The sequence below is a fragment of the Phyllostomus discolor genome, chromosome 9 (assembly GCF_004126475.2).
Source record: "Phyllostomus discolor isolate MPI-MPIP mPhyDis1 chromosome 9, mPhyDis1.pri.v3, whole genome shotgun sequence".
NCBI lineage: Eukaryota > Metazoa > Chordata > Mammalia > Chiroptera > Phyllostomidae > Phyllostomus > Phyllostomus discolor.
The window spans coordinates 18221093-18796618 of NC_040911.2; the positions used below are offsets into that span (position 1 = coordinate 18221093).

At 48.8% G+C, this 575526-nt stretch overlaps 3 protein-coding genes across 4 annotated transcripts; 2 read left to right on the forward strand and 1 right to left on the reverse strand.

Annotated features, from left to right (window-relative positions):
• The first annotated feature begins 63638 nt into the window (after nt 1–63638).
• Nucleotides 63639–361992, forward strand: ZBTB7C (zinc finger and BTB domain containing 7C). Of its 2 annotated transcripts, XM_036010240.1 has the most exons (5): nt 63639–63820; nt 134251–134478; nt 234596–234657; nt 349512–350738; nt 359493–361992. In XM_036010240.1, exons 4-5 carry the CDS (start codon nt 349528–349530, stop codon nt 360142–360144), a joined length of 1863 nt encoding a protein of 620 aa, XP_035866133.1. In that variant the 5' UTR covers nt 63639–63820; nt 134251–134478; nt 234596–234657; nt 349512–349527; the 3' UTR covers nt 360145–361992. The 2 variants fall into 2 exon arrangements, with proteins under 2 accessions (XP_035866133.1, XP_028379324.1); XM_028523523.2 differs by lacking the exons at nt 63639–63820; nt 134251–134478; nt 234596–234657 and adding an exon at nt 275071–275549.
• Nucleotides 361993–432740: 70748 nt separating this feature from the next.
• On the forward strand, nt 432741–511489 carry SMAD2 (SMAD family member 2). Its single transcript, XM_036010241.1, is given in 13 exon segments — nt 432741–432877; nt 433211–433294; nt 460372–460660; nt 490191–490280; nt 491289–491479; nt 492550–492628; nt 492630–492682; nt 495451–495525; nt 500773–500826; nt 502019–502231; nt 504981–505118; nt 505315–505459; nt 509586–511489. Coding segments are annotated over 11 exon segments (1398 nt in total). The 5' UTR covers nt 432741–432877; nt 433211–433294; nt 460372–460424; the 3' UTR covers nt 509710–511489.
• LOC114505970 (PEST proteolytic signal-containing nuclear protein-like) lies at nt 444274–444675 on the reverse strand. The gene has a single exon (XM_036010131.1). The coding sequence runs from the start codon at nt 444673–444675 to the stop codon at nt 444274–444276; it is 402 nt and encodes a 133-aa protein (XP_035866024.1).
• Nucleotides 511490–575526: the final 64037 nt, after the last annotated feature.

Below are 575526 nucleotides of genomic sequence, written 5' to 3' on the forward strand. Positions count from 1 at the left end.
CCCTGTGTGTGGAAACTTTATTGTACCCTAAAAGTGATTCTCGAGAACATGTGCCTCACGATCTGTGGGATGTTCCCGAAGCGCCATTCCCAACGTGCGCTTAGTCATACTTGATAGCGGCATAGTACTCAAGGCGAGTGCTCCCAGCAAGGATACTAATTCGAATATTCAAGTTCTACTGGTTCTGTACAGCCTCATTACTGTGTGATTACAGGAAAACTAAAACATATGGTCCCCTAGATCGTGGCAAAGTTAATTAACTTCTCCAAGCCTCAGTTTGCTCATCTGTCAAATGGGGACAGTCCTAATTCCCACGCCATAGGATGAGAGTGAGTACATAAAGAACTGAGCGCAATTTAATAACAAGTGCTGAACAAATGTCATGTTGTTGTGTTTTTAAATATTATTATGTTCCATGCCAGTGAGGTGACTCCAGTTTCTGGCGGTCCTACGGACGAGCGATGTCCACACCGTGCTGTCCCCGCCAGCCCTGCTCAGCCCCTATAGGCCCACTTGGCTTCTCCTACGGAGTCAGCCCACCTCATGCTTGGCTTTCCTCATTTCCTTCTGTTTTTCCCAGTGGTTCTCTCTTTTCCAAAGAACCCTGCCTTGTCACTATGTGCCTGAAGTAGGACAGCTTAGGTTTTGTCATTTTGGCCTAGGGTGACGATTTGGGCTTCATGCGCTCTAAAACCCACTTGCTCGTTCTTCTGACAGTGCGGGGTATCCGGGGAGCTTTCCTCCAACACAGTCATTCAGACGAACCAAGTTTTTTCCTGCCAGACTCCTTCAATGCCCAGCTTTTGCATCTGTGCCCAGTGTTGGGAATGCGAGGGCACGGATGGTCTTAGCCTTGGTCTCCGAGGACACACCTTTGCTCTTGGTGATCTTCCTAACTCTTCCACCACTGCCCTTCAGAGTCTCAGCCTTCTCTCGATTTCTTATTATTATGTCACTAAAAAAGATAAGTTTTTATCCTTTTGCTTGAGAAGAATGACCATATTATTATATTGCCCTTGTGAAATCACTAATAACATCCCCTTTCCCTTTCAAAAGTGTCCTGGTTTGGACGGGAAATTATGTGTCACTCAACCAAAGTCTGGTAGCAAGTAAGCCGGCGTAGCAAGGATTTGAACCCTGGCCACTCTGCATCAGAACTGTGGGAATCACAAGGTTAAAAGGGAGAAGACTCTCCAGGGCAGAAGCCAGGGATTCTCTTTTCTCTCCAGCTTCTGCACGGGCTTTGTTCTGGGCTGTTCCCCAGACCAGGAATAAAGCACCCAGTATATTCTGTGTGCAGAAGGGCTCCCTCTCTTCTTATCCACTTCCTGTCCTCTTCTTTCTTGTTCTCCTTGCACTTTCTGGTCTGAATGGTTCTCATTTTGGTCCTTTCACGAAATTCTTACTTAGGATTTCACGATTAGCATTTAAAGGCAATTTTGCTTCGCTTCAAAGAGGTTCCCCTTTTTAACATAAAACAATACTTGAGACCTGGCTCGTGCGTTTTCACCAGACACGTTGGATCGATGTCGGGACTCTAGGGACCGAGGGAGGGGTTTCTCTGGGGAGGGGAGGTGGGTGAGAAAAGGCAGGCAGTCGACGTCTCCTGAGTGGCTTCCTCAGCGTCCTCTCCCCCTGTCTTGGTAACAAACGGGGACCTTCCTCTTTGGGGGACACCTCTCCCTCCTCTGTCAGCATGGAGCTGTGACTCAGACCCGATCAGTCAGTGACCTCCAGGACCTGTGAGATGAGTCTGGGGACACCGCCTGAGCCGGCGGGCATCATCCCAGCACTTCCTTTAAGGTGCTGGAGTAGAGACATCACCTTTCAGCCTGGGGGCCGAGTGGGCGAGAGTGGGAACCTGGAGCTGCTTGTGGTCCTTTCTGCCACCTCCCAGGGATGTGAGAGAAGGAAGCCATCCTTCCAGATTACTATAATCATCCAGATTGCTATCATCTAGAGGAAATGATAGCCAAAGATGGAGAAAGAGTCCTGATGACTTTCCTCTCTGCTCCCCCTGTAGCTGGAAGAGTCCAGAGTATTGTAAGACTTTTCTAGGATACGCAGTAATGGTAAAGTAATTACTCAGGCTTCTCTGGTGAACATTGTCCAAAAATATCCAGTGGTAACACGGCCTGCTGACCACTGAACGCCCCTTGTGATGGACTGATCGCTCTGTGCACCTCCCTGTGTCTCACCCTCTCGGTGTGCCTTTTGCAGCACCTCCTAAGAGGAGGTGGGTCCTGTTTCCCTACTTCTTGAATCTGGGCTGGTTTATGACTTGCTTGGAACAGAAGAATGGGGTACAAGCAACAGGGTACCAGTCCCAAGTCCAGGTCGCTGTCATGGGAGAGAGCTCAGGCCGGCCTCCCGGAGGATGAGAGACCACGTGGAGGCCAGCTGTGCTTCTCCACGCCACGGCCAGTCCACTTATGTCAGCAGAGCCACTGAGCCACCTGCCCCTGGCTGTAGGTGCCTGAGGCAGCCCAGCAAAATGCAGAGCCACCCAAGTGAGCCGAACTTGTTTCTGGCCTGCAGAATGGTGGGCTAAATAAACGGTGGTTGTCTTAAGCCATTACATTTTGGGGCGACCTGATTTCCCAGCAGTTAGATAACTGATGCTGTTATTATGACTGAGGTGCTTCTATAAGCATTAGTCAAGCACACTAGCTTTGGAGACAGACAAATCCGAGTTTGAGTCCTGGCTCTATAACCTACTTGCTAGCTGTATGACCTTGGGGAAGTTTTTTTTTTAGACTGTCTCTGTTTGAATTTCTCATCTGTAAAATGGGTACAATAATAGTACTTACAGAGTTCTGATACGATAAATGGGATGATGTTTGAGAAGTACTCAGGACAGTGCCTGAGGCACATGATATACCCTTACACGCATGGCCTGTCTTAGGAGGTAGCAGCCATTGTATCCATTTATACACCAGGACTGAAGCTCAGAGGGCTAACTTCATCATAAGAGCTACCAGATATGGAGGGCACACTATGTTCTGAAATGTTCCTAAGCTACCAAATTGAAGGTACAATCCAGGTGAGTCCAGGTGAGCCCAGGTGAGCAGAGGCCTGGCTAGGGCCAGGGTGGGGAGAAAAGTCTGACTTCTCACCTCTTGGGGAGAGCATGGCAACTGGACCTGCAGAGTCTCCAGGCCGATGTTCGTCTCAGGGAGGAGCTGAGCCTGAGAACAGGAGAGCGAGAAAGGCCTGTAAGATTCCAGGGAGGTGCCATGTCTTCCTCCTCTCTGCTCCTACCCAGTGCTGAGAGGGAAGGGGTTCCGACTGGTGCGTTTCCCCTGTTACTTTCTCATTTGGCTTCCCACAGTCGGGTCATTTGCCACTGAGCCCCACGGGGCACCTTGTCTAGACTGTCTCCCTGCCCAGTGCAGGCAAAGCCAGAACAATGAATCATATAATAAATAATAGGTCTTGGACTCTGGGTTCTTTTAAGAGTCAGAGCAATTCCATCCCAATTCTTACCTCCAAATTATACTTCTGCATGGATACTCGCACGGTGCTTCCAGCCCCAAGCCCTGGCTCCCCGTCCCCCCACCCCATCAGCACATACACACACATGCACAGGCAGTATCTTTCACCACAGCAGTATTTAGACTTCAGGTTTCCATAGTACATTTTATTACTTTCTCTACATTATTATTTATCACCACCTGACATATTTTCTGTCTATTTGCTTCTTATTTACCCTCTCCCACTAAACTACAAATTGCAAGAGTGTCATCATGTTCCTGAGGCAGCCCAGTGCCTAGATCAGTGCCTAGCACACAGCCAGCACTAACAAAAATTTGTGGAATGCTTGAGTGAACGGATGAATGTGTGTGTGGGGTGTGTGTGTGTGTGTGTGTGTGTGTGAGTAAGTGTGTCTGTGTGTGTGTGTCAGAGTGGGAGTCACAGTTTGGAGGCCGAATGGGTGAGGAGCAGACAATCAGCAATATCCCATGTTCTTAAAGCACCCTGAACTTGGGCAAGCACCCTGCGGATGGCACTCTCGGGGATGCTCGTGACCACTCAGGAAGTAAGCAGGCCTGCGATACCATGAAGAAATTGAGGCCCAGGCCGGCTGAGTGTCGGGGGCTCCGGGACCTGTCCGGGGAAAGCTGAGACCAGCTCCCGTGCTCCCCTGCGGTGGAAGAAAACCGGCAGTCCGAGCACACAGAGGGAAAGCGACGTTGAAAACCAGAGTGGTTGACAGGTGTGTCACTACGTGGGTTTCATTGGTCCTTTTTGTCCTGCCCCCTCTCCGCTCACAGGCAGATGCTCACCGCCATACTCGCCTGCTCAGGCACCAAGGTAGGCCGCACTGTCACAGACAGCTTTTGTGCAGAAGACCTAGAAGGGGTCCCCTGCATCCGCACTGTCAAACAATTCAGGTGATGGGCCCACCTTCCCAAAGACCCTTGAGGATGAGGACAGCAGGGGCGTCCTAGTGCCTTTTCGTATCTGAGCACCTTTGAGTGAGGCGGCTTGACTGGAGCTGTTGTTAGAACCACTAAGGAGAAAGCTCTTTCCTCCTTGACCCCCTTTGTTGTTGAACTAGCCTTCCCCTTCCTCCTTCTTCTCTCCTCTGTCTTCTCTGAAAGTGTTAGTTTCGGTCTCCACCAAATGTTTAGGGGAGCGTCAGCTGGGAGCGGGGAGCAGTGTTCCACAAACGTGGGGCCAGAGCGCCCAGCTACGCGGGACCCGGGCCTGAGACCTTTCGGGGGAGCACGGGGACTGAGTTTCTGCGTCTCCTTTGGTCGGCGGTATGCTGGCGCTTGGGGGTAATTTAGGGACTGGGATACGAGAGTTTCTCCTGTGACCCTGAGTGACATCTCCTATCCACCTCTTTGATCCAAGGTTCAATCGCCTGCCTGGAGCACTGTGAGACTTATACCAATTCTCGTATGATTTCAGTTCAATTCAATTCCTGTTTACTGAGCAAATTGTAAAGGAACATTCTAATTTGGCCAAGCAGTAAGTTAATGAAAACAATTAAGCAACAAAACAATATGGTGTAGACCCCTCTTGTCCTCAGTCCTGATCCCCAATACTTACCATATTCCCTGAGCCACATGAGGGCCTCGATGAATGTTTGTTAATGAATGAGTGTGCTAGATGCTCCAGGGGGCAATGCCTCCGTTCGGGCCTTCTCAGTGTCTCCCGGGATCACCGCAGCACCTTCCCAACGGTCCCCCCACCTCCAGGCCTCTCCCACCCTAATCCGCTCCCCACCGACTGCCGCTGTAATCTTTATCCACGAACACATGCTCGTGTCGAGCCCAAGTCTAAAGCAAGACTTGTAACAAGTGTAAAACACTTTAACGTTCCTTACGGCTCCCTAGTGCCCTCAAGACCAAGTTTATTATGTCAGTCATTGACTCGCTGAACTGAAGGCCTCCCTAGGCGGTTTTCTGAGCTGTGCTTGAACACCTCTAGTAGCAGGGATCGCACTATGTGTTTGCATCGCCTGTTTAGGCCAGTCTGGTTATTAAAAAGTGAATGAAAGAACCAGGACTGCGCGCCAGAACTCCCGTGTGTTGGGGTTCTCCAGAGAAATGGAACTGATTACAGGAGATCATCCCTCGCTTTCTTTCTCTCTGTCCGGAGATTTATTACAGGAGCCGGTTCACACTGTTAGGGAGGCCAAGAAGTCCCAGAATTTATCATCTGCAAGCGCGAGAACCGGGAAATGCAGTGATGAAATTCGGCCTGAGGTCAAAGGCCTGAGAACCAGGAGCACCGGTGTCCAGGGTCAGGAGAAGATGGATGTCCCAGCTCCAGCAGAGAGAATGAATTCACCCTCTTTTCACCTTTCTGTTCTGTCTGGGCCCTCCGTGGATTAGCGGACGCACACTCCCATCGGAGAGGGCCATCTGCTTTGCTCACCAATGCAAATGCTGATCTCCTCCAGAAACACCCTCATGCACAAACCTGGAATAATGTTTCCGCAGCTTTCTGAGCATCCCCTTAGCACAGCTGAGCTGACACATCAAACCAGCCATCACACCCCGGCTCTCCTTCCAGAGCTGTATTCATTCTCTCAGGTGCTGCTCACTTCTTTCGAGGAGCCCTCAGGAGCTAGGAGTGAAGGAGACCTCTCTGCTTTCCTGGGAAAGAGGCTGGGACGGGTCAGAAGGAGCAGAGGGAAGGTCAGGCTCAGGGGGGAGCCTCCCTGTGGTCTCTGATTCAGGTGGGGCGTGGGTTTCCTGAAGGAGGAGAGAGACAGGGGAAGAGGGACAGAGAGTGGAAACTCCCTCTGAATCATTCCTTCACTAACGTGGCCTTAGGATGGAAGGGGCACACTGTCCCAGCACTCACTTGGTGTGGTCCTTCTGGACTAGGCCAAGAGACAATGTGCCGTCCGAGGTCCCCAGGAGGGAACATGACAGCCTTTCCCCCTACGGTGGCGGAAAGAAACAAACGACCAAATGCACGTTCATGGAGTGTCCAGGGGGCCCAGACTCCGTCCTCCATTCTCTCAGTGCGTCTCGCTCCTCGCAGTAACTTGTGATGTGGGGGCCGTGACTCCTTCTTCGCAGATGGAGGACCCAAGACTCTGGACCTACGTGCTGTGCTGAGTTTCCACAGTAAGTGATGCGGGAAGGCGCCAAGGGGCAGGTTAGGGCAGTTGAGTTTCCACGAGATGCAGGCTCCTTAGGACGTGGCCTCAGATGCTTCAGAATGTCACATCCGCCTCACTCTACTGGCCTAGTGAGTTACTGCCATTGGCCCAGGTTCAAGGTCAGGAAAATGAGAGTTCACCTTCAGATGTGAGAAACACGCATGCACCGGAAGGCTGTACTTTGGGGGACCATGAATGGAGACTTTTTTCTTTCCTTCCAGTAAAGCTCCAGTTTTCCCCAAGTCCTGGCTCCGTGAAAACTCCCACTGAGGCATTACTGGCTGACCACTGGCTTCGTGTGCCTTGCGGATGTACCAGGCGGGGGCAGGGGGGGCCTGGAGTGTACCGCCCCACAGAGGTGTTCTCACGCACACCACATGTGCCCCGGGTTGATGTCCCCACCCTGGGACCCAGCCTGATGGAGCTGACTCTGAGTAGGTGCTGCTGGTCACGGCGACGGAGGGAAGGAGAGAGTGTGCAGGACTGTGCACCGGCTGGCGGAGCTCCCGGCTGGAAGTGACTCACGCTCTGCCTACTCACGTTTTCTCATCCACTGCGAGTCACGCAGCCACACATACCTCCACGGGGGCAGCGTGTGCCGTCCTGCCGGGTGGACAACTAGGACTATTCGGTGAGTGGCAATAAAACGACCACAGGTGGGTTTGTATTTTAACTGAGGCCGGTGCCCTAAGCCAGATAAATGCGTGTCTGCAGGGGGAGTGTAGGCAGCTGGTAAAAGCTGGGTGAAGGGAGAAATTACGAGGCTTTCTGTAGATCCCCTCAGATCCCACCTTGGAGCAACCCCTGCTGGCGCTGACCCGGAACCCACCCATGGAAGGCAGGCATCCCTCAGCCTCCTGAGCTGGGGTGGGACGTATTCCCCTCTGTAGACTGTGGTGGGGAGGTGGAGGGCAGGTAAGATGAGAGACTGTTGCTCCTCTATTCTTTTGAAGCAATGCCTGAAACCATTCGGAACAGCTCAACCCCGTCTATAGTGAAGGCTGGGCTGGCCAGTCTTTTCTGGGGTCCGCAAGCCTGTGTCCATGACCACTCGGGGCCGAGGACGCAGGGTCCTCCCTGCGAACTAGTGTTCTCTCTCTCTCAGGAAAGGGGCCGAATCTTACATTTTGCTCTGAGTCGAGCAGACCTAGATTTGAATTCTGCTGCTGTCACCGTCTAGTTGTGCAATTTGAGCCTCTTAAATTTTCTGAGCCTGATTTCCTCACCTACAAAATACAAACGCTGACATCTATGTGACAGGATTGCCTCGTGGATGAAATGATCCAAATGACCACTCACGAGCTGTGTGATCTCGGGGAAGTTACTTAACTTCTCTGTGCTTCTGTACTTATCTCCTGGATGGTAGTGCGGCCTAAATGAGTTAATATTTGTAAAGAGCTTACAACAGTGCTTTGCACATACCAAGTTTTATGTAAGCGTTGGCTACTATTAATACTAAGGTATGCAAACTGGCTGGCCTGCAGAGGCCTCCAATTAATGTGAGTTCTCTTCCACTCTCCTTCTCATGCCTGTACTTCAACCGCAGAAGCCCGATTTCTTTGCAGACCACAGGATTCCAGGCAGCCCGTTTAACTGGCATCAAGTAGTTGTGCAGGGCTTTGGTTTCCCTTCAGATACCAGAAAAATAAAGTAACGGAGACATCTAGTGGGATCTGGAGGCAAATGCTGAGGCAAGTCTGAGTGCCTGTGACCAAAGACAGACAGGTGGGGGACCTGGTGGGCGGCACAGCTATGGCCCATATCCCCACCCTGGGGGCCACATCAGCACAGCCTGCACTCATGGGAAGCCCTGATCATCCACACTGCAGCTGGCCTGGTCACGATGCTCGGTCCCATCAGAACAGCATCCCTGGGGTGAAGTTGGTCACTGCATCCATCCACTGGCACTGGCGGGTCTAGACTCAGGTCGTGGGAGGCACAGGAGAGACCTCTGAGGAGCTGGCAGAAAATGAATGGCCTTGGCATTTTTCGTGTGTGATTTTGAGGGAATCATTTAGCATCTCTGAGCTCCAGTTTCCTGGTTTACAAAACAGAGTTAGTAACGCCTAACTCTCAGGGTTGCTGTGAGGTGGTTTTAAAACAATGGTTGCAATCTTGATCTGTGTGGTTCAACTGTGGTTAGTGAGTCATCTCAGTAAACCAAAAGGTTGTGGGTTCGGTTCCCAACTGGGACACATACCTAGGTTTTGGGTTTAGTCCCCAGGTTGGGGCGCGTACGGGAGGCAACCAACTGATGTCTCTCTCACGTCGATATTTCTTTCTTTCTCTCTCATTCCCTTCCTCTTTCTCTGGAATCAATAAAGATATCCTTGGGTGAGGATGAAAAAAATTGTTTACAGAAAATTAAGGACTAGACTGGCTAACACACAGAATCCAAGAAGTTGTAGATACTGTCATTGTTGTTATTATTCTATGGTAGATAAGTATACGTGAAATAATTAGGGAGTAAATCTATGCAATATTGGGCCAGGTGGAAGCCACCATAGTGTACAGATATGGAATTAGAAGCTCATCTGAGAGCCACAGTGGTTGGGCAGGGCCTCAGGGTGGAGACCCAATCCCTTGGGAGCCTTTGGTGGGTAACAAAAGATCGTACTTCTAAGCCCTGGCTGGCATAGCTCAGTGGATTGAGCGCGGCCTGCGAACCAAAGCATCGCAGGTTCGATTCCCAGTCAGGGCACATGCCTGGATTGTAGGCCACGGCCTCCAGCAGCCGCACATTGATGTTTCTCTCTCTCTCTCTCTCTCTCTCTCTCTCTTTCTTTCTCTCTCTCTCTAAAAATAAATAAATAAAATCTTAAAAAAAAGAAGATTGTACTTCTGCTGGCTGAACAGAGTGCAAGGCTGTATTGGCTCACATAACTTAGAAGCCTGAATCCAGGAGTGTGACCCAGGATCCAGTCTTTTTATTAAAAAAATTATTGTGATGTATATAAAACATGCAAAAAGATTTAGAAAACAACATGACATTCATCTTAGGCAGTAAAGATAACAAAAATAGTTGAAGCTTTCTGACCTTTCCTTAATTGCATTTTTCTTCACACTCTACCCCACAAATGAAACTGCTATCCTAAATTTAGTATTTATCCTCTCAATGCACACATTTACACCATTATTATGTACATATGTATTCTGAAACAACATATGGTAGAACTGCATATTTAAAAACTTTATGTAAATATATCATAGAATATGTATGTATCTTTCTGAAACTAATGCTTTTCTCACTTAATATTAACTTTTCAAGGTGTTCTTGCTGATATGTGTAGGCTTAGTTCCTTTTCACTGTTGTGTAATATTCCATTGTGTGAACATTACTCTGACAGATAATGGAATGTATGCTTACATATTCTTGTGTTTTCTAGAAATTTTTAAGTAGTAGGATTAAAGTGTAAATATTGTTTTATCATAGATTAACTCAGTTTATTTTTAGGACTTCTATTACTACCTTCCTTTGTTTATACCTGCTATAATTTTCGTAACTTCATTATTGTGTAACACATCATTATTTTGAAGTCCCAAAGTTTTCTTTGGATCTATATCGAAATACAAGAAGTATGTACTCTATCGTCTTGTTTTTTATTTAACTGCAGTTTTTAAAGAAGATTTTATTTATTTTCAGACAGAGGGGAAGGGAAGGAGAAAGAGAGGGAGAGAAATATCAATGTGTGGTTGCCTCTTGCACACCCCCTCCTGGGGACCTGGCTCTCAACCCTAGCATGTGAACTGGTGACCCTTCCGTTCACGGGGCGGCACTCAATCCACGGAGCCGCACCAGCCAGGACTATTGTCTTGTCTTGTAATAATATTTTAAAACATTTTGGAAATCTTTTCTAAATTTTTAAATGTTATCTGAAGTATTTATAATTTTATCATTTAATTATATTTTATTCTGAAATACAAAAAAATGTGGAGAGCATACCTGCCGGCTGGCAGGCTACCCGAGCCCTGTGGCGTTGACCTTCCCGAATGCCTGCAGTGAAGGAAACCATGGCGACGTTATTTCCCAACGGCACAGTAACTCATCGAATCGAAGATGCAACTGTCAGCAGGAAGTCTGAGTTAATACCTTGTTTGCAGTTCCAAGTGGGAACCAGAGCAAGACTAACTCCTTCAGCAAGTCCAGGCTGTAGAGCAAGCGGCTGGGTCACGTGGGCCTATGACCCAGCAGACATAACGATATCCACAGTGTGTGTGGCTAACAGGGACGCTCTCTGGAGTCTCTGGAAAATACAACAGGACAATTACAGCACAGACCGCTAGGGTTTCTGAGCAAGTCTATGCATGTCTGCAGATTCTTAGTTTGAGAAAGTGTCTGGCTTACTAGTTGGCCTTTGTAGAGACAGAAAGCTTATGCACGAGACGGAAAATGACCCTAAGACGGCAACTTACCTTCTGAATCACAAAGCCGTTGAGTTGGGTGCTCACAGCAGCAACCTAGTATCCAACAGAAATGACGCTCAGTTGGCTCTTGAACAGTGTGGTTGTGGGGCAGGGCATTTAGGGGCACTCGCCACCCTCTACCCTCCCACACAGTAGAAAATCTAAGTATAACTTTTGACTCCCCAAACACTTAACTACACTTGACCCTTCACATCCGGGAATTCAACCAAACACATATCAAAAAGAGTATTTTTAATCTGCAGTTGGGAATCTGCATTTGGGAATGCAAAATTAACATTTCTGTCAGCAATTGGTTGAATCTGCGGATCCGAAACCCCTGGATAAGAAGGACCGGCTCTATTTACTGAAAAAAAAAAAAAAAAAAAAGCCGAGTATGTGGGGCCCCGGGCCGTTCAAACCTGCGTGGTTCAAGGGCTCACTCAGGGCCAGAAGATACTCCTAAGGTGCATGAGCAGATAGTTCAGCTTTCTCTAATCATATTGCATTGCTTATTCTCCCTCAATATATGCCTCCAACCTCACGGGGGGTTCCTTATGGTCAGCTGAAGAGGAAGAAAAAAATTGGCCCCCGTTTACAGACGGGCCCATGTGCATTATAGCGCTACCCATAAGTCACTCCGAAGGACAGCCACTTGCCTGCACTGGCGTGCTCTTACCCTGAGCGAGAGGGCTCCCGGGGTCCTTTGTTTCATTTTCATCTTTGGAAGAGGAAGCTGGCGTGGGGCTCGGCTGTACTTCTCTTTTCCCTCGTGTGTAAAGCAGAAGGCTTTGCCAGGCTTGTGGGAGGAGCTTCCAGCTGGGAGTGGGAAGGAGTTTGGGAAGAGATGGGCCAGCGCAGTTTTCCCAGCTCCAGGCTCAAGGTCACCTCTTCTGTTGGCGGAGTCATATTTAATGACTTAAAATAAGGCCTGTCTCCACAGCCACTTCTTTGTCCCTGAATTAGAGGTCTGGTCCCAGCCCCAGAGCTCTGCAGGCCCAACCTTCTGGCACACGCTGTCTGTTCCACGGTTGCATTATGGTATTTTCTGAGACCTTCCTCCACTGGGCCCCTCCCCTGTGACTGCCCAAGCTTCCCTTGCACTCACGCATAGTGTCCCTGCCCTGCTCACTTTGGCTCCTGTTCCAGGTCAGTTTCCCTCAATGTGGGGCTCTTTCCTTCTAGAATGCACTGATGGCCAAATCTGTCTGAGATTTCCAAGGACTTAAACTGATCCCTGGCTTGTTCTGCCCATGTCTACACACGGTTATTTCCACTGTCCCCACAGCTTGCAGCTGGTGGGACTTTCCTTCTCCACACAGAACACGCTCGGATGGTTGGCCCAGTTTCTGCCCAGGCTGTCACTTTTTCCTTTTTCGGGGAGCATTTGGGAGTGACTTTTTCATTTTGTTGCCAAGCCCTGTTGTGGCTGGTCTGATGCATTTGTGCATCTCCCAGGCTTTGATGGGTTTCCTGTCACCTAGTTTGGTTGAACAGATTCTATATGTTTTTGTTGTTATTGATTTCTTTTGTTTTTGGAGGGGGTATCTTATCTGGTCTGCTTGCTTGTCAAGAGGGGTTAAAGGGAGACTAAAAAACTAAACTGTCATCCTGACTGGGTGGCTCAGGTACTTGGAGCATCATCCCATACACCAACGTGTTGCAGGTTCGATCCCTGGTCAGGGTGTGTACAGGAGGCAGCCAAACTCACATTCTCTCTCTGCTTTCCTCTCTCTTTAAAAATCAGTAAGCATATCCTCGAGTGAGGATAAAAAAATAAAAAACTGAACTGCCACCTCGACCACATTGCCTTTGAGTTACATTCTTAGTTAAATGATTCTCTTTCTAATTTTCTAATACTTGTGGATTTAAAGTTATGAATTTCTCTGTATATTCTGCCTTTGCTGTAGCCCACAGCTTTGATGTGTAAGACTCTCATGTCATTTATCTTGAAGGATTGAGTAATTTCAGTTTTGGATTCTCTGTTTTTGACCCATAAGACTTGTTTGCCCTGCCGGCTCTCAGTGGAGATTGCAGCTGCCTGGTGCACCATACCACTGAGAGCCCGCCGCGGAGCCTCTGCGGAGGCTGCTGCTCAGTCTCGTAGGTTCATAAGCAACTGAGTGGCAGAAAGGGGGTTGTTTGAGGAAGATCATATGATAACACTGTGGACCGAGCAGGAGGGGTGAACTGGGAGACAGGAAAGGAGGAGGCTGTGGTGCTGACCTGGGGAGAGGCAGCTTCAGCTGCAGGGCCTTCTGTCCTGGACTCGGTTCCTCAGAGCCAATCTGGGGCAGTCCCTGCTTCCCCCAAGTGTGTCTGGGAAGTGTCCGGTGTAGTCACATCCATTTCCTTTCATTGTGCCCAAGGGCAGAATGGTCTGGTCCAAAAAGTTCCCCTTAGTCTCATGACCTAGCCCCATTCTGCAGCTAGCAGCCACCCACACTGGTAAGTCTTACTTCGGGCTGTTCTTCTCGAATCCTAGTTCGTGCACTTGTACAACTGTATATGCCTGGAATTGTCCATTCAGATCAAATATTCTAGAGGTTTGCAACTAGTTCTAGCAAATACACTCTTTTATTCAAATGAAATCTTGGTAAATCTTCAATATAAAATAGACTAAAAAAGGTGAACAGATTCTCTTTCTTTTTTTTTAAGATTTTATTATTGGAAGAGAAGGAGAAAGAGAGGGACAGAAACATTGATGTGCAAGAGATACATTGACCGGCTGTCTCTTGAATGCACCCTGAGTGGGGACCTGGCCCCAAACCCAGGCATGTGCCCTGACTGGGAATCAAACCGGCGACCTTTCGGTTTGCAGGCCAGTGCTGAATCCACTGTGCCACACCAACCAAGCCTCATTTTCTTACTTTGTGGAAATTATACCTTCATGAAGCCCTGAGTTTCCCTGGAATAGTTTAGAAACCACAGATCTCTCCAAACTTCTCACTTTCCAGACAAGGAAATGGATCCCACCCAAAATGATGGGCACTGACCAAAAGCACACACAGAATGGGAGGTCTGAGGGGCAACTCTGGCATCTTGGCACCTCCTTCTATTACAAGGACCTGCCCTCTGCTGGCCAGGACCTTAATAGGAATGAGCTTACTAGTTGTTTAAGGAAGTGCTTCTCAGGTGGGTTCTGGAGAACATCTTTCGAGATGCCTTTTGAAGAGTAGGTTACAGTGTTCATACAACATTTGGAATGCTGTCCTAGAATCCACTACAGCTGCCTTTCATAGCCCATTAGTGTACGAGCATGTTTAAAGCGCTGGTGAGTCCTGCGCCCTAGAAAGCTGTTTATCTTTGCTTAATCCCGTTTTCCCTTTTTTGAAGATCTAGATCTACTTGCACTCTACTCTGAAGCCCAGAAAAAGCTCTTCTCAAGGAGTGAATCTCTGGGTGGAGGGGAGGACTCAGACATTATAGGAGTGTGTGCCGGGTTTCAGATGTTGTCACCTCCACCACTTCTGTCCCGGGACTTAGTTGGCCCACCTCTGTGGCCGGGGCAGGGGTGAGAGATGCAGGAGACAGAGGAGGGGACAGCAGCCTGGTGGAGGAGGACGGTGCCGACTTCAAACTGCCCAGCAGGCCTGTGTCCTGTCTGTATCTTTGAGGGGAAAAGTTGCCTGGATGTAGCCGGTGGTCTGGAATCAGGACAGAGTCCCTAGACTCGTCTTTCATTGTTTTGCCTCTTTTCTCTCATTCGAGTTTACTTCCAAATCCTGCGTTTTTCCCCATTGAAAGTCTTGCTCTTTTCCATCCCTGCCAACCCCCTTCTGGTAGATGGGTCCTCATCGCCGCTGTCATCTGCCTCCAGGCAGAGCACCCTGACGCCTCTGCCATTGGGCTACACATGCCCCAGCCTGGCCTTCCTTCAAGAGTCTGTGTGTGTGGATGTGATTGCCTAGATCTTCCACAAGGGTGAGGTTCCCATGCTCTAGCATGAGCATTGCTCCTATTGCTCCCAAGTCTGGGAAAGACAGATTAAATTCATCACCACGAGAGGGCGCAGCTATTAAGGAAGTTGAAAGAGACGGGAAAAACTTACTCCTGAAATGCCTTTCTTTTTCCCGTGTGTAGACGGCCCGCACAGTCTTGGAAACAGGCAAAGTTTGACTCTCAAGAGTGCAGAGTGACTACTGCAGCTTGGGCCACCATCTGTGACCTCCCCATCACCTGTATTCCAAATACAGTGGAATTCTGTGAAAACAAAACTCGGGGTCACACCACTTCAGTTAAGCTTGTGCCTAACCCCAGTGCTTTAATATGCACGGGCAAAGAGTGTTTGGGAGAGGATTTTGGTCTTGTTCTCAGAAATGCGAATTCTAATGGGGGTTTCTTTAAAATAGCAAGGTGGCCATGGGCTGCAGCACTAGGCAGGGCTGGGGAAACCAGGGTGGGCAGGACGGCCGTGCTGGGCTCCGCTTCCGGAAGTGGGTGCTGCCCTTGGCTCTGCTCTGGCTCCATTTCTGTTTATATCAATGCAATAGCGCTCAGACTGGTTGTCCATCTGTCCCCCTCCTAAAGACACCATACTCTATTCATCACTGTCATTGGTCCCTGTGGCTCAAGGAACCCCGCCTGCCACTCCAACTTGCTGCCTGTTGAGTGATTTTACATTCATCGTGCCTGTGAAAGCCACTACTGCACTTCAGCAAGATGCTGACATCTTCCTCACCAGCGCCTTTTCACCGCCTTAGGGAAGAGTGTGACCTCTGAGCGCTAGGTTCTCGGGCCATCCGTGGTAGGTCCATGCTTAATGTCCCCACTTCCCGAGGCCTTCTGCTCTCTTCTTTAATTCCATGCCAAGGCAATTCTGGCCTTTCCACTTCGTTTACTGTAGCTCTTTGTGGAGCCAGGCATCAGGCAGCCCCCCCAGCAAACTGTTCAGGTGTTCTTAACGCAAATTAAAGCATCTCATAAAGGAATTACCCATGTCAATGAACTCTCTTCTATCTCACCCCCCTCTTGGGCTGGCACCTTCAATATTCACTTCCATTTATGTTCCCAAGTTCTTGCTAGGTTTCGTAATCTCTTTCCTATCCAGACCACTCCTTCCTGAGTGTGACTTTGCTTCTGCATCTGAGCTTGCTGAGGCTTGACTTTGGCTATCAGTCGGGAGGCCATGAGGGTTGGGGTAGGTTAGCTTGTCTTTAGGAGGACAAAAGTCGTCTTGTAAAGAAACCACTTTGGGTGAGATCACTGCACATTCTCCAGGCAAGGAGAGATGCTAGCTCCCTCTGGCCAAGGGGAAGGCGCTGCTCCTTTGGGACTTGAGAGTTTCATAGTGCTCGGGTTCATTCATTGAAATGTCTCCATCCCAGGACCCAGGGTCCCATGCTTCCTGATCGGGGCCCTGACTTGACATAGACTATGTGCCAAGGCTCTGCATTTCATCTTCACGGCAGCTCTGCAACCCTTAGGATCAGACCCCTGCCTGGGTTTTCAGCACAGTCTTCCCGTAGGTTGCAGGAAATAAAGACTTCCTTGGGTACTGCCCTGGAGGTTATCTGGATTTTAGACCATGCCTTAAACTGACTTCCCTGAGCCTGTTATTTATTTAAGTGTCTTTATTGCTGTCACACGATCCATCCTACCCCACAGACCTTGTAATTCACATTATTTCTGTATTGTTGAGTGTTTGGCCACGTGCTCTCCCAATGCCTTGGCCTCCTTCCACCTGCGTTTTATCCCAATTAGCTACAGTGGAAGTTGAGGAAATCATGAGTACACCAAATACCAAGAGATTATTCCCATTCTATCTTCCACCAGCAATGCAGCACCTATTACTTTCAGGCAGGTGGGCCATTGTACTCCCTAATTCCACCTTGAGAATCGTTTCCTAGAACCAGCCTTGCACAGTTGGTTTAGCCCGTGCCTTCTAGAAAGCAGAGCATTAAGTGAGGATTAGAGTGCTGATGTTATATTGCAAAGTGTAAGACCAGGGAGATGAGGGTGAAGGAAAATGGGCAGTGAGTCCATGAGACGTGAAACTAGGCAGCACGTTACTGTTCCGGCCACTGCTTCGCAACAAGCCATGAAAAGGCATACGACTCAATTGGCCTGCACGTTCGCGCTGCACATCGGCTTTTCTCCACAAGAATTTCAGGGACAATCTAGTCCTCAGAGCAGTCCACGGAAGGGAGCAACGAGGAGGAATTGTGATGCAGCTCCCTTCCATCTTCCACACCCGAGTGGGTACCAACTTTTCTATGTTGCATTGTCTGGCGCCACTGTAGCTGCTGAGAAAGGAAGGGGCCATGCTCTGAGTGTGGCACTGGAGCCCCATCTTGGGGTGGAGGACACCTAGCATGGCCTGTGGTACCTGTTGGCTGTGTGGCCGGGGCCTGGCCTGGATTCCTGCCAGCGTTGAGGGGCTGTCACAAGCAGGGCAGTACTGCAGTGCAGGAGACCGCAGAGCCGTGGGACGGACGCCAGGGATGGGAACCGAAGGGGGCACCAGGTCTGCTTCCGACCCGTCACGCTTCAGGATGGCAGGGACAAATTAGGCTTATTTTGCTCAGCAATTCTTACCTTGGAGATGATTCAGCCAGGTTCAGTTTGTTCCTTTCAAGGGCTCTTCATATTATAAACGAAGACATGAGTGAGCTCTCAAGGTCCATAAAAATACCCAGGTGTACCTCATTTTCTGCAATCACTCTGTTCCTGAAAAGAAAGGAAGAGCCCCGTGTTTCAAGGAGCCTGGTGCATAAGTCTGTAAAGGGTAGATTTGTTTAATTTTGTTAATTTGAACGGATGATCTTATAGCAAGGAGGAGAGTTCAGTTTCAAAAGGACAGGCTTTTGCAATGGGCCACATTGTCCAATGCTGTGTCATATCTCAAAAATATGCTTTATTTTTTTTTCCAGGTCAGATCAAATTTTTACACATTAAGGATAAAGCCAATGGCTTCTATATGTTGTACTTTTTAAATTCTTTTTTAAAAAAGATTTATTTATTTATTTATTTATTTATTTTCGAGAGGGAAGGGAGGGAGAAAGAGGGAGAGAGAGAAGCATCAAAGTGCGGTTGCTGGGGGCATGGCCTGCAACCCAGGCATGTACCCTGACTGGGAATCAAACCTGAGACACTTTGGTTCGCAGCCTGTGCTCACTCCACTGAGCTACGCCAGCCAGGGCATACTTTTTTAATTCTTTAAAAAATAAAAAAATTTTATTGACTTTATTGGGATCATGTTGGTTAATAAATGTATATAGGTTTCACCCTGGCCTGGTAGCTCAGTTGGTTAGAGCGTCAAACCAGTATGCCAAGGCTGTGGGTTTGATGCCCGGTCAGTGCACATACAAGAATAAACCAATGAATGCACAAATACGTGGAACAACAAATCGATGTTTCTATCTCTTTCTCTCAAATCAATGAATAAAAAAATAAGAAAATTATATAATTTTCAAGTGTAATAATCTATGATGCTGATTGAATTCTTTGTGTGTGTGTGTGTGTGTATGTTCGTAAGTGAAGTTGAAGGGCATGCGTTTCTCTCATGAGAGGTTCCTAGCTTGCAGCTGTGGGCTGGGTTTTGTGGAGCCGGGGCAGGGACAGACATCAGTGAAAGAAAACTGGAGCGAAGGCTGAACCAATTCCTGATGGCCTCAGGACGTGCCGATGACAAGAAAAGGGTGAGTTAAAGTGATAGAGCTCCGAGGTGCCGACCTCTCAGGGTTTAATGGAGAAGATAATCACTGTGGTGACGGCTTCACATTTCCACAGCACTCTCCTCTGCGCAGACATTGAGATGCTTTCTCTCTCACCCAGAGATTCATTCCTTCTCCGAGGGAGCTGTACCGTGAGGTTAGATGGGGAACCGTGGGTGAAAGGTATTGATGTTAGCATTAAGTCCTCGGAGAGCCGTGTTTACTTCAGTAAACTGCTAGCATCATCTGCAACTCTCTTAGCGGTCACCAGCAGCAGATCAAAGTCATTTCAAACTGGAAGACCGATTCTGTCTCTACACTGAAAGGATGCAGGGGGCCCTGTTTTCCTTCCTGGCTGAGCCAGCTAAGCAGGTTTTCCGTCTTCCTTATGTTGACTCTTTGCCTGGACCGGTGTGGTGTCCTTACTCACTCCTGCTGGAATGACCCCTAGACCTGGGAATCTGTCCCAATGGCTCTCAAACTCAACTGTGTATCAGAATCATCCCAGAAGCTTGAGAGATACAGCTGCCGAGGACTCACACCACATTCACTGAGTCAGAATCTCTAGAGACAGAGCTTGAGGGTCATCTGTAATTCTGAAAACACCTGCTGAAATTTTAATGTTGCAGTCCCATCATTAGGCAATTGTTAGTAAAACCCGTTTTCACCTGTGTGGATCCCTTGGGCTACTTTCTGGGTCTAATTTTTGAGGCCACCTCTGGATGCTTCATTGGTGCATGAAGGATCCTCATGGGCTTAATAGAGAAAGGGCCATTTATCCATACATTCAACTATGTATGTATGTATGCATGTATGTTCATATATGTATGTATCCATCCTTCTATCTGTCTAGTGAACAAGTATTTAGTTTTTGATGCCGAATACAGGGATCACTATAAGTAGAAACCGATAGGATTTCTTGAGTCTTAACTATGTGGAACTCTATCAGTTACAGTGTCTGCTAGTTACTGATTTTTCTTGGAGGTAGAGACCAAGTCCTTCTACATGGTTGTGTCTTTAGTAACTATTAGTGTCACAATGATGGAAAATGCTCAGCGTTTTTAATAATTGAAATAGAACAAAAAATACAGTTACAAACTCCTGTTCCCTGTCTCACCATACAAATGACAGAGTGTTGGAGGGCCTTCCAGAGGCCCATTGCTTATGGGGTGGCTGTCGAATAAGCCTTCACTTGTTAACTTAAAGTCTGAAAGCCAGGGTAGGTCATAAAGGGTTCTTGGGAGACACTAGAATGGTAGATGTGGACAGAAGGAACACTTTAGAGTGAAAACCTTACTGAGGCAGACTAGGATATATTTTACTCTAGAAGAATAGCCTTCTCCCCTTTTATAATAGGCATGCTCTGTCTTAATGTTGCAGAATATCTCTCATGAACATAGATGCAAATATTAGCATGTCAAATCCAACAATCTATATAACAATGATAAACCCAGTGGGATTTCTTTTCTTTCATGCACAGTGTACGTTTCACAATCCATGAAAAAAACTATTGATAAGCTGGACTTTATTAACATTACAAACCTCTATTCTGTGAAAGATACTGTCAAGAGAATAAAAAGACAAGCCACAGACTGGGAGAAAAAAAATTGCTAAAACATATCTGATAAAGGACTTCTATCCAAAATATATCAAACTTAAAACTCAACAATAAGAAACACAAATTAATTAACTGGAACCCAATTAAGAAATAGGCAAAAGACCTGAACAGACACTTCACCAAAGATGATAAGCAGATGGCAAATAGCCTTATGAAAAGATATTCCACATCATAAGTCATCAGGGAAATGCAAAGTAAAAAGCAATGAGATACCTGTGACATATTAGAATGGCCACAACCCAGAACCCTGACAACACTAAGTGCTGACAAGGATGTGGGGCAATGGGAGCTCTCATTCTGCGATGGTGGGAAGGCAAAATGGTACGGCCGCTTAGGAAGACAGTGCGGCAGTTTCTCACAAAACTAAACACAGTCTTACCGCATGATCCAGCTCTCCTTGTCTTCACCCAAAGGAGTTGAAAAGTTATGTCCATGTGAAACATGCACATGAATTTTTATAGCAGCTTTATTCATAGTTGCCAAAACTTGGAAGCAACCAAGATGGCCTTCAGCAGGTGAATGGATACGTAAACTGTGGTAGATTCAGACCGTGGAATATTGCCCAGTGCTAAAAGGAAATGAGCTGTCGAGCCATGAAAAGATATAGAGGAAACTTAAATGCACATTACTAAGTGAAAGAAGTGAATCTGAGATGATGGCTATGTAGTATGATTTCAATTATACGACAGTTTGGAAAATCTAAAACTATGGAAACAGTGAAAAGATCAGTGGTTGCCAGGGGTTAAGGGGGAGAGAGGGATACATAGGCAGAGCACAGGGGACTTGGGGGGCAGTAGAACTATTCTGTATGATACTATAAGAGTAGGTACATGTCATTGTACATTTGTCAAAACCCAAAGAACGCACAGCACCGAGAGTGAACCCCAACGTAAAGTGTAATTCTGGGTGACAGTGGTGTGTCAGTGTAAGTCTATCAGTTGTTCCCCTGGCTGGGGGTGCTGATACTGGGGGAGGCCGTGCGTGTGTAGGAGCAGGGTGTGTGTGTGGAAACTCTCTGCTCCCTGATCAGGGTTGCTGTGTACCTAAAATTGCTCCAAAAATAAAGTATTTAAAAGGAAAAGAAGAGGATCTGGATTTCCACAGAAAGTTTCCGCACGTCCACCCAGGCCTCAGCAACTGCTAAGAAAGCAATGGCTCCTGCTTCCTGCTTGGACTCCGGACTGCCAGGCCTCTGTGAGCCCCGGCTGAGTGGTGCTTTAACACATGCTAATTGCTGTTTTATTGCTCGGATTTGGGTACATTTTAAAATCTTTGGAGTCAATTCCGTCTCCAGATGTTCTCTAAACGTTCCGTCCCTGAGGCATCGAAGTAGAACGCGTCTCTGATTCTCCGCTTTCCTTCAATGTTCTTCCTGCTCTTTGTTCCCCGAACTTATCACACATAGTAGGAGAAAGAAACAGCAGCAATAAAAGAATAAAATTTAATCAGCTGCAGCTCAAGACATTGAGATGTGAAATAGAACCTTCTTGTGTGAAAGTTTGCCTCTCAACCTCCCCTACGACCAGCTCTCCCTCTCACTGGTGCTCCCCTGAAATCGTAACCATCACTGGGACGTTGCACTGGACAGACTGAAACGCTTCTGTGTGGGGGCCCAGATCTGAGACGAGTCAGACAGGGCCGCCTGGGGCTGGAGAGCTCCGTAAGCCATGCTGCTGTGACAAGATCCTGAGGACAGAACGAGGGGCAACAGATAGTGGGGGTAACGCAGCCCTGGGAGCCACCCCCCGCCCACCAACAGCTCACTCTGCGGAACCTCGCTCAGCCCGGGACCGGGTGCTGTTTCCCGCGTCCTGAGAAGGGCGGGTGTTTACTGCAGTATCCGGGCACCAGACATCAGGTTTGAGCATTCAGTGCACTACGGATTACCTCTGTCACACAAGCATATTTACTCTCTTCTTCCCCGAAAAACAGATCTTTAGCCAGTGTAGCTCCTTTGGCACGTGGAGGTCCCAGAAAATATGCAGTGTGACTCTCCTCAGGGGTGGCAGGCAGCAAGTGACATGGCAATGATGCTATTTCAACAAGACTTTGAGGATATTTCTGAACTCAGACTTTCCTAGCTCATGATTTTCATTCATACTTTCACCGATTCATGACATTTTTGAGTCTATCAAGTACCAGACATGGAGGAATGATGTCTGGACCCTTCCTCCAGCCTTGTCCAGTCTATGAATCTGAACTTGGCCACTTACTAATCTGAATGACCTTGAGAAAGTTCCTTCATCTCTGTAGGTCTCGGGTGAGGTTTTTGGTCTTATTTTGTAGAGTTAATAAGGAAATATATGTAAAGTGCTCATCAGGATGCTCAGTATACATTATATTATCAACATCACTTCCCAGCCTCAGTTTCCCTATCAGTAAACTCAGGTGTGGGTCTGGCTGGTCACAGAGATTTCCCAGCGAACATCCCCCCTGTGCCAGGCCCTGTGGTCTGTGCTGTATGAGCAGAGCCCCTTTGAGTTCCAACAGTAACCACTCCGGGGGTATTTTTATTGATATTTCAGAGCATGTACGTGACAGGCTCCAAATCTTGGGTCTTTGAGACTCTAAAGTTCTCTTTCCACCAATTGTGCTGCTTTGTGGGATCTCCCGTGGTCCCCAAGGTCCCTGCTGGCCTTAACAGGCTCTGTGATCTTCGTGGGGCTGCTGGGGTGGAGTGGGAGTCAGGGGCAGGGGCACGCAGGACAGGAGGCTCCCACAGCACCTGGCACAGCTGAGAGGAAATCCAGCAGCTGTGTGTTGGGATTCAGTCCCGCGACCTGCGTTGTGGATGAGGCGGGAGCCACCCTAATTGGATTGATGGTGGCTCTGGGATTATTCTTCTGTGGCCGTTTTAAACGTTTTTCAGCAACAACAAGTGAAAGCCCATGTGGTTTCCAAAACCTACAAAATAACAGCTAACCAGAAAATTTCAACCCCTGGTCACTGTTATCAGAGCAGAGGTTTGCTTCAAAGGCTGCTTCGTATGGTAGGGGTCTGACGCCTCGAGCTCGTCATCTGTGCCAGAGCCCAGTCCTCGCCTCTCGGGGCGGGGAGCAGGTGGGCCTGACTCCTGGTGGGTCCTACGGGTCAAGAAACAGGGCACTGGCCTACTTGGGGCATGGATGGCTTCGTGTGTGTGTGTGTGTGTGTGTGTGTGTTGGGGGTGGGGGTGGGGCTGAAGGAAGGGAAGGGCTGCAGGGGCCTGGGCCTTGGAATCTCACATTTGGCTTTGTTCTAAGCATCCTCACGCTCCCAAAATGAGCCAGAATATCGTCAGTAGCACAGATGCCAGAGCTCACTGCTGGGACTCACAATCCAGTCGGGGGGTGACCTCTCTGTGCCCCGGTTTCCTTATAAAACAGCAATAGCCATAGGACCTACGTCATAACCTTGTGAGGATTAAATGAGTTGGTGGCCTTCAGAGCGATGCCCATCAGATAAGTGCCGTATAAACTTGAAGGGGCTGAGCCCAAGAAGTAGGAAGAAAGACGGCAGCATAGAGTCTTACATAAAAATTGGAGCTGTAAGGTCCACGCTCCGAGCCAGTGTTAGTGACCCCTGTATCCTCATCTCAGGTGTTTCCCACGGGACGTTTTATTCTCTGACCCCTGGTCTGGGTCTCCCACGGCACACGCGCCCTCTGAAACTGCCCTCGTTCGGCATCGCCCCTGGCAGATGCCTGTCAGTGGGGAGGAGCTCCTGCATGAGTTGTGCAGGTGCCAGCTTTCCAGGTAGACCAGAAGCCTGTGCCCAGGGGCGGGGTTCTACAGGTGAGTAGAGATGCCCACCCCCTTGCTGCCTGCTCGTACCCCTGGGCAGGGCACCCTCAATCGACTCTTTGTACCCAGGACTCTCCCCGGCCCAACCCAGTCTTTAACTGTCCCACAATCTGGGCTCAGGGCTTTACTTAAACCACCAAGCCCTTGCATCCAACCACAAGAAGAAAACCACATGTCTTTTGATTTGGGCTGCTTTGTTTTGCTTTCCCCCCCTGCCTTTCTTCTTTTCTTGCTCTCCCACCTCAGCACACACACACACCCTGTTTTTCCAGAGCAGTTTCCCAACAGGAAGTTGTTGCATGAGACAAGGCTGCCTGAGGGTTTGGTCCAGGGACATGTAAACAAAGGGGTGCCCACAACCTTTAGGGCACCCAGGGGACCGCTAGCCCCTCTCTTGGACCAGGAGGCCTCACCTCAGCTGCTGTTGGCATGGACTGAAAGCATGGGGATGGGAGCTCCCTTAGGTTTGCAGTTTCTTGGGCCAAATGGCAGTGAACCGGCCTTGAGCCCATAGGCCTTAGTCAGTGCCAGGCCTTGCGGACCCTGGGTCCCGTGAAGACTGCAGGATTAGCGCTGACAGCCTGGCTCCCCTTTGAGCTGCCCACGCTCAGGGAACGAGGGACATGAGCCAGCCTGTCTGGAGCTGCCTAGTCCTTTGTAAGGCAGGCAGGGAGAGACAAAGCGAGTGGATTAGGGGAAGGGTGAGAGTCGTATCAGATTGCCTGGCTGCTGGGTCTGAATTGTCGCTGCAGGTGAGACAGCCCCAAAGTACCTCTTGAGGGAAAGGAGGTGGAGTACCTTCAAAGCAGAAGGTTCTGGAGGCACCAAACCTGAAGTCACAGTGGCAAGTGAGGTGGGCTTCACCAGAGGTCACAGATTCCAGTGCTTTCTGGGGCCAGCCAGGCCATTCACATGGAAAAAGCCTCCCAGATATAAGGCATAGTGTACATGGCAGGCCAGACAGCTAATGTAAGTATTTTATTAAAAACTGCTTCTAGCTAATACGTTTCCCGATTAGATACGCCTCCAAGGCCGTGAGTTTCCAACCCTCTTCTGCACACACAGTTCTGCTATTCTGACTTAGAAGGGGTTGTAAGGAAAAGTATCAGAGTCCCTTGAGAGATTCTTAAAACACGGCACTGGGTTGGGTGTTGGTAGAACCGTGTTCAAAAACACAGGCTTTGGCACCCAGCTCTGATGGGCATCCCTCCCTTGCTTCATTTTAGCTGTGTGACTGTTGGACAGGTTACTAGCCTTGCGAAGTCTCGGTTTCCTCACCTGGAAAATGGGGATCGTGGGAGAATCTATCTCATGGTATGATGAGCCCTCACAGGGTGAAGGTAGTTCGATAAACGATCTGAGGGACACACTGCACCCCCTTCTGCTAATCCCATGCGAGGAGTTGAATGCCTTTTGCTGAAGAGCAATGGTCTGGTGGACTGAGGGTTAATGTCTTCTGTGGTTCTCTCTGTGGGAGAGGGGTGAGAGTCAGAGCCAAGGTCAGATCTGCACAGGCCATACCCCTGTGAACACAGAACACATACTCTCTTTGCAGCTGGGCCGTTCATTTTAAATTCAGCGAAGGGAGGTTGGTTGGGGCAGTTTTGCCCTGGGGTCCTGGAATTTCTCACCAGACCTCTCGTGCTCACTGCCAGCTGCTGGTTAGTAGAGGCCGCCTTAGTAAGTAATGCCCCGTTTGCCCTTGATCTCTGCAGAAGAAGCTGGTCTGCTCAACACCCTGGGCTCTGGGGGTGAAAGATCCCATCCTTAGCAGTGCCTTATAGATATTTGAAAGCGGGCTACGTTAGGCTTCCTGACGTGCATTGGCCTTCCTCCCCCACAGGACCTATGTACTTGAACTTGTTACTGGCAAATTTCTTGAAGGTGGAGACTGCCAGATCTCTCTGGATTGCCCCGGCTCCTAGCACAGCATTCTGGATAAAGGATGTGCTTAACACATGCTGAAATAACAGCATGAAACTAGGACTTTAAAGCAGGAAAATGAGGACAGATTCTTCACTTTTATTTAGTGAAAAAAGATTTTATTTATTCATTTTTAGACAGGGGGAAGAGAAGGAGAAAGAGTTGGAGAGAAAGATCAATGTGTGTTTGCATCTTGTGTGCCCCCTACTGGGGACCTGGCCCGCAACCCAGGCATGTGCCCTGACTGGGAATCGAACTGGTGACCCTTTTGGTTTGCAGCCTGAGCTCAATCCACGGAGCTATACCTGTCAGTCAGGGCAGATTTTTCACTTTTTATAAAAGAATTTTTCATTTTACAAAAACATTCTTTCACTAGAGCCCTTTAAATAGAAACTTCTTTGGCTATTTAAAATGAGATTTTAATTTGAGTAGCTCAAACCTAAAATGATGGGCTATATCTATCTGTATCACCCTCCTGCACCTTCCCTTTTCCCACAGTCTTTGTAAGTTCAAATCCCACCCATCCTCAATAATAGCGCATGGCAACTGAGACACGCATTGCAGCAGACACACCGACACTGCTTCCTGCTGTGTGTGTGATCACATTGCATCATCATGGCCACTTCACGGCCAGGTATGTTCTTTCCCCCGTTTTACAGATGAGAAATGCATGCTGGGAGGGTTCAGTTGCCCGCTTATAGGAGTCGCCCAGTCAAGGCTCACAGCCCAGCCTGAGGGCTGCCCCAGGGCTCCGTGCTGACTCTTCAGGCATGCCAGCTCCTCCACACAGGCCTCACGGACCCCACACAGGAGGAAAAGCCCCAGCGCCCCAGCTCCTGGTGCTGTCCTGGTCAACCTCACATGCCCCTCTGGGGGGCAGCCACCTCCCTGCCACCCTTCTCCCCCAGCATTCACACTGGGCAGGAATCACCTGCTCTCCTTTACCTTCCCAACTGTGCCAGGCTTCCTGCCGGCCTCCAGGGTGCTTTCCCTACGTAATTCAGTTCAGTTCGAATATCTCCTGTCCCTAAAGAGGGTGCTGATGCTCTCCAAGGAGAAGTCTAGTGGTGACAGGCCTCTGAGAACCGGGGATCCCTGGGGGAACGTGAGCTGCTCTGGTCTAGCCTGGGCAGCATTGTGAGCTGTCCTCTAGGGCTGATCTGTCCCCAGGACCAGACCTGGGGACAAGCTGGGAGGCTTTTCCAAGTGGCCTTGTGGTCTCACGACCTGCTCGGCCCACCTGCCTAGGTCTCTGAAAGGCCCTAGTCACCCTTGTGGTACAGCCCTGAGTTCAGGCCACTCCCCTCTCTTCGCTGGTTGTACCAGCTCTGTTCTGTGGACCCATGCCCACTCCCTGGGGCCCTGCTTGCAGACCTGCTGAAAGAGGATGCACGGTCCGAGCTGGGCCTCACCCTAATGGCTTGGGCCTGTCTGTGCACATGATGCCCTTCTCCACTTTTTCATCAGTGGAGCAGGGGTAATAATAATAATTAACCTGCTGGTTCATCCCAGACCTCACACCCAATGTTTGCCTGGATTATGTTCGCTGTCCCAGGCAGTGGGAGGAGGCCATTGTAATCGTTCCTGCTGTTTACCCAAAGGAGTAGAGGCTCAAGTCATTCAGGAGAGAAGCAGGGGCACAGCCTGGGGCCACCCATCAGGGAGAGGGGCCTTGTGGGCTGGGGAGAGCTGACCTGGGCTGAGAGCTTGTTGTGTTCTGTCCCTGGGCCGGTAGGCTCAGGCTGTTCAGCAAATCTTAGAAGCCACTGGAGAACCCCTGGAAGGGGTGAAGTCAGGACTGGGATGACGGTGGCCTCGCCTGATGGCCCACCCTGAATTCTGCCCAGGGACTCCATACTCACCTGGGAGCATAGGAGGTAAAGGCTGCCTCACGGCTGCTCTCTGGGCTGGATGAACTTGGCAGCCAGCTTCCAGGAGGGGTACCCTGCCAGCGGCACTTCATCAGCAAGTAGGCTTCATCTGGTAAACCAAAAGGGGCTTTCCTGCAGTGCAGACTGGGAGACGGGGAGACGAAAATCTGATTGCTGTCTTCTCTGTCTGTCTTTCTACTATTTTACTGGGGGAAAAGCTGTGGATAAGAAGAATGGGTAACATTACGTCTCCCTTTGCAGTCACTACCCTGCCTTTGGAATATTTTAGCTCAAACTGCCCATGGCTCAGATTCTCTGGGAGAAAGGAAATCATACAGTTCTGGGAACCAGGGTGACCCACCACTCACCAAGATGGATAAGCCTGGTGAGGCCCTCAGACACCTCCTTCCGCGCTCTGAACTGTGTGCCTCTCTCTCTTTCTCACGGCCTCGTCTCCCACCTAGGTGCCGCTCTGCCCGCCCGTCCTCATGTGGGTTTATGTCAGCCACGAGGGGCTGAGCTGGACTCCTCGCCACGCAGCTGCGAGGTGCAGCTCTCACCCCTGGGGCTGGAGTAGGACAGGCCTGCAGAACAAATGTGGCACAGCTCGTGTTTGACAAGGCTCGGTGCCCACTGAGACTTAGAACCCTTTCCCTTCTGCAGAACCTCAGGCTGTGGAATCTGGCCCAAGCAGTTGAGGGCATTTTTGCTCCAGTTTCTGCCTCTGCACACTTTTCCCCTCAACCTAGTTGTGGATGTTCCGGTGCTGTGGACAGCAAGATACTGAATAACAGGTCGGAGATACTTGATTCCACTCCACACGTACTTACGAGGAGCTGACCACGTGCAAGGCGCCGTGCTGGGCTCTGGGGACATGGAGACTAGACTCCTGAGTGTGCTGACGTGCAGGCTGGGAATTTTGACAGCAGGCCTACTGTGTCTCTTATGCCTCTGGGCGGATTTTCCCATTGCTAATCAGGCCTAATGCAAGAGGCCCCGTCAGGGGAGTTAGCTTACAATAAGAGGCTAATAAAATCTTAACCACAGTCATTCTTCCTGGAACTTTCTGGATTGCCTCATCCTGAAGGCCCAGTTCAAGTCCCATCTCTGTTGTGAAGTCTTCCATTAATTAATTAGTTAATTGATTAATTCACTCATTCATTATTCAAGCCAGCAAGTAGTCACAGAGCACCAACTGTGTAAGTGCTGTGTAGGCACAGGTCCGAGCACAGAGTAGAGATGGTGGCCCTGTGCCGCTAGGGTGCTGTGTTCTGGAAGGGGGGACTACCTCACTCAGCAAATGCTGATTGAGGGCCTGCCATGGTCTGGGCCCCTCACTGTGCTGGGGGCATATGGCAATGAACTAGACCGATGGGCATGAGGCCTGGAGAGGAACACAGACGAGTAACCAGCAGATCCTCCTACATTGTGCCTCGTGGCACAGTGGAGGCAAAGTTGGGGAGCAGTGGAGCAGAGACTGGCTTCCCCAACCCCGGGGCCAGAGCTGATTTCCCTGGGGGGTGATCCACCAGGTGCCTGAATAATCACAAGAGAAGGTGGTGACAGCTCAGGGCCCTGCCAGGGGGCAGACTGGGCTCGGTGCGTGAGGAGCTGCAGGTGAGGTCTCCTCCAGCTGCGGGGACAGCTTCCTGGAAGGACTGAGCTTTGAGCCTGAAAGCTTCCGGAATGACGCCATCCCACCGGTATCTTCTCTCCAGAAGCAGGCTCAGCCCGTCTCATAAAGCTAACACAATGGTTCCTGCAGTGATCACACGATCCTTCCCTGTCTTGCTTTGTTCTGTTTCATGTGTATGCATGCCCTCTCCACCCCCTTTCCCTCCCCAGAAGCCTCGGGGGGCATGGCTTCTCTTGGGCTCTCCCAGACCAGCTTGGCCTGGACAAAGGGCACACGTCTAGAAACCTAGATGGATGGGCAGGTGCTCCTCACTGTCCCTCCCCAGGACTCACTGTGCCCTAGGGGAGGCGGCGCAGTGCCTTGGGCCGGGACTTCAAAGTCTGCTCAGGAAAAGCTGAGCTTAGGCTCTACCCGGGAAGGGCCTTTAAATAGAGCACAGGAGCACCGTCAGCACAGCCTGCGAGAGAAACTGCTTACGCTTTAGATTATTCATTTATATCAGGAACATTAACTGAATTAAGCTTTGAATAAAAATGACTCTATTTTCAGAACAGTCGTGAGGACAACTAAAGGGCGGCGGTTCCCCCCAGAGATCCGCCATCCAACCACGAGGCTGCATTTCGGAAGCCACCAAGTGTCCCAGGAACGCGGTGCAAAAGTAAGAAGTCAAAAGGCGCGTTCTGCCCACAGTGGCCAAGCCCAGGCGGCCACCAGCCACTCGTGGCTCCCCAGTGCCCCGAGGTCCAGTGGGGGGCAGGGTGAGCGTGGTGGTCTGGGTGCTGTCTCCTCGGTGGAGGCCCTCCAGGCAGGACCAGCTTGCAGGCCTCAGTCCTTGGGGCTCGGGGCTTCGACCTGCGGGGAGATGGGGGCTGAGCTGAGTGGTTTTCTCAGGTCTCCCGCTCCTCGTGCCACTCCTCATGCTCACAGGTGCTGGGCATTGTGCTCAAGTCCTGGTCTGAGGACCCGGGCAAGGGACGTTCCCACTGCTCCTAAAACATCTCCCCCACCCAGCTGTCTCCATGCCTGACATCACCTGTGAAATCGGTTCCTTCTTTTAGGCTAAGATACGCCTTGATCGGGAGTTTCTTACAAAAACACAACTTTCTCTAGTAGGCAAGCAGCATCCTTCTTTATTCAATGCAGTCCCTGAACACCTGGGATGTGCCCAGCGTGGCTGGGAGGGCTGGGGACACAGCGGGGAGCCAAACGAAGTCCCTACTCTCTTGGGCCACTCCGTGGAGGGGAGACAGACCATAAATAAATGTATCGTCGATTAGGGACGGCAGGCTTGTTCCTAAACGCAAAGCAGGGTGGGGGGGTAGAGTGGTGCACAGGCAGGGTGTCAGGAAAGGCCTCTCTCAGAGTTTGAAGCTTCCAGGCGACTCCGGCCCACCCTGACCTTGCTCTTTCTGCGGCAGTGGAAGTGCTCCGGGCTGTCTGAGGAAGTTAACTCAGCTGATTCTGCCGCGGTGATGTCCTTACTCTCCATCTTTCTGTGTTCTGTCTCATGTGTGTCCCTGGCCCACCCCTTACATCATAACCCCTCGACTTTGCTACTTATTATTTATCATAGAGTCTCTGGATTCTTGAACAGAGACCTGAAAAAGGTGTGCCCGAGCCAAGCAGCTTTCTGGGAGGAAGGTTCAGGCAGAGGAAACAGCAGGTGTAAAGGCCCCACGGCGGGAAAGGGTGGCTCCTCCTGGGGGAGGCCAGGGAGCTGTGTGCGGGCGTGGAGAGGGAGAGTGGCAGGAGCTGAGGTCAGGCTGTGGGGCCCGGCAGGCTGTGCAAAGGGCCTGGGGTTTTACTGTGAGTGTTGGGAGAGGCCATGGGAAGCCTCTGAGCGGAGGAGGGACAGGATAAGCTGATGCTTCCTAAGATCACTTACCAGCCAAGAGACGGGCAGGGGCTGGAGATGCCAATGGCACTACAGGCCAAGCAAGGGAACCAGGACTTTATCATGAGGCCAGTGGGGATCCATGGGGGTTTTAGAGTTGGAGGGCTAGTCCCACCCCTCGTGTGGAAACAGAGTGCCCTAGACACAGAAAAGTGAGGTCCCCTACCTCAGAGCACACGGCCGGATGAAGGTGGGCCTGGAATGAACTCTAAGCTTTTAGATTCCCATTCCAGTGTAGTGTGAGGTCTCTCCCGAATAGGGAGAGGAAACATTTATTGAGCCAATTTTAAATGCCGCACACTGCTCAGGTACCAAACCATTTAATTTTCAAAATAATCCTAAGATATAGACCCTGTTATTATTTGCATCTTACAAACAAAAAAGCAAAGCACAGAGGGATTAACATACCTGAGGTTGCATGACTAGTAAGTGGTAGAGCTGGGATTTGAACCCAGGTGGCCTAGATCAGGGGTCCATGCAGTTGTCCAGTGTGCTATAGGGCCTTGCTAAGTTTCCTGGACATGTGGAGAGGTGGACATACAGAGAAGTGGGGTGGGAGAGGACCAGTTATCACAGTGTTTGCAGGGCCCTACCAGCTCTGGACTTGTCTGGACTCAGGCCCTTGTGCTTTCCCTATAAACCCATTATTAGTTATAGGATGGCCCAGCTACTAAACACGGTGCTGGCTGCAGCTCCATCAGCCCAGATCTGGATGAGTTTTTATAAAAAGACTGCCTTGTTAATTTCTTCAGCCCTTGCTGTCTGTCTGTGCCTTTTTCTCCGTTCCAGATGGCTTTCCGCACGCGTTTCCTGAGTCCAGGGCTGGCTTCAGGTGCAGGCAAAGAGTAGTAGGCAGTGCTGGGGTCTGTGTTCAGGGCCTGCCCCTCCCCTCCCCCACCCAAACCGCTGACTTGTGCTGGATGGGGGTTCCTTGAACAGCTTAGACTGACTTTGTGGGAACTACCTAGAGTTTATAGCAAGTCCTGATGGCTGCCTGTCACCAAATTAATCCGTCTCTCTGGGGTTTGCCCCCGGCAGCAAAGGGGACTTTAAAAAGCTTCCTGGGTGATTCTAATGTGCAGTCAAGTTGAAGACCAAGTTGAGGACCTAGGTCAATCACCTTATTGTATATCCAGTGGCTTGTCCAAAGTCATGTGGCCACCAGGGGGAGGACTGAAATGAAAATCCAGTGCTGTTGATTCCTAGAACATTTTGTCCTTTTCCACCAGCAGCCACAATTGGTAAAGGCACCGGAACATTAGGGCACCTGGATTTTTGGGTGCATATGAGAGTGGAAGGGCGGGTCCGGGGGAGGGATATCAAGGCGCGGGCCTTGGAAAGAGGCAGGAGGCCCGGAGCAAAGGTGAATGTCACCAGCAGTGCAGCTCAGTCACGGACGGGCCCTGCCAGGGCCGCAGACGCCGTCAGTGTGGCTTAAAGGAAGAGGCCAGAACCCTGCCCGCCTTCTGAGAAAGAACACACGTGGATGGCCTCCGTGGAGGGCGAAGAGCGAGCAGCCTCCCGCTGGAACAAGTTCTGCATCACAACACGCACACGCACCGGAAGCGGGTCTCCTTGGTGCATCGAACACAGAGGGGAAGACTGTCCGTTCCCATCGAGACCCCAGCTGTGGGGGACGTTGAAGGAACAGAGTTGGAGGGCAGTGACCCAGTGATGGGGGGTGGATGCAAAGGAGAAATGGCCCCCCCCCACTAGGAAAATTTGCAGCTGCCTTTTGATCCATTGGGCCCGGTGCCTTAGAAGCTCACCCCTGTGCCCTCTCAGCCATAAACAGTCCGGATCGCCAAGTTTTGGGGTGGGTTGTTGGTATGAATCCCTCAGACTGAAAGAACGGGGGTATGGGATCAGGAATGAAAATGATTGCCTCAGCCAGCTCCAGGTGCGTGCTGAAGTTCCCAGGGGAGCCCCGAGTTTGTGTCTGTGCAAGCCGAGCCTGGTAGCAGTCTCCAGGACCGAGTGTCACGCCTTCCCCTCTTCCTGCCTGCTTTCAGGCCTCAGGCTTTCCAGCCAACCGGCCACCAGGGGGCACCCATAGACAGGGCCTGGGAGGGCACCCGGGAGACTCCTAGGTTGACGTCCTGGCCCTGGAAGAGAGAAAAGCCTGCACGCTGGCTGAAGTGCACAGAGCAGCCCAGGAACGAGAATGTGGCATCATGGCCACACCCAGCCCCTGGCCTTTCCCATACAATGGCTGTGACCTGCCCCCCTTCCGGGTCGATACCCCTGTGGCTTGTGCACCAAAACAATACCTGCAGGGTCTGGCTCGATGACAAACTGGGGCTATACTTGTCCTTGCTTCCAAGATGAATTTGAAAAGGTCAAGTCCGCTGTAGATGTGCAAACACCATAGCTGGAAAGGACTACAGATCCCACTTTGTTAGTTCACCATGAGGGCCAACTGACCCAGCCCCTGTTAGTCATCGGAATCTTGGTGACAATGGCTGGTGACGGTATTATGCCAAACCTACATTTAATGTACCTGCATCTTTCCTGAACTTACCACCGAGAACAAGAATTATCTGCTTACTTACATGTCTCCAGCTGGGCCCCTTAAGAGCAGGAACAATATTCCAAGTCTCTTTTGCAGCTGAAGTCCTACTCGTCTCAAACCTATGTAGACACATTTGGATATGTTTCTCTGGGAAGACCCAAAGACCCAGCAATGTGCTGTCTGATGGGATCTCAAATGAAGCACACCTTTGTGCCCGTGGCCTGGAATTATTCCCAAGCAGGCTGGTCCATGACTCTCGGGTAGGTCAGCAAACTACAGTGCCCAGGCCAACCTGGGCCATCATCTGTTTTTGTAAATAAAGTTTTATTGGAACACAGCCCTGCCCATTCATCTAGGTATTGCCTGTGGCTGCTTTTGTGCTGCTCAGCAGGGTTACGTAGCTGTAAAAGAGATCATGCTGCCCACGAGGCCTAAAATATTTACTGTTTGCCCCTTAGAGTAAAAGCCTGCCCACCTGGGTTCTGGGCACATTGGGATCTGGCTGGTATCAGGGCTCCCCCCTCTGCACCTGTGGCACGTGAGGGAGGCGGTCCCCTGGGGACCCCCAGGGCTGCTCACCTGCCCTGTGCATGGCAGATGTGTGCTTATAGGACAGACAGCTTTGCTGGGGGCTGAGAGTCGTTCCTGGGTCCTTCCAGTTTCAGGTGTTGCGCTGCGGCACCAGAGCCTCCTGGCACAGCCTGGGAGGGGCTGGTCACTCAGAGAGACTCCTTTCTCTAAAAAATTTTTAAGCAGTTTTCTTGAGATATAATTCACACACTGCACGATTTGCCAATTTAAAGTGTACAATTCAGTCCATTGTCTCTTAATGTCCGTGTCTTGTGACTTTTTTCATCCCCACTTCCTGAAGCTACACCTGTCCAAACTTGTTCTCTGTCAAGATTTCAGTGAATTCCTTCACACTCAAGTGTAAGTGATAACAGTGTGATCACCTCAGATCTCAGAGGGACCGCCCCGTGTCGTATCCTGTCTCAGGCAGGGTTTTCTAGAAGCAGAGGCTGAGGTGGAGTTTGAGGGGCAAAGAAAGATGCTAGATCAGGGGCATCAAACTCATTTTCACTGGGGGCCACGTCAGCCTTACGGTTGCCTTCACTGGGCCAAATGTAATTTTAGGACTGTGTAAATGTAGCTATTCCTTTAACTGTTAAGGAGTTGAAATGACGTTCAGTGCTTTGAAGGCAACTGTGAGGCTGACGAGTTTGACACCCCTGTGCTAGATGTTGATGCAGACTCAGTAGCGGCTGGGTCTGCCTGGTTCTGGAGTGAGTACTGCCCACCAGGGTGCCCAGTAGCCGGCCCAGAGGTCCAAGTCTTTCTACCCTTGCCCCTCCCAGTCACCAGTGCGAGCCCCAGGGGAGGAGGCTCCCCGTGGCTGAGGCCCACCCTGAAGAGCTGAAACGTGGCTGTGTACTGACCGTGGCCCTTGCAGTAGGGCAGCAAGTTCCCCTTTTGAGGGGACCCAGGACCCACATCTCCGCACGCACCTCCCCGCTCACAGGACGCCATCACCCTGGGGTCAGCGGACTCCCACCTCCACTCTCCCAGGGCCAGCTCTCATTTCTTCCAGAGGCCACCCGTCTCCGTTTCACAAGGTTCTAGGCTCCCCTCTGCTGAGCCCAAACCAAAGCAGGTGAGCTCATCCCTGTGACGACTGGGAGTGGCCCCCTCCCTGTCCCCACTCTGGTTTCTCTGCCTATTCTGCCTGGGAAACATCCATGATCCCTGTCCAGATTGTGGCCGGTGAGTCCAGGTCCCTCTGAGGGGTGGCCCTGGCTCTAAATGCAGCTCTTAGGGGGTTCCTGTCTGGTGCTGAGACCTGCGGACCACGTCCTTCTTGTTCTGGAGGACAAAACTGAGTCCCAGTGTGGACTCGATGGAAGTTCACCAACATCCTCAGCTGTTCTCACCAGCTACTGCTAATCCCAGCAGCCCCAGACTGTGCTGCTGTGACTGGCTTCTGGGGCCCAAGTCTAAAATCTCGTCCCTGCCTCCATTTCGTCCAACTCTCAGATGCTCCCCAAGGGAATTTTCATTTTAGCAGGAGAGGTCGAATATCCCATGAGGGATTTCTGCTTGGGTCCGAAATGAACGCTCAGCCCTGAAGCCTCGCTGTCCTTGCAAACGCCTGTCGGCAGGCAGCACGGGCACCCTCCTGGAGGGTCACGTTACTCTCAGATTTGGGGGTGAAATTTTCTATTTTAAACAAGTCAATAATTTCTGAGGGAAATTAGAGACTTAAGAGTCATTTCACACCTCCTCTGGGCAGCCCACCCAGGCCCCCCGGGGCAGGGCAGGGAGCCCCTCCCCAGGTGGGGTTACCTGACACAGGTAACTATATGGCCCACCCCAGGCAACCATGGCCACCAGGACCAAGACACAGACCAGAAACCCAACCAAACGAGAACCAAACCACACCCCACCTGCCATTCTAGGCCACTCGATTTTTGGAGTGAGGGGGTTGCTCAGAGACTGGCTAGTCAACTCCTTTGTCTGACAGATGCACACAGTGAGACCCAGAGAAGGGAGGGCACTTGCTCAGGGTCTCGGATGGGACCAGATTCCTCGTGGTCCCATTCTGAGTCCCCCTCGTGGCACTTGATGTGGGTGGCGCCAGGGAGGTGCCATTTGGGGGTGCTGTGGGGTTGGACTGGGAGGGTGGGGGAGGAGCTTCTTGGGTCTGTTCCTGGAGATCAACGGGGCAATGGACACAGATGGAAGTTTCCAGAAGGGGAGCTGCTGGGAAATGCTCAAGTTTGGTGTGCTGGGTATTTCCCTGTGGGTTGCCTCAGCCTGGGTCAGCTGACCAGGGGCCTCCCCAGATCTCTTCTCTGTGTGTGAAGCTGCTGGCACAGCCGCCTCCCGTGACAGGGGGTCAGGGGGAGCCACACTTCTTTGTCCACAGTCATTTCAGACATTGATCCCCCCATACCCCATTTGTTCTCATGGAAAATAAGACAGTCCCCCCCCCCCAAGTCCCAAATGACTGTTCTCTTTGATCCTGCCCCTGGGGCTGTGTTCATGACCCTGTCATTTGGCAAACAATGAGGAAACCCAGTGGGATTAGGTTTCCAAAATCTAGGGCATAGTCCCTGTGCGTGAGAAGCGGCTAGTCCTGTAGCTGAGTGAAGACCAGCAGGAGTCTGAGAACAGCAAAGGAGGAGGGTGTGGCTCAGGCTGTGTTTGGGAGAGGACTTCTTAGATGTGAAGGGTGATGGGGCTAAGCCATTAGGGGACACTTTTAGAGTAGCATCGCTTGTGCTGGATATTGAGGTACCAGTATAAGAGGACCAGATCTGGAGCTTGGGGTGCATGTTTAAATTTGGGGTTGTTCAAGTTAATTTTGCAAAAGGACCCACCCCCAGTTCCTCTACCCTCCACATTACTCACCCTGGTGTGCTTAGCGCCTAAGGGTCGTATACCTCCCTAAAGTCAGAAAGAGTCTGTCCGCCCCATCACTGAGCACTTTCTCCGACTGGCCCGGCTTTGCTGCCTTTCCTGGCTCTTTCCCCATCGTTGTGAGTCTCTGTAGCTCCCCTTAGCCTCCCTTTCCCTACATACAGAGTGGACAAGAGGTTTGCTCCCCTGGTCTTTTCCAAGAAGGCTGGGAAGATGAGTGGTTTCACAAGCCTGACCAGTTTGGCATGCAGCCTGTGAAATATAACAGAGAAAAACTTCATTCAAACTATTCTCTGTCTGTCCAGCATCGCCATGAAGATTGCAAATTTCAGACAGTGGCAGCAGACTATTTTTTCATTCATTCCACAAAAACAAACATTTTCCGAGTTCCAAAGGACAAAGGAAGGACAGCACCAGGCAAATATACAAGTGGGCTCCCTGTCACCTTTCTTGAGTGTCTTTGGGCTGGAGCAGCCGGTGGAGGACGTGGCACCCGGAGCCAGCTTGGCTGCTGGGGCAGACCACAGCCAAACCAGAAAGTGCTTTTCCAGACGCTGCAAACCAGCCTTTCCGGGCTGGAGAGTGCAAGGGGAGCTGGCAGGGAGCCTACAGTTTCCAGTGCTCGAACCTGTGTCAGGGATCATCTGAAGAGTGATCTCCCCTTTCCAGAGAGGAGGCCAGGACACTTCCAGGATGAGAGCCCAGGAGGAGCCTGGCCTCGGAGAACTTGGCAGGAGGTCTGCCTTCTGCCCCGGGCCCTGGATCTGAGCGTGGTCCCAGAGTCTTGGCAGGAGGCCGTGTTTCGATTGGCACTCTCTCCGGTGGAGGAGGAAGCAGACCAGGGCCGGACATCCTGTGCCAGTTTAAGAGGGCTGGGAGCGCCTTTCAGAGGAGCCCCGAACCCCCCGAGAACACAATCCCACCGCTTTCATTCGGCATGAAAGTGAATGCATTCAGCTCCAGATGTGACTGTAAAAATGCATAAAAGGAACACAGGGTTTCAACAAACGGAATCCTGCCCACTTTAGGCTTTAAAGGAGTGGTCGTCACAGGCCGTCCCATGCAGGCTTTAATTCATGTAAACCACCTTCCTGGTAGCTGGGTCCTAGTGCAGAGAAGTCAGGCGTGGGCCTGAGCATCTCCTGCTGGAGCTGGATTTGCAGGGGACGCATCCTCAGTGTCGTTGTGCAGTGACTGATGCCTACTTCCCTGAGTTTAGACATGGGGGTACAGGTTGCGGCAAGGTGCCTGCAATCGGGAGTCAAGGGTTCCGGAGTGGAGTCATTTCCCAGCGACTAAATAGCCCATGGCTGCAGGCAACCAACTCCTTCCCTAGCAGGTTCTTAGGTTCCTTTAACTTCCAAATTCTAAACAGGAATTTTTCCAGTGCAAGTGAAGATTGGACTTTTCATACGAGCAGAAGTTGTTGGCAATCTTCAATACAGGGAAGGATTTTCTTGAGACCGTAGACATTTGATTTCCCTTAAAACTGTTATCTGTCTAACAGATTTGGTTCTAACTGGAGGTGGGGAGGCAGAAGGACAGAAATCCACGCAACCCCGTTCAAGAGAAAAGGAGGTTTGTCAGACCCTCTGTGAGCTGGGGTCAGGGCAGGGCTCGCAGGGGCTGGAGCAGGGACCTGGGAAGTTCCCAGGGATGCAGACCGCCTCCATGGTCCTCTCATTCTCTTTCATAAATGTCTCCCCCTCATAAGTGCCACATGGTTCTGGCTCGGGGCTCTGTCACATGGCTTTGGCGAGTCATTGTGCTGTTGACTTCCCCTCCCTCTCTTTTCCCTGGAAACCTCGGCACTGGTGGACAGACACAGCCCGAGGTCAGGTGTCCATCTGTGATCCGTCAGCCTCTGTCGGGAAGGAGAGTAGTATGGTGTCTGGACTGTGGACAGGGGAGTTTCTGTCGAAAGAGCTGAGATGGAGCTGGCGGAAAACCTCTCCAGGATGGGAGCACCTTGGCCGCGTGGCCCCACTCCACTCTAGATGCCGTCTCTGCAATTGGCTCCCGGAACGCACAGAGGTGCTCCTCCCCTTTCTCCGAGGGCTGCTTGGGCAGCTCCTCTGATGGTCTCCCTTTGCTGGAGGTCCCATAGGTCTCGGTGTTTCCCAAGGTTCTGTCCTTGATCATCTTCCCTTTGCTAGGTCCTCCATAAAAGACCTAGTAGGTGCCAGACCCTATGGTTATACCACAGAATAAGCCACAGTTTCCCTCTTCCCAGGTTTACAGCCCAGTGAGGAAACAAGAAGCAGTTGCTGCTGATTATGACAAGTCTGTGATGGGACAGGAGGCGGGGGACAGAGGCACACGATGGGGACTGAATTCCATCTTCCCAGGACTCTCCAAACTCCAAATGTGTTCCCAGCTCCAATTCTCTCTTGAACTGCAGACCCGTATTCACTACAGCTCACTGGAATCTCCATCTACAAGAAGCCTGAGATTCAGCATCTCCGCAATGGAAATAATCGTATCCTAACCAGAGCTGTTGTTCCTCCAGGCAGACTTCCTAGCTATTGGTACTGGCTCATGCTTCCTGTCTCCTGGGTTTGGTACCTGGGGTCCATCGACTTTTCTTTTCTCTGATCACCAAAATCCAGTCAGTCCCTAGGTCTCATCAAGTCTCCCTTAGACGTGCATGCTGGACAAGCCACGGTCATGTGACACGGGACAGATGTCTCTTTCTCCAAGGCCACCATTTTTAATGTAAATCCACATCATCTCTTCCCCTCACTATTGCAATGACTTTCAGTTGGTCTCCTTGGCTGAAGCTCCCCCTTCCACCCGCCAGTGTACCAACCACACAGCACCCGAGTGAAATGATGTTTGCTTTTCTGTTTTTACCTAGCTCTTAGCTTATAGAATCTGGAATCTCAACGTTTTGCTATATGTTTCAGCTTCCTCCCTGCCTCCCAAAATTGCATTTAATGTTAATTTCCCCCCATCATCACCAATCATCTCCACCCCATTTATTTGGAGTGTATGCTTTCCTCTGTGTTCGTCACATTTTAGGGTCCCGCATGTTTATTCTCTGGGCCCTCTCTTTGGTTCGATTGGTGTATTTCTTTCTTCTGTGCCAATACCGTACTTAATTATACAGTGTTTTGCAAAATCTTAATATCTGGTAAAGTGAGTCCCCTGCCAGTTTGTTATTCAATTGTTTCAGCTATTCTTAGCTCTTTGTGTGTGTGTGTATGTGTGTGTGTGTGTGTGTGTGTGCATGCGTGTGGCATGACTGTTTCCTTGGTTTTGGAACAAGTTATGCTAAATAAGCACAAACAAATTGGAAGATTGAGCATATATGACAGAGCCGTGACATTTAGAAATATCAACCAGATTATAAATACTGACCTGCGCGATGGTTCCTGTGCCTCATTAGCTGTGAAATACCTCTTCTTTGGATGCACTTTACAGTTTTTCAAACCTGACAGAATGGTGAGAGCTGCTATTATTTCCACCATTTTATTTTTTTAATTTTATTTTTAAAGTTCATATTTTAATCCAACTTTTACAGAGTAGAGTCCGTTTGTTTTTACAAGGTTTTAAATGAGAAGTAGCAGTCTCCTATCCTCCCCTCCACTTCTCCCTCCCTAGGGGCAACCGTTTTCAGCCCTGATTATTTGGGTATTTATTTTAAAACTATGTGCCTACACTTGTATTTCTATCTCATATTTTTACCCCCAATCTTAATCACTAAGCGTTAAACAGTCTGCTGAGAATTTCTCTGCTCTGCCCACACACATGCACCCCTCTCTTCCCCAGCCCCTCGCTGTGGCGGTGTCGTGATTTTTGGTTGGGTCAATATTTGGGATCAACACTAATCCAACTGTGTGAAACTATGTAGTAAGCCACAAGGACTTTTCCACTCAACTTTTTGTTTCTCCTGGAGGTAAACATTGTCTTGCTTTTTTTGTTTGTTTGGCTTTCTACTTACACATACCTGATTTAATCACAAAGGCTTCGACAGCTCGTCTGCCTCTTCCCTTCACAACCACCAGATATTTCATCAGTTTCAGCTTCTGGGAAGCCTTTCCTGGAGGGTTCCGATATGCTCCGAGGCGGACTGGAAGTCTCTGCGCCTGGCGAACAGCCTCATCCGGGGCCCTCCCTTCGCCCGCAGGTCTCTCGTGCTGTGTCTCCTGTGTCTCGTTCCTTCCTTACCAACCGTTTGTCTCCTGGCTCTGGACTCCTGGAAGGGAAGGATGGGAGGTAAACACCATGAGACCTCCCACGTCTGCCAATGTCTTTATGCCCCTTCCTCACTGATGGGTACTTCGGGTGGCTGTGAAAGCCTAGGTTTGTCGGGCTCTGCCTTCAGGATGTGGAGGGCATTCACCATGATCTCCCAGCTTCCGGCAGTGCTATTAAAAAATCCAAAGCTTTTCTGGTCTTTGAATACTTACTGAATTTTTTCTTGGTAGAGAATTCTAATATTTCCTAATATGTTTCATCCATTGTTCTAGGCACTTGGTAGATCCTTTAAATTTCTAAACCCAAGTCCTTCATTTCTTGGAGATTTCCTTCTCTTTCCTCCTCTCTCTTCCCTCCTCTCTACTCTCTTTCCCTCCCTCCCTCCCTTTCTCCTTCCCTTCCTCCATCTCTTTCTTCTTTCTATGATTCCTCTCCTCTTTTTCTCTGATGTTTGTCACTGGAGCTGCTATGGGTTACACATGGTAACTCCTGGGCTAGGCCTCTAATTTTCTTTGCTTTTCTATTTTCTACCCCTTCTTCAGTTTCCTCTTTCTTCAGCTTTGCCTTCTACTGAATTTTTCATTTCTACTGCAATGCTCTTAACTCTCAAGAGCCCTTGTTTTATTCTCTGAATGTTCTTTTCCTTAACCACCTCTCCTTCTCCTATGGCTGTGATATCTTCTCTTGTATCTCTGAGGACTAACAGCAGCACTTCTTGAGTTTTCTCAAATCAACTTCACTTCTTCTATGTTGCTTTTCTCCATTTGTTCACCTGGGTCTGTATCATTCATATCGTGCTTTTCTCACATGTCTGGAGACCATTCTTTGTATCCTCAAGGGGACAAACAAGAACAACTAATTGGGAGCTTGGACCATGTGAGTAGAAATTGTCCAGAGATGATCAATGTCGGTATCTTCATGTTTTTGTTCTTGGGCTGGCCAAATCGTTTCCTGCCTTGTGGGCCAGTGCCTGGCCCCAGGGGTCCTGGAGAGAGCTTGGAGTCTCAGTCTCCAGTGCACACAGACTCATTGATGTTCTGGCTTCCAGCAGGAGACGCCCACCCTCAGCCCCCTGGTGCTCCCCAGTTGAGGACCTCCTGTTTGAGCCTGTCCGGGGAATAAACTTGCAGTCTTCCTCCACAACGGGCAGGCAGTGGTCTGGCTGTGCAGAGCGGGGAGGGAGTCTGAGAATCTAAATGTGTCTTGTGCAGAGTTTCAGCCATTTATTTTAGCCCCATTTCCCCCTTTATTTCCAAAGATAACTGACTGGTTCCACCCTTTCCTGAGCCTTTGGAGAGTTCTATCATTTCATCACATTGCTTCTGGTTTTTTCCCACTGTTGGCCTAGAACTGAGTTTTCTCAGTCCTTACACCACAGGGCAAAGAGGACCAGACACAGTCCCCAACTTTACGGAACATGTCCTCCCACTGGGAGGCAGATCTTGGCTCACATCATGACAGTACAGGGTGGAGTTAAAACTGTGTTACCTGGAAGGAGCTAATTAGCATTAACATGATAAGGGAGGACAGTTGGCTGGTGGATCAGGGGATGTGGGTGGGAGATGAGGGTCCACGGGGCAGGGAGCAGAGAAAGGCTCATGTCCTGGCTTCCCTCTGGGGCAGACAGGTGGTCCCCCAGGAAGAAGAGTAGGACATATCAGGGAAGAGTGCCAGAGTTGGATGCTGTGCGTGTGTGCCTTGGGAAGAAGTGTGTTGGAGAAAATGATGAAATGGAGAGAGTGACAACAGTGAAAACAATTTTCCTACTGCACAGCTTTGCCCAGGGCCAGCCCCAGGCCTGTGAGCCATCGGGCAGGACCTGCAATTTCACTCACATGAAATTGTCTACTTTCCCTTCCCTTCCCTTCCCTTCCCTCTACTCCCTTACTACCTACCACCCATGGGTGTGTGCGTGATGGCACAGTGCAATTTACAAAATTAGCACATTCCTACTGACCCCACCCCATGCCGTCTTCCTGGTGGCCCTGTGATTTCACAGGTGACATGTTTGGCAGGCTCCTAAAAACCCACACACTGCTGAGAGATGGCAGAGCCCTTAGGGCTGGAAACCCACAAAGGTTATAAATACCCTTCCTCCTCCCTCCCCAAGCTCAAGGCATCTCAGCAGGCATTGTCTTGAGCATCGAGTGTGTTCCAGGTACTAGCCAGGTGCCGGAAGGTAGCGTGGGAGAAGAGCACATGTATTGAAGGATAACCCAGATCGGACCCCCATGCTCAGAGCTTTCCAGGCCCTTCTTATCCTCCAAGAGTCACATGTGCTCATGTGTGTAGGGCAATTCCCAGTTTGCAAAGCACTTCCCTTTTGAACCTCACCATGTCCCTCTAAGAGAAGCTGGGGAGGGGAGGAAACCAAGCCATGTAGCCGAGATCATGTTGCTGGTAAGCAGGAGACTCAGGAAGGAATCCTGAATCATTCTAGTTCAAAACGGAGGATTATGACGTCTCAGAAAGGAGGCCATGTTCAGACCCCAGTCTGAATGGAGGTCCATGGCCCACCATGCCAGCTTTCCAGAAAACTTTGAGTACTTCTTTCACCTCGCAGTTGGCTTATGGTATCTCTTAGAGAGAGGAATTGAACAGGTCAGGAAACAAGAGACACAAATAAGGGGTTGTGAGCACTAGGAAAATAACTATGTGCCCTCCCCTTCTGACTTTGTACCTCTCAACATTTTCCCACACGCAGTATTTCATGTGAGTCCCCCAACCTGGGAAGTAATGGCCCCCATTTGCTGGGCTCTGATTCTGTGGGGGGGACTGGTCTGCACACCTGCACCCATGTTACCTCACTTCATCCTCAACAACCCCGTGAGGCAGGCGCCGCCTTATCTCCATGTTACAGTTGGGGAAACAGAGATGTTGAGCCATTTGTCAAGGTCTCACGGCTGGTAAGTCGGGGAATCAGAATTTGATATGCAGGTGGTCTGCCCATAGGCCCCGGGCTTGCCACGCCATGGGGTGACCGGCAAGGGAGAGGGCACTTGAGTGTGGGGAGGCGAAAGGACTTGCTCGAGACCCCATAGCAGGTTCTAGAACTGGGGTTTCTCTGGTCTTCGTGTGCTTCGCCTCTTCCCTGTTCTGCCCACCACACCACGTCCAGGAGAAGAGTCTCCTGCAGTGCGTCTGCAGGAGACAGGTTCCAACTTCGCACAGTGGGGCAGGGCTGCAGGGTGTCGTACTGGGAGCACCCAGAGAGGCTTCCCTGATTAAAAAATGCCTGTTCTCCCACTCCCTATCCCAAGTGCCCCCAGATGCACACGAAGTCCATCCCAATGTATGTAGCCAACAGAACTGTGTACGTGTGCACGTGTGAGAGTGTGCATGGCAGCGTTTCTGTAACAGCCCTGAGTGGCTATTCGCGGCACAGCGGATAAGTGCATTGTGGTGTAGCCAGGCAATAGAGAATGATGCAGCACACATTGTGAACTGTAGCCCCGTGCAGCATCATGGATGGGTCTCACGCACATGATGTGGATGAAGTGAGACCCCAAAGAATAGCTGTTGAATGAAGTTCAAGGCCAGTGGAGTTATCTGTGGTGTTAGAAGTCAGGATAGAGGCTAGGAAAGGGGGCTGTGTAGGGAAGGGGAGAGCAAGGGAGGGGCTTCTGGACACTGGCAGCATTTTTATTTCTTGAGTTGGGTGGTGGACATGCAGGTGCTCACTTTGTGATAATTATTGACCTGTATATGCATAAACTGTGCATTTTAGATGTATTATAATCCACAATTTCAGAAAGGCAGTTTGTCAAAGAAAGGAATAATGTAATTGTCTTAGTTTGAGTTTTGCCAGAAGCAGATGCTGAGATGAAGCTTTCTGTGCAGCATCTCGCTGGGAGATGTTCCCAGGCAGCACTGCGAGGGGAGATGGGCAGAGGAGGAAGCCAGCAGAGGATGTGTTATGGGGCAGGTGGCCCCTGGTGGCAAACGAGGTTCATTCTCACCAGGGAACTGTGCCAGACACAATCAGCATGCCTACGTCCCCACCCCAGCACTCCGAGGCTGGAATAAACTGGAGTACTTACCCTCCAATGCCTGGCCACCAGCACTACTCCTGGGATACTACCTCCTTGGCACTCAGGCTAAGAGAAAGCCCGCAGAAAGTCAAGGTGCTGGCCGGGACATTCCATGGATGGGGAGTGGAATGCTGAGTGTCTGGGGCATGCGGGTGGCTCACTGACAGCTTCTGCTGCAGGAATCTAAGACTAACGTGTCTCAGGCAAATGAGGCATCATAAGTGGAGTAATCTGTTTGGATTTTAAAATCAGAGAGACTGAAAGGCAACTCTTTGGTTTATTACCAGAATCCCCAGGTGATCAAGTGTCTGGTTGGCTGACCTTGAGCACTTAGAATGAGTTAATAAATAAAAATAAAAACTGTCACAAAACTAGCACAGTCCTTAGAGTTCGGGGTATCTGAGCTTTAAAGATGCCGCAGTGTGGCAGGAACTGTCACCCTAGGTTGGGCCACACTGTCCTCTGTTTACACTTTACTTGTGCAGCAAACATTCACTGAGACCTGGAATGTGGCGGGCCCGTGCTAAGTGTGCGGGATTCAGAGGAGGATGAAGCAGCATCTACCCTGATGCAGTTTACGTCTAGAAAGGGGGGAGGAAAAAAGAGGCCTCCAGAACCCACCAAGGCATGCTTTCATTCCACAGGTGTGTGTCACGCTTACCGTGCATCACATGCCATTCGGGACACTTGACATTCATCGGCGAACTAAATAGAGGGAGAAAACCTGTGCTGTGGCTTTCACTCCAGTGGGGGAGACAGACCATACAAATAAACGTCATCAAAGAGCAATTTACAGAGCACATTAGCAGCTGATGAATCCTCTGAGGATCAAGCGGGGTCGTAGGCGGGACCAGGAGCAGATTGAACTTGTAAATGGAGAGATCAGATCAGGCCTCATAGACACGTCACCTCCCAGCGAAGCCACCTGCAGTTGAATCCTTCTTTGGAGGTGTGACTGGGGAGGAAGCCAACTTAAAATGTCTAACACAGTTTCATTCACAGAAAAGCTTCCAGGTGGAAGCTTTGGAGGACCACGAGCTGGCTTTTGGGCACAATGTGTTTGAGATGCTTGTGGGCCTTCGAGTGTAATATCCGGAGGCATCTGGGTGCCCAGGTCCAGAAAGCAGTGTGGGCAGGAGAGGCAGATGGGGGGTGGGGCGGGTGTGGGGGCACGTGTCTCCCTGCACTTGTCTTCCTGATCATGTTGCTCAGGGAGAGTGTTCAGTGTGAGAAAGCCTCAGGAAGAAAGCCTCGGGAAGCACCAAGAAACACATTCAAGGTCATGCACGTGGACTGGGATGTGCAGAAGGGAGGGGGCCTGAGGACAACCCCAGAGGGAGGGGCCAGAGAGGGAGGGAAGTGCGTGGAGTCCTGGAAGAGGACGGACAGAGGGGCTCGAGGAGGAGGGAGAGGTCAGAGCACCAAACCCACCCGGGGCTGGGCAGGCTGGGGAGCCTGGCCTCCCGGTGTGGGTCTCAGAGGTCTCCGGTGCCATCCCTGGGAACGGTCTCCATGGAGCAGTGAGGCAGGGCCAGATGGCAGCCAGCTGAGAAGTGACTGGGAGGTGAGGAAGGAGTCGGCAAGTGGAGAGAAGCACTTTGGGAAACTTGGCTGTGACCTTGAAGGGGTGGGAGGTGCAGAAGAGAAGATTGGAGGGTGAGAAAGATTCCTATATATTCCTATCCTGAGTGAAAAAAGCCACCGTGGGTGGGGGAGTGAAGAATATTCAAAAGTGAGAATGAATGATGATGGGGAATGTTTTTAAGGAGGAAGGCACGGAAATAGTGTAGAATGGGGTGGGGTGGCAGGAGGAGACACATCACAGCCTTGTGACTCTCCAGGTCCCTTTGCACGCAGTGAGGACCATCACATGCCACCACGACAATGCCACGAGGTGAGCAGGACTAGGGTCCCTGTCTTCCAGAAGGGGAACTGGAGCACGCCTCTGTGCCTGGCCCACAGGCTCCCAAGGGGGCGCTGCCCGCCAGATCCCCCATCCTTGGATTTCCTTTGTGCGCTTTCCCAACTGCACCTGGGACCAGGCAGATGCTGACCAGCCTCCATGGTGCCCCAGAAAGGAACACTTGAGGCAGCGAGTGACTTCAGGAGGAGGCACCCGCATTTATCCAGATCGACAGTCTCAGCCTGAGGACCATGGGGGGTGAGCTGGTGGGGCGAGGAGACCTGACTTCTGTGGTTTTCAATGGCAAGAAGGCTTTGCCCGTAGCTGGGACACTTCACCAGAAGTCACTCATGCAACGAGATCTATTGAGTGCCCCCTTCCGTGCCAGGCACTTCCCCTGGATCGAACTGCGGGGGAGGGGAGAAAAGAGCTGTGGGCTCTAGGGAGCCTGGAGACCCAAGAGGGAGACCGGGTGCATGAGTTCTGGGTGCCGATTCAGTACCAAACAAGCTCACACTGGATGGAACGCCCTTGCCGGCCAGGAGGGCGGAACTGCTGAGCCAAGAGCAAGGTCCTGGGCTGGGAGTCTGGAGACCGGGGCTCAGTCCGGGCACTGCTGGTGACCTCTGGGCCAAGGCCACCCCCTCAGACCTGCTCTAGGGCAGGGCCGTCCCACAGAACATCCTGTGAAGGCGGCGCTGTCCTGTCCTGCGTGGTCCATCCAGAGTGGTGCCCACTAGCCACACGTGGCTACTGAGAACATCCAATGTGACTCTTGGGACTAAGGAGCTGAATTTTAAATTTTATTTTAACTTTAATTTTAATAGCCACATGTGGCTAGTGGCTATCGTATTGGACAGTGCAGCTCTAAGGTACTTGACGACTTTCTAGTGACCAAATTCAAAGCCCCAGTTTCTGTCTGAATCCCACTTTCTGTCCCTGGAGCACCCTTGTCCCTCTTCCAACCAACTTAGCTGGTCCTGGTGGTTCTCTCTCACTCCTGTGACGTCAGATGCCTTCCATATATATGCCTGCAGCTCACAAATCTATTTCTTTCCCTCAGACTTCTTTCCTGGGTTCCTGACCTGATTTCCCAGTGCTTTCTGGATGTCTCCACAATAACCTCAAAATAAATATGCCCCAAAGTAAATGGATTATTTCTCCCCATTTTTCCATACCTACTTCAAACAAAGTAATCCTCCTCTCTTTCTGGGCTAAGAAATGGGAGAGGGGTGTCCTCTTTAAATCCTCCTCCAACTTCCGTGTGCAATCAATCACTACAACCTATGGTGTCCACGCCAGACCATTTCCCGAAGGCAGCCCCTTCTTCCTCCACTGCCAACCCTATTACCCAGGCAGAACCGGGTCCGGTGCACAACGCCGGGCCCCAGGTGGGGGTGGGATGGAATCAGTCTTCCTTCCCATGGGCCTCCAGCCCAGCCTCAGGTGCACGGGCAGCCCCTGGGGACTGTCACTAAAGAAGCTGGGTACTTGCATGGGGGTGGGCAAGAGGCTGCTGATTCACCCCCAATGTGCCATGGTGCTGCCAACCCAAGATAGTGATGGCCACTGCCCTGCCTTGTCCCTGAGACACTAAGGGGCATAGTTCAACCCTGGCCCTCCCCGAGCTCGCCTTGGCCTCTCCTGGGGGTGGAGGGCAGTGGAGGATATGACACCCAACCAATGTGATGGGGACAAGTGATGGGGGAGAGAGGTGGAAAGTGGGAGGAGCCTGGAGTGCTAGGGGCACAGGGGGTGTGGCTGAGGATGCAGCCTGGGGAGGCAGTGGGCAGCGGGCCTGCGCCAGGGCAGAGGCTCCAAGCCCTCCCACCTGCTTTATTGTCCCAGACTAAACTCACAAAATACAAATCCAAAGACAAAAGGATTGAAACCTTCAAAATGGTGCCCTCAGAGCATTAAACACTGCTCGTGGGGCTCTTCTGAGTGTGAGACCCTAGGGGCTGCTCTGGTCACTTGCCCCTGAAAGCCCCCTGCACACATGTCCTGGTCCCTTGCTCCCCTTACCTTCACTGCCACAGTCGCAGTCATAGTTCACTTAGTTCCTTGTCCTTGCTGAACTGCTCGGAGGACCTCGGCCACCAGAAGGGAACCAGGAGCCGTACCACCCCCTGGGTGGCACCTGAAGATGTGTGAGGTGTGTGACATTGTCACAACCACTGGAGGAATGCTTATGGAATTCAACGGGCAGAGGCAGGAGATGCTAAATATCCCATTATGTCTACAGCTGTCCTGAACCAGATGACAACAGTGTCCCCACCAGAAGCACTGCCTTGATGCCGCCGTGTCCTACAGCACACCCTGTTCCAGGGCACCTGTTCCAGGCTCCCTGCCTCACGTGACTCCTTGCCTGTGTATCCCAAAGCCTTATCTGGCCCAGTCCCTGGAAGCAGAGCCCCCGGCTCCTCTGTGTCCACCTCCCTTGGGGTCTCTGTTTCACTGCGCTGTGGTCACTGACTCCCACTGTCTCCTTCACAGCTGCAACCTCTCGGGGAGCTTCAGCCTGGCTCCTGTACTGTCCCTGCCACCCGTGAGCTATAAGGACTGGGGGTCATTTCTCCTCTTAGCCTTCCCCTGTGAAGTTCTATTCCCCCAGTTCTGCCATCATCGGGAAGCCCTCAAGTGCTTCTCTGAAAACAACCCTTCAGCTGGCACCGTAACCTTGATGGATGCTGCCACAGGCTGGCCTTCCTTTCCTCTGTCTTCCGTCCTGGGCAGCCTTGAACTGCAGATGTAAATCACCGTCCCCTTTCCCCAGAGCACCTCTAGGAGGAGGAGGAAAGCGGAACAGTCACTCTTCATTCTCCCCTCCCCTCCGCCCCTGGAAACCATCATTCTACTTTCTCTCTGTGTGAATTTTCTGTCTAGGAATCTTACATAAGGAGAACCATACCGTATTTATCCTTTTGTGCCTGACTTATTTCGCTTATCATAATGTCCTCAAGGTCTATCCACATTGTAGCCTGTGTCCGAATCTCCTTCCGTCTAAAGGCTGAATAGTCCATTGTATGTACAGACCACATTTTATTTATCCATTCCTCTATTGATGGACGCTTGGCTATCCTCCTGTTCTTTTTAAAGAAAAATGTCTCTGGACGTCCTATTGAATCCTGGGGAGTTGAGAGAAGAATAAGCATCTGATCTCCAAGTGGATGGGATCTCAAGGGAGCTTTCCACCTTAGGAGTGACAGAAGCCAGAAGGGCTGGTTTGTGGGGTCTCCCAGACAAAGAGTCACGGCCTCGGCCTCGGGATGCATGAGGAAAAGGGGGTGGGCTCAGATGGGGGCAGTGGAATGAGCCCAGAGCAAGAAAGAATGCTGTGGGCCCAGCTCTCAGCTGAAGGAGGCAGGGTGAGAAAGGAGGTGATATTTGTCAGGGACAGTAAGTGGAGAGAGGGGACAGTGACTCTCTTGCTCTTGATTAAGAAAAGGAAGAGCAGGAGGGAAGGAGAACAAGAAAGGAAGAGAAGCGAGAGGCGAAGGAGCGGACATGTATCGCGAGCGGTGAGCATGGGCGCAGCAGCAGGACCAGGCCCAGGACTGAGAGGGCGGGTGGGAGGTGAGGGTGGGGCCCGCACACAGCCTGCAGGGCCCAGTGGAGAAGGAAAACGCAGGGAAAGGTACTGAAGTGCAAAGCCTTTCCTCTCCTCTGCAACCTCTCTCAATGTATTTTTTAAAATTGCTGTTCAATGTCATTATAAGTAATCATTTAAACTTATAACTTATTAGGATGAATTTTGTCATTCATCCTTCTATTGTGCCAGTTATGCACTTATTGTTTTTTATTGTGGTAAAATATGTAGAACATAAAATTTACCATATTAGCCCTTTTTAAAAGTACACTTTAGTGGCATTCAGTATATTCGCATTGCTCTACAACCATCACCACCATCCACCATGAACTCTTTTTCTGTATCCTCACCCGAGGATGTTTATTGATTTTAGAGAGTGAGGAAGGGAGAGAGACAGAGAGAAACATCAATGTGAGAAAGAAACTTGGATCAGTTGCCTGCCATACATGTCCTGACTGGGGATCGAACCCATAACCCTTTGTTGTACAAAATTACACTCCAACCAACTAAGCCACCTGGTCAGGTGAACTCTTTTCATCCTGCAGAAATAAAGTTCTGTGCCCACTAGAAGGGCAGCCGTCACTCTACTTCCTGTCTCTCTGCGTTTGCCAACTCTAGGGGCCTCATCCACCCACCAGTAGACACCTATGTCATTTCTACCTTTTGGCTATTGTGAATAGGCAAGGTCAGTTTTAAATGCAAATGTAAAAGTAATGAACTCATGCAAATCGCCAAAATTATATCATTCATATTTCCTAGCTTATACATGCATGTGTCTTTCACTCTCACCACGACAGAGGAAACCCTGGATAAAACCAACTCAATTATCATTACTTCCCCGGACACACACACCTACCTCCCCCTTCAGTTCGCTGACAGGTAACTGAGGAAGGACTTAAAAGGCAGTTGGGTTGCCCTTCCTTTTCCTTTCTTTTTATGTCATCATTTTTGGCATAAGTGATCGGCTAATACAGGGAAGTAACATGAGTAAAAAAATATATGCCAGGGTTCCTTGGTCATTTGTGTTTCTTAGTAGTGCCATTGCCATCTTTTTGTATTCAGAACAAGTTCAGGCTTGAATGGACAGAGTAGCCCCTGGGGCTGACAGGGTCCGCTCACGCAGTCGTAGCTGTGTGGGCATGGGGCAGGAGCACAGGGTCCCTGCAGCCTGCGACGCGTGGGAGGTCAGCCAGACGCAGAGGCAGGACAGGTGAGGGGGTCGTGGAGCCACAGAGAACACAGCCCACGCTACATGCGGATGGGGCAGCAAAGGGCAGAACAAGCCTATGTCACAGGTACTCAGCCTACATCCTCTCTTGTGCCCACCAGGTTGTAGCGGGAAGGGAGGCAGAAGTACTGTCACAATTACACAGAAGAACTGAAAATCCATGGCACTGAGGCCCATTCAGGGGGAAAGAGCCCCACAGACCTCTAGGAACCCTGAATCGATTAGGGTTTTGTACCCGAGCCCAAGAATGCTCAGGAAGCGGCCAAGACATCCTTAGGAGGGGGTGGAGTTATGGTGAACATTTTCTGTTTTAAAAGAGTATATGTAATATGTTTTAGAAAGTTTTCTTTCTAATGTGTGTAATAATATGTATGCATTTGAAGTTCTGATGGCTGGAGGGCTAAGCTTTACATTTCTAGGAAACCTGCTCTGTGGCATACCACATAAATAATGTGCTACTGTAGCTTTGATGGCCTATAGAAAATGTTTAAGCTCTAGATAATTGCAGAGATAAGTACTTGGAGAGCATGGGCTGTGTCTCTCATTTCTTTTGCACAACTGGTAATGCCTGGTTAAGATACATATTAGGTGGTAGGTACAGTCTTATAGGAGGGCTGTGTATGGCTTGGGGAGGAATTTGCAATACAATGAACCGGGTAGGTGGCCTCACTAATCCTACCTACATTATGAATTGGTTTTCTCTAAAAGCTCACAAAACGTAAACTAGATATCAAACCTTTAAGAAGTATGGTTTGCTCTGTGTTCTTCCAAAGTTATCTGAAATACATTTTTATGACATGGTAACTCTTAAGAAATTGTGGAGTGAATGAATGACAAAGGTGGGGAGAGACTGGAACTCCATCTACAATTAGGGTTTCCATTTCCTCACCTTTAGCGTCAGTGTTTTAACCTGTGTGCTGCATTCCGCATGAAAGCGTTATGATTCGGTTAATATTTATGAGTTCAATTAAGATGGTCACTGCTTGATAAGAGGAAATTAAGTATATTTATGTAACATGGCAATGCATTTATTCCTAGGCATTAAACCAACGGTGTTGACAGAACAGGAGAGTAAAGGGCAGGTGGAGAGTTAAATTCATTCACTCAACCAAGAATTACCAAATGCCTATGTGTGCCAAAGTGCTAGGTACCGTGTGGGTTAAAGCAGAAGTTACTACCCCTAATGTCAAGCTATTAATGTGGAGACAAGTTAGAGACACGTGGATAAAACTATGAAAAGGCACCATCAGACACGTGGCATCAAGAATAAGATGACGGGGGAGACCTTGAATGCGTGGAGGAGAAGTGGTCCCCCTGTGGGCCACAGCGAGTTGACGTCGCACAGTGCCCGCTTGTCTTCAGCCAGGGTGGGGACCCCTGCTTCTGCACTCTATGGTAAAGTTTATGGCGTCTTTCACCCAATCACTCATTCAGCAAAATATCTTTTGAGCACCAACTAAGTGTCAGGCACTGTGCAAAGTACTGGAAATACAAAGATGAGCCGATGGAGTCCTGTCCCCAAGTTGCTCACAGGGTGAAGGGGCACTCAAGGTGATGGATGACAGTGCAGTGCGGCAGTCTGGGTTGGCAGGGACCCACTGTCGCCGCCCTTCCTGACTGGTGGTGGCAAGCTTCCCACTGTGTCCCAACATGGACTCGGCATCCTTCTAGACTCAGCAACCAGGCAATCGCTACCCATCAATCAGACCTGGCACAAAAGATGGAACCTATTTGCTTCCCAGGCAACAAGGGCTATAATAATACTGCACCCATGTGCTGTGGAAGCACAGGGAAGCGGTTGGTTGGCACTTTCTGGTGGAATTTGATGAAGAAGTCACGGAGTGGATACAAGTCAAATGGACCTCAGAGGATAAGCAGGTTAGAAACTCCCAGCTTCCCGTTCACTTTCTGCACTGTTGTGGCTCATTAGCAACTTGGAGAAAAGATAATGGTCCTTGGGAAACAGGACATTTTTGGTAATTGTGGACCCTGTTTAGGGTCCCTCAGATCAGGACCCAGGTGGGAGTAGCCGAGTCCTGGCAGGGATGGAGCCTTGAGGTGGGTAGTGAGGCTGAGCCAACCTATTGAAGGAAGTCCAGGTCACTGGCCCAGCTCCGGGTTTTCTTTGGCAGAATGTCCGACCTCTTTATGTAGCTGGTGCCAAGCAGGCCAGGGGCAGTGAGCTCATGGCCTTCCCTGGGTCCTGGAGCTGGAGGCTAAGGGTGGAAGGGAGTGGAGGGCTGAAGATAGCTCTAATGGCCTCAGGCTTGCAGCAGGCAGGGCACCAGACCAATGGAGACAGGAAACCTTCTGGGCTTTCAGACGTTGTGTCATATGATTGTTTATTTGGGAAGAGGAAGCCATGCAGGGAGCAATGGTGCCCCATCGCCACCTTCTGAGAGAGAAATCCAGCTGGTGCACGTGCTACCCTCCCCACCCACGTGCTGGTGGAGCACACGCACACAAAGGCTCACACCCTTCATCGCCAACTCCCCTGCCCCCCACTCCGCGCATGCAGGTGAGGTGAGATTGTCAAGTTCAAAGAGAAAAGACACAGAGCCCCACCATCTACATTTGTACTTAGCTTTTGCTGCAAGGGACCCAGTTCTCCTGTCTTCGGGCAGGTTATAGCTTGCTGAACCTCAGTGTCCCTGTCTGTAAAATGAAGGAAGGAAAACTTCTTCAACCTGCTACTTGAGAAAATAGACAGAGAAAAGCTATGAAAGAACAGAACAGCTCTGTCCGTATAATGAGTAATTTTTGTGCTTACCGTAACCACACAGGCTCGGAGTTACGGAGGCACCACAGACCCCGTCCTGGAGGCTCTGCATGAGGGTCTGTTCCACGTTTCTCTCCTGGCTTCTGCGGCACCCGCAGCCCTCGGTGTTCCCTGACTTACAGATGAATCACCCCAATCTCCGCCTCTGTCTTCACAGGGCATTATCTTCTTGTGTCTCAAGTGCCTCCAAATTTCCCTCTTTTATAAGGTCATCACTCACTAGATTTAGGGCCCGCCCTAATGTAGTATGACCTTAGCTAACTTTAATTACATCTATAAAATTCCCATTTCCAAGTAAGGCCACATTCACAGGTTTCAGATGAACATGGACTTAAGGGGACACTATTCATCCGAGTATACAGGGATTTGGTCAACACTGAAAGAGGTCACATTCTAGGAACGCAGTGATGGCAGTCTAAACAGTGTAAGAGAGGACATGGGTGGCCCAGCATTGTTTTATGTTTATGCTGTAGCATGCCACATGGTAAATTTAGCATGATCTGAAAAATGAAAGATTGTGCACCTTTTCCTGCGTACTCTGGGGAGGACTGGATTTGAGGACCCGGTCAACAAAGCACAGTGGCAACTTTTGAGAGGCATTGCTCACGAACTATGGGATGGGTGATGCAATGTCATGAGTCAGTGGTATTAAGGGACTTCAGAGGTAACAAGAGCTGTATTGTTTCAATACAAACAGGTGCTGAAGAGCCAGGACATTGGGACTGATCAGGTAATAAATAGGTCTCCATACACAGTTCCTGGCTTACTGATCTCCTGACCCTTGGAATTTCCTAAGGGTTGACAGAATGAAGGTGTCTTTTTGTTATGTTAATAGAGTGACCTTTGGACTGCACCCCAAGGGTAGGGGCTGGCTGCCAGGAACAGGTACCCTGTGACTAGAGGTTTGGGACTTTCAGTCTCAAGCCTCCGCCTCCAGGGAGAAGAAAGGGGCCAAAGGCTGAGTCTCATGGCCGATGGCCAATGACTCCGTCAATCGTGACTACACGGTGAAGCCTCCATGAAAACTCAGGAGGACTGCCTGTCGGTCACTTTTCAGAGAGTGTGCACGTCAGAGAACCAGAGTACTTCTGGGTGCACTGGGCAGAACCCCAAGGTCCACTAGGACAAAAGGACATCTCCTTACGTATCTCCCTATCTGGCTGTTGACTCATATCTTTTTATGTGTCTTGTAATAAATCCGTAGTCCAGTGAGTAAATGGGTGTTCTTGAATTGTTCTAGCAAATTAATCAAACCTGGAGAGGGGGTCGTGGGAACCTCTGATTTATAGCCAGTTGGTCAGAAGCACAGGTTACAGCCTGGGCTTGTGATTAGCATGTGAATTAGGGGGTTGTCTTGTAGGACTAAACCCTTAACCTGTGGCCTCTGGTGCTGTCTCCAGGTAAATAGTGTCAGACTTGAGTTAAATTCTCGGACCCCGCTCTGGAGTCCAAGACCTGCTTGTTGGTGTGGGGAAGCCTCTACCCACATGTTGAAACTGGGTTCGAGAACCGTCTTCCCTGTGGTGTTATGAGTAATAACGGTGTTGCTACCTTTTCTCAAGGTGGGAGATTTAACTAAAAACAGTGCATTCGACAGTAGTGAATGAGAAAGAAAAGGAAAACATGGTTTTTGGACTTGAACAGAAAGAGATGGTGCCTGGATACTATAAAGAATCTTTATGTGCACAGATGAAACAATAAATAAACATGTAAATACCTCTTCTCTACTCACTATTCTATATCTTCATCATTAAGTCACTGTACTTCATGTGGGCCATGGAGTTCGTGATGCATTTTAAAATGAAACTGCTTTTGTAGGTGGGCATTCCAGGGCAGATGTTAGCTTGGTGCCCTGCCCGTTCTGAGTGAAAGCAGCCCTCTCCTTCCAGACAGACGCTGAGGGAGGTGAGGGCCCTCACTTGAGCCACACCCTCCGGTGAGTGCACAGCTCTGACCTGGCATTTGGCTAACTAAGGGCCCCGAGGGGGCCCTGGCTCAGCGATAGGTCACTCCCGAATTCTCATGGGAGGGGCAGCAAATGGAGCAGGGAGACGATATAAACTCAAGGAGAGGGAGAATGAAAGGAAGTAATACTATGGCATTATGCGAAGTCTGAGGTGACTTGAAACTGTTTTTCTGATCCTCACAGATTTGGACTGAATCATCTTTGAGAATTGTCCTGGGAAGTTGTGCGGGAGACGTGTGCACGTGTGCACACTTGACACAACAACTACTGTACTCTCTCAACATTGGAAGAGCACATAGGCCCAGTGGCAACTCCCAGTGCTGGGAAGACCTTGAAGGAGGCTGGACTGACCTGGGGGCCTCACCTGCCCTGGCTGGCTCAGCTGTTCAGCCATGCTTGGGCCAATGGCCGTCAGTGAGCAGCCCGGTTGCTGACCGCTCAACTAACCCAGAGTATTGCTTTCTATGGCTTGACTAACAGAGGCTTGGGAAACATATGTTTGGAGGAGGACAGGGGTTAGGGGCTGGTTCTCCTGTGGAGAGTTGCATCAAAGGGTAGGTGGACAAAGTGTGGGGCAAGGGCTCCAGAAAGCCAGGAGGGTGCAGGTTAGAAATGGGGTGTGCCGGCAAAGGACCCCCTGCTGAGGGTTGACACCACCCCCCCCCCCGTGGCTCTCCGCCAGAATGGGGGAAGTCCTATCTTGCGCATACCTTCGAGCTGTGCAGTCTTACCTTTCCATTCCCTTGAGTTACCCCAGCCCTTTATTAAATCTGTTACCCTCTTGCAGGCCCTGCTGTGGCAAACGAACCACAGGTAGGTTGAGTGGCGTGGCCTGCCCCCACCAGCTTCTTCTTGGGGGCTGTTGGGGCACCTAGCATCCTCCAAAGAGGGGTGGTAACTGGAGTTTAAAGGGGAATGTGGACTGTGGCCCAGCTGGGAGCAGCAGGAGGTGTACTGGCCACTGAGGAGGAACCTCCGGCGGAACTGAAAGGTAGAACCTCCACATCCTCAATATCTTCTGGGGCAAACTGGCCCCTGAAAGGTGGTGTATGCTTGGATTATACAGGCACATTAAAAAAAAGCAGGAATTCATGCTGGTAATATCTGGTGGGTGATTATAGATGTTTTTTAATTCTTTGTTTTCTTTGGCCCCTTTAAAGAAAAGGTTATGCTGACACTTGCCGAAATGGTAAGATAGACTTTGTTTAAAGGGGTTTGGCCATAGAGGAGAGAGATCCACCAGGAGAAGGGAGGATTCATAGCCCAGGAAGGACGGGGGTCAGTGGATGGAAATTACTAAAGAGGAGACATCAGGGGTGGTTGGATTCTCACCAAACTGCCCGAACAGGATTCCTGCTAAAGGCAGGCCTTGATCAGTTATCAAGGGTGGGGGATGAGGAATTTGATCAGATACTGGAGGGAGGGGGGGTTTCAAGAAACTGACTTCGTAGGATTCCCGCTACACCTGGATGAGGCAGGAGAAGACAGGGCCGAAGGTCCAGGCCGAGCTGAAGGGAGGGCTCTGGGAAGCCTGTCGGAAGTTTGGTCAAGGAGAGAGTCTTCGTTACCCCACAGGGCCGTAACTGTGTAGAGGTTTAAAATAAGAAATGAAAACCGATAAAAAATTGTTTTCAATAATAAAAATGCCCTCCCAAGAGATACGACAGGTAAATGCAATGTGTAACCCTGGTTTGGGCCTTGAGCAGAATTTATTTTTCATTCTTGCCATTCGTGAGGCAATCGGAAAAATCTAAATGTGGTTTAAATGATATAATAGCATTGATGACAATCTCCCGATTTTGATTACTGTGTAAGAGAATGTCCTCGTTAGAAAACACTGAGAACTCTTTGGTGAAGGAGCATCTTGTCCTAAGTTACTCTCAAATGGTTTAGGGAAAGAATATTGTCTGTACAGAGAGACGGCAGGGTAAAGCAAAGTGGGAAATGTTTGCATTTGTGGAATCTGTGTGAAGCTTTACGGGAATTCTTTATACTATCTTTGTAACTTTTCTGAAAATCTGCAATTACTTCAAAAGAAACTTTTCTTTAAAAAAGAGAAAAAACTCATTTAAATATGAAGGACAGAGTCCAACGCCACCTTTTGCAGTAAGTTCCTTTCAGCCAAGGTTGTACCTCACCAGCCTGCCTCGTGGTGACACGGGTCCTTGTTTTCCTGAAATTCTCTGCAGCCTCGATCCCCTCGAAGCCTCTTCCGTTTTCCTTCTCCAGAGGTACCACCACCGGATGGGGGGGCCGGTGAGTCCCCACATTCAAGCCCTGGGTCCCCACGTGGCTGCTGCTCTTCCCAGCTGTGGGGACCCTGGTCATTCCACTGCTGTTGGCGTCGGATTTCTCACCTACAGAATGGTCTTGACAAACTGTGTCGCACCCAGGTGTCCCGAGGAACACAGACCGATGTGCGCCGTGAGTTCTGATTCCAGGAGGAGACGTGCCCGAGTTAACTCCCTTCTTTCCCCTTTTCTTGAATCAGCCTCTCACCACCCTTGGGATCTCGGTGAATATTTGAATCCCATTCTCTAATAACTTCTGTAAAATTTATTTCAATAACTAATTTTATGGTTTATAATATTTACATATTAACCCCTTAATGAATATAACACTTGCCTACACCTTTTCTCATCTGGTTTTCCCAGAATCTTACGGAGCGGAAAAGGTCCCATTATTATCTCTTTTTCATAGGTTTGGAAAAAGAGCCACTGAGGAGGTGAATGACATGCTTTTCTGGGTTACGTGGCTGGTAAGTAGTAGAGTCTGGGAAGAGCCAGAAAAATCCCATTATCTGTGACAAAAAACTTTTTACAGATGCTCCTCAATTTACAATGGGCTTATCTTCTGATACATTCGTTGTATGTTGAAAAGGCATTGGCTCTGCCTAACACACTGACCAGCAGAGCTTGACCTAGCCCACCCTAAACACTCTCAGGGACACTCACGTTGGGCCTCAGCTGGGCAAAGCCATCTCTCTGCGGCTGTTCAGCATCATAAGGGAGTATCGTACCGCATCTCACTGGCCTGGAAAAAGATCAAAATTCAAAGTATGATACCTACTGAATGTTTATCACTTTCATGACATTTTAAAACTTTAAAAAAATTTCCTTTTCCTGCCGTCTTGGAGCTGTGGAGGCTGCTGGGAACAGGACTTCTGCAACAACAGATCTGTGTGGAAGGCGGTGGTCCAAGGCCATTTTTGCAGCGATAAGCAGGGTCTCCAGAACCAGAGGGAGCGCACAGCTCTTCTTCAGACTACAGGTGCTTATGCTCGAGATGCAGCTGATTCTGTCTAGGCAAGAGATCTGCTGATGCGCACACAACGCCAAGAACAACACAGGGACTGCTGGTGGGAAACCGGGCACAACCAGAGCAATCTGGGGAAAGGTGACTCGTGCCCATGGAAACAGCGGCATGGTTCATGCTAAACTCTGAAGCAACCTTCCTGCTAAGATCCTTGGACACAGAATCCACGTCATGCTGTATCCCTCAAGGATTTAAACTCATTGAAAGGTGAATAAGCAGCCCTGGCCGATGTGGCTCAGTTGTTGGGGGGTCTTCTGGCGAAGCGAAGGATTGCCGGTTGGAACCCAGGGCTTGGGTTGCAGGTTGGCCCCTGGTCGGGATGCAAAGGGAGCCAACTGATGAGCATCTCTCACTGTCTCTTTCTCTCTCCCTTCCCTCTCTGAAATAAGTAAGTAGATAAAACCTCTTTTGAAATGTAAAAAATAAAATAAAAAATTTTAAGTTGAACCCTTGTAAGTCGGGAACCATCTGTAGTTGCACCTACAGACAAACAAGCAAATTGCAAATGAGTCTTACAAAATTCACTAGATCTCGGTCCCTGTGTGTTACCACACTTACTCCACTTCTAAAATGACTTTTTCGTTCATTCAGTTTGTTAATCTTTTAATGAACACCTGTTAGGTGCCGAGTGTATGTTAGGCACTGAGAACCCCGAGATGGGTAAGGAGCTTGAAGTCTCATGCGGGGAAAAAGAAAGAACTGAACAAAAATGATAAACACAGTAAAATAGCTGCTGTCATTAAAATATTAACAATGCAGACCATTCTCATCCTGACTGCTATTACATTTATAAAAGTTTTGCCTGTGGTGATTAGGTTCCGTTGCCCTGGTTCCGTTGCCCTGAAGCCCACTGCCTGCAACGTGGAACACGCCTGCTATAGCTCAGGGCAGGGGAAGACATTCGGTGATGTACAGCTGCATAACATCTGCTCTGAGCCTGACTGTACCTAGAGAAGGAAGGAGGGCCTTCCTGATTCAGAGGCATTTCTAATTTAGTGCCCACATCCCTCCTTTTTTACCCCACCCCCACCCCCAGAGCTGCATTCCTCCTGTCTGCAGTGTCTTGCTATTCCAGGGCTGGGATCCTCCCAGGACTCCCTACACGCAATGCACCCCCACACTCTGGCTGAGAAAGCCTGACCGTGTCAGCTGGGTCAGCAGTATTCCAAATGATGGAAGACCCTTTAATGAAAGGAAACTAGACAACCTAATTTAGCAGGGAGACAACCTAATTTGGAGGGCGGTGGCTTCCAGGGCTGCTTAGAGCAAGGATATTATTTTGCCACTGGAAGCTCTAGCAACTTGGCAGACGGACACCCTGAATCTGAAAATCTCTTGGTTTCCAGGACAGGCTTCTCTCGCCTGATAGGCTTTTTTGCACGGGTCAGATAGGCGGTTGTTCAAACTGTTGAATAAATGACATTTGCATGCTAGAAAAAGCCAGGCCTCTCTGGCAAATGAAACACGACTTACACAAGCTGTGTTCCAGACCTCTCTTTTGCGTGTGTGCCTAGCTTTGTGTTGTTACGTCTGATTCCCAAGCATTTTTCTCTGCCTTCACCACTCCCAAAGAGCGGTGCCTTATAATGGTGCAATTATTACATGAATGGATAAAATGATTTTTTAAAAAGTCCCTATGAGTAACACTGGGAAGAAGTGACAAACAAAAGGTCTACAAATTTTTTTTTGTGTGTGAATTTTGTGAAGGAGGCCATCGACCATCTTCAATATTAAAAGACACCACTTAGCAGCAGCCCCACTGAATTTTTATTCGTCGATGGCCCGGATGGGGACAGGAGGGAGGGATTCGTTTTCTCGCCTGTCCCGCGAGCCCCGCTGCTCAGGTAAGCGCAGCCCCTGTAGGAGTTTGAGGACGGCAAACTCTCCTGTGTCTGACTGAGAGAGGAGGCCCCGAGAGGACTCCCTGGTAGTGAGGGTACGGTCGCAGGTCCTGCCAAGGCGGGCAAAAGTTCCCCTGTCTGCCGGGAGCGCGGAGGAGAGAGTGGCACAAAGGTAGAGGGATGAAGTAACTCCTGTGGGCCCTCGCCTGCTGGTGGCCAGACCGCCTGCCCGAGTGTTGTCTTGCCCGTGACCACTCCCGTCGTCCCTCCCACGCGGAGACGCCTCCCCTCGTCCCCCGCCCCTTCTTCCTTGGAAAAGGCCCTTTTTGCCGTCGGTCACTGCACCGCGCAGTGCATTCCAAGGATACTCTGGAGCCCTTGATGTGTCCGTGGGGGCGGGGCCTTGCTGCTATGGGGCGGAGCCAAGCCCTGCTAGGGCCCGCCCCTTGGCTGCGTAGCTGGGCTCTGGGTGCTTGGGAACGCTGCCTTCCAGGCTGTCCTGGAGTGAGACCCGTGGCCCGGGGCGGGTCCCTGGCGCACAGGGTGAGGGTTGCCGGGTACTCCCGCCGGTGAAGTTAGGCCCGTGCCCGAGCGGCCTCTAAGGCTGGTTGCCCGCAGGGATTCGGGGACCCTGGAGTGCTGCAAGCTTGTGGTTTCTCGTGTCGGAGAGGTGTCTTTCTGAGTTCTCGGGAATTCCGAGAGTATTTGGGAAACTTCTAGCCCCCACTTCTCGCTCCCTACTTTCGGGTGGGAAAGCAGTTGCTGAGTTGTTTTATTTCCTCCCCCAATTGGACTTTTAAAAATAGCCGTGCTCCGGGGCGACCGAGCCAAGCTCGGCCGCCCCGCTGCCCCGGGCCGGGTGTGAACCTAAAAATACTCGGCGGTCTGGAGCCCGTGCTCCGGGTGCAGGCGGGTCCGGCCGGGCCGCAGAGGGCGTCTGGAGACCGGAGAAACGGCGGCCACCTGGCCCCTCGCCTCGGCCGGGGCTGTCCCTTTAAATCCTGGAGGAGGCAAAGAGAAAAAAGGAAAGAAAGAAAAAAAGATGCGGAGCCCCGAGCGACTGATGGCTCTGCCCGGCCCCCCGAATCCGCCCCCGCGACAAGTCCTGCTTGCTCTCCGCCACCTCCGCGGGTCCTGGGCGCCCCCCGCAGCACCACCTACCAGCACAGTTCCTGTCAAAATAGAAATTAAGCGGAGCCGAGGAGGAGGTTGAGCCGCACCAAGTGCATGTGTAGCAGGGCGAGGAAGGGGGTGCAAGGGGAGGGGGCGGGCGCGAGGCAGAGGCGACCATAGACATCCGGGCCCTTCAGACCAGTGCGCCCCCCGAGCGGGTGGCGCGGACAGCGAGGACGCCCCGCTCGAGGCGCGGGGCTGACAGCCGCTGCGCGGGAGGCGGGGCGCCAGGAGGGCGGGGGCGCGGCGCGGGGAGGGCGGAGCTGCCCGCGCGCCCGCCGCCGCTCGGCTCCACACCCGCCGGCGCAGCCTGGCCACGAGACTCTGACAGCCGCGCAGCCCGCGCTGTTCGGGCGCACCGGGACGGACGGACTGCGAAAGCGGCGGCGAAGGTGGACGCGAGGACCGCGGCCCAGCGCCAAGTGCGGGAGGCGCGCGGGTGGGTCCGGTGGTGCGCAGAGGTGAGTTGGCTTCGCGCGCAGAGCTCGGGCACCGGCTGTGAGGGTCGCGGTCTCCCTCGCACCTTAGCGGCGGTGGAGGGTCGCGGGGTCGCGGGGTTCCCGGAGGGTAGCTGTGCGTCGACAGCGCCGGAAAGCGATGTCGGGGGGCTGTTGTTAGGAGGCGGGCGGTCCGTGCGCCCCGGGGCGCCGGCGGGGGCAGGGGCGCCCAGAGCGGCGGGCAGGAGGCGGGGGGCTGAGATGGCTATTCAGGGGCTCCGTGCGGCAGCCATGCAACGGGAGGAGGCGGGAGGAGGGAGTGAGGGAGGAGGGGAGAGCCAGCGGAGAGCGAGCCAGAGAGCGGGCGCCGCGCCTCCTGGCTGGCACCGCGGCCCGGAGCGAAGTGGCGCGCGGGGCTAGAAGGGAACTTCTGCGGGCTCGTGCGGCCCCGGGCTCGGCGGCGCCTCCCGGCGAGGGCAGGACAGGCCCGTCGGCAGCCACAGGTGGTTTCTGCCAAAAGTTTTAGTACACATCTGTCCGGAAGGCGCGAGAGCATTTTGGAGAGCGACTTTGGCATCCGCACCTCACATTGTCTTATCTTGAAGATTAGAAAAGGGGCTGGGAATCTGGGATCCCGCATCTCTCGATGTGGCTCGAGGGCTTCCTGGAGGTCCCTCCCCGAGGTGGCGCCCTTGCGGGACCCTGAGACCTGTGCTGCTGTCCAGTTGAGAAGTTGCGGGAAATGGGCGCACGCCCACGGTTCTTCCGTGCCTCGGGAAAGTTAAGCCGAGGCCAACCTGTCCTCTGCCCGGGGCAGTGTGGGTTCTCTTCCTGGGAACCGCGCGCGTCTTTGCTCAAGGTGTGAGCATCTCTTGCTCTTCTGAAAGCGAATTGTCTCTAGACGCTGTGCCGCTTTGTTATTTAGGCTGCTTGTCTGATTGTGTTAGGCAGAGGGCGGCGGGGGGCGGGCAGAGGAAATCGGAGCGGCAGCAACTCTTGTTTCTTTTGAAGCCAGCAGCATAGGATGGTGCCCAAGCCTAGGCGGCGAGGGTCCAGGGCCGAGGGGAGCCGTGAGTCAGTCGGTGGTGTGCGCTGCTGGCCGGCGGAGCTTCACCAGGCTATTCACAAGGCCGGGGCTCGGTTTTCTGGGGCACCTGGGACAGAAGGAGGGAGGAGGACGGGAAGGGAAGACCCCCAGAAGAGGCAGACTTGCTGTGGTCAGCTCCGAGAGAGAGGTTCAGAGAAGTTCTGCGGTTTGGCCCCGTTTCTCTTTGGCCAGGTTGACGAATCCAGGGCAGCGATGTTAGAACCACCCCGGTAGGTCCGTCCTGGGCTGAAAGAAATCATTTTCTCCGAAGCGGGGCTGATACCCAGTTGTTGCAGTCGGCACAGAGCTCGGGGGAGGTGGAAACATTCAGCCCTTCGTTCTGGCTGGTCCTGCGCCCTCAGACTATTTCCGCTCCCCAGCAAGTGCCTGAGCAGAACTGTCTCCTTTCTTTAAAGAAGGTCACAGGATGTGGAAGCTGAAAGAGCCCCTCGATGTCAGGAGTGCTCATTTTACAGGTGAGCCAACTCCAGGCCCAAGGAGGGAGAGTGACCTGTCACAGTGCTGGAGGCCTAGGGAGACTAGAAGGGACATCAGCCTCCTAGGCCAGGGTGGAGGGGGCTCCCTCAGCTGGGCTTGGAAGGACCTGAGGTCTGAAATGCCACCCCACACCCAAGCCCACCGAGGGCTCCTCGTCTGGTACTTTCTCTGTCCGTGCGTGCCAGCAAATGTGGCGCATTCCCAGTCCTCTGCCCTTGGCTCAGAAAATCAGGGCTGTCACTGCAGATTCCAGGCTGACACTGTCCCAACTTTTCCTACTCCCTGCTCCCCGCAAAGTCCTCACACTCCTTTTGTAACATAATGTGGCTTGATTAGCCAAGATGAGTTTGCAGCTTGTCTCACTCTGAAGCACCCACTTTCCGTAGGATGCCAGAACTCTGTTTTCCTGGTAATTAGGTTTTACAGATATTTTTGAAAGGGAGCCCAATTCTGGATCAATTACACTTGGACACAAATGCTGTGCTGTTGTGGATACCAAATGAGAAAGATGAGCAATTATCTGGGAGTGCTGGGATAAATGTTGTTATGAGTGTTTGACACAGCTATTAAGGCATCAATGAGTGGGTTTTCAGTAAATGTTTTTTTATGCCGTATTTCATTGAGTAAACAAAGTGTCTTAATTAAAAAGACCTGGGAGTTGGCCACTTAGATTTTATCCACTTGTTTCTTACCAGTGTGCATGGGAGAGAGAGATTTGAATAATGGACAGAATGATTGTTGCGAGAACTTTTTCCTCCCCAGTCCTTCAGTCTATAGAGTCATGTACAGTCCAGCGGAATCATGTTACACAAAAATAGATCAGGGTGCGGTGTGTGTGTCGATCTGTGTTAGTCAGGAATGACTTGTAAGGGAGGATATTTTGTAAGTTTTACCGCCTTCGAGGGCGTGCAGTGTCAAGAACGCAAGGCTAATGCCATGGCACTGAGTATAATTCTGCTGTCATGAACAGATATGCGTCAATGTCCCCATAGCTGAGCTAGGGACTCCCATAGGAGAAACCAAGATCTGGTATCATGAAGATGTACAATGTTGCATTTTGATAGCACCTTTCACTTTCATTTCATGCTAATTTCCTCTGCATTCCTAAGTGATTCACAGTTCTGTTGTTTGTCCAGCTTACAGATGGGGAGACTGAGGCAGAGAGAGGGGAGAGTGTTGTTTGTATAACGTCATTCAGTGCAGCTTGGGGCTTCCGGGTTGACCAGGGAATAAAAGGCCTCCTAAAAATATTGCACCTCACCCCTCTCCAGCACCGCAGTTCCAAAGGGGCGTAGAGGTGTGGCGGGCTTACAGTTAGACTTCATGGGAGGCCAGTCACTCGGATGGGGCCCTGAAGGACTTTGCCCCCCCATCCCCCACTGTGGGTGAGCAGCTTTCCTCCCTCTCATAGCAGGCTGTGGGAACTTGGGCTGGGAGGGACCAGCTGGCTGAGGCTGGGCGGGGGTGTGGGATCTGTGCCTGTGGAGGGCTGGAGGAGTCCAGGCTATTTATAACCCCTCCTCCCTTCCTGGGAAGGAGAGACTCAAGGGTCTGGAACCATCCTTGGTGCTGACTTCTACCTAGGGTGGCTGTGCCCCACTGGAAAAACCCTGCCACCCAAGTGCACCGCGGCTATGGGAGTGACAGGTGCGCAGGGTCCTGCAGGGCTCCTGGAGCTCCGGCTGCGCCAGTGGATTTAGGGTCCGAGGACTTCCTTGAGCCAGTCTGTGTCCTTTTCTCAGGCACCAACTCCCCCGTTAGCACAAAACGAGGGACACCTCAGAAATCCCACAGAGCAGGACTTAAGAACCTGTGGAAGTGGGGCTAACTGGTTTTTCTGAATCACAGCAATGATTTTTATGCGGGGGGAGATTCTGAAAGAGACAAGTTAGATGTGGTTCCTCTGGGTCTGTCTGCGCTCTGGCGTATGCGCGGTGCTGCTGGAGGGGGTTTGAGGCATGCACTCAGCGCTCCTGCCCTCCTTCTCCACGCCCCCCCCGCCCCGCCCCAGACCAGTCCCTGCCAGTCCCCCTTACCCTCCTGCTCTTCAGACCAACACCAAAGTCCTCCTTTGTCTTTGAACAGATAGCACCTGCCGCCCCAAGCCCCACCGGTTACAACTTCATTCCTGGGGCTGGGCATAGCTTCTCCCTGAGCTGGTGGAGGGAGGAGGGAGGGAAGGGGGCAGAAAAAGCAGCAAAGGCACTGAGCTTGTCTCTCTGTTTAGCTCCTTGGAGCGAATTAATCCACCGATCAGAACCATCTCAGAAGCTCACAGCTGGTTTGACCAGGGAGAGAAGCGGGCAGCCGTATGTGGAGAGGTGGGCGCTGGGCAGCTCCTAGTGGGCCTGGCTCGGGCTTTGCAGGCTGGAGCTTTTGAGGGCAGGGCTTACGTGTCGCTCATTTTTACGTCCTCAGCACCCAGCACGAGGCCTAGGCATGGAAAATGTTCATGGAATGGATGCGGGGGCCTGGGAACAGGTGGGTGGGTGGGTGGCCGTCAGGTTTGTTTCTTCATTGCCATCAGTGGTGCTCCTTGCACTGTGAGAGGGGTGTCTGGAGGGCAAGGACGTAGAGGCGGAGTGTAGATGAGAAGGGGTGGGGTTCCACAGGCATTTTGAGAGCCCTGGGACGAGCTGATTGGCCACTCCCCCCAATGAGAGATGCTGGGAGCTCCCTGCCATGGATTCGCCAGGCAGTGATGTCCTTCTCTGGGGGCTCTCACAGGGCAGCCCAGCCCCATGGAGCAGGCAGAGTGAGTTTCCTTTAGTACGGCAAACAGGCCGCTCCTTTGCTCACCCTCCTGTGGACCCTCCGGGGCTGGCCCCTGCCTGCCTCTCTGACCATCTTCCACTCCCTGTCCTCCACACTCCTGAGTCCTTTTGTCCTTTGAACACACCCACCTCATGTACACACCCACCTCTTGTATTTCCCTTGGCCGTCCTCCTTGAGCGGAGTGCCCTTCCCTCAGCTCTTCCCCTAGTGGCTGCTCCTTGCCATCTGGGTCTTAAATGGAACAGCGCCCAACTCCATGTGGGACAAAGTCTTGATTCTCTTCTTTGTCATTACTTGTGTCTTCCACTAGAGTGTAAGCTCCATGAGCATGTCCTGGACCTCAGGACGGTGCCTGGCACACAGCAGTGCCCGAGGGAGTAGTTGGCTGGTGGCTATGCTGCTGAGTGCTAGGGCTGTGTGAAAGCGAGCCAGCCAGGGGCTCTGTTCTCAGGGTCTCTTCAGCCTAGAGGCAGGGATCCAGCTTGTTCATGCGCACTCCGATACACAGCAGGAAGGAAGGTGGCATTCGAGGTACAGCCCAGGAGAGCCATGGACCCGCGGTGTCAGCCCTGATTCCACAAGGCTGTTGGCTCAGGCAGAGGGGTCTTCTTTCAGATGTGGTATTAGAAGTTGGGAGCTCTGGCAGCTGACCTACCTCCAGGGCTGAAGTTCCTCTAATCTGCTTGGCCTTCTCTCTCTCTCTCTCTCTCCCTCTCTCTCTCCTCTCTCTCTGTTTATTTACTTCTTTGGTGAGCAGGGGTTCCAAGCAGAATGCCATCCTTGGAGAGTCAGGAATGTTGTGTTTTTCCACCGGCTCCATTCATTCGCAGCCTCCCCGGCACAGCTGCGGACAGCTGGCTGCCAGCGTGGATGCAGGGGGGGTTCTCTGCGGGGCCACGGGGCACACTCAGCCCTGCAGGGATGGGGAATTTCATTTGTGTTTCACACCCTGCTGATTTCCAACCCCCACTGAAATGGTGCCCGTAAAAGCAGATTCATGAGGAAATTAAAAAACTATTAGCATTCAGTTTACTGCTTAGTTTTTTGATAGTGGAAGCAATCAGAGTCATGATAGAAAATTTGAAAAATATGGAAAGGTACAAAATTAAAACAAAAACCCGCTATGACATCCTAATTTTGGTGTATTTCCTTTCAGTCTTTTTTTCCTGTGCCGACCAGCACATATGTACCCATGCGTACACACACACGTACACGTGTGCACACATGTGAAATATAATTAGGGTTAGCCATTATTTTCTAGAACTTCTTAAGCCTGTGCTGCCTTTTAGTAAACAAAAAGGTTTTGTTTTTCCTCTTGGGAATCTGAGACACTCTTACTATGAATCATTGGTATTTGGAAGAAAGTGTACTCGCCATGTCTCGTCTCCAGCCGAGATTCAGCCACCTTTGCCTTCTGCAGTTTGAATTAGGAAGACGGGCCCCACCTGCCCCATTCCGCCCCCAACACATCAGGATGCACTTAGAATTGTGCTCCTCACTCCTCACCTGTCTTCATCACCGGTGTAAGGTGTCCCAAGCTGTCCTCTCCCTGAGCACATTCCGTCACACTTACCAGTGCCATGATGTTCCTTAGAAACACATTTTAATGGTATATGGTGCTCCTTCAAGTAATGTGTCACACTTCATTTAATTATTACCAAAACCAAAACCACAAAAACCCAGGGCCCATTAACCAATTATTCCTTGACCTAAAAATAAGAACATCAGGAGAATCTCCAGAAAAATGGATGAGTTTTTAGGACACCGCCGTTTGGGGACAACCCTAGCTCCTTTAGGAGACCAAGGACTTTGTGGCTGTCATTTCAGTGTCCCGGGTTCAGAAGAATGTCTGGTGCACAGCAGGTGCTCAGGAAATATTTTGCTGAATGAGTGAAATGCAGAACCCTTCCTGTGGGAGGTGAGACCCTGATTTAACCCTCTGACCTTTAGGCCTCTGTGGGGAGTGCGTTGGCTGGGGAGGGGCCGTGGGGCTCTGCGGGTGAAGGGGGGGGAGGATCATCTTGTTGTGGGACCCAGAGCAGGAACAGGGCAGCATAGAGGGCAGTAGTTTAATAGTTTAACGGGGTTTTGGAGGAGTCTCAATATAGGGGCGAGAGCACAGGTGGCAAACACAAAGCCCTCGGGTGGAATCCGGCCCTCCACCTTGTTTTATCCAGTCCAGCACCTTGTTTCTACCTGGAGGCAGTGCTAAGCTCGAGCTTCTCCTCCGAGTTAAGGAGTAGTTACATTTATACAGCCCTAAAATTATATTTGGCCCTTTGAAGGCAACCTCGAGGCTGATGTGGCCCCCAGGGAACATGACTTTGATGCTCCTGGACTAGAAGCACTTAGTGCCCTGAGTCAGGACTAGAGCGCACGCAGGTAGGAGGAGCGGGCCGTGCAGAGCGTTGGAGTTACGAGAGTGGAAACAGGTTGGCCAGCCCAGGAGGAGGGAGTGTAGCTCCGCCAGGGAATGGCAGTACATGGAGACCCTTCACACTGGTGGCTTCTCGGGATTCCAGAACCTAGTCCCAAGGGAGGATGGCTCCTTGGGGATCCTGGGGCCCCACTGTGCCTCCAGGTAGGTATCCCGCCCAGACTGCAGATCGGGAAACTGAGGCCTGCAGAAGTTAAGGGACAGTGAGGAGCCCGAGTTTGGGAGCAGATCAGACCTGATTCCTATGGTGCGGCCACTTTTGGGGGTCACTTTGGGCACGTAGTCAGCCTTGCTAAGCTTCGGTTTCCTCGTCTAGAAAATGGTGAGCACCAGCTTCTCTGGGCAGTTGGGAAAACGAGAGAGGTATTATTACACCGAGCACCCAGCACAGATCCTGACAGGGGACGAGGGGTCCGCACCTGGCAGCCACTGTCATGTGTGTGTTTTGTGAATTTCTATTCCTACCCTGAAGAGAGGGGTAAGAGGACACCAGGGATTAGTGCTGAAGACACCCAAGACTTTGTTTCCTTTCTCTTCCTCCTTCCCAAGCTGCTGCCGCACTTACTGCGGGGGCTGAAATCTCAGCCTACAAGAAAGATGACTGTCGGGGTACACTGCTCACAGGTGTGTAGAATCACTGTCACTCGAGGGGGGCCAGTGCGTTTCTCTCCTTTGCCGTCTTCCTAAAGTCACCCCGAGGCTTCAGAAGCTAGTCTGGAAGGCCCTGGTGGGGGCACATTGTTCACGCAACGCCGGGCGTGGGTGGTCTTTCAAATAGACGGAGTCTGGCCATGTGGAGAATGAATGGGACACGGGACGAGTCGGTGTGGCTGACCTGAATGATTAGAAACTGAACAGGTAACAGCACGTGACCTGGAGGAGTGCCACCTAGTGAAAATGTAATGTGAGCTCTCCGTGTGATTTAACATTTCCTAGTAGCCGCATTAAAAAAAAAAAACCTAAAAAAAAGAAGTAAAATGAATTTTAGTAAGATAGTTTATTTAACTCACTATATCCAAAATATTGTGATTTCAACCTGTGACATTAGTCACATTTCAGATGCTCGTTAGCCCCCTGGGACAGTTGCACTGAGCCGGGGGCACAGGGGGGAAGGGCCAGTCTGGGGGTGGGGGGCTGGCGCTGCTTGGGGGCTCCGCATGGTGCGGGAAGGCAGCTGGGCCTCTGGGAGGCGATGTTTCAAAATCAAGCAAATTGGGGAAGAAGAAAAGGGTCATAGGGACCTCACTCCTGTCCTGGCCCAGTGATAGGTGAACTGTGTATTTCTGAGAAAGCCATGCCACTCTTATGGGCCTCAGTTTCCCCACCTGCAAAGTGAGGCTGGGTCACTTCTAAGAGCTACTCTGGCTCTGGTGCTCTCTGATTCCCGAGTTAATGACATGGAAAGCAAATTTGGCCACTCTTCTAAGCTGGAAGAGAGTGGAGAGAAAGTTTGGGCAACGGAGGACTGCCGGGCCCCACGTGTGAAAGCTTCTCTTTAGGAAGTTCTGTCGGGATGGCTTCCAGAGCCCTGCAAACCTCTCGAAGAATGTACCCAGTCGCCACCGTCACGCTGCCTCCATTGGAAAGTGTGTTTGGGGGATGAGGGGGGCAGGCATTAACTATGATTTTTAGAAAGTGACATGTTTTCATTGTTCTTAAATCCCGGAGCTTCCTCTTGTTCCCGGGCTACCCCAGATGGCCGTGAATGGCAGCCGTAATAGAGGGGAGGGGCCCTCAGGAAATATTAGAACAAAAACGGAAATATTCCAGCTCTGTCATCAGTGGGCACTTGGCCTGTCCAGGGAGGATGTGGGGAGAGGGAGGGAGGGAGGGGAAAAGCAGCAGGTGTGTTTGGAGGGAAGGGCGTGTCCGTGAATGTATTTTAAGCTCCTGAAGTCAGAGGCTCTAGTTTTATTGCACTCTGGTGAGGAGGGATTTGACGCTTTTCTCTCCTTGCGGTAGATTTCTGGAGAGGGGGGGACTCTCTATCTCTCTTCCAAGGAGAGTCTCTTCCTTTTTAATCAGACGGTCACTGAGTAACTAGCTGTGTCTACCTGAGGACTGCCGCCCGCCCCCATGCAGGAAAGGGCTGATGAGCTGTGAAGCTGGTCCAAACACCCCCCTTCATGAATGAGGAAGCGGAGGGTCAGAGAGGCCCCGCCACGCTCTGAGGCCCCCCAGGACAGCAGCCGGGCGCCCAGGGCGCCGCTCCAGCGTCCTTTCTGCCGCCCAGCGCCGCGGGCCTGCCCAGGGTTTGCCTCCTCCCCAGTTCACGGATGACTCAGCCAGGCTGCCTCGGACCATTTTAAAATGAGGATTTCTTTTTTATGTTTTCTGAAACTAGGTTTTTATTACTTTTCCACACAATGTTTGCTTTGAATTTTTAATGTAATTTTTTTTTCTGAATAGGTCAATACTTACATGGTTTAAAATTCAAAAGGTACAAAAGGGTATTCACAGTGAAACATCTTTCTCTCACCCTATCTCTTAGCCCCCTTACCCCGAGGCCACTACTGTTCCTGGTCCTTCGGTTTAAACATATCTGATGCCCGTGCAGGAACATATGCATATGTGTGTGTGTGCATGCACACACATGTATATTGTCCATTGTTTTTACCCAAATGGAAGCATATCAGACATATTGCATTTCTCTTTACATTTTCTTCCAAATAAGATGACTCGGAGGTATCTATCTGGCAATAAAGCATATAATTTCTGTTTGTTTGTTTGTTTGTTTGTTTGTTTTGGCCACCTGGATTCCACTGTGTGACGATGTCTTGACTTGTCTAAGCAGTCCCTTATACAGGGGTATTTTGATTGTTTCCAGCCTTTTGCTTGTACAATACCCTTGTTTTTTACCCAGTGACTTTTTTTGTGAAAGCGACCCTTGAGTTTTCTGCATACAGGCAAATCGAGAGCATTCTAAACTTGCTGATTTATTGTTTGCAAGATGCTTCAAAGAATAAAATTGCTAAATTGTTTAAGGATTAAGAGGAGAATAAACAACCTTTGCATTGGACTTCCTGGGAAACGAGTCATGTCGTCGACATGCATTTATGAACCAGCGTTTCTTGAGTTGCTGCTCTGCGCTGGGCTGGGGGGTGGGAGTTGGGGAGAGAAAGGGCACGTGGGATGGTGCTCACATCCTGGGCACGGGGTGCGGGTGGGTGGGGGGTGGCTGTAGGAGAAGAGAACAGTTACGGCAGCACTGGGGGCAGCCTTGATGAAGGAACATAGAGAGAGGGTTGGGGCCTTTGGCCTGGAGGTGCGGTGCAGGGTGTCAGGGAGGGGGCTGTCGTCTGACAGTGTGTGCGTGTAGCAAGGTTCCTTGACTGCATCTTGCCTTGGTCCCTCCCGGCTCCCTCTCCCGGTCATTGCCTATCTGCAGGGCCCTCCAAAGGGCAGGGCCCGGGATCCCGACTCAGGCAGACAGATTCTGCTTGTCCTTGGTGTGTTTCTTCTGACCTTGAGGGCCTTGAAAGTCCTCTTTTCCCCAGAGAGATGTGGCCGACTTTTGTTTGGAAAACAGGGCTCGCTCTCAGGCCAGTCTCTTCTCAGCGCATGGGCAGTGATGGCAGAGCAGCCCTGTGCACAGAGGGCCTGTGGGCCGTGGAGAGAATTCAAGCCCACGATGTTGAAAGAAGTGCCCTAGAGCTGCCTGAGCGGGAGTTTCCTGGGCTGCCCCTGCGTGTACATCTCCACGTTCCCCTCCTGAATCGAGCAGCGGCACCTTCCCGGGAATGCTGGCCCCAGCTCTGGCAGCCAGCCCTCCTGGAGGTCCAGAATGCTGTCCCGAGGCATCCCTGCAGGCTGAGTGTGGACCTTCCTCAGGGGGCTCAGGCTCGAAGGCGACAAACTACAGTTGCTGAAGAGTTGCAGCTGGGTCCTAGAAACTACCCGTCACGAGGAACCTGTGCTGCTTCCGTGTGTGCGCAAGGAGGGGATCTGGGAGAGGACAGAAGGTGCACTGGAGCTCCCACTGTGTTTTCAGCCCTGAGCCACGTGCTGCGGGAGGTCAGAGGAAGCCTAAGACATGGTGTTGACCTCAAGGATCGAAAGATCTGGTTGGGAAGATGATGATGTTTGTAAGACATACACCAGGCTTATGCTGAAGGCCTAACTGATGTGATATAGCTGGTAATGGCTGTAAAGAAAAGGAGGGTTGTGTGCCTGGAGTCGGCATGATGTGAGACTTCAGACGAACCTCAGGAAGGCGGCATGGCAGGAGAACTGACCTCAGTTCAGTAACTGCGACCTGGCAGGCCCTACTCAGTGTGATGCTGCCACTAGTTCTCATGGCGGCTTTCAAGGAGATGTTTTTATTCCCATTTAACAGATGAAGAACTGAGCTTGGAATGTTTAGGTCAACTTGCTTAAGGTGACACGGCTGCCAGGAGGCGGCAGAGCTCAGGTCCCAGAGCCCACAGTCTGTCCACTGCTCCGAACTTGACACCGAGGTTCCTGGAGGCTATTTGGGGAGGAAGGACTCTCCTTGCAAAGATATGGTAGTGGGACCAGCCGCCACCCTGGGTCATGCTCAGGAAGCCGTGGTCCCCGAGGAGCAGAGGGGCACACGTGGGAGGCAAGAGGGAACACGCTGGGTCAGGGGGCATTGATTGGAGAATTAACTGCAGCAAATCTTAACTCTCAGGCTGTTGATGCCCTCTGTCCAGTTCACTTCTGGTTTGTTTGCCTGGTTTTGCTCAATGCTGGTACGCCCCAGAGAGTGTCACCATGTTGATCTTAGCATTGAACAACAAGAATTTAGAAAGAGATAAACCACTGGATACCACTGATGAAAACGATGCACTTTAGGCCAGAACCAAACTGGCGTGATTTTTATTCAGTGCCTCATCTCTGTCCCGTGGTATTTTAGGAAATTGCTCTCGGAGCCACCAAAAGCGCTGTGGTAGAAAGGCAACCGCTGGCACGCAGGGGTGTCAGGACACTGGAACCAGGTGTCAGGGTATCCCCGAGGCGTGCATTTATTATTGTTTTACAATTCTGTAGATGGATGGTTCTTTTTAAAAGATTAAGTGTACCGGGATAACTTTGATTAACAACAGTATCTAAATTTCAGGTGCACGACTTTACCATACAGCATCTGTAGCCTCTATTTTGTCTAGTCTCCTTCCATCACCATATATTTGACCCCCTTTACCTTCTCCATCCTCCCCCCAAATCCGCTTCTGGATGGTTCTGTATTTCAACTTCCATGAGAGCCATGTGACTTGCCAATGACCTCATGGTTCATGGTCAAGGAAGAGAATTCCTCTCTAACCATACTCGCTCTCTGTGTGGTGTGGGTGCAGCCATGTGAGTGGCTGGGGGTGGCGAATGGGCAGGAACAGAGCAGAGGGGTGCAGGGTTAGTGTGTCCTGTGTATGGCTGGGCTGGGAGGTGTGCTGAACAGATCCAGGGACCATACTCCAAGCCTACGTTTGCATAAGTGGGTTTATATCCATCTTTGTAATCTCAGAGTTTCTCTGTTTAGGTGCTACCTTCCAAATAAACACAAGCCACCTGAAAAGAAAAAGCCCACCTGTTGTTTTTCTGTCTGTAGCCTCTGGGAATCGGTGCCTAAATAACATACTGGTAGATTCGAATTTCACCTGATGGGGTTATATCCATCTCGGGCTTCTTGCAGAATATAGAATGCACCCCGAGGGCAAGGAAAATGCCTCCTATTTCTGGTTTAGCTCCGATGTTAGATGTGCTTGTGCCCATTTTGCAAATCACCTGCTAACTTAGATTTCACCTAGCTTCCAGGAGCTCAGAAATTGTGCTCACAAGATGGGTGGTGCAGATGAGAAAGCAGAGGGCACAATTCCAGTCGCTCTCCTTGGCAGCTATTGGAAAATACGTGAGCGTGTGCTTGCTTGTGTCTACCTGGAGCCCTGGGTGTTTTCTCCTAAACCGCTCTGTGAGGGGGTGGGGGTTGAGAGGAGCGTGAAAGGTTGCAGAAGTGAATTATCCGATAAAATAGTATTTCTGCTTACATTATGGAAAATGCAATCACGCTATGTTCTGTCTTTGTTGTTTTGCCAGAGATTCCTCATGACAGATTCTGATGCACCAGATCGAGCCACCTTGCTGAGCATCACCTATTTGCAGAAGTCATTAAAAGCCATTGTTTAACTAAAGGCTTTTCTTTTCTTTCCTTACAATTTTCAAGACCCTGCATTTGTACAGACCTGACTCAGCAACATTCTATTTTCGGAATTTCGTTACTTCTTCTCAGATTCTGGACTACCGTGCTCTTATTTCTGTGCTCTTTATTCGGGGATGTCTGTTACCTAGGTTTGAGCTGTGGGTCTGAGGTAGTCTTACCACAAAAAGATACATCTTTGTACCAGGACTCTACCCCAGCCACTGGGCACCTGGGTGACCCAATTCCCCTCCCTGCCTGCCTTGTGGACAAACTAACATTTTCACCACAGCCTGCATTGTATGCCCTGGGAAAGTAGCCATTTGTCAGAGAGGTAAAGCATTTGAATAGAACACACACACACACACACACACACACACACACACACCCCCTTTCTCTCTTCCCCTCCTTAAATGGGATCACGGGTGGAAAGCACCCAGCATAGCAGCTGTCACAGAGCCCAGAACTCAATATTATTGACTCCCACTAATATTATAATTATCCTGTTCAAGAGGGAACTATAGCCCCGATCCCTTTGTGGTCATGCTCAAGAATCGGAAAGCTCTCTTAGCCTAGTGACCCATTCTGTCGTCGTCGTTGGCTTTTTTTATACTGTATCCTTCATACACACACAGCACATTAAGAGTCTGTTCATTCTTCGGATGCGTGCGAAATTCCAATTCCTTTCAGGAGAATTTATGTGTGGTTTTAGAGGGGATAATCGACCAGTTAGTATGTGCACGCGGATTTTATACACATATGCGGCGCCGTTCACAGCACACATTACAACACCTTCAGTCTCTGCCAAGAATGTGTATTTCTTAGCCCCATGCATTTGCATATTATAGGTTCATAATTTCAAATAGCTGTAAAGATCTCGGCAGAAAAATGTAGTCACTGTACTTGGATGTTCTAAATCTCGTCGTAGTAGCAGAACCTGGCTAATTTTTGCCCCTGCTAATGTACCGGCCCTATAATTTTCTCTCTCTCTCTCTCTCTCTCTCTCACACACACACACACACACACACACACACACAACTCTGACTTTACCCTACTCCTAGGCAGAGATTTAACACTCGGAGCTGAGTTACGCTGCCTATTACCCAGATGTCATTACCTTTTCAAAATGTATCATACACACGGCACCATGTACTATGGTCTCATTACAGATGATTAAAAAGAAAAGATTTGTCAAAATAAATGAACCCACTGCCTCTGATCTTTCCCTGGTTTGGGTCCCTTACTTCCCACTCCTCACCCCCACCTCCAGCATTAGTCATCTGCCTCTGGGTCAGCTGAGCCCTGACAAGGCAGAGAGCTCTTCGGAAACGGCTCTTGCAAGCTGATGTCACCAGATGACCCGTCCACCCACACCTCCCTCTAGTCAGCCCTTAGAGGGCTTGCCATTGGCTGTGCTCGATTCGACCCAACAAAATGGAGCAGCAGGACGAAAAGAAACTTAGATGTTTTTAAGGTCTTGCAGGTAGAAGGCACCTGAATTTTAAAACCAGTCATGTGGAGGTTTTCTTTTTGAAGTTCAGAAGAAAAGGATGCCAAGTTGATGTCTATTCTACCCTGTTTCAGTGTAGGGAGAATGAAATAGCTGAGTGATAGAAGCCTTCAAATGGGATGGACGCAGGGAAACACTGCAGAAACGCACCGTTGCGTGGCTAACCGGGGGGTCACCGTGCCGAGGAACCCGCCGGGCTGGGAAGGGGTTCCAGTGGCTTCTTTGTGTGCTCTGCCTTGCTCCTTTGTGGTCCAATCAGAAAGCAAATGCAAAGAGGACCCTGAAGCTTGGGAACCATATTCCTTGTTGGGTATGGGGGAGGGTCCTGGCTTCCCGAAGGCAAAGGAACAGCATTTCCCAGCTGCTGAAGTGGCAGCTCCAGGACTCAGGTGCCTGAGGTTGCTGACCTCAGGATGCTTATGATTGCCTTGTGCTTCTCAGCTTCTTTTTATTGAGGGGCATTAGGTTCAGTTGTGTGTGTGTGTGATATCTCAAAGGTGTCCTGACCAAAACTTCCTTTAATTTTGATTTAGAGCTTAATTGCAGAAGCAGCAAATACAATCTTTATATTCACACAATTCTTTCTTTAAAAACATTTTAAACAACTTTATAGAGGTATGATTTAGATTTATAATTCAATGGATAACTTTTAAACAACCTATATATTAAATTAAGTACTGTCTATTACGTAGGGGACAGTGAGGCCGAGACTGTGGAGGATGGTGAGGGGAAGGGAAAGGAACCCTTCTGTTGCAAGCCCATGTAGGTGCATTCTCTCCTTTCACCTTCCCTGTGGAGGGGAGCCCTGGGGGCAGGAGGTGTGGGGGTCACAGCAGGCCCATGGGGCTGGGGAGACATCCTCCAATCAGGGTCCCTCCTGATTCACCTGGGTCCCACTCTGGCAGGTGGGGCTGTTCGGTGCTTGGACAGTAACAGTTCCTCCCTCATCACTAACAGTTTTCAGATACCAAGGTACTGTCCCATCGAAAGCGTATTCATTAGCACATCTGGCCGGAACCCTTGCCCGTCCTCACTAACAGACTGTGCCAAAGCAGGTTTCCGAGGGCCACTTCTGTAGATGCACAACACAAAATATCTTCCCTGGGGCAAGATATCCAGGAACACTCACTGGTCATCCACAGAACTGAGGCCAGGTCCTGGTCTCCTAACTGTCCAGTCCAGGGGGTGGCCTTCTCACCACACTGCCCTGTTGGAATAGGGCGGTGTGGGTGTGGGAGGAGGCGGGCAGAATGGCGATGTGGAGATCACCGAAAACCCATCGTCCCTTGACGGGGTTCTTGTGTACCACTTCAGAGCTGGCTTCTGCTGTTTTAAAGCACCCTCAGTGAGGCTGTTGCACTATCCCAGCCTGACTGGAGGTCAAGTGCAGAGTTCCCTAACTTAGACCAACCCTTCGATGATACCTGACAACTCCAAGCAAGACATTGGGCCAAACAGAACAGCACAGCCATAGCTTACATTTGGACTCTGCACAAACCTCTATTGTAAATCCCGGTTGCTTTCTGTTGGTGTACATGTGTGTGTGCATGTGTCTATTAAAAGGAAGTTCTGAAAAAAACCCCTATGTTTTGGGACAAAAAAGAGCATCTCATTCTGAAGAATTCAAAGCTTTAGAAAAAAGTTAGTGAAGACACCTATTGCATGTAGATGCAGGTCCTTACTAGACACCAGCGTGCGGTGAAGAGGGAAGACCTTGTGCTTTGAAAGGGGAGCAGTCCTTCCCTCTGACTGAAGGGCCCATCACAGGGAGTCCGCCCTGCTGGGAGGCTGACTTGGCCTTTCCTTTCAGCCTCCGCCAGCTGGTGTGGAGCCGAGCGCCAACTAATGGGGCAGAAAGCCAAGCTCTTCTTGTGCTCAGCGCCAGACAGGGAGAAGTAGGTAGACAGAGACCCGGCACAGAGGAGCAAGGTCGTGACAGTGAAACAGTGGCAGTTACTGCTGGGACGGTTGAATGCTTGAGCCTGTAGCAACTAGATGAGCCAAGAAGACTGGAGTGCTTCTCTGAATGGGGTCTCTGGACAAGGCCAGCGTCTAACTGGGAACTCGGGAGAAATGCAAATTACGGGGCCTGGCTCCACGGAGACCACCTAAACCAGAAACTCTGGGGGTGGGCCCAGTGACTGCAGTTTTAGGAGCCTCCCTGGAGGCTCTGGGGAGCTCTCAAGCTGGAGAAGGACAGCTGTAGGAAGAACGAAGGTTGTGTTGAGCCCTGACGACCCACAACAGCTGGGGGTCGGCGTGCTGACTCGGTGTTGTTTGGGGGAAGACGGTAATTTGTTAAGTCATGTCTGCTCGGTTAATTTAGCAAAGAGTTGTAAGATCGTGTAGAATGTATAGTTGACGGGATTGCATATCAAAAACCTGATAAGTTGGACAGTACACTTTGCATGGTAACATTTTCAGCCAAAAAGCTATTCATGCATTTCTAATACCACTTAATTACAGGTGCTTCACAAAACAAAACAAACCCCCCAATTCAGAGGGTTTGCAAGTCGGTCTCGTTTGGAGATTGGTGTGTGGATGGCAGAACTGGGCCCACATGAGACGGTGGAGGGCAGGTCTTATCAGTGGGGAAGTGGAGTCTCCAAAGGGGCACGGGTGGGGTGGGCGTGGCGTTCCCTCTGAGTGTGCAGCTTCTAGGAGGTTTTAAGCAGGTGGGTGATACGCTCTCAGTATAAGTTTTAAAAATCAAAGTATAGTCGACATATCATATATTAGTTTCAGGTATATGACACAGCGATTCCATGTTTATATACTTTACAATGTGATCACCAAGCCTAGTAACCATCTGCCATTGTACAAAGGTATTATTATACTATTGGCTGCACTCCCTGTGCTGTGCATTACACCCCCATTACTTATTTTATAACTGGAAGTTTGTGCCTGCTATTCCCCTTCGTGCTTCTCACCCGTGCCCCCCACGCCTCTCCCCTCTGGCAACCAGCAGTCTGCTGTTCGTGGTGATACCTGAGTCTGTTTCTGTGTTGTTCACTTGTTGGTTTGGTTTTGTTTTTTACATTCCACATATAAGTGAAAGTGTACAATATTTGTTTTTCTCTGCCTGACGCATTTCACTTAGAATAATACCCTCTAGGTCTATCCATGTCGCAAATGGCAAGAATTCATTCTTTTTTGTTGCTGTGTAATATTCCAGTGGGTATGTGTGTGCATATACCGTATCAAATATATGATATAATACATACAGCATATCTTGACTATTGTCAACAATGCTGTAATGAATGCAGGGGCATATATATACACATGTTTATATCTTTTCAAATTAGTGTGTGGTTATAATTGTTAAACAATCATCAGCAGGAATTAAAAACTGGCCTCTAAGCGTTGCCTCCTGAGGCTATGAGTGGGTGTGACAGTGGGAGGGGCCTTTACTTTGCATTTTACTTATTGCTGTTTGTTAGTGTTTGAATTTTTGACCACGTCTCACTTTTATTGTGTGTGTGTTAAAAAAAACTAATTAAAAATGAAGCTCTTTTCCAGATTAAGAAAAAAATTCTGTAGAGAATGTGTAATACTTTGGAAAAAGTGATCAACATAAATTGCTAAACAAAAAGGGGCACTGTTTTTTGGTATGGTTCCATTTTGATAAAAGTGTATTTCTGTGTGAAAATAATCTGGAATAATGAATATGAAAATACCATTAAAATTAAATTTTTCTTGTTTTAGCCTATCTGTGTTTTCTGATTTTTCTAGTTTAAACTGACATTACTTCTGTAATGTTTCTGTTAGAAACATTATTGACTTTAATTGAGACAGAAGAGAGCCCTGGCATCTTTGGACAACCCAGCAGACTTGCCAGTAAAGGGGACTCAAGTCCAGCCCTTATGCCTTCCTGTGGGTGTCCTTAGTTTCATCTGTTATCAGTGATGGGATCTTTAAATAAACTACAACTGTTTTTCTGTTGGACATCGTCCGACTCCAGCCCGCTCAGCATGGAGCATTTCCTGACATGGAGACGGGATTCTAGAGAAACCTGCAGACAGATGAATAGATAATTCGTAGTCGTCGATTCACAAATCTGTGCTAGGTGCCCCCTGAGTGTCCGGCGCCATGCTGGGCCCTGCAGATTTAAGAGTGTGCTAAGGAGCATGGTTGCCTCTGGGCTCTCTCCTTTTCAGCATCGATCAAGTGCTTCAGTTTTTATCAGGAGAGAACCTCACTGCAGGTGCACACAGTTCCAGCAGGCCCCTTCAGGCTGGGACTGGGACCTGGGGTGGCCTGGCTGGGGGTGAGGCTGGGAGCCAGCTCAGGGGAGTCCCCGGGGGGCAGCCCTGGCCCTCACAACTATTTACTGATGTTCTCCCTGAGCCAGGCACTGTGCGAAGTGCTCGTGCACACTTCCAGTCTTTACAAAACCCCGTTGGAGACAAGAAAACCAAGCATTGGAAGGAAAGGGCCTGGCTCAGTATCACACAGCTATGAGCTATAGAATTAAGAGCTGAACCCACCTCTTTTCATCCGCCTCCAAGGCCCGCTGTGTCCACCCTGCTCTTCTACCACCCAGTCTACAGGGCACAGACCCTCACAGGCTCATAAGGCCCACAGGCAGGTCTGCCCCCCCCCCCCACACACACACACGCAGTAGAAGGGCACACTGAACGTCATTCCAGGAATAAATGACAAAATGTGATTTAGCAGCACGCAAAGTTAAGCTGCTACTCCCAGCCTGAGGCCTCCACATTAATTCAGCCCGCGGGGCAATTATTTAGACAGTGTGATGACTCAGACAGGGTTGGGCTGAAGTGTTACTCAGTCCAAATAAAGACTGGAAGCAGGAGGAGGCCAAATAAATCTTGTAAACAAGATGAGAGCACAGTCTTTGAACTCTAGGAGAACATAGATTTCAAGTGCCGACGGGCCCTTCTAAACAACGCTTTCGTTCCCAGTGGCCGTAGATCAGTGACACCAGCTGCTCCCACGTGAGGTGAACTAGATCGCCCAAATGCCTCTCTCTTCCAGCTCCACCTTCTACGATATTAGTACTTGTCAGTCTAAATGAAATAAGATATTTTTACATCAGTTTGCTGGAGCCAGCTTCTCTCGTTGATCTCCCAGTATAGAAAAGAAAGCGGTACGCGCACTGCTATATTTTACAAACACTTAAAAAAGTCAGTTACTCGGCAACAGCGTTCCCCCTTCTATCTATGTGCCAACACACTACTAGGTGCTGTGGGAAAGGCCATGTGGCAACATAAGACACAATACCTGACCTTAAAGAATACGTTCCCTCATTGGGAAGAAGACACGAATGTCTATTAAAACAAGACGAGAAAGATACAAGACAGCCTCGGAATTGGGTGGCACACCGTTTGGTACCACGGGTGTCCCGGGGAGGGACAGCAGGGAGAGTGGGAGAATGGGGGCGGCTTTGTGGCAGAGGTGGGCTTTGAAATGTGCTTGGGCTTTCGATGGGAAGGAGGAAACAGTCTTATGAAACAAACCCGCATGGCTCATCAGACCAGTGTTCAGGGTGAAGACCATGCTCTCTTTCCCACTTTGCCAAGGGGTACTAGTTATGATCCCATGCCCTTGGCTGCTTTGCTACTCCGGACCAAGTTTCTTCCTCGTTTCTATCCAGGTCATAGAGGACCAGGCCCTCCCTCTCCTGCCCGTCTCACTGCTCGTTTCTCTGGCTGGGGGTAGAGATAGAGGTGGAGACATGAAGGTCAGACTCACCTGTTTTGCAACTTAGAAAATGGGGAAGAGATTCTCTGGAGGAGACAGCCGGCCACAAGTGATGGTGCAGTCGGACCTGAGTGTTATCTGTGGATTTCAGAAGACCCAGTTTTCCAGTCATCTCCATTCCACTTGCTTATTGGAAAGAAACCCCCTTTTATTTTGAGCATTGGTTAAAATGGAGGCTGGCTGGTGGGGAGATGCAATAGATTCTTTACTGGCCTTCCTCTCTAATTCTCCCTGTGGGTGTCCGGAATGCTGCTCGGCACACCTTTCCCACCAAAAAAACCCTCCAAGGAGTCCAGGTTTCTGACCTCTAAATCCCCTCTTGACCAGACTCTTCAGGCTTTCCTCGTTGCATCTTTGCATACAGTGGCCCTACCTATTTGCTGTCCTAAAAATGACAAGACCTTTCGCACCCCTTCCAGGTTTGGTGCATTATATCCCTTCTGTAAAGAATGTTCTTTACGTCGCTATTAAAACCCAACTCATCTTTTAAAGTTCACCCTATGTGCCTCCCTCTCCAAGCAGTCTTCCTGGATCACTCCGCTGAAACGAATTGCTCCCACGGCATTGTGGGCTGGCACAAGAGCTGGAGAACGGAGAAGCTGCACACTGGGCATTCAGGAAGTTTTAGAAGATGTGGCCAAGGAGAGGCTCCAGAGAGGTGTAGGGGGCTGGGGAGGGGAGAAAGGGCACCTTGAGATGGGTTTCTATGGGTTATCACATGGTGTCTGATGACATTCTTTGAGATGAGGAAGACAAGACTGGAATCTTTTTTCAATTGTTTTGCTCGCTGGACTCTGCATCTTTGGCGAGGCAGTCCTCGAGAAGACTGGGCATCATGGACACATTCCGGCCCCCAGTCGCATTCCTTCGGCACATCTGTACACAGACCGAATCCCACTGCCCTGCTCTCAAGGCTCTTTCGTACATTTCCAGCTATATGGTGACCTCGATTTTCCAGAACAGTTCTGATCTGTGGTCTAGAAAACATGGTGACTGTGGATACACCCAGCCCTTGTAGCTTCGACTCCATCCCCTTTTTGGGGGAGGCATCAGTGCCTCTGCTCTCACCCTCCGTACTGGTGAGCTTCAGTGCTTGTTAAAGGGGTGGCAGGAATGGGCTCTGTGTCCAAGTTCACCTGGATGTTGGGTTCATGTATATTCTTCCCCTGTGGACTATCAGCATTTGCTCTGTGCTCTTCCCTCCGTCTCTTCTTTCTACCTTTCAACATCTTGCCTAGAAGATTCTTGCTGTTGTTGGTGGTGAGGGGCAGGGTTTCCTGACCCAGCACACCAGCACTGGTTGTCCCTTAGAGTAGATGGAGAAGCGTCCTCAATCAGGGTTCAGCCTATGGTGTGTTAATCAGGAGACCTCCCCTCCCCTTCCTAATTGCCTGAAATGGGAGAAAGAATGGTGGGGGGAGGAGTCAGAAGGAAGTGGAGGTTAGGTCTCTCAGGTCCTTGCCTCCTGATTCAAGCATCATATGATGCTGTGACTCAACCACAAGGGGTTAAAAAAAAGCATGTATTTGCAGGGGCTGAGAGGGGGAGAGAACCTCTTGGTCATGGAATCAGGGCAGCTGAAAAGCCACTGTGAGGGAGCTTTGTAGAGACACATGGGCCGTGTGTCTGCCACATGGGCTGCCTGCAGCATAACTGTGTGGGCTGGTGAGGAGCGAGGAGCAGGCAGCGCTGTGCATGTTTCAAACCACAAATCCTGACTGCAAATATCGAGGATTTCCTGTGCATTTTTGAACTGCTAGCTGGAAAGGTTAAAGGGCCTTTTTGTATGCTTCAGATGCTTCTGTAAGTCTGTCCATCTCTGTCCGCCCTTTTACCTTCCACTCCAAGTGGTGAGTGCTTTCTGGGTGGGTCTGCCTCTGTAGGTCATGTTACCCCCTTAAACAGTGCATGCTTTTGAAATTGTAATGGGGGTGACTTTATATGGGGACATCCGCCATCTCTGGGGCCATCCGCCGTACCCCAAGATGAGATCTGTGATTGCTGGGCTCTGCAAAACCAGTTGGCCAGGAGAGGAACTGCAACCCTGACCATAGTTGCTCAGTCATGGTGCTCTAATTCAGTGACTCCCATCGGCTGCAGCAGAGGTCATCAGTGGCTTCCTAACTGCCACATACCGCAAGGTATTGTGGGTACCACTAAGGCCTACAATACGAATGTCTCCAAGGCCTACAAAAATATTTGATACCTGAAAAGGAAAATATTGACTACGAATTGAAAAGTGGTAAACATTGAATAAAATGTCTACAAAATATAACATTAGGTTCCCTGAAACTTACCTCAACTTTGTGATCTTGTGACGATCCCATTCAGTGTAGGTTGTGGGTGTATTTGATATGGTGGCTAGGATGTGAGGTTGCATCTAGCAAGCACCATGATTTTCCCAGCTTCCTGACCACCCCTTCCACTCTCCAACAGCTTCTGTTCCAAAGGGTGTGGTGGCAGGAACCGGGGCAAACCTCACTCATGGTGTTTTCAAACCCCGCTTCCCCCGGTTCCAGCGTGGTGGGAGCTCCAGAGGCAGTCTAACTGGTGCCAGTGCAGGCAATTTGTCTTAAGGCTGAGCTGGCCAAGCATGCTTCACCAGAGTGAGGTAATGAGAAGATGCCTTCTATTAGGTCAGAGGCTCTGGGTGGACTTGTCCTGGGGTGGGGCTGAACCCCAAGCTAACCCTGATCAAGGCTTGTTTCCTAGTCTATCCTTCTTCCCGTCACCTCCCTCTTTAAAGCAGTTCCCGAATCGTGTTGGTTCTACCACCTCAGTATCTTTTGATTTCATCCCATTGGGTCCACTTCCATTCTACTGCTCTCGTTCAGACTCTTGTGATTTAAAATGCAGCAAGGGCTGGAGACAGCGACCGATCCCTCCTCCCCGCTAGTTCTGACCTCTAAGACTATCCAGCCCCCAGGATTACCTTTCTAATCTCAACACTTGAAGTCCAGCCCCTTTATCACAGCATGAGGTCTTTAAAGCCTGGCTCCCAGAACTGCCAGCCTCACCAGACACCACAGCCCTGGCGGTGCTCAGCTGGCTGGCCTTCTTACAACATGCTAAGCTCTTGTATGCCTTTCTTACCCCCAACCCCTTTTTGGTGCTTACAAAATATGTATACGTCTATATATATACAATTCTTAGGCAATTCAACATCAAAAAATATAAAAAGAAATGCAATAAAGGATTCTTATTTTTAAGCCCTATACGTTTTAAAAAGATTGCAATTGAATTAGTTTTCTATAAAAGTTTTGGTATTGGAATTATTAATGAAGGTAAATTCTATATTGACCCATAGCCTAGTGAGTAAGAGGACCGACAGGCAGACCACTGACTCCTGGTCTTTCGTTATGGTCTGGAAGTCAGTTGTGATGTAATACCTATAAATGAATGTTCACATCTGACCTAGCTAGGGACACACTGGGCCAAATTTGAGTTCCTATGAAACAGCGATCACAGTTATTTACCTTGGCTCCCGCTTTTACATCTTTGAAGATGCAGGATATGCCTTGAGAATTTAGAGGGGGGGCGGGAAAGAATGCTAATTCCTGGGCTGTTGCTTATGCTTTATCATGCTAGGCAAATTTTTATTTCCAAGCTCTGTTATTCTTAGGGCCTTTAGTATAAGTTCTCCTATAACCTAATCCATGTTTAGGCAAAATAAATAAATAGACAAACAAACAAACAAACAAATATATGTTAGCTGGAGTTATGCATACTTAATAAGGTAAATCTCCTGTACAGAAGTAACATGGATGCGTTCTCAAATCATTTGTGTGACTTCTGAATTATATTCGGTTACGGGTTTCTGTGTTATTATCCTCCTTCTGTGGCTTGGATAATACATAGCTGCCTGAGAGAAAGTGAAGGATATGTAGGAAGGAGTGTCATCCCTGAGGATACCTGACACTAGGTGGTGGGTTTGGAAGGGGTGTTAATACAATGGTAGCTGTCAACAATTTCAGTTTCTTTATGTGCAAGTAAAGAGATTTATGTACTCCCTTACTATCAAAAACAGAGTGAAAAGTAACCATAGCACAGTGATGTTTAGCAATTAAGAGCTTCTTGACTTATTTGTCATCTTTTATTTTTATTAAATGGCTTTACAAATTTATTATAAAAATAATAGTCCCTGCTCCCCTCTCCCATTTCCCCCATTTCCTCCTCTCCAGAGGCACCTATTTTTAGTTCTTTCTCCTGAATTATTATACTCGAGTCCATGTTTCTAAATAGCATGCAGAAATAGCTACTTCTTGATTTTTCAGTTTTAGGCATTCTCTATTGGCTTCCTACCAGTAGAGGATGAAAATTTAACTCTCTTTTGCTGTACCTACCCTCTACTCAGCACTACAATACACATATGAGATCTACCAGGAAAAAGTCCAGCAATTGTTAATCTAACGACAACAGTTTGTGCAACATCGATGTCACCTGGCAGCCAAGGAGAGTGGACTGGAATGCACATGTGTGAACAGTGATGGTTCACTATACTAGTCAGTGGGGACAGTAGACACTGTTTAGTAGGTATGTGCACTGTGTGGCCATCACATTCAAAATGACTGAGCAAGTAGAGCAATGAATCTGCATCTAATTTTGCATTAAGCTTGAACATTCCTCCATGGAAACTATTCAGATGATTTAGAAGGCCACAGCTATGAGCAACTGGTGGTTGGCAGCTTTATCACGACAATGCACCCACACATGCATCATATTTTGTGCAGAGTTTTTTGGTAAAACATCAAATCATCCAGATGACTCAGCTCCCCTACAGTCCAGATTTGGCCCTGTGACTTCTGGCTTTTCCCAAAACTAAAATCACCTTTGAAAGGGGAGAAATTTCAGACCATTGATGAGATTCAGGAAAATATGATGGGGTACCGATGGCGATTGGGAGATCTGTGTGAGGTCCCTAGGTGCCTACCTTGAGGGAGACTGAAGTGTCATTGTCCTATGTACAATGTTTATTGTATCTTCTTCAATAAATGCCTCAATTTTTCATATTGCATGGATGGATTCTTTCTGGACAGACTCCATCTATTCATCAATTGTATTATTGTTTTCAGTTAATTCACTGCTTTTCTGTAAATGGATAGTGTGCTAGTTTACACGATCATGTGACGAGCATCCTAATGGGAGGAATAATATAATTGGCATTGAGCTTAGCCATGTGATTACCTTGGTTAATGGAATGTGAGTGGGAGTCATGTACGCCACTCTTGATCAGAAGTTTTAGAGCCATTGCATGTCTGGGTGAGTTACTCTTCTTCCTCTGCTGGGAAATGGACATGTCCCAAAGGAGGTCTGATCCGTTAGCCTAGATCCTATAATGAAGGAGACGTGTTGTACAGCCAAAGCTGACCCGCAATGGTGCTGCAGTGTTACATGAGCGAGAACACTTGTTCTTGTGAGCCACTGAGCTTTCTTTTGTTACTGCAGTACAAACTAACACAATTTGACTGACATATCATCTCCCTTCAAACTCCCAAATTATTTGTATCGTCATTTTTGTTAGAAAAATGTTGGGTGTTTACCTTGTTGTGACTGGGCACATGCTCTTCCCAGGTGAACCATCTAGCATCTCCATGATGTTGTTCCTTTTTGAATCACTCTTTGTTTTCTCAAGCACTGATCATTGTGTTGTTTTTCATTTGCTTATGATTCCATTTTCTTATCCCTAATTCAATACCCAAATTCCTACCAATTGTCTGTATCTTCTCTCAAAATGTTCAGGTTTCCTTCCATCCAGAAATCTCTTTTTGTATCTCCGATGTGCTTCTCATCTGGACTGATTGACCTCTGTGCCCAGTGCTTACCCCCTGTCGTCTTGGAGTCACCTTTCACCAGCATCCTGGAAATTCGCTTCGACTCTCTGCTGTGTTGGATCTTTTGTTTTGCATATTCCATGGCTTCCTGTTTCCTGGTTTACACCCCAGTATTGGTGGGTCACATCCTCTAGTAGCTTCCTAAAGAGGGGGTCGCATGGGGCATAAATGATTTGAAACTTTGAATATTTGCAAGTATATTTATTCTACAATCACACTGCACTGACTGTTTGACTGGGTATAGAATTCTAATTTGGAAATCATTTTCCTTTAGAATTTTGAAGGCATTCTCTCATTATTATTTATATTTTGCTGTTATTTTTGAGAAGTCTGAAAGTATTCTGACACCTGATTCTCTATATGCCCTGCTTTTTTTCCTCTCTGGAAACTTGTAGGGATTTTTGAAAATAAACTTTAAATTTTAGAACAGATTTAGATTTGTAGTATTATTGTGAAGATAGTACAGAGAGTTCTGATATACCCCACACCTAGTTGTCCCCATTTTGAAGTTTTTGTGTTACTATGTTACATTTGTCACAATACATTAACCAATGTGGATATATTATTATTTAGCAAATTCCATTCTCTACTCAGATTTCCTTAGTTTTCCTCTGATGTCCCCTTCTGTTTCAAGATGCCATACACAATACCACATTACATTTAGTAGTCATATCTCTGTTGATTCCTCCTGTGACAGTTTCTCAGACTTTTGTTGTTTTTGCTGACCTTGATGGTTTTGGGGGACACTGGTGGTGTGTTTTGTAGAATGTGCCTTAGTTGGGATATATCTGATGTTTTTCTCATGATTAGATGGGCTATGCATTTTGGGGAAGAGGGCCACAGAGGTAAAGTGCCATTGTCATCACATCCTACCAAGGGTACGTACTGTCAATATGACTTGTCATTATTGGTGTTGCCTTCGGTCATCTTACTTGACATAGTGTTTGTTAGATTTTTCCACTTTAAAGTTACTCTCTTCTTTCTCCCTTTCCATAATTCTTTCTTTGAAAGAAAGTCATAAAGCACAGACCACACTTAAGCTATGTTCACCTCCTTGGGGACAGAGTATCTACATAAATTATTTGGAATTCTTCCACCTAGGAGATGTGTCAACTATTTTCTCCGATTTATTTACTTATTCGACCATTTATTTGTATTACTGTAGTCTCATCTTATACTTTTGGTTATAATCTGGTTTTACTTTATTTTATTGCTTAAACTGTTTCAGCCTTTGCCATGGTGAGCTCTTTCCATTGGCTCCTATAATCCTCTGCCATACCCCCTCGGTGTGTGTCTTAGCAGTTTTTTGCGCTCTGGCTCTACAGGGTGCTCTAGGCTCATTTTGTTTATATCCTGCCTCAGTTCTAGAACCAGCCATTTCTCCAAGGCCTTCTATTGGAGAATGGTGTTAGAAACCAAGATCTGGTCACTAGGTGTCCTCATTGCTACTGGAGTATCATTGCTTCTAGGTTTTCTCAGGTGACAGAGCAAGGCTATATATGTGTGTATACTAACTCAATTATATACAGGCATACCTTGGAGATATTGCAGGTGCAGTTCTAGACCATTACAATACCTCAAATATTGCAATAAAATGAGTCATAATATTTTTTGTTTCCTAGTGCATATAAAAGTTATGTTTACCCTATGCGGTAGCATATTGAGTGTGCAATAGCAGTACTTATAAAATATACATACCTTAATTAAAATGTACTCGATTGCTAAAAAAAATGCTCAGTGTCATCTGAGCCTTCATCAAGTCATAATCTTTTTGCTGGTGGAGGATCTTGTAGAAAATACAATATCTGAGGAGTGTCATGAATCAAAGTGCAGTCAAATGAGGTATGCCTATATACGTATCGGTGCATATTTCTTTATTAAGGTAAACATGAGTTCATATGTCTCTAGTACTAATCCATCACCACATGGATTATTCTGGCCTTTGCTTCTTCGTAACTGCCCACTCCGAGTGAGAAATTACTGCTACCATTTGCCCTCTGTTTATGTAATACTCAGTTCCAGTATCATGTGCAACAATTTCAGACTGTTAACCTATACTCTTGTGGGAAACAAATTTATCAACTTGAGTAGAATGCTTATGTACAGCCTCTCTTGCCTTTATTTTAGGGACTCTACTTATATCCACGGTTATGTAGGCCTGCACCTTATTCCCCACCCTTTTCACTGAACTTGCTTCACACATATAACACATTGAGATTACATTGTCACATTCTGTATTCCATCCTGGGGTATCTCTACCTCCTAAATGATTAAACAATGTTTTTTATACATTATGTTTTACTCTTCATGCTGGAAAGTTCTATGGGCTTTGACAAGTGCTTAATGAATTGTATTCACCACTACAGTGCCATGCAGAATAGTTTCACCATCCTAAATGTCCCCTGTGCTCCACCTGTTTCCCTCTCCCTTCCCCTGAAGCCTTGCTAACCACTGATCTGTTTACCATCTCTATAGTTTTGCCTTTTCCAGGATATCATGTAATTGGAATCATACAGTATGGAACTTTTTCAAATTGGCTTGTTTTACTTAGAAATATATATTAAAGATTTATCCATATCTTCTTGTGGCTTGGTAGCTCATTAAAAATATGTATATATTTTATTGATTATTGAATATATATATATTTTATTGATTATAGTTATTACTGTTATAATTGTCCCAACATTTTCCCCTTTCCCCCACTCTGCCAGGCATTCCCCATTCTCTCTAGAAATCCCCCCTTAGTTCATGTCCATGGGTCATGCATGTAAGTTCTTTTACTCCATTACCTGTACTGTTCTTAACATCTCCCTGTCTATTTTGTACCTACCAATTTATGCTTCTTTATTCCTGCACTTTCCCCCCATACTCCCCCCCCCCCAGCTTATAACTCTCCAAATAATCTCCATATCTATGATTTTGTTCCTGTTCTGGTTGTTTGCTTAGTTTATTTTTTAGATTCGGTTGTTGATAGTTGTGAATTTGTTGCCATTTTAATGTTCATAGTTTTGATCTTATTTTTCTTAAATAAGTCCCTTTAACACTTCGTATAATAATGGCTTGCTGATGATGAACTTCTTTAGCTTTACCTTGTGTGGAAGCACTTTGTCTGCCCTTCAATTCTAAGTGATAGCTTTTCTGGATGGAGTAATCTAGGTTGTAGGTCCTTGCTTTTCTTCACTTTGAATACTTCTTTCCCATCTCTTCTTGCATGCAAACTTTCTGGAGAGGAATCAGCTGACAGTCTTATGGGAACTCCTTTGTAAGGTAACTCTCTGCTTTTCTCTTGCTTCTTTTAAGATTCTCCCTTTATCTTTAACCTTTGGCATTTTAATGATAATGTGTCTAGGTGTGGTTCTCTTTTGGTCCAACTTGTTTGGGACTCTCTGTGCTTCCTGGACTTGTATGTCTATATCCTTCACCAGATTTAGGAAGTTTCCTTTCATTATTTTTTCAAATAAGTTCAATTTTTTGCTCTTCCTCTTTTCCTTCTGGCATCCCTCTCATTCGGATGTCACTATGCTTGGAGATGTCTCAGAGGCTCCTTAGTCTATCCTCACTTTTTTGAATTGTTTTTCTTCCTGATGTTCTGATTGATTGCTTTTCTCCTTCCTTACGTTCCAAATTATTTATTTGATTCTTGACTTCATCCCCTCCACTGTTGGTTCCCTGTAGATTTTTTTTTTACTTCACTAAATGTAACTTTCATTTCTGCCTGGGTCTTTTTTATGCTGTTGCCATACTCAATGAGTTCTTTGAGTATCCTGATCACCAGTGTTTTGAATTCTGAATCTGATAGGTTGGTTATCTCTGTTTCATTTAATTATTTTTCTGGAGGTTTGTTCTGTTCTTTCATTTGTGCCATATTTCTTTGTTTCCTCAATTTAGCAGCTTCCCTGTGTTTATTTTTGTGTATTAGGTAGAGCTACTTTGACTCCCACTGTTTGTAGTGTGGCCTGTTATAGAAGAGTGTACCTGTAAAGTATGTGTGGCAGAGCCTTAGGTGATTGCCAGGGCAGGGCAACCTATTTCATTGCTTTGTGGCTTTCTGTGGAGGAGGGCTCAGAGAGGGGAGAGTGCCACTGCCTGGCTTCTGGAGTTTTGCCTGGGAGGAAGCTATCTCTGGCACTTGCCCTGTCTTCAGTTATCCCCCTTTCTCCCCATGTGCCACTTGTGCCCTTCCAGCTGTTGTCCTGGTGCTGAATCCCAGAAAGGTTAGGTCTGTGTAAGTCCTAAGTCTGTGTGGACCCTTTAAGAGGAGTCTCCTGATAACCTGGCAGTTTTTTCCACTGCCCCAGTACCCACTGGTTTTTATAGCCAATAGTTATGGGGATTTATCTTCCTGGCTTGGGAACCATGGGATACTGGGCGGTCTGATTTGGGGCTGGGATCCCTTACTCCTGAGGTTTCTCTCCTGATTTTTATCTACCACACATAAATGTGGGATCACCTGTTCTGCCGCCTCTCCACACCACTCCATAGCTCCATGCCTCTCCATGCTTTTCCACCTCTCTCTATGTCTCTGCTCCTCCTACCCATTTAGATGAAAGTGGCTTCTTTAAATCCTTGGTTGTCAGACTTCCATATAGCTCAATTTTCTGACAGTTCTGGGTGATATTTGTTTTGTAGGCTAGTTGTAATTTTTTCTGTAGTTGTGTGAGGAGGCAAAGTGTGTTTACCTATGCCGCCATCTTGACAGGAAGTCATAGGTCATTTCTTATTGTTGCTGAATAATATTATATCCTGTGAATGTACTACAGCGTATCATTTACCTCTTAAAAGACATCTTGGTTGCTTCCAATTTTTAGCACTTATGAATAAAGCTGCTATAGACATTCACATACAGGTTTTTACATGGACTAAGGTTTTCAAATAAGTTGAGTATATATCTAGGTGCATGATTTTTTGTTTATGTAGTGAGACTGTTTCGTTTTGAAAAAAATTGCCAAAATGTCTTCCAAATTGGTTGAGCCATATTTTGTCCTCTTAAGGATGAACAAGAGTCCTTCTTACTCCATATCCTTGACAGCTATTGGTATTATCAGTTTTGGGGTTTTAGCCATTCTGATGGCTATACAAGGATATTTCATTGTTGCTTAAATTTTCAGTTTCCTAATGACAAGTGACGTTGAGCTCATTTTCATACACTATTTGCCATCTATGCATCTCCTTTAGTGAGGGTTCTTTTTAGATCTGTTGCCCATTTCTTAACTAGCATGTTTGTTTTCTTATGGTTGAGTTTTAAGTGTTGTTTGCATATTTTGGATACAAGTCCTTTCTCAGATATGTGTTTTGCAAATACATTTTTTCCCAGTCTAGGGCTTGTCTTTCATGGATTACATGTTTTTAATTTAAATAAAATCTAACTTAGCAATTTTTTCTTTCAAATATCTGTGCTTTTCCATACCTTTGTTATTGGGGTTATATTTTAAAACTCATTAGCAAACCCAAGTTCATGAAGATTTTTTACTATGTTTTCATCAAAAAGTTTTATGATGTCACACTCTACATTTAAGTCTACACACACTCCATTTTGATTTTTTGTGTAAGGTGTAAAGTCTGTGTCTAGCTGGATTTTTAAAATATATATATGTATAAAATATATATATATGTCCAATCATGGCAGCATCATTTGTCCACAAGACTGTGTCAAAGATCAGTTGATGACATCTGTGTAGGCATATTTCTGGACTCTCTATTTTTTTATATTGACCTATGTGTCTGTATTTACATTAATGCCATCCTGTCTTGATTACTGCAGCCTTGTATTAAGTTTGGAAATTGGATAGTGTGATTCCTTCAGCTTTGTTCTTCTGAATTGTGTTGGGTTACTCCAGGTCTTTTGCTTTTTTATAGAGACTTTAGAATCAGGTTGTCAGTATCTACAAAACAGCTTTCTGGAATTTTGACTGAGATTGTGTTGCATCTATGCATAAAGTTGGAAAGAACTGACATTTTAATATTGAGTCTTCCGATCCAGGAACATATTTTGTTCTTGTTTTTGTTTTTTATCCCAGTATTCTGAGATGTTGTAATGATGTGCTTTGCCTTGAGTGGATCTATTTTTATCAGTGGCACTCATATTTTTATCTAAGGACCCACTTGGCAGGCTTTTTCCATCTGTGAACTCTGGGTCTTCAGTTCCATGACATTTTCTTGGTTTGGTAGAGAATTTACTTTTCTCATTTGTGTTCTTTCCCCTGTTCCCTCTTTCTAAGACTCTTATTTGACTAGTAGACCTTCTGGACTGATTCTCTAGTTTTCTCCTCTGTTCTCTTTTCCATTTCTTTGTCTTTTTGCTTAACTTTCTGGGGGATTTCCTCAACTACACCTTCCAACCCTCTATTGAGATTTCATTTGTTATTTTTTAATTTATAAGAATTCTCTTTTGTTCTCTAAATATCCCCTTTGATAACATCCTGTTTTATGATTGTAATATTGTCTCTTTGAAGAAATGAATGATATATGTTTGTCAACCTTTCTTCTTCCCACACAGTGTCTATTTCTTCCAAGTTGTTTGTTTAGGTGTTTGTCATTCAATTTTGAAGCTTTCTTCAGTTGTCTGGTTATTCTTGTGCATCTACACATACTTAAGAATCTCAGTGCAGGTGGGGTTTGATGACTGTGGGCTTTGCTGGAGGATGAGCTGGCTGGCTGGGCCTTTTTTTTGCAGAATCTCAAATGTCATGGAGTCTTTTTAAATCATGAAACCTTTCTCCTTAGTTAGGTTGGGGTCCTGTCTTCTACTGGAGGGTATGGTCTCGAGGGCTGATGCTCTGAGTGCCCAGTGGAGCCTCTGTAACCAGAATGCAAATGAATGTTCTTTAATTCCTGTCTTCAGCATGGTAGGTCTGTTCTCTGTCATGCCTGGTGTCTTTGAATCTGGAAAGCCTCTGTTTATTTCACAGAATAAACCTCCATCTTCTGCTGGGCTGGGCAAGGGGTAGTCACTAGATAGGGAAAGAACCTGGGGATGTAACTGCTTCCTAAACATGTTGCCAACCAACCTTTCTTATTTTATCCCTCTCCTCTTTTTTCTTGCTTTCAGGAGGGGTTGGTACCATCAATTTCTGAGCTGCTAAGAGGGTTTTGCAGTACAAATTGGATCAGTTCTCACTTCCCCAACTGCTGGCTTAGAATTCAGTGTTTTTTTTTTTTTTTTTTTGCAGGGGTGGAGGGGGGTGGGGAGGATGCCCAAGCCATATGCCAATTGTCCATTTGATTTCCAGCTTCTAAAATTCTGTTACTTTTGTCTCCTCTCCAGTTCTTCCCATCCTTGTATATTTATATTTAATTTTTAAGAACTACCATTCTGGTAGGGCTTGGTGAGGAAGCACAAGTAGATGAATATGTCTAACTGACCATACTTACCTGGTGAGGCTGATGGCCAGCCCAACACCTGTTCTGATTGGGCCAGACTTGACCCTCAGCAGTGGTTAATGATTTTGAGTTATTAGACATGCTTTCTTCTATTCATCCCTTAGGACCAGTTCAAATGTCACCTTTCTGTGCTGCTTTATCTTGTCCTTTCAAACACTCTGTCATGCCTTCCCCCACAAGATGCATTAGCCGTCTTCTGCTGAGCACATGGATGGACTTTCCACTCATTTCCCTCACTCCGTTCATGTTCATTGATGGTAATCTGTACAGCTGTCTTGCCCTCTTAGACCAGGAGCTTTGGGGGAGCCACCTCTTACTCATCTTGAGATCTCCCCCACTTGCCCTAATACTCAGCCTTCAATGGACTTACTAAATATTTTCAGTGTGAACAGGAACAAAGCTTGGTGCTTTGTGGGATGATGCTCTGGTGGGAGGGGTCTTGCCTACAGGTATCCTTCCCCCACCCGCTGTGATGTGTATGTTGGGCCAGAGTGAGGGGGCACAGGCTGGGCCCCTGAGGGCTTGATCTCGGTCCTGCTTTCATTCCATTCATTCTTCCTGGGAACCATTAACCTTTTCCTGAAGACGATGTCCACATGCTTGAGTTTGCAGTTAGAAAAATTGATGGAGAACACAGTGGGGAGAGGAGGTATTGCTATGTAAGGATCTCTGTCCTCTTCATGTTCCTGTGCGTCAAAGGCAGGGCCATGCTGGTGGGGGACTGGCTCGAAGTCACAGTCACAGGGGACGGTGTCATTGTTCTGTAATTGATACACAGGGCAGCCCTCTTCCTTGAGGTAGGCCCAGAGCATTAGCAGAGTGACCCCAGCATTTATAGAGCCAGCCACCTGGCTGGGCAGGTCTTACTGTGACACAAAGGCAGGGAGTGAAGCTGAGAGGGGTTCTACACCCCAGTCTTTAGATGTGCAGAGTGACAGCCTCTGGGGCTGCAGGCTCTTGGCTCTGTCACCCTCCTTAGGCAGCGGGCTACTATATGACAGGGGTGGGGGCACCCAGAGTGTCACGACTGACTGATGGCCCCCATCAGCAATGGGGCCTGGCCTTGGGCTGATTTTAGGCAACCAGGGGCCTTTCCTCAGCCTCAGATGTCATGCTCTAGATGGTAACTAACCAAGTAACCAAGTGCAGCTGAGTCACCTGGTGTGCTAGAGTTCTGCAAACAATCTGCCTTTTAGGTCACCCTTGAGTACTATGACTGGAGAGGCCTGGAAGGCTCTTCCCTCCACATCTGCTCTGTCACAGACACTAGGGCTCTTTTAATACCCAAGGTAGAAGCAGATGGTTTCTTGGGGTCAAGACATTATTCCATTTAAAATGCAAGTAGCCTTAAGAAGAATGCATTAAACAAGTCACTAACAACTTAATGTGGTTTAGTTTAACATACTTGTCAAACTGTTAGAACTGGAAAGAGTTCTTAGACTGCCTCTACTTCGAAGCTTCTCAAAAGGTGGTCCAGGGACCAGCAGAATCTGCATAACCTGGGAACTCATTGGAAATGCAAATTCTCCAGTCGCACCTGGGACTGGCACAGGAAACTCTGGGGTGGGGCCCAGCCACCTGTGTTTCCTGAGTCCCACAGGTGACTGCTGCACTGGAGTCCTCTTCCAGATCAGGAGACTTTAAGAAAGCCCAAGAGGGTAAGGGACTTGCCTGAGGTTACAAAGCTAGTTGATGGCAGAACTGTCATTTTCAAGTGACAGCTGGGTTGCCAGGATCTGGGGAGGAATGAACATTTATGGACGGCCTTCTCCATACCGTCCCACAGTAAGAGTGTCATCCCATTTCATCTTCACCACAGTCCTGCAAGTTGTCCCCAGTCTGTAGAGGAAGATGAGGCTCAGTGTGGTTAAATAGCACACCCAGGTAGGGACAGGATTTCAACCCTGATCTCTCTCTTTTTTTTTTTCACTTCTGCACTTTCCTATATGTGCTCTGTGTGCACATGTGCACACATGTAGAGCATGCTCAGCAGGGCTGGGGCATGCTGGAGGACATGTTAGCATTTGGAGGGCACACCTCTCTTGGGGAAGCAGGGAACTTGGAAGTCCTCTCCCACTTACCACCTTCTCAGTTTTGCTTCCGGTTGGGTCCTGACTCCAGTCTAGAGGGAGAGACCCACCCAGCCTTTCTTCCCTCTTTGTTTCCAGCTCGTCCTGGGAACTGGATTTCCTGGTTGATCTCATGCTTCTAAGTGTCCTTGCTGTTCCGGGAAGGGCCAGAGCCTTTACCAAATGTGGCCAGCACATCAGTCAGGGCAGACTCGGGTGGGTGAGGGGCTTCCCACACATCTGGGTCGGGAAGCAGAACTCCTTTGGAGTCAGAGCTCAAAGGCAGATGGCGCGCACGCGAAGCCAAACAGAGGAGGAAATTAAAGAGAGGCTTGAGTCTCCCTCCAGCTTCCTTTACTGCATTTTTGGCAGGGATCACCAAAGCTGGCCTGTAACTTTCCAGTCTGTTTGCTCATTGTCTTGCCCAGAAATACCAGATAAAAGAAACCATGGAATGAGGAGTGAGGAGCTTGGGTCCCACCCTCAGGATATTCCACCAGCATTAGCTCTCTTCCAGGCCAGGACTCTCCCTGTCTCTTGCTGGGATCCAGCCATTTTAATAGCTCTTGCCTCTGCCATGTGATGGGTGGGTTGAGAGGGGGCTGCAGGGAAGGCTTGTCTCTAAAGACCCTCTCACCACTGGCCAGATGTCTATCCCACTGCCTGTCCGAGGCCTGAAATCCCTCGTGAGCACGCTCCCATTGAGACTTCAGTGGTCTCCTATTAGAGTAGAATGTCCGAGGAGGGGTCATACCTTGCTGGTGAACACCTGGTCAGATTTTAGTAAACAGGAAAGGGGCTCTGTGGAAATAGGCCAAGGACTCTGAGTGGAGGCTACTGGGAAAGAGAGGGACCAACCAGAAAAAGAGCAGGTAGCATGGCAGAGACAGCTTTGTCATGCTGAGGGTCACGTAACTCGGTGCTGGGAGGGGCCCAGAGATGACCGAGAAGGGACTGCCTCGTTCGGTGACACTGAGCTGACAGGGAGCTGAGCCAGGCTGAGCCAGCCTGCCGGTTTCCTGAACAGAGCTCTTTCTAGAGCCCAGTGTAGCGGTGGGTTGCTCTGGTCCTTCTTCCACGCTTCCTCTTTTTGTGAAGTGTTCCTGAAACCTGGTTGAATTTTTCCTTCAAGAAGAGGTGACCTTCTCCAGGAAGACTTTAAAGTGGTCTCTGTGTGTGCAGTCTTTAAACATCTGAAGACACCCTAGGAAGTGAATGTCAAGGAAGGACCTGGGAGATAAAGGTGAGGAAAACACTCTCCTTGCTCCAGGGGTTTACAGTCCACTGGGCAACACAAAAAATTAGACAAAGATGCTGAGATGCAGTGTGAGCAAGGGCTCTCTGGAAGCTGTAGACGGGGTCAGGAAGAAGTTGCCCCAGGTTTATCTGGGGAAAGTTGGGCATGTGTGAGCAGGGAATTGAAAAATGAGTGAGAGTTTGCTAAGCAGATAGAGGAGGTGGGAGTGGGGAGAAGTAAGGGCATTCCAGGTAGAGGGAACATCTCCTGTGGGAGGGGGCATGACCCTTCCAGAACCTGCAAATATGGTTGAATCGTGGTTATTGACTGGCTGTGTTCAGGGGAGGTCGGAGGGTCAGGATGGAGAGGAGGGCTGGGCCAGGCCATAAAAGGCATTGAACATGGCTACACAGAGGGGTTTATACTTTATATCCTGAGGGTAATGGGGAGCCACTGAAAAGTTTTATTAGTCAATCAATGCTAACTGTCCAATAAGCAACTCCTAACATCTTAGTGGCTTAACCCCAATAAAGTTTAATTCTACTCCTATGAAGTCCGAGGAGACCTCCAGAGTCACAGTGGGAGAGAAGAGAAAGGTGGAGAGAGCACACCAGCTCCTAGCTCCTCAGCCTGGAAACAACGCGTATGGTTTCAGTCACAGTCCACTGGTCCGAACCAGTCACATGACCCCAGCCTAAGTGCAAAGGAGGCTGGGAAATGTCTGGAGACACATGCGTATTCGGAGTGCACTAACAAGGCATTGCCACAGATCTTAGGAAAACGATGTGGTCTGATGTGTGACTTAGGATGTTCACTCTGGCAGCAGAGTGAAGAATGGATTAAAGGGCTTCAAATGTGGAGACAGGGGGGCCAGGCAGAAGGCTCTTCCAGTTGTCCCATGAGAGGGATCACCCTGCTCTAGACCTCCCTCCAGACTGCAGCCTGCCGGCATTCAGACTTTGAAAGAAGAGAGGTGGAGACAGCCTTGAGGGAGGCGGACAGCTCTGGGGGCATTGGGAGGTTGGTGAAGGGCTTGGGGATGGGTGTGATGGGCAATCACATGTAGGGCTACAGGGATTGGGGCGGGGGGACCTGAGCTGGGGTAAGTGTTACTGGTGCTTTTAGAGTTTAGGTCCTCACTAGCATGAGCTCTGCCAAGGCAAGGCAGGGCTCAGATCTCCTTACCTACATGTCCTGGGGACTCCTGAGGTCCTCAGCTATTATGGAGTGAGTGAGCAGTTGGAAAATGAATTATGGGTGTGAATGAAGCAGCTCAGAGGAAGAGGGGGGACAGGGGTGGCAACAGCCCTGGGAAACAGTGGCATTTAATGGCTTGTCTTCCAAAGTAATAAAACCTCTCTAGTGTTCCTAAACCTTCATTGCCACCTATTTGTATCTCCCAGGAACAATTGAGAGCTGCCACATCAGAAGGACTGTTGGGTATTTTCAGACAGAACTTTGCTCATTAACTTCTGCATATCTGCGCTCATTTTAATTCAGTGACTGGCTCTGTTCCCATTGCCATCTTCTCCCGGTAATAATGTGGGGATGACGGTGCTTCTGCCCAGTGTCAGGCTCTTACGCCAAACTAAGAAACAAATGTCTCGAAGCTGGCGGGGTGAGGAAGAGACCTGGGTTCTGGTGTAAACTTGGCTCTTGTCTAGATGATCTTGGAAATCATCCTGTATCTCTGGGTCTTAGTTTCCTCTTCTGTTGGGTGGGCCTGGGGGTTTTAAATGAGATAATCGCCAAGCTCCAAAGTTTGCAGCTCCACAGGATGGAAACTGAGTATCCCAAGGGTCCAGTTTCAGAATAGTGCTTTTTCAACAAGGGGCAGAAATAGCAGGAGGCTTATTGGGGGGGGTCACCAGAAGGTGGCCTGCAACTCTGGAGAGCTCACCAGTTGTTCCTGGAACTGCGGAAACTGGGGGTCGTGGCAGCCAGCGTGGGCCTCTTCCTTCTGTGCCTCTTTGGGAAACAAACTTCTTTGAGAAATGGGTGACAGCTATAGACTGTGTCTCCAGAAAAACATGTGGCATGCATGGAACCATGTACCAGACACCCACCCCCCCTAAATTTCACATTTAATCTCAGGGGCTCTTTGCCCCTCCAAGATGCAGCTCGTATCAGCTCCTGCTACCTGCTGCCTTTTTCTCCCTAGTGGGTGTGGGGTTTCTCCCCCAGGTTTGGTGCTTGCTCCCATGCCAAGCTGCGGAAGAGCCTCGGGAGGCCAAAAGAGACGGTTTCTCTGACCTCAGGTGAGCCTGGGTGAAATCTTTCCAAAGAGAGGCAGAAAGTCACGTCAGACTTAAAAATCAGTGCAAATGTATATGGCCATGGCCGGAGGCGCTTGCTGGGGGGTGGGGCGGTGTGTGTCTGCCAAGGGCTTTGCTCTGTTACCTTGATGACATCTTCTGGGAGGGATTTTCTAGTTTTTTTTCTTAATTAAACTTTTTATTTTGAGATAATTGGAGATTTTCATACAGTTGTAAAAAATAATACAGAAGAATTTCTTGTGCCCTTAACCTAGTTTTCCCCACTGGCAATATCTTGCAAAATTACATAGCACAGTATCATCACCGTATCAGAGCCAGGGTGTGGATGTCCATACAGTTAAGATGCAGAGTTTCCATCACCACACGGGTCCCTCCTGCTGCCCTTTGCACCCATCCCTGCTGCCCTCCTGCCCTCCTTCTCTGGTTAACCCCTGACACCCACTCATCTGTCCTTCATTTCTGTGGTTTTATCACTTCAAGAATGTTATGTAAATTTAAAGAATTAGCTTTTTAGAAAAAGGAAAAAAAAAGAATGATATGTAAATTGAATCATACAGTATGTATGTAACCTTTTGGGGCTGGATTTGTGAATTCAGCATAATTCTCTGAAGATTCATCTAGGTTGATATATGTATCAATAGTTTATTCCTTTCTATTGCTGAGTAGTAGCATTCCACAGTGTGGATTAACCACAGTTTATTTAACTATTCAGCCGTTGAAGGACATCTGGATCCATCTTTGACTCGTGGATTATTTAGAAGTACGTGGATTTGTTTCCAGGTGTTTAGAGGTTTTCCTGTTATCTTGCTGTTATTGATTTCCAGTTTGATTCCATTGAGGTCGGGGAGCATACTCTGTATAATTTCTTCTCAATTTATTGAGGTTTGTTTTACAGCCCAGAAATGTTTATGTTCTGTGGGCGCTTAAAAAGGATGCACGTGGTGTTGTAGCAGGGAGTGTTCTATAAATGTTGATTAGATTCTGTTGGCGGATGGTACTCTTGAGTTTTCTATATCCTCACTGATGGCCTAGTTGTTTTATTAATTGTTGAGAGAGCAGTGAAGTCTGCAGATATAATGGTGGGTCTCCATTTCTCTTTAGTACTATCATTTTTTGCTGCACATGATTGTAATCTCTGTTGTTTGGTGCATGCACACTTAGCATTGCTATGTTTCTTGGTGCATTGACCCTTTATCGTTGTATAATTCCCTCTGTCGCTGGTAATTTCTTTGCTCTGAAGTCTACTTTATCTCATATTGATATAACCACTCCTGCTTTCTTTTGACTGGAATTTGCATGATATATTTTTGTCATCCTTTTACTTTCAACTATATCATTGCCTATATCATTGCACTCAAAGTAAGTTTCTTGTAGACAACATATAGTGGGTCGTGCTTTTAATTGTCTTTAGATTATTTACATTTAATGTTATTATTTATGTTAGGGCTTAAGTATGCAATTTCATTTTTATGTTTTTTGTTTATTCTCTCTTTCATTTCTGTTTTCTTTTTCCTGACTTCCTGTGGGCTACTTAAACATTTTTGTCATATATGTGTATGTATATGTATACACACATGTATTATATTTATCTAATATATATAAGCTTTGCTTGCTTGTTGATTTGTTTAATATATAGTTATATAGAATATATAGATATACAGAATATGTATAGATATATATAGAACACATATAGAATATATATATTCTACATATTAAACTGTGCACATAACATATCACAATTCACTGGTGCCATTTTACCAATTTGTGTGAAATGTAGAAAACTTACCTCTTTTTATGACTTTACCCTCCTTCTGTTTAATAATGTGGTTATCTTAAACTTATCCTCTGATACATTTAAAACCACATCAAACAGTATTACAATTTTTGCTGTCAGATTTAATGTAGAAATTCAAGAGGAGACATAGTAGTTGTATTTACCTATACTTTTCCTTAGCAGGTTTCTTCCTTTGTAATGAATGTTCCAGGGTTCCTTCTTTTATTGTTTCTGTTTGGTTTAAAGAACCTGCTTTAGCCAGTCTTTTGGGAGTAGGTCTGCTGGCAACAAATTTCCTTCCTTTCTCTTCATCTCAGAGTACCTTGATTTCGCCTTCATTGCTGAAGAATATTTTCACTGGACACAGGATTCTGGGTTGATAGTTCCTTCCATGCATGAAAATGTTGTGCTCCTTCTTTTTGGCCTCCATGGTGTCTGATGGGAAAGCTGCTGTCATTTTAATTGTTTTTCCCTGTATAAGTAGGAGTCATTTCTCTCTGCCTGATTTTAAGATTTTTCCCTTGTCTTTGGTTTTCAGAAGTTTGACTGCAATGTGTCTTGATGGGGATTTCTTTGAGTTTATTTTGTGTGGGGTTCTTTCACTTCTGTGAGTCTATAGGTGTCTGTCTTTTTCCAAAGCTGGGAGGTTTTTGGCCACTGGGCCCTTTTTCAGCTCACCTTCTTTCTCCTGTCCTGGGGCTCCAGGGACAGGAGTGTTAGATTTTTGCTATAGTACCACAAGTCCCTGACGCTTTGCTTGCTTGTTGACTTGTTTTCCTTTTTAGTCTATTTTCTACTTCTTAGTTTGGGCAATTTTTAAAAATTTTTACTTTTGTATTTTTCGGTTGTAGTTTACATTCAATATTATATTAACTTCAGGTGTACAATGTAGTGGTTAGACATTATGTAACTTATGAAGTGATTCCCTGATAAGTCTAGTACTCACACCTGGTACCATACATAATTATTACAATCTAGTTTGAATAATTTTAGTGTTCTGTCTTCCAGTTCACTCTTTCCTCTGTCCTCTCCATTCTGCCATTGAGCTCATTTATGGAATTTGGTATATCAGTTCTAAAAATTTCATTGGTTCTTCTTTATAGCTTATATTTCTTTGCTAGACTTTTTCCCTGTTGGTTTCAAACATTCTCATATTTCTTTGCTAGAATTTTTCTTCATTGGTTTCAAACATTTTCATAGTTGCTTGCTGAAGCGTTTTTCTAATGGTTGCTTTGATATCTTTGTCAGCTAATTTTAACATCTCTGTCATCTTGGAGTTGGCATCCATTGATTGTCTATTCATTCAGTTGAGATCTTTCTGGTTCTTGATATGATAAGTGATTTTTGATTGAAACCTGGGCATTTTTTGAGAATGTGGATTTCACTTAAACTTTCTGCTTCCACTGGCTTTTTAAAAAAATATGTTCCAGTGGGAAGATTGGGAGTTCTGCCTCATTATTGCCAGGTGGGGTTTGAAGTTCAGGTTTCCTACTTGGCCTCCATAAATACTCTCCTGGCTGGGAAGGGTTGGAATGCCCAGTTACCCCTCCCCATGTGACTCCCACTGATGCCATGTGGGTTGAGGATGGTCCCATTACTACTGACAGTGATAAAAATCTGGACCTCACATTAGGCCTCCTCTGACACACCAGCAGGGAGGATGAGGCTACCTCATTGCTGTTGGGTGGGAGTGGGAGCCACGGCTACACACTTGGCCTTTGCTAGCATGGATTAGGGTGGAGCCACAGTGTTTTGGTGTGTGCGTGTTTGGCAGGGTTAGCGTAGTTATTGTCTAGAAGTTTTTGTTTCTAGGCTGCCCCTTTCCCAGCCTTTTGGCTAGAAAGGGCAGACTTTGTTTGTTTGTTTGTTTGTTTTGTCTGTACCCATTGATATTTCTAAGTTGCCAGCTTCTTCAGCCCCAAATCTGGGCTATATGAGATGGAAAGAAACCCTAGGAATCTCACCATCCTGTTATTCTTCAGTCTTCGGGGTCCCCAACCAATTGCTTCTCTTTACTTCTCAGATTCTTATGTTTGTTTTATGTATAATGTTCAGAGCTTTTAGTTGTATTTAGGGGAAGGCACAGGGAAAAGTACATCTAGTCCAACTCTCAGATGTAGAAGTTCTCTCCACTTCTTTTTCTTTATTACTTTTTAGAATTTTTGAGAATGAAGTTCACATACTGGCGAAAGTCACATACTGGTAAACAGTACAAAAGGGATACAGTGAAGTCTTCTTTCCACTCCTGTGCTCTGGCAGCTGTCCATGGTTCCTCAACCAGAGGCAGTTACCAGTGCTTGTGGGGGTTGGGGAGAGGGAGAGAGAGAGACTGTGTGTGTGTGTGTTCTCTTTCCATACATGGTAGTGCACCGATTTAAATTCCCACCAACCATGGATGAGAATGGCTATACACACTGGTTCAGCAGCACTGTGTGTATTAAAACATATTCACCTCCCTGATATATGAAAACTGGATCTCATGATAGTTTTAATTTGCCTTTCCTGCATTGTGTGAGGCTGAGCATCATTCCAAGTGTTTAAAATACATTTGTGTTTCCTGCTTTGTGGACTGACAATTTAATTTCTTCTTTATTGTACCTTCCTCTGTTGGGTTGCTGGCATTTCTTACAGACTTGCCCATGCACATTGTTTATGCAGGAGGGAAATCAGCCCTATGTTTGCTGTGTATGTTGAAAATATTTTTCCTTATTTTTCATTATTATTTGACTTTATTTTCTAGTGTTAGATATTTAAAAATTTTTGAACACAGATGTAGCCTTTTATATAAAATGCCACTTGAATTTGGGTCATGCTCTAAAAGTCCTTCCTGGTTCAAGATTATTACAAAAATTCTTCCACATTTTTCTTCTAACTCTTTTCACAGTTTCATTCTTTTGTTTAGGTCCTTGATACATGTGACCTAATTTTTTTTTTCAGATTCCTGAATTGTCACAACACAATTTATTGAAAAGTCTGTTTTGTCCCTGGTGGTTTGAAATGCCATCTTGATTTATTGTGGGTCTTCTCTGTGTGGGTGCTTACCTGCCCTGTCAGCAAATTGCAGGTGGCAGCTGGTGGCCTGGGGAGGCTGTGCTGAGGTCACCTCAGAGCCATCTGCAAGGGCAGGGACACTTCCAGAATGGGATAAGGAGCAAGGGGGTCTGCTCCTTCCCACCAGGGACTGCTCTGTGGTGTGATCTCATGGAAATGGGCTGAGCTCCTTTCAGGGGTGTCCTCCAATTACCTTGCCCCCTGAGGGCAGGAGGCCCCTCTGTCTGCTCCTCTCATCAACCCACAGCTCCTGCTCTTTCCTGAAATAGCTCTGACATCCACCCTTCCTCCCTAGTTCCCTGTTGTATCCTTGACACCTGTTCACCTCGGGCTTTCAGTTTTATGGTCTGCTCTCTGAACACCCTCCTAAATGTGTGTATTAGCTACCCCTTACTGCCAAAAATATCCCCAGAAACTTAGTTCCTTAAAACGACACACGTTCATTATCTCACAGAACTCTTATTTCCGAGGGCTGCGAGTCCCAGCACAGTTTAGCCAGGGCCCGGCCTTCGGGGCCTCTCATGAGGCTGCAGTCACGGTGTCACCCAGGTGGGGGCTCTCGTTTGGAGATCCCGCAGTGGAAGGACTCCCTCCCTTCTCACGTGGCTGTTGGCGGCGTTCAGTGGGATCCATGGCAGTGTGCTTCTTCATCCAGGAAGGGAGAAAGGGCCTTACGTGCCAGTCTACTAGCAAGACAGAGCCTGATATAATGCAACGTGATCCGAGGAGTGACATTCTATCATTACCTCTGCCCTACTGCACCAGTTAGCAGTCTCAGGTCCCACCCATACTCGAAGGAAGGGACAAAGGCATGAGTGCCAGGAGGCAGGGCTCATGGGGTGCCCCGAGAGCCTGTCTACCACACCAGGTGATTTCCCCCAGGCTCCTTCCACTATGGTCCATGCTTTGCCATGGAGCCAAATTTGTTTTCCTAAAGTGTATCTCTGACCACCAGTCTTCTGCTTAAAAGCCTGCATCAGTTACAATTCAAAATTCCTTGTATATTAGCATTCAAGGCTCCCTCTGAGAGCTGCCTGGCTGTATCTGTCAGAGCTGTCAATGCCCAAATCCTTTGGCCCAGACTTTATCCCAGAACTCAACTTGCACATGAGTGGGATAACGGATGCACACCTGCATCGCACAAGTGGTTGAAGTACCAAAAGACCGGAAACAACCTAAATGGAGGGGAATGCTTAGCTACACCACCACGTATCCAAATGATGGAATACTACACAGACATGAACGTGAATGAGGCAGTTCTTTATACACTTGTAGTCCACACAAGTGGCCCTCATAGCGTGGTCCCTGGAGCAGCATCACCAGCATCACCTGGGAACTTGTTGGAAATGTACATCTTCAGGCCCCGCCCCAGACCCACGGGGTCAGAGACTGGAGGGGGCCCAGCAGGCTGTGTTTTAGCAAGCTGGCCATGTAGTTCTGATGCACGCTCCGTTTTGAGAATTGCTGGTTTACTATGTAAAATTAAATGGAAAAGGTAGGGCAGTGTATCTAGTATGCTAGCACTTGGACATGAAAGGTAACAGAGGTATATATTTACTTGGATGTGCATAAATACTTCCATAAGGATACATAAGAGGCACGGCTAACTTCGGCTACCTTTGAGATGGGACACAGGATAGCTAGGGGAGGGATGGGAAGGTGATTTTTTACTGTGTATCCTTTCGTACCTTTTGTATTTGAACCACTTAATATATTATTCATTTAAAATATTTAACCACAAAGCCCCCATCCATCTGACCTCAGCCTTCCTCATTAGCATCCTCTCTCACCTCTGACATGGCCTCTTCGTGCCAAACTTGCCTCTTCACTGTCCCTTGCGTTGGGGTCACATTTCCTGGCCATGGGCCTTTGCTTAATTCCTTGCCCCGCCTGGAATTCCCTCATTCCTCTCTGCGTAGTCAAAGCCAGTGCACCCTTAAAGGCCAGGCCCAGGTGCTGCTCCCTTTGGGCAGGTTTGCCTGGCCTCTCCCCGCTGTACGGATTAACAGCCCTTCCTGGCTGCCCTGTCCTGTGCCTCCCCGAGGCTCACCGCACGCTTGTCTTCTTTATTCCACACGGACAGCTCTCTGCGGGCAGGGACTTGTGTGCCCAGCACCCAGCCCAGCCTGGGTCCCACAGCAAGTGGACAGCTAAGGATCTTTTAGTAAATAACTGAGCGAACCGTGGGGGCCCAGGATAGCTTGAACAGCGAGTGGTAATTGCCTGGGGAGGAGAAGACGAATCTGGGCAGGAAGGATAGGGAGAGGCTGCTGGCAGCAGCTGCTGGGCTTCATACAGGGTTCGGGGAGGGAACCCTTCACCTGGGAGGCCATGGGGTTTCATTTTATCAGGGGTGGGGGCAGTGGGGGAGGAGTTCTTTTAAAAAGACAGCTGTGCTTTGGGGGGAAGTGGGTAACTGAGGGGCAGAATGTGTGTCTTAGAAAGACCCCACACGGACTGGCAGAAGGGCAAGCTGCCCTACTAGGGTTCTTTTTCTGATGGAAACCAAGTCAAGAACAAAGCTACTTTTTTTAATATTAAAAAGAATGTGTCCCTAATGACCACGCCGTCCCCGCCTCCTCCCATCTCGAGGAAGCATCTGACATTTCCTGCACATTTTAATTCTCTAACCAAATAATGAAATAATCATATTGGCTGCTCAGTCACAGGATTCATTTTCTCTCATTCCTGGGCTTCAAAATTCATCTCACATTTTAATCTGTTTTGAGCTCTTCTCAATTGCCTTGGAGATGGAGCCAAAGGTGCCCTGAACTCCTGTTGCCTAGAGCTGTTGGGCTTGGGTTCCTGCGGGGTGTTTCCCTGAATGATGAGGTCTGTCTGGCAGCAGTGGCGGCAGGAGTTCTAGGGGGGTCGGGTGGGGGTGGGCCTCACGCCTCATGGTTCCCTGACGGTAAATCAAAGTCCAGATTCTGACTCTGGGGAGCCTCATGTTCTGTCTTCCCCCTTCCGGTGGAAATTCTCTCCCTGCTGCTCCAGGCCACAGGATGCCCCCCTCCCTGAGCATCCGGGACACAGAGCGTGCACACAGCATCAGCACCGACCAGCCTTTTGGAGCCCGAATTCCTTTCAGTCTGGTCCTGAACACTGCATGTGGATTAGCGCACTCAATCTCACACTCTCCTCTGAGGTCCTATCTGTAATCGTGCCCCCACTATTTTGACGAGGAGATCGTGGTAAAGAGAGATGAAATAATTTGTCCGATAGCTGTTTTCCCATTTCAGGTGTGTATGTCTTGGCTTCTGGACCCCGCAGTGGGCCCTCTGGGTGGGTGCCACAGCCCTCCAGGCGCTGTGCCGGGTGGCACAGAGGTGTCGGTGTTGGTGCCGAGGTACTGTGGAGCTCGGGTCTCACGAGAGACCATGGAGAGGCACTGGTTCAGAGCAGGAGGCGTGGAGTCTTCTGCACCCTCCTCAGAGCCATGGGGCTGATTTGCGGAGGGGCGGGAGTGGGTGGAGGTGCCCAAGAACTTACCTAGGCTTCTGGCTGTGGGTAGAGAGTGTCAAGGTGGTATGGTGATGCAGGGGACAGCGGTTGTCCTGTGGGGTGTGAAATGTGCAGGTTGTAACATTGTTGGGGAGAGCTCACTGGAGAGGGTCCCCCTTTTGAAGATGAGGGGGGCCCATAGATGGGAAGGCCTGGGCAATGGGGCAGGGTTAGGGTAGGCTCTGTCCCAGGGTTTTCTCTGTGGTGGGGTTCTCGTCCTGCAGTTGGGCTGCCTTTGCCCCATAAACATAACCAGCCTCGGGGCAGGCGGTTCCCATCTTCCAGCCTCAGTTACCTCATTTGCATAAAGGGGAGAGACACCCAAACCTGCCTTTGCTGTGGCAGAGCGTTGGGAAGGTGAAACGGGATTGTGCCCATTGGAGTTACAGGCTGGGAGGCAATGTCCCCCTGGTTTTCTTCTGACTGACAGGTGGTGGGCTTGTGTGTTTGACCACACTTGCTGAATCTGCAGCTTCAGCCCTCCCTCTCTCTCTCTGCTGTCCCATGAGCCCCCCTGGGGGTGTCTTTTCCCCCACAGCAGGGTTCTGAGCCCTCCCCGTGTGGCCTCCCTGGATGCCTCTGATGCCCCCACCCTTGGGGGTTCTGATCCTGTGGTCCTGGGTGCAGCCTGGGCTTGGTATTTCCTTAAATCCCCATGGGACTCCAGTGTGCCCTGGGTTGAGACCCGCAGTCCACGGCATGGGACCGGGCTTGAGGAGAGAGAAGGGGAGAGGAAGTCTGTCAGACTCTCAAGGGCAGCACATGGACCTACAGCAAAAATTTCAAGGCACGTTTATTAGATGCTATGCTATGTTTTAAGCCCAATACTGGGTATATTTTGCCAGGTTACATAAAACAAAAGGAGCGGTTTGGGTTTTATGCTTATTGGAAGAATGTGCAGGTAAGGTAACACAGGTCTCCCCTGGAATCTGAGAACTGAGACCTGGGAACGGGGAGTTTGGGCCCAGCAGACTCCGGGAAGCCGGGTGCTGAGGCTGGCTCACTCCGTGAGTCTGGGGAAGCTCCCTGGCTTCTCTGAACTCAGCCTCCTCGTTTGTCACATGGGGACAATAGCGCCTGTCTCACAGAGTCGTTGTGAGGGATGAGTGGCATTATTCATGAAAACATTTTGAGAAACCGAGACTTCTGTACAAATGAAAATATTGCATAAAAACAGTATGTTTTGTATTCCGTCAAGAGTGACTGTCTGGACACCATCCTTCAGGAGCTGTGCCTGACACAGGGACACCAGATGTCCCGAGTTTCTGGGCTCTGGCCCAGGTTTATGCCATCACGTGCATTCCAGACCTCACCCACTCCGGGCACCACTGGCCCGGCACCTCCACCCCCATCACTGACCTTCCAGTTCCAGTGCTCCCCACTGGCTCCTTCCCCACAGGATGGACACGTGCCGGCCCCTCCCACAGTAAAAAGAAAACACACCCTGGACCCTAGAGCCTTCTCTATCTTCCATCCTCCCACCTTAGCCTTATAGTCAGGTTTCGGGGATATATAACTGAGGTGGAGACCTCCCTTGTCCTCACCCTGTCCACCTCTACCCTAGCAGAGGCCACCAGTGACCCATGGCCACCAGCTGCTCCGAACTCATCTGCCTGGGTCTCTGCAGTGTGCCCCGTGGACCACACTCTTCATGACACACTGTCCTTCCTCAGGTTTCTTCACATCCTCCCTTCCCTTCTCATCCTCTCCTCCACCTTCGGCTGATCACCTGGTCTGGGGCTTCACTTAGTAAATGTTCCTCAAACCTGCAGCATCCGCTCAGTGCCTACCTCTCACCCCCATCGGTTCAGGCCCCCATCTCTCACCTGGGCCATTGGTTGGGCCTGTTAAGGTGGCCTGACCTCCTTCTCCTGGCTCTCTCTGCCCTCCAGGGTCAAGTTCTGTGTGCTCTGACCCTTCCTGCTTCTCCAAGTTCATCTCTTCCAACGCTCCGTCTCCTGTGTGCATTCATCCCTCAAATGTCGTGGCGTGCCATGGCTCTGATTTCCCACACTTTGTAACATCCGCCTAAGACCTTCCCCGCTCATCATACCGCACACTGGAGAGATGTTCATTGTATTAACCCCAGCTCAACTGCCAGGTCCCTCCAGGAGCCTCCCCTGGCTCCTCTGCTCCCTCCCCAGTGGGGTCCATCTCCCCTTGCCTTGCTCTGGGCTGCCGCTGCTCACAGACTCGCAGCTTTCGTAGCTCACCTCAGGCTGCGTTATGCGCACACCATTCGCTCCCCCAGAGCCTGGGAGCTCATTGAGAGAAGGGCTCGTCGCTGGCGCTCTCTCTATCAAGCTCTTGCTCCCATATTTGCAGAGCCCAGGGCGGAGGTGGTGCTCAAGAAATGTTTATAGAATCAAATCGAACCGATTGAGAGCTCATGGGGCACAGGACCACTGGAAGCATCCTGACATGACTCCTGGATGTGCCTTCATGCTGTTCATGTCTCCCAGTGCTTGGAAAGTGTCGGGCTGGCCAAAAAGTTTGATTGGTTTTTCTCCATGAGATGGCTCTGGGAGTGCCTAGTCATCTTTAACTTCATTCAAAATGGTTTTGTTGGATTGTATTGTGACAGCCGTCATATCAGTGTACATTTTTAAAAAACATGCAAATTGGCAAATTTTTGTGTAGCCATTTTTTTAAAGATTTCATTCATCCATTTTTAGAGAGGGAAGGGAGGGAGAAAGAGAGAGAGAGAGAGAAATGTCAACGTGCAGTTGCTGGGGGCCATGGCCTGCAACCCAGGCATGTGCCCTAACTGGGAATCGAACCTGCGACACTTTGGTTCGCAGCTTGCGCTCAATCCACTGAGCTACGCCAGCCAGGGCTTTGTGTAGCCATTTTAATATTGAAGATGGAAGAAAGTACATTTTTGGCATATTATATTTGACTATTTCAAGAAAGGTAAAAATGCAACTTAAACACAATAAAAGATTTGTGCAGTGTATGGAGAAGGTGCTGTGACTGATTGAACATGCCAGAAGTGGTTTGTGAAGTTTCCTGCTGGAGATTTCTGGCTGGATGATGCTCCACGGTTGGGTAGACCAGTTGCAGTTGCTAATGATGAAATTGAGACATTAATTGAGAACAACGAATGTTCTACCATGTGGGAAATAGCCGACATACTCAAAATATCCAAATCAATCAAGTTATTGGTGAAAATGAAAAATGTGTCTTTTATTTTACGGAAAAAACCATACAGACTTTTTGGCCAATCTAATAGTTATCTTCACACGGGATCTACTGCTCACTCACAGTTGGCAGGAGCCTGGACCTTCCCAGACTCTGACATGTTCTGATCTCAGTGGACAGCTGGGAGCTACCTCCATGAAAGCCCCATTCATGACAAATTCTGGGTATGTGCACATCCTAGGATTCTGTGGCTGGGCCTGTTGGAAGCAGCCAGAATGCTACAGCTCAGAGCCAGGGAGAAACTACACTGCCCTGTCTGCTTTTCTGGATTCTTTTCCCAGGTTTCAATCCCCCTCAGTGTAAGCTCCCGCCCCCCCCCCCCCCCCCCCAAAAGGCAGTGGGCTCTGGTCTCTGGCCTCTCCTTGCCCTTGCTCTGCGGAGGAGTCCTTTGCCCCGGACTCCCCTTGACCTCAGTGCAGATGATTTCTTGCTCCTGTTTCGCACCGCCCACAGCTTCCTTTCCAAGCCCTCTCCCACCCTTCTGTCTTTGAGCGAAAGGGTAGGGATGGTTTGTTGAAGTCAGAAAGTGTCGTCCCAGTGTGGATGCCACCAGCTTTTGGTGGGGTTTCAAGGGACCGGACTTGCAGAGCAGCCTTTTCTGGCCTCCCAGCATATCCTCGCTCTGTCAGAAGGTCCAACTGTTGTTAAACTCGTTCTTGGAATTTGCTTTTGTGCATTCACACCTCATGCTCACAGTGGCGTCTGCTGTCTGTTATGTTGCCTTCACTATAAGGCTTTTACTTTTCATTTCCTGGTATACATAATGAAATACACCTGTAATGCAGTTGACCCTTGAACCAGGGGCCAGGGGCACTGACTCGAAAATTTGAGTGTAACTTTTGACTCCCCCAAAACTTAACTATGACCGGCCAACTCTTGACCGGGAGCCTTACTGATAACACAAACAGCCTGGTAACACGTATTTGTATTGTACACTATATTCCTACACTAAAGTAAGCTAGAGAAAAGAAAATGTGAACAAGAAAATCATAAGGTTCATCTGCAAGTTTTTTTTTTCAAATTTTGCAAATCTCCAAAAAGTTTTCCAATACATTTGCTGAAAGAAATATTGGGTATAAGTGGACCCATGTAGTTCCAGCCCACACTGAATGTTGTAATACCGTCTCCCGCTACTGTCTTTGAAACTCATGTTTAGACTGTCTTCATGGTTTCCTTTTTCTAAGCCTGCTCTGAAAGCTTTCCTTCCTCCTGGGGGAACAGGACACATAGGAGAAAGTTGGGTTCTCACAGGGGAGGGAAGGGGGTGAAGCTCTGATAGGGGAATGTCGGGCACCACCAGCTCTGGTGTCTGTGTGTCTGTGGGTGCTGTGGTCATCATCTCCGTCTGCTGGCCCTTGGCAGGATTGCCCTTCCCGTACACACCCTCGCTGTGGGGTGGGGCTCCAAGTCCAGGTCTGGTCAGTAGGAAGTGAGTGGCAGCTGGGTTTCACTTCCAGTGGGAGCATTTCATCACCAGCGGGTGGGGCGGGGGGAGGCCTCTGCAGCTGCACGCCAGGCGGCAACACTGGAGACGGCGGCTGCCCCCGAGGCCTGAAACCCTGAGTGACGGCAGCAGGACAGTCCAAGGGGTTGGTTGTTACTGCAGCCTAACCTGGCCTGTCCTGACTGGCGTAGAGATTGTGCTGTGTGAAAAAATGTCAACCCTGTGGCGTTAGTGTAAGGCAAACATGAAAGCGAAGAGGCGGGAGTACTGATGGATCTGTACTGTGAGCACGGAAGACACTTCTGCTGCCTTAGGCCACGAGATTTCTGAGAGGTTTGTCACGACTAGCCAATCCAACTGGCATGGGAGGCGGGGAGGGCCCAATCAGGGCTCGGCAGGGCAAAATTTGAAGGCCAGTGAGAACACCCTCGAGTTCCTCAGCTGGGCAGTCGCCTTCCGTGCCCCTGGAGAAGGCCAGTCCTGGGTCCGGTCCTGCCCTGCCCAGCGCACCCTGTGAGGATTCCCTGGACCCCGTGACCCAGACGCTGAGCAGGCTTGTTTTCTCCCTGGAGCTTTTCTTTGTCTCGGTTTCATTGTCACCTTTCCTGGGTGTCAGCATCAGGACTCTTGAGAGGCAGAGGTGAGAAAGTGCCAGCTCCCTGTCCCATTTCCCGGCCGTGTTTCTCCAGGGCTGGGTCCGGGCAGAATTAACAAGGAGGCAAAGTGTGTCCTTCTGATGCTCCCCGCCCTCCACCCAGCTTCCTCCTCCCACTGCTCTGGCCTCCCCTCCTGGCCTTCCCTACCTGTTCTGCAGGTGGCTGTTTGCTTCCATCGGAGTGTATGCGTTTCCTCACCCTTCTGGGACAGGTCTTCCAGTGTGTTTCAAAGTGACAGTCTCGTAGGTCAGTCTCAGTGCTTATGCTAAGGAACAGTGTGGGTGGGGGTAGGGGGTGTGGAGGCTCCCCTGTGCCCAGAACTGAGCACAGTACCGTGGCGAGGATGGGGCAGGGCTCCTGACCAAGGCCTGGCCCTGCCTCTTGCAGATCCCTGGGGCAGGAGCAGAGTTGAACAGGAGGAATATTCAGGAGTATGGCGTAGGGTGGCGTGCATGAGGAACTGTGGGTGGGATCCAGGCTGTGAGAGCTGAGGGGGCTGAGAGGGTGGAGAGATTGCTGCATGCTCTGGGTTGGTCGGGGAATGCTGAGTCCCTGTCCAGGGCCTCCGTTTCCCCATCTGTTAGACCAGGGAGGGTGGGCCCAGGGAGGGTGGGCCCACTGGTTGTTTTTTGATTACCTGATGATGAGCACGACCCTGGAGACTTGTGCAACATCAGGACTGCTGGGCCCTCCTAAAGAGTCTGATTCTGTGAGTTTGGAGTTGGGCTTGGCGCTGGGCTCTTTACTTCTTGTCCAGCCTCCCCTCTCCGCCCCAGTTTTGCCCAGGAGCTGGGATGTTGGGGTTGGCCAGAGCAGGCTGTGAAAGGTGTGGGGGGGGGGTTGGAGGAGGACCCAAGAGATGCCCAGCTCTGTCAGAAAAGCACCTACTACGGCGGGAGCAGGTCACTTGAAAGGGAGACAGGGACATGTTAAATGCTAATTGGTTGCTGACTAATTTACCCACCCGGTTCGCAGGACCAGGGGAAGGTTGTTGGACAAGCGTGCCCTTTGGAGGAGGGCTGCAGGCAGGCTGGCTGCCTGGAGTTTTATGGTCGGCCCCGGCACGGTACAGCGGTCCGGCCGCTGGCAAGGCACTTTGCGATGTGTTAGCACAAGCATGGGAGTTGGGTCCTCACGACAGACAATGAGGTGGGCAGCCTCGGCTGGGCCAGCTCCTCTCCTAGCTGGAAACGCCCGCTGATCAATCCAGCAGACCCAGCAAAGCAGGATCCTATACCTTTGGGGGGAGGGTTCTCAAGCTTCCTCTCCTTGCTAAAAAGGGTGCTGGGTCCACCTCCAGAGTATCTGATTCCAAGGGTCTGGGGAGGGAGGGCAAGCATTTGTGTTTCTGACAGATGGCAGGGTGCTGCGCTGCTGCTGGCGCCAGGACCACACTTAGAAAACCGGTCATTGCCCCCAGGGCACCCTTACTCTAATTGGGACCTACTTCCACCCACCAGATCAAGAGAATTATGAGGCAGTAAGTGTCAAAATCCTGAGCTGAGCTGAAGGTGTGAGGCACCAAGGAAGTAGGGGAGAGAGAGAGGAAGTAGGGGAGGGGGAGAGGAAGTGGGGGAGAGGGAGAGGAAGGAGGGGAGAGGGAGCTGGGGGCTTCTGAAGCAGAGAGGCTGTGAGCAGAGGGGCTGTGAGGGTGGGCAGATCTGGATTACTGTGCCATCCACTGCAGGCACATGGCCTACAGTGGAAGTGGCGCCCCCTGGAGTTGTGCAGTCTCTGGTGAGTGAAAAGACCGTCGGGTCTGGGCCTGAGCGCAGGAACACAGACCAGAAAGCCCAGAGTAGGCCTGGGATTTGGCATGGAAGCCAGTGCCCAGTGGAGTTCCAAGCAGGGGCAGGAAGGGCAGAAGGCTTTATGGGGTGTGGCTTGTCGAAGGCCTGAAATGCCCAGGTGAGGAGTTCAGACTTTAGTCCCTAGAGAACTGGGAACACACCAGCACAGCTGGGCTCCCCCAGGCAGACACCTGGAAATGGGCTCCTTTGAGTTTTGAAGAACAGGTTTTCAGTAGTAGCTCAGCCTGTGTGTCTGACATGACTTCAAGGTTTCATGAGACTTCCCTGTTGTTCCCCCTCCCTGCCCACCCCTCAGTGTCTCCCCCTGAAGTCCTTGAAATTTCACGACGAGAGATGATCTCCTTTTGTTCTAAACATTACCCTCTCCACGAGGCTTGTGCTGTGAGCCAGGGACGCCCAAGAAGAAAAGTCGGTAACCTTAGCGTGCAGTGTGTGCCAGGCCCCCTTAGCGGAGGTTTATGCGTCAGTCTCCTTCTCCAAGGACCAGTGGGCAGGGGACCTGGGACAGGTAAACTCTCTGATGAACCCGGAGGCAGAGGGGGAAAGGCCAGGTGTGGCAGAGGTGGAGTGCCACTGTCACCTGTCAGAGAAGCAGCACCGGACGGAGTGGGTGCAGGGAAGCCCTCTGAGACCTGGACGACAGGTTGTTCTCGGGGTGGTTGAGGCCGGGGGTGCTGGATGCCATGTCATAGGGGGGCTTCAGTGGGATTGGTGGGCTCACAGTAGCTCGGCCCACGCCCCATCTTCCTTCCTTTCTTCAGAATATTGAGGGGAGTGAACCGCCGAGTCTCAGGCCTGGCCCAAACACACCGGCCTTCTCCTCTCCTGCCTAACAGGCCGGACGGACTGGGGTCGGTGCTGGACCCTCCGTCAGGAAGCAGGAGTAGCCGTCTCTCCAGTCGTGTTTTCAAGTCCATTAGATACAGACGCTGCGAAAACGGAGGAGGAAGAGACACTCTGTTCTGATTTTATTTGGAGACGATGTGTTGACAAGGAGATCTCAGTGAGTCCTTTTGCCAGGTGATCAATCACCTCTTTATTTTCCTGCTTCAAAGTCACGTTTTTTCCATATCAGATGGTCTGTAAGTGGGAGCCGTGTACACAGGACCCGTAAAGTTCCGACAGGAAGCGGGAATGGACAAAGTCATTAATCGTGTTCACGTCGAGGTCGGTGTGGGCAGCCTGGGCCACCCGTTCACGCGGGTCTCGTGCAAGGACGGGGTTTTGCCCGCAGGTGTGGGTTTCCTCGGCGTTTCCGCGCCATCTCACCCTCGGACGCCGCTGTTGCAGAACGGCGGTACCTGGGAAACTGGAGGCTGATTTCTGCTCCCACCTGAGTGGCTTTGATTCCACACGATTTGCTGAAGGAAGAAAACTTTGGGAGGCCCAGGAGTGGCCTGGAGTGGAGGCAGAGCCTCTGCGGGGGGCAGGAGGGGTGAGGCCCGGCGCTGCCTCCGTCTCAGCTCTCCGCCCACCCGGGTGCTGCCCCGGACAGTGCAGGGCCTGCCCTTTGGGCCCGACATCCCCCAGGCTGTCTGACGGCTGTGGGCGCATGCCGCGGCCATCCCACTCCTCCTGTGCACCAGTAGTGGCCTGATGTCCTTCTCAGATAGCTGAGCACACATGCACGCAGTGACGGGAACCTAATAGGTGGCCTCTCGGGAAGGCCAGCTCTGCCCTGCTCTCCGAGTTGTCACAAAGCTCCAAGGCCCTTTGAGAAATGCCCTGAGTACATTTCCCTGAAAGCGCCTCGATTAGGGTCATTAAGTGGTTTTAACATCAAAGATACGTAAAATTAGAGGAAATTGGGAGACAGGGGCTGTCTCCAAGCCCCACAGGGGTCAGAGGCTGATTCCAGCCTGCAGCTGGATAGCTGGGTGAAGATGCTTTGCTGGCCTACTCCACTCCACCCCTACCCGCCCCCCCCCCCCCCCCCCCCCCCGCCCCCAACACTGCTGGTTCCCAAGAGCCTAGGAAAGCTCATTCGTCCATCAACAGATCTGGGGAAAGTGACAGGATCGAAGGAGGAAGAGGGTTTCCGGCAAGCTAGAGGCTGTGGTTTTGGGCCCTGCGGGGTGCATCTTGGTGTGGCCCACAGAACACTCTCTTTGGAGTTAGAGGATCCGGACATTGCTATCAGCTCAGCTGCTTGTTATCTGTGTGATTTGGGGCTACCTGAACCTCAGTTTTTACATCCGTGAATTGGGTATGACTATCGTTACCTTTTCCCCAGCATTGCTTTGAGGATAAGTAGGTACTGGATAGGAAGCTCTGTGCAGATGGCAGGACATGGCAAAAACAACAAAAAAAGTTACTATAACCATTTCTGTTCCTGTATTGACTTCCAGAGAAATTTCTTAGCTTTTACTTAATGCACAGCAGTTGATGCTAGGACTCTCACATACAGATGCCTACGGCTGATGGATGGCTTGCCTGAGGCCCCGCTGAGCTCGAGGGGTGAGGGAAGCCTGGGCCCAGGCTCCAGACCCAAGGACAGCTTCCCAGCCACCTCTGAGCTTGACCTCCCTTTGCTCCCCTGCTTGTTCATCACCTCTGCCTTCAACTTGGTTCACTTCTGTTCTTCCCCAAAGATCAGCTCTTAACTCTGAGATACATTTTCATCTCCTGGCGCCCGGTGCCCCTGGGGCTGCCCGCTGCAGTGCCCGCCCCCAGCCCCTGGCAGCATCCTAGCCCTAGATTCAAGCTTCTCTCTCCTGTACCCCACCCCTGGCTGGCCGAGGAGCCAAAGAGGACCACCGAGTGACAGTGTGACTTCTGCTGGGGACAGGGACTTCCTGGAGGTGAAGTTTCCACTAAAAAGAGGGGCTCACACTGTAGGCCTTTGGGGCCACAGCAGCATTTTCGAACAAGAAGCCCTGTTGGAACCCTTGGATGCCCCCAGGGCCTGACACGGTGGTTGGCGCCCAGCAGGGCTGTGAGCATTGGATGGATCGGTGGGTGACACCGTCAGGGCAGGTAGCTCTTCTCGCTGCTTCTGGGGCTCAGTTTCATTCCCTCGTCAAGTGTTTCTGAGCACCTGGTGGGGTCGAGCGTGGTACTGGGTGCTGCCCTTGGAGCGCTCACGGTCCGGTTGAAGCCAAATTAGGTGGACCGACAAGGTTGCATTTTAGGGTGAGAGGTGCTCTGGGAACACGCTGTGGAAGCACCCACTGGATCCCAGCCTGTGGCTTCTTGGGAGAGGGGACCCTTGAGCTGAACCTAGAAGGTCAAATAGAGTGAGAAAGGGGACTGGTCAGGGGCATGGCACCCCCAGTCTCTGGCCTTCTGCCTGCCAGGGCCCCTGAGGCTCACTTTCAGGGACTTAGCAGTCTGGTCTCTCCACCCAGCCTCCTCCATGCTCTGCCAGAGAGAACTCTCCCAGTGGCCAGGGTTCTGGGTCCTGTGCCGAGCCGAAGTTTGCTCTGTGGCCGAGGTGGGGCTGGGCCACACCGGGGGGCGGGCAGGGAATGGGCACTTTTTGGGCTCCCCAGGCCACGCAACTGCTGCTGGGAAACCTTAATCCATCACTCCAATCAAAGGTTTCACGTCTTCCAGAATAAGTGATTTAACTTATCTTTTAGATTGCAGTTGACTTCAGCACATAAAAGGTTCATTCAGTTTGAAGCAACATCTCCGCCAGGAATGGATTAAGAGCAAGAAAACAGTTCTTTCTTAACACGGGTGCAGCTGGGACTTTGAAAACCCAAAGTCACTTGTAATCTCCTTCTGGGGCTCGTCAATGCTGAGAGGCCCTCCTTCAGTCGGCGGTAATACGGTCTCCCCTCTGGGGAAACCCACTGGCTCCCAACCCGGCGGGGCGTCCATGCGGGAGGAGAAGGTTAGCTGGTTGAGATGCACAAAGCCACTGTTCTTTTAAAGCCTTTGAACTTGGAGGACCCCTCCTTGCTGGCTGCTGGCTGCTGGCTGCATCCTCCTTTTCAGTCCCTGCCCCCATCACCCACAAGAGTCCAGGGAACTGTGAGCAGTGGTGAGCCCCCAGGGCTTCCTGAGTCGGTCTCTGGAAGGAGCACCACGAGGGACACACAGGAAATACAAGCCATGGCTTCCCTGCCAAAGCGAGTCTACACGTCACTCCCATCCATGGTCGGAGGAGGGCATGTGTGTGTGTGAACGGATTCAACTCCATGGAGGGCAATTCAACAGTGGCCGTGAAGTTTCAATGCTCAAATCCTTTGATCCAGGGGTTTCACCTCCATGCATTTATCCTGCAGATCCAGGCACATATAGGACAGGATGTATGTATAAGGTTGTTCATTGCAGTAATGTCTGTAAGAGCAAAAGGCTAGAAACAATAAGTGTTTATCAGCAGGAGAGTAGACTAACCAGATATAGTGCAACCACACAGTGGAATAGTATGCAGCCATGGAAAAGAGCAAGGATGCTTTTATAACACCGGCCTGGGATGAGCTCAGAGGTATTGTGATAAAAGCAGTATGTCACAGTGTTACGGTGTGGTACCACCTGTGTACAAAAGGTAAGAAGAATACACGTCACTCTTTATTCACACAGGTGTAGAGTCTTGTGGAATAGAAACACCAGGAACTATCAGCAGGGAAGGAAGCTGGGCAGTGGGTGGCAGGGATAGGGGACAGGTCTGGGAGCGAAATCCTTGATTCAATAGCCTGTTGTGCCATTTGAATTTTGAACAGTGTGACTGTATTTCCTATCTGTGGTAGGCAGAATAATGCCCCCCCCAAATGCCCATGCCCTAACCCCCAGGATCTATAAATATGTTGTTTCACTTGGCACAAGGGGCTTTGCAGGTGTGGTTAAGGTTATAGCCCCCTTGAGGTGGGGAGAGGACCCTGGATTGGCCAGGTGGGCCCTAGTCGAACCACAGGAGTCCTCAAAAGCAGAGAACCTTTCCTGGCTGTGGTCAGACGGGGAGACATGACCAGGGAAGAACAGTCAGAGAGGTGCTATGTCGGTGGCTTGGGAAGTGGAGGAAAGGACCCACGAGCCAGCCACAAGGCTTGAAAAAGCGAGGGATTCTCCCTGACCCCAGGAAGGAACCCGGTCTGGCCGGCACCTGTGTGAGACTTAAAAACGACCTCCAGAACTGTAAGAAAATAAACCGGTGTTGTTTAAGCCACTAACTTTGTGCTGATTTGTTACCGCGGTCACAGGGAACTAACGTGCCGAACAACAACTAAAGAAAACAGTTTTTGAAAGAAGCCCACAGTTCAGTTAGAGGGGCGCCCACAGCACGTGCCTGGAGGAAACAGACCCTGAATTTCACTGCAGTGCTGTGCGGGGCAGACTCCATGCGGGGAACCCCGCTGACTTCTTGAAGGACTTTCGGGGTGCCCAGTATGGCCAGGCACTGTGCCGTGTGTGGAGACCGCACACACAACCTAGTCCCCATGCCAGGGGGGGCTTCATGGCAAGTTTTGCAGTGTCTCTCCTTGCCCTTTAAAACTGGCCCCTGGAATGTGGGCGCCGTGTCCTCCCACCCCCACCCATGGCCTGTTGTGTGTGGCATTTCTAGGTCCTTTGCCCACTTGGGCCTGCTGGTCTGGACTTCCCCTCATTCCCCTGCTTGTGGCCCATCAGCCTTAAACCCCTTCATGGCCAGAGAGCCCACCACCTCTTGGGAAGCTTGGATCTGCTCTGAACTTTCCCCCTGATGCACTTAGCGAGGGCACCCCTCCTTCCAGCACCACTCAAGGACAGGATGCCTCGGGTTCCTGGCAGGAGGTGTGTGTCCCACCTCCTGTCCCCATGAGATCGCCCGCTCCCGTGCAGGGGTCTGCTGTAGTGTTTGCTGTCTGCTCATCCTCTCGACAGGCCCTGACGCAGAACAGAACCTCACTAAAGCCTGTCAAGTGGGAGCACGTATACAGCCCCCGTAGATTGCTTTGGGTGGTGCCAAGTGGGCATTAGGAAGGATGCAAGAAGCAACAAAGATAGAGCCTCACGATAAGGAGAACATTTCCCTTTGTCCTCCTCCACCAGTGCCTTTCTCTGTGGCCGTTCTGTAGAGGAAATGAAGGGGGAAAGTGATTTCCTCCTTCAGTCCCTGCTCCCCTACGGTGTATTGCCTGGGTGCTGGGACTCTTTGATTAGAGGGAGCCACCAAGCTGCTAAGAGGTGCTTCTCAAGTCCTGCCAGCCGCCCAGGGCTGCACTGGAAGCCCCCAGCCCCAGCTGCCCTCTCCTGCTTCCTGTCTCCGCCCCCCACCCCTCCACCCTGCTTCCAGTGTCCTCTGGTCCAACTTGCAAGGCTCCCTCTCTTGGCCAGATGCACTGTGTGTGTCGAGCAGAGGTGGCAGCGTGCACAGCCAGGTGACATGTGTACATGCTGTAACTCTTGGAAACTGGCCCTGCCTGAGGGAGTGATCCTGCCGGCACCGTCTCTGCCTCTGCAGGAGATTGGGAGCAAGTGTTTTCATGCAGGGACACAGCAGGGCCCCTGGAACAAAGCAGCCAGCAGCCACTGTCCTTGCCCGGGTGAGGAAGAGTCGGTCCGCAGTGAAGTGTGGTGCCCAAGGGGCATTCTTAGGAGTCAGGTGGCTGAGGGTTTGAATCCAGGCTCCTCATTTGGGAGCTGGGTGACCTGGGCTGCTTACCCTTCCTAAGCTTCACTTCACTCATCTATAAAAGTGGGGGCTGGACTCAGACCTGGGGTGTCACCAGGGTGTGTAGAGCTGGGTCTGGCCCTTGTGGTAGCGTCAGCCCCGACAGTGTAAAAGCCCCTGCTCCTGGAAGATGGGGCAGCAAAGCAGAAATAGGTGCCGGTCCCGGGCTGGGGCAGCCGTGCTGACTGGCTTGACTTATCCCTGGGAAACGCTGGGCTCTTGGCGGTTGTTACTGTTTTGCAAGGTTCATGCTATTTTACTGTCTTGGCTCATTTCATTGCTGCCAGACCCAGCAGGGATGTGGGGTGCAGAGGCCCCTTCCTGACAGCCCTCTGGGTGGAAGCCTGGGCCCAGGTGGTCTGTCAAGCAGGATGGGTGAGCCCACCAGCACACTCACATGCCCTCCCGGCCCCTGCAGCTGCCTTCCTCACCCTCACCCATCACTCACCTTCTCTCCTCAGAGGCCTCCCACATGTGCCTCCCAGGCCTCCTGTGCCCCCATTCCCTGCCCTTTTTCTTGCTGACCCAAGCATTTTGCAAACCGTCTCTCACCTTGGTCTCAAAGTGCCTTCACTCTTTCATCCCTGGAAGCTTCCCCCTCCCAGAGTGGGCAGCCTGGCCTTTTCATAAAGATCTCCTTTCAGAACTGCCCCCCTCCCAGCCTGAAAGCTCTGAAATTCTCGTCTCTGACCACAACCTCCAGGCCCTCCGCTGGCATCCTGCAGAGCATTAGTGATGTGGTGGGCTCTGGACTGCACGGAGCAGGAAGTTCACGCATTCCCGGGGACACGGAGGTTTGGCGATAGAGCAGAGTGACTGCATCAGGTAGCAGAAGAGGCCACCAGAAGCTGGGGACGAAGGGTGCAGTAAGAGCTTGTTGGCGGAAGCTGGCTCTGACCTGGGATGGAGGAGCAAAGGCAGAGGCGTCGAGGCTTCAGGCTGCCAGAGGCGGGGAGGGGATATGCATTGCTTTTCCGGATGTTTCTGGTCCAGGGATGAGCCTGCATCAGGCCTAGTGCCTCTGGGTGGCTTCTAGGGAAAACAGGACAAAGAATGCCTAATTTAGGAATGGTAACATCTCTTAGAGGAAGAAGCCAGGCAAGGACATATTGAACTAGGGGATCAGTTTGCAGAACATTCCTTCCTGACACCAGGAATGTATAGAGTTGGGGTTAAATTCTAAACCTGAGCTTACCTTCCAGTCTGGCCCAGGTGGTAAGGCCAGCAACTCCAACAGTCTCTAAACCCAGCTCTGGGAAAACCAGCCGGTGGAGCAGGAGTCAGCGCCACTTCAGGTGAGGGCTCCAGACACAGGGACTGCACTTGTCCAGAGGGCCGCCTGCTACCACCTCTCCTACCCAGAACACAGCTGCCAAGGAGACTGAGAAGAGCCTCCGATCAGGGCTGAAACCATAGCCCCTTATTCCTAAGGACACCCCTTCCCCTCGACCTTGCTCAGAGTCCTGGGGTTGGCTGACCTAGGAGGATTCCAAGTTGCACACTAGAAGCAGGGGAAGCTTCTGCAGGGGAAGCTTCTGCAGGGGAAGCTTCCGACCTCTGGGCACCTCACTGCGGGAGGGCGCAGGCAGAAGAGCAGAGAAGCCAGAGCAGCAGGACCGGTCGCCGGGTACAGCAGAGAGCCTCGGAGAGTTATCAGGGGCCGGCCACACAAGGCTTCGTTAGCTTTAGCACTTCAGCCACGGCCAGGAACAAAGCTGGAACAGGTTTTTTTTTTTTTTTTTTTTTTTTAAACAGTTTGTGTGTGTGCATAACAAAAATGGGGAGAGGCGTACACGAACAAATTTTAGGTTTTATATTCTTTGTCCCAAGAGGAAGAGAAGTATGTAAACATTAAGCAAATGCATTGTGGCCCTGACCAGTGTGGCTCTGTGAGTTGGGCGTGTTCCACAAGGCGAAGGGTTGCCTCTTTGATTCCCAGCCAGGGCACCTGCCTAGGTTACGGGTTCAGTTCCTGGTTGGGGCATGTGCCAGAGGCAACTGATTGATGTTTCTCTCCCTCTTAAAAAAATATACACACACACACACACACACACATACATATATACACACACATATATGTACATATACAAACACATACATGCATGGTCCAGTAGGGTTGAAACAAAACACATTTTGGTGCTTGAAGGGCAATGTTAGTTGTCTGGGAAGCCCTTGTCTGGGAAATACCTCCTCTGTGTGGCTAGATAAATGCTTATTCCCAATGGCATCATAGGGTGTTCAGACTCCAAGAGACCATGAGATTCCACAAACGCACTGAAAAATGTTTACAGGTGGTGCAGCTGAGGTTCAGAGTTGCGAAGTGAGTTGCCCAAGGTCGTGCAGCCAGATGGTGGCGGAATGGGGCCTCGGACTGGAATCAGGGGCTGGGGAGCAGGCCTGGGGGCAGACACCGTACCTCAGGCAGGAGCAGCCAGACCGGCGCTGGAACCCTCTCCAGCCTCCCGGAGATGCGATCCTAACCTTGGTGGGGGGAGATGGGGGCCTAAAACCTCTGCCCGAGGACATGCAGAAGAGACCCTGCACAGAGCGGGGTGGGGCCCAGGGAATGGGTGGGTGGCGCTGGGAAGTCAGAAGAGCTGATCAGAGGTGCACGGGGAACCTGGGACTGGAGCTGGGAGGGTGTGGCGGTGCCCACCAAGTCAGCCGGCCACAGGCATCCCCTGGCCAGCAGGTGTGACGCTGCTCTGGAACAGCCCGCCCTCAGGCATGTCAGGAACTGGGTTGAAAGGCAGCTTACAGCCCCGAAATGGAAAACAAAGAAGAAAATGACAAGCACTCCTTGTACTCTTGCAGGAGCCAGCTCCTGGAGTCGCATTTTTGCTTTCTGTTTCTTTCAAGAGAGACGGGGAGGGCCTCCAAGCCCGGCCCGTCCGGTGCAAACCTGTGGCAGCTTCTTGCTGAACATCTACCCACAGACTTCCTATTTCAGCTCTTAATAATCACAAGCTCGGGGTTACCAGGGTCTCCTTGTTGCTATAGTGACAGGTGATAGCGCCAGACTTCCAAAGCACTGGACCCTTGACTCAGAGGAAAAACAGAATGTGGGTTGCTTTATTTTGGGGTTTGAGAAGATTTAATGCGCCATTTCCCAGCCCTCGCAGCCGTGGCAGTGTGTGCTCGAAATGTATGAGACCTCAGCATCACAGGGCAACTGACAGTTTTGGGGGAGCGGGCCTCTGAGGATCCACAGGAGATAAATTTTAGATGACAAAATGATAAAACTGCATTAAACCCATCTAGACAATGACAAATAAATAATTGTACGTGCGGTTCCCTCACCGTAACGTGGCCTTTGTGGTCCGGAGCTGCAGCCCTTCCGTCTGTTTTCTTAAATGCGAGTTTGGTTGGGGGGGGGGGCGGGGGCGGTTGGGGGGCAATGGGTGTGTGTGTCACGGGTGGTCTGCTTTTCCAGTTACCGTGTCCTGAGTGCCTTTTGGGGTGGCTGTGTGACCTTGATGCACTTTATTTTTATGGGCTGGGTAACGTCACATCTTTTTTGTAAAACATTCTGCTACTTTGCCTCTTCAGTGTCTCTTGAACCCACACGTGGTCTCCATCATGCCATCGCTGTCAAAATTCTTATCTTTCTGATTTGGACAACTGGCCAGCCTTGTCCTGGCCCCCTCCCCCACCCCCCACCCAACACACACGCCAGGATTTCCCTGCTCTACAGCCCTGCTGATCAAAGGGGGGTCCCAGACCAGTGTGGTCTGGGCACCCCCAGGAGTGTGTTAGAAATGCAGCATCTTAGACCCCCTCCGGCACCTACTGAATCAGAGTCTGCGTCTGTATTTGGCCAAGACCCCAGGTTCCCAAGATTCCTAAGCACATTACAGCCTGAGAAGCACTGACCTGAAACACGCCTTCCCCACGGCTCCGGGACTGAGTGGACACCCCTGGCCAGGGGTACAGCCTGCTGAGCAGGCACCAAGTGGTGAGGGGGCAGGAGTGGCCAGGGAAGGGCCAGGCCAGCGGGACGACCACAGTTGTCACGACTGTGGGTGGCTGTGGGCCAGGAAGCTTAGAGAGGTTTCGGGGATGAGGGGAGGCCTGCGAAGGAAGTTCCACAAGTCAGACTGATGGAAAATGCAAGATTGAAAACTGAGGGCCCCGCTGGCAGGCAGGGGCAGGAGTGTGGGCGGGGCCAGCACAACCACCAGCCCCCGCTCACTCCCGCTTTATCGATGAAGAAGCTCAGGCATGGAGTTGCGACGATGCCCGCCCAAGGTCACAAGTAACTAGGTGGTGGGGTTGGGATACAAACCCGATTCCAGAGCCCACACACTTAACCACCCTGCAGCGTAGCGCAGGGTAACAGTGGGAGGAAGAAAAGAATAACAGGATGTTAAGATCCTCGAGGAGCTGGGTACTTTTTTACTTCATTACATAGACTATTCACAACAGCCTTTGGATGTGGGCATTTGAACTCCATTTATAGTTGAGGAGGTTGATTGGCACTGGGGATCAGCTGTTGCTTGAGGTCTCATAGTTACAAAGAGCTGGAGTCAGGACTTGGACCCAGGACACTTTGGCTACCAAAGCGATGCTCTTTCTACCTTGCAGACCCCATCAGCAAGGAATGGAGTTGATCGCTGCTCTCAGAACAGCTTCTCTTCTCCTGCCTACCTCCTGCTTGAAAGCCCCACCTCTGCCCAGGGACACATTCCCCTCGTCCTTTGAGGACAAACACAGGACAAATCTTAGGTGTTTTCTCTCAGTCCTTACCCTTGTGAAATAAATGCGAGGGCATCCAAAGCTGCCTGGCTTAGCGTTTAATCCAACTGCCTCACTTTACAGGTGCAGAAGCTGCAGCTCAGGGAGCTCAGTGACTTGTCTGAGGTCACGCAACCAGCTGGTTACAGATCCGAGGCTCTGCATCCAGTGCTCCTGTCCTGACCCTGACCCTGGGCTGTACTGGCATCTGGTGCCCGGGTGCTGAGGGTTCAGTGCCCGTCAGGCCAGCCAGCACTGGGCCCTTGGTTGCTAGTCAGTGCAAGTTCAGGTTTAAGTTTAGGCTAGAGGATGCAGTGGGCAAACCCCCATTTTACAAAACAAACTAATAAAAATAATGCCTGCTTGTTGTGAAAACTCCAAGCAGCAAGAAGTGTGTCCAGAAACACTTGCAAGCCCCGCCTCAACCCTCCCCAGCCCACTCCCCAGGGGTGACCACTTAGTGTTGTCTCCAATGTCCCCTTCATTTTCCTGCCAGCCGTTGGGTTTTGTAGGATCCATGCCACAGCAAGGCTATTTTTAACAAGCATCCCAGGCTTCGGGGGGTTGAGGAGAGGGGAAGAAAAATATTCCATTTGTATATTTTAAATCCATGCACATTTGAGGAGGCAGCGGCTTTCCTATCCACCCTGCCAAGGGTTTCAGGCAATTGATTAGGCTTTTGGGGTGCAGAGCAATCCTTTCTCTTCCCTAATGAGGCTGGAAGGCCAGTGGGGGGGTTCAGGTGATGTTTCCGGGGCTGGTGGCTGTCTCAGCTGGCTGCCTCCTGATCCTGCCTGCCCACAGCCCTCAGCCTCCCGGCAGCCTCGGAGATTCTGGCTGGGTCTCCCAGGGCAGAGGAGGCCTGGGAACCTGACTCTTTGTGCCAGACTCATATTTAGAAATGTCTCCAGCCAGAGGTTGGCGTCTGTCCCTCTTGGGCTCTGGGCAGGGGGTGCAGTCACATGTGCTGCCTTCAAGTGGGCAGATTCCGAGTGGGCAGCAGCCCACTTTGAATATAAACACACTCCTTTTATACCGGGGAGCTGGCATCTGAGCCTGTGCTCCTGGGTGCTGGGTGAGGCCCAGTGCTGGTAGCCAGAAGCGGGGGAGGGGGGAGGGAGATGTCACATGGCTTGAACTAGGCCAAAGTGGTGGTGGGGGAGGGGTCCCGGCTCCCTGCCCCCGCCTCAGTCCTGATCTGTTCCAGTTCCCCAGGTTCCCCGAGTGCCGTCCCTGCCTAAGGAGGGCTCCTGCAGCCCCCCGGACAGTGCCCCGTTCTGGACTTTCCTGTCCTTTCTGCCCTGTATGCCCCCCAGTCTGTTCAGGGGTGATCCTGGGAGGCGGAGTGGAGTGCGACAGGGTGAGACCTGGATGTGGGGCCCCTAAGTGGCAGCTTCTTATTCCAACTCTCCCTGTCTGCGAGTGGCCTGCCCTTGAACCTCTCCAAATCATACCTGCAAAATGTGGCCCCGGGTGACATCATCGCTGCAGGCTCTGACAGCGAAGGTTCTACAATTTCCTACTCACCCTGTCTTCTTCTCCGTGACAGTGCGTGATGACGGATGAATGAGACCAACTGATCCCAGCCTTAAATAGTAGACTCCTGGGGAACAAACATCATGCCTTAGTCCCTTCTGTAGAGCAGTCCCTTTAACTAGGGCATCTGGCTCCTCCGCTCATGCCTCCCTATGTAATGAGGGCCTGCAGACGGCAGGCCCTCCGCTGCCACTAGCCCCAAAGCGGCTGTTAGGGGCTTTCAGATCTCCTTGTATCCCACCTCTCCACCCCTCCGCAGGCCTGCCCCGGGGACCGGAGTGGCTTGCTCATCCAATTCAGCTCTCTGGAGAAGAGGCTGCCTTCCTACAGCCGAGTCTTCAGGGAGAATGAAATGCAGCAACAGGACTTCCCTCCTACAGCCTGATGCCAAGCAAGTGCCAAGTGCTCAAGCAGCTGGCAGCCCCCTCCCTGCCCCCACCTCCCCCCTCTGCCCGTATCTCAGAGGAAGGAAGCTCCAAGGAGTGGTCATGAAGGTTGAATAGATATTTTTCTTTGTATCCACTGGAAGAAACATGGTCAATATCCAATAACGGAAGGAAGGAAAGGAAGGAGGGAGCAAGGGAGGGAGGAAGGGAAATTCAGCCTCTGCTCCAAAGGAACTTAAAATTCAGAGGAAAAGAACTGGGCTTGTATAGATAGAATGGGGGCACAGTGGGACTCCAGGGGACCCCAGGAATCCAGAGGTGGGGCTCACACCCTCCTTTTATGGGAAAGGAGATGCAGGCCCCGAGGCAGGAGGGGCTGCGGTGCGATGCCCGTGGCAGACCTGGGAGGTCAGAGGACGGCGAAATCGCCCAGGGCCAGTGAGAGCTGGAGCCCGGCCTGAGGCTGCCCTACTTTCCCCTCTGCCGCTGCCCTAAGTGTCCCTCGTCCTTGGAAAAAAATTGCCTCTTATTATGGTTGGGAGTGGACGGTGCAATTTTTCTTGGAGGGTTAATTGTTTTGCTGACAGCACAGATAATTAGGAACGGGAACCCCGGAGTGAGGGCGACAGCACCATCTGCTGTGGATGTGCTTCAGCCCCGCCTTGCAGGAGGCCTTGGGACGGCTCCTGGCCCCACCTTCCCCACCCCTGGCCAAAACGGATGTGCTCGAGGGGTTTGCCTGGGAACTGGAGCCACCGGGTGACCCGTGCAGCCAGTGGGATTGGCCGGTGATCGGCTTCCAAGGGGTGCGCCGTGCTCTCCCTCCTGCATGGCACCCAGTGCACATAGTAGGGCTCACTAAAAGCTGTAAGGCTGAACGCAGACCCATCAGGCTACCTGGGACACAGAGTGCTAACACCGAGGGGAGGCCTTTCTGTTCTCCCTGCGACCTCATGCTCTGAGGTCTGGTCCTCTGTGGACAGGAGGTGAGCGTGTGGGTCAGCCCTGCCTTCCGTTGCCAGGTAGGGATTTCCTAGGCTGTGACTTCCCCTGTGTCAGGAGAAGCCGAGCAGCTTTGAAATCAAGCGGAGAATCTCACTGACAGGAGCAGCTGAGATCTTTCTTCCTATGAGTACAATTGCATGTTTTTTTAAAATTTTCATTATTTAGAAATAACTCATATATACAAAAGAGCATCGGCATGTATATATGCTTTTTGAAGGTAATAACAGTAATTTCTTTGTTCTTTCAAAGGGACTTCTAGCCCCCAGTACTGCCTTGCCCAGAACTGCCTTAGAAGCCAGAGCCATGGGGAGCCAGGTCACCCAGGAGGCTCAAGGTCAGCCCAGCCCCTGAAGCTGTGGCTATTTATCACAGCCAATTTCCTCTCTGACCACCGCTCCTGGTAGCTGGGAGCCCCCACAGCTCTGTCTTCCCTATTTATCACTCTGATCTCTCTGTGCTTTCTCCTCCTAGACCCCCGCTATGGGGAGCAACTGAAGGCCTGATGGTTCTCCTTTTCTCCCCATCCCCCACAGCTGGCCAAGCCTGCCTCCGTTTCCCTCCTCCTCCCCACACAGACTGACCGGCCACACCCCAGAGGAGACTGGAAATCACCCTAGCACCAGGGATCTTGCTGGAAAGGACGATCACTGGGGGTCAAAGATTCCAGTCTTGACTCTTTCTCTAGCTCACCCCTCTGTGCCTCTGTTTCTTCCTCTTTAAATACCCCTTTACATCTCTACTAGGAGTCAAATGGGTCCGATGATGCACAACAGCTTGAGGGGTACAAACCATTGTAGGGTGGTAAGGCACTGTCATTGTCGTGACTACGAAATTCATGGGGCTTCACGTCCCCACCTTCCTTTGCCTCCCCCATACCTGCTCAGGGTGCTTCCTCCAGCCTGCAGCGCTGGGTGCCCTGGTAGAGCTGTCCACCTGCTCAGCCGCTTCTCAGCAGGGGGTCCACGGACGCCTGGAGGAGCCGGAGACTTGGGCTCAAGGTCACAGCCATCCAGGCCACAGGAGCCCTCCCCCTCCACCCTAGCTGCTGGGGCCCAAGCCTGGTCAGAGGTACAGGCTGAGCGGATCTCCACGCTGGAACAGGGCTGCTTCTCGCTGGAGCCCTTAACCCCCCCTCCACCCCCATCCCAGAGTGTGAGCCTGTGGTCTTGGCTACGGAATATGGTCACTCAAAGGATCCCGTGTCTGTGCCCCTCACCCAGTGGGGTCTGCATCTCCACCCTTGTCTGTTGCTCTGAGTGAAGGTCTGTGAAAGCAGCCTCAGCCACAGATGGGTGGCCTTTCTGGAGCCCCCAGACTACACGCGTGCCTTATCCCTGGGACCTAGGCTACCAGAGTTGAGGACTGACCCCAGTCGACTTGTCCTTGTTTTTCGAGGTCTCGATGGTGGAGGGAGAGCAGCCGGGTCCTTGCTCTTCCCTGCAGCAAGGTTCGGTTGCTGGGTGTGAGCCACGCTCGGAATGGCGGTTCGGACGAGTGACTGAAGGCAGGTCTTTCCGGAAGATAAACTGAAATACTCGGGGCGAGAAGACAGGAATAAGATGTGCGTGTGCCCACGTGCACGCAGAGACCTGGCGGTAGCGTTGGTAGGCGGGGCGTGGGCAGTGAAGAAAGACTGCGGCTGATGCAGATTCGTAGAGTCACCAGGAACCGCAAGACCTAATAGTAAAGAACAATGAGAGGATGGCTGGAAAGTCCTAGAACAGTTACAACTTGGACATGGGTCTTTGGCCCTGGTCACAGAGGCCTCTGTTCTTCTTGTAGGTCCCCTTGGAAGCAGCCTCGAGCTCAGCAGGCCTCACCACCCCTGGAGAGTGGGCCGGCCAGGAAAGCAGTGAGGGATGGCGAGGAGCCCTCCCGGGGCCTGAGAAGTGTGCGTCATCCGCAGCTCGCTGGACCTGGAGCCTCTGAGTCAGGAGGCTGCACCAGCTGGGAGACTCAAGAAGAATCGATGCTTCGGCCCCCGGCGACATGTACACAGTGTAATGACAGGTAATGAACCTGAGGCCCCTCTATTCTTTCTGAATGATATGACAGGTAGGAGAATACATCAGCCTGCAGGAGACATAAAATGTCAACTCTTGGGAAGATAACTATGCAAACAAACCTAGTAAGGCCTGATAAGGTGATAGATGGATGCTTTCCAGTTATTAGTTTTCGGCCCCGTGCACCTGTGGGAGCCAGGCTCCGGAAGATTTAGCATCAGGTGGGTTCACTTCCTATGTCTAATGGGAAGGCCTGATGCCATTACCGATGTGACACCTCTTGTTTGAAGAACTCAGAGTAACAAATCAGGAAGTCATCATTCCCATCAGCTCCCCTGGGAGTCAGGGAGGTGGTGGCAGGGGGAAACAGAGACAGCAGGAGGCACAGCAGCTCTTTTGTGGGTTGGTGAGAAGTAATAGGTCAGTATTTCTTGTAAAAAAAAAAAACAAAAAGGGAAGGGGGACTTCGTGGCTCCCTCTATCCCTGCAAGAATGCCAGGGCAAGGAACAGATGATAAGTGGTGGCTGGGGGAGGTCATGGTCTGCAGAGCCCAGGAGGGGCTGGCAGACACGGTGGGGTGGCCAGCCAAGGCAGGAGGCATCACACAGGTCCCCAGAGCCTAGAAGGCAGGACCTGAGGTTGGAAGGATCAGGGTGGGGGGCAGTGGGACTGGATACCCCAAAGCCGAGTTCTGTTTCATTGGCCCTGTGGTCTTCATTGTGCGTGTTTTGCAGTATACCACTCTGGCAACTTCCACTGGGAAACCGGGAAATGGCAGGCTAGGGTGCGAGCAAAAATAGCCTGGGGCCTTGGGAAACTGACCAGGGGCGGGGGTGGGGGAGAGCCAATGGCTTGGGGCAGGAGGCCTAAGGGGGTGTGGCAAATTCCATTCCAGTGCAGCCAGTGTCAGGGTCCACAGGTCAAGCCAAGGGGTGGGGAGGGCAGAGTAGTGAGACTTCTGGGTGGCCTCATTCTAAATCAGGCAGAAAGAATAAAATGAAGAAAAAACCCCAGAAATCAGAGCCTAGCTCCAGGAAATGGATCAGCTGCAGGCACCAGGCAGGCTCAGGACTTGGCTCCTGTCTGTACGAGGAAGTGAAAGGGTAATCGAATTCCAGGGGCCCCAGCAAGGACAGTTGGGGGCTTGTTCTGCCTAGAGGGGCTTAGTTGCGGAACTGGCAGCTCCACAGCTGCCCGGGGCCAGCTGCGTCCCTGGGGACCCCAGAGCACAATGTGCTGCTGGCCCTGGGCTATTCCCAGAGCCCGCCTCTCGGTGGGGCAGGCGGTCTGTGCATCTTAGCCCTGACTGGGGACCTGAGCAGGCCTGACCCTGTGGGGCCTCGGGGTGGGAGGTGAAAGAGGGTAGGAGGAGGCAGGACAGGTCCAGCCTGCAGGTGGGTAGGTGAGGACTTCCATCACGCACAAAGCCTGCACAGAAGAGCATAGGATTTGGTCTATCAGAAGGTTCTTAAACCTCACCGATATTTACCTCTGGGCCCCATGCTAGGCACCAAAATGCAAGAATGACTGGTGGGGGTCTGCTCCCAGGGAGGGAGTGGTATGGGAAGATGTGTGAGAGTGAAGGCAGATCCGAGACTCTGAGGGCCTCAGGCTCCTGCCTTCGAAATGGGACAATACTTACTCACAGGCTGGGTGGGAGAATTAAATAAAATAAAACATGCAAAATACTTTTGGCACAGCGGCTGGCAGCCTAAAAAGTGATCGATACATTTAGTTTAACTCCATTGTTCTGCTTATGCAGGAGCTCACAGTCTGGTGGGGGTGGGAGCAAAGGAGGCTGGGAAAAACACAGCCTAATTCCCGGGGCTGCCCATTGCTCCCAGGGTTGGAGACTTGGCCATTGAAAGCCTGGTTATCACACCCCCTCTGGCCATGGATAAGGTGGTTTAAGGTGGATCAGAGGACTCAGAACTAGTGCCTACAACACACGTGAGTGCTTTGGCAGTTGTGGGCCTGGGGATTCTTTATGGGCACTGGGTATGGCTGAAACAGGTGGGTCCAGGAATTCCCGGAAGTGTTCAGAGGAGAGGACCTTCTCGGAATGCTCGAGACGCTTCCTGTTGTTGGGAGTGGGCAGGGGAGGGTGGGTACAGAACCCCGGCAAGACTGGGCACCTGGAACAGGGCTGCGCAGGAGATGCTGAGCACGAGCCACGCATGTTATTTTTAATTTTCTCGTAGCCACCTTAAAAAAGGTAAATATAGAAAGTGAAATGATTTGTAACGTGTTTCATGTCACTCGACATGGTCAAAGTACTACCCTTGCAACATGCAACCAATATAAACATTAGTGAGATAGTTTACATTCATCTTTGAAGTCCAGGGTATATTTGACACTGACCATACATCTCAGCTTGGCCTAGCTACATTTCTCATGCTCAGTAGCTACCTGTGGCTAACGGCTCCTGTATTGGACAGCTCGGGTCTAGAACATGAACTCGAATCTAGAACATCTTGCCAAGGCATACCCAGAGACTAGGTGACTCCTGAGCTAAATAGCAGGATTTACTATTATGTCCTCTTCTTGTGACACATCTGGAACGGTCCCCGGGCAAACTGGCTTGAATGACCAGAGACTGGTCACGGGGGTGTCCAGCCCTCGGCCCGCAGGCTGCACGCAGCCCTCGATGGCTATGAATGCGGCCCAACACAAAATCGTAAATTCACTTAAAATCTTTTTGTTTTGCTCATCAGTTTTCATTAGAGTTTCTGTATTTAATATGTGGCCCAGGGATGCCAAAAGGTTGGACACTGCTCTGGAGCATTACATGTGTTCTCTGGCACCAGCCCCGGCCGTGCGTCCCACCAGCTGGGCTCAGAACACGGCCACCTGCTCGGGGTCTGGGGCTGACCTCAGGCGGTTCCTGAAGCGCCCTGAGTCTCAGAAGCTTCATTAAAAGTGAAACTAATAATTTCTATCTTGTTGGGTAACTATCAGGACTAAATCAACTAATGAATAATTGCTCTGCGACATTTGATGTCCAGAAACAATCCTTTTTATTTTCCTCAATCAAATGAAAACCTATTTGAGTTCCCCTCCTGGCTAAGTTTGCTGAAATTTCCCAGCAGGCATTTCTGTTGTTCTGTTTCTGTCCTTCTGCTGGAGGAGAACTGGGGGGCTTCTCGGGTCAGGACAGGCGGGGAGGCGGTGAGGCTTAGACTTGGCCCCGGGTGGTGGCAGCTGCCTGTGGCCCCTCCTCATCTAGACCTGGTCATCTGGAGGAGCCAAGCGCTGCAGGCAGTCTGTGCCCCTCTGTCAGCTCTGCCACGGGGAGCGCTGGAACCCGCGGGCTCCCATCTCCGAGGCATGGGCACTGCCAGGGCACTGTGCTTCTGTGGAGTGAGGACTGCCTGCCCCCAGACTTGTTACCTAGGCCATCCCAGCTACCTTGGGATCCAACCCAGGATCCTGCTCTGAAAGCTGCATGACCTTCAACCCTCTTTTTTCTGTCTCCCAGCCTCAGCCTTTGTCGTAAACGTCCATCCCCACCTTACCTGACGTCTTTCTTTCCTTAGTCATAAAAATGCAGGTAACTCCCCTGAGGGCCAGGGAGCCCATGGTCACAGCACATGGCTATTCTCTCTGGGGCTTGGGGAGTGCATTCTTTATTATTCTGTAAATGGCGGCTGCTCCAGTAGCGGGCCCCCAACCGCAGCAGAAAACAGTAATTGCCATGCACAGGTACTCACATAGCACCCCGACACCTGCAGCCGGTTTGGGGCCGGCACTCAGCAAAATCAAGCTCTCCTATGCCCAGCCTGCTCTGAAGGATGAACTACATAATGTTTGCCTGCTGGGGTTTTTCTGAAAATCGAATGAGACAGGGTATGTGACAATCCTTTGTAAAGTTACAAGATATTATTGAGACTCTTAATTCCCTGCCTGGGTGCGTTTTCTGGTCTGGGGACTGGGGTGAGTCTCACGGCACCTGTCCACTCAGCAGCCCGTGGCGGGTTGGTGCCCCCAGCATGGTCCCCTCACCAGCGGACTCAGCCATGTGCTCCCTCCCCTAGGCGCTCCTCTCCACGGGCCCAGCGCCTCTGGGTCAGCTACTCACCTCCTGTTCTCCTCCGGGAGAGGGTGTCAGCGGTGGCAGCAGTGTGCCCTCCTGTCATCTGAGTCTGGAGTCTGCCCGGATCACCGTGAAAGTCCGTAACTTGTCCTTCTGGGCCCAAGGGGCGTGACACAGCCGTGTAAGGAAGTCCCACAGGTCCTTCTCTCCCACCTGGCTTGGGTTTAGTGAGGACTCCGTGATGGGGAAGGAGGCTTGAAGGCCGTGTGTACAGGGTCCGGTGTGGAAAGAGCAGGGCAAGGGGGTAGAGGCTGGCAACGCAAAGCGGACTTGGGTGTCGGCTCTGCTGGAATCAGTACGAAGTCTACAGAATGAATGGAAGCGCTTCAGGCTCGGGCACTGGTGTGTGGCTGGGTCAGCGGTCCGTGGACATGTACCGTCGCGGTCTGTGGACCCCTGTGCTGCTGCCCATCTGGACGGAGGGTCCTTCCCATTGGAGGAGCTGGCTCCCGACTCCTGTTGCCTCTCCTGAGTCTGGAACGCTCAAGGTTGTCACGGACCCTACAAGGGCCCTCCAAACCAGTGTCATTATGACAACACCTACTTTAAAAAGTAATCTATGGCACATTTGGGGGACAATGAGGAGAGGGCTTTACAAAACCAGGCACGTTTAGACAGAGATTTAATCCTGGCTGTTTCCAAGCTTGCTGTGTGACCCTGTACAGATCTCTCACCTTCCCCAGGCCTTCACGGTCTTGCCTCTTAAATGGGCACGAGAAACCATTGCAATGGCAGAACCCTGTTGCCGGGTCTGCGTGCATTCATTCGGAAAGCAGGAGGTGTTATGAAGGTTGCTCTCCAGAGATCTGAGAGTATGATGTGGTGATCTCTTTGCTGGCCCGGTCTGCCTGCGTGATTCTGTTCTTAGTCTCTTTATTGCTTCCTGGGGGCCCACGGGGCACAGCTGCTGATATATCACCTTAAAATTTTGCAGCAGGGAGAGGCAGCAAGCCACATTGCCCTTGACTGACAACCTTCATATGAGTGTTTAACAATTTTAATTTTTCATGATTTCGCTGATAAAAATAGTACCCGACTACAAACAAATACATTTGTATTTTCCATCTCCTTAATTCGTTTCTAATTTGGGGGTTCTTATTAGCTTAAAATCATCTTGCTGAAATGGTCCTGGGATGATAAAAAAAATGTGAAAACCACAATCAATTCTGGAGCGACCGTACTATTTAATTATGCTGATTGGAGCGCTAGAGACCCCTGGCAAAATGAACCTCTCAGAATAAGCTTGATTTGTGTAATTTGGTTTTTAAACATTTTGGATGCATATTTATCACGTTGAACTATGTGTTCTTGTTCTCCTTGAGACTGCTACTCGTGTCCTAAGAGACGGGTGGAGAGATCCACAGGCGGAGACCCCGGGACTCCGGCTACGCCCATGGGGTCACTGGCAGGCCCCGACCCGAAAGGAGCACCATGTCCCCAGCTAGTCTATCCATCTTCAAATATCTTTTCTTTAAATAAAAAAAGAAAGGGTGAAAGATCACTTAGAGACAGCCTAGGAAAGGACAGGCTGGTAGAATTTTGGAGCTCAATGATAGGAGAGAGTCTTCCATGAAATCACAGAAAACAGGCAAATCTTGGGTTGGAGATGGATCTGGAACCGAATTCTAGAGTGTGATAGGACTGTGGAGACATGAGGAGGACCAAGTTGGTCACGAAGACGTGTGCCCCACCATCCAAACCCGCAGACCAACATTAGCTTTGCTAGCTGCAGCTGGACAACTGGATGCAACATAATAGGAAGGACACAGCACCACCTGCGATGTTCTCTTGCCTTGACGCTGAACCCAGATCTGGTCAAGGCTGTAGACCCAACTGCCGCTTTATGCAGGGACTACGGGAACACGTGAAACACCCCGGCAGGGGAGGCCGTCCCCAAATCCAGACCAAGAGAAGCTCCAAGTTTCCTCCCCAGGATGGCACAGGACATGATGGGGAGGTGCAGGGGAAGTTGTTATAGATGAACAGAGTCTTAAGAGACACACCAACCGAAGGCCCCCTGTGGGGCTGGTGTGAGCCCTGGCTCCAGCCTGCCGGCTGCGGAAGGACATAGTTGAGAGAGTTAAGGGGGTTAGATGCAGGCTGGGTGTTCGATATTCAGGAATTATTGTTAACTTTTTTAGGGTGCATAGATTCGTGGCAGCGTTCCATACTGAAGGACTTACAGATGATAGGATGTGATATCTGGGATTTTCTTTAAAGCGCTTCAGAAAAAAGAGGGTAGAAGCAAACACAGAATGTTGCCTGTTGCTGAAGCTAGTTTGGCGATTGGTGACAGGCCCCGTGAGGATTTACGGTGCTCTTTTATTTTCGTATATTTGAAAAGTTCAATAATAAAAAGTAAAAAAAAAATAGTAATAAGAAATGTTCTTACTAGCTGTCTGAGCCCTGAAATTTCACCATCAGAGCTTTATTCAGCTGGCTGAAGCCTTTCTTAGTCTTTATATACAGCTCCTCCTGGAAGCGTGGTCTACCATTCAGGAGAGTTGCACTGGGGGAGTGGAAATTCCCCGTGCAAAATGTCCCATGCGCAGGAGGGTTCCAGCTGAGGACAGTTCGGAGACGTTTGCACTGAACCGAGCCCGGTGGGCTTCTTCAGAGCCTCGGTTATGCTGTGCACCTTGGCCGGGGGTGGGCTGTAGCAGTGCAGTGTTCCCTAAAACCGTGTGTCATGTGCTTCAGGACACAGAAACCTCCAGCCTCGCCCAAGAACATCTGAGCGACGGCAGAAAGCTGAGTTCCCGGGCTATGGTTCGTGTGTTAACTGTCACTGGGCCATCACTAAACCTTGTGAGCTTCAGTTTTCTTACCTGTAAAGTGAGCTGAGTACCACCTGCCACCTACCTTATAAGACTATGAAAGGGCTTCATACATTGGAAAGCCCAAGAGCTCAGGTTAAGTGGTGTGATTATTACTTGGTGTTGCTTTCTGAAATGCAGTTGGCAATGTTTAAGGGAAGCTTGTGGGTCCCGGTGCAGGTGTAGTCTGACATCATCCCACGTATGAACTGCTGTGGGTGTCACATGTGCAAAAGATCCAAAAATGATAAAAAAACAAAACAAAACACAGAACAACTTTTCTGCCTCTGGGAGCTCGCAACAGAATCAGGGAGGCAAGAAGCATCAGTGATGGGGACTAGCGACACCATCAGCCCCAGGGGTGAATGAAAGGTTCGGGCTCAGAGGAAGGGGGATAGCTCTGAGCTGGGGTGGTCCTCGACGGCCACCGGGAGGAGGAGGTACTTGACCTGGACCTTGACACCTGGGGGGGACGTGGACAGGCCATCTCTTTTCCTTGGTTGTGGATCACTCAGTTGGAATATTTTACGGCCTCCCGCCTCCACTCTCTCCCATGCTGCAGCTGAGCACATAAACCTTGTTTGGATTACAGTCTTCTCTGACTTGGGAGCCCCAGTCCTCCCCATCCGGAACTGGGGTCGATGTTCCCCCTGCCCAGCCCTCCCAGCCTCTCCCCTCTCTGGGTCCACCCCTTGTCTCCGTCTGGCCACCAGAGCTGAGAGAGGCCGAGATTACTTAGCCTGTCCACACTTACTCACTCCTGCCCTCTCTTTTAAGTTTGTAGCATATATACATGAGCCACAGAAACAAAGCAATACCTTTAGACTCAGCGACACCTAAGCCTTCGTGCAGAAATGTGTATCATCACCATCACATCATTCCTTAGGGCAGTGAGAGAAGACAACCCGGGTGGAAATCTTGGAAAAGGTGGGCAGCAGTTGCTTAAGTTAAGGTGAAGGGATTTGAGATGCTCCTGGGTACATCTGACTTGGTTTTGGGTGTGGAGAGCTGGTTGGGCAGCTCTGACTTCCCCTGCACGGTGTGCACGGAGTTGTTCAGGATGCAGATAGCAGTCCGGGACGCTTGTTACATAACAGCCCGCACTGCCCTTTAATGTGCACAGCAGGAGTGGACAGAAAGGGCCCAGGAAAGGGCTGGGCTGTGGTGGGGCACTTCACGTCAACGAGGAGGCGCGGCTCTGTGCCACGCGAAGATCCGAAGACGAGCTGGACATAATGCCTTGTCCCCAAGAGTCCAGCCTGGACAGATCTCCACCCACTCCTGGTGCATTTGAAGGCGCAGAAAGCTATTGATAGTGTTGAGATGTTGGGAAAGGACTTACCCGGTGCCTGGCACCAAGGGGGCCCCACCGTGGACCCTCAGAGCATCCACACACCTCGGGTTCGGGCTCACAGAGCCCTGTGCTGCCTTCCGGCTCTGACACTTGGGGCAGGTGGCTTCTACTCTCTGAGCCTCAGCGCCCTCAAGTGTAAGACACGGTAACAACCCCTCCCTCCCAGGGTGGTTGGGAGGATGAAATGAAATGACGTAGAGAAAGCTCTTGGCCTCCACGGGCCCTTGACGACGTTCAGTTTTCGTCTCTTCGAAGCCCATCTGCCACTGAGGAGGAACAAGGCGTGGGACAAGTAGCACCGAATCTCAGTTTCCCTACCATCAAATGGAAATAATGAGATTACTTGTCCTACTGACGTCGTTTAACTATGGAGGGAGTTTAATGGGCGATTATGTAAAAACACTCCAACAAGCATAAAGAGTTGAACGTTAAAAAGATGCACACAGTATGTGTTCATACACGCAAGCCCACACATACCAACCATACTCAGAAGACAAAATCTGAGGGACCGAGCGTGTCCACATCATGGTGCAGGTGGCTGGGAGGGAGAGGCATGGCGCCTGACTCGAGGCTGGTTTGCACTGTGGTTTTGGCTATTTCACTTTCCCAGAGACCGTCAGTCCGCCCGCCTGGGCCTGCAGCCCCCGGCAGAGGGGCGTGTGGGAGAAGCACATGGCCTGGCCCGGAAGATCCAGCCTCTAGCTCTGCCTTCGAAATGCCCTTTGTGACCCTGAGCCAGCCCTGCAGCCACTTCCTCAGACACACAAATGGAAGTTAAAGACTGCCGGCCATAGGACATAGGGAGGACCCAACAGGAAGATGAGCTAAAGCCATTCTGAGTTGTAAAGCAGGGGCCAAATGGAAGAGGTCACCATCCTTAGAGCTGTCGGTCGGGCCTTCTGAACCCGGTGGAACCAAAGACTGAGTAGTGTCTGTTAATTGATTAATATGCATTCTGCCATTTCCGCTGCCTGTTGGGGAGACAGTGGCGGTTATTTTTATATCAGAGAGACACTCCTTAAAGAAGCTTCCCCTGACCCTGGCCTCTGTTGCTTTTCGGAGCCAGACCTCCCCCGGCCTGGCGGGGGCAGTCAGGCGAGCGCTGGGGCTGAGACCAGCCACCCGTTTCCTCACTGAGCCTAATTTGCTGTATAACTCAGCACCGCTCTGGGGCTTTGATTTACAGTTAATGCTCATCTTTAAATGAACACTTGTCTGGAATCTGCCATCAGTCAATGGTGGTGGTACTGACGTGGCAGCCAGGTTCTGGAGTAGCAAGTCTATTTTTTTTGGAGGGGGTGCAGGGAGGACAATATTTCCCCTACCAGCCACATGAAGAACCCCCCACAAATACACACTTATTTTAGTTCAGGCCACAGGGCATAGTGGAAAGAGCACAGGGCTGAGCTGGGAGATATGTACTGTCAGCCCAGCTTCGCCGTGAACTCACGATGTGACACCAAGCAAGAAAGTTGCTCGACCCCTCTGGGCTCCAGGCTCCCATCTGCTGGAGGTCATGGGGTTGAGCGTGGAGTTTCCCTGAATCTCTGGTTTGCCACGCCAGTGCAACCTGGCGTGCCGTGGGCGGGGCAGATTGTGTTCTGATCACTGAAATAATAACCGCTCTGTGTAGGGGAAAAGTTAAAACAGGGTGGAACTGTTTGACTGAGAAAGCAAAGGGAATTGTGATGCTCTCCCTCCCTCGTCAGAGATCACCCCTGTCAACAGTTCGGGGAACTGTGACGTCCTTATCACTGTCTGCATCTATACTGTCACCATGGATCTGGAAAGACGTATCCCTATCACACAGAAATGGGACCGAGCTACGTATTAGGTTCTGTAGCTTATCGTTTTTTTTTTTTTAAATCTTTTTAAAAACTATGCCTCACTCTACTTTTTTTATACTATGGATAAAGTTTATTAATAGGCCAGAATTAATGTCACCTCTGTGATGGACATCTGGTGCTCGCTGCCCATTTCCATCGGTGGGGTTCCCTGTGCCCCATGGGTGGGATGCTTGGCCGCCCCTCCTGCTCCAGGAGCATGGTTTGTTTCCACGTGGGGCTGCCATCCTTTGCTGAGGGTGCTGCCCTCTCGCCTCTCCAGATTCTTCCTCAGCCAGTATTATGGCTGCGCAATGCTGGGGCACAGGGAACTAGCCCCCAGAACCAGGGTCACCAGGGCCAAGCTGGGAACAGGGGGAGGAAGGCCGGGGCGGGGAGACTGGAGCCGTGGGTCAGAGTGTGCTGGGCAGGCAGGAGCCTGAGAACCGAGTGTCGGGCTTTGTGCACTTTGGCTGCTCTGGAACCACAGACTGCCAGGAGTTGGGGTCACGGTGCTTCAGGCCAGAGGCAGGAGGCAGACGTGGGCACAGGGGCAGGCCTTGAGTGGTGCTGGCCTGACCCCGGCCTGCCCTTCCACCCTCTCAGTTCCCTCTGGAGTGAGGAGGCAGGGAGGCCAGGCCGCCGAGGCCAGCCTGTGCCGCCTGCCCATCTGCACTCATTTCCAGCCTCTTCCCGGCCAGAGGCTGGCGACGCGCCCTCCGCTTCCGGGCCAGGCCCAGCACGGTAAGCATCCATATTTCAGAGAGGGCAAAAGGGAGGCATTTTTGGCTCTTGCGCCTGGAATTATTTTCCATTTCCTCTCCCCTCTTGTGTTTAATTGAATTATACTTTTTTGAGTAGGTTAAGAAAATTTCCACACAAAGGTTCACACTCCAACTTCTCACTCTCACCTTTCCCTTCTATCCCAGCCCCGGCCCCTGTTACCCACCATAGGCACCATTTATATTACTTTTTGGTTTATTCTTCCCATGTTTCTTTATGCTAAAACACAGAAATTGGAATACATATTCTTAGTGTACTACTTTACCATAAACAGAATAGCTTAGTGTTTATTCTGCACCTTGCTTTTTTATTTTCTTAAATTTATAAACTTGAAATATCTCCATATTAGTACATAGAACACCGCTTGTTTTTAGTAGCTGTGTAGTATTCCGCCGTGTGCACTGACAGGGTTGTTTTTTAAACCAGTCTCCCAGAGAAACACAGGTCTCGTTTAAAAACAGGTCTGCAACCTGATGTCAGTCCGAGCCGTTTTGCGGGGTGTGTGTGTGTTTCCGGTGATAAACTGCCCCGCCCCTCTTCCAGAAGCAGTCCCAGTGTGCATGATCTGTACATAGATGAGTGAATAAGACCTGACCCCAGATTCCTGTGCCCTGTCCCCCTGTCCTCCAGGTGACTGTCCCCCAGCCCCTTAGCGTCCCATAGTTACCAAGACACCTGCCAGGATGCAACAATGTCCATTGTCTGCCCGGATGGTTGGACACAGTCTCTCCCCCCATTTCCTCCTCTGGTTTCAGTGAAGACTCAGGAAGCGGGGTCCTAGAGATGTAGGATGTCCAGAAAGGGTTGCCGGGGCCCTGAATGCAGGGGTGGGAGCAGCGTGGCCTGGGCTACTGAGACCTGCACCGAGAAGCTGGTGACCCTGCTCTGGTCCCTGTCCTCACCTGTCACACAGGTGAGCTGAGTGGCCTGAGGTCCTTTCCCATCCTGACATTCAGTGGTTCTAGGCGCAACCGCGTGGTGTGAAATCCACTTTTAAAATCCGCAGGCCCTGGGTTGCAGTCAAGTGTCAGGGAGGCGCCTCATGCTGGTGTTTCTGCACCTCCCAGGTGGCTGGAGTGCTTTCTTAACGGGAACTCAGGGCTTCGGTGCAGCTGGCTTGGGCATGGTGCTACAGTGATGCCTGTGTGCAAACTCCAGTTACTCATATGCACTTTCATTTGGCTACAGATTTGTGAAGTCCTTTTATTGCTAGTGCATGAAAAAGGAATATTTCACACATGTTTCCCATTAGCACTGTGATTTAGCTTCTGAGTGAATAAGAATCAACGCAACAGCCAACTGCCATCCAAAAGCCCATTTATATTGTATTGTAGGCTGAGGCAGCCCCACCATTGACTGCAATCTTGTCAGAGCCCATAAGGTAATAGTACTAACAACCTACATTGTCATTATGTGGATTCCTCCCCCAGGGTGTGGCCGCCTGCACATTTGCCTTCTCTGGTCTGTCTGTTCCTGGGCAGGGTGTGTTCTAAGTCAGTGGTGTGGGGGCTCATGGTGCGCCCCCTCCTAGGAACGAGGTCTTGGCATCCCTTCTCAGTGAATCAGTTAGTATGTTGTCCCACACTGCGCCCCTCTAACACAAGGTGCCCACAAGTGACTCCTGACCTTGGCCCCACACCTGGACCCTTCCTCCTGTGAATAGCACCACCGTGCACTCTGTCCACCAGGCCTCCAGCTTCAGCCTTACCTGCTCCCCTCTGCTCTGTGTGTTAAATGTCACTTCTCCAGCCCCCGTCACCATGCAGCCCCGATGACCCTCCCCTGGGCCAGCCAGCAGCCCAGCAGGCCCCCCTGCGTGTTCTCCTGTCCCCTCCCCTTGTCTTCACCCCACACGCCGGAGCTGCGCTGGTCAATATGCTCACCCGGTCATGTCGCTCCTTATTTAAATCCGCCAGTGGCCTCTTGTTGCTTCTGGCCATTCTTGCCGCGGCCCACCGGTCCTGTGCACCTCTCCAGACTCCTCCTCCTGCACCACCTTCCCTGGGGTTCTAGAACCAGCAGCGCTCTTCCCCACCCCAGGCTGTGTGTGCCCTGCTGTCCCTTGACACGCAGGCTTCTCTTACCTTCCAGTGGGGGAGGGGCGGTGTCAACCCCTGTGCATCTGTCATGGAGCAGGAGGCTGTCCCTTCTCTGACCCTCTGGGCTGGGTCAGGCCCCCTGATGGCTCTTATCCTGGTTGTAAAGAAAATCCAACAGGCTGTGGAATATCTGCCTCCTCACTGGAGGGTAAACGCCGTGTCTCATTGGCCGCTGGGCCCTGGCACAGTGCTCGGGTCGTAGTAGGAGCATATGGAATGGGGGACCGTGTGTGCAAGTGGCGTCCTGGAGGGAGGGGCTGGCGGACACAAGGGGTGCAGGGTGCCCAGTGGACACTCTTTTATGGCAACAGCATCAAATGAATGGCAGAGCCATGCAACTGCAAAGGACTTTGGAGGCGGTCTAGGCCCCAGCCCCTGTTTTAGGTCAGGGTACAGAACTGTAGGTAAGACTGTGGGCTCAAGGTCACACTGCCTGTCTTCTTGTATGTTCTTGAGCAAGTTGCCTGATCTCTCTGAGCCTCCGTTTCCCCCTTAGAAAATAGGGACAGTATTTTTTTTAGAAAAACGTGAAGATTAAATGAGAAAATCTGTAGATGGTGCTTAGTCCAGTGGCAGCCCTAAGCATGAATCGGCTGTCATTGTTATTACAGAGGATGGCATTGAGGCCCAGACAGGCGCAGCCTGTCCGGGCGTGGCCTCCTGAACCAGGCCACGCAGTCACCAGTGCACAGTGCATTTTCTGCCCTGGCCGCCGGACAGCACCGTGTCTCAGGAGCACTGGCTGGCCCAGTCCTCCCCCTCCAGAGGTTCCCAGTGATGTTGCTACAGCACAGTGGTTCCCAACGGGGGTGATTCCCTTACCCCATTCTCCAGGGGACAGCTGGTGATGTCTGCAAACATGTTTTAATGTGACAGACTGGGGAGGTGGGACTCCGAGCATTTAGTGGGTAGAAGTAGGGATGCCACTAGACATCCTACAATGCACAGGGCAGCTGTCCCTCCCTCCCCCGCCCCTGCACCGGCCAACAAAGAAGCCCCAAATGTCAGCAGTGCCTAGGCTGAGAAAGCCTGCTAAGCCCACCAGAAACTGCTCTGGTGAAGGGCACCTTCTCTAAAGGGCAGGAGGAAGTACCTAGTGAGCCTCTGTCCAGGGGAAGTGGCCTTTCTTATTCCGGGCTGAGCAGGGAAGGAAGCCTGGAGAAGGAACTTAGGGGCAGATGAGAGTCAAAGCAGCCTTTTGGAGCACAGAGAAAACGTAATAGGGGCAGCCTAATCCGTTCGTACGGGGCTTGGGAAATGCAGGTAGTTTCTCTGAGTGGCGTCTTTGTCAGAATCTTACAGACACTGTCACCCACTCAGATTCCCCTAGTCATTTTTCCAAAGGGCTTTGCGCTCGTTTGGGATTTGGGGGCATTTATGCAGGGATGGGGCTCCTGGCTGGCGGGGTGCTGCCTGTGCCCGGCTACCCACCTGCCAGCCACTGTATGGATAGGCTGCCCAGTTCAGGCTGCCTTGGGAGGTGTGAGGACTCAGGGTAAGTGTAAATCACACTCCATCCGGTTTCCCCACCCCCCAGCCCAGCAGCGTTTTCACCTAGGAAGAGCCTAATAAAAATGCATTCCTGGAGGAGGAAGGGTGGGAGGCGCTGGGGAGGGGAGCCAGTCCAGTCTTGATTAAATGCATCTGAGCCGCAGGGCTTTTCTGGCCTCGGGGCCCCTGGAAGCGGGTGGTCCTGCTGTCCGCTCCCCTCTCCAGGCCTGTGGTGCTGCCCCGCAGAAAGCCCCAGAGTCCCAGCCTGCAATGGGCATTGGGCGGGCATTCTCTGCCCTGCCTAGCCCCCACCTACGTGGGCACACTCAGCTCAGCTCAGGACTGGCCAGGTCCGGCCAAGGGCGTCACCTCAGGGGAGGATACAGCAGCCAGGACTCCGCCTGGGAGGGCGAGTGGCAGGAGAGAGGCGGGTGACACGGCGCACCCTCAAGGGATCGGAGTGGGGAAGCCAGACCAGGCCCCATGAGTGTGAGCAGTGGCTCTCAGCCCTGACTGCACATTAGAATCGCCTGGAAGCGCTGAGAAAATTCCAGTGCCCAGGCTGCACCCCAGACCTCTTTACGGCAGTCTCGGGGGTGGGATGCAGGCACTGGTCACTTTTCAGTTTCTTAGGGGATTTCCAGCCAAGACTGAGAACCGAAGATGGAAGCTTCCCTGGGCTCTCCGGTGGCTGAGCAACACTGAGGCTTGTAATGAGGGCGCCGGGGACCCTGATGGGCTTCAGGGGAGGGCCCAGTCACGGGGCTGGCAAACCCTGGATGGGGAAGGAAGGGTGCCTGCCTGACCGCACAGGTGACCAGGGTCTCCAGTCAGGTGGCTGCCAGAGGGTCGAGGGAGGAGCTCGAGGACCCGGGGTGGAGGCTGCCCGGAGCCAGGGTCTGCGGTGCCAGCACACGCCCTGTGCCTGGCCGGGTGCTCTGGTGACAAGGGAGTGGACCCTCCGTGTAAACTGCCGTAGGGTTTACTGTAGATTTCATTTCATGGTTATTTGGACACATGTCTGGTCTTGCTGCCCGATTTGGGCACTTGTCACCTTGTTGCTGTTATCGCTCTGGTGCTAGCAGCCTCTTCTCTCACCTGGATTATGGCAGCAGCCTTGTGATGGAGGTCCCAGGCTCCACCTCTGCCCCAACAGCAGACTTTACAACGCGCTAGGTGGTTTCCTGCTTTGCTCAGAACCTTCCAGTGGCTCCCCACGTCACGCCAAGTCAAAGCCAAAGTCCTCAGTGTGGTCTGCAAGTCCCCTGTCGTCCCTCCTGACCCATCTGGCCCCTTCCTGGCCCGCTGCTCTGCAGCCGCACTGGCCTCCTCCCTGTTCTCGGGGCCTTGGCTGGGGTTCCCTCTGCCGAGAAGCTCGGCCCCCAGAGCTCTACAAGCCCCTCCTCCCTCTTCTTCAGGCCTTTGTTGGAATGTCGCTTTTTCGGAGAGGCCTTCCCGGACCACCTGCTTGCTGTCCCCAGTTCTTCCCTTCTCTCCACAGCACTCACGCCGACACTGTGTGCCTTGTTTTATGTCTGTCTTCCACGGTAGAACGTGAGCTCCCGGGGGTGGGGTTTATTCTATTACAATCCCTGGCGTAAACCCAGCGCTGGACAGCGTGGGGCCTGCAGTGGGTGCCCAGTGTGTTCGTTTCTGTTTCCCGGCCCTGTCTTCCCAGGACTGTAGATGCTTCGAACTGGTTGACGCACAGTCTTTGACATTCTCTCCACTGGTCCCTGCACAGTCTGCTTTCATTTAATTATGTAAGTGTGCAGTTATTTGTATTAATGTGATAAGCACCCAAGAGCTCATCACCCGCAACAAACCCAGGATCTGACAAAACCTACACCCAAACAGAAGTTCCTGCCTCAGCCCCTCCCCCACGCCTGCCCACCGGGGGTGATCATCTTCCTCGAGCCCCTCCTCATCACTCTCCTGTGCTCCCTTTACCTAGTTGCATTGCAGCCACATGTACTCCTAAAAAGGGGGGGGTGTTGTAGTTATTTTTAGCCTTGTACAAAGTCTACCATGCTGTATGCGATCTTCAGAGTGCTTTTCACTGAACGTTGTTTTGTTAAGATCTACCTACATTGTCTCATGTGCTGTGGCTCATTGCTTTTGATGACAAAAAATAATGGTGGAACCTTATGCTCCCCACCACCCCGCCAGGTTCATAGTAACAGCCAACACCTATTACCTGCTTCCTCTGTGCAAGGTGCTCTGCTGAGCCCCACCGAACAGATGGGAAAACTGACATGCAGGAGGTGACCAACTAGCCTAAAGTCGCACCCAAATGGCCGTGGGGATGGAAGCGGGATCTGCATTCACATGGTGTGCCTGCAGAGGCCTTGCCCCTGCCCCAGCCACACTGTCTCTCTGGATGAGTGACCGACTGGCTGACTGAATGAGCTCACACACAGACTCACCAACACCGCCAGCCCTTTAGGGACCCACTGAATGGCTCTTGGTTACAGGTCAAGGTTCATCTCACATACACACACAGTAGCATTTTGGAATCACTCACAAATGCTTGATAATGGACAGAAAATTTATAGTAGGAAAAACGTACCTTACCTTCCAATGCTTGCCAAAATATGTCTGTCTGACCCTGTTTTCCTTTGTCCATCTTCTCTCTGTTAAAAAGTCAGCTGGGCCTTGTACTCACAGAGGCCGGAGCTCAGAAACCTACACCCACAGTCTGTGCTTTGGGCTTGGCGCCTGGGAGGGGAGGAGACGGGAGCTCACGCCCTTGACCTGTGGAAGGAAGAGTCCTGCTCAGGGCAGAGTTCATCTCCCTCACCACCAGGCCCAGGCTGACCGCAGGGCCTCACTCCGCAAAGCTGGGCATGTGGTGACCAGAGTGGGCAAGGGCTGACCCTTTCAGGGGCCCCTGGCCACCGGGAACATCTACTCAGGGGTGAGACTCTTTTTACGCCAGGAACAAACAGAAGTGATGGGAAACAGGAGGGCTGGGCCTGGGATTGAGCAAACAATAGATGATGTTCCCAGAACAATGGCCCCTGCCCCAGGGGTATGCACAGCTGGGCCCAGGTCAGGTGAGTAAATGAACTTGGCGGTAGTGGCTCTGATCCCGAGCCCAGCACTGAACTCCAGTGAGCCGGGTCTGACCACAGGGAGGGTGGGGCCACGGAATTTACCATTCCGGTGTGCAGAATGGCGTGACCACCATGCCAGCATTTGCCCAGGCCGGGAGCAGAGCTGGTCTGGAAGGAGCTGATTGGGAGTCTTCTCACCGATCACCAGGGGAAGCAAGAGGAGCCTCTCTAGGAAGCCAGACACCAGAGAACAGAGAGGGTGGAGGAGGAGAGAAGCATCATCTGGACAGGGGTAAGGGCGCCACCGATGTATGAAGCAGGTAGTTCTAGACCAACCTAGAAAGCCGTGACATGTTCAGCTGGCTAGTACCAATAGGGGGCGGCAGAGAGCAAAAGACAAACAGCAGCGCCCACACTGGTATTGTTTACCTGGCCTCAGTTTCCCCTAAGCACCTGTGAGCCTAGAAGCCTTCAAGCTGGGTATGTGTGGCATCGTGGAAGGGGGCAGGGCCTACTGCTAGTGTGTACACATTTCAGTGAGGCCATGTGGGGGTGGGGGCGAGGTATAAGGAGAGGAGGCAGAGAACCCTCCAGCAGAGGGGGAAGGACTGAGCTCAGGGTGAACTTTCTCAGCCCGGCTGCAAACTGGAGTTGCCCCAGGGAACTTCTGAAAAAGTTGAGGCCCCCAGCCCACCCAGACTAATGGAATCAGAAGGTGAGCAGTGGGGACCCAGGAATCGGTCTGTTTTAAAGCCTCCGCAGGCAATGCGTCTCTCCAGCCAGGATCGAGAACCCCTGGGACAGACGCTGCTGTGTGAGCACTGGCTTCCCTCATGGCTCTAGGACCTGGGGCGCTGACTGTCGTCTGCCTGTGGTGACGGAAATGAGTCTCAGGTCAGAGATGATGATGATGGTGCCTGCTTCCCCAAGGGCCTTAGCCTTGGCCAGACATCTAGCTGGGGGCAGTATTCTAGCCAAAACTGCTGGAAGGGCAACATTTGCGGGTTGTCTTCTATGTTCTAGACACGTTCACGCCTATTAATGCACACAACAATCGTTTGTAATGGGCACACATATCCCCATTTTACAGAGGGAGTAACCGAGGCCTGGCGAGATCTGGCAGCTCGCTCAAGGTCACACCAGAGAACCAGACCTGGCTTTTTGCCATACCGCAGTCGCCTCCTTGCAGCTATGACCCGTGGCTTCCTCCGTGGGCTGGGGGCAGGGTCTGGGCGCCTCAGGCACCCGCGCCCCAGCTTCAGGCAGCGCCTATTCCTAAATCCACACGTGGAAAAATCATTCTTTTCAAAGTCTCCTCCCCCCACTCCTCCCTTTCAACATCCTCTGTTTATTTTCCATGAAGATTTTCAGTAACATTCTTTGAAAATTAGAATTCTACCCCTCTGTGAGGAAGTGGGAAAATGAGTAACGAGTGCTCTGTCCCAGCCCAGTGCAGGTGCTGGGTGTCCTGGGTGGCGGGTGGTGGCAGTTGGGGGGTCTGGGCGGGAGAACTGGGGGGTCCTGTTGCTGGCCTTCAGGGCTGGGCAGTGGCGGATGTGACTCTGCAGCGGCAAGAGGAGTGGGGACGAGGAGAGCTGCTGGTCCTCCCTGAGCGGAGCGGGGCTGCGGGCTGCCAGGGGCTTCAGTGGTCAGGAAATCTACCCTCCACCCGTAGGACCTGCCTTCAGGCGCTGTTTAGGGGTCTCTCCATTTGCCACACTTTGGTGGGGGAGGGCCATGAAGCTAATTGCGCCCCCTGCAGTCAGAGCCTGGAGATTCTCTGGCCGGTGGATTGAGTGGGAGGCAGGGTCAAATGCAATAGCTCTGCTGGAGAGGCCGATCTATTTGTTCCCATTAGAAGTTTCCGTTCCTACTGGGAGTGTGAGATTTGGGGCTGAACACGGGTTCCAGTCTACCTGCTTTTCTCTCACTTCGTCTAAAATAAAAAAAAACTGAGGCCTGAAACAGGAGGCAGGTTCTTTGGGGTCCCAAGGTGGTTAAGAGGCAAAGCTCAGGGCTCCTGAGTACCAGGCCTGTGCTCTTTGCACTCAAACAGGGTGGGAGTGGAGGAGAGGAAGAGGAGGAAATGGGATGACCCTGGACATTATGAGTCCTTGTGGGGAGGACCTTCACTCCATTGTGAGTCCCAGCCCACTGCCCCTGGGTTTGCCTTCCTCACCAGGTCACAGAGAACCTCCAGCCATTTGCCAGTAGCCTGCTAGGGTTTTGAACTTTCAAAAATCCTTAAGTTCTGTGAGCCTAATGCAGTACTGGTGTGCCAGTTTACCCTCAAACTTCCAGCTGTTGACAGGTGCCGGGTGCGTCTCTCCAGGCCAACCCCTCAGGTATCTGCTTTATGCAGAAGTCGCAGTGTTCCCAGTGTCTGAAGGCAACCAACCAGCTTCTGCAAACACACACGTTATGCCCCAACTCTAATTGGTGCTCTTGAAAGCATTCCCCAGGCAGATGATAATACGGGCTTTGACAGCCCGAAAAAGGACAGGAGAGGGTGCCATGCCCACAGTCACCATGCCCTCCTTGGAGGGCTCCTTCCATCCCAAGAGGCTGTGCAGACCCTAGGCGAAGAGGGGCACTGAGGGGAAACCATAGCCATTGATAGTCCTGCGCCGGTCTCTTCTGCTGCCTGCCAATAACGTCTGCCTGCCTGCCTGCTTGTGAAGTCCCAGGAGAATGGCTCATTAAAGATGAAAGCCAGGGTCAGGGCCAGCACCTCGGGAGGCCTGCATCCTGAACCCTTCTCCCAGCTCTCAGGGTCTCTGGAGGGGTGGGCTGGCCCTGTGAGTTCTTCCTCCTCTGCTCTCCAAGGTAGCTCAGCTGGAGACATCTTCCTGAAAGAGCTTTCTGGAAAGACTGGGTCTCACACATGACGGGGACCAGTGCAGCCCATACCTGCCACCACCCATAATCCCCTGCACTAGCCCCAGCATCCCTCAGTTGGCCATTGTTTGCACTTGGCCATTGTTTGCAGTGACCCACCCTCTTGTCTCTTCTCTCCCCCTTTTCTAGGCTCTACTAGGTAGGGCTGTTGGATGAAACTCAGGATGCCCAATTAAACCTGAATTTTGGATAAGCAAGGAAAAAAATTATATATATATATATATATATATATATATATCCCAAATAATGCACAGGACATACTTATACTAAAAAAGTAATTTGTCATTTATTTGAAATTCAGAAGTTGGCATTTTATGTTTTTATTTGCTAAATCTGGCTACCTGACCCACAGAGAAGTCTCCCTACACAGGACCAGACCTAAGAGAGGGTGACGTCTGTGTTCTGTGGCTTCTGTCCTCTGCAGCATTGGCTCCATTTACACGGCCCTGGAGACGGCAACAGATGCAGGGTATGATTCAGCAGGTCTGGGGTAGGCCTGAGACTCTGCATTTCTAACAAGTTTCCCAGCCAGTACTTCAGGTAGCAGGGGAATAGAGCAGCAACTGCAGGCTGACCTCAGGTGCACTGGGATGTGCTCGGGGCACGGGTGATGAAAGGGACTTGAAAACCCTCCTGCCTGGGCTCACCCCACAGTTCCGAGTTCCTTTGTCCAGGGCGGGGCCCAAGCCAGGGACTTTTATTTTATTACATTTTGATTGTGGCAAAACCATGTAACAGAACTTGACATCTTAACCATTTGAAGTGTATGGTTTGTAGTGTTAAGTGTATTCACAGTATTGTGAAACAGATCTCCAGCACTTTTCACCTTGCAAATCCGAAACTCTGCAGCCATTAAACAACTCCCCTTCCCCCTTCCCCAGCCCCTGGTAACCACCATTCCACTTTCTGTTTCAAGGAATTTGAGTACTTTAGATAACTCATATTTAATCATACGGCATTTGTCTTTCTGTGTCTGGCGCATTTCACCTAGTATTATGTCCTCCAGGTCCGCCCATGCGGTAGCATGTGATAAAATTTCCTTCTGTTTTAAAGCCAAATACTATTCCATTGCATGGAAGGACCGTATTTTGCTTATCCACTCACCTGTTGATGGGCACTTGGGCTGCTTCCACCTTTTGGCTACTGTGAATAATGCTACCGCGAATATGGATGTGCAAGTGTCTTTTGGAGTCCCTACTTTCAACGTTTGGGGGTATTACTCAGAAATACGGTTGCTGGACCATGAGGTAGTATTATTTGAAACCCCTACTGTTTTCTTCAGTGGTTGCCCCATTTCACAATCCCACCAGCATGCCCGAGAGTTCCGGTGTTGCCGCGTCCCCTCCGCAGGTGGTTCTAATTCCCAGCCAGGCTTGAGAACTCCTGCTCTAGGCTATTTCTTGGCAATTTTTTTCTACTCTTGTTGGCTTGAGGCTTCTGGATTTTGCTAGGTACAGGGTGGGTCGATTCCACAATTTCAGCGGATCCTGTATATGAATGGTGCCCCCCGGAGCTGGGGACAACTGGCCTGGGAAGGAGAAAGCCTAGCATTAAATTCACAGATTAAGTACTGTGTGATCTTTGGCAAGTCACTTAACCTCTCTGAGCCTCAGGTCCAGCCTTATAAAGGGATGGGGGTGTAGTATTAACTGCAGCAAAAGGAGGATCAGATGACCCATGTATGTAAAAGCTTCTTGGATCTATAAACAGCTTAGGAATGTCAGGTGAGGAGATGACAGTAGAGACTGAGAGAAGAACCTACAGGAAGTACCAGCATCTGCAGTTGAGAAGGTTCAAATGGACTCAGTTAATACTGAGGACCCCTGCCCCATGGCATCGTGGAGGAGCTGGTCTGCTCACCACCGGCCAGCATCAACCCTATACAGGGGTTATGCTGGACACGTGCCCGAGCCAGTGGTTAACTGAGACATTGTCCCAGGAGCTGGGGACAGGTGAGCTCCCAGGGACAGGCACATGACGTGACCAGAGCTGACTCTTAGAGAGCAGTCACTGCGTGCCAGCTGCTTGGGTTAGCTCTTCATTTGTTTGGTCCTCCCAGCACTGCTGTGAGGCCAGCGCTGTTACTGTCTCTGCCCGTCAGATGAGGCACGGAGAAGTCAAGTAGCTGGCCTGAAGTTCCATGGCTAGAAAGCAGCAGAGCTGGAATTTGAACCCAGACAGTCTGCCTCCAGCATCCAGGCTAGTAAACACGGTCCTTATAAATAAAGAGCCACGTGGCTATTAAACCGTGATAAACAAGTCATCACTAGGATACTTGTTAGATGCATAGAAAAGAGCCAAAGCACAGAGGGCGACATGACTCATTGTGATGGTATGGGGTGGCCAGGCATTAAATTTGTGGCATTAGTTTCGCAGCATTAAATTTAGGCCAGGAGGGGGACGGCACCAAGGTTCTGAGGCAGGGCCAGAGTTGGGCGGGGGGAGATGATCGTGTGTGCCGCTGCCTGGACTGCCCCCAGGAGATCCCATGGGCTGGGACAGGGAGTCTGGGTCCAGGCAGGGAAGGGGGCCAGCTGGTGGCAAGCCTCAGAAAAGGACCGGGACTCTGGGATGTGGCCGAAGCCCTGACATGTGAGCTGGAATGTCCCAATGCCCCTTTTGTGCCTCCTGACGAGCCTCTTTCGTACCCCCTGATGAGGCTTGGAGTTGGCTCCCTTTTGGGGGGATCAAACCTGGCCCCACAGCGGAAGAAACCCTCATGCTGTCCTTGAGAGAGGGTTGGAAACTGGACATGGAAATGGGGGCATCAGGGTGTCCTAAGCAGGCAGGTGAGCATCAGCCAACAAACAAGATTCTTGCCCTAATCTGAAAAAGTAGCTCATTGGGGAAATTCAGGAAGCAAAAAGCAGGCTTTTTGGGAAGAAATATTTGAGCTAAGCTGCCTGCCTTTTCTACCTGTGCTTATTTTACCAATGAAGAAAGATCAGAATGAAGGCAGGTTTAAATGGAATTAAACCATTACCGTGAGTGCCTTTGGGATCCCTCCTGTTCCCCGCCCCCCCACGCGGTAACCCCGCCCATTTGCTGTCATGCATATTTGAGTGTGAGTCCCTTCCAGCCACTGAGCGGCAGCTTTATCTCTCCGAACTCACTTTTCTCAGCTGTTGTGCGGAGGTTGTCCTGGGCGTGTAGGATGTTTGGCGCCATCCCAACCCCTCTCTCTTAGGTGCCGGTAGCCCCCTCGCAGCTCCTGAGTTGGTGACAACCAAATATGTCTCCAGAGATTGCCAGATGTCCCCTGGGAGGCAAATTTACCCATAAATGAGAACTGCCGTAATAGATCATGGCTGCCTTTTAGGCAGAAAAGGCTACATTTCATTCATACATGGTTTTATTCATGGGTTTGGCAGATATTTACTGTGCGGCTGCTATGTGCTGGGCACAGGGAGGCTCACTGGTGAGCCAGACAGGTCAATGCCCTCAGCACCTCCCACTGCAGGGAGACCATGGGGTGAGAAAGAGCAGGCGCCCATGCACCCCACCTTGGGGTGTGCTATGCTGGGCCAGCTCATGGTGCTGTGGGAACACACAGAGAGATGCTTAATCCTGGATTTCTCACTGGAGGAGGCAGGGGTGGAGCTGGGAGGTAGGCAAAGGTACCACAGGGTATCAGCCTACAGGTGCCAGCAATGCCCCCTCCCTATGGTTGATTAAATGAATCTGGGACCAGTTGTTCAAGGCTGCAAATAACATAATTTACTGCCCAAATCAGCTGAAAAGATGTGCACAGATGTGTCACGCAGAATTTGTGTTGACATTCGGAGCCAGGCCCCTGCTGATGTGTCTCCTAGGGAGACCAACAATGCAGGGGACGGGTGGGTTTAGTAGGTCACCCCAAAGAAGAATACCGGCGCTACCCTGCCAAGTGGGGTGTTCCCCACCTCAGACTCGCTCGAGACCTAGCCGAAGCAGGAGAGGGAGGAGAAACCCACGGGCTCGGAGGCAGAAGTGCAGAGAAACGTGTCTGAAAAGAAACCTCAGAAAAGCAGTTTGGCCGCCCAAGCCAGAGGGCTGGGGTCAGAGCACCTTCCCCGGCGTTCTGAAACAGGGCTGCTCGCCATCCTTTGGAGAGAGGAAAAGGAAAGTCTTTTTCGCTCTTGCTTTTGTAAGCACTACAACAGAAAGAGAGGCTCTGTCCCCATGCTAGCCTTTCTTTGGAGGTCTTGCACATAGCTCTTTTTTCCACTTGAATCCCAGTCTTACATTTCTGGTTTTAAAACCCAGACCTCCCTGAACAGTCTGGAAAACAGCAAGTGGAAGGAATGGCTTTCACTTGCTCAGAAGAAGTGGCAAGAAATGAAAGTTTCCTGAAACCTAATAATAATGAAACAAAGGCGATTTTTAAAAGACAGTGGTCACGACAAATCGCAACCAATTTCTGAGCGCCTGGTGTGTACCAGGCGCTTTCGTTGGCAACTCTCACCAGCTCCATCTCGTCAGCAGGCACCCGAAGTCTGACGTTGCCAGGATAGCATGTGGCGGAGCCGGGATTCAGATTTGTTCTGGGAAGAAATAAGGAAGATAAACATAATGGAGTGAGTTTTTCACGAGGCTAAATTTAACCTCTCTTATAAGGGCTGCCCTTTATCCTGAGACTCACATTCCTTCAATATTTTTGATAGTCAGGTAAACTGGCTTCTACGATACTGTGGGCACAGATGTTAGCAACATGAAAATTTGGTGCTCTGCCCCCTAGGAGATTTAGTTTATAGGTCTGTGAAATTCCTAAATTTGGCCATCTCTTCATGAATGGGATGCACAGATCACACAGCCCCACCAAGAACAACCTGGCTGCCATGCTCTACTATGAGTAGCCACTGTGTCTACCTCTGTGTGTCTCTACCTGTTTTCCACTTTTGCTTAGGGTTGTGGATTTGTCAGAGAGGGAGGGTGAGGAGGAGAAAGCAGGAAAAATGATAAGTGACAACCCTTAGGGCAGCAGTGGTTTTCTAAGAAAAGATCGTAATTCTGTTGAAAATTGCTGGAGAAGGGAGTGCAGTTCAAGTAGGCATATGCAAATCACATGCAAATTATGCATCGCCCTCCTATTTCATAACCTGGATGTAGCCCTTGGGAAAATGCTAATGGAGACTAGTGGTCTCCCACAAGCCTCCCTTGGTGATCTCCAGGAGTCTGGCCCTAATTAAAGAGTATTTTCCAGGCAGTGTGTGGCTCCAATGATCTTTATTTTAATAACTTTTTTCTTCCTTCCTCATCTCCACAGGCCTGTGGCCCAGGCTAAGAGGGCTCTTCTAATTCCGTGGCAAATGGGATAAGGAAAGTGGCCAGAGACCTGCCTGGAAAGTTCTAGAATCCTCAGGTAGACTTGACCCCTGCAGGGGTCCTGGGGCCCCAGCCAAGCTGACTCTCAGGGAAGGGGCTGCTTAAAGCTTTGGTTCCCAGACTTGAGCAGGCACCAGAGTCACGTGGGAGGTTTGCTCAGACACAGCCTTCTGGGCCCCAGCCCGGAGTTACAGATTCTCAGGGCCCCAGGTGGGCTCGGGAACTGGCATTTCTGCTGAGTTCCCAAGTGATGCAGAGGCTGCTGGTACAGAAGCTGTAACTGGAGAACCACCGGCCTGGAATGTTCAAAGAGTGGTCCATTGGTTACTGTTGCCAGTCTGCGATAGAAATGAAGTACAGAAGTTAGGAATGAACGCTGGAAAACTTTTACTGAAGTTTGACTTTACCACAGCATCCAAGCACATGATTAGCGTTCTTTTTGCTTTTAATTGTTGTGATTACTTTTCTTTAATTCATTTGTATTGTCTTTCCAAACAGTGTTAGTCTATGATGGTTCGGTAGTTTAAAAAACAGCATCTTTTGTCACAGATAGCAATTGGGTGACTCGGGCTGAGAGGGCCCAGCCTCATGGCCGGGGTTCTCGGCCGCCCCAGGCTGGCAGGAAGATTGGAGTGTCCACTAAGAAGCAGAGGGAAGGGCTCTGGGCAGGCTGGGCATGCAGTGGGCTGGCCCCAGAAGGTGGTTGGAAACATGTGGGGGGAAGGGGAGGAAGTTGTTTGTCACATGGCTGCTGGGGTTGGGGAGAAAGCTGGCATTTAATGGCTGAGCGCTGGGCACAGGCACTGCAAAAAATTGTCCTGCCCTAAATGCCAGTGGAACCTCTCTCAAGGAACAGTAGCTGGGGGAGGACGGAGCCAAGAAGCTGGCCTTACTCCAGACCCCCTGCCTTTTCTTGGAGGTGGGGATACTGGGGGGACAGGGGGTGGAGTGGGGCACACTGGTCAGAAGTGGCTTAACCAGAGTGCCCTTGTTTGTACATGGTGATCTTCTGAGTGTGTCTTTGTGTGTGTGTGTGTGTGTGTGTGTGTGAGACGTGGCATGGTGACATGGGTATGGTTCCTAATGAGTACCTCCTGCTTTCTACAAAACCAGTACACAAAAGCTCCCAGGTAGCAAAGGGAAGGATTGGCAGGGGCGATGGGGAGAATTCCTTTTAAACGGATTAATTGTAGGCAGCCCCACTATGATAAAAAAAAAGTACCAAAAACAGTTTAGGCATGAGTTTCTAGGACAGCTATTTGCACACATAAAGATACTTGTTCTACCAAAGAAGGTGGCAGTCTTTAAAGGTGGGGCGATTTTAGATGGCGTTATAAATTGTTTCGAGGGTCTAATGGCGATAAACATCATGATAAGCGGTTCCAGGTGGAAGGGAGCCGCCTGAGCCTGGGACTTGGCAGCCCGTCTTGTCCCTGGCCCTCACGAGCCCCGGCCCGGGCAGCTCTTTTTTAGCTAGGAAAGGAAGTTCTGTGATCCTGACCTGCCATCTTTGCAGACAGCGTTCTGACATTTTATGGTGACAGTGTGAGAAATAATTAGTCGCCTTGTGCCTCTGGGCCTATGGGGAGGCCACTGGCTCTTCAAGCGCAGCACCAGAGAACTCGGAACCCGGAAAGGGGCTTCGCATTGATCGACCTCTCATCGCGTAGGGTGGAAACTGAGACCCTGGAGGCCTCAAACCGGCCCCAAGTCGAGCTTGTGTTAGCCTATTGTCGGAGGCTTACCGTGCAATTACCAGGATTTGGAGCAAGCACAGGGACAGTAAAGCCCCTCATTTGTTTCTTGGGCCAGGCAGGAGATTCCTCAGGAGGGTGGAGTGGAAGGGCGGCGGGGAGGTGGTACGAAGGTGGCAGATAGTTGGCAAATCACCTCCTGCCGGGCCTGCTCCCGCTCACATTTTTTACGTGTGCACTTCAGAGATCCTGGTGCAGCCGTGCGGATCTGTCCGAGGTGCCCCACCTGTTTGTTCTCTCTGGGGCTAATGCCTGTTGGTTTCTAATACCAGGCTCTGAAGAGCCCGCTTTTCCGCTTTCTTTTTCAGTGAACACTGACTAGGACACCACAAGAGCCGGCATCGTTCTGGGGAGGGGTGTGCCCGCCCCGCTCTGGGCTGGGGACAGCTGCCGAGCTCGAGCTGACCAGCTACAGATGGGGAGAGGAGAGGAGAGCTGGTGTGTGATAGGGAGACCAACGAGTGGAGTTTTTGCAGCTACACTGGACTCTGTGTCAGAGCCAGATAACTGCCAGGCACCCGAATCCGGGACCGTTCATTAGTTCAGCAAATATTTATTGAGCCCCTGTGACTTCCCGGCCACTGTGCCACCTGGAAACAGGAGGCAGTGATGATTGCACAGGGATGGGAACGTACTCAATGCCACCAAACTCCATACTGAAATACGGTTACATGGTAGATTTTATGTCGTGTGTACAGCGTGGGGCAAAAGTAGGTTTGCAGTTGTTCGTATGGAAAATAATGCAATAACTAATAATTAATACAAGGATAAACTCTATTTCCCATACTCACAACTATAAATCTACTTTTTGCCCCACCCTTTATTTTACTGAGAGGGGGGTGGGAGGGAGGGAGACACAGAGAGAGACAGAGAGACAGAGAAAAGAGGGAGAGACAGAATAAGGTCCCTGCTTCTAGGAAGTAGCTGATATTCTGGAACCACTCCCCCCATATCCAAACGTGGCCTGAACAAGGGGGGGGTTAAAGGCCCCCAGGGTGGGGATTGTCAGGAGCAGCCAGGGCAGGCCGGGGCAGGGGGTTCCCGCAGGTGCTGCCTGTCTGCACCCCCACTGAAGGAGACGTCTGCGCATCAGAGGGCGCTGACTGTCTGCAGACAATTTCGCACTAAAACGTGATTTTTGAGACTTCGCCGGCATAGGGGCGGTGCTCAAGTCTGAATTTCTGTGTGGAGCTGCTGTTTGTTCACAGAAACTTTAAGGGGCAGAAACCTCGGGCTGCAAGCAGCGTGAGCCCCAGAGCTCAGGCTCTGGCTTTCTTCTGTCCGGAATGAGAGTGCTTCTGTGCTTCTGAGAGTTTCTCTTTCAAAAATGCCGGCGAGCTGGGTGGGGCTGCATAGCTTGAGGCTCGGCTCTCCTCACACTTCCCGTGGGTCAGTCATTCATGCTCGTGCCACCGGTGGGACTGAGGGGAGCCTGGGCCAGTGACGTCAGCTTTCTGAGCCTCAGTTTCTCCATCTGTGCCAAGCCCTGAGTTTCTGAGCGCATGGGATGGAGGGGCGTGGAAAGCATTTAACTGCTGGCTGGCCTGCCACAACTCTCGGAACTGCCAGCTCTGAGCATTGCCATGCATTGGGCACCAGTGTGGCCCATCTTAACAGCAAACGCTGTAGTGGCATTTAACAGTTTCCCTGCATCGATATTCTCTCCGTTCGGGTGACTTAACACACAGGAGGGGCACCACCTCTTCCTGTGCCCACCGTATCTCTCACAGTGTTGGGCACGTAGCAAGTCAGGTACCGACATTGGTCAGCTGGATAGTCTGTTCCTAAAGCCACAGTCTGGGTGGTGTTTCCAGGGGTAGCCCCTTTACTTTCCCCGTAGCTTACTCCAGGCCTCCGCGCTGGGATGTTCCGGGTGGGTCAATCCTGAGTGAGTCTCTGGCTGGTCCCCGCCAGCTCCTTAACAGCCTTATTTTGGAACCGTAGCCCTGGCCTCTTCAGATGGGCTCAGGCAATGATGGCCGGGTCAACCAGCAACAGCCACTCAGAAAATTACACGGGTTTCAAATTGTTCACCACTTTACGCCCTCAAAGCAATTTCAGAATCAATTTGAGGTTTGACAGGGAGCTGGTGGAGGTCTCGCGGGCCTGGAACGGCGTGCTGGGCCTGCTTAGCGCTTGTTATAATTCCGGTGGCAAGCCCCGTGCACCTGGGGAGCAGGGGCGCTGTCCTCTGTTGCAACCCAGGGAAGAAAATCAATCAGTCAATCAATGAGTGCACACCTAATTAAAGGTAACAAAGGCTCTGGGCACGCATCCCTCCCCGCAGTGTCAGGCCCGTAGAGCGCTAGAAGGAAGACCAGCCCTGTCTCAAACGGCATTAAAATTAAGTCCCTGTGTGCCGGAAATCAAATCCAGCAAGGCTGTCTTTTTAACAACAGGTGCCTAGGCCCCCGGAGTGGTGCAATCCCTTCCCAGGTGTGGCCTTAAAGTGGGGCCAGACAGTTGCTCTGCTCTCGGGAGAAGAAGGATGCAAGGCTGTCCCCTATATGCAGCCGAGGGCACAGCTCACCCCTTGTGGGCAAGTGAGAGCTTTGGGAAGGGGCAGCCTGGCCCAGGCTCTGTGCTCACAGGCCCTGCACCCGCAGGGGCCACACAGTGCGGTAGGTCAAGGTGTGGGCTCTGGAGCCAGACCGCCTGGGTGCATTCCTGCCACTCACCTACCAGCTGCCCCCAGCTGGTTGCCCCAAGATCTTCATCTGCAAAACAGCGTTGGTCCCAGCTCGCACCTCTGGACTCTTGGACGGCTCCCGTGAGTTATTGCCCCTGAAGGGCTGGGGACAGCGCCTGGCACAGCAGCCTCACCAACCTTATGATCACAGAACCGTTTCCCCCACAGGGAACTTGTTCCTCTACTCTGCAAGGAACGAGATGAGTTCAGTTTTGGTTTCACCTCGCGGAAAGGATACGGAGGCCCTGAGGGGTGAGTAACCCCAGTTCATGGAGCAAAGCGAAACTGGAGCTGATCCTGGCATCAAGGCCCTCGCCACCGTCTGGACTCGTGGCCTCGTCACCCCCTCCTGCCAGGCGCCGTGGACTCTGTTTCTGATCTTCTTCAGAGCCTTGCTCTGAGTTCTTTCACGCTCCTCTGTCTCATGGCTGAGATAAACTCAAAGCATCGCCCCTTGCTGCATGAGTTGTACTTTATCAGGGTCGACGCTGCTGCTGCGGGAATGAACTTGCAGAATGCCGGGAACCTGCTCCCAGGCTGGCGGGGTGTTCGGGGAGGCGGAGAACACCCCTGAGCCCCTGCTGTCGTGCCTCGTGCCGTTTTGACTACTCAGTCTTTCCTTTCCACTGACCCTGCCTATGGATCCTTAGGGTTGAAAGGAGCATCCAAGGTCTTGTCAAAGGCAGGGCCGGGAGACTTTGGTGACAGTGAACTCACCACCTGATTTGCTCTGGGCCTTTTATCTGGCAACTTTAGATGCAGGCTGTTAGGACTGGCCTAGTTCCCCCGCTCCTCCAGTCTGATGAAAGTGCAGACAAAGAGGCAAAACAGAAACAATGATAACACTGAGTATTAAGGTGCACAGAAGTCGAGCAATTGAAAGATATCTTCTCCACAGTGCTGCAATGGGTCCTGTTGCACAGGTACACGTGCAAGCACCCCCATGATGGAAAAGGCGAGGGAGAGGGAGCTGGGAGCTGCGGCAACCTGACCTGTGCACCTAGACCACTGTCTTGGGGCTGCCATCCTTCTCCCCTTCCTGGCACTGTTCCTCGTGCCCGCAAACACCAAAAGGACTAGAACCTGTACAAACCAGACACTGTGCTCGGACTGTGGGCTCTGGGCTTGCAAAGGCAGGTGGTCCCGATGACCCCAGGCTGCAGGATGTGGCGGCAGATTGCATCCGAAGAACAGAACTGCGGAGAAATGCTTCCCAGATACCTGCTGAGTCCAGAGCTTTGCTGGGACTTCGCCCGCAACAGAACAGGAAGTCAGCGATGGAGATGGGTTTTTGGGGAAGGGCTTTGTGGAAGGATGTTGTGAGAATCCACCTGAGACATTCATGTTCAGATTCATACATTCGCATCCTGCCAATCCACGCTAGCTCACCAGGTGGAGAGCGGACATCGATCTGGCTGGACTTAGCCGCTCTCTGTTATCGAACACACAACAAAGAGAAAAATTATTATTTTATCTGCTGGCGTTAGTGCTCTCCCAGGGAAAGAGCAGCTTTCACTGAAGAACTACCCTGATAGGTCATTTGGGTGAGAGATGAGGCCTTGAGGGCATGTTTGGAAAGAGAAAAAATACATCTAGGAAAGAACTCTGTGTAAGTACGAGCAGGAGCTGGGGGCGGGGGGGGGGGGTGTGGCGGGGAGGGAGGATCCTGGTTAGAGGCTGGGACTGAGTGAGTGGCAATGGCCAAGGGGATGGCAAAGAGCAGGAGATGTCTGATTTTGGGTTTAGAATTCCTGAGGGCTCTTCTTTCTCCTAAACCCCGGATCTCCCGGGGTCTTTCCCTCCTTACCTGCTCCTGCCTGCACAATGCTGGGGGCGCACAGGGAGGCCAAGGGGAGCGTGGTCTTTTGTATCGGAGACTACAGGACAAAGCTAAAGGAGCATTCCCCCCCCCCCCAACACACACACACTTATGGGGAAGGGAGAGCATTCTGCAGAAGCCAGAAGTCTGAGGTGGAGGTGATGAAGAGAAATGCACGCCCCTGAGCATTCTCAGAAACCTTGGTTGGATGCTGGCTTCCGCATGGGAGAAAGACAGCAGCTGGAGCCCATCAGAGCTAGATGGGATAAGAGCTGGTTCACAGATGTCTTCTGAAGGACTGAGTCTTTAGCCCCTTGAGGTCTGTCCTTCAAGGTGCTGGCTGGTCTCCAGGCAGGCTGCTCGGCCTTCCTTAACATGGGGGACCACGAGCGTCTGCCCTTATGGCTCTAGCCCCCATTCTTCCAAGCCAGCAAAGACAGAGAAATCAGAAGTAGAGCCATGAAAGGTCAATGTAATCTTAGAGCTGGCAGAAAACACCCAAGGCTTCTCATCCCACCTTCCACTGGGCACTTTGTCCAGCTTCCACGAGAGCTGGCCTTCCAGCCTCTGCTCAGATATTTTCAGGACCAGGGCACACTGTGTACAGGAAAGGCAGGCAGCTCCTCTCTTGGGAAACAGTATTCAGGAGTTCTCTGCGAGGCTGCGGCCCATGCTGCGCCCGCCCCCTGCCTCCGTATCCACACTTGTCAGTGCTTTCCACTCCGGCCCACTTTCTGCACACACTGCCCTCCTGGGCCTGGGGCCAGCTCTCCTGTCCTTTGAGTTCTTTTCTGCCTCAACGTCTTCCATTCCTCCCCCCTCTCATCTGTCATGGGCGCCTGGTGCCCGGTGACAGACTAATAATGGTATTCCTCACACATGACAAGTAAATAACATTACTGCATCCTAGGAGGACATTTGCAGTGGATGGTCAAGTAATGAGATATTTTTTATTTTCTGAAAACTTCCTAAAAGCCAGACCCAGGCTGTGCTCCACGTGTGCCCTCTCCGAGGCATGTCTGCAGCCCAGGAGAGGGCCCTGGCTTTGAGGCAAAGCTGTCCTGCGGGCTCTGACCGACCCATCCTTGTCCCGGCAGTGCCCGTCTCGTCCCCTTGCTGTGCCCCGCCTGGCCTCCCTCTGCCCGTCTGCTACTTCCCAGCAGTCTGTCGCACAGGCAGAGCAACCACTGCCCAATCCTGTGGTCTGAAAGGAACAGGAGGTGACCTCCTCTACCTGTGTCCCCCCAATATTTTCTCATCACCTTTCCCTTTCTGCATGTCGTTTGCCACTTGCAACTCCCCCTGACCTCACCTCACCCCCTCTAGCCCTGAGGGGGCCTTCGTGCCAGCATTCCCATAGGGAGTGAGAAGAACAGACTAGGGCTGGGAGACCGGGACTCTCGTTCTGGCCCTGCCACTCACCGGTGTGTGGCCTCGGGCCTCAGCACCCTCGGTTGGAAATGGAGTTTGAATAGAGGTCCAGCTCAGACAGCGTATGGTTGCTATGCGGGGCAGAGACAGCTGTTTTCCTGTTGCACAGCCTGTGCACTCCCGGCCGGTCAGGTTCTGTTTCACAAGGGAGACGACGCTCAGAACTCATTTGCCAGGTGGAGATGGATGATGATTGACAGAAACTGAAAGTCAGGAAAGATCTGGCCCGGTGTTCTCAGCTCTGGCTCCACGGTAGGATCAGCTGGGGAGCTTTAAAAGTACGTCAGTGCTCAGGCCCCACCCCCAGAGAGTCTGAGTCCACTGGAATGGGCGGGGCTCAGGCCCCCTTTTGTTTTTTCAAAGCTCCCAGGTGACTCTAACGTGCAGCAAAGTCAGAGCCACTTCTCTAGTGTCTTCCTGCTTAAAGCGCCCTTCTCCATGCAGCAGCGTCATGTGGAGCTCATTAGAAATGCAGAGTCTTAGGCTCCACCCCAGACCTCCCAACCAGAAGGTCTGGATCTGGGAGACCTTCGGGTTGGGAGGTCTCAACCAGAGTGTGCACCATTGCAAGGCCTTCACCCCATGGGGTGAAGCATGGCTTTCACCCTGTAAGTGGTCTTTGAGGATTCCCTTTGCTTATACTACCTGGTACTTTTACATAAGTGGCCACAAATCCATTTTGGCTATAGGTAAGACATAGAAAAATGTATATATATCCGACATCAGGTAATGTTAACTAGGGAAACGCATAGATCATATCTATGGTCTAACCTTTTTTGCTTCTCAGGGGAGTTGAGCTCTCTCCCCACAGGGCCTTTGCCCATGCTCTGCTCCACCTGCTGTGTTCCCTCTGCCCCTCCTAGCCTTGGCCATCCTGCCCGTCCCCCGGCTGACTCCTGCTCCCCTTTAGCTGGAGCTGGTGGGCTGTTTTGTCTGATCCACATCCTTTGCCACCCTGGCCTCCCACCTCATCCACCTCTCTCCCTGCCTCTCCCATTCGTTGGCATCACGGCCTTCCAAGGACAGCCCCGGAGTGGTCCGGGGCAGAGTGGGGAAACCCGACGTCACAGTCCTGTCCAACTCCTTTGTCTCTGTCTTCATTCTTCTTGTGTCTGGGCAAGAAGAGGCCAAGAAAATACCTTTTCTGCCCACCTCACTAGGGCTTTGTGGGGATCGAATGAGGTCGGGATGCTAAGATGCTTTCTAACATATGAAGACGCTACAAATACAGGTCATAATTATTCTTTTTAGTGTTGGGGGCAGGGGATGGGTGCCGGAGGGAGCCATGAGAAGGCAGTGAGCGAAGGGGAGCACAGACCCCTTGCCCCCTGAGAGTGCAGACCCAGTTCTTACCCCACGAGTTCTCAGCAGCCAGGGCTCCGCTGGCTCTCCCTGCACAGACCCAGGACAGCCTTCCCTCTCCTTTCAGCCCCTCCCCCTCCGCCCACTCTTCATTCCTGTCGCAAGTGACACCCTCCATTGTCATCATTTTCTGTGCCACCCTGGGCCCTGCCTGCCCATGCTGGGGTCAGGACCTCTGACCCCACAGGCATCTCTGAGGCAGGGATAGGGCTGAAACACTGTGTCCTTGGAGGGGAACGGAGGACATGGCTGAGTGGGGGAGTGAGGAAGGCCTCTTTGTCCCTCAAAGCCCATGCAGCCAGCCGCCTCCTGATTTGCCCTCTTTGGACATAGCTGCGGTGCAAAAGTGCGTGCAGAATTACTGTTTGTGTTTTACACTCTTTTTTTTTCCCCTGAGGGCAACTTCTGATCAGAGGCCCAAATGCTCAAGGACAGATCTCCAGCGCTGAGGAGGGACCTAGGAACCTTAGTGTGAGTAGGGAGAGGGGCCCAGACAGAGCCAGAGACCGAGAAGAACCCCTCACTCCCACCCTGGCCCACACCCGCTGTGGCCTGGCCCTGCCACTGGCTCCCTGTCCTGAGTCTCAATAGCCTCGTTTGAATGATGAATGGGTGGCTGGGATTGTCTCTGCAGTCCCCCCCAGCTCCGAGCGATAATGCGGTGGCATGGGTCTGGGCCATCAGCAGAGAGCGGGAGGGCCCTACACAGCCAGGTGCAGAGCCCTGGGCTGCCTCCTGAACCAGCCCGCTATGTCAGCACCCACAGCCCTGCCCACCAGCGAGGTGCCCTCGGGGGGAAGAACAGTGAGCAGGTCAGTCCCCACCTCCAGTCTACAGCAAGACCAACAAGGCCGTCAACTCACAGCTCTGTCCTTGCTCTTCCAACACTTAGCAACTGATAGAAGAGATGGAGTTTGTACTTTTTAGCTACTGCAGGCACTTCACGGGTGACACAGGCTGTACCAAAACTGAGGCACGGATTTTTACAAAGGACCTCTCCTGAAACAGCAAAGAGCCAGGCCCAGTCGGAGTAACATTTTATCCGCCTAACGAGTGTGTAAACAGAAGGAGAATTCATGAAGTTAATGTTTCTGCTTTCCTACGGGGACGTTTGCAAGCATTGATTTTCAGCCGTGATGTATGCCACTTGCAATGACTTCTGACTGAAGGGGACAATGCTATTGGGGAGTCTGTGAGGTTTGAAACATCGTGCAATTGCCTGGTGCTGTAGCAACGCCAAGCCCTGCTCTAATAGCACCTCATTTGTTAGGGTAACAGGGAAATAACTGTGAATGCTGCCGTGTTCCAGACGGACTGCATCAGCGGCTCCAAAACCGCTGAGCATATCCTCGCGTGGGAGGGATTTCCTTAGGTGGGAGGGGTTACTGGAAGAGAGGGACAAGTAGACAAGTGGGAGGCTATAAATAGCCAATGCACGGGAGATCTTCTCTCTGGGGAGGGCGTAGCGGGAATGGGACCAGGGACGGGTCCATGGGGCCCCAACCCTACGTGTGATGCTTTATTTCTAAAATCAAAGTCTAAATGCAAACAGCACATGATGTGATCACGTAATGATGCTGGAGGTGGGTTCAAGGACGTTTGTTATGACTCACATTTGTCAATATGTTTGGAATATTTTATAATTAAAAATATGAAAGGAAAAACCAGCAAGGCACAGGGCAGTTTGTGTTGTAAGCCACTACCTGTGTAGAAAGAAAAATGGCTTGTGGATGTTTTGGAATACAGCTAGCATCTCTCTAGCAGGTCTCAGAGGACACGGGGAGCAGAGCCCCCCCCCCCCCGCCACCTCCAAGGAGGAGACCTGGGACACTCAGCACACGTTACAGGAGAGAACTTCACTGTGCAGTGGTCCCCCCATATCCATGGGGGGGGGGTGTTCCCAGACCCCAGGGGGTGCTGAAACTGCAGAGACTACCAAGCCCTAGATATTCTGTTTCCGACACAGACAAACCTATGATCAAGTTTAATCTATAAATTAGGCACAGTAAGAGATTTGCAACAGTAGCTAATAATAAACATTATAACAATATACTGTAATAAAAGTTATGAGAATGGCTTTGAGGCCACTTAAGTAAAACTAGGGTGACCTGGACACAAGGCTGCAGTACTGTGACAGTTGATCTGACAACCAAGACAGCTCCTAAGGGACTAACAGGCAGGGGGCATCTATAGGGTGGACACTTGGGCAAAGGGGCTTCCCATCTGGGGCGGGATGGGGTGGGATGGCATAAGATTTCATCACGCTGCAAATGGTGTGCAATTTAAAACTTGCGAACTGTTTATTCTGGAATTTTTATCGGATATTTTTGGAACGTGGTGGAGGATGGGTAACTGAAACTGTGGAAAGTGGAACCACAGGTAAGGGTTCAGCAGAGACCCGTCGAGGCTCCCCAGTGAGGAGCCCTTCCCAGGAGCAGCTTTCTGACGGCCCAGAGGGCAGCCTGGAGCAGGAGGCCGCCTGCCAGGGTGGACCAGGAGCATGGGAAGCCCTCTCCCCTCCTGCCTGAGGGGGGTGGCCGGGGGCAGCCCTGGGTCTGCTCTGCTTGCCAGGGCTTTCCTGGGCCTTCCAGGAATCCAGGAGGCCACTGCTGGGGCTGGGAGCCTGGGTGGGGAGGCAGGGACAAAGAAGGTGGGGATGAGGGTGGCTGTTAAGGTACAGGTGGCAGGTTCTCTCGGGGAGGAAGCTCAGCCCCAGCAGGGCCCTCGGTTGGAGGGAACCCACTGGCCTGGACATGCTTCCTTTCCAGGCACTGACTGTCGGGTACCAGTGGAGAACGGTGTATGCGGTGGGGCAGATTTGACTAACCCCAATCCCAGGCTGTGTTTCTAATGGGCCCAACACAACACTCCTTCCTGGGCTTTTTCGGGTACTCAGGACAGGACCCCTTCCCTACCCCCTTGCCCCACCCACCCACTCAGCTCCTGACCTCCCCTGCTGCTGCTCCTGCTGCTGGACAGCCAGCATGGGGCTTTTGCTCTTGAGCTACCTCAGGCCTGCCACCCAGACTCTGAGCTCCCTGTGACCCAAGCCTGCTTTAAGCACCCTAAACTATGTGAGCCCCAAAGTGGGCCAGGATCAGAGAAGAAGCTCCTGAAAGGTTTGCAAATTGAATTTGACTCCTGAGAGTAGCTGAATCCCTCAGACTAAAAACATTGTAGCCTAAATGTTCTTGGGCTGGGGTTCCAGAAGGCAGCTACTGGGTGGGGGGCCAGGGAAGGGAGAAAAACATTTCGTTCCCTGACTCCACTGGATCCCACCCTGCTCACTTACATGGAAGAAGTCTCCTAGAAGGAGCACTGGACTGGAGGTCACCTGGGAGCAGGCGACTAGTCCTACTTCCGTCCCTACAAAGTACTGATCAGCAAGCCCCCCAAGTTGTCAGGGATAAGCCCTGGTGACAGCCATCACCCAGAGGAGCTGCTTTCAAAGTGTGGTCCCTGGACCTGTGCCAGCAGCATCAGCTGGGAGCCTATTAGGATGCAAATTCTCTGGCCCCACCTTGGACCTGCTGAAGCAGAGACTCTGGGGAGGGAGGGGCCAGTGCTCCGTGTTTATCAAGTTTGCAGCTGATCCCCAAGCCCAGTGGAGTTCAGACCATTGTGCTGCAGGAGGAAGGGAGGGCCAAGTGCAGGTCAGAGAGCTTCCAGAGTGATGCTGACTTTCTTGCTTGACCCTGGGTCTCCTATTTCCTATTTGGTTGCTTACGTTTTATGAATGAAAAGGACAATGGTGATTGGCAGGGTGGTGAGTTCAGGGCGACTTACAAATTCTGAAGGCCAGGGTCTGACCTGACAATTTGGGAACCAATAGCTCACTCAACTGGCTTGAGGAACACGGGTACCTTTCCCTGCCACACCCACGGAGCTGCTCTGAGATCAGCTGAAATAACAGCCTTGCAGGCGCTGGAGGGGCTGAAGGCCTCTGCGTGGAGACAGACAATGACCAGGGGAGGGCCAGCCTTGGCTACGAGGAAGCTGCAGCCCCGGCAGGTCAGCAGCATGCTTGCCCTGATGTGAGGGTCCTGCCTCGTCTGAGTGCCAGAGGGGGACTGAGTGTGGGGCCGGCATGGCCTCACAAATGGCCGTGTGCACTACAGCACTGCAGGAGCGGCCAGGGCAGCTGGGAATTGTGCTTCTTTCCCCGCACCGGCGCGGGAAGAGCTGGCCTGGGGCACCTGTCAAGGGGATCAACGTTTGGAGACCCATGTTATAATGTGAACCAAGCTAGAAACAGAAAAAACCCACCTGGGAACGGGGCCTGGGGGTGGACGGGGGTGTGCAGGATTAATTTAATTAAGTCCTGCTTTGGGGACCAGGCTAAATTTAGTAGCTGCCTTGGCTGTTGGTTTGATTCCTTCCCTGTAACTCCCTCCCATCTGCCCACTGTGCTTCCTGCAGGTGATTAATTCAAAACTCTTGCGCTGGAATGTGCAGACGCACCTGCCCATTGCTTAGTCCCCTCTCCAGTCTCTGCTGCCTTCTGCCTGGGTCCCAGGGGGCGGTGCGTTCTGAAACACCAGAGCCACTTGCTTGCTCTTCTCCAGGGATGTAAACACCTCGTCTGTCCTAATGACTCCTGCAGTGGCCCGCAGCAGGCCCAGTGCAGGGCACCCCCCTGCACCTTGCCAAGAAAGCACCACCACCATGGGCCTGGATCTCTAGTTTGTTTCATTTCGTACGTAGTTCTCAGGGAGGGGCGTTTTAAAATGTTGCTAAGCCGTAGCAGTGTCCTGGACCAAATGACTGACTGCGCAGAGCCTTTGGGCCTGCACCTCCTACTGAGAAAGTGAGAGGCTCTTTTGCTACAGTTTTTTGTCCCAGTTCTACCCTCTCCCCACTTGACAATTCATATCTTTTCAGTCTTCGGACTGTTTTTCTTTTTTCCTCCTGTTTACTCTCCTCCTTCTTTGGCGGTCACTCTGAAATTTGTTCGTGTCACCGCTAGACTGAAGCAGTATGGAAAAGAGGAAGAGGTGAGCTGGGAGAGGATGTGAATAATAAATAATAAAGGCCAAATGATGATTTATGCGTTGGAGCATTCCGTAATCATGTCTTTATTGAGGGCCTGTAGATAACAAGCAAACAGAGAAGCTTTAATACTGAGCAAGACAGACAGAGTGCTTTCCTGCAGAGAAGCGGCCGTCTGGTGAGGGTGCACACGGGTCAGTTACAGCGGGGTGGCGTGCTGGCACGGTGCCCGCCCCTGGGCGAGGGACCCAAAAACAGTCATCGTCGTGGTGACAGCCACTGATTTCAGTGCTTCGGGCCATGAGCTGGGGTCAGTGGGCAAAATTATGAAAGCTTTTTTTTCTCACTTTATATTTCATGCCATTTCTTGGGCTCTTCTCTCTCGTCCTCGTATCAAATCTTGACAGATTCTCTAGCTTTTCTGGGCACACCCGGGTATTAAGGAATGGCTTCATTCTTAGGTTTTGGAAGGCCAGCCTGGTTTACAACCCAAATCGCAATCTCTAGCCTTGTTTTCAGTTCCAGCTCCCTGTCCACCCCACCTCACCCCGGGGTCCCTGTCCCAGTCTGGAATCTGCAGAAGGTCAGGGAGCATGGTGGCATCCCTTCTCTCTGCTTGTCCCTCTCCTTCTCTCTTGGCAGGTGCTGTTTCTGGCCTCTCCAAGGTCAGGTGCAGGAGGAGGGGGTAGAAGAATAAAGCAGAGTCCTATGTCGATTCTGGGGTAAAACTGAGCCCCTCTGTGAGGCAGGTGCCTAAATACAGGTTATTTCTCTCCTGGGGTGCTTTTGTGGGTCTGGGCAACTCGGAGGCTAGAGAGGCAGGGGTCACAGTGAAGAGCTTGGGGTTGGACAGGACTAGTCCCAAACTTCCCCTGTTCTCATTAGTAGTATGACCTTGGGCGAGTGCCTGAACCTCCCCAGTCCTCAGTGCTCCCCAGAGTGGGGCAATATGCCTGCTTCCCAGCGACTTGCGGACAGTCACAGCAGCATGTGTACGGTGACCTAGACCTTGGGGCTGCCTAACAGATGGCAGCAATTTTTAGCTGGTTGGGTTTTCAATAGCAGAGGTCTGGCTTCCTATAGGGTATGAATTAGCCCTGCCCCCAGGCTCCAGAAGGCTTGACCAGCCCGCTTAGTGCTGTTGTCCCTTTCCAGCCTCTGTGCACCCCCACAGTGATGCCGCTCCTTAGGCGACAGTGCTGGAGAATGGCTGACCGCAGGGACCATAATGCCTGTGGTGATGGAACGGTGCAATATTTTCATTAGTTACAGGTCAATGTACATAAATGATTTTAAAAGCACTTTCCAAAGTTGCAATGCCACATAAACGTTAAGATGGCTTTTGTGATGACCAGGCCCAGAAGCTGCCCCTCCCAGGTAGTGAGGAGGCCGTGGGTTTCAGGAGCAGGGGCTCATGCAGCTTTTTCTCTGGGTGCTTTCTTAGGGGCTGTTGCCAACTCACCACTTCCAAGTTTCTCTTGGACTTCTTTTTGAAAAGTAAACAGATTTATTGAATAATTGTTTTTAAAGTATATTTTATTGATTACACTATTACAGTTGTCCCAATTTTTCCCCTTTATCCCCGCTCTGCCCTGTACCCCCACCCTCAGGCATTCATCTCCCCTTAGTGCATGTCCATGGGTTGTACACAGTTCGTTGGCTTCTCTACTTCCAGTACTGCCCTTAACCTCCCCCTGTCTGTTTTATCCCTACCGGTTGTGCTTCTCATTCCCTGTACCTTTCCCCCCTTCGCTCTCCCCTTCCCCTTCCCCATTGAAACCCTCCGTGTGATCTTCATTTCTGTGATTCTGCTCCTGTTCTAGTTGTTTGCTTAGTTTTTGTTTTTTATTTTTTAGGTTCAGTTGTTGATAGTTATGAGTTTGTTGTCATTGTATTGTTCATAGTTTTTGATCTTCTTCTGTTTCTTAGATAAGTCCCTTTAGCATTTTGTCTAATAAGGGCTTGGTGATGATGAACTCCTTTAACTTGACCTTATCTGAGAAGTGCTTTTTCTGCCCTTCCGTTCTAAATGACAGCTTTGCTGGATAGAGTAATCTTGGATGTAGGTCTTGCCTTTCATGACTTCAAATACTTCTTTCCAGCCCCTTCTTACCTGTAAGGTTTCTTTCCAGAAATCAGCTAACAGTCTTATGGGCACTCCATTATACGTAACTCTCTCCTCTTGCTGCTTTTAAAATTCTCTCCTTATCTTTAATCTTGGGTAACTTAATGATGATGTGCCTTGGTGTGTTCCTCCTTAGGTCCAATTTCTTTGGGACTTTCTGGGCTTCCAGGTCTTCCTGGAAGTCTGTTTGCTTCACCAGACTGGGGAAGTTTTCCTTCATTATTTGTTCAAATAAGTTTTCAATTTCTTCTCTTCCTCTTCTCCTTCTGGCACCCCTATAATTCAGATATTGGAACATTTAAAGTTGTCCCAGAGGTTTCTAAGCCTCTCATTTTTTTGAATTCTTGTTTTTGTATTCTGTCAGTTGGATATTTATTTCTTCCTTTTGTTCCAAATCATTGATTTGAGTCCCCATTTCCTTCCCTTCACTGTTGGGTCCCTGTATATTTTGCTTTATTTCGCTTCGAGTAGCCTTCCTTTCTCCCTTCATTTTGTGAACAAGCTCAATCAATTCTGTAACCATCCTCATTACCAGTGTTTTGAACTCTGCATGTGATAGCTTGTCTCCTTGTTGCTTAGCTCTTTTTCTGGAGCTTTGGTTTATTCCTTCATTTGGGCCATTTTTCTTTGTCTTGGCGTGCCTGTTAAGTTGTAAGGGGTGGACCCTTACACACTCACGGGGCGGGGCAACCCTCTTGGTTGTGCAGTGATGCTGCCTGTGGGGGAGGGGTCAGAGAGGGAACACTGCCCCTAGCTCCCTCAGCTCTAGCCCCACTTTCCAACAAACTCTCCTGTGAGACTGGGAGTTTCCCCCACCTTCACAACCCCCACAGCATTTTATCACTAGGGGTTTTGAGTCTTTCATTTCCTGGGGCTAGCCACCCCCTCCTCACCCTCACCCTCACCCTCGCCCTCGCCCTCATGGTCCACCACCTTGCCACGAGTCCTCTCCGCCCACCTGGCTGCCCATCTCTGCCCCCTCCTACCAGTCTGGATGAGTGGTTCTTTAACTCCTTGGTTGTCAGAGTTCCAAGCAGTTTGCTATTCTGGCAGTTCTGGTTGCTTATTGTTTTTAGATTGGTTGTTAGCCTTCTTTCGGTTATGCAAGGAAGCGAAGTGTTTCTACCTACGCCTCTATCTTGGCCGGAACCTCCCAAGTTTCCTGTGGACTTTAATTCCCTGGAGTAAGGAGCCCTTTATGAAAGTAGCTCTGGTTCATTGAATCCAGCCCAACTGGATGGAGGAAGATTCAGCTGTCTTTCCTTTTCCATCCCTGGAGGTGCGGCTCCCCAGCCCCTCAAACCACCTTTCCTGAGTGTAGGGGGCCACTTAGAAGTCAAGATGACAGGAACTGGGGATGGACATTTCTATAAATTTGGCTAATTCACGGACTAAGGCTGCTAAAATGTCCTGTTTACAAGTGACATACTCTTCAGCCAAACCCTCTAAATCGAAGAAACGAATGTCCTCACTGAAAATGACCAGTGCACCAAATGGAGGTCTGCCTTATACTCTGTCCTGGAAGCGGAAGGTTCTGTGGTGACGAGAGCTTGGGCCAGAGAGACGACTGTGGGCAGCCGATGTTTGCCCTTCCAGACTGATAAATGTTACTCGAATTTGTTAGCAGCTATAAATGTGTTTAGATCTCTGTAGAAGGTTATATTATATTTAAATAATGATAGTTTCATTTTTCCTTTCCAATTTGTCAACCCTTTCTTTCTTTTTTTTTTCCTAAATGTACTGGCTACGGATGTCCAGGACAGAATCGAACAGAGGCAAAGATGTTGCTCCACAAATGTCACCATTAAGTATCATGGTTGTAGTGTGTTAGATGACCTTTATCAGGTTAGGGAAGCTCCCTGCAGTTCCTAGGTTGCTAAAAGTTTAATCTGGAATAACTGTTATATTTTATCACATGCTTTCCCTCCTTTACTGAGATGACTATATGATTAGTCTCCTTTAATCCATTACTCTGATAGATTACACTAGTACATTTTCTAACATTAGGTATTATTTCCAATTCCTTGAAAAAAATCAAATTGATATTGATATATATTTTAAAATATATTTCTATATTTGGTTTGCCAATTATTTTTCAGCTTTAATCATGAATGAGATTGGCCTATAATTCTTTTCTTTTTCACACTTTCCTGGTCTGGAGTTTTTATTAATCTGGCAAAATAGTCCTTATTTTCTTATGCTCTAGGAGGATTTTATAGAAGGTGAAATGTTTTGCTCATTGCATGTCACAGAGAACTTGATGTAAAACTATCTGAACCTCTTGTTTTCTTTGTGGGAAGGTTTGAAATTAGTGAATCATTGTGTTTAGTGATTACAAGAATTACCAGGTTTCCTATTTGTTTTAGAAACCATTTTTGTAAACCCATTATAGTCTTCTAGGAAACTCTTCTAGATTTCATTTAGGTTTTCAAATATATTGGCTTAAAGTTGTTTATATTATTTTCTTATGATCTTTTAAAATCATTATAGATTCTAAAGTTAGCCCCCTTTCTTACCTAACATTTCATTTTCTTCTTCTCCTCCTTCTCTCTTTAATCAGTTTCACCAGAGGCTAGTTTTTTGAAGGGACTTTTATTTGCTTTGCTCATTTTCTCTATTGTATCTTTATGTTTATGTTTTGTTAATTTCTTCTTTTTATATTTCTATATTCTTTGGTTTTATTCTATTTATTTTTCTACTTTAGTTCATTATTAAATAACTTCTCTTTATAGCATCAGAATTCAAGGCTATAAATTTTCCTCTGTCTCCTGCCTTATCTTCATCCCTCCAGTTTAACAGATAGTATTTCATTATCATTCAGTTCTAAATATTTCAAATTTTCTATTGTGATTTTTGCTTTGATCAATATTTTTAAACTTACAAGTACAATTTTTGTGTTTCTTTTTGTTTTTTAGTGGGAGCTGAAGCCAAATGGCTGATAGGTAGGGAGCCCTAGTATAGGGCAAAATGAGAACAGACCAAGGTTCTAGATCCATCAAGGAGAGGGAGGCTGAGGTCTGGTCCCCATATTTGGGAAACTAATGGCCTAATTCCAGGAGTCATGAAGGGCAGTTTCTTCTGTAAAATCAGAACCATATACATTAGACACAAATATTTTGAAACCCAAGGACTGGAGGAGAATACAGGGATGGGCAAAAGTAGGGTTACAGTTGTGAATATGTGAAATACAGAGTTTATTCTTGTATTATTATTTATTTATTAACTTATTTATTTTTATTTGTTTTTTTCACTATTATTATTGTTTGGTATCCTTATTTATGGCTTATCTTTTAGGTAATGATGGCTGGTAATTTATCCTATTTTTGCCCACCCCTGTGTATCATGTAGATTCCGAAAGAAAGCTGGTGTGGCAATGCTAACTACAATGTAGAAATGAAGGAGAAAATATAAACAGAGAAAGAAGATCATTGCTTAATGATGAAAGGGACAGTCCACTGGGACATGGGACAATGTGCCTAACAACATAGCCTCAAAATAAGAGAAGCAGAGATTGAAGGAAATGAAAAGAGACAAGGACAAATCCATAATTACTGTAGGAGATTTTTAGCACACCTTGCAGAAACAGGTGGATCAGGAAGATACAAAATTTTAAGGCTATAAAAGGTTCCGACAAGACAAGTAACAAGAATCAGCCAATGGACCTACTGATAACCCTACACCCTGGAAATGGAAACTGCACCTTCTTTTCAGGCACACACTTATAGAATCTGAGCATGGACAAGGCCACTGAGGAAATCTCAGCAAATGCCAAAGACCCAGCACCACACAGACCACACTCTCTACCACCATGCAATGCCACTAGAATTCAGTGACCGAGAGCACTTTCCTCTGCATTAAACTACTAGCCACACTACCATGGATGCTGGCAATGAGCGCAAGCTCAGGGGAGTGCAGAGTCACCTTGAGGCAGGAGGAAGGCTGGGGGCGGGATGATGTTTCTGAGCAAGAACAGGGGAGCATGTGTGTCCTGTCTTTGTTCAAGACAGGAAGGATCACCTGATCATGATATTGAGCCAGCATCTCCAGGGCATGCTCAGTAGAGTCTTCTTCACAGCCGACTACATCAGAGTAAGGCAGCTAGGAGAAGTCTTGTTATACTCATTTTACAGGTGGAGGAACTGATAAATAGAGGAGCAGATCACCTACCAAGGTGCCGAAAAAAATGTAAGAGGTGGAGCTGACGCTGGATTCATGTGCTTTGACTTCAGATTGGTTGCTCTTCCCATCGCATCAGCTGAGAATAATTCACATTCGACTTCCAGTCTGACTAGACTAAAGTGCTTGAGATCTGGCCCTAAGCCATACTTGTCACTTTCCCCAGTGCCTGGCGATGGAATACTTCAGTACATATGTGTTCAATGAATGTCAAAGTAAGTTACTAATTTCTGCATTACTATTTGCATTTACAATAACTCTTTTCTAATGTGACACATTGTAGGGAATTTGGAAAAAAACACAAAGCGGAAAGGAGGACTTAAAATCTCCCATAATACTTTCATTAAATATTTTACAAAGCACATTTTAGTGGCTGCCTAATACGTATACATGTGCTCAAATTTATTTAGATTATTTCCAAATTTTCCTCAGCACACATAATCCTAGGACAAGTACCGTGGCCCACTCTCATTATTTCCTGAAGATAAATTCCCAGAGGTGGAATTATTAGGTCAAAGGACATGAAGTTTTTTGTTTGTTTGTTTGTTTGTTTAATTATTTTTTTTAAAGATTTTATTTATTTCTTTTTAGGGAGGGAGGGAGAGAGAGAGAAAGAGAGAACGAGAGAGAGAGAAACATCAATGTGCGGTTGCTGGGGGTTATGGCCTGCAACCCAGAAATGTACCCTGGCTGGGAATCGAACCTGGGACACTTCGGTTCCCAGCCCGCACTCAATCCACTGAGCTATGCCAGCCAGGGCTGACATGAAGTTTTTAAAGATTTTGCCAAATATTGCTGGATTTCTTTCCTTAAAGCTATACTAATTTATATTCCCCACTGTAAGAAAATATCAATTTCTGTGCACCCTCATCAATATTGTGTTTTTTTCCTTCTGTCAAGTTAACTTTTTGTGGAAGTATTACATTCACAGAAAGAGTGCAGACACCCCTAGTGTTCAGCTCACAGAGCAAACACACTCAGGAACCCGGCGCTAAGATCATGACAGGAAGTGTGATTGGCATCCGGGAAGCCACCTTCCAGCCATTACTATGCTCCCAGGTGTAACCCCTGGTTTGTTTTTTAACATCATTGCTTAGTCTTGACCACGTTAGAGCTTTGGATAGCTGGGATCACGTTTTGCTACTCTGTGTCTGCCTGATTTCACGCAATACATGTTTGAGGATTCACCATGTTGCTCTGTGTAGTCGTATTGTTCATGCTTCTCCTGTTGCATTTCACTGTGTGAATGTGCCCTAGGTCACCCGCCTCACTGTAGGTGGGTGTCTGGGTGGTTTCTGGATTGGGACTCTTAACAACCTGTGCTGCCGTCACGATCGTTCTTGTGCGTGTCTTCCGGTGAATGATTGTAAGCATTTCTGTTTGCTGTGTGCCTGGGACTGCAATTACTGGGCCAAAACACTGAGTATTCTTACCTTAAAAAAGTTGCCTAGTAAAGCTCAAATACACAAATGATAGCTGACAGGAAATTCCAGACCATCTGGGTGTTGGGTGTTAGTGGGGCCTGGGGCCCTTTCCTCGGTTAGATGTATCATGGTCGGGGACTGCCGGCCTGAGAATGTGCAACTGTGCGAATACACAGACCCTTGTGTTTCAGGTTTATATACAGAAAGGAGACATTCATAAATATACAAGTGAACGTGGTCAGAGGTGGGGTGGAGCTGGTCACGTGGTTGTGCCGGGGACTGTGAGGAGAGATTGGGGCGGGGGTGTTCCTTTGTGGGGCCCTTTTGTTCCAAGCGTGCTCTGATGAGCTGATGGACTGGGGCGGGCTGCACAGGGTGTGCGGTGCCAGGACAAACTGCTGGGCAGCTATTCTACAGGTAGTGGGTTATTATAGAACGCTTTCGAGCAGGTTAATGCCTTCTTGGAAGCAACATTTTAGAAGCATATGGAAGACGGCCAGAATCCAGTTAATGCTGGATGCAATGGCATGGACAGAGGAACCATAGACTCCAGGGAGGGAATGAAGAGTTTCTTCACCGACGGATGAAGTCGCAGGGGCCTGTGGACCTCCTGGGGCCACACTGCAGTGTGCCACTTTTCTCCAGCCTCCATGGTGCCTTTTCTGCCCAAAACTCCTTCTCTGACACTGGCCAGCCCCAGCTCCCTCCACAAGTGCACTTCAGCAGGACGTGAGCTCCTGAGGGCAGGGACCAGGTGTGTCCTGTGTACCTCCCTACTCCCAGCACCTAGCACAGTGCCTGGCACATAGCAGATGCCGAATAAACATTTGTGGAACAGCGAATGTTCTTTTGTGTCATGCCCACTCTCCCCTCTCTGCCAGCCCCTTTCAGAGCACTCCAGTGTGCTTGTCTTTCAGTCCTGGCTTTGCCTGTAGGGACAGCTTTGTGATTTCCTTTGTTTCTTCCCTTTAAGGATCTTGAACCCTGACTACAGGTGAAGGTGTCCAGACAAACTCAGTGCAGCGGCAGATTCATTCCCCCCTTATTCCTGCTTCCATGAATGTGGGCCAGGGCTAGCATGCCACACGGCCCAAGGCTCAAGATGCCCCCACCGATGGCTTTGCTGTTGGGAAGCTGCTAGAACAGGGGTCCCCACCCCCAGGGCTGTGGCCTGGTACCAGTCACAAGTGTCACACGTGACAGCAGGAGGTGAGCGGCAGGTGAGCTTCACTTGCATTACCACCTGAGCGCCGCCTCCTATCCTCCCAACTGTGGAAAAATTGTCTTCCACAAAACCGGTCCGTGGTGCCCAAAAGGCCGGGGGCCGCTGTGCTAGAGGCTCAGGACAGAGGGGGCCTTCACTGTAGCCGCAGCCAAGCAGAGGTTGTTTGGGAGGAGTTGTCCCTTGTCTCCCTCACCCCCTTGCCAAAAGCCAGGCAGCACTGCCCTCGAAGGCAGAACATGCCAGGACCCCATGAGGTCCTTTGTCTTCGTTTTGTTTAGGTGCTTTTTCTGCAGCGGAGTTCGGACATGAGTCACTGGTGACAAAAGCTGCTGCGTCTTGCTGGCCCCACCTGCATCCCCGTGTGAGGAGACGCCGGCCCCACTGACGCTTTGTGTGGAATCAGTCTGGCCTCGTTTTCCCTCCCCTTTTCCGCCTTGTTGACTGTGAAATGACTGCGGGGAGGCAGGCAGGGCCGCCAGCCCATCAGCTCAGACTGGAGGGGAACCAAGACCCGTGAGGCTGGATGTGCCGAACTTCCTTCTAGGGCATTCTTTTTAACGGTGGAGCAGGAGCAGCTCTCTCACAGAGCTGTCAGCGGTCTGTGTCCTGAGGAGAGGGGTTGGCTGGGGGCACCGGGTCCATGGGGCTCCCCTCTGGGCCCTGGGCTGGGTCCTCACTGCTGACTTCCTCCCTCTGAGCACACGTGACACACGCGTGACTCTGTCCCAGCAATTGATTCCCCCTCCAGGCAGATTTAAAGGCTCTGTCAGTTGCAAATCATTTTTAACTGTCCCCCAGCAAGATTCTCTAGTTGGTGAATTTAAAAACAAAGCAAAACAAAATTAAAAAAGAAACAAAATCAAAACCAAAACCAAAACCATTACAGTCAGTCCCCCAGGGGACAGCCAATGAGAAATTGGTTGGCAGCAGAGAAAAGATGGTTGGTGTTTTCACCTGTTGCTGCAGAACAAGCCGTCCCCAGATCTCATGGCTTGAAGCATCGCTTGCTCTCAGTCACATGGCTCAGGAGTTCGGGCAGGACTCCGCAGGGCTGGCTTTCATGTCTTCCTTTTGGGTCGCTCGGCTGCGGCTGGAGGGTCCAAGACGGCGCTCTGGTCTGGGGCCCCGATGCTGGCTCTTGGCTGGAGCCTCGGGTTTTCTCCTTACGGCCTACTTCTCTTCTCCTGGCCCCTGGTTCTTTAGGACCTCTCCCTCCTTGGCCTCTCTCTGTAGCACAACATCCTGACTTCGTTATGTGGCTGAGACCTGCTTCTGCAGAAGTGGAAGCTGCATGGCCACGTCAACCCCAGACGTCACTCCCACCACATTCTGTCGGTCGAAACGAATCACATGGCCAGTCCACAGCGAGGGGAAGGGAAACATCCACCTCTGGATAGGCGGCTGTCGTGGCTGTCTTTGGAGATAATCTCTCGGAGGAAGACACCTGAAGTGCTTGTTTCCTGCAGCCCTCGCTGTCTGAGCCTGGATTCCTTACCCCGCCCCACTCCTGCTGCACCCCACGCCGTGCCCCAAAAGGGAGGATGCTGCCACCTGGCAGAAAGGAGGCTGATACTATTTAAGCTCCTGTGCTATTTTCCTGGCTACAAATTGTGAGCGCTAGAACTCCACTGTTCATTATCGACCTGGTATGTCTGTCCATAAGTGCAGCACTCGGAGGAAGGCTTCTGACTTCGGTTGCGGGAACCTCCCAAGTGGCCGTGGAGCAGGGCCGAACCTGAGCATCCTTCCCCACCAGCCGGGGTTGTCCTTAATCCTGCAGCCTTGCACTTGCTCCTCACATATTGCTCAACAGCTGACTAGGAGTCCTAGCCTTTCTCAGGATAGCTGCAAATTCTCAAAATCTAAGTAGAAGAGCTGTTTGTTTTGCACTTTTCTTTGGGACAGAAAATCTTCAAGTAAACTTCAGAGCACACCTGCAGCCCTGCTAGGGCCATTTTCACAGCTGGAAAACAAGAAAGTGAGACTAGGAATGAGAAGGGTTGTTTTTCATGGAGTACAGGAAGAATTTTTACAATATGAGAATTCTGGAAGTCACGCTGGGTCATAAAATCTGAGGTCATTTTATTGTCGTGTTGATCCCTTGCCTCATCGTGGTTGCCGCTGTTATTTTCATCTGCCTTGTCCCTTCCCCCACCCCCCAAGCTCCTCAAATCCCATCCTTCTCTCCTCTTTCCTCCACGTCCTGAGTCCGTGTCTGGGATTCCACACCTAAGATGTTTCCAAAAGCAAATTTCCAAAATCAGATTAGCCTTCGAGGAGAGAAAACAGGTCTGTAGTTTGTTGGTCTCTGTTGCTTAATGTTCTCACCATAATGCTGCTTAGCAGATGATTGGAATTTCAGGGGCTTCTGTTTCTCATTGATTTTAAACGTGGGATCATTAAGTGCTGAGGAAGGAAAGCAGAGGCTCACCAAAGGTGCACTTCTGCCCAGCTCTGCGCTGTTTATCTGCTTGCTGGATGGTGGTGGTGCCGAGCAGTCCATTTTAGGTCACGAAAGGCTAGAAAAGCATGTCAAGTGCAGGGCAAAGAAGTTAAAATTATTCTTTTCCCCCCTTTGAATGCATAAAATAGTGTGGATTGAGGGTCAGGAGATCTGAGTCTGGCGATCTCAGCTCTATCAAAAGTGAACCCTGAAATCTTAGGCAAGCCACTGACCTCTCTGGGCTTCAACTTTTCCATCTTTAATCAGAGATTTGGATTTGATTAATTTTAACACATTCTGCGCCAGGCATTGTGCTGGGCACTGGGCTTACAGACTTAGAGCTGGGCTGTGTCCTGCATGCAGGGAACCCAGGATAACGAATGACCTCTGAGGCCGGGTAGTGCTCAAAGTTCCCCGGAGCATGCACATCCTGATGCAATGCAGAGCGATGCACCAGCACTTGCTTCTACAGAGGAAGACCACACTAGCAAGTGGTTTAACATCTTCCAGGAAACCATAGGTGTCATAAGAAGACTATCCTGGCATTGGCCATTAGCATTCATAGATGTTTATGTGAGGCTTGCTTATGTAAGCCCCTCTACCAGTTCAGCTAGGGCTGGTTTGGTATCTGTTAATTAATTAATCAATTACTTTTCCATTGCTAGCGATCAGGTCTTTCTATTAATTAAATCATTGTTTTTGGTCACTCATGACTCTTTTCTAGTAGTAAGTACATCTTGTAATTAGAAAAAATAACTTTGGCTTCAAGTTGAAGAGGACAAAGCTTCTAGAGTAAGTGTCTGTGAAAAGAAAGGTTGGTAAATGGACAGCGTGTGACATGAACCAGGGGCCACAGGGGATGGAGCCGGGGAAGGGCAGGTAGTGAGCACACTTGTGCAAATAGTTCCTCAGCTGGGACAAGATCAGATACTCACTGACTTAACAAGCATCCCAAACAGGAGAGCTAGGGGGCCAGACTCTACCCTTTGCCTTCTGGCCAAGGGTCCAGTGGATTGTAAGCTAGATTTGGGGGAGCAGGGACGGTGGCCTGGATCATGTCAGTGACAGAAGCGTGGACACAAGTGGGTAGGACTGAGATATATTCAGCACTTCAGAGGCACACTCAGCAGAAGTCAGTGATGGCTTGGATGCCAACGGTAGTGAGGTGGGTGGGTGGGGGTAGGGAGGAAGAGGGGTGAGTCAGGGATAACTCCCAAAAGTTTCTTGGCTGAGGTAGCACTTATGGGAACAAGGGAAACTGGGAAAGGTTGGGTGAGACATAAACACTTAGTTTTGGAAAGGCAGAGCTTGGGATGCCCAGTGAATCGTGCTGGTGGAGATGACCCAGACTGTTCTGGGAGAGGTCGGGGTGGAGATGGTGACTTTTGTGAACCTTTGAACCTAACTTGCTCTCGTAATGCTGTTTGTGTGAGAAGCTGGGATTCAAGTTCAAAATACCTGATTTAACAGATACGCCACAGAGCAGAGCTGTTTGAAAGCTGAGAGCAGCTATGTACATTTACAGCACTGTCTGGTTCGTGTTGTTAAGAAGTAGTTGGGTGTAGCTGAAACAGCAGGAGACCAAGCGTCTTAAAATATTAGTCCTTGACCCAGGCCTGTTACTACAACTGCGTGTAACTAGAACAAACACTTATCACGACAGTTTGCCTATCTGTTTCCCACCCTTACCGTGAAACAGATGGGTAGAAGCATCGGTGTTATGTAAAGTACAACGTGCCATGAAATTTACAGAAATTATCATTTAATTCAGGTTATAGTGTGTTTCTTAGGGAGATGGCAATGACAGGGTTGATTGTTTCCCTTTTTGATAGTTCTAATGTTCTCCCTTCTTAGCAAAATAACACCTGTGTATAATAAAAATAAAAGGGAAAATACAGACAAATATAAGGAAGAAGAAAATCACCCACATTTTTACTACTCCGAGCAAATCATTCTTAATATTTTGGCATATTTCCTGCAGGTAATATTGTTATGGAACTTTAAAAGTTAGGAATATTTTCAAACATGTATAAATGTACAGGGAAATTATACAACTACTATCCATATACCATGAGCCATTATTGATCAACATTAACATTTCTGCTCCACTGCACTTGAATCCTTTCTTTTTCTAGAAATACAGGGTTGCAGATATGATTAAAACCCCTCCTTTACTCTCCCTTTCCATTATTTCCCCTTTGTCCTAAAGTATAATAGCTATTGTATATTTTTTACTAATCTGAATGTGAAAGGATATTTTATTGGTGTTTTGAATTTCATTGGGATAAAATCTATTTTTTTCCACTTTTAGGTAAATTGATTGAAGGGTCTGTCTTTTTCCTACTGATTCCTAATGCCAGTTTTGCTGTATACCCAGTTCGCATCTGTCTGCTGACTTCTGGGATTGCTATTTCTTTATGGCTTAACTGTCTATCCCTCTAATCATAACATGTAAGTCTGTTACTGAGTTTTGTAATAAGTCTTGATAGGTAATAGAGCAAGTATCTCCAGTATTTTTTTTCTTGAAAATCCTTTTAGTAATCTGGGACCTTTATATTTCCATATGAGTTTTATCATCTCTGTCACACACCACAAAAATTCTTGATGGCAATTTAAAAACTTTGAGATACAATTTATGTAACATAAATTTCACTTTTTGAGAAGTGTATAATTCAGTGGTTTTAAATATATTCACAAAGTTGAGAAACCATCATTACTATCTAATCCCCGAACATTTTTATCCCTCAAAAAAAGAAGCCAGCCCACTAGCATTCCCCTCTCCCTTGTTCCTGGAAAACACAAACCTACTTTTGTCCTTGTGGATGTACCTATTCTCCTCATTTCATATCAACGGAATCATATAACATATAGCCTTTTGTGTCTCACTTATTTCATTTAGCATGCTTTCAAGTTCACCTATGTTTTAGCACAAATCAGTCCTTTTGTATGACTGAACAGCATTTCTTGTATGGACATACCATATTTTGTTGATCCATTCATCAGCTGAGGGACATTTGGGTCGTTTCCACTTTTGCTTATTACAGACAATGCTGATACAGACATTTCCGTGCCAGTTTTCAAGCTGACATTTGTTTCCATTTCTCTTGGGAACATATCTAGGAATGGAGTTGCTGGGACTTACTGTTAAAACTTCTGAGCTGCCAGACTGTTTCCCAAAGTGACTGCCCCATCTTACATCCTAGTCTGTGTGAGGTGGAAACCTTCATGGCATTTTGATGGAACGTGCATTGGTTTCCAGATTGATTTGGGGAGAATCAGCACCTCCATGTTGACTGTCCTCATCCATGAGCCTGGTGTGTATGTCTCAATTTGGTCAGATCTTCTTTTATGCCCTCCCACTCACCTTGCTGTGTTGCTTTATGATCTCGGTTTCAGGTGCATCAGTAGCAATGATATTATCTTAAATACTGAGATTTTTGTCCCTTTCCAATTGTAATGCTTTGCTTTTCCTGTCTTACTGCATTGGATAGGACTTTGAATTCAGTGATGAATAATACAGGCAATAGAGGCATCCTTGTTAGGTTCCTGACTTTATGATAATACATCTAAATTTTCATTATTACATATGATGTTTGCCATTCGTTTTTAATAAATACTTTCATGAAATTAAAGAAGTCCTTTTCTGTTTCTATTTGCCAAGTTATCATGACTAGGTATACAATTTTAGAATAACAATTTTTTCTCCTCAGTATATTGAAGATATTACTTTATTGACTCCTGCAATCTATTACTAGGAAGTCTGCTTTCCTCACAGTTACATTTCCTTCATAAGTTAACTCTATGGTGGCTTTTAAAGTATTATTTTTTTTAAAGATTTTATTTATTTATTTTTTAGAGAGGGAAGGAAGGGAGAAAGAGAGAGAGAGAGAAACATCAGTGTGCGGTTGCTGGGGGTCATGGCCTGCAACCCAGGCATGTACCCTGACTGGGAATCGGACCTGCAACACTTTGGTTCGCAGCCCGAGCTCAATCCACTGAGCTATGCCAACTAGGGCTAAAGTATTATCTTTATTTTCACATTCTTCATTTTTTTCCACTTTGTATCCAAGGGAGGATTTATTTTTGCATTTTCTGCTCATGATTTTTTTACTGATTTATTAAAAATGCTTTTTAAATCTCACTTATCATGACATGTAAAAAATGCTTTTCAATCTGAAGGCTCCAGTCTTCAAATCTAGGAAGCTTTTGGTCTTCATCCTGGATAAATTCCCTAATGCTCTTTTCCAGTTCACTAAGTCTCCTTGTAATTATGTCCAGGAGACATTTTATAATTGATGACATTTTATTTTTATGCCCAAATTCTAATTTTTAGAATTTATTGGTTCTTTTTCATATACTGCTGTTTTTTATTTTTATTTATGATTGTTTTCTAATTCTTTTTCTTCTTATGGTTGTTTTTCTTCATTGATAATACTAAAACATGCTGCTTTAATTTTTTTCAGATTTTAAAATTATTTTTACTTTACATTGAGTCACTCCATCTCCCCTCTGTGGGTTTCATCAGCCATCTCTCTTAGCAATTGCTTTCTTCCCATAGTTTTGGTTCACAGGCTCTTCTGAGTGCCAGGTTGTTCTTCCTCTTCCAGTGCTCACCGTTCTCTGTCTAGGGTCTTCGTGTTTGCCTCTGCCCACTGATTATCAGGCCTTCAGTGTGATATCAGGTGGTATACTGATGTCTCACGGCTCCTGCTTTGTCCTTGAGCTGTGTGCTTCCTTCTATCCCTTCCCAGGAATGTTCTGGAAGTCTTTACATGTGGTCCTGGCTGTCCCCGTCATCTCAGCTGTCCCTGTAATTTGAAAGTTGAACGTCTTTATGGTGGGTCTCATGCTTTGACCAAGGTGATTTTAGTCTGCTTGAACTTTATTAGACACACTGTGGGAAAGCTCCTGATGTCGAGTTCTTTCCAAACAGGAGCTTTTTCTTATCTCCTTCATTCCCAGCTTCCATCATGGGCCTGAGTGTATTTATATGTCTACATCCATATGTTCGTTGACATTCATATCTGTAATATATCTACACCACACCTACATCTATATCTTTGTCTTTACAAGGATTTCCTCCTTGGCCAAACTATAGTCTCTGAGTCCTTTTCCTGATGAGGCCTCAACCTCATCCTGCCCAACTCAGTTTTAGCAAAGATATCTGATTACCCTTGATATCAGATTATGTTTCTTGTACCCCACCCTTAATATAAGTCCTTGGTCTACCTTTAGAAAGAAAGATATTAAACCATTTAGCAAGAATCCCCTTCCTTACCTTTGATAATCAAGTTTCTCTTTAATGTCCATCCACTGACACCTGTCTGTGTCCTTAACTGTAAATCCCTAGTGTCTTTGCTGAATTCAGAGTTGAGCTCAGTGTTAGAACACTTAATACTGACCAGCAGAAATTTCTCTGCTTAGAATAGAGGCTAACTGGAAAACGCTGCAGAGGAAAAGGAGAAACTGAGGTTTTCATCTAATCAGGGGAAAATTTGCTCCTGCTTTGGAAAAACAAAGCAAAGCAAAGCAAAACAAGGATACTGTTTTTACATTGCTGGGTCCTGCAGGGCACTCCATCACCCCAGGGAGATGGAGGTCTCAGTGCAAAGGACAGCTCACCCCAGATTCAAGTCCATTTCCGGAATGGTGTGTTCACTCTGCTACTTTCTGCAGGGTCGCTGACCCTTCAGACATTCCCAGACACTGGCCTTCGGTTTCCTACCAGCTGTCACTTAAGTCTGCTCCAGTCTGAAGTGAAGTGAGAAAAAGAATTTCATACAGTCATAGCTCATTTTATTGCACTTTGCTTTATTGCACTTCATAGATGTCATGTTTTTTACAAACCAAAGGCAAGATGCTCCACCAGCAAAAGATTATGAGTAGATTTATTGTGATTCTCACTTCATTCTAGTAGTCTGGACCGATCCCACTATAACTCCTAGGTATGCCTGTACTGCTAAATATATCCAATTAAAGGGTTATTCCTTCTTTTGAGATTATGCCTTTTCTATTTTGGGGGAGTTCAAGTGTCTTCTCTTTTAGGAAATAAAAGTGACGCTGGATGGTTTATAGTGGACACAGTAGATAATACGTGACTTTTAATGTAACTATGGCAAACCTGGCAACTGTATGCCAGGACTCCCATTTTCATTTTTACACTACTCAGTTTAATCTGAAAGGCTAGGAACTCTGGATCTCGTCCAGTCCCCCTTTCCCCCCTTAACCAGAGAGGTTGAGTGAGATGCCCAGGTCACACAGCTGTGTGGCGCCACCGGGATAGAGCATGTCGCTCCTCTAACGCCCCTCTCCTCCCACTGCCTGCCCCACCCCCCAGATAGGTGGGTCTCCCTCAACTGTGAACTCCCCAGAGGACTTACCCCTTCTGTCTTTTGCTTTCTCATCTGCACCCCTGCCCCCCACCCTCCTGCCTGTGGGGACGGCAAAGGCCTCTGTGAAGGTAAAGGGTGATGGACTGCCCTTTCTCTCGCTCACAGGCACAAGCCTGTGGGGAGTGCCTGCTACATGAAGAAGCAGTTAGTCACAGCCCCTGTGAGAGCAGACCAGTTGGTGGGGGCTGGCCGGGTTAGGGAGGGTGATGCCAGGGAGACTGTTACCATGGTGACTTGGTGGTAGCCCTCCCCAGCCTCCCTAATCCCAACCCCTGCAGCCAGCTTTTTCGAAGCACCGCTTTCCAGCACATGGAAAAGCTGTTTCTCCACCTCTGTGAAACCAGGATTGTGTCTGACAGCTGGAAGCCAGCCCCTCAGAAGACCCCAGAAGGCCCTTCATCAAGCCGAGCATGGGGAGTGAGGCGAGCCTGGCTGGATGTGTGAGGATGTGCTGTGACACAGAGCCAGCTGTGTGAAGTGACATGCGGCGAGTGCTCCTTCCTTTGTTTCTCTCTGATTTATCCCAGTTTTGTTTATACAAGTGATTTGGTTCTGTGGTCATTTTAGACAACGGGCAGCTCCGTCTTATCCACCCCATGATTACAGCCCAGCCTTTGACCGTAATCAATGTTAGCCAGGCTGGCTAATGTTATATCGTACAAAGATGGGCTCATTAATTGACTGTAGAGACGTCACCCCCACAACGGAGGCATTGACAATCAGCGGCCTGCAGCAGTGCTGATTCAGCAACAGCGGGGTACAGATGCTGTCCATACCTTCAGGATGAAATCCCAGCAGTGGGATTACTAGGGCACAGGGCACAAGTATCTGTATGGGTCTTGATATGTTTTGCTAAATATTTTCTCCCAAATGTTGCTCCAGGTCTTAACGTCATTAGTCATTTTTGAACGTTCTCATTTCTCCACGGTCCTACCAACATTTGATATATAGATTCCATTTCTTGTGCTAATATATAGGTATAAAATGGTACATTATGGCCTTACTTAGCATTTGAGCGGGCATGAGTGGTTTATTTGCATATCACTGATTACTGATTTATTCTACATGTTGGTCTATTGTTTGTATTGTCTGTTTATGTCCTTTGCTCCTTTCAGCTGAGTTTTCTTTTTTTAACAACTTAATTGTCACCCAGGACCCCAAGAACTGAACACACCCAGTACCCCAGTGCCTAGAGTGTAGGTAGCCCACCAGTTCCCCCAACAGCATGCACCCCTCAGGGCCCTGTTGCGGTAGGTGGAAGGGACCAAGGAAGTGTGGGTAGTCATATTCAAGGTGCCATAGAGCTCAGCTGCATGCATTCATTAAGTGTGTTTTTTAAAGGTCGTTTATGGCTTCATCTGAAAAAAGAAAGGGATCACCAGGCCACCTCTGAGTCTGTCCAGTGCCTTGATCCTTAATTCTGGCGACTCGGTGAGCAGGTGCAGAGAACACCGCACGATGTTGCCCTCTGGGCACGGGGATCACACGCGGGAGGACGCATGAACATACCACTGCCCACGCGGGCTGCCCATCCCACTTGCATGGTGCCACTTGCAAGGATTCCGGAGACCCAGAGGACAGAGAGGGCCACATGAGCTATAGCAGTCTAGGCATGGAGGACAGTCCCAAAGAATGTGTAAGATTCTGATAGATGAAGAGACAAGAAAGACTGTATGGGTGAGGGGAAATCACCCCCCAAGCTCTGGTGTCTATGGTACCGTGAGGAATCAAGTCAGACCAGAGCACGGGGTTCCCACGGGAGCTGGGGCAACTTGGGGCCGGGGACGAAGAGTGGGCCGGGGATGAAGAGTGGGCCAGGCCAGGTGGAGCGATCCATGAGCGGAGCACAGAAGGCTTTCCAGTGATGGGAGCATGGTGTGAAAGGAGTGTTATAGGAGGACTGGGCAGGTAGCTGGCTCTCCAGGGGGGCCAGTGGAGGCTCTGGGCTAGTAGGCTCTACATCAGCAGATACTGGCTGCTATCAGGCTTCGTGAGTGGTCCAGGATGTGCTCCTCGAGCTTGACCTTGGTGGAGCCTGAAACCCCCCAGTCTGGCCCCATATCACTGGAAGCAAAAGACAGTGGCGTGAGGGAGTGTGACCCGTCGTCTTCCAGTGTGTGCTCATGCTGGGTGGGTGGTTGTGCGTTAACAGGTCCCTACCTATTGGGTACATCAAAGATAAAAGGAATGCTGAGTGATGTTTTTGTGTATGCTCGTTATTTTAGGGGGTATGTCTTTATGAAATGGGTCCGTAGGGCTCACTCTAAAACAAGACCGCTCTAATGGCACCATTTCCTTAGCATTTTCACACACTCTGTCTTTCGTGCTTGATTTAACTGCCGCCTGATGTTTCTCGCAGAGGGTTTCTGGTGGGTACGCCTCCCCTCCTCAGCAGGAGAGCAAGCTCTCTGGGGGCAGGTCAGTAAGTCTTTCCCCCAGAGTTCCCACAGGGCATTTCAGAGGGCGGAGACGCAGCAAGTGTTCGGGACACCCCTGTTGCTTGGTTGTGGGCCCCCTCTCAGTGTCTCATCCCTCAACTTCACTAAGCTGCTGAGGGGCCGGAAGCCCGATGCGGCAGAATGGACCATGAGACAGGAACCAGGCAGGGCCCACATCCAGCTCTGCCCTCCTCGAGTGATGGATGGAGCCTTGGAGCTGGTCATTTCATCCTCCTGAGCTTGAATTTCCTCAACTCTGCACGGAGGGCATCATTGTAAAAAGGGAGGAAGGATGTCTCAGGTTTTTTCCCTTCGTCATGTTCCTTCACATGATCAGGGGACTTTCCAGGGCTAGGCGTCCCGGCCCTGTGACCAGACACACCCGGAATGTACCAATGATAGAGAGAATCACTTTATTCCTTCTGGCCCTTCTGCTCTGTCCCTGGTCACTGCACCTAAGATGGCCCCTGTCCGAGGCATTCTGTCCTGACCACCCTCTCCCATTCGGGGCAGGAAATAGACTTCGATGAGGTTCGGGAGACTCAGAGTGACGACATCCCTAAAACGCCTTTTCCTGACGACCACGTCCTACTTAAGGGAGTGTTTGTGGGGGAGGGCCTCGGAGTGCACGCTGCCGTCCCCTGGCATTCACTGTCCAAGAAGTGGTGGCCGTCGGAGCTCAGGCCCCGTTTACCGTGACAAAAGACACTCTGTGCTGCAGGGAGGGACTCCAAAGAGAGGAGCTTCTGGGGCCGGGGGAGTCTAGGGTGGGAGGCCTCCTTTTCGATCTCATTTTATAGAACAACGTCCTCTGAGAAGACATCTCTCTGTAGCCTGTGACTTAGTGCTGTTTTCCCCACGTAGCTCTGGCAGCTCCAGGCTGTTATTATACACTACAGCCGTAATCATCACCGCGATAATAATAACAACACTGCATTTGTTCAGTCTCTTAACTTGGAAATAAATAAGACAGCCGATCCGGGGTGAGTTCCAACTCCAGTCTCTCTACCCCATCATCACTTAATAATGATTACGAAGGGCCCCCTGGGCAACCGGCGCCCTGCCCAGCGCTCCAGATATTAAATTCACCTAGAAGCAGGGTGTCATAGTGGTGACCCCACAGGGATGTTTCAAAAATTAATTCCTGCAGGCTCTCCATTCCACTCCTCTCCGACGCATTCAATCTTACGAACCCGAGAGTTGGTGACGTTTATACCATGAATTAAGACATTCAGCTGTTGCCCCTGGAACTCTTCATTACAATCCCGAGTCGATCAATGGCAAAGAGGAATACTATTTATTAGTTAAGTGGATGCTATTGAATTCTTAATTTAAGTGGCTTTTAATTCAGTGTTTTACTTGCTGTCCTTCATTTTGCCCCTGTTCATACAAATTTGCCCATTAAGGCCTGGTATGAGGCCACGCTGCTTTTATCATAATTTTGTTTTTCTCGAGAGCAGTTTCAGCTGGGAAGAAGGCAGAGATTTTCAGAGTGGGCAGAGAGGCCAGATGTCCAGGCCTAGAACAGGCAGCCACGCTATCTGCTGGGAGGAAGTGGGCGATCAGGGAGGGGTCAGCCCGTCCAAACCGCCTCCAGATAAGGTCCGACAGCTCCCTTGGCCTTCGCCGCGTTTCTTGCTTTGGCTTCGCTGGCTTGAACACTTGACTGCAGTTCTCCCACTCAGATATGAGTCACAGAGACAGTCAGTGGGAGGCATGGACTGTCTCCGTGACCGGAAGGAGGCTCGGGCGGGGTCCTGCACGGTGGCTGCTGGAGTCTGGCTTGACCCTCTGCTGCTGGACACCCAGTCACGGCCCATAACAGCTGCTCCTCATTGCCTCGTACGTTGTTCAGAACAGCTCTACTGACATAAAATTGAAAAATACAAGAAGCTGTACTTGTTGAAGTGCATAATTTGGTCAGTTTTGACTTATATACAGCTGCGACATCAGCATCATAACGAGAAAAAATGAGCAAATCCTTCACCCTTTGGTCCCTTTGTAATCACTTGCTCCCACTTCTTCCTGTCATGCTGTGGGACAGGTTTGCTTTCTGTCACTCCACATTATTTGAATTTTCTAGAATATTATGTGAATAGAATCACACGGTATATAGTTACTTTTTTAAAATCTGGTTTCTTTCAGTCAACACAATTGTTTGAGATTGGCCCATGTTGTGGCAAGTATCAATAGTTCATTCGTTCTTATTGCTGAGTAGCGTCTGCTCATATGGAAATAACATGGATGTTTATCCACTCACCTGACGGGCGCTTGGCTATTCCAAATGAAGTTGCTGTGAACCTTCGTGTATGAATCTTTGCGTACACAGGTGTTTTCCTTTCTCCGGGACAGAGCGATTACAACGACTGGATCCCCTGATAGGTGCACCTTTAACTTGCTAAGTCACCGCCAAACCAGTTCCCAAGCGGCCCTTTCCTTTACCGCTTCCTTCCGCAGTCAGAGCGCCCATCACCCCACATCCTCCCCAGCACTCGGTGTGCTCAATTTTCCTAATTTTAACCGTTCCAATTGCTGTGTAGTGGTATCTTGTTGTGATTTTAATCTGTATCATTTTCTTTTTAACTGGTGCTTTTATCTTTTCTTGTGCTTCTTTGACATTCACATATCTACAGCTACTCCAGCTTTCTTCTGATCGGTTTTAGCATAGTGTATCTCTTTTGATCTTGTTATTTTCATCTATCTATTTCTTTATATTTAAAGTAGATTTGTGTAGGCAGTTACAACTAAGTCTTTTTTTTAATCCAACCTAAGAATCTCTGCCTTTTCATTATAGTACATAGAACACTTATGTTTAATGTGATCATCAGTGGTTAGGTTTAAATATATCATCTTTCTATTTGTTTTCTGTCCAGCCCACCTCTTGTCTCATTTTGTCCTGCTTTTCTTTGGATTAGTGTTTAGGATTTCCTTTTATCTCCTTTGCTAACGTACTCCTCTGTAACTCTTTGTTTTGTTATTTTAATGGTTATCTTCAGGTTAACAGTATAAATCTTTAATCTCACATCTATCTTCAAATGGTATTATGTTGCTTCATGTTAGTATACGAACCTTAGAATGGTACATTTCCATTTTTGTCCATTTCTCTTTCTTCCATGTCTTCCACAAATGTCTCCTCATCTTTATACTAATGTTGTCATAAATTTTCTTTCACATATATTATAAACCCTGTACTAGATTGCTGTTATTTTTTAATAAATACTCAACTATTTTTTCAAATACAGCTGTAAATGTAACTACCATTTCTGATATGATTAGTGTTTGCTGTAGCTCCATGTCTCCACCTGGTATCATTTCCATTCTGCCTAAAGAACATCCTGTAACATTCCTTGTAGTGTGGGTGTGCTGATGACGGTTTTCAGCTTCTATATGTCTGAAAGAGTATTTCACCTTTGCTTTTAAAAGATATTTTCTCTGTCTAGAAAATTCTAGGTTAACATTCTTTTCTCTCTTAGTGCTTCAAAGATATTGTTCCACTGTCTCTTTGCCTGCATTATCCTTTTATGAAAAATTTGCTCTAATTCTTATATTTGTTGCTCTGAATGTAATATGTCCTTTGCCTGTTTGCTTTCCAGATTTTTCTCTTTATTCTTGGTCTTGAACAATTTGGTTATGATGTGTCTTGGTATGCTTTTCTTCATATTTCTTGTGTTTCGGGTTTGTGGAGCTTCTTGGACCCTGTTTTTATAGTTTTTGTTTTGTTGCTAAATCAAGTTTAGTGATTTTCTGGCTCTTACTCTTTGAGATGCTTTTTTTCCTTCCTCCTTTCTTCTGGGGACTCCAATTACACAGACATGAAGCTCCCTGAAGTCACCCCTGCAGGGCACGGATGCTTCATTGGTTTTCGTTCTTTTCTTTTCTGCACGTTTATTTTTCAGATAGCTTCTATGGCTATGTATTCTAGCTCTCTTTTCTTCATCTTTCCTTTTATTTTCTTAAGATCTAATCAGCTACTCATTTTACCCAGTACATTTTTCACTGTAGACATTGTAATGTTCATTTCTAGCAGTTTGATTTTGGTCTTTTTTACATCTTAACTGCATTACCTTTCTAACTACAACATTGTAGTACATTGCTAATGCTAACTTCTGTGTAGTTCTGGGTCTGTTGGATTGATTGCTTTTTTTCTCCTCATTATGGGTCACAGTTTGCTGCTTCTTTTTATACCTGGCAATTTTTAATTGGATATAAAGCTCTATGAGTTTTATCTTGTTGTGTACTGGATATTTTTGTATTCCTTTAAATATTCTTAAACTTTATCTGGGGACTTGGTTAAGTTATCAGGAATAGTTTACCTTTCAGATTTGTGAGATGGGACCGGCTCTGAATATAGTCCAGGACTAATGACTTTCTATTATAGTGTTAAGACCTTTCCGAGTGCTCGAATCAATGCCCTGTGAGTTACGACCGAGGTTTTCCAGCTCGGCCAATGGGAACAGCGCTATTCCTGGTCCATGTGAGCGTCAGATACTGTTCCCTCTAGTCCTTTGGGTGGTTCTTTCCCTGCCCTGGGGAGTGTTTTGTCACACGTGCTTCGGCCAGGACTCCGATGAATACTTGCAGGGATCTCTCTGCCGCTCTCTGGGGTTCTCTCGCTCTCTCCGTGTGCAGCTCTTCTGCCTGGGAACTTGTCCTCTGCACGTTAATTGCCTTGGTCTCCCTGGACTCTCAGCGCTGTCCCCGCAGCTCAGGGAGAACACCAAGCTCTACCTCGGTTCTCCCTCCCTTCCCGGCTCTGTGCCCTGGCTACCCTGTGAAGGGGGTGATTGTAAGACTCACATCAGTGTTTTTCTCTTCTCTCAGGTATCACTGTCCTTCACTGCTGGCTGCCCAGTGTCTTCCAGCTATTGTTTTATGCACGTATTCCATCCAGTCATTGGGTTGTTTCAGGCAGGAGGGTAAACCTGGTTTCTGTTTCTCCAGCTCGGCTGGAAGCAAGTCTACCCTGAGCTTCAGTTACTTTTTAAAGCATTTTGTATAGTCATTCCTTTATTTGTCCTCACTATATCCCTGGTCTATGAGGGATCTTTAAATGCTCCCTCCTGGATGAGGAAGCTGAGGCCTAGAGAGAGGCAGCGGCTTTCCCAATGTCACGTAGGAAGTCACAGTGACAAAAGAGGAAAGTAAAATGTTGTAAGGTCCAGATGTACCTGACATTGTATTACAGTCTCTGTATAAGTTGTCCCAACACATGACACCTCCCCAGTGTGTTATTGTCTCACAGCGTGATGAAGACACGGAGGCCCAAGAAGGTGAAGACACTCCCCAAGCCACACAGCTAAACACAGATTTCGAACCTGTAGTTGAATGCATAGCCAGTGGTGCCCCTAATACAGTGTCTCCATTCTTCCAGGAATTAAGTGCCCTTTTTGGTTGTTTTTAAAGGTTTATTTGTTTTTTAAATTATTATCTTAAAAACAGTTATTGACCATCTTTTATATATTGGTTATAGTATTAAGTTCTGGATAAAAATATGGGTAAAAGCAACCAAGGTCCCTGCCTCCCAGGGTCCTTACCCTAGTGTGAAGATTAGGAAAGAATACAAAGAAATGCAGAAACTACTGTATGCACTAGAGTAGGTTTTTTACATTTTTTCAGACTTCCTACTTTTAAACATGTATCTAGGTTTTAGTTCAAGCAGGTCACAAGAAAGGCAGCTTAGGAAGGCCAATTCTAGATCGTTCCATGGAAACGTTTTATAGGAAAACAGAATGATTGGGTTATCACTGTTAGACTGGATACAGGAAAACGGATTGTTTCCAGATCATTAGATTCTGACTGACAGTCAGCTGAGTGGGTGGGTAACTGGCTTCCCAGAAGAGGTCTTAATCTCATTAAAGTTTATCAGAAAATTGCTTAAGCATTTTATCAATGCTAATTTCTTCCCAGAAGGAGGTTGCGGATTACATCATGCAAGAAGGTTTCGTCCCACACCAGGTTTGGGACTGTGTTTCTTTATTGAGAATGTGTCCAGAATAGAGAGGAGGGGTGGTAAGTTCCACCCAGGGGCGACAACACAGTGATAACTAACCTCGTGCGAGAGGGTGTTCATTGTGTGGCGACGCGGTTTCCTTTGCCTGGCAGGCACTAACTCATTTAATCCTTGCAGAGCATATGAGGTAGGGGAAATTGAGGCACAGAGTTTAAGTAACGTGCTCACGTTCTCACAGGTAGGATGTGGTAGAAAGGTCAGGACGGTGTCATAAGGAATGCTGGGGAATCTGTCCTCCAGGTGGACGATGGGGAGGACAGCGTTCTGGGCAGACAGGACCTCCACCTCATTCTGGGCCGTCAAACCTGCTTGTCATCTGGGGTGCAGAGGGTCTAGGCTGTAGGTCTACTTGCCTCCAGTGCGTGATGACCAGGAAATCCATTTGGGCTTGTGTCTTTGCCTGTAGAGGTGGCTGTCTCAACTCCCAGCTGTGTTTTCAGACTGTGTTTTCTGGTTTGGGCACAGTAAGACCTCCCTCCACCTAGAAGCTTTCAGAGATACAAGCCAAGTTCCCAGCCAAAGCAAAACCACGCACGTTAGACCAGCCAACCATGATCAGGCAGCTTGAGTGGCAATGAGGGTCATTTTCTCTCTAGCCTGGGTGTTGTTTTGTTTGTTTGACATATTTCTATGCCTTCACTATGAAGTGCCGCAGCAGAGGGAGCATTGAAAGTGGTGGTAACAGGGGTCCTACTCTCGTGGTGTAAATACAGCAAAGATAATAAAGGCTTACAGGGACACACGCAAATTGGTGGTTGGAGCAGTGTCATTTCAGGCACAGGAAGAACCTTTCAGAATCTAATTTGTTAGAACTCACAGGAGCTTCTGGGTAGAAATTTAAAGAGAACATTTAAAAAACACTATGTTTTTGTAACTCATTATAAAATTCCACTAACCTCAATCCAACCAGTATGTTATTTTTACATATTATCTCCTAAATGTATATGCACACGGGGTGTTCTGGCTATGGTACATATGGACTGTTTTGTATTCTGCTTGTTTTCAATGACCAGTGGATCATAAACATTTTTCATGTTTCTGCATAATTATCATTTTAATGGCCACATAATATTCCATTGTGCTGAGGTACTGTAATTTATTAAACCATTCCCTTTAATGTTGGCCATTTATGTTTTCAGTTTGGAGCTTTTATAGATAACACTGCAGTGAGCATCTCCTTGTAAATAGCTTTTGCTGCTGTTGAATTTCCATAGGAATAACTCCTAATAGAGGAATTACTGGTAAAGAACACAGACATTTATATGGCTCTCTCTCTACTGCTGAATTGCTTTCCAAAAATATTGTTTAATACAGTGTCATCACTCTAGAATGTATCTACTAGTTTCATCTCAACTTCAAAGGCAGTTAGCAAAAAGTATATATACATATATGCAAATTTGACAGATGAAATGGTATCCCAATTTGCTTTAATTTACATTCCTTTGTTTACTAGTAAAGATTACTCTTTCTCCATGTGTTTGTTTATAATGTATTAGCTGTGAATTATGTGTTCATTTATCTATTATGGCCTTGGAGTTTTTCTTACATACTTAAGTGGGCTCTTTATTGACTCTAAGTATTAATCATTTTTGTCCTGTTGATTCAAATATTTATCCTAGTTTGTTGTCCTCTTTTTAATTTTAATTTTCATTGTGGAGAAGCTTCATATTGTTATACATAGTAATTGTCAATCTCCTCCTTTTAACAAAGAAGAGAAAGTGATTCCTTTACAGATCTTTTGCGTATTTACTGTGCCTCCCATTTAATCATTTATTCGACACAGAGGTATCTCGTGCCTTTCGTGGGCCAGACATCTTTTTAGGCTCCGAGAATATAAAATCCCCATTTTCTTGGAGTTTACATTTTAGTGAGAAAAGCAACAATAAGCCAATAGGTAACCAACATGCCAGGTAGCAACAAATCTTGGAAAGAATAACGAGGGAAAGATTTAGTGCTTGGGAAAGGCCACAGAGTGACATTTGAGACGGAGAGGGCTACTGCCAACAGGTATCATTTGAGCAGAGGCCTGAACGAGGTGGCCCGGGAAACAGCAGGTGCAAAGGTCCTGAGATGGGAGACACACGTGGCACATTGAAGAAATGAGGAAGCCGTGTGTGTAGATTGGGGCAGACAGGGCAGAGAATGGGGGAAGATGAGGTTGGTACCTGATGATACGGGTCCCTGGTAAGGATACTGGATTCAATCTCAATGAGATGGAAAGCCATCGGAGTTGAGAGTGTATGAGAGAGACATAACCTGTTACACTTTAACAGAATCACTAGATATTTTTACACTGGAATCATTTTAGCTGATTTAATTTTCTAGGCATATAATCACATCATATGCAAGCAATAATTTTTTCTCTTCCTTTTAAATATTTATTTCCCTTATATTGTCTTTATCTCTTTTTTGACAAAAACTTTCAAGATAATGTTAAATAATTATATATTTATTAATGATTCAATAACAACAATAATAGCAAGTATCTTTATGTTCTGAAATTTAGAGGAATTATTACTAATTTAATATAAATATGGAGGCTCTGTATTACCAGCAGAAATTCTTTTTAGTCTAGGTCTTAAAGTTGTATTAGAAATAACTGTTGAATTCTATAAAATATCTTTTAGGTATATATTATACTTATAGCATACTACTTCTATTTAACATCCTGATATGATGTAGCATATTAATAGAACTCTTATATGAAGCAATTCTTGCTTATAGCCCTCAACTAACCCTACTCGCCATGGTATAATTTTAATGTATTGAGCATATTTCTATTCTTTTAAGACTGTACTATCTATGCCGGTAGTCAGTTGAGCCTGGTGCCTTCTATCTATGACTATGAAAGATGATGATTGAGTTTTCTTTACCCTAGATCCACACCAAAAACATAGATTTCCCGTATCTCCATCCTTACATTATAACTATAGTTGGATCAGTATGTGCTGTTTACATTATTGTCATTTATATGCTAGTTGTAATGTCTAGCGTGATGGTGGTATGTACAGTTGGGACCGTACTACTAGAGCAATGCAGGATACTATATGGTTCCTTTCTGGCACAGCTTTTTGTTTTCCCTGGAGTTAATAATCATCTTTGGTTTTGTTTATAAATTTGATTAGTTTTCTGTGAATGTACCATTAATTCACGCCCAGATGTTCCCGTAATTAGATAAATACCTTCCCAATCCTTTCAAATACATCAAGCAATCTGTCGGTTTCATCTCCTGTTGAAATCTCTCTGCAGACTTCTGACCTGCTCCGTTCTTGCCTGGGGGCTCTCCACTGCATAGCTGTCAGTGTGGAATCATCCATCATTCACCATCACTTTAAGGATTCCCTCTGTCTCTCTTCTGCGCGGAACCCCTGTTTTCTGGATCCAGGATCTCCTTTCTCGGTTCACTCCCTTGTTTTGATGGTACATGTCCTCCAGTAGCTTCATGAGAAAAGGTGCTGGGGACATTTTCTGCCTCTGCCTATCTTTTTTATTTTAATTTTTTTATTCTTAAATATATCCCATAGAAAAGTGCATAAAATTTGTACACACAGTTTAGCATATAGTTATAATGCAAACCTCTAAGTAACTACCACACATATTAAAACCCCCTGGAAACTCCTTTCCCCTAAGAGGTAACAACTAGCCTTAATTTATACAGTAATGATTTCCTTGCTTTTCTTTTACCAACTGTGCTTTCATTTTTATTATTTAGATTTGCCTGGTTTTGAACTTACTAAAAAATGGAATCATTACATATGTATTCTTTTACGTATTGTTTTTTAGTCAAGGTTTGTTAGACTCATCCATTTGGTTGTGTATAGTTTAGCTCATTTTCATTACTATATTCCATCTATAAATATATAAGGGTATACTCTAATTTTTTATTGCTTCTACTCTTGATTGGATGATTGATTATTGATTATTTCCAGTTTGGGGCAAATACAAACTGCTGTAAATGTTCTTGGCACGTAACCATGTGGGATACACTGCTCTAGTGTGTATAGCTAGGGATGGAATTATCCCTATGGAAATGAACATGAAGTATGCCTATCTTCCACTTTACTAGATAACACCAAGCTTGTTTTTTTCCCAAAGTGGCTATGTCAAATTATATTCCCACAGGCAGGCAAAGACTGTACACCAAATTATATTCCCCACTGCCCCACCTTTTTGTCAACGCCTGGTATTGTCGGGTCTTTTAATTTTTGTCGTTCTGATGTGAGTATACATGTAGTGCGGTTTCTATTTCATGTCCCTGACGACTGAGGTTGAGAATCTCTCAAAAGGAGCCCAACTACTCTGTTTCCTGAGGACAGAGAGGGTTTTGTGTTGTGCCTTCGATGACTTCCTAAACTGTACGTTTATCTCCCTAAGGGTTATACATCTATTCAACAAAGATTATCAAGCCTCTAGATTATCAGGATGGACCGTGAGCCTCCTCTGCTCCTCCTGCATGTCAGGTGTCCCTACTTCTCCTTCCTGTAGCAGCCTTCATTAACTTGTCCTCTCAGTCCTGAGGCCACTGCATGGGCAGGGCCTGTAGCAACAGGCACCTTCTCATGTGGTCAGGGTGAGGGCTCCCTGCTGCTGGCCTTGGGACACGCTTTCCTCTTGGAGCATTCCTAGCTGCTTAGCTCCACCCACTCACGGTTCATGTCCCAACCGTGGATGCGGTGACATCCCACCACCTCCCCCCACACCCACCCATCCCCTCACTGGTCTGGCATGTTTTCTTCAATTCCCTTCAACAAACATGTCCTGAACAGCAATCGTGGCCAAACATCTGTTCTCCTCACAGGGATGGCACACTGGCCATGGCACTGGGAACTGGAAAGGGACTGAGCAACACTGCAGCTCACTGACTTTATTTTAAAGGGGAATCTGAGGACCGGAGAAGGGAAGGCTATGTGGGGATTTGGCAGGAGAGCGGAGGTTTCATCTCAGCCATTCTTCTGTTCATTCCAGGGCTGCTTCCCAAACCACTTGGTCCCTGCTCCCCTGGGCCTGCTTCCACGCTGCTTCTGACTGGGCCGGGGCAGACATTCCCCAGCACTGCTGGACCCAGGCGGATGAGGGTCCTGGACAGGGGTGTCCACAGAATCTGCGTGGTGCAGGGGTGTGCAGGATGGAGCTTCCAAACCTCCTTCAGGCGAGAGTGGTTTGATGCACCTCTAGGAAGGAATGCTGGTTCCTACCCTCAGTTCCTCTGTGCTGCTAATCTGCACAAAGAAATGTTAATGATTTAAATTATGAGGCCAGGTTAATACAGTATGTAAATGATTGCATTTAGAAAATGCAAGCCAATCCCCTTTGCAGAAAGACTCTGTGGGGCCTCCCACCTGCTTGCCTGGCTGGGCCATGGGAGGGAAGGGGGAAGGTGGGGTGGTCACCTCCCGGGCCACCTGTAGGACCCATTCCCCACCGTGAGGACGTCCAGATTGGGGCCGGTCACCCTGGATGTGCTCGCAGTGCCGTTCCTGCGACCGAAGGCCTGCGGCGGAGACAGCTGGTCTCTGGGGCTGCCGCCCCACCGAGCCTTCCCCGCTCCTTCCTGTGAACTCCGAGACGTTCCCGCCAACAGGGCTGATTATTCCTCAATTTGTTCCAACCCGAAAATAAAGACAGATAAAGTGAAAATATTCCGGGAACAGTGCCAAGCCAAAGGAATTAAATTATTAAGCGATCTCTATCAGAGTAATGGATTTATGCCTTTTAACAACTTTAAAAGAAATATAGTGTTTTTCAATACCCTCTTTTAGGGAACTTCTTATAAATGAACTGTCCATTTTATTAGTATTAAAGGAAATTGGGATTGAATCAGAGCCTCCAGGGCGGGTGATTATCTGCAGATTTCTCCTTGGAGCTGGGCAAATTAACAACACGGACTAATCCACACATTTTTTTAAAGGACGCTTTACAAGATACTGTACAATAAATTGGAAAATGTATAACTATCCATCAAGGTAAATCTTGGGAATAAAATAATTAGAAATCATACAACCATAGCCAGGGAAGATTGGAGCTAAAATTAGACTTTGGGTGGCTGTTCTTAGATGTCGCCAGAGTGGGTGCTGGTGACAGAACGGGGCAGGAGGAGTGGGTGAGCAGAGCACAGGAGGAAAGTTGGAGTCAAGGAGAGCTGCCCAGGAGGACATGGGGGTGCGGCGTGGGGCGTTTGGGGTAGGCAGATTTGAGGGGGAGCGAAGAGGCTTTTTTAACTGTGATCCGACAGCTGCCTTGCTTTCTCCCCTCCCCTGCTCTGACCCTGGCTGTCTTCACCTCCAGCCTGGCACAGGCTTCTCTGCCTGTATTTCCAGATGGTTCGAAGTGCTGTGGTTGCCACTAGAGAGCCAGATGGATTTTTGTGAGGGGGGGGGCACAAAGGGAGTGGGGAAGAAATGTCCTTGTTGTTAAGTCTAGAATATGTGTGTGTTTGTGAGGGTGTGTATATCCGTATGAAAGTACGCATGTGGGTGTGTGGATGTGTGTGTGCATGGGTGTGCACATGTATGAGAGTGTGTGTGTGTTGAATGCCCTGTAATCTGGAAAACTGCCCCCGTCTTTGGTTTTACTTCTGCTCAGAGCCTCCTGACTGCTGGCCTCCAAGGCAGGGGTGTGGCTGGCAGGGGGAGGCCACCACAACATCCTGGGGCTGCTTCTGCTCTTCCTGCCGCAGCCTCCACCCTTGGCAGCGCTGCAAGGACACCGGGTAGGGTGGGACAGTGGAGAGGGGGCCTGCCAGGGAGGTGAGGGTGAGGGAAGGGAAAGGCGTAAGAGGCCCACCCCACCCATTGGCAGCCAGGCCCACCAGCAGTCCCGTAACACCCCTCTCAGGGCAGAGACCGGGTGCCGTCTGTGCCAGGCAGATGGCGAGCAAAACCCTCCCGAAAGGGCTGGCCCTTACCAGAGTTATCCATGGTCAGAAGCAGCAAGTGGCCTTGGAAACATAGTCCTTTCCTCCCATGATACAAGTGAGAAAACTGAGGCCCGCGCAGGTGAAGTGCAGAGATGGGAGTGAGGAGCATTTTCAGTTACTACGATTGTCTCTGCTCTTTATTGCTCAACGTCCTCCTTTCTGGCAGCCCCGTCTCCCTGGCTAAGGAGCCATGCTCCCTACCCATCTAATTTTGCTTAATGGAAACCTCTTCCTTCACGGAGAGGCTGGGAGAGGATGGGAGAGGTGGTGCTGGAGGGTGAGGACTGGGCTTGGCTGACTCAGGGTGGAGAGAACGGGGGCCTGAAGGGGTGAGCGTTTTAGAATGACCCCTGGCTCCTGACTGAGGGGTCTGCGCGGGGAGCCACGGGGAAGGGATCCCCACTCACACTGGAGACCCGGCCCAAGGCTGGGAGACAAGTCCGTCCTGGAGACCTGGTTTGGAGACCTTGGCGTCTCCTTTCTCACACGTACCTTTGTCCCCGAAGGCGTGAGTGCCAACCACCAGTCCCCTATGATCTTTCCCCCTCGGCCGTGTAGCTCTCACTACTCACTTTGCCTCCCAACTCTGACCGGTTCAGGTTGGTTATGTAACTCCAGTTACGGCAGCCGTCACTGTCTCCACAACAAGGCTGTGAGCCTTGGAGACAGGCATTTTCTGCCCCCTCAGGCTTCGCCCATGCCAAGTGGATTCACGGAATCGCTCTGCCTCCTTGCTACTGACTGGAGAGAACAAATGTCTCTCCAGAGAGAGAGCTCGGAAACGGTACCCGCTGCCCACTGCGAAGTTGCCTGCCTGTGGAGGTGGTAGATGACCGTGCCTGGAGGTGTCCTGTGTGTGTGTGTGTGTGGGGGGTCTTGCAGCCAGTAGACAGTCGGACTGGATGTCCCCTATGGGCTGCTAGGGTCGAGAAGGAATAATGGTGGTGAGCAGGATTCCTGGAGCACGATTGTCAGGACTGAGGTTTTACACTTAGATCTGGAAGGAGATTTATTTACTAAATCAATTTATTTATTATTTTATACTGTGCCTACTTCGAAAAACACAAACTGAAAAAATGGTGGCATTCTGAGTTTTTAAAACACATGGATACACTAGGGCAGCTAAAAGTAAACACGAAGACCATAGGATCCTGCGATTCTGCTTCTGGGTATGACTCTGAAAGAATTCAGAGACTCCCACAGACCCTCACACACCCGTGCCGACAGCAGCGTTTTCCACAAAGGTAAAAGGTACAGGCAGCCCAGGTGTCCACGGATGGACGAGTGGATGAGCAGCATGCGGTCCGCACGCACCGTGCAACGCTGCTCAGCCATAACAGGAAGGAAACGCGGCCGCGGCCACTGCATGGATGAATCTCGAGGCATCATGTTAAGTGAGATGAGCTGGTTACAAAGGGACCAGGACTGTCTGCTCCTCCACTGACACAGGGATCTAGAGCAGTCAGACGCAGAGGCAGAAAGGTGAATGGTGGTTGCCGGGGGCTGGGGAGGAGTCACGGGGAGTCGGTATTTAATGGGCCTGGAGTTTCTGTTTGGGAAGTGGGAAAGCTCCAGAGATGGCTGGCAGTGAGGGTTACACAGCCCCGTGAATGCACTTAATGCCACCAAAGTACACACTTCAGAATGGTTAAAATGGTAAAGTTTTATGTGATCTGTATTTTACCACAATAAAAACAAATAGACTGGGAGGAAAAGAAGCCGCCAGCCTGTCCAGGCTGACGCCAGGCCGAGGCTCCAGGGAGTGCCCCGCGGCCTGCCCACACTGCAGCCCAGCCCCCGCCGTACACAGTGCAGGCTCTCACCCTGGCACAGGGGGGGTGGGGGGGGGGTGTCCAAGTACCTGTTGATTCACCAAGTCCTCCCTTTGCCACACACAGCGTCACAGCTGTGCATTCCGCAGGCCATTTTTCATCCCGCCCCTACAGTTGACAGCTCCACGGAGCCGCCCGCACTCGGATGCTCGACGCGGAGACAACCCCTGCACTTGACGTGGCCTGTTAGCCAGTTCAGCTCCAAGTTCAGTGTCAGTCCTTGTCCGGCCCAAATTGTCCAGCATGCTCTTTCACCGCAAGGGATGTGATGCTTTCGGTTCTGCATAGTCAGAGCCAGTGCCCCAAAACGAGGTTGATAAATTTGGATAAAGCGCATGCCTTTTGTGCCTGATAACTGCTTTCTTTCCAGATCTGATGTAGTTAGGTGTTTGCTTCTTTTACATCAAGAGTGAAGAGGTGTGGCCCTGACTGGTGTGGCTCAGTGGTCTGGGCATCATCCTGCAAAGGGAAAGGTTGCCAGTTGGACTCCAGGTCAGGGTGCATGCCTGGGTTGCAGGTTCGGTCCCCAATAGGGGGAGCGTACACAGTAAGAGAGATGGCTCTCTCACACTGATGTTTCCCTCTTTCTCACTTCCTTCCCCTCTCTCTAAATTAAAAAAAAAAATTAAGAGTAAAGAGATCTGAATGAATGTGGGTGGTCTGTGGAAACATTGTCAGGAGCGCTGGTGGGAGGAGCCGCTTGCCTCCCAGTGCATGCGGGAGGGGCCACTAAAGGTGGGCAAACCCAGGGCAAGAGTGGGTCCCGCTCAGCGTGAGCACAGGACACCGAGGAGGGGCTCGGGCCTTTACCAAAGGTTCTTCCATCGCAAGCTCTCCTGGCTGAGTTAGTTTCCCGACATCACATGGTCTGGGGATAGAGAAACGGTGTAGTCAGAAACGAAAGCTCTGGAGATTGCGAAAGTTAGAGGACAGTGGTGGGACTTAAGATCACAGCCAGGGCACAAGGCCACACCAGCCTGCGTGCTGGTCCCTGGAGACACCTGCCCCACTCCTTCCTAGGGCCTCGTGCCCGCTGCTCCTGCCAGTAGAACACTGCTCCGCCCTCACTGGCTGCTGCTGTTTCTCAGTGCTCAGGTCTCCGCTCAGATGTGACCTGGGCCCTCCCTGACCACTGGTCCAGAGTTGCCACCGTCAGCTCAACACTGCTGAGCTTGGCTCCTCGGCAGGGCACCTCACACCTCCGCTGTGTCCAAGCTCCAAGGCTTTCTGTCTGCCTCCTTCATGCTGTATTTACACCACCTGGGAGTGTGACTGGCAAATAAGTGAGTCAAAGTCAGGCCAGCTCCTCAGCGTAGGGACTGGGCTATTTCCTTCATGAGTGAAGGGGACATTTTCTGAGGGTGGAGGGTGTACTGGACCCTCCCGGAACCAGAAGCTAGGCAAGTGAGCAAGCCAGGGGAGCCTCTCTCATTGGCTGGAGGAGAGGCCCTGCTTTGTGTGTCTGAGCCAGCCCACCTGCCTGGCTGGAGTTGGGTCTAAGGGTCTTTGTACCTATCCCCCCCGCCCCTGCCCCACATGCCCTGCTGCGTGGTTGGCCAACCTGGGGGTGCAGAGGAGCACTTGTGGCATCCCCTGAACTCGGCCTATACTCCCCTGCTCCACACCTGGATTAACTCTCCTTTCCGAGTCCTGCTTCTTCAGTCTATGTCCAGATGCTCGTCCAGGATGGGCGCTGTCTGAGCTCTGACCTCCTGCTTTGCCCACTGCACCAGCCACTCAGCAATGAGTCATAAACTGTCTTGGATTTTGTTAAATTAATAAAGTTGATTTTAAGAATAGTTTTAGGTTCACAGTAAAACTGCGCAGAAATACAGAGTCCTCACGTACCCCTGTCCCTACTCATGCATGACTTCCCCTGTTATCGACATCCTGCACCAGGGGTACATTTGTTACAATTAATAACCCTATATTGACGCATTGTAATCACCCGAAGTCCACAGTACACATTAGGGTTCATTTTTGGTGTTGTAGATTCTGTGGGTTTAGACAAATTTATAATGATGCATATTCACCAATATAATATCATACAGAGTAGTTTAAATGCACTAAAAATCCTGTGTTCTGCCTACTCATTTCTCCGTCCCCCAACCCCTGCGGGGGACCTTTTCATGGTCTCTAGAGTATTTCCTTTTCCAGAATGTCATACAGTTGGAATCATGCAGTGTGTAGCCTTTCCAGATTGGCTTTTTTTTAACTTATAAAACACATTCAGGTTCTCTCCATGTATTTTATGATTTGATAGCTCCTTCCTTTTTAACACTGAGTAATATCCCATTGTCTGGGTGTACCACAGTTTACTTATCCATTCATCTACTGAAGGGCATCTCGGTTGCTTCCAAGTGTTTGCAGTAATGAATAAAAATGCTGTAAATGTCCACATACAGTATTTTGTGTGTGTGACCATAAGTTCTCACCTCATGTAGCTAGATACTGAGGATTGCTGGGTCATATGGTAACAGTCTATATTTCGTTTTATAAAATTCTGCCAAACTGTCTTCCAAAGCAACTGCCGTTTTGCGTGTCCACCAGCAGGGAATCAGAACTGCTATTGCCCCACATTTTTGTCAGCATTTGGGGTTGTCAGTGTTCTGGAGTTTGGCCATTCCAATAGATGTGCAATGCTACCTTATTGTGCAAATTTGAATTTTCCTGATGACAAATGATGTAGAGCATCTTATCTCATCCTTGTCATCTATCTGTATCTTCTTTGATGAGGTATCTGTTCAGGTCTGTTGACTATTTTTGCATCAGGTTATTCATTTTCTTGTTGAGTTTCAAGAGTTCTTTGTGTGTTCCAAATAACAGTCCTTTTATCACATGTGATTTTAGCAAATATCTTCTTCCAGTCTGTGGGTTATCTTTTTATTCTCTTGGTATTGTCTTTAGCAGAGCAGAACACTTTAATTCTAATGAAGTCCGGCTTACCAATTACTTCTTTTTAAAATAAATGGTGCCTTTGGTGATATCTAAAAAGTCATCACAATACCCAGGATCACCTAGGGATTCTCCTATGTTATCTTCTGGGAGTTTTCTAGTTTCGCATTTCATGTTTAGGTCTATGATCCCTTTTGAGTTAAAGTCTGTGCCTAGGTTCATTTTTTTTTCACATGTGGATGTTCAATTCTTCCAGCTCCATTTTTTGAAAAGACTGTCTGTTTTCCTTGTATTGTGTTTGCTCCTTTGCAAAGATCAGTTGACTATATTTATGTGAGTCCATTTGTAGGCTTTCCACTCTGTTCCACTGAACGGTTTGTCTATCCTTTCCCTCTCCTGATTACTGTAGTGTAACTATCAAAGTCTTGAATTCAGTTTAGTGTCGGTCCTCCAACTTTGACTTTTTCCTTCTCCATTAAGTTGTCTCTTCCGAGTCTTTTGCCTCTCCATGTACATTTTATGGATTTTTAAAAACCAGCTTAAGTGAACCTTGGCTGATGTGGCTCAGTGGATTGAGTGCCTGCCTGTGAACCAAAGGGTTGTCAGTTCGATTCCCAGTCAGGGCATATGCCTGGGTTTCGGGTCAGGTCACCAGTAGAGGGCGCACAAGAGGCAACCACACATTGATGTTTCCCTCTCTTCTTTCCTCTCTTCCCCTCTCTCTAAAATATAAATAAATAAAATCCAAGAAACAACTTTTAAAAACCAGCTTAACTGAGGTGAAATTTACCTATCATGCAGTTTGTTTGTTTAAAGTGTATAATTCAATGATTTGAATATATTTACAGAGTTTGCAATCAGTACCACTAATTCCAGAATATTTTCATCACCCCCAAAAAGATACCCCTTACCCATTAGCAGTCACTCCCTGTTCTCCCCTCCTTCAGGCCCTAGCAACCAATTATCCTGTCTGTACAGATTTATCTATTCTGGATATTTCATATAATATGTGGTCTTTTGTGACTGAGTTCTTTCACTTGGCATGTTTTCAAGGTTCATCCATGTTGTAACATGTATCAGAATTCCATTCCTTTTTATAGTGGATAATATTTCACTGTATGAAAATACCACAATTTATTTATTGACTCATCAGCGGATGGGCATTTGTTTCCACATTTGGCAATTTTGAATAATGCTGCTATGAATATTCATGTGCAAGCCTGTGTGTGGACATATGTTTTCATTTTTCCTGGATGTAGACCTAGGAGTAGAATTACAGCCTCACATGGTAACTCTTCCTCTACCCTTTTAAGGAACTGCCAGACCGGTTTCCAAAGTGGCTGCACTATTTTACATTTCCACTAGCGGTGTAGGAGAGCTCCAACATTTCCATGCCCTTGCCAACATTTGTTATTAGCTGACTTCTGCATTCTAGCCATCCCAATGACTGTGAAGTGGTATCTCACTGTGATGTTGATGTGCATTTCTCTAGTGGGCAATGATATTGAGCATCTTTTTGGGTGCTTATTGGTATTTTCCTTAGGAGAAATGGCTCTTCGTGTCCTTGGACCATGTGCTGAAAATTGGATTGTCTTTTATTTGTGAGTTCTGAGAGACTTGTATACATGCTTGACATATTTGCAAGTTTTTCTCCCATTCTGCATGTCATCTTTCCACTTTCTTGATGATGCCCATTAAAGAAGAAAATTAATTTTGATGAAGTCCAATTTATTTCTTTGTCATTTTTTGCTTCTGGTGTCACATGACTTGGATTGTTAAATGAATTTATTGTGAGCTTATGACCACTTTGTGTCGTGCTGACCTGGTTAGAGTTTAAGCTGGTCCAGGGAAGAATTCACAGGAAATTCATTGTCGTGTCTGCTCCAGTGTCCAGACTGGCTGATTTGATCTGGACCTGACTGTACCGGCAGTCAGAAGGCACACACTCGTCTCACAAAGGCTCCCAGAGACCAGTTCCCTCCTCGGAGTCTTCAGCCCCTGCACGTGCACCTTCGGAGCCCGAGGGCAGAGTCACAGGTGCCAGCGAGGAACATCCATCACCTCGTTGGCGCCAGGGAGGGTTAAATGACATTGCGCTGGCTCCGACCCCTGTCCTCTCTCGCTTGCTCTGTAATATCCATCTCTATACAGATATATCCAGGGGAATATATTCTATTTTGCCTTATGGGCAACAGCTGCTGTTTTTGCCAGGCTGTCATCTATTTAGTTGTTACTTTTTCGACTTTATTTTTAAACAGTATAACATGGAGTACAGCAACATTGAGCGCGGGACAGATGGAGAGCAAATCCAAATAACAGACTTCCAGTGCCACCCTAATATAAGTGACTGGGCTGGGGTGGGGGGTAAAACCAGATTGTCAGATTGCTCAAAGCAAACAAATATGAATAAATCACCGTCTAGTGGGGGAAGTGGGAGCCAATGGGGAAGTGGAACACCTAAGCGGTTCTTCTGCCACCGAGAGTCTGGGAAGGGGGTGGACGAGCCCAGGGTGCCCGGGGCTGCTGGGTCAGGCCGAGAGGAAAGGAAGTGGCACAGAGGCCTCCCGGGGCAGGTGGCTCCAACCCGAGTCTCTCTTACCTGGGTACGCAGGCTCCAGGCTCAGGGCCAGCCAAGGTATTTGCCCCCCCCCCCCACCCCTTTCTCTCCTGGGGAATAAGTAGAAGTTAGGATTTTTTTAAAGGAAGAAAAGAAAACTCATTTTGTTAATTTTCCCTAGAGCAGACAGCACTTGGTACAAGCCTAGGCCAGAACAGAGGCCTCTGCCATCCCCAGGGGCCACCTCTGTGTACAGTCCCCACAGTGGCAGTTGCGCTTAATGATCTTTCTCCAAAAGCCAGTCTTGTTTACTTGTCTTTCCAAAGTGGACTAGATGCTGGTGAAAGGGGTCTTTGTATTTCTGGGGCTGACCCTCGATACCGGGGGCTATGCTGAAACGCTGCTCCTTTCCCAAGGCCCCTGGGCACGGGGAAGCCACCAAGGACAGCTTCGGGCCTCAGTTATGCCTCCCCCGGTCCTGCCTTTCTCTCTCCCGAGTCTTCTGGTCACAGTTGGGTCTCCCCACCCCCACCCCACCCCTTTTTGTGTAAAGTGCCCAGATCTTAAGTGTACAGCTTGAAGAATTATTACCTAGGTAAACACTCTTGTCATAAAACCACGACCATGTTCTAGAACTTTCCAGCCTTCCAGACAGCTCCCTCTTGCCTCCTTCCAGCTAGTACCCCACCAAGAGCATCCACTACCCCGATTTCTGTCATGCAATAGTTTCGCTGTTTTGAATTCATACAAATAGAATCATCCACATTTACTCCTTCTGAGTTTCACTTGGTGTTACATCCATGAGATTGATCCATGTGGCAGACCATGCCAAGACTCCTTCTTTTTCCTTGCTGTGTAGTATTCGTGATGCAACTATTCTACAATTTATCCACCCATGCTATTGGTGATGGACACTGGGGCCACTTCTAGTTTGGGACTATGTCGAAAGAAGCCTCTGTGAGCCTTCTTACTGCCGTCTTTGGTGTACACAGTGTGGTTTCTGGCGGGCACGCAGTAAAAAGTGGAGTTGCTGAGCTCTATGGTGTACGTATCGTTAGCTTTCACAGGCATCCCCGGACACTTTTTTGAGGTAGCTGTACAGATTTACAGCCCAGCAGTAATTTAAGTTTAATCGCGGCACCTCCTCAGCAGCCCTTGGTGTTTCGTTTTCGCCGTCCTGGGCGGTGTGGCCAGGTGTCCCTGTGGTCTCAGTTTTGCATTTGCATGATTTTCTTTGTTAGCCATTTCAAGATCCTCTTTTGTGTGGTGTCTATTCAACTATTCTTCCCATTTTTAATGGGCATGCCTGTCTTTTTCTTATTTGAGGCTTTCTTTGTATATTCTGGATGTCAGTCCTCGCTCCTGTATCTTCTATCCATGGCTTCCTTTTTTTACTCTCGTAATGGTCTTTTGATGAACAGGTGTTCTTAGTTTTAATGAAGTCAAATGTATCAGTCTTTTCATGTTGGGTTAGTGCTTCTCCTGTCCTGTTTAAGGAAGCTCTTTGCCTACCCAAGGTCACGGACATTTAATCTCCATGTTTTCTTTTAACAGCTTCATTGTTTTTACTTTTCAAGTTTAGTTCTATGGTCTATCTCAAATTGTTTTTTGTTTAGTGTGAGGCTGAGATCAAGGTTCATTTTCTTAAATTTAGCTATGTAGCTGACTCAGCTCCATGTATCATAAATACCACTCTGTCCTCGCTGACTGGCAGAGGAGCCTCTGTCACCGGCGGCCACACGCGACTCTGTCTGTTTCTGACTCTGTTCGCTGGCCCGCTGTCTGTCAGTGCACTCTGTCTCATTGCTGAAACTTTGTCGTAGAAGTCCTGATAGCCACTAGTGGGATTTCTCCAGCTTCGTTCTTCGCTATTGCCTTAGCTATTCTAGGTCTTTTGCATTTCCATATAGTTTCAAAATCACTTGTCAGTTTTCACAGCCGCATACACAAACACAGGGGAACAAATCTGCTGGGATTTTTATCAGACTCTTACTGACTCTATAAACAGATATCCTAACACTACTGAGTCTTTCAACCCACAAACATAGTACTTCCACTTATTAAGTATTTGATCTCTCTCAGCATTGTTCATACTTCTCAGCATAGAGGTTGTGCTGATATTTCATGGGTATATTTCTTAGGTATTTAAATTTTTGTGGTTGCTATTGTAAGTGCTATTTAAAATTGTTTTTCTTCCATTTGTTTGCTACTAGTCTATAGAAAATACAATTGATTTTTGTTTATTGACCTTGTATCTAGCAACCTTGAGAAATTCATTTACCATTTCTAGTTGTCCTAACCAAGTGGGAAACTGACTGGGAGAGGACCCCCACCCGCTAACCTCTTCTGCAGAATGCAGAAGGTTGTGGTGAACCTCAGTCTGGAAATACCTGCGGAGGTGAGGAAGGCACCCCTGCTCCCTAGCCCTGCCCCCTGCCCAGGGCGACTGGTGCCAGGTGCCAGGTGCTGTGGGAGAGTCCCGGCCGAGTGGGCACCCTTTGTTTCCTGGGGCAGGCTGCAGGTGAGTGGCCATCCAGTGATTCATCGCCCGCCTCTGCCCATGCCGTGCCAATGCCAACAGTGTGGTCAGAGTCTGAACCGCCCTTCCTCGTCCTCCCACAGGCTGTATGCGGAGGGGCTGGGTGCGGCGGGCAGATGGGGAAGCAGTGACCATAGGCCTCCTAACACACACACCCTTCCCGCCTTGAGATCTGAGAACAAAGCCAGGCCTGGTAGAGGTGGGGGCCCTAGTATTTTTAGCATTGACACCCACCCCCTCAGCCTACTGGCACTGAAGACCCTGCCCACCCTGGCTCAGCTTGCCTGCCCCATCTCCGTCCTCACCAGCCTGGCTGGCTCTCCTTCTCTGCTCCCTTCCCCCACCCCAGCTGTCTCTGTTGCTTCACCTTCTCTCACCTGGGAGGCCCCCACTTGTCCTTCTCTGTCTCCCTCAATCCCAGCCACGCCTTGAGCTCAGGCTCCAATCCTTCTCGGTTCTCACTGCACAGGTGGATCGCCTGGATGCCAGCCTGCCCACCTGGCTCTGGGCTATCTCTGTGCAGGTGCCCGTTGTCCCCAAGAGCCTTCGAGGCTGTGGAAAGCAGAGCGCCCGTCTGCCTTGCCTCCTCTCCAGCCCCTGCACTGGAACTGATGTACAGAGGGGCTGCGAGCGTGTCAGAGAGCACTGGTGCGGGAAGGAAGCGCGAGGTCCACCCCGGTGGTGTCACCCAGGTGGGGCTGCTCACTAGGCAGGACCCCAAACAAGTCACTCCCTGCTGGGATAGGGAAGTGGACAGATCACTAAGGAAGATGGCGTGCTAGAAGCTGGGGAAGAGAAAGAATTAATACTGAGATCCAGGTGACAGCTGGCTGTGCTTTGGATTTATGCAACAACCTGGGCTTTTTCCAGGGAAAAATGGAACAAAGGCTGCGAGGAATTGTGGCGTCAGAGAGGGATGCGGGCCTGGGATTAGAAGAGCTGCCTTTTATTTACGCAGCCGGGTGGTGGGGACACAGGTGTTTGTTAGAGGCTTTTTGAGCCTTTTTGTATGCCGGGAATATTTCACGACCAATTTTTAAAAGAAGGAAGTGCCTGAGGCCAAGACAAAGGAGATGGGTCTGGAAAAGATGGAGGGAGGAGGCAGGAGAAAGGCACCTGGGGCGCAGGTGGAGGGAGGGGCAGGGTTGCGAGAGCAGGAGGAGGGAGCTGCACGGAAAACCAAAGGCGTGATTCACTGGGGCTCCACTAGAACCTTGCCAGCAAGTGGACAGGGACAGCGCCAGAGGTGACGTCATCGTGGGCATGGAAAATAGATGAGATTCAGTTTATTAGGGCACAAAAGGATCCCCTTCAGTGGCCGGCCCTTGACCTGGATTTGGATCCCAAGCTTGTGGCTACGCCCCACGTCCCTTAGGCCTGGCTGTCAGTAGAGGGTGGGAAGTTCCTTTATTGTTGTTAGTGTTTAAAAGAAAAATATAAGAACACATTTAAAAGTCTGTAAATCTTTTCAGCATGCCTCGTGTTCAGAGTCTGAATCTCTAAAGACCAGGGGGAATGATTCACTTTCGAAAAATGAAGTGCAAGACTTAAATAGCAGCGCCTTCCTGGGCTTCAGGGAGATCCGTGGTGCCGGGCAGTTTAGAGCCGGTCCTGTGTGAAGCGCAGAGGTCACCTGCACAGGGGCAGTGACCGAGTTCTGCCGTTGGCATATGCTGCAGTGGCACTGGGCTCTCGGGGGAAGGGAGGTGGTGCCCAGGGCGGAGGCCTTGTCCTACATGGAGCTACGGTGAGCCGCTCGCCATTGGCTTCTCCCTGAGCGAGCAGGACCCCGCTTGTTGCTTCTCATGAATGTTGAGTGCCTCGCAGGGAGCCCCCCCCCCCGATTTGCCCACCCTCCGGGCAGGCAGCCTGGACCACCACGGGGCCAGTATTTAGATGGCTATCCTGTAGAGCCTGAGCAGGGATGGGGCAGGTGGCTGGTGGCATCTCTGGGCTGTGCTTCTGTGAGGGCACAGTGCGCCTGTCTCTTCTCTGAGTTTTTTCTGGAAAAAGGATCCATTTCCTGCTAACGGGCACCTTTCTGCAGGATGACTTCTTATGACTCAGTGGATTTTTAAAAATTGTTTATTCTATTAGAGTTATCCCAGTTTTTTCCCCTTTGCCCCCCTCAGTCAATCCCCTCTCCACTCTCCATACCCTTGGGTCAGCCGTGCATGTTCTTTGATTAGTCCCTTCCCCTTTCTTCCACCCCTCCCACCCCTCTTACAGCTGTCAGCCTGTTCCCTGTTTCCATGCCTCTGGTTCTATTTTGCTCATTAGTTTATTGTGTTCATTAGATTCCAGTTACAAGTGAAATCATATGGTATTTGTCTTTCACCGCCTGGCTTATTTCACTTGGCATAACACTCTCCAGTTCCATCCATGCTGTCACAAAATGTAGGAGCTCCTTCTTTCTTTCTTCTGCGTAGTATTCCATTGCGTAAGTGTACCAGTTTTTTAATCCACCCATCTACTGATGGGCACTGAGGCTGTTTCCAACACTCAGTTATCATGAATAGTGCAGCTATGAGCATAGGGGTGCATAAGTTCTTTTTTTATATTGTTTATAAGAAAATGGCAATAAGAGGCTAGCTACTGGCCTCTGGGTCTGATCGTCCACCTGGTGCCTGTGGTATTAGGTGTTCTGTTCCTGCCCATGTGTCAATGAGCCTGTGGTTTATTAGGAGTCTGTCTCCTTAGGCAGGGCTGGGTCTGCCGTCCTCCTCTGGCCCAGGCACAGCCTGGCCTGCGAATGCCAGCCCCACTGGGCCATGCACTGTGTCCAGATGTGGATGGAGTGAGGATCACAAAATGGGTCTGGGTGGGGTTTTCTGACATGGGCACCTGAAAGGGGTCCCAAAAGAGACCAGATGGAACATGAAGGCAAGTGTGTGTAGCCTCAGCATATGAAAGGGTGCTTTGCCAGTTTTTGTGACTGGCCCACGCAGTCCAGTCTCTTGGGAAACCCCGGTGTCTGTGCTGTGGAGGAGTTGCTTGCTGTGGACAGGGGCCTTCCAGGTATTATACTGAACTCGAGGGGTGGGAAAGCACCACAAATGTGAGTGGGAGTGGAGGGCTGTTAACGAGGGTCGGGAGAACGTGCTTGAAGCTCCTGGCACTGCCTTCAGAGGCAGTGTGAGCTCTGGAGAGGGGCCGGTGGAGCCCAAAATGGGCAGGTGCCGGGAACTGGCCACCCTAGGGTGGGCGGTGCGGCTGTGTGTGTGCGCTCTGAACTGTGGGGGAGTGGCCGTCTGGGCTGCAGCGGTGTGTGGAGCAGGATGCAGTCTGGCTTGTGGGACTGGAAACCCCACCTAGAGCAGCCCAAAGATCCAAGGGAGACTTTCTCACTAAACGTGGTGGTTTGGCCACATCCATTTATTTATCTCCGCCCCCTTTCTAGTCGTCCCCTCACCCATGGCATTAAAGAAATGAGCAAAGCCCAACTCCACAAGGAGGATGAGAACAGGAGAGGAGCTGACAGCAAGCAGAAGATATTAACCAGTCTGTGCAGGCTGGGGACTCTGTGGATGGACGGTTACTCATTTAGCAGAGGAGAGCTGACGTCACTCGCTTTGAGACAGAAGAAAGGAGTCATGAGCCAAGGAGTGTGGGCATCCTGTAGAAGCTGGAAGAGGCAAGGAAATGGGTCCTCTTCTCCTCCAGGGCCTTCAGAATGCATGTAACCCTGCCATCACCTCGATTCTCGCCAGCGAGATCAATTTCAGACTTCTGACCTCCAGAACTAGAAGCTAGTACATGCGTGTTGTGTTAAGCCACCTAGTATGTGGTGATCTGTTACCGCAGGAATGGAAACTAGTGCTGCATCGGGCCTGGGAAACCAGGGATCTAATGTAAGAAGTCCCAGGTGGCAGCTGTGCAGAAGGCTTGGGTCCAGACTGGAGTCAGAGGATGGGGACCTCTGGATAGGATGACTCCTGGAAAAAACCCAAAAGGAATTCACTGATTCCTAATGCACCCATTATGAAATGTTTGGAGAACGACTTTGGCAGCTCTGGGAGTCAATTTGTGAGCAAACCAAGGTTAGATGCATATAAAGCCATTTGCAACACTAGAGAAAATCAGTTATGCAAGAAAGGAAACATAATGTGGCTCATCTGTGAGCAATCGCTGTGCAGCCACAATGCTGTGAATGCTGACAATTGATTTAACCCAAGGAAACAGAAATGTGGGTTTAGAGGAGGTGGAGTAGGAGCATGTGAGAGATAAAAGCTCATCCTCCACTACAGGGCACTAACAGATAACATCTAAAAGCAGACACCGTAGCATGTGCTGTGAACTGAATCATGCCCTGCCCCAAATTCCTAGGTTGAATCTCTAACGTACAGAGTGGCTGTATTTGGAATAAGGAAGCAGGCAAGGTTAAATGAGGTCATAAGGATGGAGCACTGATCTGGAAGGGTTATCGTCCTTATAAGGGGAGACACCAGAGAGCTCACCCTGTTTTCACCGTTTGAGGGACCAGTGAGAAGGCCAGGAAGGTCTGTGAGGAAGCAGGTGCTCACCAGAAACCACATTAGGTGGCACCTTGACCTTGGACTTCCCAGCCTCTACAACCGGGAGAAGTAAATTCATTCTGTTTAAGTCCACCAGTCCATGGTACTTTGTTATGGCAGCCCTAGCTAACTGATACAGCAGGTTATTTAGAAATATGGCAGCAAAGAACATAAGAAATGACTCAAATAATTGAGAGTGGTTATCTCTGGGAACTGGAACTCCGTGTGGGAAGGGCTGGAGCAAGGACTGATATTTTTCATTGTTGGGCTTTTATTCCTTTTGATTTTTCAAGCCATGTGTATGTATTAGTTTGGTTTTCGTAAAGTTAATCAATTAAAAAACACTGAAGGGAATTTATTGGCGTAGGTAACTAGAAAGTCCAGAAGCCCGATGATCTCCAGGAGTGGCTGGATGCGTTCCCCAGCTCCACAGCCCACTGCTGCCCTCTGAACTCTTTCGTGCTGAAAATGGTCGCAGCAGCCCCAGGCCTTGCATGTGCCCTCAACAACTCCAGCAACAGAGCTTCTCCCCCAGAGGTCCCCGGCAAATAGCTCCTTGCATCTGATGTGATAGAGTTTGTTCCAGTTACCACGGCCAAGTAGCTGAGCAGAGCTGAGCAGCTTAAGCCAACCTCGACCTGCCCCGGAAACACTCTGACTATCAGGGCAGGCAGTGATGGGGAAGGAAATTGGGGTTCTTCTACCAAGAGGAAGGGGGGAAGGATGACAGGTGGCTCCAAACAGCACATGTCTACTGCGGACGTGTTCCTCCGGGGGGTGTTTTCCTTCTCCTCCTCGTGGGTTGTTGGTGGCTGCTAGTACTTGGGTTTGATTGATTGGTTCGGTTGGTTTGGTGGCATTTACGTTAAATGTTAACTTATGCTCTGTGTGACCCATGAAACAGAAGATTGGATATAGAGAAAATAACTTTGATAAGGGAGGTTAAAAGAGGGGAGACATCCCGTGTCTCGGGAAACAAAGAAGAAAGCAGAGGTGAGCCCACAGCCCCTTCTTCTTAGGGGACGTGGGTACAGCTGTGACTCAGTTGGACAGGATCAAGAATGTCCACCTTGGGGAGATGGTGGGACTCAAGGACAACTCCTGGATGCCGCCCCAACCCCGACTCCATATCCCTCCCCAGACAACACAATGCACATGCCTGACACGATCTCATTAGAAACTCTTCTCCGTGAAAGAACTTCCCATCACCTCGGGGAGGGTGGCACGCTTGGCTATTGCCTGTCACTAGAGCTGTGGCGGTGATATGTCAAATCCTTCCTTGACAGCTGCAGTGCGGGGAAGGAAGCCTTGGGTGTGGGAGGCGAAGAGGGGGAAAGCATCCGGAAGGGTGGGGCCTACTTAGCCCAGGGTGGAGGTGGGAGGAAACAGAGCCAGGTGAGGACCAGAGTGGGGGCAAGGATGCATCAAGTCCTTAATTCCTGGAGAATTAACCTTAACCTGGCTCCTGACCAGGGGGGCGCCAGACTGCTCTCTACACCGCAGTTAACAGGTTAACCGTCCCGCCACGTTTACCAGCTCTCTCCCTTCCCTCTGACTGATGCCTACAGCTGGAGGGACGCTGGGGACGGGACGGTGGCTGTCCAAAACAGCCGCCACGTCTGCTCTCGCCAGCTGAGCCGAATGCTTTCCTAGAGGCAGCTGGCTTGGTTCCCAAACCTGTTTATGCCAGTGGAACTTGCTATTGTAATTATGCAATTTAATTAAGTATTATACAAACCAGTTAAATACCATTGCAAAAGGAGGGGGGGAGCAGGGGGTGGGGATTGTTTCAATAAAAACTAGGCTGAAGCTTAGGAACTCCCCCCCCCCCAAGACCAGTCATTGTTTAATAATGCTCTTGAGTTCTCTGTGGGTACAACATCTATGAAAGGTGGGGGAAGTGTCCAAAAAAGCAAAGGAGACTTTGCACTCAGATTATTTTGCAAGTATATTTACTTTCTCATTGCACTAAACAAATAAACAAAAAAAAAAAACCCTGTAATTGGAAATTGTAGGTAGTGTCATATGAGGAACGATTCCATCCAGGAGATACAAAGTTACAGACCTTGGCTTTGCCCCTGAGCTTTGGTGAATAAATGTGGAAGAGTACATCACACGTTAAAATGTTTTGCTTAGCTGACCAGTCGTCTCGGCTAAGAGGACGTCTACGAAAGCATGTTTGCATGGGCTTCAGCTCTGGAAACCCGCTCCCACCCTTTCTGACTCAGACGCTGGTATGCCGGGTGGGAGTACATTTTTGGGCCACAGATGCTCAGTTGGCTAGGTTCCCTGGAGGTGGCAGAGTTGGGAGCAGCCAAGGGGAAGCAGGAAGAAACTTGGGGGTGCCTCCAGCCTGGCCAGTCCCTCTGCTCTCTCCCAGATGTTTCCCTGGGAGCCTGAACAAGAAGCTGCTGTCCAGCCTCCACTCTCTTCCTTCTCCCGGAGGCCATTGGAGTGTGGGCAGCGTTGTTCCACAGCTGTCTGAGGCTTAAGCCCAGAGGTAGCCGGCATTTGGAGTTCTTGGTCTGACCTCATAGCCACATCTTCTGCTCTTCTTTGCATACACCCTCTGTTCTAGTCAGACTTCGTAACTCACCGCCCTGGTTATGCTGGACCCATTCCTGCCCCTGCGTCTTTGCTCAGAGTTCCCCCCCTTTTAGATTGCCTTTTGGCCCTATTCTCTATATCCTCCCCATCCTGCAAGCCTCTGCTTACTGCCTGCTGCCTCTAGGAAGCCCTCCCTGATTACCCCCTGAGCTTACTGCATGTACCACCCTCCTGCACTTAGTCTTGATGACCTTGTTATCTTTTCCAAGGTATGGGGAAGTTTTAGGTGGTGAGTGGAGGTTCTCACCCAGCTTTATTGACCAAATCATACTTCCCAGCTATGAAAATAGAGTTCTTCCCAAGCCCCTTCCTGGATATTATTTCAGACAACCCCACCCAATAATCACCACACTGCATGATTGCACAAATCCCACTACTGCCCCTTAAGGGACATAGACATTTAGGAGTATTTGCCCTGAAGTTTACTCACAAGCCGATGTAAGAGAGCCAGTGAACTCTCTGAGGGCTAAAGACATCTTCTAGAGCCCTGGGTCCCTAGCACTGAAAGGGAAATGGCTGGAGTCCATTCACCTCAGCTCTGTCCAGCAACTTGAAGTCAGAGACTTCCTGTAGGCAAGGCACTGGGGAGGGGAGGGAGAGAGGAAGGACAGGAGGGTCCAGTGGAACGCCACATGGCAGTACCTGCCCTCCAAGATGATGAGCTGGTGGGGGAGATGGCCACAAGCATGAGGAAATCAGACACATGAGATACAATATGCTGAGAGGAGTGGGGTATCCAGGAAGACTTCCTGCAGGAGGTGGTATCTGAGGTGGGCAGGGCTAGACGGGAGAGTTCTTGTATGTTACACGGATACGTGTAGTGCTTCCAATGGGTCTTAGATAGGCTTGGTGGCCTCTCTCGGGGCAGTTCTGAAGCCTCCTGGGAGGGGAGGCTGGGTGTTTGGGGCAGGCATGCCTTTCCCAGGCCATGCCATGGAAGTTCTAGAAAAGATCTCTGACTGGGCTTTCCCAAACCGCAAAGGTTGAGTGACAGTGCTGGGGTGATCTCCCTGCTGGAGCTGGAATAGCCACCCTCTGCCTGCTGCGCAGGTGACTGTCACTAGTGTCCACTGTCACAGAGTGCCGGTTTGGACAATAAAGTGTATGGCTTCCTTACCAAGGCTCCATGTTGGGAGGGCGTGGCCCAGTGCCGAGAAGACAAGGGGCAGGAACTGAAGGGGACACTCCAGTGGCAGCCCTCTCCCAGGGCTCCCCTTCCGCTGTAAGGGCCACCTGTCCCCTTTCCCAACATCTACTGCTTGCCATTGTATGTCACTGTTGGATTAGTGGTTGTGATGCAGAGCAAACAGTAGAGTTCAAAATTAAAAAGTAAATTTAATCTCTTTCCCAAGGGATCAACTTTTCCTTCTACTCCAGAAGAGCTCGAAATGCCTTTTCTCTGACAGAAGGGCTGGCATTAAGTACTCCTGCCTGTCAGATTGGACACCAGGTGGAGATAGAACATTCTGGAAAGCAGGTTTAGGTAGAGGGAAGAGTGTGAGTAATAGGACTCGGAGCACCAGGAAATAGGGCAACAGGCAAAACCGAAAGAGACAGGCAAAGGCTCCTGTGGTCGGTGAAGACAGAGCAAGCCTGCCCCCCTGTTTGCTGTCTGGAGCTCCCAATGCACCATCACCTGCCTGACAGGGGTCCCTACGAGGACTGACAGACAGCCCTTGCTCCCACTGCCCTCTGGTTTACTCTCCCCGCACTTGCTCACCGCCGGCCTTGGAGCCCCAGCCCCGCTCAGCAGCAGAGCCCCGCAGGCTGGGCCAGGGCTCCCACTGAGACAGTTCTGCGGCCTGCGCCTCCTCAAACACCATCGGCCACCGGAATGGGCCCCAGACAGCCATCCTGTTAGACCCAGGAGACACCCCGCCTCCCCTCACCCCTGCAGGGGAGGAGCTCTGCTGTGCCGAGAAACCTTCTCCATGGGCCCAAAGACAGGAAAACTTCCTCATGCTTTATGTCCGTTCCCTCCCGCTCTAGAAATAAACCTTTTCCTTGTTCCCAATGGGAACCAATAGTCGATGCGATGTGACTGGGTATTCTCTGTCATTCACCTGCACCCGCCCACGTTCTGACCATCCCAGCTTCACCAGCCAGAATGCAGGGGGGGGGGGGGGGGCCTCAGTGGGCATTCGCTCCCTTCCTACCCGCAACAGGCAGGGCTGGGGCGGGGGCTGCTGGGGGCCAGGGGTCTGAGCACCCAATGCGCCCTCTCAACTGCTCCAGGCCACTCCTGGCTGTCAGCTCTCCCTCAGCTTTGCCCAGGCCCGGGAACACTTCCCTGAGGCCAGGAAAAACCACAATGCGTGTGAGGGGCCTGTGGGGGCAGCCTGACCAGGCAGGTAGGTCGGGCTTTTGTTCCTCAGACAGGCTTTCCCCCCTCCCCCTCTTCCAGGCCCAGGCCCCCACTGTTGGCTTTGGCCGCAGGCTCAGTGCTCCCTCCTTCTCAGAGCTATTTTAAGGTTCGAGGCCAAGGTCACAGAAATTGGGACTTCTAAGGGGTCATCACCCCCAAAGCAATGTTTGAAGGAGGGAGGGAGGATTCCGTTGCCTTAGAAGATGCCGTTCCCCAGCAACACACAAACACACATTTCCCTTCTCTCTGTCTCTGTGTCTCTCTCTGTGTCTGTCTCTGTCTCTGTGTCTGTCTCTGTGTCTGTGTCTGTCTCTGTCTCTCTGTCTCCCTCTCTCTGAATCAGACCCGACCAAACTGGCCTGGTGCCCTGCTGGACCAGGTGGGACAGGCTGGACCTCGGAACACTCTCCACAAACTCGGACTGGGTTTCCCCAGCGAGACTCCATGGGGGGCTGGCTCCTGGGCAACCGGCCTTCAGCCTTCATTCTGCTGTGGCTTCCCTGCTGCCCCCACAGGCTGCTCGGCCATGACTCCGCCCACTTGCCATCCCATCCAGGGGACACTGGCCTCTCAGCCCTTCTGGCTGGAGCAGGGGCACATCCATCCCACTGGGCAGGGGCTCAGGGCCGAGCAGGCCAGAGTGTGCAGGCGTGCCCCCTTGGAGCCACGCTCTCAGGGCTGTGGCTGGTGGCCCCGTGACTGAATACAAGGTCTCTCCCAGGCGTGGCACGTCCACCTGAGTTCTGCGGTTCGCTCTGTTCAGCAGCTACTTTGATGAGCGTTAGACAGGTTTACATTTGGGTTCTGTCCTTTAATGGGGAGAGCAGGAGGCACACAAATAATCGTTGTTTCATTCAGTAAATGTTTACCAGGCACCTGCTGTGTCAGATTGGGGAGGAGGGATGAGGAAAAGGCTGGGTGTGGTCTGGCTCACTGGCGGGGGGCCGAGCCTCGTTTTGACCCTCCCTCTGGAAGCTGGCAGGGGGAGGCTGGCACCAGGCGTGTGCTTGAGGAGGACAAATTAAGGCTGGGTCATTGCCCGGGACCCGGAGCCGTCCTGGTTGCTGGGATGCACGGCCCTTTTTACATCACCAGCTGGGGGTCCCGATGGCCTCCCCACCTGGCTTTCCCACACTGTCTCTGACATTCTGGCCTGACATGACTGCGGTTCCAGTTGGGAAGAACGGGCCGGTCTCTCGCCCCACCCTCCTAGTCCCCGCCTGGTGCCGGCACACCCTGTGGGGCTCAGCGACAGTGACAGTCCGTATACTGCTTTGCCCTGTACTGTTTGGGGTGGGTTTCTTTTTTTTTAATTAATAGACTTTATTTTTTAGAACAGTTTTAAATTTATAGAAAAAATGAGCACTACATACAGAGTTCTTACATAACCCCATTCCTCTCTTCTCCCCACCCAAACTTCCCCTGCTTATTAATACCTTGCACCAGTGTGGTACGTCTGTTATGATGGAGGAGCGAACATTGATACGCTATCATCACCCAAAGTCCATAGTTTACAGTGGGTTCACTCTTGGTGGTGTACAGTCTATGGGTTTTGACAAATGTATAATGACACATAGCCGCCATTACGGCCTCGTAAAGGGTAGTTTTATGGCCCTAAAATTCCTCCGAGCTGCACCTATTCATCCGTCCTCTCTTCCTCCTGGGAGCCACTGATCTTTTACTGTCTCCGTCGTTTTGTATTTTCTAGAATGTCATACTCATATAGTGGGGATCATATGGTACGTAGCCTTTACAGATTGGCTTCTTTCGCTTATAATATGTACTTAAGTTCCCTCCACATCTCTTTTTAAAGGTTTTACTTATTTATTTTTGAGAGAAGGGACAGGAGGGAGAAAGAGAAGGAGAGAAACACCAACATGTGGTTGCCTCTCACACGTCCCGACACTGGGGACCTTGCCTGTAACCCAGGCATGAGCTCTGACTGGGAATTGAACCGGCGACCCTTTGGTTCACAGGACAGCACTCAATCCACTGAGCCACACCAGCCAGGGCCCTCCCTATCTTTTCGTGATTGGTGGCTCATTTCACCTTAGCACCAGATAATACTCCACTGTCTGCATGTGCTGCATTTTACTTATTCTTTCGCCTACTGAAGGACATATTGGTTGCTTCCAGTTTGGGGCAATCATGAATACATCTGCTATGATCATCCACGTGCAGGCCTTCGTGCGGACATAGACTCTCACCTCACTGGGGCAGAAAACCAAGCCCCGAGAGTGAGGTTGCTAGACCCTCTGAGAAGAGTATGTTTGGTTTTGTGAGAAACTGTCTTCCGAAGTGGCCATGCCATCGTACATTCCCCGGGTGTGGACTGTAGTGTCAGAGAAAAAGCTAGCAGCACAGCCTGTGCAGGGTCCTGGGAGGAGCAGCCACTGCCTCCCTGTCACCACATACCCTGGGCTGACCAACCCGAGTCACCTCCCTCAGTGACAGCTCATCACACCAGGCCTCCTCTTGTCAGGTGCAGGCTGGGCCACAGGAGCGTGGTCAGCTCTCGTTGGTGTGCCGCTCCCATGCCGGCACCGGGGACTGAGCAGCGATCACTGAGCAGGGAGCACTCAGTGTTCCCTCGTGGAGCTGACTGCCCAGGGCACAGCCAGTTTCCATGGCATCACCCAAAACCACGCAGATGGCAGGCCCTGTGCCCAGTGCTTCCCTCCAGTTTCTCAGGTAATCCACCCTGTGTGGTGAGAGCTAAGTGCCGTCATTCTACCCACTTTGCAGCTGAAGATTTGAAGCAGAGAGAGGTTAATGCACTTGCCCAAGGACAAACAACTGGTCAACAGCAGGGCTAGTCTGGCCCTGAACCACAAGGCATTATGGCTTCCTGGGACTGAGGGGCCCTGCAGTAGCAACGGTAACCTCTCTGTCCCTTGGGGGCACCTCTCACGGCCTCTGCCCCTCCCCGTGAGTCTCACCCTAGAGGCCTGGGGCAGAGCTGGTCATTTCAGCATCATCGGGCGGGTGGGGGGACATCAAAGAGCCCCTTCCCATCCACACACACTTGCTGAGGGGCTGCTGAGGGGGCTCAAAGTCAGGAGGACAGAGCCTGATCCACGCCCCCACCACCACTGCAGGGTGCTTGTGTGCAGGCCCCGGGATGGGGTCTGGACACCGGGTTCTTCCCTTAACTTTAGCTCAACTTTGGGCAAGTCACCTGCCCTGCCTGTGCTTGGGTGCCCCGGCTGTGAAGGGAGGGATCTATGGGGCTCCTCCAAGTCTGGACATTGTATTTTTCAAAAAGCCAAGAGACTCAGGAAACAGTGTGAATTTGGTGTCACGGGCTGATTGTAAGTGCTGTGACAGTTCCCAGAAAAGTTAGGCAGATTAAATAAAAAAGATTTTATAAATTCGCATCACCTCTCAAGGCAGCCTCTCTCCAAAGGCTGCTGATGAGAGGAGGGTCTTTATGGAAAGGCCATGGGGGCCGAGGCCACGTTGACAGTGGGCTCCGACCTGCCCCCACCCAGGGCCTGCCCCTCCGGGGTGCCCAGGGCCAAACATGGCGTCACACTCACAGGCACTGTTTTATCCTGGACATAAACTTCCACTTGTCCCCAGGCCATGCTGTCCTCTGGCTGGTCCCTTCTAGGTGACATTGTGCAGGCTAAATTTCATACTAAATTGACAGGCCAGGCAGGAACGGTTGGGAGAGCCCCGAACCCGAGGGCTTGGTTTGAACACCGCTGGCACCTGCTGGCTGGGCGCCTCTGAGAAAGTCACTCGGCGTCTCTGTGCCTCCATCTTCCTGACCAGAACTCTCCTGTGGGGGAACTTGCAGGCAGGAGCTGCCCCTTTTCACGTCTGTGTCCCTAGCAGGCAGCAAAGACCCCTGGAGAGAGCAGGTGCTCCGTAAACGGGAGGAATCTATCCTACCTGCCTGACAAGTATGCGGGAAAATACAGGGAGTACCCGGCTTACCATGGTTCCACCTCAGGCCTTCCAAGTTTACAATGGTGTGAAAGCGATTGTGCATTCGGTAGAAATTGGGCTTCAGATTTTTAATGTCGATCGTTTTCTGAGTTAGCAATTTGCACGACGCTCCTTCTCATGATGCTGGGCTGTGGCACAGCTTCCCGTCAGCCCCACGATCACGAGGATAAGCAACCAGCACTCCACAGTGTGGTGCTAAGGCCTTTCTGACCTACAATAGCTTGATCAGGATGTAATCCTATCCGAAGTCCAGGAGCATCTCTACTTGTTTAACCATAAAGCATTGCACAGATACTAGTCAATGTTAACTAGTATTCATGCTAATGTCAATGTTAACGAATACGTATGTTAATGTTAGTATTAGTTGTTAATCATACAGTTCTGATTCATACCTAGACTTTTCCCTGCTAGGAGCCATCTGGAGCAGGCGGCGGGGGTGAGCGTGGGCTCACGTCTGCCTGCGCTCAGCGCAGAGAGGAGGGGCAGAAGTCTGGCCTTCGACAGACAGCGTGGACAGGTCATGGAGCCAGGGGCTGGGGAGATGCAGTCCAGACGATACCCTTTGGCCCCTTTCCAGCCTTTCCTAGAGATTGGAGAAAACAGGTTATTAGTCTGGAGTGTTCCTTAATGACCTAACGAGACCAAGGCGGCCAGATTGTCGGGTTTGGGAGCCCTCAGTCAGGGTCCTTGAAGGCACCTGAAATCCGTCGGGCTCTTTTCCTGGCCGAAGGGGTGAGGAACTCGCACCTCACTCTCCACCGGTGAAGTGGGGCCCGACACCCGGTAGGATGGGTGGCGGTGAGGAGTAACTTTAGCTTGGAAAGCTGCTAGCTTTACATTTTCACCTCGATTCGTAATTTTATTTCTGTTTAAGTTGGAAGGGACCTTGGTGTCCACACCCTCCTTTTGCAGAGAAAACTAAGGCTCAGAAAGGGGGAGAAGCTTATCCAGAGCTCCCATCCGGCTCCTCTTGCCTCAAAAGCCTGAACTCCCTCACCCCAACCCCGCCCCCAACATTTTTACTTGTAACACTACTTTTTAAGGCTGAAAGCACATTCCAAGAAAAGAATCATGACACTGAAAAAAATAATCCATATGCTATTCATTCACTTTCACTCGGAGAAGCTGTTATCTCCAGTGACCTTTCCAAATTAGTAAAACCTGTGCACGCTCAGTTGTTTGTTGCACACACGGAGTCGCACCTCGAAATGACTGGAGGCAACTGCATGCCCATCTGGAATGCTTAGCTGCAGGGCTCCGCGGCTGGCAGGCTGCTGTGTCCCCCCGGGCAGGGGAGCTGTGGTCAGAGTCCCTGAGAAAGGGCCACCTCCGAGGGCCACCGTGAGCAGCCCACAGTGTGCTGGGCCTTGAGCCAGGGCCTGTGGCAGGCAGAAAACTTAGTAACAGTCCTGAGCAGGGGGTCCTGTGAGGGATTTCTTGCGAGAGGGGGCACTTCCAGCATGAACATAAGATAGGACCTAAGCGAGTGTTTTGCGGAGGGCCACGACACTCCGAGAAGGCAGAGGTGGGAGGTGTCTGGAAGGCGTGGTGGAAGAGGGGACCTGAGGGAGGTCCACTAGAAAGAGTAGGATGAGGTCAGGTGGGAGGCGCAGGAAAGGGCTTTGTCGGCAGGGAGCACAGAGAAAGCCCAGGGTAAGAATGGGGGTGCCGTGGCAGCCCACGGGCCAGGGCGCGGAGCAGGCAGAGGTCGTGGTGAATGGGACAGGTTGGGTATCAGAAGGCCACGTTTTGGAGGGTAATGGCAGTGCTGGTGGGCACAGGAGAATTCTGTTTCTCAGTGCTCAGATAGCTCCATCTATGACTGTGCTGTGCAAACACCATGGTTACAAGCCACAGGGTCTGCCTGGCTCAGAGTCACACTGTCCAGCTTGTGAGTGACACAGGTCATTTGATGAACACAGACAAAAGTCTTCTAGAGAAATGCTGTGTGGTCGTGCTGTTATTGCAGGGGCCTTTTTAAAAATTGTGGTAACATATACATGACATAAAATTTACCACATTAGCTATTTTTAAGTGTGCAGTTCAGTGCACTAAGTACATTCACATTGCTGCACAGTCTTCACCACCATCCATCTCTAGAACTTATCTTCCCAGACTGAAACTCTGTACCCATTAAAAGTCCTAACTCCCCATCCCCCATTCCCCCAGCCCCTGGTAACCTCTACTCTACTTTCTATCCCTATAAATTTGTCTGGGTAGGGACCTCATAGAAGTGGAGTCATATAGTGTTTGTCTTTTTGTGGCTGGCTTACTTCACCGCACATAACGCCCTCAAGATTCACCCACGTTGTAGCGTATGTCAGAGTTTCCTTCCTTTATAAGGATGAATAACATTCCATTGTAGGTGTGTATCACATTTTGTCCACCCAATTCATCTGTTGGTGGACACTTGGGTTGCATCCATCTTACTCTCTTTCTTTAAAGATTGTATTTCTTTTTAGAGAATGGGGAAGAGAGGGACAGAGTCATCTATGTGAGAGAGAATCATTGATCAGTCACCTCTCCTAGGTGCCCTGACCAGGGACTGAACCCACAACACAAGCACGGGCCCTGACCAGAAATCGAACCGGCGACTGTTTACTTTGAGGGACACGCCCAACCACCTGAGCCACACCAGTCAGGGCCCATCTCTTGCTTGCTGTGAATAATGCTGCTGTGAATGTGGGTGTGCAAATATCTGCTTAAGTCCCTTGCAGGAGACTCTTGAGCTTTTATTTTATGTTTTCAAAAAGTGCTTTAGGCTTTCAAATTGCCAGGGCTGATGGGCTGGCCCTCGCTGCTGCCACTCCGGGAGGAGCAGGTTGCCAGCTGGCCGTTTCCCACACGTGAAGGCTCTTCTGCCCTGAGCATCGCCCCTGCACCACCCTCTGCCAGGGACACAGGCTGAAGGCCGCCCTCGGCGTGGCCCTTCCCCACACCGCGCTAAGCTGCTTCGGTCTGTGCGTCAGCCAGGGTCAAGGCCTCTTTGCCTTCACTTCCTATCCTGAAGCGAATCAGTCATGTTGCATTTGTCCCTCGCTAAGGTAGCAAGCGTTTTGTGCTCTCGCTTGGTAAGTTCTTTCTCCCACCTTCTAAAACGTGTTTGGCCATGGTTGTGAATGCCCAGGGAGATCACTCCCGCACTGTTCTCCCTCCGAGTCCTGTACCTTCCCCCTGGCCTCCTCTCCCCAGAAAGAACCACTAAAGGACATCCTGTCTTGAAACATCACTACCTCTGGGCATTAATTGCCTCCGCAGATCCGAAACTCACTTAAAACACATTAGAGTGGGGACGCTCTCGGGCAGAAAGGCAGGAGAATTCACAGTTCAGGTTGGCGTTGTCATTAACTCAAGTCTTTGGTGTCAACTCCCTCTCTCACTGAGCGTCCTGCCTGGCCTTACAGTCAACCTCCGTAATGCATTCTCTGGCCTTCGTGGGTCTGTGTCAGCTCTTGAACATTATTTAAATGTAGTTTGGGGCCTGTGCATGCAATTACCATTGTGTTATTATTCAGAACCAGATTGTTAAGATTCAGGCAGCTGTACAAGGAAATGCCCTGTGCTGTGAGGTCCAATTTAGGAGGGCCTTCCGAGCCGGCGCGCAGGGTTGCTAGGCAACCCCATGCTACAGAAGAGGAGGCCTCACTCCAGAGTGGGAAGAAGCCCAGCGCCTTCAGGGAATTGGAGGCAGTGGTCAATCTGAGACTGGCATGGCGCCGGGGAGGGGGAGGGAGGCAGCGAGGACCGAGCCCACAGTCGGGGAGGGGTGTGATCCTGTGGGGAGCCAGGGGCGCCCACCCAACTAGCACACGCCGTTCCTGGGAGGGGAGAGTGCTGCTGGGAGTGAGAACGCAGAGAAGGTGCAGAAGCCCGAGGTCAGCCAGGGAACTGCCGAAGGATGCTCAGAGCAGATGCTAATATGCTTCTCCATCCGTTTCTTCTCTTTGCAGGAAATGAGCAGGTTTGCAGGGAAACTGCTCGCCTGAAATTTAAGACAAAGGCGTCGTTGCTTGTGAGTATGAATTTTGCTTTTTGAGGTCTGTGGTTTGACAATGTTCCTGGGCAGTGGGCGGGTTTCCTTGTTTGGGGAAGGGAGCATGACCTTGATGGAATAGACTTTCTGTTCTTCTGGAAGGCGCCTCTGGTTGGGTGGGGCTGGACCCAGGATTGTAAGGCTTCGAGTTGAAGGCACATGATTCAAACCCCGGCTCTGCCCTCTAAGTGAAGAGCGCTCCCACTGGCTCGTGAAAGAGCCTTCTCCCTTGTGGGCGATCGGCGCCCGGAGAGCAGGGCTCCTCCAGGGATAAGGCAGGTGTGCACTTTTTCACCCTGAAGCCACAAACAGTTTGTGCAATTCTAAGTTTGCTGCTAGGTGGACCCTGTTTAGACAGTAAATTCTCATATAGGCCGTTTAACAGTGTGTTCAACCAAGAGCATTCATGTAACCCAATCCATTCCTTGATCTGAGAATATCTGGTGCTACCTGGAGCCCCTGAGAAAGACGAGAGATGCAGCAGGCCCAGGCTCCCTTACAGAGTCGCCTTCAGTCTAGTGTGGGAAAAGAAGACCACACTGGCGCAGGAGACCAGTAAGACGCGGTGTGAATGGGCAGACAGTCTGGCTCTGGCTCTCACGGCACGGGTAGAGATGCTCGTGAAAAAGAGCAGCTAGAGAAGACTAGAACTGGAACTGGACTAGTTCCACACTGGAACTGGGCTGATGGGCAGGGAGGTCCAGGGCGGAGGATCCAGGACTGGAACGCCCAGCAGCCTGGTAGAGGGTGTCCTAGACGTGCTTCTGTCTCTCGGGCAGCTGGTGAGGCTGGGCAGGGCCAGGTGGTGAAAGGCTTGAAGTGGCTTCACAAATGGTTCATGTGCAAAGAATCAGGATGGAATAAAGTGTCCCTCACCTGTGTAAATAAAATTAAGTTTCTGTCAGTCTGTGACTCATGGCGTGAAGGTGGCCGCTGTATTTGATATCAATGCAGACACTGAGTAGATTGTAGGAGATTCACAGTTCACACTGGCGATTCTCCCTGCATTTCACACACACACACACACACACACACACACGGCCTTCCCCAGACAGCTGCAGCCTAGGGCCACCAGACACACATGAGGTCAATGACAGACACACCATGAGCTCCACAGGGACAGTCACCTGGACAGTGCCCCTGACGTCCACTTGCTTGTCTCTGGGGCCACTTCTCCTGCAGGAAACTCTGTGGTACTGTGCCCAGGATGAGGGGCAGCTGGGATTTACTTGTTTCACGAAGGTTAATTATTCATTCCAAGCAACCAGAGGCAGCTAACTAGTTCAAAATCTCGAGAACAGCAACCAGTACTTCCGGAGCGTGACCAACGTGCTGCACATACAACGGCACTGCCTCACGTGAGCCCCACGAGGCTCTGCCAGATACTGCCATTTTGCATTTTGAGGCTCAGGGTCGTTAAACATTTTCCTTAAATCCACTCAGCCATACGTGGTAGAGCTGATGTCCACACCGACTTTCTTTCTGCTGCACATTAACTGTGCGTACACATATGGTGATGGGACAGGCCTCTGGTTCTGCCCCTGCTCCCCCCGCCCCCCCCGCCCCGCTCTTTATTCTGGGGAAGAGGAGTACTCGGGTGGTCCCATGGGGGTCTGGTTGTGGGAATGGTCAGCGTTTTGCTGCGCTGGCTCTCATGGGTATGTAGGGTCAGCCTGGTGGTTTAGCCAGGCAGGAGGGTGATTTGGGTTCTGGCCTCAAGGAAGAAGGCTCACGTGTGCTTCTGTCGCCAGGGCGACCCTCTGGAAAGACACAGGAGGGCTCCATTTGGAGCCACTGGTGACCGATTCAGGTCGGGTCCCTAGAAGCAGAGCCTGAGGCAAGGATTCAGGTGCACTGGATGTGTGTAGGGAGTGCTCTCGGGGGACACTCGTCAGGGAGAGAGGAGAGCCTGTGGCTTGACCCGTGTGACTTGCACTGCAATGACATCTGTATTGGAGGCGAGGGGCCAGTCTCACGTATCCCTTCATGGCGCATCGGCACCCGGAGTGGTGCTGCCTCCAAGGCATCCCCTTGACCAAGAGCAGGGGTCCGAGAACATCACAGGTGACAGCAGCTGGGGAGTGGGTGCCCCAGCCGGTGAAGGGGACCTGTGTGGGGTACCTGTTGCGTTTACCACCGTGCCTGGGAGCCTCCCTGCTGCGAAGACAGCCAGGTGTAGCTTTCACCTGACCTGGCGGTCGTTTTCATTCTAGCATGTTCGCGTTTCAAAGAGTACAGTTATTAAAATAGAAATCAATAGTGTCGAAGTCTGTTTTCACCGAAACAACCGTGTGCCTTTTAACTGTAATTTTACGCTCAATGGGTAATACAGTCTCGTGGCTCTAAATTCAAAAGTGCCAAAAGGTACATGATGAAAAGTCTTCTTCCCGATGTTCCTGGGATTTGGGGTAACTTTCCAGTGACAGCCCATGCACACCCACAAGGAGGTGGTTCAGATTTCCAGGGTTGGGGGAGTCTCGCGAGGGCCGGGTCAGGAGCGGGCAGCGGGGCGCTCCCAGAGGCCTGGAGTGGAAACGGAGGAGAGTGATTCCCTGAGGCGGCTTTCGGTGGAAGGTTCAAAATCCATGAAAACTTCCCAGACATGTCCAAACTCCTTGGAATTCCTATATGGGCAATAGATACAAGAATTGCACATTATTTCCTCATTAGGGCAAATCACATATAAAGATTTTGAGGTGCTGTCTTGTAGCTCTTGAAATTTCTAAATGTGTAAAATCATTGAAAATGTTACTAAATTCACTTTTTCATTCAAATTACCACGGTGTCACGACATTGATCATGTAATGTCATCTGCATGCTGTTCGAGGACTCACCAAAATGAGTGTTGCCCCCAAAGAGGGTTGGGGGCCGCTGCAGTGTCAGACCTCGGGAGTCTCCACTGCGGTCCCCTCTGATGAAGTGGCTGGGCTGTGATCTGGAGGCGCTTTCTCATCACAGCAGCGGGTCAGTGGTGGAACAGGCTCCTTTGTTGGGGAGCTCCCTGTCGTAGGAGGTGTCGAAAGAGCAACTGGGTCATCTGTCAGCAGAGTCGCACGGGAAATGCACCCTATGGGACAGGCAGGTTTAGGAGACTTCTCAGGTCCTGTCATAGCTCGGAGTCTGGTCTGTGCGGCTTTGTTATCGTTATTGCCTTTAGAGGCCCCTTAGCTCGCTTGGAACCCAGACTCTCAGGCTTCCCCTGCGTGCGTATCTTCCAAATTTCGGTTGCACAGGTTTTGTCTGATGCCTGTAAATGCCCACGTAGAACCTACTGTGTAACCACACAGGCCTGGCATCTATGTTTTTCTCTTGCAAATGAGCTCCCTCCTCCTAGTTCTTCTTCACGTTGATGCTCTCAGGCTGCAAGCAAATCCTCTAACTCGGGCATGACCTGTTTAAGCCCGAAGGCAGACGTTGGTGGCTCCCCCACAAGGCAATGAAAAAATCTCATTTCCGTCCAAGAAATAGAATCATTATCTTGATTGAAATAATATCTTTCCCCAACCTGCAACCAGATAAAGCATCAAATTGGTGGAGCTTCCTTATCACCGCACTGAGTCTGCAGGACACAGAGTAATGGCCTGTCAGCTGCCTCTGGTGGGGCAGGTTTGGTAGGCAGAGCCCACTGCTCTTGGCCTGATTCGGATCACACCATGTCTGGAGCAATGTAAAATAATTCCATAGATGACAAATATTATGCTAAAAGGGAAGTTAGCGTAGAGCCTAGAACAGCTCGGCAATAAATGCAGCTATCATTATTATGGTGGTTGTTTTTAATTAGACAGCATCTCACATGTGGGCCATCGCAGGAGCGGTTTGAAGCTGTAGGTGTTCGTACACTTTCAGGATGTGAGTGTTTGGGAAGCCTGCACCCGCCAGGCCTGCGCTTGCCAGGGCAGCAGTCAGAGTAAGGGGGAGATTGGGCTCGAGAAGGCAGACCAGGTCCCAGTTTTGGGTGGAGAACAGGGCCACCAGAGGCCAGCAAACCAACAGCTTGGGGAAGTAAACAGAGAGAGCGGTGGGCAGAGAGGCAGGGAGCCTGGATTCCGTTTCTACCATCCAGCTCTGGGCTTTCGGGGCTCAGTCTGATCGTTGTTCAGAGAGGGTAATGTGGGGGTGTCAGGAGAAGGAGGTGAGGCAATGTGTGTGCAAAGTCTAGGATACTGGCTGTCCCCTCAGACCCTGCTGCCTCCTAACCCCGTGAGGGGCAGCTCTGCTTCATTCTGGGAATTTTTGAATGCTTACTCTGTGAAGAGCATGTTCTAACCATTTTACGTGCATTAATTCACTTAATCCTCACAACACTGCTATACATTACAAACCTGTATTATCTGCCTTTATAAATGAGAAGGAACAGAGACGTTAAGTAACTCGCCTAAGGTCACACAGCTAGTAAGTGGTGGAGCTGGGATTTGAAGGCAAGCAGTCTGGCTAGAGCTCTTGAAAACAAAGTACATCGCATCAAGACTAAATAATATAGTTCAAACATGTTGGGCTTTTACCAGACCTTCAACTAGAATCCTATGAGAGGCAGAAATAATAATAATAACAACAACAATAATAAATGGCATCTTTGTAACATTTCAGGAGGCATAGAGGTGGTCCCTGTGGCAGAGGTGGAGGGCTGAATGTTGTTCTAGCCACGGTTCCTGATCTCAGGCCCCTGCAGGCTCAGACCCTCTCTCCCCGCGGCATCCTGCAGAACTGGCCCCAGCCAGGTGCATAGAGCAGCAAGCGAGGTGTGTGGGACTTGCCCCCATTTATGTGGCCCCTCCCTGGCTCATCCCCCACCTTCCTGCAGCATCCTCAGGGCCCTCAGGGCTGTGCTGGCTGGGAAGCCTTCCTCAGAGAAGGAAACCCTCACCCCCACATCCCACCATGTGCCCACCTCACTCCCCTCTTCCCTCAGGCATGATACAAGTGAAATGAAAGCCGGTATCTTCAGAATCTTGTTTTCAAGAGTCCTGGTCTGCCACTGAACGCGCTTGATTACCATGGTAATCAGCAGCTGAATGGAGTGATTTTATAACACGCTTCCATCAGAAATATGTACAGGTGTGCAGGGAAATCAACATTTATCAACAAGATAAGTGTTGGGAGATTAATAGTGAATTTAGGATTACTCAAGGAAGCCAAAGGAAAAAAGAAAGAAGAAATACCTTTGCTTGCAGTCAAGGTCCTTCCAGACTTACCTCTGATCGCTTCCTGCCTCCCCTCCCACCACCCCGGCCTCTGAGCTTTCACTCACAGTCCCCATTGCTCATCCCTCTCCTCTCTCCTTTCCACTGCTAACCGTCTATCCAATGCCAGCTCCTCCAGGAAGCCTCCGCTCAGCCCCCAGAAATCCCCATCTTCCCTGACCTTCTGTAGTCCCCATGGTGGGCCTTGTGTCACTGGCTGAATGCCCCCTGAGGGACATGCATTCACTGACCCTGCGACCTGGGCCACCAGACACAGACCTACCTATCGGACCCTTAGCAGCAGGGCACTCTGGTCCCACCCATGGTCCTCCAGGACCATGAGCACCCACTGAGCTAAGAACCTCACTCTCTTCCCCAGGGCCAGTTAGAACCCCCACAATGGCACCTCTGGGGGTGCTGAAAGCCCGACTGTGGTATTCCTTCCAGAGGTGAGGGCAGCGGCTGCGGATCCAGGAAAACATGCAAAAGGCTTTTCATTTCTAAGCCTCGTCATCCTTGAGTCTTCACCCCCTTCACCCGTTCTGAGTCAGCTCTGGCTCTCCATAGGGGGAACCACACTCCCCAGGCCCAGAGAGGCCTTCCCACTCGTCCAAGGCTACCCTGGGCTCCTTGGGGGTGGCAGAGGTTCCCATGCAGGCCGGGGCCAAGGAGGAGGCAGCCCCGCCCGCCGGGCCCCGACACAACGGACCGCCACTTTGTCCCGGGCCTGCGAGTGTTTCAGACGCAGCAGTCAGGGCTCCTCTGTCCCTGTGCGAGTGGGAGACCAGGGGGACTCGTCAGGGGCCTCTCATGAAAGGCCTTCCCCTTCACTTTCAAGTAGGACAATGCATCAGAGAAGTTGCCAGACTATTTTGATTTTAATGGAACGAATAATAAAGAGCCCAGAGTGTCTCTCAAAACCAATATTGAAGAATGTGCGCGGCCACACGTCCCTCTGGTTGAATCGGCTCCTAAAGAGTCGGTAACAAAAGGTTTAAACCAAAAAAGAAAAGGACATTTCTGTACCAACTTTTCTCCCTTTTAATTCCTTCTGGTAATGCTTCTCAGTTAACAGTGACTTAAAAAAAACAACAACCAGTAACTTGAAAAAGAGGAAAAGATGAAATAAAGTTGGAACAGGCGACAGTGAGCCCCAGAAGGAGGCTCAAAGTGGCGGCCCCCCCCCCTTCTGTTCAGCAGCGTGAATGGCTTCGTGGTGGGTCCCTTGCTGAGCCTGGTGACACGGCCTCCCTGGGGCAGGGCTCTGCATCCCCCACAGGTGTCGGCAGAGGCAGGGCCCCAGCAGGAAACACGTGTGGGCGATCCAAACAGAGCTGAGTCCAAAGGCCAGGGCAGTTTCCCCACCACCGAGAGCAGCTACACTCCTGGGATTGAAGGTTCAAAGAGAAGAGGGTGCTGTGGCAGGGGCCACCCTACTAGGCTGTGACCCGAGGCACCCCTGAAGACAGGAACCCCAGGCATAGACACCCAACCTCCCCTCTCTCCCTCTCTCCAGTCTCTCTTCAGAGACCCCACTGCTGGAAGGGGGACAGAAGGCAGAGAGCCCACCGCTGTGGTCCGTAGGGGTTGGCTTTGAGGGCACAGGGTGGAGAGTGGCCTGGAGGGACAAATGGAGACAATGACACATGCCTCTGCCCCAAAGGCTAGACCAGAGTTCGGGAGAGGCCCGCTATTCTCATCTTGGCAGACCTGATCCAAGGGCCCATTTCAGGGCCTCCAGGGAAGTCTCCAGGCAAGGAAACATGCCTCCTCCCAAGCCCATTTCCCAGGCGTCACAGTCCTTTTGACCAGAACAATGCTGTCACATGGGGCTGCCCTGGGAGCGAAGAGAAGGGCCCGTGGCGAATCCATACTGAAATGCCACCTCTGCTGCCTCGCCAGAAGGAGCAGAAGGCAGGGACCAGCGCAGCTCTAGCAAGGTGCCAAGGGACTCTAGGAGTGGGTCTTGAAGGAGGGTGCAAGCTGAAGGGAAAGGACTTTGGAGGTGAGGGAAAGTGTAGATCAAGGTCAAGAGCACAGGAGCCCTGAGTTCAGCTATGGGAGGCCAGCGCTGGGACTGCGTGCTTGCCCCGGGCTCCAAGTCCTGCTGGGGAGCACCCGTGGCTCCTGGAACTGCAGGCAGCTCTCAGCCCTGCACCCTCCCCCTTCAGGGGTCTATGCTGATGAAAGACAACACCACTGACCAATGAGTGCTCTGACAGCTCACGTTGATGCAGCCCTCCCTGCAGCCTGGCCTGAGCTAAGCACTTGCCAGCATAGTCTGCTTTACTTGTCCAACAGCCCCTGCGGTGGGTATCAGAGATGATCATCCCTTGCTGGAGGCCACATTGAGCCCCCAGTGGCTTGACTGCAGAACTGCCCCCTGACCCAGCACCTGCCAAGGGCCCCAGGCTGACGAGAGCCTGCCCACCACGGAGGGAGCATCATTCATGTGTGGGCATATGCATTTAAAATGGTTTTGTTTGGCAATAATTTCACACTGCAGAAAAACTGCAAAGATAAAAACAGTACAAAGAATACCCTTATATCCTAGATTCATCTGTGGTTAAATACCCCATTTCCGTCATCATCTGTGCTCTTTTTTAATTATTCACACACACACACGTTTTGTCTGAACCATTCGAGGGTAAGTTACCCCTACATACTTCAGTGCCTGTTTCCTAAGGATAGGCGTACTCCCTGACATGCTCATAGTACGGCTGATTCAGAAATGTGACATTGCCACACACTTCAGCCTAATTTACCGGTCTACCACTCCCGTGACGACTTTGCCCGTTAATCTCATCACATCCTGCATAGCGCACCCCCTTCAGTAACAGATGCCGTCTGCAGTCGGCTGTTACCTCTGGTGGTTGTGTCTCTGGGCTTCTTCAAGCTGGAATATTTTCACAGCCTTTCTTCATCTTTTATGACTTTGACATTTTTGAAGGGGGCCATGTTCCCTGATTATTTTTAATAAAACGTTCCTCCTTTAGGGTTTGCCTGAAGGGTCCTTGTCGTTAGACCTAGGTGGTACATTCTCAGCCAGAATCCTGCACAGGCGGCCGTGGGTTCTTTCTCGAACCGTCCCGTCTGGAGGCACTCCCTGCGCTGGTCCTCATTGGTGATGTTAATTTTGACCTCCCAGCCCAGGTATTTTCTGGCTTCTTCACTATACGATGATTACTTTTTTCTTCCCTCGTAACTAGGAAGTCGTCTGTGGGGAGACTCTTTAAAATTATGCAAGTCCTCTGTTCTCTGTAGATGTCCCCCTGGGTGTAGATGATGGCTCTGGCCTGATCCAGGAGGGCTGCAAAACCCTGATGCTTTTCCAGCTCCAGCACCGCCTCTGTATTTGCCAGCCGGCCCTTGGCATTTCACTGTAGCAGTAAAACATATTTATACTGTAAGCAGTATATGTTTCCTACTATAAGCAGTAAAATGTATTTAGTTGTCTAATATCTATATAGACTGGTGAATTCCTGTTTTTATAAGAGCTTGTTATTTCTTACCATAGTCAATTGTTGCTTCAGTTGCCCCATATCTGATCCATGGAGCCCCTGCAGGCAGACTCCCATGATATTTTGATAGGCTACCGTCCCTGTCTTGGATTGCTTTCTTAACTTCTGGCTCAACAGGAGCTTCCAGGCTTCTCCCGCACCTGCCTCGCACTAGCCCAGCAGTCAGCCCTTTCTCTGAGGGGTATGCTTCCTTTTAGTGGGCGTGTGGTGTTAGAGACCACGCTCTGGGTTCTGTGTGTGCTCACTGCTGCTGGGTGTCTTTGCTTATTGGCCCTTTCAGGCGATAGAACTAGGAAATACTTGCATGTATATACATATATACATACACATGCTTTCATACAACACACATGCATAGACACTTACATATTTGAATGTTAGAAATCTTAAGTCCAATTCCAATCTGAGGGTCCTTCTCATCTTCCCCTGTCCCATATTTCTATGTCCTTCTTCAGCAGTGATAACCTAGGCTCGCAAAACCGTCAATACATTCACTCACTTGCTCCACCCTATGTTGCATTTAAAATAGTGTCAGAATTGCTTCACCCATACCATGGCAATCAACAAAATTTCTTCCCCTCACTCCCAACCCACCCTGCTGTGTTCATGTAACTTGAATTAATCCTTCCTTCCTTCCTTCCTTCCTTCCTTCCTCTCTTCCTTCCTTTCCCTCCAGTGTGGTTATAGTACTTATTCGAAATACAGTTAAGTTTACTTTTTAGAGTTTGCTTTAAGTTTTAGGGGTTTATTTTATCCCATTCTTTCTTATTTAATTTTATTTTTTAATAGGCAGGATAGTAACATACTTTCAAAAGTCAAAAATAAGCCAAAAGGTGCACAAGAGATATGTTACTCCCCCCTGCATTCCTCCTACCCCATCTCCCCATAAGTAACCACCCTGTTTTATGCTTCTACTTCTATTCCTTTTTTAAAGATAAACACATTTTTATATATTTTTTCATGTTTTCCTTTTTACGCAAAAGATAGCATGTTACACATACTGTTTTATTTTGTTGTTTTGTTGCTTTGCTTTTTGCATTGAATGTCTCCTAGAAGACGCTCCGCTCCGGCTCACAGGGTCTTCCTCATTTTCTCAGAGCTGCGCGGGCCTCCGCGTGTATTTGCGCCGCAGTCGACCCCAGCGCTCAGCTACGTGTTGACCTGTAGGCGGTTTCCGGCGGTTTACAATGACAGATAATGCTGCGGTGCTCGTGCGCGCGTTTCACATACGGGGAAGTGTGTCTTCGGGGCAGACTTCTGGGCACGGGGTCAGTGGGTTGAGGAGTAAACGCGTATGGAGTGTTGTTGGCTGCTGCCGGATACCCGTTCAGGGGCTTGCGCCCGTTTGCGCCCGCTTGCGCCCGCTTGCGTTCTGTCCTGTTTCTGCACAGCTTTGCCAGCTGAAGCTACTATCGAATTTTGAAATTTTTGCCCATCGCGTGGTATGAAATGGTACCTCAGGGTAGTTTTAATTTGCATTTCTCTTATTAGGAGTAAAGCTGAACGTTTTCATATGTTTACGGTAATTTTTATATTCCTTGTGTGAGTTCTCCATTCTTTGGCCCGTTTTTCTATCACCTGTTTTTTTCTTGGGTTTTTGGTTCTTTGTTCCTCAATTCTTTTTTTTTTTTTAATTATTTTTATTGTTGTTCAATTGCCCCTCAATTCTTAAGAGTCATTTTGTGCACTAGTGATATTAACCTTTTATCTCTGATATATGTGGCAAATATTTTCTCCCAGTTTACCTTTTACCTTTTATTACTTATGGTGTTTGCCATAAAAGTGTTTTCAATACTCAAATTCATCAGTCTTTTATGTTATTGCCTCTGGATTTTCAGTCATAGTTAGAAAGCTTTTTCTTACACTGGGGTGATAGAAGAATTCAGCCACGTGGAAACACCATTTTTAAAGGTAATATTTCACTGAAAAGATAAACCATACTTTTATATAGATGCTGAAAGATGAATTGGCGTTTGGGGCAGAGGGCAGGAAAGTGTAGGGGGAGCAAGTCTGAAGGTTGGAGGCGTGCAAGTCCTGAACCCTGCTTTTTCAGGATGGGGACAAAGGAAATGTCATCTCTCCCCTGCAGAGACGGACATTCATGCAGAGAATAAAGTCTGGCCCTGTGACACAGTCCAGTGACAGGACCCATAACAGAGGGCCGCAGGAAGCTCAGAAGAAGGGCAGGCCCTGTGGGCTGGGTAGAGGGACATTGGGGCAGGTCTGGGGCTGGGGTGGTGCAATGAGGCTTGTGGAGCAAACTTAAGGGGGCCTCACTCTCTGGGTCGTACAAGGGCCAGGCCCTGGGTCTTCCCCACGGTCCTGCCCTTGTTCTGGGAGAAGCAGGAATAGAGCCTGGGGGGAGGAGGAAGTTCAGTGGACTGGGACTGGTCAAGCCACGGGGTAGGAGTAGGACATTGTCACAAACGGAACCTGAAGTAAGCTGGCTGTCCACCCGTGGGAAGAGGAAGAAGGCATTGTGGAGGGCTGTAAGAAAGATGGAGCTGGAAGGCAGCTTCCAGGTGTCCATTTTACAGAAAGGGAAACTGAGGCCCAGGAAGGGATCCCCAGCACAAGCTAATGTTTGTGCTCCATGAGTCTTCTCAAGGGAGAGATGGACAGATGGATGTGCAGCACTGGAAAGCACAGGGTCCTGCGTGCCTTTGCCGGGGCCTTCCCAGCAGCCTGGCCAGGGGGTTGTTCCCCGAACCATGCTGACTGGGAAGGAGAAGAAGCGAAAACCTGGAAGGAAGCAACAGACAAGAGGTGGAGAGAGCGGCAAGCCCCAGGCCACATCCCTGAGGGAGGGGCCACCGAAGGACCCCAGACCCGTCATTTCACTTCTCTGCTCAGCAGCAGGCCCAGGAAAGGCCATTCCCTGTGGCCCTGTGGGTCAAGCCAATCAAGTTTGTGGAAAAAAATAATAAGTCTGCAGCCACGTGGCCAGAGTTGATCTCACTTATCTGCCTCTTCCCTGGGGCTCCGCTGATTGAGGCCAGGAGGGTGGCTGACTCTCCCAGACCCCATTTGAGGGGGCGGCATGCATATGCTCGCTCCCCACTCCCACCTCTCCCTCCGGCATGGTCTCCCCTCTTGCTCCCTTGCAGTCCCAGAGTTCTCACTGGGGGAGCTAAATGACAGAGGGCAGCAAGCTAAGACTCAAGTGCGGTTGTGCGGACCGCTGCGGAGAGCTCACTCTGTGCATGTCCTGCTGGGGCTGGCGCTTGGGTGATGGATGGATACACGTCCCCACTGCCATTCCTGTCGTGGGGACAGTGGGTTTTCCAGGCTCTTCCCAACTCCACAGTTGCTGAGATTGGCTCCCAGAATTTGGTGGCGGGTGATTGGTGGGAAATTCCTCACAGAGTGGAGGGCCTGGCCCCGGTAGGGGAGGAAAGAGCTGGGAGGGGGAGGGGGATTCACGGAGGCCTGGATTCCTGACCCCAAGCTGCTCCTGCTGGGCCACGCCCACTGCTCACGGTGGAGGTGAGACAGCCACGGCAGGCCTGGTTTCTTCCTTTGGGGAACTACCAAATGTTTGCCATGTGTGATGTACAATTCTGCCCAAATTTTGGAGGGAAAAATAAGGATGTGCATTATACATGGGTCGTACCTGAAATACCTCGTGTCTGCTCTTGTGTTTTGTCGTTATCTGTTGTTACATAAAATTTCTTTTCCATAATAGGCTCAAAAATAAATGCGGATTCCTTTATAATACAAAAAAACAAGTATGTAAATATAAATGAATAAAAAATGGAACAAAAAAATTAAAATGAAAGATTTTTCCTGAAAGCTTAGGCCAAAAACATGGGGGCACATTATACACGGCAAAATACGGTAGGTGTCGGCCAGCCTGGGGAAGAAGCCAGGAGACCTGCTTTGTCCTGCAGTGAGAGCCAGGCCTGAGAGCGCTGTGAGCCAGGGGTCCGCAAGCACAGGCAAGGCATTGTTATAATTATAAGGGAAAACAGGTGTAAAATGGGACTTTTCTGGCAAACATGAAACTTGAGGAGCCAATATAATTGGCTATATTTTCCCCTCTCCATTTTGCCCATGATAAAAAAGAAACAAGACTTCACACTCCTCTCCAGGTAATTAATGAGTTATGTAGCCCTTAGGATATCACATCACCTTTCCAACTCTTGGCTTCCTCATCCATAAATTTCATTCCTTCATTCTTCAGATATTATTTCGTGCTTCCCACATGCAAAGCAATGTGTCAGGTACTGCAAGTTCAAAAGTGACCGTGACAGGGCCTGGGCGTTTGTCCAGCACTCTCAGACCTCTGGGGCCCCCGCCCCTCGGAGACGCAGCTCCAGCCCACAAAGTCACGTGGTCTGGTTTGGGGAGCCGAAGCAAACAGTTAAGTGAGAGCAGCATACAGCTCTCGCTGAACTATGTCCAGGGGTACAGACAATGGCAAGGAAAGGAGACCGGGAGGCAGGGAGCGTGTGCTCACTTTATGGAAAAGGAACCCAGACTGGAGGAGGTGGATTCACCCCTCAGGGCTCAGCTGAGAGGTGGCAGAGTTGAGACTGGACCCCAAAGCTGCCTGCTGATCAAGTCTGTGCTCCTCCCTTCCGCCTCACCTTTCTATTGTCTAACCTGCTCCCCATTTCCCCTGTTCATCCCCCATGCGGCCACCCGGCCAGCAAACCCTGTGATGTAGACAGGTTCCCACAGAGACAGGGCAAGAGCCCTGGACCACTCGTTACACTCACCGAGGGCTGCCGGGGGTGGGGGAGGAGGGGGAGTCTTAGCTCAGCCCCTTGCCTTCATTCCGTGCTCTCAGGTTCCACAGCTGAAGAGTGGACCCAGTAAAACGACTATTTCTCATCTTCCAGAGTGGAGAGAGTGTGATTAGCATTCTAGAACTGCTCAGAGAAGGGGAAGCTATAAGGCGCCACTTTTGTGCTTGATGCAGAAGACTCAAGACCAATAAATACCATTCTTTATGCATTTTCCATTAAAATACTAATTAGAAAGCTGTCTCAGGCAGAGAACTGGATTTGCTGAGCTGTTACAGGACAAGACGAGTAGCCCTCAGGTCTTCTTTCTCTTTAATCCGGTGCCCTTTCTCTGAAATATCGGCCACCCCCATTTCTTTATGAGCACCTAACAATTGGTTTTTACATTTAAACAAAATCATTAGCAGCGAGAATAAACAGTTTAAATAATTTTAGTGGACCTTTATTCTTCCTGCTTTTCCTTATTGATTTACAGGAGCTCTTTGTATATGACAGATTTAAACCCATGTCTGTTAAATACAATGAGAATACTTTCTCCCAGTCTGTTGACTTTTAAGGTGGATTAACGTGGCACCTTTGTCATATAAAAGTTCTTGGCTTTTACTCAACCCCATCGCTGCTTTTCTGTCACGGCTCAGGAGGTGTGCGTCATGTTTGGGAAAGCCCACACGCTGCCCGTGTGTTCGCCAAAACGGATTTTGCCGGAGCTGCAGGATCTGAAAGCTTTGCTGCAGAGCTCCCAGGAGGTGGTGTTGCAGTAAGCAAACATTTTCTGGGGGCTTCTCTGCAGGGAGCCTCAGACCAGGGAGCTCAGCACAGCTAACCAACCCAGCCCTCACGCTGGATGCCGCACACGGCACCCTGGGGGCCATGCCAGGCTCCGCCCTCCGCGCCCACGGGCGGAGGCCTGCCTGGCAAGCTCACTGAAGCGAACGTCGACCACTGAATTCTCAGAGAGTGTTTTCCTGGTCACCGAGGTCAAATCAAGTCCTGGGGACATTTTTTTAACCTTTTTGTAACCCTGTCCTCCTCCTCTTTCTCTTCCCCACATTCTGAAAGGGATCTGAAACTCTACTAGAACTGGTTTATGTGGGCGGACACCTTTATCTGACTGTTGCTGCTTTTGTGGGAAACTTTTCTCAGAGCCGAATACAGAAAATTATCTTTTCAAACATACCATTCAGTGTAATTTTATAAGATCTGCAGTAATTGCCCTCGCATCTCCTTAAAGAAAACTTGAAATCCAGTGGCTGCTGTGTTATAAAAGAAGCAAGAAGCTTGTAACCAGAAAAGAACTATTAATCCTGTTGGGGCTCATCCTACTAATTCATTGTTTCTGGCAAGGGGGAGAAGGATGGCTGTGAAAAGCTTCTTGGAAGGACCCACGATGGGCGCATGCGGGCACACGCCACCCAGCAATGCAGCGGTTTATATTTAACATCCAAATAGGGAACTCCAGCATTAGGCCTCGCTGCCTTTGGTGTCCCCACATCATAGTGCCACTTACTTTCTGGATGATTTTTGTTTTCTGGAAGGGCTGAGTAGTAGCTGATTCCAAAGAAAAGAGGCAAGAAGTGGAGGCTCCAGTAAGGGAGCAGCTGGCAAGGGGAAGGCGCTGGACCAATGGCTCAGAATAGCCGGTTCCAGAGCCAAGGGTGAAAAGGGTAGAGGAAATGGGTGGGCTGGGGCCTGTGGGAGGAGCAGCCCGACTGGGAGGGGAAGCGAGGGTGGGTGTGCGGCTGTGGCCTGGGGCTCGCTCGCTCGTCCATGGAAAGTTTTCAAAGTGGAGACTCGGGAGTGGGCGGGAGGCCTGTGAGGGTGGAGGAAGGGTCTGGACTTTCCTTCTGGCCAGGGAGGGGCAGGGCACAGGGCTACCTCTGGGTGGAAGAAAGCAGGCACAGACAGCGCTGGTGGAAGGGTGGAATGGGGCTCAGCTGGCCAGAGAGGGGGGCAGGGCTGAAAAGGGATTGGAGCCCGGCTCCGCCCTGGGCTTTCAGCTGAGGACACCCTCTCAAGGCAGAGGAAGAGGCCCTGGGGTTGGGGCCTGGGAAGCGGGGACACAGCGGCAGGAGCTGTCCCCCACCATTCAGTAAGGAGCATGCTGCCGAGGTACCACCTCCTTGCTCAGTGTACAGACGCCCAATGAGTGTTGGTGCCTTCACTGGCTGAGTCCCAAGGGGTTGGGGTCCCAGTGTGGACCCCAACTTCCGGGGCCACTTCAGCAAAACCACCACCAGGTATTTACTGAGCACCCGTGGGGTACTGTGTTCCGGACAAGCCTCCGCAGAAAAGAAAGGACAAATGAAGGGCGAGAAGCAGAAATAGCCAATATAAAACCAGAGCCCTGAGCATCCCCTCCCAATCTGAGCAGCTGGAATCCCAGAATCTCGGCCCCTCACTTCCACTTTGGGCAGCAGTGTTAGCAGGAGCATGGTGGAGTGGATGGAGCATCCCGGGGAGCCAGAGAGGGGCTCCAGGCTCAGCTGAGTGATTCAGCCTCCTGGTCCTCATCTCTAGAGCGTCCAGCATGGCCCCTGCCCCACCTGCCTTGCCACACTGTGGTAACAACCCCTGACTGACACTTGGGGCTCCAGTCGCTGTCCAACTTGCCTCCTGGAGCCGCACTGGGGAGCAATGAGGGGCACATGGAGGCTTCCTTATCCTGGCTGTCTCCCCCGCGTGCTCTGGTGTCATCTGCACAGAGCCCTGCCAGGCAGCCATCATTAGGACATTGTTTTTTTCATTTTGTAGGGGAGTAACCGGGCTCAGAGAGGTGAAGCGATGTGTCCAAGCACATATCCCAGGTTATGGTGGTAAAGCAGAGACAAAAAGTCCTTCCCCCCTCCCTGCACCCCACCCTAGTGCTCTGCCTCTCCTAAGGGAGATCAAGAGGCAAGACCAACAGATGGTTTGTCAAGTGTTAAAGGCCAGATCAGTGCCAATGCTTTAAACTCCCCCGAGACAACTCGGGAAAACACCACAACTATGTTACCGCGTGCCAGGCCCTTGACCTACCCATGGCCACACCGGCTCGCTTCGGAAGCACCCTGGAGACAAAGTGGGGAATGCGTGGCTCCGAGAGAATTGCTAACGTGGCTCCCAGGGAGCAAGAAACGTCCTGGAAGTTGCCCATTTCATCTTGTAAAATCTCTGCCAGTTTTTCATTCTCCTCCATAATCATCTCAGTGTTTTTCATATAAAAGGAATGCATTGTCCCCAAATAGCTGAATAATAAAACTGAGCATCAGAAAGGTCTGCCATGTGGTATCCCCCGTCTTTGTGTAACTTCCACCACACACCACAGTGTGGGAGTCACGGACACACATTCCTTCTTGCCCTCACGGCATCCACAACTGTAGGTGTTCTCGTGTGCTTTGCAGATGAAGCATCTGAGGCTCCAGTGGGTCCTAGGTCCCTGTAAGATGCAGCACCAGGACCCAAATGCAGAGCCTTTCCACCGTGTATGCACCTGAAAGACAGATGCCCCTCCCAGAAATGTGACGTGGACTGCAGAGGCCCTTGTGGGGCTGGAGAGGAGCCATGAAGGGAAGGCAGACTTCTGGAGGAGCTGGGCCCCGAGCTGGGGCACTGCAGACAAAATGCAAAAGGGGGCACGAGTAAGGCCACAGGGCAGAGAGGGAGGTGTCCTGGCTGGAACCACAGGGAGGGGACAGAGCAGAGAGGAGAGAGGGAGAGAGCTGGAGAGGCTGTGGGCCCAAAATCCGGAGGGCAGGACCGTGGGGCCTGGGCTGGGCTGCCTGTCTCTCCTCGGGGGTGCAGTGCTACTCCATAGGGTTTGTCCAAGAGCTGCCCTTGACAACCAGTGACAACACAGTGCCCATCTCCCAGAGGCACTGGGATCCCTTCTTGCTACCTCTCTCTGCTAGGGACTTTGCTTTCTTTTCTCCCAATGTGCTGTGTCATTGATCCTCTCAGTAATGCTGAGGGCTGAGCAAGGCCCTTCTGCCTTTAGGAGGAGGACCAGTCCCTGAGCCTCCAGGGACTGGTCCTTGCCATGATGACACCCCCCCGATCCCAATGCTGGGATTAATACCTCCATACACCCCTGTGAAGGAGGCTGGTCAAGGATGCTATGTCCTCTGACAGGTGAGAAACTGTCCACCTGCAAAGGTGGGGGCCTGGAAAGTTGAAGAGTCTGGCTTATTGTTTAAGAGAACTGGCTTTGTATACAAAGGACGAATGTTTGATACCACTTACACGAGGATACCCAGAACAGGCAAATTCATGGAGACACAAAGTAGATTAGAGGCTACCAGGAGCTGGGGGCAGGGGCATTTGAGGAGTTAATGCTTAATGGTCACAGAGCATTCGTTTGGGTGGGTGGAGAAGATGTTCGAAACAGTGGCGATGGTTGCACAGCCTTGTGAGTTTAACGAATACAGCTGAACCGTGCGCTCAGATGGCTACATAGCAACTTTCATGTGGTATGTATTTTACCACAATTAAAAAAAAATATTCTCAGACAAAGAGGTAACTAGTCCAAAAATATGGGAAAACGTACCACGCAGGTGTGCCTGGCAGGCATGCCATAGACCTGGCTGTGAACCCGGGCCTCACGAGGTGTTGGCTCTGTGTCCTTGAGCAAGCTCCTCACTTCCCTTCTCCTAAGTTTCCCCACCTGAGAAACGAGGTGTTGTGAGGGTGCAATGGGGTGCTGTCCATGCACCTGACACAGCCCGAGAGGAGGAGCCTACATGGTCACGATCATCGCATTCGTAATTATAAGCAGCTCAAGTTCACAGACTTAGGGAGGCGACTCATGCTGGCTGGGGCCCAGGGCTTTTATTTCGAGGTCAATCTTGGGAGCAGCAGCAGGGTGCAGAAGCAGGGAGAGGGCCGAGGGGTGGGGCTCGGAAAGCTCACGGTGCCACAGGCATAGAGAGGCGGATTTTGTCTCCTAAGGTGTCCTGGCTGATTAAGCAAGAACTGACATCCCGATAAGGTTACAGTTTGGGGATTTGATTCCTGAAGGGTTGGGTCCCTGTGCTAGCTTGCTCCCTGAATGTGCACAGGCCACAGAAGTGGGCAACGGCACAGGGCAACATGTCCATCCTTGGGCACACCTTGTTTTCTCTAAAGCACAGCCAAACTGGAGTGTTCGCCCCAACAACATGAGTAACTGAGCAACTGGTAACTTTTTGCTCTGGGCAGCGCGGTTCAGAGCTGGAGGCCAACAGGAGACAGGGTGCTCTCTGCTCTGAATTGCTGTGTGGCCTTGCACAAGAGCCTTCCCCTTGCTGGTCCACGTCCTCCTCTATGCAATGGAGGGTTGATGAATGTCCACCGGGGATGCTGGGACTTTGTGACCTTACTGGTTTGTAGGTCCCATGTCTTCAAATAGGTTGATACCATCACTGATCAGCAACGGGGTTATGGATTGTCTTGGTTGGAGATTTCTAAGCAGCAACATAGCCCTGCCCCTTTATCACCTGGATGTCTGTTTATTCATCTGTAAAACACAGACGATCAACAATCCCAGTTTCGGGTCAGGTAGGGGTCATGACGAGGACTTAGTGAGTTAATACATGTAAAGTCATTTGCGTAGTGTGTCGTGGAGTAGGTGCTTAATAATGTCTGGAGCTCCTTCCGTGGGAAGAGCACTGTGCTGGGCTTCCTGAGATCCAGACAAAACCAAAGCCCATTCTCTGCATTCAAGGGCTTATTGTCCTTTGCCGAGTGACCCAAGCCGGACCCTCAGGAAAGACTAGCCAGTGAGAAAGTACTCGATCCGTGTGCACGAGTGTAAACGTGGGAGGGGTCAGAAGAGGAGGAGGAGAACACATCACTGGGGCCTGGGTGGGCAGAGAGAACAAGAGAGGAAAATTCTAGTTGGCGAGGTGGGTATGTACACGTGCTGTGTACATGTATGTGTTTGCCCAGAGAGCATGCACAGCGTGTCGTACCCCAGAACGGTTGTGTGACCTGCGGCTGCGAGCGGGACTGCGCCTGCGGCGAGCACAGGAGCGAGCCCTTGTGCGTAACCCAGGGTGTGAGTAATTAAATTATTTCAAAAGCCCTTTTGGTATTTCACGAGGGTCATGCCCCTGGCCGTGGGCTTGAATACAGCTGCAGCAGGTTTCAATAAAATCAATTAATTTAATTTGATTTGGTTTTATGTACTTGGAGCCGTGCCTCTTGAACTCAGTATGAAAATTATTGCAGAATAAAAATGCATATTAGTCCTCAAGCCCAGTGTCCTTGGACTCTCTTCAGGGAGCCCGCAGGCTGATCACAACAGCAAACAACCCTGGCCTGGCAGGAGCCACTGCTGCCCGCTGCGCTGTCCTCTGTCCCACGGGTCACCCCTGCAGGGTTTATGGAGGCCGGTGGGCTATTTGTATGGTTCTCTCTCCTTCCTGGGGAGCACTTTCTTACCTGGTGGTGAAGCAAATGTGTTTCCATTTTGCTTTCATGAAAGGAGCTCCGAGAGGTTCCAACTGGCCTTGTCACGGGCTTACTGGGGTCTTTTGTTGGGTTTGTTGTTAACTAAACTAAGTGGAGGCAATAGGCTGCCCCGCTGCCCCTGAAGGGACGTGTGAACTTGGACAAAGCCCCTGACCCACTGGGCTGTTGCTTCCTCGTCTCTAAGAGAGCGGGCTGGACACCTGCCTGCAAGGCTCCTTCCAGCTCAGAGTCATATGTTGCATGGGACAGCTGGTCCTCTTCCTGTCCCACCCGGGGGTGGGGACCCATCTCCTTCACTAAAGAGGGCTCTGGGTCAGTTCACAGAGTGGTTGATGGGACCGAGCCCTGTACCTCCACGGGGGAGTGGCTTCTCCCCACATTCCTACAGGTCAGACAAGGATTACTTTCAAGAAGGGCGGAGGGGTGCCGCTCAGGGGGCCCTGAAAGCATCCCCAACGCTGTTATTTTATAGACGAGGGAACCCAGTTCCAGAGTCAGCCAGGGCTGCAGGCAGGGACTGTGTGCAGCCACAGGCACAGCCATTTATAAAGGGTGGAGAGTTTACTCAGCCTCATTTTCCAACTCTCCTTCTCTTCCTTTTCCGCCTGTCGGGGTGGGAGAGAGATGGCCAAACCAGCTTTGGAGCCTCCCAGTAAAGTGGGTGCTGACATCAGTCACTCAGGAGCACCCACGTCCCCTTTCAAGCTCCGTGGCTGCCCCCTTGACCCCGGAAGGAGAGGGCGGGGTGGGGGCGCCACTCCCCACCGAGGCCTGAGAGTCACCCTCAGCAGTCCGTTCACTCTCATGGATGCTAAGGCCATGCCGCCGCCCACCGCCCTCCTCCTGACCGGCTCGTGGAACTGAGCGTTGATCACTTGAGTTAGTGATGGTGTCTTCCCGTGTCTTATCCCCGCAGAGCACCCACGCAGCAGAAAGGGAGTCTGTCCTCTCCTCCCCATCCTGTCGCTCTCCCACGCCTCTCGGTCACTGGGAGGCACCTATGCCGTGCTGAGAACTGCCCTGGACACTGTCCCACGTTGCCTCATTGGATGCCTGCACTGTCCCTGCAGAGTGGGCGTTACTGTCACCATTTGACTGGTGGGGGGCCTATACTCAGAGAGGAGAGAGAACTTTTTCAAGGTCACACAGCTACTAACTGACAGGGCTGGGATTCAAACCCATCTCGCTCCCAAGACTCTCGCACCACACCACGCGGCCTCCCTTGCACGTAGTAGGTGCTTCACAGACCTTTCATGGCCGATGGAACTATACTTGCCAAATAGCAAATCCCCCCAGAGATAAATATTTAATGTATATTAATTAATTATATTAATATATTAATATATGTCTATATAAGTAATTAGGCAATACATTGTTGTTATTTAGGTAATATATAATTAGTTATATAAGTATTACATTATATATGAAAACAAATAATGAGTAATATAGTTAATAATTCCTATTATAATGAAGCACCTATTATGTGCCAGGTAACGACATTCACAACATGCCGCGCAGTGGGCACTTTATTACCTCCATTTTACAGCTGCAACTACTGAGGCAGGAAGAAGTGACCTGCCCACAGTCACCCAGAACAGGAGCGAGCTGCGCTTCAGCCTAGCCCTGGCAGCGAGACCCCCAGCCCCTAGCCCACAAGACCTCCGAGTGAAGCGGGGTCCTCTGCCTGCGGCTCTCCTAGGTTCCAGGAAGAAAGTGCCGCCTCGGAGAGGAGGGCTGGGGGCGGCGGGGGTGGTACTTGCGCTCAGGGACGCGGCAGCTGGCACTGCCCTTCACCCAGCTGATAGCTGCAGCCTGGCTGGCTGCCTACCTGGCCCACGTCCGGCCCTGGCACAAAGCCTTGCCTGGGGGTGGGAGGTGGGGGAGGAGGTCGGGCTCTGCGTTCTCCCTTCTGTTCTCCCCTCGTGGCCCTCAGCCCGTCTCCCGGGTCAGTGCAGTTCCCGCCTGGGCTGGCGCCGGCCTCCCCAGCTTTAACCGCCCGCAGGGGAGGTGGGCGGCCGGTGCGGAGTCGGGCTGAGGCAGTGTGAGAATGCGGAGGAGAGGCCGGGAGAAACCGGCTGGGGCCCAGACAGGGGCTCGGGAGTACAGACGGGTGGGGTCCCTGCGAGCACAGGGGTCAGGGGCGCCGGGATGCCCCAGAGGAGGGCGATGGCCGCGGAGAAGGAGTGAGTGTGGGACACCCGGAGAGAGGGGCGAGCACCCGGGGAGAGGGCAGAACAAGGCGGGACAGGATGAGACTCTGGGGCACAGCTTGGGAGAGGGCGCAGGGGTAAGGGGGCTGCGCCTGTGGTCGGGGTGGGGCGGCTGTGGTTACATCATGTTCCTGATTCTGCTTTCTCAGGAATCAGGCCAGGGGGCTGGCCGAGAGGGAGAGGTGGGCGAACCAGTCTGAACCGGCCGGGCAACTCGAGGGGCGTGGGCCCAGCAAACTGGGGGCTGCCCAGCACCCTTCACCCTCACCACCCTCGGGAATTTTTTTCGAATCCGCCCCGGTGGTTTTTACAGTGCCCCGTCCCCATCCTGGCCCCACCCTCTCCCCGACTTGCCTTCCTTTCCCTCCCCCTCCCTAGGCTCCTCGGAGGAATAGGCTGGCCGAAGGGAGGCACTAAGCTCCAGCCCTCTGTTCTCCCACTCCCGCCCCTCGTGGAGAATTCAAATCCTGTGCATGCCTCCCCTTTCTCTTTCCCTGCGCCCGCCCAGCCCCTTTCCCCCAGGCCCTCTGGGCTTGGCGAAGGAGCTGAGTGAATCAGCCCCAGAGGCCCTCCTTCCCCCACAACACCCTTAAGGGGCCTTTCAGGGTCCCCATTCTCCTCCAGTCTTTGGGGCCCCATGCCCACAGGCTGCCAGGCCCCTGCTGGTAGGGAAGGAAGACCCACCCTCTGTGTCCGCATTATGCACGGATTCCAGCAGTGGAACAATTTCCACCCTCCCAAGTAGTTGCTCTCAGATGTGGAATTCCAAAGGCAGGACACCAGATTGGGGGGAGGGGCATATATGGGGCAGGGGAGGCCTTTCAGGGACCCCTCTGATCACCGGAGAAGGCCACCACAGTCCCCTGAGACCCTCCAGTGCCCTGTCCCTTGTCTTTCTCCCTGTGGCCAATTAAACTTCCCCTTCATCCCCAAGGCTAGAGTTCTCATATTACCAGGTAGCAAAGCAGAAGTCCTCCCTGTGGCAACGGAGAGCTGCGTGGGGCTGAGCTTGTAGCTTTTACAAGCGTGGAGCCCTGTGATCAAGATCGCCGCTATCTGTACGGGGCTGTTACCCAGTAGGTGCAATAACAGGTACCGTCAGTCCAGTCCTGGGCTTCACACACTGAGGCCTTTGAGACCCAGAGAGGGGCGTGACCTGCCCAGGGTCACACAGCTTGTTAGTGGTGGAGTGGGAACTCGAACCCACCTCCTAGCACCCTTTGCAGTGTGCGTTAGTGTTCCGGTAGCTGTGTGAGGACCTTGCTTAGCACCTGCACCGCACACAGCAGACACCGGGTAAATATCGGTGAGGTGAATGCACCCTCAACGGTGAAACTGGAGAAATACATCATTTGGTAGAAGTAAGACTCCCACCCCACCCCCACAGGCTTGGAGCTCTAGACCCTGCCTACAGAGTCTGCTAGTGAAATGCTTTTCTGGCCAACAGTCACCACCATTAGGAGCCTGGCATCAGCTTTGGTCACTTCAAGCCCAGTCATTGTGCCCAAGGAGACTGTGGGTCTAGAGGTAGGTCTGAGCCAAATTGGCAGCTCCAGGTCGAGTGATTAATGCTGGGACTCTTCCATTCATTGCCCTCCGCCAATATCCGAGCAGGTTGCAAAAGACTGAAGCATGTCTGTTCCTGCAGAGGTTCTTGTCATCCTGGGGCCCTGCCAGGCATTGTGTTAGGAGACCAGAGGCCCCTGTTGCAGGCTCTGGGCTGCCCGGGGCTCTGGGGTCCTGCCTGCTGGACCCGGCTGTTCGTAAGCCCTGCTGTGGCACCCGGGGCTGCAAGAGGAAAAACGGGAGAAATTCAAGTCAGGCAGTCTACTAGTATCGGTTTTAATAAGTATCAGGAGGGGAAGTAGGCTGAAGTGAGTGATTAAAACAATTCTTTTGGTTATAGTAGAAGCTCATGAACTTGGATCTTAGCGATTTGGAATTTAGGATAGTTGAGCTCATCTGTAGTAAAGTTCACCTTTGCACTGTCTGTGAACCCAGAGCCCGATGAATAAATTAACAGTGCACACGTGACTTAGAATGGGAAGAAAGGTGCATGCGTGAGACTTTCTTATGATGACAAATTTTGACCAGAAGCAGGTCAGCTCCATTCACCTTGGTAAGCATTTTATTTACAAACATTTATGGGGCATTTCTTATGTGCCAGGCCCTGGGCTAAGCCTTCTATGTGCACTAATTTTTTTTGGATCCTCATGAGAACCCTATGAGGTAGGAATTATTCTTCCCATTTTACAGACATGAAAACTGAGGCTGCTAATTGGAAGACTGCCAGGATTCACACCAGGCCAGTTTGCCTCTAGGGTTTGTGCCCTTAAACACCACATGTTCACTATTTTCTGTGTTAGGACAGGGGGGATAGGACAGCAAAAAATAAAAAGGGACCGGCCAAGGCCTCTGCCCCTCCGGATGTTTTGATATGGTCAACACAGGGCCTGGCATATAGTAGGTGCTCAATAAGTGAATTAATTAGTTAAGCAATGGTGAGAACATGGGTTGAACTCCTTGAGGGCAGAAGTGGGTTTGAGTTTTTCTGTGTCCCCAGTGTTTGTGCAGGAAGTGAGGGCGGGTGAGGTCAGTGAGTCTAGGCTGGGCATTTCCCAGATGAGGAGACTGGCCCATGAGAGGGAAGGGGTGAGGCTACGGGGCTTCTTCGCCTGCCGCTCGCTCCGTGCGGTAGCCTGACACCCAGGGGTGAGCTGCAGAAGGCTGTGCCTGCAGTCTTCACCTTGGCCTCTCCTGGCCATCCTCCACCTTTGGAGTCTACCCTCTTCTCTTCCCACCGGAGCAGGGCAAAGCACATGGGGACACTTGCTCTGTGTGTGTGTTGAATGAACAAACACCCCTCCCCCCTGCCAAGTCAATAATGCAAACCAAGAGAGTCTTGCAGAAGAGGGCCCTGGAGCCAGGAGAAGGCAGGCCCCCCAGCAGCCATCGGGAATTCTGCAGCTCTGGCTCCAGAATGCTTCCCCCGAACTCACAGATGGCAGAGTTGAAAAGGGCTTTTCAAGTTCATTACCCCCTCTCCACCGCCCGGCGCTCTCTGTTTTACTGATGAGAACAGTGAGGACCTGGAAAGAAGCAGTACCACCCACCCAAGGACACGCAGCCCCTTTGCTGCAGAGCTGGGGCTAGAAGCAGGACACATGCCTTGCACTTCAGGGGACTCTGCTACTAAGTGCTCGGGCTCCTGGCTTTGGGGAAACAGGGCTCAGTTCCGTGGCCGTCCCGGGGCCTGTTAGGGCCAGCATTAGGAGAAAGCCAGCCAGCACTGGTTTGCCTGACACTTTTGCAGCCCTCCCCAAGGGTATACCACCCGTCATTTCTGATGGGTGCCCTTGGCAGCAACTGACACAGATCCACCAAAGCAAAGAAAAGGAGGAGGAGGAGGGCCAGAGCTAGGGGCTGGTATTTGCTCCTGGTGGGAACCTGGACATACTGAATCTGTCTGCTCATCCGGCCCAGATAGCATCTCGTTCCTGCTTGGCACTGCGCTGTCCAGCCTGTGTGTTCTTCCTTGGCACAGTCCTCGAAGGGAGAGGAAGTGCCCCTGTCCCCAGGGCACTGGGGAAGGTTGCCAGGTGCCTGCTCCCCACGTAGTCCCCTGCCGCTCTAGCCCCTCTCCACCCCCTAGTGACACCTCTGGCTGACGCTGAATGGGCCGGAATTTCTCCCAGAGGATGGGGCACAGCCTCGGGATGTTGCCATTGGTAGGGTTTGGTCTGCGGGCTGCAGAGGAGGGCTGTGAGCTGGGAGTTCATGTGTTTAACACGCTTGTGTGACACTTTAATATGTGTCAGGGACTGTTCTGAGCACTTGACAAGTCCTGGCTTAGGTGATATTTGTATACCGATAGCTTTTACGGATGAGGAAACTGAAGCAGAGGGCCAAGGGACCTGCCGGGGGTCACACAGCGAGGGGAGGGCAGAGCCTCAGTTCTGGGCAGCCTTTCTGCTGGGACAACAGATTCTTGCCATTTGGACAGATAATTTAACCCACCCGATCTCAGTTGCCTCATCTATCAAATGGGGATAATATCAACCCTGCATTAACCTGTCACATAGCAACTTAGAGAAATGTGAAGGGCTCTACAGGAAAGCAGGGCTGGTTCCTAGCTGCTCTGTCCCAGCTGAGGCTGATTCACCCCCTGATTGCTCACTACAACCCCTGCCCCACCCCCCCACCCCGCTCCCGCCGCCGGGGGCCATCAGCAGGTCCTGTCAACAACGGCCTTGTGGGACCAGTGATTTCCCAAAGAAAATGCTGGATCCCCTCTGCCCACAGTGACTTTCCCATATTCAATCCCAAACCAAACATATTGTCTAGATGTTATTGAAATGGTGTTTCTATTATTATGATTGATATTTATGATTCTTGCTGCTAATGCCCTCGTTTGTTGAAAAGCGCTTCCTGGTGAGCACAGCGGAGGCCAAAGGCCACGTGGGGGCCGCCAGCGGAGGCCCCAAGCCCTGCTCACCTGGCTTTGGCGGCCCCTTTGCCCCGCCCCCTTCGCAATCACACCGTGCCCATTTCCGGCCACTAGTTCACTTTTCGGAGAGTCCCAGCCTGTGTTCAGAAGGCGTGTTATTCGACAGCCAACTCACAAGGCTGAGGAAGCCCTCTGAGTGACAGGCAGGGGCAGCGCCCGCCCACCTGCGTCTGGAGAGAGCCCTGGAGGGGCCCCTCGCCCCTTCCCCAACCCTGCCCCCTCCTCCCCACACTCCAGAGTCTTTCCCACAGCAGGGAACAGATGTTTTCTGGGGAGCACTTAAACTTTGCTTTGAAATGTGTATTTCTTGCTACTCCTAAGTACCTTCATTTTCGCCATGGAAGCCAGGAAAGGAAGAAGGGGTGATGTGGCCACTGGGCGGGCGAGCTCAGAGCTCAGAAGGCGTTGCAGGGCCCCTCCTCCAGCCTTGGGACGGTGCTTGGTGTTCTTAAGAACGCCTGCAGAGTTCGCCTTGACCAGCTGAAACCTGGTGGGCACATCAGCCCACGGAACAATGAGTAATGTTTAATTCATTACAGGGACAGCAAGACGGTAAAATGATAAACCTTTTGTGCCCTGTACTTTCTGAGTGCTTTCTTTTACACACAGATTTAACTTGATCCTCACAAAGATCCTACAAGGCAAGGTTTGCCTGTTGACTGATGCCTGGAGAGGGAAACGAGAAGTCCTGGAGAAAAAGAAAGCGGGGCCCCGGAGGCTAGTGTGTCTCTCCTGCCCTTGACTGCTGGGCATGTTGATAGCACACCCGCAGCCGTGCTGGATAAGCGCATAGCTCTTGCCAGGGTCTGCTTTGGGTGCTGAACTTAAGCCTGACTCTGTCTTCTCCGTACTTTTCCCTTGCCTCATTTTTCTTTCTTATTTTTTATGTATGTTTATCTTGCATTGTAGGCACGTTCATAAAGTAGTTCAAATCCTCCTGGAGTAAGAGAGGTTATAAATGCACACGCTCCTACACCCAGGATGCCGTTGTTAATCATCTCACAAGCTCCCCTGTGGAGGAGGTATCTGCGTTGGCCGGCAGCTTCTTTTGTAACCATGGACACACCTGTTCCCTGGGGGGCGGCGGGGGGAGGGGAAGCCAGGGTGTAGGTCTGTGGGGGCTCCAGGGGAGCCTGCAGCACTGACGGGCTGAGTGCGCTTCTGTTTCCAAGCCTGTTGGAGTCACACAGCTCCATCTGAGACAGGGGAGACATTCAAGCCAGGCTTTTCTGGTGCAGCTCCGTTTGCACCAAACCAGTGGTTCTCGGCCTTGGCAGGGGAGCAACACCTGGCACCTAGGAGTACCCCCTCCCCCCACCAAAATGAAAGAAATCATTTAAAGTTTCACAGAAATAAAGTCCGCATAACGTAGTAAAAGGATACTGGAGGTACCAGGGAACCTCATTTCTGTGCGTACTTCCTCCATCTGGGGCGCAGGCAAGGAACCTGAGAGTAAAAGAAGACAGCTTCCAGCCGCCCAAAGGAAGTCACTGAACGCACGCACTAACGCCTGTTCCCGGGATCACTGGCACTCGGGGGCCTATTTGCTCTTGTTTTACACACAATTCTAGTGTATTTGGTTTTCTGGTGTCACGCCTGTGTGAGACCATGTGGAATGCCTGAGAATACAGGGCAGAGGGCTGCTGGTGCAGATGCAGTTCTGTATCAGCTCTCACTCTCTCTCCTCACATCCGGGGCTCCAGGGCAGCCCTGGCTGACGCCGGCCACTGTATGGCGAGGGTTGCTCTGACTGGCTGTTACGCAGGCTTCTCTAGATCGTTTGAGCAATTCACAGAAAGAGACCAGGACGTAAGCATCCAGAAGTGACTGTGTGTCTCAGAGGGTTATCTTGCTTAATCTGAGTACACAGAGGCCAGCCAGAGAGGCGCTGGCAGGTAAGACTTGAAATGAGGTGGCGAGAAGTACAGGGTTGGGGGACAGGGCCAGATTGTCCCGAAAGGCTCGCCATAAAATGGCCAGTGTGGAAAACAGGGTAAAAGAGTTGCCTTTATAATAGAATCATAAACACATAACTTTTTTTCAGTGTGCATATACTTTCAAAATCAAGAAACACAATGCGTTGTTTTCTAAAATGAAAGGAAATACTAGACCCCAGAGGCCTGCAGAAGCAGGAGAGGGAACCCTCTAAGAGCCCAACAGGGTGGATTTGGGGGACACCTTGGAAGAAGCTGGGGGGCTGCTCTGGCTTCCGGGACAGTCACTAGCCACAGTGTCCTGGGGCTTCTGCTCTCCCTGGACAAGCTCGGTCCCCACCCTGCCCCAGAGGACAGACCCAGGGCCCTGAGTGCGGAGCGCCGCCCCATCCCGTGTGGAGAGCGTCTCCCTGGGCCGTCCCCGAGGCTCACCGGGTCTTTCATAAGGGGCTCCTGTCACCCCTGTCAGAGCCAGATCTCCCACAGACAGTGTCCTCCTGCCTCAACTGACCTCCTGGCTGTTCAGATGGACTCCTGACCCCTGGTCATGCCTGCTTGTTAGGAGCCCAGGGGCAAGGCCGCACGTCTGGTGCCGACATGCCTGGACCTGACCCCTGCTTGCTCACTTTGAACGCTGGCTGCCTTCTCTGCCCCAAGGGCCTCTCAGACTCTGAGTCCAGCTTTGGCCTCTGGGCTTGACAAGACTTGCACAGTCCTCCCCTTCCCTTCAGGTTTTCCCAGCCATGACCCTGAGCCACCACTGTGACCCTGTCCACCCCCACCATCCTAGCCCCACCTTAGGGGCTGACTATACCTCTTGTCTCCTGCGTCGCATGCCCTCCAAGCTCTACAGCTTCCAAAATCAAGGCCAAAACCCAAGAGGGAAGAGTTAAAAGGGCCACTGACTTTAATCAAAGACTCATGCCCACCTGCACCAGAACCTCACAAGAACACTCGAGGCTTTGGCCCCAACTTCTACAGTCAAATTCCAAAAAGACATGGGTCATACCTCTGATTGTGCCCGAGTGAGTGACTCCGGGTGGACTGAGTCACAGCGCAGTGGCCAGTGGCCAGTCTCCCCTTTCTACAGCTTGTGAAGTTGAAGGTCTAGATCAGGATCATTCATCAACACATTGTGCTCCTGACAAGCAGTCCATGCTGTGTCTGTGTTTCATCCTCCCTCCCTCCTCCTCCCCTCCTCCCTCCTCCCCTCCTTCCTTTCTTTCTTCTTTCCTCCCTTCTTCCCCTTCCCTCCCTACCTTCTTCCCTTTCTTCTTCCTTTCTTTCTTCCTCCCTCCCTTCCTTCCCTTCCTTCTGTCCTGTTTTCTTTCTTTACTTCCTTCCTTTCTTTCTTTCCAGTTGACCATGACATTGAGCTCCCTGGACCCCAAATATTAGGTGGCCCCAACAAGGAATTCAGGCCCTTGTCCTCTATGCCCTGCATTATCTGGCAAGAGGCAGAAAGCAGAAAGCGTGGGTGCAGTCCAGCCCCCTTCCACCCCCTGACTGACCTCGGCAGCTTATCTAAATCCCCTTGGACCTCGGTGCTCCATCTGTAAATGGACACACTGATACCTTGGGGGCTTGTGAGGGTGAAATTTTTTAAATGTCTGCAAAGCCTTTTGTATATTGTCTGACTCATATTAGATGCTCAATAATGGGAAGTATTCCCATAACTATTCCTACTATTGTTTTTACACAAAGGTAGATAATAAGCCTGGTAATTCAAGCATATTCACTAAACTGTCCCTTCCAAGGCAAAGAGAACAGGAGGGCTAAGATATTCCAGGTCCAGCCCTTGTACGGGAGACCAAGATGAAGCCGATTACTGACCACACGACGTGACTGCTCTCAAAGGCTCTGCCCAGCCTGGGCTGCAGAATCCAGTCCACCTGGCTTCCAGCACGGACCGTTCCTCTTAAGTGAAAGCCACTGGCTTCAGCGACGCCCCATCGCCGGGCTCCCATTTCCTCTCTTGTAGATGGGGAGGCGCAGCGCCGCCCAGAGCACCAGGGCTGCTGAGGAGTGACCAGGCGAGCACTTGGAAAGCACTTAGCACAGGGCCTGACGCCCGGTGCTTGAGAAGGGCTCCCTATGGTTATTTCCAAGGGTAATCCGTCTTACGCAAGAAACGGTGCTGGAGAAGTTGTGAAACCCAATCCCATCTTCCCACCAACTGATGTCGTCACTCCACGAAGGCTCTATCTTTGCCTCCGATCATCCTTGGAGGGCAACGCCGGAACACCTCAGCGCCGGGGGCACCGCCTCCTCCCGGCTCCGTCGGCTCCGTGTCACCCAGTGGAAGAGAAGAAGAAAAGCTAGGTGGCACGAATCGTGGTTCTTTATCTGGTTGCTACATGTAGATTTTATCTCTCTGTCTGTATCTATCCATTGTCTATCGGAGGACCACCTATAATTATTTCCTCTGTCCTTGCCGTGGGTAAAGCATATACACACACAACTCACACAATAAACAATTTATATTTCTAGGTGACTTTTATCTTCCATCTGAATGTTATTTTTTGAACTCCTGGGGGAGCGTGTCAGAAACGTTTTTGGAAATTCGATGAACACATGGGCTTGTCTCTCCAGAAAAAGGCACGCCACTCATACAACTTTACACACGATCTGGCTGGGAGTGTAAGGGTCCTCTGAGGCCCACCAAGGCACCCCGTGAAGGACCCTGCTGAAGCCGGAGCCCAGCTTTCCTGTGGGAACCGCCCAGGTCCCAGCAGCCGCAGATGCAGGTTAGGCACACACTCCAGGGTCCTTCCACAAGAAGTCCCCTGTCCTGCAGGCCAGGGCCCCAAACACCTTTCCCTGCACCCTTCCTCATGGGCACCCACTGCTCTGGCCAGTCTGGCTGGCCTCAGTCCCTCCCTTTGGCTGTCACTTCGCCTTTGTCCCACTGCGTCCCCACCCACTTAGCTACATCTAAACCATAGTTCAAGTGTGTAACGACCTCCTCTGAGCAACCAGAAGAGGGTTCAGAGAGTGTGTGGAGCTTGAGCAGAAAGCAGAGAGGCAGAAAAACAATGAAAAGCACTGAAATGTGAGCTCCTGGTGCAGCTGAAGTCAGGGCTGGCAGGGAGAGCGGGACAGAGAGAGGACGGTGCACCAGGCTCAATGTTCCCCTGCTGCCTGGTTGGCGATCGAGGAAGCCAGCAGCAGCAAACCTCCTTGGCTGGTGCACCAGAAATCCCCGGGGTTCGTGTCCCAGCTCCGGCACTGACCAAGTATGTCACTTCAGCCAGGTCGCAGTCCAGCCTCACTTTCCTTATCTTTAAACGAGGGTGGAAATGCTGGCAGCGCTGTAATAAAAACTGACACTCTTGAGCATTGCAGGTGTCAGCCCAAATGTTCAGCCTCTCTGGAAAATGCAACTTAGCACTCTATGTTGGGAGCCGTGAAAAGGCACAGACCCCTTTCATCTCTTTTCCGAGAACCTAATCAAAGGCAGTAATCCTTTAAAATGGAAGGGAAGCATGCAGAAGGGTGTTCCTCCCATCATTATCCGTAATATAGAAAGCCCCCAGTGTCCAGGAGCAGTGCGTGGTTACGTGTGTAATGGAGTGTCCACTCGCTGGTGTTCTGTGGCCACCGCCATTAAAAGTGGCTGATGCAGGGAAACATGCTTAGGTGCAATCCGGCAGCTGGAAAAACTCCTTTTGCTCCCCTTCCTGACCTGCCATCACACACCTGAAGGAAGGACCTAGGTCAGTGACAGTGGCTCTTCACAGCATAGACTCTCAACCAGGAGCCTCTACCCAGCAAGGCCAAACCAACCAATACCAGTCTCCACTGCTTCTGTGACATCAGCACACCTCCCCTAGGAAGTCGGTGAAAATGGAGATTTGGGGTTCAGATTCTGATTGAGTGGGCCTGAGGTGGGGCCCAGGAATCTGCATGGTAGCCAGCTTTGCAAGAGACTTTAGCGGAGGATTAGAAATCTGCAGTCGGAGAGAACACCACCACGCTTCAATCACTGCACCCCGTACGCCTGCACAGCACACAGTCCAGGCTGTTCCACCTCTTCTCTTCATCGGTGAGACCTCCAGTCTTCATCAAGGACTTCTCAGTTACTTTTGTGCTGGAACGCACCGCGAAGTGAGCCTGCTAACCACGCTGGGGAGATAGATGGCTCTTTAGTCTCTGCTTTGAGATGCTCCAAACCGCATCTTGCAGCCTCCAGCCAGGGCCTGGTCCACCTGTTTCACTGCGGTTATGGCGAACGGGTCTTACCCTCTGTCTCACTCTGGTTTCTCCTGCTTGATTTGAAGTCCCAGAGGTACTCTGAGCCACCTTATGCAGTTCCCAGGATTAAGACCGACTTGTAAAGGTGTATTCAGTATGGTCTGAGTTCAAGTCCTGGCTCCGAGCTTCCGTTCTCTAAGAGGGGGTAATAACGTACGGACTTGCAGGTGTCGAGGATTAAAAGAAATGATGCCTGTGAAGCTCTTGGCATAACTCTTGCAGCTATGCTAATTATGATTATTTTCCTGTCCTTGGGGGTTAGCAGTGAGTCTTCTCTTTGATGTGGTTTTTGTGGGAGGTCAAGTCCCTTGTTTTATTCTCCATGATGGCCATTCGGTTCTGCCCTGTTCCCCATCCACCCTACAAGCCTGACTTTGAACTTAGGGAAAACGCCAGCTTCAATGAGAAGGTCCCTGCCACCCTCACAACGTGGTGAGGTCGCTGTGCTGACTCTCCAGTCTGGCTGGTTTGTCTGGCCCGGGGAAAGGCTGGGGACCAGCCTCGCCATACTGAGTACCCCCTGCAATGGCACGCTGCCCATCAGGAGGGGTGAGGCCAGCCCCTGCAGGAGCAACTGGGGCCAGTTAGAGCAGGCACTGCTCTGGCAGGTCCCGGGGGCCTGTTTGCTGCTTTATCCAGCGGAGAAATGGTTGGCACACACCCTTTCCCCAGCTAGCAGTCAGCCCCCAGCCCATCTGCCACCCTGCTACTCACCGGTCCCCCTCACACAGGACACCCACACAGGCATGCCTGCACATACACACAGCGCACAGCCCCGCTGCACCTTCCCTGTCACTGTCACCAGGGAGATGTCAAACACCAGCAAGGGGACAACTGGGCACTTAGGAAGTATCTGCTATGCTCAAAAGATCCCAATAACCTGACTGGGGAGTAGGGCTCACATGTTTGCAGGGCCTCGGGAGGGGCCAGGCCAACATTCACAGCATTTACCGGGTGAACTTGGGTCAAGGTCAGAATGTGCAGCTAGCACAGCCTGGATGTCAGCTCCCCAGGCTCCCTGGGCCCGCAGGGCCCTGTCCTGAAGGTATCATTTAATATCAGTTGAGTTAGTTGTTTATCTCCGTTGAGGTTCTTAGTTGTTGTGGGTTGGTTTGTTTGTTTGTTTTCTGTGTATAAATGTCCCCTTAAAAACAAATTTTTCTAGAAGCACAGAGCTAAATTCTCCCCTCCCTTTGCAGGTCAGTCTAGGTGGCCATGCTAAGGAAGAGGGGCGGCTCTGGGAGCACTGGGTGAGGAGTCAGGTAGCCAGTAGGCCATGGGCATGTGACCCTGGGCAAGTCCCCTCCCTGCCCTCAACCCCGTGTCCTCACTCTATATGGGGATGGGACGGTGACTTGGCCTCTCCCTCTGGCTTATGGTAGGTTGGTGTCTGTTTATTGTCTTTCCCTTCCTGGAAGGTCACCCCATGAGCACCCAGAGATGGCGTTGTGTTTACCACTTCATAGCTAAAGCCTGGAGTAGTGGGGAGATGGGGGAAAGAAAGGCAATCAGCACATACCTGTGAAGGGAAGGGAAGGGGGAGGAAGGGAAGAGGGAACAGGAACAAGGGAAGGAAGGAGGATAGAACTGCCTCGCCTGTCCCTGGTTGGTAGTGCCCCTCTTCCCGGCCACTGCCCCCTGCCCTTGGCCTGGTCCTGGCTGAGCCGTTCCCTACCCCCAGGCTCCCAGCCTGCTCTGGTGGTGACAGGCTCAGTTGCTCAAAGCCCCAGCCGGGACTAGCTGAAGCTCTTGGCACCCTCCCTCCTCCCACTGTGGGTGCCTGACTGTGCTGTGCAAGATCATCTGAGAGGAGGGCGAGGCCCTGGCAGCCCCCGGGGCCCTCGGGCTGTGAGCAGAGGGCTGGGACCCTGCTCGCTCACCCTGTCTATTGTGCAGCCAGCCCAGCTCGGAGCTTCCCCCACGCCCCAGCCGGGCAGGGTGCTTTCCCTCACTTCCCCCACAGAGAACAATCCATGCACCCTGTGCTTAGCCGGCACCTCCCTCCGAGGTCAGGACAAGCTCTGGCTGGTCTCCCTGCACACCTGAGAAGGGGGAGGCGGCTCGAGGATCAAGGCCTCCCCTCTGGGCCTTCACCCTCCAGCTCCCACAGGACAGGTAGCCAGAGGCCAGCTGGCCACAGGACTCGGCTTCTCTGGATCACCTCTTGAAGAAATGGAGGAGTCTGGGCAAGGCGCTTGGCACGCTGCCAGTGGGTTCCAGCCGCCCGGGGCCCGCCCCGCTGAAGTATAGCGCCAGCAGTGTGTGGGGCGCCGGCCACTGACAGATTTGGAAGAGCTTGGCCACCATATAAAGGGTCGTTAACACCCTGCATAGGCTCATTTGGTAGCTCCTCTGCTGTCCATGCTCAGCTGCAATGGGTTATTATTTCAAATCTGCATTTTAATACATTTCGGTGAAACCTGATCTGCAGATCAAAGAGATAGGGCCTGGTGATTACAGTAAACTCCCCTGTGGCAACAGCACAAACAGAAGACTTCGTAACAGCGAGGGGTTGGCGCTAGAGGGCCTCAAAGGAAGGGGCTGGCATGCTCCTGAAGGGCCTCCTCTTCCTCCTGCTCTGGCCGAGTTTTCTCTTAGTTTTTCTCAAAATTTTATTAAACATTTGTTGAGCACCCAAGAAGTGCCCAGTGGGATGTCAGATGAAAACTGTGTTTCATGCAGTGTGAACTGTTGGCTCCAGTGAGAGAGAGAGAGGGACGGACAGACAGACAGACACTGAGACCAACTGCCCTCGACTGCGGTGATGCCACAGCCGTGAGCCTGTCTAACGTGGGGAGTTGAGGAGTGACCGCCCCGCTGTCTCCCAAATTTCCTCTAAGATGGAAAAGTTCCATAGACATATTTTTGCAATACATTTCATATATTAATATTCTCTTAAAATTATATATCTGTGTATATAAATTTTTGAAAGGATTAATCCCACTGGAGTTTTTCATCCTTAATTGCAAAGGTCTCCATTCTGCCACTCACTCACTTTTCGATCTGGCCCTCACTTCTCTCATCTGCAAAGTGGGAACACAAGCCCCTCCTTGGCCCTGTCTCAGACTGTCATGCAGGTCAACTGGGACGACAGGGTTAGAATGCCACTAAGGCACCGCAGGAAGAGAAGCCGACCTCACCGAGGGTGAGGCCTAGGTGTGCTGGGGGAGCCCGGCTGCCGGGGGTGGAAATCCTCAAAGGGAATTGGCCCTGCCTCGGGCTCGTGCTGGCCCTGTCCGAGGCAGGAGCCACTCCCTCCGGACCAGTTTCCATGCTGATGCGGCAGCAGGTGCTGGGGGAGGGGGGGGTGGCGCTGACCTTCGCTCAGGCCGCACAAGCTGGTTTTTCTAAAGAGTCAGCAGGACTGACCACAGAAGCGGAGCCTCCTCAAAGCCGTCTCAAGTGCATAATGGCCGGGATTCTCTTCCTGTTTGTTTAGTGGCACCTGCACCCTCTCAGAGAATGAAGGCCAACCTGCCTGCCGAGCAGCAGCAGCAGACCTGGCAGGACTCGTGGGCATCTCATCCGTGTTCCCGTTTACAGAGACTAAAGCGGGGGATCTGGGAGGGCAAGGGACTTCCCCGAGGACACACAGCCGACCAGTGTGAGAGCCAGGGTAGATCCACTCTTCTTACCTCCCAGATCAGGGGTTCTCTCTGCCCTGCACATATATGTCAGGGCCTGCTGTACACCAGGTGCACACAGTGGAAAAGATACATACACTGGGTCCCTGCCCACAAGCAGCCTGCCTTCCAGTGGGAGGGACAGTCAACAATAATTCAACATAATATTTTGTGTAGTTAAATAAAAGTGTGCAAATCACGTGAAGGTCTGAAATAGATAATGGGGAGGAAGGTCCCCAATTGACCTGTGGTGGTCAAGCAAGGCCTCTCTGAGGGGGTAACATTGCTGCGAGACCTGGTTGGGGTGGGGGCGAGCATGTCCAGTCGGTGAGTTTGAGCATGCGAAGTCCCACCACAGGAGGGAAGAGGAACTCCAAAGGTTTGCCAGGGCCTGGCAGTTTGGGGTGGGAGGCAGGGGTGAGTGTGCCGAGAGAAACAGGGATGTGGCTGTGCCTCGCAGGCCACGGCAACCCATCCAGGTGCACTCTGAGTGCCCTGTGACACAACCAAATGCCCATTTTAAGGAGATGACCTAGGCAGCCTTGTGGCTCTGGGCTGGAGGCACAGGACAGGAATGGAAGCAGGGGCCCGGTTAGGAGGTCCCTACCAAAGTCAAGGGCAAAGGGGGTAGCGGCTGGGTCTAGGGCACTGGTGGAGGAGGTGGCAGGAAAGGGGCGGATGGGAGATCTGTTTTGCAGAAAGTCTCCCAGATGAATGGATGGGCTGGGGTGGGGTGGGAAGGAGAGGGGCAGCGAGGGTGATGCCACGTTTCCGGCTTCAGTAACGCTCAAGCCCAGTCCTGTGTGTGGTCTCTACGGAGGACTTGCTCGAGCGCTTTACCGACGTCCAGCCTCCGTCTCGGCCTCTTCCTGGCTAATAGTAGCCTCTCAGCTCAGCAAGGGTCATCACGGGGCCTCTTTAGCAGGTGGAGAAACTGAGGCACACACCAGCAAAGTAAACTGCTTCGTAGAGAACCAATTGTAGAAACTAGACAAAGAGCCAGAGCTGAACCCCAAGGGTGGCCTTTGGGCACCGGCATCCCAAAGACCCACATGTCACATCCACTTCTATGATTTATCAAGCCATGTGACCTTGAACAAGTGGTAAGACCTCTCTGAGTCTGTTTCCTCATCAGTAAAAAGGGGAAATAAGATCACCCCCCTCATGGGGTGTTGGCAGGATTAAGTGAGGGGCGGACCCCCAGCAGGTACCAGTCATTTACTGTTTCTAGATCTCGTGGACCATCTCTGCACCCACCTCCTGATACTGGTGCACACAGGCACTGGGGGCATCTGCGCATGCTCTCGCTGACGCCGCCTGTGCGCCTGCGTCACGGCTGACGCCCAGGCGCCCCTGAGACTTCAGGTGAACACAGTAGCAGATCTCCCTGTGCCTCTGTTTGGCTTCTGAGCCAGGCCCGGCGGTTGCAGTGGGAGCTCCCATCCTTCCTGGAACAAGAGTGAGGTGCGGGCTTGGAGGCAGATGTGAAAAGCCAGGCGCCTGCAAACGGGCCTGTTTCCCAGTGTTCTGAGTGACCTGACCCCGGAAGGGGGGCGGGGCGGGAAGGAGAGCGGGGAGAGGAGGCTGAGTAAGAGGGAGGAGGCCAAAGAGGGCCCAGGAAGGGACCACATCCCAAAAGGAAATGCACAATAACAGATCTAGAGTCGGGCCTGCCCAGAGCCCTTTCTGTGGGTGGCTTTGAGAGCCTCTCCTTTATGACTCCTTTATGGTCCTGTTCCCAGGAGGCAGCTGGCACAGGGGTTGAGGGGCCAAGAATAGGGAGGTGAGGCCGGAGGGGTGGTGGGGCAGGGCTCCCCACCTTTCGCCCAGAGCCGTTCTGGAGGGTGTGTCCCAACAGGGCACACACACACAGTGATTAAGGGGAGGGAGGAATGACATTCACTGTCCACAGCAGGACCCAGCCAGTGGGCTGGACAGTGGCCAGCTCTCCCCAGGATCTTGGCTGCAATATCGTCAGCCTTGGCACCGCCCACTGGCCTACTCAGACACTCCTTCAGGTCCAGGGGCTGGAGCCCCACTAGGAGGGGCCGCCTGGGGGCAGGCGGGGCTGGGCACTGCAACTCTCCCCCACCCCTTCCTGCAGCTTCCCTCCTCCACCATCCCCTCCGCCCACGTCCAGCTCCAACTGGGTTGGAAAGGGGCGCTCCAATCCTCCCTCCCTCCTCAGCAGGCCTTGCTCTGCACACCCTCCGTTCAGCCGGAGGATGTATCCATAAACTGGTTCCGGCCTGTAGACCCCAGCCTGACGCTTTGTTCACTGCAAGAACACTCTAAACCAGGCTGCTGCCCCCTCCCCCTGGCTTCCCACCCCCCACCTCATGTGCCCTCCTAAGCTCACAGCAGCACACACTCCCAGGCCTGCATGGCCCACCTCCTGAAGCCCTCTCCTGCTGAGACTGCTCTGGGCTCCTTGGCTGCTCTGCACAGTGAGTGCCCTGTCCCTTTCTGGGCCCTGCCCCACACTGACCAGCCACCTGTGCTTCATCTCCCCACAAGACAGGAGGCTCTGAGGGCAGCACCCCACTGTACCTGCCCCACCCACCTCCACACAGGCCATGGAGGCGACCCCCTTGGTGCATAACAAACGCTTCTGGATTGACACTGGTTCCATCCACGTCATGTGTTGGCAGCTTGCCTACATGGTCTGGGATTGAAGTGTGGAGTTACACTTGATTAGCTACTTCATTAGTGACTTTGTGAACAAAGGGATTTGACTTTTCATTCTTTGGCTTGGGTGTTGTGGGAGTACGTGGGTTTGGATAAAAAGTTACGCAGCCATCCGATCTGGGAATCTGTCCACCTGTTCCAGCGCCTCCCCTCCTCCTGACCTTCAGTGCCGAATTCCCTGATGTAGCACCCCCTTCCCGCCCTCCCTGGCTCCAAGCCTCTCTGTCCCCTCACGATGCCATTCATGTCCCTCCCATCATCTCAAAGTGAGTCTGACAAACTCATTCTGGCCCCTTGTGGAGACGCCCCACCCCGGCCCCATGGGTAGGCACAGTGTCAAAATCAGAGGGAGACCCTCCCAGCCCTGCTGAAGCAATTCTGCCTGCTGGGCGCAGGCTCCGTGCAGGGCGTGCCCACGAAGGAGTGAATCACTAACACGGGGATTTCAGGCAGGGGGCACCTGTTGGAGGAGATAGTTCAGTCTGAACCACTGTCCTGGGGTTCTGCACATCAGAGCCCAGTCTTCGTCCTCCATAGACCTCTGGGGTTTACTGTTGGCTTTAGGGTGCTTTAAAGGTCATGGGCTGCCCCTGGAAGAGTGGCAGAGGCCACAGAGGGCCAGGCCTCTTAGTTGGTATGTGTGGATTCTCCGTGGCACAAGGGTCAGCGGGTCTCCAGGGAAGAATTCCCCGGGGCTCCGCCCCCACTTCTGAGGAGAGCCAGGTTAGGGACCGAGGAGTTAATGGTGGTTTCCCCCAGGTGAAGGTCAGGTTCAAGGGGGGGAGATCTGACAGCCGCTGGAGCCTCCTCTCTGGCAGTTTTCAGAGAGGGTGTGGGGGTGTTAAGGAACTGCTTGGGAGAGGGTGCTGGGCCACACCTCTCTGTGATTGGCGGTTGGCCCACCCCAAAAGTGAACTGCTGGATCTCCGGTTGGCATTTCTGAGTCAGTCTCAGAAGCAAGACAAAGCAAATGACAGCCTGTATGAGTTGTGTGTTGGGAGAGAAGTGCCAGAGCGGCCCCCACCCCCGCCTCAGGACCCCACCTGGGCCAAGCCCAGCTGAGCAGCCCCTTCCGGACAGGGGACAGGCCCCCGGTTCCTAGCGTCCCTCAGGCGCCTTCCTCTTTCTTATTTACCACTCCGATGCTTTCTGTGCGGTGCTTGATTTGGTTAAGTTACACTCACGACCCTTTAAGGGGAAAACATATAATTCTAGTAATTTTATTGGGCGCAGGTTTCAGGCAAATGGAAATAAAATTGCCTCTAAAAATAAAAGACACGCAGAATTGAATAAAACAATAATAATAAAAAGCCGCCGCTGATTTGAGCTAAGTGGCAAGGCATTTTGTGGAGCAGTAGAGGAAAATAAACGGAGAACCCTGGAGAAAAGGGGCGTTTGGGCAGGGGCGGTGGGGGGGGGGGGGGAGGATCTCCACCGCCACTACTTCCATTTCAGCTTTACCATTACGAAAGAGCTTAATTTGCCTATTATAAAGTGAGGCATAAAGCGCCACTGGTGAAATTGGTCCTTGTCCCGCGCTCGACAGTACAGGTGGACGAAAGGGGCTGCTTGCCAAATACTTCTGGTTGGAGGGAGGGGTCGGAGTGCTTTCTCAAAACCACTCCTGGAATGGCTTAACTCGCCCAGCACGAATCAATGACAACCTCCCGCCGGCTGCGGCAGGCTCCCCTGAGCAGCGCTGCCGCGTGGATTCCCAGCCCGGGACCCTGGCGGCGCTCCGGACGCGACCCGGGCACGAGCGCGGCGCCCCCGGGGCGGCCAGGTGGGTCTTCCGCGGCCTCGGCCGGGAGCGGGGTGCGAGCCAGGCCGCGGGGAGGGGGTGGGGAGGGAGCCTTTGCGGGCGTCGGGGAGAGCTCGCGCGGGCGCCCAGCGGCTGCGCCCCCACCTCCGGCGCTGCGGGCAGCCTCACCACCCGAGCGGGGACCCTTTGGCCCGGGGTGGCGGCAAGCACAGGCGCTCGCCGGGCGGCGTCTGCACGAAATTTCAAACCCGCGCCAGAGCTGGAGCTGAGCGCACCGGGGAACCCGGGGCTGGAGCCCCAGAGCTGATGGGAGGGCGTACGGCCGCGGCCGCGTACTTGCTAGCGAAATGCGAAAAAGAATCTGGAACTCTGCGTGAAGAAACTCTTTTCTCTTTCTCGTGGCCCGTGGCCCTCTCGGGCAGGCTTTTGGCGGTGGGGACGTGTGAGGCGCAGGCTCTCCCAAGGTAATGGTGGATATATGTTTTTAGTATATAAATCCCGCCGGCCCCCGACAAGCTTGGTCCTCTCTAGTATCGGATGCAAAACTTGGTGGATGGAGGGGGAGGGAGGACAGAAGCCGTGGCAACTGCTGGCCCAAGTCGAAGTCCGGAGAGGGGCAGAAATTAAAGCGGGGGGTTGGCAGGAATCTCTCTCCCCCAGCCAGCGGGGAAGTCCGGTCTCGGTCCGGGTTTGATCTCCGGCTGAGCTGGGTGGGTGGGGGACCCTTCCCTTCGCTTCAAACTGGGTGTGAGTGGGAAGTAACAACTCCCTCCCCGCGGGCACGCCAGCCAAGCTAGCTAGGGTCTGGGGCTCCCGAGGCGGCCAGCGACTAGAAGTGGGGATGGGGTGGCCGGCACCGGGCTCCGAGGGCGATCATACCCCAGCCGCGGTCCGGAGCGCCTGGTTCCCTGCCGCTGAGCTCAGCGGCCACGGCGCTGGCCCGGGAAGGACTCCGGACAGAGCTCGAACCCCCTTGCACCCAGCGGCTGTAGAGAGGGCTTCGGGGTGGTCCCGGTTCCGTTGCCTCAGTCCCTGGCTTCTGTGGTCCTGGCTACAGGCGGGTGGGCAGGGGACCGCTGCCCTCTTTCCTTTAACCCTTGGTGCTGGGCGCTGCGGGGAAGGCAGCCTCTTTCAGGAGCTTCACCGGCCCACTGGTGGCCTACCCCTCCAATCCCTCTAAATGCCACCATCTGAGAATTTAAGGGAGGTGGTTGAAACGATCAAGCAGTTTTCTCCAGATTCAAAAGAAGATTTTGTGGAAGAGGAGGGCGGGCAAAAAAAGGGTGAAGGCCCTGCCAGGTTCAAGTTTCAGCTCCGCTCCTTCACCCAGTTAAGTCCTGGGGGATTAACAGTGTTCAGGAACCTCCTTTGTCTGGATCTTCTAGAAAGGAAAGTAACCGGGTGCCGCCCTCTCCTCTTAAGGCCCAACCTGGGCTAAAAGGGAAAAGAAACCTACTGTCCCCCCCCCCATCCCCCCCAAAAACTGGGGCCAGCCAGCCTGTGCTCCATCCCTCAGGGTCCAGAGTTTGGCGCTGTTTCCTAGGTGCTCCCAAACTGCCACCCTAAGGACCACGCAAGGGCAGCCACCAGGGTCCACATCATCCCCAGTTTATAGATGAGGGACTGAGGTCCAGGGGACCAGGTGAGTTCATGGCTCCTTGCACAGAACCACAGGACACCAGTGCCACACAGACCCTGGGTCCACCAGCTTGGGCTGAAGAACTCAAGGCGTAGCCTGCTGTGTCGGTGCCAGCAGAGAGACCAGAGAGCAGACAGGCGGGGAGGAGAGGGGTGGGACGTTCAGGGGCCACCTACCCTGTGCCAGACACTGGGCTTGGCGTCCATGATCTCTTCTAACTCACATAACCTGTGAGATAGGGATCATTAGACCCACTTTGCAGATGAGGACACTGAGGCCCAAAGGATAAGTTAAGTAAGCTGCGCAGCTCGTTAGTGACAGAGCTGGGAGTCAAAGGTACCCATTACACCACACATTGTTAGAATCTTATGCTCTAGCTGGGGAGACAAGAATCACTCTGGTGTAATTATAGCACGACACAAAATAGTATGTAAGTGGCACACAGAATATTAGCCTTTCTGAACCTCATCTTCTTTCCATTCAATCAAGCAATCATTTATTCGACAATGGGTGTATTGTCTAATGTGTGGTTCCAGGCATCATGCTAAATGCTGGGCATACATCAGTAAGAAGACTGACCTCCGTGAATGGGAAGAGTGATAGCAATAGCATATCCTTCAATGGGTACTGATTGAGTGAATGAATGAGACAGCATATGGGAAGGTGTCACAAAAGCATTTCCACGGAGGAGAAGCAGCAGGAGGCCTAGGTGAAGAGGGGGGTGGGCCGCTGGAGTGATGAGCTGTCCCCCTGCTATAGTCAGGGGACACGGAAGTATGCACAGTGCCCCTGGAGCTGCTTGAGCCCCTGCTATCCAGATTATTGGTTTAGGATTGTGGGTTCCAAGATGGGCCTTTAGTTTGGGCTCACCCCAGCTGGGGGTGACAAGAGCACCCATGCAGCCTCCCAGAGGACAGTCTCCTCTCTGGAGCAGTGCCAGCTGGGCTGAGACACCCCCTGAGGGTCGCCCTCCTGGTGCATCAGCCCCGATCCTCGGGGGCCACGATGACTCGCCACATGTGCAGGCCAGGAGCCGCAGCTCCACGCCCCTCATCTCGGCACAGGGGAAGCGTGTCCGTGTCCACCAGACTCGGCAGGACAGCCGGTTGTAGAACACAGGTCTCTTGGCATCCGCGGTTCTCAGAGCAGCTCACACCCGCCTGCCCGCGCGTTTTAGGGCTCAGCTGAAAAGACCATTCCTCACCGGCTTCCACCTCCGTTTACGATGCCGTTTCCCAGTGCTCCTGTCCATCTCCGCTCTAGCTGGCCTGACATACCCGTCCTAATAAAGTGGTGTTGGAGGGAGCTTTGAGACGGAACAGCCATAAATATTCTGGAACACTCGGCCTGTTAGCTCTCCTTCCATCCTGAGTGGTGTAATAGGTACAGGAGAACTACCTCTCAAATGAACTATCACCTCGGCGAGGAAGGTACACTGGGAAGCCTCACCTTGAAGCTCCGCCCCTCTGAGCGGAGCTCCAGAACCTTCCTTCAGAACTGACACCAGCCCCTTCAGGAGGGGGGAGCTGAGGGGAGTGGGACAGGACAGTTTTCCTTCTTCCTTTGAAAAACAAAATCCTGGTTTGAGATCACAAGATTATACTGTGTGTCGTGTTGATGTCATGGTGCCAGAATCGAGGAACTTTTCTCCCAATATTGAGACCGTCAGCCCGACAGGAGCGGTGAGCAGCTGCCCAGCTGTCCCGTGTTTACAGCCGTGACACAGGTGTATCGTTGCACAGCTTCATTTGTGTGCTCAGGCCCTGCTCAGTCGTGCAGCCCTGCAGGTCAGGCCGGGGAGAGAGCTGTTCAGTTTATTTTCCTGTGGCTGGGAACTGCGGAGATGAATAGAGGGAGGGAAATCTGGGGTTGAGAGATTGTTGCCAAGAGCAATTTGGAGCCTCCTTCATATTAGTCAGAGATTGTGTTTTTCCTTTCTGGAGCCGCCCGCCGCATAGTAACTTCCACGAAGGATTTTTTTCCATCTTGGAGTGAGTGTGCATGTGTGTGCGTGCGTGCTTGTTAGTTTTTGTTTTGATTTTTAACTCGCTGGACTTCTCATGACTTAGCAAGAAAAAAAATAGCTTGGGGAATGGGGTGATGAAACGGGCCCTTTATACAATGCATTCTTTATGTCATTGCCTAATAAATGTGAGTACCGATAGACCCCGAGGTACCATGATGGAGAGAGGTGGGCGCTTCCTTTGAAGGGAGAGTTTATCTCCAGTGGAGCAAAATCGCAGCATAATTTAACTTTCCCTCTGTACCTCTTGAGTCTTTGTTGAGAAGAAAAGGAATGCATGCTCTCTTCTGTCACACTTCCTCTTATTCCATCTGGGCGGCCCCCTCCATCTGGGCTTTGCTTGGAAGGGGACCAGCCAGAGTGGGCCCCCTTCTCTCGGTGTCCCCTCTGCACCCCTCCACCATGCAGGAGGCCAGCTAGTGAGAAGGAAGCTTCCCCCTCGGGGTAAGAGACCTTCCCCAGCGGTGGCCTGGCTCAGGGCCACATGGGGTGCAGAAGAGGAAAGCCCGGATGACCGCAGCCTGCCCCTCTTCGGTCAGGAACCTGGGGCGTGTTGTTCTACATTAGTCAGTAAGCCAGTCCACCTCTGAACACATTGATCGGGGCAACACTGAGACTCTGAACTGGAAAAGGTCTGATAATAGAAGACGCGATCTATGTCGGCTTCTTCAAATTAGATACAAACCAGAAGCAAATGTACGTGTGGCCCTCCCAAACGATAGCACAGAAATGAACTTGACCTGCTGGAAAATTCTGCCTTGCCTACACACACATGTGCGCACACACCCACTGGGGACTCTTGCCTTTTTGGCTGTGGATTTTGGCCACTAAGTCTGTTAAGTTGTTTCTGGAGATAACAGGTTGGCCCATTGGCCTTTGCGAGATGACTGGTAAAGGTCACTGGAGAGGTGACAGTGACTCTAGCTCCCGCTGAGCCCTACCTGCCTGAAGCCCTAGGGAAGTCTCCCAGAGGAGGCCTCTGTTGAACCTAAACAACGGGAACTTTCCTGAGGTTTTTAAAAAAATAGCAGCTTTATTGAGAGGTAATTGACATCCTGTATAATTCACCCACTTAAAGTGTACCATTCAATGGCTCTTAGTATATTTACAACGTTGTGCAATGATCACCACAATCAGTTTTAGAATATTTGTATCACACCAGGAAGAACCACATACCCCATAAGCAGTCACTCCTGATTTCACCCCAAATCCCCAGCCCTTGGTCATCAGTAATCTACTTTCTGTCTCTGTATAGATTTGCCTGCTCTGGACATTTCTTCTCAACAGGATCACATACTGTGTGGCCTTTTATCACTGGCTTCTTTCACTCAGCATAGTGCTTTCAAGTTTCATGTGCTTGGTAGCACATACATCGGTGCTTCGTTTTTTGATATCTGAGTAATATTCCTGTGTGGCTATACCATGTTGTATTTATCACTTGATAGACGTTTGGCTCATTTCTGTGTTTGGCTTTTGTAAAACATACCGCTATGAAGATTCGCTTGAAAGTACTTGTGTGGACGTAGGTTAGCCTGTCTCTTGGATAGATACCTAGGAGTGGAACTGCTGGGTCATGTGGTAACTCTGTGTCCTACTGCTTGGGAAGCTGCCAGGCTGGTTTTCGCAGTGGCTGCACCATTTTACGTTCCCAGCAGCAGTGTATGAGGACTCTGGTTTCTCAACATCTTCGCCAGCACCTGTTGACAATCTTCACCTCTTTAGTTCAGCCATCCTATTTTCAAAAGTACGCTCAGGGGAGCAGCACCAGGAAATAGCGTGGAATCAGCTTAGTCACATTTGCTTGCCAGGCCTTTGGTGACAGCCCGGGGCTCCCGTGCAAGTCCCAGAGCCCTCACTGGGTTTTCCCTTCAAGTGTCTGTGGGAGAGGGCAGGGCCCCCGAGTATGACTCGGGCGTCACTGCTCTCCTGCCGTTTTCCTGAGGCGGTCCAGCAGTGGGGGCCGCTCCCCCAGCCCCACTCTGTCCACATGCGGCTGCTGATGGGAAGCCAGGCCCTGGGAAGGGAAGCAATTGACCGAAAGGAAAATGACTGTGCATTCTTAGACATGCTGTTCGGTGTCTGGGGCTTTGAGTGGAGACTTGAATAAGATTCTAACCTTTTCGTTCTCTGAAGTCGCCCCTTTGGGACCACAGAGAAAGCTGTTGGAGAGCCCTGACTTCTCAGCCAGGTAGTTGCTGGTCAATGCAAGGCCACCTTGTCCGTTTCTTGCTGGGCCCTTGGGCTGCTGCAGGACCTACTGATACGTCCAGAACTGCTCGGTGCAGTTGGGTGCTCCATGTTACACTGGTGTTTCAGCGGCGTGGTGAAAGAGTTTTATCCCCTTGTTCTATCTGTGGGACTGACCGGGGCGGCCTCTTAACAAAGATACGGTTGGGCCAAGGGGATAGGGAGGCTCACTTAGCTTGAAAGACTATGAGAGATCACAAAGAATCACCCTTTCACCAGAACATACCGAAGTCCTGGTTAGCGGACCTTCTGTGGCATCATGTCCGATACGACCAAACCTCAGTGCCAGAAATCAATTCCAGCAGCTTCTTGGAAGTCATTGTCATAGCATTTGGCCTGTGTGACCCCAAGAACAGCTGACATCAGGCTCTGCTACTAATCTACTCTGCACTTTCAAACTAGTACTTCATCCAGCAATTCCCAAACCTGACTAGAGGTCGCAACCACCTACGAAACTCTTTAAAAAGATAACAGGCGCCCGGGCCCCGCCCAAGAAGTCCTGGAAAGTAGAATCTCAGGCGAGGACGAGACTGGGCGCCAGAAGAAGGAGGTTGTGATGAAGTCTGAGAACACGGGCTGACTCCCCAGGCCTCAGTTTCCGTACTCAAAACAAGCAATTGGGTCAGGCTGGTGTTCTCCAAAGGGTCTCGCTGAGCTGCTTCAAGCAGAACTGGTCTGTGTGGGTCTGTGTCTTACAAAGTTTTGTGTGTACAAGGTGCTCTTGCCGCTGAAAAACATCGGCAAGCCCTTGAGTAGACGGTGTCTGAAGTTCATCTGTGACAATTCTGAGGGTCACAGTTTCCAAGGACCGTGGTCCCAACTTCTTGGAGGAAGATTTAGCAGGAGTCATGCACATGGCAGTTCCTTAGTAATGGAGTCTTGCCTTTTTCTTAAAAAAAATTATTTTTAGAGAGAGGGTAAGGGAGGGAGAAAGAGAGGGAGAGAAACATCGGTGTGTGAGAGATACCTCGAACAGTTGCCTCTCAGTTGCCTCTCACACACCCCCAGCTGAGGACCTGGCCTGCAACCCAGGCATGTGTCCTACTGGGAATTGAACCAGGGACCTTTGGGTTTGTAGGCCAGCACGCAATCCACTGAGCCACACCAGCCAGGGCTGGAGTCTTGCTTTTTTGAGGACAGGTCCTGTGCTGCCCTGGCTGGCCAGGTACGCGACTGTGATGTGAGACCCCTTTCTGGTGTCAGTCTCCTTGAAGCTGTCAGCACTTGCCCCCCTTCTTCTGCTACTCCTAATGGTAACCCAGAGTCCCTCCCTCCCTCCCTCCCTTCTCTCTCTCTCTCTCTTTCTTTCGTCGCTCATTCATTCTTTCATTTGTCCATTTAACCAGCATTTCCTGAACACCTCCTACCAATGACAAACTGACTAACACTCCATGTCTGTCCTCAAATAACGTGCTAGCACATCTTAACCAGAGAGAGCCTGAGGCTAATGCCTAGAGGTACTGATTTCAAACCGCCTTGATTTGAATGGAGGGTTTTGGAGAGGCCTGAATTCATGGCAGGTAGGAAGCGCCAACCCACCTCCACCCCTGTCTGCAAGCTCTGCTCCCCCACCTCCCCCCACTGGGGTTCTGCCCTCAGCGGGCTGCTCAAAAAATGCTTCCGTCCTCCCGTCCCAGCCAGAGCTGTGCTCTCCTCCTCAACTCCCACCTGCTAGGGAGGGGGACAGGCAGGGTAGGGAGGGAGGGCCAGTTTGTTCAGAGATCTGAGCTCCAAGCTCCAGCCCTTGGCGCCTACCCCATAACCCTGACTGGACAATTCATAGGACAGCTGTGCTCTAAAGACTGAAATAATCACTGTTTATTAAAGCTGCTGGAGGGAGGGGGAGCAGGGAAGGGTGGAGGAGGGAAGGAAGGGTCACGTTTCTGCCTTCCAACAAGAGGCCAGGTGAAGCCTGCCGAGCTCCCCTCCCTTCCTGGTGAACGCACACACGATGACATTAGAGCCGCTGCTTTGGGGTGTTTTGAGAGATTTTTTTTTTCAAGGAAGAACCTTGAAGATGCATTTGAATAGGGATTAATGTCTCTGTGGCCTGGGCCTGCCGAGGAGGAGAAATTCTAGAAGGGTAGGAGTTGCAATAAAAGGAATTGCAGGCTCGATCCGCCGCCTCCCACTGGTCTGCGAGGCCTCCTCGGTTGGCGGCTTTGAAGGGAATGGACTCGGGGTGGGTTCCGGGGCATTGCAGTGTTTTCCTTTGGAGTGTGCTCGCGCATGTGTGTGTCCGCTCGGGGAAACCTCCACTCTAAGAATGCTCGCAGTCTAAGCTGCGGGGCTCTGGCGGAGTGACAGGGACACTGGGAAGTGATGCGCCACCCTGAGTGCGTCTTCATCTTCCACCTCTAGTTTTTCATCGCTCCCTTTTGTGCAGGCAGCGAGACAGACATTTACAGTAAAACACCTTTTCCCTGGTGTTTTCATGCTGTTCTTTCACTGCTCCAAACTCCCCCCGCCCCGCCCGCCCGTCCAGGAACCCTCCCGCTTTCCCAAATCTCCACCCACCCCGAGTCCTTAGCGTCCCTCCAACAGTCTTGCTTCATCCCCACTTTCTGATGACCTGGCCTCATTATTAGAAGAAAGCCGATTCTTTACACTAAATCACATTAAGGTATGTAAGGCACTGGCTGCTGCGTTGCCCCGTTCGTGGGTGCCTTTGGAAGAGGGAATATAGGGCACATGTTTCTAATGGGGGGGCTTCGGGCGTGCAGAGGAAGCAAAGTACTCTGGGTGGTTTGGGTGGGAGTGGGGACCTCCTAGAAGGATCAAGCACAGCAGCACCTGCTTGTGAGGCCTGGACGCAGCATTGAGAGGAGGTGAATGAACAGAACGGGGAGCGGGGGGGAGGACTGTCAGCTGGGGGGCCCTGCAGGGGAACCAGGGACTTTGAAAGGACAAGCTGGACTAAGTAATACCACAGGTTGATATCTGAGATGGAAAAACTAATGGAATTTTAACTTGCATTTTTAATGCAAAAATGGACATGGGCCCCTCGGCTGGGTGGGCGGCCCCTGGCCGGCCCTCAGGCACACCCCACTGTGGGGCGCTCAGCTCCACGGGCCCCCTCCTGCCTTCCCTTGTCAGGGCACCCTGCTGAGGGACACATCGCTCTACCATCCCTTCCACCTCCTCCCGCTCCCGTGGTGCACCCTCTGAGTGAACCTGGCCTCCAGCTCTTGGAAGCCTTTCCAATAACACGGAGGTGACCTCTTAGCGGACCCAGGCAGAGGAGAGGGGCTGAGCGTCAGCCAACCCCAGGCCCACGCTGGGATGAAAGGCCAGGCCAAGTGAGCCTTATCTGGGGGAGCCAGGAGAGACTGGGTGGGGTCCTGGGATGAGAAACACTGGCCCACGGGGCTGTCCCCACAGCCCGCAGGGCCATGGCAGGTGATGCCCCATCGGCAAGCCCTCCTGTGTGACAGGTCCTTTCTGGCCCCAGCTCTCTGGCCCCTGCGGTCCAAAGGCCATCATTTGTTTACCCGGTAAAGACCAGAACTTGAACATGAAGCAAGATTCTGTACACTCAAGTGTTACGCTCAGCTAAGTGTCTGGAAAGATGGTGGTGTTCGAGTCAGAGCAGGGGACTAGGGCCAGGGGCCCGGGAGGCCCCACGGAGCTGCTCTGACCTGAAGAACAGGCAGATGGCCCAGCTTCTTAGCACAGAGGCGCTGCAGGCAGGGCCAGGTGCGAGCCCCAGGGCTGTGATGGCCGTGGGTCAGGCACCCAACCTCCTTCTGCTGCAGCGTCCTCCTCTGTAAAATGGGGATGAAGCTTCACAGGGCTGTTGTGAGGGCTGGACGAGAGAGCCCCTCGGTGCCCAGTCCGTAAGCGCTGGCCTTCCGCATCTGGACAGGACAAACCGCGATGCACCACAGTGGCCTATTCCAGGGAGGTGACCCCAGGTCACATGAAGCTAGATGGGGGCATCTGTTCGGCCGGGACCTCCCCTGGGGACTGCAACTGTCTGAATCTGGGGAATAGGCTAAGCAGCACCTTGTGGGAAGCGGTGGAGGCACAAATCCAAACACGGCTTCAGGTGACTGGATCAAGAGCCTCCATGGTCGCATGGGGCAGGGCTGGGGTCTGAGCGCTGCTTTGATGGGGGCAGAGGGGGACAGACACCCAGGGCTGTTTTAAAAACCCAGGGTGTCAGGGGTCGATTAAAGATAGGTATTTTTAGTGTATTGATCAAGAAACTCCTTAGACCTGTCTATGGCAAAATCCTGGCCAGCTCTCAGATTATGTCCATGTATCAGTGATGGTGAAGAATGGTGACATTCACAGTAATTATTACCAGGTACGAAAACAGAGCAGGTAATGATAGGGGGAGAGGGGACATCAGCACGAGAGGTAATAAAGGAAGTAGAAAACATCGGTATGTAAACTTTTAAACGGCATCCTTTCAGGAGATCAAATGGTTATAAAGATGATGTATCGCCAGAGAGCGGCCCTGGCCACGTCTGCAGAGCTCCGGGAGGCACATTCGCCGCGCCCCAGTGCTCTCGCGGCGGCCCCGCGCTGGCCCTGCGCTGGCACAGCCCAGTGGCTCTGCTCTTGGCACAGCCTGTCCGAGATCGCTTGCCCACAGTACGCTGGGGAACAAGTTCTCTGTGTCACACATTCTTAGAATGCACCACTGGCTCTCGATGTCCTCCAGTTTGTCCCCGTACCGGTCACTGCTGTTCTTATCGGTCCCTTACTCCCAGCAGCAAGTGGCCTTGCTGCTGGGCTGCTGGGATGGCGGTCAGCAGCCAGCCCTTTAAGGATTGCCTGGGCTGCAGAGTTACCTGGCCCGGAGTCATGCCTTTCTAGGGACACCCACATTCAAGGACTACCTGAGGCACAGTGTGTTGGGGGGCGGGGGGGCTTTATAAAGGCGTGGGGCAAACCTGAGGGGGCCACGTCAGCTCCAGAGGTCCCCGTGGGGCTGGCTGAGGCTGTCTGGGCTGCCTGGTCAGCTTCTCCTCTGCACTTTCCCCTCTCTCCCCTCCCTCCTGCAGAAGCTGGATCCTCGGGGCACTCCTAACTAATAGCCTCACGCTAGACTGCCTCCTAGTCACTGCCCAGAGCACCCAGCCTGGGAGACACAGGGACCAGGACACCGAGTGTAATCCCTGCAGTGACGTTAAGGGTTAACTCTGTAGTTCAGACTCTGAGCACCGGAAGAATGGTGGCTGAAGACGTAAAGGCTGCAAGATGCATCCCTGAAATAGTTTGCCCGGGAATTACCTTGTAAGATTTTATTAATTTGTGAAACACAAACATTTATATTCCAGTCTTGTTTATGGATATGAAGAGTTGTTTCTCGTATTTCCTGTGTGGCGCTCAGCCCCGGGGTCCCTGACGGACAGGAGGTGTTGTAGCCTGGGGACACCGAGCTGGCCCCTTCCCTGCAGGGCTCAGCCGGCCAGGAAGGAATGCCAATTAAGGCAAAGCTGTCTGTGAGGCAGCATCTCAGTTGTCACATTAACCCCACAACCCGGGGATCACAGGCTGGGTACCGTCTCCCCAACTCTCCCGGCAAACTGGGTGCCTTTAATTGGCATCCGGGCCTTTGGGGCGTGGTGACCTGTCCTAGTCATGTTGTGCCCTCTGCAGCCTGCCTATGGCTCATCTTGCTCATTAGTGTGGGAACGCCCTGTGACAGGAAGCTCATCCTATACTGCTCCCTCTGTCCCCCTCAGTCCCTGGCGTGGAGCTGAGCACATAACAGGCGATCATGAAGCAGCCAGTGATCCTTCTCGAGGTACAGCCACCGGCAGCAGGCTTGCTGCAGGTTTCCGTGACTGGAGACCCAGGCCACAGCTGCCAGGAGAGAGATGTTACAGCTTGGGCGTCAGCCCCTCTAGACAGAGCCCCAGGGCCAGGCTCCCCTAGCTGTACAGCCACACCCCTTCCTTCTCGGGGAGTCAGGGCCCAGGAGGGAAAAATTCCAACGTTTTTGGGAGTGGCGACGAGACTGTGGGAGTTACATAAGCTGTTCTCACCCCATCTCATCCATTCGTTCCTTCCTTCATTTGTTTACTGAGCACCGTCAGTGAGGCTGGCACAGTGCCACAGGGCACAGGTGTGGGCAGTTTTCCTTCTTCGTGGGGTGGTCTGCGCGCACAGCTTCCCTGGGCCGTGGGACCCCCACCCTGGAGCCACCCCACCGCCACCACCCAGGGAAGTCTTGCCCGTGTGCGTCAGACCTCTGGTCCCCACAGCCTGCAGTAGGTGGTTCTCTGTTCCCACTAGGGATGCCCCGGCCAGAGCCGCCCTTGCACTGTGCTGCCCCTGTCAGACACTCCACCCGAGTGCGTTGTAGCATAGGAAGCCAGCCTGAGCCCCGTGCTCCCAGCCCCCACCCGCCTCGGCAGCTCTGCGTCCTCTCGGTGGAATTGGCTGTGCCCCCTGGCCCCCCCTCCACACCCTGCTCCAGCAGCATCATGCCTGCAAAACAACCGCTACATCTTCACAAGAGAAAAAAAATTAGTAACAATCAGTGTAGCCAAAAATAGGTCAATGGTAGCATCCATTGTCGTGCTGCGCCCAGAAAGGACGAATGCAGACACTGCATGGCAGCAACATGGGAATTGTGGGACGCACCCGTGAAAGAAGAAACAGAACAAGAAGGGCGCTGCCCGCACACTGTGCTTCCTTCCGCTGGGCTGTGCTGGCACCACCGACAGTCCTCAGAGATCCCAGTGTCCGAGCCAGCCCCCCTGGCCACGGGACGCTGGCACCTGCCCCCCTCACCTGCAGCAGGCCTCCCGCAACTGCTCTCAGTCCCCAGAGATTTCAGTGTCTCCCCAGGCCCAAGACACAGGTCCACTCAGGCTTTAATTCTCCAGCTTCTGCCACTGTCTGGTGAGCACACTGCCTCCCCACGTCACCCGAGCCCTCAGGACACCAGAGCCACCGTGTGCCCAGCGCAACCCTCTCCCTCTCTCTGCACCCGCTTTGGCACCAGGGCCTCACATGACTCGGCCTCTCCTGTGAGCCCTAATTTTGCAGACCCTAACTCTCCAGGCCGGAGCTCACGCCGTCTCTCCTGCCTGTCCCCAGCCCTGCAAGCCAAGCCCTTTCATTCAGTCCCAAGCTTCCGTGAGAATTACTGCCCATCAGTTCCACACACAGCTAAGCCCAGAATCCGACTTGCATAAATTGGAAAAGCGTGGAATGACAGAAACAGGTGTGAATTTGGAGGGCAGGGCATTCTTGTGTGCATTTTTCCAATTGCCCTTTAATATTGTGATAAAATATGTATATATTATGTGTGATATATTAAGTGACCATTAAGCTGATCTTAAAAAGGAAAAACAGAGGAAGGACAGAGCCATTGAGGAAGGTCGTAGAAGGTTCAGGAGACACAGCAAGAGCAGCGGGCGTGTGCTGAGAAGGGGAAGCTCTGGTGACCTCGAAAGGGTGTGCAGGGCTGACTGCGGGGGTGCACATGCACAGGGGTCTGGGGCCTTCTGTGATGATTCTGCCATCAGCTCCTTTCTCTGTCTGCCTGACCTGTCTTCCGGGCTGGTCCAGCTGCATCTCCGCACCCCAGGAGAGCGCCCTCCTGCTGGAACTTGAGACCGAGAGAAGCAGACTCCTGGGCGTGGCTCTGCAGGATGTACAGGGGCGGGCATGGGAAGCAACTGCCTTCCCGGAGAAGAGCCCCGGGACCAGGGGACAGCTCTGGGAGGGCCGGGCCAGCCCTAGGGTCCTGGCAGACCCCTGAGGCACCCACTTGCTCTCCCAGAGCATCTGCCACCTGCGGCCAGGCACCTTCCTTTCTGAGCTGGGGCCTCTGGAGACTTCAGGCGTGAAAACTCTCGGAATGCCTTCCCAGCCTCCCCTGCCCACAAGTCGGGGAGGGCCTGGGACTCAGACTGCATGCGCCTGCTGCCCAAGAGCCACATTATCTCAGTCGCCAAGTAAGTCCCTGATGGCTAATGTGGGGGTGGCACGCAGGACCGTCCTGCCCTTCGTTTGGGGTTATGCAGACCGATCTGGTGGGAGGAAGCTTAAACCTTCTTTGCTTCCCACTCTTCTTCCTTCCCCCATCCCCCCAACTGGATGTCCAGTCCCTCAGCTTGTCCTGCCGGCCCTTGTTCCGGCGTATACCCTGGACCTGACTGCCCAACCCCTGTCTCTCTGCTTCTGCTCTTGAGCTTCCCACACGTTCTCTCCCACAGAATCATCTTTGAAAAACACAAACAGGACCTGCTACTCTCCAGGCTTAAACTCTCAGTGGTCCCCTATTGAAAGTAGGTTGAGATCTACACTACTTCCTGTGGCCCGAGGCCTTGCGCAGAGGCCGACCCCCGAGCCTGCTCAGGCCCCCCGACTGGGAGCTCGGTGAAAATGCAGCATCTCAGGCCCCATCTCAGATCAACTAAATCAGAATCCCCGGTGTGCCATGCGCATGCCACACCAGCCAAAGTGACACAGCAGGCGAGATCTGTGCTGCTCTCCTGTCGACTTCGTTCAGGACAATCACACCGCAGACTCGGACGGCCCTCTCTGAATCCCCAGCTAAAGAGTAGCCCCCAGCCATGTTCAATCCATTCTTCTGCTTGTTTTCTTTCGAGTTCTCCTTCCCCGTCAATGAAGCCATGGTTTCTGGTTCTGTGACATTGTATGTCTTCCCACTAGAGTGAGAGCTTCATGAGGGGAGGGCCTGGCCAGTCCTCTCCACCATGTCCTCCCCGCCTCTAACAGCCCCTGGAGCGCAGGGACACCCCAGTCAAACCAACACACATTTACTGCACGCCCGTGATGGGCCCTATGCAAGGTGTCCAGGCCCCCCAGGAACTCATGGTTGGGCTGGGATAACCCACCTGTCCCAGCAGGAGTTAATTCAAAATACAGGAGCTAAATACTGATGAGAGATGACCCCATTCTCCAAAGTTCATTCGGTTGGAAGAGGAGAAGGAAAGGGAGGTGCCAGCCATCTGAGAGAAGGAATGCTTGGAACGCAGGTCTTCCCAGTGTGTGGGGCCGCGGGCGTTTGCCTGATGCTCTGGCTCCTCTCTCACCGGCTAGAAACAATGCATCAGTCTCCAGAGATGAGGGAGACCAGACACCGTGCTCCTTGCCTCCTGAACCAAAGGGAAACAAAGCGATGGGAGGAGAAGACCCTTTAGTCTAGAGCCCGGTTCCCAAAGGGGTGCGTGGCTCTCGAAGGCCGCCGGCAGCAGCGCCTAGGAACTTGTCCGAAGTGCAGCACCTCAGGCCCCACTTCAGACCTACGGAATCAGGGACTCTGGGGGCGGGCCCCCTGTGTTTTTGACCAGTCTACAAGCGTGGCATCTGGTGGGTGCTGGATTCCTAGAGACTCACTTGATAGAAGTAAATCTCTTTTTTTTTTTAGTTATAAAGTAATACATATATTATTTAAAAATTGGAAAAAACCAGAGAAGTACAAAGAAGATTAAGACATCACTAATTCTACCACTCATCAATAACTCCTATGAATACTGCTAATATTTTAGTGTATCTTCTTGCAACTTTTTAAAAAAGCATATGAATATATATATTTTTTTACTTTATCTAAATTGGGATTACGCTGGGCATTATGCTGCTTTTACCACTTAGCATTTTAGCTGTGAGCATTTCCTAATTGTACACAGAAAATCTCATTTTAATGGCTTTGTACTATATGCTCACATTAATGTATCACACTAGTTATATACTTGGGTAACTTACAATTTTCTCCGACATACATAGCACTACAGTGAACATCCCAGCTCCAAAAATATGGTTTCTTTTCCTAGGATAAAATGCTAGAAAATGAATGACTAGGCAAATACTAAATATTTTATTATTCATATTAATTATTCAGCAGACTTTTCAACAGACTTTTTACTACTAAAAAAGTTTAAACACATATGTATGTATTTGCAACACATAAGGCGAAAAGGTAATATATAAAGAGAGTGTCCCTGGACCTTCAGGGAAAGGCACATCTCTCCGTGCCTTTTATAAAAGGGGAAGGGACCTGGCAGTCCCCAGGTGTGAGACCGTACATGGCCGATGGCCAATTTGCATAGGAGGCAAGGTTGAGCTTCATTACTAGTCAAAAATTCAAGTGATAGCTCCACGATACCCCCTTATTTTTAAACTTAGCAATTTCACAAAACTTTGCTTAAAAAAAATTAGCCCGGCAAGCACAGGTGCAACGAGGAGGATGTCCCCACCCGTGTCTTCCCAGAGGCACGTAACGCGGTAGCGCCTTTCTGGAGAGCAGTTAGTGACGTTCTACCAGAGATGTGTTCTACTCGCATAGCTCAGCAGACGTCACAGAGGCTCCCGCCACAGACCAGTGTCTCGTACGGTGACGTGAGGTATCTTGTTGTACAAGAAGAGAGACCTCCGACTCAGGGCAGGGCACGGCCCCGGCATTGTTTTAAGTGCTTCACTAGTGTCAGCTTGTTAGCCTTCACAACCATCCAGCCAGGGACTATTTATTATTTCTGGCCTATAGATGAGGCCAGGGGGGTTGAGTAACTTGCATACTCAATGCAGCAGGAGACTGACAGAGCTGGGATTCGAACCTATAAATCTCCCTCTAACACCTGTGCTCTTAACCTCCATGGCAGGCTGCCTCTCCATCTGGCGGAAGCTGAGAAATGCTGAGAAACAGAAAGGTTCAGTGACCCTCCCCTGAGCCATCCGAGATTGGGAGGGGCTTCCCTTGTCCATTAGCTCACCATTCATTCTTTCCTTCCACTACCTTTCATCTACTGACCTCGGCTGTGGGTTCTGGTCAGCCCCGCCTCCAAGACAGTCTCTCTGCTTTAGAAGCACCCACATTTCAGATACTGCAGGACAGATTCATGGTTATAAAAAGCTGAAAACTTGCTTTGTCCATGGATGGACTGGTTTGTTCTGGTGTAGCCTGTCTTTCTTGAAAATATACCTGCATTTTCTGTGGCTGTTGGGTCACTGGAGCAAAGGGAGGCAGCTGGCTAGATTCATACCTCTAGTCCATTCGGAGACCAGTTGCATCAGTGGACCCTTCAGAAAGGTAAAAGTGAAGTCCTTTCTCAGGTCACGGCTTTTCCCCAGGTGTCCAGGGTTGTGCTTAATGCCATGGAAGGCAAGAAAGAATGAGAAAGCAGAGCCTCTGCCCTTGTGGAATGTAACACCTTTTGAGCAGTTCAGACCCACCCTCAGAATGTGACTGCAGGAGAAGGAGATGGACTCAGCGACCAGGCCTTGTGCTTTCTCCATCCAGACACCAGCTTCTGGTGGGGTTAACCAGGAAGGCTTCCTGGAGGAGGTGTCACCTGAATGGGGCCTTGAAGCGTTTCAGTAGCCACAGATGAGGAATAACAGAAGGAGACACATGGCAGTGGCAGGCACCGATATCCTCACATTCGATGGTGTATGTAGGGGAGAGGCAGGATCCAGCCAGAAATGTAGGGAGGTCCCTGGGGGGCAGGAATTCGAGGAACAGGCCAAGGACTGTGGGCCTTATTTTTAAAATCTTTGTTTCTCCCAGTTCCCAGCACAGCCTGTTAGAGTCTTAGGACTGGCTGAGGGCTCATTGTGTGTTTGCAGATGAGTGAATAGCTAAATAAAGGAGGTGAGAGAGGACACTGAAGGTATCACCAGGGAATGTCATGATTCAAATGAGGTTTCACTAAGACAAGGGTTGCTTAGCTCTGTTGGCATGAAGAGAAGTCCCGGGCAAGGAGGTGAAGGACAGATAAGGTGATGACCAGTGGGAGGAATTTCAAGACACCAAAACTAGAAGGAGAACCTGCCAGTGTTAGCAGAGGCTGCACCCATGGGACACCATTGCCAGGGGTGTGTTCACCTTTCATATCTGCAAGGACCTCTGGGAGAATGGCCACACCCTTTTGGCCCTGCCATCCCAGTCCTTGCCCAGGGTCTATGGAACCTTGATGGGCACAATTTTATACCAAAGACTTGGTCTGGCTCCTGCCTGGGTCTCAGAGTGCTTGCTGGGCCCCCTCTGCGAGGTAGCCTCTGCACCCTGGATGCCTAGGACCTCTCCAGCCTAGGTGGATGCATAGCAGTGAGCGACTGGGGTGAGAAATGGGAAGGGCGGTAGGGGTTGGGGTCCTTGTCCGTGGGCAGAGTAGTGTTAGAAGCGTTGACTTCATGTGATGTGCGGATGGGCACTGCCAGATGGGGGCGGTAGCAGAGGCAGGGGTGGAGGAAAAGTCAACCAGACCGCACAGAGACTGGCTCGCTCTCTGCCCTCCATCCCCCAGCTCTGACTGCTGCTCAGAGTTACAGCAGCACAGGGGCCACCCTTGTCCAGCGTCCCCCAGCCACCAGGCCGTGAGGGCTCACTGAGCACAAGGGGGACTGCTCTGAGTGTGAGCCAGGACCACAGGTGATACACACAGAGGGCGGAGGGCCAGACGGACAGTGTGAAGGGTCAGAGCAGGGTCCCTCTCATGCTCCGGCAGTGGCAGGAGTCAGGGGAGGCAGTGGCACGAAGGGATCAGCCGTGGTGGGATAGAAAGGTCAGCTCCTGGCGGGCCCCGGTGAGACCGGCTTAGCGACTGGAGGTGAGTGACAGGAAGCAGCACACTCGGCAGAGACTGGGGACAGAAGCTGCCTTTGGGCCTATTTTCATGGGCCCCGAGGACTGGAGACAGAAGGCGGCCTCGAGCTTGTGACTAGATGCATGTGATGAGGATAGAAGTGGTGGCCCTCTGAAAGCCACAGCTGCTAACTCCTGAAAAGAGCCTGCCGAGAAACCTCGACATGCTCCTTCATCCAGCGGGCACGTATGTGTAGAGCGGGCACTGCATGCCAGAGTCCAGAGGTAGACCAGACTCCCTCGCTGCCCTCAAGAAACCGTAGTCTAGTGGGAGACACGTGCTGGCACAGGGCTTCTGACCTTGACCGCACCTTGAACACTCACAGGGGCAGCTCCCTCTTGCCAGGAGCCGTGCACCAGGGAGAAGGGGAATGGATTGTTTTTTTCTTTACATTTTTTCTTTTTTTTTTAAATGTAGCATTTGATATACGCAGAAGAGTACCTACTATTTACATACGTGTTGTATATGTGTTACGAAGAAATACTGAGATAAACTCCTGTGAAGCCCTCTCTCCGTTTAAGAACTAGAGCAGGACTAAAGATATTAAAGCTCTGAGGTCTCCCTCTCCCATGGCACGCCCTCCCCTTCTCCCCGAAATAATCATTGTCCTGGATCATGGGCTTGTCAGTCCCTTGCTTTTCTGATGGTCTCATCCCTTACATAGGACTCCACAAGCTTTGTGGCTCCCAAGAGAGTTAAATGTAGAATTGCCGTCGGACCCAGCAGTTCTGCTCCTGGGTGTATACCCCAAAGAACTGAAAACAGATACGTGTATATGAACGTTGACAGCAACATTATTTCTAGTAGCCCAAAGGTGGAAACAACCCAGGTCCCGTTAATAGTGGATCAGCCAGCAAATACGCACACACACACACACACACACACACACACCCGTGGAGTGTTTTGTGGGCTTGTAGTGTATATACACAAATGCACGTACAGTGCAGTTAGTGGGTGTCACAGATGGCTTGACAGGGCAGCAGGTCCAGGGCCTCTTTCCTTCTGTCATGGTCCCGTTCGAAAAACAATGGCAGCGCCTGGGACCCCAGGAGGGACGGCTTCAAGGACCCCTCGGGAGGAGGCGCCCTGTCGGCTCACCGGTTCTGTGCAGACACATTTCCCCACCGCGGGCAGGCGAAGAAGCAAGGCGCTCCACGCGCGTGGGCAGTGTTGCCTAGCAGATGCCTGGGCTCACCTTTCCCTGCGGCACGACACCCACGTGTAGCACTCAGCATTTGCGAGACAGCCAGTGATCAAGTTCAAACCTTTTTACACGGAAATACTCATTTTATAAAGAAAGAATTTAAACAAGAAGAGGGAGGAAACACACTCGTAGTCCCACTACTTTGCAACGCGGTTCTTAACACTGTGCTAGGTGTTCTCGGTAGTCTCCTGACTTTGTCTCTCCGCGTTTCGGGCGTGTGCAAACGAGGGGTTTCTGCACGAACATTTCCTCAGCCCTCCAGAACGGCCGTCGTTTCCTGGGAAAACCATGTGTAATTTTAAACATAAAAGTAACACATGTTCATTTTTTAAAAGGAAGGAAATAAGAGGAGGAAAATTAAACTATTATAATCCTCCTACTGAGTGTGATTGCTATAAATATATATTACTCCAGATATTTTTCTATAAACATGTATTTTATTAAACAAATTGGGATCTTTCTGTACAACACTGTACACATCACAGAGTAGCATATTCCATGCCAGTAAAATATTTGTCTGCATTACGTTAATGGCCACAAGTCATTTCATTGTATAAATATTGGACCTTTAAAATTTCTTCCACAGCATAACGACACTGAGATTAATATTAGGTGATAAAACCCTTGCACATACTTAACTATTAGGATAAACAATAAGTGGAATTGCCAGCCCAGAGACAATGGACATAATCGTTTTAGGGCCCTAAATGACTGACTTGCCAAAAAAAATGTGTATTTGCATTTTCCCCCTTTTTCTCTTGACTGGTTACGTCTGAGTTTTTTTCTGTGTGTGTGTGTATTGTTTCTTCCCATTTTGACAAGGTTTGTCCTTAAAAATGAGTGAGCATAGGAAGTTTATTTCATGAGAAGGCCCCAGACTCAGGGCCACTGGTGTGGCTAAGCTGCCCCAGCAGCCACCTTATCATTCGTCACACCCGAGGTTAAATAAAATGCGCCCCCCTCCCCGTATCCCCTTCCGGCCCGCCCGCCCTCCCCCACGGCTCTCCTCTTCTCCCCCCACCTGCCTCCCCTGGACCGTTGTTGCCACAGGACCAGAACGGTCCTGGGCAGTAGCTCACCTTGGCTTACCACCTGGGCAGTAGCTCACCTTGGCTTACCAAATATTTAGAAAAAGGAAAAAAAAAATGCCACCTAAGGACACTTTTGAAGTTTCACTTTGGGTTTTAAATTTTTTAATTAATTGTTGACCTCACAAATATTACATGACTTCTTGTACTCCCTGGAAAGGACGGGAGCATGAGAAATAAGGCCTCAGGGACATCCCCCCGCCCCACCGTCCAGATATCCCTCGAGGTATCTGTGTCGAACTTGTATGATTTGTTGAATCTGGGCTTGATTTCTGTTCTGACGCAAATCCACAAACGTTCACTGGACACCTGTCCTAGGGGCTGTGAGAGGGGCTGGGGACACAGGGATGAGGCAGGCCCAGTCTTGGCCTTGGGTGGGGGTGACAGACCCAGACTCCTACTATTCAGTCTGGTGGGGGAGGAGCGGCACAAAAGAGAGAGGGGTCTTCTCGCACCTCAGAGGTTGGGGACCCAGAAACCTGAGGCCTGTGTGCCCCCAAGACAGCTCACACCATCCTTGGCATGGCTCTAATTGTCAGAGAGGTATCCTGGGAAACCCAGGCTGGACCTTTGCAGTGTCCCCATTAATCCCAGTTCCGTCCATGGAGCAACGGAATCAGACGATTCTCTTCTACCCCAGAGCCCCGTTGGACTGCCAACCGCTGCGCTGTGCTGCTCCTCCTGCCCTCATCCAGGCTCCCCTGCTCCCATCCCGGCCCCTCCTTGGGTCCTCCGGTCCAAGCACGCCCCCCACAGGCAAAGGCCGGCCGGCACAGGTAGGCCCCGGCCTCACAGCCTGGCTGGCTAGGCTGCAGATGCTTTCAGGCCTGGGCTGAGCGGAAGGCTGTTTGGCTGGATGGAGCCGTCCTCCCTGTCGCCCTGGAGAAGAAAGCCCCGTATTCTAGGAAGGCCAGACGATGAAGAGAATTAAATCTCTGGGGTTCTGACGGGGAAAGGAGTGATTAAAAATCGTAATTAATAATTTGACGCAGACAACAAGCCTGACAGCAAGGAGCCGCCTAGCGCAATTGTTTCGTCAGTTTTGCATTATTATCAGCCTTCCTCTAGATGCACTAATTAGGTAATTAGCTCCCTAAAGAGCAGGCCTCTTAAAAACACACTGCGGGCTGCATAGGAGGTGCCAGCAACCCAGGGGCTTTTAGAGCTCTGCTCTTCAAACCAGGTGAGCGGACAAGGCGGCCAGGTGTGGGCAGCAAGGACAGATGTGGTCGGTGGAGCCGCACGGCGACCGCCCTCTGATCCGGGAGGGACGGGACTGGGAGGGACCCTGAGGATTGCGAGCGAGAGACTCACGAGAAGTTGGTCGTCCTTGTGCCTGTGAGACAGCTTGAGACTGCCCACGGATGGCGATGATGATGATGATGATGATGATGATGATGATAAATTCGATAAAGCAGTATACAGGATAGAAATGATCACTGAGCTGATACTCAGGATCTGTGGTCTCTCCCACTAACCCTGTCCTCTGAGCCTGTGGCTAAGTCACTTTGCCTCTCCGTGCCTCAGTCTCCGAGTCTGTGAAAGGGGAGCCGCCCCTCCAGCCTGCAGCTCCGTTTGGGCTGAGCGCTCTGTATCCTTTCAGCACCCGGGAGGTAGCCAGGTGCCCTAAACCTGGGGGAAAGGTAGAGCGGTGTGGCAAGGGTCGCTGCTTGTAGGGGAGCTGCTATCTGCACAAGAAGATGCTGGGAGGGGGGTTTTAGCATTTAGGAGGAAATTTAGTATTTTTGTTATTTCCATAAATAACATGTGTTTGCATCAGTTATAACAGTAACACATGCTCAGTACAGAGCATCTGGGAAATACACAGCTCCAGTCCTCGTCCTGGGCCCCGCCTCACTCATCAGTGGGCTGTATCCCTCCTGTTCCCTTTTCCACGCTTGCTCTGTGTGTGTGTGTGTGTGTGTGTGTGTGTGACAACAGAGTGATGATTATTTGGTTCGCAATTTGTATCCCAGTTTTTCACTCATTTTCATGAGCATTTTCAAGTTACCAACTGTTCACAAGCATCATTTATAATGGCGGAAGTCATCTGTGGATCTTTCCAATGCTAGAAAGGGAGGGGGCTCCACAGGGAGAGGCACAAGCTCCAGGTGTTTAAAATTGGGGAACCAAGGCTGGGACGGGGCTGGCCGGCTGGGGTCCCTCTGCTCAGGGGCTGCAGGCTGTGGCATGTCCTTGTCCCTGGCTCTCTGCCCTGAATGTCCATTCCATTCCGCCTGTGACGGCCACTTCTGGCCAGGGTTCCCAGCAGTGGCCCATGGCGTTGCTGGGGGCCACTACCCTTCCCTCACCCTACTCTGGGAGAGCCACCCAACTCTTCTCCTCCAGGCAGTCTCCCTATTCCAGAACCTTCTGCGGAATGTCTTCTGCCAGGGCTTTGTCTAGCTGCAGCTCACTGCCCTCCCTCACCCCCGCCCAGGGCTCCCCTGCCCCCACTTTTAACGCAGAGTTTCAGGGACATTGAGTGACTTTAGTAACTCCCTGACCCCCCGGTGAGGAGCAAGGTCACGATCTCTGAGAACAGAAAAGGTGCGACAGGACAGGGAGCAGGTCCAGGGCGGCCGAGCCCAGGGAGACTCTGCCTGCGGAACTCGGTCTGAACCCGGCTGCTCTGCCGGTTGCCCTAAGGGCGTGGTGAATGCAGTGTGCAAAACCCAGTGCCTCGGTTTCCCCGCTGTGTCAGCCTGGGAGTTCACTCGGCATCCCTTAAGGGGGGCTTCTTTGTTCTGGCTCTGTGACCACCCCCTCTCACTCTCCTGTTCTTGCCCCGCATGCCTGTAACTCGCTGGCACTTCTGAGTGCCTGAGCCTGGCAGTGAGTCAGGGAATGCGGTCCGGCGCATCTGCCCCAGACCCGCTGGGGGCGAGTCCTTCCCTGTCTGCACTTCCGCTTCCTCAACCATGAAAGGGCTCCATAGACCAAAGGGGGCTTGAGGTCTGTGCAGCCCCTCCTTAGGTGGGTCTTGGTCCCCTTGCCCTAACGCTCCTGCTTAGCCTGGCGTCCTTGCACTTAAATCTCTCCCTGCAAGGTTCCTCGCATCCATTTCTTACATCCCACTTTCCTGCACTGGGTGTCCCCTGTACAAGGAAATTTCAGGCCCTGGAGCCTTGCAGCCCACCCACTGTTCCTGGGTGCTTCACCCCTACATGCACCCACTGCTCCCCTCAGGTGCAAGCGGCATGGGGTCTAGAGTCAGACGCCTGCAACCATGAGTGAGTAGTGACTCACTCTGCTCTCCTAGCCTCAGATATACTCAAAGGAATGACTTTCTAATGGTAGAATTTCATGTGCTCTGACAAATATTTGGGGGGAAGGTTTTGTCTTCCTGAGGGGAGGAGGAAGAGGTGATATCGGTCTTGGTATAAAATCAAACCCAGGAATGTCTGGACTCCGTTTGAGAGCCAAGGAGGATGGGACCTATGGAGCCAGTTTTACCAGCCAGTTCCACAGACAGCTACTGCTCCTCTCTGGGTAGCGTGGGTTCCAGGTAACTCGTCCTTCACAACACTGGGCACTTGAGCCAAGCTCATGCTGGAGCTCCGGTGACTACCCTAGAATCAGCCCTTCTTTGAAAACTGTCCCCAGGGGGTCAGGGAGTCTGTCCAGGCAGGATCCCTGCCAGTGCATCTCAGAGACTGCCCCGGCCCCGACTCCAATCACTGCCCTACACTGAGGACCCCGGTTCTCCCCAGCCTGGCCTCAGGCCGAGCTTATCTCCAGAAACACCTCAGGCTCCCCTTTCTACCCTGGCTGCCTGCACGGTGCTGGCAACCTCCAGGAATCTTCTCCAGGAACCCACTGTGCAAACTTCTCCTGGCCCTGCTGTGTCAGCGCCTTCCCAGGGACTCTCAGCCCTCCTCCCCCACCCCTCCTCTCCCTGCTCTTCCAGCTCTTCCTCTACTGAGCACTTCTCCACCCCTTTCCCTACTCCCACCCCTCCTCCCCTCCTTCCAAGCTTCCCCCACCCCTCCTCCTCAATCCTCCCTCATCCCCCTCCCCTCCTCCCAGCCCTGACCCTTCCTCCACCTTTCTTCGCTGCAAAGCTCCCTCCCCACATTCTCCACCTCTCCTCCCTCCTCCTTCCCTCTCTCCTATCCCTTCGGTAAACTTTGCATCCTGGTATTTAAATCTCCACTGTTTCCTGGTTCAGCTGAGGCTCTGATTCCAATTATATCACCTTCATCCTCCACAGTTCTGGGCAGTGTGACTCTCGCTGAGCCTGCTTACACAACCATTTCCTCCCTTCCTCCCTTCACCCCCGTCGGGGCCCCTGCAACCCAGGCAGTTTGGAGCTGGGCAGCAAGAGAGTACCCACCCTCCCACCTCGTCACCCCCACTCTGCCCCAGATTCTGCTTCCCTGGTTCTTCCTAAGGCCAGAACTGGTTTGTTCCAAGCTGCTGGGTCCGTGGGTCCAGCCAAATACCCATGTCCAGCTTCCCAGTTTGCCTGGGGGAGGTTTCACAGCTTTACTGAAGTATAATTGACACACCACCAACTGCATGTGTTTGAAGTGTACAGTCTGATGGGTTTGCCGGGGAAAGCAACACTGCAATCAGGATAGGGAACAAATCCGTTACCCCCCAGGTACTTCCCGCCCCTTGTAACCCTCTGTCCTGCCCCAGCCTAGGACTCCCCTCCCCCAACCTGGGGAATGGCCTCAATACATTCCCCCTTAAGGGTTTTCGGTTTCTTGCTTGTGCCATCTTCTTCTCCTCCTTCTTCCCTAACCCCCGCTCCTTATGACAGGGTTCACACCCCTGTTTCTGACTACAGCTGCCATCTCTGCCCTGCTGGCCTTGCAGGGCTGCCTGGCCAGCTGGCGCCCAGGCCTAGGATTCTGTGGTTTAAGTGTTGCTTTCTTCCTTGTGTTGCCACTGTTGAAAATGCAAGGTCCCCTAGAAGGAGGCACTCAGGGAGTCTGCACCGCCTGGGCATGAAGGAGCAGTCAGGTGCTTTTTGGAGGCGAGACACTGGGAGAAGACTCCAGCTGCAGGTTGGGAAAGGCCAGGAGGTAGGAACTGGAACCCTTCAGGCCCTAACAGTGTGGGGCGGGACCCCTACCAAGTCAGGGCGGAGGGCGAGGAGCAGGCAGCTCAGACCCTGTGCTGGCCTGGCATTAAGTCAGCAGTGCTGCTGGTCAGTGAAATATTTCTCATTTCCCCACAGCCTGGTTCGGGTCACAGGATGCTATCAGGATTTCTATTAGTAGGAGGAGTATTAGGTTCTAAAATATGACCATAGCAAGAATATTCCAGCCGAGTTCATCATTCAGGGCCCCCTGTTAATTAGCATATAGAGCTATGCAGTAAGACACACCGTGTCAGGCCGTGCTTTGCTGGGGCCAGTCCCTACCAGCTTCCCAGCACCGGCTGTTACATTTTAGGAACTTGGTGAACCAGGTGGCTGTTCAGTGCAGCCATCCTTAACATCTGCGCGGTGGGAGTGTTTTGTCTGGAAAGCTGGTGTTTTTCTATCGCCACACCACTGATCAGGGCTGGAAGATGCCTTGGGGGTCACCAAAAAAAAAAAAAACACCTCCTGCTCCCCCCCCCGGGAGCAGTATCTCCTCAGGGGGCATTTGGAAAGTGGGTGGGGGGCTAATTTGAGGCTGCCCCCCTCGTGGATACTACTGGTATTAGGTGGGTCAGGGCCACGGACACCGAGTGTCCTCCTGCAAGGCCCCCAAACTGTGGCACCCGAGATGCAACAGTGCCTCTGCTGAGAAGCCTCAGGATCCCCTGCCCAGCTCCTGGCGTTGTAGAGAAGGCTCAAGAGTCGGCTTCGGTCCTGACAAAGAGTGTCGAGTGCAGGGTGACGAAGATGAGCAACACGCAGCCCCAGCTCCCCGTGGGCCTGCAATCCCTTTGCCACATAAGGTCTGCAGTGGGCATGCAACCAGGGGTGCCCGTATCCTAAATCCCATTCCAGACTCTTCCTGCGTCAGCAGAACTGGGGGCTGCAAGGGAGGGCTTGTCCTCTGAGCAGAGGACAGAGATGAAGAGGAGGGGGCCATTCCGTCTTTGCAAACCTGGGCCCGGGTTAGCCCCGCGCAGGCGAGCCGCCCTGTTGAAGCACCTCTCCGGCAGAGCTGCAGAGACATTACCAATGTGTTGCCAGCCAGGCAAGCACTATGGGAGTGTGGCTGCAGCAGAGGTCAAGGCCAACTTCTCCTGTGACGGCTGGGCGTGGGCTCTTCTTCTATAAGCCCCACACCCAGCTGCCTGTGGCTGCAGGGCTCGCCTGCCCAGGACCTGGGAGGCACCACAGGTGTGCCCGGCATTACACCACGCACCCACACCCTGCTGGGCGTGCTCCTTGTTCTTTGTACCCCTTCACGTCCCACTGGGGCATAGGCTGCCCAGGGAAACCCAAAGCTCGCTTCCTGTTGGAAAACTTACTTAGAAAGACATTCAGGTCCCCAAGTTGCTCGCTTTTCTTATATCCTCATAGCAGAGAAGACGGAGGAAGGATCTTCTCTAACAACTAACAACTAACAATTACCAAGTACCTTCTATATGCTTTTTACATGGAAGCCACTGGCTGGATTTTATGTATATAGATACGTCTCTACTGAATTATAACTCACCTACCATGCAAGTCACCCATTAAAAGTGTACAATTCAAAGTTTTTAGTGTGTTCACACAGTTGTGCAATCATCACTTTCACCGCCATTATTTTTAGAATATGTTGGTCCCCCTAAAAAGAAACCCCGATCTATTAGCAGTCACTCCTCACTTCCCTTCCTCTGCCCAGAGCCCCTGGCAACCAGTCATCTACTTTCTGTCTCTACAGATTTGCCAATTCTGGATTTTTCACAGAAATAGAATCACACAACATGGGGTCCTTTGTGCCTGGCGTGGGTTCACTTAGCGGGACGTTTTCGAGGTTCACCCGTGTCATAGCAGGTGTCAGCACTGCGCCCCTCTTTAGGGCCACAGCACGTCCCACTGTACGGATCTACCACATTTTGTTGTGCCGTCGTCAGTGGACGGGCGTTTGGGTTGCTTCCACTTTTTGGCTTTTATGGACAATAAAAGGCTGCCGTGAACAGATTTTAGGTAGACGAATGTTTTTAAGTCTCTTGTGTAAATACCCAGGAGTGGAATTGCATGACCATATGGTATCTCTACTTCACATACATTTTTACCAACTTCTGCCACTTGCCAAGGCAGCTGTCGTTACCCCTGTCTTGCAGAAAAGGAAGCAAGGTGCTGAAAGGTAAAGAAATTGCCCAAGACCTCCACGCAAGAGAGTTGCTTGAGCTGAATTCAAACCGGGTTGCGTGACTCTCCCGTGCTGTGCCACGCAGGCTGCCCGAGGCCGGGACTGTCTGCGTCGCAGCAGCCCGTACCCAGACCCACTTGTGCCCACTCAGCCTTCTCTTCCCCCAGCTCAGCGATCCAGGGCCCTCTCCCAACGGACTGCCTGCCTTGCCTTTGCTGTTTCCTGGTGGGGCCAGGCCTGACCTCTCACCTCTCTTTCTGCAAATGTGTTTTTCTTTTCTTCTCTCTGTTTAAAATTTTTTTTCCCATTTGTTGATTTCTAGAGAGAGAGGAAGAGGAGAGAGAGAAACCTCAGTTTGCTTTTCCACCCACCCGTGCACTCATTAGTTGATTCCTACACGTGCCCCTACCGGGAATCAAACCCGAAACCCTGGTGTGTCGGCACAACGCTACAATCGGCTGAGCCCTCCAGCCAGGGTGGGAATGTGCTTTTCACACCTTTGGAAGTCTTAGGCTGGTCTGCCAGCCGCTAGGAACCTCAGCATTTCCTTCTACTGTGTATACCCACAACCAGGTCATCCCCGTCTCCTGTTTGCCTTTCCTGCCTCCCTTCTTTATGCATTTAATCAGTTGAATTGATCCTCATAAAATTTAAAAGCAAACAGCCTTGCTCTGAATTATGACCACCCATTTGCAAGGCTGGCATTTCTCCCCCACATGCCCCCTTTTCACCTGTGCTGGGGCAGATCTGTGGGGCCCACTGACGGCGTGAGATACAACAGCAGTGCAGCCACCGGTCGTCACGTGGTCTCGCTTCCTGCCCTCACCCTCCACCAGAGAGACGCTGCTCTCCTGGCCTGCGCCCTGCCTGCTTGGGTCGCCTGGGCCTGTTCTCCTGGTTTGGATCACCAGTCTGGGTTGTGCTGGGGTAAAGCCGTTACCGTGGGTTACTCATTCTGTCTAGCAGACTAGGTTAGTCCATGCTCTCAGCCAGCCCTCACTGAGCATCAGCAGCATGGAGGTTGTTGTGCCTTTGCCTCCTTGTGAAAGCTGAGGGCGCGTCATTTTGACGATGAGGTGCTAATAGCTGGGAAAACAGTTTACGGGTGTTACTGTTTGCTCTCTTACTGTTTGCCAGTGGGTGTTCCCCAATGCCTCAGTGTCAGGAGTTGTCAGTGTCAGAAGTTTTTTAAGGAGTTGTCGAGGCTTTCTTTTCATAGCTAACCTGTTAATTTTCTGTCTTTTTCCAAAAGATTACCTGTTGGCAAGTCCCCTCTTTGAGGAGGGTGTCCTGTGGTGGAGAGAGGCCCCCAGAGAGGCAGCTGCCGGTTACCTGGGGCTTTCACGGCCAGGACCTTAGTCCCAGAGACAGGGAACCAGCTGTCCCCAGGTGGCTTGGTGTGGTGGGCACCTTTGCCAGGTTATCTCGGGCCAGCTGGATTAGGCATCAAATGCACACTGAACCCACAACTACAATGTGCCCCGTGGGGTGGTGGCAGCACAAGTGCTGGGACTTAGGGCAAGTCCCTTAGCCTCTCTCAGCCACAGTCTCCTCACCTAGAAAAGGGGCGTAATAGTAGCATCTACTTGATGAGGTTGTTGTGTTAAATAAATTAATACATATCAACTGCTTAGCACAGTGCCTGGCACAGAATAAGTGCTCAGTAACAGTTAGCCACTTGGAAACCTGTTTTGCCCAAAACAGTAGCCTCTGCCCACATGTCCCTGTTGAGTACTTGAACTGTGGCTGGTCCAAATCGAGATGTGGTGTAAGTGTAAGTAAGACTTAGTATGAAAAAAAGGATGTAAAATAGCTCATTAGCCATTTAAAAATACCGATTACACACTGAAATGATAACATTCTGTATATGTTGGTTTAAAAATAAAAAATGTATTGTTAAAATTGAATCTACCTGTTTATTTTTACTTTTTAAATGTTGCTACTAGAAGATTTAAAATTATACATGTGACCTGCCATTCTGGCTCATGTTACATTTCCACCGGACAGTACCGGTCCCCATTGATAAAATGTAGCCAACGGCGACTGCCGAAACCCTGAGCATGCGACGTGAGAATGGCCGGTGCAGAGAGGCAGCGCCAAGCATGCCTGTTGTTGGAGGCGAGAGGAGAGACATCGGGCTCCGATGATGAGCAGAGACCTGGGGACGCCAGGATGGGCTGCGCCTGCGGCTACCTGCCTCCCTCTCCAGGCAGCAGGGAGGAGTCCGAGGGCTTGGGCACAAAGCTGTGGCAACAGGTCAGAAAGCTCCCAAGTGATGCACACTCCAGCCAAAGCACCCCAGGGCCTACCCTCCCCCTCTCCCAGGCTATGCAGACTGTGATGGCCACTGTGATGGCTGTTCTAGTCCCCCACTGTCCCACACACAGGGTCCTTCTGCTCAGGTTCCCAGATCTGCTCATCTGCATCCGCCTTCCTGGTCTCAGGCTTGATTTGCAACCTTGTTTTCCAGAGGCAGGCCCGCCTCCTCCTCCCCCGGCCCCCAGGGGGTTGCTTCCGTCTCCATTACCAAACCGTGTGACAAGAAATGCAGCCCCCTTATTAAAATAATGTAATGTCTAACTAAAATAGAAACCCCAGATAACAGTTTTTGATGTTTTAATGACTGGGCTCATTAGACAGACTTCCCACTTAAAGTGTCTGTCTAGCAATTAAGGCTAAAAAATCATAAATGATGACCACACCTTCTGCGGCTTAATGGTTACTCTGAAGGCTGGTCTTATTATCTCGGTGATACAGTCTGTGATAAAAAAGAATTTAAGATACTCTCCCAAGATTTATTTCCCCATTAGCAAGCTGGAGGAGGAAGGTTAAGAGTACTCTTAAGGTCAGAAAGAGAAAGGAAAGGGAGAGGGTGAATAATAAGATGCCTAGAATTTCCCTCCTGCAGAACCAGCCTCCTCCTCGCCCCACAGGGAGGTCCCGCACTGGGAGGGGTTTAACTTTTGCCTGTCACAGGGAAGTCTGTGAATTGTTACTCCAAGTGACCCCAAGCAGTTTATTTAGTTAATTGTCAAGCATGCAGGCTGAACTGTGGAACCACTACCTCCAGGAAAATTATTTGCCATCCTAATGTGCTGACGACGGAGGAAAAGTGAGAGGGAGTGCTTGACGAGAAAAGCCGGGGAGAAGGCAACCCGCTCCCCCGAAAACAAATGCCTAGAGTGAGGGCTTGCTGACGGGAGCAAAGGGAAGCGCAAGAAATGGGGGGCACGTGCTCAGTCCCACCAGTGGCTCTGGGTGCAGGCTTTGAAGGAGGAACCTGAGAATGCTACAGTGCAGCTGCTTAAAGGGGACACACAAAATCGTGTTCAGAAGAAAGTATGGGGGGGCACCTTTAGACTTTTATTAGGTTTGTCTTAAGTGATGAATGATATTTGGACAGCTGAGGCCATGAACGGAGCCGTGTACCTGTCTTGGTGGGAAGGGACAAGCTGCCACCTGCCTGAGATCAGAGGGTGATAACCAGGCTCCTTATCAGAGGGGCCCACCAGAACCAGCTGGGGCTGCCTGGCCCCCTCCCGCACCCCAGCCTGCAGGAGGGGTTGGTGGGGGCTGCGCCCTGCCAGTTCATGTTCAGGGATCGCTCTTAACCCTCAGACTGGCCCAGCCCCTCAGCTGGAGCTGTCACCTTGCATGCAACCTCTCTCAATCCCTTGGTGGAACAGGGAGGCCTGGGCGTTTTGAAAGGTGTGTATGGGCCACAGGAGGTGCTGGGTGGTCACAAAGCTTAATCTAAGACGAGTGAGAGCGGAAGTCCGCTTAAATACTACCCACGGGAGGGGGCCTCCTCAGGCTGGCTTCACCTGGTGCAGAGGTTAAGGAAGCCCACGGAGTCAGTGGCGAGGCATGGAGGTGTGTTCTTTCAATGGCCTTCAACACTTGACCATCACTTATCAAGTATTGATTCTGTGCCAAGTGCTGTGCTGGGATAAATTGTGTGAAAGATGAGATAACATATACTTCACATTTATTTTTCTTTGGAGAATAGTCAATGCCCCTTCCTAAAACCACTCATCAGAGTGGTGTTATCATTTACCGCTACGGCCTACTTGGTAATTAATAAAGCATTTCTAGGCACTCAGTTATTCCTGGTAGCAGTCGTATGGGAAGGACAGCTGTTGTTAATCCCATTTTACTGATGGGGTACCAAGGTGGAGTGTAATAGAACTGTTATGCAAATGAGAGAAAACCCAACTCAAATGGGCAGAGGTGAGCCAGAACTTGGATCAGTCACAGACGGCATCTGAGGGCAGGGCAGGGGCAGGTTCCGACGAGGCTCAGCAAACTCCGGATGCAGGTGTCCTGGTCTCCTGGCTCCTTCCCACATGGACTGGCTTTATTCTCCTGTCAGCCTCCCAGCCTTTCGGGTTCAATTCTGGTGGAAAAGAAGAGAAGACCTCTTGCAGATTCTCAAAAACAAAAATTTAGGAGTAGCTCTGATTGAGCCTGATTGAAACATGGAACTCATTGATTGGCTTGCGCCTGACCAAAAGGCTCACCCTGGAGCCAGATACGGAATCTCTTCCCCAACACACGGACCAGAGGGAGTAGGGGCCAGGAATCTGCAAAAGGTCACTGGAAGCTGCGGTTAAAGTGATGAGATAGGTTCTGGGAGGCCAAAGCACCAGATTCACTAAAGAGGGTGCACGGGGCAAAGCTGGGCTTCTCCAAGTCCCACGGGGACCTGGGAAGCAGTGGAAGAGCAGCATCTTGGCTCTGACTGAGGCCAATGTCTGCCTGTGGTTAGTGTCCACTTTTCTTAGCCAATCTCTCTAGAGCATCCTAAACAACAGTGACACAAAAGGTATTCTGAGACCCAGAGACAGCCTGGTCACACGTGATTCGGAAGACCCTAGGTGTGTACTGGATCCATCCACCATGCAGCGGCTGACCCGTAAAGACCATTCTTGTCATCCCTCACACCTGCAGTGCATCCTCTTCGTGTCTGCCTGATGAAATCACGGCCAGTGTCGCGTTCATTCTCAGAAGTCCCATCAGAATGATCACTTCCTCCCATGTTCTCGTGAATTCATTTTGGTACTTAGCCCATCGTAGACTCTGGGCTAGCCAATAGTTTATGAGTTTTTTACCAGTAGAGTTTTATCTCATCTATGAACTTGGCTCAGTTGGTGGTGATTGTCAGATGAAGACTTCTGAGGCTTACCCCAAAGACTGCTGTGATTGATTAGTGATGCCTGCTGAGAGGGGTAGAGCAGTAACCTTGTCTTAGTGGAGACACTTTTGATTGCAAGTAAAGGAAACCAGCTGAAACTAGCTTAAGCTGAAACTACCGTTTAACATAAGGATAAATGGATATGCCGTGGATCTTAAAAGCAGGGAAAACACTAGCCAGACCTCATGAAAGACTGCAACCAGGACAGCCATTGGAAAACCAATTATGTCTTCAATATCTAGCTAGTGTGCTGGGGCCATATACTATCTCATCTTCGCTCCTTTCTATGCAACTGATGGATCCTTCCCTCTCTACAAATCAGCTCTCTTTGATTTTTATTGCACAAGACAGAAGGTGGTCATACATGATCTGTAGTTATAGGACCATCAGGCGTAGTGACAGGTAGAGAGAGCCTTGGCCAGTGCAGCTTAAGTCGGTTCTCTACCTTTGATCCCACTGATGAGGGTCAGTGAGTAGGGAACCTTATGAAATGAGAGAAGGACCAGTTTTGGGGGGAAAAGAGGGTCATCCAGGGCTGGACAGACACTCTGGAAGGAGGCTCCTTTCTGTTTATTCTGTGTATTTGTTGACCATGCCTTGATCATAGTGGTAGAAGCCACATGGTAACGCTAGTAGCAATAATGGTGATGACACTAGTGGCAGGGATACAGAAATAAGTAAAACTTAGACTTCCTTTGAGGGACTTGCAGTCCAGTAGGGAAAAATCACTTAGGCCCCACATGGATTCGGATCATTTCCAAAAAGCAGGTCCTGGGCCGGGGAACAGGGCAGCGGTGCAGATTCACCGAGTTGAATTGGCTCGCCCTACCTCCTCACGCCCTCCTCACCCACTCCTCTCACACTCCACACAAGATGGGACAGCGTTTGCTCATAAGCTGTGTGATTCTGTTGCGACTCAGACTTTTGACCTCAGATGAAAGCTGTCCCTTCCCCACTTGCCCCTGCCTGTGACAATCGGAGCGGTACCCTTGGTGCCCCAGCCGACATGCCATCCAGCCAGCCTCCTGACCTCCGCTCTGCCATCTGTCTGTCAAACACTGTCACATCCTGACAACTATTTTAAAAGAAAGAAAACATAAGGATAGAGTTCGTGCCAGAGCCTGGGAGGCAGTTGGTGGGCCCTGATGTCACCGGGGGCCCTATTTTCTTCATCTAAGTACCCTGCCCAGCAAGTGTACTGAGTCTGAGAACTCAGCATTTCAGAGCTTCGGACACAAGTCACGGCTCAGCGTGTGGCCTGCCTTTAGGGATCAGATCTGGGATTCAGTCCCCACCCCCTCTTTCTCTCTCTCTTGCTCTCACACATTCTGTGAGAAAACCAAAATGTTTTTTTGTTTGTTTGTTTTCCAATCAGATGCTCACAATTGACACCTTCGTCTTTTTGTCTTTCCTACTAAAACAATGTTAACTGTTTACCTGCCTAAATTAGAAGGATCTTTTTTTTTTTTCAAAGGAGCAGGAGAGCATTCGTGGGACCAGGGGCCAGAGTCCCCAGTCAGGGCAGAGCGGCAGGTGCTTTTGGACAGTGACAGGAGTTTTAGTAGGAAGCACAGCTTTGAGAAGAGATTGGGTGATCGCCTTATTGAAATATGGCTTCTGGTGTGTTGCTGGGGTCTGCACAAGAGGTTTCCAGCTGTTTCTCCATCTGGCTACCCAAGGGGAAGCAGGGGAGGAGACAGGCATCTGTGCCCCTCAGCCGTGGGCTGCAGGGGGACACCTTGGTGCGACCGAGTCACCCATTCACTGCTTCACCCAGTGATCAGTTACTCGGATCCCTGCTTGCTGACCCGGCCCTGGGACTCTCCCAGCTTACGTTGCCCTCTTTCATTCAGACCTCCGGCTTGAATGAGAGCGCGGTCTATGAATGGCTTTGCTTTTGCAGACCTCAGCTCACCTCTGCATAAAATGGCAACACCACTGCTTGCCATGGAACTACCTAAGAACAGCCATGGGAATTCAAAGACTCATTTCCTTCAGACCCAAGGATGCCTGAGTTCTGATGCACAGCATTTAGGAAGTGTTGAGATAATCCCCTATATTGCCTCATCAGCCAGAGTTAAATTACGGTCACTACTAAGAAAGGTTTGGGGGAGAATTTTTGCACCAAATTTACCTGCCCTAGAGTGAGAAGAATAACCTAGAAATAAATGCTCTTGCCATGCTGAAAAACGCCGTGAAGTGTGGGTGTAAATGCAATGAGTACGTCTCAGGCGGGGCAGCTAATGTACGGGCTTGGTTGCACGCTGCTTTTCATCACCTTGACTGCTGTTCCCCCAGAGCTGTATCCGGGCGCACCGCTCGGCTCCGCACTCTCTTCTTCCTTTCTAAGTGTTCAATTTTAATAAAACCGATATGAGGTCAGGGAACAGGAGTCACTTAAGAAGTAACTGCATATGCAAACCACTGTGTAACTCACTGCAATTGAAAACGCAGTAAAACCTTGATTAACTGCACCCCAAGTAACCAGAACTCTCAATTAACTAGGATTTATTTCTCAGAATTCTGCTTTTAGGGGGAAAAGCCTATGATAAAGGGCAGGGAAATCTCATCTCAGGGATTTTTTAAAAACTTTTTCCAAGGTCTGTCTGGTCTCCATCTTCCTTCTTCCTAATATCCCTTTCTTCTCCACCTCCATTTAAGTGTCTGTATGATGAAAACTAATGTCAGACGGGTGACCCTGAAATGTACAAGGTCAGTTCAGCTCCATCACTTCGTAGACAAGGGCCCTGAGGCCCTGAGAGGTGGGGACTTGCCCAAAGACAGGTAGCTGGCGGTTCCCAGCAGCAAAGCCTCTTAAATACTCGTCAGACGCTGCAACCATGACGTGCCACTGTCCCCAACATTAGCTGCCGAATCTTGGTAGTCACCCAAATGGCTGGCCGTGGACTAAAACCAGGAGGGAAAAATGAGAGGCCAGCCAGAAGAGAGCATGTTCATCCAGGCAGCCACACCCACAGGGCCCGTCAGACGGCCCAGAGCATCAGATGTGGGGACAGCAGTTGGACGACAGCCAAAGCAGGGTACAGGGGCCACTTAAATTAGCCATCTTCTGGATTTGGGTTATAGTCAACAAGAAGCCTATTAAAGTTTAAAAGCCTTTAAAAAAATCCTTTTAAAGCCTTTTTTAAAAACCTTTAAAAGCTTTAAGCAGGAACAGGATGGGGTGCAGTGGGCATCGCGTCCTAGCAAAGCCTCTGATTTCCCTGGGCTCTGTCCCCTCCCGGCCTGTGGACGCCTCCGGGCGCGTCTGAAGGAACCCTGCCCCTGTTTGTCCTTTGCAGCTGCCCTGAAGGCCGGCCTCCGTACAGCCCATCACTTTTGAAGCGGCATCGTAGGGCATCGTAGGGCATCGTAGGACAACTCCTGCCTGACCTGGCCCCAAATATTCACTTGTCCATGATCACCCTTAAGACACCTTAAAAGTGTCTTAAATTCTACTCTGAATCATTCAGTGGAAACTTGTTGGGTTTCAGGAGATCTGGGCCAGGCCTGGGCCTGGTTGGCCTCGTATGCATCTCTTCCCTGCCCTGCTCTGCATCCTGGTGCTGGACCACCGGCTGCATTGCCCAGGATCCCTTGCCAGTGAGTCTCTGCCTAGGTTTGGCCATTGAGAGACACCAGCTCAAGGCAGGAGGAAGGGAGAAGCCAGGAAAGCCCCCTCTCCTACTCCTCTCTAAATACAGTGGCATTGCATTATGTCCGTGTCCTCTCTGTGGCTCCAGCTCCCCCCAGGTACCCCACCATGGCTCTGGCACCTGTGGGGAAGCTCTGGGTCAGCACCCCATTAACACCTCCTCTCTGGGTACTGTAGCAGTGTCCTGCTATTGTCAGTCACGAGTCCCTTCACATTAAATTCTCTGTGGAATGGCCTGGTCCTGACTGGTCCCTGACCAATACAAGATCCCCATTAATATTAGAGTGCATGACACGGTACACCTCCACCCTCAGTGTCCAGTGGAGACCAGCTATATTTCACGGCCTTCCCCAGTGGCTTTCACCTACTTGATCAGCATCCATAGTCATTCAGCCATCCCAAAAATCAGATAAAGCAGTCATCAGAAACCAAAGGTACGTTTCTGCACCAATCTTTTGAAGCTAGTCAAGACCTTTTACTTGCATATGGGTCTAGTGGTTAGGGTTCCCCACTGCTCTTGCGTAAACGGTCCCCATAAATGAAGCATTTTCTGAGTTTTCTAGAGTGGATTAAAGGCACATGCAAAGCATATTCGAGTGCAAAACCCTCCTAGGTTCCTGGTTTGCTTTCCAATGTTTTATCTCATCTACACCTAATTCAACAGCATTTGTTAAATGGCTCACCCTAAAGCCTGTCACTTTAGTTTGCACGAAAACATCAGCTTGTTTTCTTGTTGTAGCGCTAGTTCTTCAGTTTACATGATGTTTCATTAAATTGTGAAAGAGTAACAAACACAACTGGCATAAACAGGTTTGGGCACAGCACAGTTACTCAGCCGATGGGTGCAGGAGAGAGAGAGAGAGGTGTTCGGGTGTGGAGCACGTGGCTCAGTAGGTTTGCAGAGGGGATGAGAGTGTTGATTAGCGCAGTGAATCTAGCAAGTGGCAGCGACACTCCTTCTGTTGTTTAACTTCAGCCTGGGCTCTGTGGTTGGAGGTGTGGACCCGCGATGGAGAAACAGGCATTCAGGCTGATTGGATGGATGGCTCCCTCATGACTGCAATATCGGTGCATTAATGATTCCCAGGATGGCTTTTGCTGCCAAGAATTGTATGATTGGCATCCACACCCTGCTTGTTTGCTCAAGTTCCTTCTTCCTGGGTGCTTATCTCTCCATGGCTAGACCCAAGACGGGAGGAGTTGGGGGTAAAGGGAAGCACCGGCCTGAGTGAGAGCACTCAGAGCACCGGACTCTTCCAAGTGGATAAACAAAGACACTGAGCGGCCCCTGCGGTGTCTCTGGGCACTGATCCGTCGGCACCTTTCTCAAGGATCCCCGGTGGGTGAGGGGCAGAGTCCTCCTGCAGGGAGAAGACCACGCAGACCGAGACACACAAAGACTGATCACTGGGTGTTGTTTGAAGATGAGACTCTGCCCTTCCTGTCACTCTGATCTCGAGTGAGTCACCTCCCTCGAGGACTCAGGCTGTTTGTGCACCTGCAGGACAGAAGGGCTGGACCAGGTGGTCCCCAGGTTTCCTCCAGCTCTCCCATCCAACCTGTGTCCGTGAGCTCCAGACTATGACTCCTGCCCTTGAAGTGTGGACAGTCCGGAGCTGCCCGGTACAATAGCCATGAGCTGCTGTAGCTATCGAGCTCTTGAAATCGGGCTACTCCCAACTGGGATGAGCCACAAATGTAAATACTGATTGCAAAGACAGTACAAACAAAATTTCACATGCCTCAAGATTGATACGTATGGAAACAGTCTTATCTCAGACCCATTGGGTTAAAATTTATTTTTAAAATTAATTTCACCTTTAAAAAAAGTTTTATGTGGCTACCAGTTTCTAGTCACACATGTGGCTTGTAATGTATTCCTAAAGAAGAGCACGGGCAGAGAGGAGCCGCAGGGGGAGATGAGGGGCGCCTGGGGCAGAGCCCGCTGCGGCGGCTCGCAGAGCACAGGGGGAGGTGGGCTGCAGCCATCCGACCAGACCTGGTGGGCAGGTGGCTGGGCCTGATTCAGACTGCAGAGAGGCCAGAGCGAGCCTGCCTGGCCTGGGTGAGGGAGCACAAAACCCGCATCCTGCTTGCTGCCAAGGGGCCTGGCTGGCTGACCTTTCTAAAAGCAACGGCTTTGGGAGGAGGGGACCAAAGAGATCAAAGGCTCGAAAGACAGGCCTCAGTCCTGTTGAGCATTCCGAGTCCCAACCTTTCTCCACTCCTCCCACTTCTCCCAGTCCCAGTGCTCATCTTCCACCCTCTGCTCCTCTCCTTTCTTTTCTGATGCTCCTCACTGAGCATGCTCAGCACACCTGGAGCCTTCAGGATACAGCAGTAGCTGAGAGAGAACTGGGTTCGTTCTTTCACCCTGTGTGTCTGTAAGACCTGTCCAGTGTTGCTCACCTGGGGATGATTGTTCAGGAGAGTGCAGAATGGCACCTAGAACTCTGTAGTTGTCACTGCAAATGACTCTTTGGTCCCATGGCAAGAACTTCCTTTGACAGAAATTCTCGCCCCAGGATTAGTCTGGGTAGCCAAACAGCTGAGAGAAAGCTGCTCCCTGTCAGCAGCCAGCCAGCTGGTGGGGTTCGGGCTGTTAGCACGCTTCCTCGCCCGTGTCCCGGGCACTCGAGCTTCATACGTCAGCACGCAGACAGCGCGTGGCTGGCCTAGTGCATGCCGCCACCTGGCCTTCCCCTTTTACAACTTGAGAAAATCTGGGGGCTCCTAGGAAAAAGCACGTGCTGGCTCTGGGTGTGGGTGGTTGCCCATAGCTCTCCATGCTTGGGTCCCACCCACGGGAACCTTCCTGAGTGCCGGCCTTGGCCGAGGTCGGGGAGGGCTCGGGGCTGCCCACCTCACTGAGGGACTCACTGGCTGAGCTCCCTCTGCCTGCGCCCCCTTCTCAGTCGTCAGACGACCTTGCCAGTCTTGGGAAGAGAGGAACGCTCACCTGCAGAGTGAGGGGTGGATGGAGGGCCTCAACCCTGCCTGCTCGGTAGAGGTACCTGGGGAACTTGCAAACTACACCCAGGCCTGGCTCTGCCCCGGAGAGTGGCCAGGCTGGAGTAGCCAGGCAGAGGTGTTTTTTCACAAAGCTGCAAAGCATGGAAAACAGCCATTCAGCTTTAGGATAAAACTTGACTACCAGCCACCCAGATGATTCTAGTTCATTGGAATTATGGGTTTAGGGCTTCACTCTTGTCGAGCACTTCCCTCCCTCCGTGATTAGCAAACCCGGCTCGGGGAGGCTTTATTCACAGCACCACGAGGCACTTTGTGTTTTCAAACTGCTTCTGCATCCACATATCCTCAGTGGTTCCCCATTGCTGATCAAATTGAGGTCAGATTCCTTAGTCTGGCACTGAAGAAACTCCAGAATGTGACCTCCTGCCCATCGCCAAGTTGACACCCACGGTTTCTAGAAATCCATCACACCAACCAAGATGGAGCCACTCGATGCCCAAACACATCATCCACATTCGTTTCTTCGTTCCTTTGTTTATACAGGTTTTGCTGTTTTCGCTTTGTTTCCTCTTCTTGTTTGATAGATCATCTGCCCGGGCCCTTCTCTGCCAAAAACGTACTTATCTCTAAGTGGTGTTCCTCCTTCAATGCCCAGTTCCCCTGACAGCCCAGCCGCAGAGCCTCCTCTGGGCTCCTGCAGGGCCAGTTTAAGACTGTGCCCTTCACTTGAGGTGGCCCGAGCCACTGGAGGCTATGGGGCACTTGCTTACTCTCCAGGCACGTGGCTTCCCCCCACTGCCCCCCACCCCGTCAGACTGTGGCCTGTGCGTGGAGGGAGCGTCCTTTGACTGAAGGCTGATGTTCAGAATGTAGCCTCGCTGAGGAGGGTGTGCGGGTGTTCGTCACACATTTGTTTACATACTTATGTAAATCTGCTTTTAGGTTTTTTGAAAAGTAAATGGTAGCTTTAAAGCATTAGAAAGAGTCAAGTAGATTAGTAGGAAAAAAGGCAAAAGCCATTCATTAAGAAATAAGAACACTCTGGGAAAATGCCCCCTTTAGGTTCTGCCAGTCACTGGCCCTGGGTCCTGTGCTGGCAAGCGCGGACAGCAACCACCAAGCAGCTCCCAGGAGCAGGCCCCTGAGACCAGCTTCCATCCCCCCGCCCGAGAACCAGCAGAGGCCCGGGCACAAGGCAGGCCCTTGAGTTCAGCTGAGTTGATCTGAATGAACTTATTCATTCTAAGATATGAATGACTGATAAGATTTTAAAGACACCACTCCCAGGGATGGGCATTTTAATATGGGCTAAAGTCCAAATTTGGCTTGCCCCAAAGGAAGGAGGGTGTGATTATGGAATTATCGGCCTGCCAGGGAGGCTTGGGGTGGGGGCTAGTAGCAAAGAGGTTAGGGTGCTGAGGCTCTTACTGTCCCCCAGATGTAATGCCCCACACTGGCAGCCTCCATTTCTGCCTGGGCCCTGCCAGGTGCTGCCACCTACATACTTTTCAGCTCCTGATACACCTGAGGAGCCCAAGAAGCGTGCAGGAGGGTTCAGCACAGCCGAGAGTGTCCTGGGAAACCTGTTTGAACCATGCATGCTGGCTCTGAATCTGTGACACCTGGGGCTGGGGTCGAGTGGAGGGGGCCTGAGTGATCCCTGTCTCCATGGGTCACAGCCCGGGGCTGCTGTGCCACCCCCACAGGAGTCAGCCCTGAGGGACACAGGGGCGGGGAGGGAAGGCTAGCCAGGCCCCCGAGAGCCACCTGCCACCAGTCCTAGGAGTTAACCCAACGCCAGAGACAGCACCACTCCCAGAGCAGCACGTGAAACAAAGTGTGAGGTGACACGCAGGGCAGTAGGTGGAGGGTCACTTAAACACCAGCGCAGGGAGGGGACGGCACTTTTCTGGCAGAACGTCATTCCGTTTGCCCATGACCTCTGCTCCAGGCTGCCAGTTCCCAGGCTGCGCCTTCTGAAGGCTGAGCCTCAGCTGGGTTTGGGCCTGCCCCCAACACCTTTCCCTGACCTTCCTGGCTGCTGCGGGGCTGGGGCCGATGCCCACCTCTTGCCTCCCAAAGCTGTCCTTGAGCACAGAGGGATGTCCGCGCGGGGGTAAGGGACAAGGAACCTGGGTGCAGAGGAGGCCTCATGCCCACAGAGGCTTCCAGGATGCTCAGGAGTGGAGACCTTCCTTAGGCACTCAGCAGGAAGGGGATCGAGACCGGCCCTGCCATCACCCAGACAGACCTCTCAGCTGTGTTTAAAGGTCTGCTTCAGCCAACAGGCGCCACCATTCCCCACGTGGGAGGAAGGCACGTGCAGCGGCCTCTCCGTCTCCGGGGGCAAGACCGGAGGAGATAAAGTCCCTGGCGGGGTTGCTGAGGGAAGGCTCTCCATCCCCTCATCATCAGCAGGGACAGAGGGGTTTCCCAACATGGGCCCCCTTCCCGTCAGGAGAACGCCTTTCATTTCATCTTCTTCAGGGTTCTAAAATGTGCTTTGCTGCCGGATTGGGCAGTAAAGCCCCGTTAAACAAATTCTATTACAGAGACGCATTTCTTTGTAACAGAGTTCTGCATCCCCGCAAACGGCCTGCGGAACTGGGGACTGGCTGATGAGTTCGAGGCAGTCCTTTGGGGAGCAGGCCCCTCTCGCCCTCTTCTCTGATTCCGGTGTGCCCTTGGCCTGTCTGTGCCTCCGAGGAGGGGTGGCCTGGGTGGAGCGCGAGGGGCAGGCGAAAAGGAGAAAGCACGGATGGAGGAAGGCTGAGGAGGGCAGAAAGCTGAGCTGAGGCCAAGGAGCTCACAGATTCTTAGCCTGGCATCAGGGATGGCCCCTCCGGATGTTAGTTCTGGAGAGACTCTTGGAACTCGGTCATTAAAAGCAGTGTTTGTCAAACTGTAGGTGGCACCTTATTATGGGTCATTTGATCGCTCTAGTGGGTTACAAATCCACCATCTTTATATACAACAGAAAATATCAACATGCATTATGGGTGTTAAAGTGATATTGTTTAATCAACTTTTCTGTTTTTTTTTTTCCTGATCATGAAAAAATGCCATAGTGGGTTATAGTTGAAAAACAATTAAACACTGGTCTTACACAGCGATACCTACATTTTCATTCTAAGAAACTTGAGGTCTGGGAAGGGAAAGCCACTTGTCCAAGGTCACCCGACCCCTGAAATTTGACTCCAGAACATGTGGCCTATTTGTAGGCCAGGCCTCACGGCCTCCCCAGCACTGCCATGCATCAGAGTCTTTCTGTGGGGAGCAGTCAGAAGCAACCTGCGCTGGGCCCTGGGAGAGTCACTTAAGCCTGTGAGCCTCAGTTTTCCCATCTATAAAATGGGCCCGCACTCACCCAGCAGGGTCAATATAAAACCCACACCCAGCACAGGAAAGGACCCAGAGTATGCTATCCACTTGTACTTCTTCTTCCTCTCCAAATATCTGGTCACAGAACATAACTCCCCTAACCAACACCCCTACACAAGCACACCTCCTGGAAAGGTGAAGAGCTGAGACTGTGTGTACATGTCAGCCATTTCTCTGAGCTCGCCGGTTCTCTGCTGAGGGCCTGAGTGACCGCTCTGTCCCCTCTTGGGTCCTTGCAGCTAAAGAACGTGAGTGTAGGAACGTGGGTGAGTTGAGAGAACTCCAGCATGACTTGCAGTTTGAGCGCACCTGGAGACCATCAGGAAGAGTTTTACCTGTAGTCTCACCTGTGGAGAAAAATGGTGGCTCCGATCCTGCCTCTGCCCCGGGCATTCTCATACTCTGTGGCCCTGTTAAATAAGGCTCTGTGTGCTGGAATCTTCTCCAAGCAGGCAGTGCAGGGGACGGTGCAGAGTCCTGTGGAAAGCGAAGGCTTTATGGGGACTTGTAATTTCAACTCACTTGGAATGAGTCAGGGCCCCAAACCATCGTGACACCCCAAGGGTGGGGACCGGCTTTCTTCTCTAGGCATCCCCGGAGTCCAGACCAGCACTGTCCCATGGAAACAGCACACAAGTCACATGTTCCCTCACAATGTTCCTCGTGGTCACATTAAAAAAAGAAAGAGAAATAGGTGACATTAATCTTAGTGATGTATTTCATTTAACTCAGTATATCCAAAGTAGTATCATTTCGATATGTATTCCATATAAAATTATTGATGCTCTACTGAACATTGTTTTTGCACTGTCTTCAAAATCCGACCTGTGTTTTATGCTCTCAGCTCATCTTCATTGGACCAGCTGAGTTTCAAGGGCTCAATGGCCACACATGGCTGACGGCTCCCAGGTGGGGCAGCTCAGGGCTAGTCTTTTGCGGACCTGGCCTGATGCTGGCCACCTGCTGAAGTGTCAGCAGTGTGCTGGGATCTGAGGAAGGAGACTGAGAGAAAGGGAGAGGAGGGGGGCCCTGATGGTGGGATCGGGAAAAAATCCCACAGGAGGAGCAAAATCCCAGGCTACTTCTGACTCGTTTGCTGGCTGTGACCTTGTTTCCAGAGGTGTGGAGAATCAGAACCCCGTTCCGAAGTGCAGACCCGATGCTGCCCGTCTGTGTGTTTGGGGGCTGGCTGCAGGATGGGGGCCGGGGTGCCCATTAAGCTTCATGGAACGCTCTGCTGTGTGGTTGACTTGGGGCTGAGAAGGGGCCACCCTGAGGTCTCATTTTTCTTGCAGGTGAAGTTTCTACTCCCCTTCTTGAATATTTGCCTCAAGAAGAACCGTAATTTCAGCTTTCGTTGTTTATGCATTTCAAGGAATCGACCCTAAATTTTTCCCAAGACTAGTTCCCTGGGAAAAATGGAATTTGCAGCCTCCTCACTCCCTCCCCTTGGACAGAAGTCCCACCCCATTGTTGCAGCACCTAGCCCAGGGCCATCTGTTGCGCGGAGGATCAGCTGGCGTTTGTTACATTTGCCTGAACCTGCCCTGGGGAGGAAGGAGTTAAGGGAGGGAGGACGAGGGAGCAAACATTCCCCTCGAACCTAGTGCCGGTGCCAGGCACCGCACTGTCTTAGTTGCACGCAGACGGATTATGTGTTCAGTCTGCAGAGGACAACTGGAGTCTCGGGGGAGGCAGGAGCGTCTTCGCCCAGTATTTGGGATTTCTGCAGGTGTTGGGGGATTAGCCAATTGAGCACTAACCTGAACATGCTCCCATTCAGATGCAGGGAGGAGAAAATCACTCTGGCAAAGAGCAGGAGGGATTTATCTGCCCCTCCCGCCCTGGAAGCAGGCCTGAGGTTCTTGCTCTCCCGGAAGCCGAAGGTGAAGCCCTCATCCCATTCTGGGAGTGGGGAGGCTCAGATTGCTCAGTCCTCACGAAGCAGAGGACCTCAGCCAAGCCTGCAGCAGGGGGAGAAGGGCCGCTCGTGGGCTTCTTGGAACTCCAGGCACCAGACCAGGTCCCTGGAGGTTCGGGCACTTGCCTCCTCTCTGGGCTGGCCGAGGCCACGTCCATCTCGCTTCCTGTTGTTGTCTCCGGGCACTGGGCTAGCAGCCCTCCCACATCGCCACCCCACCCCGGGCAAGAATGCGGGGAGCTGCTGCTAAGTGGAAGGGTCCCTCTTGTGTCCCATGTCTCCCACGGAACAAGGTGGGCAGGTGGGCAGGGAGAGAAGGACTCGGCAGAAACCGAAGGTCCACTGAGTAGGCTGTTTAGCTGTGGGACCTCCGGCGGCACGTCGGCTGACGAAGCTCAAACACAGATCTCCCGGCGATGGTCCCCGTGTGCTGTGGGGTGGGAGAGCGGTGCTTGAGCAAACACGCAGCGGAAAGGCCTGCACGCTGGGAAAACCGTGCAACGCCCCTCCTCTTCTCCTCTTGTACCGTGCCACCTCCCTCTGCTCTGTGCGCTTTGATAAATGACCTATTTTGATGCTGGCAAAGATGTGATTAAATTAATTCAAGAGAATCAAAGGGTCAAGGAAAATTTGAGAATTTGGAAAAAAAAAGTGCCAGTATGGTAGTAAGTCTGTGAGCCATCACAAAAACATCACCGAATGGGAAGGGCTTTGGACAGTGGGAGACCTAGTCCCAGTTTCTCTGATGAGCCAGGTGACCTTGACCGTGCTGTTTCCCCTCTCCCTTTCCCAGGCTTTGATTCTGCTTCCAGTGCTGGGCCATACAGAGCATCTTTGGCACCAGGCTCTTGCTCTTCTTTCTGTCACTGGAAGGTTTGCGGGGGTTGGGAAAACTGGGTCGCTCTGCCCTAGACCGAGTTCTGTCTTCACCTGACCTGAGGATACCGTGAAACTCCTTCACTTTTTACAAGAAATGTGCCACTAAGCCAGCTGTAGTGTGTGGTTCTCCACATGGGGAGGTAGGACTGTTCTAAGTCACTGTGCCCTTTTGTGGGGGGTGGGGGGCGGGGAGTCCCTTGGTGCCCAGGGGTACTCACCCATTTATATGACAGGCACTCTCTGAGCCCCGACTGTGTGCCAGGCCTGCCGCTGGAGGGCTAGCCGACCCCCACGACCGAGGAGGTCCCTGTTCCCGAGGACTCATGTTCCAGGGGTCCGTGTCACCAGGCCCCGACAGGAGGCCCAGCCGGGGGCCTGAGAGGGGGGGACAGACACTCACATTAGAGTGAAGAGAGAAAAGAGAGAACCAAGGAAAGGGACTGGAACGCAACCCAGCGCCAGGGGTGCTGAGCAGAGCGGGTGCCCAGGCAGGGGCTGAGCCGCCCCCACGAGCAGCAGCACGGCTTGGCTCTCCCCAGGAGTGGGTGGGGGGATCCGGGCGGGGACCAGCTGGCCAGCCACAGCCAGACTTAGCCCTGCACAGGGAACTGCCAGGTCTTGTTGGGTGGGAGGGGAGGAGAGGCCTTGTGTCTGCTCGGATTCAGGGCCTGTGTGAATTCTTTGGCCCACAAGAGCAGCCTGCCGGGAGCCTGTCCATACCTGCCTGCAACACGGCGCCTGTCCCAGCCCCAAGGACTCCTCTGTTCCCATTGTTTCCGGCACCCGCTCCCCAGCCCAGCCGGAGAAGAAAGATAACCAGCCCCTGCCCTCCACCGCCCTCCCTCTCCGCCCCGGTGACTCAAGCTGGTGGCCCGTGGCAGCCGCCCGCTCAGCCTGGCTCCGCGCAGCTGCCTACATCTGCTGTTGATTTGCCTCGGAACCAGGAGGACTTTCTGTCTCTGCGACCTAAATTAGGGTGGGTTTTTTTTTCCCTGGATTAAAAAAAAAAATGGTACCTTTCTCCCCCTGTGGTGTGCAGATTATTATAGTGTCTGCGTGCTTAGAGGGGACAAGAAAGAAAGTGAACTCGGACAAGTCCGGCTTAATTGCGACGTACGGCTGCCCGAGGCCTCCTGTCCACTCTGGCCAGTTCTGAGCCAAACCAGTTTTCCATGGCCAAATGGGGCCCGGTTTCCACAGCGCTTCCTGTCAGGAAGTTCCCTCGCCCAGTATGTGCTGTTAAATAGGATCCTTTTCATTCCTTTTCCTCTTATAAACTTCCCTTTCGGGTCATCCTGAAGGGAGAGCGGGGATGTGGCCGGGCAGGGGGTCGGGAGCTCCAGGCTCCATTCCCAAAAGGGAGGTGGCTCGGGAAGGGGGGCCGGAAGGGCACTGGGCAGGGTCAAACACCTGGGGTACCAGCCCCAGGGCGAAGCAGAGGGTGGCTTCCTCCTCCGCAGAGGGTCCCAGCTGCCTCACCCACCAAAGGAGGCTCCTGGGTGCCCCCTCTCCTCCTGGCCCCGCAGAAGAGGTCGTTACTGGTGAAGATTTGAGGAGATTGGGATTTGAGGAGTCACGGCAAGAGTACCCCAACCTAAAAATACCTCCCTCCTGCTCCCATCCTAAAAATACATCTGCCACAAACTCCCCACAGAGAGGGCAATTCTACCTTTCCCGTTTCGGTCTGGGCTTGTTTGCTGGTCCTGCTTACGTACCCCAGGGAGGTACCAGTAGGGCTCTGTCCCTGGCATCCTGAGAAGCAGCTGCCCTTGGGGACTGGGACGTGGGAAGGCTGCAAGTCGCTGGGAAAGGTGAGGGGGACTCAGCCGAGACCAGAGGCCACTGCCAGGCCCTGGGTGGGGAGAAGGGGGGAGGTGAAGGTCAGGGGAGAGTTCACCTCTCCTGGCCCTGGGCTACGGGCTTCATATCTGTCATCTCAGTCCTTGGAGCTGTTTTGCAACATGGGTCTTTTTTCCCCATTTTGAGTATTCTTACCCCATTTTGCAGATGAGGGACTTGAAATTCAGAGAAGGAAAGTGTCACCCAGCGATCTCACACAGCTGGGACTAGAAATGCCCGCTGTGTGACTCGGAAGGCCTGATGCCTTCCCCCCACCGCGGCCCGCCTCACAGGCATCCGTGCGTCCTTCACTGCTTCATCCCTTCGTGCACGCACAGGACACGCATTCCTCCACTCAGGTGTACAGCTCGGCAGCCGAGGTACGCGGAATGCTCACGCAGCCATCCTCACTCTCCGCGTCCAGAACCGCTCCATCACCCCAAACTGAACTCCACACCCGGTAAACGGGGCTCGGCGCCACCCCTCCCCCACCGCCATTCTACTTTCTGTCCCTGCACGCGACTGTCCTAGGCCCCTCACATGAGTGGAGTTATACAGCGTTTGTCCTTTTGTCTCTGGCTTATTTCACCAGCACAGTGTTTTGAAGGTCCACTCATGATGTCGCCGGGAACAGAACTTCATTCCTTGTTAAGGCTGAATAATATCTCATTGTATTAAGATGCCGTTTTGTGTATCCACTCATCTGTTGATGGATTTTGGATTGTTTCCACCTTTCGGCTATTGTGACTAACACTGCTGTGAACACGGGTAGACAAGTAATCTGTTGAGGCCTTGCTCTCAGTTCTTTTGTGTGTGTGCCCAGGGGCGGGACTGCCGAATCGTATGACAACTCTATGTTTAGCTTTTTGGAGAACCACGGCACCACCTCGCATAGCGGCTGCAGCGTGTTGCGTTCCGATCAGCAACGCGCCAGAGTTCTCACTTCTCCGCATCCCCGCCAGCACTCGCCATTTCAGTTCATTGTCTTTTTTTTTGTTCTCTGATAGGAGCCATCCGAATGGGTGTGAGGTAGCATCTGTCTCTCGTTGTGGTTTTGATTTGTGTTTGCCTACGTAATTAGCGATACTGAGCAAAATTACTGAGCATCTTTTCATGTCGGTCGCTGGATCTGGAGAAATCCATTCAAGTCCTTTGCCCATTTTTGAGGTGGGCGGTTTGTGGGGTTTTTGTTATCGATGAGTCATTCATGGCTTCTTGGCTCAAAATTACACATAATGAGGAGTTTCTCAAAGAATCTAAAGTCATCATTTATGTTTATAACGAGGACCCCTGATTAAGCTACTTTGCTCTCTGGATCTGCTAAATAGTCCGTGTGGTGCTTTTGTGTAAAGTGTGTTTTATTGCACCTGAAATATCTGACAAGTCTACAGCTCTTGCAGAATTTTCATTCATTCATTGTGCATGTATGAAGAACCTACTATGCACCAGCCACTGTCCCTTTGGGACCTTAAGGACCCTTCCCTTAAGGACCTTCGACCTTGCTGGGGAAAAGCAGTTATAATAGGAAGCGAACATGCACATTTTCTGAATGAGAAATCTCAAAGCATAAGGTGGCGGGAATTTCGGGTGCACTAGGCCGGGCTCTGAGATGGGCTGGGAAAGGGGAGAATGCAGGCTCGGAGGAAGATAAAGATCAACACAGCAGCCTCAGGGAGCAGGCGGATGGGGCTGGTGGGGGTGGTCTGGGTCTCTAGACTCTTCTTGCCCAGAAGCTATCATGTTGGCATGTGTGCACCCCGATCCCTCCAAAATGCACAGGTGTCTGTCCTCCTTGGCTGCTCTGGGCTCCGAGTCAGGGTAGACTTCTAAGGGAGAAATGAGGTGTATGAATGCAAAGCATAGCTGAGAAGGGAATTTCTGACCATCCCGCTGCTAATCTAAGCCTCCAGGAGGGGGGCTTTCCTTCTCCGGGAGAACATCGTGTGACAGAAGGCGTGGCCCCCACACTGAGATGGGCCCAGCTCTTTCCAGCTTACTTGTGGCTCCGGGCCGGCACCCACTGGGATAGGGGCACAGCCTTCCTCCTCCTCTCCCTCCTCTGCCTCTGGACCTTGACAAGCAAGGTAGCAGCGGTTCTTTTCTCAGATGACACCATCCGATAAGAATGTCTTTGTGGTTTTCACAGCTAGAGACCAGGTACCCATCTGTAGCCACGGGTTCATGTGCAAGGTCCCTGGTGGGGATAATTCTGGAACCGAGCAGGCAGGCCCAGTCAGGTTATTCTGCCTTCCAGAACTCCAGGGCCTCAGAGTGTTTCCTCCTGCCTTCACTGGACTAGTAGGAACTCATTGTGGACTTCTGTTAACTGCTCCGTGCCCGGCAGTGCCTGGCACGTCACACACGTTTAACATTGTCAGTTGAGTGGGCGAGGGAGCGAGTCCCTGTCTGCCTCTTTGACATTCACGGGGTGCCCCCTTGAAGTCACACAGACCTGGGTTTGGGCCCTGGCTCGGCCACACGGGAGCACCGATGCCTCGGGTAAGTGGAGCATCTCCGTGAGCCTCAGTTCCCTCACCTATGACATGGGGTATGATTCCAGCACCCCCATCCACAGAGTGAGCCTCCAGGGCCCAGCAGAGTGCCTGACATGTCACCCCCCCCCCTCTGTTCCAGGTGCCAGACCTGACTCCCCTGAAGGGTTTCCCAGCCCCCCAGTCCCTAGCCTTTTATCAGCTCTTCTTTCCAATCTACCACGATGGCTCAAATCCTGCCCTTCATTCTTGCCTTTCTTGGGGACAATAAACACCTTTTTTTTCCTGCCCCATTCACAGGACAGTGGGGATGTCTTCTAGTCTAGTGGTTAAGAGCATAGCCCTGGAATTTGAAGGACAGGGTCCAAGGTAATGCACATGTAGCTCAGAGTCTTGTCCCTGGTAAGAGAGGCTTCCCAGCATGGCGGGCACAATGGTGGAGAGCTCAGAGTGGCTGACTCGCTTTCTCGGGCCTCTGTGGACCACAAAGCAGAGATTTCTTCCGCACATGCCTGGAGTTCTCACAGCTGCCTGCCGTGTGCCAGGCCGGGGTAGACTCTGGAGGGTGGCCTGTCCTCCAGCTGCTCGTGATCTGGGACAACCCGGGAGAAAGGCGGTGGAGATGATGGGCAGTGTGCCAGGTGGCGGCTCTCGGGCCTGCCCACGGCTCCCGTCAGGTGCAGTGGTGGGAGAGAGCAGCGTCAGGGGAGATCTTTCAAAGGGAGGGGGTATAAGCTGGACCCTGGAGGATGGCAAGGAGCTGAGATGACAAGGAAGGGACGGGCCTTTGCAGATGGTAGCAGGGAAGAATTGGGAAAGAGGAAGGGCATGCCACCCACAGGAACACCTGGCCAGGGATTAGCCAGTGGAGAGGAGACAATGTGTTCATTTAGTCAATGAAGCAACAGAGTGTACGAGCATCTCCCTGTGCCCCGCCTACACCGGGGCTGGGGATACAAAGGTGGGTGGCATGCTGTGTGTGCCCTCTAGGAGTGTAGTGACTTGCCTGGCAGGTGACATGTGCCCTTGGTGGAGGAGGAAAAGATGCAAAATTTGTCCCCTTTTCAAATCATGGTGCCCTGCTGGCTTCTCCCACTGTGATGTCCTTGGTCTCCACCTGAGGGGGGACTGTGTTCCAGCCCCAAAACTTGGACCATGGAATGGTAGACTGCCAGGGTAAAGAGGGCCCTCAGGGCTCCCCACGCCCAGAGCACTCAGACTTAGAGAGCATCTCACCTGCGTGCGGCAGAGGCGGTCAAATCCAAGGGTGACAGGGACTGCACCGCTCCCCCAAGAAGTTCTGATTTATAGTTCCTGAGTGGAGCTGGGGAAATATGCATTTTAGTAAGTTCCAAAGTGACTCAACCGTGGTTCTCAGCCTCGGCTGCGCATGGGGAGGCCCTAGGGAGTACATAATAGTGGTGATCTGGCCCCATCCCAGAAAGTCTGATTCAGCTGGTCTGGGGTTGGGGTCTAGACGCTGGTGGCCTCAACAGCCTCTTCGGTGGTTCTGATGTGCAGCCTGGGTTAAAGCCCAGGACCTACTTCATCTACAGACTTTGAATTAGTCAGGTTCTCCAGAGAAGGAGAACTAACTGGTTGTGGGGGGGTGTGTGGAGAGAGAGAGAGAGATTTACTTTAAGGAGTTGGCCCTGATGACTGGCAAGTGCAAAAACTGAAGGTGGGCCAGCAGGCTGGAGGCCCAGGGAAAAGTCGATGTTGCAGTTTGAGTCCCAGGCAAGCAGGCAGAGTTCTCTGTGCCTCTGTGGATCTCAGTCTTTTCTCTCTTAGCACCTTCAACTGATTGGATGAGGCCCACCCACTATAGGTAGGGTAATCTGCTTTACTCAAAGTCTACAGGTGTAAATGTGAATTTCATCTGAAAACTACATTTACAGCTACATTTAGAAGGATGCTTGACCAGATATCTAGAAGTGATGGCCTACCCAAGTTGAAGCATAAAATTCACTATCATAGCCCTCGTTTTACAAATAAGAGAACTGACACCCAAGGAAGTAGGATAGCTCCTCCAGGGCCCTGCACCTGGGTCCCCCATTGCTGACTTACTTGTCATCGACTTGGGCATCGTAAAACCGTGAAGACACTACATAGGTAAAGTCCAGCTTCTTTGTTTGCAGAGGGAAGCTCTGATTCAAGGAGGCCGACCAGTGTTTCCAAGTCATGCCTTTTGGCAGAGAAGAGGGCTGGACCTTAAACCTAAGAGTCCTAATGTCCAGCGTTGGCCACAGAGTGAGGGCTTAAAGAGAAGTACCTTTGTGTGGTCACGTGAACAGGCCCTGCCTCCCTCTCCAGCCTGCAGACTGGCTCTTCAGGATCTGGGGACAGGGGAGGGGGCAGCTGTAAATCGGCTCTGCCTCTAAGTAGAGGGGAGAGTTGGGAGGCCTCCCAGTGGTTGCTGACTCCCTGCATTTGTATCCAGGCCCCACTGGTATCTATAATTTTGTGGCTGCTTCCTTTATGCTTGGGTTTGTATGCTTAATGCCATCATCCGCAGAGATGGGCCCTGCACACCCACCTCTCATTTCCTACTGAATGTGGCCTAGGAAATTGCATTTGCTTTAAATCAAAGGCCTGTTGTGATGGTTGATCTCGTTAGCAGCACGTCACCCTCACTTCTGCCCCCAAAGGGCTGGGTGGCATGCACACCGATGTGGTGTGCGGACCCCCAGGGGCTGTGATCCAGAGTCGGGATGAGGCGGGCCATGGCAGACAGGGAACTCCAGAGACAGGGCCGGAAATCACAGCGGGCAGAGCCGAGGTGGGTGCTGGGTCAGGCCCCAGGGAGACCCCGAAGTGGTTGGGGGGCCTCAGAAGGCGTATGGCAAGGAAGCCAGAAATTCACTTGGCTGGGAGATGATACCTGGCTGTCAGGTAGAGAAATAAGACACCGCATGTTGGAGGCAGGAGACGTCCAGAGGCAAGGCTGCCTACCACAGGACGCTTCCAGGGGCTGCCTGCTGGGGCTGGGTCCAGGCAGGGGCTGCAGGGAGGGGGAAGGACAGAGGAAGGAGCTGGCAAGCCCTGACCCTGGGAAGGTGGCTTGGAAGATGGGCTGCCCCACCGTGCCCTCCTCACCTGGGGACAGAAAACAGGCATCCTCGGATAAGACTGCTTCTCCAAGAGCTCTGGACAAGAAGCCGTGTGGTACGGTAGGGGAGGCCCAGGCTAGGAGTTCAGACACCCAGGCCAGGCCACAGCCACCTATACGAGCAGGAGGAGGCCAAGGCTGAGGGTGGGCCTGTAGGCTCCCGCCCCAGAGGGCCCTGTCCTTAGTCTCAGAGCTCTCCAGCCAGCAGCTTTGACTTTCTCCAACCTAGAGAGTGACCCCCTAAGTCCTCCTGTCAATTGAGCCAGCCAGCAGCCTCCTAAGAGCCCTCATACTCCTCTTTCCCATGCAAATGGTATTTCTCTGTGGATCCCATGACTAAGAAAGTTCAGGAAGTGCAGCTTCACACCAGTGTCCCTGCGGGGGTCCTCGGCACACCAGTTCTGCAGGATATTGACAAGTGTTAGGGAAAGCAGAAAGATTAAACAAGTTTAGGAAATGCAGAGTTAAACAAAGTCAAGAAGGCAGGCGAGCTTTCTCTGAGAGAGAGAGAGAGAGAGAGAGAGTGTGTGTGTGTGTGTGTGTGTGTGTAATAGCCAGTGTGACTCTCTAACAGGGCTTGGTATTCAGGTATCCCAAGCCTATTCGTGTCCTTCAAAGTTCACAGTTGCAAATAAGAGATGCAAACTGCTGCTGCTAGCTGCCACCCACGTGAGATTCAAAGTCCTGGCAGCACTGTGCAGCTGGCTGGGCCTGGGTCATGTGCTCGAGAGCTCGCTCGCTGCCAGGGGTGGGAGTGGAGGGAGCCCCCTTTTCCCCAGCGGCGGGCTGGGTCCCGCTTCCCACCAAGGCTTTCCTAATGCGGCCTCAGGCCTCTCCCAAACGGAAAGACATGTCAGATCTTGGCAGTTGAAACCTTTGACTACGGAGCCCTTTTTTTGGATGGAGGAGGGAAAATGCTTAGTAACGCCTCTTCCCAGCAACCCCCTCCCACACGCACCCCCCTTGCCGCCCCGCCAAGGAGTCAGTATTATGAGAGGCCCACGGTGGGCTTTGCCACTCAGCGAGAGGCTGTGCCCTGCTGTCTGTCTCAGCTCCTCTCCCTTTCACTCCTTTTCCCGGGAGAGGCCTCCCCTGCTCCAGCTCCCCCCTCCCCCGGTTCCTACCACTGTCCTCCCTTTCCCACACCCTGCATGGCCAGCGGTGTGGACAGTGGGCCTGAGACCCACAGGGAAGGCTTCCTGGGTCTTCCCAGGAGACAAACAGTTGGCCTGATGCTCTGATGCGCTTACCACTCTCAGGCTAATCGCAAAATCCTTAAAAACTGGGGTGCAGGAGAAAAATGGCTTTGGGGGATTCCCACCAGCAGAGTTCCTTATTATAATCTCCCCCGGTGGGAATTCACAGGGCGGGAACAGCAAGCTGGGTGGCATCCTGTCAGGCTCATAGAAGAGACGTGCCTTGGGGCAGGGCTCAGCGAGGTGCCCTCCGGTGACCCCGTCCAGCAGCTGCCCACCTGTGGAGCCAGCCCTGCCACCTTTCCCAAGGGATCGGGCCACCTCCTCAGCCATAATGGTCACGTTGCTCCAATTTCCAAGTTAATTATCCAATGTCATGTTGACAGTGACTCGGAAAGACCTACTTCAGAGCGCTGGGTTGCCAGAGATAACTATCACTATTGTCACAGTCCTTAATAATGAATGTTTAAGAAGCTGCCACACACAAGATCCATCAGAGTTCTGGTGTGGGCACAAAAAATGGTGTGACGGGACTTCTGCTGTGGAAGGTTTTCCCTTCCAGTCCCATAGGCCTCAGTTTCCCCTAAATTTACAAAACGAGGGCATGAAACCACACAGTTCCCTAGCCCCGTATAACTCTAGATGCACCTGTCCATTCGTATTCGTTGGAACCTGGGCCACAGCTGGCCATGCAATTGGCGTCCCCTTACTTATAGGGCCATGTCGCCACCTCTCCGTCTTTCTCTCCCTCTCCACACCTCCCTCTTCCATGCCCGCCTCGCTCCCTTTGCTCCCTGTCTCAGTTGCATCAACCTCCCTGCCCTCCCTTCTTCCCATCTCCAGCACGTCTTTCTCCCTCACCTCTGCCCCTCCCTGCCCCACATCCCTCCAGGAGCCCGGAGGCAGAGGCTGCCCCCTCACAGGTAAAGCAGAAAGGTGCCAGGTTTGAGCAACCCATGGTGACAACAGAAATTCTTTCCCCAGACCTGACTGGGGCAGGGCAGTCCCGCAAGGGTGTGGGCTGGAGCCCGAAGCCCTGCACCGCGTCCGGTGAGGCAGCAGAGGCGGGGGGTTTACACAGGGCGGTGGAGACAGTCCCAAGTCACCAGCAATTCCACTTCGCCTGGGGTCACAGGGATTCCCCGAATGCAGGCTCTCAATGCCCAAGCCAGGAAAGTCCTGGGAAAACCAAGACGCATCAGTCCCATCTCTTGGCTTTGGGCGGGGGAGGAAGGGAGGGTAACGCTCAGGATGAGAATGGTGTGTTATACTCCTTGCCGGGGCGCCGGCTGGCACAGTCACCAGCCTCTCCCACCGCTCCACTGCTGCCTGGGCCTGCAGCCACAGCGCAGCACCACGCGGCGGGAGTCAGGCTCACTGCCTGCCGTCGCTGCGGTCCCCTGTGCTAGAACAGCACAGAGCCGTGGCTAAGCGTGGGTGCTGTCTTTGCTGCCCTGACTCAGGGGCAGGTCTTTTTTCCTCTCTGAGCCTCAACATCCCTCAACTATAAGAGGTTCCCTTTGGTCCTGACGTCCTAGGAGCCTTCTGCAGGGGTTGGCAGACAGCATTCCCAGCTCTTTATACCATTATCCCAGTTTCTGCCTTTGGATGCTTTCCGATGGAGCACCTACCATGGCGCACGCCTCTGCCTTACCCCTCCCGGGGCATGGGGCTTCACCACTGCTGGCTCCGTCTCCTCGTAGGAAAATGGGGGCCGGAGTGACCAGCTGACAGGGTTATTGTAAGGATTAAATGAGGAACTATATGTAAAAGACCCCTCTCAATACCTGGCACATAGTAGGTGCTTAAGAAATGGTGCATGAAATCAAAACTACTCCGGATGTGGCCTGACATGCTGAGGGTTCAGTGGCCACGTGACAGGATATGATGTTTAGCACAGTAGTGACATTGTGGACCCAACCGGTGGACATCCAGGCCCTCCTGGGAGAGGGGACGAGGGGACGGCTCTCCTCTCCCTTCCCTGGGCACCAGCCAGGTGTTGCCCTCGCCTCGCACTCAGGCAAACACTCAGGAACAGAGAGTCTCATTGTGACCGCGTTGGTGGTGTTTTGAGTTGAGAGCAATTGTGAAGCAGTATGAGGCTGAAGGTTTTCAGAGGAAATCCTTATCTCCATTTGTAAGTTGTTCACTCAAAAGAAATACGTTTCTCCCTTTATTCCCTTGGGAGACTTCACTCACGTGAGCTTTCTGGCTTCACGTCTTGTCCTCCTTGGCTACGCATGAGCACAGCCGGGCCCAGCATGACTGGAGGGCGAGGCATACACACGTTAGCTACTTACCGAGGGCTTTGTAGTCTTTGTTGCTTATGCTCCCAGGTTATTTCCTCCTTGGGAAAGTCAAGGTGATACTGATCATTTCAAGGTAGCCAGGCCCATGTTTGCTCAATGAGTCACTCAACAAACACAAGTCAAATCCTGTCGGTGTGAAGCTCTGAGCTCCATCCTGTGGAGGGTTTGGAGAAGGAACCCGTTCTTACTGTGGAGGAGCTCACGCTCTGGGCCTGTGGGCCCCATCCTTCGGAAGATGAGGATGCTTTCTGAAGCTGAAAACATTTCATGGATGTCTACCTGGCTGAACTCCTCTAGTATGGTTCAGTAATGCTGTTACGTACATCCGTGTTCAAGCTGTCACCATGTCACCATCTCACCTGCGCGCACGTGAAAACTGGCCATACGTCTATGTGTAAAAAAGTGTGTGTTCAGCATCCAAATGGTGTTGGTTTCTATGGGTCTGAAGATCCCCTGCCCTCATCTCCAACTGTCTAAGGGGCTTCATGAGTGTTCAGGACACTGGGGACTCGGGACAGAGGAGGAGGAGGCCAAGAGCTCCAGGGTGGGAGTGTGCTGGGCGGCTGTCCCCTCAGTGACAGACCATGGCGAATACTAGGGCGAGGGAGAAAGGGAGGGAATGACACTTTCCTGGGGGGATATAAAATAGCCCAACTTGTGTAACACTGCTCTTACCTGATTCAGGAAACCTTCCTCCCTTCCTTGCATCTGGATTCCCATTGTTCCTTTCACAATTCAGCAACTGAAGCTTTGCGAATCACCTGTGGCTGTCTCTAAGGGACCCTGCCTCCCTCACTGCCTGTTGAATTCCTTGCCCCCCTCCAAGGCAAGACCAAGGCAAGGCCATGCTCCTGTCCCTGCCTCAGTCCAGCCCCACTCTCGTCCCGGCACTCTACGGCTGCCCCATTACCACCTTTCACCCACCTGGGGTTAGATCGGGCTGCACTTCCTTTGTTCCCGCCAGCCCCTGTCACCCCATGACTTATGGGGCTCCCTGACACCCCAATGTCCTGCAGCACTCACTGCGGTCTGTTTACATCTTCCCTGACCTCCCCCCCTCAGTACCTCACATTCTGGAGCTACTTCCCCCTGCTCTTCTCCACATCAGTGACAATAACACTCATTTTCCAGTTACAGCTCAACGTGGTAAGGGCCAGGAGAAAGGGAAGGAAGGGAACATGGAGGACAGGCACCTCAGTCAGGAAGGCTTCCTAGAGGAGGTGATGCCCAAGTTAAGTCTTAAAGGATGAACAGGAGTCAGCCAAAGAAAAGTGAGTTAGGGCGAGGCAGTTGGGAGGGAACCATACTTCAGTAGTGGGGACAGAATGAGCAAAGCCAAGGTGGTGGGAGCTGGGAACGCTGGGAACACCTCCCAGTTGCCGGAGGCCCATGAGAAGGTGATCAGGGGCTGCGTGATGGAGCCCAGTGTGGTGTGCTCTGGGAGCCAGTGGGGAGGGCAGGCTTGCTTCCAAACAAGCGGCAGCGGGAATGGAGAGGGGGGTTCAGGCGAGAAGAGTGGTGCAGAGAGAGCGGACTGACGTCAGGAGGGAGCAAGGGCGTAGGAGCGAGGGAGAACTGTGATCTCCACCCAGGAGCGGGACCTGAGGCGGACCTGAGGCTGACGGGGGGGTGGTGGGAGGAAGCAAAGGCGGCCCTCCGGACTCCCTGCTGGGTCAGCTGCGCACTTTCCCTTTCTTCCACAAAGCTGTAGCCTATTTGTTTGTTCCTTCACCCCTCTGCTTCCCCCACTGGCACTAACTCCCCAGAAAAGCTAAAAATTCATCTCATCTGACCCAAATCAGAGGGTAGATGAGCTGGGGCTTTATTACACACTGGTTAAAATGGGTCTTGTGGGGAGCAGGGGCTACGTGATAATTGTATCTTTGGTCACCTCCGCCCACCCGGCCAGAAAACCGGTGGGGCTGCCTCCTTGAGGCTCCCTTTTACAGAAGGGCCCTCCTCCCTTCCACTTTCTCTGATTAGGCTTGAAGAGTCAGCCTGCAGGCCTGGGAAAGGGATGGGAGGAGGGGGAGAGGGGAGATGGGATGTGCCCTCCCACCCAGCCGCCTTCAGGGAAAATAGCCTGGGCGGACTTGGAGACCAGTCTCTGGGGACAGGGCCCGCGGCTCTGCGAGAGCCTGGGGCAGGGGCTATTCTAAAGACAAGAGGAGCAGCTCCCTTCACAATATTTTTTGTGTGTGATTCTTAAATTCCTAAATTGTTCTTTGGGTTTAAGCATACCATCTATTTAGAATTGAGCTTCAGAAATACTGAAAGAGGGGGCCGTCACTCTGGCTTTGAAAGGAATATTTTTGGAAAGGGTGTGGAGCAAGCGAATAAATCATGAGTAGCATTCGGTGGAATAAGTGGGAAGCAAGAGCCCTTTCCAGGCCCTCCCCTCCCTCTGTCCCTCTGTCCCTCCCTCCCTCCCTCCCCGGAGGTGGGTGCCGGGCCTGACTCACTGCAGAACAGTTGGAACGCTCACACATGAATGCTCTGGTGTGAAGGTGAGTTGTAGGTCTTAGGTGGTGGGTGTGCAGGTAGTTTGCATGTGACTTGTTTGATACTTAATGAGGGTACCAGTCAAGCAGGGAGCGTTGTGCAGTTGCGTGCTGTAGCCTTTCTAACTCACCTGCCTCCTCTTCCCAGAACAGTAAGCTGGAAAACCTTTGTGGATCTCTCCCTCCGTCCCCAGCCCTCTACTAGGCATGATGGGAGATAGAGAGGAATTGGGAACCACACGTTTATTTTTTTTTGAGGGGGAAGCGGTGGGGGAGACGAGATCACATACACAGAGAAGTTAGGTTACAGAGCAAATGGGTAAGGGCCAAGGAGTAAGGTCCTAACTCCTGAAAGGGTCAAGATGAGTGTGCACTTGTTGTTGCTGTGTAACAATAATGCTCCAAAACTCGAGCAGCTTACTACAACAATCACATGTATTATCCTCATGATTTTACAGTCAAGAACTCAGGAGCACCATGGCTATGGTATTTGGCCTTAGAGTTAGTTGCGCATGAGGCTGCAGTCACCTGAAGGCTTGATTGGGACCACAGGTCCTGCTTTGAAGATGTCTCACTCAGTAGCTGGCAAGTTGGCGCTGGTCGTTAGTGGGAGTCCTCAGTTCCTCCTCATTTGGGCCTCCTGATGGCTGCTTAAGTGGCTGGTGACTGGTTTTCCCGCAGCAAGAGTTCCAAGAGAACGCAAGGCCAAGTGGCAATGTCTACTACAACCCAGCTTTGGAAGTTCAGCCACCCCCTCCCTGCGTTCTGTGGTCACACAGACCGGCGTGGTGCCGTGCGGAAGGAACTCACAAGGAGTGCGTACCTGGATGCGGGGACCGCCGGGAGCCATTCTGGAGGCGGGCTGCCACACAGTCAAAAGTGTCCTTGGGTGGGAGGGGGCAGGCGTCAGGGAAGAGGGGAGACTCACACAGGGTCTGGAAGACACTGGGATGACAAGAGAGGCGGGACTGGACGTGTGACAGGTTATAAGAACAGGCACAGAGGCCGAAATGGGCATGGTGTGTTTGGAGGGCTGCGCACGGACGGCTTTAAAGAGACAAACCAGGTCAGAGAGCATTGGCTAATTAGGTCAAGACCACACTGTGGAGGACCATCTGTGATGGGCAGGCTGGGACAGTGGGATTCCCTTAAGGGAGTCGTCAACATTTCTGTAGTAAAGTGGTGACAGGGTCCAGGTGGGGAGACTCAGCCTCTTCCTTTCCGGGCAGCCTGAGTGGGTCACTTCAATCTTTTAGGGCTCAGTAGCCACATCTGTAAAATGGGCGGGACAAATGAGCTAACATGTGAAACAGGTGTTTCTGTTTCTTCTGTGGTTGAAGAACACAGCTTTCATGCATGGTCTGCCTTGGTAGCCACAGGACTATTGCCCTCCCGTAGGCAGGTGCTAGACAGAACGTGGGCCACGCTCAACATCCTGTGGGACGTCATGGCAGCCATCGGCTGCTCTCACCCCATGCTCATCTGGTCCTGACAGCCACCTGTGAGATGGACAGCCCGGTGTCATTAACTCCATTTTACAGACAGAAACACTGAGACCGAGTAGCTGAAAGGCCCCCAAACAGATCGGTAGTGGTCAGACTTTACCAAACATGCCAAAGAAGATTTGGGAGTTTGTGAGAGAGGGGTGAGAATCCAAATCACTCAACATTTTAAAGAGTAATGGCTTTTAAATCAACATATCATTCAAGAGCCCTGGCTGGTGTGGCTTAGTGGATTGAGTCCCAGCCTGCAAACCAAAAGGTTGAGGGTTCAATTCCCAGTCAGGGCACAGTCCTGGGTTGCGGGCCAGGTCCCCAGTGGGGGGCGGGGGAGGGGTGACAGGCAACCACACATTGATGTATCTCTCACACTGATGTTTCTCTCCCTCTCTTTCTCCCTCCCTTCCCCTCTCTCTAAAAAAGTAAGTAAATAAAATCTTTAAACAATATATCACTAAAGAGAACATATAGGAAAACAAATCTGCTGTCTACCCCTCGGTGGCAGCTCTCCAACCCCATCTCAGAAAGAACCGGTAACCAGTTTTGAAAGACAGCTCATACACCTCCAAACAAATATACACACGTGGTCATCTTTCCACAGGTGGTGGCAAACTGCGTGTGATGCAGCGTGCTCTGCTGTGCCGTCTTAGAGATAGTTCTCTATACGTCCACACTCAGGTTGCCTCACCCTTTTTGATGGCTGCATAGTATGCCGTACTGGGTCTGGACCGCCTCCCCCTGGTGAACACGCTGTTTCCTCCAGTCTTTGGCTGTAGCATCAATGCTACGTACACCAAGTACATGTGCTAATAAAACTATAATGATAAATATCTATAAGGGAAGTTTCTGGATCCTCAAAATTGTTTTATTTTGGCCATCTGATTGAAGAAAATTCAAATCTATTCATTTAATTTTGATGTCTCATGCTGAGTGATATGGAGCATTTGTCACTTTTTTAAAAGCTATTTGTATTTATTTTTCTCAGATTTCCCTGTTCATGCTTTTTTTTTGCCAACTTCCCCAGCAAGCTATAGGTCTTTTCCCGACTTACTGTAAACTCTCTCTATGAAGGAAATTAGCATTCATCATATGTTGTACAAATATTTTCCCCAGTTATTTGTGTCTTGATTGTGTTGTGTAAACAATTGCACAAATGTTTAAGTCATTACTTAGTCAGATGTATCAGTTTTTCATGGCTTCTGGGTTTTCTGTCTCACTTAAAAAAGCTCTTACCTTTTGAGATGATAAAATGATTCCACAATATTTCCTTTTCATGATTTTTCTTTCTTTAACTTTCAGATATTTGCTGTACTTGTCATTTATTTTGGTGAGAGAAGGGATGAAGGCATCCAAGTTTTGATTTGTTTGGTTTCCTACATGATTGGCCAATTGTCTCAATCTCATTAATTTGAAAAAAAAAATCTATCAGAAAATAAAAATTGAAATTCTACCTTTATTATATGCTAAATTCTTCTGTATATGAATTTATGTGAGTCTTTTTATGGACTGTCTGTGACTTTCTATTGCTCTGTCTCTCTGTTCATGATCCAGCACCAAATATTTTACTTTATGGCTTTATAATGTGTTTTTATATTCAGGAAGGCCAGTCCTCTGCTCCCATTACTCATCTGTTTCGAAAGTCTCTTGGCCAGTCCCAAATGCTTCTTTTTTCCCTATATGAACTTTAAAGTCAGCTTATCTCATTTCAATAGAAATTCTGGTTATTTTTATTGGGATCACATTGCATTTATTGAACTATTTAGGGAAAATTGGCATGTTTACAATACCGTGGCTCCCTATGCCAGAGCAGGGTATGCTTTCCATTTAATCCTTTCTTAAAAAGGGCCCTGGCCGTGTTTTTAAACTTCCCTTGTACAGCTCTTACACATCTCTTAGGAGCGTACTCCTCGGTGTTGTATCTATTTCTGTTGCCAAGTAAATGGGATCCTCTAACCTGTTTTTTAAACCTGTCTAGTGTTTGTATAGAAAAGCGTCCAATCATACCCTCTGCAAATAATGAGGTTTTTGCCAACTCTTTTCTAACTTTCTAGCCTTGTATTTCTTATTCAACCATTTTGATCTTCAGACTTCAAAGGGGGACCAGCCTTGCTGGGTTTGAGGGACTCCCAGAGCCTGTTCCTCCTCATCAGTGGGTCCGCCAGGCTTCTGCGGGCTGGAGGGGGGAGCGGGGTGAGTGTGGGGTTGAGGGATTCCCGTGTCTTGACAATGTTTTCACTGTAATGTGTGATAGCCTAGAGACCAATGCTCTTGGTGCAAATTGAAGACGAGACCCGGTGGTCAGGGTGGGAGAGGGTGGGGTGTCACTCTGTAAGGGGCTGGCCGGTGAGGCACCCTCCCCAGAGGCTGCAAGAGGGTCCAGGTCTCGCTGCTGGGCCCCTGTGGCAGAGGAAGGAAGGAAGGAAGCCATCTTTGAGAGGTGCACTGGGGAACGGAGCGCACAGGGCAGACTGGGCTCCCGGCCGCCGCCCTTGAAGCGGGCCCTTGCTGCACGCCGCCCTGCAGCTTCCAAAACGGGGGCCTGACATGGGGGTCTGTAGCCCGGACACCCACCAGTCACTTATGGGCCACCACATCCCTGATCCTAGGACCCAGCTCACATGGATTCCTTCCTTCTTGGTTCCTGTTTCTCTCTAATACAGCAGGTCCTCAAACAACATAGATGGGCTCCGCTTTGATGAGACGCTGTAGGAACTTACCTGTTGTTTCTATCAATCAGCCAAGGTCAAAACTGGTTTCGTTATACACTGGTTGCTTTAGGTGAGGACGCACTCCATATCCAGTGGGTTAGTCTTACCTGCGCAGTGAAGCCAGAGCCCCCCAAAGCAGGTTTGGGGGCTAGTTTAAAACCCCCACACCGCGTGAAGCCCATGTCAAGCACATGGTGAGTGATCGGTCACATCTGTTAACTAAGTTTCCACTCACATTCTAATTGCCCTTGAACTGACCAGCCTTCAGCTTCTGCAGCGGGCAAGGCGAGAAATTATAGCAGAGGAGGGACTGGGCTCGAGTATAAATAGGAAAAGGAAATGCTTGGACTTTCTCAGAGCAATAAAAGTTGTATTATAATATTATGTGTAACTGCAATTAAGCCTGGAAATTGCAAGCTTCCAGTTTGTTCTCCCCAGCTGAATGCCAGGCGGTTCTCGTGGTGAACGGTGTCTGCTTAGAAGGAAAGGGCGAGTGGAAGGCAAATCCGAGGTTTCGGTTCCTTTGGAAAACACAGACCCTTGCGGCTGGCCAGCGGGGCCGCTGATCGGGGCCTGGTTTCCGGACTGAAGTGGACAACAGCGGGAGGCAGAAGTGTTTTTCGAGGCATACCGAGCACATCTTCCACCTGGATGAGGCCCTGGAGTGTGACTCTGCCCTCCTCCCCTGCACCCCCTCCCGCACCGGAGCCCCTACACACCGACCCCACGCAGAGGTCTGGGGCAGGGGAAGGGCAGGGAGGGGGCAGGGACATGGCTGTGGGGGCTGAGGGGCAGCTTCACGGGTCCGAAGGTGCAGTCTTCCAGCTGGTTTGCAGCCGCCCTTCCTGCCTCCTCCAGGACCGCCGGCTGCTGGCAGCTGTCAATTCCTCTCCTGTCCAGAGCCTTTCCTGACTTCCTGCCGTGCACGCACTCGCCTCTCTGCACTCACCGAGCCTCTGCCTGGGAACCCAGCACCTCCGCTACTCGTTGCTCCTGCCATACTAAGCTCAAGCCTCCGTGCCTTACTTTCCACACACTGTTCTCTTACTCTTGCCCCACACCCCGGGCTGCCTGTGGGCCTCCAAGCTCAGCTCAAGGGAGTCCCCGCCCCAACCTCCTGGGCCCTGCCCCCAAGGGGCCATGTCCACACCCTCAACTTGCACTTAGCACTGGTGTTAGGTCTTGACTGGACTCGTCTCCATCTCCGACTCTTCTGGGGGTTCTGGAGGACAGGAATCCCACCCCTCTCCCCCCACCCCCCATCCCCCCATTTCTCCAGCCCTGCACAAGGTGGTACATTCTCCTGGGGCTGAGAGGCAGCTTCGGGACTGCTTGGGAAACCTGGAGCCTAGCTGCTGGGTGCGAGTCCCAGCTCTACCTCAGTTTCCCCATTTGAAAAATGGGGGTAACAATGATGACACTCGCTGGCGCATGGGTTTTCTGAGAGGCTTAATGAGAGCATCCACACAGAGTGTCTAGCACAGCGAGTAGCCCGGAGCACGCACTCACGCCATCTCTGTTGTCTGTTTGATTCTGTCAACTTCAGTTGGAGGACGCTGAGAACTAACCCTCTGTCTCCTACAGAGTGAATCTCTGTTAAGCTGTGTCCCTGCCTGTTGCTCCCCACACCCCCCCCCCACACACACAGGGCCTGTGGAGTTGTTGGTAATGAACTTGTACACATCCCGGACAATGCCCCAGCAAATGTCCTTGGCCTCTGCCTGACAGTTGGGAACCTAAACCTGGATCCGCTTCCTCACCTTCCTCGGGGGCCTGGTGAGGAAACACGTCAAGCACTTTTACCAACTTGCCTCACCGCCGTCACTCTGCCCAGTGGGGGCCAGATGCCGCTCCCACCCTGACTTTATAGAATGCCCATCCTTTCAAAGCCCAACGTAAACTGTCTGTGACCTTGGAATCCAAGGATCCACCCTGGAAGCCAACATTTAAGTGGATTAGTGGGAGGACCCATAGAACCGAGTGTGGGGGCAGCAAGGGGCCTTCCGAGGCTTCCACAGTCAAGAAGAAACGGAGGCTCAGAGAGGGAGCCCGGCGGGTCCAGGGCCACCTGCACCTCAGTTGCAGAGCAGAGACTTGTGGGTGCAGGCTTTCATTATACCTCCTCCCCAAAAGGGCGCTAGCCTCTCTTTGCAGACCTTACTCCTCGTGTTTTTAACTTAGGCAGAACTTATCTTCCAGCTTTCCCTTCTCCCACCGTGAAGGGCCCTGGCTTGGCGACGGCAGCGCGGCCCTGGGAGACCTCTGCATGCGGGTCAGGGTGGCCTGCAGGCAAAGCACACTCAGAGGCTGGCCAGCCGTGTGGCCGCATTGGCACCTTCTAGAAGAGACACTGGAATATCCCCAGAAAGGTCAAAATGCCACTTCATGCAGGTGTGCACACACAACCCCTTACTAGCCAGCAAAATCTAAGCCACCCCACGCCTCCCCAGGAGCTGGGGCCTCTGGGCGGCAGCGCTAAAAACGGCAGTGCTCCCAGGGGACACCTGTGAGTCCCCTGCCTTCCCACCTCCAGGGAGTGTGGGACTGTGGGACAGCGGGGGGGACAGCCCACCAGCCAGGACACCTCCCGAACGGCAGCCCAGAGAGCGGGATTCTGGAATCCAGCAACACAGGCCTAGTGCTGTTTATGGGGGACAAGTGATTTATTTTATTATCTAAATTTTCAGTGGTTTAATAAGGTTTAATAAGCCTCCCAGGGAGTTTTCTGGCTCAGGAAATCGCCTGTAATAAACATGAGTAGTAAATCCTTTATTTTGAACATAAAGAGGGTGCGATTTTTTTTAAGAGGAAACAAGTCTCCCGCCACCCCCACCTCGCACTCTAATAAATAAAGGATGACTAAATAATTAAAGAACAGTAGTCTGAAGGGGCACCACTTTATTTGTCTGGCCCAGACTCCCTCGGGCCAGCCCACCGGTGCTCCAGCCGTCAGCAGGCGGCCCTCCCCCGGGCCTGCTCCACTGCCCTGGGCCCCTCCAGCTCCCCCCAGCTCGCTGCAGCCCCTCCAAGACCCACCCTTCTATCTTTCCCACAAGGTTACCGCTCCTGTGGGAGAAAACTCAGTGGCTTCCAGGGACAGGTGGGCTGTCCAGGAATCATTTAACCACAGTGCTCTGTGACCTGAACCTCACTTGCCTGCTATTTCCTTCTCTGTAAAATGGGTATAATGCTGGCCTCATCTGCCATCAAGGAGGAGAAAGTGCTTTGAAAAATGAAGGCTCCAAACCAGGGCTTGGGCGAGCGAACGGGTTCCTGGCAGGTAGCTGCTGGGAAGAATGAGGGGTTCCTCCGGGGCCGAGTGAACAGCTCAGACTCTCACACCCCCAACCCATCGCCAACGCCCGAGTGCGGGGCTGCCTCTCACTCTTCCACGCCCATCTCTCGGACCACCCGCCAGGTACCCCTCCAGCCTGTCCCTAGTGTGTGTTTCATCCCTGTAAGAACTGAGGGGGAGAGAAGCCCGCCCTGCCTCTTGCCCCCACACCCAACCCCTGAGGGCCGTCCCAGACCTTGTTCTGATAAAACCAAGTAGGGGGGAGTGTGGGCGTGGTGCTGATGGGGGAGGGGGTCGGCAAGGGGTGATGCCATGGGCAGAGTCTGGGCTGCAAGTCGGAGGTCTGAGTCTGTGTCACTTACCTAGCGCTGGGACTGTGGGCTGGTCAGCGTGCCAGTGTAAGTTTAGGGTTCCCTTCCGAAAAGTGTGCCAACTAATTCTTTGCATCCCCAGGGACCCCAGGGAAATGTATGGAGAAAGGAGATGTGAACAGGCTTTTCTGAATCTAAAGCTCAACAGGGCCGTGGCATCGTTAACCCAGGGGGTTCAGTAGAGAACAAGGGGCTTGGATGCCTGGTCACGTGGTGGGGGGGAAGCTCAGGCCCCAGAAGTGAGGACACAGAGAAAACGTGTCTGTGGCCAGAGTGGGAACCCATAGTGTTTGCTGCCCACTAGGCCCCTCCTCTCACCTGGTCCTCAAGCCTTGTTCTGTGCGGGGTGGGGGCTGGGCACTGGGAGAGAGTTGGGGGAGCACAAGTGTGTGAGTCAGGGAGGGCCTGCCTTCCAGCTGCAAGGGAACATCTGGTGGAGGAACGAAGCTCAGAGCTCATTTCACAGAGACCAGCCAGCGCCATGTCCTGGGCCCGGGGCGAGCTGGGGACTGTGGGCTTCGGACATGTCCTGGCAGGTGGCAGAGCAGGTGGGGCCGGCTTCACCTAGCTGTGGGTGCTCTGCCTGGGGTGCTCTGGCAGACGGGGTACAGGCTAGAAGTTGAGGTGGCCCTGCCCAGCCTCCCAGCCCACACGTCTGGCTCCAGTCTCTGTGGCGGCTAAGGCTCCAGGGCATCCTGGGGCCAAGAGGTGTGGCTACCCTGCTCAGGGGAACTGCCAAGGGCGGGTGGGGCGGGCCCAGCAGAGATCCGGCTGCTTGGACCCGGCCTCCCTGTCCTCTCTCCCGCCCACCACCCCATTCCCGGTTTCAGTGCCCACACGGCCCACAGGGACCAAGAACCTGCTCAAAAGATGCAGGTGGCTGCCCTGCTCCTCCCCAAGTCCAGAAAAGAACCCACAAGTGCAGCACTCCTTGCTGTCACTGCAGCCACCAGCTCTGCCAGGCGGCTTGGAAGCTGCCGTCTCTGGCAGCAAAAGGGCTGGACGCTGGAGACCGTGGGCCACTCCGAGGGCAGTGGGAGTCTGAATGCCGGCTGGGGCCAGCCTGCCCGGGGGTTTGGCAGATGGTAGCATCATCCTGAGCCCTAGATTTGCTGGGCTGAGCAGGATTTAGGGAGGCACTGGACTTGTGGGTCAGAGCAATAAAATTGTCCCCCAAGTCATACTACCATAAGGCAACCATAGAGAACAGGAAAGAGATGGGACTCAGAAATCAAGTAAATCAAGAAATCACTTTGCCGCTCCAATCCCCACCAATGCGGACCATAATAAGGAGGAAATAAATGAACGTCAGTGCCCGATGGATGGCGGGGCTCTGTTCCAATGTCAGGTATCCCCAGGGCAGAGGATGGGGACCACTCGACCGCCCCCTGTGATTTCAGTGCTGTCTCTACTCTGTACTGGAACTGATCTCATTCATTCGGGGTCTACCATGGTCATACTTCATGGCATCCTGGGAATGACACAGGCATGTAAGTGACAGACCCCACTCAGAGCAAGTGAAGTCCGAGACATTACTTCCCCATTTCCCAGGTAGGCAGACCGAGGGCAGCGGGAGTGTGTCATTTGCCTACACCCCTGCACCTCACGTCCCTGTTAAAAACAATCCTAGGATGTGGGGCCCCTATTAGACAAGCAACGCTGCACCTGGCTGAGGGCACAGGTGTGGCGACAAAACACCGTACTCCCGGTTCTAGCAGACACTGCTCTGCTGTGTGACCTTGGACACAGGTTCCTCTCTGGGCCTCATTTTCCCCCGTCTGTAGAATGAGCATGAAGTTGATACCAGCCTCGCCTGCCTCACAGAGTATGTGAGACAGGAGATGTGGACGAACCTTGGAAGAACGATGCCCTACACAGGCCAGGGCGGCCCTGGGAGCTTGTAGGAGCTGTTCTCAGCGTCTCCGGCCAGGAGAGGTGCTGAGTAGTGTGGGTCTCTGCAAACCTATGCAGACGGCAAATTGGTTCCCGGTGTGATCCCACCTCCCTTTGCCAAAACACGGGTAAGGTTCTAGGTCCTTCCTGGACTTCCTAATTGCAAACATTGGTTGAGCACCTACTATGTGCCTCAGCTCATTTTGTGTGCCTTAGCTCCCTACAGCAACTCTGTGACATCAACACTAGTATCATCCCCATTGTGCAGATGAAGAAACTGAGCCCAAGGACAGAAACACCAGGTCCCAGAGGCCATCAGCATGGGTGACACGGTGTGAACACGGGTGGGCTGAGAGCAGGTCCTCACCCTCCACCACTCAGCGTGGGCCTTGGTGGGTCAGGTGGTCGGCAGCCAACCTCAGCACTTGCTGGCTGAGAACAGCTTCTTGCACGATCCCATTTGGAGTCTGGGTTAGGCACATTTTAGAGGGGACTCTGGAAATCCAAAACCTTCCCCCTTCTACCCAACAAAATCCTCTCTGTCCTTCACAGCTCGGACAGCCCCCTCCTCCTGCCTGATCCCCCAGCCCACGGGGGCCTGGTGCCTTCCTGTTCATACCTCTCGTTTACACTCAGCGCTGAGCCCCCACCCCACCCCCGGCACGTGTGGCTCTCAGCTCCCCGGTGCACATCCCCCAACCCTAGCTCTGAGCAAGTCTCTCAAGTAAGAGATGACGTTTGAGGGAAAAGAGTTCAAACCCCCGGCCCCCGAATTGGACCTTGTGGTAAAAGAGGATGAACATGAACTTGGTACCAGATACAGCTGGGTTCAAAGCCTGGCTCAGCCTCCTTGTGGTATCGGGCAAGTCGCCTACCATCCCCACACCTCCTCTCCTCTTCTTCGTGCCTGAGTTGGAGGCAGTGAAAACAATGTGCACCTTTCAGAATGGCACTCGTTGGGGAAAGATTAGAGGTGCCGTGGCCGACGGGTTATAGGCACTTGAAAAGTGGTAGCTGGGGTCTGGGTGGCTGGCACTGAAGATTTTTAGAAATGCTGGCTGGCTGGCTGGCTTCATTTGGTCATTTGAACAGGACACAAATAAGAACGAAACTCAAGTCACGCTCCAGACATTAATCTGGAGGACTTCAGGAGGCAGGTTTCTACAAGGCACCGGCGTGGTGGGGGTCCTCTTACCCCTTCCAAGCCCCACCCTCCCCCACTCTCCGTTCTGCTCCAAGAAGCCCCCTGTCTGTCTTTAGGTGGTAAACTGAGGGCAAGACCCCTTCTCTTGATAGGGAGAGAGGGGAACGCAGGTGGTTCCCTGAGCTGAGTAACGTTCTCATTTCACAGTTGAATAAACCAAGGCCAGGAATGGGAAGTGCTGCCTTTGTCAGACAGGGCTGCGTGAACATACTGGGCTCTAGAACCTTCCACCGCGGGCAGAGGCATGACCGCTGGAATGGAAACCACCACACCTGAGAAGGTTCCACCCACCCTGCCTTATTCCTCTTGAACCTGCTTCCTCCACTCCCAGGCTTCTCCTCCGCCTTTATTTCTGACCTATCTATATATATCGTATTTTTTTACCCCCTTTGTACCAAAGGGTCGTATTTTGTGCCAAGCCTCTCCTGGCTATTGAGAATCTTTGTTTTGTTTTGTTTTATTTTGTTTTGTTTTGGTGTGTGATTGTCTTTCCTGAGCGTGTTATTCTTGGAGGCAAAACTGCCCGGGCCTGGACAGGAAGGAGGGAGGCAGGGGTGGGGCATGGCCACCCCTCTGGGACACTGCCGTCTGGGCCCTCCAGGGCATGGGAATCTTAGGGTCACCAGGGCAGCTCCCAGAGTGCAGGGCAGGGACGCTTCTTTCCAAAGAGACAAGAAACAGCAAGAGTCCACCCTTGCCTCCCACCCAGGAAGACAGCCCCCAGCTGTATGGTGACACCCCCTCCCCCAGGAGCAGGACAAAGGCTCCAGAGGAGGCCGCGGTGAGAAGGTGCTGCTGGGCAGACCAGCCTTTGAGTCCAGGGTCACCGGGCCTGTCGCCCTTTCCTCACCCAGGCCCACTTTGTGCTTCCGACTTCTCACAGTCGTGACGCACTGCTTGTTAGATTCCCCGTGACCGCGCACTGACCAGGTGAGGCCGCAGGGGCCCGGGGGGCTGGAGCAGCAGTCTCACCACCACGGTTCCGGCTTCCCAGCCTCAAGCAGACGCGGCTACAGAAGCACCGAGAGGGGCCGTTCGGACTAAGGGACAGCCGTCTCCACCCCTCGGGGAGCCTGGCTGAGGCACTGGCCACCAACACAGTCCCACGGGGTCGGCTCCTCTATTTAAGAAAGTGGGGAAAAGCTTAAGGAATTGTGGGACTGTTCCCCAAAACTACCATTCAGGAACATTTTTAGCTTTAAAGGAATAGCTCTTAGCAAGTAAGGAAACTTGGCTCCAGTTCCCTGAGGTTTTACCAACTTGGGCTTTTAACCTAACAGTTGAAGAGGCACTTCATCCACTGTCTTTTCAGATGGGGGGGGGGTCCCTCCGAGGGTGGGACCCTGCTACTCATGTGGAAGCTGCATGAAAATTAGAAAAAGGTGCCATTTCCTCAATACCTATTTCGTGGTTTAATAAACTGCTAAGCGGTTTCACAGGATGGCTGTACACTCATATGGCCACCAGCCATGTATGGGTGATCCAGTTTCTGCCCCCAACTGCCAGCATGTGACGTTAGCACTGCTTGTCACCTTAGCCATTCGGGTGGCTGCGTGGTGAGCGCTCGCTCCTCCTCAGCGGAGCTTGCTCTGTCCGTCTCGCAGTGTCGTGTCCCCCTGCGCTCTGTTAGAGCAGGGTCTTCTCGGTCTGCTGTCCGTGCAGCCCCAGGGCCCGGCACAGGGAGAAGCCCAATAACTATTCAGGGAATGAGTGCGTGGCCTGTGGGGTCCCTGGCCCTTTTAGAGATGGGAAGGCAGGAACGCAATGAGGCCTTCATGCTGGGAAACCTCCTGAGCACATGCCGGCTGACATTGCGCAGGGCAGGCTCGGGCCCTCTGGGATGGAGAAGAAGGGGGATGGGGAGGAGCACCCAGCACCCTGCACACCTCACCAGGCCCCTGGTGCGGGGACATGTCATGGTCCTGGCACTTCTCACTGCCCCCTAACCCCTTGCATCAGCCTTCTCAGGGCAGAAACGTCCAGGAGACAAATGTGTGGGGATCCCCAGAGCTCCTCCCCCTGGGGTGTGGGGCTTTCAGCTTTGGTTCTTTCTTTTTCCCCATTGCAATTGCACCAGGGCAAGGACCAGGCCTCTGCTTGGATTTAGCCATGGGCCACGCTCCAGCTTTGCCCCGACCTGCCGAGTTGGGCTGTGAGTTCTGCTCCCTGGAGAGAGGGGCTGCCTGTTGTCCCATGTCCCACACACCTGCCTGCTGGTGGCTCTCGCTGGCCAGACTTCATGTTTGACACGCACCAGGCGGAGGGGTCTCACAGAGCTTCTCCCCACGGGGAGATGTTTCCCTGAGGGTACCGGAGTACAAACAGGATAAATGAACTAATGATGCACTTGAATTTAATATCGAATTTCAGTGTTTATTTATAGGTGAAATGGCTCACAGACATGGATATGTAGGATTCAGTATTTAAAAGAAAAAAATCAAGAACTGTAAATGAAAGGAAACTTCTACAACTAAGATGAAGACAGAAGGAAGGTCAGAAGGCAAAACGCGTGCCTGAAGGCCCCATCCCCTTGCTGAACGTGGGTCACAAAACTGGCCTTGAGATCCCTAGTAGCTGTGCCAGTTTTCTAGGGCTGCTATAACAAGCGCCACGGACTGGATGGCTTGCCCAACAGAAATTTATTTCCTCACAGTTCTGGAGGCTCAAAGTCCAAGGTCAAGATGCTGGCAGCGCTGGTTTCTTCTGAGGCCTCTCTCCTTGGCTTACAGATGGCTGTCTTCTCACATGGGCTTTTCTCTGTGAGCCTGTGTCTTAATCCCCCTTTACAAGGACACCAGCCACAGTGGATTGGGGCCCACTCATGTGACCCCATTTTAACCTCAGTTGCCGCTTTAAAGGTCCCACCTCCAAATGCAGTCACATTCTGAGCTGCTGGGGGTTACGACTTCAACCTCGAACTGAATTTGGTGGGGGACACAACTCAGCCCCCGACAGCAGCCCATAGTAGCCAAACGTGAGCCTGTTACAGGGGTCAGAGGAGTTGTGCAATAAACCGGAGTGTTTTCTCAGCATCAGCCCTGAGTCATGCGGGAACCTTCCCCCTTTGGCCCTTGACCCACAGACGCCGTGTGCGGAAGTAGTGGACGTAGCTCACCAGGGCAGCCGAGTGTCGGGAGGCAGTCCGCCCCGATGCCCACTGTGTGCGGCACGTCCACGAAGCTGAGTTCAGTGAGATCGTCCCCCAAGAAGCTTACATAGCCTTTGCTAAAGGACGTATGCCAACTGCCCCAAGAGAAGTTCAACTCCAAGGGCCCTAGGGTCCAGGAAAAGACCCCATGGTATATGGTGAAAAGCCCCAGCTTGTGAGCTGGGCTCTGCCTTGCAGGTGGGATTTAGAAAAGCTGAGATGGAGAAGGGCTGGATTTCTGGCGGAGGGGGAAGCCTTAAGCAAAGGCAGGGGTGGTGTGGGCCAGCGTGTCCACCAGCCTCACTTCCTCCCTTGTCCAGCGTCCCAGAGCTGGGTGTCCCCTTGTCCAGGACCATGTCCTCTAACTCCGGTCTCCTTCTCTGTGTCCCTCTGCAGGGCTCTGGCCGAGACCATGGCCAATGGCATTGACGAGCTCATTGGCATTCCCTTCCCCAACCACAGCAGCGAGGTGCTGTGCAGCCTGAACGAGCAGCGGCATGACGGCCTGCTCTGCGACGTGCTCCTGGTGGTGCAGGAGCAGGAGTACCGCACCCACCGCTCCGTCCTGGCGGCCTGCAGCAAGTACTTCAAGAAGCTCTTCACGGCCGGCACCTTAGCGAGCCAGCCCTACGTCTATGAGATCGACTTTGTCCAGCCCGAGGCCCTGGCCGCCATCCTGGAGTTCGCCTACACCTCCACGCTCACCATCACCGCCTCCAACGTCAAGCACATCCTCAACGCCGCCCGGATGCTGGAGATCCAGTGCATCGTGAACGTGTGCCTGGAGATCATGGAGCCCGGGGGGGACGGCGGGGAGGAGGACGACAAGGAGGACGATGATGACGACGAGGATGACGACGATGAGGAGGATGAGGAGGAGGAGGAAGAGGAGGAAGACGAGGAAGAGGACGACGATACAGAGGATTTTGCTGATCAAGAAAACTTGCCTGATCCCCAGGACATCAACTGCCACCAAAGCCCTTCCAAGACGGACCACCTCACGGAGAAGGCCTATTCAGACACACCCAGGGACTTCCCGGACTCCTTCCAGGCCAGCAGCCCTGGCCACCTGGGTGTGATCCGGGACTTCTCCATTGAGTCTCTGCTGAGGGAGAACCTGTACCCCAAAGCCAACATCCCCGACAGGAGACCCTCCTTATCTCCCTTCGCCCCGGACTTCTTCCCACACCTCTGGCCAGGGGACTTTGGTGCCTTTGCCCAGCTGCCCGAGCAGCCCATGGACAATGGGCCACTGGACCTGGTCATCAAGAATCGGAAGATCAAGGAGGAGGAGAAAGAGGAGCTGCCCCCACCCCCACCCCCACCCTTCCCGAATGACTTCTTCAAGGACATGTTCCCAGACCTTGCCGGGGGGCCGCTGAGCTCCATCAAGTCAGAGAATGACTATGGTGCCTATCTCAACTTCCTGAGCGCCACCCACCTGGGGGGCCTCTTCCCACCCTGGCCGCTGGTGGAGGAGCGCAAACTGAAGCCCAAGGCCTCTCAGCAGTGCCCCATCTGCCACAAAGTCATCATGGGGGCCGGGAAGCTGCCGCGGCACATGCGGACCCACACCGGGGAGAAGCCGTACATGTGTAACATCTGCGAGGTCCGCTTCACCAGGTGCGCACCGCACGCCCCAGGTGGGGGGCCCTGAGTGGGGCTGGGAGAGGGTCGGCGGTCTCGGGGGTGACAGCAGAGAGGGAGGGGCACGGGTGGCGGAGGGCTGGGATGGAGAGAGAGACCCAGTTTAGGGGAGGTCCAACTGCGCCCTAGATGTACGCCAAGTTCATTGCTGGAAGGCGTGCTGGGCATTACCTGCCGTGGTGATTTTCAAGCTCTTTTTAACAGCTGAAATTTACTTTAAAAAATATTTTCTTAAATACAATATTAGGTGGAAGGCCAAGATATAAAACAGGTCAGAGCAGAGCTGTTCTGGTTAAGGCAGAAGCAGGGGTCTGGGTGCCTTGCTCACTTGCTCGCTCGCTTGGCCTTCCTCTCCCACTCCCCACTGTAGATCCATGGAAGCCGTCCTAAGTTCCCCAGAGGAGCGCAGCCCCTTTATTTTCTTTGGCGTGTTCAGCGTGCCCGGGCTGTCCTAACTGTATTCCTCATATACAGTTAATACGCGGGTGTCGCCCCAGCTGCGCCCAGGAAGATGGGAAGGCAGATGTGGCCTGTGTTCACAGGAGAGCACTCTGCCTCCCAGTGGTTGCTCGGCCGCTCATAAATGCAGCTAGAAAATCTATGACCAGGAGGCTACAGACAATTCTGAAGTTTTATAGCCAAAACTGACGGGAGTCAGATTCGTCCACTGCTAGGTTTCGATGCGCCTCTCTCGGGCAGACTGTGGCGTGCCGGTGCTGTTCGTGGTCACCGCTGTGAGGCTGGCTTTCCCAGCTCTGTCTGCAGTGCGGGAAGTTGTGGCAGGTGGCCTTGCATCAGGGCTGGGTCATTTCCACGTGTCGGGTGCAGACAGAGCCTGCTGGCCATCCGCCCCGTGAGCACGACTTCCTAGATGAGGTCCTCCCCCACCGTCCGGTGGGAGAGCTCACCTTGAGAGACTCACGCTTGTGCCAAGGGCTGCGGCCACCCCAGTCCCCTTGGAAACTTATCGTGGGAACAGCTGGGGGCTCATTCTTTTGATTTTCTTCAGTGGGCCCAAAGCTTTGGCCTTTAAGGACACAGTGAAATTCGAATCATGTCAACTATTGAGCCGGGGTCATGTTTTTCAGGGGAAAACAAGTTCTGTAAAGTAATGAGACCGACTCTTTGGGGTGGCTTAAAGCTCTATCAGAGGTTTCCAGAGGAGGGCACCAGAAATGTGTTCAGGCGACAGTGGCGTTGCTGAAACAGCCTGGCAGGCTCATTCGGCGACTGCTTTGAAGGACCATACTGATTGTCTCCAAGGTGGCCTTGGAGTCCTCCCACAGCTGCTTCTGTGAGGGAACCCCCAAACTGAATCTCTCCCCATACTTGGAGCTAACAGTGCAGGGGGAACCTCCAGGGGCACAGCAGGTGGGCCTAAATGCTGGCCATTCGCCTGCCCTCAGGTGCCTTTTACTAATGGCCCTACCGCCTTAGGCCATGCTTCCCTCTCCTCCCACCCCTGCCCTCTCCTGAATTCACTTGCCCCACAGAGCCCCTCTGGAGCCCCTGAGAGCCCCTGTCTGAGGCTGACAAGAGCCCAGAATACCAGAGGGAAGTTCAACCAGAACATAATCCAAGTCAAGTGCAGTTCACACATCTCCAGCCCAGCGGAGCCCAGCCCCAAGGAATCTCCAAAGAGCTGACACTCATCACTGGCCGGATCCCAGAAAGCCGGCCCCTGAGTAGCTCAGAGCATCCCTTCCTGCCATCCAGGGCCCAGCTCCCTAATTTCCATGCCTGTCCCCTGCACAGGTGGCTGCCACTGAGACACCTCTCCTTTCAGAGGAGACTCTGGTCTATGGCTTCAACAGGATGCATGTCTCAGGCTACTGCAGAGTGACCCTGCCCAGCCCCCAAGTCCCCCTCTTTATTCCCTCTCTGTGCCTCCTCTCCAGGCCTCTGCCACACGCAGCTTTCTGTGAGGGCCCCACCAGTCCTTGGGTCCTGGCTACCCCAGGGAAAGTTTTAAACTTGGTCAGTCACTGCACACAGACTTTTTGCCCTCCTGACACTAGAACATTCTCTGAGCGGGCCTCCTGGTTTGGGCAGGGCGGCTGGGTTACACAGGAGGGCTGCATTCCGGAGCCCTCCCTCCCAGCGCATTCCTGATGATGGCTCAGGGCAGCCTCTGAGCCTGCAGCCTCCCCTCCCCTCCAGCTCAGATCAGCCGGGGCATCCTGGCCCTCCAGCCACCTGCCCTGCCCTCCTCAGCAGCCAGACTGCATCGGGCCCCAGGCCTGCCTTGGGCTAAAGCAGCTGCATTCCAGCCTCCACCAGCACCTCCCCCGCCCCCTTCCCCCGTTCCCACCGGGCTCTGACATCCTGAGAGAGATCAGAAGACCTCTCACCTCCTTCCTGGGAGGCCGGGCAAGATTCTCCTGCTCCTTTGAATAGGGGACTGTGTATCTCCCTGTGGGCTGTGGCCATCCATGTCGAACCTCCGACCCCCTTCCCCGGCACATTCTTTAGATTCACTGGTTCCCTGCTGCCCTCCTGCTGCCTCCCTAGCACCGCCCTGCAAGGATTCTTTCTGGTCGTTGAAGAGCACCAATGCTGGCCTGTCCAGGTGGGAGTTTCCTGTAACTGTTTGTAGCCAAGACCCTTGTAGCCTTACCCCAGGGACCTTTGTGGCTAACTTCCTACAGCCACCCTCCATACCTCCTTCCCTCCCTCCCCAGCTGGAGGCTCTTCAGCAGCCATTTAAAGCAGCAGCTGCTGCCTCTGTGACTCAGGATTCCCAGGCTCCCTTGCAGGGCCAGGCCACACCCTGGGACTGGGCCCCCAGGGGACCAGGGAGCCCCGATCTGCTGCCCTCAACCCTCCCCTTGCACACTTTCCCTTTCTGGATGTCAGCGGGGCTTCTGCTCTCTGGCCAGGCCTCCCTTCCTCTCTCCTTAACGCTGACCCGCCTCCCATCCCTCTTGGAGGGCACTACCCTACACTGCAAGGTGGCACTTTGGCACATGCTCCAAGTTATGGCCTCGGGTGCCAATGCCAAGAATGTCCACGACCCATGAGGACGTCATTCCTGATGACTGCAGCAGCCACAACGGGGAGGAGGGGTTGGGGGTCCCTCCATCAGAGCCCTTCTCTCCCTAAAGCCCGCCCGCCAGGGTGTTCTCTGTTCCTCGGTGTCAGGACCCTCTCCCCTGAATCAGCTCCAGGTCCCACCGGTTGTCCCGGCCCTGGTTGCAAGTCCACGAAGGAGACACCCCTGCAGCCCCAAGCAGGGACTCAAAGACTGTGTTTCTCTGGCCCATGCTGCCCCCTCTTAGCTCCGGTCACCACTCCGAGTCCCTCCACCTGGGCCTGAGCCCGTGTTTACACTCTCCAGGCACAGTCCCTTGGGGCCATTTTCTCCCTGGAAAAGGCCAGTGTCTGTTCTACCATAGCGAGATGGCCTTGGCCACAATCAGTCACAGGTGCACCACCTTGGGAGAGAGGAACAGGGCCCAGTGCAGACGCAGTCTGGATTAGGACTCCCCCAGACCCTCCTCATCAGGGGGCCCTCCAGTTCCAGAAAGTCCGGCAGCAGGGCCGAGGGTCAGGACCACAGGGCTCTGCCGGACGTGGCTCCGAGGACCGGCCTTGAAGAAAGGGGGGCGAGTGAGCTGGGAAGATGAGAAGGCGTGTGTCCCCTCTGCCCGCAGAGCAGTGCTGCTGCCCTCCCAGACCGAGGGGGCCCCAGGGTACCCCACTGCAGCGCTCACCACTGCTGACCACTGGGCCTCAGAAGACCCTTAATTCCTCCTAATACCTGTCACGTCAGTCCTGGAGTGCAGGCAGCTGGGTGGGGCAGGGGACTCCTAGAGAGCATGGCTGGGCAGCCCTCTACTCTGCAGCGGCCCTGCAGCCAGGCTGTCAGAGGTGCCCAGCCACGTACAGCCAGGTAGGGAACAAAGCCATGCAACTGTGGGACTGGCGGAGGGACCGGCCCCCAAGCAACGGAAGTCCTATCTGGTCCCTGGGAAAAGATGGACGGCCACTGCTCTGAGAAGCCACCCTCTGGTGAGCCATGATCTCACCAGCCTCCACTGGACGCCCCGCCAGCATCCCCCAAAGGCTGCGGCCTCCCACCCTCGGCGCCCGCCTCCAGTCCACCCAACGCCGCTGCTCGCTGCTGCAGCCTGCAGCGTCTGCTCTGCCAGCAAGGCCAGGGGCCGGGCTTCTTTTTTGTTCTATATTTTCCTTCTAGTCCTCCCGCTCCTGGCAGCTCTGGGGACCTTATTAAGATAATGCAATGTCATTAGCAGTGGCAGCAGGAAGAGAGTTGGTCTCAGACCATCAGGTTACCCAGAAGTCTGGAGAATGGTGCTGGGAACACATTAGCTTGAGTGGGGGCCTGCGTGGGGGCCGAGGACCCGAGGCGAGACCCGCGGCCCCTTCCTTTCGCTCAGGGGGATGAGCTCATGAGGACGGGCACATCCTTCTCATGCCGAATCCTCCTGGCTGGCGGGGGATTGCAGATCCAGGTTTGGGTGCACGTGACCTGGCTGGTCTCGGGTGCAGGATACAGGAATGAGGGGGTCAGGGCCAGAGAGGACCATGTTGGGTGTGGAGCTGAGCCTCTGAGAACTGGCCCTGCACCGGCAGGTCACTGGTCAGTCATCAGATGCTCCAGGAACATCCATTCCACATTCAGTGTTGGGCACGGGGCAGAATGCACAGTGTCTGACAGGTTCTTACCAGAGCAGGGACCAGTGCCTCTGGGCCCCGTGCTGAGCGAGGGCCGGGAACGCTGCACCTGGTTCGCAAATTGCTGCTGAATGAGTGAAGGTAGAGCGCGGTGTCCCTCAGCGCACGGTGGCGCCTCAGAGAGAGGCCAGGGGTGATCATCAGGACCCCCAGGTCCAGGCCTGGCTCTGCCTCTAACCAGCTGTGCGACTTCGGCCAAGTCCACTGCCTTCTCTGGGCCTCAGTCTGCCCATGTGTACGTGAGGGGGTTGGAGCAGGTATCTCTAAGGTCGCTCGCAGTTTGGTGACTCCAATCACATGTTGCCCAAGATCAGGAAAGCTGTGGATGCCTGGCGGCACCCTCTTCGCCCTCGTCTCCTCCTGAGCAGGATGGAAACACTGGCTGCTTCGGCTGCAGTGAGTGAGGCATTGCTGCCTGGAGCGTGGGAGGTGCCTGATGGGCGCTAATGTACTGAGGGGAATGCCCAGGAGCCTGGCTTTCTCCCCCACATCAGCCAGGGCCAGTGCTCCTTGCCCGTGAATTTTCTGCCTCCTGCTTCATCCTGTCAGCTGGGCGCCTAACAAGACAGCCAGGGACAGGGAGTGCACGAGGGGCACCTAGGGGAATCGGTGCAGTGACAGCCCCTGCCCTGGAAATAACAGGGATGTACAATAAAGGCAGCGAAGGGGGCCTCTGAACAATGTCCCCATCTGCCAGGAGCACCTGGGTGGTTGAGCAGGGGCCACAGGCAGCGTGGACAGACAGCGAGGCTTGGCCCTAGAGCTCACGACCCGCTGGGAGGGCAGTGCTGGCACATTTGGGGCCATTAGGTGGCCGGAGCAGACAATGCTGACACTTCTTCTATTGCTCCCTGCTGTCCCTCCTGCGGTCTTGCAAGGGGCACCATGTTCAGGTCAGAGGTGCTCTGGGAGGTCAGGGCAAAGGGCAGAACCTGAGTGGCCAGGGAAGGGTTTGTAGAGGATTACCCTTAAGTTTGACCTGGGAGGATCAGGGGGATTGAGGGTGGGAGGCATTTCAGGTGCGGCAGTTTGCAGAAGTGAACTCAGGGATGGAAGAGGTGGGTGCAGGGGGAGGAGGCCTGGGACCGGGGGCTCACAGCCGGAAAGAAGGAGCTAGCACACTGGGATCTGCAGCAGGACCCCGAGGATGAAGGACTGGTGTCCAAGTGTTAACAAGATATACCCAGAAGGTCTAGGAACATATATGAAGGACCGATGGACACGGATGGAGGGGTGGGGATTGACTGTGGAAGTGGGGGGCAGCCTGGGTGGAGGTGGCAAAGTGGGAAATTATTGAAACAACTGTAAAACATTTTAAAAAAAGGTATACCCATCAGGGGAAGGAGCCAGGGTTTGTCAAGCATCCATCCCATAATATGGCAGGCCCTGTCTGCGCTGGGGGGAGCAGCACTGGAAGTCCAGCTCCTGCGGACTGGACCGGAAGCTGGCCTAGGGGCCAGCACCCCCACGTGGGTGCGGGTGCAGTGCTCAGCACAGGGAGGGGCGGGGCTGGCAAAGCAGGTGGGGTGATCTTGTCCTCCAGCTTCACTGAGATACAGTGGATATATATCATCGTGTGTGTTTAAAGTATACAGCGTGATGATTTGATATGTGTATATATTACGAAATGATCACCACGATGAGGTTAGTTGACATTTATCACCTCACACAGTTACCTTTTTGGTGCAGGTGTGGTGAGAACGGTTAAGATCTACTCTCTCTCGGCGACTTTGTAGTCTGCACTAGTCTTTCACACTGGAGTCACCAGGGGTCCCCTGAGCGTTGTCATCTTGTAACCGGGCGGGAGTGAGCTCGTAAGGAGCCGCGAAAGCCACGCTAATGGGAAAGTTGGCACACGGGCCCTGGGACAGAGGAAGCCTGGGGAGATTTTAAGCAGGACACAGGCCTCCGGGCCTGAAGGGAAGTGACTGAGAGCTCAGCCCCTGAGATTAAAACACTTTCTGACTTCATTCGTGCCGTCTCCGTGAGCAGCTCCTCTTTGTGAAGAAGCAGGAGTGGAAACGCTATATTTCCTGCAGTGTGAGGAAAGGGCCCCCGGCTGGGAGCCAGCAGGCCTGAATTCTAGTCCCAGCTCTGCCAGTAACCTTGGGGTGACCTCGTGAGGGCCCCTCCCTGGCCTCGGTTGGCCCACCTGTAGAGTGAAGGGTTGGCCTAGGGCTCTGGTTCTCAGCGGGGTGCATGGATGAGCTTCAGCAGCAGCACCTGTCAGCTTATTGGAAGTGCAGATCTCTGCCCTCTCTGCCCCACGCCTACTGAATCAGAGGCTCCTGGGAGTGGGGACCAGCGCCCTGTGGCATCAGGCCCTGGTACTGCTTCTGGCATGCACTCCAGCCTGAGACTCACTGGCCCAGATGCTCTCTAAGGCCCCTTCTTGCTCAAGCATTCAATTGCCAGATGAAAGGAGGGTTGTAGATACTATAAGGGCAGCATGCTGGGCATGGGGGAAAGTGTGGGATATCACAGCAGGGTACTATGCAGCCTGGGGGCAGCTGGTGGGTTGGGGGAGGGGCAGCGACAGGGGAAGTGGAAGCGAGGGGAGTCTGGTGTGTGGAGGACACCAGCCAGCTCACTTCCTCCTTCCTGCCCATCTTACTCCCCACCCCCACCTCCATTTCCCAGATGCCCTCCAGCCTTCCTGTGGGCACAGGTGGAAGGGAGATCTGTCCCTTCCTGTCCTCCTCCTCCCCTGGTCCCTGGCAGGGTACACAAGGCCAACCTGCCCCACCCCTGGGGAACCAGTCTGAAAATGAGAGCCAGTGAGACCTCTAGTGGCAGGAGACCAGGACCTCTGCTCCCGCTGTCCTGGGGTTATGTGGAGGGTGGTTTATTTAAATCTGGCCATTTTAGGGCGGACTCCTGAGCTCCACATCTGCTCCGACCTCAAAGCCGAGGCAAAAATTACAGGCAGACAGACGTTCCACCCAAGCCACACCTGCAGGGAGGAGGTGGGAGACGGGACCCAGAGCTGCTTGGCCTGCGGCCCGGCCAGGGAAGGCTTCAGAATGATCCCAAGAGGAGCCCTTGCCGCCCAGCTGACTCTGTGTGTCAGCCAGGCTGAAGGCCTCTGCTAGCTGGTTCCTGCAGACTCAGTCTTGAGGAAGAAGACCCTGGGATGTCAGTTTCCCCCTCAAGACCGCTAGGAGGTATGCTGAATCTAGTGCAATGCAAACCCAGATTTCTCCTCGTCAGACCTGGACCATAGGAACTGATGTCGGGCCCTAGGTGCAGCTCTGTGCAGAGAGGTTAAGTCACTCAGCATGTTAGCGGTGGGTCTGCAGCTGGAGCAGGGGCTCCCAAACCCCCAATGCCAGCCCCACCCCGACACCACACCTTACCTCTGAATAATGCCGCTTAAACCCTGAGAGGCTTTGCCGTAGATTAGGCTGCATTCTTGTTGCACCTGGCTCTTTTGTAAACCCTAGAATTGTCTGCAGACAAAGAGCAGAGCCTAGGGCTTGGGATCAGAAACCACAGTGCAGGAGACTTGAACAAGGTGTGCCGGTTTCTGTAGCCTCCCAGATTAGCCCTGAAGACAGACGGAGCCCCACAGTCAGGCTGGGGTGGGCCGGGGGTCTCTGGGCAAAAGCACGGATAGACTGGAGGGAAGTGGGCATGAAGTTAAGGTGCAACTCAGTGTCACAGGCCACTGCCCCATTGGAGGACCAAGGACGGACTGCTGGCTTCTGGGGATGTGTGTCACCGGCGGGTCTATTTTCCAGCCTGTGAGACGGGCCCCTGATGAAGAGCAGGAGCTTCATTACTCAGAGCGTCTGAGTGGAAGGGGTTCTGGCGTGCAAAAGGCCTTTCAGGGCATTGAAAGGCCTCTCCCTCCAGCCCTCTAATCCAGGTGATAACCACACCTGTTTGGTGTGCGGCAGGGATTGCAGGCAAATCCTAGCATGGGCGCCCTTCCTGGGATTTGAGACCAGGGACGCAGGCTCTGGAGGGAGGGGGAAGAGGATGGGAGGGTGGTGTTCCCGGAGGGGACTGACTTCCGGCTCTGCATTGCAGGCAGGACAAGCTGAAGATCCACATGCGGAAGCACACAGGGGAACGGCCCTATCTGTGCATCCACTGCAACGCCAAGTTCGTGCACAACTACGACCTCAAGAATCACATGCGCATCCACACGGGCGTGCGGCCCTACCAGTGCGAGTTCTGCTACAAGAGCTTCACACGCTCCGACCACCTGCACCGCCACATCAAGCGCCAGAGCTGCCGCATGGCACGGCCGCGACGGGGCCGCAAGCCCGCCGCCTGGAGGGCCGCCAGCCTGCTCTTCGGGCCTGGAGGCCCGGCCCCCGAGAAGGCGGCCTTTGTGATGCCCCCCGCGCTGGGCGAGGTGGGCAGCCACCTGGGCGGGGCGGCCGTGTGCCTCCCCGGCCCCAGCCCCGCCAAGCACTTCCTGGCAGCGCCCAAGGCCGCGCTGAGCCTGCAGGAGCTCGAACGGCAGTTCGAGGAGACGCAGATGAAGCTGTTCGGGCGCGCCCAGCTGGAGGCCGAGAGGAACGCGGGGGGCCTCCTGGCCTTCGCGCTGGCCGAGAACGTGGCGGCGGCGAGGCCCTACTTCCCGCTGCCCGACCCCTGGGCTACCGGCCTGGCCGGCCTCCCTGGGCTCGCCGGCCTCAATCACATGGCCTCCATGTCTGAAGCCAACAACTAGGCTGGTCCTTGTCTGCCCCAGTCCAGCTGCCCTGTTCTCTCTCCCACCAGGCCCACCCTGCCCCATCCAGTGGATCTGCATTTATTTCAAAATCACAATCAAAGAAAAAAAAGAAAAAATATATGTCAGCAGCAATGGTGTTTTCTGGGCCTTATGAGGCAGCCGCCTCCCCTTCGCTTGTGCCCTAGACTGCATCTCCTCTCAGTTGGGCCAGCCTCCCCCTGACTGTGTGTCTCCCTGGCTCTCACCCAGGAATTCACCCAGCGGGCCAGGCCTCTGAGGAGGCCCCGGGCTGGGTGCCTGGGGGCTGTACAGCGGTGAGGTGGCTGGGCCAGAGGCAGACCCAACAGAGCGGGGATGAGGGGCGGGGCCTGGGGAATCCATGCTCTGGTTGAGCCCCACCCCCTTTTGGCAGAGTCCCTACAGACACTGCTCTGATGGGTCATCTTTCCAGTCCCCAGAGGTCCTGGGGTCCTTATGGGAGACACCCTACCGGCAGGGAGGCCTCCTGGGGTCTGGAGCGAGGCTCCGGACTCCAGGCCCATTTTTCCCCTCACTGTCCTGTGACCTTGGACAAGACAAGGTCACTCTATCCCGGTTCACCCCACTCTGGAGTGGGGCTGGTCATTTGGTTTCCCTCTTCCACCCACCCACCCACCCGCTCGCATATCCATGCCTGTCCCTCCAAAAACAATTCTTGTGAGAGTAGCTGCTTTGCACCCCTGAAGTCGCTGATGCAACCATCCATAGTACAGGCTTTCGTTTTATCACATCCACCTCTGTGTTAGCACAGGTGAGAGATGTGGCCAGACTAGACACGGTGACAGACAGAGAGCTGGGGTGGGGATGGTCCACAGCCCATGGGCAGCTTTGGGGAACTCCACATACCCCCCTCCTCTGTTCTCCGGGCAGGCCCCCAAGCAGGGCTGGACCCCAAGATGACTTCAGCATTTACCGCACCTCCGCACACCCCTTCCAAAGCTGTAGGGAATCTCCAGGGAGTCCCAAGGCCGACAAAGAAGAGGTGGGGCCCATGTCTTCACACCTGTCGACTGCCTCCCTCTACCACAGTCCCTGGAAGTAGACAAAATTCTTGGTTTCCAGGTTTATCTCTTTGCTTTTCAAGTTGTAGGTTTCCCTTCGCTGCATTTGAACCCCCTCAACCCCTCCCTCTGGGGATGCAGCTGGGTGTGTGGCCCCCTCAGGGCGGAGAAGCTGAGCCTTGGCTCCCATAGGGGCCTGAAGGGCTCTGTGAGCTGGGGCCGCCCCCACGTTCTCCCTGGTCCCGAGAAGGAAGACAGCTCTGCTGGCCCAGTGCCTTCCTGATCCCTCTCCCCTTTCCTGCCTTCCCTCCCTGTTCTCGCTGAGTTTGCTTCCGTTTCTCAGTGGCCAGAAAGGAGGAGAGCTCCCCTGCACGGATGGCCCGGGCCTGGCGTCCCCAGTCCCAGAGCTGTGGGCCTCAGAGACTTCACTGTCCTCTCGCCTTGGCTTCTCCCTGGACATACGTGAAAAACAAAAAGGCCAGAGAAGACTGCAGACTCTCACGCCCCAGCTCTCCGGAAGAGACCCCTGGCGCCACGCCCCACCTGAGGCCGGCACACCCAGAGGGAACTGCGTCAGACGCCCTCTCCAGATGTCACCTGCCTGCGCCGCTGCATCTGGGGGTCCCGGCTCCATTTCAGACACTTGCCGACACTCACAGGTTCCCCCGTCAGCCCAGGGGTCGGGCTGGTCTGGACTTGAGAAGAAAACAAGGAAAAATGAACAGATCAAAATCCAGTGGTATTGGGGCTTTTGTTTTCATTTTGTAAAGGTGATGACTTCTTATAAACTCGATTTTTCAGATGACTGGTTAGTTCTCTTTGTTTCTCTGGGCCGCAGTTTGGAGTGGTGTATTGTAAATTACCCAAAGACGCTGAGTACTGTATGTTTGAGAAGAACTTGAAGCAAATGGGTCGGTGGGGGGGATGTTTTATTTTGCTTCCTTTTTTTTTTTTTTTTGGATGTTTCGATTTCTCTGTCTGTGGGAGAACTTTGAAATTTTTTCTATTTATAACTCCTTTTTTAAATGTGATTGCTATATTGTAAAAATGACACTCAACAGTTTGCCTTAGTGATTCAAGGGACAATCTTCCATAACTTTGATGGCACGCCGCATCCCGCCGAGAAAAACTCTCAGCTAACTTTCTGGCCTATTTATTAAACAGTATTAATTGACTTGATGAGATTATATTGAGAGTTGCACTTCTGTGAGAGGTGACAGCCACCAGCCAATCTGTACACATCCACGGCTTAAGACTTTGACAGCTGGGCGTCACAAATTTGCAATCGTGTCAAAGACACTTTGACAAACCAACACAAACCCTTGGCCCTTGTTTGATCGTTGGAAGGGCGGTGTCCTGAGGTAAAGAAAGCCACACTCACTCAGTTCCTGCTTACGGCTGGCGCCCCTCTTCCAGTCCTCCTTTTGGGTGTCAGTGGGCATCTGCATGGTGGGGAGGCCAGGGCGCAGCCCTCTGACGGTCTCCTACCGTCCGGCTGCATGAGCCACCCTTTGGTCATAAGCATTTGGACATCTGTGAGCCTGAGTGTGAGGTGTGTGTGCATGCACATGTGCGCACGCACGTGTGTGGGTCCAGCCTGTGGTGTGTGAGCAGGGGAATGTCGAAGCGTGGCTGACTGACCGAGTACAGCCCGTCCTGCCGGTTCCCTGGGGTGGCGTCCAGGGGGGTGTCCAGGGGCCTGCAGCCCTCCTTGCTCTTACTTGCTGGCCCTGGAGTGGGCCTTCTCTTCCCACCTGAGCCCTTTTCCCAAGCAGGGGATGCCGACCCCACAGCAGTAAGGGACCACACCCTGTTGTCCATGGGTCGACTCCACTGAACCCAGCGCGCAGACTCTGAGTAAAATTGTCCTCTGAATCGCGTTTTCTGGATGGCCGAGGGTGGGCCCAGAGCCCCTTGCCATGTTCGCTCCCCTTTCTCGTCGTGGTGAGCACTCTCATAAACGGATGCAGCGCGTCTTGGTACGGAGGCGAGGATGCGCCTGGGTTGCAGATGCAGTCCCCGCTGAGCAGTGTGTCTGTGGGTTCATCGCTTCCCTGCTCCCGCCCTCACTTCCCTCTCCTCTGATGGCAAAGGAGGCTGAGTGCTTCTGAGTTCCTCCAAGGTGTCTACCAAATACCTCGTGGCAGCGGGGCGGCCCACTGGGCGGCTGGGGACTGAACTCCACAGCAGTAGCCTGCAGGAACCCCCCATAGTGTACAATGGCTCTGAAGTCCCATGTTTTGGCTCTGAGGTTCAGGCTTCTACATCAATCACATAACACATGTGCATCGGTCCTCACATAAAAGTACCGCCTTGAACAACTTGCCAGTTACATTACTTGCCTTTTCCCTAGAATCTTCTGGTCAAGTCAGCGTGTTTTTCAGCTGCCCCGAAGCTCGGAGAGGCCCCAGCTCACGGCCCAGTGCAAAAACACAAGGCCACATGCTCGTTAGGGTCCCACTCGGCTGGGACATTCTGGGGACTTGGGTCCTCATTCTGGAGGGGGGCTGCCCACTGAGAGCCAGAGGCACATGTGGAGAAGGAGCAGGAAACTGGGCACACAGGGCCTGAGCGTGGGGTGCTCCCAAACTCTCCATGTGAGTAAAACCTCCTCCAGCCCCGGCCAGGTGGGTGTTCGTGAGGCTGTGCGGAGCGGGGCTGCTCCCTCAGGCCCCACGGGGCTAAGGGGGTTGGGAGCTGACAGCAGCAGAGGAGGGAGGGGCCGATGGGAGGAGTGGGCCACCCAGAACCAGGAGGAGCGGGCCACCCAGAACCGGCCAAAGTGGCCTGTGCGCCTAAACCAGGGAAGAAGGCTCGAGGGACACGTGAGAACAGGCCTTGGCACTGCGAAAGGAAGAGGAGGATCTCACCCAAATTTGAGCGATTTGAACCAAAGGAGAGGGATTCCAGGAGGCAGTTGGGTGACCCACGGAGGACAACAGTTTCCTCTCATCTGGAGCTGTCCTAAAGAGGAAGGAGGTCCTTTGTGGGGCAACAAGGGGTCTGTCGTTGGAAGGGCTCACCATTACCTTTCAAGAATAAGGGCGGTCCCGCACGGAAGGAGGGCTTGCGACATGCTCCCTGCTTGCGACATGCTCTCTTCCTTGGGTCCCTCCCATCTGATCTGGAGAAAGGAGGATATGTGCTCTCTTGTGACCACGGGAGAAGGGCCGTGTCAGGGAGAGCTGTGACAAGGGAAAATGGTGAGTTGGGTCCAGTTTACCAAACACACCTTGGTGGCCGACAGTGGCATGCCCCCAGCCACCTAGTAAACTGCAGTGACTTCAGGACAGAGAAACAGGACGCTGGCTCTTCCTTTGAGACCCCAGATATGTGACAGAAATACAGTACTGGGCCAACGGGCAATAAGACTGTCCCTCATCCCAGGCCTGGATCTGACCCCAGGGCCCGCCCATTCAGAGCAGCGGGCAGGGCCTCGGAAGGCCTCCGCCTGCACGTCCCTGCCACATGCTGACAAACCTCTTCCCCACCCCGTTCTTCCCTCCTGGGACCTTGCTAGCTCTGAGCTTCCTGCAGTGGGCATTTCCAAAAAGGGCACCCCTGGGTTCTAAGGGAGAGAGACAGGGCAGGACAGGGAGGCCTCATCCATCACAGGCCCCCCACCCCAGAAGACTCCGTCCTTTTCTAGGACCCACCGGGAGGAGGCACCGAAGGAGGGAAGAGCAACCCCCATACAGAGGGATACAAATACCCCTGTTTGTACCAGTCAGAGTTCTTCCCTCCGGGGACCCTCGCCGGACTCTGAAGTCAAGCCTGTTAGTATTCAGTGGCCCCACCTCCCAACGCCCCGGGGTCTTCCTCTCTCCTCCTCCTGGCGCTCCTGCTACCCCAACCATCCTCTCCTCTCTTAGGCCTCCCCTCTGCCCAAACCCTGATAGGGGCTACCAAGGGCGAACGTGAACGCAACTCACAGGCTCCCTCTCCTGGCCTTGGCAGCCCATTCCTCGTTTGGGCTGGAAAGAAAGACCCGGAGCTGGAGCCAAGCAATATCAGGCCTCAGGCAGCAAACGAGGGGGGCTGACCTGGACAGGCGCCTTGAATCAGATGAATGAGCACTCACCAGCCAGCCTGGGCCTCCCAGCCCCACTCCCCTCTCCCCACCCCGATTCCCGGATGCAGGGAGCAAACTTCGAGCCTCCTTCCCTCCTTTTAAGTTTGAAACACTGAGGACTGAGTGAAACGAGCATTTCCAGCAATCGATGGGGATTTCTGGGGGAGGCCCTCTCAGTTTCCTTACGTGTCACACCCCCGGCGGGGCCACTCTGACCTTCAGGGGTAGCAGTCACATGGCCTAAACCCAAAAATATGGGCCCAGAAATGGCCTCACAAGTAAGGACACCTCAAATCAGGACGATCCTGGAAAACCTGAAAACCGATCACTGTCCCTGCAGCCAGACATGCACACACATGCACACATGTGTGCACACATGCACACACAGAGCCATCAGACAAACGGCACACAGGCTGACGTCATCCCTCCCTGTAACAATAGGAGGCACGGCAGCACCAGGACCAGAGCCGGCAAAGCCGTTTCCCCCACAAGGCTCCCTGCTGGAATATTTATAACGCACACTCTCATTTTCGTCCCTGGGGCTCCTCTGTTTAACCATGAACTCTGGCCCTGACAACAGAAGCACAAGAATAAACAAATAGTTTTCTGGAATCAGGAAGGAAGATAGAGTGAATCAGACCCATTTCCCGTACTCCTCTGAGTATTAATACATTAGGCACAAAGCCTCGGAGTAACAGAAGCGCTCCGGCCTTCTCCGAGGAACTTGGCACCCATTGGTCAGCTGGGTTTAGCGCTGGGAGGACATTTCATAAATGCACATCCCTACTTGTATCAGTCAGTGTTCCTAGTCGACCACCAAAACCCACTCTAGGCAGCTTACGTAGAAAAGGCATTTCCTAAAGGCAATGAAGGCTCTCACAGAATTTCCACAGGGGCCCCAGAGCCAGGCTTGCAGGGCCACCGAGACCAGCTGTGCAGGCTGCGTACGGCACAGCACCACCGCCTCTGGAGGGCTGCCGTCCACACCCACGTGTGACACACGTTAGTCACGATACGCATTAGATCTGTACATCACAGCAACTTCCCAGCAGGTGGCAGTAACGTGTCTAGCCAGGGTGCCTTCGTCTAATTTTGCAGGAAGTCCCAGTCCTGGAAGCCAGCAAGCCCGGGAGAACCCCACCCACACCACAGCATCAGATTGCGTGTGGTTGCTGCTGGTGCTGCTGGGCACGGGCCCCACAGCCCACCCCCTGACTCGAGGCCCGGGACACTGGGGCTCGCTCTGTGGCCCACCCTCTACTGCTGCTCTCCCCAGAAAGCAGACTCCACGGGTCGGGACTTGCATCACTCTGGTGCCGGTGCACCTGATGGGAAAAGCCAAGCCCCACACCTAGTCTTAATTGCAGGTCACCTGCGAAAGGAAGCTTCCAGCTTCTGCCTGGAGAAGGAAGAATCCCTGATGCAGAGTCTCCAAACAGAAGAAGAGTCCCAGTCATGCCAAGGGGCCTCAACACGCGCCACACAGCCATGCAGGACTTGCAGATGGGGGCCCGGAGCTCCAGGCGACAACACAGTAAGGACGAGTCGCAGAGCAAGCTCTGGTGGAGTCAGGGCTAGAAGCTGGATCTGCTGGCTCCTGGCCACTGCCCTGCACTGTCCCTTTAGAAGCTGAGGCCCAGAATGAGGCAAGAACCATTGGCAAGGAACAGAAGTCTCTTTAGACGAAGTTTACACTGGGCGTTTTTCCCCCCAACACCTCAGCCCTCTATAGCCCTGGGAAACATTCACCCAGTTTCACCCTCCCCACCCCTATGAAACATCCTAAAGTGCCCTCCCAAGCCGTGAGCTTGGTCAACCTGGGTCATCTTTGCACCCCCAAACCCCCACCCAGTCCCTCCCAGCAGATGCAGCCATCAGGGCCTTCCCATCACGTCCAGGCGCCCAGAACTTGAACCCACACTTCGCTGCCACTGCTGAGAAGTCAGCTGCACATGCTGAGCCGCCATCCTCCAAATGGGTTTTCCTGATTTAATCGGCACAGCAGAGCCCATGGGGTTTAATGAAAATGGGTTTTCTACGCTGTCATTTCAGCATCGCTCCTGTAGGAGCCGCACTCTAAAATTCAAAAGTGCATTTTCATTTCCTAATGGCTGGCGTGTCCCACGTAAGTGGGCCTTTGAGGGGGATGGGGCTGGAGCAGCCAGGGGCGAGGGGCTGGCCTGGCAAGGAGGCCAAGTGTGCCCACACGGGTGCCCGTGGATACAGGGGCTCACTGCAGCATTCCTCCGCCAAGACAGAGGCCGGGGGCTGGAAAGGACTCAGAGACTCTCCCCAGTCTGCACTGGGACCCAGCCCCGCGCCCTGGGGACGCTGGCAGACTGGCCCAGGGCCCCTGCCCAGGGGAACCCCTGTGTCACTCAGCATCCTTGCTCAGCCTGCTTCTCTGCTCCTTAAGAGGAGGGGATAACATCTACTTGGAGGGTCCCTGAAGGGGTGAGGGGCGGAGCGAACACCAGCCGCCCTGCCACCTAATGCCTGCTGCTCTTCCTTCCTTCCTTCCTTCCTCTGGGCTCCAACAGTGACGTTTGAAATAATGCTGCTCACTTAGGTTTCCTTACCTCTTCCCCTCCACGTTCCTTCTGTTCCTCAAATGGGTAAGGAAGGAGGGAGGGGAGGGGGGAAGGGGGAGGAGAGGCGCTCATTACTATCCTGGTGATTGCCTGAGTTGTGTTTTGGAAAGTCTGATGATGATGGTTAATCAACGGCCAGCTCCCCTGGGAAAGCTGGGGGACGAAGAAGTGACAAGGACATCTTTGTAAGTCAGGATGCGAGCTGGTGACTCCTCAGGGTCTGCTTGGCGCGTAAAGCCGTCTGAAGGCGCCCAGGGAGCCCCAAGCAGCTGCAGGGCTTTGGTTGCACGTGGCTGGGCCTCCTCTCCAGGCGCTGCCCAGTCCCGGCGCCATCTCCCTCGGCTCCCCGGGCACAGCAGGGGCCACTCTGGGGCTGACGGCCGCTGGCACACCCATGGAGGGTAGGGAGGCCAGCAGAGGCTGCAGAGCCCGCGCCACAGGGTGGGGGAAAGGAATCCCAGTCGGGCCCTAAGAATTAGGCTTGGAAAGGTGGAAGAGCCATCAGCACTGCCTTTTGGCCTGGCCCCCAGGCTGCTGCCCTGCCTCCGCTTTAAAGGACTCCCACCGGGGCGTGGAATCTAGGGAGCCAAGGCCATGGGCTGGCTCTCCAGGAGCCTGTGCCCTTTGTGGGCACTGCACAGGCAGGGTGCCTGGGACTCCTCTATCCCCTGCCTGGTCAGCTTCAAGCCTGTCCCCAGCACCTGCCTGCAGGGGCCTCTCCCAGGGGTGCCTTTGTGGGCGCAGATGGCCTCTGGCATCCCTCTGCCCACACAGAGGGACACTGGGGCAGCTGTTTGCTGGGGAGCCTTCCCATGTGGACTGGGGTGTTCACACGCAAGGCCTCTCAGTGTGCCGCAGGGAGCCAGGGTGGGCAGAGGAGGGGGTGGGGCGGCTGCCAGCCCGCAGAGGGGCTCCGCCCCACCACGGCCCCAAGGAACCTGAGGGGCTAACTGGGGCCTGGCCCCGCAGGTCTTCATGCTTGTCGGGAACGGAGGACAGGGCACAGTTTATTTAACGACTTGTCGGCTTGGCTTCCGTGTTTAAATATTTAGACCTGACACATGGACCTCTCTATTCGTGTTCTCGCCCAGGCCCTGCCAGTGTGCGGGAAAGACTGAAGGAAAGCCGTGGTGGTCCCACAGGTTCCGGAATGGAAGGGTGTGGGGTGTGGAGGTCCAGCAGGGGGTGGTGCTGGGGGTGGGGCGGACACTGCATCTGCATTCTGACTTCACTTGAAGTGGCCTGCACTTTATTGAAGGAGCAGACACAGTAGGGTGCCAGCAAGAAGGGGTGTCATTTCTTCCCGCCACTTCTCTCCACCCCCCACTCTGCGGGGTCCCCTTCTCCACCTCCTCATTTTGAGAAGACCTCAGGCATCTCCTAGGCACATTTGGTATCAGAAATCTCATTTCCAGTTATCCAAACAGTCCAGCCCATCCAGCATCAAAACCTCCCTCTCACCCATCACTGCGTTCCCTCCCTAGGGTCCTGCATGCAGCTCGGGCCTAGAGCAGCCCAGGTCCCTGCAGTGGGGACAGGGGCAGGGGCTCGATGCATCTGTTCAGCTGCTGTAACAAAGGACCACAGGCTGGATGGCCTATCAGCAACAGAATTTGTTTCTCACAGTTCTGGAGGCAGCAAGTCCAAGGTCAGGGTGCTGGCAGGGTTGGGGTCCGGTGAGGGCCCTCTCCGGGTCGCAGGCGGCTGTCTTCCCGCCCTGTCCTCAATGGCAGAGAGCAGAGAGGAGAAGCACGCTCGCTCCCACGGGCACTGATCCCATTTAGGAGGGCCCCACCCTTGTGGTCTCATCTAACCCTAATTACCTCTCAAGAGCTCCACCTCTTCATACCGTCCCGTGGGGGTAGGGTTCCGACATGCACATTTTGGGGCGACACAAGTATTCTGTCCCTAAGAGTTGCAGCTCACTCTTCGCTCCACATCCTCAAACACCCCCCAGCTACAGTCTGTGGCTCCTCTGGGGGAAGGTCGCACTGCAAGGGGGCAGTGCCCTCCAGTGGCGGAGGTCCAAATGCTGGTTGTTCTCTCTCCATTGTGAACTCCAACCTCACTCTGTTCCCTGATGGAAAAGGGGCCCCTGTAGCCCTTGCTGGGTGGCTCAGCTGGTTAGAGCATCATCCTGTACACCAAAAGGTTGTGAGTTCGATTCCTGGTCACAGCACGTACTGAGGTTGCAGGTTCAGTCCCTGGCCAGGGTATGTTCAGGAGGTCGGATGGGTATTCCTCTGCCACATTGATGTTTCTCTCTCTGTGTCTCCCTCCTTATCTCTCTAAAATAAGTAAACATATCTTCAGATGAGGAAGGAAGGAAGGAAGGAGGGAGGCAAGGAAGGAAGGAAGGAAAGAGAGAGACAGAGACAAGGGACACTCAACCTGTAGCTGACTTCCTAGAATGCCTACGGCATCTCCACGAAACAGCCAGGGTCCTGATGCGGATTACAGAGAGGAAAAGGGCTTCAAAGCCCCTCCTTCGCAGCACTTGGAGCCACACTGAACACCCCTGCCTGGAGGCAGGTCTCTTCACCTGCATGAGTTGCCTAGAGTCCCAGCACTGGTCACCCACGGCTGGAGACCGTGGACAGAAGGGTGCTTGTGTCTTACACAGATGTCTGCAGGCTCCACGGGGTGGAGACCAGCTGGACTTGGAGATGTTCCGACCTTTAAAATCCCTTTCCCTGGGGCGAGGCTGTAGCCCCCTGTGAAAATTAATTACAACCTCCAACTTGATTTTATTTGGACATCAGAGACAAGTGCCTCCTTAATCTTTGTAGTTGAGACACACATGACAGAGAGCTAACAGGAGCGCGGCATTTGGGGACTCGGGAAGGCCATTCATTCTCCTCCGAATGTATCTGTCAGGTTCCTGCTTAGGAGCCAGGGGGGATGACAGTGAAGGAGAAAGAGGATTAGTGTAAAGGATGTCGTAGCTCAAAGGACTGACGGGAAGTTGGAGCGCCAGCCTCAGAGAACAGGGAGCAAGCCAAAGAGGCAGATGCCGGCCCCACGGCTGCCGGCAGGGGAAGCTGCCGCCCCTCAACATCGCTCCACGCGGTGCCCCCTCCCCAGGTGCAAAGTCCCGGCTGGGAGCATCCCGACGGCCAAGGCCCCCCAGCTTTAGCTGCCAGGAGACAGCGGAACAACGTCGCTGGCCCTCTTGGCTTTCGCTCACTCCAACACTCACGGGGGTGTGACCCCAAAACAGGAGAGGGACGGAGTGACAGAGGTCGACCAGAGCCAGTGCGCTCAGCCTGAGAGTGGGGGCGGGGGCGGGGGGGAGGACAGGAGGGGCGAACCACTGGTTTACAGGTTTGTATTTCAAAGCCACTCATTTATGATCTGGGGCCCTGGGAGCGTTCCCTTAATCATTTATCATTTGCAGTCTTCCGCTCCCCCTGCTCAGGAGAGCCGGATGGGGCCACCAGAGATGAGGAGCCTGGTTCCCAAGCCTGCCTCTGCCACCAGTTCTCCGTGCAACCAGGAGAACGTCACCTCAGCTCTCCAAATCCGTGTCTCCTCATCTGGACAATGAGGGGGTGGATGAGACGATTCCCCAAGATTTCCTTCCGCTCTCGCACTGCAAGAGGCCACGCCCCGTGCCGAGGAGAATGGGAAAAGGGCCCCCGTTTCCCAGAGGCCGCGCTCCTGTCTTTCCGGAGCTGAGGCTGCCTGTCAATGCAGAACGCGCACGTCTAAGGCTGTCGGATGCAAACATCATTGAGAAGGACTGCAGCCCAGGACCACAGTCCCCCCCACCCCCGGAGGTGCCATCAGCGTCACATTATCGAACGACACCTGGAAACGCTCCTACGTTTGTCTTTCCAATAGTCTCTTCTCAGACAGACACGTGCAGACACGCAGGCACACCCGCACGGACGCGCATGCGCCTGTGTTGTCACCGCTGCGGCTCCGAGCGGCACGTGTGACTGTATCTGCAAAGAGCTCTGTTCCATGGATTTTGCCTTCATCGAGGGCACCGAAGAAGTTCCTGGGCTTGCTTTCCAGTCACCCGTCATGTTTCACTTCATTCTCTGTGTTGCACAGGCTACCTGTCGCAGCCATGCCAGCCGGCATCTCCACGCAGAATCGGCTGTGGCCAGGCATGTCCATGCACCAGACAATGCTTCCCCCGGGGTCACCTGCCAAGGAAGGGGGGAGTGAAATGGGGGCCGGAGTGGTGTCTGATGAGAAGTGCCTTTCAAGTGAACGCGGGTAGGGTTTGATTCCAAGCCTTATCTCAAGATGAATTATATGTCCGTGACCTGAGTCAATGCCACACCTTGATTCACGAAGGGAGGCCGAGTCCCCGGCAGCCCGAGGGTGTTGTGGGGTCAGCGCTGCGGAGAAGTGCGCCAGGGCAATGCACGCTGGGATGTGTGGGCCCCCGCAGGGACCCTGTCCCCGGGTCTTCTCTCAGGACCCCTCTTCCACCAGGTCGGTACGCAGAACTCTTAGTGATAACAAGGGAGTTCACACACCATGCATATCACTCTGTAGAAATTACACAGGCCCTTGTCACGGTAGTGACCCGAGAGTCTGCATTACATGTATTTTGAAATCAATCCCAGGCCGTGGTTTGCTGGGGCCCTTCATGGTGCTTGCAGGCCGGCCCTCATAGCAGCTGGAAGGTGGGGGATCCTGCCCCCACAGGTGCAGCCTGTGCCTCCCTGCCAGCCCACCCAGGGGGTTAGGTCCAAAAGAGCAGGATCAAGCAAAAAGTGTCCTCGTGGTGGCAGGGGCAAGGGACAGAGGGGAGGCATGGCAAGACTCGCCAGTCACCCCCCAGCGAAGGGAAGCAAAAACAACCAGCCAGTGAGCCGAGTGGGCCCGCGCACCTCCACAGCTACGGAGAGCAGGGTCGGTGCCTCGCCTCCCAGCAGGAACTCTGCGGGGTCTCTCCCTGTGTGAATTGCATGGAAAATTTGTGGGTCGCCAGCCTTTGACCTCTGTGGGGTCGCTCCCATAAAAATGGGGCTAACGATTCCACTCCCCCCAATGGCCAGCTAGGATATCCTGAGCCGATCCTTCCCCAGATGGCATTTACAAAATCTGGAAAAATATTTTTAAAAAACAAATCTGCCTGATGGCATCAGAAAGCAATGGGGCAGCATCAATTTGGGGTTGTTTAGAGACCGCCTACGTGGGAGGGTCTTGACAGAAACCCCAGGCTCTGGGTGAAATCCGAAGGGGCCGCTGCAGGAGAGTGAGTGCACCCCTGACTGAGAGGGAATCGCACGGAGCCTAATACCCCCGAGAAGGAAAAGCAAATCTTTCCTGAAGGAAGGTAACACCATTCAGAATCTCAAATTAATTTCTACTGTTTGTCAGATATGACAGTGAGCAAGGACATCAAGGCTTTCAAAAAGATGAATGTCAACCCTGGCCAGGTGGCTCAGTTGGTTGGAGCACTGCCCCATACACCAAATCATTGCAGGTTTGATTCCTGGCCAGGGCACATCCCTAGGTCATGGGTTTGATCCCCAGTCAGGGCATGTATGGGAGGCAAAAATCAATGTTTCCCTCACACATCAATGTTTCTCTCTCTCTCTCTCCTTCCTTTCTCCCTTCTCTCCCTCTCTCTCTCAAATAAATAGACATATCCTACAAAAATTCAAAAGGCGAAATATGGCCAAAAACCAAGAGAAAAAAAGGACAACAGAAAAGAACTCACTGACTATCCAAATACGGACACCCAGAAACAGAGTTAAATAACCAGGGGTGACATGTCCACGGAATTAAATAACCAGATGGAGGATTTGGGCAAAAACTGGGAAGTATGCAAATGTGTTAATCCTGTAACTAAAACAACAGTGTATGAAGTTAAGAATGTGATGGAAAGGTTCAGTGGCAGATCACGTGACGTTGGAAAGAAGATTAAAGAGCTGGAAGATGGGGGAAATGCCCAACTGAAGGGTAAAATCAAAAGGATAGAAAAATACAGAAAAGGGCAAAAAAGACAAATGGGGTGGGTGAGGGGACCCGACATATATGTGACATCCCAGCAGGGGAGGGAAAGAGAACAGGTCAGAAGCAAAGTTTAAGAGACAATGATTGAGAATTGTCCCAAACTGACTGGAGAAATCAAACTCCAGATTCAAAAAGCTCTGGGTATTCCCAAGAAGGGTAACCACAGGCATATACATCTAATCACCTCAGAATAAAATTGCTGCAAACCAAACAGAAAGGTACATGTTTAAAAATCCAGAGGAGGGAAACACATGTCTCAAAAGAAGTAGCAAGACAGAGGGTTGACTCCTCAACAGAAACAGAGTAGCCAGAAGTCAACAGCCTAGTGTCTTCCATACACTGTAATAATGTGATGATCAAATTAAAACACTACACTCAGCAAACTGTCCTCCAAAATCAAAGTTAAGTTCGTTTTCACAGAAAAAAAAAATTGTCACTGGCAAAACTACACTAAGGAAATACTGAAGGGAGTTTATTCAGGGAGAAGAAAATGATCCCAGATGGAATCACAGAAATGCAAGAAAAAGTGAGAACCAGAAAGGTCAAATTTGCAGGTAAACCCAAATGAATATTGGCTGTATAAAATGACAACAATAACAATTTCTAGTAGAATTCAAAAATATAAATTAAAATATACACTAATATGCAAAACACAAGGGGAGACCAAATGAAATTAGAATGTTCTAAAATCACGGCACTGGCTGGTAAAAATACCAATTTATATTAGACTCGTGGGTACATATTTTTATCTCTAAGGAAACCAATAAAAGTGATAAAATATTGCATAACAAGCTACTAGAGGAGAAAATGGAATAATAAAACATAACTAATTTTAAAACAGCAATAGACTTGCAGTAGGGAGGGAGAGTTTTAAAGCAAAATAAGTTCAGTTATACAAAAATTTTGAAGTTAAGATTTTTGTACATTGGGCCTTGGCATATAAATGTTGATTTTCCCTCTTGAACCAGTGAGCAGGGAATTGCATTACAGTGCGGAAAGTACAGTATGGGCAGATTTAGAAGGATTTGATGTAGCAGATATCAAGATTTACAAAGCTTTAGTAATTAAATCAGTACATTATTGGTGCAAAGATAGACCAATAAATCAACAGAACAGAATAGAGATTCCAAAAACTTAGATATATAGGCACACTTGGTTGATAACAAAGGTGCATGACAGAGGAGTGGGCAAAGCACAGTCTTTTCAATACATGGAATCGTGTGAATTGGATACCCATATGAAAGAAACAAACAAACAAACAAACTTAACCCTACCTCACACCACACATAAAACTCAATTCCAATTGTATAAATAAATGTGAAAGGCAAAACAATGAAGCTTCTACAAGCTAAACATAGGAGAATACCTTAATGATCTCGGGGTGGAGAAAGATTTTGTAAACATTCCACTAAATGCATAAGCCATATAGGAAAAGATAGACTAATTGGACTACATTAAAGTGAGGAACTCCTTCTGTTTAATCAAAAGACATCATTAAGGAAGTAAAGAGAAGACACAGAGCAGAAGATATTTGCTACACATATAAGAGACAAAGGGGTCATATCCAGAATGTAAAAAAGACAGACAACTCACTTGAAAAAGGAACAGGAAACCTGAACAGGCGCCGCACAAGGGAAGAGATCAACATGGCCCATAAACATAGGAAAACTGTTCAACCTCTTTAGACATCAAAGTAACACAAATTAAAACCACAATGAACTACCACTACACAAACACCAAAATGGCTACAATTTTTAAAACTGACAATACCAAGTGCCAACAAGAGTGTGGAGTGACTGCAACTTTCATACATTGCTGGTGGGAATAAAAGCGCACACAATTCTTTAGAAAACTGGTAATATCAATCACAGTCAAACACATGCCAACCGTGTGACCCAGCACTTCTGGTCCTAGCTGTATGCCCAACCGAATACACTCACGAGTCCAACAAAACTCATGCACATTGATCAATGGCATTATTTGTAATTGTCAGAAACTGGAAACAATGCAAGGGCAGGGTGGATACATAAATTGTAATAAAAACAGGAGGAGTAGACCAAGAAAAGCAGAAAAGAAGGAGCAGGGGGAGGGAAAGAGGCGGGGAGGGGGTGGGGAAGGAGAATGAGGGGGGGATGAGGCAAGCTGTAGCCTAGAAAGAAATCCCCCAAATGTTTTCGGTGACACACAAGAAAACGGCTAAAAACAAGCAACTGAGCCCTTCACTAGACTCCAACGGCAGGGGTGTGGGAAGCAGGGATTGTCGGTGCTGGAGGGAGGGAAGCCCCCTGCAGATGGGCCGTCAGGGATGAGCTCAGGCGGGAAGGGAGCTGTCGAGGCCAGGGGAGAAGGGTTTCAGAAAGCCAGCACTGAATCCTGTGGGCTCCAGCCCCAGCGTGGTAGGAGGGTGCCCTCCTCTCCATGCCGGTTGCTGTGGCCTTCACCAAGGGCCTCTGCTTGTTCACCTGGACCCTAGAGGTAACCCCCTAATCTGATCTTGCCTCCATCCCATCCTGGTCTCTGCAACCTGCCTGCAGTGGAAACAGGAGTAATCTTCGTGAACTGCACGCTAGTGCTGTCGCTTCCCCCGCCTCCTCCCCACTCAGAGGACACAATCCAGCCTCGGGGGCCAGGTACATTGTGCCCAGGCCTCGGCCCTTCAGCGCCCTGCTCCACCCAGCGGCATCGCCCGCGACCCTGGAGCGGAGCAGGCTCCAGGACTGGGCTTCCAGGCGGCGACCCAGGGAGGAGGCTGCTCTATCATAAGCAGCAGGATCTGAACGGGAAATAACCCTCGGAGACTGCCCAGGCTGCCGGCCTCTAGGAGCTGTCCCTGCGCACTCAGTGCAGAGCCCCAGGGCAGCGGAGGCGGGGCCCTGGGGCCAGGGCCGCGGGGGGCGTGGACTGGGAAGGGACGCGGGAGACACTTCCCCGCCGCCCGCAGCCAGCCCTGCTGCGCCCCCGTGTGGCCGCCGCGCGGAGCTGAGACGCTCTGAGAACAAAGCCCAAGGCGGCGAGGGCGGGGCCGGAGAGGCTGCTCTCCTGAGGATGCAACCGGAGGCTGCTGGGACTCTGAGGTCAAGGTAAAGGTACCCCCTGGGAGATCCGACGCCCCAAATAAAAGAAACGGTGATGCTAAACACGACTGCTGAAGATTACTCAGAGGGGAGCAAGCAGGGAGGGGAGGAAGCGCTGTGATACCTCACCCACCGGGAAAGGTCGCCCGTCCCCGCCCCTGCCCCTGAAGATCCAACTCAGGTTCCGATCCACGGAGCAGAGGTCCACTCACAGTTTAAGAGGGAGGGAGGGCAGGGCCACTGCCTTGGGACAGGAGCTTCTGTTCATTTAGCGAGGACCCGCAGACCCAGGCTTGGGTGGATGGCCCCAGCACCCTAACCCCCTGAGGCCTCAGACATGGACAGAAGTTACTGGAGGCCCAGAACAGCACATGGGAGAGGGTCCACTACCCAAGGCTCCTGGGCACACAACCAACCCGAGACCCTCCACACCCATCACCATCCACAGAGCAAGGAGGACCTCCTGTCCAAGACGCCTCACCACCCAGCCACCCTGCTCTGTGTCCCCTGGTCCTTCCCATCTCCTGCCCTCAGAGGCTACCCATGCTCAGAGCCTCCTCCTTATGGACAGGAGGAAGAAATGCCACTTTCCTCAACAAAACCAGACCAAGAGCTGCCAGAGTTGGCCCATCGTCATCACCCTGGTGAAGATAGGCCATGGGTGCTGCCACTCTAGCCTCTGTGCTGTGGCCCAGAACTGGCCTTAGGACCCCCTCCTAACCCTGGTGTTCAGCTAAGACCCTGCTGGAGCATCCACCCAGGCCTGCCAGGGGGTCAGGGATGATGGAAAAGAAATAGATGCAGACCCCTCTGAGTCTAGACCCTCTGCTATTGGAGACATGGCTTCTTGATTAACTTTGTAGACCAGTACCCTCCTCCTCCCGGTGCGGACCACAGTAGGTCCCTTCCACCTCCAAGGCCAGTCCCTAAGGGGGCAGGTCCAGAGAACCTCCTGGGAGCACCCACCTTTCCCCTAGAAACTCACACCCTGCAGGGTGGCCTCATAGACCCCAGCAGGACACTTACTTCAGCCCACAGGACACACACACACACACACACACACACTCACTCACATGCTGAACCAGGCCCCAGCAATCAGCTGGATGGGATATGAACTCAGCCTTTGGCCATGAATCACAGCTTCAGCAGCCCAGCCCCCCTCTGCCCAAGGTACAACTCCCAGGGTGCCTGCGGCGGTCCCACCAAGGGTGCTGATGGAGCTCCCACCGTGTGCACAGCCCTTCACTGCCTGAGCACTTCACGCCACCCTGTCCACCCTGCCCCCCAGCTTCCAGCCTCAAACACGGCCCTCTTCCTCTGCAGGCTGTTTCCTCCAATCGCCTCCCGCATCTCAGTACAGGCCTGCTGAGGCTGTCACTTGAACGCTTTGGATAAAACACAGGCGCAGGGCCATTATCAGCTGATTAAATGCAAGCGCTGCGGTTGTTTGCGTCTTTTCTGTGGAGTCTTAGACATCAGGGCTTCAGTTAAGAAGTAACCTCCCTGCTGACCTGCTTTCTCAGGGAAAGCCATCTCGATTTATATATTCTAGACCAAAGCAAACTTCGCCCGTAAAGGGCCAGAGAGTAAACATGTCAGGCTTTGTGAGCCATGCAGTCTCTGCTACAACAGCTCAGCTCTGGGGTTAGGGTGGAAGCGGCCTCAGACAGTACGTACATGAACAGGCATGGCTGGGTTCCAGTAAAACTTCATGCACAGCGACGCACAGGCAACTGGGTTTGATCCTTAGGCCACAGACTGCCTTCTTGTTTAGACCGATGCTATCTTGGCATCGCAGCTTAATGGAGCAGGTGAAGGGGGTGAGAAAGACTTCGACTTGGCCTCAGAACACCTGGTAGGAAAAGACAGGCCTGAACCTCACAGGTCCGGGTGAATCTCAGTTTCCTTACCTAAAAATGGGGGTCATTGTGGATGTATCAAATGAGGGAGACCACTCCGGAAACCACACTCTCAGAGGCCTCTGTGGGCTGAAACCAGCTGTGGCAGCGAAACACTTGGGGACACTTTTATAAATGCTAAACAGGTGCTCTGCGCACAGAAGCGGCCTGCTGTGGGTTTCAGGGCCCCCTGAGATCAAAATGCTACGGAGCAGGTCAGAGGACCCTGGTGTGACTGGACTGGGGACCTGGTAGGTTCATGCAGAAGCTACAGAAATGCTTTGGAATACCATCACTTGTACGCCTCTCTCCTCCTCCTCCTCCTCCTCCTCCCCCCTCCCCCCTCCCCCTCCTCCTCCTCTTCCTCCTCCTCCTCCTCCTTCTTCCTCTCCTTCTCCTCCTCCTTCTCTTCTCCTTCTTCCTCTTCTCTTCGGCCAGCTCTTCAATTGCTCTGTGGCTTCGGTTTCACTCCTTTCGCTGCAGCTGGGCTGAAGGCAGCTGCAGGGCAGCGGTTCTCTCCAGAGCCTCAGCAGCAGTGAGCTGAGGAAGAGCGCCTTCCGGTGTGGATGGACAGACGCACCTCCTGCCTGGGTGGGACGTTCGAGGGCTCCATCTAACCACACCACAAGGCTACAGGGGGAGGACAGAAGCGGGTAGGCTCTTTGTCCCATTCCTCCTCTTGCCCCAGACATGGCCAGACACTTCAAAGACACTCTGTCTGCACCAGTTCTTCTGAGAAGCTCGCTGGCACCAACTCTGTTCCAGGGGCCGGGGCCTGGAGCCTTGGGTTTCGGCTACATGGGCATCCGGGCGCCACTCCAGGGGCCTCTGTGTCATTTCCTGGAGACCTTCAGCACACAGAGGTTGTTAGGAGGGACGGGCCTGTGAAGGCCCAGCCTTGCTGGGAACCCAGGACGGCATCTGAGGAAAGGCGTCGGCCTGCTGCCCCAGCCTCGTGTTCTCACAGTCTGGCCTCTAACTCGGAGGGCTCTGCCCTTTGCGCAGATTTAGATCCCCGGTTCTAGACCAACACACTCACTCCCCAGATGACAAAACTGAGACGTAGAGGGGGGCGTGGCAAGCCCTGCTGGGGAGCAGCACAGCTCTGGAGCCTGGGCCTCTCCCAGTGCTGCGTGGCAGGCAGCTTCTCCCACCAACACTAATTACCCACTGTGTTTCCCCTCCCTGCTCTCCTGGCCCACCCTGTATCAGCGGAGCGGCGGCTTGGACCCTCCGGAGGTGGGGCCCCTACAGCAGGGGCTCAGGCTGTTGGCAGAACTGTGCAGAGCTGAAGCTGCCCAGCAAGAAGGCCGGGTCCTGTCCTCCCTCCCAGGGGACCGGAGGGCCAGTGAAGTAAAAGAAAAGTTAAGTGAAGAAGAGCAGCCATCCCAGCCCAGGCCTGTGGCTCTGCCTCTCCAAAAGGAGTCGGCAGATGTGTCAGCCACGATGTGTCAGCTGCTGAGAGCGCCCGTGGGGGCCAGCCTTCAGAGCCTGGATGCGATGACCTCATCAGACATTTCCAGCTTTTATGATCTGCCAACAAGGCCCTCAAGTGACGCAGGCTGGTCTCCCCTTGCGGCCTGTTTTCCCAGGCACGATGATCTCAGCTCCGCTGGAATGTCCCTGCCACTCGCACGTCCCTTCCCAGGTCATAGGCCACAAGGAACCGGCCAGAACACTGAGCAGGGCCAGAGGGAGGGGAGCAGCCCAGGCAAGGATAGGAGGTCGGCAGGTGAGCTGAGGGTATCAATCAGGAGACCAGGAGGCTGGAAACGGGAGCAGGGAGTCAGAGAGCACTCGGCCCCGGCGATGAGCTTGAGGTGTTGAAGAAGTCACGCACGGCTGCTCAGTGGTTCCCTCAGCCCTGGAGTCCCAGAACCGGCCCACCTGGGCTTCCTTCCAGCTGCTGCTCCCTCTCTGCTTGCCTTCCTAGGCCCAGGGGTCTCCACAACTGCTGTCTCTGTACACACACACATACACACGGCTTACACAATCCAGGTGACAGATCACTAGTACTGAGTTCAGTCCTGAACTGGACACTTAACAATGGAGTGGCCTTGGGCAAGTGGCTTGCCCTCTCTGAGCCTGGGATCCTTTGAAAAACATTGGAGTGTAGCACCAATAGTGTCTTCTCCGTAGGGCTAGGGTGAGCCAATTAATAAGGCCTGACACACTGGAAGCATTAAAAAAAAAAAAAAAAAGTAGTTACCATTGTCACTGAGCAATGAGAACAGGCCAGAGAATATTTGAAGCCCCGCCCCCACCTTTGTCGCCCGAGGCAGAAAGCAGAGACTCCTGGCAAAGACAGCAATCTGCCTCCACGTGTGGCTGCTGGGACAGCACAGCAACATCTGAGTGATCGCTGGTCTATTTCACCGAACTCTGGACACTTCAAGAAATTGTTCTCCCTGTTTTAACAAAACACACAATTAAAGCTCCAAGAGTATAAACAGCTACTCGCAGCGGCACAGCCAGCAGATGACAGAATCGAGCTTTAAACAAAGCACTTCGCTGCCCAAAGCCCTGCCGTTCACTGATCTCTGCTTTTCCAGATTTTTGGTCTCAGTTTCGTGTGTTTGCATTAATTCAACATATGGGAACTTGCTCCCTACATGGCCTTGATGTAGGTATTGTCTACATGCAAAAGAGAAAGAGGTGGGTGGGAAGAGCAGCGAACACAAAACCACTCACACAAGTGTATAAAACAGAAGACATAAGGGAATTTTCTGCCTGGGTGTGGCAGTTAGGCTACAGACCAAGCTGCTGTAACAAAGAGGCCCACCGTCACAATGCTCTCCCTTCATCACTCTCCCGGGATAGCTGGTGGTGAACGGTCCAGACTGGCAGGCGGCTCTGGCCCCGGCCCTGCCCCTCATGTTCTCCGCCACCCCATCTCGGGCAGGGGCTCTCACACTCCCTTCATGAGGAGTCAGTCCCAGGCCACTCAGAGCCTCCTGTAAGGAGGGAGGGTGGGCAAACAAGGTCTCTGGTTTGGGGGCCATCTGCCAAAACTCTGTGGTAGGGAGGGAAGGAAGGAAACATTTAAGGTGTATAACCTGGGGTTTTCTTCTCTGTACAAGTGGGAGGTGGAAATAGAGATTTCTATTTTTTCCTTTGATCACTTAATATCTTTTTTCAAATAAAATCACACAATACAGACAAAAGCAGGGTGTCTTGGTGAAGTAAGGCGGGGAACCCAGGGCGCTGCCAGCCTGGCCTCTCCCTTCCTGACCCTTTCCCCAAGGTGGCTCCCCGAGGCACCTCCCAGGGAACCTCCAGGCACAGGAAGGTTTGCCACTCATGGTCTGGGGGTGTCTGAGGCCCCTTCCAAACCCACTGTCCCCTGATGATGCTGAGGTTCCCAGGGCAGGTTGTATCAGCCACACAGCAAGGGCTGCGTGATCTCCGAAACAGAGCCCCATCTCCGTGGGTGAGGCAGGAAGCACAGGGAAGGCACTGGGTGGGGGAAAGACGCTAAAAAATCCCAGTGGCTGGTCGAGGAGTACCAGTGAACCCAGAAAAAAAATGTGACATTCATAAACACTCTTTTAAAAGGCAGAATTTTAGAGTCAGCCGCATGTATTTCAAATCTCCACTCTGCCAGATGGGTAACCTCATGCAGGGGGCCTTTCTGACTGACCCCCAGTCTTCTCGCCTCTGAAGTGTACCAACCTGGTAGAATCTCTGTGAATATTCAACGAGACAATGCATCTAAGCATTTAATACAGGATCTCGTGTAGAAAGCACCCAGTAGATGTTTTGTTATTATTATTGTTGTTGTTGTTATTATTATTATTAAGTAAAGGTAGGAATCTTTAGTTAAAAATGTTGCAGGGATTCCCGCAAAGCCCTCTGCAAAGCGTGGAGATTTCAACTCCCAAATAGCTCTGAGTTTTCATTGTATGTTCTGCAGCCCCCTCTGCGACGGCCTCAGTTCTCCATTCCCTTTAAAAAAAATAAACAAGTCCCTCAACCGTACTTCTGTGAAACATCCAGAACGGATAAATCCACAGAGACAGGAGGAGATTGGTGGTTGCTGGGGGAGAGGAGGGTGGGGGCAGGGAGACACTGCGCGGTGGGTGTGGGGTCTTACTCTGGAGTGATGGGAGTGTTTGGGAGCTAACCAGAGGTGGCGCCGTGAATGTGCTCGGTGCCACGGGCTGCTCACTGTAAAGCAGTTCATTCTGCGTTATGGGAATTTTGCCTCAATAAATATCAAAAGTTTTAAAGTTATGCATTATATACATAAACTCAGAACCATTGAGGGCTTCAGTGGGATTGCTCTGCATGTATTTCTAAATATGTTTCATGGATGTAGATTAGTCACCTGTATGACCAGCAGCTTTAGATACAAATAAGGACCTTTGATTTTGTGTTTCAAAATAATTGAATGAAGAATTACTGCCCATAGTAACAGAAAACCCAGCACATCCCCCCAGAGACACCTGTCTCTGTACCCAGAGTTGCCCAGGCCCCCCTTGTTCCACAGGACTTGGTCCAGGTTGCAAACACCAGGCAGAGAGAAGGGCCAAGCGTCTCCACTGAGTCTCCTTGCAGCTTCCGCTGCAGCCTGTGGGGAGCAGAGCCCAGCGGACGCTCGGCCAGTGTTGTAACAACAGTATCCATGCTAATAGCATTACTAACAGTAAGCAGCGCTGTCAAGGACCACAGACCCCAAATCCTGGTCTCTGCTCCAGGGCTGCTGCTCCTGCTGTTGATGCCCCACACTCCACCACCGTTTCTACAGCACAGTCTGTGCGCCAGAGGAGCCGCCACCTTTCTTACGGTCCCTAGGCCCAGGGGAGGGGCAGGGAAGCAACCTCCCTCTTTCCTCCTGCTTGACAACTTTGACGCATACTTACTTCCTCCCCAGCCACCAGCTAGTGTATTAAGACACATTAGCATAAGTGGCTGGCCCAGCCCCAAAAAGTCTCACTATGGCCTTTCTCCCAGCACAACTGGTGCCTTTGCTGCTTTAGATATTTGTGTAAGAACATCCCCTACACGACACCTCTCTGCTTCAACGTAGATCAAGAAGCAACCAGTGCTCCATCATCATCATCATCACCACCATCATCATCGTGAACATCTGTTGAGCACTCTGTGCCAAGGTCTCTGCTATCTCACCAGAACCTGTGAGGTGAGTAGTATTCTTGACCCCTTACCACCGATGAGGAAAAGGCGCTTTGGCCTTCACCCTAGCCAGGTAGACTCTCTATACACTCACGTAATGCCTCTTCTGGGCAAGACAGTGAGTGAAATGGTTTACCTTAATTTTTTAGTCTTGCTACCCTTTATTAATTATTTCTATCACTCTCCACTAAGTAAGTTTAGAAGATACTAATCCCATGGTAAAGCGTTAGTAGAAATGGCATCGAGTTAAACGTTGGAGACCTGAGTTTCAGTCCCAGCTCTGCCATGCTTTTGATGCGTAAATTCAGGAGAGATCATATCCCCTCTAAGCCACAGTTTCCTCACCTGTGAAATGACAGGTAGGCTAAATATTGTCTGAGAGCCGGGACTTCTGGGGACCAGCCGCCCTTCAAGTCCTGAATCCATGAAGCGTGACAGTGTGTATGCGCACCCATGCAGAAAACTTTTCGGGAGCCACCATTTGGCTACGCTGTCCATTTATTCATTCCTTCCAGATGGTTTGAGGGGAACCTCTCAGAAAAGATTAGCGGCTTGAAGCAAATGACTGTGAGATCCCAGGGTGAGCCAGATGCACTTAATCCGGGGCTGGTTATTGGATCACTTCTGATTCATCTCTCTTGTCTGCTCTTAATTTGCTTGTTAATAGCGTGTCCTCTTTCTCCCCTGCTTCCTGCTATTGTCTATTCTTGCTGCTTTCGGGAACCGTGGCAACCAAATGTCGCTCTTACATTGGGAGAGCTGGTTCTGCCTGAGGAGATGCAGGCCCCTCATGTCCTCCCTGCTTCGGCCCAGACCCGTGGATTGTAGAAAGTGTGGCTGACTGTACCAGCTGCCATTTTCACCATCACCTTGGGAGCCAAATGTTTCAGCATTGCATGGAGCTTCAGAGTTTAGCGGGTGGCACCTGCGGCGACTGCCTGTCCTGTGCATAGTGCCTGTCAGTCTCTCACAAGGTGATTCTTTCACTGTGATGGAAGACACAAAAGCAAAAATAAAGAAACGTAAAACAATACATATCAGAGTTTCAAAATCTCATAAAACCCAGTGTCAATGAAACAATGATGAAACAGACACTTTGAAATGTCACTGAGGGGAATGCAAACAGGTATCACCTCTCTGGAAGGCAATTTGACATGTGAATCAAAGTTTTAAATGACGGACACCTTAGCTGGGGCCAGTGTTTCCCAATAGAAAGCTGAAGTCCAAGAAAGCATCATAAGAACAGCAATATTTACATATAAGGCTGCTTATTGAGGCATGTTTGTCATTGAAAAATGTTGGGCACAGAGCAAACTTCCAAGAACAGGACATTGCAAACAATTACAGTACATCCATTACAAATCATGTCGTGGATGAACCTTTAGTGACGTGAGAAAATGCTCGTGATACTGTGCTGTGTGAGAAAATTGGGTTCCAAAACAGTGCGTGTGGGATAACTCCATAAAACCTGTGTGCCTGTTTGTGTTACTTAAAAGCAAAACAAAACAAAGTAAGCACATATGCCAAAGTGTCAATGGTGGAATAATACATAATGTTTAGTTTCTCTTTGGTACCTTTTTAAAAATGTAACTTTATGAAACAAGAAAACCTGTATGCATATATCTTTGAAAAACAAAACACATGTAACAAATCTTTGTGTCCCAGGTCATCAGGCAAGAGAAAAAAGAAGGACAGGCGGGGGAAGTTTCCTCTCTCTGGCAGCTGTTTCCTTCTGTCCACCCGGCCCTCATGCTTTCTCCCTCATCTTCCTAGTGGCAGGCTTTCGGAATCCCGCATGGTGGTAGGTGGCCCTATGAGTCATTCCATCGGACTGCCCGGGCTACAGGCCTGTTTCCCACCAGCAGTCCAAGCCTCTCTGGGGTACTGAAAGAGCCGACTATGCACATCCTTCCCCAGCGTTCAGCGGCATCATGTTGGAAACTTGAAACTAACCATGACGAGAAGTATTTACACCAGAGCGATTGGCAAAAGCTACAATCAGGGCTCACTTCTGGACACTTGGGGGTGAGACCCTGCGATCTGTGTTTTAACAAGCACTGCAGGTGATTCAGCCACACATCCAAACGTGCTTTGGGCGGGCATCCCTAGGCCCCGGGAAGAACCATTCGTACCTGCAGGGGAGAGGGCCCTGTTCAGAGCTATCCCTCTCTAGATCCGGCTTTGCCTAAACAAAGAAATCCTAAACTTACCTCTGTCACCCAGAGAGTAACATTCTTATACAAGTCATAAAGGCCCACCCCCTCCCATCCTCCACCTTTCCATGGCGGAGAGGGTGTCCAAAGGCCTTAAAGCCCCAGATCCTGAAGGGGTCGTGCACCGCAGCCTACTCCCACACCTGCATCTAAATGAAAACGGCACAAAAGGAAGCCTACCGATGCTCCGATGTTGCTACACTGAGGGAAGTATCAAATACCAAAAGTTAATCATTCTCCCCCTCTTTTTTTAATGCCCTGCTTTCCTGTGTCCCTAAATAAATGCTTTGTTGGCCTCCGGGGTAATCAACCCAGCATGAAGCTGCCGCCACGACATGGCATACATTTTCATTCCAGGCTTCCCAAACAAACCTCGGCAGCTCCAGTTCCCCAGGCACATCCTTTCTGCACATTCCAAAGAGGTGGCGAGGACAAAGGATCCCTGCTGATACTCGTCTCTTGCCGTGGGGAGCCATTGAGGGGCTATAAGAATGAGACAGATAATTCTGGCCTTGACCTGACATCCCACAGGCCACACGGGACTTTGCGACCAATGCCCTAGATTGGGTTGATCATTGGATTTGATCAACACCCTGGATGGATGGGCAGCTCCTTGCCAGTCAGGACGGGGACATGTTCTTCCTCTTTCTCCCCTCCAAGGCCTAGGCGCAGCTGGGTTGTCTTGGGGTCCATCAGTCTCCCAGCATCACCTCCCGGCTGCTCAAGCGTCACCCACCACCTCTCACCTCAAAGGCAGGCATCGTTCTATCCGCACTCATGGAAGAGAGCAGTCACATCGATAGCTCGCACACCAATAAAATCTCTCACATTTGGCTACACTACGCACAGCATGTTTCAGGAACAGCAGATCTGCTCTTCTAATTTGCTTTGGCTGCAATTAATATTAAAACGAGGTGGCAGAGAGCAGGGACAGAGCCTGGCTTTAATGACTTGTCACAAGCAGAAAACCGAGAGCAGTCGGCAACTGGAATCATGCCCTGTGGCTGCGAATGGCTGGCTCAGCGGAAGCAGAACACGAAGCAGACAGCCACCCCCACAACCACCACCCCTGGCCCAACCCAGGACCACAGCGTCACCCTCCTCTTGACAGTTCTCAGTGCTCTGCCCCCCTGTGCCTGGTGCTGGGAGAGGCCAGAGCTCATAAAGGATCAGCGTATCCTCCCGCTGCAGCGGTTCTCAGATGGCACGCGTGGCCATGCCACACGGCCATAGGCAGGACGTGTGAGTTGCAGCCCATTAGTTCTGCTCGCCATGGCTCAAGGCATAATTTCAGCCCAGAGTAAGGGAGGGAGGCATTTCTTTGGAGATAATGTGCTATAATTCATTTTTAAAAAGAAATCATCTTCACGCTTTAGCACTTTATTATTAACAATGCTTGCAACATGCTTCCTCTCTGCCAATGAAACACCAGAGAGTCACCATACCAACGTGAGGAGACAGTCCGAGAGGACAGAGACCACATCCTGTGTCATCATGGGCCCAGGGCCCAGGGGATAGTAGCTGGGACTCGGCTAATGGCCATGGGTCGGACAGAGATGCGCAGGGATAGAAATCCATGGGGCTTACTCACTACCTTGGAAGACCAGACAGAGTCCCTTGCGTGGACGAAAATCAAACAGCACGTGTACATAATCGTATCCTAAACTGGGTGCCTTCAAGGAGCCAGAGGTCAGAGGAGAGGCTGGTGAAGCAGATTTGGAGTGGTCAGGTAAGGTGGCATGGAAGAGGGGGACTTGAACACCATTGAAAATCTGAGCAGTAAATATCTGGACAAGCCTTTAGGCTTGTCCACACACGTAACATAGTGCACTGGGGGCAGGCAGAGGAGCGGGAGCTGAGGCGAGGCACAGCTGAAGGCAGCCAGGCATGTCCCTGGTCAGACACCTTTATGTTGGGGAGAGGAGAGTCCTGCCCATGGAGAGGCCATGAGCAGGGCAGGAGCAGAGCAGCCCAGAGCCCCTCCAAGGGGCTGGGACCTCTGTCCTTGAAAAGCAGGACTCTTCTGGCCTGGCCCCTTCTAGGAAGTATGTGGCACCCCGTGCTGGGAACAGAGGACCTGGGCTGGGAGCTATTGTCCCAGTGCCTAGTGGGCGCTCGTTACTGTGTTCACTGTCTGCTCTGTTTCGACTCTGGGGGATGTGGCAAAGTGGTAACTTTCTACCCGATCTCTGCATTTCAGGGTCAGAGGAGAGAGGGTGAAGGAAGTGTCCCCGTGACTCCAGGTGGCGGGATTGTGACTCTGTGATCTAATGCCTGCTGTGCCCCGGGGACCTGCAGGCCTCTCTACGGGGCAGGGGATGGCCCCCTGTCCTGACCGCCTGTGCCCTGCTGTGGGAGCACCCTCCCTCACACTGTCACCTCTCAGGTTTACACAACCCCAGGGGAACGTTCACTGTCGAGCCCCGGAAATCCCCCTCACCCGGGCACTGGACATGGAGTTCAGTTCCACTCTTGTTTATGAAGCCCTTCCCTAGGCTTAGCTCTGGGGACCGTCACTTGTTCAGGGCCTACTTTGATACACACTGAGCAACCATTTCTCCTAAAGCTTACCACAGCCCTCGGCTTACAAGCTCCTCGCACAGAGGGAAGAGACAGAGATCCGAGAGGTAACTAACTCCAAGGTGCCGGTCAGTGCTGGGAGCACCGTGGCCTCACCCTCAGTCTGACTCCCAGACCGCTCTCTTTCTGCTCCTCCCCGCTGGGCCCCATTCCCTGCCCCTCGGGCACTTCCGAGTCACCCCAGAGAGAAAATGACCAACTCGAAACAGTGACTAACTCGGTGAAAAGTGGCAAAGCTACAAGCACTCAAGGTGAGACAAGAAAGAAAACAGAAGGAGCCAACACTGTGCACGGAAGAACGTCATCCTTGTCATCACAGTTGATTCTCCTGCAACCTTCTAAGAAAGGAGAAATACCCTCTTTTCACCAACATCTCATAAATCTTACTGTTACGTCACATAGACAAAGTTGACATCACTATGGGAAGGACGTTACAGTAACATGATTTTAGGTTGAATTTCACATTCTTTGTTGGAGCCCATTCTAAAGTCCGTGCCCTTGGCATACAACTTGGAAATGGGAAAAAGAGCCATATACACACCAAGACGGTTGCACATTGCCCTGGCTGTATCTCCAAGACCCTCCCCTCCAGCCCCACTGACCACACTTCCACTCTCCTCCCGCCCCCAAACTACCGGGCCCCAGCTCTGCGGGTGCATCCTTCTTCCTTCTGCAGGGCAACTATACGTACCCTTGTCAGCCTTGATTCTCTGGCCCTGCCCCCTGGCTTTTGCCACTCTGGCCCCATTAAACTCATCATCCTCTCTAAACAGTCAAGACATTTTTAACCAGCTTCTTTCTAAACCCCACTCATTTCCATTCTTCTCAGGAAACATCTCTCCTGTCTCTTCCCCTCTCTGCCTTCTTGACTCGCTCTCTCCCCATCCCGCCCTCCTCCCTTCCCCCACCTTCCGCTTCTTCTTGCTGTCTCTCTTAGTCCGTTGCATTTGTAACCTCCAAAGAGCATTCAGGTCAAGGCTGATAAAGTTAAGTGCTGTGCTCGTAATGCTCTACCTCCAGGGAAAGCCTGTTTTAAGTTTAGAAGCGCGATTAGACATGATTAAAAAGCCGGAGTCATCAGCCTCCGGAGCCTTGGACAGCGCCCTGACGTTTCCCCTCGCCTATCAGTCAAATTCCCTTCCCTCTAAAATTAAGCCCGCTTATCCTGGGTCGCCTTTCTGGTATGCGCCCGGGCGCAGGAACGCACAGCACACGGCCCCCCCTCTCTCGGCAGTGTGCAATGCCGGAAAGCCGCTTCCTCTTACCTACACGCCGACACAGGACATTTTCGTGATTAAAATGCAGGCGCAGTTTCCCATCAATAAGCTGGATGGTTCTAGAATGCATTTTCCCTATGAGACTCAATCAAGTTATTTTCCTTTCCTGTGAAAATATGCGGCCTGTAAACATTTTAATTTTCCTTCGATTGGTTTTCATGAAAAAAAAGAAGAAGAAGAAGAAGAACATACACTTGCTCTGCACTAGAATTCAGGGGCACCCAGACTGCAGTGGAACTCCTGCCTCTGCCGCTCAGCGGCGGTGCCACCTGGGCAGGTATTCAAATGCCTGTGCAAAGTGGGGTCAGAAATAACCCACTCATGAGGCTGTGTGAGGAGGAAATCGGGTGGCATGTGACACCCACTAGGAGAGTTAATTTGGGGTGTCAATTTGACTGGGCCACAGTGCCCAGATATTTGTCAAACATTATTCTGGGTGTTTCTGTGAGGGTTTTTTTTTTTAAAATATGAGATTAACATTTAAATCAGTAGACTTTTAGTAAAGCAGATTGCCCTCCATGATGTGGTGGGCCTCACCCAATCAGTTGAAGTCCTGACTAGAACAAAACAGGACTAACTGCCCTTGAACAAGAGTGAATTCTCTAGCATGCTGCCTTTGAACTTCATCTGCAATATTGGCTCTTCCTGGTCGTATGTGGACTGACTTTGGATTCAAACAGAAACATGGGCTCTTCAGGGCTCCAACCTCCAGCCCGTCCTGCAGATTTTGGGCTTGTCAGCCTCCATAATCAAGTAAGCCAGTTCCTCATAATGAATCTCTTTCCATGTATCTACACATCCTACTGGTTCGGTTTCTCTGAATGGAACATTGCCAGCTGCCTGAAAGTCCACAAGCCCATCTTGTGAGTCCTGTAATAATGCCTTTCTCGGGTCTCTTTTGGTTTCCCTGCCCCACAGTGCATCGCTAAGTCGATGCCATGCATGGTGTTTCCATTCAACACCGTGCTGTGAGACTCGTCTGTGTTGTCGAGTGCAGCCCCACATTGTCCATTTTCCTTGTCACGTGCTATTCTGTTGTGTGAATCGGCGACCCTTTAGTTATCCCTCCTACCATCTGTTGACTTTCTGCATGAAAAAGACGGTCTAAATTCAGAAAACTTGGTGTGCAATGGGCCAGGCTCACTTGTTCAGTAGGCACTAAACTTGTGAGGGTGTTGAAAGGTTATGAATCTGAAACTATTGGTATAAAACCAACAAAAAAGATCAACTCTTTTCATCTATCAACTAATGTTTCAACTGACCTATCGACTGAGTGTGAAATACTTCTGCTCACATGAACCAGGTTTAAACTTAACCAAAACACGTAAAAAATTAGGGATAGCGTATTGGAAAGTGAGCAAACCCGAAACCATAATAAGGTCTGGGGAAGAAGCAAGTTAGCAGCCAGGGAAGTTCTGCTACAGGCTCCGTGACTGTAAACCGTCACTTTTGCACACCGGGCCCAGCGTGGGGGAGCACTCAGCATGGGCGAGGAACCCCTTGTGGGGCTCTCTGGGAGAGCGGCACCCACGTGAGCAGGGGCGGGTGGAAGGGCACCATCCGTGGGTGCAATAAGCTGTAGTGGCTCCTCAGAGCAAACCCTGCCAGCCACTCTGTGAGGGGCAGAAAGAAGCGGAGGATAGCGTTCGAGTCTGAATATTCACATTGTGACCAGTCCCCCTCCCTGCTTCAGAACAGCCAGCAACGTTTTCCCGGGATCCGCAGGGAGTGTCTGAGGTTTTCTCGAGCCTAAGGTCAAGGTTAGCATTGCCCTTCCCCATCACCCCATCCCTTGTAAGCCTATGCTATTATTAAAATAAACAAAAATATTCTTCTTACTCTGTTTGTTTATTTAATTATCGATTTTATTTTCTATTAATGTCTTTATTCTACTCTGTCTATATAGAGTTTCAGGTGCATCACAGTCCTAGCCAGCTTTGTGAGGTTGCCTGCACTGTTATTTGTAAGTACAGACTTGAGGTTTCGGGATTTCAACAGTGTTTGTAGAGAGGAGCCTGGGAGGTTGTTTCTACATCCCTCCAGGGAAAGGGGAACCAGTATTTCGTGAGCGATCGCTCAGTGCCCAGCCCCTGCGTGAGCCGCCTCCTTCAATCTTCATAAACCACAATTCTACCTGTTTCTCTGCATTTCACAGTCGCAGAGAAGGAGGCCTGGAGAAATTCAGTGCTTGTTTAGGGTCACAGTGCTCCGGTCATTAGTAAACAATCATTTAGGGATCCGGACTGTGAACTCAGGCAGCTTGGGGGATGGGCCAGTTTCGTCACTTCCAAGTTGTGGACATTGGCAAATCATTGAATTCCCCATGCAAAGGGAATAATCATGGTGCCCACTCCATGAGAAAATGTGTGCAAAGGTGCTTAGGACAAAGCCCACACCTAGCAAGCACTTTCTACTGTACTAGGAAGCGGTGTTTAAACAGCAGAGCCAGGATTTGGATCAAAGCGAGAGCTGACTCCAAGCACCCTAAAGCAACAGCCATGTACTGGCTCGTGACTGCAGTTTGGCCAGGGCACTCAGAGGGGACGCTTGTTTCTGCTCTGCGTGGAGTCGGTGGGGACGCCATGCTGGGCTACCGGATCCAAGTGGGCTTCACAGCTGGGTTGGCTGGGTCTCAGTCTGCTCTCTCTCTCTCTCTCTCTCTCTCTCTCTCGTCCCCCCACCCCCTTTCTCTGTGTCATCTCAGAGCCTCCAGGGTCCCTCTTTCTCTTTCCATGTGGCCTCCCTCTCTCTCTAGGAGGACAGGTAGACCTTTTTACATGTTTCTAAGGCTCTAAGACTCAGAAAGGGAAGTGTTTGGTCTCTTACGGCCTAGGCCCTAATTGTCACAGAATTGCTTCTACTGAGCTCCATTGGCCAAAGCAAACCAGGAGGCCAGCTGGGGTTGCTAGGGGAGGGCAATGGACTACAGCTTTGCAGGGAGGTGCAGCGTATTCTCGTGGGAATGAAGCGCCAGTTGGCAGCCATCTTTGTGGCTCATTTAGCACAGAAAGGGTGTCAAAATTTAGAGAAGGCAAGCCCACTGTGGTTAGACATCATACACGGACACATTTTGGAGGCACTAAGACTGGATAGAACTGGGTGGGACTAGAAAAGAAGCAAGATATTCTGGTAGAAAAAAAGTTTGAACGAAGACTCCAAACCACGTTCCACGAGGCAGCTTGAGACGTGGCCTGCTGGACCGCAGGCAGGGCTGCAGGAAAGGAGTTGAACCGGAGGGAGGGGGAGCAGGAGGGGACGCATGGAAGGAGAGAAGGGGCCGCTGGAGTGCAGGGCACCCGGAAAGCTAATGTGAGGAGCACAGATCTGAGCCCGTGGGCAGAGGGCAGACACTAACGTCTCTAAATGGAGAGTGACGCACTGAAAGTGGTGTTTCGGGAAGAGGAGTCTGCAGGGTGTCGGGGGGCTGGGGACAGCAGAGACCTCGGAGTCAGCAGTCACGGGGCCTGAGGGGGTGAGAGAGGAGAGAGCATCTGGAGGGAGGGGGAAGGGGCAAGCATCTCCTGTTTGGGATTCCTGGCCAGTGTTTTCCTACCCTTTCTGTGGCGGTCCTGGGGGAGGAGAGGGAGAGACTAGGCCTGTCTAAGCCCTCAGCTCCCTGTGCGACAGGCCAGACCTCCCCACGAGGAACCCACATCCTCCGGGGAGAAGGTGACTCTCGGCCATCAGAGGAGGTGTGGCCCACTCTGTTTCTCCCCCAGGAGGACCAGTTCGCTGGGACCCATGTTCACTCTTCTGCCCCCAGAACAGGGCACCGACTCCTCAACACGGAGCCAGGTCCCCAGACCCCAGCTCCTTGTCCCTACACAAGCCTTCCCTCCAGAAAATACCCCCTCCCAGGGTTCCAGACACACCCGCCTCTCCCTGCCTTCGACTGTGGCCTCCTGGGGTGTCTCTGCTCTCTCTTTTCACCTGCCATAACTCTTCGCCCATTCAGATAGAACTCAGTTGCACCCCTTCTCTGGGAAGCCTGCCCAGCACCCCCAAGTCACTCTGGGCCACCGGTCCTCTGCACTGACACACTCCCACGGCAGCAAGCCCCAGCACTGGCCCCACGTGCCCCTCTAAGATGTCGTGTGTGGAGCTGTCTCATCGACACAGTGACACCGGAGGGCAGGGGCTATGTCTTCCTCATCTCTCTCTTCCTCTCAGAGGTTGGAGCAGCATTGCCTGTGCTCTCGTTCCTAACATGAAGGTAGGGAGGTGGTTTATTCCTGGCCTCAAGCCCTCTGCCTTCTGTGCAGCTAAGGCATGAATTCTTTGACAACTAGCTGGAGTTAGGGAACACCACAGTGAAGCCAAGCGGTCCCCTGGAAATCAATCAGTATCTACTATTATTATTATTGTTATTACCCTTGACCATTCTTCATCAGCACCGCTAGCAGCGTTGAAGAATTGCCTCTCCACTCGTAGAGTGTTAACAGTGGCCGGGGCGTTGGGAGACGAATGTCTCAGGCTGGGCTCGCTAGAAGCAGAGACGGCGGATTTGGCACATGATTGATCGGGGAGCGCTCTCAGGAGTGAGAGCAGCAGAAGCTGCCCTGAAGGGCCTTAGCGAAGGAGGCAGTTTCTGCTGGAGTGTGTTCATAGCCTGATGGGAGCGAGGGTGGGGTGGTGGGGGTGGGGCTGGTTTGCCTGGAGCTGTCTTGGTTTTAGCAAGGACAGTTCTTTGTCCCAGGAAACCCCTCAGTTTCCGGCAAACACAGTAAGAGCAGGTTTTGTATCCCAGGTGCATCAGGCACTGGCTCCGGGCTGCTCCTGAGCAGATGCGCGAGGCTTCTAGGCCAGAGGTGCTCCTTCACGCCAAAGGCAGGTAGGTCTCTGGTGAAAGGGGCAGGTGGCAGTCCACCAGCCCAGCAAAGGGATGAGGGGCATCACTAATGGCATTAGCTCCCCTCCCGCCCCCCTCCCCAGTAACCCCTACCAAGCCTCTCCCTGCCCCTCCGTGCACAGCTGGGAGGCAGCATGGAGCACAGGCCAATCGCCTGGCCCCTGCAGTTGGGGGATGGGCCCACAGAGCTCGGCCTCTTTAAGGAGCCCTCTCTGGGCTGATTCTGAGAACACCTAATAGGTTTCATAAAACCCTGTTGGCTTCCTGGTTGTTTACGACTCAATTAAATTAACAAATTGGTCTCTTTGCCCAGAGTCTTTCCACCGCCTGTATTTTAGCATATGTCAGTCAGGGCGGCCCAGCGTCTCCAGATGGCTGCGAGCTCGCTCTGCAAACCCGATGCCAACTTGTCGCCGGGAAAGAGTGTGTGTGTGTGTGTGTGTGTGTGTAGCCTAGAGACAGAGACACAAAGCCAGAGTGAGGAGAGATGGAAAATGAGGCAGGCAAGGCAGGAAAAATGAGAGAGAGGCAGAGGCCAAGGGAAGGGACGCTGAGGCAGGAGAGCCCAGGTTCTCCCTCACAGCTTAGCGGGTGGTGCCCGAGGACCCTGACCTTCCTGCAGGAAAGTCCTCTCCTCTTCAAGGTGCGCTGGGGGAGGGGTGGTGTCTAGATAAGACTCTGGGCCTGGAGTTTCTCTGCAGGACAATGGCAGTGGTGGTTCTCCAAGTATGGTCCCCAGACCAGCAGGACCAGCATGACAGGGGAACCTGTGAGAAATGGGAATTCTCAGGCCTCACCCCAGACCTCCTGTACCAAAGGCTCTGCAGGTGAGGCCCAGGCGGCTGGGTGTTCACGAGCCCTGCAGGTGTTCCTGATACCTGCTGGAGTTTGAGATCCATACTCCTGAAGTCGCAGTGCTTGACCCTCCTGACAGCTGACAGCCAGCTTCGAGGGCTCCCTGCAGTGAGCCTACCCTGGCTTCCAAAAGGAGAGAGGTGGGTGGTCTTCGAGCTGGGACCATCTTCAACAGAGTCCCTTGCATGATACCTCTTTAGCTTTCAACTAAATGTAGGAAATTGGAAAAATAGGAAGAGGAGTCAGGGAATGGCCTAGAGGAAGAAAAAAAGAAAGCTGGAGACAAGGGTGTTAACAGGCCGTGGCTTCCACAGCCCTGACAGCTCTCAGCTCCTGTCACGCAGGGCTAAGGTGGACAGGAGGCACTAGTGGACGTGCAGCCTGACCCCAGCCTCAGGCGCATTTGGTGGAAGGTCAATTTGGGGATTAATTTTGGTGTCTTGTATGGATTCTGCTGGGAGAGGGGCGGAGGAAGGGGAGAAGAGGGGAGGGGTGGGTAGAAGGAAGAGTGGACGAGAGAGATTGAGAGAGAGAGAGAGGGAGGAAGGTGCTGGGAAACTGGGAGGCCCAGCAGAGGCTCCTGCTGCAGGTCTAGAATCTCTAGAAGACCATAGTCACTGGCCAGCCATGCACCATGCTCTTCTGGCTTCTGAGGCTTGCGACCAAGGGGTTAGAGGCCTGTTCTCGTTTCAGCAGGTTGTGAGTATTGTGTTTGGTCCATGTGCCCAGCGTGGGGTAGGATGGTCAGGGACCTCAGACTCAGAGGCCTTCAGGGTCGAGGCAGAAGAGAGGAACACAGGCTGGGTGGAAATGCCGGTGCAGGCACTGTCTGCTGGGGCATTGTGTGAACCGGAAATCCGGGCTCTGTCTACCTGGGGCATCCAACCCATGGCCCGCAGGCTGCTTGTGCCTCAGGGTGGCTATGAATGCTATGAATGGCTATGAAATCATAAATTTACTTAAAACATTACGAAATGTTTTTGTTTTCATCAGTGTTTGTACATAAACTGTGTCCCAAGACAAGTCTTCTTCTTCCAGTGTGGCCAGGTGATGCCAAAAGGTTGGACATCTGGTTAGACCATGCCACCAGCCTCCAGCTTGTCGTTAGTGCCCAGAAAAGCAGTCACCTCCCCCCACTATGGCTAACCAAATCCTGTGCAGGTATAAAATAGCAGGTCACGCAGAAAAGCTGCAAGGAGCTCACACACTGCCTGAGTGCAGATCGGATTGGAGAGCTGGCAGTGGAAATGGGTTTGCAAAGGGGCTGGGGCTCCATTCTGTGGTGATGGGGCAGGCAGGCATTGTATGGCAAGGACCGCTGTCATCAGATCCCTCTAAGGGTGGGTCTTGAGTCTCTTCTGTACCCCGATGCCTGTTCCCCTCTCTTCTCTTCTAAGGGCAAACAGAATGCTGAGCACCCTGAGTGCATTCTTTTTATAAGCACCCCCCCCCACCCTCACCTTCAGGAATAAAAAATATTTATCTTCCCTACTTGACACAGCACAGCTGAGAACCAAGAAGTGAAATAACCTCTATCAGTAGAGTCCCTAGCCATGAGGTGGGGGGTTGGAGGCAAGACAACACCGTAGTGCCTGACCCTGGGGCTCCCTCTCAGGATACAGATTCCCGTAGTGAGTCCTGCTCATGGGGAGGGAGGGGGCAGCTGGAGCTAGCAGGGCTTTCCGCAATCTGCGTTTATCAAATAAATCCTTTGGCTTTGGCCTTGAATAGCAGCTGCGTCTCTCCTCACTTTGCTTCCTCCCAGTGTCCTCAAACACCCTAAGATTTATTTCTATGTAGAAATAGCAACAAATCAATGAAGGAATGTCAGGGACGCCGCTCGCCTTCCTCCAAGGGGCCCAGAGCCCCGTGTCTCACTTTCCGGCTGGCACCTGCGGGCATCCGGGGAGTCCGCTGTGGCTTGAAAAGCCAAGGTCTCAGGATACCAGCAAACTCTTAAAAGTGTTTTTTTTGGTTTTTAATTTTCAATAGAAACATTAGGATTACTTTTACTTCTTATACTTTTATATGATTTGAGGGTTTTTTTAAAAAAACACAGAGAGCAGGTATGTCATTTAAACGTTTTAAATATAAGAAAAAAATTAACAAAAGGAGAAGTCAAGAGAAATTATTATTTGTACTGTCGACTCTTTGGTTTTCATTAGTTTTGTTTTTGTTGGTGGTGCTAAACTCTAAATGTTTCAGCAGCAAATGAGTTCAGCATTGGGGCTGCTTGGGGCTCCCTTCTCTGCCCGTCCACCCTCCCCGGAAAGGCTGCAGGGCCGCGTGGAACTGGCCAGTGAGCCTGGGCACTGACGGAGTTTCCCGTTGCAGTAGTCCAGTGTGGTGGGTGGGGTGGAGATTACGGTGGATTAAAGGATAACAGTTAGGAATACTTAATCAAATGCCCAGCGTCTACAGAGCTGAATTTGGGATTGGGGTTAATAGCATGTTCCTGTGAAATAAGGTAATTACTTTAGCGAGCACCGTTTCCTTCGGTGAGAAAGCGGCTTCTGGTCTGCTCGGCCCTTGTATGTGTTGTATCTTAAATGCAGAATTGACAGGGATTGTTTTAGTAACAACCAGGGTGGCCCTGTTTTTTGTTTTTTCCCTTCTAACCCTATTGATTAACTTGGTTTTCAACAGGGTTTTACTGTCTTTTCTAAAGTTGGAAACAGGAAACGATAAGCTAAACTAAATTTCCCTGGAGGACAGCCATACATTTAAAAAAAGAAGGAGCAATGAAGACCAAAGCACTCTGTTCAATACACGGGAGACACAAAACCTGGGGGTGACATGCGAGATACAGGGAGAGGTTGCAGGCAGGAGTGCAGCTAGGAATTGCAGGGCCCGAAATACTCTTTGATAAAAGCAAAATAAATAGACCTGGCCTCACGTAGGAGGAAAGAGAGGGAGAAAATAACCCTGATGTTATCTCCTCTGCTTTAGTCCCCACCCCCACACCACCACTGGAAGAGTTCATTAACCCTTGACAGCCCCTTTCCTGGGATAGGTTTTGTAAAAAGAGAGTTTTTGAGGGCCCTGAAAACCTGCCTCGGGTTGGGGCAGGGGAGGGCTGGCTGGCCCTGTGCTTCAGGAGGTTAACCTTTGCCGTGAGGTGCAGGAGATCATGGGGCCTGGAGGGAGAAGGGAGAGAAGGAGGGTGTCCCTAAGGAAGGAACAGCAGGTGCCCAGGCCCAAGGTCCCAATGTGGGGTTTGGAGAGAGTGCACACGGCCAAGGGACAAGGGCCAAGGGCCAGCTCAGGATCCGATGGGTCTGATTTCTTTCTGGGTCCCTGTGGCTTTGGCAGTTTGGGGACTAGTGATACGTTGAAAGTGGCCGAATGGGGAGCCAAAGCAAGCGCACATGGTGGCTGTTACTTTAGCCTAGTGGGAGTGCCCCAGGTCGGGCACCTGGCTTCTTGCAGAGTGATGAGGTTGACCTGGCGGGCACCACATGCCCTGGGATTGGGTGAAAGCGGGGACCTGCAGGGGCCACTGCAGAAACCCCGGGCCTGCTCCCTCCAGTGCCTGCAGAGGGCGGGTGCCCAGGACAAGTCCAGCCCTCCTGCTGCTGACCTGAGGGAGGGCAGGGGGGAGCTGGTGCTTCTGAGAGAAGCCGTGGCATCGGGAAGCCCACAACTTTCATGAGGGTTCCGATAAATGTGGTTTAAAGCACAAAATCCAATGGAGTAAAGGAAGAGCGCCAAGGCTGAAGGAGGCTCAAAAATGGGTGGGGAGATGGGAAATGAAGCCCACCCTACCCCTGAAGGTAGCGTTGCCACATAACGTACATGGCGTCCCATTAAATTTGAGTCACAGATAAACACGAGTAACTTTTCAGTATATATATGGCCCATATGTTGCTTGTCTGTTTTTTCTTTGTCTTCTTTTTCTTCTAAATCTGGCAACTCTATCTGAAGGTGATGACAGGTGCTTTTAATTTCACCCTCTGATTCTTTCTGTATTTGCTGAATTATCTCATGAACAGGTATTGCTTTGGCAGAAGGCAAAAGTAATTCTCATCCTAATCCTACACTCTAACTTCGGAGCAGATGGCCCCTTCAGTGTTGGGTCAGGCCTGGGAGACCACGGTCTGGAGACGGGGCGGACACCGGGGAGTGTGGGCATCTGCCAGCCCCCTCTAGGTCCAAGGCCCCCAGGCTTTGCAGCAGCTTCCAGTCTCAGGTCCTTATCATCATGTTCTATTTCTGTCACATCCAATCTCCTTAAAACCTTGGCGGGTTTTTTTTCTCCCTTCCCCTCTAAATCCATTAACAGCCTCTGCCCCTCAAGTCCCTAGGCTTTACAGATCTCTCCTGTCCAAAACGCTTATCCCTCAGGACTTCCCTCCCGAGAGGTCATACATAAAATCCTATAGATGCCAAAATGTGTCATCTTATTCCAATGCCCAATCCTCGCTAACTTGTAGCCTGTTTGAATGCTTAACGAAAGTCTGTGTGAGTGCTCGTGTGTATGTATATCAAAAGCATCTTGAAATATTTAACATCCAGACCCCTGGCAGAGTGCTCAGCTGGATCCCACTGTTCAGCACTAACTGGAAACAACCCAGTCTGGCCTCCGTCTTTAATGGTTTCAGAAGTGCGAGGCTGGTCTTTCTAATCAGACGATAAACTGGTCTTCTGCCTCTCTGATGTCTCAGAGCTCCTGCCGCAGAGCGGGGCACCCACAGCACAAGCTCAGTGACGCATCTCTAGCCACTTGGCTCGGGTCTCCTGTTTTCCCCTCCCTGCCTAGAGTTCCCCATCTCTGAACTGCGTCCCCCCAGCCATTAAAAACAGGCTCGGTTTTTTTCCTTGTCACTTGTAACATCTGCGTCCCCTGATGGACACGTTACACTTTTTACATTTAATTGGCGCATCACTCAGAACCACACTGCTTTAGCTATTAAGTATGCCCCAAATAAACCTCTGCTTCTCTCAGAATTGGGAGGAGGGGCAGGGGGTCTTTCGTCTCCTTGATCTCCTGGTGGAGAGTACTGATTAACAAGCGTTAGTCACTCACCAATATTCTGTATATGAACTTGGATAGCAATATTGCCATATACCATCATTTAAAAAGTAAAATATATGTTTCCCTAAATACAAAAGCAGTGCAATCTTTAAAAATGTAGACAAGCACAAAGGCAAAAAAACCTAAACTTTAATTTTCATACTGTAAGTACTTTATCTAAATGTTTTCAGTATTTTTCTGTTTATAGACCTATATGTATACATATTTGCAGATATACATGCATACACTTTTATCACAGGACAAGGCACATGTAATTTTGTTTTATTTTCTTTATTAAACAACTATAGTAAACATTTTTCTATGGCCAGCCCTTATTATTACACATTTAGGTTATTTCCCATTTTTCTCTGCCGTAAATAAGGCTGCAATAAAAGTCCTCGTTCAGCCACCCTGTGCCTACCTCTGCTACATTTCTGCCGGGAATGAGCTGCGAGACAGGAAATACTTGTTAGCCTCTAGGTGTTTGGCTAACCCACCTTTAGAGAGGGTCCACTCTTCACATGGGCCCTCAGTGCCTCTTCTAACTGCTCACTCAGATCACTTATTGGGGGACAACAGCAGCTTTTCCAGGGGTGCCCCAAATGCTTCGGGATTTCTGGCTGCTGGATTCCATCCAGCCTTTCTTTTAGGTGTCTTCATTTACCTATCCAAAGATATTCATCGGAGACTTACTGTGTGCCAGGCACTGTTGTAGGTGCTAGGACATGACCGTGAACAAAACCCTACTGAAATCCAGGGCACTGGGCTGCAGATGAACTTGTGAAGTTTGTGGGCCTTTTCCTTGTGGAACTGCCAGGTTGGTCTCTTTCCTTTTGGCCTGGTCCGATGGTCAGAGGAGACTCTATCAAGCTCCTGCCTAAAGGAGAGGGCAGTCTAGCTGCCAGACCCCCGGGAGCTGAGTGGAGGAGACAGCGCCTGGGAACTCAAGCAAACTCAGGCTAATCTGCTGTCATTGAAGTCTAGAACCACTTAGCAGCTGGGCGAACATGGGCATGTTACTTAACCCTTCTGTGTCACAGTTTCCCCAGCCCAGATGCTGGTGATGATAGCACCCCCTAGTTTACTGTGCGAAATAAAGGGTTCAGCCCTGGCTGGTGTGGCTCAGTGGATTGAGCACCAGCCTGTGAACCACAAGGTCCTTGGTTCGATTCCCAGTCAGGGCACATGCCTGAGTTGCAGACCAGGTCCCCAGGAGAGGGTGTGCGAGAAGCAACCACACATTGATGTTTCTCTACCTTTGTCCTTCCCTTCCCCTCTCTCTCAAAATAAATAAATAAAATCTTTAAAGAAAAAAGAAATAAAGGGTTCGATATCTATAAATCACCTGGAAAACTTCATGGCACATAGTGAATGTTCAGTAAACGTTAGAGTCCCACTTTGGTCAAAAATGTGGCAGAACCCTCTGGCAGCCTCAGGTTGCTCCCATAAAAGAAACACCATTTTAATACCTTCTCTCTGGGCTTCTGGCCTTGCTGTTACTGTGTTTTCATTACAGTTTTAACAATCAGGTCAAACCTGACCTTTAACAAGTACTTCTGAAGAACACACTCCTTTACTGGATGAGGCCCTAAGTAGCCCTGTGTGTGAACTTGTCTTTTTAAACCATAATACAAGAGAATGTTTGAGGGATTCAACTGAACAATCAGCCCTGGCTGGTGTGGCTCGGTGGATTGAGCATGGGCTGTGAACCAAAGGGTTGCCAGTTCAATCCCCAGTCAGGGCACATGCCTGGGTTGTGGGCCAGCTCCCTAGTGGGGGCCATGTGTGAAGCAACTACACATTGGTGTTTCTCTCCCTCTCTTTCCCCCTCCCTTCCCTTCTGTCTAAAGATAAATAAATGAAATCTTTAAAAAAAAATCAACTGAACAATCAAGCTTCCAAACAAATGCAAACACGGTGACTTGCACAAAGGTGAGATCAGCATGCAGTCCTTAGTGATCTGATTCTCCTCCAGCCCTGATGAATTCCTGACTCACTACCTCATCACAGAGCAGGCTGGGCAACTGAAGAAGATCCCAAAAGGGGGACTGACCCTGCTTAGGAGCAAACTCTTCAGAAAGAAAAAGGGTTGTCATTTCCGTAAGGTGAAGAGGATCTAAAGCACTTGGCTCAGAGAAGTTTTCAGAGCTGTGAACCCTGTGTTTTGACCCCCTCGGCATCCCTCATCCACGGCCAGGTGACTCGGCCTTTCTGCAGGTCAGCGTCCTCCTCTGTGAGGGAGGAGGCTCCCTCCCAGAGACGCGGCAAAGCGCCCGTTGGTGCCCCTGCTCTCTCTGAAACCCACCCGAATGAACAAAGGCCAAACAAAGAAAAAAACTGTCCATCTAAATGTGACTAGGGAATGACCACACTCTCACACCACCTGTTTTTTAAAAAATATATTCATTTTTTTCATTCCTGTTTTGTTCATTCAACAAACATTTACGGGGTGCCTCTGAGGTGCCAGCTCTGTTCTGGCTGCGGCGAGCTCCGTCGGCTACATGTAAAGGAAACTGAGCCCAGTGACGGGAGAGCCCCCAGGTCTGACCCCGCTTCTCTACCCCACAACAGGTACAGAGTCAGGAATGCGAGCGAGAATGCTCCCAGGGACTCGGTAAAGGCTTTAATCTTCCCCCAAGCAGGTCTGGTCTTTGTGCTTAGCTCTGGGACGTAATCTCTAAAGCCCTTGGAATGTCATGCCTGATAGGAATGTTTTTGTTTGTCCGGCCTTGGGTCACTCCAGATAGTCTAACAATGTGGTGGGGGGAGGGGGGCTGGAGCACCAGGCTATCAGCGAGACCTCTGGAGGGGTGCTGGGGACTGAGGGCTGTCAGGGGGCAGTCAGCTACGCCCATGTGACACAGCCCTCGTGGGAACTCTGAACACGGGGCCTCGGTGTGCTGTCCTGGTGGGCATTGTCGCCCGGCATTGCTAGGAAAAGGGGCGCTGGCCCTCAGCTCCCTGGGGGAGGACAACTGGAAGGTCTGTGGTGGAACGCTCCTAGACTCGGCGCCTTGCACCTCTTCCTTTGGCTAATCCTGATGGGTGCCCTTGTGCTGTAACGAACTGTCACTGTGAGCGGGACAGTGTGACAGTGTGACAGCACTCAGTGAGTTCTGAGTCCTTCTAATGAGCCATTGAACTTAAGGGTGGTCTTGGGGACCCCAGTCTGCAACTGCGGTGCCGATTACTGAAGTGAGGACGGTCTTGCGGACCACTGCTCCACAATGTTAGAGGGCTCTTTGCCGTGGACACAGGATGAGCAGCAGTGAGCAGGACGGAGAAGAAAAAGGGCATGTGTTGCTGGGGCCCCATTTTCGTGACAAAGAAAGGACAGGCAGGTACAGCTGAACGAGAGCTCCCAAGATTGTGGTCTGGCCAGTCGGGCAGGCGTCTCACTCTTTTTCCTAACAGAGAACACTCTCTGGTCTCAGAGTGAGGGCACAGCCCAGACAGAAAGAGAGCTCCTCCTTCCCCGGGGCGAGTGATGTGCCAGGGAGGGAGGGACAGAGGCAGCCTGTTTGGGCTCTTTTTTACAGCTGTTCACTCCCTGTCCCTCCCCGAAGGCAGCGGCCCCTCTCTGAGGCCGCATCAGGGACCCATCTCCCCACTCAGATTCTCAGTGCACTTAACACCCTGCTCAGGGAGAGAAAGGAGAGAGAAGGGGGGTGCAGTGGGAGAGAGAGAACAATTCAGGATGGTCCACAAACAGGAATCTCGGGAAAGTCAAAAGCTGGAATAGAACGTTCCATCTGAAGGTGAATAATACACCTCCCCCACTCCCAGGAATTCTGTGCATCGATACTACACACAAAAAAGAGAAAAAGACAGGAAGAAATATGTCAAGTACCAGTTAAATAAAGGACAGGAGAAGACTTACTCTAGAAGACAAAATACATTTTTAGATTCAATTCTCTCTGTTATTATAAACAAAGTTTTATAAACATGCTCAAAAAGAAATGACGCTACAGGGTAGTGATAAAGCTAACATCTACTGGGTATTTACTATGTGCCTGATACAGCTCTTAGTTTTTTGCATGTTATTAGTCATTTAAAACTAACAACACCACCATTATATTTTCCATACTACATATGAGAACACTAAACAATGTGTCCAAGTTCACTGCTAAGAGGTGGAACTGGACTCCAACCCTGGATGGTTTGGCTCTTCACTCCTATGCTATATACCACCAGAAATATTTGAAAAGGCCTTACTATAGGCCACAATGAAGACCTGAGTAAACGCCGAAAGGAAGAAGCTATACCGACTATATTATCTGACTGCAATGAACAATTTTTCACTGTTGTATCCTAATACATTTAAAAATCTGAATGCAATGGACAATTTTTTAAGAAAATATAAATTATTCAAAATAAATGAATTTTTAAAAGGCAAGTTCAAATTAGCAACAAGAGCAAACACAATGGGAGAGACTGAGAAAGAATGTTGTCGAAGTGCCAGGTTGGAGAGTTTTGCAGGTGAGGTCTTCAAGGAACGGACTCGCATTGATGCTATTCAAATATTCCGGAGCATCGCAAATAAGGAAAACTTCTGCTCTCCTTTCCCCGCAGCTTCAGCAGCACCGTGACGCCAAAGCTGGTAAGAGAGGCAGGTGCACACACTCAACCCGTGAGTCACAGGAGACGCTTTGACCAATAATTAAGGGAAGGTATGCAACATGCCTGATACTTCCACAAAGAAAAACAAAACAAAAGTGAGATTTACTTGTTTGCTCACTAGGTAATACCCAATGTTGGCTCGGGTATGGGAAAATGGGCACAGTCGTGTGTGTTCATGCAACTTTTTAGGAGGAGAATTTGTCAAATCTATTAAAACTAAACATATTTACACTGATTGGCAGAACCACTCCTGGCAGCATCACTTGCAGCTCCCCCAAATTAAAAACGACTCGAACATCTATTGACATGGGATCGCCGACACAGATTAGAACACTGTTGTTTGTTCAACAAAACGGCAACTGTCTGCCGTTTGACGAAGCTTGCCTGTCTGTGGGAGGAACAGCGGCGCAAATCGGTAACAGACACAAGGTTTGTCCCACAGGCTTTAAGAGAAATAAATACGATGATGTTTTACAACAAGGATTCCAAAATATGTCTTCTAGACCGAACCTATCCTGCCACTTTTTCCCATGGCTTGAGAGTTGACAATGATTCTTATACTTTTGAATGGTTGGGGGGATTTTTAAAAAACAGTAATATTTCATGATGTGACCAGTATATGAAATTGAAATCTCAGGGTCCATCCATGAACTTTGATTGGAACAAAGCCATGTTTATTTCCTTGCACACCATCTATGGCTGCTTTGTCGCCATGATGACAGAGCTGAGTGGCTTCTACAGAGATTGTCTGACCCACCAAACCTACTGTCTGGCCATTTGCTGGGAAAGTTGCTAACCCCCATTTTAGGGAAAATTAATGGAGGACCCAAGAGAAATGAAACCATATGTCCCTACAAAAACTCGAATGTACGCAGCAGCATTATTCAAAGAGCCAAAAATGGAAACAACATAAACGTCCATTAGCTGTCGGTCAGACAAAACGTGGTAGATCCACACAGTAGAACATTACACAGCAAATAAGAGAAATGAACCACTGATAAATGCTACAGCATGGACGAACCATGAAAACATGCTGCTAAGTGAAAGAAGTCAGTCACGAGGGGTCACGTGTTGTATGATTCCATCACATAAAATGAGAAGAACAAGCATGTCTGTAGAGATACAAAGTAGATTTGTGGTTACTTAGGCCTGGGGGCTGGAGTGGAAATAAGGAGCAACTGCTAAAGGGGTTATGAAAATATTCATAGTCCCCAGTAGTTTCTTTCGGGAGCCACTGCACCCCGACTGTTTACCTCTGCACTTCTTGTGATATATTAAAAACACAGTTTATTTTGTTAAGCCACTGTAGTAGGGTTACCATTATATGGAGCTAAATGTAATTTCCAAATGATACTGCTGTTGGTTAGAAAGCCAGGGAGAGGAAAGGAATGGTCAGATAGCTAGAAGGGGAACCAGCAAAGTATAGCATGTTAGTGGCCAAGGAAGTAGAGTTTGCACCAAAGAGGGCCATTTGCTGACAGTTGTAGGATGGGCCAGAAGGCAGTTGGAGAAAGGGCATTCTCAGGACAAGCGTGGCAGAGCGGAGCTGTGAGGGTGACAGCAGGCTGGCAGGGCAGCATGTGTGCCACAGAGAAGAGGTCCAGGGAGTTGAGGAGGCGGAAGTCAACACATTTGTCAGGCTGTTGACACCGATCTTGAAAGTGACTAGGATAACAGCAGGGTGAAAAGAAAGAATGAGGGTCAGGTGCCAAAGGGTTACCTAGGAACTGAGGAATGGGTCCCAGAGAGTGGGACAGAGTGCTACATTCACAGCAAGTAACAGCCAGCACCCAGACGGCATCGCGTCAGCCAGTCTTGTCTGGGTGGTGTCACGGCAACTGTTTGTTTCCATTTTTCAAGGTTGGCCAGATGCTCAGGAACAGTCTCTCTGTCTCGTGATTAGTAAAGCTGAACCTAGAAAGCCATGTGCCTATTGACTAACCCAAGCGGGAAATATGCCTTTCTTTCCATCAGCACACTGAGAGTTAGACGGTAATCCTGGGCCTCCTTTACCTGGTACCCAGGGAACTGCAAAACCAGATCCATAGTCAGAAGATTGCTTGACGAGCCCAGAACCAGAATGCTTCGGTTAGGGCACTTTTCCAGGAGTGGTGATGCAGATGAGTCCCCCTGTGTCCGGTCCATGCGCACATCTCTCAGCTCGGGTCCCCGCGTCTTCCTTCAGTCATACAGAACCCCGCAGTGCTGCGGAAACTACTTTTCTCCATACCGAGATCCAGGCATAAGGATTTCCACTGGTCACCTGAGCAGGTCTGACGTAGGCATGTTCCTGTCTTCTCAGCAGCTAATGTAGAAGCCACCTATAGCTAGGTGGTGAGACTTCTGTAGATGGTTAGTCTCATCTGTCATGCATTGATTGGTACCATTGTCACTTCCAGGGAGTGGTAGTTATTTAGCCCTGTAAACAAAGGAGAAACACGAGTGACCATCACTTCAGTTCTTTCCAGGCTGACATCATAACTTCAAATCAGAGAACGGGTATGACTCCTAATGGTGGCCACAGGCAAGCCACGGTGCCGGCCGACCTAAGCTTGTGCCTGCTCGTTTCCGCGTAGTAGGCGTAGGATGGTCTTCACTGCAGAGCAGGAGAGCATTTGCCTGGTGGCTGATACATGCACTTTTTGGCTCAGAAAATATAGCCACTAAAACCACAGGATAATACTTGTTTTGGATGTTTTCAAAGAAAGTAGGGAAATTTTTGAAAAAGGTGAACAAGCAATCTCCTCTATCCCTAGGTGCAGCTCCATGCAGATGGCCCTGAGCTAGCCGGCCACCACCCTCCCGCCCCACCCTTGTCAGCCCCACCCTGGTCTGAGTGCACCCCTGTCACATAATATGGCACTTGCCCATATTGGCAGCAGCAAGGCACTTGCCCAGGATGGCAGAGTCAGGGGCCCCTGGGTGCTCCTGAGCAGTGGAAGGCCCTGGAGAAGGGCAGTCTGAAGATAAGACTTAAGGCGCCATGGAGACAGTCATCAGATTCCCAAAAGGACAGGTAGGAAGTCAGCGGGAGAGGAGAAGACCGTGCAGACCCCACCAGTAGATGGGCTTGTTTGGGGGGAAACTGGATGGTTGCAGAAGTCAAGGGACACTGCCAGGAGGAATGCTGAAGGGATTCTTTCACCGGAAAAAGGTCAGAACTCATAACTTCTGAGGTCCCTTCCAACGCTGGTGTGCTGGACTCTACGGCTACACCCGACACTACAGCTGCTTACCAGACTCGTGTGTGGAGAGTGTTCCGTGTTTACGTGTGTGTGTATGTTTACGTGTACCCTGGGCACTGATTGTTAAAATCCTCCCAGCCATAGTCATGAAATGAATAGAGACGTTTTGGTTGAGTATAAATGGACACAGAACATCATAACTTTGGAAGTAGATCTTAAAGCACCAGGTATACTTGGCATTGAAAATACGTGTAAATAGTTGCCTTGTTTCGGATACGCTAATATGGGACATAGGCGAGGAATATCAAGTGAAAACAAAGCAAGGTCAACACTGTGAATAGCACACCTTCATCCATTTAAAAATAATATATGTGTATATAAATATATATACTTTTATACAACTATATATACTTACATATAAATATGTATATATTTATATATAACTCTGGAAAGATACCCTAATCTGATAACAGCAGTTGTATCTAAAGAAAACTGAGTGGCTGAGTGTGTGAAAAAGAATTACTTTCCACTGCATTTATTTTTTTATTTTTTTTTACTTTGTGCAATGTGCTTTTGTTACCTATCAAAATAATGATAATAATAATAAAATAATAACCCTTAGCTGCCTTACTGAGAAACCCTTGTCAGTGGCAAGTGCAGGGGGCAAGGGCAAGTGGCAAGGGCAGCCTCCAGGGGTCTCAGGGAGGCAATGCCCATATTTAAATAAATTTCAACCGTGCCCAAGTTTAGAAATCATTTGTAGTGAATTCCAGGTGGAACTAGATTAGTTTGAACTTGAGCCACCCTCAGATGGACCATACAAATGACAAAGGGCTTGGTAACGTGTTAATAGGTAAACAAGCGGTATTACCTCGGGTTGTGAACACGCCCCTCATTCTTAACTCCTCGATAGGCAGTCCTGCCCCCTGGGCGGGGTTTTCATTTTGCCACCAGCTAGTGGTGTGACCTTGGGCAAGACATTCCGTTCCCCTTGGGCTCCTGGAAGAGTAACAAGCTCACAAATTCATTGTCTAATTCATTCTGTCCGAATCAGAGTGTGTGTGGAAAAGCCACGGCAGAGCAATAAAAACCAAAGGTCTTGGGAAATCAGAGAGCCTATCAGGGCAGCCACAGCCGAGCTGGGCTAAGCCTCGAGAGAATTACCATATCCTGTTTTCTGCTGGAGTCTCCGCAGACGCTTTACCGGGTTCCAATGAATCACCAGATCGCTGTCCCTCGCCGCTCTAGGCACAGCTCACTGCACAGATGGCGCTGGGAGCCGAGCAGGCCTCGTTAGGTGGTAAATCTCTTCTCCAGCGCTAATCCCAGTAAGCATATGCTTAATTAGGCAAGGCTGTGTGGGACTTCCACAATACAGATGATTGAAAATCAGTGCAGGAGATGGCTCGTTTTTCATCTTCAAAAAAAAAGGTACACATATGGGTAAGGGATACTAAATCAAGGAGACCGATTTTGTTAACCTTTGAGTTTTTATCGTACACTTAACTTTACAGAGACTAATTTTAACTAAAACACCACCCTAGATTCTTTTCTGATCTTGCTTAACAGGCAAACATATCTTTTACAATATTTATTGTGCCCTGCCCAGTGTGGCTCAGTTAATTTGGCGTCATCCTACAAAGTGAAGGGTTACCAGTTTAATTCCCAGTCTGGGCACATTCCTAGGTGTCGGTTCAATCCCCAGTCCCGGCGGGTATGAGAGGCAGCTGATCGATGTTGCTCTCCTTCTCTTTCTCCCTCCCTTCCCCTCGTTCTAAAAAATTACATAAATAATAGTTTTAAAAAACTATCATATTTCTTATTTTAAAGTTAATGCATACTTTTATAGAGATATAATTTTATTTTTATAGAAAAGATTAGAAAATACATAATACAAAATATAGAGCGCATGAACTACAGAGATAGAAAAGAAATGTAGCATGTTAGCAGGGTTACAATGATTCAAGTTATACTTAGCTGTGTTGAGAAATCGGAGTTTCATTGTGCTATAAAAAATTGTAAATGCTCTGATATTTCTCCTGAGCACCTCGCCTGTGGAGGGAGGAAGTGTTAAGATTTGCCAATGAATAGTACCCCCATGTTCTCTGGTTAAACTCGTACTTTTAATTGACAAATTAAGTTGTCTCAGAGGGCCATTCCCCATAGGGCGTCAGCTGCTCAGGGATTGGAGTGGTCTACTACCTGAACCTGGCACTGCTGAAGGGCACCTCTTTGGAGTATGTGCATCATTACCAAGGTGTTTGAGCCCAGCCATTCAGGTGCATGTGCTTCTGCCGGTCTATTGCATTCCCTACCAGGGCATCTGGCTTCATGGGCATCCTTTGCTTGCTGCAAGCAGGCCAAGGAGAACCAGGAGCATACCATTTGTCTAACTTCTGCCCAATGTGCCTCAGCCTCTCTCTGCCCCTGAAGTAGCCACAGGTAGGGTTTTTCCTACATTACACCCCTGGATGTAAACTGCTAGCACAATGTCCTTGGGCTTCCCAAAATTTATTTGAGTGTTTAAGTGCCTGCCTGGCCAAAGTGGAGAAGAAAAAAAATCAGTCTTTCTCCTGTGTTTGGCCCCCTGAGCAGGTAAGGTCTACCTTTGGACTCTCTGCTGTCCCTGGATTATGGCCTCCTTGTCCCTGAATCAGGCGGCCTCGGCATTTAGTCGTGATAAACAGAGGCGGAAGTTCCTTCCACAGTGGAAGAGCTGCGGCGTGCCCCCAGCGCTCCTGGGTTAGTCCCTAACCTGGTTAGACAAGAGCTTCAGGAACTGAGAAATCCTGTTTGTCCTGACAAAGTAGGTCTCTTAAGGCTTTTTCCATGCTGTAAAACCCAATTTTGGATATTAAAAGCAAATTATTGGGTGTAGGGGGGTGCTGGGTGGAAAAAGACAAGGGGGGAGAAATGGGGGACATCTGTAATAGTGTCAACGATAAAAAATTAATTAATAAAATTTTTAAAAGCAAATGATTAACTCTTCCTTTTTCTTACAGTACTGACTGTAAATTGAAACAGTAAGAACTGCCCCTCCAGTCCCCTGTCCCCCCTACCCACCTCTCATTCCCCAACACAGATGGATTTCACAGGCTGACTAAAGTCGAAAGCACAGAACCGTTAAACAAGAAGAAAACACATTAATATACTTAGAAACACTACTCCAGTTACATAATTTTTATTGTGCAATTTTTTTGGCAACTAGTAAGATGGAACATTTTTAAAAAACATGTCCATGCTTATATAAATATAAAATATTTTTATTGCTTTAGAATAGTTCTATATATAGTAAGACTACTTACTTTGTTTTATTTAATGTATTCTTTTCCTATAGTATGTTTTTTGGTCTTAAAAAAGGTTTTATGTAAACAGATATATCATTCTTGCATTTCTGTTTCTTTCATAACATTATGCTTAGAAAATCTGTCCCAAGACCATTTAAAATACCCACTTATATTTCTTGCACATTTTTAATCACTAATATTTTTACAATTTCATTTTTCCCTTTAATATATTGGGAACTGCCTTGAGAATACAGTGTAAGGTGAAGCTCAAACTTGACTGCTTCTAACTTGCTAATTTTTCCGAGTCATTTAGTGAGTATTCTAAAAACAGAAATATTTGTATTGCTGCATTTGGTGTGGATGTATTAGCTTATGCTTTTCATCACTTAACTCTTTTGAATGACAAGCGTAGACAACCTCTTCCACCCCAGTGAGTGGCTTCCTAATGCGTAATCCCTTCAGAAGACTACATAATTATTTTCAGGATGCTTCCATTGCCGGAAAATTCTTTGCTGATTTCCTTTGGAAATTGTTTTTGGAAGGAGCTTTTGAGCCACATAGAAAACCAGTCTTGTAATTTCATAATACTTCTTTTCGGACCCAAAATTGCATACTGCAGCCCGATTACCCACCTTATTTGCCAGAGAATCTAATTCCAAATGACTTCCTGTTTCCAAAGAGAAAATATACTTTGAAGCATGCTGAAGATGGGGAAATGGACCTCTGCTCCGTTAGGTTTTCACATCAGTCGTACGACTCTATAGCTGCATTTGATCAGATGTATATATGCACATACACAAATAAGTTCCATCTCCCTGCTCTACATATTTGACCCTAACTGTAAATTAAAGTCTGACAAAGAGAAGCATAAGAAAGTCATGTGCTCTTGGGAAGAAGATGGCCTTCTGGACAAACTCAGTGGTCCTTCTCTCTCCCTCCAAAAGGAGACTCATTGGATCCTGATGCCCCTAGATTCAGATTCACCAACGGAAACAGCAAGTGATTCTTGGAACAGGATAAGCTCCGCATGTCAGTAGTAAAGCCCGTGGTTCCACTTAATTTTTTCTAGGGCCCTACACACTTATAACAACAATGTTGACTAAAGGAAAGAAATGCCAGAATTGATATCCCTCTGGATTTTATACATTTCCCAATTTTCTAATTGCTACAACTATTGCCAACAGAACACACTGAAAGAATGCCCCATCAGGAGAGGTCTCAGAACACACCACAGGATAGGACTGCAAATTTCAGTGATTACAAACAATTAGCACGGGCAGCCAACATGTAATTTTCCTTTTAGGCATGGACATAGAATGAGAAACTACTTGCTAGGTTGGAATAGATAGAAACAGAGCCGTTTCCCTTTGTGTAAAAATCATACTTGATCAAGTGGAGATTAAAGCTAATGTGTTCTCCCCCCATTTGCTTTTAAAATTGAGGGATGTGGAAATTAGTGAAATTAAATTCACAGCTGCATTAGTTGCAAGTGACAAAAAAAATCGTATTTGATCTTGCATAAGCAAAAAAGAGGAATGTTTTGGCTTGTGGGAAAAAAGAAAGGGTTGAGCACTCAAACTGTGGGAGAGCCAGGGATGTGGTGGGGACTCTGGGACGATTGGAGTCACGGCCCCGAGGATGACCAGAACCGTCTCCCTCTGTTCTGCATTCTGGCTTCTTTGCCTGTGTCGGGTCCTTCTGTCTCACTGCAGACCAGCCCTCTCCATGTCAGAGTGGATGTCTGCCCCGACTCCTGAATGTTAGCATCTCTACTACTGGACAGACTGCCTGTCATACTGTTTTTAGTTTGAGGTTCAAACAACCTGCTATTGGCAGACTATCATTCAAACTATAAATATGGTAGATCTCAACAATATCTGCACACACAGGCATAAAGTGTCAAGGAAGGGGCACCTTTTGTAGTTTCCACAGAGATGCCGCATGGGATTATAGTGGCCCTGGGTAGGGCTCTGATCAGCACAGGTGGGGTCGGACGCCCACCCCTGGGCCAATCAACTCTCTCTATAGGGTTAAAATCATCTAAGAACATGGCAGCCCCAATGGGATCCTAATATGCGGAAGAGGAGCAGTTTTTAGAGAAGGGAGGTATGGTTCCCTAAAGAAAGGGACATTTGCCTGATGGGCTGACAAAATATTAGTTTTCTGAGCCTATTGCAGATTTCCTCTCTCCTTTGAGAGAATTTCTTGCTTCTACTCTTCTTTGCTAAATTTAAACTATGGAAGATGATATGACTTTGGGTGGTAGGAACACAGTGCAATATACAGATTATATATCATAGGAAAATGTATACTTGCAACCTATATGACCATATTAACCAATGTCACCCCAATAAATTTAATAATTTTTTTTAAAAAAGGAAAACAAATAAGCAACACCTCCCCCCCCCCCCGCAATAAAACCTCTAATAGGGCAAGGACGGAAGCTTCATATGCTCCAGGGCCAGGGCAGATACTGTTTGTTGAAAGAATACATCGATCCATTCATTAGGTGGTTAGTTTGAGTATGGAACATCTTTCTCTTCTTCATTTCTGACTTCCTTAAATTAAACAGTTAAAGTATCCTCATGAGGATTTGTGTGTGGTAAACTTTCTTGGGTTATGTGTAGGTATCTATATTTTGCCATCTCTTAAATAACAATTTAACTGTGTATAAAATTCTAGCTTGCTGAATATATTGTTTTGTATTTTGAGGATATTAATCCATTATCTTTTTGGCCTGAATTGTTGCTATTAAGAAGCCAGCTATTAGTCTAATTGTCATCTGTTTTTAGGTGATATCTTTCTCTCTGACAATTCTTGAAAATTTTTAATTTTGATATTTTGCAACTGTAAAGCATCTAAATGTGGATTTAGTTTTATTTTGTTACCTGGTACTTAGTGCTTTTAAGCCAAGGACATGTATTGTCCCTTCATTCTGGCACGTTTTTCAGTTGCCACCTCTTCAGGTGTTGTTTCTCCTTCATTCTCTCTGTTCTTTTCCTCTGGAACTCTTATGAGATGTCTTACGCAGTTTCTCAATTTATGCTCCATGTTTTCAAACGAGTCATTAAAATCTTTACGTGTTTTGTGCTGCATTCTGAGTGCGCTGGGATACTGTCGTCTAATTCACTCCTTTGCTCTTTAAAAGTGCCCTGTGGCCTGTAAAGTTTCTCACGTCAGCCCTGACAGGTGTGGCTCGGTTGGCCGGGCGTCATCCCGCAAAGCAAAAGGTCACTTCTGTTTCTCTCTTACGTCAGCGTTTCTAAACCTCTCTCACCCTTGCTCTCCCCCTCCCTTGCCCTCTCGCTAAACAAGCAAATAAACTCTTTTTAAAAAGGGTTTTAACTTTAACATCTATGTTTTTATTTCAAAATTTCTCATCAGTTTTGTCATACATATATAGCTATTCTTATTTCTGCCTGTTGGATTTTTTATATCTTTCACTTTGTGGGTGTGATTTTAGCATATAACATACTTATATTTAAGTCTTCTTCAGAATAACCTCTAAAATTTATCTCTAATGGAGCAAATTTTATTTTATTTTATATTTTTAGAGACAATTTTCAAAGTTTTATGTTTCAATTACATTTGATATTCAAAATTATTTTGTGTAGTTTCAGGTCAATTTGTATTTTAATTACTGGTTTTGACTGTGGCCCTTCTCAGCCTTAGATTTCTTCAGATGCCGTGCATAACTTCAGTTTGTAACTCGCTTTGAGAAGTAAACTTGTTTCTGTCTGTCTTCCCTGTTCAGTAGATTTGTAATTGCTTCTTAATAGTTTCCCCCCCACCTCATCCCAGTATCCTGGTCTAGGACTCACATATATGTGTCTCATACATAACCAGTTTTTATGTATGTGGTTGGGGGTCCCAGCCCTATAGTGATACTGAGGATGTTTCAAATCCCGTCATCGGGCCATTGGGCAGCTTATCCGTTTCTGGCTGTGGGACTGTGTTTCTGTCTCCTACCTTCCCTACATTTCCCTTCTGCCTTTATAAAAGCTGTAAACACACACACATTAGTCAACAACACGTTCTTTTTTCTCTCTCTCTCTCTTCCAGCTTCCTTTCATGATCAGGAAAGTGATCTTGGCTTTGATACTCTCTTACATGGAGCACCCTTGACCCCCATGATTCCGGAGAAGCTGAGCAACCAGCCGTCACTTCTGGCTCTAGACCAGCAGCCCCACAAGCCGCGGCGTCAGCTCTGTTTACTTCTTGACGTTTCTGCGTTGTTTCTGGGCCATGGAGATTTTTATCTTGTTCTTGAACCTGGTAGGGTTATTTTAGTTTTTGTTTTTATAGTCACCTATGCTATACTTTGGAGTAAAGGGAATGCTTCAGAATTTGCTGTCTCCACTGGAAAAACAGTTTTTTTAACTCCATCATTTCACAGTAAAGAGGTGAAAGGATATTCCTCAGACTGAACACTAGTATGTGTACTTACTTATGTACACCTTATTTCATAAATGATTTGAGGGATTTTTATATAACACTTAAGATAGTAAAACACAAAGTTTTAAGAAAGAATATAAATTAGAATAAAACAATACAATTAGAAGGAAAATATAAAATTCACATATTCACAGCTGCAGATTATAAGGTCCCACATCCTGAGCCGTATATCTTTGGCTCTGAGCTTCCAGGATAGCCAAAGCGAATAAGCCCAATAGATTACCTAGTTCTCTCTTTCTACAGACAAAACCCTTGCCAGCTCTTTGAAAGAAGTAAAGTTATTTCCTGGCACAAATTTCTAAGATACACTGGTCCTGGGTGCATCATGGGAGGGCACTGGGAAGCAAGGCAAATGGTGTCTACAGCGGCCCTGTTACAGCATTAGTTCCCGGTGAAACCCTAAGCCTTAATGCTCACTCAGCTAGCGTGTGGCGGATTTGAGACAAACTCAGGTATGAGGGGTTTTTTTGTTTTTGATTTTGTTTTTGTTTTTGAGAGTGTGTTTGTTAAACTTGGGGACAGTGCAGGGAAGAGCTTAGGGTAGAAGAAGCGACGGGAGACAGCCCAGGCAGGGCTGCTTTGAAGCTCTAGGAACATTCTGGGAAACAGCGAGCCAAGGCGGGGCTGCTGTCCACTCCCTGAAAAGTCAGAGAAAGGGGGCCTTTGGGAGAGGTTCAGGGGTTCAGCCCAGGACAAGCTGCTGCTGCCCGTTGTTACCCTGGGTACAAGTCTCGTTGGGGCCCTTTAGGAGAGTTTAGGAGAAAAAAATAGATGCATGCCTGTGGGAGAAGAAAGGGGTGGGGCTGCTCCAGGCAGAGCCCACCAGGTTTGAGTCTTAATCAGATGTTGGCTAAAACTCACAATACTTCCTCCTCTCTGTGGCTCCAAAAGGTCTCCATGCATGAACCTCGTGTCAGATCACTTTGAGCAGCATGAGGCAAAAGGTGACTTGCCTTATTATTTATTTTGTTGTTTTTATTATTGTTGCAAGAGACAGAAAAGTCAACCCCCAACTAGCTACAGCAAAACAAAATTAAAGTTTTACAAAATTTTTATTGTCTCGTAAAGCCAAACTAAATAATTACAGAGAAGGCAGGGTAGCTCTGGCTGCACAGACGAGTGGAGTGACTCTCGGGCCTCAAACACTGCCAGGATCCGCTCTCCATCTTCTCCTTCTTCTCTACCGTGGCCCTGACTCCTTTCTCTCTGTGCGGCAGTGTCGGTGCCCGCAGGCAGTGCCAGCCTCACAACCGAAGAGGAAAGAGAGCTTCTTCAGTGGACCAAGTTTTAACAAACCTTGGGGAGGACTGACTGGTTATCGTTTGGATCCTATACCCACTATGAACCTCTACTAGTATTTATTGAGCGCTTACTATGTACCAAGCTCCGTACTAGAACCTTTGTGTGGATTAGATCATTATATCATCAGAATAACCCTACAGGGGCAGTAGAAGGCAAATAAAAAAAAATCATTCTTCTATAGGTGATTTTGCTCTTGGCCTTGGCCTCTCAGTTCCTTGATCGCTCATCTACAGTGATTTGAAGTTTCACCCCAGCTAGTCGCTTACACACTCCCATGTTTTTTACCTAAACTTTATCTTCAGTACATGCATAGTCCCGATTTTAAGGGTCCTACTCTCCAGTCACTACTTCTGGTCCCCTGACTCCAGAATTCTTGACCTTCATTAGGTTTTCCAGTCCATTGATCCTATCACCTTCCATTGCCTTATAAGCACTTTCTTTCCCCTGCTACCCCTGAATTGTGTCCTTAATTCTCTCCGTATCTGGCATCACCTTTGTTCTAGTCTGGGCTGCTTGGAAGCTGATCCTGAGACCAGGATTTGAGTGCAAGCAGTTTACTTGGGAGGTAATCCCAGGAAATGTTGGTGGGGGTGTAGGGAAGTAGAAAGGGAAGAGAAGTAAGTGAACAAAGAGCATTTATTAAGCAGGTGTGTAAAACACTCCTCAGAGTTATTCGCCTCTCTGAGGCAAGGAAACTGGGGTAACCCTTCCAGCATTGGCTGAAGTTTACTGCTGGGGACATTGACACCCCAGCACTTCTGGATGTGTCAGAAAACTGAATGGAGAGTTGCACGCTTGTACTTGCATTGCTAAGGAGTGGGTAGGGCATTGATGACCATTATGGTCACTTTCTTGGGCACACTCCTGCCTGTAGCTCCATCCGCTGCACTCCTCTCCTATCCCCTGAAACGTCAGCTTCAACCTTTCTCATCTCCTGTGAAACTCGAAAAACTGCCTTTCTCCTCTTCACATGTGACTCTTCTTGCCCCTTATTTCACTAAGAACAGAGCTGTTAGCCTAAGAGAGCCTCCACGTGTTTCTTACCACCGTATCTAAACTGGTATTTACCCATACACTCTGCCTTCTCTTCCGTTATAATAGGCCAGTATTTCCCAACCTTTTTTTATTTCCACCTTCCTTAAGGAACATTTTTAGATGTATTTTTTAATATTCTTTATGGTATTTCCCCACCCCCATGAAATTTTAACACCACAGATATAGTGTGTGTCTGTTCATGTATTATATAGTATATCTGAGCTTTGTACCTAAAAAGAATAAGAACCAATTTTCCCCCATTGAGAACATACGCGACAGGTAAACCATACGTGCAGCCGTCTTAGCCCGAGCTCCCCCCTGTGCCCCGGGTCTCACTCCCTCTCACCAGCCCAAGGACATCGTTCCCACTGCCACCCACTCTCTCCTGTACCGTCCTCTCCCCCTTCAACTACATCATTCTGTCCAGCCTACAAAGACGTTATATGTCCCCTCCCACTAAATCTTCCCTTAAACCCACATCTCCATTCAGCAGTCTGTCTTATTTCTCTATCACCCTTAAAAACACAACAAAACAACAATAAAAACTATCTCAAAAGTCATACCTATCTTTGCACTTTTTACTTCCTGTCCCCATTTTCTCTTCAGTCCGCTCTCAGACTTCCATCTCCACGGCTTTACTAAGCCTGCCGCCGGAATGATACCTTGCCACGTCCACAGGTCGTTTCTCAGCCTTATCTGCTGGGCCTATTCGTGTTATTGAGCATGATGGATCACTCCCTCTTCCTTGAAACAGTCACCACTTTCTCCTAGTTTTCCTCCTACCATCCTAGTCTCCTTGGCTGAATTTGCTTCATATTTCCTCCTTCCCAATGATGGAGTACTTTTGCAGGTCGGTTGCTAGGTTGCTATGGCCTTTTCTTGCCTATAACCACTCTCTCTCCTTAGATGAGTTCAACTGGTACTTTAAACATCATTTCTCCCATCCAGAGGTGGGGCCTATGTTTCCTCTCTTTGAATCTGGACTCTGCAAGTGTGTGACCAATAGGTCATGGTTGCAGTGCCACTATGCCAGTTTCCAGACCTAGACCTTAAAACACTGGCAGCGACCACTTTCTCTCTCTTTAAACACTTGCCTTGAGCTGCTGTGTGGGCTGTCTGAGACCTCTGAGCTATGAGAAAGCTAGGCTGCATGAAGAGACCCTGTGCAGGTGTGCTGGCCAACAGCCAGCATCACCTGCCAGACATGTGAGTGAAAATGCCTCCCGGCCATGCCGACATGAGCTCGGTCAGCCCCCCTCCCACCTAGAGGTTGCCCAGCTGAGACTGCAGACATTGTGAAATAGAGACAAGTTGTCTCCACTGGGTGCTGCCCCAATTCCTGATGCATGGGAGCTGTGGTAGTTTTATGCCACTGTGTTTTGAGGTGGCTGGTTACACAACGATGTTAACTGGAATAGTCCATCATTGTAGTTACTCTTCAGCTCCTTTGCCTCTCTCCCAATACTTTATTTTCACACAGGAAAAACCTAGCCCTGGTTAACCAACTCTCTTCTTATTCCATGCCTGGAACCTCATAGCTGAATGTGTAGGCAATGCTCATCTTAGACTAAGAGGCAACTCCCTAAAACGGAGGCCTCTTCCAACACCCTCCCGCTCCTTTGCCCATACTTTTCCTCCTTGCTGTGCTGGAAGTGGCCTTTCTGACATGCTTCTGCCCCAGAGCCTTGCACTCTCTCTTCCCACTGCCTGAGAGCCTCCTTCCCCAGGTCTCCACGGCCTGCACGTCTCTGCTCCATTGTTACCTTCTCAGCATGAACTTTTCTAACCAGCCTACTGGAAACTGCACACAGCCCTCCACCCCTACTCAGCACATGCCAATTCTCCTTCCCTGCTTTATATCTTGCCACTAAACTTAACAGCCCCTGGTGTTTACTACCATTTTCCTTATTTCCTACTCCCCCGCCCTGTTCCCATCTAGAATGCAGTCCCTGGGAGAACAGAGATTTTTGTTTCATTTACTGCCATTTGCTGTTTTCCAGTATCTAGAACAGTACCTGACACATCGCATCTAATTAATAGATGTTTTGGAATGAGTGACTCTCCATTCTAGGGATGAGCTTCTCCAGGCAAAGTCCTCTGAAACACTGCAGTAGAAGTGCCCTGCACCATTCAGCCTGGCCGTCCCACAGTCTTCCATAGCTCCTCACTGGGGACAGTTCTACCTCCAGCACCTTTGGCCACTTGGCCTCATCGCTCTTTCTGGAGCCTCTGGGCTACACTCCTGCATCCCGGCTAAAGCACATTGCTCCCAGCTGCGACTCTTGTCCTCCCCTGTGCCCATGCACACACACTCCCTGGGTCCCCTGCACCCCAGGATGCAGCCTGGTCTAGGGGACCCAAGCCAGAAAGTAGAAGCAAGGCCCCAAAGAGACACATTTCATTTCTCTGGTGGTTGCCAGTGTCCAAACTCCAGGTCGAAGGCCTTTTGATTGCCTTCTCCAGAGCTAAAGGGCAGGTATGCAAACCAGACCCCGAAGGTCGGTTGTGAGAGGACCCAGTCCCATTCCTGCTCAGCTGAAGAAGAGGGTTGCCCACAGGTCTGTGCTTGGTGTGGATTTTCTGGTTTTTACTGTGACCAGAAATGACCACTGTGGCTAGTTGATCTTAGGTGTGGTATCTTACCACTAGGGAACTTTTTTTGTTTATAAGAAAAATTCCTTGTTTTGGGGGGGGGCGGTCCTTGACGAATGAGATACAAGAAGCATTAAGAGCCCTGCACAATGACAGGACTAGTCATGAAGGTTTGCTCTCTTCCCCTGCCCGACCCCTCCACAGTGCCTCCCATGGTCCCGGGTGAACAGGAGTTCATTGAGACAAGGTACCATACCTACCTCTCCTCCACGTCCTTCAAAGCCCACAAGGGAGTACTTTGCCTGGAACGTTTAAAAGTGCTTATTTATTACATTTCCAGTGTTCCATTCAGAATTGGACCAGAGGATCAAAGATTTCCAAAGCTAAAATATTTTAAGAGATTCTTAAGTGAAAGCCTGGTGTAGGGCTCTTTAAAGAAATTGTATTAATTATAATTTAGCTAATGAGAGAGACTAGTCCTAATACTCTTTGAGTTATTTTGTGGTGCCTATTTGAATAAGTAATTCATTAAATACGTATAATATGCAAAAAAATATCTTTTCCTTTCTTCACATCTTAACTTGATTTACCACTTAGCACCTGAAAGTGAGGAACCAAACATTATTAAATATTTTATAGCTTCAGAGATCAGAGTAATCACTTGTTTGTTAAAGGGGCTAATAAGGTAATTTAAAACAATACTATTATTACAAGTTGATACCAAATTTGAAAATTTTGATTAAAAGAGAAACATATTTGCTTCTAGGAAGAAGACTGAACAGCAGCAATTCACGAATTCTACTTCATACCAGACATTTTCAACAAGCTCTAGTGTTTGATTTTTTTAGAGGGTCTAGCATTTGGTGAATGTTGAATTCGGCTACATTTTTGAATGCTTCCCTTCGGGCCGTGGATCCTTTCCTTAGTTTGGCCTTCAAAGCCTTGAATGGCGAGGCTCCTCTTGTTCATCTCTTTCTGCACCTGCTGATGACCCTCCCCCACTCCTCCTTTCTCCTTCCCATACAGACATGCGCCCCCAGTGTCTGGGCCTTTGCACATGCGTTTTCCTTTGCTTTCTTGACTCTTTGCCTAACTTCTAGAAGTATCATTTTAGCAATAGTTGCCTCTTCTTCTGGGAAGCCTACCCTGATCTCTAAGAGCAGGAGAGCTGTCTCCTCTAACAGAGGATCCTGCAGGGCGAGGACTGTGTCCTGTTCCTTGTCTTCCCAGCACATCGCATAGTCCCCAACACTGCTGGATTCCACAGGAGCACTTTGAATGGAAAACTTGGGTCCTTGGTGACTTTGAACAGAAGTCACAAAATGTCATTGAAGAGATAATAGTTTCATGATTTCAGTGAAATATTTTATATATTGACAAACAATTCCAATAGCAGCATGCTGTGTTTGTTGGGCCTTCAACAGACATTAACAATCCCTTCTAAAAAACTTGGCAGAATGCTCTCCAGTTCCATTCATGCTGTCGCGAAGGGCAGGAGCTCCTTCTTTCTTTCTGTGGTGTAGTATTCCATTGTGTAAATGTACTACAGTTTTTTGATCTACTCATTTACTGATGGGCACCTAGGGTGCTTCCGGCACTTGCCTATTGTAAATTGTGCTGCTATGAACATTGGGATGCATAGCTTGTTTTGAATTGGTGTTTCAGGATTCCTAGGGTATAATCCCAGCAGTGGAATTCCCGGGTCAAAAGTAAGTTCCATTTTTAGTTTTTTGAGGAAATTCCATACTGTTTTTCCACAGTGGCTGCACCAGTCTGCATTCCCACCAACAGTGTACTAGGGTTTCCTTTTCCCCACAACCTTGTCAGCACTTATTGTTTGTTGATTTGTTTATGACAGTCATTCTGGCTGGTCTGTAGTGATCTCTCATAGTGGTTTTAAAAATTTGCATCTCTCTGATAACTAGTGATGCTGAGCATCCTATCATTTATCGTTGGGACCTCTCTATGTCCTTCTTAGAGAAGTGTCTGCTAAGTGAAGTAATCTAGGCAGTGAAAGACAAATACCATATGATTTCACCTGTAAGTGGAACCTAATCAACAAAACAAACAAGCAAGCACAATATAACCAGAGACATTTCCTTCTTGTTTATGGCCATGAAGTGTTCCACTGTGTAAATGTACCAGAGCTTTTTCACCCACTCATCTACTGATGAACACTTGGGCTGCTTCCAAATCTGAAGGCTATTGTAAATAATGTTGAAATGAACATAGGGGTACATACAGTCTTTTGAATTGGTATTTCAGGTTTCTTTGAATATATTCCCAGAGGTGGAATTGCTGGGTCACAGGCAGTTTTGTGTGTGTGTGTGTGTGTGTGTGTGTGTGTGTATACATTTTTTTTTGAGGTAACTCCATACTGCTTTCTTTAGTGGCTGCACTCAGTAAAGCTGTTTTTAAAAAGTAGTAGAGGCTCTGGCTGTTGTGGCTCAGTGAATTGAGCATCAGCCTGCAAAACAAAAGGCCACAAAGGCCACAGGTTAGATTCCTGGTCAGGGAACGTGCCTGGGTTGCGGGCCAGGTCCCCAGTTGGGGGCATGTGAGAGGCAGCCTCACACACTGATGTTTCTCTCCCTTTCTCCCTCTTTTCCCTTCTCTTTAAAAATAAATAAAATATTACAAAATAGTAGAGCACATTTGTTATAAAGTTATATCTCAACAGGCTGTGCAAAAAATACTTTTCTAAATAATCTTTATTTGTAATAGTTCTACATGAGACTTCTTGGTAAGTGAAAACCAAATCTCTGACATCTGGGCCTTTGAAATCCTGCGTGCAGAGGCCAGGACGTCCCACTCAGTGCTGACTAGCTGGTGGGTGAGAAGTCACAGTGAGAAGATGCTAAAGATGCCAGCAAAGCTGATGCTCCCTGATGAACTCCAGGGAGGGAGCTGTAAATGAGGTGAGTGGAAAGATTATTCAAAGGACATAGCATAATTAGGAAGGAAACAGCAAAATCACATTTATAGTGTAAAACATAAACACACACCTGGAAACTGACAGTTTCTAGAAAACAAGATTGTTTTTGCATAGACTTCTCTCCAGCTAGCTGTCAGGTTTGAAGAGTCTTCATTTCAGGCACCAACGTAGTTGACGTAGTTGAAAGGAGTGTTGATCTGGGGTTTAGGAGACCCGTGTTCTAGTCCTGCCTCTGTTATTTATTCACCATCCAACAAACAATTATTGTAAGCTTGCTTCATGAAAGTTTCAAAGCCACAGACCTATCTCAAGGATCTCACCTTTCAGAGAAAGAGAGTAAAGAATTATGATAACTGCTGTGACAGGAAGGAGGGGACCTATTCCCTCCTAAGGAATGAATACAGAAGAGGCAGGAATGAGGAAGAGGCTTACCATGAACTGAAGTCTATTGTTTTCTTGTTAATTGTTTGCTGTCCCACAAGTACCTCATCTCCTTGAGGAAAGGGAGCCTTTTCTATCTAATTCACTTCTTAAAAACATCTTTATTGAGACATAATCCACAGATCACACAACTTATCTATTTAAAGTATACAACTCAGTGGTTTTTAGTATATTCACAGATTTATACAATCATCACAAGATAGTCTTAGAACAATTTTATTACTGCAGAAAGAAACCCTGCACCCATTAGCAGCCAATCCGCATCCAGCCCTCCTTCACTGCCAGACTTAGCTTCCACTAACCTACTTTCTATCCTGACCGATTTGCCTATTCTGGATGTTTCATGTAAGCGGAACCTTACCGTGCGTGGCCTTTTGTGACTGGCTTCTTTCACGTTCTCAAAACTCATCCATGCGGTGGCACATTTCAGAACTTCATTCCTTTTCATGGCCAAATAATATCCCATTGTATGAATATCCCACAATTTGTCCATTCATCAGTTGATGGGCATTTGAATTGTTTCCACTCTAGGCTATTATGAACAATGCTCCTCTGAACACTGTGTAGAAGATTTTGAATGGACATGTGTTGCCATTTCTCTTGGGTGAACACCTACAAATGCAATTGCTGCATCATACGGTTACTCTGTTTAATCTTCTGAGGAACTGCCAGCCTGTTTCCCAAAGTGAATGCACCATTTTACATTCCTCCCATCAGGTTCTCTATGTCCTTGCCAACATTTTTTTTTCTGACCACAGATAGCCCACTGGGTCTGGAGTGGTCACCTTGTTCATTTTTGTACCCCTAGTGCCTCAGAGAGAACCTGGCACAGGTAAATGCACGATTTGCTTGTTGAGCAAATTTGAGAACATAGTGGACATTTGTCATTCGAGGGTTCCCAGCCTCTGACCCCCTCGATTTTGTTTGGGGTAATCTAGTGATTACTGTTGAGAAGCAGATCCCAATTACAATATAGAAGCCCCAAAAATGTCAGCTCCTTATTTTCCCAGCCCTACTTGCAACCACAGCAAGAAACAAGTGCTGAACTTGGTAAACCTAGTACATCTGCCCCAGCTTCAGAGAGGCAGCTGTGATCATACAAAATAGGTTTGGTGGAGAATCCCTTCTGGTGGCAATAACAGGTCCTACAGTGGCATCTGGTTTCCAAGAGCAACAGTACTGGGAGTGCCAGTGGTAGGTGGCACCAGCATCCACTGCCACTGAAGTGGAAGTGTAAATGGAGGTATCCTGCACTGAATGGTGGTGGCAGCAATAGACACCTACCTCAACGGGCTGTAGTGCTGCCCAGGCTTCCTTGCTTTTCCTTATTGTCTGAGCCTATTTCTGCAGTCTTCCCAGCAACTGTGTCAGCCTCCTGATATCTTTTCAACCAATTCCCTTCTCCTAGGTCAGCAACACCAATATCTTCTGTTGCTTGCCACTAAGAACCCTAGCTACTACAATGAATACTGGATGGGTGGGTAGGTCGTGGGTGGATGGATGGATGGGACTACGTAAGTAGAGGTTCATCAGACACAAATGCCTTCCAGGCAGAACAGAGCACAGCATAGCCCTGAGGATGAAGGATCATGGTGTACTGGGAAAACTGCCAGGAGTTCAGTCTGGCTGGGGTAGAAGGAGTATGTGGGTAGAAGGAGTGGTGAGGTGTAAAGCTAACGAGACTAGCCTGGGACAGCTCAGGAAGGACCTTTTTAGCATGCTGAAGAGTCTCGATTCCACCTTGAAAAAAAAGCACAGAAAATTATCAATTTAATCAAGATAATGACATCAGATTTGTAATTAGAAAATATGCTATTAAAGAAGTCCTGGCAGCGGGGAGAAGAATGAATTGGAGGGGAGGAAGGCTGGGTACAAGAAGACTGGTTAAGTAGCCATAGCAGTAATTCCAATGGAAGACAACAAAGGTCTGAATCGAGGTGGTGAGCCTGGGGAGGAGGCACTGGCTCTGAGACATGTTACAGACAATGGAGGTAGAGCCAAGAATTTTGTTCTCATTTCAGTACGTTGGAATTAAGGAACAAGGTAGATCATGGGTGACTCCAAGTTTTCAGCTTAAGTCACTCAGTAGATAGTAATGTTATTTATGCATACATTCATTCATTCAACAAAGACTTAATTAGTGTAGACCCAGCCATACCTTGTTGTGGTGACAATTACTCTACATCAGGTTCAGTTTATGTCTTCTCAGATTTTCTGGGCCTCAGCATCTCTGGGACCCTTGGCCTTTTGCTCTGTCTCAGCTTTCACCACAAGGGATTTAGTTAAGTCCTTGTGGTTTGACTGTCCGAGGCTGACCAGCCACAGGCCCACAGTTTCCTCCCATCACTTCCAGAACCTAGGGCGGAGCACCTGGCTTTCCAGTGGCTATCAAAGCGTATGGATAGCACAGCTGGGCAGTGTGGGAAAGTTAGCTTTCTGTGGGACAATCTTTGACCAATAGGAGATGGGGGACATAGAGTTCCTCACTTCCTCAGATTGTTTCAAGGCATGATTACTCCATACTGTCTGTATGAAAATGCCCTGTATGGCCGAGGAGTTGCACCTGTTAAGAAACCTGCAGTTTCTCTTCAAGGCTTGCCATTCATCAGTGGGTATCATGCTAATACATCACCATGCATTGCTCCCCATTCCTTCTTGCCTTTTCCCTCGCTGTTGCCACTTTGGGACAATACCTCCTAAGCAAAGCATCAGCACTTAATCCTTGCATCAGGCTCTGTTGCCTGGGGAACTGGGCTGAGATACACCCAAACAGAAAAACAGGAGATGATGAGCTTGAGTAAACTTAAGTAAAAATGATCCATCCATTCACAAAAAATTTCTTGAGTGTCTCCATGTACATTTGAATTAGAGATACTATGGTGAACAAAACAGACATATTTTCTGCTCTTGCTGAGCCTACATTCAGTGGGGGAGTGGTAACAAATGTTAACTCAGCACAGAAATTAAAGAGCAGGATGGTTCCAAATAGTGACAACAGTTTTAAAGAAAAAACTTAAAAGGTGACACGATAGTGTGATTGGTATATGTGTGGGGATGCTAATGCAGATTGGGTGGTCGAGGGGACGGACAGTAGGTAGAAGTGTGCCCCAAAAAGAGGATCAGGACTTCCATAAAAAGTCACTGGAAGGATGCCTCTGGAGACAGAGACATTGTCTAGCGTTGAGGGATGTGTGGGTAGGAAATTTGCCCTTGTCTTGACTGTAGTTGAGATAGTTGATTAGGACATATGCATGGAAAGTAATGGGAGCAGGGAGATCGAAGAGAGGAGCAAAGGCAGGGAAGCGGGAGCAGAGCAAGGACAGGTGGGAGTGTTAGTGGGCAGTGCCAGAGGGGAAAGGCAGCAACTGTGTGTGTTAATCCCTGACACTCAATGGCCACAGAACTTTGGAGAAGCCTGGTCTTTGATTTCCTTAGCTCCAAAATAAGAGTATTGATCAAGCTTCATGACTGTATGAAAGCAAGGAGGAGCTGATGAAACCTCTATGTAGCTATGTAATTTATTCCTTGAAATACACCGTTGAAATCTTTAGGACCCAGTAGTAATTGGCTCTCTCCCACCATTAATTATATTCTGGCCATTCACCAGCTAACACAATTGTCAGACTCCTTCAGCAAAATGCCTTTTTCATAACTGAGGACTGTTTACAGTAAGGACAAACAATTGGGGCTCATTAATTCAATCATTAGGACACTGATTATGCATCTATTGTCTACTCTAGTTAGTTATGTTAAATAAGCTCTTCAGTCTTCATCAGAACAATTATGCTAATATGCTTGAAATTTCCCAAGAGTGTTATACTTTCACACACTTATCCTGCCTACCAGCAGCCTGGCTCAGTCAACATGGTCACACACGGACAATTATAAACAAGGCATAAGGTCCTATTGTTGACATATGACTACAAATTATGCCCCTCACAACAGGAGTTTAGATAATTTGTGCATCTGTTCTTTTAGGGGTTCGATAGTGGCCTACTTCCTATCAAATATGTAGATCTTAGACATTTAAATACCTTTATGGGAGTACTCAGTGCACTGGCATTGTAACACTCCAAGTCATATTCGAACATTCATTGGATTAGCTATCTAGTGATCAATTGATCCAGTGATCAGTTATACCTTTCAATGTATAGCCAAGAAATATAATATTATCAGCTGTCTGGAGAATGATGAGAGATATAACTTATTTTCACCACCTATTTTTTCTCAACCAGAGCCAACTTCTCTCTTTGAATTTTGAAAACCTTATCTGTATGGGTTTTTTTTCTGAGTGATTTTCGCTATAGAATAAGAATTTTCCATCATGACCAACCAATGCTTTTATGATTGGTCATAACAGATACCTGATAAACACTTGCCAGAGTCAATTCTTTTTTCTTGTATATGCTTTATTCTTGTCTCCATCAGATGTCAGTTTTCACTTTTAACAAAAAAATAGGATATGCACCTGTGTACAGAAGCAGGTGTGACATCTTTAACATAAGTTCATTCAAACTATAAAATTTCACTGTATTGAGATAAAAATCCAGCTGGTGTTGAATTTTTCCTATTATTATTTATAACAGAAGTAATACCATGTTTTTGCTCTTTACAATTTTTACTTAGATTATCTCCTGCCGTCAGTGCCCTTTCAGGTGCAAGGAGCTGGGTCTTCCCTTAAGCTGTACTAATGTTCATTTCAACGTAGCTCCACCATGACGAGCAAATACAGGGATCAGATGTCGAAGAGATGCTCAACAGCTGCATGGAGGGCGACTGCAAACTGGGAGGACAGGGCAAAGCTGTGTAGAATGCCTGCAGACCTATGACACACACAGCATTCTTCTGCTATGCAAGTGCTGCACCGCACTTTTCTTCAGTTAGTATTTTGGTGAGGGTGTGGGAAGGCAACTGAGAATGAGACACTTTCCTTACCCTTCTGGAATGCAGGCAAAACATACAGACAGGAGAAGCTACAAAACTGCTCAAGACTAAACACATCAAGATTAATCAAAGTGAAGTCATGATGGGTACTTGTATATCATTCTGACCATGACAGAAAATTCACAGGTGAGTGATATTCTTCCAGTTAGAGCAACCAGGAAGGGCTTTGTAGACCTGGTAAGAGAGGAGATGAGCTGAGTTGTGTCTTTTGAAAAATCAACACCAAGGTAAATATTTTTAAAATTCCAGCTACAGAGATTAATAATGAAATTTAAGTTTTCCACTCATGACTTCCAGAAGCAACCATGATTACCACTCTTTTAATGTGTCTTTCTAGTACGTTTAACTACTTTTAAATCGATTTGAGTTTTTGATTTCAATGATTTTGCAGTGTCATAAATAATGAAGGGTTACATTAGTGTCTACCCACCTAACAAATAAGATACACTTAATATAATTTATGCAATAGGGATTAATGATGATAGGTCTTGAGGTACCCTAGTCAATTCCCAAATTGATTGTTGCCCTGGCAATCCCTGCTCCATCCGCCTTCAATTTTGCTTCTGGACCCACTTTTGTTTAGATGCATTTCCACTAGAGGGGACAGTAGGCATGTTCCAATTTCTAAGCCCTTTGGGGACTGCACTGGTAGCCAGATTGCCCCACTGCCCCTGCCCTCAATATTAGAGATCCTGAACGGCTTCCTAAATGGAAGAGTTAGGGACCCAAAGTCTGACACTTTGAAGCATATCATCCACTGGATTATTGTACCCTTCGAAGTAACTAACTCCCATAGCAGGGTCTTCTGGAATCCCAGCCAACCCCGCTTCTGTTTCTATCCCTACTCCCTTAGATGGATACCCAAGTAGATGCACACCCTGGTCACCTGGGAGAAAATATTTGTGTGACCCACAGGGTAGTTTTTCATAGGGCATTTCATATTAAAATGGTTGGCTCGTGTCAGCAGAAAGACAAAAACCAGAAGCAGGATTTCTACTTCTAAACTGAAGTGCCTTTGCCCTGGATCACAGGTGGCAAACACAAGGCCCACGGGCCAAATCTCGCCCTCCACCTTATTCTATCCTGCCTGGCACCTTGTTTCTACCAGGCAGCAGCACTGAGCTCTCATTTAACTGTTACGGAGTAGTTACCCTAGTCAATTCGGACGTAAGTTCATGCAGTCCTAAAATCACATGCAGCCCTTTGAAGGCAACCTCAAGGCTGATGTGGCACCAGTGAAAATGAGTTTAACATCCCTGCCCTAGACGACCCTCCCTGGTGGCTCTGGGATGTGGAAGGAGAGGCTTAGGAGGTGGGAACGTTCCATCAGGTGGCTTCCTGGATCTCCTTCACACGCTATTTTTAAAAAGGGTGAGTAGAGCTGCCTCTAAGTTGACAACGGAAGAAAACAACCTTGGAGGTCAACTTTTGAAGAATTCCTGCTGAGTAGTGTCATTTTAGCATAAGTAAACGCAGGCGACTGAAGGGATGAAATATTACCGATGATTTTCTTTTAACTTCAAAGCCCTGTGCTATTCATTTTGATATTATTTTATTTAATCATTGTACAACTATATTAAATAGCTATCATTGCAGGTGAGTTCCACTTGCTAAAGACCACAGTTAAGAACAGAGCTGAATTCAAAACTACACTTTGCGTACCTCCAGCATTCATGCTCTTCATCACAACCTTCCCATGAGAAAAGTACTTCTGTTTGCGGAGAGAAATGAAGGACATTTTGAAAGGACATCTGGAGAACCTGTGAGATTCAGGGAATGGCCAAATAAACCTCTCTCCAGAAGACCCCTTCCTCAGGGAAGCAAGCCCTCATTTCTGAAAACATTATACTTCAAGAACTCTTACTGTTTGAAATGGTCACTTGGTACTTCCTGTTTACTTACTCGTATTGTTAGCGCCCCTTTCCTGCTTGTTCCTAAGTCCCTAGTGAAATGAAGTAAGGAGCATATGAGATTGAACGCTGAACGGGGAGCCAAAATTGTTTTGTTTCTGCCACCAACTACCTGTGTGAGCCCTAACGTTCTTTTCGACTTTAGTTTTATGGTGCTCCCTAACACAGTACAGTAAGTGCTTAATAAATACCTGATGTGATTAATTAATCGGGATCAATATTTCAGCAGAGATTTGAGTGTTCCTAAGGTAAAAGCTAAGTTACCCGAGTGCAGTCATGCCCCCAACCAGTTTTGGACAGTGATCAGCTTAATCAGGGTCTTGCAGCGCTGATGTTGGGGGCTTACCAACGTCACGTGAACAGCGGAAAAAATGAAGGGGAAGGTAATCCAGTAATGAAGGGGCATCGTGCTTACGTTTTAATCTTTACAAGGATCTTTCACACCAGGCAGTATTAACAGCATTTTTTATCGAAGAGAGAACCAAGATTCAGGTTAAAACTACCTGGCATCCCAGACCTGGACTTATTTACATTTCGGACCCCACCCCCGCTTACCACCACAAGGGCCCCGCCCACTCGCCCACTCTTTCGCAAATGGGCGCGCCCAGTGTGGGTCCAGTACCGCAGCTTCACCGAACCATCTTTCGGCTTCTCGTTCTTCCTGTCCTCCGGGCGGCCCCGCGTTTTCCCAGGGGATGAGCACGTGTCCACTCTCGTCTTAGACTAAACAAGGTGGGCCAAGCAGTGGCCCCCAGCAGGCCCCACCCAATGGCGCTGGAGAGACCGAGGAGGGGATCCAGGGCCCAGGCATTGAAGGACGGGTGATCGCCGGGGCTGTTTTCCCACCTGCGCTTCCTTCTCCCTCCCTCCCAGAGTCTCTTCTCTAGGCTCGCCCGAGACGAAGTCAACCGAAACCGCGGGCGTCCCACCCCACCTCGTCCGCGGCCGCCGTCCCGGCCGCGCCTCGCCTCACGCTCTACGGGGGAGGCGGGACCAATCAGGGAGCGACGTCTCCCTTCCGATTCGAGGCCCCCGAAGCGCGGCTCACACCCCGAGCACCTCGCTCGCTGATTGGCTGCGCGCGCCGCCGGTCGGGCGGAGAGGGCAGGGCGGGCCAGAGGGAAAAGAGGTGGGGAGGTAGTGGCGGCGACTCTCGAAGCCCCGCTAGCGCCCCGGCCCTTCCCGGGCGCTCGGCCTCCTTCTTTCCCTCCTCCGCTCGTCCCTCTTCCGTGCGCGCCGAGCGCTGCGCTCGGCCGGCGTGCCTCGCGCCCTAACGGGCGGCCGGGGGCGCCAATCAGCGGGCGGCAGGGTGCCAGCTTCGGGGCTGCGCCGGCGAATCGGCGGGGCTCGCGGTCCGGGGTGGGAGGCGGGTCTACAGCGCGGCCGCGGCTTCGGAGGAGCAGCTCCTAGCCAGCAGCTAGTGATCTCCGAGCGAGCCGCCCAGAGGTGGGTGCGCCGCGCCGCTGCGGCCGGCGGCGGAGGGCGCAGGGCGGAAGCGGAGGTGGGCCGGCGGGCGCGGCGGGCGAGAGCTGGCCCGTCCGGGCGGCCCGAGGTTGGGGGGGATGCGGGCGCGCGCCTGAGGGGAGGAGGGGCGGTGGCGGCGGGACGCGCGTCCCCACCCCCTCCTTCCCGCGGGCGGTGGCCGGGCCCGCGCCCCCTCCTCGTGCGCCGGGGCCGCGGGCCGGGCACTAGCTTGGAGGAGGCGGGGCGGGAGGCCGGGCGGCCGCGAGAGTGTTTTCAGTTCCGCCTCCAATCTCCCATTCCCCTCTCCCCTCCCAGCCCCTCATCCCATTCGGAAGAGGAAGGAACAAAAGGTCCCGGACCCCCGGCTCAGGCGGGGCGGGACCCGAAGCCTTGGTCCAGGTAAAGCCGCAGCGCCCGGTGGGCCCTGGGGGCTAGGGGTGTGTTTGTGCTGGGCGCTGGTCAGTGAGGCTGGCGGTGCCTCCTGGCCATGGGGGCTGGGGGCTGGGGTGTGGCGAGGTCCCAGGAGCGGTGCGCCCAGCCCTCGGGGTACGAGAACGGGGGACCGGACTGGGCTGGCCGAAGGGAAGGGGTCGGCAACCAGAGTGCCTGCCGCCTGGCCTGGGGCTTCGCTGCGGCCCTTCCCCTCTGTCTTGAGCACAGTTGGTAAGTTTGTAATTCTGATTTTCAAAGCCGGAGGGACGGAGCTGTTGTTTCGGGAGTGGTTGGGAAACCGTGTTAGGAGCTTGCGATACTTGGCTTCCACTTTTTTTTTTTTTTTTTTAGTGCCCCCCCTCACTTTTGGTCCCGTAACCTTTGTTAACCATTATATCCTTGGAGTTCTGAAGTGCTTGTGTGTACTCTCACACAAACATGTATACGGCTGTTACTCTGTTGAGAGCCTTCTCTACTCACTTGTGAAAGTTGCTCTGAGTGGAGCCTATTAGGTTTTATCACACGTCTTTTGAGAGCACGCTAATTGATTTCACGTATTTCAAACTTGGTTTTCAAACTTGCAGCTTTAATTGTTTTCTCTGGGGATACTGTCCTTGGATTGGGTACTTTTGTCTTTTACTGACTTAATCCTTATGTGGTTAATGGTTTCCTTTTGATCCTAAACAAAGGAAAAACAATTCCTAGGTAGGTTTTGTTATTTTTTTCCTTTTGACCCTTTAAATAGCTAAATACTACCGGTTTTTTGGTCAACTAAACCTTTATTTAAAAAAATAATCTCCAGGTCAAAACGAATTTGGAAGTAGCATTTTTTTGTCATCTTGCTTGCTTGTTACAGTTTGAAATATCCTAAATTTTGGTGTTTTAAAATTTTTAAATGACACATGTAAGGTAATTGTTATAAATAAGTTGATCACGCAGACTTCCTTGGGATAATTTCACCTTTTCAAAAATGATCCTTGAAATTTAAATTAACTTTAGTTCTGAATGATTCTGTAATCTTAGTTTCTTTTCATTTCCTCTCTTCTGATTTCATATGAGTTGAACATGAACCACTGATTGTAAGGATGTTTTACTTGAGCCTAATAAGATAATAAATTTGCTGTTACCCTGTAAATGCATTTGTCATTCTAGCTGTCACCTGCTTTAAAAAAAAATGTTTCTCTTACATGGAAGGGTAAGCCAGTTAGGAGTTTGAGGAGTTTTAATGTGAATAAATAAATAAGCAACTGTAACATAGAGATTGGAAAAATAATGTAAAATGGACTCATAAGTGTATCACAGTTTGAGGATTTTCTTATTTGCCTTAAGAAAACCATACAAGAAAAAAAACAAAAAGAAAACCATACAGGGTATCTATAGAATTTTCTCCCCGAAAAGATCATTTAGCAAACATTTATATTCAGTTTAGAAAGTAACACCAATTTTAAAATTAAAGTTCCTTAGTTTTTGCCATAAAAATTAATTGTGGTAGAAAATAAGAATAGTTCAAGTCTTGTAGGCATTTTTAAGGTGAGTACCCACTTATACCCTTAATGTTAGAATTAATTGACTTGAAAGTAATTGATGTAAGTGATTGGGAATATCAGTTTCTGGGCTTGTTTTAATAAATTATTCTTAGAGCTTGTTTTTATATGCTATACCTTCTAAAGTGATTTAACATTGTACATTTCAACACAAGTTAGATTTTTCAAGGTTGTAACTTATCTGTACCTAGTCATAAGTGGTCAAATTTCTACACAGTCTGTAAGGTTCGTGAAATAGTAGTCTTGTGAGAAACTGTGCAGGGCAATTTCCTGTCATTTGTGGCTTGTCAGGCTTGGTGTGTGTTTTAACTCTGAAGTAGGAATTTGGGGATGGTTTGTATATTTCAGCAGAAATCTCTTTAATTGAAACAAAAGTTGTTTCTGCTGCAAGAATGGCAAAAGGCCTCCTTTTCATATTCATTTTGTAAATATTAGAATTATGTTGCTGTAATCTTGTTACTTTGGGGGAAGTCATTATGAAAAACACTCTGTATAAGCTGCTGATCATAGACCTATTGAATTTTTACATTTTGCAAAAATTTTCAGTTGTGGCTTTTATAAAGGTCTGAATGTTTTTCTTATTATTGTTTGGTTTTGATTCTGCTGGTTTTGTATTTTTAGGACTCCAAAGGCCTCATTCATAGCACTTTTTTTTAATACAGGTGTATTTGTAATGTATATAAAACAGGATTTAGTGCATTCTGGCAGATGGAGATTTATTCATATTCTTGGGACAATAGTCATTTTTAGAAGATAGAGAGGGGCATGCATGTCTTAGATTCCTTGGGTCTCATGATGGGAGTAGAAGAGCCATTTTTAAGCTCTTAGTTTTTGTAAGAGGAAAGATGTTTTCCACTAAGTATTGCAAGGGTATGTCAGAAAATGTGAAAGAAGATTTCAGAACCAATTCAGGAGCGGTCAAACGTTTATTCAACAGATAACTTGTACTTGTTCAATAAGCACAAGTTACTAACTTACTCAACAAAACAGTCTGATATGTGTCAAGTCGTGGACTAGACAATAAGGTATCTAACAGGGAACAAGTGTACCCCTGTCCCTTAATGGGATTAGAGAAGTAGAAGCTCCTCCTATCTCCTGCCCTGTCCTCCAGTGTTTAGAGTAAAAAAAAAAAACCCATGTTACTGCAAATTGTGGGAGCATGTAATGCATTACTGAGCCAATTTCTGAAGTATGCTTGCATTGCTTTCCATAATGTAGAGGACAGCACGAGGGATGTCGAGTGTTAACTCACAGTGTCACTGGGAACTGTCAGTGTATGGGGAGTGGGAACTCACCACTCTTCGCACAGTCCATACAAACTGAAGATATGGCCTGTCTTTCACAAACATACTTGTTGCTGAGCAGATGAACCCTTGTAGAGCTAAGCTTAATTTGGCCTTAGTTTGTTTATCCATTGTTCTTTAGTTACAGAAACTGGTTAGGGGAAGAAAGCAAACTTGAATCGGTTAGGTTCCAATAAAAGCATCAGAAATAAAATGTAAAAACAGTTAGCTAAACCAAGAATAAGGATTGGGTTGCAATATCATGTAGTGGAAAGGCCATGGCTTTTGGAGAGAGAGCTAAGCTAGTAGTGGTTTCTCAGTTACTATATTGGGCAAATTACTTAACTCCTGAGCCTTGTTTTTTTCTGATTGAAAATTGAGGTAACACCTAACTCTTCAGGTTATTATAAGGATTAAATAGTCATGATTAAAATACCTAGAACTTTGCCTCAGACATAAGGGTCTTCCCAGATGATCTCTTGTTCTCTTCTGTTTGTGGGTTTCAGTTGTTTCCTTTATAATCCAAATGATTTATCTACACTCTTATCTTTGACCTATTATAAAAAGTGTTTGAGAAGCAGACACTAAGCGAAAAGGCCTGGGGAGTCAAATCGTCCATGTCCCTGTACCTTATGGCTTTAGTCATAGGGGAGCCATTGAGACCTTTATTCAGAAGCTGTTGGCATGTACTTCAGACATTTCTAGCAAGGAAAATTATCTGGCTTCTAAGTCCACAATAGATTAGAAACAAGTAGGTTGGGAGTAATGTGGGAGGTTAGAGCAGGGGTGGGAGGTGGGAAGGTGGGGAACTGTTTCCCACTGTTGTAAGAAAAAACAGATGACGGCCTGGTAGAGGTAATCTACAAGACACAGAAACAAATATTCAAAGCCTATCCAGCATGTCTGGGACCATTCAGTGCAGGACCAGACCTGAAAGTGTAGTAATGAGTGTTCATCAATTAGCTTAAGTCATGTTTGGGGAAGTCTTTTATTTAAGAGTGCAGCAATCTACATAATATACTTTAGGTTGCCATTCAGGATGATTAACAAATGTTCTTAAAAGGGTAGGACATAGTACTATATGGAATAATTTGTTTCCGAGAAGAACTACAGTACCTGCTAGGACCAAGACGTTTTTCATTTGGTTTGCCAGTCAGTGCACCACGATTACAGACTGAAACGCCTTTCATGCTAAGCTCTAGTAGTAAAGGAAAGTGATCTAAATGGCCTAGCACCTCGTACCACACGTTTTCTTCAGAGTTAAGTCTGTCTTTTCGTCATTCTGCAAAGATATCATGTCAAGCTTTTCACGCAGCCTTGGAGATAGAGTATGCTAGAGATTTCTGGGGCCAAACTAATGTAGACATTTGGCTTAATCTATCTGTTGAGAGCTTTTTGCCTCTTATATGTGACTTCTACCCAATATTAACTTCAATAAATTTTTTTGATTATCCTCCTTCCTACCTCAGAGTTACTTTCTAAATTACCAACTCCATCAAATACTAATTGGTGACATAATAATAGCCTTGACTGTTTAAAAAAAAAAACAGGATATTTTTAAACCAGTAGTACAAAAGTAATCAAGTTTTTTTTTTTCCTTTAAAAATGCACAGAGAGACTTATTGCTTGCCTTTTGTCAGTTTTGATCATTTTTAGATTGGTATAATTGTGATGTATTCAGTTAGGACATATTTCAATAGTGATTCTGGATATCTATCTCAAGGATAGTTCTTAGCTTCAATTTCAGTAATTTCATGTATGGAAAATACAATTTTGCCGAGCCAGGTAGATTTAGACACTGCCTCTGGTTTGGTCAGATAGACAGAAATATTTGGGTAATTCTGTGACTTAAACTTAACATTCTAGGATGTGAGTGGTTCTCCTTTCTCTCGGGTTCTTTTTAGATGTAGTGGACCTACACCGATAGGGTGGATAGGTGTTTGGTAAATTAATCTGTGTTTAGGTTTGCACTTGTAAGAAAACAAATCCTGAAATGATTCATTCTTATTAAACCGTGTGAGTTTCCTACGAAATTGTCACTAATTCTTCCAGGTAGGTCTGTAATTTTTCAAAAACTGGAATTAACTTTGGCCTCAAGACTAGAGCAGTGGAAAGGAAGTGTAGGCTTTAGTTGCAGTCTGTTAGTACACATGTCCAGTTTGCACTTGAAAAGCTGCATTTCGTTGAATAATGTACAGTGTCCTACTCCTATCTCCCATCCCTTTTAGTGGGGAGGGTGTAATTTCATGTTCAGTGTACTCAGTAAGGAAGAAGAATAATCTTCAGGGAGCCACTGGAAGTTCGTGTTTTTAATTCAGAAAACGATCTGAGGAAGTAGCGTAGTAAATCTGGGGTCTTGTAATTTGCCTGTGTTTAAAGTAAATTCTCATATGCTGCTTCAGCTTCTTCCAGAAATTCTTTAGAGAGAGAGTGGTTAAGGTATTGTGAATATTAAGGAAATGCTCCTTCTTAATCACATCCTTCATTACACAATGTGGGGCAGTGAATCTGATTTGCAAAGTTCACAGAATGAACTCCTGATAAATGGTGCAGTGGAAGCTGCACCATGGGCTACGCCAATGAGCTTTCTCCCTTGATTTGAATGAACTATGGAAACTTTTTTTAAAAGATGCTCTATCTGTGGCAGTGAATGCAAATTTTCCAAGTTTAGACCAAGTTCCCCCTCCCCAAGTTTTACTTTATAGACAGGTGGTTAGGCTATATAGTTCATGTAAATTATCCAATTAAACTTTTTAAAAAATAAATTGTTTTACGTATGAGGAAGGTCCAGCTTTGGCCCGAGGTCTGTGCATTGATCGTTTCTTCTCTAAATCACTAGTTTTCAGACTTAAACCATGTGCGAACGTGTGCACACACAACATCCACGTGTGCACACGACAGCATTGATAAGGCTCGTAAAAAACAAATCAAAACAACAGGCAGAATCTCAAAATGCAAGGAGAGTGGATGGGTGCTGAAGCCCTGCCTGCTTGCTTTTTCTGTCATTCTTACCCCTGGGAAGCCTGGGAAGCTCCACTGAGGAATAATAGACCTTAATGAAAAATGTTTGCTGTAGATCTGTGCTGTCCAATATGGTAGTCACTGGCCAAATGTGGCTGTTCAGCAGTTGAAATACGGCACCTGTGACTGAGGAAATCAATCTTAAATTTAACTTGAATGAATTTTGATCTGATAGAAGTTTCTTTTGGACAATGCTATTAGACTTTGTTTTGATTGCACTGTATATGCATCTGACCTGCATGTGAGCTGCTGCACAGTAGAGGGTCAAGACAGACCTGGGAATTTGAAGAGCAGTTGGAGTACTGAATATTTGTTCTGATTTCAGTCTAGACCTGCGTGTGCTCCTGAAAAATAGATGCTTTTTCATAATCTGGGGGTGATAACCAGCATGTTAAGTTTGTTTACAAGCTGATTTTAGAACTGTAGATTCTACTCAGGAAAGATAAAAGGAATATAACTCAAGTAAAAAACAGGTAATCTTCCACAGCAGTCCCTATACAATGTGGCTTTCACTGAACTAAGACTACTTTTAGGGTTAAGTTCAAGCTCCCACATTAGGTTCAGCAGTTCACACAATTGAACACATGAGTGTTTTCTAGTTGCTTTGGTTTAAAAGGCGCATCACCCATCGTTCTCCATGGGGCCAACTTAAGAGTTCCAGTTGGCAGTGTGTTTCCTTACTAGCTTACAACTTTGGAAAAAGTGTAGTTACAGTGAGAATGGAGAAGTCTGTTTTTTTTTTTTTAATGTTTTTTAGTGTAGTTTAATTTTTTAGATGTTTTCTGTTTTACTGATTTCTTTGACTAAAGAAATTGTAAAAATCCAGGTCATAAGTAATCTGCTTTTTTCTCTACCTTGTGTAGTATATGTTGTTCATGGATTGCCAAAAAATCTAGCAGTGATTTTATACTATTTTTGGCGGGACCTTCAGCAGTGTTTTTTTATGGAGGCAGAACCATTACATTTCAAGTGTTTTATGTTGCAATGTCTAACTTGATTTTCTCCTGAGGTAAAACTTCATATAGGTATTTGGGAATATTTTGTATTTGCAATGTGAAGCGATTTGAAAATACAGTACATTTGCTTTCTTTATTTAATCACTTCCTTTGTTCTAGACTTGAACTTTGTGAAATGTTTTTTTGCCACTCTTTTTCATATTCCCCTTCCCACTGCCCTTTCATAAGTCATCAGTGAATTCTCAACTGCCAAGTTTAGCGGTTTTTTCTCACTCGTATTACTTCCTTCAGCCTTTGCCGATATTGACTCTCCTCTCTCTAGATCTCTTAAAATCACACAGACATGCTAGAACAGGCACAGATGATTAGGCTCTTTTCTCCAGCTATAACTGTCAGGTAAAATGTCAGACCTGTTTTCTCTTCTGTATAGTTAGTTGATCTACAGAGAGAAAGTCCTCAATAACCAGAAACTTAAGAAAGTCAGTCACTGTTAAGGAAAAACTGGCCTTGGGGAATTGAAAGTAGATAAAGAATCTAGTAGCAGGGGATGGGGTTGTAATGTCATTCTGGGAAGTGAGATAAAACTCTGGGAACTGTATGCTTAAAAATACACATACTGTTCCGATATCATTGAAACATCTGTGGCCGCTGGAGAAAAAAAGCCTCAAATCTCTCAATGGAGGAACTAGAAAATACGAGACTTTATAGGTGGACTTTAAATATCACATAATGTCCAAGCAGGGTCAGTAAAAAGCAAGATACCAGCTAGGTGTAGAAGGTGGGGCTTTTTTTATTTTTAAACATAGCTATATATTAATGTAATGTGAAATTCAAAAGGGTCAAAGAATATATGTTGAAAAGTCTCTTGATGTCAGCCTGTCCCTTGCCACCCAGTTACCTTTTCAACGGCAAGCAGCATTACTAGGTTTTTGTGAATTATTCCAGAGATTTTATGGCATGTATGAGCAACTTTGTGCATATATTAACTTTTAGTACAAGTGGTCATATATTTTACTTAATAATGCATCTTGTAGATTATTCCATGTTTACACATGAGTGTATTTTTATGTTTTCTTTTGGTTGCGCAGTATCTTTTTGTGTGGTTGTCTGTAATGTATCTCATCAGTCTTCTATTGATGGACTCAGGTTATTTCCAGTCTTGTGGTATTAAAAACAATGCTGCAACAAATAACTGTTTATACATCGCTATATATACACGTAAGATAGAGTTCTGGAAGTAGGTCAGTGGATATTTACTTTTGTGTATATATTTTAGGGAATGCATTTATTCTTTTTTTGAGTAGGTAATACATGCATGTGGTACAAAACTCAAAAGGAACAAATCAGTAAATAATGAAAACTAAGTCTCCTTCAGATCATTGTCCTACTACCCTGGTCTACTTTCTAGAAATGCAATCACTATTACTATTAGCCTCTAGCCACTAGCTACATGTGGCTGTTGAACACTTGAAATGTAGCTAGTCTAGATTAAGACGGGCTGCAGGTGTAAAATGCACACTAAATTTATAGTACCTAGTCCAAAAAATAGAATATAAATTTGGATATATTGGGGTGAGTTAATAAAATTAACTAAAATGATTAATTTTACTTACATTTTACTCCACTTTTTTGATGTGACTAATAGACTATTTATATTACATATGTGGTTTGCATCCTGATCCTATTGGGCAGCACTGGTCTAGAGAAGTATTCATGCATGCATAAGCATATATTAATATATGAGAATTCCTCTACTCAGGCAGGGTTATTATTTTTTTCTTTTGCACTGTAATCTGTGGGAACAGAAATCTCTTGCTAGGATGTTCTGTTGTTATTTACTCAACCATTTACCGTGATCATTGTTGGCCCTGTCAGTGAAAGTCATGCTTCCGTTGACTAGGATGTTTGTTAACTTCAGGGAGAGACCTGGGATCAGTCTTGGCTACGTGTTTTTGAACCTGCTCCTATTGGCACTGGTCGCTCCTACACGTGGTACACAGCAAGCAGTCAACCTGGGATCCCGCTTCGTCATCATCTTGTGGGGTTTCTTCTCTCTTTTCTTGAATCTCCTGCTCTTGTTTTGCGTTCCCTGCTTTTGATGAAACATATTCCTCAGGACTTTTTTTGAGAGTGTGGAATAAATATTTGGTTATATTACATTACACATCTAAAAATAATACCTTCATTCTACCCTGATTGGGTAATAGAATTCTGGGTTGGAAATAATTTTTTTTTAATTTTTCAGAATTATGAAGACATTGCTGTATTGATTTCACTTACAGTGTTAATGTCGAGAAAACTAAAGGGATTCTGATTCTTTGCTATACGAACTGTTTTTTCTCCCTGGAGACTTTAGCCTCTTTCTTTGTCCTCAGCATTCTGAAGTTTCATAGCCACTGGCCTTGATGTGGATATGTTTTCATACATAATCCTGGGGTCTTGATGGGCCCTTTCAGTCTGGAAACTCCCATCTTTCAGTGCAGGGGATATTTCTTGTTTTCTTTGATTAACCTCTTCATTATTTCTAATGTCTCTTTGCAAGTTCTATTTGGACACTGAACCTCCTGAGTGGTCCTCCAATTGTCTTCACTGTTCTCTACTGTTTTTCATCTTTCTTTTCTACTTTCTGGGAGAGTTCCGTTGATTTTGTCTTCCAGCTCTCCTGTTGATCCCTCCCCCCCCCACCCCCATTTCTGCTATCACGAGCTGTCCAGCTCTTCAAGAGCTCTTAATCAGTGTTCCCTTAGTACAGCATTCTGCTCTTGCTTCGGGGTGGCTATACCTTCTTATTTCTCTGTGCATATTGATGATTTTTACAATGTTTTCTTTCTCTGCATAGTTTCAAATTTCTTGAATTTGCATTTTTTTTTTGTTTGCCTTTTCCCCTCCTCAGATAGTCAAAGTAATACTTGGTTAAGAAGGTTAGTGTCTAACAAGCTGATGGGAAACTAAGCATGTGGGTGAGGCTGTCTCCTTTCAGTTTCACTGTAGAGAGATCTGAGTGGGCTGTTTGTTGGTAAACTCTCAATATTAGTTTTGTACATTTTTCCTTTTGGGTTGGTCAGGTACCCCAGAGGAGTCTCAATTTGACTAAATGGGTAAAGGTCTAGCTCTCGCTGCTAGTATTTTGGGAGCCAGAACCTGGTGGAGGAAGGGATGGGGAGTCTGCATTTACACTCATGTTCATTTAGTCCTTGCTTCTCCTGTTGGTACCCAGGCCATCTCCTAGTCTAGGGAGTCTGTTTACCCTCTTCTGAGGGATAAACAATTAGTCCTTGGGAGAAGGGCAGTTACCCACCTAATAATCTAAATGCTTCTCAAGTGTCTCTCACCCAGTCCCCCAATCCTGCCTATTTCATCTCCTTTCGCCTCAGTTTTTGCTATGACCAGAGCTGTTACTTAGCCTTTTCAGGATCCTGCCATGTAAATCAGGATATTTCCCTGCAGCTAGGCTAGAATTAGTGGTCCCTCTTAGTAGTTCACAGTTACTATTCATCCATCCATTTTCTAGTTATCAAAATTTTGCCCATTTCCTCCTTGCTCTTCTCCTTGTCCTTGTAAGGATGTGTTTTTTTAAAAAAAATCGTTTATTATCGTTTTTAATACACTACTGTCTTCACCCGTCATCCACTGATTGAAGTTTCCTGTTAAAAATGTTTTAAGGGTAACCCTTGGAAAGAATATAACTCCAAGTCAGTAGGGATGGAGGGGTGGAAACAAAAATTGGATCATTTTAATATAGGCAGGAAAGGAGGAAAAAAAACACAAAGAAAATGTGTAGGAACTAGAGAACATAAAATGAGTTGATAGAAAATATCTCCATAAACCTAATACATAACTTCAGATTAAGCTTGCTGGTTAAAGGAGAATGACTACTTTTTTTTTAACCATTTGTGATTTTTAAAAGATTATCTGTAACCTTTGGAAACTAATCACATGGAAGTACAAAATTAGCAGATGTCTTAAAATCTGTATATAAAGCATAAATTATTCCTAATTTTAAACTCTCACTTATTAGTGTACCACTCAATCTTAAGGGGGAAAAAAGGGATCTCCAAATATATTCTTATACCATTCTTTAGAAAGGAAACTGTTCTTTTAACTTTACACCTGCCTCACATTGCAGTTTCAAAATACATCATTTAATTGTGTGGGTCATGGACGTTGCCAAAATGAAATTTTATGTTTCCCTCCCATAGCATCTGGTTATCAGAAAACCCATGTTTTCCTTCGTTAGAGGAGTTTGCTCCTGCTGATGTTGGTGCATCGCTTCCAGAATTCTTAATCCTCATCTTCCTTTCTGGGGGCATTTCCTCTGGATCTTCATCTTCACTCAAAGCTCCTGCTAGTGAAAGGGTGTTTGGAGCAAGAGTTGGAGCTGTTTCTTTAGGTTTACTCCACCCAAGTTTGGCGGATATGGCTGAGGCTTTCTCCGTCGTCTGACTGCCCATGGCAAACCCAGACTGGGAGATCTTTGTAGGCTTTGTTGGCAGCTTCTTCAGTTGATCGCTTCTCAGCGCTGTGACTGCAACTTTCCCTTCCATTACTCCGGGGGCTCCAGCTCACTGCTGCTTCGTAGGCTTCTCCTCCCCTGCCTTCCCAAAGGCCCACCATTTTTGCTGCTGCCGAGAGTGAAAACTTTTAATTCCAACAAAGTACTTTTTATTACTAGACACACCTAAAAGGATGATGACATAATTTCAAAGTAAAGGAATGAATAAAGATATATACTAGTCATAACCTGTGTCATATCCATTTGGGCTGCTATAACAGAATTCTATAGACAGATTGTCTTATAAACTACAAATTATTTCTCGTAGTTCTGGAGACTGGGAAGTTCAAGTTCAAGATGCCGGCAGATTTGGTGTCTGGTGCAGGCCTGCTTCCTAGTCACAGACAGCTGTCTTTTTGTTGTAATCTTATAAAGGGTGAGAGAACTCCCTGGGGTCTCTTTTATAAAGGCACTAATCCCATTCACCGAGGGCTCCATTCTTGACCTAATCACTTACCAAAGGGCCCACCTCCAGATACCATCACTTTGGGGATTAGGTTTCAACATGGGTTTGGGGGAGTGGTGACACAAATATTCAGTCTGTAGCAATCTGTATGGTAAAATTGGCGGCATTACAAGGACAAATCGACAACTGTATAATCATAAGAGTTTTAACACACCTCTCAATAATTTAAGAAAATGTAGATAAAAATATTCGTATAGGGTTTTAAAGTTGCCGTTAGTAAGGATGCAGCAGTCACAGAATATGTATTCTTTTTAAGTACCCATGGAATTTTACAAGAATTGTTTTTATACTAGACTTCAAAACAAATTTTAAGAAATTCCCTAAGAATTTATATCTTACAAATCACATCTTGGACCCTAGTGCAATTAATTAGAAACATAACAGGAGGATAGCAACAACTTTCAAATGTGAAGGGGTATAGTGAAAAGATTATATCTGAATGTATGAGATGAAGAACAACTCAAAAATTAGAGAAGTGTTTATTTACAATAGAATGATAAAAATACTACCTGTCCAAACTGGGCTACAGCAAAAGCTCATTTGCCTATCTGGGGAATTTTAGATCCTTAAATGTTTATTAGTAAAGAACTAAATAAAAATTAATGAGTTAATATACAGTGTAATGAGTTAGAAAAAAAGGGGGAAATAAAGTTCAGAAACATTAATGAAAAAATATGTATTTATAAATGGAGCAACTAAAGCAAAGGTGCTAAGTTCAAAAGACTAAGTTTGCCAAGATCGATAGAGGAGAAAAAAAAAGGTATAGATATATTAGAAATGAAAGCCTTGACTACAGGCAAATTGAGATTTTGAAACTAAGAACACTATTGAACAAACAGCTTTTTGACTTTAAATTAAAAAAATGTGGAATAGACAATTTCTACCAAAATAAGTTAACAAAAGTGGCCTAAGAATAAGAAACTTGTCCTGGCCCTGGTGGCTTAGTTGGGTAGAACATCGTTTCTAATACCAAAAGGTTGTGGGTTTGATCCCTGGTTTGAGGTGGGGATGGGAGGCAACTGATCAGTATTTCTCTCTCACATCGATGTTTCTTTCCCTCCTTTCCTCTTGAAAATCAATAAACATGTCTTCAGGTGAGGATTTTTTAAAAAAATAAGAAACTTGAGTAGACTGTAATTTAAAAACTTAAGTTCATAATTAGAAATCTGCCTACACCGAGATAAAATTGAGTAAAAATCCAAAACCCCAAAAGCAAAACTCAAATGAAAACTCCAGATGGGCAAATTTTACAAAACGTGAGGAATCAGTAATTCCAATCTTAATACAGAATGATATAGGAAAAAACCAAAAAGTCATTTTGCAAGTCTGCTGTAATTTTGATACCTTCAACAGGACAAGTGTATCACGACAAGGGAAATATATAGGCCACATCTGAAATGGCAATAAAAATTTTAGGTAAAATGTTAGTATTTCTGAAAAAAAAAATACCATGATTAATTAGGGTTACTTCAAGAATGTAAAAATGATTAAAAATGTTAGAAAACCCATAAATGAAGTTCATCGTATTAACACATCAAAGGAAAAAAAGCCATATGATATCTTGACTAAAATTATAACTTAAAAACTTAATCTATACCTTTGCCATAGACAGATGGCGAAGTTAAGTAAAAAACCAAAAACAAGTAAAGCCCAAGTGAAAACCCCAGCCGGGTAAAGGGGGAAAGACATGATAAAATTCAGTAATTGTTTTTGACATGAATTCTGAGAAACTAGAAATATAAGAGGGTGTTGGTTAAAAACAGAAAAGAAAAGAAAAAGAAACAGGCCCAGAAAAGTACATACAGTATCATTCCAATTACATGAATTTCTAGAACAGGTAAAGTTACTTTGCCAGAAGTCAGATCAGCAATTGTCTGGGATGAGGAGAGAAGATCGGCCAAAAGGGACACAAGGGATTGTGGAATTGTTCTGTTTTCATTGGGACGATGGGTAGCTGGACATGTACATTTATTAGTACTCATTGAATTATATACTTAACATCTGTGCGTTTTATTATACGTAAGTTATGCTTCAGTGGAGTTGATTAAAAAATTAATATATATAAAACCAGAGCATATCTATTCTATATACCAGCAACAAACAAAATTTAAATTAAAAAAACCTACAGGTTAAAATGGGAACACATGTTACAAAATTCCTAGAAAAAAAATAAAACAAAAACGTGTAGGACCGTTAATGGAGAAAATACAACACACATTATTCAGATTATAAGAACATGTACCTGTGTTTATGGCTAGAAGACACAGTGCCATATATCTGTCAGTTTTCCTCTACTTGCTTATAAACTTAGTGTTGTCCCAATTAAAGTCCTAGAGAATTTACCAGGTACCAAGACATGTTATGTACCTTTAGCAGTCAAACCGTGATGTTTGCCTTGGATATAGACTAATGGAAGTGGGGGGGAAAGAACCCAGAAACACAGGCGATATTGTAATCTGTGAGGGAGAAGATTCAATTTGTGGTGCTGGTGTACTTTGTAATCTTTCCTGGGGGGGGGGGCAGGTGAGGACACCTGCCTCACACCATACACAAAAACAAATCGCAGGTATGAAAGGCAAAACTTCAGACTTACGACTTTTAAAAGAGCACAGCATGTGGAAGAATTAAGGTACAAATATATATATCATATACAATTTTAAATTGATGTGCTCAGATTGAAATTGATAAATTTGAGCACATTAAACTCACTTTCTGGGTGAAGATACACTGTGGCATGTGTATTGACATAAATAAATCATGTGAATTAAGAAAAAGATGGTGAAAGTGAACAAATGATTTTAAAGGGCTGGAGTCTTGAAAAGTCAGTAAACATGAAAGTATTTTTTAAATTCTTTTTTTAAAGATTTTATTTATTTTTAGAGAGGGAAGGGAGGGAGAGAGAGAGGGAGACACATCAATGTGCGGTTGCTGAGGGCCGTGGCCTGCAACCCATGCATGTGCCCTGACTGGGAATCGAACCTGCGATGCTTTGGTTTGCAGCCCGTGCTCAATCCACCGAGCTACGCCAGCCAGAGTGTCACATGAAAGTATTCTTAAACTTCTTAGTAGTTAGGGAAGTGCAGAACATCACTAGCCATCTTTGTGGTACCCACCTTTTGGTAAAAGTTTGAAGGACCACATTATGTCAGATGGTGATACTGGGGAAAATAGGAATCCTTCGTTCTTCGGTGGGAATGACAGTTGGTGTAACCGTGCCGACATTACTTAGTAAAGTTGAGTATGTTGTAGGCAGCAGTTCTGCTCCAGAGTATCTGTCCTAAAGCAGTGCCTTTTAAACATTTTTGACAGACCCATGGTGGAAAATGTATTTTACGTGTAACAAAAACTGAATTAAAATATTTGAACTAACTTGTGTTCTACTTTCTACTGTATTGTTTTTTCTCAGTTTTATTCTTAACTTTGCATTTGTCATTTCTGCTTTCTCTTTTAAAAAATATTTCTCAGGATCAACTAAGTTAATTTCATGTTCACTAATGGTTGATGACCCTCAGAATTTAGAGAACTAGTAGAGTATAACGTATGGTAAAATGTTCGTTTTAATTGAGAGAGAGAGAGAATGTGTGTATGTGTGTGTTAGGTTGCAATGTAAAATGTATTTCTTACTGTAGGGCCTGTTTCCATTTTGATCAAGAAATTTGAAAATTTCTGACCTTGAAGAGCTCTCGTATGTATAAGAAGATACATGCCAAACTACTCATGACAGCTTTGTAAGGGAGGAAGATCAGAGACAGCCTACATAGTCATCAGAGAGCCTGGAGAGTGGGCCGTGTTGGGGCCGCACGGGGAACACTGTGTGATGACTAGACAGATGGACACATGTATCAGCATGGACAGTTCAAATAGTGGAAAAGACAAGTGGTGTGAGAGCATTAAAAGTTCATATAAATTTATAAAATGTACAGCACTTTATTGTATGGATAAAATATGTAACAAACTGTTAAATGACCAGGGGGTGCAAATTAGGATGTTGGTTATCTCTGAGAAGCAAGAGGGAGGGGAATGGGATCACAAAGGTACACATAGGGGATTTTAGCTATACCTATCTGTACGGTGTCTTATTTTTTCATATTCAATTGAATACTGCAAAATGCTAAGAGTTGACAGAGCTGGAGGACTGAAGTACTTGAATTTTTTAAAATAAACATTTCAATTCACAATAAGACCCAAGATACTGTATTTTAGGACTATAAGACACACCTAGGTTTTAGAGGAGGAAAATGGGAAAAAAATAATGAAACAAAAAATATGGTAAAATCTTTAACAACATAAATAACACAGCCCCCCCCCCCCCCCCAGGGAGCCAGGTAAGCCACATTTGAACTGTAAGATGCACCCCCCATTTCCCTCCCAAATTCAGGGAAAAAAGTGCATCTTACAGTCTGAAAAATAAGGTACCTGGAGAAATAAGCAGATTTAACAAGACATGTAAGACCTTTATGGAGAAAATGGTACAACTTGTTGACAAATATTAAGTCTGAAATGGGTGGAAACATCTCATTTTCATAAATAGGAATAGTCAATATCATAAATATATTGGTTCTCCACATTAATATAAATTAACCACACTTCAATCAAAACCTTATATTCGTGGAACTTGGCAAGCTAAACTTAAAATAACCAACATAAAATTGAAAAGGAAGGAGAGGGACTCACTCTGCAGATGTCAACACTTATGAGAAGCAACAATAACTAAAATTCTGTGGTATTAGTGTAGGTATCAACAAGTATACCAATGAACAGAATATAAAGCCCCCATCAGACATTTATTTATAGGGGTTTGATCTGTGGCAGCAGTGGCATTATGAATTAAAGAAAAGGTCAGCTGTTTTATGGTGCTGATAAAATAGTCTATCCTTACAGGAGATGTTTAGATTGCTATCTCACCCCTTAAATAAAGACAAGTTTCTGATAGGTTGGAAACCTAAATGTGAAAAGCAAAACTAAAATGTCTACAAGAATACATAGTGGGGAATATTTTTATAACATCAGGGTATTTACTTCTTCATGCCTCAGACCCCTCATTTGTAATTAGTGGTTCCTATCCACCTGGGTTCTGGTGAGAATTAAATGAGTTAATGCCTATCTGACTCTTAGACTAATATGTCATAGAGTTAGCGTTCAGTAAATATTTCCTACTGTATTTGGGGGCAGAAAAGGGTTTCCTTAAAAAGAGGCTAAGTTGTATCATAAAATATTTTAGATTAAAATATAAATTTGTATAAATTTGTGTGTGCATTCTAAAAGATGTAAGAAAATAAATATTCTAAAGATTTGGAGATTTTTTGGAATACATATTCATTGATAGGGTTTATATCAGAATGAAAACAATAAGCAAAGGATTGATGACTTTGCAAAGACTGAACTGCTCAATACAACATGTAGAGAATGCTATTGTAAAACTGTTACATCATTATTAATAACTTGATGTTTTATTTGTTAGTTCAGGCTAATCAGACCTCTTAACTGAAACTTTCCACTGAGTAATCTTATGCCAGTTTTACTAAGGTATCACTTGATGAGCTTTTTCACTAGACTGTAAAGATAAAGTCTTCCTATTCTATTGAAACCTGCATTATATAAATATCACTTATTGCTGGAGTTAGGAACAGAATTAGTATCTGAACTTATTTTTCAATTCTTGCAGATGTTGAAAAAAATTCTAGCTTTAGTACAGAGCTTGCTGCCGTGCTATTGAAGGAAATCTGTATGTTCTGTAAATGACTCATTCACATTCCAATAACAGCTTGATCATAAATTTAGTTTTCTTACTTTCTTAGTTCATTTTGTCTTCAACTTAGAACATATTGACATTGATTCCTTGTGAAAACCTAAATTCAATCTGTTTACATTTCAAAACTATTGGCTAAATATGATGCCTTAGATATTTAAAATATCTAAGGGATCCTTCATGTAATTTAGAGTTTTGCTCAACTGATTGAAGTGCATTCATCAGCATTACTAAAAAAATACTATTTTATTGCATAATTTAAAAATTCTCCAGAAATAATCAGATGTCAGTCAGCTGTGGTTACTAAACATAACTTCGGGCTGATACCTTTAAGTGATCATAGTTCCAAAGTGGTCATAACTGTTGGTCTAAGACATGGGACACTGAAATTATGTGGTAGTACTAGGTCATGAGATCATTCAAGTGACCGAGACTAGGTTTAAACTTCATTTCCATAAAGGAAAAAATAATTTAAAAGATTTTATAGAAAAGTTAGATCCCCAAGAATAAATCTCAACGCATAAGAAACATCCTCCTAACAGAAGTGTAACAGAGAACCCGTTAACTCAGATTCTTCCTAACACTGGAAATCCCTTTCATTTTTGCTGATTATACAATTTTAATTTTTATTCATTTTCTTAGGCTGAATTCTCATGAATGGATCAATCGAGTCAAAGATACAGACACTTTTAGATAGGTGATTCTTATATTGTGTTTGTCATACCAGTTTTTTACAAGCAGCAGGGATCCTTCATGTAATTTAGAGTTTTGTTCAAAGCATAAAATCGATGCGGTGCCCGAGCAGGACCCCAAGAGTCTTTTGGAACCAGGCATGGAGACTGGATGCTCTTCTTGCAGGACTAGTTGTCTCTGCCTTGCTGGGGCACACACTTTTCTTTGTGCGCTGACGACCCTCTCTTCTCAGCGTCTGCTCCCTGGTCACATGATGAACATGGCTGCTTATGTGAGGGCATGTATAATGCTGACCCTGTAACCTTAGCCTTCAGATTTGCTCTTCTTTCTGTGTTCCAAATAGTGACGAGTGTGGTATACATGCCGCTCAGTTACATTAGTTAGCAGCAGTTATGTTAGAATCTTCCATTTCTCTCAACTGTCCACATCCAGTTGCTCAGTAACAATGTGCATTTCTCTAAAATAACTGAAGTAACAGTCCTATCATTACGTGCCCTAACTTCTGTCTTTCAGCTTTTCAATCTGGTCTTCCTCTCCTCTATCTCCTACCACATTACTTTCTTAAATGACCATATTCAAAACATTTTCCTGTCTCTAAGAAATGAACTTTCTGCCTGGTGTATTCTTTCTCTCTTCAGACTTCTGCTCTGGGGTCACTGTTGTGCTCCCTCTCCCTTCAAAAGGCTGAACTCATAAGCGTGTTTTCTGCTGGGTTGAGACTGCGTCATCTGGCATTGTCTGTATAGCTGGCTCCCACAGCGTGCTTTGTGACAGACAGGAGGAGTTCGGAAGAGGCCAAAGGTAGCCGAGTACACCTTTTGCTGCATGGTAGTCCCAAATGTCTGCTTTGGTCGGTTATTACATGTGTTGGGTGAGTTTTGTGGGTTGCTTTAGTTTGTCAAGTTGTAGTTTTATTGTATACTAGGGTGTTTTTTTATGTGTATTCTAGTCTCCCACTGTAGACAGCAGTGCTACTGTCAAGTTGTCATTGTTCCTTACGCCAACTCGGAGCAAACCTTACTTTGCCATCATTTCTTCTGCATTGCTAAAGAAAGTCACATAGCCCTGCTTATCAGCCCCTTTCAAATTTCTAGTGTCTGAACCACAGCTGGGCTCTCAGGGGTGCCAGGGCAGCATTGTTACATGGTGTTCCCTGTGATGTCCCCAAAAAAGGGTTTCTGTGGCCAAATAAATTTACGAAATTTGACATACTGTATTGCCTTTTCTGGAAGACTCCTGAGGCAGTCTCCTGAATTGAGGTTGAGGACTCCTTAATTGTATTTTCCTTTTGAGGGGAATGAATATAATTATAATTAGATTGTGGCCATTATTTTCTAGCAAACTAGATCAAGGCCTAAGTATCTTCATTTGGAAGACCATTTTTGAGAATGGTCCTCTGAAAATTAAGTCTTTTTTTTTGAGAATTACACTTAAACATTTCTTTCTTTAGTGAATGTATAGCTTTAGTACAGCAGCCTTACCGCTAGGGCCCCATATAAGTTTGTGATTGGATTAAATGTCAAGTAAAAAAATTATCCACAGTCCCCCAGGCCCTGTTCTCCATATTTACCTAAATGTGCCTGCAGAGGCTACCTGTGAGTTGTGGGCAGACACCCCTAGGCTTACATCTTTGGTCAACTACAACCTCCTCCCTTCTGAAACTTAGAGTATGCATTGGCATTTTGAGGGGTTGAGAAGTTCTTCAATAAAGGAATACACTTAACTTTATCATGGAACTTCTTAATGTAGTGTGATACTGTGTTTTTTTTTTTTTAATTGTAATTTACATTGTTAAAATGGCCAAACTTGAAATGTTCAGTTCTGTGTGTTTTATAAGTGTGTCTACTCACATGTAACTACTTCTCATAACAAGAAAGAAAACAATTTTATAACCTCAAAAAGGTACTTTGTGCTTTTGACCTAGAATTTTTTTAAAAATATTTTTTTTATTGATTTTTAGACGGGGAGAAAGGAGGGAGAAAGCCAAGGACAGAAACATGAACATCAGTGTGTGGTTGCCTCTTGTGCACCCCTTACTGGGGACCTGGCCTGTGATCCAGTCATGTGATCAGTCATGTGCCCTGACGGGGAATTGAACCAGAGATCCTTTGGTTCGAAGGCAGGCGCTCAGTCTGCTGAGCCACTTCAGCCAGAGCTGATCTAGCATTTCTGTGTCTTCTTTCCTTTTCTGAGACAATCATTTTGACTTATGTCACTAGATTAGTTTTCTCTGTTGTTGGAAGTCATTAGTGGAATTAGTATATGTTTTTGTGTGTCTTTTATCAGCATGATGTTTTGGAGATTAATCCATGCTGTGAAGTGTGTAAGTAGCTCACTCATTTTTGTTCCCAGGCAGTATCCCTTTGTATGACTATGCCGTGGTGATTTGTTTTTATTTTCTTGATATTAGGGCTGTTTTAGCTATATTGAATATTGCTGCTGTGAATATTCTTGTATAGGTCTCTTTTTGTGGACATAAATTTTCATTCTTGAAAATATACCTAGGAGTGGAATTGTCACAATATAGCCTAGGTATATGCTTAACTTTAGGAAGTTGACAGTTTTTCAGAGGTGCTGTACCATTTTACACTTACATCAACATGTGGTAGGCTGAATGTATGAGTTACAGATCTTGAGATGCGGAAATTACCATGGAATATCTGGGTGCGCCCTAAAGGTAACCATGAGAGGTGGGAGAGATTGACTATAGAGGGAGAAGGCAGTATGACAGTGGACGCAGAGACTGGAACTGTGTGCTTTGAAGATGGAGAGAAGTGGGGTATAAGCCAAGGAATACAGGAGGCTGTTAGAAATTGAACAAGTTGAGGAAATGAATTCTCCTCTCAGGCCCTTCAAGTCCTGAGAATACCTTGACTTTCTTTAATTCATTGAAACTCATTTAAGTGAATCTGTGTTGTTTTAAGGCACTGAGTTTTTGATAATTTGTAAAGGCAGTAATAGGAAACTAATATACTCCCACCTCACTAACATTTGGTGGTATGAGGTTATTTTTAAACCATTATGGATGGTGTGAAATAGTATTGCATTGTGATTTTAATTTGCATTTTCCTGAAGATCATTGACATTAAACACCTCCTAAGGGCCATCCCTGTATCCCCTTTCATGAAATATCTGTAATTTGTCTTTTGCCTATTTTTTAACAAAATTGAGTTCACGCTTTTCTTTCACTTGCAAGTTCTGTGTACATTCTAGGTAGCAGTACTTTGTCAGATATGTGTACATACATATACACGGATATATATAAAATACTTTTCTCCAGTCTGTGACTTGTCTATTCGTTTTTTAAATGGCGTCTTTTTGTGTTTTCCTCTAAGAGCTTAAGATTCTGCTTTCCCATTGGGATGGTATAAGATAATGCTTGAGGCTTATTATTTTCCACTTTGTTGAAAAGTTGTTGAAAAGCAGATTGGCTTGGTGCCTTGGTGAAAAATGGATTGACTATATATGCCTGGGTTTAATTCTGGACTGTCTTCTATTTTCTCTATCTGTTTATTTTTTGTGTGCCCACTGTATACTCTTGATTACTTAGGCATTTTAGTAAGTCTTGAAATAAGATGGTATAAACCCTCTAATATCCTTTTTCTTGTTCCAGGATTGGTTTGTTTAGATTTTTAAAATTTTCATAGGAATTTTAGCATCAGCATATGCTAGAATTTGGATAGGGATTACACTGAATTTGTGTATTAAACTAGGAAGCATGGACATTTAAACAATCCTGAGTCTTGTCGTCTATGAATACGTTCTTCATTTCAGTTTTCTTTCACTTCTCTTAGCAATATTTTACAATCCTTAGTGCAGAGGTCTTGAATATCTTTCTTTAGACCTGTAGATTTTTTGTTGTTGCAATTTTAACTGGCATTTAAATTTAATTTTCTAGTTCTTTGCTTGTACAAAGAAATACACTTAATTTTTGTGTGTTGACCTTCTACCTTCAAACTTTGCTCTATGTTCACTTACTAGTTTTACTAGTATTTTGGAGATCCCATGCAGTCTTCCATGGAGATAGTAAAGTCACTAGAACACACTTCATTTTTCTTTTCCAATCTTTATGCTTTTTATTTCTCTTGCCTTAGTGTGCTGGCTAAGATCATCCAGTCCATCACTGAATAGAAGTGACAGTGGACATCCTTATCTTATTCCCAAATCATAAGGGAAGGGGATTCAGTCTCATTATTATGTTACTGTTTGAGGTTTTTCATAGGTGTCCTTTATCAGATTGAAGAACAGCTTTCTCTTTTCTATTTCTAGTTTGCTGAAAATTTTTAATCAAGGATGTTACATTAACATTGTCATGCTTTTGACATCATGAGAATCATGAGGATTTTTTCCTTAATACTGCAAATGAGGTGCTTGCCCCTTGGGATAACCCACTTGGTGATGATGTTTTACAATTTCTATGTATGTTACTGGATGTGCTTTGCTAATATTTTGTTAAGGATTTTTGCATCTAGTAGTAGCAGACCTCTGTATTTTAGGATCTTGTGCCCAAGCTAGTTTCTTGCTCCTGTTTCAACATCAGATAGCTTTTCCTTTTACTTATTCCTGGGCATCAGTGTATCTTTTATCTTGGTCTGGGACTGGTGATGGCAACGTGTTCTGCCTTCTAGCAGTAGACTGCTTATTGTTAATGGAGAAAGCTTGTTTTGTGATAAGTGGGCAAGAAGGTTGTGACCTGCCCCCTCCATCCCCCAAGCACATAGATTTTGCTCTACTCTTCCCTTTGAGGCAGGGTATCTTCCTTGGGCATAAGAGGCTTTCCTGCATTTCCCCGTCTGGTTGAAGGAGTTTGTTCTATATGAGATGCCACTGGAGAGAGAAGCTCTCTTCCATCTCTTGCCCCAGGCCAGTCTTTTTCAAGAGAGCTCAGTTGAGGCCCTTGGAAAATCACTTGTGAATGAGCGAAGATTCCCCTTCTGTCTGGTCTTCCAGGGATTCTTAACAGTCATTATAGCTGGCATTCACTTTTACTCTATCTTTAATACTCAGTAGGTTTACTATGAGTATCTTTCCTTTGTATCTGTGCGTTGGTATTGGCCATCATTTTTGGAAAGCTGTTGGCCATTATTTCGTCTGCCTCATTCTTTCATCTCCTCCTAGGATTCCAGTTAAACTGCAGTTGACATTTGGTCTTGGATGTTTTGGGGTTTATCTCCATACTTTTTTCTCTTTGTATTTCAATTTAGGTACTTTAATTGAGCTTTTCTTCAAATTCACTGCTCATTTCTGTCTGTTACTAAACCCATCTAAAGATCTTTAATTTCCAATACTGTATTTTTTTATTTCTAACATTTCCTTGTGATGTTCTTTTATAGCTCAATGTCTATGATGAAATTCTGTTTCATTATGCATGTTGTCTCTCTCCCATCAGATCTTTTAGTGTTTTTATCATAGTTATTTTAAAGTATATGCCTGATAATTTCAACATGTGGGCATTTCAACATCTGAGCTTTCTCTGATCTGATTATATTAATAATTTCATCTTTTGACTATGGTTTGTTACTTCCTGTCTTACAATTTTTTATTGGATGCTGGACATTTATATAAAAACAGTACAGATTGAAGTAAATGTTACTTACTTCCAGAAATGGGCCATCATTTCTTATGTTAGTCTGATAGTTGGGCTGAATCAGTAAGGTGAATTAGCTGAGCTAGTTCTGGGCTTTGGTGCAACTTTAGTTTGATTTAGTGTAAGGGTTTTGAGAGCAGGATTAGGACTTTCTTCAAGATTATTTGTGTGGTTATAATTTCAGTTATTTCTTTGTGCTTTAGATCCGAGCCATCAACTTTCTGACCAGTGGGTGATTTCTTTGCTTTGCAGCCCAGCTGTGTATTCCTTGGTCATTTTGGAGTTCTTTTGGCTCTTCAGTCCTGTCTCAGGTTTTTTTCTGCCTCTTTTGATAACCTCTCTACCAGTAGTAATACCTTGCAGGGTTTTCTGCCGGCAAACCTTCTCTACCCTAGCCTTGGTAGTAAATGTCCAGAGTATCTGGGTAGAAGTGTTTCTCTCAACTCTCCTGTCTGACTGCAGCCCTTGGCAGCTGAGTGTCTGGAGGTTTTTGGAGTGATTTTTTCCCCCTCCTGCCCATGCCTCCCCTCTTCTCATCCCTCCCCCTCCCCCTATCTGAGGGCAGATTCATTGCATTTGAGGGAGACCATAAGCTTCTTAGGGTATCTCTCAGCTTTCCAGCTCAGCCCCTCAACCTTTGACATTTTGGCAAGTATTTGGTGAAGAAGACCTGTGGGAATGAGTAGTGGTGTAATACAGGTTTGCTCTGTTAAATCTTTGGAATTCTGGTGTCTGGTCAGCCTGCCTTCTTGTTGCTGTTAAAATGGTTAAAGTTAGGCTGGTTTCTCCTTACAGTCATCTGTGGTGGGATTATTCCTCCTTGGTCACTCTCGGCCTCTCTTCTATCAAGGCTCAACACTTTCTGAAAGTTAGTCCCACTTAGCTTAATTTACATCCTTAACTCTGATGGGTTCAGAAAAACCATGATTTTGTAGCTTATCTGGCTTGTTGTGATTATTAGGGTGAAAGTGATGGTTTGTTGTGACTTTCTACAGCCTGATTAGAAGTGTAACTCCTCTCATGGGATACTTTTTAATGTATGGTCTGGTAAATACCTGATAAAATTTATTTAACTCTAGTTTACTATTTGCAGTATTTCTCAGAGCTAGGTTTCTGAATATTTTTCCTCTCAAAAAAATTTTTTTTAATCCTCACTCGAGGATATGTATGGATTTGAAAGAGAGAGGAAGGGGGAGAGAGAAACATCAATCGGTTACCTCCTGTCTGCACCCTGACTGGAGATTGAACCCTCAACCTAGGTATGTGCCCTGATTGACTGGGAGTTGAACCTACAGCTTTTCGGTGTATGGGACAGTGTTCCACCCAACCACATCCCCTGGCCAGGGCTTCATTCCAAATCTTAACTCTCCAGTTCTGTCCTCAAGTGGTAAATGATCTTGTCTCTTATTTTGAAATTGAAGTCATCAACATTAAAATTTAATTGAGGGGCTTGTGGAGAGTGTGGGAAGAATTTGTGGTAGGTGCATAGAAACCAAGCAAATTAAAAAACTAAGATAATTAACTGGGGAAAAGAAAGAGTTGCACAAAAAGGGAAGCGTGATTAGTAGTTGAATGCCAATCTCTCTCATCAGGTACGAGAATTGCAATTGGGAGTTATCTGTCTTTAAGGTTGGAGGAAAGTGAGTGGTTGTGGTTTAAATTCTCATTTTCCACAGAAAAATTAATAGATAATACCTAAACTTGATATTTCAAAGGTTACCATTATAAGCCTATCATAGCAGGTCCCCTCTTATCCATGGGAAATATATTCCAAGACCTCCCAGCGGATGCCTTTTAAAACCACAGGTGGTACTGAACTCTGTATATGCTGAGTTTTTTTCTATAATACGTATCTGTGATAAAGTTTAATTTACAAATTAGACAGTAAAAATTAATAACTAGAGTAAAATAGAACATTTATAACAATATATTATAAGTTATGTGAATGTGGTCTGTCTTTCTGTCTCTCTGGTAAGCACTCTAATAACTGAGACAGCAGTTGAGTGACTTCCGGGTGGGGAGAGTACACGTGGTGGGTGCACTGGAGAAAGGGATGGGTCACATACAGGGCAGGATGGAGTGGGACAGCACTAGATTCCATCTGGCTACTGAGAATGGCACGCAACTTAAAACCTATGAATTGTTTATTTCTGGAATCTTGTGTCTGATCATTACGGGCCACAGTGAACTGGGGATAACTGAAACCCTGGGAAGTGGTGTTGAAGATAGGGCTGGGTGGGGGGAGACTGCTGTACTGAGTTATAAATAGCAAATTAAGTATAAGTTTAAAGATTTTAAAGAATCATATCTTGATGCGACAAGAACATATTTGATGATACTCATGCACATTATTCCTTAGGTAAAAATTAAAATATATTTTTAAAAAGATATAATTAAATTAAAGGTTTCATTAAAAATCTTTGCAAGGGATGTAAAAGTGAACCAAACCTTTTCTCTAAAGACTCTATTTACCTTTATTTCTGTATTCTTGTTATTTACTTTATACTTGATTCCTTTTTTCTTCTTATAACTTTAGATTTTGTTTTATGATACCGAGTCAGTTATGAAAATTTAAAATTTTGGGGGAGAGGGTTTTTTAAGTGTTTTGGTAATTATTATTTTTTTTTTTTAGATTTTATTTATTTATTTTTAGAGAAGGCAGGGAGAAAGAGAGAGAGAAACATCAATGTGCAGTTGCTGGGGACCATGGCCTGCAACCCAGGCATGTGCCCTGACTGGGAATCGAACCTGTGATGCTTTGGTTTGCAGCCCGCGCTCAATCCACTGGGCTACGCCAGCCAGGGCTGTGTTTTGGTAATTAGATTGAAGTTCTACAAAGTGGGAAAAGCTTTTCTTTTGGTGAAAATATTTTTCACCAAAATAACTGGTAAAAGTTAAAGTAGTATTGATAGTGATAAACTGATCCAATTTTGATAAAAGATTTTACTTGCAAAATTACTCTATTTACCCATTTACAACATTGTCTTTTTTGTAAAAGGCTTTTATTTCCACAATTTGTTTAAATTAGTAAAGATATTTCATAGGTGAAGAAGAGAACTTTTGAAAGCCTGTTTTGAAAGTAATAATTTGAATTTCTATCTCATTTTGCATTTGCTTTCGATGCCATGTTGAAATTGTTTCTTGATTTTAAAGTTAGCTAGCCCCTAAATTCCATTTTCCGTATCTTTTCTAGGTTAGATAAAGGAGGATATTTTCTTAGTGTGGATTGCTGCCTTTGGCAAGAACATGTCGTCCATCTTGCCATTCACTCCACCAGTTGTGAAGAGACTGCTGGGATGGAAGAAATCAGCTGGTGGATCTGGAGGAGCAGGTGGAGGAGAGCAGAATGGACAGGAAGAAAAGTGGTGTGAGAAGGCAGTTAAAAGTTTGGTGAAGAAGCTAAAGAAAACAGGACGATTAGATGAGCTTGAGAAAGCCATCACCACTCAAAATTGTAATACTAAATGTGTCACCATACCAAGGTAAGTGTTGTTAGATCAGAAGCTTGATGGTCATCCCGTTGAAAACTGCTTAAAGGAATCCGAAGGAAAGTTACTGAAGTTTTGTCACTTTCAAGTCACCTGTAAATATTACTAAAATAGTATAGCTATTTTTAGCCTGTTGTATTAATTTTGTTTTACTCTTTAGACTTATTTATTTTACAAGTCATTTACTTGGACAGTGAGGTTTAATCAAGCAAAATAAAATACTTTGATGGTATTTTTATCTTCAGTCTTCATTTGCCTTTGTTGCCTGAATGCTTCCTTGTATATTATCTAATTTATGTGATTGAATGACATTTGAATACAGATTCAGTGTTTTTCTAGTGCAGTAGTGATAGATACTTTTCTCCCCCCTTGGTTAAAACTTCAGGCAGTAAGGAGTTAGAAGAGGCTGCTAACGTTGTGGTGAATTTTATATATTTTTTTCTTTGAGTTGGAGCATTACTTCTAAGAAAGTGCAGTATGTGAGGCATCTTCTTGGATGCTACAGGTAATCAGACCTGACTTGAAGACCTGCCTCTTGTATAGGAAGGACCTCTTACTTAAGAGGTTGAGTTTTATTAGTGTAAATTTATATTTAATCTATAATTAAATCTGTAATCATTTAGATGAGTAGCACTCTCAGAAATACTGTTTGGTTTTAAGTAATGTGGCAAGTAGTTTTTAAGAGTTTCATTATTTTTTTGTACATTTCAGAGTTTCTTGGGCACCTGTATAAAAAGGGTTGTTTGCAATGTCATACATGAGTGCTAGCACACACACGTAGCGCATGAAAGGATTCCACATGACATAGTTCCAGTGAACTTGGGGAAATTCACTGTGGATGCTTGTTGAGGGTAGATCCAGTAACACCCAGCCTACCTACTTGCAAATACTAATAGTTGAATGTTTCCTGCCTTGTTTGGTAGATTAATTATTCATTTATTTTACCTTGTTTTATGTATATCTTAAGTAAGAGTGACTTTTCTTGGTTTATTCTTTTGTTTTACAAATGATTGTGAGTGCCTGATCGGTGCAAGGTACTGTATCTAGGCATGTGGGGATACAGTGATGAACAGAACACCAAGTTCCTGCCCTCACGAAAGATAGATGTATACACTAAACAAGTGGACAAATTAATATAATTTGAGATGGTAGTGATTGCAAAGAAGACAGTGACTGAGGCATAAAATAGCTACTATGGATTGGATTGTGATGTTTAAGTTAAGCTTGGAGAGTAGTACCAAGCTAGGTCAGGTTAGAGTCTTCTAGGCAGAGGCAAGAGCCAGTATAAAGACTCTGAGTTGGGAGATAGCTTATTGTAATGGAGCCCAGTAGAGTTGGAGTAATACAAAACGAATACAGAATTTGGGAGTCAGATCGTACAGGGTATTATAGGGCACTGTGGGAATGTAAATTTTAGTCTAAGTGTAATAGAAAGCAAGTAAGGATTTTAATGGACTTCTACATTTAAATCCACTTTTAAAGGTTGTTTTAATATTTACTTTTACAGAGACATCTCTGGCTGCTGGAGGCGGAGTGGTAGAGATTGTGGGGTGTGTATGTGTTAGAGAGTGAATGGTGGGTCTGGCGGCAGGGCAGTTGGAAAAGCAGGAGGCTGTTATGGTAGTCTAAAGGAGAGGCTACAGGCTGGACTGGCGTGGTGGCTATGCAGATGTTGAGTGGATGGATTTGGCATGTGTTTTGGAAGTACAACGGTAGGTCTTGCTAATGAATTGGCTAAGAATAAGTGAAGCTTTATTTGTTAGTTTTTCATTGTGTAGTGCCCAGCACTTCAATTCAGTAGCATTTGTCAACAAGAGCCTGCGTGTGTGATAGGCTCTTCCTCATTGGAGTTAAAATACAGTTTCTGCACTTGAGTTCTTACTTTCTATTAAGGGGGATAAACTTTAAAAGATAAAAAAGATAATTTTGTAAGGTACAGTAGGTGTTAGAAAAGATGTTTGCTTAGGGAGTTTATGTCTGAAGGAGAGGAACTTTTCCTGCCTTGTGGCTTGTGGCAGATTGGTGCCTGGACTGAATCTTGGTGGGTGTAAGGGAGGAATTTAGTCGGGAGAAGCCCAGTTCATCTGGAGTAGCACTGTGGTATTGACGTTGTGGCATTGAGGGGGGTGGGGACTGGTGAAGGGTTCTCAGTTCACTTGTGTCCTGGGAATGTAAAGTGGGGGGTGGGGACGGGGCTCAGCAGGAATGCCACTTTGCAGGTATGAGGAACCACAGCCTGCTGGCTGGGGAGTTTACAGTGCCCCTGGATATGATTGGGTGAGGGTAGATTCATTGAAGAATCTTAAAGAAGACTCATAGATCAGATGGATTTGGAGTAGAGCATCTGGCTGCAGTGAGGAAAATGGTTGTGAGACCATCAAGAGCAGAACCAGTGTACATTCTCTCCCTTAACAAAGGGTGTGATTCAGGAAGACGTGGAGCTGTGTTTCCTCCCAGCTTCATCTAAGGCTCAGATGGCTATTGCAGTGAAATTACTGACAGCAGAGCCTGAGAGTAGGGCTGCGCAGTTCTGTCCTTTAAGAAGGCACAGGAGGTAGCACCCTGATCATTAAAATTCACAGATACTGGCATTTAAACTGTGGAGGTCAGCTTAGCCAGATTTCTTTTCCTTACTTGCCATTCCCCTTGTTGTAGCCTGTTAAGAGACTTTTTCATGTTCTCAGAATATTTCATCATTAAAAAGTAATTTTTTACCCTTTTACCCGATGAAAGTGAAGTGGTGGTTGCCTGTTACCTTATTTTTTTACTATCAAAAGTTCCTTGAAGCTTAGAAACCTGCTTGTCTAACTTTCTTTTAATATTGTAAGAAATGTAGATTTGTTAATAAATATTGTTTGAGTCTATCAAAAAACTTAACCTTCTTACACTATAGCTTGGTGTGGTATATTTTATATTAGTAGTAAAGTAGTTATATTATGTCAGATGATTAGTCATTTCTTAACAACTGAATGTCTAAAGATTCAGTCAGCTCTTAATTATGTAGACTGTAAAAGGTGGGGAATGAAATGGAAAAGGTCCATTGTGGATAAATCCAAACCATGGTTTAAACAAAATTATTTACAATATAATGGTAAATGGATTTAATGTAAGTTTACTTAAAATTGCAAGTAAAGTTTTAATAAAATAACTTAAGATTTTACAAACCTGAAAAATACAGACAAGTTCAATTTGATGAAGAATATGACACATAAATTTCTTAAAAGTATGGCAAATGTTTTCTGTTAAAGGATCTGTTTCATTGACTCTTAACAGCATTTCTTCCCCTCAACCCTCACCTCCTAGTGTTAGAGTGGACTGAACTTACGGCAGAAGCATAGTTCTGCCTTACGTCCCGCCCTGACACAATTACTCTGCTTTTGTGGTTTTGTCTCCAAAGGGGTGGAAACTGTAATCACACGTACATGTCACTGCTTCCTTCCCACTGTTGTATGTGGTGACACCAAGCGATTCACGGGTAGATCTTAATCTCAAGCTGCAATGGGCTGAATAGTTAAAAGTTTCATGAATGTTTTGTGTTTCACACATTTTCAAGACTGAAGAATGGATGACTCCTCCTCAGTCGTTAAGTTGTAGTGGCAGCTGATCTTTAAGTAAGGAGCCAGGCAGGAGAAAAATGGCTTCCAATGCATATTATGTACGATGTGCAGAAATTGAGACTGCAGTGGGGATGGAGATTCTGTAACATTAAAAGCAAGGGCCCGTGGGGTCTAAAACGGCAATTTTATATTCGTTCTGTGTAAATGTGTAGGAATGTGGAGTTTATTTCATAAAAATAAATTACCAGGGCTTTTCTAAAGTGCTGCTTTGACCATGTAATCCTGAGGAAGACAATCAGGAATATGGTCAAGATTTCTGATTCATTTCAGTATTGTTTTGTAACAGCAAAGAATTAGGAAAAACCCAACCCTAACCTATATAGTTTCCTTAACTCTAATAATAAAGGAAACTTACCCAACACATTTTATATCAGAATTGAGCATGAATAGTAAAAGAAAATTTTATACTAGTCGTACTTATAAAAATAGATTCAAAAATATAAATAAAATATCAGAAACTAGAATTACTCAGAACAAAACCACAAAATCATGACTCCAAGGTTTACTGCAAGAATGCAAGTGTGATTGATTCAACTACAGGAATCCTGTTCATGTATTTCATATTTAAGGACTCTCGTCATCTTGATGGATATAGAAAGAGCTTTCTCTAAAATTCAGTATGCATGTTAACAAATTAGAAACAAATTTTTTTGACTTGATAAAGCATATCTCTAAAAGTGTTAACACAGTCATGAAAGGTAGAGAGAAATACACCAAATTGTTAATAGTGGTTATTTATAGATGACCTAAAAAATTTTCCCTAATATTTATATATAAAAATATGATTTACTTTTATCAGTAGCACAATCAAATGTTTAAATAGTACTTTTGGACAACTTAGACTAGTCTTGTCTTTACTTTTTAACCTTTTGAAGTTAATTTTTCTGTTGAACAATTATGTTTTTATTTTCTTGAAAACATTCTTTTAAAAATATACATGCAGTCATATCTTGCTATGTGTTGGCTTCAGAACTCATCAAAACCTGTGCTCATTGCATTTTGATGAGAAAAAAGTGTTTCAGCACTCGGTGCTTGCTTGGGACTCATAGCACTTTCTAAAACTTGCATGAGTCACGATGCCACCATTTGCAAGAGAAAATGCTTCATCCTTAGGTACTTGTTGGTTTCAGTGTTCCTTGGTTTCAGCACTCCTCACGCGCTCTGCAAGGAACTAACGATGAGTACCGAGGTACCACTACATCTGTATCTGTATCTGTATCCGTTTTAGCCTTTTAAAAAAGCATATTCTTTAAAAACATATTCAGAAATCCACCACAGGTTAAAAGCATCTCTCTTCCACCCTGTTGTCATGGGACTGGCTACCTAATTTTTCTTTTCAGAAGTAATTGTATAACTGGTGTCTTACATATTGTTTGTTTCTTCTTAATACTGTCACTGACATTAGGATTTTGTTTTCTGTCTTCTAAATTTTTAAACATCAGAGTAATTAAAGTAAACTTCCTGTAGATTGTCAGCTTTTATTTCTAACTTCACATTCCTACCCTCTTACACCTCTGGATAACCCAAGAAGAGGTAACGAGAAGTCTTTTCAAACTCAAACTGTAGTATCCTTCAATTCTTCTTAAACTAGTGCTTTTTCATTATTTCAAAAGAGTAAAAATAATTCTCTTGTTTATACATAGATGACGGGTCTGTGTGTAGCTCTGTGTATATCATAATATGTTTGGAGCACTATGGTGGAAGGAACTCTTGAAATTTCAGATTGATAGTCTGTTTTTGTGTCAGCTGCTTCAGTACTGACAAGTGTGAATCCTGGGCATGTGACGACTTTATTATGTATTTCCTCATCTGTGAAAGGGGGTGGTATTATCTGAGTACTTTTGCAGTATATTTTTGGGTTTTTGTGAAATAATGTGAGATTTATAAACTATAACGCATTATAGCCATGAATATGATTTACTTGAAATTTTACAGATATCCTATCTTCATTTTTTTTCAGTTTTTCTAAAAGAGCTCACATTAAATTGTAGGTAATTAAATTGTATTGTCTACTTTTGCTTAGAAAAAGTTTCTGCCAGGCATCATTGTGTTAATACAGAGTTTATAATTTAGTTTAGTCAAATGTATAATATTTATTTATAAAATTGGTCAGGACAATGAAATTTTTTATAAATTCAAATTAGAACCTTAAGATACTAGATAGTAGCTACCTTTTGTCAGTCTGCATCTGGTTTGTCGTTTTCTCTATGTTCTGTGTTTAAGTTGTAAAAAGTACTTCTGGTGAGGTCTAGGGTCCTGTGAAACACAATTTGAAAGACACTTTGCTAGAAACTTGAACCTTTATCTGGAGGCTACATTTATAGTTAGATTTTTTGAGGGTGCCCCTACATTTATAGTTAGATTTTTTTGAGGGTGCCCCTACATTTATAGTTAGATTTTTTTGAGGGTGCCCCTGCTCCGGGACCCTGATTTTCAGAGCCCTTTTATGTGTATGATATATTCTGAGACAGATAGGACATGTTTATTATTTACCTTATCACTGAAAATACCCACCTGCTCTAGGACCTTTGTCCCTTTATAAAGTTGCTGGCTTATGCCCAGATTAATTAATCTCTCTAAATTTAACATTTAACACCTAACACAATAAGCAACATCCCCACTTTCCTTGTCTCATTACTGTAATGTACTGACTTTAAATAATTCATTTATCAACCTAGCTAAAATAATGGGCATTTAAAAAAATTACAGCCATCTTTTATTTTTCCAGCATCCTTGGTCCATGTCCAGGCTTATCAGGAAACGTTCTAGCTTGCTTAGACCATTCTTAACATTACTAACCACATTCTGGGAAGATCATAATTACTAGGGACAACATTTAACCATACTTTTCACTTCTCCTCCTTCCTGTCTTATAAGAGTGTTTCCCGGGCTCTGTGGTCCCCACTGATGATACAAGTAAGTGTACCACCATCATGTAAAGGACCTGAGATAGGCAGCACCACACATAGGGCTGTGGGGATGGAAAATAATAGTAAAACACCAGGCTAGCAATGTTGCCTTGAATCTTATCTCCTATTTGGCCTAAAATGCATGGATACCACATGTTTCTTATGCTCTGTTCTTTTCATTTTTTCCTCTTTCAGCTTGTGTATTTTCTATTGACTTAAGCTTGAGTTTAGTGGTCCTATTTTGTGCCGTTAAACATATCTGTTAATTTCTTAATTTCACATTTATATATATCACTTTTAGTATATTCTTTTGATATTATAGATTTCAAATCTCTATTGATAAGTTTTTCATTTTTTTCTATTTTTCCAGAGTTTTAAAAATATATTTAAAATAGTTATTTTAAAGTCTTTGTCTGCTTCTGTTATTGTCTACTCATGTTTTTGGTTATCATTTATGTATGTCATATATTACATATAGGAGAATTATAGATGTTGCAAGTCGTGCTTTCTCCAAAGTGTGTTTGACCTTTCCTACATCCGGTGGATAGAGAGGCTGATCACCTTGATATAATCAGGGATTGAGCTGCATTGGGGTTCAGGCCCCATTTTAATTTGATGTAGTCTACTACTGTCTCATCTCTTTTCTGCAAATAAGGCTTTCCTGGGATTTCTATTGAAAGCCTGGCAGACCTCCATCACCTACTCCCTCAAATAGTGAGGGAATCCCTTCTGCCTTTTCCATAGTCGAAGTTTGGCTTTTGAGATTGCTCTTGCTTTGCAGCATTAAAATCTGGCAGACATCTCGGAGAGGGGAGACTCTTGTGACTGTCAAAAGTTTTATTCTGTCATTTTATTCAGTAGAATTTCTCTTTACAGACCAAGCTTAAACATAGAAGCTGCAAATGACCTCCGGGAAGGAAATGGCAGGCAGTTGTCAGTTCATCTAGCAGAGTTCTTTTCCTCTTGCAAGCCTTAGTTATTCTGTATCGCAATACCTTACAGCTCTCTGTTGTCTTCATTATCTTGTCCCCTTTTTGTTATTTTTTTCCTCCTGCAGCAGGAACATCAGCCTGCAGGGACCTGCTTATTTCTCACCTGGAAGTAGAATTGTAGGAGAATGTTAAAATGAGAACTCTTTTAGTATTTATTCAGAGACCCCAAATCTGGGAAAAATACACTGCAGGTAACCTGCTTTCAGAATTGAGGTGCTATCCCATCCATTCAGGACTTGCAGAAAGGATTTCCTGAGATAAGTATTAGTATACTTAACTCATCACTGACATCTAGGCCCTATGAATGGAATACAATATTTGTGTAGGGGGTCCCATATGAGAACTGAGTAGTATACTGGGTTGGCCAAAAAGATATTTTGTTGTTGTTTTTTTTTTCCCAATAAGATGGCTCTAGTAGTGCTTAGTTGTCTTTAACTTCATTTGAAACAATTTTGTTAGGTTGTATTGTGACAATTGTCATATCAGTGTGCATTTAAAAAAAACTTATCAAAACTGGTGAATATTTATGTAGCCATTTAAATATTGAAAATGGAAGGAAATAAACGACATTTTTGGCATATTATGCTTTATTGTTTTGAGAAAGGTAAAAACGCAACTGAAATGCAAAATAAGATTTGTGTAGTGTATGTAGAAGGTGCTATGACTGATCGAATGTGTCAGAAGTGGTTTGCAAGGTTTCATGTCGGAGATTTCTCACTGGATGATGCTCCAGTCTGTGAACCAGTTGAAGTTGAGAGTGATCAAATCAAGTCATTTATTGAGAGCAGTTATAACGTTCTACCATGTGGGAGATAGCTGATATACTCAAAATATTCAAAGTCAATAAAGTTACTGGTTAAAATGAAAAACGTGTCTTTTATTTTATGGGAAAAAAAACCAGGAACTTTTTGGCCAACCCAATATATGCTGTGGCATTTCTCCTCTGCTCATGCCAGTTGAGGGACTTTGGGGGACTTCTCAGTTTGACGTGTGTGTAAAAGTTTGGGGAGTAAGTACTGGTCCTGACTTTTACCACGTGGAGCTGCTCCTGAGTCAGTAGAATAAAGAAAGGGCACAATGGGAATGGCCTGCACCTTCAGAGTTCCTGAGGGCCAGATAGACTTGAAGGTAGTTGAAGTTGCTCTCCTTGGAGAGTCAAAGTGACCCAAACCAACCAGCCAGTGAGGTTCTGGCAACAGGAACTAACTGCAGGTAAGAGGCATCATTGGAGTTTCTGACCTACACAGGACCCCCCTCCCCCCGCCCACCACATTACGTCGTTTCAGATTTCAGTCAGGTCAACCCTGCAAGGCTGCTTCCCTTTTCTTGGAACACTTCTCTCCCTGCTCGTCCAGCCCTGAGAGTTCTGGAGGAGGTAGAGTTAGCAAAATTGAATGAGAGACTAAAATTTGATTTACATCAGGGCACATTTTTAATTTCTCAAAAATGATTTGTTAATACATGTATCTGGGAATGACTTAGAACAGACTTGGGATTTTTTATTTTATTTTTTTGAGATTTTATACAGAAAGGAGGAAAGAAGTTCGACAGGAGTGTAGTAGATGTGATGCGAGATCCAGAGCAGCCATGTGAGCGGGGGAAGCTCGCCACAGCCGGCTCGTTGAGTAAGCCATGTCCCTCTCTTGAAAATCGGGAAATTCAGAGGTAGTGATGCTGGGGATGGGTGGAATGTATGTAGAGAATGGAGGGATGTTCATACATCTGCATGAAATATGTGCCATTTTAACAATATAAAACGTTTTCTCTAAAGACAAAGTATTTGACTATGATACTTGTTAAATTTTCCAATGATGCTTTATTTCCAGAGAGACTATTTTATTATAACTGGAGGTTTCTATTACCATCTTATTTTTTCCTTGTCAGATTAGTCTTTATTCTCAGAACTCAGCATTATTTTAATTTTGCTTTTGGGATGTAGTTGGGAGTGCTGTGAAATGGTAGTTTTGAGGCACTTATGAAACTATGATCATAAATAATGCTTAAATTAAAAATGAAATACATGATTTTGTTATTAACTTCTTCATCCCAAACTACTTTCTTTTATGAACTTTGCTTATCTTTATGGCTTTATATATATGTAAGAGGATGTAATTTCCCTCTAGCTTGGTTTACTCCAAGTTTGTTGAGGGTAGGGGGAAAGAAGGTAAAGGAAGGCATGTTTATGTTACAGTTGATGTGAAAGTTGGCAGTTAGATATTCAGCAAAAATTTATAATGGAAAATAATTTAAGTAACTTAAAAGAACTTTTCTGTGTAGTTTTTATGTAATGGATTATATAATTTATAATTTGCATTAACAGGTATAAATAATACTTTAGTCTATGTACCTGACCTAAACGTTTTAACCTTTCCATCCATGTAAAAAATACATTGTCAACTTCAAAATCCTATATAGCTCTGAGTTGATTTTTATTTTATAGAATGCCAGTTTTTAAAATTGTCAGGTTAAAAATCTTTCTCTAAAACCAAATATAAGCATCACAAAAAAGTATGATTTAAAAAATTAAGTTTTTATAGAATGGGGTTCTGTATTGCAATTCTTGTTTATGCATTTAATTTAAAATGTTGCAATGACATGTTTTTTTGGTTAGGATTTCTTTTGCTGTTTAGGATACTATTTTTTTAATTGTTCAAAGCATAGGATGTATATTAAAATAAACTTAGAAAATCCATCAGCTACATAATTTAATATTTCTGAACCTAATGTTACCCCCTTTTTTTTTTTTTAAGCAAAAGTTTCTGTGTTTGGAAGGACTTGAAATATTTCTAGCAACTATTTTTAGAATTGATATTTAAATCTTTTTTAATGGTAGGGACTATTTTATTTGTTGGAGATGTTTTGTTATTTTTCGGTGGCAGTGGAAACATCCAGTGAGCTCTCATAGTAATGTTTTCAATATAAAATTCGTAAGAAAAGGTGAAAATTCTTTCAATCATTACCTGGTCCTTCCTTCTCTTCTAAGAATAGCTGTATCTAATCAACGAAGAATAAGAGTATTACTTTTTGGAGGGCTCTGACCATGGAAATTCTATTTATTGTCTGCCCCTATCTTAATTTGAAATTGGCTCTACCAATTTACTTTTCTAAATTCTTTTTCCTGAGGAAATAACTCTTGTAGTGAAATCTCAAGTTTTCATAAGTAAGCACATCCTCTAAATGTTTACTTATGTGGGATACTGTATCAAAGTTATTGTTTAGTTTTGTCTTATTATGGTTTTATTTATTTCTTTTTAGTATTTTTAGTAACTATATAACAGGGAGGATAGTGTTGATAATTAAGACTACAGCCTCTCTCCCTGCCACTTAGGCCTGTTCCTTTATCTGTGTGCTGCTTTTACCTCCTTTGTCAAACAGGGATTACAATACCTAAATTGTGGAGATAGTGAGGCATTAAGTGATTCATTGTGTTTAAGGGCTAAGTGCTATACGTAATACATAGGAAGTACTTAATCATTATAAACTGTATGTAGTGTGGATCCCTCCCCAAATATGATTTTGATGTAAGACTGATAAAGCCAAACAGATACTCTGAGGGCATGAAAAGGATTATTGTTCATATGAGGCTTTCTTGGACAAGAAGGACTGGCTCTCAGGCTGGTCCAAAACATGAGCTGGGAAAGCAGTGATAGGAGACTTGGGGTTGGGTTGACAGTTCCTGCACCCCTGTGTGTTCCCAGGCTTGCCTGGTTTGAAATTCCCTCCAGCACCAAAGGGGGGAACAAAGGAGAGAGAAAGGTAGAAAGCTTCTTATCAGCTTTGCTCAGATTTGAGACATAAGGACATGGTGGGACTTCAAACTATCAGCAGTTGAGTATCAAAAGTGGGGGGTGTCACATCCCTCATTAAATTCAAGAAGAATAAGTGAAAAGAAAACCACACCTAGGTGCACCGTATTCAAGGCCAGGAAAGTGAAAATCTTGAAAGCAGCCAGTGAAAAACAACATGTTACATATACACAATAATGATACACATGACAGGTGAGTGTTCATCAGAAGAAAGGGAATCAAAATATTGTTAAATAACAACATCTCTGAAATGCTGACATCAAGAAGCCATGGCCATAAATGGGTTAATTAAAAAAAAAGCTTCAAAATACATGTAGTAAAACATGATAGAATTAATGGGTCAGATTCACAAATCTACAATTGTAGTTGGAGTTCAAGTAGGCCAAAAAATTAGTGAAAACATAAAAGATTTAAGTTATACTGTTAACCACCTACTTGATATTTATAGACTACTAAATTCAGTGTCATTACAATAATACACGGTCTTTCCAAATACTCATGGTAACTTCAACAGGGTTGAAATCAACAAAGTATGTTGTCTATCAACAATAAGACAAAATTGGAAGTTAGAACCAATAAGACATCTATTAACAAATTCACATTAACACAGTTCTTTACCCATGGGTTATTTAGAAGAGAACCATGAGAAAAATTAGAATGCATTTCAAATTAAAAATGATAATGAAGCTACACATACCAGTATGTGGAATGTAGCTAAAACAGTGCTTAAATGGAAATTAATAATTTTAATTATTTTAGAAAAGTTACCTAAGACTTCACCTAAGAGATGAGATAAAAAGATCAAAGAAATGGAAAGTGAGTAGAAGGAAGAAATAACAAAAAATAGAGCAGAAATTAATGACTAGAAAAGAAACAATAGAGATAACAAGGCTAAAAGGCTCATTAGAAAGATCAGTAATATCAATAAACACCTATTCGACTGATGAAGAAAAAAATGAGAGTTAACAACATAAATTACCCATGTCAGAAATGAAAAGGATTATCATGCTAGACTCTACAGATATTAAAAGCCTAATACACATTTTAAACAACTTCATGCCATTGAATTTATAAAGATCAAATCTCTCAAAATGTATTCCTGATACAAGAAGAAATGGAGAATTTGGATAGCCATATATCAATTAAAGAAATTGAATTCAGCCCTGACTGGTGTGGATCAATAGATTCCGTGCCAGCCTGTGAACCAAAGGGTCATTGGTTTGATTCCCAGTCAGGCCACATGCCCTGGTTGCTGGCCAGGTCCCCAGTAGGGGGTGTGTAAGAGGCAACCACACATTGATATTATTCTCCCTCTCTTTCTCCCTCCCTTCCCCTCTCTAAAAATAAATAAAATCTTGAAAGAAATTCATAAAATGTTTCTTACAAAGAAAATTCTAGGTCCAGGTGGTATTGCATCAGTCTGATAAAGGACATTTAATAAATACAGCAAAGAATATACTTAATCTTAGAATATCAAGCTTTCTCTAAGATTAGAAACAGGATAAGGATGTTCACTCTTGTGTTTTCAGTTCGTTATATTTTTTTTTCAGTGGAATACCTAACCAGTGTAGTGAGCCAGGTACACAAAATATAAAAGCCTTAAAAGCCGTAAAGATCTGAAAGGATGGATGGGTCAAAACACTCATTTTTGTAGATGATACCATTCTGTGAGAAACCTTAAGGCCAAAGTGTCAAACTCATTTTCACCGGGGGCCACACCAGCCTTGTGGTTGCCTTCAAAGGGCCGAATGTAATTTTAGGGCTGTATAAAGGTAACTACTCTTTAACTAGGGGCAAGGAGCTCTATATTTGGCCCTTTGAAGGCAACCACAAAGCTGATGTGGCCCCCAGTGAAAATGAATTTGACACCCCAGCCTTAAATCTACAAAAACAGCTATTAAAGCAAATACTTTACAGGTTCAGTGTATAAAAATCTGTTGTATTTTCATAAATATTAATAGCAAACAAATGAAGCAATATTAAGAAAATTTATGAGTAGCAGCATCAATAAAGTTGTAATAACTAGAAGTGCATCTTTAAAATATATATTTTATTGATTATGCTATTACGGTTGTCCCAATTTTTACCCCTTTGCCCTCCTCCACCCAGTAACCCCAATTCCCTCTGGCCATTGTCCCATTTAGTTCATGTCCATGGGTCATGTATGTAAGTTCTTTGGCTACTCCATTTCCTGTAGTGTTTTTAACATCCCCCCACCTGTTCTGTATCTACCAGTTGTACTTCTTAATCCCTGCACCTTTTCCCTCATTTTTCTCCATCTCCCTTCCAACTGATAGCCATCCAAATGAGCTCCGTATCTATGATTCTGTTTCTGTTCTGCTCATTTGTTTAGTTTGTTTTTTTAGATTTGGTTGTTGGTAGTTGTGCATTTATTGCCATTTTAATGGTCATAGTTTTGATCTTTTCTTAAATACGTCTTTTTAATATTTCATGTAATGATGGCTTGATGATGATGAACTCCTTTAGCTTTTCCTCATCTGGGTAGCACTTTATCTGCCCTTCCATTCTAAATGATAGTTTTGCTGGATAGAGTAATGTCATTTGCAGGTCCTTGCTCTTCATCACTTTGAATACTTCTTGCCAGTCCTTTCTTGCCTGCAAAGTTTCTTTTGAGAAATCAGCTGATAGTTTTATGGGTATGCCCTCGTAGGTAAGTAACTCAGTGCTTTCCTCTTCTTGCTTTTAAGAATCTCTATTTATCTTTAACCTTTGGCGTTGGAATTATGATGTGTCTTGGTCTTCTTTGGAAGCTTGTTTGGAACTCTGTGTTTCCTGGACTTGTATGTCTATTTACTTCACCAAATTAGGGAAGTTTTCTTTCATTATTTTTTAAAATAAGTTTTCAATTTCTTGCTCTTTCTCTCTTCCTTCCAGCACCCCTATGATTCAAATGTTCGTATGTTTGAGGTTGTTCAGAGGCTTCTTTGTCTATACTCATTTTTTTAAAAAAAAGTTTTTCTTCTTGCTGTTCTGACTGAATTTTTTTTCTTGTGTTCCAGATCATTGATTTGATTCTTGGATTCATCCACTCTACTGTCAGTTCCCTGTGAATTTTTCTTTATTTCACTTAGTGTAACCTTATTTCTGCCTGGCTCTTTTTTATGTTGTTGAAGTACTTGATGAGTTCCTTGAGCATCCTAATAACCAGTGTTTTGAACTCTGCATCTGGTAAATTTCTTATCTCTGTTTTGTTTAGTTCTTTTTCTGGAGTTTTGTTCTGTTCTTTCAATTTGGCCATATTTCTTTGTCTCCTCATTTTGGCAGACTCCTGTGTTTGTTACCATGTATCAGGTAGAGCTGCGCTGACTCCCTGTCTTAGTAGCATGGCCTGTTGTAGAAAAGTGCACTGTAAGTTGGATGGAGTGGAGCCTTAGGTAATCACTAGGGTGGGGCAACCCCTGTGAACCAGGTTGATGAAGTCTCAGATACAGTGCTGCTGCTCTGTGGCTCTGTGTGGGGGAGTGCTTAGAAAAGGGACAGTGGCTGCTGCCTGACCTTTGGAGTTTCGTCCAGGAGGAATCTGTCCTTTGGCACTTGCCCCGATGCCAGACATGTTTCTCCCTGTATGCCACTGGTGCTCTTTAAGCTGTGGCCCCAGTGCTGGAGCCCAGAGGGTGTAAGTCTCTGCCTGAGTCCTAAGTCCATTTGGGGCCCTTTAAGAGGAGATGCCTGAGAACCCTGCATTTTTTTTCAGCCGCCCCAACCGCAGCTGGTTTTTATAGCCAGAAGTTATGGGGACTTATCTTCTTGACACTGGAACCCTGGTCTGTGTGGTCTGGTGTGGGGCTGGATCCCTCACTCCTGAGATAACCCTCCCAATTTGTGGGACCTTCTGTTTAGATCTCCATGTCTCCACCCCTCCTACCATCTGAATCAGTGTGACTTTGTTAATTCCTTGGTTGTTGGACTTCCATGCAGTTCGATTTTCTGATGATTCTGAGTGACAGTTATTTTGTAGTTTAGTTACAATTTTTGCTGTCGATGTGTGAGTTGTGAGCTGTGTTTACCTATGCCTCCAACTTCTTTTCCTGGATTTCTCTAGAAATGTATTTTTTGAAGACACACAGATTCTAAAATTTCAAAACCTTGATGAAATTAAAGACTAAGCAAATGGAGAGAGAGTTCTGCTTGTATAGCCAGATACGCTTTTACTAGTCTCACGCTCCCTCTGATAACAATTACAAACTGCACAAGACAGACAAACAAAAAGCATCCGAGACACCTTGGAGCGATTATGATACTTGGAACAAGGTAATGGAATTGGGTGAATTTTCTGTTTTTATAGTTTTTGTCCATGTGGAATGTGCAGGGTAGCTAAAGTTTTAATAAAAACTATCTTTCCTGAAGAACCAGCAAGAGGAAAGCTACTGATGGGAAGCCCCAGATTCTGCTTAAAAACCGATGTATTCACTAGTCTCCCACACATATGTGGGGTTGACTTAGGCTTAGTGTAGCCTAGCTGAAGGTTAAAAACTGATTTGAATTGTTCAAAGATAGGTTTGCACTTCGAGTACAAACAAGTTTATTACCTGCCGAAACAAAAACGGTTAATAGTTGTTGGAGGAATATTATAGAATCTGGCATCTTCATCACACAACTCAAGTGTCCAACATACAGTCCTAAGTTATTCAGCATATAAAGAACAAAAAAGATGTGACCCTTCTCAAGGGACAACAATGGAGACCAACCCTCGGAGGACCTACATGTTGGAACTACTGTGCAGTAAGTTGCCCTGTGATTGTGAACTGGAACACTGGGTACCATTGAGTCACTTCTCCTCCATTTTAGTCTGATTCATAGTACCCTGAATTTGTTTTTTAGTAGAAATGTAGAAACTGACCCTAAAATTACACATGAAAAGTATAGGACCTAGAATATTTAAGCAATCTTGAAACAAAAAACAACACAGAGGACTTAAATGGTCTGACTTCATGACATTCCATGAAGTCAAGTAATCCATACAGTGTGATTCTGGAATAAAAAAACAAATAACATAGGATAAGATAGAGAATCCCAAAATAGATACTTCTGTGGTTATTATCCAGAAGATTACATTCTGGATAATAGATTAGATTTTTGACAGAGATGCTAAAGCAGTCTAGTAGGGACAGGGAAGTCTTTTTAACAAGTAGTGCTGGAAGAACTGGATGTTCATTCGGAAGAATGAACCTTGACCCCCTGCAGAACAATTCTGGGTGGACCATAGTTTTCACCTAATAGCTAAAACTTTAAAGCTTTCATAGGAGAATATGTTTATGACTTAGGGGTGGCAAAGTTTTTTTTTTCTTTTTTAAAAGGGTATAGAAAGATATAAGGAAGTTGAAAATGAGAATTCACCAATATTAAAAGTATCGCATCAAAAAATTAAGAAATGAATAAGCAAATCACAGAGTAAACAATATTTGTAAAATTTACTTCTGACGAGGATTGTATCCAGAATTTTAAAAGAATTCTATATGTAGCTCAATAGTGAAAAGACAGCCTGATTAAAAAATGGGTAAAACATCTGAATACTTCACAAAAGAAGATACATAAAGGGCCAGTAACAAATAGAATAGTGTGCAGTATTACCAGGAAAAAGCAAATTGAACCCACAATGAAATACCACTGCACAATCACCAAAATAGTTAGGTTTAAATGAACTGACCACACCAAATATTGGTGACTCTGGAACAAATAGAAACTTCCACATATTGAGGAAGGGAATGTAAAATGCTACTTTCCACTCTGGAAAACAGGCAGCTTTTATAAAAGCAAACATTCATCTACTCAATGGCCTGAGAATTTCATTTCTAAGTATTTAAGAGAACTTACAGCATATGTTCACAAAAAGATGCATATTTACTTGAATGTTCACAGTAGCAGTATTCGTTAATCACCCCCGTATCTGGCAACAGGTCAGGTGCCCATCAGGAAAAGAATGACTAAACAAATTGCGGTCTGTTTATGTAATGGAAAACTCAGCACTGAAAAGAATGGACTACTGTTACATACTTGAACGTGGAGGAATCTCATAATCATTATGCTGAGTCAAAAATGCCAGAACCAAAAGCGTATATACTGTATGATTCCATTTACATGAAGGTCTGCAAGGGATTACCTTGGGGGATGGGAGAGGGGATGGCAAGGATTGACTGAGAAAGGGGCAGGAGGGACTTTCTGGGTGGATATTCTTGACAGGGTGGAGGGCAGCACAGTTTATGTATAAGATAAAACTAACAAAATGGTACCCTTAAGATTTGTCTCACATTGTATAGATTTTATTTCAAAAAGAGTCAACAGTGAACTCTAGTTAATAGTATAGTATATACGTGCTTAAATGTCTAGATTTGAAGTATCTGCAACTTAATTTTTAAGATAGAGGGACGAACATAGAGCATGGCCCAAAGCCTTCATTGGAGCTTTCCAGGGAAGATGGCACGGGTAATGCTGGGTAGATACACTGTGTTTAGGATTGGATAGTCCGAATCATTTCGGCAGGCTCTGGGCTCTTGGGGTGCTTCCTGGCTGTCCGGTACCCAGCTCTAGTGGGATTGGGGTTAGGGAGGAATACTGGCTTGGTGTTGGAGTTTGAGAAAAGAAGAATGTGGGCTCTGGGTCGGATGGTTTGTGTGTAAAAGGTGCACTCTCAGGGACAGTCTTGCTATCTCTGGAAATGAGCCCTGGGAGGGCAGTCTCTCCAGGAGTAAGGCCCCAAATGCCCGAGTGTCAAGGATAACAAGAAAATAATAGTCATTACCTACTCCTGTAAAAGATGGAAATCGCTGATTTAAGCCATCATTTTTCATACTTGAACTTTGAAAAATTTGGGCCCTTAAGCCAGCCAGATACAACAAATCCTGGCTCTTATCTCAGTAGTTCCTTAACGGTTTGAGTTATTTAGTAGCTTACATTTATTTTATTATTTGAAAATAGTTAATTCACTTTATAGGGCTGATACAGCAGCATAAATCACACAATACATGTGTAAAGTACTTTGAATAGGTTGAAGCCACATGGCAAATCCTCAAAATAAGTGTTGGAAATTTTGAGATTTTCTGTAGCTGATGAAAATTTCTTAATTGTTCACTTGTATCTTTTGCTAATTTGTTAAGGACAGGTTTGTTCCCAAAGTTGCTTTCTTACTGATGAGACAAAGGTAAAAAAAACTATTTGAAGAGAGGCGTTTTCCTATTTTCCTATTTTCCATCCCGCATCCCCCATCCCTCAGCTGTGGAGTGGTGATGAAGTGCACGGATAGATGTAGGATATGTAATTGTAGAGACTTTGTTTTGTTACAGTGATCAACTCTTGATTTCTGAGCTATTTAAAATAGAAACTTGTGGTCTTGCTGGTCATATATAAAATGAAAGGGCCCTTTAAGTAGAAATAATTCCGGATGAAGAGTTACAGATTACTCTGTAGATGTCCATATTTCACGAGTACATCAGTAATCAAAATCCGAAGCTTCAAGTGGAAGTTTCTTTTGTGGACACCATTCAGCTAATGTATTAACCCTTTTAATTTTTCTCAGTGTTCAGCATGCTGTATTTCTTTCCATAGTGACAATTTAGGTACTTATCCCGTTTAATTTGTAGAAGAAATATACTCTTTAGGCTAGAAGATCATGAAAAATAACACATTAGTAAAATATAGGCTTATTACTTTTGACGGTAGTGGTTTAACTGCTGCCATAAACCATGCAGATATGGCAGGAACAGTAAAACTTACTTAACGGCTTGTATGATTCTGTGGGAGGAACCTTCACTGTCAGTGTTGCTGTCTTGGAGTTAGTTCTCATTTCCTCTTTGTCATATCCTGATAATAAGTATTTGAGTAAATATACATATTCTTAACACAAAAGTATATTAATTAACAAACATGTCTGTGAACTGGAGTGCAAAATGTTAATGTAGGTGTGTGTATAAAATACCAGTGCATGTATATAATTGATAGATTGTATACTAGATTTTGAAAAATCTTTATCATATATATTTTTTAGATTTTTAAATTTTAACTTCAGTTTTTAGAGGTCAGTTTATTAGATGAAGAAAAAGCTTTTAATGTGTTAATTTTACTAATATGTACTGTAAAAGTGATACTAGGGGAATTTTTAATTCAATCTGTGTAAGCAAGAAAGTTAGAGTTGATAGGGGGTAATCTGTCTTTAAGAAATTATGTTCTATACAGAAAACTGCAGGACTTTGCATGAGATTCTAACATGGACATACTTGCTCACCTGTTTGTATATTGATGCAGAGAAAGCGTTGTACATTATTTACATCTTATTTCAATACATATTTGTAATATTCTATGTTAATTGCATTAGTGAACAATATGAATTTTGACAAGGTAGAATGTGTGAGACCAATTTTTGTTTTTAAACAATTAACATGGTATTTTTCAATACTTAAGAGTTTTTAGAATGTCTTGAAATCAGATGGTTAAGCCCTGGCTGGTGTAGCTCAGTGGATTGAGCGCAGGCTTCGAACCAAAGCATTGCAGGTTCGATTCCTAGTCAGGGCACATGCCTGGGTTGCAGGCCATGACCCCCAGCAACCGCACATTGATGTTTCTGTCTCTCTTTTTCCCTCCCTTCCCTCTCTAAAAATAAATAAATAAAATCTTAAAAAAAGAAATCAGATAGTCAAATAAATTTAGGGACTGTTGTTTGGAACAGTGCTATCATAATAGTAGTAGTAAAATTTAATATTTTGGGAGGGATATATTGTTGATTAATCTTTATTATGTTTTTTCCATTACCATTTAGTCTGCTTATATCCTCCTTCCCCCAGCAATCACCACCATATTGTTGTCCATGAGTCCTTTTTCCTTTTTGCTCAGTCCTTCCAACCTCTAACTTACGCCCTCACATCTCCCCTCCTCCCCCGCATCTCTCTCCATCTAAGTCTCTCCATTTTGCTTATTCAGTTTGTTCATTAGATTCCACATATAAGTGAAATCACATGGTATTTGTCTTTTTCTGACTGGCTTAGTTCACTTGGCATAATGTCCTCCTGGTCCATCCATACTGTGCAAAGGGTAAAATCTTCTTTTTTACAACCAAGTAGTATTCATTGTGTAAATGTCCCATAGTTGTTTTATCCTCTAACCTGTTGATGGACACTTGTGTTGCTTCCATATGTTGGCGATTGTAAATAACACTGCAGTGAACACAGGGGTGCTTATGTTCTTTCAAATTAGTGTTTTGGGTTCTTTTGGATATAGACCCAGAAGTAGGATCACTGGATCAAAAGGCAGGTCCATTTTTAATTTTTTTGAGGCACCTCCGTACTGCTTTTCACCGTGGCTGCATAAATCTGCATTCCCATCAGCAGTGCAAAAGGGGTTCCCCTTTCTCCACATCCTTGCCAGCACTTGTTGTTTATTGATTTATTGGTGATTGTCATTCTGATGGGTGTGAGATGGTATCTCATAGTGGTTTAAATTGCATTTCTCTGATGACTAGTGATGTTGAGCATCTTTTCATGTAACTATTGGCCATCTGTTCTCTTTAGAGAAGTATCTCTTCAGATCCTTTGCCCGTTTTTTTAATTGGATTGTTTGTTTTTGAGGTGTTGAGTTTTGTAAGCACTTTATAAATTTTGGATATTAACCCCTTATCAAATGTATTGCCAAGTATGTTCTCTCGTTCTATGGATTGTCTTTTTATTTTGTTGATGATTTCCTTTGCTGTGTAAAAACTTTTTAGTTTGATGGAGTCCCATTTGTTTATTTTTTCTTTTGTTTCCCTTGCCTGGGGAGATGGATCTGATAAAAATTTATATGGACAGTGTCCAAGATTTTGCTCCCTATGTTTTCTTCTAGGACTTTCATGGTTTTAAGTCTAACATTTGAGTCTTTAATTCATTTTGAATCTATTCTTGTGTGTGGTTTAAGAAGGTGGTCTGGTTTTATTTTTCTGAATGTATCTGTCCAATTTTCCCAACACCATTTATTGAATAAACTGTGTTTGCCCATTGTACGTGCTTGCTTCCTCTGTCGAATATTAATTGACTGTAAAGGTGTGGGTTTATTTCTGGGCTCTCTATTCCATTCTATTGGTATGTGTGTCTGTTTTTATGCCAGCACCGGGCTGTTTTGATTACTGTGGCCTATAACCAAGAAAATTCTAACTACAATTCAGTGAATGATGCTGTTGTTATTAATGTTGCTTTTCTGTTTCCATTGTGATTGAGGTGCCGAATGCTACCCACAACTTCAGGTTATTTTGACATCTGTGCCCTGTGTTGTTAAATTCTACTTTTTTTTGTCTCTAAAACTACTGGAAACATAATGTAAATAGTATACCCTGATATCACTTGGACTTTTCGTTGTAATGTCATCGTGTACATTGAAGTCAGTCTCTGTGCTTAACTCTCGATGCTAAGATTATGACGATCCAAACGCAGACACCGAGGTGATGAAGCAGTACCAGACGGGTGCTCATCCAGGTGATCAAAGGCTGTGTGGTTAGAAGATTTATGTAATTACTCTTTACCGAGAATAAAAATATAACTTAAAAAATTATTGTAGGAACCAAACAGACCCTTGACAGTACTGTATTGGAGGTTTCCAGGGGTCCCCAGGATGTAGTCGTCAAAATGCTGAGGTAGGTGGTGGTAAATCAGAAGCTCAGAAAGCCCTCAGTATACCTAGTGGAAAATGTTTGGCAAGATGTGGGCTGGAATCCTGGCTCTCCCTCCCCTTATAGTTAGGTGTATGGTCTTTGTGAGTTATTTTCTTACCCCCCTGAGGCTCCGTTTCCACAAATGTAAAATGAGGTAATAGTACATTGTAGGCTATTATACGATCTGTATTATATTTAAAGTCTTACATAGTAGCAACTGACCTGTAGTAGCTAACTTACAAAGGTAATTTTTATTACATGTTTCATTGATTCTAAGATGTGCATTTTTTCACTTTGGGATGCATCTTATAAATAAAAATGGAAGTTTTTCCTTTTAAGTGTGTAAGTAAAATCATGTTGCATTTTAAAGTAGATGATGTTATAGATTTATTGAAATAGGGAATATGTAAAAGATCTTTTATATAATTGTTACAGTTGGTGCTATTTCTATAATATTTTATCTGCATTTCTTTATTTTAATATGTTTTTAGGAGCTTTCCATACTTGTAATTATAATTTCTCACTTCTTATTAACAAGTTGAAAACCTCAGAGATCCATTTTTCCCCACTGTTATTTACAATATTATGAATTAAACTACAAAAATAGTAGTTTCATCATCAGATACTTTGTTTAGTAGGAGTAAATACATATACAGAGACCTTTGGGAATTCAGGGTTTTAGGGGGGAAATAAGATGTAGTTAGATAGAATCAATCTCTAATGAAGAGGGAGTGATTAAAACTGCCTGATTTAAATCTCTGAGACTACCAGCTCTTAAAAATTGACCTGGTTTGCTAGACATACCTAAAGAGTTAGTAATTAAGTCAAAGGTGCCTGTGAAGGGACTCTCGAAAATCCCTCCCTCTCCCCCAACATGAATGCATAGGGAAGAAAATGGGTATCAAAGGCCCATGTTAGATAGAGGACATTGTGCCAGAAGATAATGAACAGAGTTCAGGCTGGCATTGTATTGTCTCGTATAGTAATGCCCAAAATGAGCTGAAATGACACAGAATGTGAAATAACAATGTGTACTGCATAGTACGCTTGGATATCTAAGATTAAAAGCGTATCTTTTTTTTTTTTAAGCATATCTTTTAAGGGAAATGTCAGGATGACTTACATTTAATTCCGTGACAGTATTTTCTTTTGCTTCATTTGTTTAATTTTGATAAAAGTCAGTGCATTCAGTATGGTTTAAAAATCTATTATCTCTGTATTTATGTGTGCTCATGCAACATGCATGCATTCACACACACAGGACAGACATCGAGAAGTCTCCTCCTGCGCCCCAAGTAACTGTTCACAGCGTATCTTTTCCTGTATGCATACACCTATACTTATAATTTTATTTGTTTTTACACAGAATAACTTACTATACATAATATACTTGCTTTTTTACTTAATGTATTTTAGAGATCTTTCCAAATCAGTTCATAGAGAGCTTCATTATATACTAAATTACCATAGGAATTTCTTATTGCTACTTTCCATTCTGAAATTTGTTTTACTGTCTGAGTTCTTTTGTGTTTTTTTGTTGTTGTTTTTATTTATTTTGTAAAATTTTAAAATATTAAAGTACACAAATCATAAGTGCTCAATAGGATTAAGTTTAACAAATGCATATGCAGTGTATCAGGATATAGAACATTCCACTCACCCAGAAAGTTCTTTCATACTCTTTCCCAGTGGGTTCTCTGAGGCATCCCCTTTTTAATAATTTTCATTTTCAGCTTGTTTTGCTCTTTCTAAAACTTTATGTGAATGGAATAATTTGGTATAATTTGGTATAATGGAATAATTTTTGTTCAGTCTTTTATGTTCAGCTTCTCTTGGCCATCTGAATATTTCTCGGATTTATTTATGTTGTGTATATCAGTAATGCTTTTTTTAAGATTGTTTTGCTACTCACAATTTTTGCATTTTTGTTTACAGTTTAGGTCAGCTTGTCAATGTTACAAAAATACCTTGTTGAAATCATGATTTCAGTGGATTTGAAAAAATACACCAAATATTAGGGAAGTAGAGAAAAATAGGCATAACAGTCATTTAATCTTTGACTACAGTTTATCTTTTATATATATAGTGGTTTATTTAGTATCTTTCAGCAGGGTTTTTAGTTGTTAGTGTATAGATCTTATACATCTTCCGTTAAATCTTTTTATCTAAGTATTTTTTGGTTTTTGACACTTGTAAATGGAATTTAATTTTTTTAATTTTCAAATTGTTTAGCTAGTATAATAGAAATATAGTGGATTTTTATAAATTGCTCTTTTAGCCTACAACCTTTTAAATTCAGTAATGAGTTCTAGAAATTGCTTCAGAGGTTTTCTGTGTAAGCAGGTAGGTCATTGTCCAAAAAGCAGGCAACCTTTTCGTTCCAGCTTTATTGAGATGATTGATATATACCATATGTAAGGTTAAGGTATACAGTGGATGACTTCATACACATACTGCAAAATGATTATCACAATAAAGTTAACACCTCCATCCTTTCATATAATTCCTTTTTTGTATGTGTGTGGTGATAACTTCTAAGATTTACTCTCAGCTTTCAAATATATAATACCGTATTGTTGTTAATTATAGTCCCTGTGCTGAAAGTTAATCCCCAGAACTTAGTCATTTTATAGATGGAAGTTTGTGTCCTTTAACTAATATCTCCCCATTCTCTACACCCCAGCTCCTGGCAACCACCATTTTCCTATTTCTTTGAGTTTGGCTTTAAAAAAGGAGTTTTATCTCGTCCCTTTCCAATATTTTTCTTTACTTTTTCTTGCTGTATTGCACTGGCTAGGACTTCCAGTACAATGTTAATTACAATTAAATTTAAATCATTAATTAAAATATTTTTCTTCTAATGTAAACATTAAGCAGTAAGTTTTCCTTTAAGTTCTACTTTACAAGACAAGCACTTGAACCAGCCAGGCCATAGAACCAGTCCTGTAAGCATTAGCCTTAGCTTCCTCCCTTCCCAACTTTTTATACTGTAAATTCATTATCATGTCATTTACAATATTTTATAATTTATTTTGTGATTTCTTCTTTGACATGTGGGTTATTTTGAAGTGTTTGCTAATATTCAAATATTTGGGACTTTTCTAAGTATCTTTCGATCATTGGTTTCTAATTTATCTTGTGTTCAAAGAACACAATATAAGATTTCAAAATTTTAAAATTAATTGCCCTTTTTAAATGGCTTCAGCATGTGGTCTCTCTCATTCTTAAATGTTTCTGTGTGTGTGCTTGAAGAGGATTCTGTAAGTATCAGTTAGATCAAGGTAGTTGATAATAGTATGCAGCTCTTCTGTGACATAGTTTTTAAATTTTTGTAGTCGAGCTGTCCATGGTTTTTAAATTTTGTTACTGAGATTACTCTGCTGGTTGTTCATTTCTTCCTTTGGATCTGTCAACCTTTACTTAATGTTATTTAAAACTATTTTTAGATCCATACAGGATTGTTCATGTCTTCTGATGAATCTCTGACAGTTATTCCGGTTTTATTCTTTCTGAGGTTGATACTGTGTTTTATTAAGCATACTGCTCGCATGAACTGTGTATTTCCATTCTTATATTTTCAGCTTATCTATGTGTCATATTTAGAGTGTGTCTTCTTTTGGTAGACATTTTGCATCTTACATTCTTTCTGTGGCAAGTCTCTGCCTTTAATTAGAGTATGTAGTGTACAGTGTGTAATATCAGTACGGTTGGATTCACACCTGAGTCTTCATTATCATCTGTTTTTTGTTTTCTCCTTTGAGGTTAATTAGTTTTTAGTATTTCATTATAATTTTCTTTTGTTGGGGTGGGGGTGAGAGGTTGCTTTTCCCACCACAATATGTATCCTTAGCTTTGCAACAGTGTAGTTGTTTTTAACACCTCCTGTTGCTTCTCCTGCTGTTACATTCATTACATCCACATACTTTTAGAGTTACAGTTTTTGCTGTACTCGGTCATCTCTGAGCTTTTGTAGAAATTGAGAGAAAAAGAATATCATTCTTTACATTTACTTATATGTCTATACTTTCTAGTTCTTGTAATTTTTCCTGTGATTTAATATTTCCATCTGTTGTCATTTCTCTTTATCGTGAAGAAATTTTCTTCATGCAATGTCTGCTAGAAACGAATCCTCTTAGTTTTTGTTTATCTGAACATGTTTTTGACTTCTTTTATGAGGATTTTTTTGTTGGGTACAGATTTTAGGTTGAGTTTTCTTTTTTCCTCTCAGCTCTTTAAAGATGTTCTCTTGCCTTCTGGCTTCCATTGTTCCCGATGAGAAATTGTTACCCACATGTTCATGGGTGATTATGCTCTGGCTAAGGGGTGACATTTTCCTGTTGTTTCTTCATATATTGGTGGTTTTATAGTGGATTTGGGGGATAAAACCTCGTAGAGACTAAATTCTGTTATCTTCCTCTACTAAAGAGTGTTGATAGTTTTGGGTGGCCTCAAAATCCAAAGGGTTCACCTCTGATGTAAGCAACACCTGAGGTCTCAGCCGCGCTCTGTCTGACTGGCAAGTGCTGGTTCTCAGCCGGCCTCCACCTTCTCTCCCTCATGTGTAATTGAGGGGTCAGTCAAGGATCTGGATAGAGTTCATGCTAGTATATTGATGTTTTTCCTCCTGTTGCTCCCTTCCTTACAGGATTTTCCCGTAATTTTTCCAGCCCTCTTTCAATCCCACTCTGATTCTGCTGGTCAGTAAAACTGCAGTTTTCTGCTAAGGGCTAATTACCCTGCCCAGCGTAGACTGTGGGGTGCCCGTTGGTCTGCGGAGCCACATCAACGCAGCTCTCGTCCAGTACATTTCCTCTCTTAGACTGACTTCGATTTTTACCTGTTTTTGGTCTCCACTGTTTTCAGGTCGTTGATGGTGTTATATTTTCAAATAGCTGATTTTATTATGTTCAAAGGGTGTCATTTTTGTCCAAAGAAAGTTTTGCCTAGTTGAGGCTACTCTACAGGCAGAACCTCTGTTCTGTTTTGCTCGAGTGTTCTTTTGCTAATTGCACGATGTTTTCATTAGTAAGGATTTATAATGTGTTTCAGAATTTGTTAGGTCCATTCTCTACTCTTCTTCATCAGTTTTCCTAGTCATTCTTGTTTATCTTGGTATGTTATTTCTGGAATAATTTTGTCAGGGTTAAAATTTAATTTTTTAAAAATTAAGATTGTATCAAATACATAAATTTGGCAGCATTGATGTCACTATGGTGTCTTATTTTTCTTTGCTCAGTTTACTTAGTTATTTTTGGTAATAATTAAAATGTTTCTTTGTGTAGTTTTGACACAGTTACAGTTATTTATAGGTGCTTTGTATATTTTGTTATAAATGGATTCTTTTTTTAAAATACATTTTCTTATATAAGCAAGCAAAAACTGTACTAACTAGAAACAATTTTTTTAAAATGAACCATCCAATTTTGTGAGAGAGAATATTGTAATCGTGGATAGAACTGAGACTTAAATATACCCTAGGTTGGCAATTGGAAAGTGTCTGAGTTGGAGTTGGGATTTAGGTCTGTCTGCCTCTAGATTGGTTGCATGTTTTTAACAACTACTGTTTATTGTTCTCTCTTTCAAAGCTTGAATAAAGCACAACTTAACCTCTTCATGCTCTATTTTAGATTCTGGTTCTTATGTCTGTCCTAGAGTTATTGGACTGAAATGTCCAGTCTCATAAGAGCAGAATAGCCTCTCTTTTTAAAAAGATTTTATTTATTTATTTTTAGAGAGAGGGGAAGGGAAGGAGAAAGAAGGAATGAAACATCAGTGTGTGGTTGCCTCCCGTGCCCCCGCTACTGGGGACCTGGTCAGCAACCCAGGCATGTGCCCTGACTGGGAATCTAACTAGTGACCCTTTGGTTTGCTGGCCAGCACTCAGTCCACTGAACCACACCAGCCAGGGCCAGAATAGCCTCTTGATCTATTCTTTTGTTAATCACTTTTTGTGATTATTCTTCTTTCTTGAATTATCTTTCAAGAAAGAAGAATAAAGTTGTATACTATTCCTTCTGAGGTTTTAAATTCAGAGTCATTAAGACTCTAGAGTTTAATTGATTTTATTGTGATTTTAAAGTACATGATGTGATAAGGTTCCAGTAGCTATTTGATAATTACCTTAAATAAAAGTACCATTTTTTAATGATTTTTTAGTTAGTACTCCTTTGGGGGTGGGGGGAAGAAAAAAGGTCTAAATTATCTTCCAGTCTTTTTCTGACTTGCAGTTAGGGAAATGAAAGATAAGACCTCTGTAGCATAAAAAGCTCGAGAATCTGTAAAATTATTCAAGGTGCTGGAAAGTGTCTGAAAATGCATTTTAAAGAACTTTGCAGTATTACTGTTAATAGAGCCCCAAAGCAGGACATGAGATGCTTCCGCTTCCCAGTGGCAGTGCAGAGGCCCCCAGTGCAAGAGGCCATGTAGCACAGAAGCCTGGGACCCACTGGATGGAGGGTGCTGCCCAGCCACAGGAAGACAGTACTTTTTACCACTGCGCTTTGAAATGTTGATTGAGTTAAGCTTACTCATTAGCAGTGTGTATATCTGGAATTCAATCATTAATTTGATTTGATTTTCAAAAGTTGTTTTGAGATTTTTTTTCTCCTCCTTGAAATTTTGAGGGTTTTGTAGTATGTAAGAAATGAAATCGAGTTGCATTAGTTAGCTTTTTTGACTCAGATTTTTAAAAGTAAAACTTAGGACCTGAGACACCTTGGCAGTCAAGTTCCACTGCAGACTGCCTTTAAGCTCCTCTTCTTCCCTCCTCCCACAGATGAGAAGTTAAAATGGAGTAGTGGCAGGGCAAATGGGGAGAATTACCTCTGGACTGCCCAGGTTCTAGAAGGATTTGTGGGAGAAAAATTTTGAGTTCTTTCTGGTGTCTGTCTTTCAGGAGTACTGATCTTAAAAAAATACTAGATATAGCACATTTTTCATATGCATACTGTCTTTTAAGAATTTGGTGCTTTCACATATCTTATAGTCCTCAGAAATTTCTTAAAACTTTTAAGGCGGTATGCTATATTAGAATGAGTTCGAAATCTTCTACCTTGTCCTTGGTACTGATAAAAGAACAATAATTTCTATAAAACTGAGTATGTGTCTCAAACAAATCTTAACTGTGGATATATGTCTGTTTTAATTGAAAGTTTTCCTGTATTAAAAATAACAGTTGACATTTACGTTTAGGTGTTTTCTTTTAAAAAAAACTGGGTTATAAAATGAAGCACTGTTAGTAAGGTTAATGGCATAGGTTTTAGATCTTTTGTTGTGAGTAAAGGAAATTGGAAAGGGCGTTATAGGTATAACTTCACTAAGCTAGAGAGCATTGGTGTTCACATTTTAAAAACATAATCATAACTTATCTGGAGTCACATGTTCCATTTTATTGGCTTCCTTCATATAGAAAATATAGAAACCTGCACTAAATGCAGAGAAAAAGTGAAGCACTGTATATTTTCTGGGTGAAGGAAGTATTCTGTACATTTTTCATGTTTTACATCATGGTATTTTGAATAACCATGCTTCCATGTTCACATCAATTTTTTGTTTTTCAATTTATGCACAGCACTTGCTCTGAAATTTGGGGACTGAGTACACCAAATACGATAGATCAGTGGGATACAACAGGCCTTTACAGCTTCTCTGAACAAACCAGGTGAATATTCTGCCCTCTGTTGAATCCTAGCAATCTTGTGGGAGGGTGGGGGTGTTTTGGAAGACCTATAGTGGGTTGCTTAGTATAATTTTGCCTAGGATGTTACCTTAATGTAAAAATAAGGCATGGCATTTAAAATACCTGCTTGCCAGTATTAAAAGTATATTAAATGTTTGAGCTAAAATTTTGATCAATGAAATTCTAATTTCTAATCTTTCAATTATTGCATCCCCTAAAGAATAGGAACTTTGATCATTATATTCTCATTTTAGTTTGAGATCTGTTGTTGGCCTAATTTTTCAATAGATACATAACCAGGTTTTGCTAAATTTCTTGTTATCATCTAAATCTCATCTGTATACTAATAATACATGGTTGATTACTGAACACAATTAACACAAGGCTAACTTGTTTTTTATGTTTTTTTAATCACCTCATTCTCTTTTTGAGCACATTGGTATTTGTCCATTTCATCTTACCATGTTCATCACCATCTGCATTTATGTGTGAGTTACAGAAATACATGTCAGTACTCAACACAATCACACCTGGGTAATGAACTGCATTAGTTTAAGTGAGTTTTATATCATTGTCGGTATCTACCATTCTTCACAGTAGTTCCTTTTTTGATAATTTAGTCACCTACAGAATTAATGCCCCTTAAAGAATCCCTGAATAAGAGTTTGATTTACTAAAGATAAAAGTTGACAGTTTTTCAAGTGCACTTATATGATACTCTTAAAAATCTATTTTTTCCAAAATGGTTAGCCATTCACTGACACTTGAGTCATTTGTGTGGCATGTTTTTAAGAATCATCTGCTAGAGCTGCTGTTTACTTTTATGTCAGATCCATTAAATAGTACATTTTTCTTCCTTGTACTCACTAAAACTAACTAAATGTCTATCATTCCTTTCTTTATGCTTTTATTTAACTAATTTAGTCCTGTTAACTATTCCTGTTTTTTTAAACCTCCCACCTTTCTTTTCCCCTTGCTTTGTCCCAATAGGTCTCTTGATGGTCGTCTTCAGGTATCTCACCGGAAAGGGCTGCCGCATGTTATATATTGCCGGTTATGGCGCTGGCCTGATCTTCACAGTCATCATGAACTCAAAGCAATTGAAAACTGCGATATGCTTTTAATCTTAAAAGGACGAAGTATGTTTAACCCTTACCACTACCAGAGAGTTGAGACACCAGGTAAGAAAACGATTAAAAATAAATAAATACATACATACATACATACTTGGACCTAAGTATATTAGGTACTCTTATACCTAATTGACCCAAGAAAATTTCAGTGTAAAATTCTAAATAAACTTTACCTTAAATTCAGTATATTATTTGGTGGTCATTAAAAATAGTTTTTAAGCCCTGGCTGGCGTAGCTCAGTGGATTGAGTGCAGGCTGTGAACCAAAGTGTTGCAGGTTCAATTCCCAGTCAGGGTACATGCCTGGGTTGCAGGCCATGACCCCCAGCAACCGCACATTGATGTGTGTGTGTGTGTGTGTGTGTCTCTCTCTCTCTTTCTCCCTCCCTCCCTTCCCTCTCAAATAAATAATAAATATAGTTTTTAAATTTTAAAAATATTTTATGGAAAGTATATCTTAGTGGGAAGGATAATTTCTTGAGATAGCATACTATTTCACCTCAAAGTACACATGCAGGAAATTCTAATCCACAAATTCAGTCAGCTTAGAGGTAAACTGATAAATATGTTTACCTGTCTGCTGCATTAACTGTTTTTACTCATTTTGCTCTCTGAGTGTTTGGTTGTTGGTTTTTGGTTTTTTTTTTTTCCTCAATACTTTAATGACATCATTCCTATGTAAGCAATTCAGTAAAACTCATAAGAAGACTTTATGTTTACTTAGCTTTGTACTTGAAACTTTTCAGGACTACAGCTGTATTTTTAGAAGATACCTTAAATATGATTTTACAAATCTTTCCCAGCTCTTCAAATGAGAGTTTTGAACTTTCATGGGAATATTACCAGGATCACCTTGTACTCAAAAGTACAAAATAAATTGGATCTTGAAGTTTTAGATTGTGAACTATATAATAAGTTAAAATTATAATCAGATTTGTCAATTTCTTAATAACTTGTATAATACCAAATGGGTGGGCCCTAAATTTAAAGAATTAAGCAGGCTACTTTTTAAAAAAAAATTTTGTGAAAACTTTTAATAAAGGTCTTGCCCCCCACCTATTGCTTCTTGCCATTAACTTGGATTATTTTTTTTTAACTTTTTTTTTTTTTACTTTTTAGTTCTGCCTCCTGTATTAGTGCCACGGCACACTGAGATCCTAACAGAACTGCCACCTCTGGATGATTATACCCCTCCATTCCAGAAACACTAATTTCCCAGCGGGGATTGAGCCACAGAGTAATTATATCCCAGGTATTTTTTGCCTTCTGAATCTCCTAAAAATTGGGATAGGTACAAATTTTATTCATAAACATTTAAGTATTAGTAAACTTTTTCAACCTAGTGGTTTGACTTTAAAAAATGCTTTTTGGATTTTAAATAGAGAAGTATGATCTGTTGGGTGATTATTTTGTGAAGTATATAAACCTAGTACTTGAAACACTTCTGTCTGGAGAAAAGTTTTACTTCATATTTCATTTTCTTTTGCCAGTGGCTTTTATCAAAGTACTCTGAGAAGCAGAAAAGAAAAGATCTTAGTAAGTTTGTCTTAGTTTGTCGAAGCTAAGAGAGATGTACGAATGTAAGCAAAATAAATGATACAGGAAAAAAGTATTCCTGAAACAAATGTAATGAAAAATTGACCAGATAATTACTTTCATAGATAATGCTTAAGAAAAACATAAGGTTTCTGTAGGAGATAAAGTATTTTAGTTCTGTAGATACAGCAATACCTATGTTGTTCTGAAAATTAGAAAACCTCTATTTTAGTTCTTTTTCATCTGGGCCTCAGTAACTCTAATTATTTCATTACGTGATCCAGCAACATATGCCATGACACAATACAGTAGCCTCCTCACCCCTTTAATTTTCACTGATTTTAGGAAAACAACCAGTGTTTTCTTATTTTTCTGTCCCCTGCCCCCTTTTAAAACAGGAACCAAAGGTATAGTATTAGGATGAGGATTGAGCTATACCTTGGATTTTTTGGTGTTAATTTTTTTTCTCCTTTTGTGTAATATCCTTGTATCCCACTCTTACACAATTGAAATATGTAAAGAACTCTAGAGTTTTAAGTGCATAAAAAGATATTTCTTGCATGTGTCTCATCATGGAAATAATACCAAAGAAGTATTCATTGAAGACAATTTTTTAAATATAAGGATTTTTCAAAATAGCTAATTTTAGAGTTAGAAAGTGTCTTCTAATTGCTTTGATGTTCATTTTCTTTGCTTACTATTTTATTGCAAAAGGAATTCAGGGCTGCTTTTTGGATAGCTAGGAAACAAACTTTTTGAGAAGTTCGCAAGTAGCACACAGAGTGGAATGCAGTGTGAGGGCTGGGATGAGGGGGGAAGCAGGGCTAACGCATTTCCTAGGGAGAGAGTTGTGGCGTGAGGAGGGGAGGCATTTCAGGTCTTTGAAGAGGGTCTGATGTAGTAGCAGTGCTAGGAAACTGAGGTGTAAGTACGCATCTTGTACGCATCTTGTAAGATCATCTACCCAATAATTATTTGGAAGGATGTTAATCAGAATGCTTAGTAGCTTTCACATGTGGAGATGTTTGAACTTGCTTTTCCTTTATTTTTTAGATTTGGGTATTTTACAAAGTAGAAAATCCAAAGTGGATCGTACCTATTTGCTCTTTTGGATAGTGGGGTTTACCCCGCTCTGACTGACAGCAGAATCTGAGGGTTTACTTTTCATTCCACTTCAAAAGAAATTTTAACATTTTCTCCAAAATGCTAATAGTTTTATTGCTGTTTTATAGGTACATAATAGTGAGAAAAATAAAAGAGGATAAAGTACATAAAAATTCATTTTTTCCTACTTAGATCTCTGAGACATGGTGGTTAGACTGGTAAAACTTAGCTCTGTTTGATTTTACCAGCTTTAACCTTTGAAATAGTGATGTGTATTACTCTTATTTTAATGTTTTTTGTTGTTTGAACATATGAAGGCAGGTACATTATTTTATTCTTAGAATTTCAGTATTAAAAATTTGGGGGTATTGACAAGTGAAAGGTTTGATATTAAGAAGTTAAAATTTGTATTTAGCTTGTTGAAGGGAGATTAAAGGGTTAATGAAGAAAACCTTTAGCCCACATATTTTCTCTCCTCCTTTTGGTAATTACAAAATTTTTTTATGTGTATGTATTTGAATTGCTTAAAACTGTCCAGCAATGTAAATGTTGAACTGTTGATAATCATTTAAACTTATTTCTTGTTCTTGAAATTATAATTGATAGAATTGTATAAATGTTTTTATTTTCAGAAGCTCTTTCAGGTATTCAGATGCTTCCTAAGTAAATGTGTTGTTCATAAAACATGTCAGAAATGACACACTAGAATCTTACTTATTTTCAGGAAGTGTTTTACCTCAGTTTTGTGCAGTAATCTGTATTTGAATTTAATTTATTGCTTTAATACTCAGGACTTAATGGTTAGAAATCTCTGGGGAAATACACTTTTTGGGTAGAATTCAAGCTAGACCAGTCCTGAACTATATTACCATATTTTGCCCTGTAAAATTTAGCGAAAGATGTAAGCCTGTATTACTTTGTAATCTGAAACTGTTCATGTCTGGATGGGGGTGGGGGAGTCCTTTAATTATCTAGGTACTCATCATGTGGCCATTAGTTAAAAAAAAAAAAAAGACCCAAAACATTGTAGCTACTAATGTCTTTGAAGCATACTGATCCAGAACTGAGGCATCTTTAAAGTTGTATTTTTGGCTCTTGCCCCAGAAAATATACATATGAAAATGAGCCAGATATGTAAATAATAGCTGGGAAAATATGCCCAGAGAGCTCAATTGTATTTCAAGTAGGCTTTAAGGATTTACCTGCAAGATTTGGAGCAGAACCTGAATCCTAAGCTCTCAGTATCCAATACTGCTTTTATAATGATGTTATATAACATTTATATTTGTTATTTGGAGCAATTCGATGGTTATTTTTGGTAGCTAGGAGAAAAGGTGAGATTAAATTGTAACTGTACTTGATTTTTCTAAACTTCTGTAGAAACGCCACCTCCTGGATACATCAGTGAAGATGGAGAAACAAGTGATCAACAGTTGAACCAAAGTATGGATACAGGTAAAAAATATCTTTCAAAATCTCTCAGTAATTAGATAAACATTTTTGCCTTATTTGAAACTCATATGAGTTACTTATAACTCTTAAATTTAGAGCAGTTGGGATACATCAAAAAATATTTTATCTTGACTTGATTATATTTGAACAATCCACAGCCCCTGTTGTCCATGAAAAGTTAGCATATGCTGCTCAGCGGAGTGAGTGGTAGAACGTTCTTTTGGGGTAGAGTAAATGAAAATTGAGGACACTCAGACACTTTTCTTTTTTAGGTATTCTGTGCTTCTGTTGAAAAGTTTTAGTTATCCTAGGAATAAATGTCATTGTGATGAAAAACCATAATTGATTAGCCTAATAACATTTTCAGAGGAATTGGGAGGGAAGGAATGGAGCCTAGCTTTTCAGTGCTCTTTTAGCAAAAGAGTGAGTTCTGAATTATAGTGGATTGTTTACCAAAAAAATATCTTGTGCCTGACCTAATTCAGTGAATTTCTAATATTTGGATATTGATTCCAAAACAGTGGAGAAAAGTTTTACCATATAATAAATATTACATCATATCTTTAAAATAGTTGTTATATAATAATGTGTAATCCACCAGAATTGATAGGTTGCTGGTGAAATAGCCATGATGTCATTGTAATTGTCTGTTTTGATCCATTACAACCTGTCAGTATCTTAAGGATTGGACACCTTAATATTATATACAACCTGACAAATTATATCATTACTATTCTACAGTTTATAGTAGAGTACTCTGCAGTTATGATCATCTAAGTTATTTTTAAATGAATTAACACTGGTGGTGGGCAGGCTTTTATAGTAATTCTGTTGTTTACATCCCTCCATTATTTAGACTTCCAAATAAGAAAGCTTCTGCTGTAGCTTATCATAGCTGTTTAGAGTAGTAGATAACCAAGAAAGATAGATGATCTAATGATTTTTGGAAATAACATGTTGTATATCTTAATGCAGATATGTTACTGCAGATGATATTTGGCTTTCCAAATACGTCTTTCTAATTATATCTGTATATTGAAGAACTGTATTCCTGAATCAACTATGTTTTTGTTTGCCCCATGATGGACAGCTGCTACTATACATTTAAAAGTGAATGCCAGCCCTGGTCTGGTGGCTCAGTTGGTTGGAGCATCACCCCATGCGGCAAAAGGTTCCGAGTTCGATTTTTGGTCAGGGCACATTCCCAGGCTGCAGGTTCCATCTCCATTCAAGCACATGTGGGAGGCAACCAATTGGTGTTTTTCTCTCGCATTCTCGCATTGATGTTCTCCCCCCCCCCCATATCAATAAGCAGATCCTTAGGTGAGGATTAAAAAAATAAAAATACATAAAAGTGAATGCCATGAAAAGATGCTCAGCATCAGTAGTCACGGGGGAAATGCAAGTGAAAACCAATGACATACCACTTTGCACCTGCTGGAATGGTTGTAATCAAAAAAGGGCAATAACAAGTGTCGATGAGTTTATGGGGAAGTTAGAGTCTTCATATGCTGCTGGTGGGAGTATAAAATGGCTCACTTGCTTAGGAAACTTAAAATATTGAAAAATATAACCCAGCAATTTCACTTCTAGATATATGCCCCAGAAAATTGAAAACTAAATTTGTATACATCCATGCTAAACTTGTATACAATTGTTGATGTAAAAGAGGAAACAACCCAATTATACATCAGATGATGAATGGATAAATTAAATTAGGTATGTCCATACATTGGAATATTACTCAGTCATATAATGGAATGAAGTACTGATCTGTGGTACAACATGGATGAACCTTGAAAGCGTTATGGTAAGTGAAAGAAGCCAGCCGCAGAGGCCATGAGGATTCCAATGAGTACACAGATGCCTGAATCGTGGCGAGAGCACTAAGATGAATATACAGTAGTCCTTCCATATCCTCAGGTAGTATGTTGCAAGACCCCAGTGGATGCCTGAAACTATGGATGGTACGGAACCCTATATATTACTATTTTTTACATACCTATGATTAATTTAGAGGTTAGACACAGGAAGAGATTAACAGCAATAATTATAAAGTGGAACAGTTATAGCAATTGGCTGTATAAGAGTATAATCTAAGTTATACTTCTTTAACTTAGTGAATGTGGGCTCTCTTCAGAATATCTTACTGTACTCACCTTTTCACATAAAGGAAACATTTTGCAGCTTCTCTTTGACATAGCTGAATTGCCAGCATTGCTTTTCTTGTGTTGAGGGCCATTTTGAACACCAGCCTGCAAAACCACAACATTCCATCTGAGAATCCAGGTGGCTAGTAAGTGACTGATGGGCGGGTAGTGTATACAGTGTGGATGTGCTGGGCCGAGGGACGGTTTATGTCTGCAGGTGACTGAAACTGCGGGACGTGAAACCTTGAATGAAGGGAGTATTTCACATACTTAGTTACCATTCTGCTCTTCGTTCTTTGCTGTGGACACTTGTCCACTTGTGTTAGCACCATTTGTTGGAAACTTTTCTTTCCCTGTTGCTTTACCTTGGCTTCTTTGGTGAAAATCAAGTGATACTGTAAATGTGGGTCTAACTTACGGCCTAAACTCTTTATCTGATAATTCCAGTATTTGGTTCATGTGTAGGTCTGCTGCTGTTGACTATTAGCTCTTGATTATGAGAGTTTTTTTTCCTTCAATGTATTCTTGTGTTTGTTTTTTTAAAATCCAATGCTGGGTGTTGTATATAAGGTAATACTAGAGAGTAACATAGAACTTGTATACAAAGATACATGCACCAGGATTTCTTTAGATGTTTTAGCTACAAGTAACAGAAACCACTGATTCAAACTAGCTAAATAAGATATTTTTTACTTCTCGTAACAGGAAGTTCCAGACTTTAGTAGCAGCATGCATATATGAATAATTAATAGGTTAATTATCAGTTCACCCGCATGCATTTTAGAAAATGTTTCTAAAAACTTCTGTAGCTAGTAAATTGTTAGCTTAATTTAACTTGTTAAAAATTTGTATGTGGTTATAACGAACCTTTCTTTTTGCAATCTGTAATTCCTTTTATCACATCTGATTGAACTCCAATTAGTCTAAATTAATGAACTGTAATTACTGGTCATTTCTGATAAGTATTTAATAGAAGAGTAAATAGTTAAAAATGAAAAATGGGGCAGTTTCCTCCATGTCTAATAGTGGCCTTGTTTATTTTATAACAGCTTCAGGAAACAGCAGTGAGTTTTAGTTCATTGTTCTAAATATATTTTGACCTTTCTTAGTTGTACCTATTGGGACTTGCCAACATAGTTTTCAAAATGAGGAACACAACAAGAAAAAAACATAAGAAATTAATTTTGTTATGGAAGACTTTTCTGTCTTCTAAAAGTAATTATTATCTGCTCCCTATTTTTGATATATCTGTTTTATCTGAGGGTTCACATTTCACTTATATTCCCTGGAGTTTCATGTTATGGTTCCACTGGTGTGGGAAGGAGAGGGAGGGGCACAGGGGGTCTGGCCTCTCTTGTTCTACATTTATGCAGTTGCTGTAACTGTGACACCTGGGTGCTGTAGGTCATGCTCTTTTAGATAACTTTTCCAGAATATTGAGAATGATGATCAGAAAACAAAGTTTATAATTATATATGATTATTTAACAAATTCACAACAAATATATCTAAATGTAGTTGCATGGAATTGAGTGGTCTCATTTTTTTCTCCTGTGTCTGTTGGTGTGCCTTCTTTTTCTTATTTTGTGTATCTGTGCCCCCCTGTGTATCTTGATTAGATTTAGCCTGTTTACCTGAAACTGAAAGACATGAGTAATTTTCTAAGACAGTATAACTTACCAGACTGACTCCAGAAAATAGAGCTATCTTAAGTCAATTTTCGTGGAAGAAGTAGAGAATGTCTTAAACCCTAAAAAATTTTTAACTGCAAACAATTTCACACAGAAATTCTACCAAACTGTGAGGAATGTGTTATTAAAATGCTATTTAAACTGTTACAGAGCATAGGAAAGATGTATAGCTTCTAGATTGTCTTTATGAAATAGCATGACATTGCATTCACAGTGTTAATCTACAGACTAGTATTGCTTGAGAATTTTGATGCAAAAATCCTAGATAAGCAGTATTACCTCTCTCATCGTCAAAGCCAGCATTATACTCAATGAGAAAAAAACTAGAAATATTCCCTTAAAGTTAAGACAGGGTATCCACTGTCACCACTGTTTTATCAAAGTGTGACACACACCAAAATGACTGATACATTTTGTCACATAAAAGGTTTTTTTATTATTGTTTAATCAGAATTAGGATTAAGAGTCATAAGATAGATAACCGAATATCTGAAACTCATACCATGAAAGGACTCCTATCTGTAATACATAGAGAGCCTTCTATAGATCAGTGAGAAAAGTGATTAATACCACAGTAGAAAAATGAACAAAAGAGCAGACAGTTCACAGAAAGGAAATATATTGTCAGCAAGTATAAAGCTACTCAATATCGTGTATAAGAGGAACACAGATTAAAACAGTGCTTGTTAAGAGCATGTACTCACCTCTTAATAATGCATGAGCATCCATCCCCTCGCCATTCATTGTTACTGGGAATGCAAATCAGTACAAACTCTATAGATGACACTTTTGGCAAAAATCTATCAAAATTACAGAACCACAGCCCTTTGACCTGGCAGTTTCTCTTTTAAGAGCCTATTCTTATCCTTTAGATATGACTGAAAGTATGCAAATGTCCAAGATTAGTCATTGCAATCTTGGTTCTTAAAGAAGAGATTGAAAATAGCCTGTGTGTTCATCCATATGGGATCATAATATACCATAATGTAATGTTATGCGGCTGATAATATAGATAAGTAATTAATAAGGAAACTTAACATCTGTGGTAGAATAAGCAATGTAATAACAAACTTCAGAGCTGTGCTACCATTTGTGCATTACAAACAGGGCACACAGAACATAAAATACTTGCTTATATGGTTCGTAGAATATTTGTGGAAAGATACATTGGGTGCCTTTGGGAAGGAGAAGTCTGGCTAGAAGCCAGGGCTGTTTTATATTCTTTTTTACCTTTTATGTATTGAAGCCTCCAAAATTATACTCACATAAAGTAGCTGTATATTTTTAATTCTTGGGATGTAAATTATCTGTGTATAATTTGTGACAATTACAACCAGTTTTTTTATTATTTGGTCATAAGTTCTGGAAATAGGTTCACATCTGTTTTTAAATTGATTCCTTTTATTTTAGGATCTCCAGCAGAACTATCTCCTACCACTCTGTCCCCTGTTAATCATAGTTTGGGTAAGTTGCAGACACTTTTCCACCACTGTTTCTATACCATGTCACTTAAATATTCTCTCTGGTCATTATTGTATCTATACACAAGAAAAAACTCAAATAACCAAGTGATTGTTCAAATTAGTGTTTTTAAAAAATAATGGTGATGTGCCTCAATATTACTAAACCTCTTTTCTACTGGCACATAGTATAAGAAACTAATAATATGTTTATTCATAGAAATCATATTCTTTACTCAAGGTAAATTTTATGACCTATTATGACTAGATTTCTGTGGGTATGTTTTTAATGATACATTTTACGATAGCAGTTATTAATAAGAGGTATGTGTGTAAATATGTATACACATCACAGACGTGCATGTGGTTTAGAGTGCTGTGTGTATGTGTGCGAGCTACTGTGTGTGTGTGTTTATAGACATTCTGTAGTTTATTCTTGGCCTTCATTTTGCTCTGCTGTTTCACAATTTCTCTTCAGTTGACACATTTGAAATTTATTCTACATAATGGTCAGTTTTTGAAGTGATATTTTCCTTTAATGGATTATGATGAAAATTATGGACGTTATATGTATGTGATCGTAGTTTTCCAGTGGAGTATATAGGTTCCCCATATTATCCCATACAGATCCCATATTATCTTTCCCCTTGCACATGCTTTGTATTTATACTTTGTTTCTTACCTGTGTGGGGATTTTATATATTTGTAACCAAGGTAACCCTTGAGAATTTGATGTTAAAATCCACAAATGTCAAAAATGTCATTTTACATCCTATTGTTATAGTTTTTCCTCTTGTGGCTGTTGACTCACTGATTTTTGCTCCAGTTTATTCCACTTTATGCTACCAAAAATTAGCTTTATTATGCAAATTGATTTACATTATCTATGGTAGTTTTCTGTTTGAATGGGAACTAGTGTAAAATTACTAGGAGAACAACTGAATCTCCATGAAGTCTGTTAAAAAAAAAGATTTGAAGATTGGATGACTTAATGAGATGGGGGAAATTGAAAAATTTGAAAATCTGTATGATTTATGAAAATTGGAATTCATGATGTAGATGTTAGGTCTCCTTCCTGAGCTGTTGCCAGGGTAGGCTGGTGTAGAGCATGTAAAGATGATAATATTCAGTCTATTCTTGGCTTGAACTGTTCATACAACATTTCTCGCTCTTGTGGATTTGGTTTTTCCCCCCAGATTTGCAGCCAGTCACTTACTCAGAACCTGCGTTTTGGTGTTCAATAGCCTATTATGAATTAAACCAGAGGGTTGGAGAGACCTTCCATGCATCACAACCCTCGCTCACTGTAGACGGCTTCACAGACCCATCAAATTCAGAGAGGTTCTGCTTAGGTTTACTCTCCAACGTCAACCGAAATGCTACAGTTGAAATGACAAGAAGACACATAGGTATGTTTTTTCTCTTGTGTGAAAAACCAGTGCCATATACTCATAATGTGAGCATTATGTGGTTTACCACATCAAGAGATTGTGTGCAGGAGAGCCTGCCTTCTCTCAGTTTAAGTGTGCAGCCTCATTTCTTTTCATAGATGCTGTTGATCCTTTCATCTGCAAACTCTTCTCTTCAGCTTCTCTTTAACTGGCACTGGGAGGTCCTTCGATAAATAGGTGTTAAAATGGCTTGACTTTGCTGCATCTCTACCAGTCTTAAAATTGTCACTTTCAGATTTTAGGGTTATATTGTCAACAAATGATGAAGAGTTTTTTTTTTTTCTAGTTTGTTTGCATCTCCTTTTTGTTCCCTTCTTCAATGAGTTTATACATTAAATCTCAGTATTAATCTAAAGCAAGATATCTAAAACAAGAGTTGCCATTTAATGAAGTTCAAAAAATAATTCAGGGATCTCAAAAATATGGCAGTCCCAACAGCCTTTCAGCAAGTTCGTAAGGAGAAAACTAGTTTCATGATGGTGTTAGGATGCTGTTTGCCTTTTCTGCTCCCGTTCTGTCACATACACAGTGAAGTTTTCAGAGGCTGGATGGCATATGATCTTCCAAGACATATTAAGTGTAGAGAATCCAGCTCTCTTCCGTTAAGTCAGACATCAAAGAGCTTTGCAAAAATACATTGCTACTCTTCTCACTTTTTCTTTTCTTTTTTTTTCCTTTGGAAAAGAGTTCTTTTTCATAAAAATGTTATTTATGTTGCTGTGTAGTGGGTTTATTTGATTTTTAAATGAATTAATAAATTTTTTGAATCTCAGTTTTAATATCTAGTATGGTAAGTTTTCATAGATGTAATTCACATAAATGAAAACTCCTGGGGTCTTCAGAATTTTTTTTGACTGAGGTAGGAAAATATTTGAGCACCATTGATGTAACTGAACATTGTTCTTATCACCTTAAAGTAACTTCCTGTAACAGTTTTCTTCTGTTTCCATTTCATGAACCATCACCTTCTCCTGATAAATATCAGTGACCTGATAAATAATGCTGGTCACTGAAGAGTGAGTGTGACACCGCGAATGTGAGGGATGTAAGAGATCTGTTGGCTCCATGTGGGATTTCTCAAATCTTGCTCGACTATATATTTTGCGTAGTCTTGTTAGGGTACCAAGGTGTCTTGTAGGTGAGGAAGGCTTCTGCATCTCCACCCTACTTTAGCTAAAATGGTTGTTTTTTGTGTGTTTTAATTGGGGTTCTGCATAAAAATTTAACAGATTTTCTCTACCATATTCATTTCTGCAGAGTTGTAGACTGCCGTAATTATTGGATCAAAAGAATATAGCCTGAAAAAAAAACTCTACTTTTTAGACTTACCAGTAATATTTTCCTGGTGGTCAAGTACATGATTATTTTAACATTTTCATAATGGTCAAGTATGTGATTTTTTAAAAAACAAATCTTCTATAGTCCTAAGAGAACAGGGCACCAGATTTTGTATTTATGTATTAAATTTGGCTTGTTGGTACTTTATTACAGTATTTTGCCATGTATAATACACACTTTTTAGCCCAAGTTTTTGAGGGAAAAATAAGAATATGCATTATACATGGATAGTACTAATTCCTTATCTATATAAGTGTTTTTAATTCTCTTATTTATGCTTATGTGTTAAAAGTGTAACTCTAGAAAGCAATAATGATATCCATATGCAAAATAATACTCTGGAATATCATAATCAATTTTGTTTCTAAATATAGATAAATTAAAAATTGAACTAAAAAAATTAAAACGATTTTTTTCCTGATACTTTGTGCCAAAAACATGAGTGCGCAATATACATGGGAGCTCATTGTACATGGCATACATATTAGTTTGTTTTTTGTTTTTTTTTACTGTGTAACATACTACCAAACATTTACCAGCCTGAAACAACACATCTCTCAGCTTCTGTGGGTCAGAACTCCAGGCATGGCTTAGGCGTCTCCTCAGGGTCTCATGGGGAAATCATGGTGTCATCTGAGCTACCTTCTCATCTGGAGCTGCAGGTCCTTGTCCAGCCATATGATTGTTGCAGAGTTTACATCCCTGAAGTTGTTTTACTGAGGTACTCATTTCCTGCAGACTGTCAGCTGGAGGCTGCTGTCAGCATCTAGAGTCCACCTGCATTTCTTGCCAGGCGGCCCCCTCCGTCTTCATAGGGAGCACTGGGGAGTCTCCTGTGTTGACTGGCTCTCACTCTTGAATTACTTTCACCAGGGACAGCCCGGCACCTCGTCAGTGGCATCCCCTCACTAGGTCAAGCCCAACAAAGATAATCTGCCTTTCTCTAACCTCTCGATGATTTTTATTACTTTTTTTCTTACCTTTAGTGGGATCTTTAAGGAAATACTATTTATTATAATGAAGGCACATTTCTCTGAGCATTAGTTAATTCCTTCAAAATTAACTCAACTTCTTTTATTTATTTTAAACTATGTATTTGTATGAAACTTTTTATTTTACTCTCCACATACTTTTCTACATTGTTTAAATATTTTTGATAAGCATGTATTATTTTTACAAATCAATAAAAATCATTGTTAAAATACTTAGGAAAATATACAGTGGTATGTTTCAGAGTTAGACTTCAGAAAAGCATAGTTGTGGAAAGTATCTAAATACCTTATGTTAGTATTTCTCCAAGAAGACTCTTCCAAAGTCATGCTGAAATAGTAAATGTTATAAAACTAATCCTGTATGTATTTTGTTTCAGGAAGAGGAGTACGCTTATATTACATAGGTGGGGAAGTTTTTGCTGAGTGCCTAAGTGATAGTGCAATCTTTGTGCAGAGCCCCAATTGTAATCAGAGATACGGCTGGCACCCTGCAACAGTGTGTAAAATTCCACCAGGTATGGGTACAACAATGTACATAAACCTATCATATCAACTTGCTGAGCTTTTCTACTTACTATTAATTTGGGGAGTCAGGCGATGATTTGCATGCTTCTGTTCTAGTGTCTGTAGCCCTTTTCAAATTATTTTCTTATGGTAATACTGTTTTTACACAATTTTTTTCTTTTTTGTTTTACTTTTTTTCAATCATAGGCTGTAATCTGAAGATCTTCAACAACCAGGAATTTGCTGCTCTTCTGGCTCAGTCTGTCAATCAGGGTTTTGAAGCCGTGTATCAGCTAACTAGAATGTGCACCATAAGAATGAGTTTTGTGAAAGGGTGGGGAGCAGAATACCGGTATGGAATATATACTCAACTCTTAAATTTCCATAATGTAATTCTTTTTTCTCCATCCTTTGCATATTCTGGAGTTCACGTGTATTTGTTTTCATTGAGGTTATGGAGTCAACAGATCTTTATGTGTAATTACAAAAGAAAGTTGAAGATCTAAGATTGAAAATATTGCAAATTCTTGTGCTGGCATTGTAGAAGATAGAATTGAAACATGTATAGACATGGGCTGTAAAATAATACCTACAGAGTGTTTGATAGCATAAAGGGGTGTATTGGAAGGATTGTGTCATTTCCGGGAAGGAGAGCTGTCTCACTGGAGCTCAGTGAAGGCTTCTGGTGGAGAATGTAGAGATCACGTAGATTCTAAAAGGCGTGTAGTATTTTAGTAGTCGTGGCTATGAGAGTATGGCACATGATGATTCTGGCAGTAAAATAGCAGTTCACTTTGCCCAGAGTATAGAAAATACAGAAGAATAAAGCTAAACAAGTAAGCTGAGACCACTTGAGTATAAGATTAAGAAGTGGAACTTTATGCAGTAGTAGAAGGGGTACTTGTTGGGTGCCAGGAAATAAGCTGTGTTTTAAATGCAGTATCTTGTGCCTTTCAGCACTGCTAAGAATTCTGTTACTGTTCTTTTTCTGTAAGGTTGCAGTCTTCTTAAATAAAAAAATGGTTCAGGCTAATACTTATTTGGAAATACATGTAGAAGAGATTTGATAATTTGCTCAAGGACACATTGTAAGTGGTGGAAAGCTCTTATAAGTGGTGTAAGACTTGAGGAAAGTTCTCCTTGACTCTTACCTTCTTCTCTAAAGATAGTGGTAACAGTTAAGTAATTGAGCTTTACAAAAGCAGATTTGTCGTCAGGGGTGAGACAGATTACTCAAGCTTGGATTCCACATCAAAGAAATGGAGGACTTCCTCAGCGTGTTCAAGAATAGGATCATAAATAAAATACTCAAATCTTTCTCCTACTTATATTGCTTACTCTTTGAATGCCTACTTCAGAAGACATTCATATAGTGTAGCAATAGTATTCCTGTTTTATTCCTCAACTTGGGCCCTTCTTCAGAATTTATTTCATTTCTTTTGGGCTTGGTTTCTGATCTTAAACAAGCAGTGTGAGTATATGATTTTTGAGGTAGTGAGATTTGAGGTCTGCTGGTTGAGTACTTTCATAAAGATACATTGTTATGTATTTTTATCCTAGAATGAAGACTTCTCACTGTTTTGCCCGTGTTATATTAGTAGGATAATTCATTTTGTGATTTTGCTGTAGTTCAGTTTGTTTCCAGGGGTGCCCCGCCTTTCGGCATCTCTGCCACACTGGAAGAAGAGAAGTTGTCTTAGGCTACTTAAATACATTGTGACACATGATCACAAAAAATTCTCATGTTTTAGGTAAATTTGTGATTTTGTGTTGGGCTGCATTCACAGCTATCCTGGGACACGTGTGGCCTGGGATGCAGTGACCTGGGCCATGAGTTGGACACCCCTGCTAATCATTTGCTTTTTGAAATGTGACACCTCTAAAGTCTGCTGAGGTTTTTTTTCCTTTGTATTTGAAGTGACTTGAGTTGATATTAAAATTAGATTCCAGTAGTAACTATCTGATAATCAAGTTTTTAGGTCAGACCTTTAGTTTTCCCTTCAAATGATTAGAATGTTGCAGAACATGGTAGAAATGCAGTTGAATTAAATGTGGACTGAACAGGTGAGGGAGAATTTCATGTTTATCTTATATAGGTCTCCTGCTAAGAGCAGTTTTAATTTGTAGAGAGAGATAGTGCTCTTCATTTACTGTGGACTCGGCCATTCTTTCACCCACAGATAATTTAAAATCTGTAATTATGAGAAGCAGTAATATATAGTATGATTTTATTGGTGTGGAGTCAGGTATATCTACTTTGGATAATTAAGAAGTTTCCTTGAACATTTATAGATTAAAATAACTTCAGATATTCATGTCTCTGAACTGTCCTTTTATTCTTAATGACATTGGAGCTGAGGAGGTAGATGTAATGGTTGGATTTCTGAAACTATCAGTATTTCTCCATTTCTTTAATGCCAGCTCGATTCCCAGCATGAAAGTCAGGAACATAGTGAAAAGGAAATACAGATGTGTAAAGAGTTTGTCTTTTATTGAGAAACGAGCGAACCAGCACTGGAGTAACTGATTGGGTAGTGGGATGGATAGTGCCTGGGGTGCAACTTTGTGCCCAACCCTTAAACGCACTTCTGCCCTTCGGTGACCTGGATGAAGAATTACTCATGAAGGTTACACAAATGTAGTGATAAAATGATAGGATTGAAAACAAACTGGGAAATATCCAGAATTCAGCAAGTGGCAAAATCAAAGAGATTTTGGCAAAATTACTGCCAAACGCCTGATTCAAGGGAGAGATGAAAAGCAGAATTGTGTGAAGGACACAGTGCAGACAGCAGAGGGGAAAATGAGATGCAAACGAGAAGGGTCAGTCTTGCCTGGACCTCGTGGACAACACAGGGCAATTTGCAGAGTGTGCCCGAGCATAGGAGAATACAGAGGGTCTACATCAAAGCAAGGCAGTGAGCCTGTGCGGATCAGATTTGGGACCGTTAAGTTTCGTGTGCCGTGTTTCAGGGATGATCATATATCAAAATGTCTTTGTGTCTCAGACCCTGAGACAAGGATTCAGGTGCAAAGAGTTTATTCAGGAAATGGAAGAAACACTGGTAAGGAAGGAGGTAGTAGGGAAGTGAGGTAGGAGAGGGAAGGCAGCCAATATCATTATTAATCCATCTAATAGGGTACAAGGCTCATTAGCTTTTTCCCGTAGGGAAACTTGGGAAAATGGTAGAGAACATACCGAATGATCCCACCCAAAAGGAAAGGAAACTGGGCATTTAAATGCCAGTTCCTGTGTTGTTGCGTGAGGGCTGCTCCTTGGGATGTTAAAAGTCCTGGCACTCTGGTCTGCCGCTTCTCTGGACAGAGCTCAGAAGCTCTCAGGAGGCAGATGAGTGCAGACACCTGCAGGTGGGAGGTGTCTAGAGAACACTGAAAAATCTGAAGTGTATAATGGGGCACTGACACCTCTGATCCAAAAAACTGCATCGCTTGAAATATAGTTTTAAATCATGTGAGTATATGTTGCTTGGAGGTGGAGTGTGATAATGGCCTTTTCTTATGTGTGAAGGGCTGTCATGCTGAAGAAACAAGTAGATTTACTGACTTTACTGTATATTAAATAAAACAGAACTAAAATCAGTACATAGAAGTGACAGGATGTCATTGAACAATTTGTGACTCCCAAACAGTTGCCCTTTTTGTTGAATTACTAAGGGTGTTTTATAAAAGTCTGCATGATGTTGCCGAAAGGGATGCTGTTGGCTTTGGGAAAGTTGGACTACAGCTCTGAGCATTCTGTGAGAAGCTTAGGTTAGAATTTTGTTTTAGTATTCTTTTTCTTTTTTACAATTATTTATTTATTTATTTATTTATTTTTAGAGAGGGAAGGGAGGGACGGAGATACAGAGAGAGAAACATCAATGTGCGGTTGCTGGGGGTTATGGCCTGCAACCCAGGCATGTACCCTGGCTGGGAATCAAACCTGCGACACTTTGGTTCGCAGCCCGCACTCAATCCACTGAGCTATGCCAGCCAGGGCTGTTTTAGTATTCTTTAAATTTGAACCCTGTTCCTTTTAGACTTCATTTGGTATTTGAATATCTTCTATTCTTTGGTTGATAAATAAGTAGGTAACTATATATTCCCGTTAGCATAGGACAGTCCTGGTTTGCATCTCTTGGCCCTGGCATAATTATTAGTAGTGACTACATTCTCTTTTAAAGGTATCCCATTTTGGATGGTAAATAGTAAGATCACCCTACTAATTATAATTTGAGGGTAGAATAATGTTTTTTATAAATCTCTTTCAAAGAAAAAAGTCATTGGAAATACTTTGGTAGGCTTTGAGGATGAAGCAGTTTTCAAAATAATTAGATATCCAAACTTAACACTTGTTCAACAGAATTTAGGTTTCAGTATATGCAGCCTTTTACTTCATCTAAATTCTTAGTGCATCTAGCTGAACATAGTCATGTTCTTTTAATTTCTTAATTATTTGCTTGTATTCTTTTAAACAGAAGGCAGACAGTAACGAGCACTCCTTGCTGGATTGAACTGCATCTGAATGGACCTCTACAGTGGTTGGACAAAGTACTAACTCAGATGGGATCCCCTTCAGTGCGTTGCTCAAGCATGTCATAAAGCTTCGTCACCAATCAAGTCACATCAAAAGACTTAATGTAACAGCTCTTCTGTCATAGTATTTGTGTGTGGTCCCCGTGGACTGTTTATATCCAAAAATTCAAGCGAGAAAACAGCACTTGAGGTCTCATCAATTAAAGCACCTTGTGGAATCAGTTTCCTATATTCAAATATTAGATGGGAAATTTAGTGTCTAGAAATACCCTCCCATAAAGGAGGAAGAGAAGATTTTAAAGACTTACTGATGTCTTCTTGGGCATAACATTGAATGTCCCGAAGGTTTATTAATAACAGTAGTAGTTACGTGTACAGGTAATGTATCATGATGCAGTATCACAGTATTGTGCTGTTTATACCCATTTTTAGTTTGCATAAATTAGGCGTGTGTGCTGCTTCTTGATTTAGGCAAGCCTTTATAAAGTTACAGTACCTAATCTGTTATTCCACTTCTCCGTTATTTTTGTGTGTCTTTTTTAATATATAATATATATCGAGATTTTCAAATTATCATTTAGAAGCAGAATTCCCTTGTAGAAAAACTAATTTTTCTGCCTTTTACCAAAAATAAACTCTTGGGGGAAGGAAAGTGGATTAACTTTTGAAATCCTTGATCTTAATGTGTTTGGTGGGTCTTAAACATTTATTCTTGATGATTTGTTTGTTTACTGCTAAATCTCATCTAAGGAAGCCTTGCAGAAAATTTTTCCAAACCTTACCTCCATTCCTACTTATGTCTTGATACCAAAACAGCATAGCGTGACATCCATTGCCAATAATGGTCGCACTGATACTGCCAGCACCAGCCAGTTCTGGGCCACAGGAAGAGTTCGTATGGAGTAAGCTGCTGTGTCTTACACCACATTTCAACAGATAATACTTGACTCGTGTGCCCTAGCAGTCCATTGATTTATCCTTGCACCTCATAAAAGACGCGCGGTGGCAGTTTAATTATTTTCAGGGATATGCTACAATTATTTCAGTGTGTTTTTCCCTTTCTTAAAGCCAATCTGTAGATGTAAACACTTTTTAAAAAAGATATTTTAAAATATTTCAAAGCAGACCTAGTGTCCTTTGATTTTTCACGTGTTTTAGTTAGATTGTTTTATGAGCGGACCTTTTATAAATGTAATTGCTCCTGCGGAATGCCTAGAAAAGTGATGCTGAGGTATGATCAACAGATAAAGGCCATCTGTTTTTAAAGTATGTTGTATTCAATTTATAAAATCCCTTCATTTTACATAATTATTAATCTAGAATTTTAAAAGTTTGGAGAGAAGCAGTTTAGCAACTGTTTTTAGCTGATAATTACCTACAATTTGAGCTGTTCTTAACTAATCTTGATTATACGGTTGACTGTTAGAACCAGCCGCACATTGCGCTCTGCAGTGAGTGGCGAGTCCAGAGGCTCTGCCGGTGGTCCGTTCGGCACCAGGTGGTTCCTGGGTCTGATGTGAAGTTGTTGCTGTTTAACACTGCTTGTTTGTCTCCCATAGAAATGACAAACCACCACTCCAGGTTTCCTCGTAAATTTTTATACTTTTGAAGATACATATCTTAGGTACTTGTTCTTGAAACCATATTCACCTGTCTCTGCAGGTGTCATTTTCGATATTTTCTGTATTTGATGGTTTTCTGTTAGGTATTCCTCATTTTCCAGTATTGTGTGTACCTGTATGTGTTATTGTAAACATCTAAATTTTTTAATTCATTCAAATATTTATTGTTTACTGCTATATGTGCCAGAAACTTTTCTAGCTTTTGGGTAAACACGCGCAAGTCAGATGCGGTCCCCTCCTTTGCTGAGACAGCAGTTACTATAACCCTCACTCAGCATCCTTGTCCATGAAGGAAATCAATCAGATGGAGCGTAATAGAGGGAAAGCTTCTCTACGGAAGTGATGCTTGAGTTAACACTTGGCATGAGAAAGGAGCAAGCTGCGTGGAGAGCCTGGCGAAGAGAACGGAATCCAATGCAAAGGCTCATGATCAGATATTAATACTTCATATAAACACCTCTACAGATCCAAACTTGAGGATCAGAACGGTTCTACAATTTATAATAGTTGAAGGTGGCCTTATTTGTGACAGACTGCTTCCTTTGTCATTCTCAATAACATTTCTTCTTCCTCAAGCCCTTGCTGTAAAGTTTGTCATGCATACCACCTGCTCAGCACCATTTAACCACTTCTTTAAATCTGCCTTGGGCAAGTTTGCACCATTGCAGCGTCTGGCTGCTCGCTTCCAGACTTCCTGCTGCCCACTAATTACGGCCTCTACAGTGCGTCTTAGGATTTGAGTAAGTGTCCCAGTTATTACCACTGTCAGATCTGCTGGAGATAACCAGGGGAGCTTCTGCCTTTTGCAGGTGTTTACTTACTTGAGAACTCGGGAACAGTTTTGGGGGCAGAGAACAACTGTGAAACTGGCGGAAGGTCCTTACTCTCGCATTGATAGGGTGGGTGAAGCAGGGCCAACTACAGCACGTCAGTAGTGGGTCGCAGCTCCACGGTTACGGCGTGTTCTCTAGTGCAGCGTGGAGCTGGGACTCCGCTCTCAGGAAGCACCTGTTTTATTGAGCAGCTCTGCCTGTTGGGCAGTGGCTTTCATGGTGTGACTATACTTGTGTGAATGTATTTGATGGTCATGGTCATGTTTGGTTTTTAAATTTTTTTTAACTTATAAATTGTTTATTTCTGGAATTTCCCGCCCGTGGTTGAGCAGCGGTAACTGAAACCATAGAAAGCAAAACAGCGGGTCATGGGCGACCACTGTTGTTAACAGAAAGGCAAAATCAGCTCATTTTAACAGTACATATAGATGTTTTTAACAGCACCTCCCCAGAGTTTCTTTGAAGGTGTTGTACCCAAAAAGCACTTCTCTTCTTCACGTTCAGGTAGTCCCCCAAATATACAGCTGTCTCCTGGGCTGTTCACAATTTAAATTTCTTGGAGTATTTTAACAAAAGAGCATCGACAGTTCCCAAGTAGTAGTCCCAGCCAGCAAATTTTTCCATATTTGTTTTTTAATGCAATGTTGATTTTGCATTGTGTTTTGTCTGTAGTGGCCTATTAATGTTGACCCTTCCCTTTTTATCCCCTCTAGAGCGCTTTTCATTCTTCTGAGTGATGAGATCTCTGTTAAAGTTTGTCCTTATTTAATTAACAACATCATCCTTTCACAGTGCTAGTAATTTCCTCAGCTTTACCCCGTGAGAGCTGAAGGACCGTGCTGTGCTGTCTGTCACGTGCACGTGAGTGGCCATTTCCACAGTGGACTCCGTTTGCAGTTGGAGCCTGATGACATTCCTGCTGGCTCTCTCTGACGGCAGCTTCGTTTTAATTTTATATTGGAGTTCTGCATAGATTAAAAACAAATAAATAAGTAAAATGCTTTACTGCTTAGAAAAAAATTTTGAAAAGTCATTATAACCACTAGTTAAAATTAGAAAAAATTGAATTTGGGACCACTTTTTGGAATAACCTTGCTTGTGTTCTTTTCTCACCTCACTTTAAGAAACTTGCCGGTTAGGTTTGAACTACACTAATTATACTAATTACACACTATGGTATGCATTCGTTCAGTAAATATTTATTGACGCCTGTTCCTTACCCAGCCACTGGGATAGGCACTGAGTAATGAAACAGTGACTGGGATTTGGTCTTGACCCTCAAGTCGTGCTTAGTCTTATGAAGGCTACTTTCTGTCTCGGGACCTGTCACTTTGCAGGAAGGATCTGCCTCGTTTTTCTTGAAAGCTAAATAGTCTTATTCTGCATTTCAAGTATATGTTTGCAAATTGTTGAATGTGTAGGGTTTTGTTGTTTTTTTACCTTAAACCATATCCAGTTTTGCTTGATTGATCAATGTTTTAAACATTGTCAGATTTTCTCCTTTGTAAAAAATTAATGTAATTTCACTTTTTTGTACCTTGATTGTCAGTTTCATCAAGACTAAAACTTTGAAGGTGAAAAACAATCAGTCTAGTTTCTTGCTAGTTGAAATGAAATAAAAGAGTATATATACTCAGTTGGCTTCTCTACCTCTTCCAAAAGCTGTCCACATACATCTTTAGGATCTTTGTCTTTTCGTTTTAATAACTAATTACTTGGAACATTCATTTAATAATACGCACTCTCCTGGTCTGGTTGATGGCAGGATATAAAGTAACACAAGACAATCTTCCCTGTACTTAAAATCTGTCTTTGCTTTTATAGCTGAAAGTTTGGCCCTGCTGCGCTTTCCCCTGCCCCCATATCTCTCTAGTCCACAATCTAGGTGATTGGGTAGTCTGTGGACACTGAAACACCAGGTCTTCGTGTTTTCACTCCAGTATAACCCACTGATGCCTAGACATAAATTACTTCCTGATTTCTTTGCTCCGTGAGCTTTACTTTGCTAAATCCTTCATATTTGTCAGCTGAATTTTATTCTTTGTCTCCTTCTCTTGACATGTGTTTCTAGTGGTTTCGTTGGTTGCCCTTTTCCTTGCCGGCCATGTTTTACCTGCATCCATTAGAATGTGTCTCTCCTTTCACTTTATTACTGAAGACCAAAACAGGGATGGTGCTGTTCACACCCAGGGTACTGATTTCTTCATGAACTTTGGTATTCAAATTGGTTCATTAAGAGGAAATATTCTTTCCAGTTGAATGTCTTTGTGACTAGCAAATAGCATTAATTATCATATTTTATTTTAACTCATGTTTAGGATTAGACCTTTTTGGCAGTCAGCAGCCACTGATTCTCCCACAACTCTTGCCCCATTTCCACCTTGGAGCGTATTGGATTGTTATACTCAGTTCAGTCCAAAGTGGTAATGATAGTGTGTGGTCTCTGGAGGTAGTCAGAATCCTGCTATTGGGTTCTTTTTAGATCTTCCTTTTCAGGCTTTCTGTGAGTAGTTTGTTCAGACTACGTTTTATGTCGGGGATTTGAAGGACAAATGATCTCTTGGCATTTGTAGCGTCAACCAGGAAGTGTGAACTGCAGTATGGATCTAGATGGCCTTTATGGTAAGCACTTGTCTGACATGTTCGCAGAATTGCTTGAGTAGGAATTGTTGCGTCCTGGATATTGTAGCTAACTCTATAGATAGAATAACTGCCTTAACTCTTTTTAGTAGGAAATAAAGTATATAATGTGTGTATGGATTTCCATATACATACATGTACTCATAGGAAAAACCTTAATGGTAGGGATCATTTTTCTCATATATTTCTTTAAATGTTGAATGCTTTTGTTGGTTCAGTAGAAAGTTCTTAATTTGCTCACAGATACTCTCCTTTCATAGACAGACCATCAGAGTACTTTTTTTAATAGATTTTATTTATTTATTTTTAGAGAGGAGGGAAGGGAAGGAGAAAGAGAGGGAGAGAAACATCAATGTGTGGTTGCCTCTCCCATGCCCCCCACCAGGGACCTAGCCTGCAACCCAGGCATGTGCCCTGAGCTGGGAATCAAACTAGCGACCCTTTGCGTCACAGTCGGCGCTCAATCCACTGAGCCACACCAGCCAGAGCAGAGTACTTTTTTTTATTCTGCCAGGGTCAGTTCGGTGGTTGAGTTAGTATGCCATTTTTAGGCAGCATGACAGTTAAGAATCTCAGCTGGAATTTATAGCATCAAATAAAGCTCTGCTATATTACCCCTTCACTAAATTATTACACATCATCGGCCTCTGGAAGGTACTGAGTTAGGGTTAACTTTTTTTTTTTTTAATGTTAGATTGTGGTCGCCTACCCCTTGCCCTTAATTCTTTTCATTTTGGTGCAAGATAGCTGCTGAAGATGCCCTGGGAAGTACCACTACCAAGTTAATTCTCCTGTCTTTAAGGGTAGCCTGAAGGTGCTGCAGACCTGACTTTCTTAGCTGTGCTCAGCAGACTTTGCAGAGTCCTTTGGCCCATTTCTGATGCACAGAGGATCTCTGTTCGTTTCAATGGCAGTTGTTTTGCTGCTGTGAGGTCCATAATAGACTCAGAATTTACCATTAATTTAGATAAGAATGACCCCTTCGGAGAGTAATGTCACTGGTGATGGGAGTGAGAAGGGTTCGTTTGCTTTACGCAAAGGATTGCTAGATTTTTCTTACCAAAAAAAAATCCCCCAAAATGATGTTTTCCTAACCTCCAAAAAAAAAAAAGAAGAAGAAAGCTCTTAATTTCTCCAAAATTTCCAGTTTGATCTTTTGAGTTGGGGGTAGAGATTTACTTTCTATTTCTAATTAAAGATGATAATTTATGGAATCATGAAATCCGTAATAGATTGATTTAGGAACAAAATTAAAGTTTTAGAATTATAAAAATAACATTTTCCATTTCACAGTCTACTGTTCTTTCTCCCTGTGGCTTTAAAGCTCTTGGCTATTTTACAATGTTAGTCACCAGAGAACTTGCCGCATTTCTGGTTCTATATTAAGTTCTACCCTTTACAGTGCTGCAGCCTAGAATTGGTTCTGAGCCTTTGTCTGTAGGAGTAGAAGCCCTGCCAGAGTCTCTTCGAGAGAGAGTTTCCTTCTCTTGAGGAAGTCCCTGAGAAAATACCTGTTTATCACTTTCATTAGTAACATTCTTGGATTGTTGAACAGAAAAAAATATTGGTGGGAAAGAGGAGGGCCTTTTCCCTGGTGAATGTATGTACCTGTTTTAACAATGTAGTCATTAGTTGGTTTATGTAACTAATATATACACAGATTAAATTGGGAGAAATAATTGTCGCATATATGGTAGCAAGTGGATAACATGCATGGATTTGAAACCTTTTTAAAACCCTATTTCTTGGCAAAGGCATAACCCAAATTAGTCATTTCTTAAACCATCTTTACCTCAGGCTTCATTTTTTTGCTTTTTTGTCCCTGGCCTTTAAGGCATAAATATTTGTATCTTTTTATTAGTGATAGTAAAGCTGTGACACTAACCATTTTTATACAAGAGGGCAAAGCAAGAAAAACTATAGAGGTTAAGATAAAAGCAGTTTTGCACTTGCTGAACTAGATCACACCATGGTGGGCGAAATAAAGATGTTTATGTCTGAGAATATTTTTTTGCCAGCTTTCCCAAGACCAGACCTTCTGGTGGAGCACAGTTAAAAGTAACATCATTCGGGCCCTGTGATCTGAGGGGAGTCTCTGCGGTTGGTAGTCTTCTTTTCAATGCGTGAAGCGAGAATGTGGGAAATAGTTGGCAATGAGTGTTTCTACCTTAAAAAAAGAATATGAAAAGACATATAAAACTGGATTATTCATTTAGCTCTGAAGATCTCAAGAAGATACAGTAGAATATGGTGTAACTGGTCAAAAACAGAATCTTTATAGAGGATTTGCCTGAAAACAGCTTGCAAGGATGAACTTGTATACACTGCTCACAAATTTGCTTAAGTGCTGCCAACTATTCTTCAGATTGACACCATTAAATAAGATATTTATGGGCTTCCTAGGAATTAGCCATTAGCAAGTGTCCTAAAGATATTTTTGAGCTGACGCCCACATAGGTAGCCTTATGCTCTTGAAAATTTTTATTGTTTCTCTAGAGATACCAGGGAGGAGGAGTGAGTGTTATTTTTAAGGGGAGCAACTACCCTGGTGTACGTGGAACTGGGGGTTCCCTGGACGCAGGACTTCCAGCACTAAACCCAGGAGGAGGTGGTGACCTTAGATACTCTCGTGATTTCCCTTCACTCCCTTAGATGTGTGTTAGTTACGATGAAATTCAGCTGCCCCGTGGCTGTCACCATTTCTGGTACGTGGATGTGCGTCCTTCAGTCACAACTGTGGATGGAACGTGGCATTTCCAACAAACAATAACTAACAGTACCGGCGTGGTGGTGAGACCAGCGGAAATCCAAGGCAGGTAACTAGTGGTTTATTGAGGTGGAGAAGAGGCAGCTAGAGCCAAGTTCTTCAGGTCTTGTGTGTGTATGTAAGTACAGATCACGTCTTTATGGGGTTAATATTATCTGAAATTTAAGTTTTTCACACAAAGTGAAAACTGATGGTGGTGTGGATTTCTTCTCTCTTGAGGGAAAATAGGGCTTTTGAAACTCTATCGTCCACTACATTCCCCAGACTCTCTTCACAAAACCAGAATGTGGTATTGTATATATTGTCTGTGAATGTTGTGCTGCCTTTACTAAAGCATCATCAGCCACTGGCAGGCGAGGGAACTGAATGTCCTGATCCAGCCTGAGCAGTGCCCTCCGTTGCAGTCGCCTCCCGCCCTCAGGTGCTTGCCGGCCACGGGGCGAGGGTTTTCTGATACGGAGTCCGTTCTGTAACGCGGTGCGATGGGCGCAGATGCGTTGTTCCCCGGTGGCGGTCCTCAGGCTGCACTTGCTGTGCGCTCCGTGCAGGTGGTAGCCCTGTTCTTTGTAAGCTTGAATCCTGTGATTGTCAGAAGTACGATGTGGTTCCATTTTTTAAAAATTAAAACAATGAGCTGAGGCTTTGTTACAGCTGGTTTTCCATTTAAAATTGTGAAATACTGATTTCCTTTTCCCCCACCCACACCGAATATTTGAGTCTATTTAAAGTACAAAAACAGTTCTATTTAAGAAAACATCGTTTAACTGCTCTGTGATTTCTGGTCAGTTGTTGTATGTCTCTGTGTGTGTGTACGTGCGTTCACTTTTTACCTTATTTGCTCTCCACCTGTGTTAACAGTACTGTCCCCTTTGAAAGGTGAACATGTCTCCTAGCATTAAAACAAAAAGCCACTTGAGTTGTTTACTATGTTATTATGGGACTAAGTTTTTTCATTGGTCTTGATTTAAAATTGACCTTGTTTTGGAGGGGATTATGTTTTTGCTTATCCATGCCCTAAATTATATGGAAACAGAATTCTTGTGCATATTTTACATAATGGAGGTATGATTAAGAGTACATCTTTTTACTTTTTAATTTTGGTGTAATATAAGAAATTAATCCCACGCCCAGGCAGACAGAAATGTGTTGCTTAATGTACACCCCCCCCGCACCCCCCCCATACACACAGCACACACCCCACAGTGCTGGTAAGTTATGCATTTCGGTTCATTTCAGAGCTTGCTTGTGCCAGATTAATGGTCTAATACACATTATCTATGCAGTAAATAAAAGCAAGACTAGAAGGTAAAGCTCACATTTAACTTCAGAATGTACTCTTAGTGAGAAAAACAAATGCTGTTTTTTTAAGAGGACTCCATTGGAAAATATTAGGGGGGACAGTGTAGTCATAGTTAGTTCTATCATCATCATGAAATAATTGAAAAACTTAAAAAAAAAAAAAAACCAACTTCGGATCAACCAGAGTTCTTTGTGCCTTATAAGAGCTCAGTTCCTAGGATGAAGCAATAACTTTGTGGGTAGCAGATTCGTCTTCAAATCATTTAAAACAGACGTGCTTTAGGATGCAACAAAAGGGACCTCAGAAGCTAAAGTACACTACCCTACTTGGCATTGAACAGCCCAGAGCCTAGCTAGCATGGGTTTCAGCAACAATTTGGTATCGGCAGAAAACCTATTTAAGCAAATCCTGCTGAAGTTGCTACACCACACTGTTCTGTAAGTTCCCTAAAAGGAGTCTTCCAGCATTGAACTTAAAACGTCACTTCAGTTGACAAACTAGCAGAGATTCTTTTCCATCGTCAGTCACCTCATCCTGGGAACATTCCTCCCGGTCAGCCTGTTAGCGACACTGGTTTTCTGCACTGGCAGGTTCTGTAACAAGCCTAGTGTCCCTAACAGCAGTATTCCTACAAGGGGCTGGAGGGTGGGGGAGAAGTATTAGGTAACATGGGCTCTCTCCTCCCTTGGTAATCCTTTTTTCCTCCGTGCTTCTGAACAGATTGAAAGCCCTTAGTGCTTGGGGAAGCAGGCACATTAGTGTCAAACTGATGTACTCCAGTGCAGTCTTTTTAAGCACCAAAGGGTGGAGCCTGCTCCTTCACCACCCAACAGCATAGACACACCGTGCAGTTGTCCAGCTTCCTTTTTAACAGACTCCTGTGCTTTTTTAGTCCTTTTTGTCAAAATATACAAGATGAGCTCAACCTGAAAAATTCATAAAATGTAGGATTTCAAAAGAAAAAGGCATGTAACATCTATTTTCTGCCAGAAAGAATAGGTATGGAAACATTTGATTGATTAAACTGATGGTGATTGGGTAAAAAAGCAACAGCCAGCTAGTTTGTGCATAGGAACAAACTGTAATACTCGGCCACGTTACTGGAAGGCGAGAACACTGAACCAGACCAAGACCGCATGCTGTGAAAGAAGCTACACGAGGACAGAATGTGTTGCAGTGCTCCAGTCTGAGCTCTGGGACGTCATTGGCTGTGGAACACGTGAAGCTGAGATGGGCACTTTACAGTCTGTCTTTCATAGTTCTGTTGGGTGCTCCTGAGCCCTCCTTCATGCTGCGTAGTCACAAAGTCACTTAAACATTTTTTCAAGTAATTTAAGAAAGAAACAGCAGGGGAGGGGAAGGTGCTTCTGAACAATGTGGTGCTGTAAGAACATGGACAGAGTACCATTGAAGCAGTCTTCAAGGACACGTTGAATTGGGACGGATGGAAAGGACTTTTCAAGCCAGTTACAATGAGGTCTGGGAGCAGAACTCCTGCTTGTGGGTGTGAACGTGTATGAAAGCTGGGTGCGAGCTGCTGCTATGTGTGGTGAGTAAAGCGGACAGCCTCGAGCCTAGGTAGAGGATACCGTGAAGCCCGTATCTAATAATAAAGCCTAGACTTCCAGGAGGTAAAAGCCACAGATAACACCTTGGGTTTCATACTCTTCGATGAGATGGTGCTGCTGAGCGGGCAAGCTAGAGCAACCCACAGAAGACCAGGGGCCATACCCCCAGCCAAGGATGGGCTGATGGTTTGTGGGGGAGGGGGAGGAGTTGAAATGTGTATGTGTATTAAGTGAAACTTCTGCTCACTAAACAGCTGGAGATTATTAATCTAGAGAACCCTCTGAAGTTTTGTGCTGGATTTTGTGTATATGTAGTTTTTCTGATCAGGAACAGCTATCAGTGGCCTTAACGCCGCCCTGCAGCAGTTCTCCATTGAGGCCACCCCCTGTCTTGAACTTAAACTAGAGTTCGCTCTGATTTTTAAATCTTGTTAAAGTTTTTTTCATGAGAAATCTTATCTCTAAGCTATATTTGATCACCATTTTAAATATAAATGCCATGGTAGGGTGCAGTTTTTTAAGTATGTTTGGGCTGCAGTGGGACAATGAAGATTTAAATAAGCCTAGCTTAACATTTGGAATAAAAATATCCTAAGGTTGCCTTTTTATATTGGGAAAGAGAAGTGTCTTTGTTTTACCCAAGAACCACATGCTACTTCCAGCTTTTAAATTAAGATCTTGAATAATAGCATGTGGTATCACCACGTTTTAAGAAGTATAGTTAGTTACAACACATTTTTAAGGAATTGAATTTTATATAGATGAATGCTTTCATCTGTAACAGAATTAGTGGCCTGAAAACCACTGTGGTTTTTGTGCTACGCTCCGAAGTTGTTAAAGGGGAAATGCTCTGTTACCAGTTACATGCATCAAGAGCGTATGAGGGAAGGAAAATTCAGCTTTTAGGTTCTGAAATGACAACCACCGACAAACTGCTTTACTCTACTTTTTATCTAAAGCATCATTTCCCTGTCTTAAATTCCAGTATCTCTGTGCTTATATTTAAAATATAAAATCAAGTACTTTAGAATCAAGCTAGGTTTGGTAAACTACATTTGGAGTTCAAAGTTTCTAGCCATGTCTGCATAATACCTCGTGTGGTGTGATTTTCATTTGCCAAAATGTCAGCTTCATTCCATGTCTTGCTTCCCTCTTTCCCAGTCCACCCCTACGACTCCCAGCGATTAAAAAAACCCTTGGAGTAGCTGCCTTGTGTTAGAATATTTCACTGATTTGTGTCTAAACGTTTTTCAGAACCAAAATCACACAACACAGATATGTCTTAGAATCTGGCTTGTGTTTTTAAAGTCTGGCTTTTAAAAAACCACCTTTGAAAAGGAGTTCATGTTTTGTGTCTCCACTATTCCTAATATATATTTATTTGTATGGGTGTACTTTTTTCCTAATTAGTGTCACCACCAAGGAATAACTAACCTTCAAGTTTACAGTAATTAGTGACTGGCTAAAGGGGAATATTGAACACAAAATCCTTTAAGATAAAACAGGGAAATGGTGCAGGCTCTATGTGATTTGGTCTCTGGTTGGGTGTTTCTCCACTGGGAATAGTAATATTTTAAAGACCATTTAAGCAACAAGAATGCTAAGTGGAATGCTTGAAGAAAACAGCCCTGGAATGCTAAAATATTTCAGTTATCTTGGGTGATGGAATAAAAACTCAGTTGCCTTCTTTAAAGATTTTTTTTTTTTCTGTCTTTAATGACTTTGGGAAGAATAACATTATGCTAGTTTTGAGCCTTAGTTATCATTTCTAATATAATGGAAAATGCAGCTGGTCTCAGCATCAGGGGTCTTGGATTTGGGCCCTTATTCTGCCAATTTTTGGTGACTTTAGATAAATCACTTAATCCATCTGCTTCAAGTTCCTCATTTTCTCAAATTCCTCAAAATGAGGAAGTCATTCTTCAGGGTGGTTAGAGGAATTACAGGAGAGCTCTTGAGGGATCACCTTGCACAAAGCTCAGACGACTGAATCCGCCGGCTACAGAACGTCCGGAGATGCTGACAGTGGGGGTCTTGGCCACCTGCTCGCCCTGTCAGAGGAGTTGGGGGGGAGATGTCAGGTAAATGAAAACCTGCGGCAGCAAAGAACTGTTGCCACAAGAGGAATGCACACCCACCACTGAGACCCAGGACCGCGTGTCAGTGAACATGCATTTGGTTGATGGGTTAGAGCAGTGGTTTGGGCTGGGCAGCTCTGGGCGGGTTTTCTGGTCATGCCTGAGGAGTCCTGAAAGAATTGGCCTTGGTTGGAGCTGCTCAGTCCCACTCCGCGTTTCTCTGCCTCGTCGGCTAGTCCAGGCATGTGTTTGTGAGATGGCAGGTGGCTGCTGCAGCCGAGCCCAACCTCGCAGGCCCCCTTCAGGTGTGCATGCTTCTGCTGGCTGGCGATTTCCAGACATGAGCCACACAGCTAAGCCCAGAGTGGAAAGACACTACAGTTAAATGGCAAAGGGGTAGGGCACCGGAGGGGTGAAGAGCTGGGCCCTAAATGCAGTCAACTCACCATGCCCGGGCTGCCTGTCAACTGTTGTGATTGTGCACCAGTGAAGAGTGGGAAGTGTGCAGACGCTAAGGAGAACCTAAGCTGGGATCTGTCCAGTTCAAGTGTTTGTAATTTGTGGAGCATTAAGTAGAAGCCTATTCTAACAGACACCGTGGAGGAGGGTTAAAACCAAGGGAGTATAGCTCCTTGTCTGACGTTTAGGTTCCTCATTGCCGTTGCTCCTGGCCATTACCACCACAGGACTGGAATGCACACCCTCTGAACCCTGCGCCTGGCCTGCACCAGACCTAGAAGAATCCACCTCATAAGTGGGGTAAAAAGCATTTGCTTCACAGAATCTTAATGAACATTGACAAGTCATTAATGCCACCTCCAAAATCTTTCTAGCACTCTCTTAAATGCAGAGACGCTGTAAACCTGCTGTGCTGTGTGCTGGACATCTCTAGAAGCGTGGAGTGCTGTAGAGAAGCTTTACCGATAACGATGCTTTAGCAATAATCTGGTTGATCGTGGTGTGTCGTAACTGACACAGATTGTAAAAAAGGAAACACCACAATTATCTGTCCTGTTTCTATATTACAAGAATAAAAAGTTGTCTGGAGAGTCTGGATCTCTGCAAGGAAGGAAGTTAGGAGGCTTGTCGTCAGTGATCCTGCCGTGCTTGGCAGCCCTAGAAAGTGGAGTTGACCTCAGCCTTCAACTTTGTGTGCCCAGCGTGTCTGGACCACGTTTTTCCAGAGAACTGAACGCGCTTCTCCCTGAGTGCATGTTCCGGTGGGTGCCCCTTCCCCACAATCATCTTCAATGGTCACATGGCTTATTTCGATGATCACATAGATGTGAAAACATATTTTGTCTTTTAATGGCAGCACAATACATGGGACTATGTTTAAATTTTTTTAATCTTCTAACATACCAATTGTAAAACACAAAGTGCCACCACCACTACCAACAACAACAAAACACCTGCATTACAACAACCAGAGAAAAACACTATCTGGTGTTGTTTTGTACTGTAACTTTTGAAACACATGTGTATTCATCAGGAAATGTTTGCAGCTTCCCTAACAGCAACTTCAGTTGGAGAAAGCTATTACAAATCCTAAGAAAAATCTCTGAAATGCATTAAGCCATTCAGCAAGCCGTAATGGGCATGTAATGTGATTTCACTTGCTTTGAGCAATACGAAAGATGTGTGTTGGTCTACTTAAAATTTGGTGTTTGGAATTAAAAATAAAAAATTTAGATATCCTTTTCATGAATAATTTTTATATACTCTAAATTGAGTATTATTTTAGAGCGCTTGCAACAGACAAGACAAAGAAACATTTGGTTCCCAGCATCCTAAAGTCAAAGTGTGCAGTGGTACCAAAGAACTTGATTGATTAGCCAGCAGTAATCGTTCAGATACAGTGAACATAGAAAATATACTGGCGTACATAGTATTAAACATGCTAAGTTAATAAATTAGTAATGTTACATTAAAGCATTTGTGATTACTTCTTTGATAATGCTTTTGATCAATTGGGTAGGCAGTTATTAGGTCACAATCTACAGTTTATTATTAAATAGCTTCTTCCTCATAAAGCTTTTAAGTGTATTATCCAAAAATATTTCTATACATTTTACACACAATCCCAAATGTCGTAACATGCTTTGGGTATTTTTTAAAGCTACAGGGTTATAGAAGGACATTATTTCATAAAAACCAAAACTTCTGAATAATACAATAAAAACCATGAAATTCCTTTTCATTCCCACCAATTGCCACGACTCTCCCTGAAGAAAGCCTCTTGGTGTTTTTGTCTCTACCAACTGGAGCGGGAGCTAACATTTCCAAGGGAAGATGACCCCTGTGAGACACGTCTCGACCGCCCATCCCTTAGGTGCCCCCCACCTGCTACTGCCACAGTGACGCCTAAGCTTCCATTCTCCCCACTGCCAGTTCCTGACAGCCCAAGGGTGGAGGGAAAGTCGTCTTATGTCGGGGCTAAGCCACAGGCTCGCCCTCGCCAGCTCTGCAAGACTTCTCCAACGTACTTCCAGTCACTTGTACCCTCTCGTCGCCATGTGCCTGCTCCTACACCCTGCACAGGCTCGGTAGCTCCTGCTTTAAAAAGGACAACAGGAAAATTAAGACAAAGCTCCCTGTTACCTGCATAACTACTTCCTATCTCTGCTGAGCAGTGAAGTGCGTCGAGACCAGCCTTTATCTGTCATTTCCATTTGCTGTCCCCCCTCCTTCCTGCAGCACCCCCTCCCGTCACTGGGCATTTGCTGCAGTTGCCTTTTCCCTCAGACTGGGAGGAAGTGGTGTTCTGTCCAAGGTGAATGCTTGTAGGAGTGTTTCTGCACGGTGTCCAAAGTGGAGTCAAGGAGAGCTGTTGAAAGGCAGCTCTCCTGGCCTCCCCTGGAGCGCTCTGATTTAGCACGTCTGGGGTCTGCACTTTTACTGCAGGAAGCCCCGAGTGATTGTCAGCCAGCAAACCGCTGCTTTAGACCGTGTCGCCTGTGGGCTTTCAGACCTTACCCCGTCAATGTGCTTCTCTTCCCACCTCCCACACATTAAAACTCAGACTATGCAAACAAAGTTGCATTTACTTCATATCATTAGTTTAAAATCCCTCAGGAGCCCCATCTGGCTTTGGCAGGGCGTGGGAAGAGGTAGATGGCCTTAAACTTGCCAATCAAAGATAGCTCTCTCCTTCAGTCTATCTTGGGCTGCAGATGGCCTGTTTGGAATAAATGCTCAGCTTTTCAAAGCCTCTTTCTAGTTTCCTCCCTCGGGTGGCATCTAGCAGATGGGGGGAGTACAGGTCAGCTGCGGGTGGTGGTACGTTCTCCAGTGCTATTGCTCAGGTCCTCGGACAGCCTGCTGCTGGTGTCCCATCCTTCTGTCTCCATTGGCCCACTGACCTTGCTGAATCTGCTGGCTGATGGAGTGGCTCCTTGGCTTTTGTCCCCGTGTTGGCATGGCCTGCTTCTGGCCACGACTCCTTCAGTCCCGAGGCCTCTACTTTCAACAGCCTCCATTTTCTGACTTTAGGGCCGTTGATCTGCTTGGCTCTTGGGGTTGGCAAGGGAGGCGGTTGGAATTTTGGGATGTCCTGAACTTCTTGCTCGAGCCTTGGGAAACCAAGTGTTTCCTCAGACTAATGTTTTCTCTGTCTATCAAAGATGAGAGAAGTGCCTCCCAGCTGCATTGGGTGTGCCTCTGAGGCCCAGGTAGGCCTTCTCTGAGTGACTCACCGCCTTCCTCAGGCTGTGCCTGGAGAGTAGTTTATTAGCCCATCATGCAGTTTCTGTCTTATCCTCCGTCCCCATCTCTGCTGCCCCTTCCCCACCCCCCGCGCACACACACGAGTTGACCCTGAGAGGTAGGAAGGTGCAGTAGAAGCTGTTTTTTACAGCCCACTTTTTCGCTAAATCTCTCTTCCTACCCTAGGAGTCATTCCACTTTCTCCCCAATGAAAGGACTCTCCTTACATCAAATCCCAACTTCCCTCTATCTATGATTTACAATAAAACTCCAGGTTCTATTGTCTGAACTTTATTTTTGGCATTAGAGCTCTTTTCCATTCTCCCTAAAACCACACTTTCAAGACTCCTTTTCGTCTTCCCAGAGATGCCAAAGAATACTAAAGATTCTGAAGGTCACAGCCAGTAGAACTGCATTATTACTCTAGTGTCATCCTTTCCTTTCCCATCATTAATGGTCATGGTCTAGCTTTACTGGAAAGACTGCCGGGTTGGGAGCCGGAGGAGGCGTGCATAAGGAAAAGGGGATCTTCGATAATGTCAAAGCGTTGACTTGCACTGCGGGGCTTCAGTGTTTGACTCTTCTGCTTCTGGTGCCTCGAATGTCCTCAGAGCACCTGATCTAACACGAATCATTCCTCCGCCACCATGGGCCTTCCTTTCTTCCCAGATTTCGCTGTCGCTTTGCCGCACGCCCTTTGCACTCTGTTATACTGGTGAAAGAGCATCCATCATGTTATAATTAGGCCTATGCACACCTAAGTTCTTTGCTAAATTGTGAGCTCCTTTTTGTCTTGGAAAGCTCTCCAGTCTCTCTGGCTCTGCACACCCAGTTTTAACCCATTCACCTAGACCCCGTTTCTATTGGCCGTCTTCTGCAAAGCCTTCCCTAACTGTCCCTGTTGAAAATTACCTGTCCCCACGCCGGTAACCGGCGGCAGGAGTTGGATGCTTACTAGATACATGCACAGATGCGTGTGTGGGGCCCTGGACACAGGGTCTTGGGCATTCGTGGAAGGAAACTTGACGGAGTTTGTAGTACAGCAGGCCTTCGGGGAGAGTGGCTTAGATCTGGCTAGCGTCACTGAGGCTATAAGCCTCTGAGTCAGGAGCTAAAATTGGGTTTTCCTAAACATTTCTTTTTTTATATATGCTGCATCTTCAAGGCCACGTCAACATTTCCTTATGCATGGCCCGCAAGCAATGTCTCTCACCCAACTGACAGGTGCTCAGGAGACCCAGCTTGACTGATTGATTCTCTTGCAAATGCCTTCCTTTCCTGAGAGCTCATTAATTTTTAAGTTGTTTTCCTCGAGATGTTCCCCACCCCTCCCGGGTCCCGTCTTGGTCAGCGGCTCTCCCTTTCTCCCTTTCACAGGTCTTGGCAAGCCTTACGGTGTGCCTGTTTGGGGTGGGAGCAGGGGAGCAACCCCTCCGGCTTGCAGAAGGAAAGTGGTCCCATTAGGGCCCCAAGCACGTCTTGGACTTCAGAGCGGTGTAGACCCTCTGGTGTGGGACACGGTCAGCTCTGTGGTTCTCGCTCTGTCCCTGGCAGCCAAGTGGACGGCGACAAGTCCCCACCTACGTTATCACAGGGCTGGGGCTGGGGGCTCGGGGTCAGGCCGGTCTGCATGGCAGCTGTACTGCAGTGTGGTCCTCATGGACATCCCGCGGCACTCCAGCCCTCTCGGGAGTGCTCATTCCAACACAGAAAACGCCAAGTCAGCCATTACTTTCTTTGGAGAACCAGACAGGCACACTTGTTTGGGCTGGAGAAAACCACCATCTGCATCGCTCAGATCACGTGGGAGGAAGACGATGCTGAATCCGGAAGATGGTGCAAGGGTACAAGGGCTCGGCTGTGGCTGCACGTACTGATGCCTGGGGCCGCTGATTTTCCATTTCTAAGTCAAGTGTATTGGTTGGTCAGCCGGTCTTTTCGAACACAGATTTTGTACCTAACCCCATGGGTGCTGTAGGAGGAAGGCACTCCCTGTTTGGGAGGACCTTGACAGGCTGCCGTGGGTGGAACCAATTCAGATAATAAAGCAGTGTGGAATCAGAAGACTGAAAGCACAGTATGTGGCCCAAGGTACTGCAGGGTGCCAGCAGGAGCAATTAGGGTGGGCCAAGACGGGCTGCGAAAGAAGGTAGCATTGGACTTTGAGATCACAGCCCGAGCAGAGGCACAGTGGGGGGATGTGGGCATGGAGGAGGTCGGGGCAGGGGCCAGGGGGTTAGTGGTAAAGGAGAGAGAGGTATGGATAAGGAGAAAACCCAGGAGTTTCTGGAGCAGCAGGGAGATGACTTGCCTGTAGCCACCTACTGTCTTTTCACGTGCGTACAATTTGGAATGCACTTGGTTCTTAGTATTCCTGAGTCAGGTAAGTTCTCTCTAGGATGCGGAGCCATCCCACAGGCCCTGGGGACCCGGCCCGGGGGGTTCCAGCGGCTCCGCTGTGGCTGCTCAGATAAATCGGTCTCAGCAGCCGGGAGGGCAGGAGCTCTCTGACTTCATGTCTGCAAGGGTACGTGTCTCCACTATATAATTAGCAGCATTTAACAGACTGTATCAGCCCTCTTTAGGATGGCTTTTGGCAAATGGGGTAGAACTCTATTATGCATTTAAATCATGCTCGGTCTCCTCTTTAAAAGGCTTTCTGTGGCAAGTCCATTCTACTCCCCATCCAACTGCGTCTCAGACCATGAGTCAAGAGGAAGTAGGTAGTTTGTTCTTTTGGGCTGGAGAATGAAGAAGAAATCTCTACCCAGATAACAGGTGTGTGTTGGAAAAAACAACATCTCCCTAAATGCCTAGTCACGAGGCAAGGAGAGGGGCAGGGGAGAGTTCAGCAACAGGGAAACTTCGGAAGATTCAAAGAGAATTACAGACAGACAGGGTGAACTTTGGATCCCATCCAACAAAGCTCTTAAAGGATCGAAGTCAGCGCCCTGTTCTTGACTCTGACCTGGAGGGAAGAAGAGTCTGGGAGACCTTGGCACAGACTCAAGAGCACTTACTGTCTTTCTGGTTCTGGGTCGTCTGTAGCCCCCAGGGAAGGGGGGCTGGGGTGGGGCGTTCTTCATGAGTGCACACGGCTAGACCAGCTAGTCCACTTCACAGTCCCCTGAGGGTTTCCTTAACCTCTTCCCGGTTCAGTTTCTAGGCTGGAGGGATAGACAGTGTCCCCGCCGCCCACACTGACCCTGCCTGCTTCTGGCCTAGGAAGCTTCGATGGCCTTGAACCACCAGCTGCCATCTGCCATATGCTTTAGGGAACTGAGTACAGAGGAAGGGTGGGCAGAGGAACTAGAGAGGCTAGAGTGCTTCATTAAGGTCTGAGGTGCAAACACACGGCCTGTCCACCCCACCACCTCCCACACAGATGCCATAGGACGGCATGCGTCCCTGTCATGCTAGTGTGGATAATGCACCTGAGAATTCGTCCTTGAGCACTGCCCTTGACACCTTTAGTAGCTCTTTACGATGGGCTAGGTCAGTGACCAGAGTGGTAAAGGCCTGACAAGGGGATTTCACTGGGACAATTTCTTCTCCAAAAACATGCTGGGAGGGACAGTAACACACAGAGGTTGTTCTGGACCAGAAGGGGCTCAGATGGGTCCTCTCCCACTGCCACCGGGCTCCGCTGCACGAATAACCAAACGGGCCCCCGGCTGGTCCTCAGTTTCTGCTCTTTCCACACAGAAGCCAGAGCCGTCTCACTATACATTTTAGTTTTGCATAGGAATAGATTGTTAGGGTATAAAACTGAAAAAGTGTCAGCGGGATAAACATTAAAGAGTTTCTTTTCTTCCTCAGGCAATCAGTTACCAGTTTCCTTTATATCCTTCCAAGACCGAGTTCATGGCTATACAAGCAATTGTATCTCTCTCCCACCTTAAATGGAAATGTACTAGATCCATTGTTTTTTAGTTTAATCTTGTCACCTATTTCTTAGAAATCATTCCATATTAGTGAGTAAAGAACACTCTCATTTCTTTTTTCCAACTCTTTAATATTCTACTGTATGGATACGCTACTAACATTTAACGAGTCCCCTGCTGGTGGGCATTTAGGCCGGTACCAGTGTTTTGCTGTTATAAATAATGTTGCAGTAACACTGTACTGACCTCATTTCACACAGGTGCAAGTGCATCTGAAAGATAAATTCTCAGTGGCAAAATTGCTGGATCAAGTCACATTTGCCACCCATCCTCATCAACCCACTGTACTTACTATGAAGCTGGTTCGGTCTTAAAAATCTGAAGGGTGAACATGGAAAGAGGTATTGATCTTTTAAAAGATCAGACCCAATCTGATCTTTCTGGGTCTGACTGACCCGATCAGGTTGGGTCACTCCTATGTTCAAGACCGTTGTTGCTTCCCCGCTGTCGTTAGAACACAGAGCTCCCTGGAGCTCCAGAAGATGCTCGTGGTCAGGCCCTGCCACCTCCAACTTTGTCTCCCACCCCTCTCCTCCTGCCCACTGGCCTCTCATTCTTCCTTGAATGCACCAGACTTGTCCCTTCTCCGGGGATTCATTATTTCATTCATTTGCCCATTCCCCTGCCCACCTTCTTTATTCTCAGTGTTACTCGTTCACTTCTCTCACATGGTTTCGGTCTCTGCCCAGAACTCGTCTCCTCAGACCTTAGGGAAGCAAGCCAGCACTAACCTCAGCCCCTAGAATAGTCCCAGCCTGGAGAGGGCAGAGTACGTGCTTACAGGTAATACCAACTAACGATGGTGGGAAATCACCATCGCTTAACTACCAGAGTGATGACACAGTCGTGTAAGGATTGTTAATAGACACTAAAACCATTGGGCAGGAGTTAATTGGAGATAAGTGTATTTGCACATAGTATCTATCTGTTACAGGGGGGTGGGGAAATGGCTTCTTTACAGCGGAAAGACATGATAGAAATGTCCTGAACAAAGTGGTCCATTGCATGGCTGGGTTTTCTGCCCAGATACTTAATCTGAACCTAATCATGATGGAAGCATCAGGAGAACCCAAATTTGGGGACATTCTATAAAATAATTACGAGCAAGAGGGCAGAGAAGTTAGTAAGATGAACACAGAGAGGTAACAATGAGCCTTGTAGATTATTATAAGGTGCTTGTTTTTTAAGAAAATAAGCTGGGTGGGCTGCGAACCAAAGTGTCACAGGTTCAATTCCCAGTCAGGGCACATGCCTGGGTTACAGGCCATGACCCCCAGCAACCGCACATTGATGTTTCTCTCTCTCTATCTCCCTCCCTTCCCTCTCTAAAAATAAATAAATAAAATCTTTTTTTAAAAAAGAAAGAAAATAAGCTGGAAGTTTGGAACCGAGAGTGGCCCACCTGCAAGGAGTCAAGGGTAGAAGTGTGTGCCGTAGCCCAGGCAGAGGATGGCAGCGGCCGGCACCAGGGCACTAATGACAGCAGGGGTGGGAAGTGGCTTGATGATACATAGAATTGCAGACATTTATAAAAACAGAGAGAAAAGGACAATAACAAATTGCCATATACCCGTCAACAAACTGCCAGTTATCATTTCATGGCCTATCTCATTTCATTTATACTTCTACCCACTCTCCTTTATAATCTTATTTTTATGGAAATCTAAGATGTACTACTTCATTCTGGACATGTGCTGAAGGATTTCTAGTGGACCGGGTGTGAAATGTGAGGGAAAAGAATCAGCCAAGGAAGTCTCCAAAGCTCTCTGTGGAGAATGGAGGTACCGTTCACTGAGATGAGGAAGACTGTGGATGGAGTCATTTGGGGAGGAAAATGACCACGACATTGCTTCTGTTCATGTACACTTTGAAATGCCTATCTGACTTTCCAGAAACTGCTGGATGTACAAGTCTGGGTGTCAGGGAGAGATTGGAGTTGTAGATAGAAATTGGGGGAGCTGTCATATTAGAGAGGGTATCTCCAGCTGAAAGACAGGACTTCCAGCCTCTGATAATTACAAAGTAGCTTGCACCAGACTAATTCTTGTGCTGATAATAATTATAAACTCTGGAGGCATGGGAGAGTGACCTAAAACAGACAGATACAGAAGGAGATTCAACCCTTTAGAGGAGGGAGCTGCACGGGGTGAGATTCATGTTTATACAGGTCCCTCCCCACCCCCTGAGGGCACTCACTGGCCCATGCAATACACGGTGAGAACTCCGGCAGCAAGCAGTAGTCTCACTGGGATAAGGCTTCTAGAGAAACTGGAAACTGAGGAGGGGTGGGGAAAGGAGTCACAGAGCAGAGAGCCTGTAATCTGTGCATAAACTCTTCTTGAGTTCTTGCCTGACTCTTCAATTGTACATGAGGGGTCAGAACTCCAAGATGAAAAGCAGCAGCTGGACAGCTGAGAGAACTGAGCAGAGATGTATTTCAGCTCACCTTTCCAGGCCAGATGTGCTTGGTTTCAGACTTTCTACTGAAACTCCGGAAGCTGTGCTTTCAGAGTCAAGATTCATCACAGCACTAAGAGATTTGCCCTACAACTAAGGGAAAACTGAAACAGACCCACCACAACAGAACCTAAAATTAAGTCATCTCAGGATTAAGATGATCTGCCAGTAATTAAACAGCTTGTTAGAGCAACACAAGACTCTTCAGAGGAGGGTAACAGAATCCAGAGCCTGTACAAGAAATCATCCATAATGTTCAACATACAGTCCAAAATTACAAGAAATTAAGAAAAAGTAGGAAGAGGTGACCCATAGTCAAAGAAAAGCAAAATCAGTCAATAGAAGCAGACACACAGCTAACACAGATGTCAGAGTCAGCAGACAATTACTCTAAAATAAATTTGATGTCTTTTTAAAAATCAGTAGGATTAATGGATTAATTAGTAAAGAGATGAAAAGTTTCAGGAGAAATATGGAACTGTAAGAAAAGAATGAAAAGAAAACCCTAAAGTTGGAATACACAATATATGCAATCAAAAATTCAGAGAATTGGATACAAGCGAAGAACGAATGAGTGAACCTGAAGACAAGTCATCACCCAGATGAGGCACCCAGAGGAAAATGTATTAAAAAAAATAGAGCCTCACTGACCTGTGTCAAAAAGTATGACCTGGATGTAATTGGAATTCCAGAAGGAAAAGGGAGAGAATTGGACAGGAAAATATTTGAAGAAATATTAGCCAAAAAATTTCAACTCAAAAACAATAACTCACAAATCCAGGAATATCAGTGAATTCTAAGCAGGATAAATGCAAATCAAACCAGTACTATACACATTGTTAAATTGCTGTTCCAGCATACCAAAGATAAAAACATATTTAAAATAGCAAGAGGAAAAAGACATAACATACAGGAGCACTAACGTGAGAATGGTAGCTGACTTCTCATAAAAAAAAATTAAAAATTAAAATTAAAAATAGAGACAATGAATTAATATTTATAGTGAAGAAGGAAAAAAGTCTGTCAACATAGAATTCTGTATCCTACAAAAATATATCTCAAAAATGAATGTGAAATAAAGACACTTGAAGATAAAGACAGAGAGAATTCATTAGCAGCAGATCCACACAAGAAAAGATCTCAAGGAAATTTTTCAGGTTGGAAAAAAAGATTAGATAGAAGGGAATGAAGAACACTGAAATTGGTAAGTCTGAGGTTCTATTAGTCTGTTTGGGCTGTCCTAACAAAACACCGTGGTGTGGGTGACTTATATCAAATCAATTTATTTCTCACAGTTCTAGAGGCTGGTAAGTTCAAGGCTCTGGTGGGGGCTTACTTTCTGGCTTGCAAGTGACCACCTTTGAGTCGTGTCCTCATAGCGGGGAGTAGTGAGAGAGAGACAGTGAGTGCTCTTTCTCTGAGGGTGCCTGTTCCATATGAGGGCTTTATCCTCATGACTTAATCATCGCCCCCAGGGTCCTGCCTCCGGATACCATCACATTAGGGACTAGGGCTTTCCTACGTGAGTTTGGGGAGGGGGGTGTGGAGAGGGGACACATATATTTAGTCCACAGCAGTGAGTGAGTATAAAGTCACGGGATGAGATCTCTAAGAAACTGGTATGGATACAAGGAGACGAGGTAGAAGAACCCAGCTCCTATATCAAGAAGCTGGGAAAGTGAGGAGGACCCGAAAAAGGAGGAAGGAGGAAAATTGGATGAGTGTGGTGTTTTAGGGAATGGTGAGTTTTTCAAATACTGCTGTTGCTGATCTGAGTCGAGTAAGATGAGGACTGAGACGTCTCTCTGGGTTTCGCATGCTGGAGGCCATCGATGGAGCGGTGGAGGGATGGGAGTGAACCCTGATCAGAGTCTAAGAGAAGTTTAAAGACGGAAAAAAGAGGGATAGGTGTTAGGAGAGAATCTGTGCTCTCTACCAGATTTCTTTCTGGGTAAAACTGTATCAAGCTTGAATCATAGCCACGGCCTGCTATTACCCAGTTCTTTCTCCACCTCCCTGCGGAGGGAGACCAGCACGGGCCTGCAGCAGACTGTTTGAAGCTGAGGGGGCTGCCCTTAGGGGCTCAGGGGAAAGTACCAGAGTTCTGCTGTGACATTCTCCCCATTCCCAAACTCCTTTCATGCGGGCCCCAGGGCCCTGCATGACCTCAGAGTTCTGTATAGCACACTGCTAGCGTGGCCATGTATTCTGAGGCACTGTCCTGCCGTATTCGATGTGAACCTGGGGACAGGCTCAAAAAGCCACATCAGAAGTGGCAGCTCCCTGAGCCTGTGCTGCCATGGATGGACTTCTATCATCTTGGCTGCCGGCAGGACTCTCCTGCCTGGGCCTGCGCACTCTTGCTCCCTCCTTGCCCACTGGCCTACATGGCAGTGATTCAGTTAGGGTGCTCTGGCCTAAAAAGAACAGAAACCCAATTTAAAATTGCCCAAGTAGTGAAGGAGCTAACGTCTTACAAAATAGAAGTCTCAGAAGAGTCTAGGCCCCATGTTGCAACGAAGCGAGCTCCTTCCTGTCTCTGGGCTCTGCTACCTCCCCGCTCAACTCTTCACACATTCATTCACTCAACAAACGTTCATTGGGTACCTACGGCATGCCAGGCACTGCTCTAGGGGCTGGAGCTGCATCAATGAACAAAACAAATAAAATCTCTCTAGGCATTTACATTCTGCTTTGGGGAGAGAGACAAATGAAAAAGGGACACATGGTCCTAAGTGATATGCAGATAAATCAAACTGGGTGAGGGAGAATCAAGAAGCAGAAGGTGTGAGGAGCCAATTTGATACAGGATGGTCAGGGAAGACCTCTCTGGTAAAGTGACCTTTGAGCAGGGCCCTGCGGAAGCAAACGCCGTGTGGGTATCTGGGAGAAGAACATTTCAGGCTGAGGGAAGAGCCAGAGCAAAGACCTGATGTGGGAGGTGCTTAGTGAGTTTGGGGACATCAGGAGGGCTGGGGCTGAGGCATGATGGGAGATGCAGACAGAGCTGGGAGTGATGGGCCAGGTCACACCGGCCTTTGTAGGCTGCCGTGAGGACACTGGGTCTTACCCTGCAGTGAAAGCACTGGAGGATTTTGAGAAGAGGCGTACCCAGGTTTCATTTAGTCTGAAAGGCACCAATGACCTCCACAGTGTTAATCCAATGGCCAATCCATTCTCACCATTCTTACCCACCCGTGGCATTTGACAGTTGTTCCATGTTAGACGAGGGCAAGGGCAGAAGCAGGTACAAGATGTGGAGGCAAGAAATACTTCTGGTTTTTGGCCTGCATGCCTTCATGACTTGAAGAATGGAGTGGCCACTCACTGAAACGGAAGGTTGGGGGTGGAGGTAGTGGGCTTGGGGGTTAAGATCAGGAGTCTGGTTTGGGACATGCTTGATTTGTCCATTTGGGGCTGTTGATTCGGCAGCTGGATCTACAAATCTGAAGTTTCGGGGTGATGGGTAGAGTCACCCACGTGCAGGTGGTACTCGATGTGGAGTGTCTGATGGGTCCATGGAGGAACTGAGTTTGGAAAGAAAGGAGCGGTAAGGATTAAGCCTTAGATTCTTCAAAATGTAAGGGTCAGAAAGATGAGTTGAAACTAGTCAAGAGAGAGAATGACCAGTGAAAGAGGAGAACAGAGGGGTAATGTTGTCCCTGAGACCAAGCGTCAGGGAGGACAGAGCGACTGTCAAATGCCACTGGTGGGTAGGAATGGTGAGAATGGATTGCCCATTGGATTAACACTGTGGAGGTCATTGGTGCCTTGCAAGACCAGTTCCGGTGGGTGGCGGACAAAAATCCTGAGTGGAGTGGGCCAAGAGAGAAGGCAAGTTGATGAACTGGAGACAGGGTATAGAGGCAACATTTTTGGAGGAGTTTTGCCATAAACAGGAGCAAAGAAATGAGGTGGGAGCTGGAGAGGGATGTGGAATCACATGAGTGCTTTCAACGATGGGAGATGAGGCAGTGTATTTGATTCGAAGGAGAATAATCCAGCAGAGGGAGAAGACAGAGGGGACGTCCAGGAGTAGATGAAGGGGGTAAAATCCAGTGCACAAATGCGAGGGTCTTAGGATAGTTGCATGCGGAGTCCAGGCATGGGGAGAGGAGGCAGAGGACACGTGCCCGGGTGCAGCGGAGTTGGTGGCTTTGGTGGTGAAAGCATTTGAACATCCCCTTCCGGTTGTCTGTATGCCCTCTATGAAATAAGAACAGCCATTAGTTAGCTAGAACGGAATGAAAGCGGAGGTGCTGGACATTTGAGAAGACAGGCAAGGCACCACACAGTGACCTGGCAGTGTGGCGAATTAGACCAGGCACACGGAGACTCGCCGGGGCCATTGAGAGCCATTCCAGGTGAGGGACGTGCCTCGTGAGTGGGCCTGGGAGCTTGTTTGGTGGACCGTGTTATTTGTGCCAACATCCACCGGCTCCCTCCCTCCTCTCCCCTGGGGAGAACTCTATTGTCCAGCCCTGATGACATCAGTCTTGGCCATAAGGCTTGTGCTGACCAGCAAAATAGGAAGGAAGTGATGTGTGTCACTTTGAAGCAGAAGCTTTATGAGACAAGGGGTGCTCGCCATGCCCTCTTTGCGCTCTCTCCCGAGACTGGCCCATCCACGTGGACGCTGCGGTGAAGACACTGTGGCGCAGAGCGACACGCCGACTTGCAGTGGGACACTGACTGTTCCCTGGACGTGTAAGCCCCTGAGACCTGGGGGGTGTTCGTCGCTGTGGCACGACCTGTGCTCACTGATGCCACACTGATACGGAAGTTGTGTGCTTTTCTCTGGCTCCAGCCCCTTGCTTATGAGTGGGAGCAGAGAGGATGCACTCTTGATTTCACCAGCACTGGGCCGTTGCTAGGGAAGCACGGCAGCGGGAAGGAGAGGCGAGGAAATTGAGGGTGTATTTAATGAGGCCTGAGCTGGCAGGGAGGGAACCGCGGGAGGTGCTGCATGCATCCCAAGGTTCCTTCACATCCTTAGAGTTACCAGAGGGCGGCCAGAGACGGCCAGGGCTCCATGCTTCCTTCCTGTGTCCCTGAGGAGAATGTGTCCCTGTGTCCACTTGGACCTTGTGGCCACACTGAGAGTCATCCAGCTTTCTTTTTGCAAAGGCTTACTTTAAATTGTTTCCAGCAGGGCCTCTGCCACAGCCGCTCCGGGTGCCTCCCAATGTTCCCTGCTGTGCTCTGAGTCTGCCCCCCAGGCCAGCAGGGGTTTCTGCCTCGTACGGACTCTGCGTGTGCTTGGGTGCAGATGATCCTGTGAGGCCTGCCCGCACACGCCCTGTCCCGATCCCTGGCTGTTCGTTTTAGTCAGGGACAGGATCCAAATCACCTATTTGGGAAGGCAGGAAGCTGGTCTGACCGACTCCAGGCCCACCTTCCCCTGTACCCTTCCACCAGGGTTTCCCATCCTTAGGGCCCCCTTGCCCTTACTAGAGAGGCCAGATGGACCCGCACAGGGCTCTGCCCCCAGAGACGATGATCTGCAAGTTCTGGCACCAGCCTCCGGGCCCTCTGCCCAGTCAGGCTCAGGGGAACGGCGGCAGTCCTGCCCAATGACGCCCCTACTGCCCACTCCTCCAGCCAAAGACACTGGACAAGAGCCCACATGCTTTTCCTCAGCCTCCTTCCGAGCACCAGCCCTTCAAACAGGCAGCACGGCAAAGGGGGAGAGTGTCCAGACAGGCCCCAGCTCCCAAGACTGGAGAGTGCGTGCCTTGGCTAGGCTAAAGCACCCCTTTCTCCCACAGGGACCTGGTCTCACTCCAGGCTGGCACTGTGGACCCACGTGCACCCTCCTCCGCCCTGGGCACAGCCCCCGCTGAAGGCCTGGGCATGAACGAGATGACCCCACAGCCGGGGCTGTGCGGGGCACACAGCACTCTCTAGAGCTGGCACGATCCAGTGATGGGATCCCTAGAGCGTTTGCGTCCGGCGTCCCTCGCTGTGGCCCGATGAGGCCTGAGGAGCAGGGGCGTGTTTTATGGAGGGAAAGCTGGGACTCAGAGAAGGGAGCATGCACCCAAGATCACATGGCTTGTTGGTGGCCAACCAGCCTGTGGCCTCATGACCCCAAGTCTGTTCTTTTCACTGTCCCTTTTCAGTGGCACCAGCATTCAGTGTCACGTTACCTAGGCCACCCCCACTGGGGAGCTCCACCTGCTCAGGCCTTTCCCGTGACCTCTGCCTTGGCTAACTGGTAACCCTTGACCGAGGCTCTGGGCTCGGCTGTGTCAGGGAGGGCTGGGGCACCGCGGGGTAGGCAGGGCCCTGAATGGAGGCTGCGGGGCGGCAGGGGGGGGGAGTGGTGCAGGTAGGGAGAGCAGGTGAGTAAGGGTGTGGCGGAGGGGCAGCCCCGAGGACTTGGGCGGGTCCCCTGCTCTCCCAAAGGACAGACCCTGCTTCTGTGTCTCAGAGGGAGCAAGTGTCATCTGCTTGCTGACCAGCCTCTAACCTCAGGTTCCTTTGAACAAGCTGAGCTCTTGGGGAATCCCTTATTTTTGCCTCCGTTTCCCCATGGGCTTTGGATTCACTGGTCAAGCACGAGGATTCTGAGAAGACAGGACAGCGGGCCTGGTTCATGCGGGCACCATTCTGCCGCAGGGAAGGCACCCATGTTGGGTATCTGGCCGGGTAGGGAGTGTTGGTAGTTGGAGCTGGCAACTGTGCCTACCAGAGGCCCTGACTCAGCGCCCTGGGGCTCTGAGCAAGTCAGGCGGGCCAGCCTCAGTTTTCCCAGGTGCAAAATGGGTATCAGGCCATTTGCTTCAATGGGAGGGCCTGCAAGGCTATAATTATGGAAGGGTGTGAAAAGCCCCGGGAGACCAAGGACATGGCTGGGGTGTCCTGAGAAAACTGGCAGGATGGCCATGGGTTTTAACTGGCGGGGGGAATTAGGAAACTCCTTTAGAAGAAAGAACTATGGGGGAGGGAGGAGGAGGGAGGGGGAGGGAGGGGGAGGAAGGGGGAGGGAGGGGGAAGGAGGGGGAGGGAGGGGGCGGGGAGAGCCAGGCAGAGAGTGCCTGGCGCCCTTGGGCAGCCACCTCATCGCGCGCCAAAGCCTGTCTCACGGCGCAGTCAAGTCGCTGCTTCTGTTCCTACCAAAAGGGCCTTTTTAAAATAAAATTAGGCTCTGTTTTATTATGTGTGACAGCCGAGGCCATTAACCATCCCGACTATTAAATCAGACTTCATTAAAAAAAATGGAAGTAACTGTAAATTGCCTTGGGTCACGATCATTTAGAGCCGAGACGTTGCAAAGAAAAACATTAGGGAGCTCACCACCATGCTGAAGTTAATCAAGTTGACACCCCTTGGTGGGGCGTGTGCACCGGGAGAGCTGCTCACTCGCCTCTCCCAGAGGGGGGCTCCTGGGGTGGGGGTGGGGGTGGGGCTCCACCTCGCCCCTCTGCAGAGGAGGGCCAGGGGGGCACTGGAAATAGCTTGAAAATTGGGGGTGAGGGGGGAAGGAAAAGAATGTCTTCCCTCCAGAGAGGCTTTGTTGGTTTTCTCTCCTGAAAAATTATCTAAATATATCAAATGTGATACCAAGTCATACATAATACATTTTATGTTTTTGCACCAAAAACTGACTTTAGAGCTATAAAGAGCAGTGCTATATAAATATAATGTGTCTCCCCAACGCCCAAAAGTAGGACGGTGGGGCGGCGGCGGGGTGGACTTGCTAATTTTTGGAGACTCTGCGTCCCTCCTCAGGGCCCGGAGCCTGGCGTTGGCTCGGCTCGTTGGTGGGTGCCGAGGGGGAGCCTCTGTGTCGGGCGCATCTTGGCCTCCTCTCCCGCGGGTGGGTGGGAAGAGGGAAGGAGAGGGCAACAGAGCCCAGGGGGCCTACAAACGTCAGGAGGAGACCCGGCCCCTTTTCCCCCAGGCCCTGCCCAGCCTGAGAGACCCAGACCCCTGGCCCCCACCAAGCTGGGGCTGGGGAGCAGGGCCTGGCCTGGGAACCAATCCAAGGAGGCCCCAGAGCAGGGTGGGGGCTGAGTTGTGTCTGGAGCAAGTCCCTGGCCTTGAGCTGGCACCAGGCAGGGCTGGGGGGGGAGGGTGGGCAGAGAACACTCAAGGCCGCCCCAGGCAAGCGTGGGGGACAGTGGGAGCCGTGGCCCTGTCTGCACCAGCATTTCCTGGCTAGATACTTAGCCTACCCAGGCCCACCTGGGCAGCGTGGGGTGTGTTCATCCGGGAGGCAGAGGTCAAGGAGCAGGTGGCTGTCAGCTGCTGGGGACACCTCCCCTCTCCTTCCCCCGTCCTCTCACTCTGCGCCTGCAGAGGCACCAAGGCCCCCGAGTCCAGCTCACCTCCCTCTGGTGTGGCCTGGGGTCCTGCGCAAGGTGCGCCTCTTCCATGAAGCTTCCCAGACTCTACCTAGGCTGCACCTCTGTGCTCGGGAACCCTCTGGAACCCCGGAACTCCCTCCCTGCTCTGCTACCCCTGTCCGAAAGCTGCTACATCAAGTAGTTCCTGGCCAATAAGCTTCCCTCCACCCCGCCTCCCAGGGACTGCCTGGTCCTCTCTTCTCCACCCAGGGAATGCCTACAAGCCCTAGGCCACCACCACCCAGAGACCCTGCTCAGGTCTGCCAGCGTTGGTGAGTCACAGCATGTTCCCTCCGTCCCTTCTCTCAACAAATATTTAGTGCCAAGCCCTGTAATAGGAGCTGAGAACTCCAAAGTGAGGAGGACAAGGTCTGTGCCCTCACGGAAGTGACATTTTTTGGCAAGACAATCAACAAATGTAAGATCAGGTGGTAATAAGTACCATGAGGGGACCTAAAGCAGGGTCAGGGCCTGGGCATGATGGGGGCGAGGGCAGGTGGCGCCCCAGGACTGGGCATTCAGTGGGACCTGAAGGGGGTGAGGGAGCAGCCGAGGCCGGGGCAGGAAGTGCCCCGTGTCCCCCAGCACCACCCAGAGATGGGGACAACGCTGTGCCCTGTTTGCATGTTTTGCCACAACTGTCATTACTGAAGTTTTTGCTTCTGCAGGCCTCAGTAGCCCGTGTGGGCAAGGGTGGTGGTCTCATGCCCTCTGGATCTGCCCCGGGGCCCAGCCGGGCAGCCGGCCCCCGAGGACGGGCAGTTGGCACACGCCTGTAGAGGGCAAGTGGATGAGTGCATGAACCAAGGGAGACATGCACGCATTTCTGGATCTTGGCAGGCAGCAGGGAGGAGAGAAAGAAGGAAAAATGCATGTGGTTTTTGCATTCAAGAAATTTTCAAGCAATTACGAAGAACATAAAAAACGGCTTTAAAAAATTTATTTTGCATACAAAGTTAAAGAACTTTCTACCAACAAGTATCATTAGATGGTATCTTAAAATCAATCAATTAATCCCACTTTTATCTAGGGAGAGTCTCAAACCCTGTCCTAGGGTGCTCCTACAGTTAACCTGAGAATATTCCAGAACACTTCTCTGGGGCGGCTTCCCAGGCCGCTCTCGAGTCCTGAGTTGCTCCGGACACGCTGGGGTCCTTCCTTGCTTGTTTTCAGCCCAGACCTGAGCCCCTGTGTGGTGCTGCTCTGTCGCTCAGCAGCTGCTGCCCGTCAGAGCAGCTTCTTCCTCTGTCTCCCCAGCAAGCTCCAGGGAAGAAATTCCCTCTCTCCCCTTTTTAAACAGTTGCTCGGGGGGAGCCAGTAAGGCTGCTGGGGTCGGGTTATCCATCGCCATCTCTCTCCCCACAGCAGAAAGGTCAGGAGCTGTTTCTGCCTTGTTCCCCGGCTTGCAGCAGGGCTGGCTCTCGGCAAATGCCTATGGAATGAATGAGTGAGTGTGCAGGAAGACTGTCTCGCTTCCAAAACCTCAGTCCGTTCTCAGAAGGTGGAGATCGTGAGCCCACCAGAGAGGAGGGGCCTCCTGGATGGTGGGGCCTCACTGCCGTGGTCTCAGCATGGTGCTTGGCATGTAGTTAGTGTTCAACGACTGTTAAAGGTCAGGCAACAGAGCTGGTCACAGCGTGTGACGGTGACCGGAAACCTGAATGCAGCCAGCCCCGCACCAGGTGTGAGAGGGCGGTGGCAGATGCCTGTCGGACGGCAGGATGAATGGATGGGTGGACCAGGGAGAAGTGAATGGGTATTTGGACCTGTGCCAGGTGCTGTAGATGGTCTGTCCCCTGGTGTCCACTGAAGCTCTCATCCCCTATCATAGGGTGACAGAGCCCTAAGTTCTGGCCTCAGGGCCCTGCTGCACCAGAGCCCACCCTGGGGCCCTTATCTCCAGCCAGGGGCTAGGCCCTGGCAGCTCCCCGGGGCCCCACACTGGCAGCTTGCACATCCTTCCCTCCGGACCGTGCCAACACTGAGGGGCGGCAGTCTGTGTTTAGCGGGACTGAGATGTGGCGGACTCTCGTAATAGAGAGCACGGGTCTGAACGTCCGCCTTGTTTCCTTGTTCCGATCGTCACCGTATGTGCTGTTTTCTGTAGACGTGGGGTTTGATCCAGAGGAGGAGGAGGCTTCTGGTGTTTCTTTTGGTAAGAAGTCCAAAATAACAGTCCTTAAAAATGCTAGCCTGGGGCAAGCAACATCTAAATGGTTCTCTCCACAGCTACTCACACCCGTGATGTGGTGGGGCCAATCACTCCTGGCGAGGTGGTCACGTGATCTGTGCTATAGAAGCAGACAGGCCCACTGAGGTCCAGCTCTGCCTTTGCCCCTGCCGCCAGGCTGGAGGTGGTGTCCCAGCCACAGCCGGAAAACTGGCTTCCTAGAGCAGGCAAGCACATGCCCCTTCATGCCCATCCTTCCTGCACACCGCTCACCAGGCGTGCTGGAGATCCGGGCTGCTGCCAACCACATGATTTCAGTCCTTCTGTTTTTCCTTCCTGGAGACCCGGCCCTTCCCCAGGTCCGTCCGTGCAGAGTTCCTCCCGTGCACTCCTCTGCCATTTCCGCCACAGGCTGCTCCGGCGGGAGGAGTGAGCCACTTGAACAGTCGCAGTCCCTCTGCAGAGGGGTGGGCTGCGGCGAGGGGCTGGAGGCAGGGGCCCCACTATTGTTTGCCTTGGCCCTTTGCTTGTGGCTCAGTAGAAGCAACGTTCTGTTCTGTCCTGGCTCACGTCTAAGCGATGGCCCGAGCTTGGCAGGCCTCTGGTTTTCCCTGGCAGCCGAGGTGCTTCTCACAGCTCTCGGCCCTGAGAGGGCCACTGTCTTCAGAGGAGCAGAAGGCTTCCTGTTCCCGCCCCACTGCGGCCGGTTAACAATGCGAACACCAGAGGGGGTGCCCAAGGCGTCGCTGGTGTGCCCGGGGCAGAGCTCTCCTGACCCTGGTGTCCTGCCTGCCGTCACCTGAGTCCCCATGCCCCGGCTCCTCATCTCTGGGCCCGGAGCCCAGCCTGGGAGCCAGAGGTGGTGGGCTGCCGTACAGGCTCTGCTCTTCCTCAGCTGGGTTGTTTTTACAAATCTCATCCCGCCCCCATCCCCGGACGCCCCCCAGCTTCTACGTCTGTTAAAGGAGGATTAAAAAGAAAAGTTAAAAAAATCTCCACTCTGTCTTGCCAGCCTCCTGGAGCAGGAGCCTGTCTGAAGCTCCAGTTAGCCAGGCTGAAGACAAGGGCTTAGGGTGGGCAGGGCACTACACAGAGAGATACGTGCTTGTGGTGATTTTGAACTTCGTGGCCTTGTGCTGTTCTCGGCAAGGCACTGGGGTCACTGCCCCCTCCCTCTGCCCCCATCCGATTTCTCCCTTTCTCTTGGGTCAATCTGCTGGTCTCTCTCTCCCATTCCAAAGAGAACCTTCTCTCAGCTCCTCGCCCTTCTGCTCGCCTTCACCGTCCAGCTTGTTGGAAGAGGTGCCCTCGCATCCTCATCCTCCTGCTCTCCCTCATCTCCTTTCTTCCCGGGTCACTCCAGGCAGATTTCTGACACTGAACCTGCCTTTGTGGAGGTCACCAATGGCCCCCATACCGCTAAGTCCATGGGGCACAGTTCAACGTCCATCTGGCTTGCCCTCTGAGTCCCTAACGACGCAGCTGCCGTCCTGCTCCCTCTCGCCCGTTAGCCTCAGGGCCCCTCGCTGTGCTGGCCGACCCCCTCCTCTGCCCCTCGCCTCTTTCCGTGTCCTCTGCGGGCTCTCCTGCCTCCTCGTCTGACTGCCAGGTGCTGGAGGGCTTCAACGCCCTGGGCTGGGTCCCTGTTTTCCCTTGAACCTTTTTGGTATAGAAAATGTCAAACATGTATAAAAATAGAAAGAATAGTATAATGAACCCCTGGGTGCTCATCACCCATCTTCAACTATTACCGACTTATGGCCTAAATATTCCTATTAGTTATGCTTCCCTTGGTTTACTTTTAGGCAGTTCCCACACTTCATACCATTTTATTGTAAACATTTCAGTGTATTTGTCTAAAACACAGGACACCTAAAAACACAGCCTCAACATCATTAACAAATTCAAAGCCTGTGTAACAAGAAGTGATCAGGCCCTTTTTGGTCCTCCCTCCTCAGGAACCTCCTTTACATTCATGGTCGGACGTAGCTTTCACAGGCCCGACTCCGGGGTTTGTATCTTCAACCCAGACCTGTCTTTCAGCTCCCAAACCCTATCTTTAGCTCTTTACTTGGCATTTCTGCATGCTGGGCTCAGAAGCATCTCAGACTTAACGTGTCCCGGGCAGAGCTCACGATTTTCAGTCTAACCCTTGCCCCTCCTCTGGGCGGCGCCATTCTTGGTCCACGACCTTGGTCCGTGACTCTACTCAGGTGCCTGCCCAGGAAACCCGGGCATGGTTCCGCACACTTTCTTCGCTCCCACCCCCTCACCCAATCCGTGAATTCGTTCACGGTCCTGTGAATTTGTTCACCAAAACCTGCTTAAAATATACTGACGGCCCATTTATTTCATCCTATCTCCACAGCCAGGCCAAGCCCCCAGCCTCCTCGCGCGCACTGTGGACGCCTCTTAGCGGGGTTCCTTCCCTCACTTGCACCCTCTGCTGGCACTCAGCTCTCACGCAGCCAGCGCACTCCGGACATGAAATATCGGAATACCTTCCTTCCAGTGACTTGCTGCCCTGAGCCACCCCCACCCAGGGCCCCACCCCCACCCCAGCCACCGACCTCCCACGTAGACAGGACCTCAGAGACCTTGCTACAGTGTGAGTCTTTGTGCTCAAATATTGAAACATTCATGACCCAATACTTGAGGTACTCTCCCTAGTGAGATGCAAGGGAAAATCCAGAGAACTCTACACTCATACCCTCCAACAGCCTGAATAATATATTTAAAAAATATATGGAACCCTACCTTGGAGAGGAGGGGGAGTAGTGACTGGGAGGGAAGATGAGAGGAAGTTTTGGGGTATCGGCAATGTTCTACTCTAGAGCTGAGAGGTGGTTACGTAAAAGGTGGTTACATTCACTTTGGCAACAACTCATTGGGCTGGCACTTACAATTTATGTACTGCTCTGTCTGATATTTCAGTAGAGCTGGAGTGGGCCATACCAAATTGTGCTGTGGTTTCTGCCTAAGACAGCAGGAACCCCTCGATCTTACCGTTTCTCTTGTTCACATGTCTCCTGAAGGCTCCTGCGCCATCCACGGGCTTTGCAGTGATTACCATACGTTACCACTAGGGGCGCTGTGCAGGACCCCAATATTTGGTGGACGGATGGGCTTGAAACACGAGTCTTCCACCCTGTCACTCTCCTCCTCCTGCCTTCACCAGATCAGCTCCTCCAGACCACTCAGGTGGCTGGGAGTTTCCTATCCAGGGGATGTAAGAGTTTCTGGGTTACTGAGAGCTGAGTAGAGACTGACATTCTGCCTGTTCTGCACTTCCCCTGAAATCTCACTGGGGGTGGTTCCTGAAGATTCAGATCATTAAAATAAAGCCATGGAAAGATGCTCAATATCACTGCTAATGTGGGCAAATGCAAATTAAAATTCCAGTGAGATGCCATTTCATACCCATTAGCTTGGCAAGAATTTAAAAGTCCGATGATACTAAGTGTAGGGAAGGATGTGGGAAGTCCGCATGTCTGCAGGTGGGAAAATAAATTGGTAGAACCACTTTTTTAAATCCTCCCCTGAGGACATTTTTTTTTTCATTGCTCTCACAGAGAGGAAGGAGAGAGGAAGGGAGAGAAAGAAACATCCATGTGAAAAACATTGATGGGTTGTCTCCTGTATGCTCTTGGACTGGGGGTTGAACCCGCAACCTAGGTATGTGCCCTGACTGGGAATCAAACCTGCAACCTTTCAGTGATGGGACGACGTTCCAACCAACTGAGCCACACCGGCCAGGGCGGTAGAACCACTTTTGAGAAACGTTCCATGATATCCGTAGAGGGAAAGATGCCCTTGACCCCTGACCCAGGCACCCACATCTGGGTCTACATGTGGAGGAGGAGTGAGGGAGCCTTGTCGGCACAAGGATCTTCTTGCAAGACCATTTGTAACATTTAAAAAAGGGAGGGGGGGAGGGAAACAAACGGAAGATGTTAAAAAATTGTGACCTATTCATACAGCAGTTACAATGAATCAACTATAGCCACATACAGTCAACATGGGCACAAACACAGGTATCACAGCTCTTAAAAGAAACCAACTCGGCTGACACCTCGATCCTGGACGTCCAGCCTCCAGACCTGAGAGACGGCACATCTCCGTTGCGTCAGCCCCCGGCCTGCGGTTCTTCGTCGTGGCAGGTCCAGCACGCCGGTCCGGGGGATAATAGCACCGCTTTCTGGCGGAGGAGCTGAGAACCCCTGAGAGCCGTGGCTTGTCTAAGGTCACACAGCAACTAAGAAAACTAAGCTCACACTTGCTTCCTCTGACAGTGTCGCAGGCTAGCATTTATATGAGGGAGTCAGTGATTTCATAGAGGCTGGGAATAAAAGCATTGCAATTTATTCTTCTATTAAGCGTGACAGGTTGCAGCCGCTTCCTGGGTGGTCTGTTGCTGAGCTTGATCTAGACGGTGTTTGGGAAAAACAATACTTTCCCTTATCACCCGCACAAGATCATATAATGAGCCTGATTAATGGCATGGGACCCGTCATAAAGACTGCAGCCTTCAGACACGCTGTCAGCGTGCTGGTAATTATAACAAGTCTGGCATGTTTAGCTGCTTAATTTATAGGACCTATGGCATTTTGGCACATCTTTGGCCTTCTGATCCAGGCGTCCTTTCTGCTTTATATCCTTGGGTGTGGATGATTCTAATCCCCTTTCTCTGGGCACGATCCCTTTCCTCCCTGCCGCTCTGCCAAGCTGGTTCCCACACTATGCTGTCAGGCTGTTGGTTGGAGTTTTGAACGGAGCAGTGGAGAGAGTGGAGATGTCGGGCGGGTGGTGGCTGCCAGTCAGGAGGTCTGGGACCCAGGTCCGGCTCCATCTCCCCATCCTTAGCTGGGTGGCCTTGGCCAAGCCATTTCCCCTCCTGGGTCCCGGTTTTCCCACTAGCTCTTTCCAACCTGGGAGGAGACTGGAGCCCAGCAAGGAGGGTAAAGCATGCCAAGAGTGGGACTGACTCACCAGCTCTTTCTGGCATTTTCTAAGCTCCCATCTGAAGTAGTGGCTTTTTCTTAAGCAGGAGCCTTAAGCAGGAGGCAAGTGTCCAGCGTCTGCCAGCTCAGCCTGGTCCTGCTGTGCTGCCTGGGCTCATCAGCCCCTCTGACCAGCAGACATGCATCTTAGGTGAAAAATACAGGAAACGGGAATTAATTCTTAATGTGTACAATTTAATTGGCAAGTGACTCTTGAAACAGAGGTCCACTGGGGAGATACTTATTAAAGGATTATGAAAAGGTGAGAGCCACCAGGCCAGGGGTGTACCAGATTGCCCCCTCCACTAAAAGCCTGTGATGCAGCCCTGCGCTGGAGCGATGCCCCCCAGCTCTGTCTCGGTGATCTAGGTGGGTGGTTACCCCAGAATCTATGACCCGTGTCTGAAGTTATCATTGCCTGTTCCTCGTAACATCCCTCCCTCCCTGGGTCACGTCCCATCTCCCCCATTCGGACTATGATTTAAGGCCCTCTGTATGAGAGGTTTCCATCTCCAACTTGCTGGTAGTTGTCAAGATCGTCCTTGACAATTTTTGTAGATATCTTCAGGTTGAGAATGACTTCTGTGTGTCTTTGTGTCAAATGTGGCGCGCCTTCCTTTTAAGACGTGAAACTCCCTGAGCATCAGGACGGAGTTCCGACAGCCCAGAGATCCTTCCAGCCTATAGTGGACCCTCTGCCTCTGGCACGCGAGGCGTCAGGTTCCACAAGAACGAGTCTCAGAGAGTAAAGGGTGACACCCACCACAGCGGGGGCGGGACAGAGGCGGAAAGCGAACCCAGATCTGACGGCTCTCCCAGCAGCGTCCCCTCCTCTGACAGTGCTGCGTTGGACCACAGCCCCTTTAGCTCCGGGGGCCTGTAAGACACGGGCTTAGGGAGCAGGACAGGCTGTAAGGGGCCCAATAACAAAATGTAACTTTAGGGGGGAGGGAGAAGTGCTTTCCTCAGCTTGGAAGGTGTCCAGAGCAGCGGCAGGGTGAAGACCAGCTTCAGAGGCAGGTGGAGAGGTCTGGGCTTGCACTACCTAAGGTCAATCCCCGACGCAGGCCAGTACAACTTGGAGAAGCATAAACTCACAGAGACAGCTCTTGTCTGTCCTCTTTTTCTCTAATAATATAATCCCCTGTTTTTTTTCTTTTTTAAAATAAGTTAGGCACTTGGCTGCCCAACATAAAAAATTCATTTCCCTCTCTCTCTGTGTGGCTAAATTGTAGCCAATGGGATGCAAGCCAACAAGAGGAAGTGTTCTTAAAGAGAAGGGATATTCCCTTTTCTTCCCCTTTCTTCTTGCTGCTCTGTGGAAAGCAGGCGCGATGGCTGGTGTGGGAGCAGCAATTGTGGGCCTGGGTGTGACCTTGCAGGCTGCACCCGAAGGCATCACCAACCAGAACGTGTCTCTTTACAGCACTACGGGGTGTTATACCAGTCCTAGCCCACCTGCCTCTGGACTTTTTTGTGAGAAAAAATAAATTGCTGTTTTGTTTAAGCCACTGTTCCTATGCGGTCTCTATCACTGAATCCCAAATTACAGATAAGACTCTATTCTTTTTTCTTTTTAAAAAATTCTTCTGACTACCTTTGGGTGCCGGTCTGTCACGAACATCTCGCTAACGTTTGCCAAATCTCCCCATTGCAGCAAAGAGCAGAGCTCACTCAGGCTGGGAGCCTTTGGCAGGCAGCGACATGTAACTGATTTATTGACATTGTTTTGTTTCTATGGCCTTTATTTTTAGGTTACCATTTACTTAAGGTAAACGATCCTGCTTTTCCACTTACAATAACGACATGAGGTCACTTTCCTTTTTAAATAATTTACTTAAGCAAAAACAATTGAGTGGATTTAAGAGATATTAAGTGACTAAGAGCCCAGGGCACGTCAGCCACGGCAGACATCAAGCAGGTGGCTAGAGCGCACAGCTGAAGCCTGGGAAACGAGGGCCCCGGCTGTGCCGCTTCAGGAAGCGTGATCTATCACAGACATTTCTTCCTCCAATATGTTACGGTTCTCGTTTGAATGCTTTATGCGGAGCATTCTTTTAACGGAGCTTCCTCATTCCTCAAGGCACGAATTCAGCAGGCGTTTCTGCAGACCAGGCACGGTAGGTGCAGAGTGCGCGTGTGCTGCAGCCAGACTCCCTGCGTTCAGTTCCGGGCTCCTGCGGTTGCTAGCAGGGTGACCTTGGCCAAACGCCGGCACTTCTCTTTGCTCCGCCCCTCACCTGTGAAACGGAGTTGATGCCGTTGCCGGGAGGATTCAATGACACGTTGCGTGTAAATGTGTCTGGCACGCATCAAGTACGTTAATAGTGGCAGCTGCTACTGTGATCGCTGTGTCTGACTGCCGCGCATCAAGAAGTCGGTGCTGAAAGCGTGATACTAAGCCCTCGGGGGTGGAATTACTCTGTCCCAACGCTCAAGAAGTTTCACATCTTTCCCAGTTTTTCTGCTAATATGTTCTTTTTCTGTTCCAGGACCCAATCCGGGACACCACACGGCATTCATCTTCATAGTTACCTGTTACCCTCAACCCCTGAATTTCCCCAGTCTTTTCTGTTCTTTCGTGATTTTTAACAACTTTTAGGAGTACTGGTCTGGTATTTGGTAGAATTTCCTGCAATTTGGATTAGCCTGGTGCTCTCGCACTATCAGAGGGATGTTGTTAATTTTGGGGAGGAGTACCCAAGAGGCGACAAGTCCTTCTCATTGCATCCGAGAGGGCACATGAGGCCGGTGTGTCTTCTGACCGGTGATGTTAATGACCTTGAGCACTTGGTTCATGTGATGCCTGCTGGCTTTGTCCAGTTTACAGTGAGCATTTTTGTCTTTTTCTACTTTGTTTGTGAGATGAGAGTCTAAATCCAGGCCACACTCACGGGGAGAGAAGTGAAGGCCCATCTCCCAGAGTGAGGCGTATCAAGGAATTTATGAACGTATTTCACCACAGTGATTAACAAATGTTTTGAGGAAGATATTTTGAAGCTATATCCTGTTTTTTTTTTCTTAAACTTTCACCCGCTAATCTTAGCATTCATTGGTGGATCTTGCCTGCAACCTTTGTTATGTGATTTTTAAAATATTTTATTTATTAATTTTGGAGAGAGAGGAAGAGGAAAAGGAGGAGGGAAGGGAGGGGGAGGGGGAAAGGGGGAGGACCGGATGGAAGCAGCGTCAGCTCTTCTATGACATTAGAAGCCACACAGCATCCCTTCTGCTGGATTCTGTTCACTCGGAGGGAGAGCCCAAGGATGAGCAGTGTTCGAAGGGAGAGGAATTAGACTAGACCGTGTGCAAGAAGACTGTCAGGAGTTTGGAAGAGCAGGCGGGATCAGAAATACTGCTGTAGCCGGCTTTGGAAAATACCGTCTGCCACTCTTGGGGGACTCAGTCCTCCTGCTTGGATTGGGTGTCCCAGTTGTCACTGCTCTCCTTGCTTAGTTGGCCCTCCCGAGAGGACAGGGCCACTTGTCGACTCATCAGCTGCCTGTGGGAACAAATCTGCAAAGGCAGCACTTCCGGGACTTTCCCAGAATTCTTTTTTCGGGCCAGGGAGAGAAAGAAATGCAGTGGGGGGGGGGGGAAGAGAAGAGAGGAAGGAGAGGGGGAGCGGGAGAGCGAGCGCACACTGGCACACCAGACCAGAGATGAGAAACATACGTAACCCAGATAGAGGGGTGGGGTGAAAATACGGCGGAGAAAAAGAATAAAACGTAGGAGATGGGAGAAAGCAATAACCCAATCCCACCCAGAATGAAGTGGGGTGTAAACTATATTTAAAAAATGGCTTTATGGAGGATGATTCACATATACTCAGTTCACTCATTGAAGTCGTTCGGTTCAATGGTTTTTAGCATGCTCACAGAATTGTGCAACTATCACCCACAGTCAATGGTAGGGCATTTCCATCTTCCCCAGAAGAAATCCGTATCCATTAGTAGTCCCTCCCCACTGTCCTCCCCGCTCCCAGCCCTGGGCAACCACTAATCTGCTTCCTGTCTGTGTGGATTTGCCTGTTCTAGACATTCCATGTACATGAAATCATATACCATGCGGTCTTCTATGACTGTCTTCTTTCACTGAGCATCATGACTTCAAGATTCATTCATGTTGTAGCATCTACCAGCCCTCCATCCCTTTTTATGGTTGAATAATATTCCATTGTTTTCACACACCACATTTCAGTTATTCATTCCTTAACCGATGAACATTTGGGTCATTTCCATGTTTTGGCTGTTCTGACTAATGCTGGTGTAAATACTCATATCCAAGTTTTTATGTGAGCTTTGTGCTTTCATTTCTCCTGGATATATACCTAGGCGTGGATTTGCCGGGTCATATAATAACTCTGTGTGTAACATTTCAAGGAGCTGACACGTTGTTTTCCAAAGTGTCTGAGCCATTTTGCATTCCCACTAGCATTGTATGAAGCTCCCAGTTTCTCCACGTCTTCCCCACACCCTTTGTCGTTTTGATTCTACCCATCCTCGTGGGTGGGAAGCGATATCTCATTACAGTTTTGATTTGCATTTCCCTGGTGGCTAATGACACTGAATCTTTTAACCATTTATTGGCCATTTAGAAATCTTCCAAGAAATGTCTATTCAAACATCTTGTCCATTTTTTAAAAAATCCTCATCCAAAGATGTTTTATTAATTTGAGAGAGAGAGAAAGAGAGAGGGAGGGAGGAACATCGGTGTTGGAAAAAAACATTGATGTGAGAGAGAGACACTCATCAGTTGCCTCCATACACACCCTAGGGATCGAACCCACAACCTAGGTGTGTGCCCTGACCAGGGACCGAACCCACAACATTTTGGTGTATAGGATGATGCTCCAACCAACGGAACCAGCCAGCCAGGGCTCTTGCCTATTTTTAAACTGGGTTACTTATCCTTTTATCCCTGAGTTGTAAGAACTCTTTCCATATTCTGAATACAAGACCCTTATCGTATACATCAGATATGTAAGATATCAGATACAAGACACCATCAGATATATGATGTATCACAAAAGTTTGTAACTTCAATGAAGTCTATTTAATCTATTCTTTCTTTCCTTGCTGGCACCTTTGGTGTCATAGCTAAGATTTTGCTAAACCCAAGGCCATGTAGACTTACTCCAATGCTTTCTTTTAGAATGTTTATTGGTCTCGTTCTTACATTTAAGTTTTCAATCCATTTACAGTTAATTTTTGAGGATGGGTAAGGAAGGGGTCCAACTTCATTGTTTTGCATGGGGCTGTCCATAGCAATATTTTCTTTTAAATAACACAAACATTCGCCTTTTAGGTGCTGCTCTTCTGGATCCAGCAAGAGAAAGTGGGACCCGCTGTCCCCTGAGTTCAGTCCCATTTCCAGCATGAGTCTTCGTGACCACATCTCCTGTTTCACTCTCAGTCGATGTGCAGTGGAATGTGGGTGCATTTCTAAGAGGCAGAATTGCGTGAGAGGCGCCAGCTATTTCATCAGTGAAAAGAAAAAAAGAGACTGCCCTAAGAGATCGACTCTCACCCCGACTGCTCGTCAGAATCACTGAGGAGCCTTACGAAGCACCTGTGACCGAGTCTTGCCCTCAGATAAGCTCATTGAATTGCTCTGTGATAGGGTCTGAGCGCGGGTATTTTTTCAAATGTCCCCAGTGATTTGATTTTGCAGCCAGGATTAAACCCCTGCTCTGGAGGGTCTTTGGAGGCTTCCCAGGGTCGGTATCCTGTGGTTGTGTGGCAGATCCGAATCCCAGGAACCTGACAGGATATGGTTCTTCTAGCCAGGAGAGTTCTCTGTCGCCAGGCACCCACACTGGAGAGCACTCCACCAGGAGCTGGTGTCTCTCCGGGCTTTGGCTGGGAACATATGCGCATCTCTTCCAAGAGCAGGTGGCAGTGTGTCTGCCTGGTGCCTGACCCCTGAAGTAGCCGGGGGGCCCTCTGAACCCGTGCAGACCATGCAGACCCATGGCACTGTTCCCCAGTCCACTGCACTGACTTCCACCAGCCCCGCCCCTTCTCACCCACTCTCACCTCCACACCTGCGGTGCCTCTGTCCCAGCGCTCTGGCTGCCCTTCTCCTCCTCCCCGCTGCCTCCTCCTCTCCCCTGTGATCTCAGCTTGAATGCCACCTCCTCAAAGGAGCCTTTCTTTCCTCCCCTCCTGTCCTTCAGACTCCCGCCCCCTCGTATATTTCCAGAGCACGATGTCCCTGGATCCCTGTAATCTTGAAGTATTAATTATGGGTGTGATTATGTTCAGAGTGTCTTCCTCACTAGGTCGTAAGGCAGGGACTAGGGCTGGCTCAGGGGCCACTGTGGTGCCCCAGACTACTGCCTAGGACAGTGCCCGGCACGCTGCTGTCTCCCAGTAAACAACTGCAGAATAAATAAATGACCCCGAGGTGTCAAGAAGATTCTTCACTCTGCCCAGTGTCTTCTCTTTAAGGAGACAGAATGTTCCTCAGGGTGCCAAGAGGGGGAGTCTCTCCTCGGCCGCAAGCTCTGCCTCCTTCCCTCCTCATCCCTTCAGTGCACCCCATCTCTGTGCCCTGATATGCAGATGGTAGTGGGGTGGGGCATGGCTTCTCTTGGGAGAAGGAGCACCAGTTATTGATTTGAACACCCCCTCCCCCCCTGAAAACTCAACATCTGGGCTCATAGACAATCAATTCACAGTCCCCTAAACCACAAAGTCCTTCCCACTTCTGTGAGCCCCTCCTTTGAAACAAGCCACTCTTTGGTGACTTTCTTTTCCAGCTCCATTTTTGGGCAGTTTACCCAGATTTCACCAGGACAAACACGGTCATGCGTCTGCTCACAGGGAGTGGAGGCAGTAGGACTCGTTTGTTATCTACACAAGGAGACAAGTGGCTGAGATCAGGGCAGAGATTCCTGGGCTGAGTTACAGAAAATCCTACAGGACCCGTGGGCGAGTCTCAGGTGGGTCTCAGGGTGCCCAGAAGCTGTGTGAGGACACTGAGTGTATGGGCTGGGGCATTTTTCTGGGGAGAGGGTCCATTGTTTTCATCAGGTCTTAAAGAGGTCTGTGGTCGCCCAAAGTTTAAGGAGGCTGGTCTGGGCTCTCTCTACTGAGGTCCTTCTGCTTCAGGCTCCCACACTCTTGCAACAATACGTTGTCTTGGGAACCCCAGAGGTGGAGATACAGATGGTGGCTGATTGCTTGGGGCCACCTGATGGTGCTGGGGTGCATAGCATCCTCTGGCAATAGGAAGAACCTCGGGCCAACTTCCTGCCTGCGCAAGTCCTCGGAAAGTGTTTGGAAGGAGGTTCTGGAATCTGGGTGCAGCTGCCTGCTTTCCCAAAGGGGAAAGAACAGTGCTGGCCCACAACTGGAAGGTGGGGACTGGCTGCTCGGATCCTGTCCTCTTCACTCACTCTGAGCTCGGCTTCTTCTGAGCCGCTGTGGGAGGCCGTGTGTGCATCCTGAGTCGGGAACCAAGTCAGCCTGGGTCTGGTCAGGGTGGACGGTTTGCTGAGAGTGGCTTTGGGTGGGAGGGAAGCTGTTTCCGGCTTAAGTGGAGATGGAAGGGCCGAGGAACCCTGGCCAGACTTGACGATAAAGGCTGAGCTTTGCGTGTCTCCGAGGGCTTCCCTTGAATCAACCTCTCTGCCCACCTTCCATCCTGAGAGGCCAGCATTGTTTATGCCCAGTTCACAGATGAGGACACTGAAGCCCAGAGAGGTGACAGGACTTGCCTAAGGCCGCACAGCTAGACAGTTGTTGAGGATGTCACTGTCATGAGTATGTGTCTTTATATAGGACTCTCTGCTCATGCACAGAAGAGAGAGACTTTCCTGCCAGTGCTGGAGAAACAAAACACACGTGAGAACCATCTGTGGAGAGGGCCACGTGGCTGGGAACTCTGGGAAGCAGCTGGAAAACGGGGACCTTGGTCCAGAGCCACAGGAAGACCCATCCTGTGGGCAACCTAAATGGACCCGGGAGCCCACTTTCCCGCAGCGAAGCATCCAGTCGGACCGCAGCCTTGCGGAACCCGAGCAGAGGCCAGAAGGCACCGTGTGCCTGCCCTCCTGGCCCGAGGGGATGGCGAGCTGGTAAATGGGGATTGTTCTAAGTAGCTGTGTTTGTGGTCATTTGTCACACAGCAATAGAAAACTAATACAGCATACAATATTTTTTCTAATGTTGTAGCTAAATTTCTTGGTAAAGCCACCGGATATTCCCTTTGTGTGAAGGTTTTAAACTATGGTTTTAGTTATCGCAGCGTTTACAGGACTAGTGGGATTTCCTATTTCTTCCTGTGTCAGTTTTAGTAGTTGCACGCTCTAGGAAGTTAGGCACTGCCTCTAAGGTTTAAACCACAGCCGCACACACTGGTCCCCATTAGCTCCTTTTGACCTTCCACTGTGGGCGGGGCCTGCAGCACCGCCCTCTGCCTCTCCCCGTCCTGGTTGTTTGCTCCTTCTCTCTTTGTTCTTCTCTGGTCTCGCCCAAGGGTTATCAGCTTAGGTTTTCTTTTTGAAGAACCAATTTTTAGCTTTATCATCTCGTGTGTTTTTTTATTAAATTAATTTCTTCTCTTTTATTATTAAACTCTAAATCTTGTTTTGGGATTTCTTTGTTATTTCTTTTCTAAATTCTTGAGATGGATTTTTTTAACCTTTTCTTTTCGGTAATATATGCACTTGAGCCGATTAGATTTCCCTCCGGCGTTTTAGCCGCTTCCAACAAGTTCTAGTGTTTAGCGTTTTATTATCACCGAGTTCCGAATATTACCAAATTTCCATTGTAATTATTTCTTTGACTCAGGGGTGTTTTAGAAATGTATTTCTTTAATTTCCATGTACATGGGGACTTTTCAGTTATATTTGTATTATTAATTCCTAGCTTAATTTAATTGTGGTTAGGAACATCCTCAGCATAGCTTGGTCTTATTTTTAAAATTGAGATATAATTTATACACACACAATTATACAGACTCTCAGTGCAGTTTGGCAGGGCGGGCAGAAGATACACCCCATGACTGGTTGTTCACGGAACACAGAGAACATTCGCAGTGGTCACTGCGGAGAGCTCGCCGTGCTCTCTCCCATCAGCCCGGCTCCATGTTCTCCGCTTCCGCTCAAGGCCTCTACTGTTTCAATAGCTGTCCCCAGGTCTTAATGTTTTTTCAAGATTTTATTTATTTATTTTTACTGAGAGGGGAAGGGAGGGAGAAAGAGAGGGAGAGAAACATCCATGTGTGGTTGCCTCTCATGTGTCCCCTACTGGGGACCCAGCCCCCAACACAGGCATGTGCCCAGACTGGGAATTGAACCAGCAACCCTTTGGTTTGAAGGCCAGCGCTCAATCCACTGAGCCACACCAGCCAGGGCACCAGCTCTTAATTATATCTGTTCTGTAATTTTGTATAAATGACACCAGAGAGTACACATTCTCCTGCATATGGTTCTGTCACACAACAGGGCAGTTTTGAGATTTATCCATGCTATTAAGGGTTTATTACTTTTTTTAGTTGCTGAGTAGCATTTCATTGCATGAATACACCACATATTTTTCTTTCCATTGTCCTTTGATGGACATTTAGATTGTTTCCAGTTTCGGTCTGCTATGAATAGCCAAACAAACTTTTTTAAAGATTATTTATTTATTTTTAGGGAGGGAAAGGAGGGAGAAAGAGAAGAAGAGAAACATCAATGTGTGGTTGCCTCTCATGACCTGGCCCACAACCCAGGCATGTGCCCTGACTGGGAATCAAACTGACGACTCTTTGGTTCATAGGCTGGCACTCCATCCACTGAGGCATACCAGCCAGGGCCAAACAAACATTTTTGTACAATTCTTTTAGTAGATACATGTTTTCACTCCTGTTGGGTATATACACCTGTGAGTGGAGTTGCTGGGCCAGGGAACAGGTATGTAACTCTACCAGAAACTGCTGAACTGTTTTCCAAAGTAGTGGCATCCTTTGACATGCTCGCCAGGCAGGTGAGAGCATTCCAGCAGCTCTGCGTTCCGTCCGCAGGCCAGTGCATCAATCCGTGCCCCAGTGGCCCGGGCACTACCTCACAGCAGCTTTAATTTGCGTTTTCTTGATGACTGAGACGACATTGCCTATCTTTTCCTGTGCTTACGTGTTGCTTAGATATCTTTTTGTGTGAGTGCTAAAGTGTTTCTTCAAGACGTTGGCCCATTTAAAAATTTAACTTTTTTAACTTTTTTGATAATTTTAAAAAATATTTTATTTATTTATTTTTAGAGAGGGAATGGAGGGAGAAAGAGAGAGAGAGAGAAACATCAATGTGCGGTTGCTGGGGGTCATGGCCTGCCTGGGAATCAAACCTGCAACACTAAAATTTAACTTTTTTATATTTTAAAATAACGATATATTGACAGGAAGTTGCAATAAAAATAGTAGAGAGGTTTCAGTCACTCTTCACCCAGTTTTCCCCAATGGTGACATGCTGTGTAACTATCACACACTGTTGGAAACAGGAAACCGACGTGGATACATCCACAGAGTTCCTTCAGACTTCATCAGGGTTGAATGAGCTAGCTTGTGTGTGTGTGTGTGTGTGTGTGTGCGTGTGTGTGATTCAGTGTGACTTTATCACACACGCAGACTTCAATATTTACCACCACAGCCAATGTCCTGACTTGTCCCCTCTCTGCAAAGGTCTGTCTCGTGCTGCCCCTGGTGCTCCCCTCACCCTGTCCTCCACCATCCCGAACTCTCTGGTGACAACTCCCCTGTTCTGTACCATTTTGTCATCTGGGGGAATGTTGCACAAGTGGGATCTATGGTATATTACCCTCTGAGGTAGGCTGTCTGCCCCCCTCCTACAATGCATAATTCCTTTGTGATACATCCAAGCCGAGCATAATCAATGGTTCATTCCTTCCTGTTACTGAGTCGTATTCCAAGGTGTGGATGTACCACTTTGTTTAACCATTTCCTCATGGAAGGGCATTTGTGTGTCCAGTTTTTGGGCCGTTCAAGTACACCCGCTATAGACACTCTTTTGTGTGATCATAAAAATTCATTTCTCTGGTGCAATGGCCAGGAGCACAGCTGGTGGGTGGCATGTACTCAGATGTTTAGTTTTTAGGGACACTGAACACTGGCTTCCCGAGTGGCTGCACCGTTGTACCTCTCTGCCAGCCATGCCAGGGCGACCCGGCGTCACTGAGCCCCTCAGCAGTCCAGCAGCCGGTGCTGTCCCGACCTGTCACTCCAGCCATTCTGATAGGTGTGTAGTGACAACTCACCGTGACTTTAATCTGCACTTCCCTTTGATGTTCAACGTCTTCTCATGTGCTTGTTTGCCATCTATAAACCCTCTTCGGTGAGCTTTTCTCCACATCTTTTGTCAATTTCTAATTGAATTTGTTGTTGTTTTAATGTTGAACTTTGGAAGTTCTTTGTGCCTCCTTTGTTGGATGTGCGGTTTGCAAACATTTTCTCCCAGCCCGAGACGCGTCTTTTCCACCTCTTAATACCACAGTTTTTCACAAAGCGAAAGTTTTAACTTAGATGAAGTCCAGTTTATCAGTTTTTCCTTTTATGAATCATACTTTTCACGTCATTATCTAAAAACTCTTCTTCCTGTCCTAGCTCCTGAAGATTTTCTGCTGTTTTCTTACAAAAGTCTTGTATTTTACATCTAAGTCCACAGTCTATTTTGAATTGATTTTTGTATAAAGTATGAGGTTTAGGTTCCCTTGCCCCTCCCTCCCTCCCTCCCTCCCTCCCTTCCGCCTATGCTTGCCCAATTGCTCTAGCACCATTTGTTAAAAAGACTGTCCTTTCTCCAGTGAGTTGATTTGGCACCTTTGTTAAAGTTTGGTGGGGTGTATTTGCATGGGCCTATTTCTGGGTTCTCTATGGAGCTCCACTGGTCTATGAGTCCACCTCTCCCCCCGCCACACACATACCATGCTTCATTACTGTAGCAATAGAGTAAGTCTCACACGGGGTGGAGTGATTCCCCACCTTTATTCTTTTCCTTCTGCCTACAGAATGCACCCCAGTATTTCCCTGAGTTCCTGCTTTGATGAATTCCTATTGGTTTTTATATGTGTGATATATTTGTATTTTACTTTAATTCTTAAAGGATAGTCTTTGCTGGGTACAGAGTTCTAGGTTGGCAGCAACTTCTTCCAGCACTGAGAAGATATCTTCCCACGGTCTTTTGCTTCCATTTTTCCATCAAGAAGTCCTCTACAGACAGTCTTCCTTTTCCCCTTTGGCTCCTTTGGAAGAGTTTATCTTCGTATTTGTTTTTCACCAGTTTTACTGTGCGGCCTTAAATCTTTCATTAATTTTGAAAAGTCTCAACCATTTTCTTGTCAAATATTGCTTCTGCTCCATTCATTTTCCCCTGGGATTCCGGAGCACTTAAGGCTGGTTCTCTCATTCTCTCTGCATTTCCCCCGCACCCTCATGGGTTCTCCAGCCCCTTCGTCTCTCTGGGACTCATCCTGATTGTTTCTTCTGGCCTCTGTGAGTTTTTTCCCCATTAAATCTTTTTTCACCTCTGTCTAATCATTGGTTAAACCCACCCACTACATTCCTAATTCGGGTTATTTTATTTTCAGTTCTAAAATGTTCGTTTTTAAAAATTTACCATTTTTCCCTGGTTCTTTTCCGAAATTCTAACTCTTGCCCTTGTCATATTGAAGATAAAGCTGTGCTCGCCTTTCTCCGGAATCGCCGGCGCTGTGCCCTCTGCCCTTGCACCTTGCCACAGGTGTTCGGAATGGGAACCGCTACTGAACACACAGTCAGCATTTTCCATTTACGTTACCAGGCTCTGCTCGCCACCCTAAAACCCTCAGGTCTTTTTCAGTCTCGACTTGCCTCAGCGTTTTCTGCGGTGGTCAGGATCCCTGGAGACAGGACCCTGACTCAAAGAGCCACCGGCTTTCTCCCCTTCAGACACAGGCTTCTGTGCCTGGAGGCCTGTGAAAAACGAGTTTAGTGTGAGTCCAGGGATGGTGCGGCCATAGCGGGAAATCCATTAACTGTAAGTTCAGCGTATAAGAGGAAGTCCCTGCCCATCGAAGAACTTATCGCTTAACGTGGGGGAGAAAAGGACATGGATCACTTGTCAGTGAGACGTGTTAAAAAACAGGCAGCGCAGGTTCTGAGTGCCCTTCGCTTTCTGGACGGAGACCACGAGAGCTGGGGTAGTTGCGAAGGGCCTCGTGTGCAATCGCCAGGTCTAAGGGGAAGGACCCTACCGTGAATTATCTTCTTAAAACTTCAGTTCATTCATTCACTCGACACATAGTTTTGAACGTTTCTCTCTCCAGGCACTGAGTGCTGTGCCGGCCCCGTTGGTGAACAAGATGGATCTGCTCTCTCTAGCCTTATGTACCTGGTGCTCTGGGTTCTGGAGGGAGCAGGCCTGGGGCAGCCTTGCTGAGGAGCAGCCGGGGGAGGGCACTGGGACTGATGAGATGGGGCCCAGGAATGGTGGGCATCTGCCCTCTGGTTTCCCCCAGACACTTGGCCCCTTTGTTGGGGGGAGGGTGGAGTCCTGGAGGTTTTCTTCTTGCTGAGGGCACAGTACTAACAATTGGCCTTCACCTTTGCACCCCGTGTTTGGCATGGTGTTGGCGTAGGAATCAGAGGATGGTGTGTGGAAGCCCCCAACCTGTTCTCTCTGTGGCACAGGCCAGACTGCACTTTTGAGGGGCAACTTTTCTCCTCTGTAACTTTTGTTACAACTGTAACTTTTCTCCTCTGAATAATCCCCAAAGCCTGGCACGAAGCAGGTGCACAGGACACGCTAATCATAAAAGATGCTACCCCAAGAGTATCTGCTGGCATTCTCTGCCTTCAGGTACTGGTCTGATTTCCACTTGAACACGAGGCCTAAGGAGCTTGATTGACGTGTTCATACTCACAGACCCTGCATTTTCTGCCCTACTCAGTTCTTTACCGATCCTCTTAAGCTCTGTGTCATGATTTCAATTCATTTGGATTGACCTTGTGTTGATTTCTTACAGCACTTAGACTGGATCAGTCATTTTATTATCTCAACTATAATAGCATCCATTAAAAAATCATACCAAGCACTGTGCTAAGTGTTTCAATTCTTCCACTCAGTTTCTTTTCACAACATCCCTTGGAGAGAGATACTTTTGTCATTCCCATGTTACAAAAGAGGAACGTGGGGTTTACAGGGGTAAACAGCATGCCCAGGGTAGCACAGCCAGGAAGTGCGGGAGCCAGGATTTGAACCCTTCCTGGTCTGACTCAGAAGCTCACACTCAAGAGCAGGCGCCTTCAGGTGCAGGGGGCGGGTCTTAGGTTTTTGGTTGGTTTGTTTGCCTTTGTTTTTCTTTTTGATTTTCTTCCCACAGTCTCCTCCCCACCCTCCAATCCCTTACCCTTGCAACAGCCTGGCAAAATGCTTTGTGTTTGCTTGATTTGATGCCGGTTAAAGATTTTTCAGCTCCCAGAAATTTTAACGGTGGCACTGTCAGGCCGCAGGCTGCCACTAGGTGGTGCTACATTCCAGAGAGTGAACAGCTGCTGGCCCTGGAGCCTGGAGAGACAGGCTTGGGCAGCTCCAAGCACGGGGAAAGCTGCGTGGCATATTCAGAAATGAGAAAGCTGGGGCAGGTGGAGGAGGGGAACCACACCTCCTGAGAAGTGAAGGGTGGAGAAGGAGTCTTCTACCCCAGTTGGTGCCTGATGCTGCCTCCCAGAAACCAGGCTGTCGGAAAAATGGGAGACCAGATAGCGCGGGACCAGAAAGGGGGTCTGCAGCTCACAGTGGGGGGGTGGAAACACGCCAGGGCCAGAAGCAGCCTGTAGGGCTCTCACTAGAGAGGGGCATGGCCTCCCCCTCCCCCCTTCCCCGACTCAGGACTGGGACCACGGAATGCAAATGGTCCAATCAGCCTTTTACTTCCAGTTCCACTGAGACAGGTGGCTCCCCACTTCCCAGTCGGACCTTCAGGCTGCTGCTGAGTTTCAGGCCCCCGGAGGGAAATGTGCGGTGATTGATTTCAGAGCCTGGCCACTGCTAGCGGTCTAACCTCTTCCACACTCCTCCAGGCACACGCTCCTCTCCAGCCGAGTCACCTCTGGTGGAGCAACAGGGTCAGTGCAGTGCCCAGGATTTGGATGGAAGAGCTCAGATGTGGGTGGGCCCCTTAAGGCTGCCCTGGTCAGGGAGGGCTCCTTGCAGGAGGAAGGCCCCAGGGAGTGGGGTCTGGTTTTGCGGACTTGAAGGCCAGGCCTTGGTGCCTGGCAGTGGATCAGTTTGGCAGGAAGAACGCGGGACGTCAGGAGACCGGAGCCTGACCGTGGACTAGCTGTGGGCAGCCACTGCCCCTTGGCCTGTTTCCTCTTCTGCAGGGTGACCGTGTAGTTTATCGGCCACACCAGGACAATCTTGTTACGGAAAGGGAGCATGATTAACAATTACCCCGGGACAGCAGGCAGGAGCTGGGGCGGTGGCCTGGGACCTGTGTCACCCAGTTTACCTGTAAGACGAGTGACCGTCTAACCGTGGAACTCTGACTCTGTCTGATTTTTGGCTGAGGCAAGCAGGAGGCACAGCATAGAAGTGAGGCCAGGACGTCACGGCTCTGTCACGTTCTGAGATGCCCAGAAGCTCTACATGGAGCTCAGTCATTGATTCCCTAGATCTAATCAGTTACTCCACCTATCGATCCCTGGATTATACAGACCCAGTAAATTTGCATGACGCACCCGGGGTCCTGGGCCCTGGAGAATTACACAGACACCCACCCTGTCCTCACGGGGAGGTGAGGCTCCATCTGCCCAACAAGGGGCTCTCATGTGAGGGAGCCGGGCCCTCTCCCCCCTCCCCAACCCCATCTGGGCTCTGCCCCGGAGGAGCTCTTGGCCGATGCTCACTTCTGTCCTTGGCTCCTGGGATGATTTCTGGGAAGAGCCCGGCACAGCTCCTGTTCCGCCGGGCCCTGCCTTGTTTACACTTCCCATCCCATCCAGCCTCTCCATCCTAACAACCCCATGACAAATTATCTCACAGCGAAGTTAAATTAGCTGCTGCCTCCAATGCTGTGGATTATAGGGGAAGGAACGTACATAGCTCATTAACTCAAACCCAGCCCCTCCCCCAGCTTCAGCCTCCCTCCCGCCTCTCTCCACTTATTTCTGGAAAAGGGACTTGGCCAGAGGACTGCCTCTTCTTCCCTTCGAGGACGTCTTTGGTGAGGAAGGGATGTGAGGGCAGGGGGTGGTGGCTTGGACACTCAGGCGTCAGGACCAGGTGTGAAACCTGCAGTCTCACACCTCCTGGCATCCACCAGCAGAGGGCACCCTGTTGGAGTGCAGGCCGCTCTCCCTCTCAGGCCCCTTCCTGCCTCTGGACTCCTGGGGGATGGAGAGGAAGCTTGGGGGAGGGTGCTTCCTCCCCGGGCCTTCTCAAGTAGAAGGACCGGCAGAGCACTCTCTGGAGACCTCTCTGGGGCAGGGAAAGGGGACAGCCCTGCTGAGGGTCTTGCCTGGGGATCCCTGGGAGGCTTGCACAGCAGCGTGTGCTGTGGTGTGGAAGGAAGGGGAGTCTCTCTGCATGCTGGGGTGGCCTTGCCTTGACCTGGCAGCGGGGACTCTGGTTTCAGCTAAGGGCATGGTCGGCATCTCCAAGGGGAGGGGGCTGGAGGAAGGGGACTCAGAGAGCCCTGTTCAGAGCCTGGAGGAAGGAAACTGGTTGGTTAAGAGGATAATGTCCCCCATTCACAGGCCCGCCTGTGGACAACAATAGCAGGTTCCGGGAGGAGTCACCGTTTCAGAGAGTCATGAAGAATTCATCGGGCTTTTGTGCCCGCCTGCCCATGAACTCCAAGCAGAGATAATGGCTGGGCCGGGGACCTTTGTCTCCCTTCCCACGGGGGCAGTGTCAAATGCTGGCCATACGTGGGTGGGGAGCTCCCCTCTCTTGGGAGAGGGGCTGTCCCATAACTTGACAAGAGATGCCAAATTCAGGGCTAATTAGTTGGAAATTAAATTTTCCATTTGGCTGGGCCAGAAACAATTGGGGCTTGGGGCCCAACGTCAGGCGAGACCACCGGGAAGAGGGCTGGTGTCACTCGAGTGGGCCTCGGTGAACCTCACACAGAGAAATCAGGGTCCTCACTGTCAGGAACTCGGCTGAGCACACAACCAAACACCCATCCGATGGCAGCAACGTGGCGCTTGTACACCCCGTGCTCTCCTGGTGAGGGGCGAGCCAACCACTTGCCTTCAGATGGAGATGGGGGACAATCACAGAGACATCAGGAAGGCCTGCTGTCCTACGAGCTGTTTCTAGCGCTCACACTCCGCCCCACCCTGTGTCATGTCCAATAGAATGCGTGCAGGTCCTGAAATCCCAGCTTCAGAATCCATTTCTTTGTGACTTCATGACTGTTAATGTAGCATGTATCAAACTCTCACTGAACACACCTTATGCGGCAGGCACCATTTCAGAAGTGAGGACACGTGAGTGACCCAAAGGTGGAGTGTCTGCTTTTATGGAACCTCCAGTCTGGTAGGGGAGGGGCAAAATATAGGGAAATATATATTATGTGGAACGAAGAAGTTATGCAAAAACAGAGCTGCCGTGGGTAAGGGTGTTCTTTGAGAAGGGCTGGAACATTCACAGGCTTCTCTGAGCCGGGCAGCCCGGAAAAGTGGAGTGAGCCACGTGGCTGTCCGAGGGGCAGATGCTGCAGGCAGAGGGAGGGGCCTCGGTGGGACTGTGCTTGGCATCTAAGAACGTCCAGTGGGCCAACGTGGTTGGAACAGAGTGAGTGGGGAAGAGAATGGGGGAGGATGAAGTTGGGGTTTGAGCCTGCAGGGCTTGGGGGGGCTGTTATAAGAACATAGCTCTAACTCTGAGTGAGATGGGCCATTGAGGTTTTGCACAGGGAGTGACCTGATCTGACCCACGTTTCGCCAGGTCACTCTGGCTGCTCTGCAGAGGACGGGCTAGAGGTGGGGGCACAGGTGGAAGCAGGGAGGTCATCAGAAGCTTCTGCCGTGGTTGCAGTGTGAGATGGCGCCCACAGGGTCCCTCAGGAATGCCACTGCCTTTCCGTGTGTGCAGAGGGTGGCCCCTCAACTTAGGCCCTTTTAAAGCCACCCCTGAGTGGAGATGCCTGCCACCTGGTGCCTTGGAACTGAGATGGTGAGGCCCCATTGAGAGGAGAAGTGGCAGAGCCAGCAAGCCCAGAGCCCAGGGCCCCGGCTTCCCCTTCCGGCTCTGACTTCCTGGCTGTTTCCAGCCATTGGCGTGTCAGTTTCCAGGTGTCTGTGTCTCACCTATAAACTTAATACATCAGTGGAACAGTCTGTTCCAGGCCAGGTATGGGGAGGTGAGTGAGACCCCTGTGCTCTCCAGGTGCCCAGGGTTCCTGTAGGAGAGACAAGGACACAGATGACTGGGACAAACAGTAGTGGGGGCTGAGAGATTTATTCAAGGTGTGCGGAGAGGCAGTGGGAAGGAGGCCAGTCCGCCCCTGCCTAGAGCAGAGAGACAGCTTCCAGGAGGAGGTAGAGGAGGGAACTGCTGCGGAGACTCCCAGGCAGATGAGAGGGGATGGTGCAGCAGACAGGACAGCAGGTGCAAATGCTTCGAGGTGGGAAGAGGGGCAAACTGAAAAATCACTTTAAAATCATAGAATTTAAAAGCCAGAAGAGACCTTAGAGGTCATTAAATTCAGTGGTTTTCAAAGAAGTTTTGGTCTTCACTCAAGTACGATATGTGAAAAATTTCATTATGTAAATCAGATAATGTAACTAGCTAGCGTTTATTGAGTGCTTACTGTATGCCAGTTACTTGACATGTCGACTCGATTCATTTAGTTTTCCCCAATGACCTCCTGCTAGGTTACCATTACTAGCATCCTCATTTTACATTTGAGGAACACGAGGCCCAGAGAAGTTATGGAACTTGCCCATGGTCACACAGCGCGTCAGTGGAGAAACCAGGGTCTGAACCCTGGTTCAGTCGGTCCCTGGCTGTGCATGTGGCTGCCGGGCTGAACAGCTTCTGCAGATGCAAAGCTGGGACTGCTCATTCTAAGAGGGGGTTGTGCGCAGGAGCCCTGGTCCTGTCCCTGTTCAAAGATTTCCCCAGGAACATAAGTCAGGGAGGGCAGAGGGCCCCATCTCACTCTGAACATGGTGGCTGGCCCCAGCAGCGCTTTAGGCAGGATGGGCACGATCCTGTCAGTGCTCCATGAACGCACCGGAATGATGTCGTGCCCCTCTTCACTTCAGGCCACGCCCGGGCCGGGCTCTCAGAGGCTTGCAGGCCGTCTCCGCAGAGCTCTCCCCATCTCTCCTGCTGTCCTGCTCTCCCACGTTAGAGGAAGGACCCCCTTCATTCCCTGCCCCCCCCCCCCCCCATTCTTTGGGCTTGTCTGCTCCAACCCCGTTCCCAAAGCAATCCCCCGAACCCACACCACTCCGAATCCCTAGGACTGTTTGGAGGTCTACTTATTCCATTATTACTTGACCCCATTCTCTCTTCCTTGAGGCCCAGCCACTGCGATGTTGATTCTTGTCAGCAGCCCCCTGGGAGAAAGGCGGAGGGTGTTCTCAGGTCCTCTGGCCAGTCTGCAGGTCAGTGAGGCGGCGCGGACACTAGGAGGCGCGCGAACGTCGGGGTTCAAGCGGCGGCTCCTCTCGGCCGGGCGGCCGCGGTGCACAGCGGCCGCCAGGGGGCAGCAGAGCGCGGGGCCTGGGCGCGGGGCCTGGGCGCAGGGCGCGGAGCGCGGGGCTGGGCGGCGGCACCTGCGTTCCGGCTCCGAGCGCGGTTCTCTGTTAGGAGGGTAATTTAGAGCAATTACACCGATTATTATTGGTTTTCTAATTAGTGCTTTTCCTACAGAATTAGCCGAGTGTTTATTAGGAGCTGCTTGTTGCCAGCGGCTTAACTGCTTCGCTGCCAGGCTCCGGACGGTGCGTGCAGGGAGGGGTCGAGCGCTCTCGCCGCTGCGTGGGGCCGGTTGGTTATGTGGTTTCGCATAAAAGCACGGATTAAATATTCATTCTGCTTTGTTACATATAGCATTAAATTTTTATCAGCTGTATGTTTTCCTTGAAGTTTTCCCTGCGTGTTAATGTTCAGGCGGGCTGCGGAAAAACCCCTGGGCCTTGGTGGGTGGGGAGGACAGATGGGGACCCTGGGCATGTTGGGGCCAGAGCGACCCGGCGGGGGTGGGATGGTCACCCCTCTGACATCTGTAACACTTTATTTAGACTTCTCCCAAACCCTGGGTCCCCAGGTCCTTCTACTTTCCTAGCAGGCAGGCAGGGGAGGCCCTGTCCGCCCCACTTGATAGATGAGGAAACTGAGACCCCTGGGGGGAGGGGTCCTGGGTGACATCCCCAGGGCTGACTTGAGAGCAGACGGTGGAGTCAAACTCATCTCTTCCAGCCCATTGTCATCTTTGGGGTGACAGGCCCCTGAGGTGCCCCCCACCCCCAAATTTACCCTCCCACAGGGAGATGTGCTTCAAACTTTCCAGGTTCAATCCTAGCTAAACTGGGGCCCTGCCTGGGGGCAAACTGACACCCACACGTGCTGCCGGATTGGGGCACCCCCTGTACAGTTGCTCTTTCTGGAGCCTTAACCCCGAGAAGCAGCTGCAGGGTGGTGGCAGGCAGAGGAGAGCGGTTGTTTGGGTTTATTCGATGCACTGTTTTCACGTTGCCTTACCGGCTTACTACTTACTTTGCCTCGGGAGAGGAAGGGTTGCCCTCCATTCATTAGTGCTGGGGACCCCAAGTGAGAAACACGAGATGCACCAACTGCAGAACTGGAGGGTACAGTTTGGTCCCCAAACGCTGATTCAGTCTTCAGAGGGCTTCTTGGAAAACCACCCAGCCCTGGTGTTTGTTTACAGCTCATTAACTACTTGATGGAGAGGCAGGTGGGGGCAAGGCCGAGAAATATTGACAGAAAATCAATCAGAAATGAAGATTAACGATCTCCAAAATGTTTCTGTGGGTCAATAGGGAAGTGGGACTTGTAGGCACCCCCTGGGATGAAGGCTGGGCAGCTGGGAGGTTGGCAGGGACTCGGGGACAGGGACTGGGGGGCAGGGCTGAGCCCGGGAACCAGTCAGCCTAGGTGTCCTCTCTTCCTGGCCTCAGTGGAGAACGGACGAGATAGTTAGGCGGGTTTACCTCACTACCACTCTGCGACTGGTCACTCTGGGCCCAGGACACACTCCAAGGAGATCATCTCTGCTTCCCACCCCTCTGGTTGTGTTTCATTCATTTTGACAAGGTCAGGTTTCTCTGGTGAGGGTGAAGCAGTAGTGGTAAATAAGTCCATGAGGGCCACAGGGCTAGGATGGCGGAAGATGCCTCAGCACCTGACCAGGGTGGCCCCAGGTGCCTGGCAGCTCTGGAATTTCTCCAGTTGCAGGGTGGGGAGGAGCCAGACTCATATACCCAGTCCCTATCCTGCTCATACGCTTCCTTCTTTCCTTTGCTCTTTTGCAAGTGACCATCCTGCACAGAGGTTCAGACAGGGCAGAGAGGGGCTGCAGCTCCTGCCTCTTACCGGGACACAGCTGGGTGGGACCCCCAGGGGCCCAGGGGCCCAGGCCATCGGAGAATTCCCAGGTCCCCTGCTGTGGAGGCCTGAGTGAGTCATGAGCATCTCGCAGGGCTGGGAGCCCCAGGCCTCGGGGCTGGCCTCTGCAAGGCACACAACCAGGCGCCCCCATGCCTGCATATCTGGCTGTCTCCCTTAGGTACTGCCATTTCTGGCCACTTCTCCCTGGTTTTTTTCCTGCTCTCCACCCTGAAAGAATCCTGGGGGCTGGGAAGCCGGACGGGCATGGCTCTCTGTTTGACATGGAGAGAAAGAAGAAACAAAGGGAGAAAGCCCAACGTTTGCGTGTCAGCCTACACATCCCGTCTCGAAGGGCTTCTTCCCACAGTGAATGTCAACTGGGGGCTGGGGGCTTGTGTGGAGTCTGGGGTCAGTGAAGCTAGGGCCCCCAGGACACATAGGTGTGCCACTGCAGCCTTCTGGCACAGGAGGGACCCATGTCTGTCCCCTTTAAAGTCTGTTCTCTCCTGACAGTATCCAGGCTAGGCCCACTGAGGTCTTTTCGAGATGCTGTCCTGCAGTTATCACTGACATTATTGACCTGTCACCCACAGGTCCGTGGGGCTGGGAGAGGTTTTAGATGCTCTGCACCGGGTGTCCCCACCTTGCCGCCACTGAGACTTGGGGCCAGGTCGTTGTTTGTTGCGGGACTGTCCTGTGCATTTTGGGACGTGCAGCAGCATCCTTGGCCTTTATAGACAAGGTGGCAGCAGCACCTTCGTCTCTCCCCCATTGTGACAATTACTAATGTCTCTAGACATTGTCAAATGTCCCCTGGAGAGCAAAGTCATTCCTGGCTGAGAACCAGTGCTCTCCATTAATCTTCTAACACCCGCGGTAAGCTGACAGAAACGGGATGTGACATGTGCAATGTAATGTAAGGCGAAATGAGAGAGTGGCCAAGAACCTGGATTCTGGAGTCAGCCATGCCTAGTTCCAATTCCACGTCTGCTACTGGCTCGCCCTCCTGTGAACTGAGGCAAGTAACCTCTACCTGCCTCAGTTTGTCCATCCACTGAGTGGGGACATGAAGGTGACCACCCTTATGGGTTTCCATGAGCCTTTAATAAGACAACGCACACCGAGTGCTCAGCAGGTTGCCTAGCACCTCACAAGGGTGCAGTTAACAGCCATGAACATTAGGGTCAGAAAATAGGTTTTGGACTCCCCTCTTGGTTGGAAATACGAAGGCCTGAAGCAGCTCCAGGTGATAGCATTCTGAGGACCCACGGCAACTTCCTTTCAACCAAAAAATACCCTCTAAAAGATGCAGAGGCTTTTGGACCCACATCATCAGAGCAAACAGGAGATCATGGGAATTAAAATTTTATTAATTGATATTTTAAAAAAATGTACAGTTGATGGACTCCCCTGCAAAATGAGCACAGGCAGAAGAGGAATAATTGCTGAAAAATCAGGCAAGAATTTCTCCAGGAATGCAGTGCAAAGGGGAGGGGATAGGGAGCAGAAAAGCTAATTAATGCTGAGGACACATAAATAAGGAGGGTCAAAGGGAAAAATAGACGTAACGGGAGAGAGGCAATACTTCAAGAAGTAATAGAAGAGAATTATCCAGAACCAAAGAAAAGTGTAAGTCCTCAGACTGAAAGGGCCTGTGGATGTCCAGCAAAGCTTTAAACCCCACAAACATAGATACATCATCGTGACATTTTAGCACACCAGAGATGCAGGGAAAATCCGGAAAACCTCCATCGAGAAAAACGAAAATATGCACATGTGCCTGGTTTCCTGGAGCTGGCTTAATAAAGTACCACGGACAGTGCTGGAGCCTGGCAGTCTGAAATCAGGCTGTTGGTGGGGTTGGTTCCTTTTGGGTGTGCTGGAGGGGGCGGCCCTCCCATGCCTGGCTCTGGTGGCTCCTGGCAACCCAGGCGTTCCAGGCTCGTAGCTGCGTCGCTCCAGTCTCTGCCTCTGTCTCACACAGCTTTCTTCTCTGTGTTCTCTCTTCCTTTATTTTTTTATCCTCACTGAAGGATGTATTCATTTATTTTAGAGAGAGGGGATGGGAGAGAGGGAGAGAAACATCGATATGAGAGAGAAACATGGATTGGTTGAATCAGTTACTTCTTGTATGCGCCCTGACTGGGGATGAAACCCACAACCTAGGCATGTGCCCTGACTGGGAATTGAACCTGTGACCTTTCGGTTTATGGGACGAAGCACCAACCAACTGAGTCACAGTAGTCAGGGCTTCTCTCTTATTGTCAGGATACTAGTCTTTGAATTCAGGGCCCACCCACACCTCGAGATCCTTACCTTAAGTCTATCTGAATACCCCCTGTTCCCAAATAAGGTCACCCTCATAGGTGCTGGGAGTTATGACTTGGACATATTTTGGGGGGCACTGTTCAACCCACTAGACACAGGAACAAGAGCTGGATTGGTACCACACTCCTCATCAGCAAAACTGGATACCAGAAAATAATGAAGCAATATTTTCAAAGCTCCGAGGGAAAATGGCTTTGAACATAAATTATCATTCAAGTGTGAGGGCAAAATGAAGTCATATCAGACAAGTATGGACTCAGAACATTTACCAGCTTTGCAATTCTTCTTTGGAAGAATTATTGCATTTGGCTGGTGTGTAAGATGCCTTCTTTTCTTCCCCCATCACCTCCCCTGCCAGCAAAGAAAAAGTAACCCCGAAGTGCCTGGTATTATGTATTTCTTTAAATATATTTGATTTATATTGTTGTGCAAACTGCTACATGTATATAGACAAAAGGCATCATAGGAATATAATGTAACACAGTTTCCCACCTGGCTCTCTTCATCCTATTTTTCCTCCCCAAGCAGCATCTCTCGACCATTTTAGCGATTTCTTCTGCTATTTGCTTCTTGACTTATCGATCCTTATGTAGATAGCTCTTTCTTGATTTGAGTTTTAAAAATTATCTACTGGCTTCCAAGTATGGAAAATTAGATTTCAGGTCTCTCTGCCCATTTCCGCCCTCCCCAAACACATCTGTTCACCCTTCCCCCCTCCTCCGATACAGCTGTGCCACAAGTTGTGGTTAAAATCACTACTGGTTTATGTTAGCAGGACCATATAAATATTATTCATAGCTAAGTTATATAGTATGTTATGATTATAATCCTTGTTTCTTCCTTCTGGATTCATACCTTTTTATTTTTATTTGCTCAGTCTATATGCCTGTTGGTACGTAAATGCTAATCCATTCCCACGTTCTCCCGCAGACACGGAAATCTCTCCTGGCAACGTTCACGCACATTCACTGTCCTGTCAGCCCGTCCCCTGGCATTTTTCCACCTCTTTTCTTGGTTGGGGTCCTGTTGCAGATCCCATGCCTTTCGTTTTTGGGGTCTAGTTCCTCATTTTGGTGAACGACACCATTCGGGGGCCTCCTGTGCCAGACGGGAACCCTCTCCCTCCGGGCTGTGGCTGGATGTGGAATTCTCAGCTGGGAACCTTTTCCCATGGACCTGTGATGGCATTGCTATAGATATTCTAATTCCAGCTCATTTGAATGTGATCTTTTTTTTTTTAAGATTTTATTTATTTATTTTTAGAAAGGGAAGAGAGGAAGAAAGAGAGAGAGAGAGAAACATTGATGTGCAGTTGCTGGGGGTCATGGCCTGCAACCCAGGCACATACCCTGACTGGGAATCGAACCTGCGACACTTTGGTTCGCAGCCCGCACTCAATCCACTGCGTTACGCCAGCCAGGTGAATGTGATAATTTTTTTGATTATTTATTTTTAATGTGATGTTTTTCTACTCTCTGGAGGCTTTTAGGATCTTCTATTGATTTCTACCATTCTTAAATTTTACTCTGATGTGCCCTAATGTAGGCCCATAGCCATCCAGTTAAAAAACCAAAAAACCAAACTCATTTCTTAGCTTCCTTTCCAGCTGGGTATAGCTTATAAATATAAGCAGAATCAGTGTGTTCTGGGAAGTCTCTTTAAAAGGATAGGATGCCCTGCTTTTCCTACCTTCTTTCTTCCTGCTGATGAAGGTGTAATGGCTGGCATCCCAGCAGCCACATTGAACCATGAGGTGACTTTGGGAACAGAAGCCGTGTTCTCTGAAGTAACAAGATAGAAGAAGTCCGAGTCCCTGAGACCACACAGTGACCACACTAGATGTAGGCTGATTCCCTCTGGGCTTTCCTTTTTTAGAAAGAAAACTACATTTTGATGTTTTTAAACTACTGTTTTGTGGGCTTTTTGTTAAATAAAGCCAAATTTATTTTAAATGACAATAGGGGGAAAATAATATATTTTTCTTCACACAGTCACTTTTAAAATGCTATCAAATAGCACTCAATGTATGTTGGCAAAAAGCATGTAATCATTTCCCCCTGAGATATGCCTGGATAAACTTGGGAGGGGCCTCATACAACCGAGTACCTCACATGCAACCAAATGAGTCTACAAGGAAAATGCAATAAAATAAAAAGAAATGAGTAAAACTTGTTGTTTATTGTAAATATATTTAAAAAGGAGGAGCCAGAACAAAAAATGTAGATGCTATCAAAGACAGGAGGCCACAGGGAAGTGGTGTGGGGGGGGGGCGATAAACAGCGTTTGTCTGAGTCTGAGCTGGGGTGAGTACGGGTACTGCGCTTTGGTAGATGTTCTGGAAGTGCAAGGGATGGTGGACACGATTTTAAGGGGAAACACTAGAAAAATAGATATATAGGGCACAGCTTTCAAAATAATAGAAAAACATGAAATTAAATGAAGACAGCTCAAAAAAAATTACCACAAGTCAGAAATGGGTAAAAACCAAATCGGAAAGCACGATACGTAGAACCTACTCAGAGACGTAGAACATACTCAGAGACACGCCTGCACGATATCGCTTGAAGAGCTCTAACCTGTGAGTAACACTTGAGAGCAAGCTAAATACTTCTCAAACTGGTTTCCTAACAACCCAGTTTCGTGAAGTTTTCTAGCCAGATGCTCATACAAAACAAAGCTAGTAGAAAAATTGAAAACAAAAGGACAGGTGTAAAGATGTATGTCAGGGAAGTCTAGTAAAATGGAACTAAGAATAGCAATTTTAACAGCAAATAAAATTAAGAGAAATGTTTTATGTTAATGAAAGGAACTCCCTGTTCAGACGCTGTGTGGCCCTGGCTGGTATGGCTCAGTGGTTGGAGCGCTGTCCCTGTAGCCGAAAGGCTGCCGGTTCGAATACCAGCAGGGCACATGCGTAGGTTGTGTGTTCACCCCCAATCCCGGCGTGGGTGCATGTGAGCCCAGTCCAGGCATGTGCAATCCTCCGTCCCTGCGCCAATCCCTGGTCTGGGTGCGTAAGAAGGCAACCAATCCATGCTTCTCTTGCGCCTGTGTTTCTCTCTCTCCCTTCTTCTCTCCCTTCCCCTCTCTCTAACAAAGCAAGTGAAAATGTCCCCGGGAGAGGATTAAAAAAAATAAAGATGATATGTAACAATCTTGAGCCATTATGCATGTAACAAAAAACTTGAGAATATATAAAGCAAAAAGTAATAGTACTACTGGGAGAACTAGATAAATACAATGTCATAGCTGGAGACCTTAACTTTTCAACAGATCAACAAGGCAGATTGACAGGGCAATCAGGTAAAGATATAGACAGAGGATACAAATTAGCATGATTAGCAAGGCTGATGAGCTATAAAATGTGTGGTATAGACTGAACAAATAGAGAATATAATCGCTTTCAAACACACATGGAACATTCATGTCATTGCTCATGTGTTTGGTCACAAACAAAATTTCAATACATTTTTAAAGATGACCATCTCACCTAATGTCACATTCACTGATCATAGTGCAAAAAAAGTGAGACCTCATCCACAAAATGATAGC

Bases quoted from the DNA above. Each gene is read 5' to 3' on its own strand.
- ZBTB7C (XM_036010240.1), top strand. From the start codon at position 349,528: ATGGCCAATGGCATTGACGAGCTCATTGGCATTCCCTTCCCCAACCAC. The intron at 350,739-359,492 runs GTGCGCACCGCA...TCTGCATTGCAG, and splicing joins TGCGAGGTCCGCTTCACCAG to GCAGGACAAGCTGAAGATCC.
- LOC114505970 (XM_036010131.1), bottom strand. From the start codon at position 444,675: ATGGAAGGGAAAGTTGCAGTCACAGCGCTGAGAAGCGATCAACTGAAG.